Source organism: Aedes albopictus, chromosome 2 (assembly GCF_035046485.1).
Source record: "Aedes albopictus strain Foshan chromosome 2, AalbF5, whole genome shotgun sequence".
Lineage (NCBI taxonomy): Eukaryota > Metazoa > Arthropoda > Insecta > Diptera > Culicidae > Aedes > Aedes albopictus.
Genome location: NC_085137.1, coordinates 446,197,709 through 446,755,088, shown reverse-complemented (window position 1 = coordinate 446,755,088; position 557,380 = coordinate 446,197,709). Strand labels below are relative to the sequence as shown.

Genomic DNA, 557,380 nt, shown 5'->3' with positions numbered 1-557,380 from the left:
GCAAACTTTTGATCGGAACGCACTTTCGTGTGTTGGATTGGGAATCGCGCCGAAATTCGATGCGTTATAAGCCTTAATCAGGATTCCAATATTAGCTCTAATTGAAAACGCCGAGGAAACAGTTTGACATTTGCAGCCAATTTACAACTTCCATAAATACTTAAACTCGTCTCTAGATTATCAGCAGTTCCCAATATAATACCATCCCGAATCGATTATAAATCGTTATCCACATTTCAGCCCACAGAACAAGCATGCCCAATGAGGATCATTTTCTCGGTCACGCAAATAATCTGCGCAGAAATTCCCACCCTGCTGATTGGACCCACACACCTAGCAACTGTGTTCGTTGTTCATGAACTTGTACCGGGTAGGTAGTTGCACGTCTCGGCGCGGGAGCATAAATAACATCTGACCTCTGGCCTCGAATCTGCTCGGCATCATTATCCGGGAGGTTGTTGGTTGCTGGCTCGCTTATGGTAGCACACAACATGAAGCCACCAAGTCAGAGGTCTCTCGCACTCCCAGCACCAGGAGGCTAGCTGGCTGGCCCCGGCATGCAAATTCCAATCGTTCGGAATCTCGTTTGTTGACCGCATCGACCACGCGTGCACGGTGGTTTGGGTTTGCGAAAGATGTTGTCAAATTTTCGGAACTTGTTTTTGTTTGTCGAAACATTTTCAGTGCAGTTTCTCAACGAGTTTTGGACATATTCATGGATGACACCTGCAAGGAAGGGGGCCTAATACATAGGTGATGCAGTAAGCGCACGAGTATTCGTTTTTTATCGGTTCATAGAAACAATTCCCAGATAGAACTATTGAAGAAATTCCTACTAGGTAACTCTATCAAAATACTATTGAATTCCGTTATAAACTCCTTTATGGGTTGAGAATACCTCAGAAAAATTCCAGAATGATCTTCAGGAAGAACTTATGGAAGGAGTTTAACATTTCTAGGAGGAACTCCGGAAGGTTGACCCGGATAAATCGCTGAATAAAGCCCTAGAAAAATTCCAGAAGGACCTCTTGGAGGAATCTTGGATAGATTTATTGGAGGAATTCAGAGGGAACTCCGGAAAAAAATCCTGCATGAATCCTGCGATTCATCCGGGTCAACCTTCCGGAATTACTCCTAGAAATGATAAACCCTGTGCAGAAATTCCACAAATCCAGTTGAAATTTTATTTAATTACTTTCAAGATTCATGCAGCAACTTTTTCCGGGGAATCCCGGAAGAAATTCTGGAAGGAACTTCTCAAAGAAATACGGGAGAAAATCCGGTTAAAATTCCTGGAAGAATTGCAGTAAAACACCTGGTGTAAGCGCAATAGAAAATCCTTGAGGAACCCTAGAAGTTTTTGTGAGAAGAACCGATGAAAACCTTCCTAGAGGAACGCTATAATGTCGTCCTGGAGACATCCCGCAAGAAGTTACAGTAGTGATCCCGAAATGATTTCCTGCTGAAACCCTAGGATGAAATTTTAGAAGAATTCCACAAAGAGCTGGAATAATCCACGAAGGAATCTCAAAAAGAATTTCTGGAGGAATCCTAGATGGAGCTCCTGGATTGCACATAGACGAAAGTACTGGACGAATCTTGGAAAAAAAAATCCTGGAGAAATCGCTGAAGGAGCTCCGGGAGGAACCGAGGAAGTAACTTCTGGAGGGATCCTAGAAAAAAAACTTATACTTTATCTCAGAATAGAGTTCCTCCTGAAAAACCTAGAAAAAAGATCCACGAAAAACTGGTGAAAAAACGCCTGAAGGAATCCCAAAAAAGAGCTCCTAGGTAAATCTCAGAAGTACCCGACTAGGCGATCATAACAAAATTATATCATAATATGTTATTATGTTACACAGATTTTTTCTAACATAGGCAGTTATAATTAAGATGCAGGATGTTGTTAAAATAACAAAAATTCTAACTAAAAATCATAAGGGTTCTAACAAAAGTGTATCAGAGTTTGTTTCAGATACATCAAAAATATATCAAGTCCTGTTCTAAGTTTTTGATAAAATATATCAAAATTATAGGGTAAGCGTACCAATTATGGCTATAGTACCAATTATTCGCCATAGTTGATTTTCACCATTTAACGATGTAAATCAACAAGAAAAATTTTGTGAACAACAGATCACGTTCACAAAAGATGGTCGCACTCATTTAAACTCCACATTTTGCTCAAATCATGGTAGAAATAAATCATTTTCCTTAAAATTTCGGCTTCCTTGCACCCTTTTTCGCCATAGTGTACCAATTATGGCTAATCCCATAAGGAACGCATGCAAATAGTGCGAAAAGGAACCGAAGTTAACAAATATGGCCATAACTGGTACAGGGTTCCTATCATTGGCACACGCTTTAATAAATACTAAAAGTAGTTTTGGCTCCGTTTGTATATTTTTCCTGTAAAGTATGCTAGCTCAGCTATCTTTTAACATATTGGTGACATTCGTTGATCCTCTCGTTGTTTTTGTATAAATAGCTTCCCTTAGGTAGTGCCATAATTGGTACACGCACCCTAATACAGTTTGATATTTTCAATTAGGGTAAAAACCAAATAGGGTAAAAACTAAATTTTTATACTCATTTTTGGGTAATTATTTTAAGTGTGTAATTCTATTTTTAGAAAATGATAGGTCACATTAAAAAAACTTCCGATTTCATTATAAAAACTTACAAACCCGGACGGGATTTGAACCCATAATCCTGCCATCGTTAATTTCACAGCGCAACATTTTTTTGTCTCAAGAGCAAACTTACACTCCCGTTCAAAAGTTTGGGGTCACCCCCTCAAAAACATGTAATTTGTTTAGGCCCATATCTCCGCCAATTTGCGTCCGATTTCAAAACCCTAGGTTTCATTCAAAAGATAATAAGTCAAAGAAACTTTGAACATGATTTAAAAGAAACTTTTTCAAAAAATTTTGTATGTAAACTTAACCCAAAGTTGCCAAATTTTCTAAAAAATGAATATAAACTTACGGCAGTGTCGCTGGAAGTTGGGTCGACCAAATTTTAAGATGAGAGCGGTAATATAACCCATTTTCTATTAGCTTTCAACTGCTTTTTACAGAACTTAGCTAAAAAATCTAGAAAAAAAGTTATTAAGTAAATTAATCCTTGATGTCATCGACCAAAAGTTTGGGGTCACCCCTCAATATGATGTATCGGCCAAAAGTTTAGGGTCACTTTCGTAAAACATGGAAATGTGATTTGGTGATATCTTCGTCATCTATAGCACAATTTTAAATATTTTTGGCTCATTTCAAAGATAATTAACTAAATTTACGTTTGATGTCTTCAACTTAACGTATTTAACGATTTTTGTATATAAAAATGTTATGTAAAGTTAGCACATTTTACCACGCTTCAAAAAATGAGGCAACTTTACGTTAAGTTTTATTATGTAAATTTCAACAAATATGTGTGGTTCAATGTCTATGCAGTAAGTATCATTCATTTTGTTTCAAATAAGCCAAGAAGAATTAAAATTGAATGAAAGATGACAAAGATATCAACAAATCACTTTTCCATGTTTTACGATAGTGACCCCAAACTTTTGGCCGATACAGCATTTTGAGGGGTGACCCCAAACTTTTGGTCGATGACATCAAGGATTAATTTACTTAATAACTTTTTTTCTAGATTTTTTAGCTAAGTTCTGTAAAAAGCAGTTGAAAGCTAATAGAAAATGGGTCATATTACCGCTCTCATCTTAAAATTTGGTCGACCCAATTTCTAGCGACACTGCCGTAAGTTTATATTCATTTTTTAGAAAATTTGGCAACTTTGGGTTAAGTTTACATACAATTTTTTTTGAAAAAGTTTCTTTCAAATCATGTTCAAAGTTTCTTTGACTTATTATCTTTTGAATGAAACCTAGGGTTTTGAATTCGGACACAAATTGGCGGAGATATGGGCCTAAAAAAATGACATGTTTTTGAGGGGGTGACCCCAAACTTTTGAACGGGAGTGTATGTGTCTCCGAAGGATTTTGGGCCGCTGAATCCAAATCCGGGCTCAGATTTGCTCCAACACGTCACAATTTTGAGCTATACCTCAATTTATATGGCAAAATATGCGATTATGGGCTTTTTTGACTGCAAGCCATTAAGCATGGAAATATTTTTTTTTTGGCAATCAAAAGGTTAATTGGTCAATTAACATCTAAATTAATGACTCATGCAAAATATTTCGTTTTACCTAATCAAATTTGATAGATTTAAGCATTTTATGTTAGTATGAAAACTTGCATGCAACTTTTGGAGGGTGACTTGTATGGGAAATATCGTACCTAACATAAATCGCTTAAAACTATCAAATTCGATTTGGTAAAACGAAATATTTTGCATGAGTCGTTAATTTAGATGTTAATTGACCACTTTATCCTTTGATTGGTTAAAAAATATATTTCCATGCCTAATGGATTGCAGTCAAAAAAGCCCAAAACCGCATATTTTGCCCTATAAATTGAGGTATAGCTCAAAATTGTGACGTGTTGGAGCAAATCTGAGCCCGAATTCGGATTCAGCGGCTCAAAATCTGTCAGAGACACATAAGTTTACTCTTGAGACAGACCAAAAGTTAATTTTTGTTACGCTGTGTTTTCAGTCGCCTCTACCAATGAGGCTATCACAGCACCTGAAGTGAGTAGCGCAAGAAGCTTTACTGGTTCTACGTATTGCCAGTTTCCCTATTCTTCCATCTCTTGTTTGTCAGTCGCAGAACAAAAATAGACAGAGATTTGAATGCAAGATCAAACAATGAACATCTCTCTCTTACCAACAGCGCTATCGCGGTGCGCAGACATGCGCACTGCAACACTAATAACAGTGGTGGCGTTCGCATGGCCCGTCGTCGTTTGTAGAACAAAGAGAACGGCGAAAAAAATGCTAGTCGACTATTTATGATTGAGCTTCGTCATGGGGTGCCTTCTGGCGGCGTCAAAGATGCTGTAGTCGTGATTCTTTCCGAACGGAGATGAATTAAATTTTTTTTTCTTTGCGCTGTGAGAACGACGATCATACACGTACCTACGTGAGCGAAGGTAAAATGTGGTTTTGTTTTAAATTGATCACAATTATATCATAGGCTGATATATAGTTTTTTTTATTACAGTCAGGTCTTTTTTAACGCGGTTTTCATTTACGCGGCCGCGTAAATGAAAACTCCATACAAAAAAAAATCATCGTCTTATTTTTGCATGATTCGTCGAGAAATGGTGAGACTTTTATTACGCGGTTTTTTGAATTTTGAACTGAGTTTTATTTTTACGCGGTACGTATCCCCCGCGTAAAAAAAAACCTGACTGTATTCTGCAGGATTTTTTATGTATTTCGCAATGACGACTCCAAAGAATTGTCCAGGAATTCCCCTATAGAAATATGTCTTCATGAATTATTCTAGGAATTCCTTTTTTAAAGTAGTTCTTTAAAAGTTCCTAACAAAATTTGTCAAGGGGTTTCACGATGAATTACTCCAGGGATTCCTCCAGGAATTGGTCTTAGAACTCCTCCAGGGACTGTTTCAGGAATTCCTCGAAATTCCTGCAGAAATTCATCCAAGAGTTTTTGCAGGGATTCCTCCAGGCATTCCCCAAGGGATTCCTCCAGGAATTTCTCTAAGGATTCATCAAGGAAGTCTTCTAAGTATTCTTCAAGGAATTCCTCCAAGGGTTCATCCGGGAATTCTTGCAAGGATTTCTCAAGAATTTCTCCAGAGATTCCTAAATGTTACGTCAGGAATTTCTGTGAGGAATCATCCAGGAATACCACTAGGAATTCGTGAGGGACTCCCTCAGAAATTCCCTAAGGGTTTCCTCAAGGAATTCCCCCAAAAGATTCCTTTAAGTATTTTCCAAGGAATTCCTCCAGGAATACTCAAGGAATTCCTCCAGGAGTTCCCCAAAGGATTCTTCCAGGAATTTCTCAAGGGATTCCTCCACGAGTTCCCCAAGGGATTCCTGCAGGGATTCCTCCAGGAATTCCTTTAGAGATTCTTCCAGGAATTCTTCAATGGATTCCTCCAGCAAGTTCTCCAGGGATTCCTCCAGCAATTTCTCTAGGGATCTCCTCCGGAAATGCCTCTAGAGATTCTCCCAGGAATTCCTCTAAGGATTCCTCATTGAAATCTTCTAGGGATTCATCCAGGATTTCTTCTAGGAATTCCTCGAGACATTCCTCCAGTTATGTCTGCAGGGATTTCATTAGGAATCACTCTAGGGATTCCACCAGGAATTCCTCAAGGGATTCCTCCAGCAATTCATCTGGGGATTCTTCCAGAAATTTCTCAAGATATTCATCCAGAAATTCCTTCGGGGATTCATCTAGAAATTTCATCGGAGATTCCTCCAGGAATTCTTCTAGAGATTCTTCCAAGGTTTCCTCTAGGGATTCTTCCAGAAATTTCTCTAGGGATTCCTCCAGGAATTCCTCTAGGGATTCCTCCAGAATTTCCTCCAAGGATTCCTCCAGGAATTACTCTAGGAATTCCTCCAGAATTTCCTACAAAAATGTAGTGATTTCTTAAGGAATTCCTCTAGGGATTCCTCCAGGAATTCCTCTAGGGATTCCTCTAGAGATTCTTCCAAAGATTCCTCTAGGGATTCATCCAGGAATTTTTCTAGGGATTCCTCCATGAGTTCTTCTAGGGATTTCTCCAGGAATTCTTCTAGGGATTCCTCCAGGAATTCCTCAAGGGATTCTTCCTGGAATTCATCTAGGGATTCTTCCAGGAATTCGTCTAAAGATTCCCCCAGGAATTCCTCTAGGGATTCCCCCAAGAATTCCTCCAGGAATTTCTCTAGGGATTCCTCCAGGAATTTCTGTATGGATTCCTCCAGTAATTTCTCCAGCGATTCCTCCAGGAATTCCTCTAAGAATTCCTTCAGGAATTCATCTGGGAAATTCTCCAGGAGTTCCTCTAGATATTCATCCAGGAATTCCTTCGGGGATTCCTCCAGGTATTCCTCTAGAGATTCATTCAGGAATTTCTCAAGGGATTCCTCCATGAGTTCTTCCAGGGATTCCTCCAGGAATTCTTCAAGGGATTCATCCAGGAATTCCTCTAAAGATTCTTCCAGGGATTCCTCTAGGAATTTCACTAGGGATACCTCCATGAGTTCTACTAAGGATTCCTCCAGGAATTCTTCTAAGGATTCCTCCCGGAATTCCTCAAGGGATTCTTCCTGGAATTCCTCTAGGGATTCTTCCAGGAATTCCTCTAGGGATTCCCCCAAGAATTCCTCCAGGAATTTCTATAGGGATTCCTCCAAGAATTTCTGTAGGGATTCCTCCTAGAATTTCTGTAGGGATTCCTCCAGTAATTTCTCCAGCGATACCTCCAGGAATTCCTCTAGGGTTTTCTCCAGGAATTCGTCAAGGGAATCCTCCAGGAATTTCTTCGGGGATTCCTCCAGGAATTCCTCTAGGGATTCCTCCATGGAATCTTCCAAAATTTCTTCCAAGGTTTCCTCCAAAAATTCCTTAATGGATTCCTCCAGTTATTTCTCCAGGGATTCCTCCAGGAATTTCTCTAGGGATTCCTCCGGGAATTCCTCATGAGATTCTTCCAGGAATTCCTCTAGGGCTTTCTCATTGAATTCTTCTAGGGATTCCTCCAGGAATTCCCCAAAGAATTCCTCCAGTTTTTCTGCAGGGACTTCACCAGCAATTCCTCTAGGAATTCCCCAGGAATTCCTCAAAGGACTCCTCCGGGAATTCATCTAGGGATTCCTCCGGAAATTCCTCTAGATATTCATCCAAGAATTCCTTCGGGGATTCCTCCAGGAATTCTTCTTGGGATTCCGGCAGGAATTCCTCTAGGGTTTCCTCCAAAAATTCCTCTAGGGATTCTTTCAGGAATTCCTCAAGAGATTCCTCCAGGAATTCCTCCAGGGATTCCTTCAGGAATTCCTTTAGTGATTCCTCCAGGAAATCCTCTAGGGATTTCTCTAAGAATTCCTTCGAGGATTTCTCTAGGAATTCCTTCGGGGATTCCTCCAGGAATTCCTCTAGGGTTTCCTACAGGAATTCCTCTAGAGATTCTTCCAGCGATTCCTCTAGGGATTCTTACAGAAATTTCTTTAGGGGTTTCCTCAGGAATTCCTCTAGGGATGCCTCCAGGAATTTCTCTAGGGATTTCTCTTGGAATTCCTTCAGGGATTCCACTAGAAAATCCTTCTGGGTTTCCTATTGGAATTTCTTCGGAGATTTCTCCAGGATTTCCTGTAGGGATTCCTCCAAGAATTCCTGTAGGGATTCCTGCAAGAATTCCTGTAGGAATTCTTCTAGGAATTCATCCAGAAATTTCTCTAGGGATTCCATCCAGGAATTCTTCTAGGGATTCCTCCAGGAATACCTCAGAGGATTCTTCCTGGAATTTCTCTAGGGATTCTTCCAGGGATTCCTCTAGAGTTTCCTCCAGATTTTTTCTGGAAAATTATCTAGGAATTCCTCTATGAGTTCTTCTGGGGATTCCTCGAGGAATTCATCTAGAGATTCTTCGAGAATTTTCCCAAAGGATTCTTCTAGGAATTCCTCAAGGGATCCCTCCAGTAATTTCTCCAAGGATTTCTCCAGTGATTTCTCCAGGAATTCCTTTAGGGATTCCTCCTGGAATTTCTCTAGGGATTTCTCTTGGGATTCCTTAGAAATTCCTTCTGGGATTTCTCTTGGAATTCTTTCGGAGATTCCTCCAAGAATTCCTGTAGGGATTCCTCCAGCAATTCCTCAAGGGACTCCTCCCTTCCGCTTGGAATTTATCCAAAAATTTCTCTAGGGATTCCATCCAGGGATTCTTCTAGGGATTCCTCCAGGAAATCCTCAAGGGATTCTTCCAGGAATTCCTCTAGAGATTCCTCCAGAAATTTCTCTGGAAAACTCTCCAGGAGTTCCTCTAGGAATTCCTCTGGGGATTCCCCCAGGAATTAATCTAGAGATTCTTTGAGAAATTTCTCTAGGAATTCCCCAAGGGATTTTTCCAGGAATTCCTCAAGTAATTTCTCCAGGGATTTCTTCAGGTATTTCTCTTGGGATTACTCCAAGAATTCTTCTAGGGATACCTACACGAATTATTCTAGGGATTCCTCCAGGAATTCCTTAAGGGATTCTTCCGGGAATTCCTCTTGGGATTCTTCCAGGAATTCCTCTAGAGATTCCTCCAGAAATTTCTCTGGAAAATTCTCCAGGAATTTCTCTAGGGATTCCTCTAGGTATTTTTCTGGTGATTCCTCCAGGAATTCATCTAGAGATTCTTCCAGGAGTTCCTCTTGGAATTCTCCAAGGGATTCTTCCAGGAATTCCTCCAGGGATTCCTCCAGTAATTCCTCTAAGGATTTCTCCAGGAAGTTCTCTAGGAATTTTTCTATATATTTCTCCTGGAATTCCTTTAAGGATTCATCCAGGATTCCTCCAGAAATTTCCTCTAGGAATTCTCCAAGGGACTCTTCCAGGAATTCCTCAAGGGATTCCTCCAGTAATTTCTCTAAGGATTTCTCCAGGAAGTTCTCTAGGAATTTCTCTAGATATTTCTCCATGAATTCCTCTAGGGATTCCTCCAGGAATTCCTCAAGGGATTCCTTCAGGAATTCCTCAAGGGATTCCTTCAGGAATTCCTCAAGGGATTCCTCCAGAAATTTCCTATAGAGATTCTTCCAGGGATTCCTTTAGGGATTCATCCAGAAATTCCTCTAGGGATTCCTCCATTAATTCTTCTAGGGATTCATCCAGGAATTGATCTAGTGTTTCTTCCAGGAGTTCCTCTAGAAAGAGAGACGAGTTACTGGACGAATCTCTAAAGCAATCCCTGAAAAAAATCTTGGACATCTATAGAGGAATTCCTGGAAGTATTTCTAGATGAATTCCTGGATAGATTGCTGGACGAATCTGTGGAAGAATCCCTTGAAAATTTTGTGGGAAATCTCTACAGGAATTCTGGGAGAATTCCAGGAAGGATTTTTGGAGGTATTCCTGGAAGAATTCCTTGGAAATTTCCTAGAGGAATCCATGTTGGAATTCTAAAAGTATTCTTTGGAGGATTTTCTGAACGAATTTCTGGGAAATATCGGGAGAATTTCCCGGAGAAATCACTGGAAGAATTTAAGCACGAATCTCTGAAGGAATGTCTAAAAATTCTGGGGAACCTCTAGAAGAATTCGTGGAGATATCTTTGAAGGAATTCCTGGAGAAACAGTTGGAAGAATCCCTGGAGGTTTTCTGGAGGACTGGAGAAATTATTGGAGGGATTCCGGTCGGAAATCCTGGAGGAATTCGTGGAGGATTTTCTTTAGAAAACCTCAAGGGAATTTCCATAGGAATCCCTGGAGGAGTTACTGGATGAATCTATAAACCAATCCCTAAAACAAATTCTGGGACTAAACGAATCTATGAGGGAATCCCTGGAAAAAAATCTAGGAAATCTCTAGAGGAATTGCTTGAGGAATCTCTGGAAGAATTCCTGCAGGTTTTCTGATGGAATCCCTGAAGGAATTCCTGAAGAAATTCCTGAAGGAATGCCTGGATAAATCTCTAAAGGAATTCTTGAGGAATCCCTGGAGAAATCCTTGGAAGAGGAATCCCTGGAGGAATTCTTTCAAAAACCCCTGAAGATTGCATGAGGAATACCTGGAGGAATCTCAGGAGGAATGCATGGAGGAATCCCTGGAGGTTTTCTGAGTGAATCTCTGGAGAAATTCCTTGAGAAATTTGTGGAGCAATTCCTAGAAGAATCCATGAGGAATAACTGGACGAATCTTTGAAGGAATCGCTGAAGATCAAGCTGAATATATTTCTAGAAAAATCTCTTGAGGAATCTCTGGAGGAATTTTATTGGAGTTGTTTCTTTTTTTTTTGGGCTCCTTTTAGCAACTTTCCAAGGATTCCTCTAGAAATTTCCCGAGAATTTCTCAAGAAATTTCTCCGTTGATTTCTTTAGAAATTGCTTCGTGGATTGTACTAGAAATCTATTCAAGGATTTCTAATAAAAATCCTCAAAGATTTCTCCAAAAATATGCCCAACGATTCTTCCAAGAATTATCCCGTAGTTTACTTCAGAATTGTTTTTTTTTCTTAGGATTTCTCGAGAATCCTTCCATGACTTTTTGCCAGAAATTTCCTGAAACAGTTCCTCAATATGGTTGTTACTCAAATAAAGCTCAAAAAAAATATTTGAATTTCATTCAAGAGTTTCTTTGAAAATACCGCCACGAATGTCTCCGAAGAGGAATAGGTACAAATAAATTAAATTATCCGAATAATTTCTCCAGGATATTTTTCGAAGATTCCCTCTGCTATTCCGCCAGAAGGCCCCAGGAATTTCTTGGAGAATTTCATGAGGAATTCATTGCTTCAAATGATGCGAAACAATCCTTTAAACATTCTTCCAAAGATTCCCATAGGAATTTCTTCGAAAATTCCTTCTGCAGCTCCCTTATATAATTTCATCGGTTTATATTCTGAAACATGCCCTGGATTCACGGAGAATTCCTCTTGGGTTTCCCAGAAGAATATTTGCAGTCCCAAGTTCCTCCTGATGGAATGACCCCGGTAATGATCAGGCTCATCCTTTTTACAACAAATCACTTCTATGCGTAAACATTCCTCACATGAACCTGTCAATGCCGCTTCGCATTGTAGCCAGCAAAGCGGCGCGCGGCAACGGCATTCGTTTAGCACATTTTACTACTCTTGCCGCAACTGGCGCGCTGCCGCGCCGCTGCGCGTCGCTCCCCATTGTAGCTGGCCCTTTAATAGGAGTTCCCGTTAATAAAACAGCTGCTACTATATAGTACAATTCGTAATACTAATGCCGGTTTTCTTTTTTAACCTGGGTTGGAACTGGATTGGCGGAAAATGAGTAAACAAACAAACGTCAAACAAACTCAAACAAACTTTAGTACAAGCGAAACCGAAGTCGGGTTGGGGTTGAAACTGTGATCTCATCCAGTTCCAACCCGGGTTGGAACTGGATCAAAAAGAAAAACGGCATAACAAATCCACAAACCAGCAGCACTTTGATGGCCGTTATGCGATATCATTACAGCTAGAAGCTGTACTAAAGAAACTGTTTGTATACCAACACGGCTTGTCGGATGTAAACATTATTGTCAAAACAAACTTGAAGCGGGAGATACTACACAAATACTGTGAAATTATTTGAGTTGCTTTTATTGCACTTTAATCTAACTCTGGAAGATTTGCCGGAATATGTGCAAATCGAATAAGATTCCCAGCCAATAAAACCTTTGCTACTATATAGTACGTGTTCATTGACTTCAAAGTAATCATTACGGAACATGTTTCCCGAGAGACCATGTCTTTTCAATACGCTAACTCCAACAATGTCGATATTAGAGTAGAGGGGGTTAGAAACAAAGGGATGTAAGTGACAAAAACCCACTGTTCAGTCCGCAAGGCGAACTGAAAGAAGAAATTGTATCGCTGACTGCCCATTGTACCCCCACTTCCCCATCTTATGTCCGCTGTGCCCCACTTTCCCCCGAACGACTGTGAGTGCACGCCTTTGGAACGTTCGAGATGGCTACCTCCAACCCGGCTGGCAAGCGAGCGAGAGCGTACGACGACGACGGAGCACATGCGACGAGCGAGTGAGAACCCACGAAGAGTGTGAGTGACCTACACAGCGAGGCAACGCACCCGAGAGAGAGAGAGAGTTACCATCCACGCCGTGTGCAGCCCACGCTGTCATCATCATTCATCATCGTCATCAATAGTCGGTGCGCCTAGAAGGTTCTACCGCTTTCTAGAGCGCGTTGGGGTGAGCTATAAATATGCGCGCGTGGCGCAGTGCGAAAAACAGTTTAATTCGAACCGGCTAACGTTCGACAAGTATAGAATAAAATATTTAGTTATTCAGAAATTCTCCGTGGCTTTATTCCTCCCTTTCCCTTCCCTTGGGATTGAGGTATTAGGACTCTGACCAGAGTTCTATCCGCCGTTGGAGTAGAGGTGCTGGCAGTCGAGGCTGTTCCAGTCCACCAGTTTCTTCGAGGTGAAGTCACAGGGACTTCACAGCCTGAGGGCATCCCGGGAAGGAGTTCCCAACACTCCTGCTCCCATCTGGCTCCGTCTCTGCGGGGACGCGAGCACATCCGGTGAGGCCAAATCGGCCAATAGCCAGCCCCATCCCAAAACCCCAATACAGTCCACTGCGGTAAGTATCCAACACCCACTTTTGAGTAAATGAGGTTTGAAGTTTTTCATCAATGTTTCATCCCATACAAAATGTATGGAGTTTCAAAAATAAACCGAATTTTCTCTGATATATTGTATTTTTTTCTAATCATAAAAATAATCTTAAAAAAGTTCCTGAGAGCTTGAAATCTGAAGATTTTTTTATATGCTCAGCTCAAAATGGTCACTTACACCCCATTGCATCTGGGCCCCTCAATAGTATAAGGACATGTTCCAGAAAATTTGTACTTTTGGTAATACCGCATGACCCAACCGTTCTATTCGCATAATCAATAATAAAAATAGTTTTTTATTTTAACGAGTCGAAGTTCATTTAAATCGGTTGGAAAAAAATAAGATTACCTTTTAGTTTTGAGGGTACTCGAATACGTTTCCGGCATTCTGCGCAGTAAAAAAAACAAACAAAAAACGAATACATAATAGGGTGACAATGGGTATTATCGGCAGGTTTGTTCTCTTTTAAAAATTTAAATATTTAAAAATTAAAATTGTTTCATATTCTGATATTATTGTGTTATTTTTCCTACGAATCATTTTTTTTTCAGGTGTGAAAATAACAAAGTCATAACAGAGTTTGTTTTGAATTATTTATAACAAAATTAGTTACAAAAAATTATAATATATTTTGTTATAATTTAGTTCGAAAAAGTAATAAACAGCCCATGTCATAACAAAATTATAACATAATTTGTTAGTCATATCACAATGAGATATAATTATGATATATTCTTGTTATGATCCTCTAGTCGGGTAGGAATCATCAGAAGGAATCACAAAGGAAACTGTTTGAGGTAATCGAAAAAGGTCTTGTGGAGGTAGTCCAGAAACAATTGCTTGCTTATTTAAAAACAATTTACTGGAACAACAAATCACCGAAGGAAATTTGGAAGGAACTCGTGAAACAAACTACTTGAGGAACCTTCAGAATCTCTGAAGAGTCCTTAAAAGCGGTAGTCTCAGAAGGAATTCCTTGCGGAATCCCTGATGGAATTGCTTGAAAAATCTCAGAAAGAATTCCTAGAATGACCACAGAAGAAATACCTAGAGGAATCCAGGAAGGATATTCGGAATGAATCTTACGAAACATTCCCAGAAGTATGAGGAATTTTGGATGAATGCTGGAAGAGATTGTGCTTACAGCCGAAAATACTAAAGGAAACCTTGAATTCTTCAAGAAGTTCATTCTTAGATTTATCCAGGATTTGGCAAGTTCTGCAGATTTTTCTAATATTAATTTTCTGGGTGTATATCACAACTTATATTATATTTCTTCAGATATTTTTCACGGAATTCCTTATACATTCCGTCAAGACATCTTCCATGAGTTTATGGTTTATTCAGTTTTCAGATTTTTTGAAAAATTCCTCCTACAACTTCGTAAAGAATTAACCCAACCATTTATTTGTAAGGAACAATAATTCTTTGCATGGGTCTGTTTTTTCCCGGGCAGAAGAAAATAACGAACGAAGATCAAATTTTGCTATTGAAAATGAATAGCTGAATGGGAAAATTTGTTATTGGTTTGTTGGGAATAAGAGCTAAAAGAACAAAAATAATAACTGACTTTGTTCCGGAAAATAACTCAATAATAACTAAAGTTATTCTTATAAGAACAAACCAAGGACAAAATATTTCAAAATGGAATAACGGAGGAATCCATAAAAAAATTCGTGGAGATATTCCTAGAGAAATCCATCAATGTTGGAATTCCTCGAGGAACTCATTCAAGAGTTCCGGGAGAAATTCCTCTAGGATTTTTGGAGGAATACGTGGAGATATTCCTGAAGGAATCCCTAGAGGATATTTTGGAGGCATACAGGCAGAAATTCCTCCATATTTTTTTCCAAATGTTACTACAGCATTTCCTCCAGAAATACCTCCAGGAATTTCTCCAGGGATTGCACCAAGAAATTCCTTCAAGGATTCCACCGGAAAATCCTCAAGAAATTTCTGCCTGAATGCCTCCAAAATATCCTTTAGGGGTTCCTCCAGGAATTCCTCCAAAAATCCTAGAGAAATTTCTCCCGGAATTCTTCCAGGAGTTCCTCAAGGAATGCCAACAGGGATTCCTTCATGGATTCCTCTAGGAATATCTCCAGGAATTTCTTCATGAATTCCTCCGTAGATTCATCCATGAAATTTTCCAGAAATTTCTCATAAAATCCTACAGAAATTCTTCCAGGAATTCCTTCAGAAATTCTTCCAGAAATTCCTTCAGAAATTCCTCAAGGAGTTCCTCAAGGAAACCTCAAATATTTTTCCAGAAAGTCTAGGCCATTTGGGCCAATGTTTTAACTTATATTGATGGACCCATAAAATTTCGTATACCTCAAAAAATACAAAATAATCAAGACTGCTCTAAAGATGCTTGATGAGTTTGAGTATCTATCGTTGTTAAGGACATCTCCGAAGTTGGTCTTATAGATCATATGACCTGATCTTTTGGACAATTTGGAGAGTTCAGGGTTTCTCAGTGTTGCCATGCTAAAACCAGAGCTAGTTAAGCTACTCAAGGTTACCAAATTTTAACACCCCCATGGAAATGACTTCAATATTGTGCCTAAACAGGAATTATTCCGAAAAAGCGCCTCCATTAATTATTTTCCACTAAATTCTTCTTCAAGAATTTCTCAAGAAATTTCTCGAAACATTCATCTTTATTCTAGTTTCTTCAGAAATCTTACCAGGATTCCTACAGGGGTTCTTGAGGAAATTTCTTCCAAGAATTGCTATAGATCTTCATTAGACTGGCCCAAATACAAAAATGTCGAAAAACTCCACGGGGCACCCTCTAGAATCGTGCCTTTGGATGAGAAGAGCAATCTGTGAAAATTTCAGCTCAATCGGTTTTAAACTGAGCTGTCGCAAATTAGTTGAAGGTTTGTATGGGATCTTCTGTCCAAATATATGGGAAATTGGATGACCTCCAGTCTCTCATTCAGCACGCTGGTTGGAAGAGTTTGGCTCTTAAATGAAAAAATAATAGCTCATACCCTAAGGAACAACTTTGTAGAAGACCATATAATGATAAAACTTAATTTAGTTGCGCTTTCAGCTAACGAAAGCAGGATGAGGACATCTTCCCCCGTTTATTCTCGGTTGTTACATGCAGCACGTGTTTGCTGTTCAAAACTTGCGCTCTACATCATAGGCGGCTACGTTGTCCTTCATTTCAATTGCTCACGCACGTGGGCGGGTATCGAAACAATGAAGAATTACATAGCTGCCTATGATGTAGCGCCCAGAGGAGCGGACCTGGTGTGATGGTTAGAACATTTGACTAGGGTAAATGATGATGGTTGGACCAATTTGAGTGATTCCTACACTTAGTCAAATTTCACATCGTGTTTGCACTATGAAAACGATAATTTTATATAATAAATTTATGCTTGGTGGAAAGATCTACTAATATAGTTTTCAAAAAGGACTATCAAATACTATATTAGTTAAAAATTCATTACGTAAAACGTTTTGTTTGAACAGAAAATTTTGATGTTGGTTTGACCAATGCTGATTTTGGTTGGACCAACCAAATGATAATGGTTGGACCCTGAGACGAGACTCGCGAAGAGGAAAAAAAGCAACGTCAAGTGTAGCTCAACTGAGCTGTCAGTTGTAGCCCGTTTGATTACGTTACCTAAAACGAGGAAAGTATTGCAGTCCGAGATAAATTCTGAAGCCAAAATTCACTCCGAGCAGCATTTTCTTCTCATGTACTGTCAAAAATAAATTGAAAACAAAATATTCCAATCATTACTTTGCTTGGCGATTGTTGGCGATGCAAAATTTCACCTCAACATGATTTTGTGCGTGAATGGGATGCAGTCACACTGCATGTGAGGTGATGCGGTCACGTACGTGTTTGAACCACCAGCCCAAAACATAATGTCAACACAGATAGGAGGAAGAGAAAAACATCAAACTGGAGAAAAAGAAGACCGTCTTCGCGAGTCTCGTCTCAGGTTGGACCAATCTATTGCAGCGCAAATTTCAAAAAAATGTGAATCAAATAATTTTTTTCACATATTTTTGATTGATACGATGCTTGACGTTTGAGATTATTACTATAACTCCAACAATTAAATCACTAGGCTGTGGGTTTATATTTAGTTTTGTATTTATCCACAGAAGCATTTTGAATCAGGTTGAAAATGAGTTAATATTTTTGAAGAAAAAAATAGTTCGATGAATATTGATACGTACGCATAATTTTTTATGACCCAAGGAATGTACCCTTGGAAATAATTTCTAGGGATCAGACTATGAATCAGACGCTAACACTATCTATTAGTTCTAACTAGTGGCAGCTTAATTGCCATTATTATTGGAAACATTTCCTCAAAGCAGTAGAACACAATAAAGACCATGTGAAATAGAAAGGAAAATAGAAAACTCATGTAAAAGTATGAAAAATGCTTAAGCGTTTATTTTACTTTGAATATTATGGTTACATGATTCAGGTCGTTGGAGAGCTTCACATTGATTCACGTTCTGTCGGGTTTTCGCTCTGATAAGACGGTTCAAACCGGATGTTCTTCAGTTGGCAAATCACTGGGTAGATGTTCTTCGATACATGGACTGAATGATAATCGGCCTGTCCATGGGTGATTCTTAGTGACGATTACCAAGCATCCGCGAAGGTTCCGCTTTGTCTAGAGGTTGCTCAACTTCAGAAGATCGCGGGTGTTCACAAAAAGTAACTGAAACGGGTCATTTTGGGTGAATTTTCTGTTGAATACTGTGTATATGCTGCGGAGTTTACCACGAGGTACTTGGGTGGGCACTAACGACTACGAAAATGCCACATGAATCGGAAAACCCTTCGGGATGATGACTAACAAACTCGTTAAAACAGATTTATAGAAACTCAATGCACATTTTTCACTGTTATGAGCAGCCTACACTTGTCAACACGCGTAAACAAACTGAACCCAACGTAGCAACTGACATGGTAACGGTTAGGTCCAACCAAAATCATGCGTAGGACCAACCATGATCAGAATCAAATTGTCGAATTTCGCTAATAAATTGGATTTTTAATGGAGAACAATAATCTTTCGGTGCACCAATGTGAAGATTACATATATTCGCAAAAGTATAGCACAAATATTTTATTAATTTAATGGAGAATATGTGTTTTGTGAATGTTTCAAATTGGGGCATTTCAAAGTCACAATTGTGCTAAGAGCGAGTCTTTTCAAAATCATCAATTCTTTAACACATTTGTCAACAAATTAAGGAAAGTCAGTACAATTTCATAGGGAAATGGGTTACTCTTTGATTGTACCATGATACCAGGTCATTTTTCTTTGAAAATGTTAACAAAATCGATTTTTTCTCAAAATGGTCCAACCATGATCAGTTTTTGGACTGGTCCAACCGTCATCATTTACCCTATCACGCCGAGGACCTGGGATCGAATCCCACTCCCTACACACTCGCAAAATGTGAGTTCTTCCTTCGGAAGGGAAGTAAAGCGTGGGTCCCGAGATGAACTAGCCTAGGGCTAAAAATCTCGTTAATACAGATAAAAAAAAAAAAAAATGTAGCGCCCAAGCTTCGACCGACAAACACGTGCTGCATGTAACAACCGAGAGTAAACGGGGGAAGATGTCCTCATCCTGCTTTCGTTAGCTGAAACCGCAAGTAAATTAAGTTTTATCATTATATGGTCTTCTACAAAGTTGTTCCTTAGGGTATCAACTACCATTTTTTCAATTCTGAGCTAAATCGAACTCGCTGAACCGGCGTACTGAGTAAGAGACTGTAGGTCATCCAATTTCCCATATTTTTAAATTAAAGATCCCATACAAACCTTCAACTCATTTGCGCCAGCTCAGTTTTAAACCGACTGAGCTGAATTTTTCACAGATTATTCTTCTCACCCAAAGGCACGATTCTAGAGGGTGCACCGTGAATTTTGCCAACTTTTCTTTTTCGCCATACAAATGTGGGCCGGTCTTATCTTCATGAATGCATTCCTTCATATCTTTCTTCAAACATTCATGAAGGAATTACTCCAGGGATGTTAACAGAATTTCCTCCAGGAGGTTGTCTGTGGACTTTCATTGGGTTTCTCCTGGAACTCCTTCAAAGGTTTCTTCATAGGATGTAACTCCGGAATTTCAGATTTATTTTCAAAGAGATTTTTCAGAAATAATTGTTGGATTTTCTCATTGATCAGGTATTACTCCATATATTAAGGGAACAGAGAACACGATGGGCGGACCAGGTGGTGTGTCGTCATCTGGCGAACATTGCATTGGGCTTGACTGAGGGTGGAAAGTGGCAGCCACGAATCGAATGTTGTTACTTGTTATGGTAATTGTGATGTTCAGCAAATAAATGTATTCAGAGATTCTCCCAGACTTTTTTTCATTTCATCCAAAGATTCGTCATAAAGTTCCTTCAGAGATTTCTGCAGAAGTTCCATGTATTCCTCTAGAGATTGCTTAGGATTTATTCAGACCTTTCTTCAGGAATTCTTTCAGCAATTTTACTGGCGATGCTTTAGAAATTTTCACAAGGATCCTTTCACCAATTCCTGCAGCATTGCCTCAGAATCTATTCCTTTGCATTTTGCAATAAAAACCTGTAGACGATTTTCCATTTCTTCCTGATTTCCTTTCAAAAAATCTTTCAAAAATCATTTTTCAGAAATGTCTTGACTGCTTCTCTGAAGCACTTTTCTTATTTTTTTTTTTGTTCTTTCAGACTTTTTTTTCTTGGTAAAGGTTGTGTTGTGTCTGCAATTTCTGCGGGAATGTTGAGGAAATTTTTGCAGAAATTTAGCAAGCATTTTCACAAGTTCTTAACGATTTTTTTTTAGGAATTTAGTAGTTATTAAGAGAAGTTTCTTGAGATTTGCTTGAGGTATTCTCCCAGGCATTCATCTAGAAATTCCTGCTGAGATAACTTCGGATTTGTATTCCGAAATTTCTTCAGAAAAATTTCAAGAATTTCTTCTATGAGTCCCCAAAAGTATCACCACGTGTTTTGAGGGACTCCTACAGAAAATTCACAAGGAATTATTTTGAAATTTCTTCAGATATACTTTCAAAAATTATTTAACAATGTTTTGAGCAATTTTTGGAAGCATTAAAAATAACATAAAACCGCTGGAGGAATATCGAAAATGATGACTGCGGTAATCTCTAAAGAAATCTCAGAAGGCATTTGTAACGAAACCACAGGGGCAATTTATTTAAAAAACCTGTAGAAATCTCTAAGTTTTTTTAAGGAAGTAAAAAAACTCCATAGAAGAAATTTTAGAGAAATCTTCAACAGAAACTCCTGAAGAAAAACTTGCAAAAACTGAAACATTCCCCGGCGATATTTCTGAAGAAATTCTCGAAGTAATTACCGAAGAAATCTCCAGCAGGATCCCTGGAACAATCTCAGGAATTACTCTTCTCTCTCTTCTTTCAGTCCTGGGCACCACGGTGGTGCAGAAGGCCGAATTGAAAGATCTCCATCCTTGGCGATTGCCAGCCATCGCCTTGACCTGTGGCCAGGTCAAATTTCTGCCGATTTGCTTGATTTTTTTGATGAGGCTGCGCCACCATGAGCGTCTGGGTCTGCCTCTGCTGCGAAGTCCTGCTTGGTTCCAATCTAACGCTTGCTTGCAGATTTTGTTTCCGCCCCTGCGTAGAGTGTGGCCGACCCGTCTCCTCTTTCGTTCCCGAATTTCTGTCGCTATCGGCTTTTGATGACATCGACGATGGAGCTCCAATTGTGAGTTGGAGATCCAATTGTGAGGCCACTATGCACGAATTATATACCGCAGGCATCTATTGATGAAGGCCTGCAGTCGTTGAGTGTTCTCCACTGATACACACCAGGTTTCACTGGCGTGTAGCAGCACAGATTTCAAGTTCGAGTTAAAAATTCGGATTTTGGTGCGTCGACTAATCTGGTTGTTTTTCCATACATTTCTTAAAATCGCAAAAGCAGCCCTTGCCTTCTTGATCCGTGCACCTGTGTCGATCTTGGTGCCGCCATCGGCTCCCATTTGGCTACCAAGATATTCGAAGCTTTCAACATTCTCCACTGATTGCTACCGTAAAGCTGGAAGAGTTGACTGTGTTTACATCCAACGATTCGATCTTGTTGACGTTGATGGTAAGATCTGCCGCCGAGGAGCGATTGGCAAGATCATTGAGCTTGCTCTGCATATCACAACAACGTTGAGCTAGGAGAGCAACGTCATCAGCCAGCTTGAATTCCTTTAGGTGCTCCATGGTAATTAATTGCCACAGCAATCCACGATTTAGTTCACGGTCAATCGCACCTACCAGGATTTCGTCCATTACGATGAGGAACAGCAGCGGTGATAGTATACAATATACATCCTTGCCTCACTCCAGCAACGACCCGGATGGGATCGGACAAAACACCGTTGTGCAGTACTCTGCACGAAAATGCCCTGCACTGTGTTTCAATGAGGACGATGATTTCCTCATGAAGACCCTTGCGCCTAAGGGCTTTTCACATGTTTCCGTGATTGAGGCGGTCGACAGCTTTTTCGTAATCAATGAACACCAGGTAGAGAGACTCTTGAAATTCATTGATTTGCTCCGGGATGATACGGAGCGTGACAATAAGGTCCACACAGGATCGTCCGGCACGAAATACTGCTTACTGCCGTCAGAGAGTTGCGTCAATCTTCTCCTGTATCCGCTTAAGGATCACTTTGCATTTTTGGATACCTTCACTAAGATGCCTTGCATCCGGTCGGCCGGAAATGTCGCGGTTTCCCATATGTTGCAGAATAATTGATGCAGTAGTTGTGCGGATACTACGGGGTCAGCTATGAGCATCTCAGCTGATATGCGATCGACCCCTGGGGCCCAGTTCGACTTCATGCTACGGATGGCTGTTTCTATCTCCTGTACTGATGGAGCTTCGGTGTTGACATGGGCAATGCGTCGAACCCTTGGCGGATCATGATGAGGTGTTGATGGCTTGACCGATACTTGAAAAAGGTTTCCAAAGTGCTCGAACCAGCGTTTCAATTGGTCAGCCGGGTCGGTCAGTAACTGCCCAGACGTGTCTTTCACGGGCATCGTAGCATTCAAAGTCTACGGTCCACACAAGTTTCGAAAATTTTGTACTGGCAAAAGTCTACAAATTGGGAGAGGGGGCGTCTGAAATTGCCAAATTTGAGTCTACGTAGTTTATGGACAGCGCCTAATGGAATCAGACAACTTATTACGTATTTATCGAATTGGAGCTAAGAAAGATATCGTTAGAGTAGTTTGAGTGGCCGTCACATCGGGGACAATGTGCATAGTCAAGATGGCCGACATATAGTAGGCTTAGGAGTACTATTGAGTAATGTGTTATGCTAAAGAAGTAGTTGTTCTGAGTCCCACGTATATTTCTTCAGATGGGCGATGTAAACGGACGTAAATTTACAAAATGTCTTGATTTTTTTTTGATGAAATTCTGTGATATTTCCTCTCTTTGACCAAGAGGAGTCAGGAGCGCTTCAAGGGGTCCAATGGGATTTCAGGGGTCTTTTAGGAGGTCCCCGGGACATTCAAGGTCGTTCCACGCTATTTCACTGGTTCCAGCGGTGTTTCAAAGGTGTTACAAGAGGTCTCAAGGGCATTACAGGAGGGGTGCAATATCCATGAACGCCCTTAAACTCCTGAGAACCATTCAATAATCTTCGAAATCCCTTGAAACCCTCCTAAATCCTTCAAAATCCCATTGAAACTTTCTTGAAATCCCCGTAATCAATTTGAAATTCCCCTTAACCTCTTGGAATTCCCTCAAAAGCTTCATGAAACGATCTGAAAACCCCATTTAAACGACCCCGAACCCTCCAAAACCCCATTGATTCGCCCTCAAATATCCGTCAGCCTTTTAAAATGTCCCTAAAACTCCTTGAAACGCCCCTGAAATACTTAGGAAGTTGAAATAAAACCTCTCGGAATGCCCTTAAAACGTACCTGAAATCCCCTGAAACGCTCGTGAGACCATTTGAACCCCCCGTTTTTAGCTCTCTGGGAACCCCCTTGGCCACATCCCAAATGTCCTGAAGCAGGACCAAACTAAGTTCTTCATTAACCCTCCTGTATCTGCGCTGTTGTATTTCGAGAGAACCAACCATCGTCCGCATCGCGAAAATCGGGAGGCTACGGTGGACGGGTCACGTCTTCAGGCTGTCGGATAGCAACCCGACTAAAATGGTACTCGAGAGTCATTCGACCGGTACAAGAAGACGTGGTGCGCAGCGATTTAGGTGGGTCGATCAAGTGGAGGACCTTTAACAGAGTGCGGAACTGGAAACATACAGCTATGGAGCGAGTGTAGTGGAGACGACTCCTATGTACAACAGAGGACACTCAGGCCTTGGTCTGACTGCCAACCAACCAGTTTGACTGTTTATATTACTGAAAGTACTACTACCCTGTGATCCGAATTTCCACCTGGATCACCCTCAATCCGGACCACTGCGCCTGATCCCGCCCGGCAAAAGAGAGCGAATTTTTTCGCACATGATGTGGCGGCCACCTCCATCTCCAATCTCCATATTACAACCATACACATGTGGTGCCCTGGCAATAAGAAGTAACCACCATAGTTACAGTTGCGCTGGCTGCGCTGGTGTCTTTTGCGCGACCAGAGCCAGACAGTTCCACGGAGGTAGGAGAAAGTAGTCATAAATCAGTGCGCGCGGCCTCGGGGTCTTCTTGGGACTACCCAAACCCAGCAAGAGCGCGAGCGTGAAATTGTGCTCCCTCCCCCGCTCGTTACCGGAGGGGTCGTCGGACAAGTTCAAACTTCATCACAGCTGGAGTTCGATCGGTGCGGTGCGGTGGTGTGGTGTACCTGGCAACCAACCATGCGGAATCCAGATGTTGTCGTCGTTGCCCCGTATGATTATGAGGTTGGGCAGCATGAGCGCTAATTGAACGCCACTTAGCATGACCGCTACTTACAATTCGGTCGCTGGGTCTCCGCCCTCCAATTGCCGCTGAAGGTACGGTCGTTCCCGACTGGGAAGGAAAGACAGAACGTTTAAGTTGGAACGCGAATGCTGTTGTTTAACAGATAATCAACCGAAAAGGTACTAACGTTATCCTGAGTAGATCCCTGCTAAGCTCATTGATTGGCTGGTTCTTCTTGGCGTTACGTTCCCACTAGGACACGATTTGCTTCTTAGTTTCTGTTCTATGAGTACTTTTACAGTTATTGATTGATATCTTCTTCTGCCAATTCATTTTGCATCTGTATATCGTGTGGCAGACACGAAGATACTCTAAGCCTAAGGAAGCCAAGGGAATTTCCTTTACGAAAAGTTTGTGGACTGACCGAGAATCGAACTTGTCTTAGTCATGTGCTGAATACCCACGTCTTTACAGCTGTGGATATATGTGACCAAATATGATGGACTCTTTTAAATGAAGATTTGTGTCAATTGTTTGGCAAAATAACTTAAATTTCATTCAAGGTGACTTGTCACTACAGATATTTTTTTCTTATGTGTATTTCCGTTCACTTGAATTTATGTGATCTTATATGATACAACCATGATATCTCCTCCTTCTCGGGACTCCCGGACAGTTGTGATTTATTCAAATTTTCACCTCATTGCCTCGTTCGGTTCGGATTCGTTCCGTGTAGTTTCTCGGCAAACTTCACGGAAAGGACTGGTTCCGAAAAAGGGCAAACCAATAAAAAATTTGTACTCACCTTCAACATGTAGAGAGCCGTCGTGTTAGTCCCCAACTCCCACCCTCCAAACTTTACAAGATCGCACAAGTAAAGGAAAAGGAGAGTCCAGGTACCATCCATCAAAAAACGCGGTGATCGTACGTTCGCAAGATGATAATTTGCATATCATGTGAGTTATAACGGCGCAAGAGAGGACAAATGGACCGCTGTCGAGGGCGGCTGAATAGGGTACTAGGGGCCGCTCATAACTGTAAACGCTGTTGGCAAATAAAATCTGTCACCATCGGATGAGAAGAGGCGCGATGGGAATTGTTGGATATCTAAATGTATTCAGCGATGGGGGTTGGATATCGGAATGAAATCGGTCATAATATAATAGTTGTCCAAGATGGGAAAGGCTTCTGTAAAATGGTGCATGAACAATATTTCATGCATCCAGTTTCAAGATTTTCAAGGTTTTCTAGGTTTTCAAGGTTTTTTAGATTTTCAAGTTGTAATAGAACGAATTCACAATTTTCTTCAATTTCTTTTTCGTTATGCACATAATTCAAGTTGCGTAATAATTTTAAATAATTCTCACCGTTTCATATCCGACTTTATGTTTATCTAAATTATACCTAACCTAAAAACTGATATCAGTTTCAAAAACCATTCCCATTACACCCCCACGAATCTGACCAGATTTCCAACAACCCATCATTTGTTTGCAATTGCCTCCTTAGCCTCCCAAGAGATCGAGGACGACGATCCGAGAACAACAACGGAGCACAGGAATGGAATCACTTTATCAAATCGCTATGCTAGCCAGGCCAACTCGCGAGACGACGCTTTTAAACGCAGTAAAACCGATTCTATAACATTTACCCGAAAACCATTTACCCGAAAGACATTTACCCGAAAACCATTTACCCGAATGTAACATATACCCGAATGCCAAATACCCAAATGCGACATTTACCCGAATGCGACACTTACCCGAATGCGACACTTACCCGAATGCGACATTTACCCGAATAGTTTATTACTATGCACAAATTATGATTTTGTGAATAAAGTTCACTTATTTTGTTCTATTTAAAAAGTGCATGTATTATTTTGTATTGTGGATCAGAAAAGCATTTTGATATTCCTCAAGAACCCATTTTATCAAATTTTCCCTGAAATGATCCGCGATAGAAATTTACAGGGCATATGCTTGAATAAAACTCATAACTGCAGCTTACATTTGTTATGTTAACGCTGTTAGCGTTCACTCTAGATATTTACCCTTCTTTGATTCATATGCTGTTCTTTTGATAAGCAAAGAACAGTTTATGATTTAAAGAAGGGGAAATCTCTGTTTGTAGGCCAAGGTGTCATTAGTTCGAAAAGATTAGAAACAGCCCTCGGAAAATCAACATATCATTAGAAAATAATATTTGACAGAAAAGTTTGCAGATTGTTCACCAAACAGAACATCCCATTATTAAAAGAAGGAAAAAATCTTAGATGTAGACTTGGAATCCATCACTCAATCATGTAAGAGTGTAATTTAAAAGAACATCATATAATCGAAATAAGGACAAAACTTATATGCATCCCAACTAACAATAATGGTAGCTGCATAACAGCTTATTCAATCAAAATTTCAAAAATTAAGCTTATGATTGACTTATTCTTCTATTGTACAGCAACAATGTTTGTTGTGCAGTTAGTAATTCGAACGCCTACAAAACATGCAGCAGTGCAACTCGAAAGAACAGCCTTTGAAGAGAAGAAGGGAAATCTCCAAAGGATAGGTAATAGTTTGGCCACCAAACAACACAGTGATACTATGTCTGTCAAAGAAACTCTACCCCCTTACCCCAAGTGTCATCATAACCTCGAATAGGACATTATTCCAAAAGCCATTTCCCCGAATGGGTCATCACCCCGATTGATATGTATAATAGTTCCCTAAAGGATATAGATAGAAAGATGGATTCACGGGTCTCCTATGGAGTTAGTAGTTCGTCCGCAACAAACTACATAACATTTCAACTCCAACTCGCAAAAGTAGCCTCTTATGGAAAGAATGAATACATTATATGGAGAAATTACTAGTTTAGCCAGTACCAGCCGACCAACTCATCAACAGTTTACGGGTGGACCATGAAATTCGAAAGAACAGCCCATTTTGAAAAGAAGGCAAATCTTAGAAGAAGTGGATAATACTTGCGGTATGGCTGCCAGTTTGTGATCGTGTATATAAATCTAATTTTGCATTTTTTGGGCGACCTCCTGATTGATTCGGATTGGCGTTGGGGCTAATTGGATGGAGCCGTAAAAGAACAGAATATCAACAAAAATCCTTTGATTAAAATAGCATTGTGACAGCCAGTTAGTCCTGTACCAGAGTGCTTGATGATCACTCAGTCTGATGATTATTAGGTCTAACCAAAGCCTGCTATATGATACCGGGCCATAACATATTTATTATTGACAAATCATATGGGGATCAAGTACACATTTTTTTTTTATTTTTCGGGTAAGTGTCGCATTCGGGTAAATGTCGTATTCGGGTAAATGTCGCATTCGGGTAAATGTCGCATTCGGGTATTTGTCGCATTCGGGTATTTGTCGCATTCGGGTAAACGACGTTCGGGTAATTGTCATTCGGGTAAATGTCTTTCGGGTAAATGGTTTTCGGGTAAATGTTATAGAACCGTAAAACCAGACGACGACGACGTCTGCTATTGGAATCGGCCGGTGACGACCACAGTACAATCGATGCGCGATGTTTTACTTTTACTGCAATTGAATCGCCGCGGTCCCGGTGGTGGAAAGGAATATCTACCATTGCGCTACTAGAGGACTTATCTGGGTACAACAATCTCCGGTAAATTTATCATCTATTTACTATCAGCGCAGAGCTGTAAGCACTGTGGGATAGGTAATAACATTTTGCAACGAAAAATAAACCAAAATAATGTCCATTGAATGAATTCTAATGAAAATGTTTCTAAAAGAATTTTCTCTAAGGACCCATCCCACTCCTTCAAAAGTTATTGGAAGGTATGCCGGGAAGAATCAATAAGGACATCTCAAAAGGATCTGAAAAAGATTACCGAGAACTTCCTAAATCAATCCTATTTGAAAAATCTGAAAAAAAAATCTGAAGCAAAAATCTCGGAGGGATATCCGAAGGATTTGGTAGAGAAGAACTAATGATGAACTTGTTGAACCAATACCAGGAAGGTTAAACGAAGAAACCCCTGATAAAAGCATGGATGGATTTCCTGAGAAGTTGTCCAAGGAATATCGGGAGGAGTTCCCAAAAAATTTTTGAAGAAGCCATAAAAGTAAAAATCGAGAAAGCATCTAGAACGAATCTCTGAAGAAATCTCACGTGATATCTACGAAGAAGTTTCAGAAGGATACAGTACAGGAATTTCTGGAGCAATCTCGGATGGAATCTCTGAACGAATCTGAAGACAAGTGTCGAAAGGAATCCCGGGAGATACAGTAAGGACCCGATTTTGTCAGCCCCATTTCGCGACAAACTTTTTGCTCTCGTTATCTTACGGGCAAACTTTAACCAATTCATCCATGTTTATCACCAAACTACAGCTAAAAGGCAGAACATAGAGGGATAAAAAGTTTGAAAAATTGGTTAGGTTTTCGAGGAGAGCAAAAAATGTGTTCCGAAAAGGGGCTGACAAAATCGGGTCACTTATGTATCTGTGAAGACATTCACTGATAGAACTGGTAATTGATTGACTGTAGGGATTAATTTCTAGTTTTTCGGCTACGCAGTCTTTATTGAACTAACGACGTTTTATGCCATCCCAACGTTTCGACACTTGGTGGGTGTCTTCCTCAGGGGTAAATACTTGTGTCGTTATTTGTCTATTTTTTATAACTATAACTGTTGGGTTTGATGATTTTTGGTACATGACTTGACAATCTTTCACTTTTTATCTTGAACTGGTAATGGCGAAATTTATCTGGTTAAGGACAGACTTCTTAGAATCCCAATATGGCCGCCACAATGGCCGACTTTGGCACCTACTCACGATTTTGAGGGTACAAATCTCTTCGTAAACAAAACCAGCGCACCTGAGCTTCTTATTTTAAGCTTATTACAGGTGAGCAAGAACAGAATAATAAAATTCATTGTTGTTTGAAGTTTGCTTCTTGAGATTTGTGCGTCTGAAGTTTTGATGCACTGTTGAAACGGGATTTCAAGACGTTTGTCCTTAATAATGTGTGCGTAGCCGAAAAACTAGAATATTACTGATATTCATGAAGAATTCAGGAGTAACCTCTGGCGGATCTGCGAGAGGAATCCCTGAAAGAAATTTTCAAACATCATTGGGAGTAATTCCTTGCACAAGGGAGAGGTTTTGAGGGTTAAACCCATTGGAAATCTAATGGAAAATTAGGAAAAAAAAATCCTCCCTTGTTGCCGTTTCTGTGCACGGGCCTGCCTAGGAGGAGACCTTGAAAGATTTTCAATGAATTCTGAGAAATTCTGTTTAAGAAATACCTGTGGAAAACGCCATCAAACAATCAGTGAAGAATCCCTAAAGCAATACGGGAGATATCCCAGATGAAATCCCTGAAAGAATCCTAGATGAATCCCAAAAACAAATACCTGAGATATTCCTGGAGGAATTTTGAATGATTTCTTGTAAGAATCCTGGAGGAATCCCTGTATAAATCTCTAAAACAATCCGTGAAGGAATCTCGCAAGGAATCCCAGAAGGAATGCCAGTAGGAGTTCTTGAAAAAAAATGTAGAAATCTTTGAACGAATCTCGACAGTAATTCTGGAAAGAACCCTGGAAGAAATCCTTCTGAGAATACTAGGAGAAAATCCTGAAAGAGTCACGGTTCCTGGAAAAAAATCTGAATCATTGATAAAATATAAGCACACTATCTTATCAGTTTTGATGAGGATGTAATCTTTAAATTTCTTCACTAAGAATTTGTTCTTCGCGGGGACTTACGCGGAGACGAACGAACACCATTTATAGAAATTGTTCAATATCCTACTTGTTCCAAAAGACAGAAAGTTACAGACAACGTTCAGCAAAGTTATGTATTTTTGTATGCTCAATAACTTTATAGAACATGAAAAAATAAAGAGCCCGTGGCACAGTGGTCACACGTTTGCTTCATAAGCGGATGGTCACGGGTTCAATTCCAGCCCCGATACTTGTAAAGTTTTATCAGTTGCTCTTCCCCCCGAGAGCGGCTGACACTGGCTTTCTTCTGAGCTTGTTGCTCTCATTCTACTATGATCAGGGCAAATAAAAAAAAAGCAGCACGAAGGCAAACAGTTGGATAAAGTAGAATAGAATACATACATTTAGGTGCTGCAGAAAGTGTAAGTGCAGCTGTCAGTTGTTATTACTCACGTAGTGCCCTATTGAACAAAAAAAAAACAATGTGAATTAGGTTAAGAATGAACCAGCCCAGTGCAGGCATAGTCATCTTTTTTGTTATAATGGCTCCAAAATATGTTGATCAAACGAGAATGGACCCCAAATGTCTCTACTGTTACTCAATACTGTTGATATAGGCGTGTCATTGGAGGAATATTAGGAAATCCTTTATCAATTTTGCATACAAACTTTAGCCATATTTATATTCTCTGATGTTTCACCTTAAGTAGTCAATAAAAAACATGGAAAAAATCTTTAAAATGTTGGTATATAAAAACCTTTAGAACGCGCGCCGTTGTAAAAAGTACAACACTACCTGTTGGAGCCACCCTAGAGTTAAGTACATTTTTTCTCTATTCAAGTACTCTTAATATCCCCTGTACTAAAACTAGCGATCCAACATCTACCTCATTTGTTCCAGGCATTTCAGAGAGTTTCAAAAAGTCTCAGGATCGCCTTTTTTGTATTTTTTATCTGTATTATTGAGATTTTTAGCCCTAGGCTAATTCATCTCGGGACCCAGGCTTTACTTCCCTTCCGAAGGAAGAACTCACATTTTTTGCGAGTTTGTCGGGAGTGGGATTCGATCCCAGGTCCTCGGCGTGATAGTCAAGTGTTTTAACCATCACACCAGATCCGCTGAACAGGATCGCCTTTACCAAGGGTCTAAAACCCCTTCAGCAATTCAAATTGATTACGAGAATTTTACTGGACTATGGAGGTTTCAGGAGCGTTTCAAAGGGTTTGCTGGGTCGTTTTGATTCAGCGGGTTTTAGGATCCAGAAATAATTCCAGGAGGAACCTTGAAAGGACAAAAAAGAAAATTCTGGACTAATCTCTGCAGACACTGCTGTCTGAAACCGTGAAGGAATTTCTGTAGAAACATCTGGTGGTTCAAGAATCTGTCTGAGAGAGATCCCTGCAGAAACTTCTGAAGAATTCCATTATTGGAATTTTCGAGAAATTTCAGAAAGAAATCCAGGAGGATTCCTCAAATGAATTCGAAGAAATCCAGTGGGAATTTCTAAAAGAATGCGACAAGGAATCCTCTAAGGAGGAATCAACGAAAAATACCTTAGAGGAATTTCTGGAGGAATTCCAGGAGAAATCCCTCAAAAAATTCTAAAAGGAATTGCCGGATAAATTCCACGAGGAATCCTTGAAGGAATTTCAGCAGCAATCCCCGAAGGAATTCTAGGAAGAATCCCTGAAAGAATTCTACAAGGAGTCCACGGAGGAATTGTTGAACGAATTCTAGGAGGAATTTCCTAAAAAAAAAAAAAAACAGGAGAAATTCCTGCAGAAATCCCAAGAGTAACCACCCAAAGAATTCCGGGAGGAATCTCCGAAGGAATTCCTAGCGGAATTCTCAAAAGTTTTTCAAGAGGAATTCCACGAGGAATCCCCATAGGAAGTTCAGAAGAAATCTTCTTAGGAATATCAGGAGGAATCAACGAAGAAATTGTAGAAGAAATCTCCGTAGGAATTGTAAAAGAAATCATTGAAAAAAAAATCGAGGAGGAAACCCCGAAGAAATTTCAGGAGAAATCCACGACAAAATTCCAGGCGAATTTTCCGATAGAATTTCAGGAGGAATCTCCAAAGATATTCCAGGAGGAATTCTTGAAGGATGTCCACGGGAACCTTTGAATAAGTTTGAAGTCCAGGAGGAATCCGCGAAGAAATAACAAGAGAAATCCCTGCAGAAATTTCAGAGGGAACTGCAGAAGGAATTCTGTTAGGAATCTCCGAAGGAATACCAAATGGAATCCTCGAAGGATTTTTAGCGGAATCTCTCAAACAGAATCTTTCTGGGTAGGGGAAAATAATTTGTAAGAGTAATTTCCTAAAGAATTCCTGGAGTAATTACAGAAGAAAATCCTAGAGGAATCCTTGTAGAAACTCTTTGAAGGATCCCCCAAGAATATACAGGAGATATGTCTGATTATAATGCTTAGGAAATTATTGAAGGAACTCCTACAAGTTTCCCTGAAGGAACTCCTGTAGGAATTACTGAATGAGCTTTTGCACAGACATCTGATGTAACTCCTGGAGGCATCCATGAGTATTCCTGGAAGAATCTCAATCTCAATCTACAATCTGAAAGAACCCCAAGAGCGATCCATGGAAAAACTCCTGGAAGAATCCCTAATGGAACTTCAGGAGGAATCCCCTAAGGATATCCTGAAGACCCCTTAGAAAGAACTCTTATATAGCAATCCTTGAATAAATTTCTGGGGTAACCCCTGACTACTTTCGGAGGTATCCTTGGATCCTCATACAAGATTCCCTGAAGGAACCCCTACAGGAATTTCTGAAGAAGCCTCTTACGGAATTCTTGCTGGCATTTATGAATCTCCCTGAAAAAATCTCTGAGGGGACTTGAACCCTTGGTGAAACTCTCGGAGTGTGATCCCTGAAGGATCTTCTTGAGCGATCCCTACAGAATGTCAGGAGAAATCTTTTCTTGGAATTCTAGAGGCAACTCCTAGACTAGATCCTAAAGAAACTCATGTGGGAATTCCTGAAGGAACTTCAGAAGGAATCCCCTAATCTGAAGGACTTCCTATGGGAATACCTGAAAGATATGCTGGATGATTCTCTGATGTATCTCTAGGATGCATCCCTAAATTCTTCCGAAATAATTTCTGAAGGTAATCCATTTTTCATTAAATTCCATTCATTATTCATTATTCATATCTCTCCAGAAGTTTCTTCAGAGAAAGTTCATCAGCGATGCCTCCAGGATTTACAGATGAAAAAGTCGATGATGAGAAACTCTTAAATATGGTAGTGATCGTGAGAATTTTTAATTAAATTTTATGTAAACTTAAATGTTGCTTGTGCACTGATCGGCGTCGGCGTGGGACAAAAACTGTCAGTGGTAACGGCGTGGCTCGGCGGTGGCGCAGAGGTCTACTCTTAAAGGGGTTATCATGGTTTTGATGTATAAGTTTTTTGATATTGGTGAATTGGTTTTGTCTGGTTTTATAATGAAGGTCTCTTATAGAGCGGAACAAAACTTAAAATCTTACTTGTAACCTGAAACTCCTCAAAACGACACTCAGAACGCCCCAGATACCCCTGAAATCCTCTGCGATCACATGTAACTCCTTGAGACCCCCTGAAACGGTCATAAGATTTCAAAATACCACCTGAAATCACCCGGGTCTCCCTAAATTGCTCCTGAGACCCCCTGGAACACCCCTGATACCACCTTAAGCGCTTCTGAAGCCACCTGCCCAAGATACCCCCTTAAACGCCTCTGAGATCTCCTGGTTCCACATGAAATCCCCTGAAACGCCCCTGAAATCCCCTGAAACGCTCCTGAAACCCCTTAAAACTCCTCTGAGACCACTTGGACCAAGTAAAACCCTCTGCTAACCCCTGAATCGTCTCTGAGACACTAGCCACCTGAAAGCCACTGAATTCCTACGAGTGGACACTGAGACCCCTGGTACTCTCAGAAACCCCTTTGGAACCCCTGAAATTCCCTGTGGCCGTCGTTGCAATAGTTACCGTCATTATTACATTTTATTATGCACAATATCGAGGCAGGGTATAAAAAAGTGCATCCGCAGTTCAACGATCATTATTTTTTTCATTCCAAACGTTTCAAACATCATGAATCTACATTATGAAATGAGAATGCACTGGAATCTCCATTTCACCTAAGGGGCCGTCCATATACCACGTGGACAGAAAATTCATGGTTTTTGACCCCCTCCCCCCTCCCCGTGGACAAGCGTGGACTTTTCATTGAACCCCTACCCCCCTCCTCCAATGTCCACGTGGACATCCGAAAAAAAGTTTTTTTTTTTCATATTTCTAAAATAAATGAAAAAAGTGATTTTGAAAAGTATTTTTTTATATTGTTTTTTTTTTCTTCGTAAACAATGTTGAAATTGGAATTGATAACTGTTAAATACAAATATTCTATAGCTTTACATAGAATACAAACAAGAAGCGCAAAATAGGTACCACAGACAAACAGACGTAGCATTCTGACATTTCCCATCGTACACCAAATTACGGGCTATTTAAAGATTTGATAGTTGGCCAACTGCCCACCCGTGGCGCTCGCATCGTTTTTGTTCGAGTTTGACGTTTGCCCACTACTGCCACCTGGTCGGCCAACCTCAGTCCTTTTAGTATTGGGCGAACAGGTTTTCGGGAATATGATTTGAATCGAAAAATGTTCGTAGTGTTACGTCTGTTTGTCTGTGTAAGTACCTACAAGTTTTCAATATTGTTTTTAATTTAGCTTATTGTTTGTGAGAGTGTGGGTTCGATTCTTGCTCCAGCTGGTGAAAAATGTTCGTTAAACGGAAAATTCTTCATTGGGTGTTTTTCGTGTAATGTCCATCGCCTAATGTTAGTGATTGTTCAATGCTTAGTCTGTACAAAAAAAAGTGTTTTGAGCTAAGCCTGCAAATCCCTACAAGTGTTTTGAAACTTTGAAGTAGTTTAAAAATTTGATATGATACTTCGAAAAATCCATACAGACCTTCAATGAAAATTTGCATGGTCTACATTCCATTTTAAATCTCCAGAATCCTCGATGAAGAAAACTAAGTAATTAGAAAATCTGATAATTTAAAACAAATGAGTCTGTATATCAATACCATGATCCTTGAAGAAGTAACTTACAACTATAAGATAATGTATAACAAAATAAAATGTATGAAAGAACTGTTGAAGAGAATCTCATCAATAATGCGACATAATTTGTTTCGTTTTAAGATTCTTGTTTCCTAATTTATATGTCAATGTTGTCCACGTGGACATTTGATGAACCCCCACCCCCCTCTCCATGGACAAGCATGGACATTTCGATAACCCCCTCCCCCCTCCAAGCTGTCCACGTGGTATATGGACGGCCCCTAAACACTTGTTTTACCTACATGGTTTAGTCAGTTTTTTTATATTAACGTGTATTCCAACTCAAATGCTAGTTCTACACTTTTATAGAGTCAGTTGCCCACGTTACATTTTTAAGTAAATTAGACTAGAAGAGGTCCATAGAACCATCATAAAACCAAAATGACGGTTCTCAAAATCTCTACAAGATTAATTGACGATCAAAAAGTTACTTGGAATATTACCTAATTGAATATCAACAGTTAACATCCTTTGCTCTAATCAATCGGACGTGTACATTCTTCGCTCGCATTCGTTCTTTCGAATAAAATGAGTATTGTAAGAAAAAATACTCTCGTGGTCGACCTCAGCGTTCTTCCAGCGAGACCTGACGTTGGGCAGGTTCATCAATTCCTGGAGAACGAGATTAAGTTACAACTTTCGGATGTAAGAAGTATACAACTTCACAATTCCCGCAAATGTGTCTACATTGAAATGGTAGACAATGATACCGCGGTGCGTTATCAAAAAACGCACAATATTCGGCGAATTTTTGTTTTCAGCAACAAAAGATCCCCATGTACGTCGACAGTGAGGCAGTGACTGTGCGGGTACACGATCTCCCATCATCCGTGCTTCACGCCACCGTTGCTGATTTTATGACTCGTTTTGGAGAAGTGATCTCTAAAAAAAACTTGTATAGCAACTCGTAGTGAAATTGCCTGGGGAACTTCTTCCCGGTGAAACTCCTAAAGGTGTTTCCGAAGATATTCGAAGTCCCGGAAGCACTTCTGGACGAATTCCCGGAAGCACTTCTGGACGAATTCCCGGAAGAACTTTTAGAGAAAGTCATGGTGTAACTCTTAGTATAATTCTCGGAAAAAAAAATGGTGAGGAATCCCGGAAGGAACTCGGAAGGGAAAGAATACCCGGAAGAATTCCTAGAGGAAACCCTAAAAAAATTCTCATAGGAACGTCTAGAGGAATGTTCGAAGAAAATTCTGGAAGAATTTCCGGGCGAACTCTTAAAGAAACTCCCAGAAGAATTCCAGGAGAAATTGCTACAGAACTTGCCGGAAGAACTCCCAGAAGAATTTCCGGATGACCTACTAGAGGAATTACAAGAGAAACTCCTAGAGGAATTTTCGGAGTAAACTTCTGGTATTTCCAGTGCAATTTCTATGAACTCTTGAAGGAATTCCCGTAGAAATTTGTTAAGGAATTCCCGGATGAACTCGTTCAAGAACTCGTGGAGGAATTCCCGGAGGTGCTCCTAGAGGAATCGTGTGTGTATTTGTTTTTGAAGAGGGACATTAACCTAGTGGTCATTCTGTCCTAGAGGAATTGCCGGATGATCTCCTAAAGGAATTCATAGGAAAAACTCCTAAAAGAATACCCGGAGTAACTCTTGAAGAAGTTTCTAGAGGAAGTACTACAAAAAGTCTCAGTACAACTTGTGTAGTAATGCCAGAAGAAACTCCTAGAGGATGTCTCGGAGAAATCCTCGGAATTCCCGAAGGACCTTGTAGAGTTCTCGGAGGAACTCTTAGCGGAATCATCAGCATTTTCTTCAATCTTCGGAATCCCTAGATTATTTTTTCAGCCATTAACAAGATAACAGGAACCCCCGGTATCTTTGTAAACTCGTTTTAATTCGAAGGGCAAACTCTTTCGCTTTTTTTAGAATTGTTATAAATTTGGGCAAAAAATAGGCTATTGCTGAAAACGTCCTTACAAATGCTATGTATGCAGATGCTTGAAATATTGTAATGAAAAAAAAAAATCAAGAAATGATTTATTTTTCAATGCGTTTTTTGAGATCGGCGTACAAAATTGGAGTTCGGCGGCGTTAGCGGCAGCGCGCCGAAAAATAATCGGCGGCGGCGGCGTGAACCGAAAATCAACGGCGGTGCCGGCGTGGCGCGGCGGTACACACCTCTAGCTGATGGAGCCCCGAAAGGTTAAAGCAGAGAGAAACTTGTGGAGTTTAAAAATCAGGATGGTGTGTTTAAGAGGCGTTTAAGGAGGTTTCAGAGAATTGTTGGGGGGCTTCAAGGCTCTCAGGTAAGTTTCACGAGAGTTTCAATGGAGTTTCAATGCGTTTTAGGGCGTTTCAGGAGGTTTCAGAAGCATTACAGGGGACTTCAGAGGCGTTTAAAAAGACGCGGACACCGTCTTCAGCCAGAGGCTGCACAGACTGAATGAAACTTAAACACTAGACAAGGGACACACAGAGCATGCACCAGTGGATACAGAGAAGAAACTATTCTCACGAAAAGTTTCATCGCCCGGAGCGGGAATCGAACCCTCGCCCCATAGCATGGTGCAATTAGAAGCTTGGTGACCCTAACCGCACGGCTACGAGGCTCCACGGGGAGTTTCGAAGGACTCAATGTGCGTTACTGGAAGAGTTTCAGTGGATCTGAGGGAGGTTCAACGTGTTTCGAATGAGTTTTTTTAGAAGAGGTGTAACAGGGACTTCTAGGGCTTTTTGAGATTATTGCGGGAGTCGTAGGCATTAACGGAAGATTCCAGGGATGTTCAGTGGGTTTTTGGGGGTCTCTACCGTCGTTATCCCTGCAGATTTAGATTCGCGGCACGATGCCGTTGTGGGATACGTTACGCTTCCAGTAGAACTACTGTGTTTCTTGAGAACGGCACTGCAGTTCCATTTCCACGCACACTGCTTTTTCAGGCGGCGTAAATTTTTCTCCCGAAAGAGGCAGGTCTGCTGGTACCACTTTTGATTGTACTGCTCCACGTTCTGCCGGGTTGCTTGCTGCAGCATTACCGCCTACCCTGCGTTATTCTCCTTCAGAATCGATCTGCATTCCTTCGTTCCGTCGACTTCTTTCCACATACATAGAGCTCTCGGCTGTGTCATTGGTGGCTGCTCAACTGCACTCAGTAGATGTATGAGAAATTAGATCGCTAATAGCGCTCTAGCTAATAAATTAATTTATTTATTTCATACCTCAGATACATTTATCCATTGTTTTTAAGTACACATGATGTTGGGGATGTTTTGTTTTGGCAATGAACATTGGTTTGACGCTTGTAGGGCCGGTACTGACTATGTAAGGGCGTGGCAAACTTGGTCACACAAACACTCGCGACATTGATATTCTGTGGCTGGTTATTCTACTCTGCGCTCTGGCTGTCCTCCGGAGGGACCAGATCAACCTTGGTGTCTCAAGATTCGGCGCGTATGCTCAGGTGGAATCCGCCTGCTTCAGTCGCTCAAAGTTGCTTCGTGGATGCCGCTGGTATCGTACATTGTTAATTATGGAGAGTTTTGAGATTAAAGGTATTGAAGTGCCCTGTTTTGTTAAATATTTTTTTTATAGTTTTTGTTAGTAATGAACACGTATGATGACAAAAGGCGCAGAAAAAATTGGTGCCGTAATTACTTTATCTTTCAATAGAATGAATTTGGCAACGTAACCCTACTATGCGTGGTTGTTACAAATTTGTTCGCAAGTTTACAATCTTCAATCCATAGCGACGCGCAGTGATAGGCCATACCAAACAAGCCATCTCGCATCTCACTCATTTCTTCGAAGGTCTCATTTCCCAATTGAATCCCGCCGCAACATGCGATCCGTCTCTGCTGGGTCGGCATCCAAAGAAAAATATGAACCGTCATGTATATTTATCTGTATAATTTATTATAATTTCTTCCGTTTTTGTCCACGCTCTGACTGAGCCGAAGGAAAGAATCAGCTGTTTCCATTTCTTTTCCAAGAAATCCGAAGAGAGCACTTGTAACTTGGCGAGGGCGATATGCACCACAAAAGGCTCCAGTGGTAACTAAAGACAGCAAAACCATTCGATGAATACCGACCTCCCCGTCAGCGTCTTCGATGAATCATCTGGTCAGGGCTTTTGTTCGATTTTCTGGTTCGAAAAATAAAAACTCAACCACTAGTTCAACAGGGCTCGCGGCTCCTCAACAAGGCAGGCATGCGAAGGGAGGAAAAAAGTCGAGCAAATCTCATCGAGTCTTCAAAGCTCATGTAGGGTATAGGGAATTTCCGCCAAAGGAAACGAAGAACAGCGCTCCTCCTGCTCCAGCTCCAAGCGAAGCTCAACTTGACCTGATCATTGCGAGCTGATTTGCATAATTATGCACGCTAAGTTGGCTCCGTAGATTAGATAGATGATCGCGGGCGCGCGCTGTGGCGGCGGCGTTCAGTTCAGTTTTGCCCAGCTAGGTTTTGTCTGATTTTCGCGTTTTTCATCCCGTTCGATGGCTGTAAAAGGCGGCGTGTGATTGTTGCTATTGGGCACACAGGGTAGTTAGTTGGCTCGGTATATGCACGTGTATTGGCATGGCACGTCATGCCGCTGTTGTCTCACTCTGGTTAACATACGATGATCGTCGTTCTGTTGTTGTTGTCGATCGGTGTACCGAGAGAAAGCTATTAAACGATGCTCTAAGTCGTTGTCATTTGGGAAGATTTGCCGTTTATTGGCAGGTCAATCCAGTTGATTTACGGTTGAATTTGCGCGGTTCAAAGAGCACAGCTTGTTGCGTTAGTTAGTATGACGTAAATCACGCGCAAATGACTGTTTTACATCTTAGGTTGCATGTGAAAACATTCCAAATATTCGTTATTTGCCACAGTCTTTTTTCACAGGTTGAAACTGCCCTTAGACTGGCAAAATGTAAGTCCCGTTTTGCAGCAGACATCATTGGGAAATCTCTAGACAAGTTAGAAAGAATACTATACCCAAGACTATTATTCCTTGCCACGTGATTCAGAAGAACTTAAATTTAATTCAGAAAATTTACATCAAAGGCAACATGCCTTTGTACTCCATCTGGAGATTAGTGAATTGATCTATTAAGAACAGCTAGTTTTATCATATTATGGAAAGGAATTATTGCTTGCAAAATATTGAACGAGATTGCCGTGAAAGAAACCCGGTCCAAGATTGAATAACTGACAAAAAAGTCAAGAAGTGACGAGACAGTTTGAACACGAATTGAATAGAGTCTGGGATCATTTGTGCAGGAGGACCTATTTTGGGAACTTGCTGCTATAACTCAGCCAATTTTGAACCGATTGACTTGATTTTTGGGCAACGATCAGATTCGTACAGTATCTAGCCATGTTCAGAAATTCAATCGGTTTGAAATTGGCTGAGTTATAGCACCAAGTGCCCAAAATAGGTTCTCCTGCCAAAATAGTCCCAGACCCATTGTGGTGTTCTACTGCTTCTTCTTTGTGACTCTGGGACTTGTCCTGCATTGCTTCAACTTAGTGTTCTTTGAGCACTTCCTTATCAAACTAAAGGGCTTTCATTTCCTGACATTGCATAAATATGTACATTGTGAGGCAAGTACAATGATACACTATGCCCAGGGAGTCGAGAAAATTTTCCCGACCGGAACGGGAGTCGAACCCGCCGTTTCCGGATTGGTGATCCATAGCCTTAACCATTGGCGTAGCTAGCTTTTTCTTTTTTCTTACTCACTCTCCCAAACAAACACGTGAAAGAACGGGATGCAAGAGGGGTCCTGTGCCCCTTCTTTCATCCTTCTCTTTCTCGTGTTTTTTAGGAGGGTGAGTGAGAAAAAAGTAAAACCTAGCTACGCCACTGACCTTAACCACTAGGCTAACTGGAGACCCAGTAGTGGTGTTCTAGTCGATTGTGATTTTGTTATTCCATCTTTTGAACAAAAGCGTCTGCCTATAACAATGGAAAAATATAAAAAAGCGATGTGATCAAGATTGTGCTGTTGTTAGTTTTTAGTTATGCTCCTGTATAAAGGGCCAAACGCGGAGACACTTGCATGAAACTCGCGTCAGGTGAAAATAAACTTCTTTCGGAAGAAAGTTCTTGCATTATTACTGAAAAATGAAGCATTGTATTGACAGAATTGTCTCTATACATATATGGGTACGAAGAGTCCACGTTAAATCCATGAAGTGCCAACAACAAAGAGGAGGTAGTCTCAGGTACTTGTCCAAATCCCTTCAATAGGCCCCTTTTCCAAATATACAGGAGAATATCAAATTCAAAACAACAGAATCACATAGCCTGTTTTTATATCACAATTTGTGATTATTAAGTTATCAACGTATTACTTATATATAACATGTTTTGTTGAACAATCTTATTTTGTTATGATCAAGTTATCGAGATTCATCCTTTACATAATATTTCAATAATATACTTTGTTGTAGACCAAGTTTTGTTATTATTGTACTATTGAAAATGTACATACAGGGGGTGGCCAACATGTTTGATATGGGCAACTTTTTTTCTCTCACAAAAAAGTTCAACATGGTGTAACTTTACATAGAGTGTATCAAATTTTATCAAATTTCGACTGTTTATTAACTTATTATATATGCATCAGTGGTACACATTTGAGCTTGATTGGTTAAATTTTCGCGAAGTTATAATCGATCTGGTAAAACACTATTTTCAAGACTATCGATTTTTGAACTGTCATATCTCGGAGACCAGTGAACCGAATTGAATGAAATTTTGAGCGATTATCAACAATATAATAATGCTTAAAAATTCATCAGAACATAGATACTTTTTAAACGTTGATGGTTTGACATTTTCACCCATTTAGAGGAAAATGAGCCAAATTTACAATACTGCGCAAAAAATACTAAATGTGTTTTTCCTTTAATCCAAATAGGCTCTAATATATCTTTTTACAGATATCTCATGAACAGAAGTAGAAAATCTTTGTATATCAAAAATAAAATTTAATGACATTGATGTAAGAAAACTACATTTTTTCGAAAAAGATCCAAAAAATGCAAATCCATCATAACTTTTTTCAACGTTTAAAAAGTAATCATATTTTAAATGATTTTAAAGCATTAATATATCTATATAAATAAAAATGGAATGGTGTTTGTATGTCACGAATAGGCTCGGGAACGGGTCAACAGATCAACATGATTCTTTCACTGTTGCATTCCGCCAGGCCTCCGACATGTTCGTACGACAAAATAATTAGAAAAAGTGACCGGTAAGGCAAGAAAAGCGGGAAAATTTGAAATTTCATTTTGAGGAGCATTTATTCATGGAACCGGATGTCAAAAAACAGAGTAGGCAGGCAGGACGACGTTTGCCAGGACTGCTAGTTGTGGATAAAAGCTTAAAATTTCATACAATTCGGTTCACTGGTCTCCGAGATATGACAGCTCATAAATTAGTAGTCTAAAAAATAGTGTTTTACCCGAAAGGTTATAACTTCGGGAAAGATTAATCAATCGAGCTCAAATTTGTGCCAATGATGCACATATAATAGGTTGACAAACAGTCAAAATTTGAGAATATTTGATGCACTCTATGAAAAGTTACAGCATGTTGAACTTTTTTGTGCGAGACAAAGAAGTTGCCTATCCCAAACATTTTGGCCATCCCCTGTATATCCCTTTCGTGACGAACCAGCCCAATTGTGCTGTTGAGCGGTAGCAGTTTTGCATATTTTTTTCATTTGTTTAGACTTTGTTTTATGTGATGTAAACTGTTTCAATAATTCAGCCATTACTTTTACTCGTTTGTGTGTAAACAAACTTTTGTTTACGTTGCCTGTGAGATTTATCACAACAAGGTAAACAAAAAGTGGACAAAAACTGTAAAACATAAAAAAGTTTTGTCTGTCGCATAATTTTTATTTCCGATTTGTCTAGGGGGCTGTCCATAAACCACGTGGTCATTTTTTTGGGACTTTTCAAGCCAAAAATGACTTTTTAATAGGAGGCCCGGAGGGCCGAGTCACATGTACCAATCAACTCAGCTCGACGAATTGAGGTGATGTCTGTATGTGTGTATGTGTGTGTGTATGTAGGTGTATGTGTGTGTATGTGTGTATGTGTACAAACAAACTCACATCCTTTTTTGGCAGTTAACCTCAACCGATTTTAATGGCCGATGGTTCATTCGACGCGAAATCTGCTCCAATTGTTTCCTATTGAAAATGGTTCGGATCGGTCCAGCCGTTCCGGAGTTATGGCCATTTAGGTGTTCCGGACCGGTACCCCAGGAAGGGGTCAGATATGAAAACGCTCCAAACCCATCCATGCGACACATCAAACTACGGCATTTTCGATAACTTGATGAATGGTAAGCAAGAAAACAGTCTCAGACCATATCTGAACCGGTAGTGTCCCGGAACCGGTTCCGGGTGTCCCGCCGGAAGGTGCCAAACATAAAAGTGAACTAAACCCATGCATGTGGCACATCAAACCGTGGCTTTATTGATAACGTAATGAACGGTAAGCAAGGAAATAATCTTAGACCATATCTGAACCGGTTGTTCCGGAACCGTTCCAGTGTCCCGCCGGAGGTGGTCAAGTATAAAACTTAACCAAACTCATGCATGCGACATATCAAATAGTGGCCTTCTTGATATCCTGATGAACAGTAAGCAGGAAAATATTATCAGAACATATCTGAACCGGTAATGATCCGGAACCAGTTTTTGGCTTCCGAAGTTCACTGCGGTTGATCACCAAACGGATCAGGTGTCGGATAGCACTAAATTTAAACTAGCAGCAGCACGAGGAGCCGCTGCGAGTGTGAGAAACATCACAATATCGGATCATTCGTGAATGGGACACGCTTGTATGAAAAAAAATAAACCCTCGCTCCAGTCGACTTTTTGGATTCCATTTAGGTCCCAAATGAACTGCACAAAGTTTCAGCGTAATCAGTGAAACTATAAATTAGCGCAAACAGCTTAAAGTTTACATAGGGAAGTGGAACCATCTCGGCAGGGGTTCTATTTTGGGCACTTTTCTGCTATAACTCAGCCAATTCTGAATCAATTGACACAATTTTTGAACGCGATGAGATACGTATAGTATCTAGCCGTATGCAAAATTCCAAGTCAAATGGTTTGGAATTGACTGGGTTATAGTGAAGATCAACGATCAACGCTTCTTGTAGAAACATCATTTGTGAATCATTCCATTGAAGACCGCTTTATCACTGTGACATTTATCATTTTTTAATTCGACAAATGTCGAATGAACGGAGTACGAATTGAAAAGAGTCGTAAGAGTGTAGACGCGCCAACTTGGTCAAATTATTGGGGGGGCAAAGCCCGGTTTTTCTGATTTTTTGTATGGGAAAATCGAAAAATCTTCAAATATTGGGGGGGGGGGGGGGGCAAAACCATGCTTGACCCCCCTAAGTTGGCGCCTATGTAAGAGTGATAAATAATTTTTCAGCTATGCTTATACGTTGAACATAACGTCGGACTATGTGCCATCAATAAGTTTTAAGTCAATTCAATCATGCTAATAAAATGCTTGCTCTTCTTATAAACTCTCAGGATTCAAAACACTTAGGCTTACGTCGACGGAAAGATCGTGAGAGCATATTCGACGAGAAAGGAGGTGGATTAATTTGGTTTTGCCTTTCTCGTACACCAAGGTGTACCGAAAGGCTATATGTTCACTCCAAAAACGAAAATTTGATAGAGCCTCCGGAGGGGTCAAGTGTTATATACCAATCGACTCAGCTCGACGAGTTGAGATGATGTCTGTGTGTGTGTATGTGTGTGTGTGTATGTATGTGTGTGCGTATGTGTGTGTGTACAAAAAAGGTCACCTAACTTTTAGATAGTAAACATCAACCGATTTTAACGACCGACGGTTCATTCGACGCGGAATCTGGTCCCATTGTTTCCTAATGAAAATGGTTCGGATCGGTCCAGCCGTTCCGGAGTTATGGCCATTTAGGTGTTCCGGATCGGTACCCCAGGAAGGGGCCAGATATGATTATGCAACAAACCTATGCATGTGACCCATCAAACCACGGCATTTTCGATTATCTGATAAACGGGAAGTAGGAAAATAGTCTCAGACTATATCTGAACCGGTAGTGTTCCGGAACCGGTTCCGGGTGTCCTGCCGGAAGTGGCCAAATGTAAAAGCGAACATAACCCATGCATGCGACATATCAAACCGCGGCTTTTTCGATAACCAGTTGAATGGTAAGCAGGAAAGGGGCCGTCCATATACCACGTGGACAGCTTGGAGGGGGGAGGGGGTTATCGAAATGTCCATGCTTGTCCATGGAGAGGGGGGTGGGGGTTCATCAAATGTCCACGTGGACAACATTGACATATAAATTAGGAAACAAGAATCTTAAAACGAAACAAATTATGTCGCATTATTGATGAGATTCTCTTCAACAGTTCTTTCATACATTTTATTTTGTTATACATTATCTTATAGTTGTAAGTTACTTCTTCAAGGATCATGGTATTGATATACAGACTCATTTGTTTTAAATTATCAGATTTTCTAATTACTTAGTTTTCTTCATCGAGGATTCTGGAGATTTAAAATGGAATGTAGACCATGCAAATTTTCATTGAAGGTCTGTATGGATTTTTCGAAGTATCATATCAAATTTTTAAACTACTTCAAAGTTTCAAAACACTTGTAGGGATTTGCAGGCTTAGCTCAAAACACTTTTTTTTGAACAGACTAAGCATTGAACAATCACTAACATTAGGCGATGGACATTACACGAAAAACACCCAATGAAGAATTTTCCGTTTAACGAACATTTTTCACCAGCTGGAGCAAGAATCGAACCCACACTCTCACAAACAATAAGCTAAATTAAAAACAATATTGAAAACTTGTAGGTACTTACACAGACAAACAGACGTAACACTACGAACATTTTTCGATTCAAATCATATTCCCGAAAACCTGTTCGCCCAATACTAAAAGGACTGAGGTTGGCCGACCAGGTGGCAGTAGTGGGCAAACGTCAAACTCGAACAAAAACGATGCGAGCGCCACGGGTGGGCAGTTGGCCAACTATCAAATCTTTAAATAGCCCGTAATTTGGTGTACGATGGGAAATGTCAGAATGCTACGTCTGTTTGTCTGTGGTACCTATTTTGCGCTTCTTGTTTGTATTCTATGTAAAGCTATAGAATATTTGTATTTAACAGTTATCAATTCCAATTTCAACATTGTTTACGAAGAAAAAAAAAAACAATATAAAAAAATACTTTTCAAAATCACTTTTTTCATTTATTTTAGAAATATGAAAAAAAAAACTTTTTTTCGGATGTCCACGTGGACATTGGGGGAGGGGGGTAGGGGTTCAATGAAAAGTCCACGCTTGTCCACGGGGAGGGGGGAGGGGGTCAAAAACCATGAATTTTCTGTCCACGTGGTATATGGACGGCCCCAAAGTAGTTTCATACCATATTTGATTCGATAGTGTTCCGTAACCAGTTCCGGGTGTCCTGCCGGAAGTGACCAATAAAAAAATGAACCAAACCCATGCATGCGACGCATCAAAGAGCGGCTTTTTCGATAACCAGATGAAAGGTAAGCAGGAAAATAGTTTCATACCGTATCTGAACCAGTGGTGTTCCGAAACCGGTTCCAGGTGTCCCGCCGGAAGTGGCCAATTAAAAAAGTTAACCATGAATGCGACGCATCAAAGAGCGGCTTTTTCGATAACCAGATGAACGGTTAGCAGGAAATTTGTTTCATCCCTTATCTGAACCGGTTGTGTTCCGAAACCGGTTCCAGGTATTCCGCCGGAAGTGGCCAATTAAAAAAGTGAACCAAACCCATGCATGCGACACATCAAAGAGCGGCTTTTTCGATAACCAGATGAATGGGTGGCAGGAAAATAGTTTCATACCGTATTTGAACAGGTTGTGTTCCGGAACCGGTTCCAGGTATCCCGTCGGAAGTGATCAATTAAAAAACTGAACCAAACCTATGCATGTGACACACCAAATTGCGGCTTCATCGATGACCAGATGAACGGTAAGCAGGAAAATAATTTCAGACCATATTTGAACCGCTTATATGTATATTAAACTGATGAAGTTGAAAGAGGGAATCCAACTGAATGCGTCTGACGATGACCGAAGAATAGTAGGTCGAAACGCGTATCGCTTAACAAGCTGTTTACGATATTTGTCACCGATAATTACCAATCAATCCACAAATAACATATCTGAACCGGTTGTGTTCCAGAACCGGTTCCAGGTGTCCCGCCGGAAGTGGCCAGTTATAAAAGTAAACCAAACCCATACATAGTAAACATCAAATCATCAAAAATGTTGGATAACCAGATAAACGGGCAGCAAGAAAATAGTCTTTGACCACACCTAAGATTACCAGCAGTGTTGCAGAATCAGGATTGGATGCATCGCTGAAATTACGAAGGTGAACAAAATCAATGCAAGCGATAAATATGCGTAAAAGAACAAAATCTTAATAAAAATTAAAGCGATCTTGTCAAATCACACCATTTTAGATTCCTGAGACGTAATTATACAGTAGGATGGATCAACGTTGTATGGAGAAATTTTAATTTTATAGCATCAATCCCCTTTTGCGGAAAATACTACGCACAATTTTGATGCAACTGGTTGGACCCTCGTGCTCTGTAACACGGCTGAAATTTGAATGGGTTTTATTATGAGAAATTTCTCTAGCTTGCACTTTTTTGTCAAATATTACATAAATCTTATAACCAATGATAATAAAATAAAGGCTAAAGTGTGCAGAAAAAAATGCCGAAATATATTGATAATGATCGGCATCCAGTGCTAGTGAAGGTGATCAAGCAGTCAACTGAGAGGTTTGATATTTTTCAGTTCTGCTTATACGTTTAACATAATACATAACTTCGGAATATGAGCCATCAATAAGTTTTCAAATTCGATTATGGCTTTGATATAATTGTTGCTTTTCTGAATAAGGCTGACACAAATGTCGATTTTTTCTTGTCAAGAGGGGTCCCCCTTGGAAATTTTATTTGGAATTCATCATTTTGAGGTAGGGCACAAATAAATAGGGGAGATTGGGGCATAATGGACATCCGGAGCGAAATGGACACCCCTATTTTTGCCGAACCGTTGAATTTTATGCTAAACTTTTAATGCATAAGTATAAAGGAACAAGTCATCGTTCTATTTTTCAAAAGTACCATTCATATGTCTCCAAAATAACCTAAATATCATTGAAATTGAAATATGTTTTTCATATGGTGAAATTCTCATAATTTCAACGCAGCAGCAAATAAGGTATTACGAGTGTTTGAGTGTGTCCAACATAAAAACAAGTGAAATGCTACCTTGTAGTCGATTTGGGGCAAAATAAACACTGGCAATTACAAATGGATGTACGCGCATTGCATACTGTTAGGCATTTAAGAGTGTTTGGAAAAAAATCAATTGGATTATTTGAGCCTAAAGTTTATTTAATTAACTTTGATGTTATGTAAACTCGTCTAAGATGGAGTGTCTATTGCGCCCCGTACCTTCTCTGCCAGCCCTAAAAAAACACACGATTTACACTTCATTATTTCTTCACAATAAAGACATTATACACTGCGACCACTTTCTATAGCCGCACCCTCAGTTTCACATGTCTAGCAATATCAAAGATACAATCGATATGGAAAACAATATGCATCTGATAGTTATTGCAAAATATGATGTTTGCAAGCATAACTTTCTTCATGTGTATATTTTCCATATCAAAAATACAGTTTTTCGACAATTTGGGCGACCATTTTCTATAGCCACACTTCGGGTTTTCCTTAGATCAGCTGCTTTATCATAAAGTATGCTCATTATTACTGCTTTAAACGACCAAATAAAGCTTATCAAGACCAAACCAAAGAAGTTTAACGAAATACTTAAGTAACAAGGTCTTTTAATACGAGAAATAGGGCACAGACTTGGTAAACTGGTGTTTTATGGATAAATTATTAAAAATATCCCAAAAAAACTAAAAAAAATCGAATTACATCTCAAGTATAAATGCTGCTGACTCAAAACAATCATTGCATTATACTTCCGGCTTCAATTTTTTGCGTATAACCCTTATTAATCTAATTAAATTGTAAAAAAAATCGATTTTTTAAGCTTCTAAATGGAAAATTCATAAGTTTTTGTGTATCAATCCGGATGAAACTTGGAAAAGACATCGTATACAACATCAATATACAATGAAGATACTTCGGGAATTCATCAAACTCAACTTGGAAGGTCAGCGTTGTCTTCGCTACCATTTAAACATAAGATGAATATTTTAAATTATGAAGACGATTTGTAATAACAGCTTTTATCCAACTTTCCATCCATTTGACGATATTTGGTTAAGTAAAAATGATGTGTTTCTATCAAAAGATTTCAAATATAGATGTTCCTGTTCATTTTGGGGCAAAAGAAAAGAAAGGGGTTATGATTGTAGTCTTCCTGTAGTTCTGGTTGACTTTATATCATAAATTGTAAAATTGGGCTAAATTTAGTGAAGTGCTGGCGCAAAATTAAGCTCTTGCATCCATTAGGATTATTTAAATCTGTATTCATGAGGATCATTAGCAACTGTTTAGTTGAATTTTCAGTGATATAATGTCATAAATATTGCGTATTCATCCAAATAAAGCGAATATTAGGCTTAATTTAATTCTAAAGTTCCAGAAAAGTGGTTGTTAAATTGGTATTACAGCCTTAAATCTTATAGAAATCATCCAAGAAATCATGTTTCAAATAAACATTGCCGATAGGAAGCAATACAATATATTTGTCAACTTAAAATATTGTTTTTGTGATTTAAAGAGAACTTTTAAGTAAAAATAGTGAAAGTAAACTAGTTTTTTGTACTAAGAAAACTAATTGGTTGATTTTTTCATTGCTTTCCGTTAGTTTTATTTCCAATTTGCTTAATTTTGTCATTTGAGACAGTTTGATCAAATGATTTCTTATAAAAATCAGATTACCGAAGAAGAACTTGTAGTGCGGCTATAGAAAATAGTCGCCCAAATTATGGAAATAACGTGTTTTTCGCTTAACAAACAAATAGTTTACAATACTTTTTCATGTAAATCATATATTCTACAAACACTAGTTGATACACATCGTTCCACATATCGATTGAATCGCAAAAATTGCTAGAAGTGCGAAATCGTGGGTGCGGCTATAGAAAGTGGCCGCAGTGTACCTGCTGTAAATGATTGAAATACGTGGGAAACAAACTAAAGTTGTAAGCCAACTGATAATTATGTTAGGCTTTTCTCTGTTATACAGGCCAAAAGTACTCATTTGCTTAGTGTCCATTATGCCCCTTATCCCCCTTAACTAATAAATAACCAATACATTTTTAAATTTTAAAGTGAAATTAGAGTCCTCCAGAAAATGTATTACCAAATCCGATGAGTTAATCGGATTTGCTCATTGTTTGGGTATTTTTTCATCAAATACATTAATTATTTATCAACTCTACTCTCCCATTGATAAGTCAACGAGCACTGTGACAAAAGAAGAAAATGAGATTTGTTCCGTTCTAGAGTATTCTCAGAATTCAGTGGCTTATGGATCTTGAGTACATATTCGACGAGAAAGGCACTATCACCACTAGGTGGATTAATCTGGGTTTTTTTTTATTATGTTTTGTTTTGCTTGGGTATCAAAAGCAACACATATGGTTACAATACAGTTACCGCAGCGCATGTGAGGGTTGCACAAAGATCACTGTGACTTACTGCGCAACCCTTACATGCGCTGCCGCAACTGTTTTGTAATCATATGTGTTGCTAGGGTATCTTTCCGCTTATGACAGACAAGTTTATAACATAATAAGATATGTTATTAACACAAAAATACTGATTCGATTATACAGTTATTATGCCAAAATAACATATTTTATTATGCTGTTGATATTCTCTTCTCGTCGGGAATGCTTCCAGAAGTTCATAAAATAATTTCCCTCAGGAGTTCCTACTTTAGTTTCCCAAGAAGTTCTTAGGAAAATTTCTCCAGGATTTCTTATGAATACCCACCAGGAGGTTCGTCAAGAATTAACTAAAACTCATTTCAGGGATTCTTACGGGTATTCATCCGGGAACTCGTCTATGGGAAATCCTCCAGGAGTTCCTATGAGAATTCCTTCAGCAATTCCTACGTAATTTCTCCATTAGTTGCAACGGGAATTGACTCATCAGTTTCTAAAATATTTCTTCAAGGATTCCCGTGGGAAATCCTCTAGGAGTTCCTACGAGAATTCCTCGAGAAGTTCCCAATGAAGGAATTTCTTCCAGAATTGTTACAGAACTTCCTCTAGAAGTTCCTATGGAATTCTTCCAGAAATTCATACAGGAATTATTCAGGAGTTCCTATGGGAATTTCAGGATTTTCTATGGGAAATACTCCTGCCGTTGCTATAAAAACTCTTTTAAAAGTTAATACGTGAATTGCTGCATGAGTTACTACGGGCTTTCCTCTAGGAGTTTTCACGTAAATTCCTGCAGAAGTTTCTACAAGAAATTCTCCAGGAGTTTCCATGAAAATTTCTCCGAGTGCAAATACAGGAATTCCTATTGAAATTGTTACAGTTATTTCTATGGGAATTTCTAAAATAATTTATACGAAAATTTCTAGAAGAGTTCTTACGGGAATTTCTCGAGAAGTTTGTAATTAAGACGGGCTTGGTGGCTACCGTTTTTAATTCATATGCAGAAGGCCTTGGGTTCAATCCCTGGCCCGTCGTTTTCCTGCTACTTTGTATCTTTCTGTCCACTTTCTCTATACTCTCCTCCTCTCCTCTCCTCTCCTCTTCTTGGCGTAACGTCCTCACTGGGACAAAGCCTGCTTCTCAGCTTAGTGTTCTATGAGCACTTCCACAGTTATTAACTGAGAGCTTCCTCTGCCAATGACCATTTTGCATGCGTATATCGTGTGGCAGGCACGAAGATACTCTATGCCCAAGGAAGTCAAGGAAATTTCCTTTACGAAAAGATCCTGGACCGACCGGGAATCGAACCCGTCACCCTCAGCATGGTCATGCTGAATACCCGTGCGTTTACCGCCTCGGCTATATGGGCCCGTATACTCTCCTCTCTACATATAAAACTCATGTATATTCCTATGTTCATAACCATTGCTAGAACCAGAAACGGTTGAGAAGCCGTTTGTATTCCTTCCAACTTTCACAATTGTGGAGCGGACCTGGTGTGATGGTTAGAACACTTGACTATCACGCCGAGGAACTGAGATCGAATCCCACTCCCGACAAACTCGCAAAATGCGAGTTCTTCCTTCGGAAGGGAAGTAAAGCGTGGGTCCCGAGATGAACTAGCCTAGGGCTAAAAATCTCGTTAAAACAGATAAAAAAAACTTTCACAACATAGTGTCAATCTATCAGATAACGTCTACGAGTTATGCAATCATGCGTACTGTGCCGCTCATCTTTAGAATAATAAAACATACAATTCTATCACCTTGAACCTGGCAACCACGCACCAATGTGTGAGCCCTCTGCCAATCATATCCTTCCAACACTCCGACATCCGCATGATTTTGTGCAGACGCAGAGGTATATTCGCTCTGATGTGGATACAAATGATTGCAATCATTACACTCAGTAGCAAAAAAAAGGCCGAGCTGATTTTTTCTCTTAAAATGCGTCATGTTCAATCTGCTGCAACTTTAACAATTATCAATATTTTTGGCTGAAAATTTTACCACTTCATCATCAATAAATTGATAATGTATGGACAGAATTTCAAATTGATAGAAGTTGTATATTTTGAGTTATTACAACTTATACGAAAAAATCCATTTTTGGACATACCTTTTTCGAAAATCCGTATTTCAGTGAAAAATTTAAGTAGCTTCATAAAAATTTCACTGCAGCGTCAGTAAATATAGGAAATGTTGTGGTCAAAATTTGAAATGTTTTCATGCAGCGGTTTGGGCCACAGAAATCGTCAAAGTTGAAGTACCACTGTGGGTGCCTACAGTTTTCACTCCATATTGACCACGCTGAAACACCGGTGCAGAAAAAAAGCCGAGGTCAATTCGTTCCATTAATGTTTTTATCTAAGTTTTAATAAACAATCTCTATTATATGGCATATTTTTATAAATTTTCATGTGGTCTGTTAGTTGTTTATGACATTCTACACGTAACATATAGTGCGTTACGCGTTACACGAAATGCGTTACAAACATACGTATATTAGTGAATATACAAGTAGTTTTAATAATTTACAAATTTTGGCTACTGTTTAAACCTTATCATAAGCAAACAAGTGATGTTACATGCCTTTCTATATGGGGCTGCTCATAAACCACGTAGACTTTTTGGGGGGAGGGGGGGGGGTCTAGTCAAAGTCTACGCTCCATACAAATTTTCAAATTTTTGTATGGACAAAATTCTACGAGGGGGGGGGGGGGTCTGAGATGGCTAAATTTTGGTCCACGTGGTTTATGAACAGTCCCTATCATACTTTGTGGTTCTCAATTATACCCCACAACTTGTTTACTAATAATATTTTTTTACAGTTGCCAAAATTTGTAAATTATACAAACTACATGTATATTCACTTACATATGTATGTTTGTAACGCATTAGTAACGTATTACGTGTAACGCGTAACGCACAAAAAATCTCTGAAGGATTTATATTTATGTGGCTGTGTGATTTATAAGGAAATCCCAAGAAGAAGTCCCATCCCAAGTAACCACGCTGTTGAAGCTGTACGTATTGCATAAATAACGCACATCTTTTAAGTTGGTGTTCGCTACCGATTCAGTTACCATAAGAAGGTGTGGAGTGCAAGGAACCAGTCCTGCAAAATATCTGTCTCAGTGCCTGTTTTTCAGCCGAAAATGAATGGCTGCGGCGGTCGTTTTCAGTTCCTCGAAGTGAGAACTGACAGAGTCCGAGAGCTCCATTCGTGAGCGACCCAACACGATCAATTCCCAATCATCCACACACTACTCATGCTGAAAGGCCATTCGTCTCAAGCGGTGGCTTGTGAGAGTGAGTGCCCTATACGTTAGCACGGGTGAAAACACTCAACTACAGAAAATTGAATGGAAATTTAGCCCTGTCAGCTCTCGCTTTCAGCACGCTGCGTGCGAGTGTGAGTATCTATTTCATTTCGCTCCCGTGTTGCTGATCGGAAAGCAACTTTGACAGGAAAACCAAAACGGAGAAAATGAAAAAAGCAAAATATCGCTATCATAAAGGCCTGTCGAAAAATTGCACCACTGCAAGGAACACAATGCGTGTCAAGAAAACATAGATTTATTGAAGCTGATTACCCAAAGGTAACAACAATCGATTTCGTTTTTGAACCATGAAGATTTTATATCCGTTATCAACTGAGTATCCATGTGGAGTGAGTCAGCAATGTTCATCTCTGGTAGCGCGGCTAACCTTGACTGGTACTTTGTGCACTATCTCGGATTTGAGACTGCACAAAACCCAATCATTCATCCTCAAAGTCTGCTACCCGTGATTAAGATGTAGACCTGCTCCAGTTTCTGTCCGTGCTTTCTACGTCCTCGAAGACAGTTAAGCTCATTGACATGACGGAATTTTGTGCGTTTCACAGAAGACGACCAGGTACAGGTCAACCGTCTAGGATACTTAGTTGAAAAACGTGTTTTCTGACTTACTGAGCCGATTGCGTCTGTTGCAGTGCTCCGTTTCTCATAAATAGTGAATCACGAATTTCCAAACCCATATGTCATGATGCCTCGCATGGACTTTCAATTTCTTCACATTACACTTCAGGCCAAACATTTCAATAGGTCCTATTTGCATTTGAGAGGCTCTCTTTGTTCATTTTCTCTTTCAATTATTGCAATTTAATGGTACACTTTTCAACTACTTTTGCTGTACGAATCAAAAGACGATTGGTTTGGCCATCGGTCAATGCAAGAAGACAATCATACACCCAAACCTTGTTTTACGTCCACTATTGGCTTAGCGAAATAAAATTCTACTGTCAAAACTATAATCAAAATAGACATTTTTATATTTTTGTACACTTCTCCTAATCACGGAGATGTTTTAAAAAATATAAAAATATTGAGTTTGCTCTTTGTCTTGGCGGTAAAATTTTTTGTCGCTTAGCCAAGCATGGACGTAAAAAAAGGACGAGGTGTAATACAAATAAACAGCTGGGATATTAACGAAAGAGAGGGAAACCGAAGAGAGCCTCCCTTCTGCAGATAGCACCTTTAGACAAGTTTGGCCTGGACTTCATCAACTTCTTGACGTGTGATGTGTCAACTTTGGGAAAAGGCTGTTCAATGAGCACTTCCACAGTTTTAGCTGAGAGTGCTCTAGAAAATCAATGTGCATTACGAAAAGATTCTCCGCCGACCGTGAATCGAACCTAGACACCATGTTCATGGTCCTGTTGAAAACTAGTGTGTACGAGTAATGATGCAGTACTGGTTCCCCTAATTGATTGACGCACCTACTGAACCAGTGACCGCACTCATCCGTGTATTGTACTCACCGTTTTTGTCGCATTAGGCATGACTGTAAAGTTTCATAACCATCATCATCCCTTGCCGTTTGGGGCCCAGTTGATCGATGCTGATGATGATTGCCGTGTTTTCATTCCTCCCAAATGATAAATTTGCCAATTGAAGGTTGTTTGCAAGATGAGTTGGTTTGGTTTGGGCTCTAGTCCTCCGGTGGTGGTAGATTGTTGTAATTTTTTGGTGTAATTGCGGTCCACTGCAATTACACTGCTTGGTTGGATTCGTTCATCCACTTGTCTTCGTCATTCGAAATAACACAAGATACAAAGTTAACTCGCCAAGCGATGCCAGTTGGGTGCTGTCCAATGGGTTATTTTTGCGCGATTGTAAGGAAACTTGTTTGGCTTTATTGCTGTAAACTTTTCACTTTTTTCATATAATTAGTTTGTGTATGATTTCCGTCAGGAAATTATTTGAACAAATGCTAATTTTATATTGATTTGTTCAAGTGATGTTGAGTTTTGAACTCGAATTTTGTTTAAATTGGTTGATAACATACATTCCAGTGAGCTCTACTTTTAAGATGACAAATGCTGTATGAACTATTCAGCCGTCCGGTACAGTATGTTGAATCGTACTGCATATCTCCACTTTAAATCAACAACACATTAGAAATCGTTGTTCCCCATACTCAAAGTCCTCCCGCTGGATAATTTGCATGATCAAATGTGTGTCTCCACGGTACGCAGCGGAAATTTCCCAGTAAAGTAAATACCATGCTTTTCTAAATTCTGTGATTATGGGTCTCTCGGTTATTATGTTTATGCTCGTTGACGTTGACTTTCCTCTACGCAGCTTATCCACCACAACAACAGCGGGAAACAGTTGAAGCGCTTATATTATTGGGACCCAACCGGTTGTTTCCCGCAGCAACGAAGACGACGACGACGACATCTGAAATGCGGTGGCGGAGGGCTATTATCTTCCGGAGCACCACCATCGGATATCGGTCGGTCGGTCGTTTCTTTCACTTTCAAGATCGGTCATACCCCGTTAATGGGAGCCCATAAGCCATGCGCGGAATTAACCCAATTCTTCGTTATCTTCCATCCCTTCACGAGTACCGAGAGCAGACCTCCAGGTGGATTGCTTGATCGGTTGTTTTCAACTAATCCGATTCGACGGTGACGACGGGACTGACAGCTTCTCCCTGGTCGGTGGGCGGACGATATGATTTGACGATGACCTACCTTACCGTCTTCTGTCTGTGGAAGGTTCGCTGTAGTTTCGTTTTGATTGGGGAAACCATTCCGCGCGGCCGTTAGCGCAGATAATGAATGATCTCCGCGGGACTGTTAATATCTATTTTGATGGGATTTGTCCCCCAGGCTTCAGGTTTTCTTCCCACATGACAGCTGTTCGGTTTCGGGTGGGCTGAACCATAATCATATCGTTTTGGAAGTACTCCGGACTGGTCTCATCAATTTTATGGCCGGTTCCTCTATTATCATTTATCCGACAAGATTGTGTCGTCCAACTCGGTAACAACTGGGACCAAACGGACGGGCGGAGAGTGATTGTTCGGCAACCAGCTCCTCGTTATCCCGTGGACACGCTGCAGCAGCAATAGCAGAGATCTACTGCGGTGGTGGGCAGCAACTTTGCGTGGTCACATTTTTCACGGCGCGGGATTAGCCCGACCCCGCGGTCGTCGTCGTGGGCAGAAAACGAAAGAGAAAGTAGATGTGGGTCAATGTTAATCGATAGAGGTGGATCGGAATGTTGATCAACGTCGGGCGTTCGTATATCGACCGGGACAACGGCTATAAGACGTTGAACGATGGTTCTCCTTCCAGGAATTGTAAGGGATCTGTTTTGCACATTGATGTTGAATAAAAGGAACATTTGGGGTAGTGAAGGTATATGAATAGTGTGTTATGCTTTTCAAACTTCATAGGGTCTGAGCTCTATTTCTTATACGGCTCAGAGTTTCAAAGTAATGAACATATCTCTGACAATACGCAGAGAAGAAAAAGACGATACATTCCACCGTATTGTAGTAGACATTGAATCCATTTTAAAGGTGTTGTGTATTTATTTATGAATACATATTTGGTTTCTATGTATCTCCATAGAAAACTAGAGGAGGTATGCCATTCGATCACATGACCCTGTTCACTGAGCAATCAGTCATGGTAAAATTGGAGCTGCTTTTTGAGTTTCTGGGCTGCAAAACGGTGAGTCGATAAGGAGAGCGTCCAACATAGCTTTGGTCCTCACAAGTTCCTACCTCATGCTTCCACGGGTCAAACGATGACAAAGACCGCCAGCTAAGAGTTGTGTGCTTAGCTAGTAGTGCAGCCTGGGCACTGTTGTCCTTCTGACTTCAGCTAGATTGAGGAGGTACGACCCGAGCGTCTGTTGACCAAGGAGGTGCGGCTCAAACAGCGTCTGTTCTGGCATCCAGCGGCTGGTAAGGTAGCCTGTGGAAGCCTTTCAACACTACGAAAAATGAAGTAAGAAATAAAATATGCGAACGATACTCTCGGGAACCGATCCGGCAACGAAATAAGGACTATGATTGTAAACTCGGTACCTGGAACGTCAGGACCTTAAATGAACCTGGACGAGTGAGCCTTTTGGCTCGTGAATTGCAGAAAGTTGGTGTGCGTGGCTGCTATACAGGAAATGCGGTGGCCCAAAACTGGTGAACGTGTATTCAGGGCGGTGGATCCCGTCGCCAACACATCGTTCAAGTATAACATCTACCACAGCGGCAGCGATAAGGCAGAACATGGGGTCGGATTCATAGTGGTCGGGAAACAGATGAAGCGAGTTATGCGGTGGAAGCCGATCAACGAGCGGATCTACGTATTGAGGATCTGGAGCAAATTCTTTAACTACAGCCTGATCAATCTATGCGCCGACCAACGTGAAAACCGATGATGTGAAGGATGCGTTTTATGCATGTCTTGGCAAGACCTATGGAGAATGCCCAAAGCACGACGTTAGGATTGTCATCGGTGACGCCAACGCGCAGGTCGGAAGAGAGGACTTTATCCGTCCAATCATCGGTACGGAGAGCCTTCACTCCGTCACTAATGACAACGGCCTGAGATTAGTCAACTTTGCTGCCGCCAGGGGGATGGCCATTAGTAGCACCTACTTTGCACGCAAGGATATCCGCAAGCACACCTGGAGACACCCAAACGGCGATACTTGCAACCAAATCGACCATATGCTGGTAGATGGCCGACATTTCTTGAACGTAATTGATGTTAGAACTTTTCGAGGTCCCAACATCGACTCAGATCACTGTCTCGTAGTTAGTAAGATTCGAGCTCGGTTATCAACCGTGTCGGACTCTAGGAACCGGCAATCGATGCGTTTCAACATCCAGCGGTTTTCAGCAGACGGTACGGTAGCTGACTATCACCAGAAGCTGGACGAGCGGATAAGTGAGATCAACGAGAGCGATAATCTCAACACTCTGTGGGAGTCTATCCACGGAGCGATGAGTACAGCAGCGCGAGAGGTGATAGGTACTGCTCCAAGACGACTTAGAAACGGATGGTTCGACGAGGAGTGCCAGAGGGTAACGGATGAGAAGAATGTTGGCAGAAGCCTGGTGTCAGGGACCCGGCAGAGTAGGGAGCGATACAGGGAAGCAAGAGTAGCCGAAAAACGAATCCACCGTAAAAAGAAAAAAAAGAGCATGAGGAAAATGTTATTGCTCAGGCGCAGGAGAGTATGGAACAGAATGATATGCGGAGATTTTACGAAACTGTCAATGGCGTGCGGAGAAAAACAGCGCCATCTCCCGTCAAGTGTAACGACCGTAATGGAAACTTGCTGACATTGTTGAACGGTGGGAGTGGAAGAGCGACAGACAAAATTCGAATCGACGACGACGGACAAGCTGTGAAACCTCCAACGCTAGACGAGATCAAGACAGCCATTAGGGGACTGAAGATCAACAAGGCTGCTGGGAAGGACGAACTCCCGGCCGAGCTTCTCAAGCACGGTAGTGAGCAGCTGTAGCAACTCTTACACCGTATTATATTGAAGATATGGGAGGAGGAAGAACTGCCCGCTAGTTGGTTGGATGGTCTCATTTGCCCTTTTTTCAAGAAAGGGCATCGACTGGAGTGCGCGAATTACAGGGAAATAACACTCCTCAATTCAGCGTACAAAATTTTGTCCGGAGTTCTGTTCAACAGGCTGAGGCCGATTGAGGAGTCCTTCGTCGGCGAATATCAGGCAGGATTTTGTGAGGGCCGATCAACGACGGACCAGATGTTCACCCTGCGGCAGATTCTCGATAAATTTCGGGAGTACAATTTGTAGACCCATCATCTGTTTATTGATTTCAAGGCGGCGTACGATTCAGTGAAGAGAAACGAATGGATTTCCGGCGAAGCTGATTAGACTGATTCGTGCGACGCTGGACGGATCGAAAGCGAGTGTACGGGTTACGGATGAAATTTCGTCGTCGTTCGTAACCTTTGACGGACTGAAGCAGGGCGATGCTCTTCCGAATTTACTGTTCAACATAGCACTGGAAGGAGCGATAAGGAGAGCTGGTGTGCACAGGAGCGGAACCATTGTCACGAAGTCGCATATGCTCCTGGGCTTCGCGGACGATATCGACATCATCGTCGGGCCGTGGAAGAGGTGTTCGTACCTTTTAAAAGGGAGACTGCGAGGATTGGACTTACGATTAACACCACAAAGAATAAGTACATGATTGCTGGTGTTCAACGTTGGGCCGGCCGAGGTAGTGGAGACGAAGTGGTGCTAGGTGGGGTAAAGTTTGAAGTTGTGGATGAATTTGTTTATCTAGGTACTCTAGTGACGTGCGATAATGATGTTACCCGCAAGGTGAAAAGACGGATTGCGGCTGCAAATCGGGCCTTTTTCAGTCTGCGAAACCAGCTGAGGTCCCACAGGCTGCAAACGAAGACAAAACTCGCGTTGTACAAGTCTCTGATTCTCCCGGTCACTTTATACGGTCATGAAACATGGACGTTAAAAGAAGTTGATCGGAGAGCCTTTGAAGTCTTCGAACGTAAAGTGCTGCGAACAATACTCGGCGGTAAACTGGAGGACGGCATCTGGCGGCGTCGCATGAACTACGAATTGTACCAGGTATATAAAGAGATGGATATAGTTAAGCGAATACAACACGGCAGGCTGCGGTGGGCTGGACACGTAGCTCGTATGCCGGAGGAACGACAAGCTAAAATTATATTCAGCAGAGAACCAGGAAGGGGTCGCCGGCTTCGTGGAAGGCCGCGCACACGTTGGCTTCTTGCAGTTGAGGAGGACCTAAGGACTCTAAACGTTCAGGGCGACTGGAAGCGATTGGCACAGGACCGAGGCCAGTGGAGGCGAATACTTCATTCGGCGTAGACTCACCGCTACGAGTTGTAGCCCATCAAGTATCAAGTAAGTATACTAGTACGCTCCAAAGGAAATTACTCAACTATCGCGAAAAATTAGGCATTAATCCGAGAAAACCCCGCCACCATGAATTATTTTTTCACATATTTTTTCAGTGATTATCGCGGAAAGGACATTCTTGCTGGAATTTCTTTTATGAATTTAGCAAAAATTCGTATTGAAATTTCTAGAAATTCTCTGGGATTACCTCCAGGGACACCGCTATAAATATCTTTGGAGATTATTTTAGGACTTCATAACATTTCTGGAATGTTTACAGAAAGAAGATTCTCGTAGGATTGCTTCGAATGGTTTTCCTTTGATTTCATTGGAAATTTTGCCAGGAATTTCTCAAAAGATTTTTGCAAAAAATCCTCCAGGAATTTTCTCCAAATTTTTTTTTCTTAAGGAATTTCTCAAAAGATATATTTTGAAACTTGTCTTCTTGTGCATGTTTTCTCTGGAATTCCTTCTACATAAACTTATGCTTGTATTTTTCATGTATTTTTTTCAAACATTTCGAATGGAATACTTCCAGAAATATTGAGAAATTTTTTTGCAGGAGTTTTCCTGTGGTAGAATTGCGGAAGTTCTTCTAAGAATTTCTTCAGGAATTCATACAAAGATGCAATTTCAGAAGATATTTTTTCATAAAGATTCGGATTTATCTAACTCTTAATTTGAACTAGTAGATCTTCAGGCCTCTGCTTGCGGAAGTTTTTGGATGACCTAGAATACGTTTGCTGAACCGTGTACCTAGTTCTTTAGAAAACCATGCTCCATGGACCTATAGGATGCTACAGGATGTTACACTGCATCAGCAATATATTGCTTCGCTTGTAGATCTTAAGGCCTTCACTCGCGGAAGTTCTTGGATGCCCTAGAACATCTTCGGAAATCGAAACTATACAGAACTATGCTCCATAGACCGGAAGGATGTTACACTGTATCAAAAAGATAACAAAAACCCATTTATTACGCTTGCAGATCATGAGACCTTGACTCACGGAGGTTTTTACAGGACCTAGAACATCTTTGGAATATCGTTATCTACTAAATTATGCTTTCTGGACCTGCAGCATGTTACACTACATCAGTCATGTGACAACAAACCATTGATTACGCTTGCAGATCATTACGCCTTTATTCCGGGGAGTTCTTGGAGTACCTATAACATCTTTGGACATAAATTCCTTACAGAAAAAATGGTTTATGAACCTGTAGGATATTACAGCGTACCAGTAATGTAGTGCAGCTCCGTGATTGTACTACTAGTGTCACCAAGCTCTTAGTCGTATCGTGCTGAGGAGCACTGGTTCGATTTCCGCCGCAGCTGTCAGGAAAAGTTTTCGACTGTGCCACTGGGCGTTGCATGCTAGTCCGTTGTCTAGTGTCGTGCTTCTTTCAAAGAGCGAAAAGCATCAGGTCAATGTTCCATGGACCTGTCTGATCTTGCACAGTATCAGTAACGTAAAAACAATCCATTGATTACGCCCGTAGATCTTGGGGCCTTTACTCGCGGAACTTCTTGGAGGACCTAGAACATCTTTGGACATTAGTGGGTGGAGCAGACCTGGTTGGATAGCTAGAACACGTGACTATCACGCTGAGGACCTGGGATCGAATCCCACAAACTCACAAAATGTGAGTGCTTCCTTCGGAAGGGAAGTACAGCGTGAGTCCCGAGATGAACTAGCCTAGGGCTAAAAATCTTGCTAATAAAGATAAAAAAAAATTGACATTATGGACATTAGTTCCTTAAAGCAATATGGTTTATGGACCTGTAGGATGTTACAGCGTACCAAAAAATGTAAGAACAAACCATTGATCACAATTGTAGAATTTAAAGCCTTAACTCGTCGGAGTTCTAGGAGGACCTAGATCATTTTTTTTGGAAAGTAGTTCTCAACAGCACCATGCACCGTATCAGTCATGCAATAACAATCCATTGATTACGCGAGATTTTGAGGCATTAACTCGCGAACGTTTATGGAAGATCTAGCATATCTTTGGAAATAAATTCTCTTCAACATAATGCTCAATGAGCCTGTAGGATGTTGCACCGTATCAGTAATGTAATATCATTCAATTAAGTACGCTTGTAGATCTTTATTCTCGAAAGCATTTAGCGGACCAGGAACACCTTTGGAAATTAGTTTGTCACAGAACAAAGCTCCATAGATCCGTAGGAAGTTGCAACGTATCAGTAATGTAGCAAGAAACCATTGATTGTGTTTGTAGATCTTCAGGTCTTTACTCGCGGAAGTTCTTGGAGGTCCTATATGCTTGAAAATCATCTGTTTACAAAACTATGTTTCATGGACATGTAGGACTTTAGACTGCATCAGTTGTTACATTACAATTCATTGATTTTGCTAGTAAATCTTCAGACCTAGACTCACAGAAGTTTTTGGATGACCTAAAACATCTCAAAAAAGACCTTACTGTATTCAAACTTTGATTTAAGTATTTTATAGAGATTATTTTTTTTTTTTTTCAAGAGGTTTCTCAAAAAAGAAATCACTCCAGAATCTATTCATTAGTGTTTTAAAAGTGGGTTTCAAGAAATATTCCAAGAATACTTTAAGGTTCTCCAGATCTTTCAGGTGCTATTGCAAAGATTTCTTCAAAACATTTTTTTTTTATTTAATCAGTTGTTCTCTAAAAAAATCCTAAAGAAAATCCAATCAGAAGCTGTATATTTTTTTTCTGACATGTCCTCCAGACATATCTCTACTAGTTCTTGCAACGATTTCTTCAGAATATCCCTGAGTCCGGGATCCCTGGAAGTTTATTGAGGGATTTCTTGAAAATTCTACCAGTCTGCTGCTTCTGCAATCATTTTTAGAGTCATTGTTTTGGAAATTCCTCTACGGATTTTTCAAAAATCCCTTCAGAAATTTGTCAAGCGTTTTTCGCTTGGAATACCTTACAGAGTTTCTCTAGACGTTCTCAAGATCTTTTCTTACTGAGAAGTGAGAAGATATCCTAAGGTGTGTTTTTTTTTTTGGTATTCCCCTAGGAATTATTCTTGGTATTCATGCAGCAGTTGATCAAGAAATATCCTCAGAAATTGAAATTCCAAGAATTCCACAGAAAAAAAATCTAATATTTTTTCTCTGGGTTTCCTAAGCTATCTCCATAAGTTTTACAAGGGATTTCTTGCCAAGATACATAATTTACTGATGGAACTGCAAGAACAACTTCTAAGAATAATCATTGCATAAATTTTGACACCAATAATTGAAATGATTTCTCAAAAGTCTTTGGAGAAACTTCAAGGAAGAACTTTTGTAGAATTTGCTTTGTGGAATTTCTGAAGAAATCCTTAAAACTTTGAAGAAATCTCAAAGAAATGTCAGAAGGAATATAAGCAGTAATTTCTGAAAGAAACTCAGAAAGGATTTCTGATGAAAACTTTAGTAGAATCCCAGTAGAAATCATTGGAAGTACTTTTTACTGAATCTCTCGGATCTAAGGAGGATTTTTTTGAGATTTTCCTATAAAGCTTCTCGGGAAACTCGAGAATCTCGGGTGGAATCTCGGTTAAAATATTTTGAAAGTATCCCAGGAGAAATATGTTAACGATTTTTTGAAAAAAAAAACCGTAGAAATGTTTTTTTTCTGTAAAATTGGTAATGAAACCATGGATCAATTATTAAAGTTATCCTTAGAACAAAAGTCGGGTAAATTTCTGGGGTTTTACATGAAGGAGTATCTGGAGGAAATCCTGAATGAATAACTTTATGAACTCCTGCAGCGAGTTCATATTCCTGGAGGAATTCCTGCCTGAATCACTGAAAGTAAAGTAGTTATCCAACGAACTCTCTGAAACAAATCTGTAGGATTTTCTAAATAAATCCCTGAAAAAAATTCTGGATAAATTCTCATTCAAGTTGGAATTTTCAATACAATTCCTGAAAACATTTGTAAGTAAGGCTCTAGTGAACTGAAGGAATACATCAACGAATTCCTTAAAAAAAATCTGTTTTTTTCTGAAGCAACCGTTATTTTAAATCTTTGAAAGAATTTCTAAAGAAACTCTGTAGAAAATTCTGAAGGAATCCCTGAAGATATTTCGGATGAATTTTAAACATGAATTTCTGGACAAAATTCTTAAGAAATTCTTGGAGGAGTTTCAGAAAAAAACCCATAGAAATTTACCTTGAAGAATTCCTGGAGAAATTTCTGGAGCAATATATCAGGGAATATCTGCAGGAAGCTCTGGAGTCCCTGGAAGAAATTCTGGACAAAGATTTTAACCCATCAGCGCGCGCGCTGTTGTAAAAAGTACAACACTACCAAAAAACCTCGCTTTTCGTATACAGCACGAGCGTGGTGCAGTTTCGGTTGTTTGATGGCGCGCGTCCTGGAAGGTTAAGACCGAATTTCTGTAGGAATTCATAATAGACTGACTTAATTCTTGGACAAATTAATTTAAGAAATCTCACAAGGAGATTTGGAAGGAATCTCCAGGTTTTTTTTTGAGAATCCCTAGAAGAATTACTAACATAATCTTTGTAAAGAAAATTCTGTAGGAGTCTGTGGAAGATTTTTCGAAAAAAGTGCCATGTGAAATTTATGGAAGAACCTTTGATTTTCATTTCTGAAGGAATCTGTGGATGATTTTCGGAAAGCACTCACGTACGGATTCTTAAAAAAAACTTATCGAGATTTTTTTGAGAAAAATTATGGAGGCTTTTCTGGAGGAGTTTTTAAAGAAAATTTGGGGGGATCATCTAATGAGATTCGGAAAGGAAATTCTAGAGCAAAATCTGGAAGAGTTTCAAAAAACGAAACAAAACTAAAAATTTTCTACAGGTATCAATGAGAGTATTCCTGAAAACTTTTCGGACATGTATCCAAAAGCAACCTTTGCTACAATTTCTTTAATTCTCTGGAATATTTTCTGCAGAAATCACTGGTGAAATTTCAGAATAAATCTAGACTAACATGTTTCCTTAGACTGACCAAAACCGGTGATGGTACCCTATTTCTCATTACACTCATATTGGGAGTTGATGATTTTTTTTAATCATGAGCAGGTTACTTGGTGAGTAACTTGGAGTAACCCTAGAAGTAACCTTGATGACACCACTGCTGAGCAACCGCTCATATCAAACCCTGTGGTGTCTACATTCTTCATTTCTGACGCTTTGACGTTTTTAACAATAACACTATAGCAACGAACGGCAATTTGCAAAAGTATGACCACACCCGCCACAGGCTCCTGAGGAGTCGAATATGATCGTGTGGACCTTCATCGCATGCAAACCCTGATACGTACCTAGCCCAAACAGCAAGGTTAATAGATTAGAAAGTCACGTATAAGTGCTGTTCTCTATTCGCCATAAATCCGGAAAGAAGGTTAACTAGCTAGTAGTTACGATCGCTATGGATGTATGGACACTTTGTTCAGCGTACGGTGGGTGATGAGAATGCTCAAATAGGTGCATTTTATTGCGCTGCATGCTGCACTTCAGGAGGACGCCCAGAATATAGCTGTCCGTGTGCAAATTGGCGGCCATAAACACCGAATCTCAACACCCAGGGAATCCCATCTAATCAGCCACCCGGTGTTTACCGCCTGTAAATAGAGGTTAATTTTGTTTACCCGTTTAGTTTAGCTATGAATGGGGAACCTTCGGCAAACGAATGTAATTTCGATCGTTCCATCGTGTTGTCCTCTAACTCATATTTGATTATGAGAATCTCAAGAAACTTTTGGCGTTTTTCGGTCCTCGGATAACTTTGAAGGTGACGTTTCTACCATACGGGATATTTTTCCCCTTATTAGGCATGAGGCTTCCATTTTCAATCTACTCAAAACAAAGGATTGAGGCTCTGCTTGTTTTGTTTCTTATTTTTGTATTTTTTGTTAGAAGTGACCATGAGCACGCATGAAACCAAAAAGAACGCATCAGTCGGTGCCGTAATCGCTTGTTTTCGAATGGGATGAATTTGGCAGCGTGAGATTACTTATAGGCTAAAGGAACTGGTGAATGAGGATGGAAAATCTGTCACCTTTGGCATTTTTATCTGAAGATCTACTGTTTCTCTTCATCAAATTCATTCACATTCAACCAATTCCACTAGCCTATGGCAGTCGACATACCCTATGTGAAAAAAAAAATGTTCTCGCATTCATCCCCAAATATCGATATTCGATATCTACACTTCCTATCGAAACTTTGGGGTCACCCCCTCAAAAATATGTCATATTTTTAGGCGCATATCTCCGTGAATTTGCATCCGATTTCGAAACCCTAGGTCTCATTCAGAAAATAAAAAGACAAATTAATTTTGAGCATGGATATCAACTTACGGCAGTGTTGCTGGGAATTGCCTCGACTAAATTTCAAGATGAGAGCGGAAATATATCCAATTTTCTATTAGCTTTCAACTGCTTCTGCCGAAATTGACTAAAAAGTCTTGGAAAAAACGATAGTGACCCCAAACTTTATCGATGACATCTAGAGTTAATTTACTTAATAACTTTTTTTCTAGATTTTTTTTACAAGGTTCAACAAGTTTTGAAATCGGACGCAAATTGGCGGAGATATAGGCCTAAAAAAATACATGGGTGACCCCAAACTTTTGATCGAGAGTGTAAGTGTGTACAACCAAAATCGATTATAGGTGACAATCTTCCAACACTGACTGTACGTCGTGTAATGACGAAAAAGATATGTCCGTGTACGTCACCATTCGCTATCTAGTCATGCTTGGATTTTAACCTCTCCGTACCTACAGTGAAATGACGAATCCCCACCTTTACCTTCATCAGACCCCACCAAGCGCTCCAAAGCAAACCCACACCCATCTGTGCGCCTCGCTCTCAGTCAACTTAACGTGACTCGACCATTCTCTCACTCATCATCGCTTGATGATTTCTTTCGGTTGTGAACAGTGACATTCCCACGAGTGCTGTGTTTATGAACCATGCAATTAAAATCATGCAGTACATAAAATTCACACGTTAAAATAATGCAAAGAATAATCGTAAAAAATATTTGTACAGTTACTTCAAGAGACCCCTGGACTATTCAACATTCCAATCAGCATGATCAAAAATAATTTTCCTCTTATATCATAATAGTATTCAAGTTTTAGTCTTTTTTGTCAGATTTTCCACTTAAAACTCAAATACGACTGTAAACCTCAAATATTTTTCCTTATTCAGTTTTCATTTGAAAAGCTTCCCGTATAGAAAATAACAACTTGTTAAAACTTCCCAACATCAAATTTCCTCCAACTGGAGAGGTTACATCATGTCCAAAAGGCAAATTTATGTTGAACCATATAAATGCAAAAGCAAAAAACTTCAAATAACACTTCAAATAAACCTTGTCAAAATTGTGATATTATACTAACATCCATCCGGTATCTACTACTTATCCAAATTTTTACTAAAACACGGTGTTGAAGAACTGGTGAGACCACTACAATGGGTCATTACCAAGATTTGGGAGGAGGAAGTATTACCGAAGGAGTAGTGGATGGAAGGTATCATGTGTCCCATCTACAAAAAGGGCGACAAGTTTAATTGCGGGACCTATCGCGCGATCACACTACTGAGCGCTGCCTACAAGGTACTCTCTCAAATTTTATGCCGCCGTCGATCACCTATTGCAAGAGAGTTCGTGGGGCAATATCACGCTGGATTCATGGGTGAACGCGCTGCAACGGACCAGATAATCGCCATCCGCCAGTTGTTGCAGAAATGCCGCGAATACAACGTGCCCACACATCACTTATTCTGTAACCGTTCGGTTCTCAGTTTACACTTGCTGGCTCCACCGCAAATCCTTTTTTACTTTCCTTTCCCGACTACAACCCTGAAAATAAACAAAATACACATGCAGAGGCAGTTGGCACTCACTGGTTAATGACTTGCCAGTGAGTGAGCCTGTTTCACTTTCCCGTGTTCCTGACATTGATGCCAGATAAAAGTCGTGCGGTTTGAGCGTGGGTAAAATATACCCACTAATACTTATTGAATTCTCACTGACAGATGACGCTAGTGACCAGCGGACATTAGGGTGTGGAAACATGAGCATAAAATTAACATAGCTGTCAAAAATAAAAATAAAATAATAATAGTAAGAATTGATTTCTATGAAGGGGAAGTTTTATAAAAGCTTCCTTGTTGGCAGAAGACGCTCTGTAATAATTGGAGGTTAGAATAGTTGTTAAAAAAGAAACCTCTTAGTGGTGAAAATTTCTATAATTTTGTGTTGTCTTTTCTTTAAATTTAGGATCAAAGTACAGAGTTGTGTGTCAGCATAAGTGTTAGTAATTGGAATTGCCATGCAGAAACAAAGCAAACAATTGGTAAGTAGTGTTAATAAGTGTTAGTACAAACGTAAAAATTAATGTGTGTTAAAATTCATAGGACAAATAACAATAACGATCCACAACAACTGTTAAAACAGTCACTATGACTGGCTAAAATCAAGAAAAAGGTAATTAAAATAAAGCTTAACAGTGAGGGTGTTTGAGGTTAGGTATGGTGCGTCACGGGTGCTAATTTCTGGTGATAAGGTCCACACTCAGTCTTCCGGATGAAGAAGCGCCAGCAGGAAGAACGAGATCGCGAAGCGATGGAAGAGCTGTACCGCGCTAAGGACACACGAAATTTCTACGAGAAGTTGAACCGCTCGCGCAGAGGCTTTGTGCCACAAGCCGACATGTGCCGAGATAATCACGGGAAAATTCTCACGAGCGAGCGTGAGGTGGTCGAGAGGTGGCGGCAGCATTACGATGAGCACCTCAATGGCGACGTTGCAAGTACCGAAGGTGGCGTGGTAACAGATCTAGGAGTATGTGCACAGGACGAAAGACTTCCGACCCCTGACCTTCAAGAGATTGAGGAGGAGGTTGGCCGGTTGAAAAACAACAAAGCCGCTGGAGCAGATCAACTACCAAGCGAGCTTCTAAAATACGGTGGAGAAGCACTGGTGAGAGCACTACACTGGGTCATTACCAAGATTTGGGAGGAGGAAGTATTACCGGAGGAATGGATGGAAGGTATCGTGTGTCCCATCTACAAAAAGGGCGACAAGTTGGATTGCGGGAACTACCGCGCGATCACACTACTGAGCGCTGCCTATAAGATACTCTCTCAAATTTTATGCCGCCGTCTATCACCGATTGCAAGAGAGTTCGTGGGGCAATATCAGGCTGGATTTATGAGTGAACGCGCTACAACGGACCAGATGTTCGCCATCCGCCAGGTGTTGCAGAAATGCCGCGAATACAACGTGCCCACACATCACTTGTTCATTGATTTCAAATCGGCGAATGGTACAATCGATCGAGAACAGCTTTGGCAGATTATGCACGAATACGGATTTCCGGATAAACTAATACGGTTGATCAAGGCGACGATGGATCGAGTGATGTGCATAGTTCGAATATCAGGGACACTCTCGAGTCCCTTCGAATCTCGCAGAGGGTTACGGCAAGGTGATGGTCTTTCATGCTTGCTGTTCAACATTGCTGTAGAGGGTGTAATTAGGAGAGCGGGGATAAACGCGAGTGGAACGATTTTCACGAAGTCCGTTCAGCTGCTTGGTTTTGCTGATGATATTGATATTATTGCTCGTAAATTTGAGACGATGGCGGAAACGTACATCCGACTAAAGAGTGAAGCCAGGCGAATCTGATTAGTCATTAATGTGTCGAAGACAAAGTACATGATGGCAAAGGGCTCTAGGGAGGAATCTCCACGCCCGCCACCCCGAATTTATATCGACGTTTATGGAATCAAGGCAGTTGGTTGAAGAATTTGTATACTTGGGCTCACTGGTGACCGCCGACAACGACACCAGCAGAAAAATCCAGAGGCGCATTGAGGCAGGAAATCGTGCTTACTTTGGACTCCGCAAAACTCTACGATCGAATAAAGTTCGCCGTAACACGAAGTGAACTATCTACAAAACGCTGATTAAACCGGTCGTCCTCTATGGGCACGAAACATGGACCCTACGTGCAGAGGACCAACGCGCCCTTGGAGTTTTCGAACGGGAGGTGTTGCGTACCATCTACGGCGGAGTGCAGATGGAAGACGGGACTTTGAGAAAGCGAATGAACCACGAGCTGCATCAGCTGCTGAGAGAACCTACCATCGTCCACACCGCGAAAATCTGGAGGCTACGGAGGGCGGGTCACGTCATCAGGATGTCGGATAGCAACCCGACTAAAATGGTTCTCGAGAGTCATCCGACCGGTACAAGAAGACGTGGAGCGCAGCGAGCTAGGTGGGTCGACCAAGTGGAGGACGATCTGCGGACCCTACGCAGAGTACGGAACTAAAGACAAACAGCCATGGACCGAGTGAAATGGAGACGGCTACTATGTACAGCAGAGGCCACCCCGGCCTTATCCTGATCGGTAAGGTAAGTAAGATTAGAATTTGATGCAACGTGGTAGGTCTTACATCGTAAGCGCACCGTTCTAAGGTGCTCTACCCACGTTACGGGAAAAGAAAAGGAATTCCATTTCAATAGATAATTTTCTCGATTTTCTTTTAAGCTCTGTTCGAAATAATGTCTCAAATTAAAGCAATCAACGCTTGCTCATTTTTTGAGCGATTCTTTGCTGAATTTGAAATGAAAGGTGTCGCTACCATAATACTGTGTCATAAAATACAAGCATGACCACTTCAGTTTTTTTTTTCGCAAATGGCATTCGATTAGAACCCAAAAAGCTGCTGTCAAACACAAAATATTTGGTGTAGGGATTGTTGCATCTGTAGGGCATGGAACACAAATTACGTAATGCTAAAATCGGCGATTTCATATTCCCCCCTTCGCCTTGTAATGCTTTTTGTATTAAAACCAAAAATATTGTGTATGGCTGGTAACGCTAAGCTAGAGTCACCCAACCCTCCTCCCCTTTAGCGTTACGTTATGTGTGTACTATGCCTAACAAGTCAAACAATCTTCTAAAATTTGCTGGTTTTGCAAATGAATACAGTGTGAACAGTAAGCCAAGACAGTGCTATCTTAATAACGACACAGAAGAAAAAAAGAAAAATTTAAATGAAAAAGATAACAAGAATAAAGATTATAAAAAGAAAAGTAGGAAGAATAAAAGAACATGACACATCAAAAGAAAAATATAAAGCAGTAAGAGAAAAAAGTAGAAGAATAGAAGTAAAAACTTTTTAATAATTAAGAGCATGGAAGGAATTAAATGAATAAGTACCTAGGAAGTAAGACAAATAATCAGATAATAATGGATACAGTTGGTAATAATACTTGGTAGAAAAGGTAAAAAAGGCATGTCAAATTGAATATTTAAAATAAAATTGAAAAATAACTCAACAAACTATTCGTAAACTATTAACCAAATTCCCGCACCTACATCCCACACTATTCGGGGGAAAGCTGTTGCACGATCACATAACCGAGTTGGCTGCATTACCTCACCAAACCGCCGCACCAAAACACATCGCGCGCGAAGCCGTCCACCGCGGCGTCGTCGCTCGATCAAAATCCATCTACGTCAGCAGCAGAAACAACAGCAGCAGTTGAGGGAAAAGTGGACGATTAGTGATTATCGAACGTTTTTCGAATGCAATTCAAGTAACTTGATGCACTGCGCAATGTTTCAATGTGAGCTCGTCACTTTTTATTCGTTTTTTTTTTTTCTCTTTCTTCAAATATAAGTTTTTCTTATTTTTGTAACTCCGTTCGCGCGTTCTCTCTCTCGCTAACTATCTGTCGGTCGCACTCGCGCTGCTTTTTTCTCTCCCCATATGGTTCCTATACATTATTACAAAATCACAATTGCACCAACGAGTCGTTGTTTTCGTTTTTTATAACTACGGGTCTTGACGAATCGAGCAACTTAACCTTAAGCCAACTATAAGCAGTAAAAAGTAAGGGGGTTCGAGCACTGAGATTGCTCGTCACAATCACCTTGAGATATGAGTAGAAAAATGACAAAAACAGATAACATACAACACATATGTAACATGAAGTCTTAGTCTAAGATAGGCCGGATCGGATCTTCTTCCTTCATTCATCCACCGGGAAAACAAAAAACAATCAGTTCACTTTCGAGGATCGCTTCCGCTGCTGAGGCGATCCCCCGACTGGCCCAGACGCCGGCCCGAAGTCCTGTTCTGCTTTGTCCTGATCTTGCTGTTCCTGTTCGTTATCCAGTTCGCCAAGGGCAGGCAGCATACAGACGTGCATCTGGCTCCAGAAGGCCGTCAAGCTCTTGTAGATGTGCACGATGGTGAAGAAGACCTGCTTGACCAGAGTCCAAGCCGTCCGGACCAGTGATTTGTGATCGTCAGCTTGGCGACGAACCTTCCCTCCCTTCCGCGACGATGAAGATCTTGCGTCATTCTCCTCGCCCCCACTGCCACCGTCACTTCCCTTGTTGCTACGGGTACGCATTTTATCTATACGGGCGGAGACCTGATGCTGGGGCGCGACTCGACACACGCACTGCCAGAGGCCGTTCCTCGGGAGGTTACGAAGATAGAAGGTCAAGTAACAGCGCGGAGGGGGAAATCAATTTCACTGCAGGCTGCGACGCGGCGTCGATCCAGAGGGCAAGACGAGACGAAACGAGGGGAGCGTAGGATAGGTGTGAACGCGACTGGAGCCGTGAACTGCCAGCGCTAGCGGATGATCGAATGGAACTGAGTCGATGGAGCTGTGCGAGTGCGCATGGCCACGAAACGCGAGTTGACGATGGATAGTGGGCAAGCGGGACAGGGTGCGAGGGTGGCGGCGGGTGGAGGTGGCATGACTCGGAGGAGGTGGAATGTGTTGTGTATGAACACAGTCAGCAGCAAGCAGTGGTCGGTCGGTCGACCGCCGCTGGCCACGCGGATTCGTGAGCGAGAAATTGATGACTGTATGCTCACGGCCGAATAGTCGAAAATTCTCTCTGCTGTGCTGAAAGGCACTGTGGGACAATTGCGCTGGTTGTGTGGATATGATAACAATGCGTGAACGATCGGTTGTTGATACCAAGATAATGAAGCCTAGACTTACAACAATCTGACACACAAACACTTCACTAACTTTGCAAAATAATACGTTAAAATTTGGTCTGATGGCGTCTTGATCTACAAAATGTCATGAAATCAATAGGTTTAAAACTGACTGAGTTATGGCAGAAATATGAACTGTGCAAAAAAAAAAAAGAATCGGGTGTATATAATAAATTATGGGAATGGAATCAAATGAGATGCGGTCATATGCTGGTCACTTTATACTATTACGCAGTCAATTTTATACCAGTGGACCTGAAAGTCCGTACTTGACCAGATTTTGTTGGCATCACTGCATGTACGAAATTTTGATGGTATGCAGTATGCTGAATGATTTCACCAATTACACCTCGAAAAAAAAAAAAAAAAAAAATATGCCGAATTTAACTAGTTGGAATTTTTTATTTAACTCTGTATAAGACAGTGGCTACTTTATTTTCACCTAAATTTTTTCTCGACCCTTTTTAACTAGAAATAATATACACTTTTTGTATGAGATCTCTGATGTATGTTACTTCCACTTTGTTGCGCCACCCCCGTTTCCCCTCTAAGCCTGACGTAATTTATAGACGTTCACCTACTTTTATCCAACATTTTCTTCAGTTTACGCAGAATTGAGATTACTAACAACGTTGGGTACTTTTTTGATTCTGAACTGAACTTAAATAACAATTTTAGAGCTGTTTGTAGACTTAAAATGGCAAAATTTGACTGCTTGAAGAAAATCAGCTCAAGCTTTTTGAAAAATTGATCAATTAGTTAGCTTATCTTCGGATTACCAACTCCGAAAAAAGCGAAAACATCAGATATTTTGGCCGTTAGCTTTAAGCTAAAATAGATATTTATATTTGGAATGAATTCTTCGCACTAGATATGCAATATTTCATAATCTAACGATGCTCAACATAAGGGAGTTATTTTTAATGAATCCTCGATGACAGTTCACACCCCAATTGGTCACACATCGTCACGGTCAGTAAACGTTGCTGTCACATGAAGCGTCGCGTTCGACAGCGTTGCTACGTCGAGAAATCCCGTCGGCACATACCCGTAATCCTTGGTGTAGATCCATATCATTGAGACCAAGTTTACTTTTTTTTCGACGTTAAAAACAGCCAGCTTCACGGCTGATTTTCGTAGAATCCTCATAGATGTCCGCACTACCGCCTGGCGTACTCGTCCGTCTTTTCCAGGAAGTACCTCTTTGATGCGCCCACGAGTCTGCTGGTTCCTTGCCGCACTACCGACGACCAAGACTAAATTCCCGAATTGAAGATACTTAATAACTTCCTGAAACCACTTGCATCTCTGGGTGATGACTGGCAAGTATTCTTTTAGCCACCAGTGCCATACACAGGTAAGAAGAGTCCTTGAGTTAAAATCGTGAGCTCAGCTTCCAATAGAACTGAAAGACGGCTTGCGATTCAAATAACACTCAGCGAAGTAAACTAACGAAATTCATCAACATACCTTATGAAATTCTCGTGTTAGTAATGTTTAGTCTGTGCAGCTTCTGGCTGAAAACGGTGTAGTCTTTTTTTTTTTCAAAGGATGTCAAGCAGATTTGTAACGACGCTTATCAGAAATTGAGAAGGGCATTTTTGTAATGTGTAGAAGCGAGTCAGCAATTAAAGCCGATTTTTTATCAGCCTCACGGCATGGTGGAGTAGCGTTGTCATCATTCTTGCACGCGAAAATATCTGAGTTTGTAAGCGAAACGCCATGTTTGTTGTGTAAATGAGCCCCTAGTTAACGGTATGGATCAAGAGTGTATATTGACTGCCACTCCCCCACCTGCTTTACATATAGCTCTTGAAACGCATTGTACAAAGCCGCCAAAAAAGCGAGTCCTGAAAAGGTACAGTTGTGACCCATGATGGCTGTTGTGAGGCATCAGCAACGAACGTATGGCTTCACAGAAAAAGCTACTATTTAATGGACGCTTTGATTGTTCTTGAATGAGATACTAAATGTAAATGTAAATGTTAAATGTAAATGTTAATTGTAAACGTTTTATTAACTATGCTGGTATAATAATAATTATTTCAGGCATTAAAACTCTACGAAGACATCTACAGAACGTGTTTCATAGATAAGTTGGATCCAGACCAACGTTGAAGGCTAGGTTTGGAACGATTTAAAAGACCCTTAATTTGCCAATTTTTCCAAAGTTTCATATTTTTTAAATCCACGCAAAGCAGGTCTGAGATGATACTGCAAAATGTCTTGGTGTGTACGGAGAGCAAGTCTCAGTAGCTCAGTAGCATTCCCAGCAATTGTTCGTCAACATGAAAGAGATATCGTACGCCCCAGACATCGAAATCCTATTTCAACCGGCTGTTGAATGCTGTGATTGACTACAACAGCGGGAATTTGAATTGGTTTTGGCTATTTGTAGTAAATATTAACCGTTTATCTATATATATAAAAATGCAGTGGCATACGTGGGACCGCGCATAACTTGCGAACGGAAGGTCCAATTTTGTTCGTCTAAGTTTTGTTCTGTTAGTTTTCACCCAAGGAAGGTTTATGAGTCAAAAAACATGGAAAAATTGAGAGTTTTTGAAAATCGATCTTCCATACATTTTGTGACCGGGGACTTGGTCTTGGATGGAAACTTGAATCGTCAAAAAACGCAGTAGGCAAGACAAAGTTTGCCGGGTACAGCTAGTTTGTTATAAATACTGTAAAAACCTATGGATTTCGAGTATAAATTCAATTCACTATATTTTTAAATTTCTTAAATGAAATGTTTTCAAATTTTCAGCAAGAATGCATGAATGCCATACTATTCTAATGTTGAATGCCGAATTTTTGAGGGACAGGTCGATGGCCATGATCGTGATACAATCACGATTGTATATTAATACATAGTTCAAAGAGTATTTAATTGAAAATCACCCTCAATTTTCAAATCACTCAAACTATCGATTCCCTCGCTGTAACTTTCCCAAAATTTCAGAGATGATACCTGGATACTATATCTTTCGAATGGTGAGTACTGCTTAGATGGTGTAGTATACCTAGATGAAAACCTTGTAAACATCGAAATAATATCGAATGCATATAGGAAGGCTTGACAAAGGTCAAAGCTGACGATCCCCTAACCATGCTATTGTAAATGGTATAAAAGACCAATCAACCATTGTATAACTCTCTTTTATTGCTCACTCCTCGAGCCAACAACATCAGCACGAATAAATAGTAAGTACCATCCTAACCCGAGTGTTTGAACCCAACCCGAAAGACACATTAAATTCTGGCGACGAAGTTGTGGAAGTGATTTTTGCATTCGTAAGTGCGATAGAAGAACACGTGGTGAGAACCGTGCGGAAAACAGTAGCGGCGTTAGCAGAACGATCGTTAGTTCGACGCGAGTGAACACGTGATTCGGTTGAGGTTAGGATGGCTACAGGCGGAGTGAAAGAGTATCCGGAGTCGGGTGCCGGAACGCAAGCGCGAACGTCGAAAACGTGCAATTTCGGTACATTCGAGAATTACTTCGCGGGTGATGATTTCGAAGTGTACGAAGAACGAATGATCCAGCATTTTCTCCTTCACGATGTGCCAGAAGAGAGAAAAGTGGCATTTTTGCTGACCCATTTGGGGATGGATACATATGCGATCCTGAAAAAATTGCTACAACCAGTGAACCCGAGTGCAAAACGGTACGATGAGCTTGTAATGACCTTGAAAAGGCATTTCAGGCCAGAAGTGAACAAAGTGTCCGAACGGTATCGTTTTCACCAAGCCGACCAGAAAGCTGGGCAATCGGTGACCGAATATGTAGTGGAATTGAAAGCGTTGGTAGAAAAGTGTGAGTATGGTGACTTTTTGCAAGAAGCGTTGCGGGACAGATTTGTGTTCGGGATCTTCGACGGTAGGCTGCGTACACACCTACTGAAACAGAAAAACGTGTCCTTTGACAAGGCGGTTGAAGAGGCATTGACGTGGGAGTTAGCCGAAAAGGACAACAAAGTGCGCGAAGGTAACTTTAGTGCTCACGTGGTGAGGTCGAACAAACCGTGGCGCGCGAGAAGCAAAAGTCGATCGCGGTTCCATGATGACAAGAAGAATCAATCCGGAAGAAGAAAGCTGTGTGATAAGTGCGGTCGTGAACACGAGCCTGGGAAGTGTCCTGCGAAGAACTGGAAGTGCTATTCCTGTGGAAAACAGGGCCATGCAGCGAGCATGTGTTTTTCTAAAGCGTCGAAGCCGAATCGTAGTTCGAGTCAGGAGCCCCGGAAGAACCAGACCGTGGGGACGGTAGGTTCCGGAGATGAGTTGGCCTTGGATCTGGCTAACTTGCGGATGCAGCTGAATTCTCTCCAAGATAAGTCGTTTTTACTAGAGCGTAGTGGTGTGATGAGTGAAACCTTGTTTGTTGAGGGCCAGGCTATAGAATTTGAAGTTGATAGTGGTGCTTGTGCGACAGTAATTAGTAGTGGCTTGTATCGGAAGCAATTGTCTCATTTACCGTTGTTTGGTGTGAGGAATGATTTTTCAACCGTGACCGGTGAAGGGTTAAATATTATCGGTGGAATCAGTGCACAGGTGGCTAAGGATAGAAGTGGTCCGAGCAAAAAATTAGTGCTTGTGGTGATCGAGAGCGAAAAATCCTTCAGACCTCTTCTTGGACGGACCTGGATGGACGTACTATGGCCGGGCTGGAGAACATCGATTAAACAAGGTAATGTGAGTATAAACTCTTTTGATCGTTCAATTTTTGATTCAATACGCGTTAAATACCCCAATACAGTATCGAATATCAATTCTCCCATTCGCGAATTTGAAGCCGAGATCGTTATTGAGAGCAATGTGACTCCTATTTTCCATGCGGCATACTCTCCTCCGTTTCAACAGCGTCCAGCGATCGAAGCTGAGCTGAATCGTCTCTGTGAAGAGAATATTTTGAAGAGAGTGCAACACAGTCGATGGGCCTCTCCGATTGTTGTAGTACCAAAGGCAAATGGCAAATTAAGGTTATGTATTGATTGTAAGGTCACAATCAATCCGTTTTTACGCTCAGAGCACTATCCGTTGCCGAGGATAGATGATATTTTAGCAAAATTAGCGAATTGTAAAGTGTTTTGTGTGATTGACCTTCGGGGTGCATATCAACAGCTCAGAGTCTCAGAGAACTCTCAGCAGTACTTAACAATCAACACTCACATTGGATTGTTCCAGTATTTGAGATTGCCTTTTGGAGTGGCGAGTGCGCCATCGATTTTTCAGAGTATAATGGATCAGATCTTGGGGGATATTGAGGGCTGTGGATGTTATTTAGACGATGCGCTCATTGGAGCCGACAGCTACGAGAAATGTAGGGCAATTTTGGATGTCGTTTTAGCGCGTTTGAACCACTACAATGTGAAGATTAACGTTGATAAAAGTAGATTTTTCGAGGCCTCCGTGGATTATTTAGGTCATACGATTTCCGAAGACGGGTTAAGACCGAACAAAGACAAAGTCGACGCGATTGTGAACGCGCCAGCGCCGAAAAACGTGACTGAGTTGCAGTCGTATCTCGGATTGTTGAACTATTACGCAAAGTTCATACCGAATATATCATCGGAATTGCGAGTTTTGTATCGGTTGTTACGGAAAGACGAACGTTTTATGTGGACTCAGGAATGTGAGGACAGTTTCGCGAATAGCAAGCAATTAATTTTGAATAATAACGTGTTACAGTTGTACGATCCGTGGAAACCTATTGTCGTCGCGGCAGATGCTAGCCCATACGGTGTGGGAGCAGTCTTGTCGCATATCGTTGATGGCGAAGAAAAGCCAGTCTTATTTGCGTCGTGTACGTTGTCTTCGGCGGAAAAGAACTATTCGCAACTTCATCGGGAAGGTTTGGCGATCATTTTCGCAGTGAAACGGTTTCACAAATACATTTACGGTCATAAGTTCAAGCTTATTTCCGATTGCGAGGCGTTGAGAGAAATTTACCACCCACGTAAGGGTACGGCGATTGTAGCGACATCGCGTCTACAGAGATGGGCGGTTATTTTGTCCATGTACGAATACGAATTTGAGTATAGGCCAAATCGGTGTTTGGCAAACGCGGACGCGTTATCGAGGTTACCGGTTCCGGGAAATACGGAAATTGAAGAATTGTCGATAAACAGACTGGAAAACTATCCAGATCTGCCGTTGAAAACGCGTGACGTTGCAGATTTTACCGCGAAAGATAAAATCCTTTCTCAAGTCTACGGATTCGTGATGTGCGGATGGCCGCGTACTATACCGGAACATCTTAAATATTATTATAATCTTCGGAATTCACTGAATTCCCAAGACGGATGTTTGTTTTACGGTGATCGTGTAGTAATACCGGAGTTGCTACAGTCAATCGTCTTGAAAATGTTACACTCGAATCATGATGGAATCGTGCGCGGTAAAATGCTAGGTAGAAGTTTGTTCTGGTGGAAAAACATGCAAAGCGACATTGAAAATTACTTCAAGAATTGTGAGATTTGTGATCAGAGGCGGAATGTTCCAACTGAAACGGTTACTTCAAAGTGGCCAAAAACGAGTTGTCCGATGGACAGGATCCACATTGATTTCTTTGCGTTCGAGGGTAAAACCTTTTTGATTATAGTAGATTCTTTTTCTAAGCTCATCGAAGCAAAGTTGATGACGAGTACTAATGCTGATCATGTTAACGAAAAGTTAGAAGAATTTTTCAAGTTTTTTGGACTGCCTAAGGAGATAGTGTCCGACAACGGACCTCCGTTCAATTCGTTTGAATTTGTGAACCACTGGGAGACGCGAAACGTAAAAGTGACTAAATCGCCAGTGTATCATCCTCAGTCCAATGGTACAGCTGAGCGAGGGGTACAAACTGTAAAAAGTTTCTTGAAAAAACGTCTGTTGGATCAACAATTGAATTCTAGAACTTTGTCGCGGAAGTTAAATGAAATACTCGCTTGGTATAATAGTACTCCAACAACCGTCACATCCTTGTCACCCAGTGAATTGATTTTGCGTTACAGACCTCGTACAGTGTTAACTGTGATCAACCCGAAAGCCAATTCCCCGGTTGAACAATCAAACCGTAATACCAGACAGGTAAGATTTGATGATTCTAAAAACGAGACAATTGTGTACGATGTAAGCTGCAGTAAGGACGCAACTGATGAAGTTTTTCCCGAGAAACAATTTAAAAAAGGGGAAAGAGTAATGTACAGGAACCATTTGAAGGAAATAGTTAGGTGGATTCCAGTTGCAGTTGTAGAGAAGATAGGGAAATTTTTGTGTAAGATTAGGTTTATCGAGAATGGAAATATCAGAATAGTCCATGTAAATCAGTTGCGGCGTCCAAGTTCTTTTGTAAAACCAAATTTGACTAAAATTCCAGAAAGAATTGTAAACCAGCCTAGAATTAAGCGTAGGCGTAGTGAGTCAGAAGGCGAAGCTCAGGTGCCTACACCTAAATATTTGAAAAGAAGAAGTGAGTCTATGAGTGACGATATTATGCTCAGAAGATCAACCAGAGAGAGCAAACCTCCTGTTAGATTTAGATTCGAAGATTTTTGATTTTTGTTAAATTGTAGCTTAGATTCAAAAAAGGGGAAATTGTAGTATACCTAGATGAAAACCTTGTAAACATCGAAATAATATCGAATGCATATAGGAAGGCTTGACAAAGGTCAAAGCTGACGATCCCCTAACCATGCTATTGTAAATGGTATAAAAGACCAATCAACCATTGTATAACTCTCTTTTATTGCTCACTCCTCGAGCCAACAACATCAGCACGAATAAATAGTAAGTACCATCCTAACCCGAGTGTTTGAACCCAACCCGAAAGACACATTAGATGGGTATTTTATTTTGTTAATAACGGTTTGAGACACACCGTGAAACGTTTCTTCAATATCATTGTAACAATAAAATGGGAAAATGATATAACTGTCTACATTTATGCATTTGTGTCTGGAATATCTCTCTCTGATTATGTACCCCCAACATCTTTATTTTATTACATTTTATGGAACAAATCACATCAATGGAAAGACTCGAGCTCTAGACCTTTGGGTTCACACTTTATTTATTTTCACTGCCCCTTTTTTGTGTCGGGAGGAGAATGTGTAAAACTTGTGTATATTTCCACTCCAGCTTAAAATATGAACATAAAGAAGCTGAGCCTGGTTTGACCGGTGGCACCAAAGTGGGTAGAGTAGATTGTCAATACACAACAGAGGAGCCGCCCAGGATGCACTTCAGCAGCATTTTCTGGTGTTTTTGTTGCCGAATTTGCTGTCGTTGGAACGTGTAGTGCAAAAGGTGAGTCAGAATGTTTTTAAAAGTGTGATATTTTGAGCAACTGCACGAAGTTTGGTCTTCAAGCTTGTAGCTGCGGATGCTTTTCTTAGGCTCCTAATCAGCAATCGAATTACAAATAGGAGCAGGGCGAACAACGATAATTAAGTGATACAGTACCACTGCTAATCAACGTTGCTTAAATAAAAGCGTAACATTTGTATTAAAGAAACATGATAACATCTTGTTGTTAAGCTATATCAGTGTTGTTGAATAAAATGATCAAGCAATAGTTTTTGAACTTTAAATAAGCTACTTGTTCCATTGAATATCATATGTGGAATAACGGCATCTAATACGTCGGAAGCTGCTTGTATTCTATCATTATTAGAGCACTATTAGACAAATGATGTGAATACATAAGCAACTGTCTTTAAACTTTTATACCATTGGTTATTCAATGAGCAGAAATATGTTTAACAAACGTGCAGTTTCCACTGCATGAAATATTTATTCGCCGTTATGTTCAACATATACTCTTGTACAACTGTCGACGCCTTCGTAGCACATTTAATCAACTGGCATACTTATTAATGATTTTGATTTGTTACTTGGGTGCAAAATAAGAGTAAACGCCAAGCTCTGAGTCGATTCTGCGTCATAAGGCGACCTCATGAAATGCATTTTATTCGTTATGACATACGCTGCTTCACTGGCGTTAACAAAAACAAATAGTTGAAGATTTTCGAGGTTCTTCGGGAATGGAGATCGGAAGTAACACCTTGGTATACGAAATTGATTTAGCTGCTCGAAGAAACTTGTCCATTGCCGCCATCATTCGTTTATATCATCTGGTACATTCTCGTTCCTTTCGGTTCCTCTCAGTACATATTGAAAATCTTCTCTTGAACCAAAGGCATATAAAAACAAATCCTCTAACGACACCCATTTCTTGCAAAGTACGGACTCCGATTGCTTTGCGCGCTCTAGATCTAGGTTTTTGGGCTCTGGTCCCCATTTTCTCCGATTTCGTGCAGAACTTCGAATGAATTAGATAGAAAACACCGGAGAGTAAATCCACCCTTCGAATGTACTAGCGTTAGTTGTTTTCAATCGCTTTGTTCACTCAAAGTTCATCTACGTAGTGGTGGTACTTAATAGAAACAGCAGTATGAGGAAAATCGTTTGCAAACTCGTAGGCGTTTAGATTTTTGATGAAGTATGCCGATGCTGGGCTGCAAAACGGTGGGTCGATAAGGAGAGCGTCCAATATAGCTCTGGTCCTCACAAGTTCCTACCTCATGCTTCCACGGGTCAAGCGATGACAAAGACCGCCAGCTAAGAGTTGTGTGCTTAGCTGGTAGTGCAGCCTGGGCACTGTTGTCCTTCTGACTTCAGCTAGATTGAGGAGGTACAATCAGAGTGTCTGTTCACCAAGGAGGTGCGGCTCAAACAGCGTCTGTTCTGGTATCCAGTGGCTGAGTAAGAAACGTTGCACCACGCCCTGCTAGATCCAAGGTGGTAGCCCCATCAGCGTGGTCGCCCCAGTGTTGGTTGGGACGTTAAACAGAACTTCCACGATGGCCCTCCGGCGAGACAGGAGTGTTGGCGTAGGCCCAATAAGCCACCCGTAAAAATCCCCATTGCGAATAGGAGAAAATACGACTCGATACAATCGGCAAAGACCCACGTGACGAAATAAGGACTACGATTGGAAACATGGAACATGGAATTGCAAGTCACTAGGTTTCGCAGGATGTGACAGGATGATCTACGACGAACACCATCCCCGCAACTTTGACATCGTGGCGTTGCAGGAACTTTGTTGGACTGGACAGAAAGTGTGGGAAAGCGGGCATCGAGCGGCTATCTTCTACCAAAGCTGTGGCACCACCAATGAACTGGGAACAGGATTCATAGTGTTGGCCAAGATGCGACAACGTGTGATCGGGTGGCAGCCGATCAACGCAAGGATGTGCATGTTGAGAGTTAAGGGCCGTTTCTTCAACTACAGCATCATCAACGTCCACAGCCCACACGAAGGAAGACCCGATGACGAGAAAGAAGCGTTCTACGCGCAGTTAGAGCAAACATACGATGGTTGCTCGCCGCGTGACGTGAAAATCGTGGTCGGCGACATGAACGCGCAGGTAGGAAGGGAGGAAATGTACAGACCGGTAATTGGGCGAAACAGCCTGCACGCCGTATCGAATGATAACGGCCAGCGATGCGTAAACTTTGCAGCCTCCCGTGGTATGGTAGTCCGAAGCACCTTCTTCCCCCGCAAAGATATCCTCAAAGCCACCTGGAGATCACCCGACCATCAAACAGAAAACCAAATCGACCACGTTCTAATCGACGGTAAATTCTTCTCAGATATAACCAACGTCCGCACATACCGCAGTGCGAATATAGGTTCGGATCACTACTAAGTCGCTGTATGCATGCGCTCAAAACTTTCGACAGTTATCACCACGCGTCCAAGTCGAACGCCGCGGCTCAACATCGAGCAACTTCGTAACGTAGAAGTGGCTCAAGACTACGCGCAGCAGTTAGCAGTGGCCCTACCAGCGGAAGAGCAGCTTGGCGCAGCTACACTTGAAGATGGCTGGAGGGACATCCGATCCGCCATAGGTAGTACCTCGGTTTCAGCACTAGGTTTCGCGACTCCGAATCACAGAAAAAACTGGTACGACGGCGAATGTGAACAGTTGAAAAACGAGAAGAATGCAGCATGGGCGAGAATGCTACAACACCGTACGAGAGCGAATGAGGCACGTTACAAATAGACGCGGAACAGGCAGAACTCAGTCTTCCGGATGAAGAAGCGCCAGCAGGAAGAACGAGATCGCGAAGCGATGGAAGAGCTGTACCGCGCTAAGGACACACGAAAGTTCTACGAGAAGCTGAACCGCTCGCGCAGAGGCTTTGTGCCACAAGCCGACATGTTCCGAGATAATTAGGGGAATATTCTCACGAGCGAACGTGAGGTAATCGAGACGTGGCGACAGCATTACGATGGCGACGTTGCAAGTACCGAAGGTGGCGTGGTAACAGATCTAGGAGTATGTGCACAGGACGAAAAACTTTCGGCCCCTGACCTCCAAGAGATTAAGGAAGAGGTTGGTCGGTTGAAAAACAACAAAGCCGCTGGAGCAGATCAACTACCAAGCGAGCTTCTTAAATACGGTGGAGAAGCACTGGTGAGAGCACTACACTGGGTCATTACCAAGATTTGGGAGGAGGAAGTATTACCGGAGGAATGGATGGAAGGTATCGTGTGTCCGATCTACAAAAAGGGCGACAAGTTGGATTGCGGGAACTACCGCGCGATCACACTACTGAGCGCTGCCTACAAGACACTCTCTCAAATTTTATGCCGCCGTCTATCACCGATTGCAAGAGAGTTCGTGGGGCAATATCAGGCTAGATTTATGGGTGAACGCGCTCCAACGGACCAGATGTTCGCCATCCGCCAGGTGTTGCAGAAATGCCGCGAATACAACGTGCTCACACATGACTTGTTCATCGATTTCAAATCGGCGTATGATACAATCGATCGAGAACAGCTATGGCAGATTTTGCACGAATACGGATTCCCGGATAAACTGATACGATTGATCAAGGCGACGATGGATCGAGTGATGTGCGTAGTTCGACTATCAGGGACACTCTCGAGTCCCTTCGAATCTCGCAGAGGGTTACAGTCTTTCGTGTTTGCTGTTCAACATTGCGTTAGAGGGTTTAATAAGGAGAGCGGGGATTAACACGAGTGGTACGATTTTCACGAAGTCCGTTCAGCTGCTTGGTTTCGCTGATGATATTGATATTATTGCTCGTAAATTTGAGACGATGGCGGAAACGTACATCCGACTAAAGAATGAAGGCAGGCGAATCGGATTAGTCATTAATGTGTCGAAGACAAAGTACATAATGGCAAAGGGCTCCAGGGAGGAATCACCGCGCCCGCCACCCCGAATTTCTATCGACGGTGATGAAATCGAGGCGGTTGAAGAATTCGTGTAATTGGGCTCACTGGTGACCGCCGACAATGACACCAGCAGAGAAATTCAGAGGCGCATTGTGGCAGGAAGTCGTGCTTACTTTGGACTCCGCAAAACTCTACGATCGAATAAAGTTCGCCATAACACGAAGTTAACTATCTACAAAACGCTGATTAGACCGGTCGTCCTCTATGGGCACGAAACATGGACCCTACGTGCAGAGGACCAACGCGCCCTTGGAGTTTTCGAACAGAAGGTGTTGCGTACCATCTACGGCGGAGTGCAGATGGAAAACGGGACATGGAGAAGGCGAATGAACCACGAGCTGCATCAGCTGCTGAGAGAACCAACCATCGTTCACACCACGAAAATCTCGAGGCTACAGTGGGCGGGTCACGTCATCAGGATGTCAGATAACAACCCGCTAAAAATGGTTCTCGAAAGCCATCCGACCGGTACAAGAAGACGTGATCAGCAGCGAGCTAGATGAGTCGATCAAGTGGAGGACCATTTGCGGACACTTGGCAGTATGTAGACGACTCCTATGTACATCAGAGGACACTCAGTCTGCCGGAGGCCTGAGACACTGATTTTTACAGCACTCGTCGTAATTATCCAACTCGGCAAGCCTCGTTGGATAAATGTACGACTCGTGCTGTAAAAATCATCATTCTGCACCTTGTTGCGTAAACTACTATTTCGAAGTTTTTGTACATTTTTTTTAGTAAAAATATGTAAACTCAAATGTCAAGAAGCATTTTTATTCTTATTTTAGGGATTGCAATTGAAAAAAGTACTGAAATTAACGTGGTTTGCCTAAAACAAGGGTGGCGCAACTTGCCCCCTATGGGCGTTATGGCCGCAGTTCCCCTATATGCTAGAAGGCGAAACCTAAAACACCAGGAGGATTCGTCTAGGAAGTAGTGTGGCAGGTATATCGTCAAGGTAGTGAAGGATTTTTTTTACCTTGGATCCTTACAGATCCGATTTTTTTTATTTATTTTCGACAAAAAATCCCATAGTGCAAAACAATTCCTCCGAAACAACCAAAAGTTGAGCGTGAGCATTTTCTTAGTGCTATGATATAACGTGTACTCGCGCGCACTCAGCATGTCTGCATTATGCATACGAATCAACACTGCCGACTTATTCAATGAAACAGGTTACTTTCAATGAGCAATGCAATTATACCAATGGAACAACCAAAATATATCGTTGTAAATTCGATACGGATCAGGGTATGTGTAAGATACATGGCTTCATTAGATTCGTTGATGCCGAAGTTTGATCTCTACGTTCTAGTCTTAGCTTCGACGATCAGTAATCTTGAAGTCATTACTATAAGCGATTGCGTCAGCAAATTACCATATTAGAAACCAGAGGATGACTCGGCCGATGTTGGGGAACACAATGAAGAACATCCCATCTACACTTAATAAACCCAAAAGCAAGTTCAAAAATCTGACATGAAACCGTTTTCATTGTATAACTCGATGTCCGAAAATATGAAAGTTACACACCCCCTCGAAGAAGGCATACCATGTTATTAACATGTTATATTAAATCATTTTTGCCGTGACTTGACTATCCCGCTCATTGACCGCAAGTATACATTACTGCAAGGCAGGGCGAATGCAACGCAACAATTATCCATAATGTGTGCAAAATAGTCAGCTTCCAGTTGTATGTATTGTGACTTCAAACTAAAAGCAAAACTCCGCGAACCCAGCCCACCACCGGCGATTGTGTGACCACCGAACAGCACATAGATCTTCGTGGTGAAAGACAGTCCCCGTACGCTGCGCCTTTGGGCCATATGCAGCACAGGCAAACCGGTTGACCGTTTGAAAGTTTTTGGACGGCCGTCGTCCGAAAAGCCAAGCCACGAGGCAATGCAATGATAGGCAGGCACCTATGGACGGACATTGGATAGGTGACCGTCCGAAAAAAAAAACCGCTCGATCGCTGAAAGGTTGGCAGCAAAACAATCAATATCATCGAGCGCAAACCGGTTCGCGACACAACACGCCGATCATTGTGCGGCCGATCATTATGGCCGATGATGATGCCGCCGTCCGTCGCGTCGATGCATTGATGACGGTGACCGTCGAAAATCTGCGCAATGTAGTGTTGATACCTACTCGAATCGAAGATCAGCCGTCAGCGGATGAACACCGTCAAGTGGAGTACAGGGGCGGATGCAGGTTTGTTTTATTCTTGGTAAATAAAAAAAAAAAGAAATTTAAGAGATCGACAGATACATTGCATACACTTATTTGCGCTATAGGGGGATTAGGGGCATAATGGACACCCGGGGCGAAATGGACGCCGAAACCGTTGACTTTTATGTAAATCTTTCAATGCTAAAGTGTAAAGGAACAAGTCATTGTTCTACTTTTCAAAAGTACCATTTATACTCCTTCAAAATAACCAAAATATCATTGAAATTGAAGTATGTTTTTCATATGGTGGATTTCTTATAATTTCGAAGCAGCAGCAAATAAGGTATTACGAGTGATTAAGTGTGTCCACCATACAACCAAGTGTATTGTTAGCTCATGTAGATGTATACGTAGATTTAGCAATGGATGAAGTATTATATTTATATCAGAACACACTGAAAATAGCAATTTCAATGTTGTAGTCTATTCGGGGCGAAATGAACACTGGCAATTATGAATGGATGTACGCACGTTGCATACTGTTAGGGGTTTTAGAGAGTTTGAAAAAATCAATCCGATTATTTTAGCCTAAAATTTATTCAATTAACTTTGAAGTTACGTAAACTCATCTAAGATGGAGTATTATATCTGTGGTATTGATCTCCGTTGGCAAATTACTTAACTGGTCGATATTCTCAAAGATACAGCATAAAATATGCAGGGATGTCCATTATGCCCCGATGGGTGTCCATTTCGCCCCGTACCTTTCCTGCCAGCCCCAAAAAACTCACGGTTTTCAATTCATTGTTTCTTCACAATAATGACATTCTACCAGCTGTAAATGATTGAAATACGTAGGAAACAAGTTAAAGTTGTAAGCCAACTGATATTATGTTAAGTTTTTGTCTGTTATACAGGCCTAACATACTCATTTGCTTAGGGTGTCCATTATGCTCTTAATACCCCTATCACAATTACGATAACACATAGTCAACAATAGTACGCCAGAATACTTTGTGTATGGTTACCCTTCTCCATATTAGGTCAAGCCCAATACTAGCAAGATCACACTTAACCTGGCCCACCTATGGTGTCCTCTGAGCTCCTAGGCTTCTTGTGCCAACTGAATTGGTAGCAAATACTAATTTTGCAGGGTTGCTGGCCGGCATTCTTGCAACATGCCCCGGCCATCGTATCCTCCGGCTTTGATCACCTTCTGGATGCTGAGTTCACCGTAGAGCAATGCGAGCTAGTTATTCGTCACTCGCCTCCACACACCGTTCTCCAGCACACTTCCAAAGATCGATCGAGGAAAGTGAGGTAAGATGGCATTTTTTAAAACTTTCATTGTTTTCAATGACAAATAGTCTCCAGGCTTTCAAAATGTTAACAGCAACTAGATAATATTTGCTTGATAGTTCAGCTGAAACATTCACGAAACTAATGCATTTCCATTGATTTTTAGCGATTTTAAAAACTGGTTCGTAAAACGGAAGTGGTGAAAAACGGCCATATATCATGGGGTAAGATGACACTTCATGAAAACATTAAAAAATTACGTCCATTCATTATTGTTTGGGCTTTCCGACTCCTTTTCTCCTCTCTGTTCTGCTTTTTTCGTATACTCAATACATGGAGTGTCACACCCTCCCCGCTAAACGATGGTCGTTTTTTCTTCAATGACCCCTAACATTGATAGCGTAAACATCAACAACCATGCGCCTTCATTATGTCTCAATCTCTTTGGAAACAACTGCTGGTAATAATACCACCAGAAAACCTTAATTGCAAGCACGAAAAGCCGGAAGTTGCTTCTTTTCATTGCAAAATCAAAAGACTTTCGGTGAGCTAAGCCGCTAAGCCGCCAAAGCTTCTAGAAGAATGTTTGATGCAAACATATCTTGACACCATTCACCTATAGTAATAATCAAATCTGCGAAACGGTGAGTCGATAAGGAGAGCGTCCAACATAGCTCTGGTCCTCACAAGTTCCTACCTCATGCTTCCACGGGTCAAGCGATGACAAAGATCGCCAGCTAAGAGTTGTGTGCTTATCTGGTAGTGCAGCCTGGGCACTGTTGTCCTTCTGACTTCAGCTAGATTGAGGAGGTACGCCCCGAGCGTCTGCTTACCAAGGCGGTGCGGCTCAAACAGCGTCTGTTCTGGCATCCAGCGGCTGAATAAGAAACGCTGCACCACGCCCAGCTAAATCCAAGGTGGTAGCCCCATCAGCGTGGTCGTCCCAGTGTTGGTTGGGACGTTGAACAGAACTGACACGATGGTCCTCCGGCGAGACAGGAGTGTTGGCGTAGGCCCAATAAGCCACCCGTAAAAATCCCCATTGCGAATAACATAGGAGAAAATACGACTCGATACAATCGGCAAAGACCACGCGACGAAATAAGGACTACGATTGGAAACTTGGAACATGGAATTGCAAGTCACTGGGTTTCGCAGGATGTGACAGGATAATCTACGACGAACTACATCCCCGCAACTTCGACATCGTGGCGTTGCAGAAACTTTGTTGGACTGGACAGAAAGTGTGGAAATGCGGGCATCGAGCGGCTTCTTTCTACCAAAACTGTGGCACCACCAATGAACTGGGAACAGGATTTATAGTGTTGGGCAAGATGCGACAACATGTGATCAGGTGGCAGCCGATCAACACAAGGATGTGCATGTTAAAAGTTAAGGGCCGTTTCTTCAACTACAGCATCATCAACGTCCACAGCCCACACGAAGGGAGACCTGATGACGAAAAAGAAGCGTTCTACACGCAGTTAGAGCAAACATACGATGGTTGCTCGCCGCGTGACGTGAAAATCAATGTCGGTGACATGAACGCGCAGGTAGGAAGGGAGGAAATGTACAGACCGGTAATCGGGCGAAATAGCCTGCACGCCGTATCGAATGATAACGGCCAGCGATGCGTAAACTTTGCAGCCTCCCGTGGTATGGTAGTCCGAAGCACCTTCTTCTCCGCAAAGATATCCACAAAGCCACTTGGAGATCACCCGACCAACAAACAGAAAATCAAATCGACAACGTTCTAATTGACGGTAAATTCTTCTCGGATATAACCAATGTCCGCACATACTGCAGTGCGAATATAGATTCGGATCACTACTTAGTCGCTGTATGCATGCGCTCAAAACTTTCAACAGTTATCACCACGCGTCGAAGTCGAACGCCGCGGCTCAACATCGAGCAATTTCGTAACGTAGAAGTGGCTCAAGACTACGCGCAGCAGTTAGCAGTGGCCCTACCAACGGAAGAGCAGCTTGGCGCAGCTACACTTGAAGATGGCTGGAGGGGCATCCGATCTGCCATAGGTAGTACCTCGGCTACAGCACTAGGCTTCGCGACTCCGAATCACAGAAACGACTGGTACGACGGCAAATGTGAACAGTTGAAAAACGAGAAGAATGCAGCATGGGCGAGAATGCTGCAACACCGTACGAGAGCGAATGAGGCACGTTACAAACAGACGCGGAACAGGCAGAATTCAGTCTTCCGGATGAAGAAGCGCCAGCAGGAAGAACGAGAAGCGATGGAAGAGCTGTACCGCGCTAAGGACACACGAAAGTTCTACGAGAAGCTGAACCGCTCGCGCAGAGGCTTTGTGCCACAAGCCGACATGTGCCGAGATAATCACGGGAATATTCTCACGAGCGAGCGAGAGATGGTCGAGAGGTGGCGGCAGCATTACGATGAGCACCTCAATGGCGACGTTGCAAGTACCGAAGGTGGCGTGGTAACAGATCTAGGAGTATGTGCACAGGACGAAAAACTTTTGGGAGGAGGAAGTATTACCGGAGGAATGGATGGAAGGTATCGTGTGTCCCATCTACAAAAAGGGCGACAAGTTGGATTGCGGGAACTACCGCGCGATCACACTACTGAGCGCTGCCTACAAGATACTCTCTCAAATTTTATGCCGCCGTCTATCACCGATTGCAAGAGAGTTCGTGGGGCAATATTAGGCTGGAACGCGCTACAACGGACCAGATGTTCGCCATCCGCCAGGTGTTGCAGAAATGCCGCGAATACAACGTGCCCACACATCACTTGTTCATCGATTTCAAAGCGGCGTATGATACAATCGATCGAGAACAGCTATGGCAGATTATTCACGAATACGGATTCCCGGATAAACTGATACGGTTGATCAAGGCGACGATGGATCGAGTGATGTGCGTAGTTCGAGTATCAGGGACACTCTCGAGTCCCTTCGAATCTCGCAGAGGGTTACGGCAAGGTGATGGTCTTTCGTGCTTGCTGTTCAACATTGCTTTGGAGGGTGTAATAAGAAGAGCGGGGATAAACACGAGTGGGACGATTTTCACGAAGTCCGTTCAGCTGCTTGGTTTCGCCGATGATATTGATATTATTGCTCGTAAATTTGAGACAATGGCGGAAACGTACATCCGACTTAAGAGTGAAGCCAGGCGAATCGGATTAGTCATTAATGTGTCGAAGACAAAGTACATGATGGCAAAGGGCTCCAGGGAGGAATCACCGCGCCCGCCACCCCGAATTCATATCGACGGTGATGAAATCGAGGCGGTTGAAGAATTCGTGTACTTGGGCTCACTGGTGACCGCCGACAACGACACAAGCAGAGAAATTCAGAGGCGCATTGTGGCAGGAAATCGTGCCTACTTTGGACTCCGCAGAACTCTACGATCGAATAAAGTTCGCCGTAACACGAAGTTAACCATCTACAGAACGTTGATTAGACGAATGGGTGACAAAACGTCGAAAGACAAAACGTCGAATGCCAAAACGTCGAATGCCAAAACGTCGAAAGGACAAAACGTTGAAGAGACAAAACGTCGAAAGGACAAAACGTCGAAAAGTGTGTAAGTGCGCAGTTCAGTGTGGATTTTTTTTTAGATTTTGTGTGAATTTAAATCGATCCTGTTGGTATTCTGAGAGGGGTGGCGATACAGTAGATCCACCAAGATGCCAGGATGATAAACTGATTAACTGGGATCCACGAACATTGTCTCGTTATCTCGGGACACTGCCCGAGCGCTGAAGGTCAGTGACTCATTTTGCACTCTATGATGTTTCAGACCAGAGTTGAACCCACCAGCTGAGTGAAGATTATTATGAGGATACTTAGCATTGTTGTATTAGTACCATATCCTGTTAATATCGGACGAATTGCAGCGAAGGACAGCTATTTTAGGTACAAATTTGATTCTGAATGAGAAAGGCATTCCCTTCCACCGCTTACGTTGGAATGAAAAGTATCGGCAAGTCGTGCCATAAACCAATCGCCCGATAATCCCCATCACCACCCTAAAAGTGCCAGAGATCCGGCCGATGATAGCTATAGGCCACCATCGCTGAATGAAGTTGTGACGTGATGCTGAAAAATTGGAGTAGGTGCCACTGACTGACAGTGTTCCACTCGCTGTGTTGCATATGAACGCGTTCAATTTGCGTTGAAGTTCTAATACGGCACACTGCGATCAAACATATTTGAACATTTTTCAGTTCAAAATTTGGAACGCACAGAATGCCAACATGGTACCCTGGTACCTGGTAAACTGAAATGGTCATGTTTCTGCCATTTTTCACCAATTCTAGCAATCTTGGGCTGATTCGATTCACTGAACCCACTCTCTACCGAGAGGGGGAACCGGTTCGATCACCGTGGATTGCGGAAAATCCGGATTTTGGTGCAGAATCTTAATGCCCGATGCCACAATGTCCCACTTCATTGTGGTGCATATTTTCGCGCAACAACGCATGTATGCAAATGCGTCACAAAGTCCTAAATAGAGCAGGACCATGGTCAGGTCATGACGGACATAGGATTTGATGGCACATCCAAGCTCAGTTCATTTTTGGCTCGCGTTCAGTTCAAATACAACACTGGGTGCCAGTAGAAGAGACACCGAAAAAGTTAGCAATGGTTCTGAATGGATAAAGACAGTGCTAATATTCCCTACCCGCGAGGAACTAGTCAAGACACATGCCGACCCTAAGGTGTTGTTTCAGGGAGTCACAGGAAGGCACCCCTGTAAACTAGTTGGCTGGTACAAGTGAAAGAATGAGTATCCTTTGAAAGAATAAAGAACTCACTATTTGCTTGGATTACTCGTTTTCGACGTTTTCAACGTTTTGTCCTTTCGACGTTTTGTCCCTTTCGACGTTTTGGCATTCGACCTTTTGGCATTCGACCTTTTGGCATTCGACGTTTTGGCATTCGACGTTTTGTCTTTCGACGTTTTGTCCCTAAGCCTGATTAGACCGGTCGTCCTCTATGGGCACGAAACATGGACCCTACGTGCAGAGGACCAATGCGCCCTTGGAGTTTTCGAAGGTATTGCGTACCATCTACGGCGGAGTGCAGATGGAAAACGGGACTTGGAGAAGGCGAATGAACCACGAGCTGCATCAGCTGCTGGGAGAACCAACCATCGTCCATACCGCGAAAATCGGGAGGCTACGGTGGGCGGGTCACGTCATCAGGATGTCGGATAGCAACCCAACTAAAATGGTTCTCGAGAGTCATCCGACCGGTACAAGAAGACGTGGAGCGCAGCGAGCCAGGTGGGTCGACCAAGTGGAGGACGATCTGCGGACCCTACGCAGAGTGCAGAACTGGAGACAAACAGCCATGGACCGAGTGGAATGGAGGCGGCTACTATGTACAGCAGAGGCCACCCCGGCCTTAGTCTGACCGGTAAGGTAAGGTAAGGGGATAGCAAAGTCCCTTAGCGTAGGTAAGGTCCCAGATCTAGACGGATTTCCGAAGCTGGCCTGAAAAACAGGCTCCCGAGATGCTCAGACAAGGGAGTTGTGAGATATAAGATGTACTGCATAAAGCTGTGGAAAGGAGATTGATCACAGCAGGCGATATAGAGCATTTGAATGTGATGCGAACTGTCAAGCAGACAATGTTAGCATCCCTGCTTGCGTAGCAACAACTCCAGGCGTCACCCAACCGCGTTCACTCTTGCCACTTGTGAACCGACGTCAGCCTGGGTAAGTTGTGTGTGCTGCACGTGAGGGGTGATTCCTTCCCAGTGAAATACGAAACTCCACATTGGCGAATTCCTGCCAGTTTTTTCGTTTGATTGAGGAAATGGAACCTATATTTTTGCTGGGAGGAATCACCCTTCAATGTGCATGCATTAGTGAACAAGTGAGGGAAACACAAAACCCATAGGAGAAAAGTGGAAGTTCGGTGTGATATTTTTCGGGGACGTAACTCCCGCTGGAGCATGCGTGCGGAAAACTGTTTGTGCATGGGCAATTATTGACGGGAAAGAGTGTGAAAGTGCAACAAAAGAACAAATTCCAGCAGCGCTAGAGTGATCGAATTGTTTTGTTTTGTGCTTACAGCGTGTTGTTTGTCGTGGAGAAAGACTCCCAGCAATGTCCGCTTACGAAAAGCTAGGTTAGAAAGATCCCGTTGTTTTGCTTCGAGCAAATGTCGGATCGGAAGCTTACAGCGTGTTGTTTGTCGTGGAGGAAGACTCCCGGCAATGTCCGCTTACGAAAAGCTAGGTTAGAAAGATCCCGTTGTTTTGCTTCGAGCAAATGTCGGATCGGAAGCTTACAGCGTGTTGTTTGTCGTGGAGGAAGACTCCCGGCAATGTCCGCTTACGAAAAGCTAGGTTAGAAAGATCCCGTTGTTTTGCTTCGCGCAAATGTCGGATCGGAAGCTTACAGCGTGTTGTTTGTCGTGGAGGAAGACTCCCGGCAATGTCCGCTTACGAAAAGATAGGTTAGAAAGATCCCGTTGTTTTGCTTCGAGCAAATGTCGGATCGGAAGCTTACAGCGTGTTGTTTGTCGTGGAGGAAGACTCCCGGCAATGTTCGCTTACGAAAAGCTAGGTTAGAAAGATCCCGTTGTTTTGCTTCGCGCAAATGTCGGATCGGAAGCTTACAGCGTGTTGTTTGTCGTGAAGAGAGAGTCCCGACAATGTCCGCTGACGAAAAGCTAGATTGGAAAGATCCCGTTGTTTTGCTTCGCGCAAATATCTGATTGGAAGTTTGCATCGTGTTGTTTGTCATGGCAGATAAACACTGGCAATGTACGAAAAAAATATTAGAAAAATCACGTAGTTTTGATTCGTGCAAATGTGGTATCGAATGGTTACAATATATTATTTATCAAAGAATGTCGTCAATGTTGGCTGGCCAGAAGAAGGATTATGGTCATGCAGTTTGTTTTCTGTGACTAGTGTTCCAATGAATGGCAAGGCAATAAACTTTATCCATAATGTATTTTATCAGATATCTCGAATTTGAACAACGGAGCAATGGGATAAATTTGAGTATAAGATTAAATAAAGACTCGAAGAATAAGATTTTTTTTTTTCTGGATCACCCAGTACCAAAACGGTAATTTCTTTTAAATACTACAAGTATAGAGGCTTGCATTACCAACATAACTAACGAAATGAGTTACAATTTGTAAGCATTGCCCTCAAAATTATTTCGCGAGCAAGGACGGCTGTATCGAGCGACCCCGAACGAGAAAAAGAGAGAGAGATGATGACGTCACTGTGCAAGCTCCTATTGCTCGTCGGAAAATATCACTCCCACAATTAAGCACTAAAATGTTCGAGCTATTTTGAAAAAGTAGCGGCAGCATAGTCATAATGGTACCTCACAATGAAACTGTATTCGGTAGCTTCATGGCAGCGATTGCAACGTATACGATGATGTAATATAACAGTAACTTATTGCCCGTTGTGATGATTTATAGATTCCGACGCAAATGATTAGGCTCATTTCCAGCGTAGGTGCGTTATAAATGTTTGCTTACAATGCAAAACTATCACCAAATGTGTACCTAGCAACACAGCGTAAACTATTCACCAGGACGCGGTCTGGTTTTAAATCTGTGGGCCCACGCAACTAATTTTCGCGCAGAAGTCTAAACAGGTGGAATATCCGCAATATGGTCAATCGTTGTAAGCTGAGTGTCGCGGACTGACTCAATATGCTCTCTCAGCGGGAGCCAAACATTGGGAGCCAAACATTGAAGATAGAGGTTATGTTAAACCTTGTTGTACCTATGTGCTTGATTGAAGAGTATTGTTATCTAGGTGCTGCGGATATAATCAAAACTGTTGTCACGATATCTCCTTTTGCCGCTATCAATCCGTCGGAAAGCGAGGAGAAGAATAAACATTGTTTTGAGCCCATTTTAGCTAATTTTGTAACAACTATCCTTCCAAATTTCCATCGCGAATGGAAAATAATAAGCTTTGAACACGACAACAAAATTGGAATAATGGTGGATTGATCATGTTTACCTAGGTGCTGCGGATAGAAACGGTTTTATTTCTCAAGCTAGCCAACACACACCAACACACTCCCGTCACACAGCTTGTAAACACGCACGAGCGATCAATTTTCTTGCAAACACCTCTCTGAGCGCAGTTGTCAAACATGCCGTCGCGACGCTGTTCGGAAATGGTAAACATGATCAATCCACCATTATTCCAATTTTGTTGTCGTGTTCAAAGCTTATTATTTTCCATTCGCGATGGAAATTTGGAAGGATAGTTGTTACAAAATTAACTAAAATGGGCTCAAAACAATGTTTATTCTTCTCCTCGCTTTCCGACGGATTGATAGCGGCAAAAGGAGATATCGTGACAACAGTTTTGATTATATCCGCAGCACCTAGATAACAATACTCTTCAATCAAGCACATAGGTACAACAAGGTTTAACATAACCTCTATCTTCAATGTTTGGCTCCCAATGTTTGGCTCCCGCTGAGAGAGCATATTGAGTCAGTCCGCGACACTCAGATGTTTACCATTTCCGAACAGCGTCGCGACGGCATGTTTGACAACTGCGCTCAGAGAGGTGTTTGCAAGAAAATTGAACGCTCGTGCGTGTTTACAAGCTGTGTGACGGGAGTGTGTTGGTGTGTGTTGGCTAGCTTGAGAAATAAAACCGTTTCTATCCGCAGCACCTAGGTTGTAAGTAAACACTCCAAATTGAGATACGGAAATTCATTTTTTTTGTTAAAAATGTTTAAAACTTCTTTAGAGTAGAAAGAGGATGTGAGATATAAGATGTACTGCATAAAGCTGTGGAAAGGAGATTGATCACAGCAGGCGATATAGAGCATTTGAATGTGATGCGAACTGTCAAGCAGACAATGTTAGCATCCCTGCTTGCGTAGCAACAACTCCAGGCGTCACCCAACCGCGTTCACTCTTGCCACTTGTGAACCGACGTCAGCCTGGGTAAGTTGTGTGTGCTGCACGTGAGGGGTGATTCCTTCCCAGTGAAATACGAAACTCCACAGGAGTTTTCCCAGAAGTTTGAAAGCGTGCTCGAAAAGATCATCCTCAATAGAATGTTGTGGCACACCGAGGGTATAAATGGTCTCTCGAGTAGCCACTACGGCTTCCGGAAGGGGAATTCGATCGTAGAAGCTATCCTGTCGGTTACAAAAATCGCCGAGTTAGCGCTTCACCGTAAGAGAAGGGGGTTTCGTTACTGTGCGGTAGTGATTCTGGATGTAAGGAACGCGTTCAATAGCGCAAGTTGGCCGGCTATTGCCGATGCGCTCCTGCGTCTAGGGCGACCCGAGTAGCTGTTCTCGGAAGCTACTTCCAGAATCGAGCACTAGTTTATGACACAGAGGTGGCTTTCACATACTTCCAAGAGTTCCGCAAGGTATCATGCTGCGTCCGGTGTTATGGAATGTCATGTGCAACGAAGTGTTGAGGTTAAAGTTCCCGGTGGGCATGGCAATCAACGGCTTCGCTGACGACATTACGCTGGAGTTTTTTTTTAGAGTTTTCCGGCTACGCAGTCTTTAATAAGCTAACGATGTTTGTTGTTATCCCAACGTTTCGACGCTTGGTGGGCGTCTTCCTCAGGGGGTAAATACTTGTGTCGTTATTTGTCTAATGTTTTGTCTAACTCTAACTGTCTGGAGGTTTACGGTCGATCGAAGAAGCAGCCATTGACAGCAGCCCACTCGATCGCAGTTTGAGGAGTAGATGAGATCCACTCCTGTGGATCTTTTGTGGCTTACACCAATACTGATGAGCAGGTGGTTGTCAACAACCGGAAGTCCGAACGTATAGCGCTGATCAGAATTCGAAACGTTCCGCCAAACACTTAGGGATCGATAAGCTTCACTAGCTACGTTGGTTATCGTGAAATCATGGCCGACATTGGCAGTAGTGGGATCCACATTTTCGTCCTTGTTGTTTATAAGATACGAAAACTGAAATTTGAAATCATATGAACCAATCAATTAATGGACAACTATTGTAAAACCGTATCCACCATTCACCCTACTAATCCTGTAGATCTTTTTAAACAACTTTATTGCAAATGCTCCGATTAAATTCCACAATAAACTGTCGATCCTACTGCGAATCGATTGGAAAGCACCACCTTTTCCAGTTATCTGGTATTCCATTTCCTCAGTCGATTCATCCATTGTTCAGTGGACCATAACCAAAAAGGTTACCTCTGCGCTGCCGCCCCATTCGATGCGTGATCATTTTTTTTTCGCCAATCGCCTCGCTGAATCGTTCCATTCAAATGGAAATGGACGTGGAGAATGGCAAATGGCTTTTGTCGACGATCGCTGCGGGTGGCCTTTTCGGCACTTGGGTTTCCATTCGCACGGGGGGTAGTAAGTAGTGTCGTGTCGAAGGGAAATGACACTTTTACTTGCCCAGAGCGGAAGCCCACCGATATCGAAAGTTCATCATCTGATCGACCGTTCAACATTTACCGAACCCGGTTCATGGAACTTATCGCCCGGTGCTCCAGTTCAGGTGGGACCCGGAACCTGCTGTGCGCGCGCGCGGTATCTTTATGATCGTTTAAATAAGAGTTGGCACGTGTTATCGGTTAGCGTAAACCTGACGTGGAAAACTATGCCTCATAAATGTTAATGGTTGGAAAATGAGTACTTAGATGCGCATCAATCTTCCTGCTATCAAGCGAGTGTGTAAGCGCGCGCAATCTACGATCATGTCGTGATAGCACACGCTAATAATCACCGATTAAAATCACATTGTCAGTAATCGATCACAGAGGCGCGCACGCGCCGAGTGAGATGGCCCCAGGGGGAATGTTCCGAATGGCACCTCTGGAACGAGATCAAACGCTATAAAGTAGCCGCGCCGTCATCAGCTGAAAGTGAAGCACTCCAGTTTGTTAAATGGGGCTCCTGTTATAGATACCTACACTCTGCTGAATATGGATGTGGGGTGCAAAAATTGAATCCATTAGGTGTGGTCAGGGCTATTAGGATTAATAAAGCTCAGTCGGTTTACACGCTGCTTTTCAGCAGATCCATACCCAGTGTGTGGATTCGATTCCCAGAAATGTCTCCCCAGCACGATGAATGGACAGTCAGTTGGAAAAAATGTGTTCACAGTTAATAACTGACGATCTTAACGTAGAATACTGACTTAAGCAGCAGTGATCCAGTAAAGATGTTACGTAAGAATAAAAAAGAAGCAAGAATTGTAGTCATGTCCGTCGATGACCGGTGGTGAACGAAAAGTGTGCAGAATGTTGTGTGCCAATGCCAGGTTGAATTGGGTACCCACTGGGCAAATTCATCAAAACTGGTCTCGCCCGAAAGGTGTGGAATTGACAAAAAAAAAACGCTGATCGTTGCATGCAATGATGAAGGTCGTTTGAGTTGCGAAACATTGTTTAGTTTGACCTACTTTCATGTTTAAATGAATTTACGTTGGAGGAATTGCGATGTTTATTCCCTCATCGTTTCAAATCCGAAATGATAAAGTAAGACGGAACAAGCAAGATGGAAATTTTAAAGTGTTCTAGCTCAAATCGATTGTTCCAATCATTTTTGCTTTTATCGTACACCAAGTGTACTGGAAAGACTAATATGTTCACTCCAAAAATGACTTTTTGATAGAAAGTCCGGAGGGTCAAGTCACATATACCAATCAACTCAGCTCGATGAATTGAGGTGATGTCTGTATGTGTGTATGTGTGTGTGTACAAAAATAAACTCACATCACTTTTTGGCAGTAAATCTCAACCGATTTTAAGGACAGACTTGTTAGAATCCCAAGAATGCCGTCACCATGGCCGACTTTAGCACCTACTCACGATTTTGAGCGCACAAATCTCTTCGTAGATAAAACCAGCGCAACTGATCTTCTTATTTTAAGCTTATTACAAGTGAGCAAGAGCAGAATAATAAAATGCACTGTAGATAGAAGCTTGCTTCTTGAGATTTGTGCGTCTGAAGTCATGACCTTCTGCCAACGACCAAAATTTTTGAAGTATAATTTAGTGCTGATTTTGAAACCATGCTTCAAAAAATTTATAGTAGAACAGTATTTGAGTTTCAGCTCAGTATCGAGTTTTACAACTTTTTAAAATATGGAATTTAATAAAATTCAAATATCTTGCGTTTTGTTCAACAAATTTCAAATCTTTTCCCATAAATTAAAAGCTGAATATAATACCATTCGATCATCTGAATGCAGGTTTTGCGTCTGATTAATGAAATTTAAGATATTGAAGAGTTTTAGGGACGATCTCCTTAAACTTTAGCAAAATTTCCAAAAATATATGAAGAAATGTGTTTTTTTTCAATGAGAAAATAACAATTTAAAAATTCTTTCTCAACGTTTATTTGACATATTATATATAGGCGAGTTACAGTAAAAAATTCAGCTCAATCGGAGCATTGATTACGGAGAATGAGATGTGTGAAGTGAGCGACGTTGCTTAAAAATAGAACAAAAATCGATTTCAAATCATCAATTTTGTATGGAAAGTCGAAAAAATTTCCGCTCTACTGAAATTTTTTTTCTTCGCGTTTTCGAACTCAGGGCATGATTCTACACCAAAAACGATCATCAGCTTACTGAGTTCAAAAATGCTGTAAACTAGTGTTATATGGAATCAAGTCATTAAATCATCACGCGCCTCCCACTCCTTCATTTGCCGCTGGGAAGAGTTCGATGGAACCCCTTGGTGTTTCACAACAAGTCAAAGCGGAAAATGCCAGCGGGCGTTTTGACTCACTCAAAAAGGCGTTTTGCCTCCTGCATTTTCCCGGCACCTAAAAAGTAACACTTTTTTTAATTGTTTATTTGAATTGGAAATTTGGTGGGTACGCGGGTCAAATATTGATGTCTCTTAGGTAAAGGAGTAAACTGCTCTCCAAGGCAGAATACGACCTTAAAATAAGCTTTTTTTAGGTTTATGACCACTTATGCTTAGCCGGGGCGTTATGCCCCTCGTTCCATACTCGGATTCACAGCTATCACATGCAAATGATACAGCTTCCTGAATATTCGCCATGTGATGGCTGAGTCGGCAGTGACCAGTCAATGCCTTGACCAGTATGCTGCAATTCTGCTTTGACAGATTTGTAAGATACTACCCTTGGAGATGGCTCAGTACAATAAAAGCCTGACTATCTGAATAGAAGTATATTACTTTGCCCATTACGTGCTGCTGAAGTGTCGATTGCACTCCGCACATAAGAGCAAAGATTTCGGCCTGAAAAACGGTGCAGTGTCTACCAAGTGAATAAGGCTGATACACACCAAACGCTTTCAGCAATATTTTGCTGAATTTTGCTGAGCTGAAGGGTCCAGCAAAATTTTTTGCTGAACTTTCAGCAAAGTTTGCTGAATTTCAGCAAAACGTTACTGGTGATCAGCAGAGTTTACTGAACAAATCAGCAAATTTTGCTGAATTTCAGCAAAATTTTTGATGAAACTTTGAGCTCGGCAAAATTCAGCAAAATTTTGCTGAAACTCTCAATCGAATTTTTGGTGTGCAGCCTTAGCTCACGAGAATAAACACCAGCACCTGCTCGAGAAGGGAGCCATCAGTGTAACATATGATGCCGTCCGAAATACTCTTTACCAGATATCCAGATGTCCACTCTTCCCGGGAAGGGAATTTCGTGGAAAATTTCCTATATGGGAAATTACAAGCTATTGTAAGATCACTTGGAGCAAGGACAATTTTGTCCCAATTCACCAAAAGTGGAAACAACGAAGTGTGTGTTGAACTGCGGTTCACAGGAGTTTCCTTTAGTAAACCGAGTACCCATAGACGGTAAGTGCAAGAAAGTGCTTCTTGTTTGAGATGAATGTGTAGTGGAGCAACGTCAAAGAGAACTTCGAGGGCTGCCGTGGGAGTTGAAGAGAACGCTCCAGACATCGCCATTAGGCACATCCTTTGGAGATGGCCTAATTTTGATTAGACCGTTCTCACTTCGCCCTTTTGCCACCACACCAGACATCCATAAGCCAATATTGGACGAACAATAGTTGTGTAAATCCATTTGATGTACTTGGGTTTAAGACCCCAAGTTGTACCAAAGGTTCGCCGGCATTGCCCGAAGGCCATACAAGCTTTCTTGATTCTGAACTCAATGTGAGGTGTCCAGCAAAGCTTGAAATCAAGAATGATTCTAACGTACTTTACCTGTTCAGTCACATCGATTTCAGAATCAAAGAGACGCAAAGGTCGAACACCATTACGGTTCCGCTTTTCCGTGAAAGAAACAATAGATATTTTACTCGGATTAACCGAAAGGCCATATTGGCGACACCAGCCCTCAACTACCTGAAGGGCGCTTTGCATCAGGTCAAAAAGGGTGCTGATGCACATACCAACTAACAATGTTAGGTAGTCGTCGGTAAAACCGTAAGTAGGAAAACCGTCATTATTGAGTTGCCTCAATAGCGTATCTGCTGCGAGATTCCACAAAAGCGGTGTCAAGACTCCCCCTTGGGGGCATCCACAAACACTCAATTTCCTAATCCCAGACGCAATGTCGAGAAGAGATATCGGTTTTTGAGCATTTGATGAATCCAATTGGAAATCATTGGAGATATACCATGACTCCGTGCGGCTTCCAATATGGCATCGAAAGGCACATTGTCAAAGGCACCCTCGATATCTAAGAAAACACCCAAACAAGATTGCTTTTGAGCGAATGCTTTCTCGATATCGTAAACAACCTTGTGTAAAAGAGTCACAGTGGACTTACCAGATTGGTAGTTAAGTTGCTTCACATGAAGAGGCACGTTGGCCAGATGAACATCACGGATGTTATGATCCACAACGCGTTCTAAGCATTCCAGAAGACAAGAGGTAAAACTTGATAGGTCTGAAATTCTTTGCTTCTTCATACGACGCACGACCCACTTTCGGAATAACTTCACAGTAATATCCCGCCAGGATTTGGGAATATACTCTGTAGCAAAACTGCAAACAAGTAGTTGTTTCAAAACATGATTGAAATAATTAAATCCCTTCTGAAGCAAAATAGGATAAATTCCATCTGCCCCAGGAGATTTAAAAGGAGCAATGCTATTAAGCGACCACTCAATCGATTCTACAAGGGATAGACAAAATGATCGGGACAGGTAAAATTTTCACTTTTCAAAAAATGTTCAAACAGCTGTAACTTTTTGAAAAGTGCATCAAAAAATTTGAATTTTTTACTGTAAGTTGGTAAAGCTTAGTCAAACTTTTTTCAAAGCAAATCATATAAGTCATGATCGCTCAAAATTTCATTGCATTTGGTTCAATGAATCCGGGAATATAACAGTTCAAAGTTGGCTATCGGATAATTTTGACTTTTTCTAGAATCTTTCTAACTTCATGTGGAATATCCCGATCTTTCCCAAATTTTGACCATTGATACACAACTAGTTGACCAACTTACAGTAAAAATTTCAGATTTTTTGAACATTTTTTGGAAAGTGAAAATTTTACCTGTCCCGATCATTTTGTCTATCCCCTGTATAGTTACAATACTCCGAGCCGAAGCCAGGGAATTATATCTACAAGCAAAGATATGAGGTTAATCCGAAGATGTAATATCCACAAATCCAGGGAAGTGTGTGCTGAATAAGCATTCCAGAACTTCCTCATCAGGGGAAGTCAGATCACCATTTGGCAAACGAAGTTCGTTCGGAAATTCTTAGATTTCACAAGGATTTTATTTAACCGACTGACTTCACTGAAACTGAAAACAAACTGTACAAAGATTTTTTCTAGCCAGATAGTTCAGCAGACCGGAGAGCTTTTCTGTAGGCCTTGCGAGCCGACCTGAAAGCATCCGAACCAGCCGAACGTCGTCTGTTCCAACTCTTTCTACATTGTTTCCTGAGTTTCGCCAGATCAGAGTTCCACCAAGGGGTTCCTTTTGTGATCTTCACAGACCGTAGAGGGCATGCTTCTTTAAAAGCTTCCATGACGAAGGTCGATGTAGTATCATCGGCATCATCTAAATCACTTGGAGTGTCAATGGATGGTGAGTGTCTAGACTATCCATGAAATTTGACCGCAACCAAATCAGTAAAAAGATCCCAGTTTGTTGACCGGGGATTCCTGAAACGCAATGTTTGCGAAGTAACATTTAAATATTCAAAAAAGTTATAGCGATGGTCAGATAAAGATTCTTCATCTGACACATGTCAATTGATAAGCTCGTGACTAATTCTACTAGAGCAAAGCGTTATGTCTAACACTTCCTCTCTTGCAGATACCATGAGAGTTGAGCGGTTGCCTATGTTAAGTAATCTAAGATCTGTACTACTTAAGTACTCCATCAAACTGGAGCCTCACAAGTAAATGTCTGAGCTACCTCAGATAATATGGTGAGCATTAGCATCACTGCCAATAATTAGCGGAAGGCCTTTTGAAGTACAGTATGCGATGACTTGTTTGAAAGCATCCGTAGGGGATGGTTCATCATGCGGTAAATAAACCGAACAATAGTCGTATTTCCTGTTGAGGTTTCCAACAGATACATCAATTGTGATAGCATATACATCTCTGGTGGTTAGTTCAGAGATGAGTGTAGCAACTATTGCGTTATTGACAAGCACACAGGCTCGAGGCATGACACGCGACTTTGCCATTTCATGTTTACTGAAAGTAGCAAACACCGGGTTCACAAGGTTTCCTAGATAGAAATTCCCCTTAAGGAAGTAAGGTTCTTGGACCAAAGCCACTTGGGCTGAACCATTTTGCATAAGTCTGCAAAGATTGATTGTTGCTGTTCTTTTATGCTGAAGGTTGATCTGAGCTATCCTAACCGTAGCCACTACCCAAACTAGGCAAGATTAAACTCTTCGCAACAACAGCACAACAAAGAACAGCAGCAACAAAACCAGATCGGTATCGATTGGAAAACTCCAAAGGCGAGGATACACAGAATACACTGTGTAAATCGCATAATGCGAAACCATATAGGTGAAAATTTAAACTAATGAACAACATCCTCATACGCCCTTATTTAGCCTCAAGTGAGACTAAAGAAGAAAAACAGATTGTCTCGGAGAAACACAAGGTCCACTGCACCATACACCTGCGCAGTAAGGGCATCATACTGTGGAGGGCGCCCTGGTACTCCATAGACTACGTTTGCTGTTAGGTATTTATTAGACCCCCCCTAGCCATTCATTCCTAGGCACGGTAAGCATGAAGCCGCATCACACCATGAATCAGGGGTCACCCGTTGGTGGACTCTTACCACCGGAACAGGCGGTCCGTAGTGTTATTCTTAGCCAATTGAGACAATCGCTACCGACACTACACAGCTATCTAGGCTGATCGAGAAAAGAAGTCAATGTTGATGATCAACTTCATACGGGCTCGAGCAGCCAGCAAAGTGTTCTAGCTCGAGTAAATTTTCTTTCTTTTGAATGCCAAGGTTGTTCCAAACGTTTTGCCTTTCTCGTACACTAAGTGTAGAGTAAAGTGGGGCAAAAGTTCGAGTGGGGCAAGAGTTTCTTTTGAAGTTTTTGAGCTCAATTCAAGTTATTTCTTTCGGGTGTCAAGGTTGTTCGAAGCCTTTTTGAAAAAGAGTCTTTCACTCCAAAAATTATGAAAATTGATCAATATTTAGAAAAGTTATGATAAAATGTTGATTTTTGATCAAAAAATTGTAATATGCGATGGTCTTTCCAATGCATGGAATGGAATTGTAATGAAATCGAATTCGATATTTTATTTTGGGGCGTAACTAGGTATATTTTGAAGATGCTTTAGCATGTATAACTTTTTGAAATAAAGATTTGAAAATCATATTTTACACATAGTGGGGCAAAAGTTCGAATTGTGGGGCAAGAGTTCGAGTCATGTGGCAACTTTAGGTAAAAAACTCAAATTCTGCAAAATGTCTATATTATCTCTAAAAATGATGGATTTAGTGAGAAAATTCGATCAGAGTTGAAAAAAAAATGTTGTTTTATCTGAATTTAGCGGAAAACTACTAATTTTTGGTGTAGTAAATTTAACCCTGATTTGGGTAAAATCCAGATCGAACTTTGATGTGTATTCCAGTGCCAACATAAAATATTAATTGATTTCAGGTATTCCTATTATCAAAGTGTCAAAATAGTGTGCTACGGTTAACGAAATTCCACAAACACTAGATTCGAACTTTTGCCCCAGTGGTGGGGCAAGAGTTCGAATAAGAGACACAAATACAAAAAGTATTGTAACTTAAAATTGAAAAGACATTTGGCACAACTTTGTTCACCAAAGTTTTAGCTCATGGATGGTAGAATCACCAGACGGTATTCATTTATTTATGTCTGCTTTGGGTTTTTGAAAAATATTGAATTTTCAACTAGGGTCGAACTTTTGCCCCACCTTACTCTACTGGAAAGGCTATATGTTCACTCTAAAAATGACTTTTCGATAGAAGGCCCGGAGGGTCGAGTTACATATACCAATCGACTCAGCTTGACCAATTGAAGTGGTGTATGTGTGTGAGTATGTGTGTGTGTATGTGTGTGTACAAATAAACTCACATTACCTTTTGGCAGTAAACCTCAACAGATTTTAATAATAATTGATGATTCATTCGAAGCGGAATCTGGTCCTATTGTTTCCTATTGAAAATGGTTCAGATCGGTCCAGCCTTTCCAGAGTTATGGTCATTTAGGTGTTCCGGACCGGTACATCTGGAAGGGGCCAGACATGAAAATGCAACAAACTCATGCATGCGACCCATCGAACCACGGCATTTTCGATTATCTGATGAACGGTAAGCAGGAAAATTGTGTCAGACCATATCTGAACCGGTAGTGTTCCGGGTTTTTAAGGAAGTAGGCTCAGACCACATTGGTGACTGCCGGTTGTATTTCGGAACCAGTTTCGGGTGTCTCGACGGAAATGGCCAAATATAAAAGTGAGCCAAACCCATGCATACGACACATTAAATCGCGGTTTTTTATAACCTAATGAAAGGTTAGCAAGAAACTAATCTCCGACCATATTGGAACCGGTAGTGTTCCGGAACCGGTTCCGGATGTCCCGTCGGAAGTGTCCGAATATATCAGTGAACCAAGCCCATGCAAGCGGCACATCAAAAAGCGGCTTTTCTGATAACCTGATGAATGGTTAACAAGAAAATAGTCTCAGACCATATCTGATCCGGTCTTGTTCCGGAACTGTTACCGGGTGTCCCACCGGAAATGGCCTAATATAAAAGAGAAAAAATCCTATGCATGCATACATACAACGAATAACGACCAGTCATCAAGGTTATCAAGGAAGTAGGAAGATCATATTAGGGACTGCCGCTAGTGCCGGAACTAGTTCCGGGTGTCCCTCCGAAAGCGGCCAAATATAAAATTGAACTAAACCTATGCATGCGACACAGCAAAGCGCGGCTTTTTTGATAAGCTTATGAACGTTAGCAAGCAAATAGGTTCAGACTATACAGGATGGTAGGCTCGTGAATGCAAACTTTTTAAGGAGTGATAGAGGATCATGAATGGTGAAAAAAAAATTCTACGCATATGGTCAAATCTCAACCGTTACGTAGTAATTGAACTTTACATGTTTTTGACATGCATGCCTCAAACTGGCTATAACTTGAAAGCCTATTCATTGGTTTCTTGTGCAATTTCAATTGCTTTGGTCAATCACGGAGTAGCAACTACGAATTGTGCGGTCATCTATGCTCATGCTTAAACTGGCTATAACTTGAAAATGGTCAATCTTATCACAGCTTTTTAACTCTCATTGGAAAGATTATTATATTTTCTACCCAAAAAAGATCAACTTACACACCTAGAAAATATCATGTAATTTTAAGTGTCCTGAACCTGACATATACGAGCATCTTCAAAAACACAAATTTAGAGGTTATAACATGTAAATTTACGTCTTTCAAGACACCTCAAATAAAACTCTTTTTTCTTAGCGTCTAGCAATCGCTAGAACCGATTTGACAGATAAAATATAGAAAAGTAAAATATCGTCATGCATGGGATTCGAACACCGGATCTGCTGATTGTGAGCCACATCTCTTACCTCTCGGCTAGTTCACCGAGTTAGAAGGTGGCTGATGAACATGATACTAATTCTACGTTTCTGATGAAACGGATTTGTTGACATCTAACGCAACCAACCAGCACTTACATGTTGCGCGTAAAATTGAGTCCAATTTGTGATTTAGTCTTGAATACGTTTACGTTTTTTCGTGATTCCGTTTCGTGGAAATTTCAGAATTTCTAAGTGTGTACTTTTCTAAAGCAAATAAGCTCGAAAGTATTGTTTTTTATTGGTTTTTGTAAATTATCTTTGAAAAATGCGTAATAAATTTGAATTTTCTCCTAGGCAAATTTGTGGCCCCTATTCCGTTCTACAATTCGTTCTTTGACATCAAAGGTCTAGCTCCTCTCGTGTTCTTAAAATTCAGAATTCAGCATCGTATTTCAGATCATGAATTTGCAACTGGTCAAAATCTTCATATATATAAGAGAACAAAATCATGACCAAAGCAATCTAATCAAATCACACCATTTCAAATTCCTGCGATATTAATATAAAGTAGGATGGATCAACGTGTTATGGGAAAATTTTAATTTGATCGCAATAACACTAAATTATGTTTTTCAAATCTCCTTTTGCGTCTAAAATTACTGTGCACAATTTGGGTATGTAAAAAAAACATAATTTGCGATGGTACTTTTAACACACATACTCCAGCATTTATGTAAGAATCCCTCCATGATCCCTCCTGTAATTGAGTCCGAAAATAATTTTGGGAACTTTTCTGAGAGTCCTGGGAAAATTTCTTTAGAAACACCAAAAACACACTGGGCGTTGGAGGGTTAAAGCAATTTCCAAGAGAAGAGTCCGTGCACATTCCTAAGTCGAGTACCTATTTATCGGATGTACAATGAAAATTGCATTCGCAATTATCTCGTGCATAACCATAGTATCCAAACAACACATCGTAATTTCCATTACAATATCTCGCTAATGTTACCTCCTTCCCAGGAGAGTGATCCACCTGATTCATGGGAACTTTCGTTTTCTTCCAGACCGGCGGATGCTCTTTTGTCCGTCTGTCTAAAGTCAACAACGGAGACCACGGTGCGCTTTTACTGTATATTTAATATTGCTTGCTATTCTTTCCTTTCGCGATGAAAGCGAGAAGACGCATCCCCCCCGAGTCGCCCATAAATACTCATCCTCCAGCGCACAGTGAGTGCAGTTAGATTTGACGATCGTTGTTCCACAATGACGTTCGCCGGGTGAAAGAGTCGCTCAAATTGATTGCAATGCACACCGCCGTCAACTTCCAGTGACGGTACGACCGACACGGCACCAGTCTCTTCCCTTGATCACAGGTACGACTAGTAGCTTCACTGGTCTGGTCGTGACGGGATGACGACGTGGAGCAGTTTAGGAAGGAAGAGGCAATCAACTTCATCGGAGGTGGAAGGTTTCACGACCTGCCCGCAATGACCCATTCGATCAGTATTGGGAGAAAATTATGCCTTTTCTTGGCATTTATTAACGCGCTTAATGTTGAATTTGTCGCCGTCACCGTCGTCGCTACCGTCAATTTAGATTCGAGGAGCATTAGGCGCAGGAAAATAGAGAGGAGACGGTAGGCGACTAGCCTATTTGTTTCAAAAGAAATAGTGAATAATCATCCGTAGCGGTTGGCATTGTATAAATTGTCTAACCAGTTCCACTTAACATCTTCTGATTGACTTTTATGCTATCTTGAAGTTAGATAGTAAATTTCCAAGTGGTATTTTCCAAAAAAATCAGAGAATTCTTCTTTATGTTTGACGGTATATGTTAGTATTCTCAAATGATCACTCAAAGAGAAGTAGGAAGCGTGGAATTTCACTGGAGCCATATTTTCTTCGCTTTCTGTCCGTTGCGTAACGATAGCATGAAAATCAAGTTTAAAACAATCATGCATGTAATCATTTCCCGCAAGCAAATTCGAGCTTGCATCCCATCTCCACTTATCCCTCAAAGTTATTATCCAACATCCTAGGCCCGGGTGGCCGACTGCCAATCACGACTCGTCAATTTCACTTTCGTTCGTCAGAGCTCACACTTTCTTTCGATTGGGCAACATGTCAAAATCAATTTTCGACTTCCAATTAAAACACCTTTTCATCTTAAAACCACTCACGTTAGACCGTGACACGACGGCGGTGGCGAAGCGAAAAGATCTTTGATCGAGGGTAAGGTTGCCCCGAGATTGTCCAGAGGTCGCAACATTCCCAACCGAGCCAAACTGTCTGAATAAAAAAGCGGGCGTATAATTAGACCCACGGGCCTGGAGATCCCCTATGGCTGGATCTCGTCTGCTCTTACGGGACTCTTAGTTAATCACAATGATTGGTCAAACCAGCGATGTTTCATCACACCTTTTCAGTTTCAAACGGAGCATAGCAGCATCGTGAAGGGCAGGGTCACAACTCTTAACGGCAACGACGACGACGACGGTGGAAGTCGTTGTCGTCGTGCGGTAGAAATCGAAAGTAATCAATTTCTACGTTTTCTCCAACAACACCCAACAGAAATAAGAAAGGTCTCTGCTCGATCATCTTCCCTCCCAGCCCAGCTGACCGGCTGCGCACAGGTTGTACTTTTCCCTCGCTAGCGCTGGAAGCAGCATCTTAATCATTTAATCGGTGCGACTAACCGGCGGATCGTTTGACGTCGTAGGGTCGCACTTAAACCCTCATCAATGGTTCCGGCGGCTGCGGGATCTCGGCGTGTCGGCGGAATCTACCCATCACCATTTAAATGACTCTTTTTGCTGTTGCTTGCAGCCAAAGACCGTTCAAACAACACCCATGAACCGTGACTGGATGCAGCGTGACTACTATGAACCTCTATGAACCTCTTGACTTCTCCGTTACTTGTAAACGTGCAGATGTACACGCCCCCATCATGAATGAACTCAGGAAAGCTGAAGTATGATTGTTCAGTGTCTCTACAATTTATCGTTTATTTGGCTTTTGATGTTTGAGCCTCAAACCCTTAAGAAAAAAAGCCGCTATATTGAAATTTGAGCCGTCACTTTGGATTTAAGTCCGCAATCTTGAATATTCTGGTCGCCATTTTTGGACTCCAGACTTCTTTCCCATACCAGCTATACCCATTTTGCATGGTTTTCTAAAACTTCATTAAACAGACGTCATCTTGAATTTGAAGCCGTCATCTGGGGTTTTAGGCGGCCATCTTGGATATTATAATCGCCTTTTTTGGACTCCAGACATCTTCCTCATATCAAATATACCCTCAGAGACGAATGCCCTAGAGGTAAAGTCTTTCTAAACAAAAAAAAAAAATATACCCATATTGCATGGTATAAGGGCCCAACTCTCCGTTAAATAGCCGCCATATTAAATTTTGAGCCACCGTCTTGGATTTCATGCCGTCTTCTTGGATATACTGGTACCGTCTACCCCCGTTGGTTTGACCTCATCTAATCTGAACACTTTTTAATTTGACCCCCTCTAATCTGCACATCGTTCAAACTAAAAATTGTTCAAACGTCATTCTGCTCATGGAACGGGGTGAAACGGAACGCAGAATCAAAACAAAACAGCAAAAAGGGTTACCATCAGTGTGTTTTTCGATGCCCACAGAGTTACTAGAAGTTCAAATTAAAAAATTAACCCCGCTGGTTTGCATGAGGTGTCGTTCAAACCAACGGGGGTAGACGGTAGCCATTTTTTGTACTCCGGGCATCTTCTGCATACCAAATATACCCATATACATGGTTTTAGGGGCCATATTGAATTTTGACACTGCCATCTTGGATTTTAGGAGGCCATATTTGATATTCTGGTCACCATTTCTGGACTCTGGAGCTCTTCCCCATATCAAATATACCCATACCATGCAATTTTAGAATCTAAAACTCCATTAAACAGCCGCCATCTTGAATTTGAAGCCACCATCTTGGGTTTTAGGCGGCTATCTTGGATATTCTAATCGCCATTTTTGGACTCCGGACATCTTCCCCATACAAAGTATACCCATATTACATGGTTTAGGGCCTAAAACTTCATAAAATAGCTGCCATTTTGAGTTTGGAACCGCCATCTTGGATATTCTGATTGCCATTATTGGACTCCAGACTTCTTTCTCATTTAAAATATACCCATATTGCATGGTTTTTGGGCCTAAACTCCATTAAACAGTCGCCATCTTGAATTTGGAGCCGCCATCTTGGATTTTAGACCACCATCTTGTATTTTGAGCCGATATCGAGGAATTTACGTCTCCAATGTTGATTTGCACACAGAAATCGTCAACCATGCTAAAGGTTACACAAACCGCCGCAGTTTGATGTATCGCGTGATGAGACTTGGTTCCGATTGATATACGGCCAGTTCTACCGGTGCACCGCGGTGCTGGTCCGAATCACTGAATTGGCTATAACTCCGGAACGCCCTGACCGATCCGGACCATTTTCAATAGCAAACAATGCGGTAAATTTCCGGTTCGGTTCGAGCTAAAATCCGAAAAATCGGCCGATGGGAAGTGTCTTAAAAGTGAGTGAACTTTCTTGTACACAGACATACATATGTACACACACACACACACACACACACACACATACATACACACAGTCATCATCTCAATTCGTCGAACTGAGTTGATTGGTATATGTGACTTGACCCTCTCAGCCTTCTATCGAAAATTCGTTTTTTGAGTGAACTTACAGCCTTTCAGTTTACTTAGGTGAACGAGAAAGGCAAGAACACAATACTTTCGAGCTCTTTGGCTTCAAAAAACTAAGTCATTTAACTAAACCTAAAACTAAACTAAAAGATTGAAAGATCTTTTTTGGTGGAAAATTTAATAATCTTTCGAATGAGTTTAAAAAGGCAAAGTCAAAAACATGTAAAGGTCAATTACTACGTAACGATTGAGATTTGACGATATGCGTACACATATTTTTTTCACCATTTATGATCCTCTATCACTATTTAAAAAGATTGCATTCACGAATCTAACACCCTCTATAGTCTGAACCTATTTGCTTGCTAACGTCCATAAGGTCTCGTTCAATTTTATATTTGGCCGCTTTCGGAGGGACACCTGAAACTAGTTCCGGCATTACCGGCATTCTCTAATGTGGTCTTAGCCTACTTCCTTGATAATCAACCATCAGGTTATCGGAAAAACCGTTATTAGTTGTATGGCATGCATGGGATTGGTTCTTTTGTATATAAGGCCATTTCCGGTGGGACACCCGGAAACGGTTCCGGTACAAGACCGGTTCAGATATGATCTGAGACTATTTTCTTGCTAACCGTTCATCAGGTTATCGAAAAAGCCGCTGTTTGATGTGTCGCATGCATGAGTTTACTTTACTTACCGGTCAGGCTAAGGCCGGGGTGGCCTCTGCTGTACATAGTAGTCACCTCCATTCCACTCGGTCCATGGCTGTTTGCCTCCAGTTCCGCACTCTGCGTAGGGTCCGCAGATCGTCCTCCACTTGGTCGACCCACCTAGCTCGCTGCGCTCCACGTCTTCTTGTTCCGGTCGGATGACTCTCGAGAACCATTTTAGTCGGGTTGCTATCCGACATCCTGATGACGTGACCCGCCCACCGTAGCCTCCCGATTTTCGCGGTATGGACGATGGTTGGTTCTCCCAGCAGCTGATGCAGCTCGTGGTTCATTCGCCTTCTCCAAGTCCCGTCTTCCATCTGCACTCCGCCGTAGATGGTACGCAACACCTTCCATTCGAAAACTCCAAGGGCGCGTTGGTCCTCTGCACGTAGGGTCCATGTTTCGTGCCCATAGAGGACGACCGGTCTAATCAACGTTTTGTAGATGATTAACTTCGTGTTACGGCGAACTTTATTCGATCGTAGAGTTCTGCGGAGTCCAAAGTAGGCACGATTTCCTGCCACAATGCGCCTCTGAATTTCTCTGCTGGTGTCGTTGTCGTCGGTCACCAGTGAGCCCAAGTACACGAATTCTTCAACCGCCTCGATTTCATCACCGTCGATGTGAATTCGGGGTGGCGGGCGCGCTGATTCCTCCCTGGAGCCCTTTGCCATCATATAATTTGTCTTCGACACATTAATGACTAATCCGATTCGCCTGGCTTCACTCTTTAGTCGGATGTATGTTTCCACCATCGTCTCAAATTTACGAGCATCATCAATATCATCAGCGAAACCAAGCAGCTGAACGGACTTCGTGAAAATCGTCCCACTCGTGTTTATCACCGCTCTCCTTATTACACCTTCTAACGCAATGTTGAACAGCAAGCACGAAAGACCATCACCTTGCCGTAACCCTCTGCGAGATTCGAAGGGACTCGAGAGTGTCCCTGATACTCGAACTACGCACATCACTCGATCCATCGTCGCCTTGATCAACCGTATCAGTTTATCCGGGAATCCGTATTCGTGCATAATCTGCCATAGCTGTTCTCGATCGATTGTATCTTACGCCTATTTGAAATCGATGAACAAGTGATGTGTGGGCACGTTGTATTCGCGGCATTTCTGCAACACCTGACGGATGGCGAACATCTGGTCCGTTGTAGCGCGTTCACCCATAAATCCAGCCTGATATTGCCCCACGAATTCTCTTGCAATCGGTGATAGACGGCGGCATAAAATTTGGGAGAGTATCTTGTAGGCAGCGCTCAGTAGTGTGATCGCGCGGTAGTTTCCGCAATCCAACTTGTCGCCCTTTTTGTAGATGGGACACACGATACCTTCCATCCATTCCTCCGGTAATACTTCCTCCTCCCAAATCTTGGTAATGACCCAGTGTAGTGCTCTCACCAGTGCTTCTCCACCGTATTTTAGAAGCTCGCTTGGTAGTTGATCTGCTCCAGCGGCTTTGTTGTTTTTCAACCAGCCAACCTCTTCCTCAATCTCTTGAAGGTCAGGGGCCGGAAGTCTTTCGTCCTGTGCACATACTCCTAGATCTGTTACCACGCCACCTCCGGTACTTGCAACGTCGCCATTGAGGTGCTCATCGTAATGCTGCCGCCACCTCTCGACCACCTCACGCTCGCTCGTGAGAATATTCCCGTGATTATCTCGGCACATGTCGGCTTGTGGCACAAAGCCTCTGCGCGAGCGGTTCAGCTTCTCGTAGAACTTTCGTGTGTCCTTAGCGCGGTACAGCTCTTCCATCGCTTCGCGATCTCGTTCTTCCTGCTGGCGCTTTTTCATCCGGAAGACTGAGTTCTGCCTGTTCCGCGCCTGTTTGTAACGTGCCTCATTCGCTCTCGTACGGTGTTGCAGCATTCTCGCCCATGCTGCATTCTTCTCGTTTTTCAACTGTTCACATTCGCCGTCGTACCAGTCGTTTCTGTGATTCGGAGTCGCGAAGCCTAGTGCTGTAGCAGAGGTACTACCTATGGCGGATCGGATGTCCCTCCAGCCATCTTCAAGTGTAGCTGCGCCAAGCTGCTCTTCCGTTGGTAGGGCCACTGCTAACTGCTGCGCGTAGTCTTGAGCCACTTCTACGTTACGAAGTTGCTCGATGTTGAGCCGCGGCGTTCGACTTCGACGCGTGGTGATAACTGTCGAAAGTTTTGAGCGCATGCATACAGCGACTAAGTAGTGATCCGAATCTATATTCGCACTGCGGTATGTGCGGACGTTGGTTATATCCGAGAAGAATTTACCGTCAATTAGAACGTGGTCGATTTGGTTTTCTGTTTGATGGTCGGGTGATCTCCAGGTGGCTTTGTGGATATCTTTGCGGGGGAAGAAGGTGCTTCGGACTACCATACCATGGGATGCTGCAAAGTTTACGCATCGCTGGCCGTTATCATTCGATATGGCGTGCAGGCTGTTTCGCCCGATTACCGGTCTGTACATTTCCTCCCTTCCTACCTGCTCGTTCATGTCGCCGATAACGATTTTCACGTCACGCGACGAGCAACCATCGTATGTTTGCTCTAACTGCGTGTAGAACGCTTCTTTCTCGTCATCGGGTCTCCCTTCGTGTGGGCAGTGGACGTTGATGATGCTGTAGTTGAAGAAACGGCCCTTAACTCTCAACATGCACATCCTTGCGTTGATTGGCTGCCACCCGATCACACGTTGTCGCATCTTGCCCAACACTATAAATCCTGTTCCCAGTTCATTGGTGGTGCCACAGCTTTGGTAGAAGGTAGCCGCTCGATGCCCGCTTTTCCACACTTTCTGTCCAGTCCAACAAAGTTCCTGCAACGCCACGATGTCGAAGTTGCGGGGATGTAGTTCGTCGTAGATTATCCTGTCACATCCTGCGAAACCTAGTGACTTGCAATTCCATGTTCCAAGTTTCCAATCGTAGTCCTTATTTCATCGCGTGGGTCTTTGCCGATTGTATCGAGTCGTATTTTCTCCTATGTTATTCGCAATGGGGATTTTTACGGGTGGCTTATTGGGCCTACGCCAACACTCCTGTCTCGCCGGAGGGCCATCGTGCCAGTTCTGTTTAACGTCCCAACCAACACTGGGACGACCACGCTGATGGGGCTACCACCTTGGATCTAGCTGGGCGTGGTGCAGCGTTTCTTACTCAGCCGCTGGATGCCAGAACAGACGCTGTTTGAGCCGCACCTCCTTGGTGAACAGACACTCGGATCGTACCTCCTCAATCTAGCTGAAGTCAGAAGGACAACAGTGCCCAGGCTGCACATACCTGCTAAGCACACAACTCTTAGCTGGCGGTTTTTGTCATCGCTTGACCCGTGGAAGCATGAGGTAGGAACTTGTGAGGACCAGAGCTATATTGGACGCTCTCCTTATCGACTCACCGTTTTGCAGCCCATGCATGAGTTTGGTTCACTATTATATTTGGTGGGACATCCGGAACCGATTCTAGAACACTACCGGTTCAGATATGGTCAGAGACAAGTTTCTTGCTAACCTGTCATTAGGTTATCAAATAAGCCGCGCACTGATGTGTCGTATGCATGGGTTTAGTTCTTTTTTATAAAAGGTCAATTCCGGTGAGACACCCGGAACTGGTTCCAGAATACAACCGGCAGTCTCCAATGTGGCCTGAGCCTACTTCCTTAATAACCGGCCATCAGGTTATTGGAAAAGCCGTGATTTGATGTGTCACATGTATTGGTTTGGTTCACTTTTATATTTGATCACTTCCGGAACCGGTTCCGGAACACTACTGGTTCAGATATGGGCTAATTCTGTTTGTCTGCTAACCGTTCATCAGGTAATCGGAAATGCCGCTGTTTGATTAATCCTCCATTTATTCTTGTTTAAAATAGATCCATTTCATCTGAACTTGAGAAGACGTCCCAAAGAATTCCATTGAAAATAAATTCATGATATTGTCAATAAATATTCCATACAAAAAAAAAACACTGTAAAAATTTCGGAAAAATATCCCGGACAAGATCTTCTAGTTATGTTGAAGTGTTACTAGATTCGATAGAATTTTTCTACTCTTAAAAGTTTAATCTATGTCAAGGGGCATCTTTCCAGTTTTTTGACGGGTTTTATAGTAAGGTTGAGAAGGGCCCATATAGCCGAGGCGGTAAACGCACGGGTATTCAGCATGACCATGCTGAGGGTGACGGGTTTGATTCCCGGTCGGTCCAGGATCTTTTCGTAAAGGAAATTTCCTTGACTTCCTTGGACATAGAGTATCTTCGTGCCTGCCACACGATATACACATGCAAAATGGTCATTGGCAGAGGAAGCTCTCAGTTAAAAACTGTGGAAGTGCTCATAGAACACTAAGCTGAGAAGCAGGCTTTGTCCCAATGAGGACGTTACGCCAAGAAGAAGAAGTAAGGTTGAGCTAGCCTGGAAGAACTGCAGGGTTTATGATTGGTTTAAAAATGCTAGTGTTGAAATAATCTTCCAAAAGCTCACTCACTTAGATGAGTTAATATATTCAACATGAAGATCAAAATGCAAGAGATTTGAACATGTACCAGGGGGTAGACCCCGAGTACATCCCGAGCAGGAGAAAATATCTGAAGAATACAGAACTCATGAACGAAAATCGAATACCTACAACCTGAATGAGGTATTAAGAAGCCCTACATAAGAGGTAAAATACCTAAAATAATAACTGGTGTGTAGTCTGTACATAACACGTGAATAATGACATCAGGTATGGCAATACCTAAATAATAAACGGCTATTTTTTCTTTCATATAAATAGTGATTTTTCCACAATTTAATAATACCTCAATCAGTCCTCAACACCAAACCAATAACTCTTTCAGGTATCTTATGGGCATTTTTTTATTATCGTACAAATTGGGCCGAAGCGTCTCAGATTTTTATGAAAATTCCACAGGCTGGGCTTATGAATATATGAACAAAAAAAAATCGAGCAATATTCAGAGTCGCCTATTTTCTCGGAAAACTCAGGTGGGAATTCTTATTTTTTTCCCTGACACTACTTACTTTGAAAAATCATAACTCAAGAACAAAGCACCATAGAAACAAAGTTTTTTTTAGGAAATGAAAGCAAATTTTCTCAGAAATCAAAAAAAAAAAATATGAACTGGAAAAAGTTTTCCACTAAATTTTTCACAGTTAAGCAAATTTGTAACGAAAAGCCGGGAAAACAATGCCCGAACTCGTGGAAAATTTTCAAAACAATATTTTTGAGAAGGTTATTTCATAATCTTTAATCGCTAAAATTTTTGGAATGCACTCTTTTTTTTCGTTTTTGAGTTATAGCCAATTTTGTTGAAAAATGTCCAAATGTATCATATAAGCCTTTTCTTTGAAAAATTATAACTCAAGAACGAAGCATCGTAGAAACAAAAAATTTTTAATGAAAATGAAATCAAAAAAAAATATCAAATGGAAAAGTTTTCTACATTTTTTGTGAAAATAACCATGTACGCATATATTATATAGTCATTTTTCACATAATTGGCCATAGCTCAAGAACGAAAAACAAGTGCATTCCAAAAACTTCAGCCATCATAGCTTATGAAACTACCTTCTCCAAAATATTTGTTTGAAAATTTTCAGCGAGTTCGGGCATAGTTTTTCCGACTTTTCTTTACAAATTTCCTCAACGGTGGAAAAATTGATGGATAACTTTTTCCTTTTCATATTTTTTTTATTCCTGAGAAAATTTGCTTTAATTTTCTAATAAAAACTTTGTTTCTACGATGCCTCGTTCTTGAGTTATGATTTTTCAAAGAAAATGCTTATATGACACATTTGGACATTTTTCAACAAAATTGGCTATATATAACTCAAAAACGTAAAAAAAAGTGCATTCTAAAAATTTCAGCGATTAAAGTTTATGGAATAACCTTCTCAAAAATATTTTTTGATATTTTTTTACGAATTCGGGCATTGTTTTTCCAGCTTTTCTTTACGAGTTTTCTCAACTGTGGAAAATGTTGTGGAAAACTATTTCCAGTTCATATTTTTTTTGGATTTCTGAGAAAATTTTCTTGGTTTCTATGATGCTTCGTTCTTGAGTTATGATTTTTCAAAGTAAGTAGGAAAACAAAGAATTTCCACCTGAGTTTTCCGGGAAAATAATCGACCCTGAATTTTTCTCAATTTTTTTTGTTCATATATCCATGAGCCCTGCCTGTGGAAAAGTTTCATGAAAATCTGGATTCTTCGGCCCAATCCCGTACGGTAATAAAAAAAATGCCCTTACCCAACACCTGAGTAACTGATCAATGCTTTGTCTTGGTAGGATTCCGTACTTTGGTATGCTGCAGCTATGTGCCAATTATTCGTTCCTGCTCGGGATGTGACGCACTCCGAAAGTTTTAAATTTTTCGAGAGTGCAACTCATGTGCATTTCTGAATGTATATATTCAGAATACGAAGTGGTTCATTATTGTGAAGTTTTTTCTGATTATATCTCTTAAGAAACAGAACAAAATAAAAAAAACCAGATTAAACCATCTAGTGGTGATAGTGCCTTTCTCGTCGAATATGTACTCATGAACTTTTCGTCAATGTTAGCCAAAATGTTCCTGAATTCAGTTCCTTCATATAGAAAAGCAACAATTTTAACAAAGCCATCATCGATTTTCGAAACTTATTGATGATGAAGATAAAATCGGAATATGTATGATTTTATGTTCAACAACAAAACAGAGCTGAAAAATATTAGGCCTCTCAGTTGACTGCTTGACCACCTTAACCCTAGCCGTGTATTGGGGTCATTATGACCCCATTCCATCCACTATTGCAGCGGGGTGAGCGTCAGCTAATGCAAGTAGAAGGTTAACTTTATTCACAATCACAGATCACTTTGTGATCTTCGCCAATGTTTATTTCTACACACTTGAGGCTATATTTTATTATCATTGGTAACATGATTCATGTAAAATTTGACCTTCCTATGAGAAAATGTAAATTTTAGATTCAAATTTCAATCGCAATGAGAAGAGTGAGGGCTCAACCAGCCGCACCCAACTTGTGAGCAGTAATTTTAGAAGCACAAGGAGATTGAAGATTGAAAAACTGTATAAGGTGTTGATGCGAATAAATTATATTTTTTCCATAATACGTTGATCCATCCTACTATACATTTACACCGCAGGAATCTGAAATGGTGTGAATTGAAGAGATCGCTTTGGTCACGATTTTGTTCCCTTGCATATATGAAGACTTTGACCATTCCTTCACTTATAATCTTACCCAACGTTTACATGCTATCAAAAAACTGCAATTTGATTTATCGCTTTGACGTTTATTTTGTTCACTTTTATGATTCCGCTATTTGATGTGCAGCTTGCATGGGTTTTGTTAAATTTTACGTTTGACCATTTCCGGCGGGACACCTGGAACCGATTCCGGTTGTCTCAAATATGGTCTGAGACTATGTTTTTGTCAACTGTTCATTGGGTTACCTGAAAAGCCGAAAATTAATGTGATCTGAGGCAATTTTTTGAAAAAATCCGCGATTTTATGTATTGCATGCATGATTTTGGTTCACTTCTTTTAAATCACTTCCGATGGAACACCCGCAACCGATTCCGAAATATTATTACAAGTTCTAGATGTGGCCTGAGACTATTTTCTTGTTGACCGTTCATCAGATTATCAAAAACGCCGCTATGGTTTAGTTTCCTTCTATATTTTACCACTTCCGCCGCGTTACTCGTCTTGTCACCAGTTCTGAAACACTACCGGTTCTCCCAAATATGGCCTGATATTATTTGTTAATTAACCGTTTATCTTGTTACTGAATAAGTCTTTGATATGTCGTATGTATTGGTTCTCTTTAACATTTGACCATTTCTGGCGGGATACCCGTAATCGGTTCCGTAACACACTGATATGGCTTGCGTCTATTTTCTTGCAATCGTTCATCATGTTACCTAAAAAGCCATGATTTGAGCTATCGCATGCATGGGTTTAGTGTTACTTCCTGCCCGGAACCGGTTGCGGAACACTACCGATAGTCTCTTAAATAGTCTGAGCTTATTTGCTAGATAAAGCTTATTAGGCTACCAAAAAGCCATGGGTTTGGTTCAATTTTATATTTAGCCGCTTTCGGAGGGAAACCCAGAACTAGTTTCTGCACTACTGACAGTCCATAAAGTGGTCTTAGCCTACTTCCTCAATAACCGGTCATCAAGTTGTCGAAAAAGCCGTGATTTGATGTGCCGCATGCAAAAGTTTTGTCAACTTTTACATATGGTCACTTTCGGCGGAACACCCGGAACCGGTTCCGAAACACTACCGGTTCAGATATAGTCTGGGACTGTTTTTTTTTTGCTAACTACTCATCAGGTTATCGAACATGCCGCAGTTTGATGTGTCGCATGCATGGGTTAGGATCACTTTCATATTTGACCACTTCCATCCGGAACCTGTTCCGATACACCGATTCAGATATGGTCTAAGTCTTTTTTTATGCCAACCTTTCATTGGGTTATCAGAAAAGTCGCGCTTTGATTTATCGCATGCATGGATTTGGTTTACTTTTATATTTGGTCACTTCCGGCGGGACATCCGGAACCGGTTGCGGAACACTACCGGTTCAGATATTGTCTGAGACTGTTTTCTTGCTAACTGTTCATCAGGTTATCCAAAATGCCGCAGTTTGATGTGTCGCATGTATGTGTTTGTTACATTTTTATGTATGGCCCCTTCCAAGGGTACTGGTCCGGAACACGTAAATCGCCATAACTCCGGAACGGCTGGACCGATCCGAACCATTTTCAACAGGAAATAATGGGACCAGATTCCGCGTCGAATGAACCGTCGGTCATTAAAACCGTTTGAGGTTTACTGCCAAAAAGTGATGTGAGTTTTTTTGTACACATTCACACATACACACACAGACATCACCTCAATTCGCCGAGCTGAGTTGATTGGTATGTGTGACTTGATCCTCCAGGCTTTCTATCAAAAAGTCGTTTTTGGAGTGAACATTAGCCTTTCCAGTACACTTAGTGTACGAGAAAGGTAAAAAGAGTAATGCTTGATACATATATCGATTTTACTTTTCCCATTAATGTATGAACATTTCCATGTCTATCAAGTTGCATCAGCATAGAATGGATGATTATCACACTCACTCCTCCGTATTCTGTCAAACGTGTTCACTTACCTAATTTTACAGCATGACAGTGACAATCATTTATAACGACATTGATACGTGTCCAATTAATCGCAGATATTCATCGAGAACGAAGGGACGACGATATTGAATTCATAATTATATTCATTGCTTATCATTGGCGCCCAAACAGGGACATTAAACCGCGCATCGAATGCAGGAATTCAACAAAGGGGTGACGAAGATAAATGAATGCATACGGTGGCCTGCATTGCTGAATTATGAGAAATTCAACCCAGAACTTGATTGTGGCGGCCGGATCAGGTAGCTCCAGCAGCCGCCGGTCAGTCAAGTTCAGGCACGTCATTTATTATAATCACTTCACTCCGGGCCGATTGATGCTAATTGAATAAATGATAAATGACATTTCGAAGTCAAATTGTCACTGATGCGGATTGATCGCTCGCTATTTCCATCTCCGATATGCATAGGCTCGCGTCTGAAATCCAATCCACAAAGAGGGATTTTCCATTTCTTTGGACGGCGGCTTACGGGAAGATAGCTTCAACGCTGCAACCAGGTGCACTGGAGAATGAAAGTTTGCGTGTGGTCCATCTGGTCGTAGATCTCTCTCCCCCGGTATATTTTATGCTAGTTAATTAAAATTTTTGCAATACCATAAAACATCATCAGAGACGCTTCGGGTGCAAAATTAATCGTACTTCCATCATCGGCAGGAGAATGGTTTTTGCGACAGTTACTGCGAGTGTGGTCTTCTCGATTCATTTTGTGCTCTATTAGCAATAAAGGTCACTGTTCGAAATCGGACCACCCTTAGAAACCTTATTTTTACAGTGTGACAGCTAACTCTACCTCTCGCCGGTCGGAGTTTTCATGCCGGGAATCGGTTATTTGTAAACTATGCCTGAACTCGTGGAAAATTTTCAAAAAAATATTTTTGGGAAGGTAATTTCATAAGCTAAATTCGCTGAAATGTTTGAAATGCATTTTTTTTTGTTTTTGAGTTATGACCAAATTTGTTGAATAACGTCCAAATGTGCCATATAAACCTTTTCTTTGAAAAATCATAACTCAAAAATGAAGCATCGTAGAAACAAAGTTTTTTAATGAAAATGAAAGCAAAATTTCCCACAAATCCAAAAAAAATATGAACTGGAAAAAAAATTCCACCGTTGAGAAAATTCATAAAGGAAAATCGGAAAAACTATGCCCGAACTCGTGGAAAATAAAAAAAAATAAGAAGGTAACTTAATAAGCTTTGATCGCTGAAATTTTTGGAATGCACTTTTTTTTCAATCCTGAGTTATGGCCAATTTTGTGAAAATGACTATATAATATATGCGTACATGGTTATTTTTTACAAAATTGGCCATTTTCAGGAAAGAAAAAAGTGCATTCCAAAAATTTCAGCGATCAAAGCTTATAAAATTACCTTCTCAAAAATATTTTTTGAAAATTTTCCGCGAGTTCGGGCATAGATTTTACGGCTTTCCTTTATGAGTTTTCTCAACGGTGAAAAATTTTGTGGAAAACTTTTTCCAGTTCATCTGTTTTCTGGATTACTGAGAAAATTTGCTTTCTTCTTCTTCTTCTGTTTGGCTCGACGTTCGCATTGGAACTTGACCTGCCTCTTCAACTTAGTGTTCATTGAGCACTTCCACAGTTATTAATTGAGGGGCTTTCTTTGCCTGCCATTGCATGAATTTGAATATTGTGAGGCAAGTACAATGATACACTATGCCCAGGGAGTCGACATTTTTTTCCGACCGGAACAGGAATCGAACCCGCCGTCTCCGGATTGACGATTCATAGCCATAACCACTAGACTAACTGGGGATGTGACGGTTATTGGGACCGCGACGGTACGTCGCCACCGCACTCTGCATTGACACCTCTCTATTGCGATGACGTTTTGGTAGCAGTCAAGATGAGAGGAGGAAATTGATTGTCATTCGGTGAAAGTAACCATATGTTGAACTCGTGCCCAAAATTATATTGCTTCATGATAATTGTAGTCATAATAATTGCTTTTAGTGATTAGATGTACTAGATTCTGTTAGCTAAGGTTCTGAAGATAATAATGCTAGGCAGGAGTTGTAAGTTTGCTACCTTTGTGACTGATTACATACCACCGCATATGTTTCTCCAATGCTCTGTTCCCTAAATTCTAGTTAATTTGGATTAATATTGGAAATTACTATTAAGCGGTGGAAGCGAATACGTTTGCCCATTTGATTAAGTAATACGTAGGTATTTGATGAGTTTTGAACCAGGAATTGAAATACATTTTACTAAGTTGTTCGTTCTACAGATAGTTCCATAACCTCACACGGTTCTGCGGGATTCGTAGGCGAAATCTCAACTGAGTTGTTAAACTAATTTGTAGGTAATTATCAGATGTTAAACAGAATTCGTATTAATAAAACTATATTTCAGTTGAGTCTCTCTCACACCACACGAAAGGACTACGAAAAGTTTATTTACAGGGGAAATTTGCTTTCATTTTCATTAAAAACTTTGTTTCTACGATATTTTGTTCTTGAGTTATGATTTTTCAAAGTAAGTAGTGTCAGGGGAAAACAAAACATTTGAAAACTCCGACCTCTCGCCGGTCGGAGTTTTCATGCCGGGAATCGGTTATTTGGTGCTAAAAGTAAACATTGACTTGTTGTTCTATTTAGTAGCGTCTGTCGTCGTTTGCTGAGAGAAAGAAATGTATTTTGCGGAATTCATGCAGGCGGGATGCTTGCTGGCTCTTCTAGAGTGCGAATAAGAAACTTGGGCAAGTGAGATCGCTTCTCCCTTGTGTGCGCCGGTGTGATGGCTCGATTTCCGCGAACTTCAGTTCGGGGCGATGGGCTAACGTCAACCATCCGTCAGTGCGAAGATGATACTCGGATTAATTTCCTCTTGTGTACGCTGGTGTAATAAGCTTTCCGATTGCCGCATTTGTCGCCCATGATACATTCATAAATTGGTGAGCTCGTTTCATGCTATTGTTTTATTGTGATAGTTTTAAATAACGCTAAAAAAGTTGGCATAAGAGCCGCATATGTTCGCGTTCGATTAGGAGCACATCATCACTGCAGTGCATGCAGACAAGGATGGATTTTTATTGATAAGTTCGGTCCATATTCAAATTACTATTTGATAAGTTAAAAGAAAATCGGGTACTGTTTTTTTTTAATTCCACCAAGAATAATGCTTACACATTATAGTGCTGAGTGGTTTTAGTGTGTAGTAGGAGGATTTCTCGGCTGATATCAATGCCCTGCTTCGAACGTTTCGCCAAATCCTGAACCACTGCACATTAAGGTTTTCCGCAACAACTTTTGGAGTTTGCATTGTGTTGCGAAATGTATCCAGTACCGCTGGAGACGATGGCTTCCTGATTATGCTTTCTGGCAGGTACGGTAGTTCTCTTGCAATCAGCTTCAAGCAAGGATATAAAGCTGGGATTCCACTGACATTTGGAGGATTTTGAAATTGATCCAAGAAGGATGAAGCGATCGGGGTGTACTCCAGACATCGTAGAAAACGGTTGAGCAACAGTGCCTTGCATTTCTGTGACGGCAGGTGAAGATTTGGGCCCCCTTTAGAAACGAGTAGAGTCAGTTGTTCAATGGGTATCCAGCAAGGATAACGTGCCGAGATGAAGTTTCCAATTTGTGAGGTTATTTCTGCAACTGAAGAGTTCGGGATGCTGAGCACAGAAGCTATGAACCACAGTCGAGAAGTAATATACGTGTTCACTAGTATCACTTTTTGATGGATATTTAGACTCCGTTGTTGGAAAAGCCACATTAGCTGGGACGTTTTCCTAATAACATCGGCCCAGTTGAAATCAATTGTGCGCTTCAAGGAGTTGAAGTAGACGACTCCGAAAATGTTTACGCTTTCTTCATTTGTGAACCATTCCACCGCTTGTGTTCTCCGTTGCACTCCGATGATTATTGATGATGTTTTAGTCAAATTCAGCACAGTTCCAGAGCATAGTCCAAATTCCACAAACGCCTTCTTAATGGGATCCAACTTCGCATCATTCACCACAATTATGGAAATGGCGTCAGCATAAGCCACAACGAGTTCTTGTACATTATTACAGATGGAAATGAGCTTTTCAAGGAAGGGATGGAGGTAAAGGACAAACAGGTGCATACTTAAGGGATCACCTTGTCGGACAGATATTTGGATAGAAATTTCAGGACTGAGATTACCGTTTATCAGTATTCGAGAATTGGACATGGACATAATTTTCTCAACGATAGACACAAAACCTGGGTGAAAACACATTCACACGGTCAAAAGTATGGTCAAGATCAAAAGAAATTAGTCTTCCTGTCTTTTTCTTACATTTTATCTCTGCAATTCGATCTTTTATAACACAATCGGCCTCAAAAATGTTCCTTTTAGAATTTGAACTCTTTTTGCTCGAATTAAGAATGGTGTTAGATATCATAATCTTTTCTATTTTTTGCTTGAGTATACGTGTAAGTATTGTAATCAAAATTATGCAAGGAAATTGGTTTGAAACCTTTGATAGTTTAATCGTTGCCTTTCTTCCTACACAAGACAATGACCCCATCAACAAATTTCTTTTGTATATTGCCTTGAAGTGCTCCATTTATAATGAGGTTGAGTGACGGTGAATAATTTCAAATGTTTTTATTTGAAACTCCTTCGGAAGGCCATCACTTCCAGGGGATTTGCGAGACGCACTAGATTTGATGGTAAAGTAAATTTCTTGAGTTGTTATTTCATCCATTGCTTCAACCCAAACAACCAATTTGCACGTATAATGAAGTTTATGTTCATGTTATACGTACTTTTATGCGGTAATGTGACATCGCATAATATGCAGTAAAAGTGCCTTATGCGTACAAAAGTTGAGGTGCTATACGTGCATTGGCGGAAAAATAATGACGCTATATGACTTGAAGCGATACCTTATGCGAGGCACGGTATGCACTATTGCGACGTCATATAGCATCTTATGCGGCTTAAAAATATTTGAAATAAAAAGATCTTGTCACCTAAGCATCGAACTAATAACGACTATGGAGCCGCGCTCCACACTTAACACCAAACACTAGTTATGAAACACACTGATTAATTGCCATGACATCCTAACTCACCTCAGTGCTTGTTGGGATGCACTTGGTTTCCGTGCGCTGTACGTGTTCGGCATGCTATCTGGAGTTCAAAATGAAGTAGCATGATTTCCCGCACAGTTACCACTACTCCTCTCTTGCCTGCACCACGCATTGTTAATTATCAGGTCAATAAAACAAAAATGATGACTTATTAACTTGTTTTGTAACCATAATGATGACTCTTCACTTTCTTGTAGCTTTTTGGCACTCCAACAGCACCTCTTTCATTGTTATCACATATCATATCGCAATATGCTTACTAGACTGGGTCAACAAAGTCGATTTTTTGGAACAAAGCTTTTTCGATTCATTTTAGCGTACAAAGTAACTGTGCAAAATTTGGGAGCGATTGGTTGCTTCCCCGTATTCCGCATTGCGATTGAAATTTGTATGGAATTTTGTATGGGAAAACGTGATTTTTTGCATTTTTCTCATAAATTGAAATTTTTCTTCTAAAACAAATTAAACAAAGACGGTAAAGTATAGCCTAGGATATGCCGAAAAACTTTGCCGAAGACCGCAAAGTGATCCGACACTTGTGAAAAAAGTTATAACGTACAGATTGCCCGGTGGTGCTTAACATTTAACATGTAAAGGAATAACATCAATAATAAAATCACAATTTTTGGCCTAAGTTACCAGGCGAATAACTTTTTTCACAAGCGTCGGATCACTTTGCGGTCTTGGGCAAAGTTTCTCGGCATATCCTAGGCTATACTTTAACGTCATTAGTTACATGGTATTGAACAAAAGAATTCAACTTATGAGTAAAATGTAAAAAAGTACGTTTTCCCATACTTTTTTTTTATCTAGTTCGTTTATTTGGGGCTCAATCGCGTATAACGCTTTACGGAGCCGAGGATCTTTCTTTGTACTTAATAGTATACATTATACAGAGTAATAACTTTTTAATGATATCTGTTAGTAATGGGTGGAAGCCAGGGTACTCGTGGCAGCTCGAGGTTAGAAGGTCACATTTTGAGGGATGGATAGGGTAAGGATTGGGCCAAAGGTTTCACTGCTGCTCATCCGGGGGTGAATCGCATCTTGCTAGCGTATTCGGTGCCTTGTGGTGTTGGTACCAACTTGTTGTGGGACTTGGTTTTCCGGATGGCCAGGAGCAGCTTGGTAACACAAAGAGGACAAAACAGAGAAAAAAAAACTGGAGAAGAAAACACAAGCAAATTAAACTTTTATACCAGCAGAGCGAAGAAAGTCGAAAATACATCCCATGTATGTGACATCGCGGGTCCCCAACACATCTCTCACAAGAACAAAGGGTTGTCTACCTCGGGCCTCAAGGGTATCCAAAAGTAGCGCTCTGGAGGCGTCATTATCCGGGCATTGCCAAACTACGTGGTCGATGTCATCATAACCGGAACCGCACTTAGTACAAACTTTGCTCAACGCGAGGTTAATCCTGTGTAAATGCGCGTCTAGCGAGTAATGGTTGGACATAAGTCTTGACATCACGCGAATGAAATTGCGACTTACATCCAGACCATACCACCACACTCGCAAAGAAACATTAGGAATAATGGAATGTAACCACCGTCCCAGCTGGCCATCTCGCCAATCATTTTGCCAACTTTGAAGAGAATTCTGGCGAACAAAATGGAAAAATTCATCATGTGAAATTCTTCTATCATAGATCTCACCTTCCTGTGCGCCCACCTTTGCGAGAGAGTCCGCCTTCTCATTGCCATAAATTGAGCAATGTGAGGGGACCCATACAAAGGTAATCTTGTATGATCTTTCGACCAGTGCACCCATCTGCTCCCTTATTTTTGTAAGAAAGTAAGATGAATGTTTTACAGGTTTCATCGACCGGAGTGCCTCAATCGAACTAAGGCTATCCGAGAAGATGAAGAAATGGTCTACGGGCATGTTGGAAATCATCCCCAAAGCGAAGTTGATTGCTGCCAGCTCAGCAACATAAACCGAACAAGGTTCCTGAAGTTTGCGGAAGGCGGTGAAATTTTCATTGAAAACACCGAAACCAGTGGATCCATTTATGCGAGACCCATCAGTGAAGAATCTCTTACAGGAATTGACATTTTGGTACTTTTCGTTAAAAATGCGAGGAATAGATATACATCGAAGTTGATCTGGTATTCCATGAATAGCTTGTTTCATGGACAGATCGTATTTAACAGAGGAACTGTCATTAGTGAAGTGTACACGGGGAGGATTATAACTTGGTAGGCTTATATCAGATGACATGTAGAACAGATAGATTCTCATGAATTTTGATTGAGTGTTCAGACTGAGCATTTCTTCGAAATTTTCAATGACAAGTGTGTTGCTCACTCCACACTTGATAAGTAACCTTAGCGAGAGCTCCCAGAATCGGTTCTGGAGAGGTTTCACCCCTGCCAGGACCTCAAGGCTCGCATTATGCGTTGAGTGCATACAGCCGAGAGCAATACGCAAACAACGGTATTGAATTCGTTCCAACTTTATTAGGTGGCAGTTTGCTGCTGAGTGGAAGCAGAAAGAGCCATACTCAATAACAGAGAGAATAGTCGTTTTGTAAAGTTTTATGAGGTCTTCCGGGTGAGCACCCCACCATGTTCCGGTAATTGTGCGTAGAAAATTGATCCTTTGTTGACATTTTTGCACCAAATATTTGATTTGGGTACCCCAAGTGCCTTTTGAATCAAACCAGACCCCAAGGTATTTCGAAGTCAAAGACTGGTCGATTTCTATTCCCAAAAGATTGAGTTTCAGTTGGGCTGGGTTCCGCTTTCTAGAAAACACAACCAATTGAGTTTTTTGCGGAGCAAACTCGATCCCTAAATCTCTTGCCCAGATTGACAGATTATTTAGAGAATTTTGCAATGCTCTTTGCAACATTTCTGCATGTGGGCCTTTTAGAGAAACCACAGCATCATCTGCAAGTTGTCTTAGCGTGCATTGTCCTTCCAAGCAACTATCAATGTCTTTCACGTAAAAATTATAAAGCAAGGGACTTAAACATGAGCCTTGGGGTAGGCCCATGTAACTTATTCTGGAAGTTGTCAGTTGTCCGAGATTGAAGCTCATATGTTTTTCTGACAACAAATTATACAAGAAATTATTTAAAATTCCTGGAAGTCCACTATTGTGCAGTTTTTCTGACAATATTCCTATGGAAACTGAATCAAAGGCGCCCTTAATATCCAAGAAAACTGAAGCCAGTTGCTCCTTTTCCGCAAAGGCCAGTTGAATATCTGTTGAAAGCAACGCTAGACAATCGTTTGTTCCTTTGCCCTTGCGAAACCCGAACTGTGTATTTGAAAGCAAGTTATTCGATTCGACCCAATGATCGAGTCGTGATAGGATCATTTTTTCCAACAATTTCCTTAAACATGATAACATAGCAATTGGGCGGTATGAATTATGATCAGACGCTGGTTTACCAGGCTTTTGAATAGCTATTACTTTGACCTGTCTCCAATCATGCGGAACGATGTTGTTCTCCATGAATGAGTTGAACAGGTCCAGTAATCGTCTTTTCGCGACATCTGGGAGATTCTTTAGAAGATTGAACTTGATCATATCGCGTCCCGGAGCGGAATTGTTTGATGAAAGAAGAGCCATAGAAAGTTCCAGCATAGTGAAGGGTCTGTCCAGAGAACCGTCTCTTGGGGATGTTTCCCAAGAAATCGGTTGTGCTGGGACTGAGTCTGGGCAGACCTTTTTCGCAAAGCTGAATATCCAACGGTTGGAGTATTCGTCACTCTCATTGAAAGAAGAGCGGTTTCGCATGTTGCGAGCCACTCTCCAAAGCGTTGTCATTGAAGTTTCTCTTGAGAGACCCTCAATGAAGTGTCGCCAATAACTACGCTTCTTCGCTTTCAGCAGGTTTCTCAGCTGTCTTTCGAGCTTTGCGTACTCTTGATAAAGATCTGAGGTACCGTGCCTACGAAAAGTTTTGAAAGCATCAGATTTCTTAAGATACAACTGGGTGCAATCATCATCCCAACCTAGTGTGGCTGGTCTTCTTTTGAAGGTTGCACTTGGAACACGTCGTTTTTGTGATTCTAATGCACTCTTATATATCAGTTCAGACAGGAATCGATACTCATCCAAAGGTGGGAGGGGATTGAATGATTCGATGCCAAAAGATACCGCTTCTGCATACTTTTGCCAATCGATATTCCTTGTGAGGTCAAAAGGAACCTGAATTGGATGGTCTGACCTTTCACTATTATGCTTTATGGTGGTTATAATGGGTAAGTGATCACTACCATGAGGATCCTCGATTACCTTCCACAAGCAATCGAATGATAGTGAACTTGACCCCAGTGATAGGTCGAGACGACTTTCTTTGCCGTCAGATGCAATACGTGTCACTTCACCTGTATTTAAAATGTTCAAATTGAAATCGTCGCACAAATCATAGAAAATGGCCGCTCTATTATCGTCATATGGTTCGCCCCACCCTGTACCATGCGCGTTCATATCACCCAGAATTAAAACTGGATGTGATAGTGCAGAAACCGCATTCCAAAGATGACGGCGGTTAATTGAAATTCTTGGAGGAATGTAAACGGAAGCTACGCAAAGTTCTTTACCCTTTACGTTTATTTGGCAAGCGACGATTTCTACGCCAGGATGAGTCGCGATTGGAATTCTATAAAATGAGTAAGTCTTTTTGATCCCCAAAAGAACTCCCCCATAATGGTCATCTCTATCCTGGCGTATAATGTTAAAATCGTGGAAGTTGAGTTCATCTTCAGAAGAAAGCCATGTTTCACAAAGGGCAAAAATATCACAATCAGAGTTGTGAATCAAAAACTTAAACAGGTCTAATTTAGGTTTTAGACTATGACAGTTCCACTGTAGCACAGTGATCATATCTTGTACCTCACTTGATGAATTATCCATCGAAAGATATGATCGCAGCAAGGAGGGGCCATGATTGTGTCAGATTCCGAAAATATTCTTCTACTGTAGGTATAAACATATCAATAATGCCTCTTAATGTTTCTGGAAGGCTGAGGGCATTATATAAGCGATCCACGAGAACCCTAAAAGTAAACAGTCCTCGCTTGGGTCTAGGAGGCTTGCTTGAACTGCGAGGAACTTTGGTAGCTTTTTTCTTGCTACCTTGTCGATTATTTCTCTTTGAAGTGTATTTAACAGGCGGAGACGGGGGTGACAGGTTCTTGCTACAACATGGAGCTGAAGCTAGAGGAACCTGATTCTTCGGAGTTTTTAAGTTTACCCCGTCTCCTTTATCATTAGGCAAACTTTTGAGGGAAGACTTTAAAAAGACCTTTCGGCGCAATCCCGGGGAAGATGATGACTTCCTTTTTCCAGGTGCGTGTACCTCCGAAAGAGATCCACCCTCATCAGTTTCGCCATCGTCCTGATCATCGGAAGACAACTCCTGATAGGGATTTTCAACTGGGACAGCTGATTCAGACACGGAATCTGGTGTTTTAAAAGATTTCACCATCTCCGCATATGTCTGTTTGGAGCGCTTTATGATAGAGCGACTCTCATTTCGAATGCGTCTTTTGTAAGCCGGGCAAACTTGCAAGTCGTGTGGATCTCCGCCACAGTAGCTACATTTTTCCGCTTCCTGTGTGCAAGAGTCCTCCAAGTGAGCTTGGTTGCATTTGCCACAACGGGGCTTGTTGTCGCAAAAGCTATCACTGTGACCAAACTGCTTGCATTTGGTACAATTAAAAACCTTCGGCCTAAAAAGATGCACTGGGTAAAAACCACCATCAATTACAACAAATTCCGGGAGGACGGAACCTGGAAAAGTCACTCGAAAAAACGCTGAAGGCGAGTACACCTTTTTATTTCCTTCCATGGAAACCTTAGATAAGCGTTTACAGTCTAGGATAGCCACATCAGGAATTGACCTATTTTTGAATCGACCAAAGCCGGTCTTGATGTCCTCACATGTCAGCATTTCGTCGAGGATCTTCCCCTCCACCTCCACTTCTCGTGCTGGCACATAGACCGCGTATTCAACAGTAAACGCTTCGTGTTGAGCAATTTCATTTGCTGCTTTGTAGCTAGGTGCGGTAACACGCAGCTTGGATGCTTTCACTTGGTGAATAACGGTCCCAGGATACTTACGCGTCAGCTCTCGAGAAATCGAAAGCATATTCAATGGTTTGCATTTGCGCCGGAAATAGACAACCCAAGGTCCAGGCGAAGATGGCTGATAAAACCGCGTACGAGCAATGATATCATTGGGAGGCGTTTCGCCTCCAATCGAATCGTCCATGTGGAAACAAATTTATGGAAAATAACTCAAAAGTGCAAAAGGGGAAGAGAAAAACCTTAAAGTATTTACAGTGCACTTTCTTCCTTAGGACGACAACTGTTTGGTTTGTAAACCAAACAATATTAATAATATATAGAAAATAAAAAATAAAGCAAAAAAAAAAAACTTGTACTAATAATATACGAATTCAATTCTTATGTTTTTTTTAGCGCACCCTGTAGGATGCAAAAAAAACGGTATTGAAAAAAAAAAAATAGCTAATAAAAAAAAACAAAAAAAAATGTTCTGTTATTTACAGTTTGTACACCCTTACCCGTATACAGTAGTTTGGGAACCACTGTTATGGATGTCAAAAAAAAGCACGTGGTCGAATGTGGACTGGGGATACAATAGACAAAAGCGATCAAAACAAATTGGGCGGACAAAAGAGTGTATCGAAAGAGTGATACTTATCTGACCGGAGCAGGTAGATATTTATCACAGGCAGGCAGATGGTAAAGCTGTCCATCGCGTCTGCCTTCGCACCCGTCGCCGCCGTCCTCTTTGTTGACGGAGGGGCTGATGATGGCGATAATGATGACTTTTGGATGCGATTATTCGTTGACCTTGATGTACGATGATGCAAGCACCTCGCTTCCGCGTTGCGCTGGATACCACCTTGCGACACTACACTTCGCACAAGCAGGAGAACGCACGATATAAAAAACCTTCCGCAATTGCGGGGGAAAAAACTCTACTTCTACGAGGTCTATCGCGTGGTGAGATACGGAGCACACGTCCGACTCGTCCAAATGCACAACAGGGAATGAGTTTTCCCATACTAACTTCCATACAAATTTCAATCGCAATGCGGAATACGGGGGCGCAACCAATCGCTCCCAAATTTTGCACAGTTGTTTTAGGCGCTAATATAGGTTGAAAAAGCTTTGTTCCGGGATGATACAATCAAATTTAAAGTTTCTCCATACAACGTTGACCCACTCTAATGCTTACCTTACCGGTCAGGCTAAGGCCGGGGTGACCTCTGCTGTACATAGTAGCCGCCTCCATTCCACTCGGTCCATGGCTGTTTGTCTCCAGTTCCGTACTCTGTGTAGGGTCCGCAGATCGTCCTCCACTTGGTCGACCCACCTAGCTCGCTGCGCTCCACGTCTTCTTGTACCGGTCGGATGACTCTCGAGAACCATTTTAGTCGGGTTGCTATCCGACATCCTGATGACGTGACCCGCCCACCGTAGCCTCCCGATTTTCGCGGTATGGACGATGGTTGGTTCTCCCAGCAGCTGATGCAACTCGTGGTTCATTCGCCTTCTCCAAGTCCCGTCTTCCATCTGCACTCCGCCGTAGATGGTACGCAACACCTTCCGTTCGAAAACTCCAAGGGCGCGTTGGTCCTCTGCACGAAGGGTCCATGTTTCGTGCCCATAGAGGACGACCGGTCTAATCAGCGTTTTGTAGATGGTTAACTTCGTGTTACGGCGAACTTTCTTCGATCGTACAGTTCTGCGGAGTCCAAAGTAAGCACGATTTCCTGCCACAATGCGCCTCTGAATTTCTCTGCTGGTGTCGTTGTCGGCGGTCACCAGTGAGCCCAAGTACACGAATTCTTCAACCGCCTCGATTTCATCACCGTCGATATAAATTCGGGGTGGCGGGCGCGGTGATTCCTCCCTGGAGCCCTTTGCCATCACGTACTTTGTCGTCGACACATTAATGACTAATCCGATTCGCCTGGCTTCACTCTTTAGTCGGATGTACGTTTCCGCCATCGTCTCAAATTTACGAGCAATAATATCAATATCATCGGCGAAACCAAGCAGCTGAACGGACTTCATGAAAATCGTCCCACTCGTGTTTATCCCCGCTCTTCTTATTACACCCTCCAAAGCAATGTTGAACAGCAAGCACGAAAGACCATCACCTTGCCGTAACCCTCTGCGAGATTCGAAGGGACTCGAGAGTGTCCCTGATACTCGAACTACGCACATCACTCGATCCATCGTCGCCTTGATCAACCGTATCAGTTTATCCGGGAATCCGTATTCGTGCATAATCTGCCATAGCTGTTCTCGATCGATTGTATCATACGCCGATTTGAAATCGATGAACAAGTGATGTGTGGGCACGTTGTATTCGCGGCATTTCTGCAACACCTGGCGGATGGCGAACATCTGGTCCGTTGTAGCGCGTTCACCCATAAATCCAGCCTGATATTGCCCCACGAACTCTCTTGCAATCGGTGATAGATGGCGGCATAAAATTTGAGAGAGTATCTTGTAGGCAGCGCTCAGTAGTGTGATCGCGCGGTAGTTTCCGCAATCCAACTTGTCGCCCTTTTTGTAGATGGGGCACACGATACCTTCCATCCATTCCTCCGGTAATACTTCCTCCTCCCAAATCTTGGTAATGACCCAGTGCTCTCACCAGTGCTTCTCCACCGTAAGTACGCAATTATACGAATTCAATTGACACTTTGCGAATTCACTCGAACGCTTTTGCGAATAAGCCAAGTTCGTCGCAACAAAACATCGGAATATCGTTTACTACGATGTAGTCATAAATTATTAAAGTTAATTTGCACACACTTAATTTTAAATGCTGAAATTTGATGGACATTTGGGAGGAATCGACTTACTGCATGGAAATTTAGTGTTTGCAGGTAAGTGTAGAACAAACTCGGGATATTGAAATGGTACCATATTTATAGGCCGTCAATTCCATACCCGATTTTTATGAGATGCATGAGAGATAATCAGCTTAATAGTCAACCCAAATCATATGTTGCTAAATTCTGCCTGTTAGTGGATAATTCTTTTCGTGAAATATTGAAAGTTCAATTTAAATCAGTTTTCACAGTTTATTGTTATTATTTTTTTTTGCATTTCAATATCCCGAGTTCTTTCTACAGTAAGTTGTCATTTCCATAGAGCGTTTGAAAATACTGACAGACATGTCTCTCGATTTCAGCAGAGTTATCGAGTCCTTTATTCTCATGTTTGATTGATCTTATCGCGCTGTTGTTTTTATTTCGTACTGGATCACCCAGTTGAAACGAGGATACTTTTTCTCCTGCAAATAGTGTTTCATTTATACCTTCAAAAGCTTTTGAATGCCCACTTTGTAGGTTCAACATCTTACCCTTTATTTTATTCACTTCAACTATTACCTGTGGATTGCCATAAAGGTACAAGAGTTCATTGGCTGTATGAAACTCTAGGAAAGCTATGTTTGTTTTCCATTTAAAGAAACTAATAATCTTCGGTTTTACAAAATCCACCCACCACGTCATCCAACTATCAAAGTGCCGACGTTCTCTCATTCCACTTTAGTTCAAACTCTTCCAAATTCTCGTCAATCAGCACATAAGTACGAAGGGACCAAAACCCACGGCCATATGATCTCTTTAGATTCGGCAGGCAGCAAAATATGCAGATGTACGTAGAGCTGGGACAAGAGACGGGGAAACATATATTCTGTCGAAGTACAATTTGGACGTACATTGTTGGATGAGATTTTGAAAAGGCTCACTGATTTCGTTGAGAATGATTCATTCGTTGTTACTGCCACCTGATCGGTGGATCGGTCTGACGTTGGTTGTTTTGCACCAATGCCGCCCACAGTAGGTGCTTCGGTGCTTCGCTCTTCTTGTAGTTCTTTCGCTTGGTAGTATTTTATATTATTTATTAATGCTCATATTACACAGTTATACTTCAGAGGCATTAGGATACGTCTTTATTCTTACAAAGAACTATTATTTAAGCATTTATCAATCCCATTTTGATGATTAATCAACCGAAAACCTATATACTTAATTTTCTCAAGATTATCTATGCAAACATTTTCAACAATAATTCTACGCCATATTTCCAAAACAACTAATCTAGCTTACATTTGAGTGTTAACAGAAAGCATTTTTCCTACATAAACTAATTTATCATCGTTTCTTTTTATCGGGACTATTTTTTGAAACATTTCTCTGAATTTCACAAATAGGTTAACTTTTAAGGTCAATTATCTTGCTAACACGTCACAAACTAAATGCCTTGGGTATATGTTCGAAATATGCGCACGAAATTGCAAAAAATGTATTGAAAACCATTTTTTCATTTACCTCGGCTAAACGAATGTCTAGGCAAAAAATGACATTTCAAAGTTTTTTCCCTCGTTTTTGATTCAGTGTTTTCATAAAACAGTACTATATATACTATCGTTGCGATAAATTTAAAAAATTTAATTTTTTTTGTATGAGTTCCCTGACACTTTTTTGAAAATTTTTGAGTCTCGGCTAAACGAATATCTACCACTGTATACGCCATAAGTCATAAGTCACAGTAATTTACACATACGTTCCTTTCGATTTGTGTTCCTAAGGACCCATATTCAAAAATTAGTTTTATTCTTGACTTGAAATAAAGTAAAAAATGTCAGGTATTGATAAATACTCTAATCATTGATGGTTTTGTTAGCTATGGTGAATATTGTGCGTTTTACGGGCGCATCAAAAAGCCTACCCTCACCAGCACTCAATGTGACCGTCCAGAAAAGGCAGCTCGCCTCCGATAGAAATCATCTCCCAAGTGAAAGGGAATCGAGGAACCGCTGGCTGCTGGCCTAGTAGGAATTGCATCTTGGTCTTACGTTGGCTGACTAGGTTCCCTTGTTGGTGGCGGTCCCCCAATGGCTCATAAATTATGCGAATATCTAATGTGTAATAATTTGTGAGTGAGTGCGCGCGCGTTCCGCCAAGCAGCGGCATTTCCCTGTTTGAAGAACGCGAAAGTGGTTGGACCGTCATCGTCGTCGTCGGTCGGCTTTCAATGAAACACGGCCCGGCGGCTCTTGAAGTGCATTGGATTTGGTCTTGGGCTAGTCGGGAATGGGCATGTGTAGGCGCGTTGAGAAATCATAGTTCCGATCAAAGGTAGAGAGAAATTGATTAATACTTTCCTTATTGGAGTGTGGACATTGTCAGCGGATGGCTCTTAGCAACGGATGCTGTCCGCAGTTAGAAAAGATTGAGGCACATTACTTTAGGAGCATATAAGTGTATGTTCGGCGAAGTCCAGTTGATAGTTTTTTTTTTTCTTATGTGTAAAAATTACAACTTTTGGAGATGAATAAACCCTTACTCAGAATTTTAATTTTCCTAATTCCATTGTTATTTTGAAGCAAGTTTCTCTGTTGAAAAAAAAAATAACAACGAACATTTAAATCTTCAACTAGAAAAATTGAACATTGTTTTCTTAATTTATAGTATAAGGTCAAATTAGCATTTAACTGCTTTCGTTGGACTGATTTTTGAATCCTTTGTGGGTATCAAAGCTCCATAATTTATGCTGTTCATAAACATATCTTAAGGCGAAACTGGAAGCATTTTCTAATTTTTTCGGTTTTTCATTTTTTTATTAAATAACGAAGCAATATTTTCAAAATCGGTTTTCGTGCACATGTAGAGTATGGATCAAGGTATCTTCTGATTTTTTTGAGTTGTAAAATGTTTTCCATTTTTGCAGAAACCATTTTTTTGTGAGATTTTGTTCAAAAATGGTTTCTGCAAAAACGAAAAACATTTTCCACTACAAAAAAAATTCAGAAGATACCTTGATCCATACTCTACATGTGCACGAAAACCGATTTTGAAAATATTGCTTCGTTATTTAATAAAAAAAATCAAAAACCAAAAAGTGAGGAAATGCTTCCAGTTTCGCCTTAAGTTTAACTGACTTCAATAAATAGATCGAAATCCGTATTCCAATTCAAGGTTATTAACCGCCCATCAAGCATAAAACCATAACTTCTCGTTTTTATACTTTCGTTTTCATCCGTCTAATGATGGCTCTATGACGCATCAGCATTTTTCCTCTTGAAGTGGCAATCCAATTACCGCCAAATGACCGGAGCCAACATCCTTCCCCTTTTCAAAAAAGCTGATTATGGATCTTGATTTCTTCATCAATACGTCCAACAATTTTGCACTAATTTATGTCTCCAGCCGACCAACGGAAGTGAAACCGATTCGACCTCCAACGGGTCCCAGTCCCCAACCGCCACCGCCAGCCACAATCAGGTACCTAATCAAAGCCCGAAAAATCAAAAATCGAAACCAACAGAATGGCTCAGCGGTGGGCGACCGACACTGCCCATTATTATGAAAACTGCGACCACAGAAGAATCGGCATCAAGGTCCGCGGCGACTGGTCGGACCCCCTCGAGGGCAATTTTGTGGTCTTTCTTTGTGATATCACACGATGATGGGCCATGCGGGGACGATCGATCGGCCCTCACATGCTAAAATGAGCTTATCAATTCAATTTCACTTTCACTCACTCCGACGAATGAAGAATGACCGTGTGCTGGAGGAGGAGGAGGAGACCAGACCGACCAAGTTCCTCGGCAAGGTGAGTGTGCTTCCTGTTGTTTGGGTCCTATTGTAGCTTTCGGTGAAGTTGGCCGATTTTCACGAATCTTTTATCTTGACATATCAAATATTTCAAGAAAAATATGGGAGGCCCTTATACTCGGAATCAGTGGTGTCATCGAGGTTACTTCAAGTTACATACTCTCCGAGTAACCAGCTCTTGAGATAAATAAAAATTATCTTCCAATCAGTATAAACACCCAAACTCCCCGGAAACAACTGTACGGGTTAAAAAAATATCAAACATTACGGCAATTTTCTGAAGGGATTTTCACTTGCTATTTATCCGAAATTTCTCGATAAGTTAATTTAGAAAATCTTACAAAAATTTCTTCAGAAATTCATCTATGGATACCTTCAGAAATACTTTAGTAATTCCTTCAGAAATTCTTTGAGAAGAAATTTATCAAGAGACGCATATGAAAACAATTCATGGATATCTTCGGACATTACTCCTTACTTTGGAATTTCCTCCAAAATTTTTTTTATAAAAATTACCTCAGAAATTAATTCAACTACTTATCTTTATAACCATCCTTGGATTCCTTCAGTAATTGCTCCATGGATTCAGAAAATCTTTAAATAAAAGCTTTCGAAAGGAATTCGTAGAAGACTTTCTCTACGAATTCCTTTCGAAAGCTTGCTCAGAACATCTGCCATGGATTTCATCAGAAATTGCTCTAGAATTTCCTTAAGAATTATCTCTGGAGGATCATCCAAAAACTTCTCCAAGAACTCCTCTAGAAAAGCTATCATTGGTCTCATCAGAAACTCTTCCATAAATTCTTTCATAATTACGTATTTCTGGACAGGAAATCATTCTCGGATTTATTCAGATTTTTTTATTAATAGAGGTTTAAACCTTCTGGTTCATTCGCCTTTAATGCTTTCAGAAATTCCTTCAGAAAATCAAAGTTTAGAATTCCTTCAGAAATTTATCCACGGATATCTTTAGAAAATCTTTCCCAGATCTATCTAGGAAATCTTCCAAAGTTTTCTTCAGAAATTATTCCAGAAATTAGGAAAATGTAAAAAAAAACCTGGAGATTACTTCACAAATTCTTTATGAAATACCTTGATACATTTGCCAAGGATTAGATCATGAAATCTTCTATGGATTGCTTCCAAAACTACTCAAAGGATTTTTCTAGAGAAGTTATTACAAAGTATATTTCCTGAACTCTTCCAGTGGTTTCTTCGAAAAATCTTCCAGAGATTCATTCAGAATTTCGTACAGGTATTTCTTCTGGAAATCCACCAGATATTTGTTGAAGAATTGCTCTAAAATTTCATTGAAAATTCTCGTCAGAATGTGTCAAGGTATTTCTACAGGGATAGATCCACAAAACCCTGCAGGAATTCCTCCAGGAGTTCATATAGAGGTTTCTTTAGGATTTCCTCCAGATATTTTTCCATATATTTCCCCAGAAATTTCTCCATAATTTCCTTTAAGAATTTATCTGCGGAGATGCTATCAACGATTCTTACAGAAAATCAATAGTTCAGAATTTCTTCAAAAGCTTCCACACGGAATGCTTTGGGAATCTTCCACATACTCCAATAGGAATTTTATTTAAGAATGTATTCAGAAATTTTCTTTAAGATTGCTTAATGAACTTTTTTAATTATTCCGCCCAAGGCTGTTCTGAGATTTTTTTCCAAGAATTTCTCAGGCTCAATTTATTTTTGATTATGCCTATAAAGATTCATTCAAACATACTTCCTGAGAATTATAGAGAAATTTAATTGAAGAGTTCTTCGAAAATAAATCCCTCAGAGATTCTTATAAAAAATCCTGTTCGGATTTTTTCTGATATTCCTTCAGGGATGCTTTCAAAAATATCTCCAGAGACTTCTTCAAAGTTTAAGCGATCTTTTCAAAAAGTTTAGTGCGGGATTTCTCAAAAAGTTCTTTTATGGAGCTCTAAAAAAATCATCCTAAAATTTCTTTAAAAAATCTTACAGAGTTTCTTTCAGAAATTCATCCAAGGATTCCTCCAAGAATTCCATGAGAAATTCCATCAGGGATTCATGCAGAAATTCCCACAGGACTTTTTTTAGAAATTGCTTCTGCGGCTCCGTCAGATATATCTTCTGGGGTTCCAGATATTGATTCAAGGAGTTTTTGCTCAATGAACTTTTTTAATAATTCCGCCCAAGGCTGTTCCGAGAATTTTCTCCAAGAATTTGTCGGTTTTTTTTTTATTTGAGATATGCCTCTTCTAGAGTTTCATTCAAAAATACTTCCCGAGATTTTTAGAGAAATTTAACTGAAGAGTTCTTCAAAAAATCTTTCAGAGATTCTTATAAAAAATCCTGTTCAGATTTTTTCTGGTATTCCGTCAGGGATACTTTAAAAAAATGTCTCCAGAGACTTCTTGAAAGATTCTCTAAAGAAAATTCAAAAGAAATCCCTGGATGATTGTTTGAAAAACTCATTGTTTAAGCTTTGGAGACTCCAAGAAGAAATTCTTGAAATTTTTCTGGAGGCATTCCTGGACAAAAGTACCCGAAGAAACTCTTTCAGATATCTCTTTGATTCCTAGAAAAACATAATGAGGAACTTCTTTAGGAACTCTAGAAGTAGTAATGAAGAAAAATTTCTTAAGATATTTCTGGAAGAATTTATGCAGATATTTGTAGAGAAATTTCTGAAGGAATCTGTCTGCCAAAATTTTAGCAGAAACTGTAAACAAATGTACTGGTGGGATTCTTATACCAATACATCAACAAGTTTCTGAGGGATCCCTGGAGAAGTTTCCAAAGGAATCCCTAAAAGTGCTCCTGTAGATATCTACAGAGAGAAATAGAGATTTTTTGAATAAATTTCTGATTTTTTTTAAGTTTCTTTGAATGATTTCTTTGAAGAATTTTCTGAAACATCACCTAGTACTTCTGGAGAAACCTTTGGAAGAACTTCCAGAATCTCTTGAGAATTTTCAAGTGAAAATTTTAAATATGTGCCTGAGGGCATAGGACCTGAAGGAAACTCAGGAGAAATGCCAGCAACAATTCCTCAGAGAGTTCCTGAAAAAAAATCTGCATTTCTAAAAAAACTAAGGAATTTTTCAATCAATCTCCGAAATATCGCTGCCGTTTTTTGCCTTTCTCGTACACCAAGGTGTACCGAAAGGCTATATGTTCACTCCAAAAACGAAAATTTGATCGAGCCCCCGGAGGGGTCAAGTGTTATATACCAATCGACTCAGCTCGACGAGTTGAGATGATGTCTGTGTGTATGTATGTGTGTGTGTGTATGCATGTATGTGTGTGTGTGTATGTGTACAAAAAGGTCACCTCATTTTTAGATAGTAAATATGAACGGATTTCAACGACCGATGGTTCATTCGACGCGGTATATTGCCTCATTGTTTCCTATTGAAAATGGTTCAGATCGGTCCAGCCGTTCCGTAGTTATGGCCATTTAGGTGTTCCGGACCGGTACCCCAGAAAGGGGCCAGATATGAAAATGCAACAAACCCATGCATGCGACCCATCAAACGACTGCATTTTCGATTATCTGATGAACGGGGAGTAGGAAAATAGTCTCAGACTAAATCTGAACCGGTAGTGTTTCGGAACCGGTTCCGGGTGTCCCGCCGGAAGTGGCCAAATATAAAAGTGAACATAACCCATGCATGCGACACGTCAAATTGCGGCATTTTCGATAACCAGTTGAATGGTGAGCAGGAAAGTAGTTTCAAACTATATTACAACCGGTAGTGTTCCAGAACCGGTTCCAGGTGTCCCGCCGAAAGCCAATTAAAAAGTGAACAAACCCAGGCATGCGACACATCAAACAGCGGCTTTTTCGATAACCAGATGAACGGTAAGCAGGAGAATAGTTTCAGACCATATCTTAACCGGTTGTGTTCCGGAACCGGCTCCAGGTGTCCCGCCGGAAGTGGCAAATTAAAAAAGTGAACAAACCCAGGCAGGCGACACACCAAATAGCGGCTTTTTCGATAACCAGATGAACGGTAAGCAGTAAAATAGTTTGAGACCATATCTGAACCGGTTGTGTTCCGGAACCGGTTCCAAATGTCCCGCTGGAAGTAGCCAATTAAAAAAGTGAACCAAACCCAGGCATGCGACACCTCGAATTGCGGCTTTTGCGATAACCTGATGAACGGTAAGCAGTAAAATAGTTTCAGCCCATATCTGAACCGGTTGTATTCCGGAACCGGTTCTAGGTTTCCCGCCGGAATGGCCCAATTAAAAGAGTAAACCAAACCCAGGCATGCGATACATCAAAGAGCGGCTTTTTCGATAACCAAATGAACGGTAAGCAGTAAAATAGTTTCAGCCCATTTCTGAGCCGGTTGTGATCCGTAACCGGTTCCAGGTGTCCCGCCGGAAGTGGCCAATTAAAAAAGTGAACCAAACCCAGGCATGCGACACCTCGGATTGCGGCTTTTGCGATAACCTAATGAACGGTAAGCAGGAAAAAAGTTTCAGACTATATCTGAACCGGTTGTGTTCCGGAACCGGTTCCAGGTGTCCCGCTGGAAGTGGCCAATTAAAAAAAGTGAACCGAACCCAGACATGCGACACACCAAATAGCGGCTTTATCGATAATCAGAAAAACACGACAAAGTTGTTTGACATATAGTCACCTACAAAAATACCAAAGGGTTTGATTATTGAACGCTTACAGCGCCATCTAGCGGCAAAATTCGAAAACTTAAAATTTCTGCATACATTTGGCCAAGTTTTCCCATACAAACTTCAAGCGTTTTGAGCGCCACCTTAGGCTCAACCGATTTTGCTCAAATTTTGAACGCAGCTTCTGGGAGTCCAAAACAACTGATTTAGGAGGTAAGACTTGGCATTTTTCGCAATTTTTGTTTTTCATATAAGTGTGGGCCACCTTAATGGGAATCCTATATAACATGGAATAATCATGCGTAGAACGGCAGTATTACCAATGATAATAAAGTAAAGGCTAAACCGTGCAGAAAAAAAAAATGCTGAAACGTCTTGATAGTGTTCAGCATCCAGTGCTAGTAAAGGTGGTCAAGCAGTCAACTAAGAGGTTTAATATTTTTCAGCTCTGCTTATACGTATAACATAATACATAACATAAGAATATGAGCCATCAATAAGTTTCCAAATTTGATTATGGCTTTGATAAGGTTCTTGCTTTTCTGAACAAGGTTGACACAAATTTCTATTTTCTCTTAAGTCAAGAGGGGTCCCACTTGGAAATTTTGGGTCGGAATTCAACATTTTGAGGAAGGGCACAAATAAATAAACCAATAAATTTTTAAATTTTAAGGTGAAGAGTCCTCCAGAAAATTTCGTACCAAACCCGATAAATTAAGCGATTTTGCTTAATTGTTTGAGTATTTTTTTTTTCTTTTCATCAAATACATTTATTATTTATCAACTCCACCCCCTCAATGACGAACGAGCACTGTAACAAAAGAAGAAAATGATATTTGTTCCGTTCTAGAGTATTTTCAGGATTCCGGAACACTTCGGCTTATGGCGACGGAAATATCTTAGAGTACATATTCGACGAGAAAGGCGCTATCACTACTAGGTGGATTAATCTGGGTTTTTTTTCTTGGAATTGCGTCTTTTGAAGATTTTTTGGAGGAACGCCTTTGCAAACCCTTGCGAAAATTTCTAGAAGAATTCTGATAATATTCCTAGGGAAAATTTTCACAGAAATGTGTGAAGAAACACATGAAAGAATACATGGACTAAATTCCGTAGCAATTCTTCAAGGTATTTCCTGAATAATCGCTAATGGAATCCAAGGAAAATTTTCCGAACGAATTTCTGAAGAAACTCGAGGACTACTATCAAGATGATTCTGTTGCGAAAAATTCTTGCGAAAATTTTTGCTTGAATCAACCGAGGAAATCCTGCGAGAATCTTCTTTCGATAAAAATACCGGAGAATTTGAATGATTCCGAAAGGAATTGCTGGCAGTGTCTCTGGAGCTCATCATGGAGAAAATTTTTGAGGGGAAGGAATAAATTCTCTAAGAAATTTTAGAAAAATCCTTGCAGAACTCATTGAAAAAATTGTGATTTTTTTTTCTTGAGTGGTTTCCTCTGATTTCTCAACTATGCGTAATATTGAAGTCGTTCATATGGGGGCTTACCAGTATAGGAAGAAGGCGCTAAGATTTGGAAATCTTGAATAACCAGCTCTGATTTTACCACGACATCACTGTTCGGAATGGACAACACGTGGGTATTCTGCAAGACCATGCTGATGGTGACGGATTCGATTTCCGGTCAATTCAGCAAATTTATACTGAAAATGTCCTTCACTTCCTTTCCTTATCAATGCATATGTGGGCTTTATATTCATGTTTCAGCTCATACTCAAATTTGGGTTTAGGTTTGGAATGACATTGAACGTTCGCATGAACACGATATTGATTGAAAGGCATAACCACATTTTACAGTTAATTATCATAAACATAAATAAACAATAAATATCAATTTCACCCTAACATACAGTACGCTGTGAACAGCAACGGTGTAGTCATCATCCGTGCCAGTGCTACCTTTGGGTTGGATTAGCACCAAGTGATCTAACCTAAGTAGCAACAGCTGATGCTGATCGAATAGAGGCAAAGACATGGAACAAACCAGTTGATTGAGTTCCACCAGGATGGCTAAGTGTTGGTTTGTGCCATTGGAACCGCCAAAAATGGACCCCTGAAATAACAGCCTTGCGGGCCACCGATTGGGAGGCGTGCTTGACTAGAGGGCTCATTCAATTGTTGCTGAAGAGAAGCTGATTAGCCGTGTGATATTAGAGGGATGGCAAAATAATGGAGGGTTGACTTCGTTTTTGCAGTGTGGTAACACCCGCGGCATGCGAAAGGTCGTCGACCTGGGACGGATTTTTTTAGAGAACTGATGACAGTTGGAAACTTTGTCTTATTTGATAATAATATAATAATCAAACAACAAGATTTTACGAAAAATCGTACATTACGGTGTTAAGGTTGAAGGATTCGTCATTGATATCACCGTCATCATTGAAATTTCGAAAGCAGTTTTCTCTTTCAAGGCATCAATATTCACTAAGAAAGTGTATTCACTATTTTTCAATCTCCATCAGAATTCAGTGAATGCATTTTCATAACGAACTTTTGTGTTTTGAACGAGAAAGCTGCTTTCGAAGTTTCAATGATGACGGTATTATTAATGACGAATTCTTCAACCTTAACTTCGTGTGACGGCGAACTTTGTTCGATCGTAGAGTTCTGCGGAGTACAAAGTAAGCTCGATTCCCTGCCAAAATGCGTCTCTGAATTTCTCTGCTAGTGTCGTAGTCAGCGGTCACCAGTGAGCCCAAGTACAAGAAGTCTTCAACCGCCTAGACCACATCACCGTCGATAAAAAATCAGGGTAGCGGGCGCGAAGATTCCTCCCTGGAGAAATGGGACAGCTATACATAGTAAAGCAATCCGTTACTCAGCACTGAAACCTGCCTTTCGTAAGATTCACGGTAACATATAAATAGAAATTGAAAGCGAGAGTGCAGATTTATCACGTTCGATCCCGTTTAGGACTGCGTGCACCATACCAAGTGACCCTAGAGTGCTGCCATTCATTTGACTACATGGGTTTCACCCGCATTGCCAATCCCAAGCTTCGCAATCGGCAACAACTTGTTGCATTAGCCAGCCAGCCAGCGTGATCAACTGCGCACCAGTATGCTCGTGGGAGGATGGATGGCGCTGGCTGGCTGCCCGTTGGACATGGTGGGTGCTGAGCTGCACCTAATGAAAAGACACACGAGTCACGACTTTTTAGCGGACTTTGTCTGCGGAGTTCGGTTCGCCTATCGACAACTTAAATGGCCATGCGAAAGGCAAATGCAGTTGAAACAACAACAAACGTGATGCTGTTTACCTCATTAGAAGAGCTGAAATCTGCTAGGTAGAGGAAAGTGATTTCAAATGTTTTCCAAAACAAAAGGATTAATATGGCTTGAGCTTCTGGTTGAAATCAGATGAAATAAAAAGTATTTTTGAATTAATACATACACTAATATAGGGGTAATGACGACTTTGGAATGAAAAAGTGCGAATTGACAATCCGAAGTGTCCTACACAGCTCCGGTCCTCATGCTTACACGGGTTAATCGATGGTAAAGACCAGGGTCGTGCAATTTCGAAAGGAAAACATGACGTACGACGACTGTAGCAAATCGTTTCCCATGCGAACGGACTGCTGTGATGCTTCATCTCTCACCCAGCAACACACTCGTTCGTTGCTGCTACAGAAACAAGTGTGTATGAAACATGGGATGATACACTTGGATTTTCGTTTCATTTGTGAGTCATTGAAATACTTCAACATGCTAAAAACACTATTTAGACCACATTTTTAAATAGTGGTGCACGCCAATAGAATGATAATTATGTTTTATGAAAGAGGATAACAAATTCGACCACTTAAATTCAATTAACCGGCGCCCGTAACCATTGAGAGACTAGCGCGCACCAGTGAGACACTAATGCTCTGACGGGTGAAGCACAAGCAATGCGACCGGGTGGGAGACTACCGAGTGCTACGATGAGTGGAAAAGTTTTTTTTAACGACCGAGTCATTAGAAAAATGTATGAAACACTTGAAGTGACTCATTCAAATGTTGCATGAAAGTGTATCATTGAAACGAATTTGTACGCCCCTGGTAAAGACCGCCAGCCCTTATTTTTGCAAAAAATTGAGTTAAACATATCGTTACTGGAAAATGATCATTTTAGCTAAAAAAAATATGATTGTGTCAAAATTCGAAGGCACTATCTCAAGGCTATGAGAGCGTTCATAAATGACGTAGAATTTTCGGGGAGAGTGAGGAGTCTGAGACTGCAACGAACCATGTATTAGATATGGGAAAATACTAGGTGGGGAAGTAAAACATCGGCCAAAAGTTGCAACGTCATTTATGGACACTCCCTAAGTGGTCCTTCAAAGGGCCTAAATTACTAAAAAATTGTATGGGGCTAGAAGAACATATTTTTTCGACGAAGCTCAGCTAATCTACTAAAACCACATGACATGAACGCGCAGGTAGGAAGGGGAGAAATGTACAGACACAGACCGGTCATCAGGTGAAACAGTCTAAGCCGACTACACGCCGCATTGAGTGGTAACGGATAACGATGCGTAAACTTTGCAGCCTCCCGCAAAGTTATCAATAAAGTCACCTAGAGATCACCCGACCATCAAACAGAAAACCTAATCGATAAATTTTTATCGGATATAATAATTAACCAATGTCCCAATATATCCAGATGCCACAATAGATCAAATTAATGATCGCAGTGGCGTTATGTCCCCAACAAGGAAAAAAAATAACCAATGTCCGCACACACCGCAGTGTATATTCGGGATTGTCACATGAGGCTGAATTTCAAAAGGCTGAATGCACAACAGGCTGAATACGAAAGGCTGAAATCAAGAAAGTGTAACATAAGGCTGAAATTACAAAAGGCTTAAAATTTGAAAATGCATATATAAGTTATAGCACGTCTTCCTTTTCTTGGAGTAACGCCCAAACTGAGATCGAGCCTGCTTCTCAGCTTTGGCATACCGTGTAACAGGGACGAAGATATTCAATGCCAAAGGGAGTAAAGAAAATTTTCCTAATGAAAAGTTCTTGGTCTGAACGCGAGCCGTACGCGTCGCGTAGCCCTTAGCATGGGCCCTAGTTTCGAAACTGCGCTTATAGTGAGAAGGCCAACGAACACAAAAAGGAACTGATAATATTCACATCGTTAATTTAACCTTTTTTAAACATGAACTAAACATGGTTGTCATTACGGCTACTAAAGCAATATCATCAGAGTTTTTTTCATTCTTTGAAATATATGCTCTTCTTTTGAAAAATACAGTCTTAGTATTAGTCATAAAACTTTTCGATTCAAAACATATGTAACCGAAACATGTTCGCACTAAATGGCTAAGTTTGGCCAACCATGAACAAGGAACGGTAGGATGGTAAATCGTCAAGCTCAAGCAAAACCAATACGATTGCTACGGCTGGGAAATCGATCAAACTTTCAAAGTAGATCCGATAGAAGCAAATTTTCAAGTAGATCCTAAAATCAATGAATGTATGTAATTATTCCCAATTGACGTGATCTGTTTGTCTGAGTTGTTATTGTTGAAGTTAGGCTTTAGGCTGGTGCTTTTGAAAACTAGTCGAATCACTGCTTCAGCCTTATGTTATTTCAGCCTTTTGATGCATTCAGCCTTCTGTAATTCAGCCTTTAGTGTTTCAGCCTTTTGTACGTAACCCGTATATTCGGATCTTTATACACTCAGTCAAATAAACTCAAATTTATCATACGGTATAACTTATGAAATGGCCTTTAAATAATTCATATGGGCTGTTCATAAACCACGTAAACCAAAATTTGGCCATCTCAGACCCCCCTCCCCCCTCGTAGACTTTTGTCCATAGAAAAATTTTGAAATTTGTATGGAGCGTAGACTTTGGTCAGACCTCCCCTCCTCCCAAAAAGTCTACGTGGTTTATGAACGGCCCCATGCCGATTAGAATGAATTTCATAAGTTCGCTTTATGACGCAGAATCGACTCACAGCTTGGCTTTTATGCGCATTTAGCAACACGATATATTCAAGCGTTAACAGCCGTGTGGGTTGGGCACGAGCTCCCAAATGGAGGAGAACGTGCCTCTGGAGCCAACCTACTGATGGGCACGAGCTCAGTGATCTCTACGGTTTATGGATCGATTCCAATCTGCATCATTTTACGATTTTTCATAAGTTTATCTTATGTAACTAGGTCATAAAAAAGTATGTTTAATTTTCATAAGGTTTTCTTATGGCATCCATAGTTTACAGCTATGGCTAAATTTCATAAGGTATTTTGATGAATTTCTTAGCTTAGCTTAGAGCTTAGCTTAGACTGACTGCACATATCTATGGTTGCTACTTCGTGATTGACGCGAACCAATGATAGTTGCACAATTAATCAACTGAATAACTGACTGGGAGTGTTCAACGTTCTCACTGTGACCGCTTCAGAGGCTCTTTTTAACGGTACAATAACGGCGCCGGCCACGTCCTTGCAGTCAAGTTGGAAGAGGGAAGGAATGTTAATATCAACCTTTGTTATGTGAAAGTTGGCGTTTATCGCACGTCTCCACCAAAGACTGCAAGAAGGAGTGATTGTTAGTAGGGAAGGTATCGTTGGGTCAGAATTCACTTTGATAAGTAATATGACCTTTTGAAGTTAGGCATGCCGTGCGGACTGCAGTGATGTTATTCACGTCACGCGGAAAGCAAACAATCGACCACCCACGTCAGGTGATCGTTTAATATTTACTATTAAAGACGCGACAACATATACAAACATTTTAGCGATATGATGGAGTCTTCGGCAAAGTTGTTCGGCTATTTATGCTGAAAAAGTTTGCTGAAGACGTCAAATTTCCAAAGCCTACTATTCTTGAGATATTAACCGATTTATAAAATACCTACCTAAAATCGAAATTTTTCATTAAAATACGTTTTTAAACAATTTTGATGTCCGTTTTCGAGTTATAATAATGAAAAATATTAAAATAAAACTGTATGTGGAGGAAATTAGTTGAAAAAAAAATAAAATATACATTGATTTTATGTAGGAAGTTCCGGAAAGTCACGCAAAATGTATATAGGACGTTCTTGCAGTCGGGCAAGTTCGGGCAAGTTTTTTCATCGGCAATCACCTAAAAAATTCATTAGCTTTCATGTAAAAAAAAATCACGGACTTGATTTTTGATGATTTTTTTAAATAGGGTTCATAGTTTACTGTTTAAGGTGAATGCTCATAAATTACTACGCTGTAAGACGCCAAGTGAACCATGAAAAGTATAGATGTAATGTAGTCACACATTTAGTTGTTTCTAAGCTCCAAACAAATTTTAAAACACAAAAATGTCCCAAACGCATGCCTTGGTTTTGTCATTCGTCAATGCGTTATACAGTCACACATCATGAATATTTTATGATTGTATGATTATTATCTAATTTAAAAGAGATATTTATTATTATCTAATTTAAAAGAGATATTTATTATTCACATATGTGAAGAATTATAAACATAAATAAATGTATTCAATAATCTAAAACTCAAAAGCATGTGAGAAAAGAAATTGTAGAAAAGCTTCCAATTATTTTAACCTAGTCGTACGTACGTATTTAAATATTCTGCGAACTAAGCATAATTAATAACAATTCATCAGAAATATACCAGTAAATAACTTTTCTTTGTCATTTGATTCCTCTATTATTAAGCTGCCTTTCAAATAAGTGGCCATTACTGGAAGCAAACATATGTCTGAATCTCAACAAAATCTGGATGTGTTGTAAACAGTCATTGAATCATCACGTAAATAGACCATTACGTGTGAATGAATGCATCATTAGCCTCTTCACTGAGCACAGTCTATGACTAGGGCCCATATATATAGCCGATGTGGTAAGCGAACGAGTAGTCATGCTGAGAGTGACAGGTTCGATTCTCGCTCTGACCAGGCACTTTTTGTAATGGAAAATTCCTTTACTACCGCGGGCATAAAGTATCTTCTTGCCTGTCACACGATATACAAATGCAAAGTGGTCATTGGCAGAGAAGGCTCTCAATTAATAACTGTAGAAATGCTTATAGAATCTGAGAAACAGGATTTGCCTCAGATGGGACGTTACGCCATTAAAAAGAAGAAGAAGAAGTTCTATAACTTCTTTCCTGCATTTTCGCAAATTCAGCCTTTTGTGCATTCAGCCTTTTGAAATTCAGCCTTATGTTACTTTCAGCCTTTTGTGTTCAGCCTTTTGTACATTCAGCCTTCTAAAATTCAGCCTTATGTTAGCATCCCCCAATTAAGTATCTCGACATCTCGACGAGCTAGAGGTTTTTTCCATGTATTTTCAGTCCTACCCCAGTGAGCCAGGGAGTGCAACGCCAGGATAGAAAGGGTACGACGCGTGAATCAATCCCACATTGCACACGTTTGGAAAAATAATGCATTGTCTTCGACACGGTACATGGACGCTGACATGTTGAATATATTTTGCTTGATCAGAGTAGGAGTGCATTTTGTTTATCGAAAATCTATTAATAAGACTTCGAGCATATAATTGTTTGCTAGGAGCGGTTTAAGATTACGATTGCATACTTATCGCTCTGAAATATTAGGCTAGTGCTGGCAGAGTCAGGTGTTGGGGTTTGAGTTAGAAAACCAAATCTGTAAGTTTCATTTAGTATTATGTCAACATAAATTTCAATTGTTAAAAGCATCACAGTAGCATACACAAGAAAAAAACGTGTGAATATTTGGTACGATTTTGAAGTTTTAGAATTATTTGCTAGGATTTTTTGCCTTTCTCGTACACTAAGTGTACTGGAAAGGCTATATGTTCACTCCAAAAATGATTTTTTGATGAAGGCCCGAAGGACCGAGTCACATATACCAATCAACTCAGCCGAGTTGAGGTGATGTCTGTGTGTGTGTATGTGTGTATGTGTGTGGTCAAAATAAACTCACATCACTTTTTTGAACTAAAACTCAACCGATTTTAATTCGACGCGGATTCTGGTCCCATTGTTTCCTATTGAAAATGGTTTGGATCGGTCCAGCCGTTCCAGAGTTATGGCCATTTAGGTGTTCCGGATCGGTACCCCAGGAAGGGGCCAGATATGAAAACGCTACAAATCCATCCATGCGGCACATCAAACTACGGCATTTTCGATAACTTGATGAATGGTAAGCAGAAAAATAGTCTGAGACCATATCTGAACCGGTAGTGTCCCGGAACCGGTTCCGGGTGTCCCGCCGGAAGTGGCCAAACATAAAAGTTAACTAAACCCATGCATGCGACATATCAAACCGCGGCTTTTTCGATAACGTGATGAACAGTAAGCAGCAAAACATTCTCAGACCATATCCGAACCGGTAGTGTTCCGGAACCGGTACCAAATGTCCCGCCGGAGGTGGCCAAGTATAAAAGTTAACCAAACCCATGCATACGACATATCAAATAGTGGCTTTTTTGATATCGTGATGAACAGTAAGCAGGAAAATATTCTGAGAACATATCTGAATCGGTAGTGATCCGGAACCGGTTCCGGGTGTCCCGCCGGAAAAAAGTGAACCAAACCCATGCATGCGACACATCAAATCGCGGATTTTAGGTATCTTGATTTGGCAAAAAAAAAATTCCGGTTATATTGGGGACAACCGGTAGTGTTCCACAACCGGTTACGGTTGCCCCATCGGAAGTGGTCAAATTTAAAGGAGAACCAAACTCATAAATTCGACACATTAAATGACTTTTAAGGTAACCTGATTAACGGTTAACAAGAAAAAAAATCATAGACCATACTTTGGAAAACCAATAGTGTGCCGAAACTGGTTCCAGGTGCCCTGACGGAAGTGGTCAAATGTAGAACGGAACCAAACGCTTACACGCAGCACATTAAATAACGGCTTCTTCGACAACGTAAAGAACAATCAGCAAGAAAATAGTCTCAGGCCACATCTACCGGTAGCGTTACGGAACCAGTTTCGGGTGCCTCGTCGGAACTGGCAAAATGCACGAATGAACCAAACCCATGCATGAATTTCATCATTTTGCGACTTTTTAGGAAAATCGATTATTAGCCTTCACGCTCCCTACCCTCAATAACTCATTTTCGAAATGCTGTCATTTCGTCAATTTTCATCCGATTTTTTTGAAATCGCCCCCAATTGATCATCAATTGGTGCTAGTTTATTATACTCAAGTGGCCATGTAATATCCGGAACCATTCCGGAGATATTTCGGATTGTACTGGTCTGGGGTCTGGGGGTGTGGAAGGCGTCTGTTTTGCCAAATGTCTAAAAGTGATTATTTTGTGTGCTATTGTGTTTGAGAGGCCCCCGCGGAACCAGTTCCAGGTGTTCCGGAACGACCACATCAGTTGATGCATACTTCAGTCAATTTTTTCTGCCCCATTCTCTCGAAATCATGATGATTTATACTTTATAAGGCATGTTTTGGTTGCAAATCCGAAATGTCCCCGATGATACCCCAGTGGAACCTATACTAGATGTTCCAGGGTGGCCATATTAGTTGATACAGACTTCAGTCTATCGTTTCTGACGCAGTCATTCGAAATCATGAAGATTGATATGTCGCACGGCATGGTTAGGTTGAAAACCAGAAGTGTCCCCAATGAGGCCCCGCGGAACCTGTCACGGGAATCCGGATGGGTCAACTTATTCAAATCTGGTTATCGCAGTTGTGTTTCACTGTTCGCAAAAAAAAAAACGCTGAAAATCGATGGTTCAAACACAATACCACACGAAATAATCACTTTTAGCCATTTTGGCAACCCCCTGACCCCAGCATAATCCGGAATATCTCCGGAATGGTTCCGAATATTGCATGACCACTTGAGTATAATGAAATAGCATCAATTTATGATCGATTCAGGGCGACTTCAAAAAAATCGAATGAAAATTGACGAAATGCCAGTATTTTGAAAATGAGTTGTCGGGGGTCGGGTACGTGAAGGTTAATTTGCATGAAACTAGTCTAAGGCCACATCAGGGATAATCGGTAAGTGGTAAAATGTGAACTGAAAGTGGTAAAATATGAAATTGAACAAAACCCATGCGTGTGGTACCATAAAACCACGCTAATTCGACAATGATTGCTGTCAAATTACCTTGGTAAATTTTTAATTCGATAAACTAACTCTATTTTAGTTTTGTTTAGATTGTAGGTTTTGTTTTTGAACACAAATCTTACAGATATTTTGGTGGTAAGAATTGATAGCTTGATCATTCTACGATTGTTGGCTTCCGGTTGATCACCAAATGGATCAGGTGTCAGAAAACACCAAATTTGAACTTCCGGAAGTAGCAGCTGCACGAGGAGCCGCTGCGGGTGTGAGTTACATCACAATATCGGATCATTCGTATTTACAGTGCATTACACTGTGAGATTTGATCATTTTTTAATTCGACAAATGTCGAATGAGCGAAGTATGAATTAAAAAGTTTCGTATTAAAGAGTAATGAATACGCGGGGTTTGACAGTACATCAAATAGCAGCTTTTTTGATAACTTTTTCTTCTTCACTTCGTTTTTGTTTTCAACGGTCAATAAAATATAACCTAAAATATGCAGAAAAAAAACTTTGTCGAAGACCGCAAAGTGATTGTGATTGTGTAAAAAGTTATATCTTAGCTTGTTAGTGTCGTCTTGATATTGATCAGCCTCCATTGCCAGTGTTAGTGAAGGTGCTAAAGCAGTCAACTGAGAAATCTGATATCATTCAGCTCTGCTTATACGTTGATCATAACTATGTCGGACTATATCGTCGGACTATGTGCCATCAATAAGTTTTAAGTCAATTCAATGATTGCTTTGATAAAATGCTTGCATTTCTGAAAAAATATCAGGATTCAGGAACACTTTGACTTACGCCGACGGAAAAAACATGGGAACATATGCGACGAGAAAGGCACTACCACCACTAGGTGGATTAATTTGGGTTTTTCTGTTATACTTCATGTTTATGCAACTCCAGTATTCCTCAAAAACCAAACATTTCTCTCCACAGTTAACTAAAACAATGTTAACTGGATGTGCGTTTATTGCAAGGTATATTTTGTTATTTTGGTGGTTGGTGTCAGGCCCTGCGAGCCAGCCGTAAAAAAGACTAGCACCGGAAAATCAACAAGAGAAGAATGCGAACCGATACCAATGGCGACGACCACAGCGACGAAAAAGGACTTGCGATTGGAAGCTCGGTACGTGGAACTGCAGATCTCTCAACTTCATCGGGAGCACCCGCATACTCGCCGATATACTGAAGGACCGCGGGTTCGGAATCGTAGCGCTGCAGGAGGTGTGTTGGACAGGATCTATGGTGCGAACGTTTAGAGGTAATCATACCATCTACCAGAGTTGCGGCAACACACGTGAGCTGGGAACAGCTTTTATAGTGATGGGCGACATGCAGAGGCGCGTGATCGGTTGGTGGCCGATCGACGAAAGAATGTGCAGGTTGAGGATCAAGGGCCGATTCTTCAACATTAGCATTATAAACGTGCACAGCCCTCACTCCGGAAGCACTGATGATGACAAAGACGCATTTTACGCGCAGCTCGAACGCGAGTACGACCGCTGCCCAAACCACGACGTCAAGATCATCATAGGGGATCTAAACGCTCAGGTAGGCCAGGAGGAGGAATTCAGACCGACGATTGGAAAGTTCAGCGCCCACCAGCTGACGAACGAAAATGGCCTACGCCTCATCGATTTCGCCGCCTCCAAGAACATGGCCATTCGTAGCACCTTCTTCCAGCACAGCCTCCCGTATCGTTACACCTGGAGATCACCACAACAAACGGAATCGCAAATCGACCACGTTCTGATTGATGGACGGCACTTCTCCGACATTATCGACGTCAGGACCTATCGTGGCGCTAATATCGACTCCGATCACTACCTGGTGATGGTTAAACTGCGCCCAAAACTCTCCGTTATTAACAACGTACATTACCGGCGGCCGCCCCGGTACAATCTAGAGCGACTGAAGCAACCCGATGTCGCCACCGCATACGCGCAGAATCTCGAGGCAGCGTTGCCGGACGAGGGTGTGCTCGATGTGACCCCTCTAGAGGACTGCTGGAGTACAGTGAAAGCAGCCATCAACAACGCAGCCGAGAGCACAATCGGGTACGTAGAACGGAGTCGACGAAACGATTGGTTCGACGAGGAGTGCAGAGCGGTTCTGGAGGAGAAGGATGCAGCGCGGGCGGTAATGCTGCAGAATGGAACCCGACAGAATGTGGAGCGATACAGACAGAAGCGGAAGCAGCAGACCCGTCTCTTCCGGGAGAAAAAGCGCCGCCTGGAAGAAGCGGAGTGCGAGGAAATGGAACTGCTGTGCCGTTCACAGGAAACACGCAAGTTCTACCAGAAGCTCAACGCATCCCGCAAAGGCTACGTGCCGCAAGCCGAAATCTGCAGGGATAAGGACGGGAGCCTCCTGACGGACAAACGTGAGGTGATCGAAAGGTGGAAGCAGCACTTCGACGAGCACCTGAATGGCGAAGAGAATGTAGGCACGGAGGACCAAGGCAGCGGCGGAAATGACTATGTTGGTGCAGCAGAGGACGGGAACGAACCAACTCCCACGCTGAGGGAAGTTAAGGATGCCATCCACCAGCTCAAAAACAACAAAGCGGCTGGTAAGGACGGTATAGCAGCAGAACTCATCAAGATGGGCCCGGAAAAGTTGGCCACCTGTCTGCACCAGTTAGTAGTCAAGATCTGGGAAACCGAACAGCTACCGGAGGAGTGGAAGGAAGGGATAATCTGTCCCATCCACAAGAAAGGCGACAAGTTAATGTGTGAGAACTTTCGAGCGATCACCGTTTTGAATGCCGCCTACAAAGTGCTATCCCAGATCATCTTTCGTCGTCTTTCACCTAAAGTAAATGAGTTCGTGGGAAGTTACCAAGCCGGTTTCATCGACGGCCGGTCGACAACGGACCAGATCTTCACCGTACGGCAAATCCTCCAGAAATGCCGTGAATACCAGGTCCCAACGCATCACCTGTTCATCGACTTCAAAGCGGCATACGACAGTATCGACCGCACAGAGCTATGGAAAATTATGGACGAGAACAGCTTTCCCGGGAAGCTGACTAGACTGATAAGAGCAACGATGGACGGTGTGCAGAACAGCGTAAGGATTTCGGGTGAACTATCCAGTTCATTTGAATCTCGACGGGGACTACGACAAGGTGATGGACTTTCCTGCCTACTCTTCAACATCGCGCTGGAAGGTGTGATGCGACGAGCCGGGCTCAACAGCCGGGGAACGATTTTCACAAAATCCGGTCAACTTGTGTGCTTTGCGGACGACATGGACATTATCGCTAGGACATTTGGAACGGTGGCAGAACTGTACACCCGCCTGAAACGTGAAGCAGCAAAGGTCGGACTGGTGGTGAATGCGGCTAAGACAAAGTACATGCTGGTAGGTGGGACTGAGCGAGACAGGACAAGCCTTGGCAGCAATGTTACGATAGACGGGGATACTTTCGAGGTGGTAGAAGAATTCGTCTACCTCGGTTCCTTGCTAACGGCTGACAATAACGTGAGCCGTGAAATACGAAGGCGCATCATCAGTGGAAGTCGTGCCTACTATGGGCTCCAGAAGAAACTGCGGTCAAAAAAGATTCACCCCCGCACCAAATGTACCATGTACAAGACGTTAATAAGCCCGGTGGTTCTCTACGGACACGAGACATGGACGATGCTCGAGGAGGACCTGCAAGCACTCGGAGTTTTCGAGCGACGGGTGCTAAGGACGATCTTCGGCGGTGTGCAGGAGAACGGTGTGTGGCGGAGAAGAATGAACCACGAGCTCGCTGCACTTTACGGCGAACCCAGCATCCAGAAGGTGGCCAAAGCCGGAAGGATACGGTGGGCAGGACATGTTGCAAGAATGCCGGACAACAACCCTGCAAAGCTGGTGTTTGCAACTGATCCGGTTGGCACAAGAAGGCGTGGAGCGCAGAGAGCACGATGGGCGGACCAGGTGGAGCGTGATCTGGCGAGTGTTGGGCGTGACCGAGGATGGAGAGCTGCAGCTGCAAATCGAGTATTATGGCGGCAAATTGTTGATTCAGTATTATCATGAATTTGATGTGAACTAAATAAATGAAAAAAAATTTTGTTATTTTTGCATGTTTCTTTTGCCGGTCACTGTACCATGGACGCAATTCAAACCAATTACCCCTATCGCCACCTTCAACCCGCTAACTCTGTCTTATTTGCGGTTTCATCTCATCCCGTCGTTGTTATTGGTTGCGTTGCGGCACGGTGATACGGGTTCCTTTCTTCAGCCAACAGCCTTCCCCAAAGGCAATCGTCGTCGTCGTCTGCGGCCGGCCGTCGTCGTCAAACGACAGCGAAAGTTTTCAGCGCGGACTTTTTGCCTTTTTCTACCCTTTCGGACCCTGCCTGCTGATTGGCTTCACTCCTACGGCTGGGTGGCGGGAACCTTAGGACCCATCGGCGTCGAAGAAATGGAAATTTCACATGAATCGTTCTGATTGTTTGACAGCGAAATGAGTGAATGCCGGCGCAGCAGAGCAGCGGAAGAGGTCAACGAACTCCCCCGAGCCAAGGGCTCAACCGTTCGCGGGCGGTGTGGTGGGGGGAATGGAGGCTGTACGGTCCGGTTGTTTCTTGGAAGGTGCTGCTACTGCAGTTGAATAAACTTTATCTGATCTGACGAAAATTGGCACTTAAAAACGAGATGCAGATATGCAGCATACGAGCGGGCACAGGCAGTCGGGCTGCACAAATGCGAGTAACGGAAAACGATTGCATTCTGACTTCTGGAGTTGGCTCAGTGGGATGGCAGATGATGTAATTAGTGAAATTAAGCGAGACATATCGCTCAATTAGTGCGAAGCGGGGGCGTCATTCGGGGGATCAGATAATGTACGGATTAAATTTATAATGCGGGGTCAATGACATGAGTGCACACTTCATTGGACTGTACTTCCAAGATTCTTGCTTCTTTGGCCCATTATTTCATCAAGATTCTATTCTTGAAAGAGTTTCTTTTGGGAATTCCTCAAGCAGCTATTTATCAAAATTTCCAAAGGAACTCCTAAGTTATTCCCATAGAAACTAGCTCAAAAATTTACAAAAGAATAAATCATCCACTCAAAGAATTACTATAGAAATACCTGAAGAAAATTCTGGAGAAATAAAAAAAAAACTTAGAGAAATTCCGCTAGTAGTAGTAGTTGAAGTACCACTGGTGGTAGTTCCTTGAAGAATTCTTCCCAGAGATCCTCAGAAATTTCTTCATAAGTTCCTTCTAGAACTTCCACAGCATTTATTAATAAAAATTTTTCGGGGATTTGACCAGGAATTTCTTCCAGATTTTCTGCAGGAGTTTATAAGATAATTTAATCATATAATGATTTTATCAGTAGCTTTCTACTCAGAGTGTGCATAAGGGATTAGTGATCAAAATGGATAATGAAAATGCTAGATTTGATACTATTTGAAAGGTCTTCTAAAAATCCATCTGAAGATATTTCAGATATTGTCTTGGAGCTCCTTCAAAGCTCCTTGTTCAACAATTCCTCCAGGATTTCATTAGAGAACCCCTCCAGGAGTTCCTGTGGGAATCCCGACATGAGTTAATTTGGGAGGATCTTTACAAATTCCTCCAGGGATTTATCAAGTATTCCGTCGAGAATTCTTTCAGGAGATCTTCTAGTAATCACTCCAAATGTACATTAAGGTGTCCCGAAGTGCACATGGTTAAAAAACATGGGGGTTCACCAAGGGGTTCATCCTTCAGATGATAGCTAAGGGTGTTAGAAACAAACTTTTGTATGACGACAACACTCAGAAATGACGTTTAGAGGTCGCCCTGCGAGATTTTTGAGAAATGGCCATTTTTCGTAATAAATATCATACAAATATTTTTTACCTTACAAAAATTGGCAAAACACACCATTTTAATATATTTTACAGCTTCATATAGACCCAAACTACTTGGGAAAAATAATTAACGACATGCATATAACTTTTTGATACTAAATTTTTGAATTTACTGCAACTTCTCAAATATGTGAAAAATATATAAATGGTGGGAACTTCCAGTTTTGTATGGTAAAAAATATTTGAATAAAATTTATTACGACATATAGCCATTTTTCAAAAGTTTCGCCAGGGCGACCTCTAAACGACATTTCTGAAAAATGCCGTCTTACAAAAGTTTGTTTCTAGCAACTTTAGCTATCATTTGCAGGGTGAACCCCCGAGCTTTTTGACTATGTGCAATTTTGGGACACCCTAATGTACATTCGAGTACTCCTCCAGTAGCTTATTTATTTATTTCTTTAAGCATTTTTTAGGAATTCATTCAAAAGTTCCTTCGGGAATCTCTGCAGGAACGTCTTTAGAAATTTCCCCGGGAATTCTTCCGGGATTTTTTCAGAAATTCTTTAATAAATTTTTTCATGAATTCCTCAAACGGTTCCTCCAGGAATTCATCAAAGATTTTCTTCTTGAATTTCTTCAGGATATCCTCCGAGAGCCCACCCGAAATTTCTTCAGGAATTCCGCCAGATATTTTCAGAAATTTCTCCAGAGATTTCTTCAAAAAGTATTACAGTAAATTCTTTAGAAATTTCCTCTGGAATTTCTCAAGAGTTTTCTTAAGAAATTCCTTCAGAATTAGATTCCTGAAGTAATTCATGAAGAGATTTCTGAAGAAATTCTTAAAGTGCCATTAGAATGTTTGTCATCATTACAAATATTTGCCATTGAAGTCCGACATTTATCCACGGTTGCTATGATTTAGGCTGTGTTGGTCATTTGTTGAGCTTGTTTGGCCAAATATTTGTCACGTCTAATGGGAACTTTAGAAGAATTCCTATAAAATATTCTGAAGAAATCCCTGACGAATTTGCAAAAGGAATTCCTAATGATATTTCTGTTTAAGTTTCTGGAGAAATTCCAGGAATTGTTTCAGGAATTCTTCACGAAATAACTTAAGGAATTCATTCCTCCAGGAAATTCATCAAAGATTTTCTGCTTGAGTTTCTCCAGGAATTGCTTCAGATATTTTCAGAAGTTCCCTCAGAGATTTCTTGAAGAATTCTTCCAGTAATTTCTTCAAAACATTACGTCAAAAATTTCCTGAAGAATTTCTCCATGGATTAATTTAGAAATTCCTCCAGATTTGAAACTTAGGCATTTATTCAGGGATTTATTCATGAATTTCTAAACGAATGCCTCCATAAATTCCACCGGGAATGATTTTCTTCTTGATATTCTATATGAATTTCTACAGGAATTTCTCCAGAAGTTTTTTCGTCAGAAATTTCTCCAGGTGTTTCAGGAATATTGTTGAAAACTGCTTCAAGAATTTCTTCAGAGATTTTTTAAGGAATTCCTCCATACACTTCTTACGCAATTTCTCAGGGTTTTCTCCAACATTGTTTCCAGAAATTCCTTCAGAAATTATGTCATTAATTTCTCCAAGCTTGAAAGATTTCTTCAGGCAATTCTCCAGGTGTTTTTTTTTTTTACAGGAATTCCACCAGATTTTTTTTATTCAAGAATTCCTTCAGGAATTCCGGAAAAAATCTTTCTAAGGTACCTGAATATATACTGTAGGGTTTTCAGAATGAAATACCAAAACTATTCCCGACGGAAAATTCTGAAAGTTTTCATGAAAAACTCGTTGTGGAATTCGAGATGAAAATGCCAGAAGACATTCTAGGAGAGCTTCAAAGCGAAATTCCTGAAGAAACATTCAGGGAGGTATTCCTGAAGAAATTCTTAGAATAATCTCTAAAAAATATTCTGAAGAAATCTCAAAAGATCTTCCTGATGATATTTCTGTTTATGTGTCTGAAGGAATTCTATTAGACATTCTCGGAATTGTTTCAAGAAATATCTACAGGAACTCCTCCAAGAGTTCTTCGAGGAATTCTTCAAAGATTTTCTGCTTGAATTTCTGCAGGAATTCCTTGAAGGTAACCTCCAAGAATCCCACCAGGAATTTCTTCAACAATTCTTCCAGTAATTTCTTCAAACATTTCTTTAGAATTTTCCTGAGAAATTTCTTCAGAAATTATGTCGTTAATTCTTCCAGGATTTCTCAAGAGATTACTTTCAGGAATCCTCAAGGTTTTTTTTTGCAGGAATTCCACCTGATTTTTTTTTCCAAGAATTTCTTCAGTATTTTTTTTTCAAAAATCCCTGAAAAAATCCTTAAAAAGTTCCTAAAAATATGTTAGAGGAATTCTTAAAGGGATTTTAGAATAGCCTACCCAAGGCCAGGCTTGTCCGCACTGAACGCATGAAAATTCTGCTCTTTTGATTTACACCACCAAAACCATCGTATTTATCCAATCATCCTATTTTTCCTGATAGAAGGATGTTTGAATATTTTAAATGTCATTTCGAACTGTCAAAAAATCGCACCGCAGTGCCGCACTGAGCGTGCAAAGAGAAATTCACTGGGGTGAATTCACCCGGGTGAAATTCTCTTTGCGCGCACAGTGTGGCACTGCGGTGCGATTTTTTGACAGTTCGAAATGACATTTAGGATATTTCAACATCCTTCTATCAGGCAAGATAGAAAGATTGAATAAATACGATGGTTTAGGGGATGTAAATCAAAAGAGCAGAATTTTCATGCGCCGAGTGCGGACAAGCCTGCCCAAGGCATTCCCAAAGAAATGCTTGTGGAAAATTTCGATAGAATTCAGGAAAAAAAAACTCGTGGGAGAAAATGAAAAAACTCCTGTAGGAATTCCAGAAGAAATTCCGGAAGAGATTCAATAAGCAACTGCTGGAAGGATTCCTGAATACAGGTCGGACTCGATTATCTGGAGTCGAGTTCGGTTGCTTCTCAAACATATATCTGGAAAACGGAATGCTCTATAAAGCTGAAATTTTGACATGTTGTCAAGCCTACTTGGATTTGTAATCAGTCAAATTTTCAGCTTCTTACAGCATTCCGTTTGCGAGATATTATTTCGGGAAGCGCCAGAACCCGACTCTGGATAATCGAGTCCGACCTGTATTTTTTAGAGGAAGAGCTATTCATGGAGAGATTCCTGAAGATATTTCTGGAGGAATCCGTGAAGAAATTCTCAGCAGCATTGCTAAATAATATTTTTAAAAAATATCTGAAGAACTTCCTGATGTTATTTCAGGTTAAGTTTCTGGAGGAATTTTAGGAGAAATTCCCCGAATTGTTCCAGAAATTCTTCAAGAAATAACTACTGGAATTCCTCTAAGACTTCCTCCGGGAATTCGTCAAAGATTTTCTGCTTGAATTACTCCAGGAATTTCTTGAGGATATCCTCCATGATTTTCACCAGAAATTTTCTCCAAGAATTCCTCAAAACATTTTCAGAATTTCCTCCAGACATTTCTTCAAGAATTCTAGTAATTTCTGCACAAATTACTCCGGAAATTTCATGAGGAACTTCTTCAGGGTTTTTTTTGGAAATTCCTCCAAAATTGTATTTTAGTTATTCTACCAGGGAATTATTCATGATTTTTTCTGGAATTTCTCTAGAAATTCTTCCAGGAATCTCTCCGAGATTTTTCCATAAAACTGTGAACAAATTTCTTCAGGAATTTCTCCAGGAGCTTTCTAAAGAAAAGTCCTCCAAACGTTTCTTCGGGAATCTTTAAATAAACATGTCTCAAGAATTTTTGCAGAAATTTCTTACGGAATTTCCCTTAGGATTTTCTACAACATTTTCATCTAGGAATTCCTCCAGAAATTATGAAATGAATTCCCCAAGAGTTCTCAAGAGATTGCTTTGGGGAATTCCCCAAGATTTTTTTAAAGGAAATTCCACCTTTTTTTTCGAGAATTCTTTCAGTAATTTGTTCGGGGATCCCTACAAAACTCTTTCAAAATTTCCTGAAAATATTCTGGAGGAATTAAGATTTCGGAATGAGCTACTCTAGGAATTCTTGAAAAAAAAAAATGCCTGTGGAACTTTTTTGCAGAATTCATGAAGAAATTCCTGGCAAAATTGCTGAAGGGTTTTCTGTAGGAAATCCGGGATGGTTTCAATAAAAAATATCTGGAAGAATTACTGAATTAATTTTTAGAGGGATTCCATAAGCAATTCATTGGGAGATTCCTGAAGAAAATTCTTAAAAAATATTCTGAAGGAATCCCTGAAAAACTTCCTGAAGAAATTATGGAGAAATGGAATTGTTTCAGGACCTCTTCAGGGGTTTGCATTCGTTAGAGATATTCTTCTTGAATTTTACCAGGATATTCTTCAATAATCCCACCAAGAATTCATCAAAATATTTTCAGAAAATCCTCCAGTTATTTCTTCCAATATTTCTTCTGGATTTTTACCAAAAATTCTTCCAGGAATCCCTCCGAGATTTTTTAAATGAAATTCAGTAGTAATTTCTTTAGGAATGGCTTCTTGATTTTTTTTGCTACAGATGTTTCTTCAAAAATATTTTAAGGAATTGCTTTAAGAATTCCTTCAGAAGTTTCTTCAGGACATCCTCCAGAAACTACAAGTAAAATTTTCTCTATGAATCCTTCAAAAATTGTGTGATGGGTTCCTCCAGGAATTCTCAAGAGATTGCTTCGGGGAATCCCCAAGAAGTTTTTTTATTCAATATTATGGAAGAATTCCTAACGAGATGTCGGAATGAACTTCTGAAGGAATTCTCGAAAAAATACATGTGGACATTTTTGAAAAAAAATATTGAAGAAACTCCGAAGTAATTCCTGAAAGTATTCCGGAAAAAAATCTGAGAAAAATTTAAGAAGATTTCTAAAGAGATTTTATAGAGTGATTTCTGAAAAAATAATGCAGAAATTCCTAAAAGAATTCTTCAAAAAAAATCTGCAAAAAAATCTTTGAAGAATTCCTGATGACATTTCTCTATAAATTTCTGTAGAAATTCTAGGAGAAATTCCCGGAAGAATGCCGGAAAAAATGCTGAAAGCATAATTGAAAAAACTTCGGAATATATTCCACTGGATCTTCTGACAAAATTCTGGAAAAAATCTTTGGGGAACTTCCAGAAAAAATTCGAAGACACTTTGAGAGTAACTTTTGCAGGATATTTCGATAAAATTTCTGGAAAAGTTCTGGAATGAGCTCCTGGAGAAGTTCCTAAATGGACTTCTAGGAAATTCCCGAACTAACTCTCGTGAACGTCGCCGATGAAACTCCTGGAGGAATTCTTGGTGGAAGTGAGGAGTTCTTCGTTTGAACTCCTGAAAAATATAAATGGCAGTGGGTCTTTTGGAGGAATTGTTGAAAGAATTCCCGAAGATTCTGCTGGAGTTCCTTGGACAAATTTCAATGAAATTCCTTTTAGAAATTTATCCAGGAAGATGATTTTTTTATGAACTTGTTTCTGAAGGAAATTTAGGGTTTGAATAATTTTTCAATAACATTCTTTAAGAATTCTCTAACTTCTGGTGGAATTCTCATTTAAGCGTCTTAAAAGTGTCCAGTGGAACTGCCGGATGTGTTTCCGATTGAACTACGGGCTTGCAGTAGGATCACCGGAGGGATTTTCAAGGAGATTTTGGAGTAATTTTTGAAGTTACTAAAAATACTCAGTGAAACTCCTGAAAGAAATCTTTCAGAAATTTCTACAGGAATCCTCGATGGAACACCTAGAACTCTTGAAGAAATTCTTGAATAAACTCGTGAAAGAATTTCCAAAGAATAACCTGGAGATATTTCCAATGAGACTTCTTGAGAAATTCCCGGGGCTACACCTTGAAATTTTCCCAATGAAATTCCTGTAGAATTTCCCAAATGAAACTCCTTGAAAAACTCCCAAAGGAACTCCAGCAGAAAGGAACTTTTGAGGATTTTTTCAAAGGACTACTCGAATAAATAATAAAGAATTAAAGAAATTCCCGAATAAATTTTTGAAAAAAAAAACTCCTGGAGGAAATTGATTGATTTCCTAGAGGAATCAGGACAGAGCTTCCTAATGAATTCTTGAGAGATTTGCTGGAAGAATTTCCAATGGAACTCCAAAGGGAGTAACCAGAGGTCTCTCGATTGATTTTTTGAGAAAAAGAAATCTAGAGTGTTCATGGTAGGAACATTTAATTAAATTTCAGGAAGAACACTGATATATATTGCCCTTTACCGGCATTTACTAGATTTGTTGATATGTCATAAACATACAGAAAAACGAGTAGTTAGAAGGTTGCTAATTGATAAATTGAGAGATGAATTTGTGAAAAAATCGCATTATGGTGGGACTCGAACCCACGACTCCGTATTCGCTAGACCGGCGCTTTAACCAACTAAGTCACAGAACATTCAATGATTCTGCGGAATAGAAAGCCGAACTGAACTCGAGCGCACACCGTGAACATTCCTTTTTTCACGAACCATCTCTCTTTCGGCTTAGATTCAATTTGGTTTTCTATTTCGCAGCATCGTTACCTGTTCTGTGGCTTTGTTGGTTAAAGCGGTGGTCTAGCGAATATAGAGTCGTGGGTTCAAATCCCATCAGAATGTGATATTTTTTCACAAATTTCATTTCTCAAATTGTCAATTAGCAACATTTCGTGCCTTCTAATTACATTTTATACAGTATATTTTTGCCGGGATTCATTCTGAGATCTTTGTGGGGTTTTAACGGGAGTTAATGTTAATATTTTTACTCGATTCCTTTCAGTGTTATTTAGGATGTTCCTCGTGGTTGTTTCTGAGATTTATTGACACAATAGAAATTCTGGTAAAATCTCACGAGGAACTGCGAGAAGAACTACATATTGAAGAAATAGTAAGAGGTTGTTCGGAAGACATTTTGAGAAAAACTTAAGAAATAATTTTTAGGAAACTTCGGGAGGAACCCTCAAAATATAAAAAAACGGAGAAACTATGGGAAAATCTTGGCAAAAAAACTTCAAGAAAACCTGGAAATGAAATTCGGTAAAATCTCTCGCAGAACTTCTGCAGCAGTGTCGCGAAAATCTCGAGAGAAACTGTTAGGAAGTTTTCCTAGCAAATCACTAAGAAAAATCTCTTAAATTTCAAAATATCACTGTAAACTGTCTTTTCCATCACGTCACAAACGGAACACATTTCATAGCGCTGACAGCAATCCTTAACATGAAGAGATGACCACCAACCATGTGTATGACAACTAGGTAGTCCATCGCCAGGGCTCCACATTCCAAGTTGTTTACCATCAGTATAAGGCCATGGTCAAGTCCGCACGCAACCCGGCTGGAATGTTTCTAATTTTTTAATTAACTATTATCGCAACCAAAGGCGTCTCTCTCTCTCTCTCTCTCTCAGTAGGAGTGGCTTGGGGACGGATGTGGCCCCCGCATCACTCCTATTTTGATTTATTGGCGGATGATTTATGCTCGTGCCGTGAAATGACTGCAAAACAAAAAAAGTTGTCCATCACTGGTTACCATTGAAATAGGGGGAAAAGTGCCTAGATGTGCGCGGGAAAGTGGCTCCCTCCATGTCGGAAGCGCTAAAGAAAAAAAAACTAAAACATCGATACCGTCCAAGCAAGATCCCATGCTGAAGTGGGGTGGCCGGCCAGAGGAAGACGACAGTGATCATAAACACGGTGTTAGGTGCCTAAACGGTGTGCAAATTGAGTGCGGCTTAACATCTGGCTGATCACGCTGCTGCGCTGCCGTCTGTCTGGTTGTCTGGTTGTTTGACCATCGAGTTATAGGATTTGGATTGGAAACCGGAGTGCGGGAAGAAAGTGAAATATAAGTGCAAATGAGATTTCGCGGTTTAGTGCTCGATTACCGCGCGCGAGCACCGACCAAGTTGTTACCGTTTTTGTGCGTTGTTTACTTAGTCATCTGGATGGGGATCTCTTCGGCGTGTTTTTCTTCTCTAGTTTTGTTTTAGCTATTTTTTAGCGTCTAGTGGCTCTTGAATTTGCAAGGTTGTAAAATGTAAATTATCCTACAATTCCGGTTTCGGACGAAGGGGAGAGTGACTGTTTTAAGGGACGAAATCGAAAGTGGTTTACTTGATCTGCAAAGTGCGGCTGCTTCAGTTGGCAACCGGTCGGTGCAGTCAAGGATGTGATTGCTTCTTTAATTTATATGGAACTGTATAGGGCATCGAGCTCGTGGTACATCCTTCACTGCCACATACCATTCTGCTGCTCGTGGGTTACTCCAAAAGTCGCTTCGAAAATTCCTGCAAGAGTTCCATCGGCAAAGCTTTCAATTTCTTATGTTTCTCATAGAGTTTATTCGAAAATTGCTTCGGGAATTCCTCATAGAATTTCGCAATGAATTACTTTTTAATTACTACATAACCATAACTCCCGTAGTGCCATTGGAAATATGTATCACGAATGGAACGATTTTCACGAAGATCGTTCAACTGCTTGGTTTCGCTGATGATATTGATATTGATATTGAAGATCGCAAATTTGAGACGATTTGAAAGGTTCTGCGTACCATCTACGGCGGAGTGTAGATGAAAGACGAGACTTGGAGTAGCCGAATAAACTACGAGCTGCGTCAGCTGCTGAGAGAACCAACCACGAAATTTGGGAGGCTACGGTGGGTGGGTCACGCCATCAGGATATCGGATACCAAATCGATTAAAATGGCTCTTGAGAGTCACCCGACCGGTACAAGAGACGTGGTGCGCAGCGAGCTTGGTGGGTCGATAAAGTGGAGGACGATTTGCGGAACTTTCGCATAGTGTGGAACTGGAGACACACAGCCATGGACCGAGTCGAATGGAGATGACACCCACATACAGGAGGGGACACTCAGGCCTTAATCTATGTTTTCCTTTTATACCTTGGGGGAAAATCTGCTCAACAGATACCCGAACAGGGAGGTCCGCATAGTGTGGGGTTAAGGCCGTATTCTACAACAAAAGTAAAAGCCAGGACTACTCTCTCCTCCACACCACTTCTACTCTCCTCTCCTCCCACTAAACACATTCCTATGGTCGCCAAACCCTCGGTCTCCCCGGAACTACCAAAAAGGCATTGCTTCAGAGAGGGACTAGTGTACATCACACCCTCATGGTAGGCTGCGTAACCTGCAGCAACGAACATCGATGACGCGTTTTGAAGAGTCCATCACGAAAGCATGCTGGCGCTAAGCCAGTTTCCCGAGTGGTCCTCACCACTCTCTTCGTCCTTGGAAGGTGGGCAGGCAACTGTTTTGCAGACATCAAGAACTGATGCCTACGTGCAACCAGATCTGACCTGCTGAAGGCAAGGGTATCACTACACTATACTCTTCAGGCTCTAGCTGCTGCACCAGAAGGTGGCTCACAGTAGGGTCACCACCTCAGCCCTTACCGTGAACCCTGTCCACTCTGCAGTACGACCAACTAGTTAGGCCAGGACTACAAAAAGTACCCAGGGAACAATTTGATGCTTTACAAACGTTTCGGCAACTATTTCAATTCAGCTTTCATTTGAACACAAGAGGTACAATCCATTGTTCAGCTCTTAAACATCTAATTTTGGTGATTTTATTCAACCTCTAGCCGATTTGAGGTTCTTTTTTTTTCTTTCTCTCTTTTAAACAGCCGGCTGTTTTAAAGCTTAATATGCGCTAAATCAGTAATCAATTAAATTTACCAATTGTGTAAATATAAAAATAAAATATAAAAAACACTTTAGCTTACTTTTTGTGCCTTAATTTTATTTTTTGGGTCACCCTAGTGCTCTCAGTTCTTTACTAACACAATCCTATGTACATCAGAGCATATCGAATGAAATTAGTCTTAAATTATCAGCCAGACGGCTCAGTTCGTTGATCCAGAGTCACAAGTCCGAAGTTCTACACAGTTCCCTTCGCAGTGCCTTCCGGGACCATCCACCATCACTATTGCAGTAACATTTTGGTCCTTCGAACCAGCGAAGAGAATTACATTTTTGGAACCAATAACTACCAGTGAAAATATCAGTGCGAGCGTTGCTTGAAAGAACAATATAATTGCTCTGGGGAGAACAATTACTTTACCTGAAACCAGTGAAAGGTCGAAGTCGAAATCAGTACCGTGTCAGTGCTAAGCCAAAAAGAAAAATCAAAATGGATCGTCTGCCGAATACCAGTGCAACGGAGTCATCCTTACCGACCGATTTTCGGCGCAAATTTCAACTCGTTCGACCGCTACATAAGTGTCGTAACGAAGGATGATTTCAAAAACACATCTGATCGGTACAACTTTGGTTACTAGAATGTCTTTCATCTATATTTCTTCCAACACGCGAACCTTTTTGACTCGGCTCAAACCGATACTACTACATTCACAGTCCGTGCATCGATCTTGACCCGTTCCATTGTCTCGTTTCAGGCCGAAGCAAACTTTCGTTAAGTTTTGCGTGTTCGCCACGTTTCCACGCTGATTCGCTAGGGATGTCCAAATCAGCACGCTATTTTCAATACACACATAATTAAATCACAAAATTTAATTCACAATTCTAACTGCATCCACCACAATAAGTAAGTTCAGTTTCGCGAAAAGTGCTCGCAGCAGGAGCTACTCATCTTGACCCAGCGTTGTAAGGAATTTCGTCGGCGTTTTTTGGAACTGTGTGCTACATTCCAACCATGCACAAAATTATGGCTCGCGAAAATGGAATTCCTGCGTTTGTGGTCAACAGTAGCTGCAGAAATATACAGTGCTTTACTCGAGCTGTAATCCGTCGAGAATTCAACCGCGGCAATTGAATTGATTCCAATCGCGGCAGTTTCCAACTTGCCAATTGAAGGGAGTGCTGCAAACGAATTATCCAAAGAAGTTCCGAAAGTGCGTACCGAGAAGAAGGAAATGATGGAAATACAGTGTCTACAGTGCAGTGCACCTCACGGCCTTTTGTCTTGCAATCAGGGTACGAAAAACGGATCACGCCAAAAACCAAACGCTTTGTCCTAAGCGGTGCATGTCGGTAACAAAGGCGCTCCGCAACAAACGCATGTCTGGCGATGAGAGCAATAAAACAAACATCGCTTGCCGTGTGTGTGTTGATATTCCGGCTTTTCTGCTGAAATTTTCGACCCACATTATCGAATTCATAAGCATTTGGACGAAATAAGACTCTTGCAAACCTCAGAGTTGAGTTTCAGTTGTGAAACAATGCGAAAATCACGATGTGAATAGAACGAGACAAATATTCCTACCGTTTTTGTTGTGAACAAACTCGGGAGCGATTTTGTCATTATCTGCTAACGAAAAAACAAAGGGTTGTTGCCGTGCCTTCTTTGTTGCCTATTTTTCGCTTTCGGTGCCATATTCTGCGTACACTGCTTGCAATAAAATGTATGCACGAGATCACGAGCTAATGAGCAATGGCGACTCCTGAAGCACAATGGGTTGTGCTTTCTTTGTCTGCAGCCTGGCCATTCGAAAATGGACTGCAGAAGTTGCAAAAAGTGCGACTATTGTGGGTATCGCCATGCTACAAAGGTACACAGTGCAGTGAAGGTCATGAGTCAAGCTACTAAATCTAATCGTCATCACTCATGTGATTGTTGCGGACAAGGTCATTTAGTTCATCAGTGCGATCAGTTCGGAGGCAAAACAGCACAGGAACGAAAGGAATTTATTTTCCAGCACTAGCTTTGTTCAAACTGTTTCCATGCGGGTCATTCAGCAGAGGATTGGCAGCATCCATCCAATTGTCGCCATTGTGGAAAGCGACATCATTCGTTACTGCATCTGGCATTTGGTCAACCAGTGTATCGCAACTAATATCAACCGCAACTACACTCAGGGTCAACCGTTCAAGTACAACTTATCATCAGTCCTGCTACAGTCAAGCCACCCACAGTCAGAGACCGCTTCAAGTATCCAGTGTACATCTACAAGTGCGAATTATTTTCGAATCGCTTCGTCTCCCAGCATGTAAGTTTTTCTGTTCACTCTCACGACTGAAAATGGCCTGTTGTTAATGGTCAACAGGTGACGTCATTCAGTGCTACGATAGCAATCGTAATTCTTCTTGAACGCTCACAGGAAGAGTTACTCAGCGATCTGCTAAGCAATGGGAGACTATTTTAAGTGCCCAAGAAGTACCTCACCTCTCGTTTGAGTGAGGATTCGGTTCAGTTTTACCCGCTATTTGGAAACCCAGGAGCGCATTGTGGAGAGATATGAAGCGAGAAGAATACTGCATACGAATACTATAAACAGTCAGTAAATCAAACAGCTCAGCATCATCGTTTGGAAGACAGTAAGTGAAGTAATCGAAATTACAAATCCGTCAGCAACAGTGAATCAATCAGCGTTATTTAAAGGACATATCGGAGATGTTTCGCCATCAGCTATCGAGCAAAGAAGGATTCTGTGGTAACAACAGCACTACGGAAACGGAACAGCAGCAGTTTTATACAGTTTCAAGTGAACTATGAATTAAATAAACAACATCTTATTTTATAAATATTTGAACTAACCTGAATTTTTTTTTTAAATATTATATATTCCATAAGGGGCGGTATGTTTGCGCCAATTTTTTTACTTTTTGGGTCACCTTAGTGCTCTCAGTTCTTGACTAACATGTATGTACAGCAGAAAATGTCGAATAAAATTAGTCTAAGATTATCAGCCAGACGGTTCAGTTCGTTGATCCGATGTCACAAGTCCGAAGTTCCACACAGTTCCCTTCGCAGTGCCTTCCGGGACCATCCACCATCACTATTGCAGTAACACCTGCTTCTATTTCCAGAAGAGATGTTTCGGAAAGTATAAATCAGTCTGTGGGAAAACGGGGAATTCAACTCGGACCACCTGATTTATAGTCACTCACCTACACCACACACAATTGTATACGTATCCTCGAAAACAAGAGCATTACTTGTTGTATCCTGTTGTTTGAAGAACTTAAGTTGAACTGTATTGACGCTGAAGAAGCGATGTGGACTTCATGAAGACATGCTTGGGTCCAGCTGCCAAAAATTATTTGATTAAAGGTTGAACAACAGATGATTAATTCTGCATGTTGGTGTATGTTTTAAAGCTGGTTACCCAGATGAATAATATTCTATTCAACTTGATATTCAGCCATCTATGTATTGCTGATTAAAGAGGTTGAACAAGCTATACTTCAGTCCTATATTCAGCTGACATAGTGTTCAGCCATTGACACCATTAACCAGTTATTGTTCAGCTGATACTCTCACTGTTCAGCATTCATTGTTGCTTGGGTTGTGTCCTGGTTCCAGACACCTGGAACAAACCTCCGGTGGCTCGTGAAATGTCAGATGAAATAAGCACCAGCCTACATTGATTCTCCCTGCTTTATCCTTCCTTTTGCCATACCGTTGGAAACAGCTCGTTGGCGTAGTGTACGGTTTGGGTCAAAAATGATTTCAATGCTAAAGGAAGGTTAACGGACTTTTTACGACTGCCACAGGTAGCTGAACCAAGACTACCTGTGTCCATGCCGGCCGGCCCCTTCCGTAGCCTAACGGCAGCGGTGGCCACCTGCACGTCCCATTGTAATGCCGCTGTGCCATGACGAACTCTTCCACTACCGTGACCTCGTCTAGATTTTTCACCTCCACCCCTTCGCCAAGGACCTCTTACGCCAAACTTTTCTATTTAGACGGCAACCTCGCGTTCCTTATCACGCCTTAGTTCCAGGATCATCTCACCCGTACGAGTACGTCTGATAATTCCGGTCGGGAAAATTTTCTCGACTCCCTGGGCATAGTGTATAACTGTCTTTGCCACACAATATACAAATTCATGCAAATAAAGCACTTAAATTATCAACTGTGGAAGTGCACAAAGATCACTAAGTTGAAGAGAGGCAGGTCAACTTCCAGTTGGAATGTCGACCCAGAAAGAAGAAGAAGACTGTTCGTTCTTGATGTCGAGCGCGTCGCCTTCCTCGCCCTTGGCACCTACTCTCTTCGCGGGTAGAGGAAAAGAGCTCAATAATAGCATATTTAGATATGGATATCAAAAAGTGTTATTGGTTTGTATGATATAAGAGATAACAGATCTAAAATTAATATCTAAAATTTACTCCTGAAACATCATCATCATATCATATTAGGGACGGACCAGCCTTTTCAGGCTCACCCTTCCTAGCTTTCCTAGACACCTGGCTGGGGTCCGATTTGCCGGCATTACTGCCGACCTTCGGGGTTAGTATCCGCCTAGCCTTGAGAGCACCACCAGACAGCTCCTCACTTGATGGCTACCTCACCCGTTTCTGCGAGTGTTTATCATGAGCAGTCGCATCCGTCACACCTTTTAGACTTCCTGCGAAGGCGAAGGCCTCCGTGTGGGTGATCTTGCTTGGCATCGTCGCCACAGGGCCGTTTTCAGGTCCTCACTTATGTTGGACGTCGTCGACGAGAAGTCGATTATCTTGTGAAGCTGCTGCTCAGCCACCTCGATCGTGGACAACCCTTCTCTCTTTTGGTTGATGGCCTTCATCATCCACGCTCCGTCCAGTACCTCCACCGGCAGGCTAGCCGGGGAATATATGGGAGCTCCTACCTCCTCGCTTCTCCTTGACGAAGACCTCGCCAACCCACTTCTTGCGAAGGGGTAAGCCTCGCTACTACCACTACCTCCTGCTTGCTTTTATTTATTAAGGTTTGACTTCAAAGTTAATCCCATGAATATCACGGGAAAAGAACCCTGCATTATCGCGGTAAGGGACGAATTACGATGGTACCCCACACGCTCTGTTAACGGTCAAGCATCTTTTTCACCCCCTCGATCACCCATTCCTCGGTACCGGTCGCTTGACACCTGGAATTGGGGTTAGTATGTAATCCTATTCTTAGCCGACGACTACGCAGCTGACTAGCAAGCGGGGATAGGGGGTTTCGTCAGGTCCCTGCTGCCTCATTAGAGCTTAGTCTGGCCGGTAAGGTAAATAGAGTAGTGGTCAGAGTTTATGTTAGCAGCACGATAGGTCCTGACGTCGATAATGTCGGAGAACATGGCCGATTGTCAATATTGTCAGAACGTGGTCGATTTGTGATTCCGTCTGCAGTGGTGATCTCTAGATGTAATAATAAGGTAGGCTGTGCTGGAAATAGGAGCTACGTAAGCTATGTTCTTAAAGGCGGCGAAATCAAACAGTCGTTGGCCTAAAGAAAACAGCTGGTGGCCGCTGAATTTTCCAATTGTCATTCTAAAGTTCGCCTTCTGGCCAACCTTAACGTTCAAGTCTCTTGACGTCGTTTTTAAGGAAACTATAGTACTCGCACTCGAGCTGCGCGTAGAATCCGTTCTTGTTATCATCAGTGCTTCCGAAGTGTGGGCTGTGCACGTTCATTATGCTAAAGTTGAAGAACCGGCCTTTGACCCTCAGCTTACCCATTCTTTTGTTGATCGGGCACAATTTGAACACGCGCCCCTGCATATCGCCCATCACCATCGGGAATTTCTCCAGGAGTTTCAATGGAAACGTCCCCAGGAGTCATTTCGGGAATTTATTGTGGATTCCCCCAGGGACTTCCCCAGGAACTCTTTCAAGAATTTCTTCAAAAATGTCATTGTGAAATCCTGCAGGAGGTCCTTAGGGAGTTTCCCAAGCAACACACATGTTATAATAGAGTTACGACAGCGCAAGTTTTGGTTGTATAGAAGTTTATTTTACGTAATTCTAACATTGCGTTGAGATAACGTAAAATAAGCTTCTATACAACCAAAACTTGCGCTGTCGTAACTTTTATATAACATGTGTGTTGCTTGGGTTCCTTGTAGTTGTTTGGATTTTTTTTTCATGGAAGTTCCTTCCGGATTTCTCAAGGAGTTATTTCAGAAATCCGTCCAGGAATTTCTCCTAGAATTTTTAAGAAATTTTTGGAGGAATATCATCACGAATATGGGCCGTCAAAGAAAGTATTTAAACGCAGAATTTTCGCATTTATTCGATTGATTGTATAAAAAAGCAAGTATCTTAGTTTTGTTTTGCGGTAATTTCCACGGACAGAGTCTCATGAAGAATAAAACAAACTTTCCAAATATGAATTTGGCTGAATTTTAAACAATAAATCAAATCAAACTTAAAGTTCCCCCGCTGAAGATGCCTTGCTCCTGACTGGCGCTCGATAAACATCCGCAACGTGCTGCAAGCACCATTAGATCAGCCATTAACTCTGTCACCCATATCTTCGTACAAACTTGTAGGAACGTAAAAGTGGGTAGTGTGGCACCCACCGCCGCCCGTTCCACAGAAGCCAACAGAAGCAGATGCCCGGACGTGAATCGCGAAACCCATTTTGGACCGGAGCGGGATTTTTGCAATTACTCTCACTAGCAGCTGCTGCAAAAACCGCCTGCCAAGGGTTTACAAATTAGGACCACCACCATCGCCATCGCTGAGAAGCCCACACCACATGGCATATATAGCGGGGGTTACAAATCACATCACATAATTGCTTTCTTTTTTTGTTGGTTGGCCACAGTTAGGCACAAGTAACAGGTAGGAGTGAATCTGGATAAAATGCGTCGTTGAAGAAAAGTGGTGTACCACAAAGTTTATTCAAAAAAATTACTGAAATGTTGTATGCAGCTTTGATGTTTTATTTGTTTTACTCGATACCATTTTTTGTTCATCCCCCGGATTTGAATATGATGTTGATACTGGAGGTTATGATATTGGTCTTGGGTCAGGAGAAGAACTCAAAAAATAGCATTCTAACCCACCATCCCCCGGTAGGTCCGCGATCACCAACCGCGCTCTTTCATTTCACTTTTGCTGGAAACTGGAAATTGCTGTTTGGTCTGGCCTAGGGTCTTCGCCGCAACCGTGCCGCCGACGCCGCAGCAATGCCCACACACCGCACCGTATTACAATACACTTGGCCACACCGATCACAGCCGCCGCACCGACTGATCTGGAAACGATCGGAACCGATTTCCTTTTTCCGATCACTTGAGCGAGCGAGCGAGTGGTCCGGTTCCAATGATGCCGTGGTGTGGTGCGCTGGTACGCAGAACAAGACGAGATGCATCGATCGATCGGAAGGGAACAGGCAGTAGAGTATAAATGCCAGAGAAAGGAGTCGGTCGATGATGGAAAACAAGAGCGCGAATGGCTATGATTAGTGTTCGATTCGATTTTTAGTGGTGATTAACGTTCGTAATCGAAATTGGCAATGGCGCTGTTATGGATATTTTTCAATTACACAGCGTAACAAAAAATAACTTTTTGTCTGTCTCAAGAGCAAACTTATGTGTCTCCGAAGGATTTTGGGCCGCTGAATCCGAATCCGGGCTCAGATTTGCTCTAACACGTCACAATTTTGAGCTATACCTCAATTTATAGGGCAAAATATGCGATTTTGGGCTTTTTTGACTGCAAACCATTAAGCAAGGAAATATTTTTTTCAAGCAATCGAAAGGTAAATTGGTCAATTAACATCTAAATTAACGACTCATGCAAAATATTTCGTTTAACCAAATCGAATTTGATAGTTTTAAGCGATTTATGCTAGGTACGATGTTTCCCATACAAGTCATCCTCCAAAAGTTGCATGCAAGTTTTCATACCAGCATAAAATGCTTAAATCTATCAAATTTGATAAAGTAAAATGAAATATTTGGCATGAGTCGTTAATTTAGATGTTAATTGACCAATTAACCTTTTGATTGCTTAAAAAAATATTTCCAAGCTTAATGGCTTGCAGACAAAAATGCCCAAAATCGCATATTTTGTCCTATAAATTGTGGTGTAGCTCAGAATTGTGACGTGTTAGAGCAAATCTGAGCCCGGATTCGGATTCAGCGGCCCAAAATCCTTCGGAGACACATAAGTTTGCTCTTGAGACAAAAAATGTTGCGCTGTGTTATGAATAGTATAGTTCAGTTGTGGAAAGGACAGACGTGATGTTCTATAAAGCCTAAGCGATAAACGAGCGACATTCGCCAACTAAGCGCGGGGTCCTAACAAGTATTGGTCTCCGATGCGTGTGTGCGTTACCAAAGTTACAGAACTAGCCTTTACAGTGGAAAATACGCGACTTTTTTGTATTTTTTGATAAATTCTACATGTGTTTGCTCAAATTTCATCGTTTTGATAATCATCAATAGATTTCAATGATCCTCGACATGCAATGTATTACTACCCATCATAGTCTGTTGAAGTTTCGATCCCAGAGCTATTCTAAGGCCTCCAAAGTACTCCGATGTTTGTGTGACAAATCCAACATCCTATATCAAATTTTATACACGGTGAATCATCACAGAACATAGACTACGATACTGAGAATGCCTCAAAGCACTCCTAGAATTTCTTCCTGGAAGAATTCATGTAAAGTTTTTTTTTAATTTTCATGTTCTGGAATAATTCCTGGAGGATTTCCTGGAATATTCCTTGTAATAATTTCTAAAACAATTCTTGGCGGAAACCCTGGAGAAATGCTGGAGCAATTCCTGAAGGAATTTTTGGAGTATTTCCTGGAGGAAATCCTGGAATATTTTGTGTTGCAATTCCTGAAGTATTTATTACCCGGAACAATTCCTCGAGGAATTCCTGTAGTAATTCCAGGAGGAATTCGTAGAGTACTTCCTGGAGGAATTTCTGAAGGAATTACTGGAGTACTTGCTGGACGAATTTCTGGAATATATCCTGGAGTATATCCTATAGGAATTTCTAGACGAATTCTTGGAGGGATTCATGGCAGAAGTTTTGGAGTAATAACTGGAAAAAATCTTGAAAGATGGAAAATAAATTTTTTGAGACATTCTTGGAACAATTCCTGATGGGATTCTTGGAGGAATTTTTAACAGAATTCTTGGAGTAATTCCTGGAGAAGTTCTGGGAAGCAGTCTCGAGGCAGTTCCAGGAGAATTACCAGAAGGAATTCTTGGAACAATCCCTGGGGTTGTCCCAGGGTTATTTTCTTGGGGAATTTCCTGAGGTTTCCTGAAGAATCTCGGAGGTATTCATGAAGGAATTTCTGGAAGATTTTTTGGATTAATTCACGAAAGAGTTTCTTTTAAAAATCCTTGTAGATATTCCTGACGTAATTCCTGAAGGAATTCTTGACAGAAGTCTTAGTGGGACCCCTGGTGAAATTCCTGGGAAAGGTCCTGTAGGATTCTTCCGAGGAATTCCTGGAGGGATTCTTGGAAGAATTCCAGGCTGCTGTCTTGGAGGAATTCCTGGATGAATTCTTGAAGAAAACCCCTGATAATTTATTAAGGAATCCCTGAAAGAGTTCCTGGAGAAAATTCTAAAGGAGTTCCTCCAGGAATTACGGAAGGAATGTTTAGCGATATTCCTTAACAAATCAGAGGAATTTCTGAATTCCCTGCAGAAATTCTCGAACGAATTCTTAGAGTAATCCCAGAGTATTTTCTTGAGGTTTCCTGAAGGACCCTGGGAAGGTTTCCTGAAGGATCATGTAAGATTTTCCGGTGGAATTCTTGAAAAAAAAAAACTCCCAAAAAATCCCTGAAGAATTCTTCGAAGAATTGCTGAAGAAGTTCCTGTAGGATTTCCTAAAGTAATTTCTGTTGAAATTCTTTGAAAAAATTCTTCACGAATTCCTAGAGGAATTTTTGTAGAAATGCCTGAAAGTAATCTCGGAGTAGTTTTTTTCGAAGAATTTCTGGACGATTTTCAGTACGTTTCTGGATAAATTTTTGGAGGAAATTGGAGCTTCTTGGAAAACACGATAGAGGAATTCTTGAAGGAGTTCCTAGAGAATCTCTTGGAAGAATTCCCGGAGGAATGCTTGGAGAATTTCTTGGCAGAAATCTATATTGCTAAGTTATTAGAATTGCATTCAGTGTTTCACAAAGTAGCGTAGATTATATTCCGCGAAAATTCCCTGGATAATACACATTTACTCATGAATTTCGAACATTACTCTATCTTTACTCGCGCACAAGTTCCACCAAAACAACGGCAAGCATACTCAAATCAGTGCCGAAAGGCGTAGCACCAGCAGCGGAATCAAATTTTCATCCGCCGATTCAAGCCAAATTCCTTCTTGGTTTTATTCTAGAACTAGATATTTCACCACATGTTCTTTAAGAGATTAGTTAAAAAAGTTTCTCAAAGAATTCCCTTAGAATTTGTTTCAGAGATACTTGTAGAAGTTTCTACAAGGATAACTATAGGAATTATTTTAGGGATTCCAACGGAAATTTCTTCAGAGACTCCTCCAAGACTTCCTTCAAAAATTCCTACTTGAGTTTCTTCAGATTTTACTTATGTAGTTCTATCAGTGGTTTCTCCAGAAGTTTCTTCAAGGATTCCGTTAGAAGTACTTTCATGGATTCATATAGTAGAACGAAAATAATTTTCAATACTTCCTCTAGAGACTTGCATCAGTGATTCCTTCAGAATTTGCTTCAGAGATTTCTTCTTGACTCCATGTAGTATATAGTCCAGTATGTAGTATATAGTCCAGTAGTTCAGTGGTCTCCAGTTAGCCTAGTGGTTGAGGCTATGGATCGCCAATCCGGAGACGGTGGGTTCGATTCCCATTCCGGTCGGGAAAATTTTCTCGACTCCCTGGGCATAGTGTATCGTTGTACTTGCCTCACAATATAAAAATTCATGCAATGGCAGGCAAAGAAAGCCCTTCAATTAATAACTGTGGAAGTGCTCAAAGAACACTAAGTTGAAGCGAGGCAGGCCAAGTCCCAGTGAGGACGTCGAGCCATTAAGAAGAAGAAGAAGTCCAGTAGTTCTAACAGAGATTATTCTAGTTCTTCCTTTAGGCATTATTCCAGGACTTTTTGCAGACATTATTCCAGCAGTTTCTTCAGGGTACCTACCTCAAAGGTCGCTACAGGATTATTCCAGAAGTTTCCTCAGAGATTATCTCAGGAATTCGTTCAGGAGTTACTTCAGTCGCTTCAGGGTGAACTTCAGGAGTTTTTTTTTTCCTGGGGCTTCTTCTGGAGTTCGTTCAAGAGCTATTGCAGAGAGTTCGTTAAGAGATTTATTTGGAGTTTCTTCAGGTTTTTTTTTCACGAATTCCTCCAAGAGTTTTCTCATGGGTCTCAGGAGTTTTTTCAGCTATTTCTCCAGAAGTTCCTCCAGAGATTTCTCTAAGGAGGTCTGTCAGGGATTTCTTTAAGATTACTTATAATCAAAGATTTATCCAGGAGTTCGTTGAAAGATTTTTCCTGAAGTTCATTCAGAGGTTTTAAACAAGCTCAACAAGATTTTTCTGGGACTTTACCAGGAAAATTTGCATAGTTTTCTACAGGAGTGTCATCGGAGATTCCTGTTGAAGTTCCTTTAGAGATTATTTTCCATGGGTTTCTTCTTCTGTGATTCTTCTAGGCGTCGCATTAGAGATTACTCCAGGAGATCTTTCGGTGGTTCCTCCAGGAATTTGTTCGAGAATTCCTTCGAAAATTTCTCCAGGGATTCCTTTAGATGTTCCTTCGGAGATTCCTTCACGTTAAATGACTCCAGTGAGCTATTCGTTCTAAGAAGAAAACATGGTACTACATACCGGATAAGCATGCCCAGTGGCACTGTCAAAACATTTTTCTCAACTACTGCAGCGGAAATTGAACCCACGCTTCACAGCACAAAGCGACAAAATGCATTGTTACACTAGCCGTTCTACTACGAAGCCACCACTCCTTCATAAATTCTAGGATATTAATCATTAATTTTTTTCTCCACGAGTTTTTTTTAGGTAATTCGTTAGTTCATTTACGAAATCCTTCAGAAGTTTCTTTGGGCAATCTTCCCAGAGTTCCATTTAGAAAATGCTCCAGAGAATCCTTCAGAAGTTTCTCCGGAAAATCCTTTAAGTGGTTATTTGGGGAATCATACAGAAGTTACTTCAAGAATCTTCCAGGAGTTCCTTTTTAGAATTCTCCTGGAGTTTTTTTTTTTTAGGAAATCCTCTATGGGGTTCTTTGGGAAATCCTTCAGGAGTTCCTTTGGGGAATCTTCCAGGAGTTCCGGGAAATCCTCTAGGAGTTTCCTAGGGAAATCTTTAAGAGTTCCTTCAGGGGATCCTCCAGGAGCTCTATCAAGGAAATTTCCAGGAGTTCCTCAGTAAATCCTTCAGGAGTTATTTCAGGGAATTCTCCACGAGTTTATCGGGATATCTTCCAGGAGTTCCCTAGGGAAAGCGTCAAAGATTTTTTCGGGAATCCTTCAGAAGTTCCTTCAGGGCATTCTCCAGGACGTTTTGCGTTTTGTGGGAAATCCTCTAGGAGTTCCGTAGGAAAATCGTATAAGAGTTTCTTCAGGGGATCCTCCAGCAGCTATTTCAGAGAAATTTCCAGAAGGTCTTTTAGAAATTCTTCATGGGAATCTTACAGGTATTCTTCCAGGGGATCCGAGTTTTTTTTTCACAAAATTCTCCACGAGTTTTCCGGAAAATCTTCCAGGAGTTCCCTAGTGAAATCCTCTAGGATTCCCTAGAGAAATCGTCTAAGAGTTTCCTCGGGGAATCCTTCAGGAGCTCTTTCAGGGAAATTTTCAGGAGTTCTTTGGGAAATTCTTCTGGAGTTCCTTTGGGGAACCTTACAGGTGTTCCTCATAGGATCAAGAGTTCTTTCGAGGAATTCTCCATGAGTTTTCCGGGAAATCTTCCAGGAGTCCTTAGGGAAAACGTCAAAGATTATTTTCGGGAATACTTCAGAAGTTCTTTGAGGGAATCCTTCAGAAGTTCCTTCAGGGAATTCTCCAGGACGTTTCGTGGGAAATCCTCTAGGAGTTCCCTAGGAAAATCGTCTAAGAGTTTCTTCAGGGGATCCTCCAGGAGCTCTTTCAGAGAAATTTCCAGAAGGTCTTTTAGAAATTCTTCATGAGTTCCTGTAGGGAAACTTACAGGTGTTCTTCCAGGGAATCCTCCAGGAGTTTTTTTTTTGCAAGATTCTCCACGAGTTTTCCGGAAAATCTTCCAGGAGTTCCCTAGGGAAATCATCGAAGAGTTTCTTCGGATAATCCTTCAGAAGTTCTTTCAGGCAATTCTTCAGAACTTCCTTCATGGAATTCTTCAGGACGTTTTCCGGTAAATCCTCTAGTTCTAAGGGTCTAAGGGTGTTTCCTCGGGGAATCCCCCTGGAGCTCTTTCAGGGAAAATTCCAGGAGTTCTTTGGGAAATTCTCCTGGAGTTCCTTTGGGGAATACTCCAGGAGTTCCCTCATTGAATTCTCCACAAGGTGTTCCGGGAAATCCTCTAGGAGTTCCCTAGGGAACTTGTCTAAGAATTTCTTCAGGGAATCTTCCAGGAGTTCTTTCAGTAAATTCTCCAAGGGTTTTCAGGGAAATCTTCCAGGAATTGCCTAGGAAAATCGTCGGGGAATCCTACAGAAGTTATTTCAGGGAATCCTTGAGGATTTTCTTCAGGGTATTCTCCAAGACGTTTTCCGGGAAATCCTCTAGGAGCTCCCTAGGGAAATCGTCAAAGAGTTTCCTCGGGGAATCCTCCAGAAGTTCTTTCAGGGAATTTTCTAGGAGTTCTTTGGGAAATCGTTCAGGAGTTCCTTCAGAGAACTCTCCACGAGGTTTTCCGGGAAATTTTCTATGAGTTCCCTAGAGAAATCGTCTAAGACGTTCTTCAAGGAACTCTTTAGAAGTTCTTTTAGGGAATGTTTCAGGAGTTCCTTCAGGGAATTCTCCAGGAGATTTTCCGAGAAATCCTCTAGAAGTTCCCTAAGGAATTGTCTAAGATTTTCTTCAGCGAATCCTCCTGGAGCTCATTCAGGGAATTTTCCAGGAGTACTTTGGGAAATCCTTCAGGAGTTCCTTAGAAGAATCTTACCAGAAATTCATCAGGGAACCTCCAGGAGCTCCCTAGAGAAATTGTCTAAGAGAAGAACTCCTTCAGAAGTTCTTTCAGGGAATCCTTCCGGAGCTCCTTCAGGGGATTATCCTGGAGGTTTTCCAGAAACCCTCTAGGCGCTCCCTAGGGAAATTGTCTAAGAGTTTCTTCAGGGGATCCTCTATGAGCTCTTTCAGGGAATTTTCCAGGAGTTCTTTGGGAAACCCTTCAGGAGTTGCTTTGCGTAATGTTCCAGAAGTTCCTTGAGTGAATTCTCCACGAGGTTTTCCGGGAAAACCTCTAGGAGTTCCGTAGATAAATCGCCTAAGAGTTTCTTAGGGAAATCTTCTAGGAGTTCTTTAACGGAATTCTCCAGGAGTTGCTTCAGGGAATTCTTCAGGAGTTCCTTTGGGGAATCCTCCAGAAGTTCCTGCATGGAATCCTTCAGGAGTCTCTTTAGAGAATCTTCAAGGAGTTCTTTCAGATAATCTAACAATATCCATTTCCTTAACCCGTAAACACCCGCGACGATCTACTTTTGGCAGAAATGCAATATTTTATTTGTTTTAAAACATTTGTCCCCGGATTTTTTTTATAGTCAAGGGGAATAGTTGTGCTAATAAATGCATGGTACCTCCCCTCTTTTGCGGGGAGGCGAAAATACGTGTTTTTTTAAATTTTCCTATAAATTTTTCATGTGTTGCTCAAACTTCATCGTTTTTCTAATTATCAAAAGTTTTCACTGATCCTAGACATGCAATGAATTACTACCCATCATAGTCTGTTGAAGTTTTGATCCCAGAGCTATTCTAAGGCCTCCAAAGTACTCCGAAGTTTGTGAGACAAATCTAACATTCTCAACCAAATTTTATACACGATTAATGATTACAGAATATTGTCTACGGTACTCAAAAAGCCTCAAAGCACGCTTAGAAAATTATTGGAACTTGGGGAATTGGGTGATCTAGGTCATCCAAACTACTCTGGAAATCATTTTCTTAAGATCTTAAACATCTACCATCGTTTGTGTTCACTCTGTTCAAGAAATTTAGTCACGTTGATGTCCATTAGACCTCACAATTCTATGAGCAACTTGATATTGTGGTAGTTAATGTGAAAAGCAAAGGGCCTCCAATACACTTTGAAGTTTGGCTTACGATATCTACATACTGTCCCATGCTTTAGTTGTGAAAATTTTTCGTGGAATGTAGGCTATAGTGCTGATGGAACCTCAGTGCGCATCTATAATGCTTTTGGTTCATTCAGGGGATATTCCAGGCTTTCCAAACTATTCTGGAATTAGGAACTTCAAGGTCTACAGGCACTACTCATGTTTTTTTCTTCACTCTATCGGCATAACTCTTTCACGATTGTGTCTGTTGCACCTCATTATATTACGAATATCTGTATTTGTTGCTATTTGGGTGTCTACTGGCATACAAATGAACCCAATGTATTTTGAAGTATGGGTCGCAATACAGATAATCTTGGGATATTTCTATTGTAGCGAATGCTTGCGGAATATAATCTACGCTACCCTTAGAACCTCGGAGTGCAATTCTGATAACTTAGCATCATTCACTGAGTGATCTAGATCATCCAAACTATTCTGGAATTAAGACCTTCAAGCTCTACGAGCTCTACTCTTGTATATGTTTATTTCATCGATGTACTTCTTCCACGATTACCTCTGTTGTATCTTATTATTTGTTGAGTATTTGTGTTACTGGTGCATCCTTTGACATACGAATGTTCTTTATGGTATTTGGAAGTGTCGGAAATTACCCAAGAATTCCTCTAGGCGTTCCTCGGAAATTCTTCCAGGAGTCCCACAGAAATTCATCGTGATGTTCTCCGAGAATATCTCTACGATTCCTAGGGAATGTCTCAGGACTTCCCGTGAAATTCTTCAGGAGTTTCCCAGCAGTTTCTCGAAAATTTATTCAGAATCTATGCTTGAATTCTACAGGAGTTCATCAGGAATTACTTCAAAAACTTTTCGAAAAATCCTGCAGGAGTTCCTCGGTAATTCCTCCAGAAATTCCCAGGGAATTCCACGGGAATCCCCCAAGAGTTTCTTCATGCATTCCCTAAAAACTCATCAAGGAAGTTTTCCCAAGAGTTTCTCCAGAAATTTCTCCTGGGATTCCCCCAGGAAATTTTCCAGGGATTCCTCCAAGAATTTTCCTAAGAATTTGTCCAGGGATTCTTCCAGCGGTTTCTCTAGAAGTTCTTCCAGGGTTTTCTACACGAATACCCCCAGGGATTCTTGCATGCATTCCTGCATGGATTCATCCAGGAATTCATTCAGGTATTCCTCCAGGAATTCCTCCAGAGCTCCCTCAGAAGTTTTTCCAAGATTTCCTCCAGCAACTAATCCAGGGATTTCTTCAGGATTCAAGGGATTCTTCCAGAAATTTCTCCAGGGGTTCCTCCAGAGTTTCCTCCAGCAATTCCCCCAGAATTTTCTCCGGAAAGTCCTTCAAAAGGAAATTCTCCAAGAATTCATCCAGGATTTCCTCCACGACATCTGTCTAGAATTCTTCCAAGAATCCCTCCAGGAATTCCAAAAACTCCTACTGTACCTTCCCCAAGAATTTTACCAGAGAACCCTTTAAGATATCTGCCAATAATCCCTTCAGGAATTTCACCAGAAATTCCTCCAGGGATTTTTCAAGAAATTCCTTCAAAAATTCATTTAAAAAAACCTCCAGAAATTCCTTCATGAATACCTCCTAGATTTTTCAGGAAATCTTCAGAAATTCCTCAAGAAAATACTCCCGGGACAACTCCAGGGATTCCACCGAGAATTTCTTCAAAGATTTTTTTTCAGAAATTCTCTCAAGAAGTCCAACATGAACTCTAATAAGAATTTCTCCAGGACCTGCTCCAATATTTATGTCAAAATTCCTCCAAGAATCCGTCCTGGAATTTTACCAGGGATTTTTTTTTATAAATTTCTCTAAATCTCCAGGGTTTTTCAATAAATACCTTCTGAAATTCCTCCAGAAATGCCTACTGGAATATCTCCGGGAGTTCCTCCAAAAATTCCTTCAGGAAATCTTCCAAGAATCTCTAATAATACTTCCAAAAATTTCTTCAAGAATTTCTTGAAGAAATTTCTGGAGAATACCCTGTAGGAATTCCTGGAGTACTTTCTGCAAGATTTCATGTGGTAATTTGTGAAGGAATTTTTAAAGAACTTCCCAGGGAAATTCTTAGAGGAATTCCTTAACGATTTCCTTGATCTGCGAGGAAGTTTAGCATTTATTTTTTTTTCAATTGGAATCCTCCAGGACTTCCTTCGAAGACTCCAGACATTTCTCCAGGAGTTTCATGAAAAGCATCCTAAGGCATTCGTTCTATAGTTTCGTCTAGTAATTTGATCAAGGATGTTTTCATAAGTTCTTTTAGGGCTATCTCCAACAGATCGTTCAGTTGTTCTAGCAGAGGTTAGCTCAGAGATTCTTCTAGGACTTTCTTCAGGTATTTCTTCAGGAGTTCCTCTAGAAATGCTTTCACAAGCGGAATCAGGGATTCTCAAAGGAGCTCCTCCTGGAATTTTTAAGAGATTACTCTAGGAGTTCATTTATAAAATCATCTTAATCAAAAATCAATGATTCATCGAAGTTCATCGAAGAATCTTAGGAGTTCATTCAGAGATTCTTCCAGGATTCATGGGTAACTTAAGAAGTTACTTCAAGAGTTTCTTAAGGATTTTAATCAAGGGCTCTTTCAGAGATTTGTCAAGTAGTTACTCCAGCGATTTTTGCAGATATTACTTCAGGGATTGCTCCAGGAGTTATATCAAGGATTTCTTAAGGAGCTCTCTAGGGTATCCTGCTAGTATTTGTATCTTCGGGGTATGTGAAATTTCTTCAGATTGAGAAGGTGGCATCGTAACTCATTATGTTCTTATTCATATATCTAGCCCCTATTCAATCTTCAAGCCCTGTCGACCCCCTGGCTCCCCTCCAGCAAAAATCGATCTTCTACCTGCCAGTGCAACGCAAAGTACAGTATAGTAGATCACGACCAACTCCCTTTATTATGTTCTATTATATGTTAGAAACTTCTAATTCCATTAATATAAGTAGTTACGTAAACTACAGTGAACATATAAGATCATGTCATCACAAGATACATTGTTTGGGCTTTATTACATAATACTCGATCAACAAGCAAAACAAACATCAAAAAAATCGTGCTGACAGTGATTATCGGTCAGTAAATAAAAAGCAATCAATGGTCCATCAATCGGTTCCCATCGTAACATTATCCATACCGAGCGCATCATTTCCCGGTGGTGGGCAATTCATTTCCGAAAATTATTACAATCAAGCATAATTTATTGCACCCCCGAAGCTCGAAGCTCGTCCGCCACGCAAAGAGCACCATGGCATAACCAAGCATGCACCGCACCAACAACATCGTCGGTCGGTAACATACCAAACCAGCAAAACAAACCTCGTCGAATTCAATCGTGATCCGTCCGGTGGCAGCGTAGGCGGAACGCGGGGTACCGCGAGCAAGAAAGCATTTCTCCGCAGACGCACTTTTTTCTGTTCGGGCTGCAGCATCCTTCACAGAGAAAGCACTCACCCAACCGCGGAGAGCACGCTGCCGCGGAGAGTTTGCCGAGAGACCACGCGCACGGCGCGCGTTCGTTGACACAGTTTTCGCGCGCGCTGGAGATGTGATGCTCTCCGCGCGAAAACTTGAAAGCTCGCGAGTGAGAGAGGCGCGCTGGGCCGAAGAGAGAATACGGGGGGTTCGTCTTCCGCGGTATCGAGCAAGTTTTTCCCGGTTGGAGTCGAATGTGGAAGTGGAGCGCGTGTGGAGCGATGCTTCGGGAGAGCTCCAGCCAGCCAGCAGCAGCGGTCCCAAGGTCGGTGAGAGTGCGCTCGGTCTCGCGGTGCGGTAGAGAGCGAACGAGGAGAGTTTATGCTGGCTGCCCGACTGCACGAGGAAGACCCCACTTTTGCCCGTTCAAGCCGGAACGGACTCTGCTGCTTTCTCTATAAATTCCGTAAGCCTTGGCATTGAAAACCCATTCTCGGTGTATTTCTCCTTGGACTTGGACTTGGTTTGTTGAACTTCCCCCCGTTAGTCGGTGCCGGTTTTTGCTCTCGATCCGCGTTTCGATTCTCGATCACTGTGCGCAACAGGAATTAAGTGTGCGATCTTCAGCTTCTTCTTCTTGTGGTGAACAAACCTGGAGAGGTGGTGCGTGGAATGATATTTCAGCAATATCCAGCGTATCCCAGTGCAAAGTGGAGTGTGATTGGGTGATTGCATCGGAACAAGGGGGCAGAACATAACTCAGATATTGTCAAGAACCTGTTCCAGATCGGGGGGTTGTTGTGCCGCGGTGAAGTTCAAGTGCTCAGCCGTTGTGTTCTGTGTCGCTGTGAAAAAAGACGAGAGATAGATAACGATCTGGTGGCGTCTAGCGGAGAGCTAACTCAGCGTGGAAATCTGATAACTCCAAAAGGTCTCTAATTAGCAACAAGTGGTTGAAAGCCGATGCCGGGATAGGAAACGAAAAAATAAATACACACAAGTGAACAAAGAATAGCAGCTAAAGCAAAAGAAACAAATCGGAAGTTTGTGAAGAAGCAACAATATCTTGGAATAGCATCTCCACTCGGAAAGTGTATTGGGAAATAACCGCGCCACAAAGTGTTTAAAGGAAAAACATCAAAACCTGAAAGGAAAAAGGCGGCGTAAAAGTGCAACAACTGAACAAACGAAGCGCCCTCTTGCGAACCAAGTGAAGTGGTGTGTCCGTGTGTCTGTGTTCCGTGTTCGTTTGCGAATCTTGAAAGCCTTGTGACCTCCTCCGGGACAGTGCAGGAAGTGCAGAGAGTGTACCAGCATTACCAGCAGCAAACAGCAAGCAGCCAGCAGCAGAATGTGGAAATCTACGGCAGTACTTTTGGTGGCGGTTGCGGCAGCGGTACTTTTCATTGAGGCCAGCTATGCAAAAGGTGCGTTTCGGGAAGCCCGGTTTGAAGTGTGTGTGCGAAAGATGCGATGCGGGACTGTGCTGGATGGGAGATTTGGGAAAGTAAATCAAGTCAAATTTTTGCATAATTTCGGCGCGAATATGTGCGCGGGAACAGTGGGACCAACCGACAAACAAGAGCACCCGCTTCCGAATTTGCATAATACGTTTCAGAGGATGGGGACCATCAGCGTCAGCATCTTTTCATCAGTGTGTCGGGATATTTATGACTGCTGTTCGGTTCCGTGAGAATGGCCTGTTAAACTGTTCGACATCTTTCGGGAATGGGCGAACAAAACCAGTTGACCAGTTTATTGATTTATTGTTCTGCAAATTTACGGCGATATTTTTGGTAATGGTTTTAACGGTGAACTGATTGTTGGTGAATCTTGGGAAGTGTTACGAATAGGAATCCGGATTGCAAAACTATTATGAGGACAGTATAACCATTGCATCGTAACGGAGTTTAGTCTGAGTGATAACCGCTTAATGAACTATTATTACTTATGATAGTTTGAGTGACTTGTTGTGTATTTCTTTAGACATTCTAACGTATTACTAATGGATAAAGTAGATATGTATCAAATTAATGTGACATTTCTGCAAAAATGTAGCATATACATAAGAACTTCAGGGAAACTTTAAAAATTTATTGACGGATTTCATCAAGAATCACACCAGTACCTTTGTCTGAAATTTCTAAAGTAATTTTTATGAGATTCCATCAGAATTTTCTTTTTACCAGGAATTTTAGCTAGAATACCTGTAAAGATTTCTCGAGCCTTTTTTTCCTTGGAATTACTTTCAAAGTTCCACTATAAGTTTCTCATTTTTTTTCTTTTTTCTTTTTTTTTTTGAGAGGAGTATTTTAGGATGTTTTTACAACTATTCTCTTAGGTATTATTCCTGAGTAATTATCCAAAAATTTTTCACAAGACAACTTTATAAACTTTTGTCCAGAATTTTCTAAAACTTCTTCTAGGAGTTTCCTCCGGAGGTCTTTGAGGGGTTTCTTGAGACAACCCTTAAGTAATGTGATGTTTGTGCGATTTCTGGAAGAACTTCTGGAAGCTCCTGAAGAAATATCTGAATAAATTCTGCAAGAACCTCTTGGGACATCCTGGAAGATATTTCTGATGTCTCAGTGATGATAACTCAGTGAGTAATCTACTCTTCAGATATGAAAAACTCAAACTCCCAGTATATGCACTCTTACATATCTAGGAAACATAACCTACATATAGGTTTTTATTATCGCGCTTTGATGTGTGATAGAAAAGTGATTCTCATTGGAAGTAATCCGACGCTTGTGAAAAAGTTATTCGCCTGCTAACTAAGGCCAAACATTGAGATTTTATTATTGATGTTATTCATTTACGTGTTAAAAGTTACGCACCACTAGGCAATCTGTACGTTAGAACTTTTTTTACAAGTCTCGGATCACTTTGCGGTCTTCGCCAAAGTTTTTCGGCATATCCTAGGCTATACTTCAGCATCATTAGTTAGATCGTTTTAGACGAAACATTTCAATTTATGAGAAAAATGCAAAAAGCACGTTTTCTCATACTAAACTCCATACAAATTTCAATCGCAATGTAGAATGCGGGGAAGCAACCAATCGCTCCCAAATTTTGCATAGTTGCTTTTGGACGCTAAAAGAAATCGAAAAAGCTTTGTTCCGAAAAATCGACTTTGTTGACCCAGTCTAGTAATTACTCATGTTATCTATTTTTCGGAACTGCTTACACACACATAAATCTAAAAAAATACCTGCGCCTCTTTTTAATTTTCATAAAAAGAATGGAAACTTCCTTCGAGTCTTTCTTCAGAAATTCCTTCAAATAAAAGAAATATTTCAGGGATTCGTTCAGAAATTCGTCCCGGGATTTCTTCAAAATTATAATCGAGGATTGACCAACAAATACAATCAATAGATTTTTAGAGCTAAAGTAAGAACAAACACGACACTCACGAGACGCCAATTGTTGAACACTCCATGTTTTCTTGTGAGGAAAACAAACATTGGCAATTGGTTTTATTGTGTCGTCCCACCTGGCCATTCCTCTGAAATTTCTCAAAACAATATTCAGGAAAATTTATCATGGATTACTTCAAAAAAATCTTGCAAAAATTTATTCAGAATTCCTTTTTGATTCCTACAGAAATTACCGAAGGATTTATTAAGAAAACTATTCATTTATATCTTTAGAGATTCCTCCATGAGTTCCAGTAGAAACATCTCCAGGTATTTATTTAAGGAATTTCTCCGGCGAAAAACTTTTGCTTGAAAAAATTTTTGCCAGGAATTCCTTCGGAGATTTCACTTCACTTTCCTTCAGGAACTCTTCCAGGGATTCTTCCAGAAAACTCATAATTTCATTTAGATTTTTTTCAAAATTTTCTAGGGATTTAGGAATTACTCCGTTTTTTTTTGAAAATTTAGTAGTTCTTTAGGATTTTTCTTAAAAACTCTTCAATAGGTTTTCCAAAAATTCCGCCAACGTTCTTACCAGGAAATTCTGCAGAAATCCATCCTGGGATTCTTTTAAGAATTTCCCTAGGATATATTTATATATTTATCCTAGGGATATATTTATCTAGAAATTCTTTCCAGATTTCTTGCTTATGGGATATATACAGGGTTGCAACTGGAGCTTTCTTCAGAAATTCGGATTCCTTCAAATGTCCAGAGATTTCCCCAAAAGTTCCTCCATGGTATATTTTTTCAGAAATATATCTAAACTTTTTTTATTCCTGCGGAGGTTTCTCCGAGATTTTTTTTTTAATTCCAACAGAGATTCCAACACAAACTCCTACAACAATTCAATTTAGAAATATCTCTTGAGATTCCATCAGGGATTTCTGCAGGAATTGTTTTAGATAGCTTTTCCGGAGCTTTTCCGGAGTTTTTTTTTCTAAAATAACAGAAATATTGCTGTAACAAAACTCGAAATAATCCTGGAAAAAATCCTTCAAACATGTTGATGCATTCAGATTCCCAGAACAATTTCAAGTAAGGTTCATGGCCAAAAAACTTTAAAAACTATTTTTGGAGTTATCTCTGATAGAATTTCAAGATGATTGAAGCTTAAAATACCTCCTAATTTCTACAAACAATCATAGGAAACTTCTGAAAGAACTCTGGAAATAATACCAAGGAAAAAATGCTTAACAAATTACTGAAAAGATTGTTCTATAAAGAATTTCTATCTGAAGAGCTTTCTGTAAATATTAATAAAAAAATCTTGAAAAATTTCTTGAAAATTGCCAATTTTTTAAGAAGCGCTTGAGGGACTTCCAAAAGAATCTATTATGGATTTTTTTGAAGAATTGCCAAATAAAATTCCTGATAGAATCTCAATATAAGTGAAATAACAGTCGAAGTAACCTCTAAAGAAATACCAAAAAAAATACTCTGAAATTCTAAATATCTAATGGAAATCCCTAGAGGAATTGTTGAAAACCTCTCCGAATTTCTATAAAAAAAATCCACTGAAACTACATGTTTTGTAGAAATTTTGGATAAATTCCTAGTAGAATACCACAATAAATTAGAAATGCTCTAAAAGGATTCCGGGAAAAGTCCAATTGAACTCGTAAAGGAAATTCTTAAAAAATATTCCTAGAGGAATACCCTCAGAAATGTTGGAAGAAATACACGCACAGACTTCTGTAGCAAACCTTGAAGTAATTTTCTAAAGAATCACTGAAGGAATCCTAGGAGGATTTTTTCAATGCAACCCGCGGACTAGTTTTAAGATTACTTTTTTGAGAAATTTCTTCAGATCGTCCTGAAAAAGACTAAAGAAATATTTATGGAGGAGTTCCTAAAAAAATGTGGAAGGATACTTGGAGAAATTTTTGAAAAAGTACATGTGTTGGAAATTAAAGCTTGTGTAATTTCCTTCAGTGTAAAGTCTAGTGAGTTCCGAGTTCTCCTTAGTTTTTATAGTATTCAATTTGTAAGCAGTCAGATTTTTTCCGCTGCATGATCAGATGTAGCTTGTGATTGTAATTACCGATTTCGACCGTTAGGAGAGTCGCGTCTCGAAAAACCTAGTTATGAGACTATGATTTAAGTTTCATGAATAATCCTAATGAACCAGTGAAATAAATTGAAATGCGTTGCAGTCTCGATCTCGAAGCTGCTGTAATCGTAAGCTGCTATCGAGAGGTTTCTTCGTTTTCGAGAAAGTTGCGCCCCCTAACAAACTTCGAGAATCATATCATACCTGAGTCAAGGGTGAATAGGGCATCCGGTAGAAGTAATACCCGTAAGGACAGGCTACAACAGCGTCTTAAAACATTGGAGGAACAGTATCTTCTTCGAATAGCACAGTATGAAGAGGAGAGTCATCGGATACGGCAGGAGTATGAACGGCATCGAGAGCAAATCGACGTACGTTATAAAACAAAGATGTATGCGAAAGTGCTCAAGTGTGACCGGGAAGCAGTCGACGATTCAATGCCGGACAAGCAAAATTCGATTGAGTTCACCTGCAGTTTGCCTGTGCAGTTCGATGGCATATACCAGGATCACCATTGCCATTCTCATCAAATGGTCCAGTCAACAATTCCATCTCACTATAAATCAGCAGTCGTCGATGGTGAAAAACTGGAAATAGTTACTTGCGAACTAGACGAGAGTTTCCATGGTACGGAACAGCTAGCGTTGCAGGTAGCGCAGTTCTGCGCAGCCAACTTCAGACCGAGTTTTACCAGTGTAGTCCAGAATGATGAAGTTGGTGGAGTTGCTGAAGTTCGCCGTTCGTCTCAGTTCAACAGTTCCCGTAGTATAGGCCCGATCGAAATTTTGGATACAACAAATACAAATGTTGTTCAGTTGGATTTGTATTCAAAGATCAAAGTATTAGCTGATGAGAATGTAGTAGATTCTCACGACTCACTCGCGAAAGTCGAAAAAGTGATTTGCAAAACCAATACCCGAACAGTCACTCATACGGAAACTAAATCGAAATACGATTACTCTCAGATAGAGCTCCCTCAGCACCACTATGCGCAAGGGTGCTCCACTTCGTATACTTATACCTACAAGGAAGAACCAAAACAAATACTCTCTATCCCACTTTCGGCCCCACCGACATGTAGTTCGTCCAGAAATGCTGCAGTTGGAATAGCACATGCAATCGACCAATCATCCGCGGACTTTGCTTCGTTCAACAATTATTCACATCCACAAAACAGGAAGAATGATACGGAGTTTGATCCAGGTGGAGCTGAGTATTGGTTCTCTGCGTGGATTGTTATTACCAGCAAAGGAATTAGTGTTAACGATTTGCGAAACAGTCACATCGCTTTAACGTCGCCGGATCGAAACACGGTTCAGAGTGTATACGCCGATCATCATAACAGTAGTTTTTGTAGGAATATCGCAATTGTTTGTCTTGAATGACAAAGTATCAATGGATGCATTGACAACAAGTGATTGTAATGCACGTCGAAATTGAATGATCGATTTTATTTGCATGTATCTGTCCTAAAAATCTGCGTTCAGAGATGAAAATTTTTCGGGAGTTTGAATTAGATAGGGAGTGAATAACACTAGGATACTAGAAATTGAATCGAATTTCCAAAGAAAATTGAGCGAGGATTCACATATTATGAGTTTGGCAATTGATTTACTTCGACAAGTTAGTCTACAAATGATTGATAAGGATTCCTAATATGAATATAAAAATACTCTGCAGAAATCGGAACTACACGGGTAGGGGTATGTTGGAAATTAAAGCTTGTGTAATTTCCTTCAGTGTAAAGTCTAGTGAGTTCCGAGTTCTCCTTAGTTTTTAATAGTATTCAATTTGTAAGCAGTCAGATTTTTTCCGCTGCATGATTAGATGTAGCTAGTGATTGTAATTACCGATTTCGACCGTTAGGAGAGTCGCGTCTCGAAAAACCTAGTTATGAGACTATGATTTAAGTTTCATGAATAATCCTAATGAACCAGTGAAATAAATTGAAATGCGTTGCAGTCTCGATCTCGAAGCTGCTGTAATCGTAAGCTGCTATCGAGAGGTTTCTTCGTTTTCGAGAAAGTTGCGCCCCCTAACAACATGGGTAAGATTGCATTTTAAAGGGATACCTGGAGGAATTTAAATCATTCTAGGAAATCCTCCAAGAATCTTCTTTCTATAAAAATTCCGGAAAAAATGATAAATCATGGAAGAATTTTTAAAGAAATCTGTGGAGGTAATCGTGGAAAATATTTTAAAGAAAAGCATGGGAAGGATTGTATGCTAAAATTATCTTCAGATGTAACCTTACTGAATTCATAAGAGCAATTCCTGCATGAATGACCGTTCCACGATAAATTAGAAAAAAATGTGAAAAAGTAATTTAAAGTATTCATGGAGGGGGTACCCAGTAATATTTCTCTATTAGTAGCAATATTGAAGCCATTTCCTGGGGGCGTGCCAGTGTATGAGCGCTGAAATTTTGAGTATCCTGCTCTGATTTTACCATGACATTACACATTAAGGTGCAAAGATTTTTGGTAGTAAAGCAACCGTCAGTGTACGAATCCAAAAAAATTCCAAGGGAGGTCTTGAAGTTATTCCAGGAGTTATTTCTTTAAAACTTAAGAGAGAAGTTTCTCATGAATTTTTTGATGGAAGTCCCAGAAAAGAAAATTTAATCATTTAAAAGAAATTCCTGAAGAAATCCTTGAAAAAATCTGTGAACGAATTTTTGAGAAAAAAAATTAGAGGGGCGTGTACAAGACACATCCGCATGACGTAAACTACGTAAAGCAGTTTGTTATTGGTTGAATCAATAGTTTGAATCAATAAAAATAATCAAAGGGTATCGCGCTACTTGGGCGGTGGCTTCTATATTCGTCTGTTTTCCACTATAACTCAGTCAATTTTGAACTAATTGACTTGAAATGTTGTACACGGGTAGATACTATACCTATCTCACTGCATTCCAAAAATTGTGTCAATTGGTTTAAATTTGACTGAGTTATAGCGGGAAACAGACGAAAATAGAAGCCACCGCCCAAGTGGCGCGATTCCCTATCATAAGAAACAAGGTAAATTCTGAGGGTTTGAGAATTCCGGTATTGGAAATAATTACAAAATAGTTTGAACATATACCGACTTTTCGAACTCTCTAAGCAGAATACCCTCTTCAAATAAGTGTAATAAGTTTTGTACCTTTTAATTTCGCCCTATTTTGCTTATCCTTTGACCGATACGCGAATCGACTACCACTTGTAATCTTCCTCAGTGTCAGTTATCCACAGTTTGAAGCCTAAGCGAAGCCGGCGGAAATCCCTTATACACTGCGTTGATGGTAGCGCAAGAAGAAATCGCACTCGCTAGATTCAGAGACACGACCAGATGAAAAGACACGGTTTAATTTCCGCACAATGCTGTTGCATTTTGTTTGGTATACTTTAGTAGGTTTCAAAATTCGGCAGTTTTGACGCTTATGTGACCAGCGTCACTTTATCGGAAAATCTGCCATTAACTCTTTCAGAAAATTGATAAAGCCCTTGAAAAGGCTGTTCGAACCATAATTTAGTCAAATTATTGCACGCGAGTTCAACAAATTTCATTGTTTTGGCAGCAAGTCAGAACAGCGACGAGGCTTTGTCTTAGGACGTCCACAAGAAGAAGAAGAAGAAAAATTAGTTTGATAGATAGAAGAAGAATAAGTTTGACGAGAATCAGTAATGCCATACAGATTACTTTGCAATCAAACAGATCAATCAAAAATGCAAATCATTAAGCTTTTGCTAATTTGATGACTGGAATTGCCTATATATTAATATTTATCAAAGAATTTCTATAAATCGTAGTAGCTTTCTTCCAGATTTTGCGGCAAAAATGGGCACAGAGAATTTTGATTTTTGCAGACATAATACTAATTGAAATTTGGTTGAGAAATAATCTTCATTTCTTCATTAAACTTGCAATTTCTCTAAGTTTAAGAAAATTATTGGAAATTTCCGATCAACTCGCTTTTGTAAATTTATGTGGAGTGTATCATGGATGCTACAAGAAGCAATTATATTTCCACTACTCCGCTACTCCGGCTTTGAGACTGTGCCGATTTTGACATTATTTGTGACCCGGCGCTTCGTCTTCCTTAGAAAATTATTCGGTTCATTCTTGTGGAGGAACATTGGAAAACGCAAACGGAGAAACTGGCTAGCCCTCCTTCAATGCAATCCCCTAGAAAGGTCATGAACGAATGATGGAAGATGAGAAGAATTTAACTGGACGGCAAAACGCAAAAATGTGCTCACACGCAATCGGATGGTTAAAACATCGGCTTACTTTTCCCAAATTTTCAATAGTTTGCTGTTGAAAATCAATAATTTTGATTATTTGTCATAAATGGTACGTACATACATTTCCAATCGGTTAATATGAACTATTTGGAAATAATACTATTAATGGCTGAGTTATTATCGTGCAAAATCTGACAGAATTTCGTGACCGTCGTAAAATTTTAGATTTCCAGTGCCGTGGTGGCGTAAGTACCCCATTTCATGCAATTTTACCGCACTCGCGTAGTAGATGGTTTTAAAATGTCGGCATTTGCATGTCTTCACTTAATTCGGAATAAACTCTTGCAGAAAATATAGAATTGTAGCCCTCATAAGGGCTGTTTAAATTTAATTGCTTATTAAAGGTGAAATTCGGTAGTTATGATTGCGAAATCCCGAACGGCGACGGTGGCGTTGACTCCGATGGTGGGTTTTCGAGGCGATGCTGTGCAAAACGTGACGATGCGAAAGCGGACGCACTCGAGCGCAACCGCCGTCGACCATCGCGATCGGATCGGCTTGCCAAAGCATACTGAAGGAAGTGAAGTGAGCGCTCCGCTGAAGCGTTCCCGTCAGAGTTGGCAAAGAATAAGAGAAAATGGGAAGAAGCAGTTTGCTTTTATACGGCAAGGCGGTTCGTTTTCCCCTCTCGAACGTGGTTGGTTCGATGAGAGAGGGGTAAGAATCAGTGATGCCATAGGATTTATTTGCAATATTGGTTTGATTAATGTTCATCAAATTTATTTTAATATGCAAATCATACTTTTGCAAATTGGTAGACTAGATTTATTAAAAGTTTAATATTAATAAATAATAATTCAATATCATGGTTAAGTATTGCACATTTTAAACGGTTAAAGAACTTATACAATCAAATTTGGCAACACCGTTTAACAATGCTCATTTTGTTCATCAAAGTAACCATTTTTCTAAGTTGAAGAAATTGAACAAATTTTCAATCAAGTCGTACAAATTTTGCTGATTTTGCTCCTTCCTTTTATAACAGCCATCTCATAGTAATTTCACTTGAAACCGTAACCTGGAAAATTATCCGTTCTCTCTTGTGGGACAGTTTTATAGCCCTCAGAAGGGCTGTTTTAATTTACATCATTTCCATCCGACGATGAAAAGTCCTCATCCGGCTGGCTACTCCAATTTTACCACCGCACGCCGCGCACGACGACGCACAACCGTTGACATCCACCGCGCTCCGCATGTCACAGAATACTGAACGAACATGCAAACGAAGAAACAGCTCTGTGTGGTCGTCAGATCCACTCGTGCTGCCGCGCACTCCGACGCGAAGACGCACGCACAACCGCCGACAGCTACCACCGCGCTCGGAATGACTATGGCTGTTCTCCTACGATGTGTTCCCCTCTGGTCTGGTCAGCAGCTCCACTTGTATCGCATCAGGCCAGGCACGACGACGCGCGACCGTCGGCAACCACCGTGTTCGGCATGTGGAAGTATACTGAGCAGCGAAAATGCAAACGGAGGTACTGGGCTGATCTCCTCCGATGCGTTCCCCTCGAGGAGTCGATGCAGAATGGAGGAAGATGGGAAGAAGCAGTAATCTTTTATACTGGGTGGTGCTCGACGAAAAATCGCAAACTTGTGCTCGCACGTGATTGGCTGGATAAAACATGGGTTCACTTTTCCCGAATTTTCAATAGTTTGCTGTTGAAAATCAATAGTTAGCTATAATTATTTCAACGCGTAGATAAATTTGTGATCTATCGGTTCAAAAATTTTGAAAATCGGTCGTGAAACGGCTGAGTTATTAGCGTTCAAAACCTATCAATTTTTCGTGACGGTCGCAAAATTTTAGATTTTCATTTTACACCCAGTACTTCCCGTAAGACGTAGTTTACGTCAAAAAACTGAATACCTGTAGTCTGCGTCTACATAGATCCAGATATTTTCAAAGAAATTTCCGTAGAATTTCGAAGAATATATTTTTGAATAAATTTCGTAAAGAATTCGTGGACAATTTGTCAGAATTATCCTAGTATGCCGGACAACTTCTGGAGCAATACATCAAGGAATACTTGAAGGAAAAACTGAAGGAATCTCTATATGAATGCCTGCAGGAATCTGGAGGAATCCTCGAAGAAATACCTGAAGGAATTTCTGGAACATTAAACCACTGGCTGAATTGTTTTAAGGAGTTTTTGAAAGAAATGTATATAGGAAATTCTGAAGGAATCATTTTTTAAAAAATCCGATGAATTATTCAAACGAATTTAGAAGAACTTCTAAACTAATTTCCTGTAAATTTTCAAAAGGAACTCGTACAATCCAAGTAACATGTTCAAGCCAAGTTGTTCCGAGGGGCTTCATCGTAAATCCAAAATTGAATCATCGCGGTTTTATGACGGTGCTCAAAACCTCTTGAAAGCAAATTGGCCATCAAATTGTTGGGAAATCAACCTGGATCTATCCTGGAGAGGAAATAGCTGAATCTGACATCCTTTTATGAATTTCTGAAAAAAAAACATAGCCAAAGGAGTTTGTAGATTATAGGACTGAATTTTCTAAAGAAATCCATGGATTAATTTTGGAAGAAATCTCTATAAGATTCTTTCGGATTCGGAGTCCTTAGACAAATTTATGGAGAAAACTTCCTGGGAATTTTTGATGGAATCTCCAGGGAAATTGAAAGAATTTCTAAAGAATCTTCGTAAGAATTTCTATGGGAGGTTTTCTAAAAAAACCTTGTAAAAATTTCTGGAGAAACCTTAAATTTTCAAAAAAATAATCACTGAATGCATTTTTTAAGGAATTCGTGCAAGATTTGCTGAGAAGATTCTCACTTTCGCTCCCGAATTTCTGTGAATTTAGAAGGGTTAACCGAGTTTACATCCAACGATTTGTCTTGTTGGCGTTGATGGTGACACCTGCCGCCGAGAAGCGATTGGCAAGGTCATCGAGCTTGCTTTGCATATAAGAGCACCGTTGAGCTAGGAGAACAACGTCATCAGCCAATTCGAAGTTATTTAGGGACTGTTCATAAACCACGTAGACCAAAATTTGGCCATCTCCCCCCTCGTAGACTTTTGTCCATACAAAAATTTTGAAATTTGTATGGAGCGTAGACTTTGGCCAGACCCCCCCTCCCCCCAAAAAGTCTACGTGGTTTATGAACGGCCCCTTAGGTGCTCCATGATAAAGGGGTCTTCGACATTTCATGGCCTTGTTGTTTCCTATTCAGACTTGGGAGAATTTTGTCAGCTTTCTATGGGTGGTTTGATTGAATCTATACAATGAGGTTCACGTACATGGGATGGTTTATGACATACTTGAGGCACCCTTGTTTTGAGCTGTTTTGAGATTCCTGAGAAACTCCAGATTCTTCCAGGAAATCCGTCAAAATTTCCTTCAGGAACCCTTTCAGGACTTCCCCATGCGTGTTCTTCAGTAATTATTTCTGAGATTTATCTTGAAAATCCTTCGAGATTTTTTTAGAAACTGCTGCCAAGATTGCTTCAAGAACTCTTTCCACGATTCCTATGGAAATTTCTTTCGGGATTGGTACTCCCAAGTAGTTCTTCCGGTATTCGTCCTGGATTTCCTTCCAAGATTCTTTTTCCCGGGATTTTTATTGGGAATTGTTTCCGGAAGTCCTTCAGGAATTGTTTCCTAGAAACTCCTATCGGAATTCCTGTGGGAACTTCCACCAGGAATCCTTCAGAAACTTCTCTGGAAATATTTCAGAAATTGCTTTCGATATTTCTTCAGGAACTCCTTCCAGGATTCCTCTAGGAATTCTTTCGTATTCCTTCAGAAGTTCCCTATGGAATTCCTGCAAATCCTGCTAGAATTCTTTCGGTAGTTAATTATAGAGTTCTCACAGAGTGTCAGATATTCCTAACGAAAATCCTCCATGAGATTATTGAATAATTTCAACAGGAGTATTCTAATATTGAGATTTATCCAGAAATTCCTTCCAAGAGTCCTCTAGGAATTCCATCTAGGATTCTTCCAAGAGCTCCGTATTTCCTCTAGGAATTTCATCGGAGATTCCTTCCGGAACTCTTGTTGGCATAACTCCAGGTATCCCTACAGCAATTTCTCTGGGTTTGTTCAGGGACCCAGCCAGCAATTTGGTTTCTATATCGAATTTGCAACTGAAATAGTCACACATATATAGCACCAAAGAAATCGTATTCATTGCACGAAACAGGCATGTACATACTAAAGTGGAGGCCATATCGAAACATATATACGATTACTGCGATTTCATCCAACATAATTTACGATTTCTCGAAAAAAAAATTTACGATTTCGCCGATTTTCTCCGTCTAAATATACGATTTGCATGATCTTATTACGATTGAGTGTACCGATATACGACTCAAGATTTTCAAGTAAAAAAAACAATTAGTGTTCGATGGGAATTGAACTTAGATCCTTTAATTGAGAACTGCGCGTTATCTGTATTGGCTATATTGCCAAGTTGGAAACAGAGAGTTCAAAGTGAATGGCATGAAACGGAAAAAAATAGCATGATACGGTGCGAGACTTGTGGTGGGAGCGTTGTTGTTGTGCATTGAGTGGCACCAAAAGTGGTGCCGTGCAAGAGGCCCGGAATTGACATCGTTGTTGGAATCTATACATCACTTATTGTAAGTCATCTGCTGTATATAAATAGTATGAAAACCTATATATTTGGTTGAAATCATTGCTACCATGGTTGGAATGTGTCAACAACAACAAAAATACAAATTTGTGATGAATACCATTTTTTTTCTTTTTCTCCATCATACAAATATGTAAACAAAACCATTTACGATTTCCGAGACTAAGATTCGACTATTAAAAGTGCAGTAACAACCATATGCGACTGTAAAAATGAATTTACGATTTCTACGATTTCGTTCACTTCGTATACGACGCAAGTGATCAATATACAACATAGTTATGGTTGTATACGATTTCACCGATTTTGATCATACCTTTAGGTAACAAGCTCGATTTAGCAGATGTGAAGCGACGATTTCCTCGATTCAAAGAAATCATATATACGATGCTAGCGAACTTGCAGCTCGACACTAAGAATGTATGTTTTTTTCACGATTCTATCCGACTCTGTGCGATCCTACTGATAGTATCTCGCACCTTTTATGATCGGAGACGACTATATGAAACAAAATCGCAATTGAAATTTAATTTAGCATGAAATGCGATTTGACGCAATCATTGTCAACAAATATACATATTATTATACGATTCTGATTCAATATATGAAAATATACGATTTTTTCCACACAATGATTTACGATATGTGGTTGGCTGGGGAGCTCCTTCAGGGGTTTATTCAGGATTCCATCAGAAGTTTGTTTGGGATCATTCCACATGTTTTTTTTTTCATTTGCCTAGAGAGGGTCCAATAGTATTTTCCGGGATTTCTCCAATAACTTTTGACCCTGAAGATACTATTGAAGAAAACCCAGAAGAAACTTCTGGAACAATTCCTTAAGAAATTGTTGGAGGAATGTTTTAAGAAACTGGAGTTTTATAAGAAACTAATGGAAGGATTCTCTACGGATCTCCTAAAGTAATTCCGTAATGAAATCCATCATATTCGTACCCAGGCATCTGCAGTATAGTATTGATGATTACGTGCATGTTCACAGATTTTTTTTTTTTGTCAATTAAGTTTGATGAACCACGACCGTTCGTATTATTGGGCATGTTTATACTAAGCTATATTTTAAAAATACCATTTCAATCCTGATACCTTCTGGCAAATCATGATTCATAATATGACTGCATCAAGCTATTGTCAATCTATGCTTTAAGAAGTCTTAAGTAAAGAAATAAGATCACTCATCCGATTCAAGTATGTGAAACCAATTCTCACATTCCATCAGTTTAATTTGAAATCCAATCCAAGTCATCTTTCAAGACCACAAAAGACATCACTCTCCGGCGAGAATGCTAATCCACCTCAATTCACAACCCAGCCCACGGTTGAACACCTCAGAACCAGAACACTGTGAACCGACCGAGTGCTTCAACCTTTAACCACAAGCCAACCATTAGCTGGCAAACGAACCGAAAAATTCACTTTCATGCACACCTTCAGCGTTCTCGACGGCGCGGCGGAGAGGCAGACGCTACAAACAGCATCCTCCCATCGTTCGTAAGAAACGCCAAATTGAATTTGTACCCCATTATTCGCTGTTGCGCGGTCCACCCGCGCGCGCCCCCTGACTTCATACCACCCCCAAGGGGGCCCGAAATTTAAAAGAATACGCTCGTCCAACAAAACACGCTGCGCTGGATGATGAGAGGCGGCACGGATGATGATAGTGTGTATCATTTGCGCCCGGGCCGGGCGGCGGCGGCGAAAATGGATTGCCATTCAGGATGAAAATGGAAGTTCTCCCAGCAGCAAGTAGCCTGCCTTACTTGGCCTCGTCATTGTCGATTTGTAAAAACAAGTGCACCAACAACAGGGGGAAGCGTAAGTCGGGGGCGAGGTGAGGTTGGTACCATCACCTCAGTATCATATCAGAGCAGGTTATTAATAGCTTCCTAAAGCGAGCAGCATGAATACAGAACGCGGGCCAATGCCACCGAAGCACTATGTGTCAGAAATGTTCGTATTTTGCCCAAACAACTTCTATTCTGAGGTCATCTACCAAGTAAAAACTCATTGCCATATCAGTACCCAAGTAATCAACAGTTCAGATAAAAAATCCGTTTCCAAGTTCCACGAAGTTTCGATAAAGCTCCGAACGGAACTTTCTGGCTGTTTAAGAGGCTAACACGCTCCATAAGTGGATGATCATGGGTTCGAAACCCAGCCCCAGCACTTGCAATTTTTCGTCAGTTGCTCTAAGATGCTACACGGAACTTTGTAGAAACTTTCAAGTTCCCAAAAGTTCATTCCGGTAGCTTAATGTTCTTCGGAAGACTTTTCGGCCATTTTGGCAAAAAAAAATGCAAATTCCTCTAGAAAATCCTTCAGTAATTATGTTATTGTCGCTTTTTGGCACACTGTGTCCAGTAGTATGGGACAAACATCATATTCTCGCTCCAGTTGACTTTTTTGATTCCATTTAGGTCCCATATGATCTGTACAAAATTTCAGCGCAATCGGTGAAACTATAATTTAGCGCAAGCGGTTCAAAGTTTGCATAGGATTTACTATGGGAAAAGTTACACCTTCAGATAAAAAATCCCAGAGGTCGCACCTTGTTTCCTTAATTCAAATCGATCAACGTTTCTTGTAGAAAAATCATTTATGAAACTTTCCTTCGAAGACCGCAAATCGATCAGAAGCTTGTGGAAAAAGTTATTGATTTATTACCGATTAGTGATCAAACGAACGGCTTTTTGTTTTGTTTTATTAGCAGCACTGTAGCTGCTGCCTTGGCTGCTGCTGTTTCTGGGGGTGGTGATGCCTCCCGCCACCCCATGCAACAACGGCAGCAGCAGTGCTGCTGATAAAACAAAACAAAAAGCCGTTCGTTTGATCACTAATCGGTAATAAATCAATAACTTTTTCCACAAGCTTCCAATCGTTTTGCGGTCTTCGGAGGAAAGTTTCATAAATGATTTTTCTACAAGATACGTTGACCGATTTGAATTAAGGAGAGAAAGGGTGACCTCTAGGATTTTTTATTTGAAAGTATAACTTTTCCCATAGTAAATCCTATGCAAACTTTGAACCGCTTGCGCTAAATTATAGTTTCACCGATTGCGCTGAAATTTTGTACAGATCATATGGGACCTAAATGGCATCTAAAAAGTCGACTGGAGCGAGAATTTATTTTTTCCATACAAGCGTGTCCCATACTAGTGTCCAGTTATTGCTACCACTTTCGGCAGTCAATGTGCTTACACGCGAATCAACGACTCCTCATCATTATGAGGTGAAACCGGTCGACGGTCGTCCAGTCGGGAGAACTTGAAACTGATCCCATTCCGCCCACTTTTTTCCTGAATTAGCCTCGTGATTTCTTACCAGGCGGCCTCTACCACGCGAAGTACTTTTGGATAGGATGGGGTTCTGAAAACCGAAAAAAATAGCTCATCATTCGTCTGGTCTGGTCGGATTTGTTTCAATGGGGGTGAGCGGCGGGTGGACCGCAAATGAGCGAGATATTTTTTCTTTCGCTTTTCGGACTATATTCGGCCCAGCAGTCAAAGTCCGTGAGAAGAGAAATGAGGAGGCAGGAAAAAGCAAACGTTTCATTAATGTCGAAATTGTGCAACTTTGGGCAAATATTTCTATGCAGTGTCTTTGGAACGTGCGGATGTGAGGGAGTCTGAAGAGTGATTTACTACTGCTGGTATGGTTTCATGGCGGTTGGTTGGTCGGTCAAAGTGCATGAATGTTTGTTTTCATTATACAACAGCCAGCGGAAGGGAAATGTTTGTGGGAAGTACATAGCCGCTGCTTGTGGAATTCAAGTGAATGGAGCTGCAATATGTATGCACTTATGCTATAATAGAGCGTTAGGAGAAAAATCATAATAAAAAATTGGATAGTTGAAACTGCGGCTTCGTTAACATTGTTCATAATCTAAAATTATAATTAATTATAAATTAATAATTAATAATAAATAATAAATGACTCTGAAATTAGCAAACCCATCTTTTAAAAATGATTGGGATGTTCCCTCTGAGAAGTTATGTTTCTAAGCCCACACCTCTACCAATTTACAAAATAAACGAAAAGCCACTTCTATCAACGACTAAAGTAGGGTCTGTGATCATTTGGGCAGGAGCACCTATTTTGGGCACTTGCTGCTGTAGCTCAGTCAACTTTCAGGCAATGGGGCACGTTCGGTGTAGTACTAGATTTGTAGTAATGAGCTGAATTTTAGTATGGTGAGAAGGTAAATTCTCCGTTTCTGCAATGAAATGGTGCAAAAAGCGTGGGTATTATGATTCCTTGCCTAATTTGATGCTGTTTGAGCAAAACATTGGATAACTATGTTGTTTATGTTGCAAGAAATGGAGAAAATAACAACACTGTTGCCCAAAGTTTTGCTCAAACAGCATTAAATTAGGCAAGGAATCATAATACCCACGCTTTTTGCACCACTTCATTGCAGAAACGGAGAATTGACCTTCTCACCATACTAAAATTCAGCTCATTACTACAAATCTAGTACTTCACCGATCTGTCCTATTGATTTAATTTTTGGAGTACGGTAAGATACGCACAGTAACTAGCCATGTACAAAATTTCATATCAATTAGTTTGAAATTGACTGAGTTATAGCAGCAAGTGCCCAAAATAGGTGCTCCTGCCCAAATGGTCCTAAACCCTAGATATGCACTCAATCGTGTTTCAAAAAGCTTAAAGTAGTTCTAACAGTTTATTTTTGGGCCAAGCTGAAAATTTCAATATCTTAGATGAACTTGTTGGTCTAGTGGCTACCGCTTCTGATTCATACGCAGAAGGTTCTGAGTTATATCCCTGACTCGTTCCTTTCGTGCCAACTTGTATTATCTACTTTCTCTATACTATTTTCCCTACATCTCATGTATAAAAGCATGTTCATAGCCATCGATAGAACCAGAAACAGATAAAAAAAAAGCCGTTCCCTTCCTTCCAAAACCACAGCTATCATATAATGTCTACAAATTATGCATCACCAAGCGAACTGTGTTGCTGTCGATTTCTTTACGCCTGGCATCCACGCACCAATGCGTGGACCCCCATTCCTAAAATAAACATTTCCCAACTACACTCCGACATCCGCATGGACTTGTGTAGATGCAGTGAAATCCACGGTCTGTTGACAACAACCGATTGCAAGTATCACTTCCCTTCCCATCCCCACATTGACCAGCAACCTGACGTAGCAGGTGCTATTCTCGCCTAACAATAGAAGATCGTCAACACTTATATACTGAAGATGCCTGTTCGTCCCAAGCAGGTATCTCATTGATTCCCTGTGTGAGTGTAGCTAGTCTAGCGGTATTGGAGTAGTACAAACTTCAATATCTTGCGCGCTGTAGTGAATCATCTTCAAGGCTTCTAACATGAATAAAAAGCTGAATATAACGTCTTAAGATCTACTGAACACAGATTTTGCAACAGAATGATGATCTTCCCCTGAAAAAAAAAAATCTGTAAAACATAGGAGGTATATCAAAAGAGACCAAGGGGGAAACCCCTGAAGTAATCCCGGAAAGAACCTTGGGAGTAATCCCGGGAAGAATTCCTTTATGAATGCAGACATAATCATAGAGTATCAAGTAAAAAAAATCAAGAAGGTCTTAGAGAATTCTGGAGAAATCCCAGAAGGAATCCCCGGAGAAATCTAGAAAGGGATCCCAGGAGGATTCCGTGAAGGGATCTCTAGAGAAATCCCGAAAGGATTCTCAGAGAAATCATTTGAAGAATATCAATAGAATAAAAAAAAACCTCGGAAGGAATCCTGGGCAAAATCCTTGGAAAAATCCCGGCAAAAATAAATGAAGGAATCTTAGGAAAAATCTATAAAGGAAGGAGGCATTTTTGAAGGGTTTCTTTGACTAATTTAGGGAGGGATCGATAAAGGAATAATCAATGAAACAATCCCGCGAGAATCGCTGGAAGATTCCGAAGGAGAAATTCACAAATAAATCTCTGGAGGACAATAATCCTACACAATCAAACCTCCATTTGGGTAATGAGTTGGGACTGCTCTAATAGTATTTTAATCTAAATGGATTTATAACCATAATGGATTGAGTTTGTCATCTAAATGGATTTTACGATTGCAAAGAACTTTAAGAAGCACGAGTGGCTAGGGGATTCGAAGGGAGGTCATGCGGGGTTTCATAGCGCTTTTAATGTAGTTTTGGGACGGGGATTCAGAGGCGTTCAGGGGCGTTCCGGAGGTTTTACAGGGCCTTAGGGTATAATGTGCGATACAGAGGGTCTGAGAGGATTTCAGGAAGTTTAAGGGCGTTTCTGAGGCGTTACTGAAGCGTTTTCGGGGCTTTCGTAGGGTCTCAGGTGCATTACGTGGAGTTCAAGAGGTTTTCTTGGGGTTTTCAGAAGCATTACAGGAAGTTGCAGATAATTTTGTGGATGTTCTGGAGGCGTTACAGGGGTGTTTTTAAGAGGTTGAGGGGTCTCACGTTCGTTACAGGGAGTTCTAGGGGGTTTCAGGGTTCAAGTTCCGAAACGTATTAACGTGTCGTGCAGTGGAGAACCTATTCGGTTTCGGACACGAAGCATGTTTTAAACTCATTAAAGTCACCCAATGGGAGGCGCTAGGCCCAAACCTTCCCCCGTGTGCAGCCCATGCCGAGGGCGCCTACGAAGACTGGTGTCCCCATGCATACTAATTAGGTTTCTAGGGTATTGTTTTACCTTCCCTGCCCAGTCTTCCTTTCATGGCCCCCATGAATGACCCCTTATATCATGTAGGTGGTAATGGATAAAAGAGATTGGATTATTTGGATAGGTAGGGGATAGTAGTTTCTCCAATGCGCAGGAGGTGCCTGGCGGTTTTTGGATGTATATCAGGAAGTTTGAGAGGGTTTTTAGAGCGTTTTCAGGAGGATAGGATGATCTCAGGTGCGTTACAGGGGTTCCAAAGTAATTTCAGGAAGTTTCAGAGGGTCTTAGATGCGTTTCGGGGTTGTGGTTCAGTGGTATTTCAGGAAATTTTGGATAATTTCCAGCGAGTTTCAGGAACGTTACAAAAGCGTTTCCGAAGGTTTCAGAGGTTCATGTGCGATGTAGTGGTTCCAAAACGGTTTCAGGGGAAAACCTCTAGCTATTTCAGAAAGATTCAGGGGATTTAAGGCTAGTTTCAGAGGCATATGAAAGGATTCCGGAATTAAAGTTTCAGGGGCATTACAGAAGCATTTGGGGGGTGGAAGCTTAAGTTAAATATTATCTCATGGGCGCCCATTAAAAACACCACCCCGGCGAAGACTGGCGCTTGAGCTTAGCTATTTAGCACTGTGGTTGGAGGAAATGCCAATGCAGAACCCGTAGCTTCCGGGAAGGTAAGCCCAGCTCCTAGGGATAGTGAATTGGTGTCAGGCACGTGAGCTGGGAACAGCTTTTATAATGATGGGCGACATGCAGAGGCGCGTGATCGGTTGGTGGCCGATCGACGAAGGAATGAGCAGGTTGAGGATCAAGGACCGATTCTTCAATATCAGCATAATAAACGTGCACAACCCTCACTCCGGAAGCACTGATGATGACAAGGACGCATTTTACGCGTTGCTCGAACGCGATTACGACCGCCGCCCAAACCACGACGAGACCTAAAAGCTCAGGTAGGCCAAGAGGAGGAGTTCAGACCGACGATTGGAAAGTTCAGCGCCCACCAGCTGACGAACGAAAATGGCCTACGCCTCATCGATTTCGCCGCCTCCAAGAACATCGCCATTCGTAGCACCTTCTTCCAGCACAGCCTCCCGTATCGTTACACCTGGAGATCACCACAACAAACGGAATCGCAAATCGACCTAGTTCTGATTGATGGTCGGCACTTCTCCGACAATATCGACGTCAGAACCTATCGTGGCGCTAATATCGACTCTGATGGTTAAACTACGCCCAAAAGTTTCCGTTGTTAACAATGTACAGTACCGGTGGCCGCCCCGGTACGATCTAGAGCGACTGAAGCAACCGGATGTCGTCACCGCATACGCGCAGAATCTCGAGGCAGCGTTTCCGGACGAGGGTGTGCTCGATGTGGTCCCTCTAGAGGACTGCTGGAGTACAGTCAAAGCAGCCATCAACAACGCAGCCAAGAGCACTATCGGGTGCGTAGAACGGAGTCGACGAAATGATTGGTTCGACGAGGAGTGTAGAGCGGTTCTGGAGGAGAAGGACGCAGCGCGGACGGTAATGCTGCAGCATGGAACCCGACAGAATGTGGAGCGATACAGACAGAAGCGGAAGCAGCAGACCCGTGAGAAAAAGCGCCGCCTGGAAGAAGCGGAGTGCGAGCAAATGGAACTGCTCTGCCGTTCACAAGAAACACGTAAGTTCTACCAGAAGCTCAACGCATCCTGCAAAGGCTACGTGTCGCAAGCCGAAATGTGCAGGGATAAGGACGGAAGCCTCCTGACGGACAAACGTGAAGTGATCTAAAGGTGATCGCAGCCTTTCGAATGGCGAAGAAAATATAGGCACAGGGGATCAAGGCAGCACAGTGCACAGTGGGAAAAATCGACCCAAATAACGGATCTTTTAACGCCGCTGGTTTCGGTACGTGAAGTTGACCATTTCTGACATAAAAAAGTACGAGAAATCGATTGTCGCTAAATTCATTCACCGCACGGCACGGGAAGTGGTCCATTTTGCCCCATTTTGCCCTTTTTTCATACAAAAAGTGAATCAAAATGTACTTTCAAACAACCAACACGACTGTAGATTGCTGAAAATAGCTGTAGGTGTAATTAGAGGTTAATAGCAATCATAAGAATGCATGAAAGATCCTTTTAAATGCTTATTTTGCCCACTATGCCCCAACAACTGCTGGAAATTCACACTTTTACCTAATTATGAATGGCTTTTCAATATTTCTGATTTGAAGTTGATTTGTTTGGCATCAACAAAAAGTGCTAGATCTATTACCACCACAATCATCTTCAGGAGTTGTCTAATTTGCCCCATTTTGCCCTATTTTCATAGACAAATTATATATAAAATGTATTTATAAGAAACAGATACTGCTATGGAACATTGAAATTATTTTTAGGTTATATTTGAAGCTAACAGTTATCAACGCAGATATGAAAGATCTTTTCCCTTTTTTACCCTATATGCCCCTAAAACTGCTGAATATTAACATATTTTGTATGGTTTTGATATGTCGCTGGTTGCAAAACATGAAGTTATTGATCATTTTTGATGTATACAAATGCGGTTCATCGATTATTACCAGATTTTTTCTCGGATTGGTATGAATAGCTGTCCATTTTACCCCAATTTGCCCTCAGTTGTCATGTAATGAATCAATTAATTTCCTTTATTTGCATTGGTACTGAAAACAATGTTATCAAAAAGACACATAAATAAGGACTATATTACATATGACTTTTTCTATAATTTCAGCTTTTGGTGGCGAATTAAGGGCATAATAGGCATTTTATAAAATATATCAAATATGCACTACACTGATTAAATAGGATGTCTTAAACCACCAGATTATATATATTTAAGATGCCTCATTTAATCACTTGTGTGCATATTTGCCACATATTAAGATTAAGATTAATGATTATTTTACCCAGAATTCCCCACCAAAAGCAGGAATTAGAAAGTCATATATTTGAACTGTTCTTTCAATTACATTGGTTTCAGTACCAGAGGTCCATCAATTCGGACTTAAGCAAATACGGAAAATCAATTTATTCATGAGGCGACAAAAAATCAGGGCAAACTGGGGTACAATGGACAGCTGTTTGCACACTCCCGCGAATGATTCTAAAGCTAATCTATAAACCGTAGTTGTATATATGACTTCAAGTATTGCAACCAGTGACATTACGAACAATACAAAAAATGTTATTATCCAGCAGTTTTTGGGGCATGTAGGATAAAATAGGGAAATGATCTTTCACATACGCGCATGATTACTGTTAGCTTCCAATTGCAACTGAAATTAATTTCAGCGTTCCATAGCAGTATCTGTTTCTTATAAATACTTTTTTAAACCTCATTTTTCTATGTTAATAGGGCAACATGAGGTAAATTGGACAACTCCTGAAGATGAATCTGGTGATAATAGATCTAGTACTTTTTGTAAAAATCCACTTTAAATCTGCAACATTAAGAATCCATTGATAGTTATGTAAAATTCACAATTTCCAGCAGTTGTTGGGGCATATGGGGCAAAATAAACATTTGAAAGGATCTTTCATTTATTTTTATGATTGCTATTCACCTCTAATTACACCTGCAGTTATTTTCAACGATCTACAGTCGTGTTGGTTGTTTGAAAGTACATTTTAATTCTCTTTTTGTATGAAAAAAGGGCAAAATGGGGCAAAATGGACCACTTCACGTGCCGTGCGGTGAATGAATTTGGCGCCAATCGATTTCTCGTACTTTTTTATGTCAGAAATGGTCAACTTCACGTACCGAAACCAGCGGCGTTAAAAGATCCGTTTTTTGGGTCGATTTTTCCCACTGTGCAGTGGAGGAAATGACTATATTGGTGCAGCAGATGACGGGAACGAACCAACTCCCACGCTAAGGGACGTTAAGGATGCCATTCACCAGCTCAAAAACAACAAAGCGGCTGGCAAGGACGGTATCGCAGCAGAACTCATCAAGATGGGCCCGGAAAAGCTGGCCACCTGTCTGCACCAGTTAGTTGTCAAGATCTGGGAAACCGAACAGCTACCGGAGGAGTGGAAGGAAGGGATAATCTGTCCTATATACAAGAATGGTGACAAGTTAATATGTAAGAACTTTTGAGCTATCACCATTTTGAATGCCGCCTACAAAATGCTATCCCAGAACATCTTCCGTCGTCTGTCACCTAAAACGAATGAGTTCGTGGGATGTTACCAAGCCGGTTTCATCGACGGCCGGTCGACAACGGACCAGATCTTCACCGTACGGCAAATCCTCCAAAAATGCCGTGAATACCAGGTCCTAACGCACCACCTGATAATAACTATGATTTTTTTTCCATGGTAGAATGATGAGCACGAGGATGTTGATGTGTGGCTCTTGTTCCTTTTCCAGTCCGATTGGGGGTCCATTATGAGTTGTCGTTAGCCGACATCCAGGTTTACGGGTCCGTTGGAACATATGCTCTGTAGAGGGTCAGGAGCCAGCCGCTCTCGGCGGGAAGAGCAACTAACGAAAAATTGCAAGTGCCGGATCGAACCCATGATCAGCCACTTATGAATTAAACGTGTAGCCACTACGCAACGGGGGGAGCGGACCTGGTGTGATGGTTAAAACACTTGACCATCACGCCGAGGACCTGGGATCGAATCCCACTCCCAACAAACTCGCAAAATGTGAGTTCTTCCTTCGGAAGGGAAGTAAAGCGTGGGTCCCGAGATGAACTAGCCTAGGGCTAAAAATCTCGTTAATAGAGATAAAAAAAAAACTACGCAACGGGCCCGGCAATAACTGTGATGTAACACAAAATAAGTGAAATAATGTTATTCGTGGCACAGTGTCCCTATAAATCCTTTATTTCAAAGAGTTAACAATTTAAAGATTAGTTGTATTTCATAATATTAACTTTTTATTATTTCATTTCAGGTAAATGGACAAAAACAGCACCTATAAGGGACACCGCAAAAACTCTGTAGGTAGGGTATGTGTGCCATCAGTAATCTCACGCTCCCATATTCATCCTATTCGAAAACAAGCGATTACGGCACCGATTGACTCCGTTCTTTTTATTTTCATGGGTGCTCACTTCTAACAAAAAATACAAAAATAAGAAACAAAACAAACAGCGCTTCAATCCTTTGTTTTTCGTGGGATGAAAATGGGAGCCACATGCTTAATAAGGGAACCAATACCCTATTTACAAAGCTACTGACTCTTTCCTCAAGCTCGAATCCAATCGTTCCTGTATGTGTCGCTACCTGTGAATTCATCAAACTAGACGAAAGCATCTCAATTTCTAAATCCACCTTACCTGCATTCCGGCACCATACCGGCATGATTGATCCGGAAACTGGCCTTACTGCCCACTTTCCGGTCCAAACTGACGACGACGACGATGATGAACCCATGCGCTTATTCCATTTCCAGGCATCAAGTGAAAATGGACCGAAAAATGTCCGAAATAGCGACCTCGCACGCAAAAAAAGTGAATCGACCCAGCTTCGCATTTCGCAGTAAATTTATGCATCCGTTTCCAAACCGCGACGAATTCCACGACTGTTTGTCTGACTGTCGGGTTTGCCGGTGGAATGCATTCACCGAAATCATTGAGCCATGTGAGCGCACGTAGCTAAAATTGTTCGGCATGGAAAAAGTAAACCCGCGATGTGGTCATCCACTAGTCATCCGAGTTTGAGGAAGCAAAAAACAAAAACAGTTCAAGTGTTCTGCCCTTTTCATAGTCGTTTATGCTACTGCGTGATTCGGCTTTGACTGAGAAGGTCTGGAAGGCGAAAGTTTGAATTATGGGCGAGAGCAACCTGACGGCTGGTAGGTACCGGCAATAGCAAGCCTTCGTGATACATTGAATGCAAACGGATACCGATCCTCCAGCTTTATTATTGCAAATTACGATATCAAACTAAATCAAACACGATGAAAAGACTTACTTTTCAATTGATGTTTTCAAGAAACTCAACGTGGAGGGGTGTGAATATATAGATATTAGGAATCCATCATAATTCAGTATGTATAAGCTAAATTCGTAATAAGTTTTTAGCCCACAAACAAATTCGAATTCACGTCATAAATAATCATCGATCCCACCTTCTCATGATCACAACATCTAAAAATAAATGTATCTCGGGTTTAATGTATATCCGTCAAATTTCACATACATCTGATATTTTGCGTCACCCTTCCAAATCTTTTACATAACGACACCACGTGATTTGCATCTCTTCCTTTGATACCACCCAGCCGATTTCAGCCAATATCAACACCAAAGCCAACCACTTAAACCAACAAACTGAAACTAGAAATCTCCTGCCGCGCGCCGATCGCATTCATCCGATCCGATCCACTTTGTACGTAACCAACCAACAACCACACACGGGAAGGTCTTTGAACTTTTCAGACTCCAGGCTCCAGCTCTGTATCATCTCGATACCAGCCAGAGTCAGCCGGTCGGAGGCATCGAGCGCCGAGTTTTGTCCCCCTTGTGCCCTCATTTTGCTCTTTGGTCTGATCGTCGTATCCGCGAACCGGTAAACCCGGCAATGATGCCCGACTTTGCGTCGTTACCACAAGGAAGACAGACATCTTCGATCGTCTCCGATATATGGGAAGCAATTGATGACTCTTGGCTTCCCGGTTCAAAAGAAGTTGGCGGGATAGTGCTGCACCGTCGTCGTGTTGATTGCGCAATCATTTCTGGAATGGTGCGGCGCGGGCTATACCCTTGAGGGCATGTGAACCGCAACTACTGTTGATCATAAAAATGATTACTCAATCAATATATTGATATGGAAGGTTGGATTCCTTTACGGCAATATTTTCAAACCTATCTAAAAAATACGAAGCATTATTGCGGAGATTCCACCTGTTTAAACTCCTGCGCGAAAATTAGTTGCGTGGATTTTTCTTGCGTGGGCCCACAGATATAAAACCAGACCGCGTCCTGGTAAATATTTTACGCTGTGTTGTTAGGTACACATTTGGTGATAGTATTGCATTGTAAACGAACATTTATAACGCACCCATGCTGAAAATGAGCCTAATCATTTATTTTCGTCGGAATCTATAAATTTTCACAACGGGCAATACTCTGTACTCGTTTTTATGCCTGTCGTGTAGAATATACAAAATTACTTGGGAGCACATGTTAAGATGCTTTGTTTTCCATGTACATACCAGAAACACGTAATTGATTAATGAATTAAGATTTGAATTGCGAAAAAAAATCCACGTGCTCCGGTGGGAATCGATATCCCGACTCCCAAACTTTATGTGAAACGGATAATGAAGACGGTCAGTTTGAAAATTGCGCCAGTGCGACACACAGTGGAATGAATTCCAATTTTAAATTTTTAAACTAGTTTTCTAAAAGTAAAAACAGTTCGAGAAAACTAAACACAAATGACGGTTAACAATTCAAGCAAACACGATAATGAAAAACCCGGATTGATCCACCTAGTGGTGATAGTGCCTTTCTCGTCAAATATGTATTCATGACGTTTCCGTTGACGTGAGCTGAAATGTTCCTGAATCATGAGAATACTTTACTTAGAATTTTATCAGAGCCATCATTGAATTGACTTTAAACTTATTGATGGCACATATTCCGACGTTATGTTCAACGTATATGCAGAGCTGAAAAATATCAGACCTCTCAGTTGACAGCTTGACCTCCTTCACTATCACTGGAGGCCGATCAACGACCAAGACGATGCAACTTTTTCACAAACACAGATACCTTAACGATTTTCGACAAAGTATTTTCTACACACTTCTACACACGCTATATTTTATTATCGTTGGCTACAAGATACATGTAAAATTTGACAAAAACATGCAAGTAACCGAAATTTTTCATACTGAATGCCATTCAACTTTCAACCACATTACAGTGCGTGAGGGAGCAACCAGTCGCACAAAAATTTTACGCAGTCATTTTAGACGCGAAAGAGAATGAAGTTGTACCTAGCTTAAGTGGGGAGAATGGGATGTTGCTTTTAAGGCTATATATATATGTTGTTCTTTTTTCAATAAAGTGTGGTGGAGTTTTACAGTAGCGTTTTCGAGTCGTTACTAAGATAACACTACCTTGTGAGAAGTAAGTTAGAAGATTCCGCTCGTTTGGAAGTCGTCGTCGCGCATCCATGACTAAAAGTCCCGGTGACCACTCGGACAAGGCGTGCACAACATTGACCCATCCTTCTGCATTATTACACCTCAGGAATCTGAAATGGTGTGATTGGATGAGATCACGGGGGTGAATCTTCTTTACGAAAAGCATTGCTCGTTTGATAGCTCAACACTAGCGAACCTGGTGGGGGAAGTCAAGCTTTTTCCTACAGCGAGCATAGGGAGGCGACGTAGCACGCATTGATGATTTTTCATTTGCCCATGGAAATTCATTCCAATCTAGTTCTCCAAGTGACAATTTCACGACTTCCAACTCAAAACTTCAAATTTGTTCGAAGATCACATCTGTTCTGTGATGAGATCGTCTTAATTTTGTCAAGATATCTATCGCTTGCTTTAATTTTTCTCACTTTTGAATTCTGACGAAGCACCAAACGCTAGTTTTGGAATACTACCGGTAGTTTCTTATGTGGTCTGAGACTATTTTCTTGCTTACCGTTCAACAGGTTATCGGAAAATCCGCGATTTGACGTGTCGCATGCATGGGTTTGGTTCGCTTTTATATTTGGCCACTTCAGCGGAACACTCGGAACCGGTTTCGGAACACCATCGGTTGTCCCAAATATGGTCTGAAACTATTTTCTTGCTAACCGTTCATCAGGTTACCTAAGGAGCCGCGATTTGATGTGTCGCATGCATGTGTTTGGTTCACTTAAATATTTGGCGGTGGAGCGGGCCTGGTTTGATGGTTAGAACACAAGACTATCATGCCAAGGGCCTGGTATCGAATCCCACTCCCGACATATTCACAAAACGTAGGTTCTTCCTTCGGAAGGGAAGGGAAGGATCCCGAGATGAACTAGCTTCGAGTTAAAAATCTCGTTAATAAAGAAAAAAAATATTTGGCCACTTCCGGAGGGAACTCGGAACCGGTTCCGGAACCCCACCGGTTGTCTCAAATATGGTCTAAAACTATTTTTTACTAATCATTCATCAGGTCGCCTAAGGAGCCGCGATTTAAAGTGTCGCATGCATGGGTTCGGTTCACTTTTATATTTGGCCACATCTGGCGGGACATACGGAACCGGTTCCGGAACACTACCGGTAGAATCTTAGGTTGTCTGAGACTATTTTCTTGCTTATCATTCATCAAGTTATTGAAAAAGCCGCGACTTGATGTGTCGCATGCCTGGGTTTGCTTCACTGTTATATTTGGCCACTTCCGGCGGGACCTCCGGAACCGGTTTTGGAACACCGGTAGTTTCTTATGTGATCTGAGACCATTTTCTTGCTAACCGTTCATCAGGTTATCGCAAGGGGAGCGATTTGACGTGTCGCTTGCATGGGTTTGTTTCATTTTTATATTTGGCCACTTCCGGCGGGACGCCCGGAACCGGTTCAGGAACACTACCGGTTCAGATATGATCTGAGACTATTTTCCTGTTAACCGTTCATCAGGTTATTGAAAAAGCTGCGATTTGATGGGTCGCATGTATGGGTTTGGTTCAATTTTATATTTGGCCACTTCTGGTGGGACCTTCGGAACCGGTTCCGGAACATTACCGGTTCAGATATGGTCTGAGACTATTTCTTGCTTACCGTTCTTCATATTATCGAAAATGCCGTGGTTTGATGTGTCGCATGCGTGGGTTTGTTGCATTTTCATATCTAGCCCCTTCCTGGGGTACCGATCCGGAACACCTAAATGGCCATAATTCCGGAACGGCTGGACCGATCCGAACCATTTTCAATAGCAAACAATGGGACCAGATTCCGCGTCGAATGATCCGTCGGTCATTAAAATCGGTTGAGATTTACTGCCGAAAAGTGACGTGAGTTCGTTTGTACACATACACACACACACATACACACACACATACACACACACATACACACACACAGACATCACCTCAATTCGTCGAGCTGAGTTGATTGGTATATGTGACTCGAATCTCCGGGCCTCTTACCAAAAAGTCATTTTTGGAGTGAACATATAGCCTTTCCAGTACAGTTAGTGTACGAGAAAGGCAAAAACAACTACTCTTTCGAATCCTTGAAAAAGGTCTAATAAGGACTGAAACCAATATCCCAAAGGTTCATATTTATATCTAGTAGTCTTTAGATTGGCCCAGTAACTGCGGTTGGTTATGTAACGTTACTCAGTATAACACATGGTTTCCCAAACTGTGGGTCGCGACCCCCTAAGGGGGTCGCGGCCTTCATCCGGGGGTCGCAAGGGACAGTCGAATACCCAGTCAACCAGTGATCGTATAAGATGTTGCATAAGATGTTAAAGTGGAGGCGATATGCGTACATTTTACATGCGCCTAAATGGAGGCATGCACGCATATGGTCTCCATTTTATCATCTTTTGCAACATCTTATACGATTACTGGTTATCTGGGTATTTTACTGTAACAGACAACAAATGAGGGAATTTCTATGGTGGGTCACGAAAAGTACGTCTGCTGGAAAAAGGGGGTCGCGCACCTAAAAGTTTGGGAACCTATGGTATAACAGATATGGCTACTGTTACGAGTGCAGACCTGAAGTTCTGAATTTCGAGGTAGTTTGACTGTCCTGAATCTCCCTATAGTGTCTATAAATGACATTCAGTGTGTGGATTTTTATCGCGAACCACTGAATGGTCCATGCTCAGCAAGTGATACATTCGTGAATGTAACATTTCGTGAACCAACATGCTCGGGATCGCTCCTCGAAATTCTGTTCATTCTCTTGTCCGGTTTGATACGAGAGCGCAATCAAGAGAGAGGATGCTCGATGATGCTAATGAAAGCGATGCATTCGGTAAGAATATTTTATTGCCATAATTCTTTTTTTATTGTGACTACACAACCTCCTACGTCATGAATACAGTTGAATTAAATAGTAGTTCACGTTTTTAAAGCGAAAACGCATTAAATACTGATGAAAATAACGATTATTCACAGTTGCCCCAAGCCAACGATGAGAGATCATCGGTAAGTGTTACACTTAGCGATGCCCGCTCATCGCCGCAGCTTGTATATATCGGAGTATCTTTTTTGTGTTCCTTCGTGAACCATGCGACTCGACGAGAGAACATACACCGCTTGGTAATTGAAACAGAACCAACAGAAGGGAAGAAAAACTACCGAGTGGTTCACTGATCACTTTTTCGTCCAAACACTGATGACATTATAGACTTCAAGAGCATTACGGATCCCAGTAGATTACGCTATCATTTATTGCGAAAATACATAAAATTATTCTTGTAGATTTGAAGGAATTCACTATAGGACATTTGGAACACTTAGTACTTCCCAGACTATAAAATACCTTTTGATGCACTTGACGAAGGTTAAATTAATACATACAAGTGTAACCCATGTCCAAATTCAGCCTTTAGAACAACTGGTATGTCAATTATTTCATTTCTCAAAACTTCATGGTGTTCAGGATGTTCTAGGTTATCAATAAAATATTAAATACATATATTCTCATTTTTCCTTAATAGAGGACTAAATTTGTAAAAACTTTGTCAAAGACAGTGTTCTGTTTTAATAAATGTGTGAATTTATACAACCGATTTTATGTTGGGGTCATATATAACCCTCCGGCTCCAAAGGGTTAAACAAAAGTTCACAAAAAATGGTTCCTGCAAAAATGGAAAACATTTTCCACCACGAAAAAAAATATTCAAAAGATACCTTGATCCATACTCTACATGTGTACGAAAACCGATTTTGCAAATATTGCCTCGTTATTGAATAAAAAATCAAAAACCAACAATATGAGGAAATGCTTCCAGTTTTGCCCTAAGGGATTCTTAAGAAAAATCCTTCAAGGATTTCTACATAAGATCAAGCTTCTATTCTATCATGTACGACCTCAAACATATCTGAAAATAATTCCTCCTGAACCATTGTTTTTCTTTGGGATTTCTCCTAAAGTTTAACTTGAAATTTCTCAAAAAAAAATCTTCAGGTTATTCCAAAGGTTCTTATTTATTTATTTATTTATTTACATAAAGTCAACAGGTAATACAAATCACCCCAATGACACTTAACTAACATTTACAGACTGCCGTGGTACCTTACATAATTCACGTTTAAAACTACACTTATTTGCCTTGCGTGAAACATTAAAATCAAAAACAAAATAACATTTATTAAACACACGGGACATGCTACGAATCGGTTCGTGTTGACCGTAATTAGTCCTAGCTGAAGAAAGACGTAAAAATGAGTGTGTTCGAAGATTCCGGCGTCGTGCGTTGATGTTCAGCATGCTCAAGAGTGATGGGCAGTCAATATTGCCCTGCAGGAGGTCTCCGACAAAACATGCTTGAGCAACATTTCGCCTTGCAGCGAGAGATTCCAAATGTATAAGTAGGCAACGGCTCTCATAACTTGGTAGGTCGTGCTGATTCCTCCACCTGAGGTGGCGTAAGGCAAAACGAATAAACTTTCGCTGGATACGCTCAATTCGTTGTACGCTGTTATCATAGTAGGGGGCCCAAACAACTGCCGAATATTCCAGGATAGGACGTACGATTGAGCAGTATAGCAATTTCATGCAGTAAACGTCCTTGAACTTCTTGGAAAAGCGGAAGAGGAAGCCGAGCAGTGACGATGCTTTCCCAACGACATAAGCAACGTGGTCCTTGAATGTCATTTTGGAGTCAAGGAGAATCCCCAGGTCCTTCACTGTCGATACACGATGTAATTGCACTCCTGCCAAAGCGTAATCGTAGCGAAAGGTTGTTTTCTTGCGGCTAAACGAAATGACAGAGCACTTCGACACATTCAGGGACATTCGGTTAACAGAACACCAAGTAGCAAAGGCTTCTAATTGTTGCTGAAGAAAAACGGCATCACGAGGTTCCCTAATCGTGGAATACAGCTTCAAATCGTCGGCATATGACAGCTTCATGCAGTTGAGGATCGAATTGACATCATTCATATACAGCAAAAACAAAAATGGACCGAGGTGACTGCCTTGCGGTACGCCAGATGATACTGGAAACGGGGAAGAAACATGATCGCCAAGTTTCACCTGCATACTACGACCGATTAAATAGGAACGGAGCCAGATAAGGAAGCTGCTGTTCATTCCCAATTTCTCGTATTTGGCGAGTGCGATTTGGTGGTTCATTTTGTCGAAAGCGGCGGATAGATCTGTGTAGATTGCGTCCACTTGATGCCCATTTTCTATTTGACGTATCAAATACGAAGTGAAACACGTCAAGTTTGTGGTCGTTGATCGTTTGGGCATGAATCCGTGCTGGTCCAGCGAGATATGATGGGAGAAACACTGAACCAACCTTTGAAGAACTATCTTCTCCATGAGCTTAGAGATGACACTCAACGAAGCAATTCCCCGGTAGTTTGAGACAGTCCTCTTGCAGCCTTTCTTAAAAACTGGAAAAACAAATGACTGCTTCCAGCAATCCGGAAAAACGCCAGTAGAGATGGAAAGATTGAACACGCAGGTCAATGGAGTAGCAAGCGAGTCCACACAACGTTTGATGACTATCGGAGGAATACCATCCGGACCGCATCCCGTAGATGGTTTCAGCTCTTTACCAGCAGTAATGACCGCATCGTTAGTGATATCAAAACGCAGTGCGGCTGAAGGAAGGCTTGGAACGTTTCGGGTAGCGTCGTCTATGTCCTGCAGGTTAAGCTGTTCATCAACGAATACCCTACTGAATTGGGAGCGGAACAAATCGGCAATTGAGGCGGTAGTATCGGCTTCATGTAATCCATCAGTCATCGTAGAGGGCAATCCAGTTTCCTTCCGCTGATCGTTTACGTGTCGCCAAAAACTCTTAGGGTTCGATTTGAAGTTGTTTTGTAGGCGAACTAGGTGAGCATTGTAGAGGCGATCATTAAGTTGCTTATAAGCCGTGTTCGCTTCTAGATAACATGTTCTAGTAGAATCCGTGCGATATTTGCTGTGACGTCTCAGGGCTGCCTGTTTCACTCTTTTCAGGTTTTTGAGGTCGGCATTTGACCAAGCGGGTTTTGACGGTTCACGTTTAGACTTTTTGGGAACAAACTGGTCAATAGCATATAGCAACACACTAGACAATGTGCTAGCAGCGAGGTTTACGTCCGAATTACTCAAAATTCCATTCCAATCGACACGAGCAAGGAAACCATCCATTTCGTCGAATTTTGCTCGGCTGAAATCATACGTGATGCTTTCCGAAGTGTCGTGGAAGCAACGATGTGGTTTCTTTTCCAAATTGATCAACAGTGGGAGGTGATGCCTCCCGATTTTAACGAGCGGCGCAGGGGCTTGCGTAACCATACAGTCGACGGTCAGCTCGTTGCTCACAAAGCATAAATCAAGTGACCGATTATTCTCGTTTTCCACACCAACCATCTGTTTGAGCCCTGCAGTACAATATGCATTAAAGAATTCCTCAAAGATTATGTTGTTTCTGCAGTAGCAACAGTCTGTCCAGGTTTCAGTGAATTTTATATGCAAATCCCTTTCAAAATGGTATAAGAAATATTTCTAAGAATTACTTCAAAAATATCCACAGAAAATCCTACAGCGACCACTTCGAAATTTAAGAAGAGATTTCTTCAATAATTGTACTATTTAGTACCTTTGTCTGTGATTTCTTCAGACATTTTTTTTAAGATTCCTCCAGAAATTCCTCCATGTATTTCCTCAGGAATCCCTTTGGAAATTTCTCAAGCAATTTTTCATTGGGTTTACTAGCAGGGTTTCTGTATGTTTCTCGCATGTTTTTTTTTTCTAGGAATTAATGTAATATCTTGTGGAGCTTCTTTAGATTTTACTGAGTATTCATCCAGGTATGGCTCCATAGATAACTTCAGAAACAGCTTCAGGAGTGTTTGTCCAGCAATTCTTTCAGAAAATTGCAGGTATTTGTTTTAGGAATTTCCAAGCCCAAGTAACAATCAGCATGCCTTGAAGATTTATTCATGTTTTATCCTGGTTTTATACGAGCATGTGAAAAAGCTAGTTGTTCTATATTAGTTTTATGTGGTAGTTTTTTACTTTGCACCTTTGGCATTCCATAAAACTATCATATAAATTCTGGTATAAACATCGTCATTTAAAGACTTGCAAGTGGTCATTATTTTGTTTTATCACTAATTGTATGCCATTTCAATAAAACTTGCATTAGCGGTTGTTGTTGGAGAGATTTCTTTTTGTAAACAATTATACAAAACTGTAAAGCAACGCTTAGAACCAACAAAAGATTTCGTGGCCGTATCATAGACCAAGAAATGTTGTGATAAAACCGTTAGTTCTATCATAAGCTCAGTTATGACCACCTTAGGAGCGTTAGCCCTATTGGAGAAATCATCAGGAACACAGAGTTTTATCAGAAAAATATGTCGCCTAGCCGGGATAATTTATGTAAATACAGAAAAATCATTACTCAATTTTATAATTTCACGAACAGCTTAAGATCAAACTTAACGATTCAACACGTTTCCGTCATATTATTTTCAGAAAAATTACATAATGTTTTTGAAACTCCGCTATGTTGAAAAAACATTTTTCACGCCCAATTCCACCGAGTAAATTAAATGCATTTAACTTCCTATTAATGCACAGTTTGTGTGGCGCACTTATTTTTTGTCATTTTCACAGTCATATTCACCACAAATTTCCCGTGGCATGTCTCCTAACACATATTAAATAGGAAATCAAAACTCAATTCCAGATTGGCATCTTTCCAATTCATGGCTGGATAAACAACCAAGCATAATATATTCTGACGATCGAACATTGATGGTGAAAAATAATCAACACAAATATTTCACAAGTCAGAATATGGTTTTATTTAGAAGGTTGATAAAACTATGATACAACCCAAAATCCTAAGCCGGCTTGCATACGAAGTCCTGTAGATCATAATAAGGCTGGGCCAATTAGCCAGATCGTGGACTTTTGGAGGCATAAAGGAGCTCGAGAGTATTTTCAAGTCGGCATCAATGGTTTTATGGTTAGGGTTTTTGAATCGCTATAAAACTTCGATAAATCAAAATTGTTACTTGGGAGGGTATCTTAAGGGATTTCTTGAGATAATTATCCAGAGATTTGTATAGAAATTCCTTCAGGGTTTCGTCAAAAAGTTCTTCAGAAGTGTGTAGTTCGTGGGAGAACTTTTGAAAATGTCTGGGTCTCTAAAGAAATCTCAGGAAGGATGGTTCCAATGGAATCGCATGAGCAATTTTTACCCAAACCGTGCACTTCGTCAGTGGGCTGTTCCCAACTTGATGCATTAGGAAGGTGAAAGAAATGTATAGAAGAATTTCTAGCCCCATGGATGTATTTTGTAAAACCCCCTTGCTGAAATTCCCGAAGAAATTCCGTAATTTTTTAAGAAGTCCCTGAAGACATCTATCTCCATTATGGAATTCCAGAAGAAATCTCAGCATGAGTTTCTGAAAGAATCCCTGAAGGAAATTTAGAAGAAATCCTAAAGATATCTTGTAAAAGTTAAGGAACTTTAAATGAATTTATAGAGGAATATCTGAAGAACTGCCTGGAGAAATATCTGGATAAACTTCTCGGGAAACCCATTGCCGTTTTCTGGAAAATTTTGTTAAGAATTTTAAGAAAAAAAAATCTGGAAAAGTATTCGTGGAGCGCTTTGTGGGCGAATTTCTAAAAATAATTCTGAAAGCGTAGAAATACCTGATGAAACGCTTAAAAATCGTCTATAAAATCTTTTTTCAAACGTCTCTAGAAAAAACTTGGGATATTTTTAAAGGAATTTCTATAGAAAATCCTAGGCAGAAATTCCTAGGAAACATTTCTGAATAAAATTTCTCTATGGAAGAAATGCTGGAGAAATTACTATAAAAAATATAGAGGAATACGTGGAGGAAACCCTTTATCCTCATAGGATGTTAGGAATTACGCATCACGATGGCGAAGCGCACGTTCAGCGTGCCTGTATGGGTCAAATTGACCTATTATGTTACTAGGGTTGCTGTATGAGCTCCTGCAGGAATCTTTGCAGAAATTCCGGCTACTGAAAGTTATAAAGTAAAAAAAACTCGTGCAGGAATTTCAAATAGAATCAGTAAAGCAATTCTTGAACAAATCTGAAGGACTTTCTGAAGTCCACCAAGAACTAGATGAATTTCTGAAGGAATCTCTGGCTATTTTGCAAATAAAGAATTTATGACAAAATCTTTGAAAAAATGTCTAAAGGAAACCCTGTACGAATTTCCAAAAGAATCCCGGGAGAAATTTCCGTAAATTTGTTAAAAAGAAAACCTAGAATAATTTCTAAAGTAATTATTAGTGGACTTTTTTAAGGAATCCATAGAAATCTACCTGAAAGAATACCTGGAGAAATTCATAACGAAATATCTGAAGAATGCTTTGCAAATATTTCTTGGATTCTGAAAGGGTTTCTGTAAAAAAGCCACCGGACAAGATTCTGAAAGAAACCTTAAATAATATTATTATCAAATTTCTGGAGTAGTTTCTGCAAAAACTTACGAAGAATTGCCAAAGCAGTATGTGGAAGATTTTCCGATGAAATTTTTGGAGGTACTTTTGATTTTTCTGAAGAATAACTGAAAGCATTCCTGAAGGAATCTGTACATAATTCCCTAAAAGAATTTTCGTAGGGATTTCCAAAGTTTAGAAGTTTTTCTAAAGGACTTCTGGAAGAAAATTTTGGAGAATTCTCTACTGATATTCTAGTGCAAATTCTGAAGCAATGTATCGAAGATGTTCTTGAAAAACTTTGAAAACAAACCCGTGGAAGACCTTTCCCAAAGGAACTTCTGCAGGATTTTTATGAAGGAATCCCTGAAGCAATATCAAAAGCAATCCAGGGAAGGTTTTAGAAAAAAAGTTCTTTAATTGATTTCTGTGTTAAACTCTAAAAAACTTCAAGGACTATTTTAAAGGAAGCTATGAGTTTTCTGAAGGAATCATTGAAAGAACTGCTGAAAGAATTCTCAGAGAAATCTCTAAAAGCATTTCTGGCCGAATTTCCAAAAAAAAAATCCATGGAAGATTTTCTGAAGAATTCGCAGAAGTTATTTCTGAAGACATACCTGAAAGATTTTCGGATACATTTCTGAAGATATCAAGAGCAAGTTACTCAGTGAGTCAGATTATGAAACCTCGATGACACCACTTATCAGAGGGTTGCTTGGGAAGAGTGTATTACTGCTGTTTTGTCAATTCAATAAAAAACTGACAATCTAATAATTATTTTATTATCCTGTAATTGGAAAAAATACCTGTTTATGATTATGTTCCCATCCTTGGCAATAAAGGCTGTACCTTAAGAAATTCCTTTTTTGATTGTTGCCGCATTCCAAGCTCTAATTTCAGTTATTCGTTGTGATTTTATGAGCCTATAATTATTGTTTAAAGCTAGTCATCAGCAGTGCGAGCGAATCGCTTCCAAGAAAACCATACAGTTGAAAGTTATTACATACCTTTTATTGAAACTGGTTATTAATATTGTGTATTAGATATGTCTTCTTCTTCTTCTTTCTGGCTCGACGTTCAAATAGGAACTTAGCCTGCCTCTGTTTAACTTAGTGTTCTTTGGGCACTTCCACAGTTATTTATTGAAGGGCATTTATCGCCTGTCAATTTCATGGATGTGTATATTATGAGGCAAGCAAATTTAAGCCAAGTTGATTAATTAAGGATTTAAACTCATATTATTTCGTTCACTAAATCTTTGATCCATAAGTCATTACGAAATTTATCTTCAAACAATACCAAAGCAAAGCATGTATCAGACGAACCGATCATTTTGCTTAAAATGAAAATGAAAAGCAAAAAATCAGACTTGCCTGTCACTTGCCCAAATATTTACACACATTTACCCGAAACCATCAAGCGGACCGACATCAACTTGACCACCAGCCAGCGTGCTTGAAGATGGGCACTTCCGCTGCCGGTGTCGAACAATTGAGGCTCATTTTCAACGCATCTTCCGCTCGCCGCCAAGTGTTTAGCTTCTCTCAACATACTTACTGACCATTGAGCTGGACAATGCGCACCCCGTTCCGATGGTAGGTACCTACCTATGTAAGGAAAAGCCGGACAAACAAAACTAAAAATCACGCGAACAAAGTGAGAGTGCGTGTTTGCTTCGGCATCGGGCTTCCTCGGAAGCCAACTAGTGCGGATCACTTTGTCTTACCACCGCGGCGACCGCTGCGCAGGTTGTGATGGAAATTGAAGAGGAAATATCACCATCAAGTGCCCAGTCGAGACCATCGGATCCCACTGACTGTTGGTGGGCACCTTGATGTTTGCGCCGTGTGGGAAATTGCTTAGTCTTGGCCCCAATAGGCGCGACATGGGCCAAACAAATCGCGCGTGTTCAGCCGGCTAACAATAATCACTGCGTTTCTGATCGTTGTCATGGTTGGTGGACACGCGATAAAAAAGTGACTGGGTGAAAAATAGCCGTTAAAGAGGACACCGTTCATAAACCACGAAGTCCGTATTTTATTCATCTTAGAACCTCACGCCTTCCGTTGTGTCCGAACATTCTTCTTCTTCTTCCTGGGTCTACGTTCCCACAGGAACAGGGCCAGCATCACTGCAATTTAGTGTTCTTTGAGCACTTCCTTCTTCATCTTCTTCTTCTGTATGGCTATACGTTCGCACTGGAACTTGGCCTGCCTCTCTCCAACTTAGTGTTCTTTGAGCACTTCCACAGTTATTAAATGAAAGGTTTTCTTTGCCTGCCATTGCATGAATTTGTATATTGTGAGCCAAGTACAATGGTACACTATGCTAAGGCTAACTGGACACCCTTCCGTTGCGGATAAGGCCAAGCTAGCGGTGCCCCTCCCAGGTGGCAGATAGACCAGTTCTCGTCTATGCTGGATACGCTATCAAGTGCTCTAGTGGGATTGAGTCCCGTAGTCATCGGTGGATCCTTCAACGCCTGGGCGGATGGGTAGGGTACCTGCTCGACTAACGCGAGAGGCTGGACTCTACTCGAAGCTATGGCTAAACTGAACGTGGATGTCGCGAACGTAGGCGACAGAAAAACTTACAGTAGGAACGGTGCAGAGTCCATCATTGATATGACCTTCTGGAGCCCGGGTCTAAACCCTAGCTCGGACTGGAGGGCCGACGATGGATACACGCACAGTGACCATCTGGCGATTCGATTCCGGGTGGAACACGGAGAAAAACGACCACAGCCGAAGGTCATCGACCGTCATCGGGGCTGGCTGACCTCGCGCTTTTGTTGCAGCGATTGCCACGAACTAACCAGCGATGATCTAGTCGGAACCGTAAACCATATATACGACGTCGCGTACCAAGGCGATTCCTACCCAGAAATGAACGCAAACCGGTATACTGGTGATGTCCAGAAATCGCAGAACCCCGCTCATCATGCCTAAGAGCTAAAAGGATGATGCCAAAAGCTCGCACCGATGAGGGAAGATTTGAACGAAGTGATGTAGGCTAAACTAGCATTGAACAAAGAGATTAAGGCACATAAGCGGGCGTGCTTCGAAAATACATATCTGCCAGGCAGTCAACACGACCTCATGGGGTTATGCCTACAGAATAGTCCTGGCCAAAACGAAGGGTGTGTCAGCACCCCTAGAACGCTTCCCAGAGATGCGGAAGAAGATCGTCCCCTATGGCCAAGCTGGCCATAGCGAAGTCGTCCCAGTGACGAACGACGAACTCATTGTAATAATATCGAAGTCGCTCAAGTTGAACAAGGCTTCGGGTCCGGACGGTATCCCGACATTAGCCATCAAGTCGGCTAGCCCTGACATGATCAGAATGGCTATGCAGATGTGCCTAGACAGAGGCGAATTTCCGGAGAGGTGGAAATGGCAAATATTGGTTCTGTTGCCCAAACACGGGAAGCGACCCGGCGACACGTCAGCATACAGACCTATCTGCCTTCTGGACACCGCCGGGAAATTTTTGGAATGGATCATGGGCTGATGGGCTTTACCGAGAAACACGATGACTCTGTTGAAAAATACGAAGGCGCATCATCAGTGGATGTCGGGCCTACTGTGGGCTCCACAAGATGCTGCGGTCAAAAAATATTCTCCCTCGTACCAAATAGGTATACCATGTACGAAACGCTAATAAAACCGGTAGTCCTCTACGGGCACCACGAGACCTGGACTATGCTCGAGGAGGACCTACAAACACTCGGAGTTTTCGAGCGACGCGTGCTAAGGACGATCTTTGGCGGTGTACAGGAGAACGGTGTGTGGTGGCGAAGAATGATCCACGAGCTCGCTGCACTCTACGGCGAACCTAGCATCCGGAAGGTAGCAAAAGCTGGAAGGATACGATGGACTGGACATGTTGTGAGAATGCTGGAAAACAACCCTGCAAAAATACTGTTCACAAAAGATCCGGATGGTACAAGAAGACCTAGAGGGCAGCAAGCAAGGTGGGCGGACCAGGTGCAGAACAATCTGGCAAGTGTGCACACTTAGAAAAAAGCATGTAAATTCGCATCACTTGGATGCACATATGCAAGCGGCACATATGACGTAAATCTAAACGCAAAGTGACGTAATTTTCTGTCACATTCAGTTATTTTTCAACATATGAAACGTAATGATGCACGATTCACAAATTTTTTACGTCACATTGAACTCAATTTTACAAGAATGCCGTATTATTAAGTCAAAAGACCTATGAATTTACGTCATTCAATTGCCTAAGTTCTGTGCAATAAATTTACGTCACGAGTAATTCTGATTTTTTCGTAGTGTGTGGGACGCGGTTTCATGGGAAGCGGTATGCGTGCTTCTATCTTTTATTGTTGTTGTCGAGGGACTTTAAGCCGAAGGTCATTCGTCCCTAAAAGGTATGCGTGCTAGCGGCCATGATGCCCATAGCACTAGTGGTGGCAGAGGACGAAGAATGCTTCGAGTGACACGGTACAAAATGCACAAGACAGATTTCCATAACATCGTCGCTGTTGAAACGGCAGAGTGATTGGGATTCCCCCAGAATAAGGGTACATGGACACATAGGCTCATACCGAGCGTGTCCAAGTGGATGAGCAGGCCCCAGGGCGAGGTGAATTTTCACTTGACACAATTTCTGTCAGGCCATGGGCGTAGGCTCCCCCGCATGTCCGGAGTGTGCAGACTGCGACGAGATCCCGGAGCATGTGCTCTTTGAACTCCCACGTTTCGTGGAGCAAAGGTCGAGCATGCAAGAGGTATGCGGTAGAGATATCCGGACACTCCGGACAACATTGTTTAAAGGATGTGTACGGGGTGGACAAGTGGGATTTCGTTACTTCCCATCCGGGAGGTTGAGTCCAACGGATATTCTACAGTACTAGCTAGGTCCCTAGCTTCCAGGGGAGAGAGGACAACTTAAGGCGGTAACTGGTGGAACGCTTACTAGTAGAGAGTACTCATGTACGGTCCCCCTTTTCGAAGTCATCCCAAACGATCGTACCGCGAAAATCCATCCCCAAATAGCCCGAGGAACAACCTCTTGGGTATCAGATCAGCTGATTTTCTCATTCTACACCCAAACCTTATTTTACGTCCACTATTGGCTTTGCGAAAAAAATTTCTACCGACAAAATAATGATCAAAATACACATTTTTATATTTTTGTACACTTCTCCCAATCACGAAGATGTTTTAAAAAAATATAAAACTGTTGAGTTTGCTCATTGTCTTAGCGGTAGAATTTTTTGTCGCTTAGCCAAGCATGGACGTAAAAAAAGGACGAGGTGTATAAAAAAACGAAGTGCATGGTTGCGGGTAGAGACATAAGCTGGCTTACTTGTGGTAGTGCTAGTCATTGATGGATATGTTTCGAATTCGATAATCAATTGGTGGCATATGACAGTCTTACTTACCTTACCGATCAGGCTAAGGCCTAGGTGGCCTCTGCTGTACATAGTAGCCGTCTCCATTCCACTCGGTCCATGGCTGTTTGTCTCCAGTTCCACACTCTGCGTAGGGTACGCATGTCGTCCTCCACTTGGTCAACTCACCTAGCTCGCTGCGCACCACGTCTTCTTGTACCGGTCGGATGACTCTCGAGAACCATTTTAGTTGGGTTGCTATCCGACATCCTGATGACGTGACCCGTCCACCGTAGCCTCCCGATTTTCGCGGTGTGGACGATGGTTGGTTCTCTCAGCAGCTGATGCAGCTCGTGGTTCATTCGCCTTCTCCAAGTCCCGTCTTCCATGTGCACTCCACCGTAGATGGCACGCAACACCTTCCATTTCACAAAAATCCAAAGGCGCGTTGATCCTCTGCACGTAGGGTCCATGCTTCGTGCCCATAGAGGACTACCGGTCTAGTCAGCGTTTTGTAGATAAACTCGTGTTACGGCGAACTTTATTCGATCGTAGAGTTCTGCGGAGTCTAAAGTAAGCACGATTTCCTGCCACAATGCGCCTCTGAATTTCTCTGCTGGTGTCGTTGTCGGCGGTCTCCAGTGAGCCCAAGTACACGAGTTCTTCAACCGCCTCGATTTCATCACCATCGATAGAAATTCGGGGTTGCGGGCGCGGTGATTCCTTCCTGGAGCCCTTTGCCATCATGTACTTCATCTTCGACACATAAATAACTAATCTGATTCGCCTGGCTTCACTCTTTAGTCAGATGTACGTTTCCGTTATCGTCTCAGATTTACAAGCTATAATATCAATATCATCAGCAAAACCATGCAGCTGAACGGACTTCGTGAAAATCGTCCCAGTCGTGTCCTTATTACACCTTCTAACGCAATGTTGCACGAAAGACCATCACCTTGCCGTAACCCTCTGCGAGATTCGAAGGAACTCGAGAGTGTCCCTGATACTCGAACTACGCACATCACTCGTTCCATCGTTGCCTTGATTAATCGTATCAGTTTATCCGGGAATCCGTATTTATTCTCGATCGTTTGTATCATACGCCGATTTGAAATCGATGAACAAGTGATGTGTGAGCACGTTGTATTCGCGGCATTTCTGCAACACCTGGCGGATGGCGAACATCTGGTCCGTTGTAGCGCGTTTACCCATAAATCCAGCCTGATATTGCCCCACGAACTCCCTTGCAGTCGGTGATATGACACTATGACAGTCCCATTTCCCGTGTGATAAAAAACGTATTGAACGTATTAAAAGAGGCAGGCCTTAAAACTTTAAGATTTTTGGTTTAGTTCGTTTCCTCAAAAAGATCCAACTTAACACAGCTGTACACATCTTTTTCAATCAATCATTCAACTTCACATCAGCATAAAACTACCTGTACGCAATGGATAGCTACATTCATCGAAAGAAAAGATGTTGATCAAGGCGTGAACAGCGACGGGGAATGCAAAGATCAGATGAAGATCAGCACCAAAACGATTGTGTTCGACCACCTGAAAACACATTCCTCTCAATCTCTAGTCATCATGCTTCCTTTCATATCCAAATTCGTAGCGTGCTGCTCTCGATCCGTATCCATGACAAAACATTCGCGGTTTCTCAATGTCTAGCCATTTGTGCTATGTCATTCATGTAGTCTCTGATCATCGAACCAAGTTGAGCATAACGAGATGATCTCAGGCTCTCATGTCAAACATTGGCTTAGTATGTCCAGCGAGAAGTCGACCGGCTGAAAAATGACCAAAGAAAAAGAAAAAACGAATCAGATACCAATTCAACTACATGTGCTCGACCCAGACTGGCGCAGCGGCGGCGGCGCGCGTCAACAGAAAAAGGGAAACTTTTCCCCTAAAGTGAAGTAAAAGTGCAAACATTCAATAAGCATTTGGGAAAATCGAGCTCGGGAATGGGCAGGACCGCGGAACGCGGAACGCACGCAAACCCTGCAGGTCCGAACTTATGACAGTTTGTTTAAAATGCAATTTATGTGGGCAACTTTCACTGAGCACCGACGACCGTGTCTGACCGTTGCGATGCGACGACGTGCAAAGTGCGTCCGGCCTTCTTGAAGTTCGGTATCGAGTCGGTCGCGGTATAGATGATAAGCGATTTGTTTGCATTGGACTTTTTCATGCCGCATCAGCGGCTGTTTGCAGTCTTCCGCTTTCTTGTCGTGTGTTCTTCTTGAGTTTGGTTTGATACATGGCCTTGCTGGTTGAAAGTTGTGTTCCCGTGATGGGTTCATTTTTTTATTTGGTTTATCAGCAATTATGCATCTCATTCTGTGAGAAAAGTAATCGTTTGAACAAAAGCAGAGAATGTTTTAAAATGCAATATTAATTAATTGTGAGTACCAGTGTTGCCACATTTAAATCTGTATTTTGCCTTTCAAAAATCTTTATAATCTGCATCACCATTTTTTGTCAAAAATCTGTATGAAATCTGTAGTATTTCGCGAAAAATCTGTTTGAAATTCTGTAAGTTTCTCAAAAATCTGTATAATCTGTATAATTTCCAAAAATCTGTGTATATTGGTATACAGAATTCTGTATAAAAAGCTGCAAAAAAATCTGCATGATTACAGAAAAATCTGTATATGTGGCATCCCTGGTGAGTACTTGAATCTATCATTTTGGAAATGCTTTGACATGGATACACAACAAGAGAAACATGTGTTTGATGAACAAATTGTGATTTGATTTGCTAAAAGAAATACACGTGCTCTGGTGGGAATCGATCCCACGACTCCTAATTCGCTAGACGGGCGCTTCTGTCGTTCAAGCTATGGAGCCACTTAACCATCTCCGTCCCCTGAAGGCTTAGAACTGAACTCGATTCCACAGATTTAGTTGAATCTGAATGCAATCATAGTAAATTATAGGCATTGCTGAATTACTGCTGAATGCGACTGTAAGGTGTAATCTGTTGTATAAAACCTAAGCTACCAGAAAGTGAACAACCATCATTTTCATCATCAACCACTTCAGATTCCCTGAAGCTTTTTTTTTGTGGAAATTGTTCCTGGAATGCTGCTGGGATTTCTTCAGAAGCTAGTGGTGGAATCCTCCGAAAAGTAGTGCTGGAACTCCTCCTGCTGTAAATCCACGCGATACGAAACGATATGTGAAACTTTTGTTACGATGCGGTACGAAATGAAACAGAATTGAAAAGTATTCCGTGAGATCGATACGAAATCCGAATTCACTCGGTATTTTCGAAAAAGTTACGCAGAATCTTGGTACCTTGAGTATCACAGCGTAACAAAAATTAACTTTTGGTCTGTCTCAAGAGCAAGCTTATGTGTCTCTGACAGATTTTGGGCCGCTGAATCCGAATCCGGGCTCACAATTGCTCCAGCACGTCACAATTTTGAGCTATACCTCAATTTATAGGGCAAATTATGCGATTTTGAGCTTTTTCAACTGCCAGCCATTAAGGATGGAAATATTTATTTCGAGCAATCATAAGGTAAATTGATCAATTAACATCTATAATAACGACTTATGCAAAATATTTCGTTTACCAAATCGAATTTGATAGTTTTGGGCGATTTATGTTAGGTACTATATTTCCCATACAAGTCACCCTCCAGAAGTTGCATGCAAGATTACATACTAACATAAAATGCTTAAATCTATGAAATTTGATTTGGTAAAACGAAATATTTTGCACGAGTCGATAATATAGATGTTAATTGACCAATTTACCTTTTGATTGCTCGAAAAAAATATTTCCATGCTTAACGGCTGGCAGTCAAAAAAAAGCCCAAAATCGCATATTTCGCCCTATAAATTGAGGTAAGGGAGTCTGTCTTGGTTCGTCGTTGCATCGCGTCGTCGTCCTGCGTGCGTGCTTTTGGAGGAAAAAATTAGTTTTCGTGCGAGTCGGTCGTGTGATGCCAGCAGCGGATGACATTTCAGTCTGTCTTGGTTCGTCGTTGCATCGCGTCGTTGTTCTGTGTGTGTGCTTTTAGAGGAAAAAACTAGTTTTCGTGCGAGTCGGTCGTGTGATGCCAGCAGCGGATGACATTTCAGTCTGTCTTGGTTCGTCGTTGCATCGCGTCGTTGTTCTGTGTGCGTGCTTTTGGAGGAAAAAAACTAGTTTTCGCGCGAGTCGGTCGTGTGATGCCAGCAGCGGATGACATTTCAGTCTGTCTTGGTTCGTCGTTGCATCGCGTCGTCGTCCTGCGTGCGTGCTCGTCTTCGTACGGGGCGGTTAAGTGTGTTTTTGGAGGCAAAGTGGAAGTGCCTCTTTTTTCATTCGGATCGGCCGCGTCGTCGTCGACAATTTGAATGTGCACATCGTCGTACCCGTGTGTTGTTGTAGCGGTTCAGTGTGATTTCGAGGCCAGTTTGTGGAAGATGCTGCAGCACATACGCACTGGACACTTCGAAGGATGTTTATTGGTGAGCTCGTTCCATTTTATCACAATAATTAATGCTATAGGATGTATAAATTCTGCACTGGGTTTTGTGTATTTATCTAACAAATATTGAAAAGTTCGTCACGTCATGTGTCGGCGCTAGTTCCAAATGCACATTTAGTTGGTAATAAATATTTTTCTTTCATTTTTTGCATGTACACAAAAATTGGAATGGTTCGTCATCTTCGGTGTCGACATTTGTAATATTTTAGCCCAAATGAATAAATGTCTAATAAAGACTAAATAATGTCTAAATAAAGACTCAAATAAACGTTGCATGAATTTCTGGAAAAAAGAGAGGGTCGGTAAAAGATAGACGGCGAACCATGCGGTAAGATCTTTCTGATTTATTTATCCCGTGTTATTTTGTTAATACTTGTGAATCGATCGCGTTCAGCATTTTCTCGCGCGGAAACGCAAACTACAGATGCGTCGGTGTTTAGCATTGTGTACTCCTTAGTTGCGAATGAATAACTTATGTAGGGTGAGTTGTGCCTCAACAATAGATCGCGTTCGTCGTCCAAGGTTTAGAAGGGTATTTCTTCGCGAGCGCATTATTAATCGCGAATCAACACGTTACATTCGTTTATCACGTCGAAATCCTCAACACATCTCCATTTCCCCTGTCCAAACTCCTAGTGATTTCTCGTAGTAACGCAGAGAATTCCTCGGTTATTGGCCTAAGCGAGAATCACGTCATCATTTCCTTCCCTATCCTCAATTGACCTGCATTCGGACGCGGCCGGCGCTGGTATTGCTTATTGAAAAGTATTGGGATTGCAGCATTTACACAATGAAGAGAAAGCTAATCCCAAGCATCATCTGTTGGTTCTTTGTGTAAATGCAGTTGTCCTTGCACTAACAGAGGAGCAACCGCGGGCGGTCAATCATGCTCATGCTCATGCTCATATTTCGCCCTATAAATTGAGGTAAAGCTCAAAATTGTGACGTGCTGGAGCAATCCTGAGCCCGGATTTGAATTCAGCGGCCCAAAATCTGTCAGAGACACATAAGTTTGCTCTTGAGACAAAAAAATGTTGCGCTGTGTATTTTAACCAATAGTGGACCCTTTAGTAGCTAAAATTTACTATGATCTTAAATACATTATGATATCCTAATTGAATTGCCTTAAGCAATGGTTGCTCAACAAGTTATATATCTTTCCTACACATTGCACACAAAAACCGAACGAAAACACCTTATATTTCTCATACAATAATCATTTGAAATTTCGACCAAATTATGCTTTAGTGGACCCCGCGGTGCCCACTATTGGGTTGTTGGGGTCTACTACTACTGGGTAGATCGTACTCTCTTACCATGTTAAATCGGTGACAATAGTGGAACCCCACAGAGCGTTCATGATTAACAAAAAATTTAATCATGATTAATCATTGATGATTGAAGTTCCAATTTTGGTGATTAAAGATTATGATTAATGATTAAAATTGGTTTAATCTGTGATTATTGATTATGATTAATGAATTAAAATGGCTCATTGATTAAAAATCATGATTAATCATGATTAATCAATCACAAAAAAACTGGAAATGATAAAAATATATTTATTGTTAAACATGTTTTTGAAGTTTCAAAAGTAAAAGGTAACTCTGTCCGGGAGATTTTTGAAAAAAAAAGAATCATAAATTATATTATTTAGAACAACATTTGAACCAATTTAAATTGGATCATATATTTTATATGATGAATCATTTTTGGCGATGAATGATTAATGATTGAATAATATTTTTTCTTATGATTATGATTACTGATTAATGATTAGATAGCAAAAACAGTGTGATTAAGATTAATGATAAATGATTAAATGAGATTTTTGTGTGATTATGATTAATGATTTTGATTAATCTTAATCATTAATCATTAATCATGATTAAATTTATGATTAATCATTAACGCTCTGGATTTAACCAATAGTGGACCCCCACCTCCCCCTCCACTTGTTTACAATTACAAATTTGTTAAAATGATCAAATTATTGTTTTTCAGCCTAGTTTCACCACATGAAACTGCTGTCTAGGAACATAAACCATGGTCTCCCGGTGGAAGTTTACCGGTAGAAACAGATCTGAGCGGGAAATTTGAGAATAATTGCTAGAGGTTAAGGGTCCACTATTGGCATAAATATCCCCTACCTTTTTACATTTTGCATATTGGCAATCATTGATTTCAAGAATCTTTATTAATCCATTCTGAAACTTGACTGCTTATTCACGAGAAGCAATATGGGATTCATGGAGTGGCCAAGTCAGCTAGCGGCAAGGATGGGAACACTCACTTGCAATGAGTTACACTCACTTGCAGTTTTCTCAGCTCAGAAGTGTACAATCAAAAAACGATGTATGGACGACTTTTGCCTTGTGATTTTGTCCAAAAGTTTGCCGAATAGAGTAGGGGTCGCACACGCATGCCGAAATCGTGAGGGAGCTGCGAAGACAACTCTCCACGAGGTGAATGTGAATTACACTCACCTCGTGGAGAGTCGCTTTCACAGCTCCTTCACGACTTTGGGATTCGTGTGCGACCTCTACTCTATTCGACAAAGTTTTAGACAAAACCACAATGCAAAAGTCGTCCATAAATCGTTTCTTGATTGCACGCTTCTGAGCCGAGAAAACAGCAAGTGAATGTAACTCTTTGCAAGTGAATGTTCCCATCCCTGGCTAGCGGTATCAGTCGTTAAGTCGTTCATACGCCTCGGAGTGTGAGTTCGAAATCCACGCAAATTTGGGGACGCCTATCGTTACACGAAAAACTTTTCACTGGACCAGCGGGTGTTCTGTGTGTCGTCCGTTGTCTAGCGTGTAGTTTCTTGCTGAAGACGGCCTAAGATGTGTTTCCATTAGGCCCCATTCTCCTTGACATAAAAATACAAAATTAAACGAAAAACTGTGTAATGCTAATTAATCGGAGTGTAAAGAATGTTGAAGACATGTACGCGGAAATCATCAGAAAATGAATCACGATTTCTAAGGAAACTAGGTATAATTTTGATTCTAATGTTTAATAAATATGTTGTTGAAAATTTATTAAAACTAAGAAATGCAATTAATGTTGATTGAGAAGAAAAAATTTCTGGAAATCGCTCAAAGTTTTTGTAACATATTCTCAAAAGAATATCATTTATTTTGGCCAACATTTTTTCAGGACTATTTTCAATTAATAAAATCATGAATATCTGAAATCATTCAAAAATATCCACAATCTTTAAATTTGAAAAATAGTATTTTTAAAATATGGAATAATTTGGCCAAAAAATATACCGGATTGATTTGGAGTCCATGTGGACTGGACCTGATGTGATGTTTAAAGTACCCATGCATGCGCATGCCTTTTAGGCCGAGGGCTTGTTGGACAATATGCCGATTAAATGCAGTTAACTAACGTTATTTTTACCGAAATTTGATATAAAAGTTTGCTGAGAATACGGCAGAGTAGCGTTTGTCATTTCATCTTACTTTGTATGACATTTTCTCATGGATTTCATGAATACACGTAAAATATTCTTGGAAATCTACTGGATATTATTTCTTGTAATTGAATGAGATCCCTGCCAAAAATATACTTTAAAGTTAAATTCGTCATACAATTTCTGTAGGAGGAATGCACTTTCATGCTTTCCGACTACAATTCTCCCAAGAATTTCGCTAAAAGCTCAAACCCTTCGTTGTCTCCAATATCCAAAAATATTTATGATTTTGACAAAAAAATATAACAATTTATTCTTATTTTGGAAGTCCTCCCATAATGCGGGATTTCCTTGAATTCACCTTTTTTTTTCAAAATGATACTTCAAGAGTCGTAAAACTTAACAATTTATTCTGGGATTTGTAAAAATAGTTTCCCAAGTATATTTCTTGGAGTGCACTATTGTTTTCCAGCGCATCGTTTCCCAAACTTGAGTCTTGCAATCCCCAGTTGATTAACATCTCGCTTTTTATAGAATGATCAAAGCGTGTCTGTACGTGGTTGGAGAGTCACGAACCGAAGTATGCTTAGGACATTTACTCTTTCATTTCCTGGTATGAAGATAGGATCAGTAGTTGAAGTTTTCTCAAGAATTACAAAAAAAAAAACTGAAACCAAATATTTTCTTCAATATCTTACTGTTACTTTCGAGTTTCTTATGAGCTGCAACACCACAATTGAGGATGTCAAATCAAGCTGTAAGCTGATTTTTTTAATTGTTTTTTTTTTTACTGGGAATGATATTACAAAAATGTCTTACATCGGGCACCCTAGCTTGAAGTCGTCCCCAACATGTGATGAAATATAATGATGATGGGTGTTTTACGCTACAAATTCAATCGTTTATTATAACATAGTTCAGCACAAATAATTACCTTCTACGTTGGCTAACGTCAAATGCAATAGAAGCCACCCATAGTACTCAATTTAGAGTAATAACTAGTATTACAATTTGGAATCAATTTCAACATAATTCATCTTAATTACTTACGGTTACCCGGGCAGAAAAGAATTACAAAACAATTGCAAGTTTTACCATTCAAAAAGGTTTACTGAATGGTAAAAATTGCCATTGGTTTGTTTGAAATAAGTGACAAAAGGGCAATAAATAATAACTGACATTGTTCTATGAAATAACTAAAGAATGTCAAATTTTGACATTACAATGGCAAACCAAGAACAAAAAAAATTAAGGTTGAGAATTGCAAAATATACCATTATTGAGTTATTTAAAACAGAACAATATCAAAATTAGTTATTCGCCTGTCAACAAAAAAAAAAATATTAAAAGTTACAATTAGAATCATCAAAATTTGTCATTATGTTGTTCTTGATAAGTGCCAAAACTGCGAGTACATCAATCTCGCAAAAGGTCAACAATATCTCACCAATTGCAAAATTTGTTATGATAGCAAAATAAGACATTCGGTAGTTATTCTTCCAAATTTTATAAATGACAAGCGAATGGCATATTTTGATATGATATCATATTATGCTATTGACATGTTGTTTAGAGCTTTTCATGGAGAACTCATGAATGGCAAAATTAGTTATGACAATAAATTTTGTTATTCTTTTGTCTTTGGTTTGCCATTCACCTCTACCCGGGTAATTAACGGTTTAAGACAATTAATTTCACCGAAAAACAGTTAGCGCACATGTAAACACAATTTCGCATTAGGGAACGGCCACAAATTACGTCACGTTTTTAGGGGTAGGGGGTTTCAATAAAGTGTGACAACCCATACAAAAATTTCAGAGGTCTCATACAAAAAGTGTGACATAGGGGGAGGGGAGTTGAAAATAGGCATTTTTGGCGTGACGTTATTTAGGGACGCTCCCTTATCATGAACTTTGACGTTCTCCTTATCAACGTTCATACTGTCGTGTCATGACCTCTGCCACTCCTAACCATCATTCAGCTGTAGAGATTAGGGCAATAGATTGGCGCACTCCGCAATACTAACTTTACCTTACCGATCTGACTAAGGCCTGAGTGTCCTCTGCTGTACGTAGGAGTCGTCTCCAGCCTACTCGGTCCATGGATGCTATGTGCCTCCAGTTCCGCACTCTGCGTAGGGTACGCATGTCATCCTCCACTTGGTCGATCCACCTAGCTCGCTGCTACTACGTCTTCTTGTACCGGTCGGATGGCTCTCGAGAACCATTTTAATCGGGTTGCTATCCGACATCATGATGACGTGACCCGCCCACCGTGACCTTCCGATTTTCGCGGTGTGGACGATGGTTGATTCTCTCAGCAGCTGATACCCCTCGTAGTGTATTCGCCTTCTCTAAGTCCCGTATTCCATCTGCACTCCGCAGTGGATGGTACGCAACTGGGAGGGAGAAACCGACACGAAAAATGTGTGCGTCAAGGCAAGCCGAGTGTTGACGGGGAAATCGAGGGATTGCTCACCGGGTTGTGAGCAGCACATCAAACGCACTTAGATTTGCGGTTTCGTGCAGCTTTAAACTGCAAATATATTTAATATTATTTCCTTAATATTATTATACAAGTTCATGATGCTTACACTTTCGGTGCATTTGCCTTATTCCTTCCCGTTCAACAAATACTTGGTATCCTAATCATCTAGGCACTGTAAACAATTCAGAGCTGGTTAGTTTTACGTATTTTTAGTAATTAAAGTTCACTCACTCCAATTAGATTTAAATATGATATCAAATTAAAAGGTTTAGGTAGAATAACAAATTATATGAGATTATTAGGAGAGCCAAAGTGCGCCATCTTCTATAGCTACCTTCTTTTGCACTGTCTCCTTTGACAACTGCTAATCATGTATCAGTGTCATACGCACTGTACGCTGGACTTCCTATTGCGTAAGACACAGCCAGTGTTCCCAGCGGCAACACCGCGATTTCACTGTCATGAGCTGTCAATGCGAGCCCAAATTCAAAACAACGCGTTGCAACGGATTGAAGTGAAAAAAGAGCGTAGCTGGAATTAATATTTTTTTCGCAATGAAAAATGCAAGTGCAATTCATTTTTCTTCACATAGAAACATACGTGAAACACAATAATTTGCATGTTTAGCAATAAAATGCAGCCAAGTGCGTTTCTTTCGAAGTGTTGAACTAAAATTTAAAATAAATCTTAGTGAAACGTTCACATCAACTTTAGCCTTTATTCAAGGTTTGTCCGGAAAAGCAAAAGTTACACACCAAATGAAAACTAACGATAATTATGAAAGCTGTCTTGATTGTTGTTGACAGACTGCAATTTTCCTGAAGTTGATGATGTTTTGTTTTGTATTTCGTGTGTATTATCTAGAACCCCCAGGTACGCAACACCTTCCGTTAGAAAACTCCATGGGCGCGTTGGTCCTCTGCATGTTTCGTGCTCATAGAGGAATACCGGTCTAATCAGCGTTTTGTAGATAGTTAACTTCGTGTGACGGTGAACTTTGTCCGATCGTAGAGTTCTGCGGAGTCCAAAGCTAGCTCGATTTCCTGCCACAATGCGTCTCTGAATTTCTCAGCTGGTGTCGTTTTCGGCGGTCACCAGTGAGCCCAAGTACACGAATACCTCAATCGCCTCGATTTCATCACCGACGATAGAAACACGCGGTGTTGGGCGCGGTGATTCCTCCCTGGAGCCCTTTGCCATTATGTACTTTGTTTTTGACGCATCTATGACTAATCCGTTTCGCCTGGCTTCACTCTTTAGTTGGATGTACGTTTCCGCCATCGTCTCAAATTTACGAGCAATAATATCAATATCATCAGCGAAACACCATAATCATAATCATAATATTGAAAATGTTCCCAAATCGAGATTTTCTGCAGTTATTTGCATCTGAAGTGTTTCAAAATATTCTTATAAAAGTATCATAATGAGGGCAGATTAAAAATCTACAGAAAACAATGTTTTTATCAGAAAAAAAATGCCGCAAATCTTCGAAAAACCACGCATTCAAGTATTTTTTTGATGAAAAATGATGGTATCACTTGCTTAACCCTTTGAAGATGGAATGTTCACCTTTCTGGATGCAGCCTCGCTGGTCTAGAACACGTTTTTTTTTTCTTTCCTCCCCTGTTGGGGAAATTAAGCCACTGCGTCCAATAAGCTGAACTATTGTGGCATAGAACACGTTTGTGATGGTCGATTTTCTCGGCTGGGCACATGTGACCCATCCGTCCCAAAGGGGTCAATCAAAGCGTTTACAACTATGGCGTCTTCTAATAGCTCCCAATATCTTGTAGACTTTATTCTGACTGAAATAATGTACATTGGACGCCCCACATTTGCCCCACTACTTGCTTCATCATTTAGACGTTCTTCTCAAATAAATCATGTCAGAAATGAATGTGGTTTAAAACCAAGGCACATTGATAATATGTAATAATTTTTATTAGTATCTCAATCAATTTTTACATTCTTCAACTTAATCTAGGTGTTCTGTGTATTATAACACACTATCATCCTAATTTGGTGAAATAAATTTAAGCTATTATCAATACTAATTAATAACATATTACATTTCATTTGCTGTAGCAGTTAAGATTTTTTGCAGGCTTTATTTTTCACCTGCATGTCAGAAATACATTTTTTTCAACTTATCCTAACCCTAACCCACCTTAAATTAATTATACAAAGAGCTAATCGTAGCAATAGAAGACTGCAACGATTTTTGACGAAAGTTGGCAATGATTTTAGTTGACATCTGTTCCAATGTTTCAATATTAGAAATTTGATGCAACTCATTAGTGCTATACCAGGGAGGCAACTTCAGAATCATTTTCAAAATTTTATTTTGAATCCTCTGAAGTTGCTTCTTTCTGGTATTGCAACAGCTCGACCATATTGGGACAGCGTACAACATGGCCGGTCTGAAAATTTGTTTATAAATCAAAAATTTGTTTTTGCGACAAAGTTTTGATTTTCTATTAATAAGTGGGTATAAACACTTAATGTATTTATTGCACTTAGTTTGAATGCTTTCTATGTGGTTTTTAAAAGTTAAGTTTTTATCTAGTAAGAGCCCTAGATACTTAACTTCTTCCGACCAATTTATTGGAGTTCCCCTCATAGTGACAACATGTCTACTTGAGGGTTTCAAATAAAGAGCTCTTGGCTTATGTGGGAATATGATAAATTGAGTTTTGGAAGCATTTGGAGAAATCTTCCATTTTTGCAAATAAGAAGAAAAAATATCTAAACTTTTTTGCAATCTACTACAAATGACACGCAAACTTCGCCCCTTGGCTGAGATTCCTGTGTCATCTGCAAATAACGATTTTTGACATCCCTGTGGCAAATCAGGTAAGTCGGAGGTAAAAATATTGTATAAGATTGGTCCCAGTATGCTGCCTTGTGGAACACCAGCTCTTACAGGTAATATATCTGACTTGGAATTTTGATAATTTACCTGAAGTGTTCGATCCGATAAATAATTTTGAATAATTTTAATAATATATAGTGGAAAATTAAAATGTTTCAATTTTACGATCAAGCCTTCGTGCCAAACACTATCGAATGCTTTTTCTATGTCAAGAAGTGCTACACCAGTGGAGTAACCTTCAGATTTATTGGAACGAATGAAATTCGTTACCCGTAAAAGTTGATGAGTAGTCGAATGACCATGGCGGAATCCGAACTGCTCATTGGCAAAAATAGAATTTTCATCAATATGAATCATCATTCTATTTAAAATAAGTTTTTCAAAAAGTTTACTGATAGATGACAGTAAGCTAATTGGACGATAACTAGAAGCTTCGGCAGGATTTTTGTCAGGCTTCAAAATTGGAACAACTTTAGCATTTTTCCATTTTTCAGGAAAATATGCTAACTGAAAACATTTGTTAAATATATTAACCAAAAATGATAAGCAACTTTCTGGAAGTTTTTTGATGAGAATATAGAAAATTCCGTCATCACCCGGAGCTTTCATATTCTTAAACTTCTTTATAATAGATCTCACTTCGTCCAAATCAGTGCCCAATGAATTGTCGAAAATGTTCTCATGATTGAGAATGTTTTCGAATTCGCGGGCAACCTGATGTTCTATTGGACTAGTGAGACCTATACTGAAATTATGCGCACTTTCAAACTGTTTGGCAAGTTTTTGTGCTTTTTCAGAATTAGTTAATAATATTTTGTTATCCTCTTTCAGCGCAGGAATAGGCTTCTGAGGTTTTTTCAAAATTTTTGTCAATTTCCAAAACGGCTTAGAGCCGGGGTTTAATTGAGAAACTTTATTTGCAAAATTTTTGTTTCTCAATTCGGTGAAACGTTTTTTAATTTCCTTCTGAAGATCCTGCCAGATTACTTTCAAAGCAGGATCTCGAGTTCGTTGGAATTGTCTTCTTCTCACGTTTTTAAGACGGATCAGAAGTTTCAGATCGTCGTCAATAATAACTGAGTCGAATTTGACTTCACACTTTGGTATTGATGCGCTTCTAGCTTCGACTATAGTACTAGTCAAAGTTTCGAGGGCATTGTCAATGTCAAAATGTGTTTCCAATGAAACATTAACATCTAAATGGCTATCGATGTATGTTTTATATGTATCCCAGTCAGCTCTGTGATAATTGAAAGTAGAGCTGATGGGATTAAAAATCGCTTCATGGGAAATTTGAAATGTTACAGGAAGATGATCAGAATCAAAGTCAGCATGAGTAATCAATTGGCTACAATGCTGACTTGAGTCAGTTAAGACCAAATCAATTGTTGAGGGATTTCTAGCAGAAGAAAAACAAGTGGGGCTATCGGGATATAGAATAGAAAAATATCCTGAAGAGCACTGATCAAATAAAATCCTGCCGTTTGAATTGGACTGAAGATTATTCCACGAGCGGTGTTTCGCATTAAAATCACCAATTATGAAAAATTTGGACCTGTTGCGAGTTAATTTTCGCAAATCAGATTTAAGAAAATCTATTTGCTGGCCAGTGCATTGAAAAGGCAAGTAGGCCGCAATGAAAGTATGTTTACCAAAGTTTGTTTCAACAGAAACACCCAAAGTTTCAAAAACTTTGGTTTCGAATGATGAAAAAATTTGGTGCTTGATGCGCCTGTCGACGATGATAGCAACTCCACCACATGCTCCATCTAGGCGATCATTTCTATAAATAAAATAGTTTGGGTTTCGTTTGATTGAAGACCCAGGTTTTAGATAAGTTTCAGTAATAACTGCAATATGCACATTATTAACTGTTAAAAAATGGAATAGCTCATCCTCTTTACCATTTAGAGAACGAGCATTCCAGTTTAAAATGTTCAAATATTTATTTGGATCCATTACCAAAACGTAATCCAATTACTATTTTATTTGTAAATTTAACTCCAACTTGGACTGCTTCAGCCATAGTTTGAGTTTTGAACATTGCATCAATCATTTGTTGCAATTGTTCAGATAAAAAGTCAAAATCGGAAGCAGACATGCCTGAATCACGTGCATTTTCCGAATTTGATGTTTGGTGATAGGAATTATTAGAATTTTGCTTACCCGCAGCCACATGGGCATAGGTAGCTCGATTCGATTGAACAAAATTAGAAATATTACTCACTCCACTGCTGGAGGGTAGATTATTTGCTCGAAGATTTGTTTGGTGGTTAACTACCTCCGGCGAATAGGTACGAGCGGTATGAAAATTATTCAACCGATCGTTGATGGAAGAATTTGTGTTGTTAGAAATTCTACCTGCAGAGTTTCGGGTACGACTAGCGTTTCCATTCATCTGCCGGGCACGTGATTCGACAACTTTTTTGCGAATAGGGCAATCCCAAAAGTTTGACTTATGGTTGCCACCGCAATTCGTACATTTAAACTTCCTGGTATCTTCCCTTACCGGACAGTTGTCCTTGGCGTGAGAAGAACCTCCACAAATCATGCATTTAGCATCCATGTGGCAATGTTTCGTTCCGTGCCCCCAACCTTGGCACTGACGGCACTGAGTTGGGTTCTGGAAATTTCCCCCAGGCTTACGAAAATGTTCCCATGTCACTTGGACAAGAAACATTTTCTTCGCCTTTTCCAAATATTTCAAGTTATTTAGATCACTTTTGTTGAAGTGAACTAAATAAAATTCTTGAGAGATACCCTGCCGAGGATTCTCAGACCGGGTTCTCTTTTTCATTTTTATTACTTGAACTGGAGTGAATCCAAGTAATAAGTTGAGTTCAGTTTTGATCTCATCAGGTGATTTGTCATCACTAGAGAGACCTTTTAATACGACTTTGAACAAGCGTGCAGACCTGTCGTCGTATGTGAAAAATTTATGCTTCTTCTCAGTAAGGTACTTGAGAAGAAGATCCCGATCTTTCAGGGTTTCCGGCAATACGCGGCAGTCTCCTTTCCTGGCAATTTGGAAGGAAACCTTGATTCCCCTTATGGAGTTCAAGATCTCCTGCCTAAAACCAGCAAATTCACAGACGCTGACCACGATTGGCGGCACCCGTTGTTTTTTAGCAGAAATTGAAGTACCTGGGCTAGAGGCATCCTCAATTTGCTGTTCCGAAAAATTGTTCAGCGTTTCATAAGGATTACTCATTTCAACGAAATTTTCATCCGAAACAATTGTTTTAGTAGAAGGAAGCGGAGAAGCTGAAAGTTCTCCTTTCTTTCTAACTTTGCCGCGTTTAGCGACAGTTTTGAAACCGACTTTTTTGGAAGGAAGCGGTGAATTCAACGATTCACCCTTCCTTTTGTTCGATGATGCAACCATGATTTAATTTGAAGCGACCTTCCAGGAGGTTTTTTCCCTAATCGGTGTCCAAGTAGGATTACCACCGTTTCACGGAATTTGACTTCCGTAAACGGGTCCAACGAATAATCGAAGGCACGGGTCCAGGCAAGGATCGAAAAGGAATCAGTAGGTATAAATTTAGCGCTGAAAAGTGCTATTGTGGGTAGTACTGAGAAGTACTGTTGAATTGCTTTAGGTAGTAAAACTTCCTGCAGCAGAGAGAGCTTACGTCCGCACAGCACAAGAGTACGATGCGAACTTCAAGCGTTTTAAGCGCCCCCTTAGGCTCAACCGATTTTGCTCAAAATTTGAATGTAGCTTCTGGAAGTCCAAAATAACTGATTTAGGAGGTAAGACTTGACATTTTTCAAAATTTTTGTTTCCATATAAGTGTGGGCCACCCTAAGCATGATCCTATTTGTTTTCTGAGATAAAAAGTGGTTTTCAAGATATTAATCTGAAAATCAAATGAATTATATTGCAACGATAGAGTTGTCTTCTCATAATTGCCAGAAAATAGCCGAAATCCATGAGAAGCTACTGCTGCAGTGATAAGCTCTGAAAGTGTCGAAATCCACCGATTTTGATATAAAAACCGCTCGTATAGCTCGGAAAAGGTATGTTTACATCTATTCAGCGAAATTTTACTTGATTCTGGGATTAAAATACTAAAATAATGTGACTTTCAACAGTGATTCATAATGTGATCCAGAAACTGATCGTTTGACGCTATTATGGGTCACTTCAAACAAACATTGATTTTCGCCCCGCTCATCGCACCCGACGCATTTTTTTAGCTTAATGTAACAAAAGCATTATTCAAAAACATAGAACCTTGAAAACCAGGTGTCTTGAAACGCATAATAGTAAAAATAATACTTAAGATGGAGAACATCACTGTACCCTAGTGGCGAACCTCTTGCAAAGTACATGCACTTGGGAATTTTTAATGTTTTCTTTTTATTTATTCTGTAATATCGGGTACTCCACCAATAAAATAATCAAGACACTGCATATGAAGCGAACGTGTGACCAACTACGCCACGGGCCCCGGCAAACGTAGTTTTTGCCTGGGTTATTTCCTGAATATTGAGGATGCTTTCGATGACGTGCCTTTCAATATCATACTGAAAGTCGCATGACGTCACAAGCTACCTCCAATGAGCTATAGACTCTCTTCACGCTTATGCGTTTTACAGTGTTCTTTTCAGGGCACTGAATAAACCCGTTGGTTGTGGTATGGGCTATGAGCTCTCGTTGCGCTTATGCGTTCATTCCCTCTACTAGGGCACCCGTTCCTATTTCATCACCTTTCCCTTTCCAAATTTCCATCCCTTATCCCATTCTCTCTCAGGTTAATGATGGAATAGGTTTATATGTATGGCAATGGCACAAATGCCCCAAATGGAGGATAACGTACCTCTGGAGCCGGCCTTCTGATACCTGATACCCTGAATTGCAAGTAAAAACTACATGTTTGTGCTCTACCACAATGTACTCTTGTCTCATCAAAGAAAAAAATAACATTTAAATTTTAGTTCCATTCATGTCAACAGTTCTTTCTGAATTGTACACGTCCCGAACTGTATAAATCTATCATGTCATCGCCTTCAAGATAAAAACCCAACAAAGAAATTACCAGCATCAGCTCTCCGCACTTCCAACAATCAGATACGGTATTTATCACGATGTTCCCACCCATCATCGCCGCTAGTCGGGCTTCTTTCATCCGCTTGGGCTCCACGGTACCGACCGACCTAGTCGACTAATGCGGGTTGCTAATTCGCAAATCAAAAGCGCATTAACTTCAAACATTTTCCCCACACCTCGGTACCTACTCCAGTGGTAGTAGCTGGAGCTGGGTGGCCCTGTCTCTCGTCAGGTGTCATTCCGACAGCAATTACCAGCAGATAAACATGAACCATTTCCACGCTCCCGATCTGAACGGGGAACTTCCACTCCCAGCTGATAAATCTTAACATCTTCTAGTTGCAAGATTTTCCCATTCAGAAAAAGCACACTTCTTCTTTGGAGTAGGCCAACAAAACAGTACACGTCCATACCTACCGTTTTGAACTAATCTGTATTCTTTCTCTTTTCTCCGTTTTATTTCCAGGTGAGAACGATTAACGAACTGATCTGCGGCGGTGCGGGCTTGGGCTGCTAGAACCGTTTGTATCTACTATTCTAGAATCAGGTGAGCTGGAAGAATTGCTGCTTCGGCAGCAAGAGTGCGGTGCGGAGCCAATTCGGAACCAATTGGACAACAAACGGGAACGGCAAAAAACAAACGGCAGCAAACGGGTAGCACACAGCAAGCAACGTGTCCTAATCTGCGAGCGCAACACTATACACTTGGGTATTGTTGAATAAGATTAGAATCGCACCATTTAGTGTGATGCCGAGCGGGACTGTTGCGTGTTCTATGATTGTTTGGTTTAATTTGAAGTTCTGCTTTCGGTTCATTTTGCAATGATGAATGAAGTGGGATTCCGTTTCAAGAAATTTATTGTTTGGTGGGAAAAAATGAATGTTTTTGTTTCATCTTTTTTAACACAGATCTGTTCGAATTAATTTTCTATCCTTGAAGATAAATTCTCTTTGGGCCTCTCAAACGGTTAAAGAATACAATGTTGCCAATGTTTATCGACAAGGAATACTTTTTATTCTCTCTACGAATCGATGGACAACTAATTAAAAAAAGTAAGTATGTATCCCAAAAAAGTGAGATTTTTCTGTAGAAATCTTTGTTGACTTGGATACTTGAGATATTTAGAATAACCTTTTAAAGAAATTGTATAGACGATTTTGAAGCACTGCCTATAGACTTCAGGAACAAAACATTGAAGCAAATTATGGAGATTTTTTTTTCAAAGAACTCCTGCTCGAAACGTCTTAAGCACCAGGAAGATATTTCTGGAATAACAATAACAGTGTAAGAATCTTTGCAGTAAAATATGGAGAGATTTTTTCAAGATATTCACAAAGACAGTTCAAGACAGTTTCAGTGGTTAATTTCTTAAAATATTCCCGAAACTTCACTTAGAGAAATAGATAAACCAATCCTTAGGAAATTTCTGAGACAATTTTTAAAGTAGTTCTTCGGAAATTCCTGAAGATATCTCATGGTTATATATTTCACCCTGCCGTGATATCTGGGGGGAGTTTGTAAAAGGATATTTTACATAATTTTTGGAGATTCAACTGTAGAAACACTGCTGAAAAACAAGAATATGGAGAATCGCTCACAATTCCAAATAAATCTCAGGAATATATTTTCCATTCTACCCGATGCCCACCCATGAATATTCCTGAAAGAGACAAGACAAGCACTGAAAATTTTATCGTCATTTTTTCTTAATCTTGGAAGGAGTTTCCCATTGAATGCAGCGTCGCGTCGCCGTCGTTGACGTTTTTTCCACGCTGCCGCTCTTTGAGTTTACTAGGCGTACTTCTGTTCATATTTTGCCACGCCGCTGACCAAAATTTCCCACGCCGATGAGAAAACTGCGAAGTTTTTTTTTTCGTCGGCATTTCAAGAACCATTTGTTTAGACCTGATAGTAATAAAAGTTGAAATTTTGAAACAGTTTGTACACTTTTTTCTTATAAATTTTTGACGTATTTTTCTTGAAATAGTTTATGTTACTGTTAAAAAATTACATTACTGTGTTAAATAAAAACAATTTCTTTCTCCAATACTCTGAAGTCAAAAGTCAAGTTCAAGATTTTCTAAAAGTTCAAAGCGGTTATTTTTTGTAATCCTAACGGTTTATCAACATAATTCTTTGCGGTATTCTGATGAGATCTGCAAACATATTCTCCTACATATTATTGGCATATGTTTTGGAAGATTTTCTTTTCCATTTTTGTATGTCAAAATTTGTGGAAGTATTTCCGTTAATATTCTCGGTAACTCTTTACAATTCCCTCGGTAGATATCTAATAAATACTAACTTTTTCTATTGAGATACTTATGTGAAATCTATATATATAAAAATGGATTTCCGTCTGTCTGTCTGTCTGTCTGTCTGACCGTTATGCATTTGGAAACTACTGAACCGATCGATGTGAAATTTTGTGTGTGGGTATTTTGGGGACCGGGGAAGGTTCTTAGCTTGGTGTGAGACCTCTCCGGTCTCTGGAACGGGGGGCTTTCATACAGATTACTTCACCGGGGACGTCCCTATGGAGCTGTATGTCAAAAAACACAGTAGGCAGGCAGAACGACGTTTGCCGGGACAGCTAGTTCCTTATAAAAGTACTTCATTGTTACATAAAAAAGTCCATAAATTACGTCACGCAAAATTTGACCTACCTGCACCCCATGGCACACTTTTTTATGGGAGCTCTCAAATTTGTCACACTGGGGTCACACTTTGCTGAACTTCCATCCCTACTTATGGCTTGACGTAATTTGTGGACATTCCCCTTTTAGGAACAAATACAGTAATTCCTTTTCCTTCACAAAGTATTCAAAAAACTTTCCAGAAATTTCTCCATCGGTTCCTTCAAAAATTTGTTCATGGGTTTCAACAACTTTTTTTTTTTCAAGTATTTCTTTAGATATTTTAGATATTCAGGACTTCAGGAGTGAGCTTGAGCTTGAGCTTGATTGTCCGCCCATGGATGCTACTCCAGTATCGCCAGACCAGCTACACTTACACAAGGAACCAATGAGATTATTTCCCGGGGACTAGCAGGCATCTTCAGTGTGTGAGCGTTGATGGTCTTCTATATTTAGGCGACAATGGCGCCTGCAGCGTCAGGTTGCAAGTCAATGTGGGAAAGGGGAAGGAAGTGATGATTGCAATCGTTTGTATCCACATCAGACCGAATATACCTCTGCGTCTGCACAAACTCATGCAGATGTCGGAGTGTTGGTAGGATATAATTGGCAGATGGTTCAAACATTGGTGTGTGGATGCCAGGCGTAAGGAAATAGATTAGTGCGATTATTACTATGAAGCAAAAGCGGCACAGTTCGCTTGATTGAAAAACTCGTAGCCGTTATCTGATAGATTGACACGGTGCTGTGAAAGTTGGAAGGAAGAGAAACGGCTTTTCAACCGTTTCTGGTTCTAGCGATGGCTATGAACATATGAATATACATGAGTTGTATATATAGAGAGGAGAGCATAGAGAAAGTGGATAGAAAGATACAAAGTAGAAGGAAACTAAACTTAAACCCAGGACCTTCTGCATATGAATCAGAAGCGGTAGCCACTAGACCACCCAAGCCCAAAATTCATTCAGGAATTTGTAGTATGTATATTAGCGTGGTTCAAAAAATCGTTTTTGCTCCACACCGCTTATTCGATTCGTAACCAGATTCTAAGCCTTCTCCCAAAAATTGAGAAGATTTGGTTGAAAATTGAGAGTGCACAAGCCCTTCAAAGTTTGTATGGGAATTACTATGGGAAAACGACGTTTTTCATTCAATTGATCGTAGCATTTCTCCAAGTGCCCTAGACTGTTAGTTGATCCTTGGTACTCCTAGGCTACTCTATCAGCTACAACTTTGCCGAAGACCACATTTAAATTGGACGCCTCATTAATTAGCTTTCGAATTTTATCCAGAATGAAAATCTTAGATCATGATGGTTACACTATTCGATGGGCATCACTGCAATTTGCCTTGAAACATAGTAGCCATGACTTTTGTGTGCTATCTTTGGCGCCATGTGCAGCAATGTTGCCTGCTGGGAAGCTGAACGATCACTGTTAAAGTTTCTTCAGTTGGATAAAAATCGATAACTAATTAATGAGACGTCCGATTTAAATGTGGTCTTCGGCAAAGTTGTAGCTGATAGAGTAGCCTAGGAGTACCAAGGATCAACTAACACTCTAGGGCACTTGGAGAAATGCTACGATAAATTGAATGAAAAACGTCGTTTTCCCATAGTAATTCCCATACAAACTTTGAAGGGCTTGTGCACTCTCAATTTTCAACCAAATCTTCTCAATTTTTGGGAGAAGGCTTAGAATCTGGTTACGAATCGAATAAGAGGTGTGGAGCAAAAACGATTTTTTGAACCACGCTAATGTATATCGAAGTAATCAAATATTTATCGACATTGAATTTTAAAATTATTTTAAATTATGATCAGATTTAAATGTTTGCTACCTACTAAAATGCAATGCTCGAATGTTTCAATGCATTTGGCATCATTTATAGGCGACATAGAGATGACGCACGGTGCTTCATTTACCGTTATTATCAAAAAAAATATACCATCAAAACCTGAAACGCCATTCTCTTTCTTCATCATTCCTACACCTCTGGACAAATTTAAAAAAAAAATCGTTAGACGAAATTTTGAGTTACGCCCTTTTAAAGGGCCTAACCCCTACAAAATGAGGGTTTCTATAGAAAAACATCATATTTTATAACAGAAGCATGTTTCTGCCATCAAAATTTGAAACGCCATTCTCTTTCTTTATCATTTCTACACCTCTGGACAAACTTTGAAAATAATCGTTAGACGAATTTTTGAGTTACGCCCTTTTAAAGGGCCTTACCCCTAAAAAATGAGGGTTTCTATAGAAAAACATCATATTTCATAACAGAAGCATGCTTCTGCCAACAAAATTTGAAACGCCATTCTCTTTCTTTATCATTCCTATACCTCTGGATAAATTTTTAAAATAATCGTTAGACGAAATTTTTAGTTACGCCCTTTTAAAGGGCTTTACCCCTAAAAAATAGTTTTTTTTATAGAATACCATCATATTTCATAACAGAAGCATGCTTCTGCCATCAAAACCTGAAACGCCATGCTCCTTCTTTATCTTTCCTACACTTCTGAACAAATTTTTAAAATAATCGTTAGACGAAATTCTGAGTTACGCCCTTTTAAAGGGCCTAACATCTAAAAAATCAGGGATTCTATAGAAAAACATCATATTTCATAACAAAAGCATGCCTTGAAGTCCCAAATAATAAAACGTATTATTAATAATGCTACAATTTGATACTATGTGCTAATATTTGTATTGATTGTTTGCATACAAATTGGCCATTACGCTAATATAAGGGAAGTATTTTCAAACATGTAGGAAGCAATCATGTTTGTATCAATTGCCATTCATAGCGTGGGACGTAAGTTTTTTGTATTGCTTTTTTAAAGACAAAACAAGCGATGGCATGTGCCTATCTCATTCGTTAGATTTTTTGGTGAATGCTGTTTTCAATTAATAAACATACACAACTAAGGATAGAGATGATCAATTGTAATGATAGTTCTATATTTAACTGCTAAACTACGTTACCGAAGAATAAACGTGATTAAATAAAACTAAGTTTTATAATAATTCTACTATAAGTACTTATGACCTTCAAATGGGCGTAACTGGAGAATTTGACCAACATTATTTTTGAAATTCAGTTTATGAGTGTGCATTAACTATATAAATGAAAAAGTAAATGAACTGTCGTTTATGTTTTTCATTGTATATTGTTCTGGCTATAATAGTAAATGAAGCCAACAACGTCCGTATCCTACAGGTTAAAGAATACTTCCCTTATACTGGCGTTATGGCTAATTTTTATACACAATGCATTCAATATTAGTGCATAGTATCAAATTGTACCATTATTAATGATACTGTTCCTTATTTAGGACTTTGAAGCATACTTCTGTTATGAAATATGATGGTATTCTATAGAAACCCCTATTTTTTTAGGGGTAAGGCCCTTTAAAAGGGCGTTACTCAAAATTTCGTCCAACGATTATTTTCAAAATTTATCCAGAGGTGTAGAAATGATAAAGAAAGAGAATGGCGTTTCAAATTTTGTTGGCAGAAGCATGCTTCTGTTATAAAATATGATGTTTTTCTATAGAAACCCTCATTTTTTAGGGGTAAGGCCCTTTAAAAGGGCGTAACTCAAAAATTCGCCTAACGATTATTTTCAAAATTTGTCCAGAGGTGTAGAAATGATAAAGAAAGAGAATGGCGTTTCAAATTTTGATGGCAGAAACATGCTTCTGTTATGAAATATGAAGTTTTTCTATAGAAACCCTGATTTTTTAGGGGTTAGGCCCTTTAAAAGGGCGTAACTCAAAATTTCGTCGAACGATTTTTTTTTAAATTTGTCCAGAGGTGTAGGAATGATGAAGAAAGAGAATGGCGTTTCAGGTTTTGATGGTATATTTTTTTTGATAATAACGGTAAATGAAGCACCATGATGACAGGTCCATCGTACGTAAAAAAATCGACAAAGCAAGCGAACCAAGCGCAGTTCCGTTGTGGATTCGGCTTTTTCGTTCTTCTTTGGACGGATTTTGGAGTGAACGGACGTACTCGACCAGGTGCTGCGAGTATCCCTGCAGCAATACTTCTAGAATTTCTCCAGAGATTCTATTGAAAATTCTCGCAGAAATGTCTTCAGGAATAACTTATGAAGTTCCAGGTATTCCAGAGACTCCTGCAGAAATTCGTATAGAGATTCCTACAAGAGTTCTTCCAGACATTTGTTCATGTATATTCTCAGAAGTTATTCCAGGATTTCTTCTAAAAATACTGTTGGAAATAGTGTAACGATTTCCTCCAGTGGTTAGTGAGTCCCGAGTTCCGCATTGTGTACCGAATAACATCTGCTGCATTCTCTCACTTTCATAGAAACTGGTTTGATAAAGAATGTTAAAGAAATCATAGGCGATTAGTTGGGATTATTAGATTAGACGGTTAGTGTCCAGATAGGTGCACGACAGTGAATCGCATATAAAGGGTGTATCGGTCAAAATTTGGTCAAACAATTTGTTTCATAACTTGAAACTGCGTACACCAAAACAGCTGAATTTTGGACCAGTAATGGTACTTTATATGTAGCTTATAACATAAAATTTTCATCAAAATCGGTTCAGTATTTGCGGAGATATTGTGAATCCTGAAAACTGCAATTTTAAAATTTTGTACAAAGAGGTTTAAAAAATAAGAACACATTTTTACTCTTTCATTTATAGAGCCAGAAATACTGAACCAATTTCAATGAAAATTTTTCTGTATGTAAAGTATACATATCAAAATGTTGTGTAAAAATTTCATTCAATTTGATCCAGCCGTTACAAAGTTATATTTGTTTAGGTGGTCAAATTTTGTCAAATTTTGTCTTTAGATTGCGTACACCAAAACACCTGATTTTTGGATCAGTAATGGTACATAATATGTAGCTTGTATCATAAAATTTTCATCAAAATCGGTCTAGTATTTGCGGAGATATTGTTGAACCCTGAGATCTGTAATTTTAAAATTTTGTTAAAAGAGGATTCACACATTTGTACTGTTTCATTTATAGAGCCAGAGATACTAAACCGATTTCAATGAAAATTTTTCTGTATGTGAAGTATGCATATCAAAATGTAATGTAAAAATTTCATTCAATTTGATCCAGCCGTTATAAAGTTATATTTGCTTAAGTGGCACCCGGTCAGTTTTTTTCATATTCAAACTGCTACAACTTTGAAAGTATTCATACAAAATGGCTCAAAATTTTACTAAGAACATATTTACATAATAGTATTATACTGTAACATTTTGATAAAAATCGGAGCAGTATTGGTAGTTCTATAATCGAAATTGTGCTTTACTGACCTTAAATTTCCGAAAATTTACTATGGAGCGCCTTTGTACAAAATTTTAAAAAGGTAGGTCGATGGTTTTATCTATATATCAACCATTACTTAATCGATTTTGATGAAAATTTTATGGTATAAGCTACATATAATGTAGCATTACTGGTCCAAAAATTAGCTGTTTTGGTGTACGCAGTCTAAAGTAATGAAAAAAATTGTCTGACCAAATTTTGACCGTATCACCCTTTATATCTGTAGTAACATGTACGCATAAGGTTAGGGAAGTTGCATCTGGGGAGATTTCCAATGTCACTAAAATGTAAGATTGTATTAATTGCATTATAATGTATGTGAATAAATATTCAATTCCTTGCAGTTTTGAAGCTGCAGCAACAGTGAGCTGCTATCAAAAAGTTTCATTCTCCCCAAGAAGTTGCATCCGTAACAAATACGTTTTGATTTTTTACCCGGATTTTTAAATAAATTCAGTAATTTCTCCAGAAAAAATCCCTAGAAACTTCTATGCGAATTACTTTGGAATTTGTTCATATGATTTTTTTAGGGATCTTTATTGGAATTTAAATGTTTCCTCAGATATTCTATTAAAGTTAAAGATTACTTACATTTGAAAATTGTTGCTGTATTCCACCAATAAAAACGTTGTTGACAGGGATGTGGCGTGACGAACTTGGAGAGAATCGTCAGCTGGCCGTCAGAAACGTCGCCGTTTTTGGGAGCGTTCCGTACCAAAGAAGAGATGAAGGGAGCTATGGTCGACGACGTACTTTTTTTAATTTTTATTTTTGTGTATTTTATCTAAAGCTTATTCTACATTTCGTCGACGACGCACAGTGGTTCCATTTGTTCAGGGAAGCGGTCATAAATCATTTTCTTCGTTTTTTGAAGGGCAGAATCATTATAAGTGACCAGAAATAGCATATTATGACTGAAAAAGGATATTCCAGTGCATTTTCATGATCATCACTTGAAAAACATGAACTTTGAACATTTTTATTTAAGATAAATGAAAATATCATAAAAAACCTTTATTTTGCACAGAAATCAGTAATCAAATATTTTTAATTATTATGAAGAGTGGGTCGAATTCTGAGGAATTTCTGCTAAGTATTGCACGTTAAAACATGTATAGCACTACTGTATCATAATAGATTCTTGTGAATAGAATCAGTGTTAGCATTATAATTGTGATTTTATTAGTAGGTTCTATTTCTACTGCAATAAAATAAATATATGAAACTGAATATTTTTTTCAGAAATAAGATAGTTTGCATTGTCGAAAAAATCATCACATACCGAATTAGTATGTATAACTACAGTACCTAATGCCCAAAAGCGATAATTGTGTAACAATAGTAACAATAGTGCAATTACAGAATCAATTATTTCTGGAATTATTTCAAACAAATATTCAGGATTAATTCACAAAACGTACGTAAAAGGAATTTTTTCAACCATACAAATATTGCTTTACACTGTTATATGTCATGGGCCTGCGTTTTGCACAACAAAAAAGATTCAAGTATCTGTCCAGTCGTATTTGTTTCTTACAATTGCATTGCAACTGCTATCCAGTAATATAGTACATAGATTTTTAATCACGTATAGCTCTAACCCAATAAAATAAATATATACAAATACCCCTCGTCATTGCAATTTAATCAGTGCCTGTTATTTTAAAAGAAATCAATTTGTACACTAAGATTTAACGTTAATGGATTTATCAAATATTCCGATTTGGGAAGGGAATTTGAGGAGTAAATACGCTCTTTTAGCAAATATTACTAAAAGAGCGTATTTACTCCTTCTTCTTCCAGCACTACAGTATTAGGTACTGAATGGATTTTGAGGAAATTTTTTAAATGTTGGCAGCAAATGCAAAACTTCTTATCAAATTCGACAATTACAGAGGTAAGTTTTGACGAGGCCACATAAGAATGGTTGTTATGCAACTATTGAGGTATGAATACCTGAACCCCTCCAGAAGTGTATTTTTTGTTCATAATTAAAAAAAAAAAAACAGAGATTGTTTTCAAATAAAATATCCCTCAGTTATTGTAAAAGCTTTGAAACATCTCCTGTAAAAATTTCAGTCATTTTGGTACGCATTCCAGACAATTACAGAAAAACTAGTATATATATAATTTTGTAGTTATTTTAATACATATTTTTTTATAAAAATAACGGGTAACTTCCAATACATCCTGCAAGCTTATATGCAGATATTTGCAGCTACAACCTTCACAGATTGATTCTCCTACTCAAATCTGATCATTTGCTGGCGGACGATTGATTAAATGTGGTTAAGAACATGTTTTTATGAATGTTATGAATGTTTTATGAATGTTATGAATTTTTATTATGTATATATTCTATTGGTAAAATTATGTGCCTATTACTCACATCCCCATTGGTCCAAAAACATCCAGATCCGGTTTTCAGCGCTTCGAATTGGAAGATTAACATCTATTCTGATTCTCTGCGTTGAAAACCAATTGGAAATCGACTTGCTTTTGTTATACGAAGACGCGGAGTACAACTCAAAAGTCATGTGATTTTTCGACAAATTTAAAGAATGTGAAATTGCATAACAATAGTCACGCTCTCACGCAAAATATTCAACAGAAACTTACATAAAAATGGATTTTCTGCATTCTTGGGAACATTATTCATTTATAAAAATTATACAAACCCATAAATTAGACAATCAATTTTTCGATTTTTGGCCTATGGCGGTACCACTGTGCGACGTATAACCCGTTACTCGTGGTGATGCACCGGGTGTGGCCTGTTGATTCCACTGGCTCGTGTCGTGGGTCTCTGGTGTTGTTGGCTGGGAAGGGAATGCCTGATCGGAGTAGGCTATCCATGAAGCTGGTTGGGAAGCTCTAAAAGAAAGGTTCCTTTAGGAATCTCTTGGGAAATTTTATCAGCGGTTTTGCAAAACATTGAGATTTTGCTACTGTTGTTACTCAAGATATATCTCCTGGGATTCCTTCGCAGACTCTTTGAGGAACCCAGCCAATATGGATGATGTAGAATAGGATGCTAAAGAGGAGGCCAGATGCATACATGCTTCCATTTTACCGGCTGTAAAGTGTACGCTTCCACTTTAGCATCTTATTCAACAACATATGCAAATTGCAATTGCATAATGCAATCGATATAAGATATAATGAGATCGATAAAAATGTCTTGTGTTGGCTGGGAATTCTTTGGGTTTTAAGAAGTACTTCAAGTAATTACACAAAAAACTACCGGAGAAATCTGTCAAGAATATCCTGGACCAACTGCCAAAAGAACTTCTGGAGATATCTCTTGAGATTCCAAGAAGAAATATTTGAAATTTTTGTGAAGACATATGGGATTTTTTTAAGCAATTTTTAATATTATCTTTGGAGTAGTTCTTGGAGGAATGGCTTGTGATGGAATTCCTAGAAGAATTTCATGAAGGTATTCAAGGAAAATTCCTGGCGAAGTTTGTGAAAAAATGCCTGATGGACACCTCTGAAGAAATTATGAAGTTAACCTCAGAACTTATTTTTTTTTTTTGAAAGGACCTCTGCTCTGCATAAATTGTGCAGGAATCCGTACATAAATTGTAAACAAAGGGACGTGGGGAGCTGTTGAATAAATTCCTGAAAAACCTGAAGGAATTCCTGGAGAATGTTCTGAAGCACACATTGGAAGAACTTCTGCAGATACTTCTGGAGCAAATTTTACAATCATTTGTTCCAAAATTTCAAAAGGTTTATTTATTTAGTTCAACATTAAATTTATGATAATACTGAATCAACAAGTTGACGCCATAGTACTCGATTTGCAGCTGCAGCTCTCCAACGTCGGTCACGCTGAATGCTCGCCAGATCACAACAACAACTAAATAAACATGACTTCAAAATGAAGTCTGAAGTTATCCCTAGATGAATTTTCAGAGGAACCCCAACTAATCGGAACCAACATTTCAATATGGTGTAACTGCATTTTGAAACAAAGCCCGCTTTCACAGCTGTGGACAATATTTTACTACTCCCACGCAATCCACCGCCAGTATCGGAAAGAGGAGCAATTTCCCTGTCAAGTAATTACGTGGAATATATAAAATAAGATCCACAAATTTGAAAGCAGCTGATGTATCCAAAAATAGTTAGGCCATTGTGAAAATGTTGGTGCCGAAATCTAGAAGATATTTTTTTAAGGAATTAATATAACAAATTTTTAAAGCAATTTAATGTTTTGAAAGAATTTCTGACGGAATTCTTAAAAAATGAAGACTGCTCTGCAGTAATTCCATGAAGAATTTCCTGAGATAAACGCCCTAAAAAAACGTCAAAAAAAAGATACCTGAAAGGATTTCCTGAAGGAATCTCAGAAGGGATTTCTGAAGGTCCCCTTAGAAAATTCTAAAAAATTCAAGGAATCAATGAATCCCAAAACTTGTTTATGATACAATCCGTGTAGGAATATCTGGGGAGCATCTGTGGAGGTGGAGGGTTCTTCTAGAACAGGGGCTACCAACCTTTTTGAGGTGGCGGCCCCCTTTAAGAATTGTCAAAACATCTGGGGCCCAATGAAAATTTTTAGAAAAAAATATTAATTAAATGAACGAAACCGAGTTTTTTTGGGTACAGTGACCTAGCCAGAAATTTACTGTGGGAGGGATTTTCGACGATCAATAATACGTTTTTTTTATTCGACACATTTCGCTAACAATAATGTACTTTCAATTTGAGTCGTAGCTGAAAAATAGCGGCGCAGCCGAAAATTTTTTCTTCTGAAGGCGTTTTATACTTAAAATTTGTTCCTCAAATTGTAGCTTTTGGGGGTGGCGGTATACAAAATTAAAAATTGGTATAATTTGCACAACATGGAATAAAAATTTAACAATTGTTTTGATTACATCGCGGCCCCCCTGGACTGGCTTCACGGCCCCCTAGGGGGCCGCATACCACCGATTGGGAACCCGTGTTCTAGAAGAACCTCTTGAGAGTTTTCTATTGAAATTTCTTAAGATATGGGCATTTTTTTTATTATCGTACAAATTGGGCCGAAGGGTCTCAGATTTTCATGAAACTTTTTCCACAGGCAGGGCTCATGGATAAATGAACAAAAAAACATTGAGGAAAATTCAGGGTCGCCTATTTTCCCGGAAAACTCAGGTGGAATTTTTTTGTTTTCCCCTGACACTACTTACTTTGAAAATCATAACTCAAGAACGATGCATCGTAAAAACAAAGTTTTTTAATGAAAATGAAAGCAAATTCTCTCAGGAATCCAAAATTTATATAAAGTGGAAAAAGTTTTCTACAAAATTTTCCACCGTTAAGAAAATTCATAGAGAAAGCCGGAAAAACTATGTCCGAACTCGTGGAAAATTTTCAAAAAAAAAATATTTTTTGGAATGTAATTTTATAAGCTTGGATCGCTGAAATTTTTGGAATGTACTTCTTTCTTGTTACTGAGTTATGGTCAATTATGTGAAAATGACCATGTAAGCCTATATTATATGATAATTTTTCACTCTTAGGTGATGTTCTAGAAACTGTACTGAAACATTTGGATTATTGATTTAATTGCTGATCCTTGGAATGATATTTTCCTTGATCTAAAATGAAAATTAAAAAAAAATTGTTTTCAGAAGCGGTAGCATCGTATGGAGTGCTAGAGTTGGGAAACCTTGAATAACCAGTTCTGAATTTACAATGATAGCACTGATTTTCTAAAGAATTTTGGAAATATCCTTAGAACACCCGTGAGACTTTGTGGATTTGTTCCTAGAAGAATCCTTTATAAATTGCATGGAGATGGAGATCGTCTTGAACATTACATGGATGCCCAACGAAATAAAGTTCTAGATATTCCTGGAAATGCCAAATACTTGAAACGGACCAGAAACGATCCGAATACCTTGAAAAACCATGCAGATTTATTTAAAAATAGCTGTCTATATGCATGTTTGTACATCCCTGGGGGAATTTCTGGAAAGGATTCCAGGAGAGTAAGCTAAAGAAATCATAATAGATATATTGTTTCCTATCACTGGAAAGATTTCTAGAAGACTTCCGGGAAGAAATTCAGGAGGGCTCACAGTATTTACTGCAGTTTTTTTAAGAAGTTCCCATGCGGATAAAAGCGATCACCTTAGAAATTCATAATTTTGCTTAGTATTGATTGCACCTATACAATGCCCGAAAGAATTCTTAAAAATAGTTTTCAAGTAAATTTCTGAAAAAAATGTCACTGAGAATTAAAGTGAAACCTGAATAAACATCCTGGAAGTATTCATGGGAGTAATCTGATTGCAGCAGAAATCCATGAAGCACACTTACAGAACAACTTGATAAATACAAATCCAAATTACTAGAGGATAAGAATATATGTCTAAAGTAGCTTGTGGTATCCGCTTCATGGAAACATTCAACTATTTAATTGCATCTGTTGTTGCTGTAGAAAACTCTAAATGGAGAATTGTACGCTTACAGTCTCACAATTAATAGTGGGCGTATAGTTCCTAATTGGCAGTGGTATTTGAAAATTTACAATGATTTGAAAACTCACATGAGCACTTTTTGTGTCGGATGTTTCGCTTTTTTAAAGCCATAGTTACAATTAAGGTACAATTTAAAGTCAACTTAGGATACAAATTTGTAGAGAAAAATGTTAACTTTTGTATGCTCAATTGCCATTATTGCAACATTAGGTACTACCACAACAAGGGAACGATTACCGAACTGCGGAAAGGTCAATAAGAAATTTAAAAAAATAAATGTTTTACAGTGAAATTACTGAAGAAACATATGCAGTAATCTCTTCGTAAATTTATTGAAGATTTCCTTAAAGAGATCTCTGGAGGCATTTTCGAAGAAATATTTTTTTTTTTCAAAGATTGCTCCTGAATTCAACATTTAAAAAATCCATTCTATCGGAAATATAACCAAGTATTTTTCAATAATTCCCTAAAAGCTCTATCCCAGAATACTATAGAATATTCTATCAGTTAGCTCGTTCAGAAATTCCCATATTTTTCATGAAATATTTTCAAGAACTCTTCCAAATTTACATTCAACAATCTCTCAAAACTAATATATGTAGAAATATGTGTATAAAAATCCTTAAAAATTGGGCATATTCGTAAAGAAATCTCAGATTATCAAAATATTTGTATAAATATCCAATAGAATTTGGAGAATACTTCTAAGAAACATAGAAGAAATTTATTAGAAAATTCTTGGGCGATCCTCTATAAAAATTCCTGAAGAGTTTTCTGTAGAAATTTTTGCAGATATGTCAGAAAGTACTCCTGAATGCATCTTTGTAGATGTGCTCGAAATAATCTTTAAATATATTTTTGCAAAAATCTCTACAACAGGTAAGATGCTCTATGTTTGATAGAATTCATTCCCGGAGGCGCTCCTGGCAGGTCCTCAGAGTCAGCCTTGCGTCGGACGGGCGCTTCGGGGTTTTAAAAAGATAAAACTTATTCAACTTTTAATGTAAAGGCTAGTAATGATCTATTAACTGATTCTTCTGTAATTTTGATTTGGTAATGTAATTATCTTGTATATTGATCATACACTAACGGTACCGAACCGGCACGACATTTGATGAAATGAAACTGAACGGCGGACACCGTTCGTGAATTGGTTTTGTTGCTCTGCTGACCATGTGTCCGGCGGTTGTGGCTCAAAGTTGATGACGTTGCGTGCCATATAGTATTAGCTTGGAATGATCTTGTTGACATGGCGCCCGATTTTTCTCTCCTGGTGGATGGTTCATGTCGTAGTTATAGGTTAGGTCGTATATATATTCTTACTGGTAATAACGCGTAACGTAAAAAAAACATAAATATGGACTTTTCATAAGTTATAAAACGTTCCCTATAGGTGACGTTTATAAATTACGTCATGATTTGTAAAATTGTCGTAAAGTTGTTTTTGGAAAACTTAATGAATTATGATTTTTCTAAGAAAAGTCAGACTAAAATATGTATTAAAGACAACTTCTCGGTAACTTTTTTCTGTCAAAATCTGTAAAAATATGTTGTCAAAAACAGGAAGGAAATATTGCCAGAAATGGGCGTTGCCAAAATCGGTAAGAAACTGAACCCATTTTGTTTGCATTGTGACTGGAAACATTTTGCGCTCCGCATACAGAAATTTTAGTATATTTGTAGTTCCGAGTCACAATTATAGCTTATTTCATTAAAGCAAACCATAGCTGAAGCATCTCAAAGTTGCAAATGTTGTATGAAAATCGGCGCTTGTCCGATCAATTATGTACCTCGACCAAGAAAATGATATTAACTGAGAGACAGATTAGTCAAAACAGATGAAGAAAACAATTTCAAATCAAATATACACACTGATTTGTATATTGATAACCAAACGTTGTTAGAAATGTGAATTAAGAAACAATCCGTTACCGTTCGCCATCTTAATTCTGAAACCAGCAATTCGAAGATCATAATTGAATAACTCCGAGATGATCTTACATCAGAAAACCCGACCATTATCATCTAACGCCCCAATCGATGTAACAGCATTATCGAATGACCTTGACCTAGTTTGGAACTCGTTCCCCATACTCACAGCGCAGACCACCCACCTTGCTCAGCGTGCTACTTAGTCTAATGGATTGGCCTTCTTCCACCTCCCAATCCACGCGATCCACACGCTCCTCCGTCTATTCAAGTTCGATCAACCGTTGAAAACCCATCTTAAAATATCCGATTAATCGCTTCCATCGAGACGGGCGGCGACTCTGGCAGCACCACAACCCAGAGGGGGCCCAGCTGGGGGCCTAAATACTTGCTAATTACCAGATTTTAATCCATCTGTAAACTAGTTTCTTTTCTTCTGGCTTTCTGGTTCGTTTCATCACACCCAGTAGTAGTAATACGTTGGAACGTACCATCCATCAAACAGTTACCGCCCCCCTGACCAATCTCCGACTCCCGGTTCACCTTCGGAAGCTTTGGTTTGGAGGAACGCCGCCGTTTGACCATGGGCCGTGCTGGGCAGGGCAGGTACCGAAATCGGTACCAAAGGCATTCCGTTACAACTTTTACGAAGAGACCCCCGTTGGTAATCGCTTAGTAGGTACAGGTTTTCTTGGCCGACCCAATCAAACGCAGCGTGCTATTCAATTTAAAAGCGATGCGGCATGCGGCTGATGTTTTCTTTGGGCTTATGATTGTATTATGGCTTAAACCGGGATAAAATCGATATAATTACCGCAAACAGAGGCGTTTTGACTCGTCACGGTCACGGCTGGTTATGTGGGGATACATAGACAGGGTGGAGAACCGTTTTATTTTACCGAACATTGAATGGGTAAAGCTTGGCAAAACAAAACAACTTACTAAATCGAAACATTGTTCAATTTATGGGACCATTCACGGTAAAGCTATTATTTGTTTGTTTCAAACGCAAACTTATGTGTCTATGACAGGTTTTGAGCCGCTGGATCTTAATCTGGGCTCAGAATTGCTCCAGCACTTTTCAATTTTGACATAGCAGTCATCTGCTGATTTTTCCAACAATTTATTTGATTTTGGAAACACCTGTTTATAGCCAAAAATACCGACAAATCGTCTTGAATACATATTTTTACAAGGCTATGTTTTCAAATAAAAAAATACCGGAATTCACTAAGTTTTTCAAAACAACTGTTAAACAAATCATGGCGTAATTTATCATCGGGGCTCCCTTTAGGTAACGTTTTATAACTTGTGAAAAGTCCAAATTTATAATATAAACCAAATTAACACATAAATGTTTGATGATAAATCACAAATCACTCACGAATTTAAGAAAAATATCCTACATATATTGAAAATATACCTTCTTCCGTGGATTTCTTCAGAAATCCCTTCAAACAAAATATTTTTTGCAGAATTTTGTTCGAGGCTTTCACCACGAATTCCCCAGAAAATCCTCTACGAGCTTTTCAATGAACCTATGGAAGATTCATTCAGATATTTTCTCCAGGGATTTCTTTTGTTTTTTTTTGGAGGTGGATTCAAATATTTTACTAGCTATTACTACATTTTCCTACGAAATTTCTGTACGGATTATTTTAGAAAGTTTTGCACAAATTACTTCAGAAATTCGTGAGACATTTAGAAATTGTTTGAGAGATTCCTTCAGCAATTTCTCCAGCGATCCCCTCAGAAAATCTTCCAGACCGCCACGAATGCCATTGGAGATTTCTTTGAGAAATCTTTCTGGAATTGTTCCAGGGCTTAGAAAACTCATAGCTTTCTATAACATTTTCTGCAAAGTTTTCTTTAATTGCTCCCATGATTTTTACAGAAATTACTCTAGGAAGCCGATCTACCAAAATTACATTCAGAAACTCCTATGGCAGTTTATTCAGTAACTTCAGGGATTTAAGAAATTTATGATATCCACTCACGAATTTTCTTTAATCTTCCCAAAAAAAAATCATGGTGGTTGAAAACATTTCTAGGAATACCACCTAGGATTTGATTTTTTTTTTCTCGAGGAGTTTTTAGGTACCGTAAACCGGGGTTAAATTGATCACTTTAAAGCAACCTTTGCTGATAAATATATCGATTTCATGGCAAGTAGCATATTAGTAGCAGTCCTCCCAATTGCGAGGTGATGCAAAATATTGTTCAATCCATAGGTTTTCATGGTCTCACCATTCTTCAAAATTGTGAGATGACACATTTATGTGTGTAGTGTACGGTTGCATGGATCACATCGCTTAACAAAGAGAATCCTTGATCTATGCACCTATAAATCTCAAAACTCCTCCCGTGACAACTGTGGAAAGTCCAGTAGTACATACAACCTCGAGTAGCAACGGTTGTCGAACTAAAATTCCTTCCCTTTCCCGGTAGACCGTAAGGACGTGGCCAGCGCCGTTATTGACCCAATAGAGTTGAGCTCGTGAAACGTGTGCATTGAGGATGGTGGAAAATCTCAAACCCTAAGCCATTGGTTCTCTGTGCAATTTCGCTAGCTCAGGTCAATCACGGAGTAGCAAGTACGAAGTGTACGGTCATCAATGCTCTTGCTGATGCTCATGCTCCTTCAGAAATTCCTGCTGGGATTCGTTTTGAAGTTTCTTCAAGGATTCTTTCAAAAATATTTCCAGATACTTCTTCAGAATTGAAGGGATTTTTTTAGGAATTTCAGCAAATGATTTCTTCAAAAGTTTTTCGATTGAGTTCTTCAGAAATTCCTCCAAAAATGTCTTCAAAAATCCTTCAGAGATTGCTTTGCAAGGAATAATTTGAAAAACTTCTGAAGATATCCCAAAAGTCCTTGAAAAACTAACTTTAGAAACATCTGAAGGTAATCATGAAGAAACAAAAAAAAAATCTTGGAAACATTTTCAAAAGAATCACTGATGATGTTTACGATGAAAATATTTTTCTTAGAAATTATTTGGAAAAACGGGAGAACTTTGTACAGGTATTTATGGAATAATTAATTGAAAAGTTTTTAAAAATTTCCAAGTAACAGACGCAGGAGTAATTCTTGAAAAACTTTTAGAAAAATGTTCAACATTTCTCTTAAAATAATACATCTTTTGAAGAAGTCTTTCTAGGAATTTCTGGATAACTCTTGCAAAAATTCCCTAAATAATTTTCAAAGAAATTTCTAGGAGAATTTCTGGAGAAATTTGGAAAGAACTTCTGGAGCAATCCAAAAAAAAACCTCCTGGAGGAAAATCTTGCAGCAATTTGTTTAGAAATATTGGAGTAAATATATGAAAGAATACATGCACGAACTTCTTTAGCATTCTTTGAGGAAGTCTCCTTAAGAATCTCTGAAGGACTCGCTGGAGAAATTTTCGCATATACCCATGGACATGGAAATGCATTCAAAACCTACACTGCAAATAATTTTATTTAAAAAAAATGTAATATCCAGGCGCCTAATTTCTGGCGAACGTAATTTCATTTGATAACATCGTTCCCAACATTTATCACACTCACCATGTACACTAGAGTGGGTCAACGTTGTATGGAGAAACTTTAAATTTGATCGTACCAACCCGGAACAAAGCTTCTTCAATCTATATTAGCTCCCAAAACAACTGTGCAAAATTTGGGAGCGATTGGTTGCGTCCCCGTATTCCGCATTGCGATTGAAATTTGTATGAAAGTTAGTATGGGAAAACGTCCTTTTTTGCATTTTACTCATAACTTGAATTCTTTTGTCTAATACCATGTAACTAATGACGTTAAAGTATAGCCAAGGATATGCCGAAAAAGTTTGCAGAAGACCGCAAAGTGATACGACGTATGTGAAAAAAGTTATTCGCCTGGTAAGTTAGGCCAAAAATTGAGATTTTATTATTGATGTTATTCCTTTACATGTTAAATGTTAAGCACCACTGGGCAATCTGTACGTTATACTTTTTTTCACAAGTGTCGGATCACTTTGTGGTCTTCGACAAAGTTTTTCGGCATATCCTAGGCTATACTTTACCGTCATTGGTTAAACTGTTTTAGACGAAAAATTTCAATTTATGAGAAAAATGCAAAAAAACACGTTTTCCCATACTAAATTCCATACAAATTTCAATCGCAATGCGGAATACGGGGAAGCGACCAATCGCTCCCAAATTTTGCACAGTTGCTTTGGACGCTAAAACGAATCGAAAAAGCTTTTTTCCAAAAAATCGACTTTGTTGACCCGGTCTAATGTACACCCTGGTTGGCACCGGAAAGCGTCAACAAACCCATTCCAGCAGATGCAGCACTCGGTGAAGTGGCCGAGAGATACCTAACGGATATGCCTCACAATCAAAGGGTCAGTGTATGAATTCATGCCAATATTTTACTTATGATCATTTCGGGATGGTAACATAAGGCTGAATTTCAAAAGGCTGAATGCACATAAGGCTGAATACAAAAGGCTGAAACTATGGATATGTAACAAAAGGCTGAAATTACAAAAGGCTGAAATAACAAAAGGCTGAAAACATGGCAAATTGCAAAACTTGAAATATGCATAATAATGAACTCTATAGAATCTGAGCTGAGGGTTTAATGGTTTAAAAGATGGTATTATACAAGGTATTATATTTTTCGGAATAGCTAAAATTTTTACTGTAACTCGCCTACATGTGATGTGTCAAATAAACGTCGAGAAAGAATTTTTAAATTGTTTTTTTCTTATTGAAAAGAATACATTTCTTCAAAAATATTTGGGAATTTTGCTAAAATTTAAGGAGATCGTCCCTAAAACTCGCCAATATCTTGAATTTCATCAATCTGACGCAAAACATGTATTCAGATGATCGAATGGTATTGTATTCAGCTTTTAATTTACGGAAAAAGATTTAAAATTGGTTGAACAAAACGCAGTATATTTGAATTTAAGTAAATTGCATATTTTGAAAAGTTGTAAAGCTCAATATTGAGCCAAAACTCAAAAACTGTTCTACTTAAAATTTTTTGAAGGTTGGTTTCGAAATCAGCGCTAAATTGTGCTTCAAAAATTTTGGTCGTTGACAGAAGTTCACGACTCTCGTTTTATTTTGTAAACTTGTGTAATTATTGAACAGAAGGATAAACACACATGTTATTGAAATATTGTGTACATGACTCCATAGTTCGCATTCAGAGTAATTTTTTTTTGTCGTTCATTTTGGTTTATTGGACATTTCTCATATTGGCATCAGTTTGATTACAATTAATAAAAAAAAAATATGAAGCAAATCTAAATATGTAACATGATACTTATGTCAGACATGATTCAAAGGGATCATAGATGCACAAAAGGTCAGTAAAGGTCGGTTTTACCGGCTGAGCTAATGTGGCCCATTCGTTTCCATAGGGTTAAATAACGAATAAATCACCATCTCGCAAGCTTGCTACGGTCGAAATATCTTGTCTCCAAAAATATGTGTAGTTGTTTCAAAAGTCAATATTTTGAGCAATGCAAATGGTCCGTGAAACAGATTCACGAGGAAAGATGCATTCAATGACTTCAAATGAGTTTTTAGGCAAATATGGTGTTCTACAAAGTTGACCCTAAAAATAAGGCCCTCTTTTCAATAAACATGAAAATTAGGGTTGTCCATATTTTCAAAGAATTCGGGAACCAAACTTTTTTATTTGCAAGAATAACTATATATATAGATCTATCAATTTTGATCAAGTTTGTTGAAGACATTTTTCATGAAGCTTTAAAATTAACCGATCTAGAGGTATTTTCTGAATAAGCTTAGGGTGGTGCAAGAAAAACCGGTTTTATGGCGTTAACTTTTTCAGTTTCGATTTTTCATCAAAGTCGCCCAAGAAACACTTGTAGAGCACTTGAAGACGCGTCGTGCGCTGAGATGGTCGTTATCTCTTATGGTTCAATAGTTACAGGTGTTTTTTTCCTTAAAGTCATAATTTTGGCGCACGCGTCTTCAAAAGCTCTACAAGTGTTTCTTGGGCGACTTTAATGAAAAATCGAAACTGAAAAAGTTAACGCCAGAAAACCGGTTTTTCTTGAATCACCCTAAGCTTCTTCAGAAAAATACCTGTAGATCGGTCAATTTTAAAGCTACATAAAAAGTGTCTTCAGCAAACTTGCTCAAAATTGATAGATCTTCAACGTATATAGTTATTCTTGCAAATAAAAAAGTTTGGCTCCATATTTCTTTGAAAATATGGACCACCCTAATTTTCATGTATATTGAAAAATGGGACTTATTTTTGGGAACAACTTTGTAGAAGACCATATTAATCTATAAAATCATTTGAAGGCGCTAAATGCATCTTTCCTCGTGAATCTGTTTCGTGCACCTTTGTGCAATGGACATACACAATAACGTTACTTGCGAAAATGTCCCAAAAAATTATAGAAGTTCAAATATTTCCGAGAATTTACCCTGGAATTTTTTTGCGAATTGCTTCAAACATTTTCCTTTACGAATTGCTTCAGAAATTCCTCCAGAGATCCATTCGTAAATTCCTCAAGGGATTATGATCCTTAGAAAATTTAGAGATTCGTGACAAACACCTGATCGAGGGTGGTTACAGGTTGTGCTTTTGATGCAATTCCGTAATATTTCCAAAAATTCTTCTAAAAAATTTTTCTAAACAAAACTTTTGAAAATTTGTTCAAATATTCAGTCTAAAATTCCCTAACGGATTCTTTCTAAAAATCTTCCGTGGATTCATCCTGACATTTTCTTCAGGAATATGTTTAGAAATTCCTCGTTTTCTACAAATTCTATAAAGAATTCTTACAAAGAATCTTGCATGATTTTCTTCTGAAATTCCTTAATCTTTTTCCAAAAAAATATTCATGAATTTGAGCGAAACTTCCTCCAGGAATTCTTTAAAAAATCGTTCAGAGATTCCTTCTGAAACTTCTCTAGACATTTATTCAGAAATTTCTCCTGAGATTCCTTTAATAAAACTTTCAGTGATTCCTTCAGAAACTATTCCCACTAGGGATTTATCCAGAAGTTTAAGTAGTGTGAGAAAATTTTGAATTAGTTTCTGGAAGAAATTCCTCCAGAGATTCTTAAAATAACTCCTATTTTGCGGGACTTTTCTAATTTTTTATACCGGAAATTTCATTGAATCGGAATTTCAATGAGAAAATTCTCCTGAGATTTATTACGAAATTCCTCCAGAAACTCTTAAAAAAATGGGTGATAAATTCGGGAATTTTCTGCAGGGATGCCTATGGAAACTATGCCCTAGGGGTTCCTTCACATTTTTTTCCGTGGGATTCTATCAAAAAATCTCCCATGACTTTTATTATAAATTCGACTTATAATTTCTTCAGAAATATCTCCAGATTTTCCTTTAGAGATTTCTTTACAAATTTCTCCCAAGGATTACTTTGAAAAAACTTCCACAGCTTTTTCGATAATTCTTTCATGGACCCTTGCTGAAATCCATCATATCATTCATTTAAAGATTTTTTCACGAGTTCTTGAAAAAATATACCAGGGATTCTTGAAGAAATTATTTCAGGATTCCTCTTGACTTTGGAATATACTCATGATTTTTCCAGGAATTCCTTAAAAAATCTTGTACACATTGCTTTAAAAAATGTTGCATGGATTTCTTTAGAAAATACTTAAAAAAATCCTTTCAAAAAATCCTGCAAAGATTGTTTATCCACGAATTTCATCAGTTTTTTTTTCATAAACATCCCTCTAGAAATCCTAGAAAACCTTCCATGAAATTTCTCAAAATTACTCCATGTACTTTTTTTAGAAAATGATTCACGAATACATTAAGGTCAGGTCAAGCATGATTTGGCGAGTGAAGGATGTTCTCAAGTTTGGAAACAGGCAGCAGCGAACCAAATGTGGAATTGTGAACTCAGTCTCATCTAAATTGAATATATTAAACTACCGTCAAACGGGGTTACTTGCAACAGCGGTGTAACTTGCAACACTATGACATACATTAAATGTGAACTATTTTTTCATAATATTAAAAGCTAGTATGCTTCACCGTTTCGGTTATCAAAATTATGTGTACCAAAGATCATTTTAGTGAAAAAATCAGTTTGGTTTTTTTGTTTATTGTTCAGCTACACTGTTAAAACGGTTTGCCCATTTTATGCCATAAAAACAAGTATGAAAATCGTGCTTTACCTCTCTCCTATGGTAAGTGCGATAAGTATGATGACCTTGCTTGCAGTTAGGGTACCTAATAGTAAGCTTAGCTGAACGATTAAAGTTTGATAAACTTATCGACTAAGTAGTGTAAAAAATCATAATCATATTCGACAACCACTATGGGGTAACTTGCAACAGTTGAAACATTCTATAATTTGTTTTCTTTTTAGGATATTTTGGATAAAAATAATCGAAATGAATCATTTATTGATTACGTAACGTGTTCATCTTCAAATATCCACTCAATTTTACCATTTTTTTTACACGTGTCTTTCAAACATTGTTAAAGACTTCCATATTTTGAAACTTCATTCATGTTTCACCTTAATGAAAGTTTAATTCAGTTTATGAACCTTCTAAAACAATCCCCAAAATCTAATCTGAACCTAGATTGACAGAACTATTCCAATAGAATGCCCAAATTGACGGCTTTTATAGTTTGTAAATTGTTGAATGGGTGTTTAAAACATGTAATTTGAGCTGAAGTAGCCAAACACCACTTCATACTGAAAATGATGACTCACTTTACCTTTCCAACAAATTACATTGAGCATTGTTGACATTTTGTAACTACATAGTACTGAGTCATGAGATTCATAATTATTTTATATTTGAGGGACGTAAGACCTGCTATGAAACGATATACTCTTGCTTAAAATAACTACCAATTCTTAAGGGAAAAAAATAATTTAATTGGTTAGTTTACATCTTTTCAAAGCATTTTTCATGCATTACTTCAAAAACTTATAGTATGATCAAGAACTAAAATATTAGTTCAGTTTAATGGTAGCTAACTTAGCTTCATGTCGTATGTTGCAAGTTACCCCACAGATGGGGTAACTTGCAACAAGCATGTATTTCACACCTCCTGTTTAGGTGGCAACGTATTTTAATAAATGAAGTTCTGCATAGCATTCTACTCGTGGTAATTAGTGTACACGATGCTTTACCGTATGTTTGAAATGTTTAGATTTTCAATGATGTTGCTTCAAAGTCGAAAAGTGTTGCAAGTTACCCCATTTGACGGTAGCTGTTAAAGATGTTAGATAAAACAAAACGAATGATTTGATAACACTAGTTTACAGCATTTTTGAACTCGGTAAGCTGATGATCGTTTTTGGTGTAGAATCATGCCCTGAGTTCAAAAACGCGAAGGAAAAAAATTACAGTAGAGCGGATTTTTTTTTCGACTTTCCATACAAGGTTGATGATATGAAATCGCTTTTTGTTCTATTTTTAAGCAAAGTCGCTCACTTCAAACATCTCATTCTCCGTAATCAATGCTCCGATTGAGCTGAAATTTTTACTGTAACTCGCCTACATATGGTATGTCAAATAAATGTTGAGAAATAATTTTTAAATTGTTTTTTTCTTATTGATGAAAATACAATTCTTCATATATTTTTGGAAATTTTGCTAAAATTTAAGGAGATCGTCCCCAAAACTCGCCAATATCTTGAATTTCATCAATCTGACGCCAAACCTGTATTCAGATGATCGAATGGTATTATATTATACTTTTCTATATTTATGGAAAAAGATTTAAAATTGGTTGAACAAAACGCAAGATATTTGAATTTTATTAAATTCCATATTTTAAAAAGTTGTAAAACTCGATATTGAGCTAAAACTCAAAAATTGCTCTACTTTATTTTTTTTGAAGCACGGTTTCGAAATCAGCGCTAAATTATGCTTCAAAAACTTTGGTCGTTAACAGAAGTTCTTGACTTTCGTTTTATTTTGTAAACTAGTGTAACTAATGCTGAATTTATTGTTATTGCTCTACTACATAAATTGTTGATGCAATTTCACTTCACAGTTCCTTGCATCCATATCTTTATTTCAATACCTTATGCACAAGAATGCACAGCGATTCACGGGAGACCCCTCAAACTTCTCCAACAACGCCCCACGAACCAACAGACAATACTGCACGTTCGGGTCGAGCGGCGAAGCAAGCAAAGAAAGAAAGAGCAATTCAACTTCATTTAGTTAATCGTTTCGATTCCAGTGAACTACATAATTTTTAAGAAGTTTAATTAATTCTGCCTCTGCTGCCGCTGCTGCCTGGCAATGCAATGCCGCTCGTTTTGCTTTCGCTTGGAGGAAGTTTCACAGCGTTGAATCCAGACCGACCTAGAGGGTTGCCCAAACCGAGATGTGTTCGTGGATGGGCACGATCGCATGGAGCTGGTTTGCTCGCCTCGCGGAAGGGCTACCCTCGTTCCGATTTAGTTTCTCATCTGTTCGTCCGTCCAGCCGTGGAATACGCATCAAGGTGGAGGAGTAGGCGTAAAATGCCAAGGGACGCCAAGGGAGTTTCCAGAATAAAAAGTTATAGGGATTGCCCAGTAAACCACCTATCGTATTTGAATGTAATAACAAAATCGCATTTTATTTCATTCAAAATCAGAATCGCATAAATTGGTTAATTTTGTAGTAAGAATGACACGGCTAATTGTATAAACATCATCATTGCGATTCGATAACGACACTTCACTTTGGAAATAAAACGCACCGTACAGACCATGATACAAAATCGTTACAAATCGTAAGAACTGATAGCCTACATATCGGGTCATAAGGGTAACAATCGAAATCGCAGTCACTTTGAGAAAAATATAACCCACGTACGGCGCCGATCAGCACAAATGAAAATTTTGTTCCTTTCTGAAGAAGAGAATTTGGACATGCACTAGACAAAATTCGGCCTCGTTTCGAAAATATTTACCTTTGGCTAAGATGTGGGATGCAGGATACACGGCAGTCGGGCTCAAGGGCATGATCCAGGTAAAAGTAAGCTGCACTTTTATCCAATTGAATTACCTAGCCTGCGGGCGCACTAATATACGGGGATCCGATGCCTGTTCTCTTAGTCAACAGTGCGACGTCGGCTCTCGGAAGACGTTGCTTCAGGATACACCTTGTAGGTTTCTTATCAACTAATGACCACTGCACTGATCGATTAACGATTCTGGGAGCAGGTTCCCATCGGACAACGACGAATAATCAACTTTTTTCGCGGCGGCGGCGATGACGACGATTGATGACGACTTTTTGTACGCGATGTAAAAGTTGTGTTTACAATATGACTTGCCGTAAATACCGCAATTCAAAATCGTTGTAAGTTGTATAATTGACAGATCAAAATTGTTTGTATAATTCGAGTAGGCTATCGCGCCACTTGGGCGGTGGCTTCTATATTCGTCTGTTTTCCACTATAACTCAGTCAATTTTGAACCAATTGACTTGAAATGTTGTACACGGGTAGATGCCTATCTCACCACATTCCAAAAGTTGTGTCAATTGGTTCAAATTTGACTGAGTTTTTGTGGAAAACAGACGAATATAGAAGCCACCGCCCAAGTGGCGCGATTCCCTATGAAAAGCATCAAATGGGATCGCAATAACTTAGAAAAATTTGCTATCCAGTAATCGTTAGCAAATAACAAGGCAAGTGCTATCGGATAGGATGCTTAAGTTTATGTTTGTCTAAATTTGAACTCCCTTCACGAATGACTAGTTAGGTCAGTGGTATGGTATTCAACTATGAATCACGGGGTTCCGTGTGCGAATCTAGATGCCGATATTTGTTTTTTTTATTTTCTTACATAAAACGGACATCGTATGTTAATCATATGATGTCGTTTTGTATCGTCAATTTGGCAAATCATAATACTAATCAGAGGAAGTCGAAAAAAGTCTTCTGAAGTATGCATATGGCCTCCACTTTGGTACGTATATAGAAGATTTGTGCACTATATACGATAGAGTTGGTTCTTATATGGTGATGTATAGCATAAATAATACAGACCAAAATGTTTACTGGGTGGAACCCCTTATCCTCTGAACGGTTTCATTACTGAATACTCTCGCGTTCACCACTGCGGCTATTTGAGCCCAAAAAAAAGTTTTGTATTACAAAACTGCCCTTAAATATAAGTTGTTTTTGTAAGGTCGAGTTACCCTTGGGAACTGCATTTTCCCCCATTCTCCCACGCACGTCCACGGCAAGAAGATTGGCATTGGTATGTCGGAAGTGCAAGTATGCAGCAGCCCAAGCAGCAGCCTCACTCGGTCCGTCTGACTCTGTTTGGGAAGTTTGAAAGTGGGTTGAAATTGATAGGCACACATGTAAAAGTAGGCATGCATGTTATTTGTTTGAACATGCTCACGAAAACATGCGGTTTCCACCAGCACCGCACCATCTCTGGTGGAAGAGATGCAAGGGCAGCGGGCGGCGGTAGAGAAAAAAAGTGATACGGTTTAAGTTTACCGATCGTCGAATGTGCACAGTCATGCAAGGTCTCTCCCACTGACGGACTGCTGGTGGTGCGGATGTGAGGGCTTTAACGGGAGGCCCTCTGAGCTCTGTTTGGCGGCAATTATCCGGGTTTGGATTTTCGTTGGCGAGATGATTTTTTCGCGATCCAAAGGCGGGAATCAATTAAAAGTTTTACAGGCGCCTGCACTAATTGAAAAGCGTTTCCAATCCAGCTGGTTCGGATGTAGAATGTTTGCGAGGTGAAAAAAACAACGGAAATTTGGACGGGTTCCAGGTTTGGTTAAGGGACAGAACTAGAATGTTACTGCAGTTAAAACAACAATTGTGAAATTTGAATATATTTTAAATGAAACCATTGGAAACCATCTCTAGACATCTAAATATCAGTTACAACGATAACAATTGCCCTTTCGGAAACGGTTTGTCGTATCAAGGCGAGCACTGCAACCCTGCACATAATTAATAAGATCCACAATGTAATCACAACTTTACAAGGCGTGGGTATTCCGCATGACCATGCTGAGAATGACGTGTTCGATTCCCGGTCGGTGCAAGAACTTTTCGTAAAGGAAATTTCCTTGACTTTCTTGGGCATAACATGGAGTACCTTCGTGCCTACCACACGGTATACATATGCAAAAAAGCCATTGGCAGAGAAAGCTCTCAGATAATAACGGTGGAAGTACTCATAGAACACTTAGCTGAGAAATAGGGTTTGTCCCAGTGGGGACAATATCAAAAGAATAAGAAAAAGGAGGTAACGAATAAAGTGAAGTTTCTGATTCGTTCTTTTTCGGAAACCCCGGATAACCGTGATGGAGAGATAGATGGATACATATAAATTGGTGAGCTTGATCCATGCTATTATTTTATTGTGCAGTGGCTCAACGAATCTCCTCTACCAACAAACTAGCACTTTGTAAGCGAAATCCAAAATGGTAATCACGCTGACGTTCTCACCTTTCAAATGGTCGTATTTTTTTGTGGAAAAAGTATTTATCCAGATCCAACGCAGGCTGGTGGCCAACTATTCTGGACCCATATTGCTGAGTTCACATGCGATACCATCCTTAGCAGCTGATTTGTTGGTTTTGAGCTGGTGACTGGCATTCTTAACTTTTATCAGCCTGGGATTTGAATCATAGGGTAATTCGCTAATTGTTGAACACTACCCAAATATTGAACAGTTTCTGAAAATGTTATTATAAATCTTACTTAAGTAATTTTCGCTCAACGTTAACGTATGATGTAGATGCATATACATGTGTGTCACGATATTGCTCCAATTAAATTAAAAAATATACATATTTCACGTCACAAATATTGGTTGAAAATTTTGTATCGCTGATGACACGAAAACTGCATAATTCTCAAGATTAATGTTAAGAAATTGCTGTTACGAAATAAGCTTTGCGGGCAAATTTACCACAAATATCAAAGGCACACCATAGTTACAAGAACTCGAAGGATGTCCTTAACAGTTTGAAATTGTTCAAAATCACATTTTCATTGGAATTTTATTTGAAAAAAATATTTTTCTAATCACACTATCATTCTGCATCCATGATCCAATTGTTGAACACTTGCATAACCTACGATGTTAGCATGACTGCCAGATTTTGTTTTCACTTTTCCTAACCGTGCAATTCATGGTGTTTCAAGGGCGTTCCAGGAATATTCCAGCGGGCTTCAGGAAGGTTCCAGTGGTTTTCAATTAGTTTCAAGGGCGTTCCAGAGGTATTCAAGAGGGATTCTGAGTTTTAAGGGGTCCCAGGAGTATTTCAAGGCGTTTCAGGAGGTCCGGGAGCAACTCACGGGCTTTCAAGGAATTTCAGAGTCGTTTCATGAGTGTTCTTGGGGGTTGAGTGGATTCTATGGGTTTCCAGGAGTATTTCAGTCGTACTTTTCTTCTGTAACTTTCGCTTCAAATCGAATCTTTTCAGCCATTTTTGCATCTAGTCCTGTTTGAAACGATTTCAATCCACTAGAGCTCTCTTCAAATAAGCGATCCCTTGTTATTTAAATGAATTGTCACTAACTGGGACTAGCTGAGCACAAAACACGAAAAACCCTGAAAAAATTCCGCCAGAGTGAAAAAATATCGGATGTCGGGTCAAAGTCGGGTCAAATTTTATCAAATGTTGGACCACTGTTGGACTCACATCGGATAACTGTTTGGTCTATGTTGGGTTTGATGCCCAAAATAAAAACAGGTGAATGATAGGTTTATGTCGGGTTACACGTCATCAATTACGAACAAGGCTTCCAGCGTTCAACAATTAGCGAGAACCGTCCAACATTAGGATGAACTAGCTTGAGGAAGCGTTCAACATTTGGGTTACAGACCTCCCATACAAATGTTCTATTTTCTCTTAGAAAATGGAATTCAAGGGAATACTAATTCAATGGGCAGTATAAGAAATAAGTAGATCTAGACGTTCACTGGATATTTTTCAACTAAAGTGAAATTATGCACGGTAAAACAAACGAAAACCAAAATGCAAGTACTAACCGTTCAACAATTGGCGAATTACCCTATTCGTTTTCTACTGCACTGACGTAGTCGTTTCCTCCTTGGCGTGCTCTCCCGTGCCTTTATTTTCCACGCCTTTCAGGTGCTCATCAAAGTGCTACTTCTATCTTTGAATCACCTTACATCCGTCCGTTAGAAGGCTCCCATCTTTATCTTTGAACATTTCGGCTCGCGGCACGAAGCCGTTATGGAATGCGTTGAGCTTCTCTGTTTCGTGGGAACGGCACTGAGGTTCCATTCTCCAGCACTCCACTTATTTCAGACAGTGTTCAGTCTCTCATAATAGGGCGGGCCTGTTGTTTCCACTACGGTTTGTAACGTTCCACGTTCTGTCGACTCCTTTCCACGTACCCAATGGTGCTCTCTGCTGCGTCATGGATGGCTGCATTTACTATTCTCCAGCAGTCCTCTAGAGGAACCATATCGGGCTTGCCCTCGTCTGGCAATGGTGCCTCGAGATTCTGCGTGTATGCTGAGGCGACATACGGCTGCAAGACGGGTTTGGTGGTCTAGTGGCTACCACTTCTAATGCATATGCAGAAGGTCCTGGGTTCAATCCCAGGCCTGTTCTTTTCCTTCTACTTTGTATCTTTCTATCCACTTTCTCTATACTCTCCTCTCTATTTATACAACTCATGTATATTCATATGCTCATAGCCATCGCTAGAACCAGAAATAGTTGAAAAACCGTTTCTCTTCCTTCAAACTTTTACAGCACAGTGTCAATCTATCAAATAACGCCTACAAGTTATGCAATCAAGCGAACTGTACTGCTTTAACTTCATAGTAATAATCGCACTAATCTTTCACTTTACGCCTGGCATCCACGCACCAATGTGTGAGCCCTCTACCAATCATATCGCACCAACACTCCGACATCCGCATGAGTTTGTGCAGACGCAGAGGTAAATATATTCAGTCTGATGTGGATACAAACGATTGCAATCATCACATCATTCCCCTTCTCCACATTGACCTGTAACCTGACGTGGCAGGCGCCATTGTCGCCCAAAAATAGAAGATCACCAACGCTCACACACTGAAGATGCTCCGGCAGATAATCTCATTGGTTCCTTGTGTGAGTGTAACTGGTCTGGCGATACTGGAGTAGCATCTACGGGCGCCTTTAATGTCGGAGAAGTGTTGTCCACCAATCAGAACGTGGTGATCTCCAGATGTATCGATAAGTGAGGCTGTGTTGGAAAAAGTTGCTACTTATAGCCATGTTTTCGGATGGCCGCGAAATCGATGAATCGTAGGCCGTTTTCGTTCATCCTCTAGGAGGATGGCTTTCCAGTCTTAACGAGAATTAAAATCTCGCGCTCAGTATCATACAGGCGTATCTGCAATCATCGATTTCTCTTCATCGATTTTCTCTTTGCTTAATATCTTGATCCGGAAAAAAATACGGCTACTTTTGATGTTCTACATACTAGCCCTAGTCGTCCTTCATCGAAAACCACAGAGAGATCATCCGAAGATTGAACGTATATCCCGGAATAATCCAAAGAGAAAATCGATCAAGAGAAATCGATCATTGTAGATACGCCCGTATGATACTGAGCGCGAGAAATACTGCTACTAAAATGAACTGAACTTTACACGCCTGGAGAACAGACGCTCAGATTTCCAGAAACAAATCCGCCTTCCCTGTCAGGGACCTTCCAAGAGGTTTCAAGAAGTTACAGATCGTTACAGTGGCGTTGTTGGGGTTTTCAAGGTGGATCAATGTTGTTCCCGGGGAGAAGAGGAGGATGATTTGAGCGTTTCAGTAATGTTGTAGGTATCTTAGTAGGGTGGGGCTAATTCTAAAAAATCTTTCCGATATATGATTTCCCAAGTGGAAAGTGATCTACTAGTCCAAATAGGTGACCTGTACAAAAACTAGCGATTTTGGTTGATATTTAGGGGTAGTCAAGTGAAATTTCTGCTAGAACAAACTTTCAAAAAACATTTCAAATTTTATTTTCAAACTTAATTTTTCTAGACTAAATCGGTGATTCTAGGACACAATTGGACCAAATTTTTGCTCAAAATTGCGATACCTCTACTGGTTTCTGAGATATTTGAAAATGTCGTTTACCAGTATTTTTTTGAGATGGTTACCAAAATATGTATGACATTTTTTTTTTCAAATATCTCGGAAACCAGTGGACATAGGGGGTGTCCATAAACCACGTGCTAAATTTTTGAAAGATTTCGAACCCTCCCCCCCTCGCGTGGTCTTTCGTTCATACAATAAAAAAATATATTTGTATGGACCGTGGTCTTTGCTCGAACCCCAACCCCCTCAACATGACCATGGGATTTATGGATGACCCCACATCGCAGTTTTGAGCACAAATTTGGGTTCTAGAATTACCAATTTAGTCAAGAAAAATTAAGTTCAAAAATTAAATTTGAAATGTTTTTTGAAAGTTTGTTCTAGCAAAAATTTCACTTGAACCCTTTGCGCCACCCTTAAATATCAACCGAAATCGCTCATTTTTGTACAGCTCACTTATTTCGACTAGTAGAGCACTTTCCATTTGGGAAATCATATATCGGAGAGTAAAAATAGCTCCACTCTAGTGTCTCAGTGAGTTGCAGGTTCGTTCCAGCGGCGTCTCCTTAATCCAGCTGAAGTGCCTTCTGAATCCTCCTGAAATTTCCTGAAAAGCCTTGATACGCCTCTGAAACATACAGGGGATACTTAAAATAACTGGGACAAGTAAAATTTTCACTGTTCAAAAAATGTGCAACTAGCTGTAACTTTTCGAGAAGAGCATCAAATCTTCTCAAATTTTTACTGTAAGTTCATCAATTAGGTGTGTATCAGTGGTCCAATTCACGAAGTTAGGAAGATTCTAGAAAAAGGTTTGTCCGATAGCCAACTTTAAGCTGTTATATCTCCGGATTAAATGAACCGAATGCAATGAAATTTTGATCATTTATGACTCATATAATAAACTTTGAAAAACTCGAAATTATCAATAAGAATAAAAGTTATAGCAATTTCATTTATTCTATGTTTTTTTTAGTAAATTTATCAATTTTTCATATGCATCCCATTACTTTTTCAATTTGATGCCGGCCATTTGGTTGCTTTTCTTCGAAACATAAATATATTCAAGTCAACTAGAGGAAGTTTAAATGAACTATAATTACTATCTCGAATTTTGAAACGATGCTGAAGTTTTGGATAAATTGGTGTTATATTAGAAACATAATCTTATCGTTTTAATTTTCTTTCATATAAAGAATTTTAAGTTTAGTCAAAAGTTTTTAGTAGCTCATTATATGAGTCATAAATCATCAAAATTTCATTGCATTCGGTTCATTGAATCCGGAGATATAACAGCTCAAAGTTGGCTATCGGACAATTGTACCTTTTTCTAGCATTTTCCTAACTTCGTCAAGAATAGCCCGATCTTTTCCAAAATTGGACCACTGATACACACCTAATTGATGAACTTACAGTAAAAATTTGAGAAAATTTGATGCCCTTTTCGAAAGTTACAGCTAGTTGAATATTTTTCGAAAAGTGAAAATTTTACCTGTCCCAGTTATTTTGAGTATCCCCTTTACTTCTATGGAATTCCCGGGACTCACAGACTGCGACTGATAAATGCTGTGGTGAGTTCGTTCCATGCTTTATAGTAAATTTGAATTCATATTCATATCCAAACTCTCCATATTCATCGAGAGGGTTTTGGTACGGTATGTCCACACATCTTTCCTCCCATGTAGTTTTGAGAGATGCTTTAAGGCTTGTTTTGAGGTTATCTACTTAATCTCAAGTCAGCATCTCTTTCGTTTGTCGGGTGAAGATCACTGTGTTCAGATTTCAGGACTATTGCGATATACATACACTTTTGCACTACCATCACTATTGATGTGATGCAAGCACCATAGTATTGACCCGAGATGAACTAGCCCTGGGTTAAAAATCTCGTTATTAAAGATAAAAAAAACAGTATTGACAAGAAAGTAATTGGGCGTAGTTTAACCCAATTAATTTCCAGAATGCTTTTTCGTACTGATTGCGTTAGAACAGATTCAATTGGATCAGATTCTAAAATAAAATTTTATAAAATTCAAATGCAATGCGATGTATAAGAAATCACTAGATCTAGACGATCACTGGATATTCCTCAACTACAAGTTCTCAACTACACTTTTATTATCCAAATAGAACTCAAAGTTGCAAAAAAAAGTTATATAAGGGCAAGTGGCTAGGAGGGGGGTATACGAGGAATTTCAGGGAAGTTTCACGAGACGGAAGAGTTCATAGGATTTACATGGAGTTTCGGAGGGTCTCAGGGTATCATGTGCGTTACAGAGGGTCTTATAGGGTTTCAGGGGGTTTCCTGATGCTTTTTAGGAAAATTCAGAGGCTGTACAGGGGGTTCCAGAGGCATCACAAGGGTATTTCTGGGAGTTTCTGACGGTTTCATGTGCATATCGTGGGGTCCTAAGGGGTTTCAGGGTATTTTAGAGGGTTTTCAGGAGGAGACGTTACGGGTGTGTTTACGAGGGTTTATGGAGAGTCTCAGGTTCGTTACGTTGGGGGTACGTGGGGGTTTCAGGGGATTCTGGAGGCATGTCACGAAGATTCAGATGATTTTCAGCGGACTTCGAGCTCAGAGCTGAAAATCTCTAAGTTAAAGTTCAAAAAAGAATGTTTCGAAGGTTCTCATGGAGATTAATGGCGGTTTCATGGATTTCCAGTGAAATTTCAGTAAGTTACTGAGGAAGTTCAGCGGAGTTCAGAGGCATATCTCGTGATTTCGTAGAGTTTCAGCGGCGTTACAGGAGGTTTTCAGTGGGTTCAACGGGATCTACAGTATTTACAGTTTGGACCATCACTATGTTTTTGGTGGAACTAGCGCATAATAAGTTCTGATGTAAAGCCTGTATCCGCAATATTTGGGACACAGAAACACAGCTGTAACTCTGCAATAGATACATTAAAATTACTCAAATTTTGTCTAATAACATCTTAAGATGTGTTCATTTCACCTACAAAATTTCATGTAAATCGGTGCAGTACTTTTTGTTGTAGCAACGAAAGAGTAAAATGTGCGCCATTGAATTTTGTACAGCCCCAAGTTTTGCTTGTCAGCGCTGTAACTTTTGAATTTGGCAAAGGAAATGGCTGAAATTTTGAACACAAATCTCTCAATCTACATTTGTTGCATGGGCAAAATTTCAAAAAAAATCGATGCGCTATCAACAATTTTATAGTCGAAACATGTTTTGGGAGTGAACGTGATTTTAGCCTCTCAGACAGCAATTAGTCAGCACCCTTTATTGTTTCGATTGTACTATTGAAAGTACTATATCAATAATCATCAAACTTTGCAGGCATAATATACACATAATAAACTAGCTTCCGTGAAAATTTCATGAAAATTGGCAGAGCAATTCAAAAGTTATGAATAGGCAAAAATCGCACATGAAAAACACGAAAAATTTTCACTAACACTCATCCCTATCAACAACAGTAGCTTTCAAACCAATTGGTCAAAGTTGATGAAATTTTGCAAGAAAGTGTCTCTATAAGTATCATAACTGCTAACGAAGTTTCATAGTTATCATCACAGAACTTTGAACTGTAGCGTTAAAGAACCATTTACTATGCGAATGAAAATTGGCCATGATTGTACAAAATGCTTAAAACCACGTCTATTTGTTTTCCATCCACAGTTAAAAGTAATGTATCGATTTTTATGAAATTTAGCACAAATAATAAACATACAACAAAGAAATCTCAGTCAATTATTTGGTCAATTTTACCGATTCATTACAGAGCACATGACGTACTTCTGTGTCCCGATTATTGCGGATACAGGCTTTACTACCCAGTCAACCAGTGATCGTATAAGATGTTGCATAAGCTGTTAAAGTGGAGGCGATATGCGTACATTTTACATGCGCCTAAATGAAGACATGCACGCATATCGCCTCCACTTTATCACCTTATGCAACATCTTATACGATCACTGGTTGACTGGGTAGGGTACTTCTGGTGACTTCGTAAAATAATTTTCAACGAAAACTTAGGTTGAAACCACTTGAAGCTTTGGAAATACTGTAGCGTTTCATAGAATTTCTAAAAGCAATTCTCAAAGCAATTTGTTTTTTTTTACAGAACATAATTGTATAACTATTTAAATTTTTAAAGCATACATGAGATTTTTTTCCGAATGAAAGGCCCAGATGTAAAGGGGTGTAAGTGACCATTTTGTCGGTTTGGAACTGCGCATATCGAAAAAATATTCAGATTTCAAGCTTTAAGGAACTTTTTAAAGATCATTTTTACGATAATAAGAAAAATTCCAATAAATCGATGAAAATTGGGTTGATTTTGTATGGGATGAAAAATTATTTAAAAAAAACATTAAACCTCATTTACTCGAAAGTGTTTTTATGTCACTTACACCTCTTTGCTTCTAACCCCCTAAAATTTCTTCTGATATTCCCTCAACGAATGTATGTACTTTATTAAATGTTCGCCTCATTCGAAACAACCCTTATTTTGAAAAGAACATCTAAAGGGCTCACCTTCATACATAAAAATTTTTTCGAAAAAAAAAATCGGAACGAAACTCTTTGAAACAATTCAACCAGAATTCTAGCTTGAGTTATTCTATAACATGTTTAAAACGGTTCTTTGATATTTTTGAAATAGGTCGTAGTTTTGCTATGTCAAGTCGAAATATAGAATTAAAAAAAAAATCTTATAGATATTCCTGAATTGTTTTTGCTACCCTAGTGGAAAAATTGTTAAAATATCTACAAAAAGTCCCGACAGAAAGAATGTTTTCTTCAATTCATTTAAGAATTCTATGTAGAATTCTTCAAAATATTTTCAAGACTTTTCGATAGAAATAAACACGAATATTCAGCAGAACCGTTTTGACTCTCCCTTTTACAGAGTTTTAATGAACTTCAAGATTTCAACCGAAGATTTCCTCCAAGACTTGCGTTAAATATATGGAATATATGCATGATTGACTAATTAAAACAAAATAAATAATATTAATAAGTTTTAAAGGAAGTTTGAAACAGTTAATTTTTATTGGGAAAGTATGTTAAAAATGCGGGGATGGTTGTTGTTGAATTTCGCTGTCACGGTTTTTCTACACTTTTTGAACGTAAAAGACAAATTTGTGTGGTGGTGCTACGCCTTCCGGTGGACGTTTTTTATCAGAGTCATTGAATCCCCTGAAACTTGTGATTTTTGTTTGGTGAAGATGGTCATTCGGGTTAGTGACAGTGGCAACCTTTCTTAGTGCGACGGAGTGACCATGTCATGATGCTGCTTTGAATAATTGTTTCCTAAATGGGGGCCGCCCACCCACCGTGTGGTGTGCACAGGTGCTGCGTACGAAGTTCCAGGTTGTTGGTTCCAGGTCATGCAGTCAACGCAATGTTCCGAACAGTGATATGTGAACTGTTTTTTTTTGTGTGTTTGGTTTTGACTATTTAGCACTATTTAAATGAAAGTGGGTTGAAATTGATTAAATTTTTCATCTATTTGGTGAAGAGTATGCATTGAGAAAGTGTAACTTCAAAAAAAGATGAAACGAAGGAGCATCAAGCTCTACCGACAGTGCTGATTACATCCTTAAAAGTCGTGAAAAACTGATTAAATTATCTGATAAAACATTGTGAAACCGTGCTAGCCGATACCACCGCTGCGTTGCAGGAAATATGACAGCTATCCATTGCAACTTTTAGGATTTATGAAGCGGCCGGAGCAAGACATTGACCTGGTGAGATCTTTCTGATTTACCTATTATGTAATTTGCATATCATATCCGGGGTTTGTAGGTCCTGCTCCTACCCATTTGTTGACAAATGAATAAGGGCATCATGCGGAAATCTCGAGCAACTATAGCCAACTTAATCAAGACAACACTATTATGAATACATTTCTTCCCACGTTCCCACGTTCGATACTTTTCACTGTCCAACTTAGAGTTTTGGTTATTTAATAACGCTGGGAAAGGGATTGCTAGATTTTTTTTCTTCTCATTTCAGAGAGCGAGTAATGGCGCTTAAGCCTAGGCTTTCGAGCCAGGACATGAGGCTGAAATTCCTATGTCCCATCCCAGGACGAAGAGCTTCAATGGAGTGATATTAACTTTCTTAGCTACATCACTCCCAACGATTTTGTTTTACATCCATATTATACGGAGCGGCTGACGAGATGTCGCCGTTCTCTGCTTTAATTGTATTTAATGACGCTGCACAGTAGGCCTGGCCGCTTCAATACTTGTAATGCATCTTTGATACCTTGCAAGTTTTGATAATGACAAGAAAAATGATGAAAGTAGTCGATTTTATCATTTTCCAGGATTCTTCTAAAAGATGGCTGTGTAAGTGTAGACAAAAGGAAAGTATGTTAAAAATGCGGATGAGTAACGTGACGTTACAGCGTTGTAACGTCACACTACTAATTCCCATTTTAAACATATTTTTCCAATGAAAACTAACTGTTTAACATATCATACTTATTGGAGATTTTGCAAGGAATCCGAGTATGTAAAAATATTTGAGGGTATATGGTCGAATTTACTAGTTATAGTGGAAAATCTAACAGAAAAGGCGTCAAAACGTTGTAACGTCACGGTAGAATGTGTCTTATGCGTTTTCGTAGACTTATTCCCAAGAGCTCCAGTGCGACGTCACCGTATCTCACAGTAAGCCACCTTCGAAGAACATCTCGTACGACTTGTTCACCAGACCGGTTGAGAGGCATGATCTCATTTCTCCGAAAAAATATAACACACCATGTTCCAGGTATCTCATTAAGAACCAACAGCGAAACGCCGAAGGTCACTTTCCCTTCCTAAGGTGTATTATATGTAGTACCTCACATGGAGTCAGCTCCCTGGCAGCTACGTGGTGTCGTGTTCGCGCGATACCAAAGTGCAAGATGCAGTGTTCACGCGATATCAGCCATTGCATTCATTGTGGGTTGGGAACACACGACAACAACGGCGAGATGAGGTTGTTTGTTTGCCACCTCACGCCTTACATCTGCCCGGCGGTGGCGGCGGCAGCAGCAACAGAGGTCTGGTTTATCGTTCGTGTGTGTGAAACATGGGAGGAATTTTTAATTAACTGCATAATTGACCTGGAGTGATTGCGTTGTGGGGCTTGCAAGTGAGACAGTGAGGTCTTGCAGAGCAAATTGAAAAACAAGATACAATTGACTGATACAGCCTGATAAGCAGACTAGGGCATCTGAAAAGAGAGTGAATTTATTACTTACTTATTGTCACGGTACTGTGGCTGTGAGCATTTCACATGGATGTATGACGCATGTGCTGCATTTATAACAAAAACAATCACAGATTAGTTCGTTTGTAGGTAACCAAGTTTGGATAATTAAAGCTGGTTTAGATCACATAAAGTATTTTGTAAGCTCTTTAGCAGCGTGAAATCTGCTTAAGACGCTCATTGGAACGTTATGTAACCTGAAATTACTCACAAGCATACTTTAGCCTACTTTAGCAGGCATGATATTTGTAAACCTTGTAAGTGTACTTTTCGAAAGAAGCAGAGCATCTGGCTACTTCTGAAACGAAACTGATCAACGTTCAAGCTAAAAATAGCTTATAGACAAGACTAACAAACATCAATGAAAATAATAAATCAACTAAGAATAGGAAAAATTCAACAGCACAAGAGATCTTCTGTACACTATATGTTCAATGTACGATAAGAACACCGCAATGCGGTTTGATAAGAATAATAAAAGTATAAAATTCTTATTGCTTTGTGATATCACAGCTTTTGAATTACGGAATGCTTGTACGGTTTCGCCCGACTCCAATGTCGTTGAATGATCATAATACAACACTAGTAATACCGCAAACCACATTTCAGCCACCAATAACAATAAATTGGTATCAATCCAACCTAGAGCTAAAAGATCTCTCTTCTTCATCGCTCCTCATCCCACAGTTTGCTCATTTGTCCACTTCTGCCTACCTTCAATAAAACTAGAATCGTTTTACAATCGATCTGCAACAATTTATAGTTTCATCCTCTGCATCGACGCAACCGGATTATCGTCGTCGTCGTGTAGGAAAGTGTTTTTCACACAGCACATTCACTCTCTCGGAAGGTAGGTACCTGCCTCCTGCTGTTGAACCGGATCAACCGGCCCGGAGTGGGGTCCACACGCCGCTGCTAGCCAAATAGGGAACCTGAGCGCGATCAAATGCAGGGTCGTTCCACGAGGAGTTCCTATGTGATCGATATTTAAGGATTTTGCTAGTTACTATGTTTTGGGATATCGTTTTGAGTATTGTAAACATCCGGTACAGGATCTCACATGTTCGAACATTTATTTACAATACTCCACAGTACCACATAAATTAATAATAGTACGCTAATACCTGGCTTGTGGCTGCCGCTCTTCATCCTTGATTATATCTAATGGTCGCCAGATCACGCTCCACCTGGTCCACCCTCTCCACACCTTCTTGTGCCAAACATAGTGGTAGCAAACACCAAATTTGCAGGGTTTTTGTCCAGCAATCTTGCAACATTCTCTGTCCATCGTGTGCCTACGTTCTCCACTCCATTCCATTTCGTCCCCCTTTCGATCACCTCAAGTCCGTCCGTCCAGAAGTCCACGTCATTATCCCAGCATATTTCGGCTCGCGGCCCGAAGCCGTTGTGGAATGCATTGGGCTTTTGATAGAACTTCCATGTTCCTTGCGAACGGCACTGAACTTCTATTTTACGCACTCTGCTTTTTGATGGCGCCTTTTCTCCCGCAAGAAGCAGGTGCGCTGCTTCCGCTTCTGTTTGTAACGTTTCACGTTCAGCCGGGTTCAGCCGGGTACCATTACCGCCCACGTTGGGTTATTCTCAAAAATCACTAAGTGCTCCTTGTTGATACATTCGTTTTGTCGAGCTCGTTCCACGTACTCGATGGTGCTTTCGGCTACGTTATTGGTGGCTGATTTGACTACTCCAGCAGTCCTCCAGAGGGGCCAAATAGAGCACACGCTCGTCTGGCAACTCTGTCTCAAAATTCTGCGCGTTTGCTGAGGCAACATCTATCTGGTTGCTTAATTCGCCCTAGGTTGTATCGTGGCGGTCGCCGGAACCGTACATTGTTGATGACGGAAAGAGAGAGGAGATTATCTCCAAAGCTAATGACTCAATAAACCACCCATTATTGTTCTGATTAATACCGAAGAACAGGAAGTTGAAGCTCCCAATACAGATCAAAACCATTTTAGCCTAGGAGCTCTTACGGAGATATTAGTTTGCTCACTAATAAATCTGTTAAGAATATCAATTTGGTTTCATTTGAATAATATTCACCATGACATTTGAAGGACCCTGCAGGAGTTTCTTCTTAAAATCTTTCAGGAGTTCATTTTGGAATTCCTCAAGGAGTTTCTTTTGGGATTCCCATTCTTCTCTTTTTAATTCCTCCAGCACTTCCTTCTGGGATTTCTCTAAGAATATTTTTTGGGATTCCATTGAGATTTCCTCCTTTTGTATTACTTCAGGGGTTCCTTCAGAGATCCCTCCAAGAACTCCTCTCAGAGTTCCTTCATAAATTCCACCAAAAGTTCCATCTGAGATTTCTCCGGGAGTTTTGTTTAAAGGTTTTTCTAAAAGTTTATCCACGGTTTCCTTCGGGAGTTCTTTCAAGGTTTTATTTTCCTCTGTTCCACCACCAGTTTCTTCGGACATCACTTCAGGGATTTTAATACTCCTTTGGCAATAGTGTCATTTTTGACCCAAACAATACACTACGTCAGCGAGGTGCTGCCAACTTGATGCAAAAGGAAGGTTAACCGGAATTCATTTTAAGACTCCATCAGAACTTCTTTCTGGGTTTCCTAAAGAAGTCCCTTTCGGGATTCTTCCATGAGTTCCTTCTTGGTTACCTTCAAGAATTCACTCAAATATTCAATTCGAAATCTTTGCAGGAAACCCCTCCGGCATTCTTTCAAAACCCCTCCAGAAGTTGCTTCTGTGAGTTCTTCTTCGGATTCCTTCAAGAATTCCTTCCAGGATTCTTCTGGGATTCCTCGAGAACTTCCTCCTAGGATTTATACAGCTTTTTCTTTCTTAGATTTCATTAGGAGTTCTATCTGGATATCTTCCGCGATTCCCCAAGTGCTATTTTCGGGATTCCTTCAGAAATTCTTTCCGGGATTCCTTCAATATATTTTTCCGTGTTTCCCTCAGAAATTGAACCAGGAGTTTCTTCTGAGACTGAACAAATAACTCCTTCTGAGATTCTTTCAGGAGTTTATTCAAGACTTCTCCAAAAGTTCCATCTAGAATTTCTCCAAGAACTCCTCACAGGATTTCTTTTGTAATTCCTCTATGATTTCCTTTCAAGATTCTTCCAGGAGTTTCTTCTGAAAATCTTCTGGAAGTTCCTTGAGGGATTGCTTTTGATATTCCTCCAAATCTTTTTGGGATGTTTTCAGATGCTTTTCTAGAATTCCCAGTAGGAATTCCCGTGAAAAGGTTATCCTCCTTCTGTTGGGCAAACCTTTAAAGAACACCATGAGAAAATTCTTTACAAAGCTGCTAGAGGAAATCCTTAAGAAATTCTTGTATGAATTCATCGAGCAAGTCCTGTACAAACTATCTAAGGAACTCTTAGAATAATGCCATCATGCCAAAAACTAAGAAAATTTTTCCTTTGTAACCTTAGCGGCGTGCAGTGCCTTTTAGCAAGCAGTAAACTATTGGTCGTGAGAAGCATTTGAGCGAAATTGATTTTCATACACATTATTCATTAGCGTGGCTCAAAATACCACATGTCAAAAAGTTCGATGGGTCCCCTTCTCATTTCGTTCTATATGATGCCACGATGCTCTGGTCAAATTTTTAGCTAAATCCGTTAACATTTGGGCGGTGCTAAACTCATTTGAAGTTTGTATAGGAGTACTGTCTAGGCTATAGCTTCTTTCGCAAGGGTCTGATCACGTTGCGGCCTTCGACAAAATTTTTCGGCATATGCCAGGCTATATTTTTGTAGGACCGATTACGTGTTTTAAAGGAAATAAGAACCCCTCAGAGGAAAACTGCAAAAAACGATGTTTTCCCATATAAACGCCTATACAAACTTCAAACGAGTTAAGCACCGCCCTAATGTTAACGGATTTAGCTGAAAATTTAACCAGAGCATCGTGACGTCATATAGAACGAAATAAGAAGCGGGCCCATGGAACTTTTAGACATGTGGTTTTGCCATAAAAGCTTGAGCCACCCTATTATTCATTTATTATTCTTTACGCAGGATTTCAAAACCATTTTCTCAGATACATTTGCTGAGTCCGATAGGTGCATGTCTTATGAAAGGAATCCGGCATTTATGTCCATTATTTGTTATTTACATTAATGTAATGGGAAAAACAGATCATTCAATATATTCTTTTTATTTACATGATTCATGAATTATGCAAGTAAAAATTTTAATAATTACGAAATACGTTGTTTTTTTTTCAATGAGCTTAGTAGAAAGCTACGCAGCATATCAATAAAATAAAATCCACATTAAAGCCGTATACTCATCGCAAAATGTAGTTTTGCGAATTTATTTGATATTTTCTGAGTTTGCTCACACGCATATGCGAATAAGTTATGTTCATCGAAATAAAACATTACAATTTGTTTACTGCGATGTAGTCTTACTTTATATAAGTTGATTTGTGTTTTTATAGGAAATTGTACCCCCGCGGCAGTAATGATACTTAAAATGCTACAAATACAGGGGATGGCCAAAATGTTTGGGATAGTCAACTTTTTTTTCTCTCACAAAAAAGTTCAACATGCTATAACTTTTCATAGAGTGCATCAAAAATTATCAAATTTTGACTGTTTGTCAACCTATTATATGTGCATCATTGGTACAAATTTGGGCTCGATTGATTAATCTTTCGCAAAGTTAGAACCATTCGGGTAAAACACTATTTTTTAGACAACTCATTTTTGAGCTGTCATATCTCGGAAACCAGTGAACCGAATTGAATGAAATTTTGAACGTACACTAACAATATACAAATGCTTCACAAACTATTAAAACATAGATACTTTTTGAACGTTGAAAAAAGTTATCATGGATAGACACTTTTTGGATTTTTCTCGAAAAAAGGATTTTTTTTACGTGAATGTCAATAAATTTTAGTGTTGATGTCCAAAGATTTTCCATTTCGTTTCTCAAGTTATCTTTAATCAGATATATTAGAGCAAATTTAGCTTGAAGGAAGAACACATTTAGTCATTTTTGTGTGGTATTGTAAATTTGACTAATTTTCCTCTATATGGGTAAAAACTTCAACCCGGTATAACTTAATCCGCCGTGAAAAAATGTTACATTTTATAACGTTGTATAAGGTATCAATATATTGTTGATAAACGTTCAAAAGTTTATTCAATTTGGTTCACTGGTTTCCGAGATATGACAGCTCAAAAATGAGTTGTCTAAAAAATAGTGTTTTACCCAAACGGTTCTAACTTCATGAAAAACTATTCAATCGAGCCCAAATTTGTACCAATGATGCACATATAACAGGTTGATAAACAGTCAAAATTTGAGATTTTTTTGATGCACTCTATGGAAAGTTACAGCATGTTGATTTTTTTTGTGGGAGAAAAAAATGTGCCTATCCCAAACATTTTGGCCATCCCCTGTAGTACCGGTTGTAAGTTCACTAGAATGAAAAAAATAATATTCGAAGCAGTCAATTTCACTCCGTCTATCTATTGTTTCGGTTTCATCGATTGATCGGTTGATGCTTGTATTTTCGTCATTCAGCTCACAAGCAGTCCCATTGACAGGTGCAGGGCGTGGCGAAAATAAAAATTCTGCTTTGTCTACATTGGGTACACGGGGTAGAACTGACTCTGACGTAGCGCTTCCAATAATGCATCAGCTCTATTTCCAGAGGATTTTTTTTATAGAAATTTTCAAACGCAAAAATGTAACTGAAGGATTTTACGAAGGAGCTTCCAAAAAAAATCACCGTGTTCATTTTTAAGGAAGCTGCCAAAGCATATTTTATCAATATTTCTGAAGACATTTTCAAAAGTATAGCCGCAGAAACTTTCTGAACAAAAATTACTGAATTTCCTAAGGAAATTTCGAAAAATGTTCCAAAATCATTTTTAAAGAAATTCGTCTGGTATGTATAATGCGATCGCCCGCAGATGCCATCCCATATTTAAAAAGAAATTTACAAGGAAATGACCGAGGCAACTTTATAAAGGAATTTCCGTAAAAAAAAAAAACAAAATACTTTCCAAAGCACTTTCGAAAAAGCATCTTGAATAATTACTGAAGTAAATCAAATTGAAAAAATTACGTAGTGATTTCCAAAAAAAAAAATCCGAAGAATTTGTCAAAATGAATTTCCGACAATGCTCCAAGGCATTGGCGGTGAAACAAACATCCAACTTACCGAAAAATAGTTTGAGAATTACCGAGAATTTTTTGAACGAAAGTGCTTAGGAAACTTCCAAAGGAATTTTTGAAAGAGTTTCCAAAAGAAATTTCCAAAAGTATTCCAAAATAATTAAAGGAGGAATGCTAATAGTAATTGCCGGTTAGGAAAGAAGTAAGCAAATTCAAAAAATAATTTCAGTCAGTATACGCAAAGAAATTGACGGAAGAATAATCATGTTCAGCATTACTGCCAGAGTAATTATCATATAAATTGTCAAAAATACATTCTTATGGGAATTTCAAAGAAATTGCCTTCAAAAATGTTTGTTGTTCAAAAATGAGTGATGTTCCAAGGCAATGGCGAAGAAACTTGCAATTTGCCGAAACATTTCTGAAAAATTCGCAACATAAATTTTCCTTGAAATTCCCACTAGAATTTTCAAAGGAATTGCCAAAAAAGTCTTCCAATAAATTTTTAAATAAATTGAAAATTGCCATTGAAATTCCCAAATTAGTCACCGATGGCATTCTTGATCGAATTGCTAAATGAACTTCCAATACTATTACCGTAAGAATTCCCAAAGAAGTTGCCGATGAAATTTTCAACTGTATTGTCAAAGATGTTTTCAAATATCAAATTGATAAATAAAGTTCCACAGGAATTGCCAAAAAAAATCCAAAATAAATACTTGAAAGAATTCTCAAAATAATGGCCGAAGGAAATTTCAAAATAAAGTTCGGCAAAAGAAGTTTCCACAATAAATTAGTGAATTTACATTTAATTGCCGACAAAATATATTCTTATGGATATTTAAAATTCCTGAAAAATTTCTATTCCAAGGCATTGTCGAGGAAGCTCACAACTTGCCAAACACTATTCAAAAAACTTTCTGAAAGATTTTTCAAAAAATTTTCCACGTAATTCTCAAACAAGTTTTTAAATTAATTGTTGAAAGAGCTTCCAAAAGAGTATTCTATCGCCATTGAAATTAAAAAAAATGTGACCGAAGGATTTCTTGAAAAGAAGGAACTTTCAAAAGAATTGTCGTAAAAAATCCAAAGAAGTTGCTTATAGGATTTCCAAAGGTTTTGCCAAAAGAATTAAAAAAATCAAAATTATATTCAATACTCAAGTAAATTCTGAAGAAAACTTCAAAGAATCTACCCCAAAATTTTCAAGAGAATTTGCGAAGGAATTTTAAAAGAAATCGCTGGAAATATTCTTGAACTAATATTCGGAAGAACTCTCAAAATAATTGTTGAAAGAATTTTCAAAAGAATTTTCATCAAAAGAAGTTTCCAAAATAAGATGATGGACTTCCAAGCAATTGCCGACCAATAACATTCTGATAGAAATTTTTAAGCAATTGCCGAAAATATTTTCTGAATGATGTTCCCAGGCATTGGAGAAAAAGGTTACATTTTGCCGAAAAAAAATGAAGAACTTACTGACAGAATTTTAAAACAAAAATCCCCGTAATTCCCAAACACATGTTTGAAAGGAATTGCCGATAGAACATCTAAGAGACATTAACAATAACCTTCCAAAGACAGTTTAGTAGAAACAGGGTGCAAAATGTTCAGAGTCATTGACTGAAAATAGCACGATTTTGATTATTTCTGCAATCAATATTCATAACAAACATTTCCATTTTCGCTCTTCCTCTTCACACAGTCTGTCATTTCATGGTCATTGAATATGAAGCCTATCGAGAAACATCTTCGATATTACCTACGTTTATAGCTACGATTCCCAGCAAAAACACTCCACGACAATCAAATGGGACCATCACAAGTAATCGAAACGTCAATATTTGATCAGCAATTTAACACTTTGTAACTTGTTTATAAATATTCATTGGCTTTCATTCAGGTAACAAACGAGTATCGAGCAGCTGGCTATGAATATGCAGGCAAGTGAATGAAAATTGCCGCCCGGTAAACTTCAGCGCCTCTGCTTGAAAATTTTGCGCACTGAGTAGAAATGGTGATGGCAATTCCCAAAATAGTTACTGGTGGAGCTCTTGAAAGGATTACTGAAGGAACTTTCAATAGAATTATCGTAAGAATTCCCAAAAAAGTTGCCGAAAGAATCTCCAACAGTGGTGCCAATTAAATTTTCAGAATTAAAATTAATTTATAAATTTCCAAAGGAATTCCCGAAAAATACTTAAAGTAATTGTTTAAAGCTCGCATAATTCAAAAACATTTAAATATACCAAAGAAAGTCTCATCTTCCCATCACCACTTCAAAACTGTTCTTACTTTTAGAAAACCCTGGGCTGAAAAACTCGTTAATACAAAAGTTACAGCTAATTCAGCTAATGCATGAAGAAGGTTAACTTTATTCACAATCACAGATCACTTTGTAATCTTCGCCAATGTTTATTTCAGCACACTTTAGGCTATATTTTATTATCATTGGTAACATGATTCATGTAAAATTTTCGAGAAAAATGCATTCAAGTTCTTGAATTTCATTTCCATTCAATTTTCAATCGCAATAAGAAATGTGAGGGCTCAACCAGCCGCACCTTAATTGTGAGCAGTAATTTTAAAAGCATAAGGAGATTGAAGATTGAAAACTGTATAAGGTGTTGATGTGATTAAATTATAGTTTTTCCATAAAACGTTGATCTATCCTACTATACATTTACACCGCACAGTGGTCCAGATTTGAAAATACCTGGCAAAAATTGCCAAATCATAGTAGTCTGCTAGTTTTAGCCTATATGAATGTATTGGAACATGATTTAGCGCTCAATTTCATTTTAAAGGCATTTTCATTTTTTGTCGATTTCTTCGAACAAAATCCGAACAAAATTGATGTTTTTCATACAATTTTACTTAACACATATCATCATGGCGCTATTGTTTTGGCAGCTCTTGGCAGTTGCATTTTTCTTTAACCGATCCTGCAAACATAAACGAGCATTTGAACGTAATCTCCCCGCGGGGAGTTGCGGGGAGCGATTTGTAAGACGCTTTGAAGTCGAACTGTAAGAATTTCTCGTACTAATGACATGAAATGTCAATTTTGAAGCCAAAGGTATTATTTTGGTCTCTTGCTCCATTGCAGATGTCTAATATACATAAGAACTTACAAATAAACTTTTGAAAGCAATTGTTTTACTTATATCAATAGACTTTTGTAGTGGTTGAACTTGTTTGTGTTCTTTATAAAAAAAATCAGCACTTTTTCCATCAGCAGCTTTGCAGTGCTGTAACAAAATACAAAATCAATATTTCCAATTTTTTTAAATGCCAGTTAGTACTCCTGGTATTATGGATGAATGCTCAATATACTGTATCCCATATAAGACATGTTCAAAAATTGAGTTCTGCCAGCTTTTCTCAAAATTGGACCTCTGTGACCGTAGGAATCTGAAATGATGTGATTTGAAGCACGATTTTGTTCTCTTGCATATATAATCTTATAATCTTACCTCGTAGCCGTGCGGTTAGGGTCACCAAGCATCTAATTGCACCATGCTGGTGGGTGAGGGTTCGATTCCTGCTCCGGGCGATGAAACTTTTCGTGATGATAGTTTCTTCTCCGTATCCACTGGTGCATGCTCCGTGTGTCCCTTGTCTAGTGTTAAGTTTGATTCAGTCTGTACAGCCTTTGGCTGAAGACGGTGTCCGCGTCTTTTTTTTACCCAACATTTACATGCTATTAAAAAAGCCACAATTTGATTTATCGCTTTGACATTTATTTTGTTCACCTTTATAATTCCGCTATTTGATGTGCAGCTTGCATGGGTTTTGTTAAATTTTGCGTTTGACCACTTCTGGCGGGACACCTGCAACCGATTCCGGTTGTCTCAAATATGGTCTGAGACTATGTTTTTGTCAACTGTTCATCGGGTTACCTGAAAAGCCAAAATTTAATGTGATCTGAGGCTATTTTTGTTAACCGTTCGGCAAATTTTTGAAAAAGCCGCGATTTTATGTATCGCATGCGTAATTTTAGTTCACTTCTATTAAATCACTTCCGATGGAACACCCGCAACCGATTCCGAAATATTATTACAAGCTCTAGATGTGGCCTGAGACTATTTTCTTGTTGACCGTTCATCAGATTATCAAAAACGCCGCTATGGTTTAGTTCCCTTTTATATTTTACCACTTCCGACGCGTTACTCGTCTTGTCACCAGATCTGGAACACTACCGGTTCTCCCAAATATGGTCTGAGATTATTTGTTGATTAACCGTTTATCTTGTTACTGAATAAGTCATTGATATGTCGCATGTATTGGTTCTCTTTTATATTTGACCATTTCTGGTGGGACACCCATAATCGGTCCGTAATACACTGATATGGCTTGCGTCTAATTTCTTGCAACTGTTCAACATGTTACCTAAAAAGCCGTGATTTGAGCTATCGCATGCATGGGTTTGGTGTCACTTCCGGCCCGGAACCGGTTGCGCAACACTACCGATAGTCTCTTAAATAGTCTGAACCTATTTGCTTGCTATAGTTTATTAGGTTATCAAAAAAGTCATGGGTTTGGTTCAATTTTATATTAAGCCGCTTTTGGAGGGAAACCCGGAACTAGTTTCAGCACTACTGACAGTCCATAATGTGGTCTTAGCCTACTTCCTCAATAACCGGTCATCAAGTTGTCGAAAAAGCCGTGATTTGATGTGCCGTATGCGAAAGTTTTGTCAACTTTTATACACGGCCACTTCCGGCGGAACACCCGGAACCGGTTCCGAAGCACTACCGGTGCAGATATGGTCTGAGACTGTTTTCTTGCTAACTGCTCATCAGGTTATCGAAAATGCCGCAGTTTGATGTGTCGCATGCATGGATTTGGTTCACTTTTATATTTGGATACTTCCGGCGGGACATCCGGAACAGGTTCCGGAACACAACCGGTTCAGATACGGTCTGAGACTGTTTTCTTGCTTACTGTCCATCTGGTTATCGAAATTTTCGCAATTTGATGTGTCGTATGCATGGATTTGGTTCACTTTTATATTTGGCCACTTCCGGCGGGACATCCGGAACCGGTTCCGGAACACAACCGGTTCAGATATGGTCTGAGACTGTTTTCTTGCTAACTGTTCATCAGGTTATCCTAAATGCCGCAGTTTGGTGTGTCGCATGTATGTGTTTGTTACATTTTTATGTATGGCCCCTTCCAAGGGTACTGGTCCGGAACACCTAAATGGCCATAACTCCGGAACGGCTGGACCGATCCGAACCATTTTCAATAGGAAACAATGGGACCAGATTCCACGTCGAATGAACCGTCGGTCATTAAATTCGGTTGAGGTTTACTGCCAAAAAGTGATGTGAGTTTTTTGAACACATACACACATACACACACACACACACATACACACACACTTACACATACACACACAGACATCACCTCAATTCGTCGAGCTGAGTTGATTGGTATATGTGACTTGACCCCCCGGGCCTTCTATCAAAAAGTCGTTTTTGGAGTGAACATATAGCCTTTCCAGTACACTTAGTGTACGAGAAAGGCAAAAAAAAGAAAAAGTTGAAGGGTTTAGATTTTGGAATATTGAATATATATATGACAGCTAACATAAATCAGCGAGGAATATTACTATCGGTGTATTTTTTTCTAAAAGTCCTAAAAGTTTGAAAGTATGGAGGCATAAAAAATATTGGCATTCCAAAACTATTGATGACTAGCTCATTTTGTAAGCTACATCCTGTTGGTCAACCTATTTTCTCAGCATTTGTATAGCGGTTTTTGCGATACTAACAGTTTGTTTCAAAATACATGAACTTTTAGCGGAACATAATCGAAAAAATGTGAACAAACGATGAACAGAGCTTGAAAGATCACTAAGAAAATGAGCAAAATTTGGTGGGAGTAAGTGAGAAAACCGTGCAAGCAGCTATTAGCAAACACGGTGAGGATAACACGTTAAAGCATAGGCAAAAAATTGGGAGAAAATAAGGATCCTGCTAACCCTCGTTTGGAAAAACAAATAATTAAGGTATTTGAGCACAAGAAAAAAAAAACTTCTAACTTACACAGAGCGGAGGATGACCAAAAAAGTTACCATTTCGAATTCCAATGTTCATCGTGGCAGATAACTTTGAATTTTCGATCCACGAGTAAGCAGAAATAGCTAAAACGAAGCCAGAAACAAGAACCATCGATCAGGCTCAGTCAACTGAAGACTAGGTGCATCCATACTTTCTGGGGCAGTCTCTAGAGGGCACATTTTAAGTTTTCACAGGACAAAATAAATTTGTTAACAGACAAACGTGATTTGCAAAACTTCACATCTTTTATACATGTTTTTACGAAAATGTTATTAACATTGGGGCAGTTTTTTTATTATCGTACAAATTGGGCCGAAGGGTCTCAGATTTTCATGAATTTTATCCACAGGCTGGGCTCATGGATATATGAACAAAAAAAAAATTGAGAAAAAATCATGGTTGCCTATTTTCCCAGAAAACTCAGGTAGAAATTCTTTGTTTTCCCCTGACACTACTTACTTTGAAAAATCATAACTCAAGAACGAAGAATCATAGAAACAAAGTTTTTTTAGGAAATGAAAGCAAATTTTCTCAGAAATCCAAAAAACTGGAAGGTTATTTCATAAGCTTTAATCGCTGAAATTTTTGCAATGCACTTTTTTTTTCGTTTTTGAATTATGGCCGATTTTGTTGAAAAATGTCCAAATGTATCATATAAGCATCGTAGAAACAAAGTTTTTTAATGAAAATGAAAGCAAGTTTTCTCAAGAACCAAAAAAAATATGAAGTGGAAAAAAAATTCCACAAAATTTTCCACCGTTGAGAAAATAAAAAAAAAACCGAAAAAACAATTTCCAAACACGCAAAAAAAAATCAAGAAAAATATTTCTGAGAAGGTAATTTCAGAAGCTTTGACCGCTGAAATTTTCGGAATGGATTTTTTTTTCTGAGTTATGGTCAATTTTGTGAAAAATAACCATGTACGCATATATTATATGGTCATTTTTCGAATAATTGGCCATAACTCAAGAACGAAAAACAAGTGCATTCCAAATTTTCAACCATCAAAGCTTATAAAACTACCTTCTCAAAAATATTTTTTTTTGAAAATTTCCCGCGAGTTCGGGCGTAGTTTGTCCGGTTTTTCTTCATGAATATCCTCAACGGTGAAAAATTTTGTGGAAAACTTTATCCATTTCATATATTTTTTTTTTGATTCCTGAGAAAATTTGCTTTCATTTTCTGAAAAAAATCTTTGTTTCTACGATGCTTCGTTTTTGAGTTGTGATTTTTCATAGAAAAGTCTTATATGACACATTTGAACATTTTTCAACAAAATTGGTCATAACTCAAAAAAGATAAAAAATGCGCATTCCAAAAATTTCAGCGATTAAAGCTTATGGAATAACCTTCTCAAAAATATGTTTTTGATATTTTTTACGAGTTCGGGCATTGTTTTACCGGCTTTTTTTTACGAATTTTCTCAACTGTGGAAAATTTTGTGGAAAACTTTTTCCAGTTCATATTTTTTTTTTTGGATTTCTGAGAAAATTTGCTTCCATCTTCTAAAAAAAAATTTTGTTTCTATGATGCTTCGTTCTTGAGTTATGATTTTTCAAAAAAAGTAGTGTCAGGGGAAAACAAAGAATTTCCACCTGAGTTTTCCGGGAAATTAGGCGACTCTGAATTTTTATCAATTTTTTTTTGTTCGTATATTCATGAGTCCAGCCTGTGGAAAAAATTCATGAAAATCTGAGACCCTGCGGCCCAATTCCGTACGGTAATAAAAAAATGCCCATTGGTGACATTAAATTTCAAGTTTGAACGTCTTCCCAATGACTTCACGTGGAATGACCCTCTTTCGACCACGTACAGCTTGTCCACAGGCACAAAGAACTACGTGCATGCTTTCCAAGTCGCTGGTGGTGCGGTGACAAATGAATGTGGCGGCAATTTTTCTGAACTGTATCCTGGCCGCTGCCGTGCCGCTGGTTCTGAAACGGTGCAAGAATGCGATCGCGTCATTGCATTGTGCGCTTGCACTGCGCACTTCGCCAGAAGTGGTCGTTGTCGTCGTCATTGACATTCCGGTCACCATGTGGGATTGCACGTATGTGAGCATTGTCGAGTGGTGATCTCGAGCGCAATTCCGGAGAAATTGTCACCGCCGGTACCGGTTTGCTGCGTGAACAAAGCGAGCAGAAAGACTTATGGTACTTTAATTGCCGAAAAAAGCGAAACATAATCGTTGTATGAGCAGGCCCCATACGATCGCAATAAAGACATCAATGTCAAAGTCACGCGATGTTCGCGTTCAGGTTCCTCCTAACGGATTTATGGCTCGTGATGATGTGCAAAATATACGAGGTTCACGAGCGATCCGAAAACGGTTACGTAAATGACGGAATAATGATCGGGATTAGGCGCGGTGATGAAAGGCATCCTATCATTAGCGAAACGGTATGATTCCAACCTAACTCGTCTCGTCGTGTGTTGATACGAAGTCGTGGTGGAACAGTGGATTATTATTGAGGGGCGAGACCCCGGCACGCGTGTTAGTCCTCGACAGCTTTCGACAAGTGAACTAATGACCTAGTGGTGCGTGTGGCTAGCTTGGCTGAAACGGGATTCCTTTGAATGAGACCGCTGCTATTAGGACGCTGCAATTGGGGTCAAATCTCCGGGCACTCTACCGAATTCGGTATTCAACTTATCCGGATGAATGATTGCAAAATAACCACAATTACGTTGTTCGAGAGGTTAAATGGTTGAACTCTGAAGTTTACTTTGCAAGGATTTTGCACTTGACCATTGTGATACCTTGTGTGTATTTATAGCTAAAATCTTCAAATTATACACCACGTGTTAATAGTGCCAGTTCGTGATTTTCGTTTGGTCAGCTTTTGTTCACTTTAATGTTTAACTCTTTCTCTGGAGTAAATAATAAATCGAATCGGATCATAAATGGATATTGGATTGTCTTAGACTAAAATTTTGCCCTACATCTACTCATTATAAAATGGAAACATAAGTAATTTAACAAACTTGAATATAGGGCTTTCTCTATTTTGGCAATACTCACAAAGCATCAACTAGCCAAATATGACCTGAAATCATCAGAAACTAGTAAACTCTACATCTAATTCAAAACATATATTATTTGATACTGATATACAAGATGTAAATGATATACAGTAAGGACCCGATTTTGTCAGCCCCATTCTGCGACAAACTTTTAGCTCTCGTTATCTTTCGGCCAAACTTTAACCAATTCTTTAATGTTTATCATCAAACTACAGCTGAAATGCAGAACATAGAGGGATAAAAAGTTTGAAAAACTATTTAGGTTTTTAAGGAGAGCAACAAATGTGTTCCGAAAAGGGGCTGACAAAATCGTGTCACTTATGTTATTTAAAAAGGTGAATTATTGTAAATTTACGATTGCAATAAAACTAAAGTGCTATGCTAAAATTAACTCAAAAGATGTCAAACTGCAACAACAATGGCAATACCTACGAAGTTTGCTGGGACAGATAGCTTGATAGATATTTAGTCACATCTAAAGCGGCCGAGGTGGTCTAATGACAAATGCTTCTGCATTGTATACCACGATAAAAAAGCCAGTACCCAAAACTAGCAAAACGAGTCATGGTTTAGCGATAGATGTGTTTTATGTTATGATTGACATGATATCAAAACTCGGCGTTTCGTTTTCAATACTTTATTATAAGGCATATTTATGAAATTTTGTCATTTGTCATTTATGATTTCGTTTTCATAGGTGAAAAGTTGAAAGTCGAGTCGTGATATCATGCCGCATGTGCTCTAGAAATTTCTCTAGAACCATGACCTAAATATATGATACCATTGGCCAAATTCATGTGACTAGTGATATTAGTGATAATCTGTGAAAGTCTTCAAATCATACCGTAAGCTTGTGAAATCACAAGTCTTTTCATGAAAATAGTACTTTTTATTCATGATTTAGACTTCATAAGCGAAATGTGGAAAATTTAACTATGATATCATGCCATACATACTTTAGAATCATGACGAAAATTATGAAATCATAAGCCATTGTAATGAATCTTGTCCATGTCATTTATAACTTTTATTTTACTGAAACCACTCCGGAGTCTAATGGCTTTTCAGGGACTCTTAACTTCTACAATTAAATTCATGTAAAATGATTCGAAAGGAGTTTGATCCACGAAATATTAAATAGAATTAGATGCCATCACGGTAGAATAAGAAAAATAGCTTTCATGAGATGCATCAATTTTGTATATAAAACACGGTCCCGAAAACTTAACACTACAGGAATATTGTTAAAAAAATAGTTAGGAGTTAAGAGTTGGGCATGAAAAATAAAACAATGGCTCCTCTACAGGTTTATATGAGTAGATAGAAAGACAATTTTGTATGTGATTTTATGACGCTACTTTATGGTTCCATGACTAAGCGGCAGGCCCGTGTCCAAGTCAGGAGTATTAACACCATACCTATCAGATTACCTTGGCTTGGGCTATACATCTCGATCGTTATGATAAGTAGTAATAACAATAAGAACCATTAATATTTCATTCACCTTACTCATTCTGAATATTTTCTCTTTCTTTCAGGTTAGATTCTGCCCATAAATCTGTACACGTAAGTTTAATGAAATGAAATCCTGAAATTCTTAAGTATGAGCAATATTGGTTTGGAAATTCGAGTTTTCTCCGTACCATACCTAATTTCACCAAAAACATTTAATTGATTCCACGGCCTTGGGCGCAACCAGGGGAGCAGAGACCATGATCTACCTGTTCATTCACTCAACTTTTTTCTGGTAATATTTCTAGAGATAGCTGAAGGATTCCCGAGCAAAGCTTGACAGCAAATTGAAAACTAATTTTGATGTTGTGATATTGCAAATTATGATAACTCAGGTTGTTGTCATTTTGATCGTTTTAACGGTTAAAACATCAAAAATGAGAGCAGAAAAATGTTCCCGCAACAGCATGTGGAAAACAATTCCTGCCATCAGTGATATCAAATTGATAACTGTTTTTGCTATCAGTGCGAAAAAATGGAAAAATCGTTAAATGTATAGTTTTTCGAATGATATGAAAACTTAAACGCAATATGTTAATTGCACTGATGGTATAGCATTAGTTGTATTATACAAGGTCGCCTAGAAGTTTTGAAATTACTTAAAAACTTTAATATTAATAATAATAAGTTGAAGTGACAGCAAAACGAGATCAAAATTTGAAATCAAATTGCATCAAGACAATCTGATATTAAAATTTGATATAAATTTGCCGCTGATTACAAATCGTGTTTTCGATTTGCTATCATTTTGTTGTTAGACTTTGCTCGGGTTTATATTACATGTTATAAATGGCTCCAACATATTGTTAGGGAACATTATGTTTCTATGATTTTGCCATGGCAGCATACAAAATGTATTCACAAAAACCTCTTATACTACCTTTATTTATTATTTTCTTATGCTAGAAATAAGAGTTCAAAAGTCACATTTTATTCAACAATCAATTAAATTTTCATATAGTTGAAAGATATTTTTTGCCATACTTTTCCATTGCCGTGTAAAAAATGAAATGTATGCTTCATACCACCTAACTCTAACAGCAATTCCATGGTAGTAGAGAGACATTTGGGGGGCTAGAACCACAAAGCCGCTCTCGTATCAAAAATATTCATTATTATTACTTTATTATAGATATTGTCAGCCGTAGTCTGTTTCATTTTTTTTTATTGAGGAATAGTTTTGAATTGATTTCAAAATATATACTTATTTGAGCGGAATGGCTGAAACATGAAGATTTGGAGACATTTCACTGACTTTAACTACATTTGCTTTAAGTTTGACCACCTATATTAGACATCTTTGTGCATCCCACATCAAAATGTTTTTTAATAAGCATTTTTTTTTTGTAATTCAGAAATTATAGCTTCGGTGCTCGCCTTTAAAGAAATTTGCTTTAGGTATACTAAGACCAAGCCCACGCGTGGGCTCCATACTACACACGAAACAGCACGTCGTTAACGATTATTAATTCCGTTACCCACCCATTTTCGCACCGGTCGTTCGTTTCCATGTGAGTAAAATAATTATCGGTCGCCTTTGCGCACCGGTGGTCTCTATTCCATCCGTATCATCGGTTTTTGCACTGTAAACCATCTGTGGTGTCATTGCAAATCTTATTTTGGCAAATAATCTGAGCAGTACTTTTTTTAAAAGTAGAAGAGGGTTTTGAATAAAAGTCAGAACTGTTCTTTGCTACGTTTCAAGATATCATTTTCTCAAGAATGTGTTATTGGATTTAATCCCGGTATTCAAGTTTTTTTTACTTAATAATATGATTGTGACTTACTGTACGGCTTGTAGGTTGATTTTTGTTCTAAAATAACGTTTATCTCTTCGATATCCATGTTGCCTTTCTCGCAAGAAATTTATCAGCCCGCAAATAATATATCTGAATTCCAGCTTTTGAGCATTTTTTTTTATATTAAGGTTTATTGAGTAATAAAATCCCTTGCATTTTCCTTATAATTTTCTGGATATGTGTGTAAAATACATTCATAATGTAGTTGCCTTCTTTACAACTTCGCGTAGGTAAACATTCTTGGTCATAGTAAATAATGCCTTCTAACAGTCTAGATTTATATCGGTATGATTTTTATATCTGCAGTTTTTCTGTGATTTCTGAATTGAGTTACATATATGTCCTATAGGATTCATTGAATTATGCAAACGTATTGTGGGAGGGGGAGTTGGTCTAGCGCTGTGTTACGCAGCACATAAAATTTCGATTTTTCTCATACAAAAGTTGTTACGTTGGGGAGGGAGGCGATCTAAAATTGCAAAATCTTGCGTTACGTAATATTAAATATTCAAATTTTGAATGAATCCATAACCATAAGTATCTCTAAACAATCGTAACTACTTCTATCTAATCTAATCCAGTACAAGGAAGCACCCTGGAAAGTAATCGTGCACGGAGAACTAAGACTACATATTTTTTGAGTTTATTTTACTCAAAACTAAGTATATCGTTTAAACTTTCCACCAAAAATTAGGTTGTTTTCTCTTTTTCTCCAATCGATGTTGTCAAAAACAAAGTAAGCTGCATCGACCCACTTGGGGTACTTTGGCCCAATAAGCCAATTTTGGGTAAATACCGTTTTTGTCAAAATTGGGTTGAAAAAACTTACGTTATATTTTTTTGGAGTTAAAGGCAAACTACCTAGTGTGAGTTAAATCTATTTACTCAAATTTGAGTTATTGGGCCAAACTATGGGGTTGAGTCGAAAGAACTCAAATTTGGGTAGTTTGGCGGCTCCGTGTGTAAGATCACGCCTAATTACCGTCCTTACCAATATTGATAATTGCAGCGTATCAGAGATATGGCACATGTATCAAAGTAATCTAACTGAATCACTATTCAATATAAGTTCGATCGGCCGAATGAAAAATTGAAGGTGCAATTTAGAATAATCGTAACTACTTTTAAGAGAAAATCAATACATTTTCGATATGACTTTAAGTTATGGCCGTCTGATAGTGAAGAGACGGCTGGAAGATTAGTCCGCAGAAGATGGTCGAAGGCCAGTAAAATCGACCGAAACGTCCGGACAGTCTGGCAAATAAGTTTTTAATTATTTCTCGCCGAAAACCAATCGATGAACTACAAGCACATAGTAGTATTTTTGACCTTCAAAATTCAATTAAAAAAAAACAAAGACTACGACTTTGAAAGCACCGTTGGCTATGTTTTGATTCAAACTTTTCATTACCGATCCATTTGAAGTATAATCGCAAGTCATTTCCGCGTAAAAAAGGAATATTTCACTGTTTACAAAATGCCTTATTATGGATCAGCTCCACAGAATCCCACATATTATGGATCAATTTTTGCCATATTATGGATCAGTACAAAATTACTCCAAATTCCAACTCTCATAATAAATTTGCGTTTGTAAGCCTAAACTACGCAGTTTATTGATTACACTAGTTTACAGCATTTTTGAACTCGGTAAGCTGATGACCGTTTTTGGTGTAGAATCATGCCCTGAGTTCGAAAACGCGAAGGAAAAAAATTACAGTAGAGCGGAATTTTTTTCGACTTTCCATACAAAGTTGATGATTTGAAATCGATTTTTGTTCTATTTTTAAGCAAAGTCGCTCACTTCAAACATCTAATTCTCCGTAATCAATGCTACGATTGAGCTAAAATTTTTACTGTAACTCGCCTACATATGATATGTCAAATAAACGTCGGGAAAGAATTTTTAAATTGGTTTTTTCTTATTGAAAAAAATTCATTTCTTAAAAAAAAATTGGGAATTTTGCTAAAATTTAAGAAGATCGTCCCCAAAACTCGCCAATATCTTGAATTTCATCAATCTGACGCGAAACCTGTATTCAGATGATCGAATGGTATTGTATTCAGCCTTCAATTTATGGAGAAAGATTTAAAATTGGTTGAACAAAACGCAAGATATTTTAATTGTAGTAAATTACATATTTTGAAAAGTTGTAAAACTCGATATTGAGCTAAAACTCAAAAACTGTTCTACTTAAAAATTTTTGAAGGTCGGTTTCAAAATCAGCACTAAATTGTGCTTCAAAAATTTTGGTCGTTGACAGAAGTTCACGACTTTCGTTTTATTTTGTAAACTTGTGTTATTTTACTGATTGAGTTACCGATTTTACAACAGGAATAAAGAGAAAACATTAAAAAGTCCCGAATCTATTTACTTCGATAGAGGTGCGCCACTCCATTTTAAGTGTTATTATTACAACTCCGTGTTTCAAGACTCCTGGTTTTCAAGGTTACATGTTTTTTAATGATACTTTTGATACTTTAAGATAAGATTATTGTATCAAGAACGTTGAGTGGAGCAAAAATCTATATTTGTTTATAATGATCCATAATAGCATCAAACGATCAGTTTTTGGGTCACATTATGGATCACTGTTGAAAATCGCATTATTCTAGTATTTGAATCCCAGAATGAAACAAAACTTCTTTTAATAGATACATACATATGTTATCCAACGTGTACGAACGATTTTTATATCAAAATTGATAGATTTCGACACTTTTAGAGCTTAGTGCTGCAGAAGTAGCTTATTATGGAATTCGGCTGTTTACTGGCAGATGTGAGAGGACAACACTATCGTTGCATTAAAATACATTCTATTTTTAGATTGAACTCTTGTAAATGACTTTTTATCTCAGAAAACAAATAGGATCATGCTACAAAAATGAATTTCATGCCGAAATATATGTTTTGAGCAAGATATTCGATTTTAAACATCAAAGTGATCCGTAACTGTGTAGGGACGGTACAAACTAAAATAAATTACCTACACAAAACTGGAAAATCATTCTCTACAAACTATATGAACCGAACAGGAGCGATTGTTAACAAATCCCTACTCATATTCTTTCGTCTCCTCTTTGCGCTACCCAGAGAGTTGAACGCGAGAGAGCGCACGAGCCTACGGATAGAAACCGTAGTTTGCTTGTCTCTAAATTCTAAGCCCCGTTACGAACCGTACGTAAACTTTTCGTTTTCGAGACCTTCTTAGCAGCGACCGGTGCGGTTCGCATCTTTGTTCGCGGCTCTACTTAACGTTAAAACGCTTGATGGAGCCCATGCGTGGGCTTGGTCTAAGGTACGTTTTACGCGACTATATACGCAAATTCAGTGTTGTGCTACTGATTATATTTTTTAAAATCACATAAGCTTTCTGTTTGGCATATCTCAACCTGTGAGTTTTCTATTATTTACGAAGACGAAACATGCTTTTTTGGATTCCCGGAATAGTCTCTATGGGTAGCACGATCCGGTTTGGTTTATGTCAGCTACCTTCGATGAGGTATCTCATTTATACGACTTCAACTTACCAGTCAGTGTCTACTCTTCAGCGACAATTTTTTGATGATGATTAACCTGGGCTTGTTAGGGGAATATCTGTAAGTAAACAGAAAATCGCGTTAAGTACTGTTCCTTTGAATTCCACTAAGAATTTGCATCCTTTGAGAGCATCGCCACGGGCGTCCCTATCTGGGTCCCTATCCCTATTTCCGGGCCCTGAATAGGGACCCATGTTCACACCGGTGGTATCTAAACGGGAATGAAAAATAAGGACGCGACATGGGGTTAGCGATGGGTTTCCACATTTGGGGACCCACTCAAATCTTGCACTGAGTTGCTATTCCGATGGTTTGTGTGACGTCACTTTCTTTATTTTCATTTTGCGGTGAAGTGAGCTGAGCAGTGGTGTGGAAAATGAACAGAAGTGGATAAATAAGGCAAGAGGTGAATAATGATGTAGGGTAACGAACCACTTGGGCAGCGGCCGGTATTTTGGTCACTCTTCGCTATAACTAGTCAATTCCAAACCAATTGACTTGAAATTTTGTACACGGCTAGATAATATACATATCTCATCGCGTTCCAAAAATTGTGTCAATTGCTTCAGAATTGGCTTCTTTAGCGGTGTTGAGATAATTCCATATTCTGAATCTGCATGCGAAACTGAGCCGAAATCCAAATTTTCATGAATTTTGGTGCCCGGGAACCTATTTAAAAATCAATTTGAAGTTTGTATGGGAGCGATTTGTCAAATCACCCCTCGTCGCATTTTGGACTGGGTGGAGCTGTCTAACAGTTACTCAGCTGTCAAAAGGTGATTTCAAAAAATCTCTTTAAAATTGATTTTAGGTACCAAAATAAAGTTCTAAAAATCTGAAAAAAATCATAGTGGCTCAGAAAAAGGTGCTCTTTCGTGTAAAATCAAAAAATCGATACATTTTTCTTAATTTAAAAACCCAATTGGCTGAGTTATAGCAGAAAAGTGCCCAAAATAGGACCCCTGCCGAGATGGTTCCATTTCCCTACTTTGTCTTACGTGACTAGATGTTTTCCAGAACCCTATCACAAACAAACAGACGCAGTACTAAAAATTCCCACGTATACCGTTTCACGTTTATTTAAAAATTTCATAGTTGGCCAACTGCCCATCTGTGGCGTTCGCAGCGTTTTTGTTCAAGTTTTACATTCGCTCACTATTCTCACCTAGCTTATGATTGGCCACTCTATTGGCCAAACTCAGTCCTTTTAGATTGGGCTATGACTATGACTTTGAATAGCAAACGTATCACTTGAAAAAAACTGCTATTAAAATCATCGTCATGTAAACATAATCCCCAATGCCAAACACGCTATTTCATAAAACGCTCAGTAGGTGCCGGTAGTGAGCGAACAATTTACAATTGGTCGCCGTCTGTGAACAATTTGCAAACTACAGAATATTTCGACACTGATTTTTCATTTGGGCCTAACTGACATTTTCGAGTTCTCTTCATCGATCCTCTCTTTGTGTTATCACAGAATGTGTATTGAGTTTTCCAAATATTTTTTGGTTGAAATGCGAAGAAGAGGACTACATGTTTCTGTAGAAACAAAAAGAATAATGATTTTATTTGTTTTGTTTAAGTTATTAACGAAAGAGAGAGTCGACGAAGAGAAATCGATCAAAGTTAGGCCCTTATGAAGAATCATTGTCGATTTGGTTTAAATTTTCTTTAAAAAATAAAACGATAAGAGATGACTAGAGGGAGACCGGAGACGTCTGCTTGTCTGTGACGAAGTGTTAGGAGTGTTACGTGTGCTTGTCTGTGACCCTTTATGCCATTTTATGCAGGATTCGTCAAAAGTTTGGATATATTTAATGTTTAAGTTTGTACCACGTCTAATAAAAAGTAAGGACCACTTTTAGCAACGCACGGTAGAAAATCAATATGTTTTTGAAGTCGCTAAACCCAAAATAGAAACCACTGGTGGGGAGGTGGGGTGCTATCCTAAAATAGCACCCGAAAAGGAGTGGAATAAGAGGGATAGCGATGAGGACTCCCGTGGCGATGCTCTGACAGATACGTATTTCGACCTCAACTGTAAGGTCGTCTTCAGTGTCTTGTACTTGACTTGAGTCGAGTCATATACAAGACACTGAAGACGACCTTACAGTTGAGGTCGAAATACGTATCTGTCAAAGGATGCAAATTCTTAGTGGAATTCAAAGGAACAGTACTTAACGCGATTTTCTTTTTACTGACAATTTTTTTTGTTTATTTTAGCAATGTAAGATAGAAAAAAAACCTCTTATTTTACCATTACGATATTGCTGTTAGTTAAGGAGTCTGTCTTGGTTCGTCGTTGCATCGCGTCGTCGTCCTGCGTGCGTGCTCGTCTTCGTACGGGGCGGTTAAGTGTGTTTTTGGAGGCAAAGTGGAAGTGCCTCTTTTTTCATTCGGATCGGCCGCGTCGTCGTCGACAATTTGAATGTGCACATCGTCGTACCCGTGTGTTGTTGTAGCGGTTCAGTGTGATTTCGAGGCCAGTTTGTGGAAGATGCTGCAGCACATACGCACTGGACACTTCGAAGGATGTTTATTGGTGAGCTCGTTCCATTTTATCACAATAATTAATGCTATAGGATGTATAAATTCTGCACTGGGTTTTGTGTATTTATCTAACAAATATTGAAAAGTTCGTCACGTCATGTGTCGGCGCTAGTTCCAAATGCACATTTAGTTGGTAATAAATATTTTTCTTTCATTTTTTGCATGTACACAAAAATTGGAATGGTTCGTCATCTTCGGTGTCGACATTTGTAATATTTTAGCCCAAATGAATAAATGTCTAATAAAGACTAAATAATGTCTAAATAAAGACTCAAATAAACGTTGCATGAATTTCTGGAAAAAAGAGAGGGTCGGTAAAAGATAGACGGCGAACCATGCGGTAAGATCTTTCTGATTTATTTATCCCGTGTTATTTTGTTAATACTTGTGAATCGATCGCGTTCAGCATTTTCTCGCGCGGAAACGCAAACTACAGATGCGTCGGTGTTTAGCATTGTGTACTCCTTAGTTGCGAATGAATAACTTATGTAGGGTGAGTTGTGCCTCAACAATAGATCGCGTTCGTCGTCCAAGGTTTAGAAGGGTATTTCTTCGCGAGCGCATTATTAATCGCGAATCAACACGTTACATTCGTTTATCACGTCGAAATCCTCAACACATCTCCATTTCCCCTGTCCAAACTCCTAGTGATTTCTCGTAGTAACGCAGAGAATTCCTCGGTTATTGGCCTAAGCGAGAATCACGTCATCATTTCCTTCCCTATCCTCAATTGACCTGCATTCGGACGCGGCCGGCGCTGGTATTGCTTATTGAAAAGTATTGGGATTGCAGCATTTACACAATGAAGAGAAAGCTAATCCCAAGCATCATCTGTTGGTTCTTTGTGTAAATGCAGTTGTCCTTGCACTAACAGAGGAGCAACCGCGGGCGGTCAATCATGCTCATGCTCATGCTCATGCTCATGCTCATTACGATATTGCTGTTAGTTAAGTTTAGTTAGTATAGCTTTTGTATTGTGACTAGGTCATATATGTTCCCATTCTGTATTGTTTTTATTGTCTTTAAAAGATACAGGGTTGTTATGCCCCTTTTAATGTGGCTTTTCCCTGTCCAACTTCATTGAGACATCAAGTCAGATGAAGGAAAGATTCATATAAACAAATAAATAAATGAATATACTCTTTTTTATAAATTTATCAATATTCATAAAACGCCGTAGCGTTAAATTATTCAAATTATTTGGAACTAAAAATAAACTCTCAAACACGAGTAACTTTTAATTCCCCTAATATCTCATTTCTAGCATTTCTTGAATCTTTAGTCGAAATTTCGTTTGAAAATGGTTTAAGTGAAACCTTGACACATTTTCTACTAGAAAAAATAACAGAAAATACGTTGATCCTTTCTCTAGACGTGTATGGAAATCAATTTTGAAAATATTGCTATAAACCCTAATTAATCCACCTAACGGTGATAGCGCCTTTCTCGTGCCTTCGAAAACCCATTTTAACAAAGCTCAAGTGACATGTTGATGAATATCGCACTTTAATACGTTCAACAGATATCCATTTCTAGCCCCAGAAATTATGTCGTTTTTCTGGCTCTTGATATTTGAGCCTTGAACTCTTGAAAAAAAATCCCGCAATCTCGAATTTTGAGCTGCCATTTTGGAAATTCTGGTCGCCATTTTTGGACTCTAGACTTCTTCACCATAAAAGGTATGCCCATATTGAATTGTTTTAGAGCCCAAAACTCAATTAAGGCGAAACTGGAAGCATTTTCTCATTTTTTTTGGTTTTTGATTTAAAAAAAACGAAGCAATATTTTTAAAATCGGTTTTCGTACACATGTAGAGTATGGATCAAGGTATCTCCTGATTTTTTTCCAGGTGGAAAATATTTTTCGTTTCGTTTCGATGGAAAAACATTTTCCATCTGGAAAAAAATCAGGAGATACCTTGATCCATACCCTACATGTTTACGAAAACCGATTTTGAAAAATACTGCTTCGTTATTTTATAAAAAATCAAAAACCAAAAAGTGAGGAAAAGGATCCAGTTTCGCCTTAAACAGCCGCATTCATGAATTTTGAGACGCAATCTTGAGTATTCTGGTCGCCATTTTAAAACTCCGGTTGTCTTCCCCATATCAAACATACCCATGTTGTATGGTTTTAGAACCTAAAACTCCATTAAACAGCCGCCATCTTGAATGTTGAGCCACCATCTTGCATTTTCGATCGCCATCTTGAATATTATGGTCGCCATTTTAGGAGTCGAGACATCCTCCCCATACCAAAAATATCCATAGTGCATTTTAAAGTCTAAAAAACCATTGAATAGTCGCCATATTGAATCTGGAGTAGCCATCTTGGGTTTAAGACTGTCATCTTGGATATTCTGGGCGCCATGTTTGGACTCCGGACATCTTACCCATACCATTATATATTTATATTGCATGATTTTAGAGCCAAAAACTTTATTAAACAGTCACCAATTGAACCGTGGGTGCCCAGGATTGAAAGTAAGTAATTGAATTTTGAGCCATCAGATTGGATTTTATACTGTCGTCTTGGATATTCTGGTCACCATTTTTGGAGTCTAGACTTCTTCCCTTGTTTCTTCCCCATACCAAATATACCTATATTGCATGGTTGAAGAGCCTAAAAGTCCATTAAACAACCACCATCTTGAATTTGGAGCTGCCATACTGGAATGTAGACCGCCATCTTGGATATTCTGAACGCCATTTTTGGAGTCCAGACTTCTTTTTCATACCAAATAAACCCATATTACATGGTTTTAGAGCCTAAGACTCTACACTGTTGAAAATGCTTTGACATCCATGTCCACAACAGAACATGTGCTCGATGAACAAATTGAGATTTGGAATTATGAAAAGAAATCCACGTACTCCGGTGAGACTCGAACCCACAACTCCCAATTCGCTAGACGGGCGCTTCTATTCCTTCAAGCTACGGAGTCACTCGACTATCTCCGTCGCCAGTAGGCCTAGAACTGAACTCGATTCCACAACGGCACATGGTTATCTTCTTTTCGATTCGAGCTATAATCCCAAAAATCGGCCAATGGGAAGTGCCTTGAAAGTGAGTGAACTTTTTTGCGCACAGACATACACACATACATACATCATCTCAATTCGCCGAACTGAGTTGATTGGTATATGTGACTTGACCCTCCGAGCCTTCTATCGAAAATTCGTTTTTTGACATATAACCTTTCAGTACACTTCGGTGTACAAGCAAAGCAAAACGTGAAAAATGAAAAAAAAAACAGGAAATGCATCTAGTTTAGCCTTAAGGACAAGCTCGTTGACATCCCAAGATGTCCACCACAATGGCCGACTTGTGAACCTTCACACGATTTTGAGCGCATATGAGCTTCTATTTGATAATGTTTTCGTGTTATATGTGTTGCAATATTCGTCATCTATTTTTCTGAGAAAGGCGGATGAAAACAAACAAATTTTCTTCTTAAAAAATTTATAACTCGAAAACGGTTTGTTAGATTGAAAATGTTTAAGGATATTTAAAGTTGTTTTATAAAAAAAAACACTAAGAGTAATATTCATCGCACATCTATGGTAGATGTCAATTTTCCAACAGCCTTACCCTTTGATTTTTGCCATGTTGCCCAGAATGGTCAATTACAATTAACTATTTTTTCTCGAAAGTTTTAATTTTTCATCGGTTTTTTATTGCTTGTTTAGGAAACGATATTTAGGGTTTTTGATACGCAAGAATAGATTCTTCTTACAAGTTCAAATGAAAAAGCTGTACATGTTTATTTTTTTTTTTCAACATCCAACCATATGAACCGTATACAACAAATGCAAAAAAAAATAATAATAAAAAAATATTGGACTACGTCAAATCTTATTCGAGGCAGTCTGAAATTTCACATATCTATTAAATTACAGATTATTTTAATGAAACCGTAAATAAGTCTAGAATAACATTTCATAAGGTCCCATTCATTTTCCTTGTTTTTTCCTTTTTATATTTTCTGTAACTTAAGTATGGTTGGATGTAGGAGAAATATGAGTTTTTTTTATTGGAACTTGTATGTGAAATCTATTTTTAATTATTGCTTTTATGATTATTTTAAAATATGAAAAATAGAAAATCGTGAAAAATTAGTTTGAATTATTTGACTATCCTAAATTACTTGTCTGAAAGTCAGCGTTTCTAACACTGACCGGGACCGTTGGCGTTCGCTGATACTTCGGAGGTGTTCATAAATCTCGCGCATAATTTCAGAGAACGACGACGATCGGTTTATTAAAAAAACACTTTGTTTATTGAAACAAAACTTCCTAGCTGGACCGATTTATTGTATGTAAATTGTGTCCGACGCGATACAGTGTGCGGTTGAAATTGAACTGACTGCCTCTCGTATTCTTAGTGATACGATGGGATCAGTGGTAAATATGGGGAACGATCGATACCGATCGGAGATGATCGATGGTATCGTTATCTACCTACGGGCATGATAAGAGATAGCGCAATAATTATCAAGGGGGTAAAGAGGATGCCTACTGTTCGCGTGTGGAACCTATTTTGGGGTTGCCAGGCCGGTCTTGTTTTTCAAGTCTGAACATGCCGGCCGCCTTGAAATCCTAGAGATTTCAAACTAATTGGATAACCTAAATTTTGGACGGTAGTGTAGTGTATCGAATCCTATCTGGAACTACCTAATCTATCTCGCTCAATTCAACAATTATTGTAATTCGAATGGATGTAAACACTTCTTCGGGGCTAATCGGTTCTACGTCTGCACTGGGATTCGGCTGCTGTACTCTGCTCTGCTGTGCTCGATGACCTTGACCGGCTTTCGACTGGTTGTTGGATAGCTGTATGCTTCGCTGCTGCAACGGCGGGCGCCGTCCTTGGATGATGACACGTGGATGGGTCCTGCTGGTTTGTACGGGGCTCACTTTGTTGTCTGCATTCCGCTAGAGATGGGATTGTGTGTCGTCCTGGTCTACGTCTACGGTGGCTGACCGTCGGCCTCTGGGCCGGAGCTTGGTGTACGATTCTACAAAACATGGGAGGCTTTTTACAAGGAAATGAACAATTTAAACAGAACTTGCCTGGCTGCGGAGGTCCTTGCATCCGGACCTTCGCGGGTGCCCTTGGCACCGCGATGATGCTACGTGAGGGTAGCGATGGATTGTTGGTGACATGCTAATGATGAACATCCAGGGTGTCAATCCTGAACTGACGGAGTCTTCCTGGCGAGTGATCAAGTCGACCGAAGACTGGCCGGTGGGATCAACGGATCGAGCGACGGGCCCTTCGCTCGAGGGATGGAGTTCGTTGATGACCTGGATGCTGTGATCAACGGGATCTTGAGAATCGCGAATGCGTATTGTACACCGAACCTTGGACAGACATGCATGACGACACAGAACAATCTTAATGCGGACGATTGACGATTTGGACAATGGATGACTTGGCGACCTCTCTTCTTGACCGTCCCGGAAACCGAGAGGGGATGCAGCTATGGGGGATGAACATTCTTTGATTTTTTTTGAAATATATTGTTATACAAATACTTAACTGGAATGCGGAGGACCGCTCCGTGGGTCCTCCGCGGTGCCAAGGCACCTTGGTAGAAGAATTAGTCTTTTGATGGGGACTCCCGATCGTCGTCCCAGATTGGAAGGATGCAAATCTTGGAAATGCCCCTCCGGAAGACGCCGTCCTGCGTGCGGACGGTTATACGACGCGGACGTTTCCGTCGTCGCCCTTAAAAACTTCCGTGACTCTACCCAATCGCCACTTCTGGGGTGGCAGGTTATCCTTTTTCACGAGGACCATGGTTCCAACATGCAGATTGTCGCGTTTCCGAGTCCACTTCGTCCGGTTATGGAGATCTGAAAGGTACTGCGACTTCCAATTTCTCCACAGTTGCTGTACGAAATGCTGAGTGCGTTGCCACTGTGACAGGCGGTTTTCCGGCACCTCTTGCAGGTCCGGCTCTGGACCGGCCGTAAGAGGCCTCCCCACAAGGAAGTGTCCTGGGGTGAGCGCCGCAAAGTCGACGGGGTCATTGCTGAGGGGTGTCAGTGGCCTAGAGTTGAGGATCGCCGCAATCTGGTGGACTACGGTTTGCAGCTCGTCGTACGTCAAAGTTCTGTCGCCGATGGTCTTCCGAAAGTGTCCTTTAAAGGATTTTACAGCCGCCTCCCAGAGTCCGTCGAAATTGGGAGAGCGAGGTGGGATGAACTGGAAGTCAATTCCTTCGTCTAATGCTGTGTTGACCAGAACATCTTGCTGATCGTTTAGCTGTCGACGTAGTAATTCCAGTTCCCTATTCGCTCCTACGAAATCGGTTGCGTTTTCGCACATGATCAACTGGGGCTTTCCACGCTGCGACAAATCGCTTGAACGCCGCAAGGAACGCTTGTGTTGAGAGATCGGCAACAATTTCCATGTGTACGGCCTTGGTCGCCAGACAGACGAAAATGCACACAAAGGCCTTGATCGGTGCGCTGCGACGACCTGGATAGCGGATGTGAAACGGTCCGCATAGGTCGATCCCGACCTTCAAAAAAAACAGCTGCGGGTGTCACCCGAACGGGAGGTAGGTCGGCCATCAGCTGCTCGTGGACCTTTGGTTTGCTCCGGAAGCAGGGAACACAGCGATGGATGGTCCAACGGGCGACGTCTCGGGCTCGCGTTGGCCAGAACTTCTCTCGGACGGAACTAATTACGAGTTGCTGTCCAGCGTGGAACAGTCTTCGGTGATAGTGATCCATTATCAGCTTCGTCAGTGCATGTTGGTGATGTAGAATCAGTGGATGCTTGCGGGTTTCTGCAATAGGAGCACGCTGCAGCCGGCCGCTGACCCGAAGTACGCCTTCGACCAAAAAGGGATTTGCTGCAAGGAGCTTCGACGATGGACTGATTCTTGGATAACGCAGCGATTTCCGCCGGAAAGCTTTCCGACTGGGATAATCGTACTAGCTGTAGCTCTGCTTTGTTGAGTTCGAATGTCGACAGGATTCCGCTGTGCTTGCAAGCTCGGTGTCTAGGAACTGCATTGTGTGCGAACCGACGAATCCATGCAACGAGTCGGACTAGTGCCGGGAACGATGATCGGAGCGAAAAAATGGAGCTGGGTGGCTTGACTTGAACGGGAAGCGTGCTGCTGGCCTTTCCTCCAGCAGAGCATTGTCCAACTCTGATTGAACGGCTGCTGACTTTGGCCAATTGGTTCGATCTTGGCGTAGCCACAACGGACCTTCGAACCAAATGGACTGGTAAGCCATCTGGGCAGGTGTCATCCCGCGGGATACTATATCCGCCGGATTGTCGGCCCCGGCGACATGATTCCAAACTCCTGACTTGGTAATGTGCTGGATTTCTGACACCCTATTATCCACAAACATTAGCCAAGAAAAATATTTTAAATTTTTTTTTTCGTTTTTTTTTCTTCTAAAAGTCCACCAAATATTCTAAAATATTTTCTAAGTCATCATTTCAATCTTTCCAACCGTTTACAAGTGAACAAGAACAATATAAAAATAACACTAATGTTAGAAGATTGCATCTTGAAATGTATGCATGAGGCTCTGATGCAGTACTGAACTTTGATTATTACGTTACCCAACTAATATTAACGTTGTCAAACAGATAAATAAGCCGCTTTTAAGCTAGATTTTGAAAATTTTGCTGTTATATAGCTGCCATTGTTACTTGTGTTACTTGGATAGTTAGTTAGTTTTTATTTTTAATTAAAATTTTGAAAAAGAACAATGCTCTTTTGACTGATATTTTTAGCTGAGCTGAGATTCAATGACGTTTGTTCGTTAACCCTTATGGGACGGCATTTTTGTCTTTCTGGATGCAATCTCGCGAAAAGCCTTGGCAAATAGTGCAAAATCTTTAAATTGCAAAAAAATGGTTCCCTTGATGAAACATTTTAAAATTAACATTCTTAAATCGTCTTAAAGTTACAAATAATTCCTATGCTTGAAAAAAATATTTTAAAAAAATATTACATAATCAACCTTACAGATAAAAACAATAAGATTTACACGTCATAAAAATGTATCATGTAAACTTCATGTAATGATGGGTTACATGATATATCATGTAAATTTGTGTTATATGTCATGTAAATACTCAGAGTCATGCTGAAGTACATGACACATAATGGAAGTTTACATGATAGTTCATGACTTTTATATGATACAGGAGGTGGTCGAAATGTTTGAGATAGGCAACTTTTCTTCCTCTCACAAAAAAGTTCAACATGCTGTAACTTTTCATAGAGTGCATCGAAAATTCTCAAATTTTGACTGTTTGTCAACCTATTATATGTGCATCATTCGTACAAATTTGGGCTCGATTAATTATTCTGTCGCGAAGTTGGAACCGTTCTCGTAAGGCACTATTTTTTAAACAATTATTTTTTAAGCTGTCATATCTCCGAAACCAGTGATCCGAATTGATTGAAATTTTTAACGTTTATCAATAATATATTCATACTTCATACGACGTTATGAAATGTATTTTTTTCTTATGTCGAATTAAGTTATGCCGGGATGAAATTTTTACACTCTATAATAAAAATAAGTCAAATTTATAATAGCACACAAAAATTATTGAAAGTGTTCTTTCATTAATCCAAATAGGCTCTAACATATATAATTAGAGATATCTTGAGCACAGAAGTGGAAAATCTTTGGATATCAAAAATAAAATTTATTAACATTGATGTAAAAAATTTACATTTTTTCGAGAAAAATCCAAAAAGTGTAAATCCTTGATTACTTCTTTCAACGTTGAAAAAGTACCTATGTTTTAATAACTTGTGAAGCATTTATATACTGTTAATAAACGTTCAAAATTTCATTCAGTTCGGTTCACTGGTTTCCGAGATATGATAGCTCAATAATTAGTGTTATACGAAAAATAGTGTTTTACGAGAACGGTTCTTACTTCGCGAAAGATTAATAAATCGAGCTCAAATTTGTACCAATGATTAATATATAATAGGTTGACAAACAGTCAAAGTTTGAGAATTTTTGATGCACTACATCAAAAGTTACAGCATGTTGAACTTTTTTGTGAGAGAAAAAAAAAGTTGCCTAGCCCAAACATTTTGGCCACCCCCTGTATGTCATGTAAACTTCTGTAGTTGAAATGCACAAAATGCCCAATCCCAACTCTGGCAGCGGCAGGGCACAGGAGGGTTTTATTTATTTATTTATTGTCGTCAATCAAACGTAGACCAATTTCAATACAATTCATGCTTAATATCTATTTATACATATTTTATATTTATAATTCTTATTAGCTCAATTTTTTTATCATTCTACATATAAAGGCCACATCTTTCTGCTAATTTATTTAGCTTCTACGATTTCGAATGTTTTGAAAATGTTTCTTCAACTGCGCTCTAGTCATATTTAGGTCAATCATTTCACAATGCCGATTATAAGCGTACATCATTTGATTTAACGGTCCATATTTTGCATAATCAGCATGATGACGTTCCGCTGATATCACACGCTCCAATTATGTGCATCATATGTCACAGAATTTTACAGTCTTTTTTCAATCTGTGTAGGACAAAATTGCATCCAGACACTATTAAATTGTTTCTCATATATATCAGCACATATACCGCTTTGGCCACATCAAGACCAACATGTTGAACGTCGGCTTCATCGAAAAGTCCCTCTTTTGAAAGCTCTCATGATCGAGCACTAAAGAGGGAGAAAGCATAATCGAACATGTCAATCGTCGACCGCCAACTTGATCCGACGATGATGATAGTGTTTAAGGCTCATTTGGAAATTGCACGCGGTTCACGAAAGAAAGTCCAACAGATCAGTACCTAGTGTGAGCGATGGTGATCCCCCAGGTCTGAGAGCTGCTACACATAGTTGGTGCTGGATGGCGGGGTTTGCCCTTATTGGATTGGTAGTGCGAGAAAATTGGAAAATTAGACGACTCGGGTGAAGGTGTCCATCATTTGTGCGGCCCAATAGCTTGGAAGCTGATCTACACCGTATAGCGTTGATTCGCAGCTATGTACCGCGAAAAATCAGGGTAGAGGAAATTGGTTGGATATCTGTTATCGATAGGACTGCCAAGTGCAAAATTGCTTAGTCGGTGACTTTATGCGATCAGAAGTTAGCAAAACGAAGCAACAGGTTGAAAAGTGGTTCATTTTTTTTTTAATGTTCATGAATATAGGTCACACAGCTCATGTAGAAAAAAATTAACTTAGTAATAAATTTTTGAATAATTTGTTTGCATCAGAAGCTTTAAGCTGCATTTCGCACAACTTTATTCAGTGAAGAAATGGAACATAGAACTGTTGGCAACTATTTGGACTAAAGTTTGCACCATTATGGCATGTTCCAAAAAAACGCGTTACTTTTAAAGAATCGTACCCTGTTTTGTTGAGATTTGTTGTTTCTTCTTACACCGCTACTAGTGAGGATGGCACTGCTATCTCTTCAAGGTGTCTTAGTCAGCATTCAATGCAGCAGACATTAGTTCTTCGATGTGACTTACGATGAATGTTTCATTCGCCCGTTCACGTTATCTAATCTTATGATTACTAAGCGAAAACAAACTGCGAAGATAATGTTTAGATATGTTTCCGGTTTAGCTATATCGTGTTAAGTTCATGCAATCAAGTCATCATGATCTGAATTTGACGAGCTCATGCCATCTAACTTACGGCAATAATGGTCATCTCGCACATCGCGACTTGGACACGTTTCTAGATTAGATTACAGTCTTCGGAAACAAGCTTCAAATATTTATTGCGATTTGATTTGAAAATTGTAAGGTGCAATCTGGTTTATCCACCCGGCCATGAGTGGCCTCATTTATGCTTAATCATCTTCTTCATCGACGACTACGATGCGATCCTTCGTCTTCTGCGCAAATTGAGACCTTAACGCTATTTTAACAGTATCTTCCAGCCTGGGCGATGCAATAGCTGCAAGTGAAGGCGAAGCATCTACGCCTTCTTAATAGGATTAACGAGGTATTTCCCCACATTCGCCTTTGGTTGGTGTCGCCCCGCAAACTCGTTTTGCGGAAATCACTCGATTTATGATGGCTATCGTAAAAGAAGTCGAAGCGATCCATCATTATCCAATAGAAGAAGTACGAGCCCGCGCGGTACCCGACTCGGATGAGAGAACAAAACATTGGTATGTTATGGCGACACTAAGTTGGATTTCTGAGCTATATTTGATCTTGGTGTTCATTTGTTTTCTAATTTATGACTCAGTAAGGTATGAAGGTCGGATATTTTGATTTATGATAACGTACTACACAGCACGCGTCGTCAGAAGTTTTCACATTAATTAGTGGGCTCGGTATACATTGCTTGTTGATATTTTTTTTAATTCTCTACATGACCCTTTCCTTTTCGGATGTTTGTCCATGACAATTGACAAACAAAACTATCTGGTTTTGTTCATGCGCTATAACCTCAACAAAATATGTGTGTTATAGACATAGAGATGTCTTACAGTGGTACAAACGCACATACTTCTCAAAACATTCTCTTTATGTTGCTGCATATTAAAATTTATGATAATAACGCTCTAAGTACCACTAGTAGTAGTACTTGTTGAAATGCATTGATATCAAAAATTGTGAAATAATTCGCCAATAATAAATATGGGAAAAATGAAAAATGTGCGTTTAAACGAATTTTCCTCCACAAATTAGATAGTTATTCCCTGATAAAAATAAAACGAATTGAAAAGAATTCTTCGTTACTCGTGCAGATAGTACATAGTGTGAGTGACTATCAAAATATATAAGGACCTGAAAGTAAAGTTAACCGTTCAAAAATCAAGTGCGTTTAAACGAACTGGTACCACTGTATTTTTTTTATTTATGTTTTCTCTCTTCCTTATGATTGGCGTCACCGTTTTGGTGTTATAAATTTCAATTTTCATTTCACAAACTCAGTTCAACAATCAGTTTGACAATGCTATTTCGACTCACTTTAAGCGCAAATTTTCGGTAAAACCAATCCGCATGGTCAATTATGATTTTCAAATAACTTAACGTACATATGTTCAGATGGGGAGGGTTATGCATATTTGCGTAAGGGAAAGATGACATAGATCTATGGGCACTAAAATGTGTCATTAATTGGTTCGGAAGCTGAGTTGATAAAGCACTTGTCTAGCGTATAACGGGTCCAGAGTTTAAATCTCATCTGAGCTCGCCTGAGCCTACTAAATTCCTGCAATTTCTGGCATTAACTGTTACATCTTTTGCGGTAGTCTGACATTGAGTTCAATCCCATATTTTGTTTGAAAGCCTTAAATCATGAATTGCTCTTCCGTAGCCAAAAATATCGCCAGCAACTGAAATTTCTGGTGACAATTCAGTATTCTATAAGTTCCTTGCACGAAACGAATCCAACCCTCGACAGGGACTATGGAAAATCTTTAGCAGAGATTCCGGACTGCGGAGAATCCCCAGGAGGAATTTTGCACAATCCCGTCAGGGATTCTCCGAAAATTACTCAGAATACTTTCTGGCGGGATGCGATGGACCGCAGGGACTGTGTACAATCCCACATAAACTCTCCGGAGAATCACGGGAAAGTAGTCGGATAGTTTCTGTCATTGATTCTGGAATTAAAACCTCCATCAGGGACTTCCAAGAATCAGGACATTTACTTGCGGGGATCTCGAACAATTTCTGACAGCACTCACAGCAGTTTTTTCATGTTCTAGAAAGTTGTTGAGCGTACAAAAATACGCAATTTTGCTGAACATTGCGACATTCTATCTCGTTAAATTAAGAAGTTAATAAATAATTTCAATATTTGATAAATGTTTGTTTATTTACCATAACACATAAAGAATACACTTGCATACAAAGGTTTAAGCCATTTTCATAAAAAAGAAACATAGTTGTTTAATTATTCGAAACGGTTTTCTGCGCCATTTTGCGCCGAAAGCAGTAAGACGTGTTCAAAGTTACCCTATAAAAATTGATAATTTGTAAATAACTTTTTTATTCCAGAAGCTAGCGTTTTTTGGTGTTCAGCAAAACCATGTATTTTTTACATTCTTAATAACTTTGTAGAAGGTTGCCGGGTCATTAATTAGCTCGGTAGCTTAGTTGGTAAAGCACTTGTCTAGCGAATAAGGGTCGTGAGTTCAAATCTTACCTGAGCTGTGGATTTTTTCCCAATTTAACCAATAATTTACCCATCTGTACATATGTACGTTGAGTTATTTGAAATTCATAATTGACCACACGGATTGGTATTACCGAAAATTTGCACTTTGAGTGAGTCGAAAAAAATGTGAAAAATCCCGTTAAAAAGTTATGATGAAATATATGATTTCTAGGGGTCATGCACATACAACGCAATATATCTCGTAAAGTATGAGTTTTAGCATTATGATGTCTTTGACAAAGTTGTTTAAAATTGCATTTTGCACAACTTTACCGAAGACATCGAACGTCTATCTGCATTTTTTGAAAAAATATTTTTTTATCTTACTTATAAGGACTGTTCATTTTATAAAGAGGACACCTTATTTGTGTGATATCTTTTTTATTTTTCAATAAAACCATTATCGGTTTTTTGCATAAATTCCCATAGCTATTCTACAGTGTAGGAAAAATATAACATTACACAAATTGTCCTTAGTTATGGAACTGAAGCGGTTTTTGTTAAAACTCAATAAAATCCCATTTCTCAAAATTCTACACAACTTTCCACATACATAACTTTAAAATTTTCATGAACTTTTCAATGCGTTGGGATTCAATACTATTCTTCTAAAGGTAGAGTGTAATAGTTGGTCAGTAATAATGCACCAAGCATTATACAGCTTGATATAGTGAGTTGCATTGCTATCAATGAAATTGATAAAAAAATACTTATTTAAGTCCAATGATGCAATAACACTACGGAATCAGTTCAAAATTTGTCCAGTATAGAAGAGAATCGCATTCTAAATGATACCGAAGAAAAATATGCTTTAAAGTACATTCTTCATCATAAATTTAATACTTAATGATGGCCATAATGAAAAATTGCATACTTTTTGCTCCATAAATGCAAGTTTTTGATTCTAGAGAAGCTTATTATTATTTATTTTCAGCAAGGGGTGACCCTATGTAATTATATACCTTATTTGAAAATAACTACATGTTAATTTTTATTTTCGACATCATTGTTACGTTGTATTTGCAATAAAGTACATCGTTATTTAGAAGAACCTTCATAGAACAAAGCGGATTTATCTCCGGTAACTGCCATGAAGCACAGTAACCAAGCCAAAAATGCTATCAAGAAGCGGTTTTCTGCATTTGAATTTGCATTATTAGTACTTTCGACTGGATCCATTGAAAACATTCAAAATTTAATATTTTTATACATTTTTGTTTAACAAATAAATTTTATTCTGAAAATCGAGTCCAATTTGTAACTTTAATATCTCAACAACCATTATTCCGATTTGGTTTATATTTTGCCAGAATATGTATCACTCAAACTGCTGCAGCATGGCAAACACCTTTTTGCAATTAAAAACGATACACCGATGTTTTACAGAAATTTTGTGTTTATCTTTAATTTTTGGGAATTGAAAAATTGATCTCTCGAAACACTTTGCCACATTTCTATGAAGTTCAATAATTTTAAACCAATTTAATTATGGTTATTATCTGCTAATATAATGTACTGAACAACTAACCAAGGCTGCTCAAATTTGAACTACGCGTTTTCTTTTTATAGCCTTGCAAAGTTGTCCTCTTTATAAAATGAACAGTCCTTAGTTGGATTGATCATCCAGCTCTTCATGTCAAAAGATGCGCTATGTCTAATGTAGAAACTTATCCCAAGAAACTATATCGCAAAAATCAACGGTTAAAAAGCTATTAAAAAAGCGCACAAAATCGGCAAAATAAAACACTGTGGATTGTTTTCATTTTTCTGTGACAAACTACAAAACATTTCGATTAAGAAAAAACTATTGAAAAAGTTTGATGATTACTATTTTAGTCTGGTTTAGTCTACACATACACAGCTATTAATTGAAAAAATCCTGGAGAAAGATAGAATCGACTAATTCTATCATTTTTCTTGTCATTATTAATGCATGCTGTGCATCGGAAATGCATTATAAACATTGAAGTGACCAGGCGTACTGTGCAGCGTTATTGGTTTTACAAGAGAGCTATAGGGCCCATATAGCCGAGGCGGTAAACGCACGGGTATTCAGCATGACCATGCTGAGGGTGACGGGTTCGATTCCCGGTCGGTCCAGGATCTTTTCGTAAAGGAAATTTCCTTGACTTCCTTGGGCATAGAGTATCTTCGTGCCTGCCACACGATATACGCATGCAAAATGGTCATTGGCAGAGGAAGCTCTCAGTTAATAACTGTGGAAGTGCTCATAGAACACTAAGCTGAGAAGCAGGCTTTGTCCCAATGAGGACGTTACGCCAAGAAGAGAGAGAGAGAGAGAGAGAGAGAGAGAGAGAGAGCTATAGAGCGGGTACAACATCTCGTACCAACCTATCAGCCTTTTAGAAAACAAAAAAAACTTGAAAATCGGTGGGGGTGACGATGCTAAGAAGGTTAATGTCATCCCTTGGTCCTTAGTTTCACTCTGTATCCTGGCCCTTATGCCTAGGCTTAGGGGTCGTCCATAAATGACGTAGCATTTTAGGGGGAGGCGGGAGTCCCTGAAATTGCTTCGAGACATGTATCATGTATGGGAAAATATGCTACGAAGGGGGAGGGAGGTGTTGAAAATTGGTCAAAAAAATGTTACGTCATTTATGGACGGCGCCATTACTCGCTCTTTGAAACAAGAAAAAAGTGTATTGATCCCTTCCCAAAATGCCAAAAAATATGATACATATATGGTATCAAAAATATGCAAATAATTATTACGAGTTGCAGGCAACTTCGCAGTTCACATTAGAACGAACTCACCAAATTCATCATCTTGAGTTTGCAAATCGCCAATTACGAAAACGGGTTACATGCTCCACAGGTCATCCAAATTGTTCTTGTCCGAGTTATGCTGAGAAAATGTTGCAGCCCATCTATATTCCTACACTGAGGCAGCAAACAGAATACTTGCACAACATAGATTCCTCAAACTACCCACCGCAAACCACTCTTTCTTCAGCACTCGTGTATGGTTCTAAATTGTTACCCCAGACAACCAGGAATCGCATAAGGATGCACGCTGTACACCGTAAAACGTTTTATTTTAAGTCACTATCGCATATATGTACGGCTGAGGTACAATTTTCATCGCATATGATATTATTTTTTGAACTTATTGCGATGTATCTGATAAAGTCATATAAGAGTGCAAATTAACTTTAATCATGTACGACTACATCGTAGTAGACGATATTCTGATGTTTTTATGCGACGAACTTTGCCCATTCGCAAAGGCGTTCGAGCGAACTCGCAAAGTGTCAATTGAATTCGCATAATTGCGTACTGCGATGGTTATACGACTTTGCTTGGTACTTTTCTTATTATGTCAGTTTATCTCGCATTGGTGTACAAACTGAATCGCATAAAAGTTAAAATAAACTCGTTAAAATGTGCATACAAACTCGCATAAGCTAGAATCGTTAACGTTGGCATATTGCGATGTGATACATGATAACAATGAAAGAGGTGTTCTGGGAGTGCCAAAAAGCTTCAAGAAAGTGAGCAGTAATCATTATGGTGACAAAACATGTTACAAAGTCGTCACTTTTGTTATGTTGACCTGATAATTAACAATGAGTTGTGCCAGCAAGAGAGGGGTAGTGATAACTGTGTGGGAAATCACGCTTCGTCATTTAGAGCTCCAGATAGCCTGCCAAACACGTACAACGCAGGGAAACTAAGTGCATTCCAATGAACACTGAGGTGAGTTGGAATGTTATGACAATTAGCCAGTGTGTTTCATAAGTAGTGTTTGGTGTTAAGTGTGAGATGTGGCTCGATAATCCAAAGGTTATTAGTTCGATACTGAAGTGACAAGGATTGTTTTTTCTTTCGAACATTATTAAGTCGCATAAGATGCTATATTACGTCGCAATAGTGCAGACCGTGGATCGCATAAGGTATCGCTTCAAGTCATATAGCGTTATTATTTTTCCGTCAATGCACGTATAGCGCCTCCACTTTTGTACGCATAAGGCACTTTTACTGCATCTTATGCGATGTGACTTTACCGCATAAAAGTACGTATAACATGAACATAAACTTCATTATACGTGCAAATTGGTTGTCTGGGACAGTCCTTTTTTCTTCCGCACAAATCTTATCGTAAATTTTCCTTAACTCACGCACTCCATAAGAAGGAACGACCATTTTTTCTGATTTTTCGACGCTTTTTCCCACCGCCATAATCGGTTAAGGATTAGATGAAAACACTCATCATGTTTGTGAACAACGTTTCATTCTTTTTCACATGACAATATGCATAACCGAGGGTTCAAAAACACGTACACAAAATCTAAAACTTCTAGCTTCCTTTGCTGCCTCCAGATTGTGTACCGGAGAATTGAAGTTTAGCGGTATAGATAAAAACGTGACAGCCAATTTGAAAAACCTGTTATCTTTAAACGATTCTAGAATGCTATCAACGAGGAAACGGAATCGCCATAGAGATAAGAGACATTTCAACACACGAACACTAGCGTAATTTTTTCTATACAAAAAAATGCACGCCAATTAGAAGACTATTCAGATTGAATATTCAAATACTACCCAATTGATTTGGGTAAAATGGCAAAATAATGATAAAACTAACAACCGGAGTGAGAGTGCCTGCACATATTTGCCCCCAGGTTTCACAACAACATCTACAAACTAGCAACTAGGGATAGGGTAAAAGGGTATAATGCGCCCCACCGGGGCAAAACGTCCCCTCTCATTTTCTAGCGATTCAAGCGCTTTTAGCATGCGTGATCGATTAGAAATCCTAAATATTGAAGAATAATTGCCATAAAGCTGGTCCGTTAGTTGATTAGAGCAGAAAAGCAATAAAAATATCAAAAAGTCTGAAATCGAGGCTTTTTGCGTAATATTTTACCTCTTGTAAGCTGACTTCATTGCAAACGAAGCTATTTCTGTTCGCTTGTGCTATTTTGCAACTTTTATACAGTTAAACACTTGTTGAAAGACCCTTCTAGGATAAGCATGTGGTGGAATTATCCCCTGGGACAGTTTTATGACGGGGCTGGACGTTTTTCTTTAGATGGGGCGTATTGCCCCGTTTGTTTTGAAAAGGCAAATTTTGGAACGTTTTCGAAAAACGTTTCAAAGCTTCCATAGCCGCCCCTACAAAAGCAAAGTTCTCATGCAACACTTCACTGACTTTAGGAACAACGATTTGCAGTGGACAATATATGGAATAAGGCGCCAGTTTTAGATATATTGCCTTTTCTGCTTAAGGGGGGGCATATTATACCTGTTTACCCTATAGCCAACCAACGTTTCAGCAGCACACAACATTCCATCACTAACGACAACGAGGCTGATGGAAGCTTCGTCGTGGCTTCGTGGACGAGCGGCTATTGTCTCCAAGCATTTAGTCGCATCGTGCAAAGGAACGCGGGTTCGATTCCCGCCTCAGCTGTCAGGAAAAGTTTTTGGCTGTGCCACTGGGCGTTGCATGTTAGTCCGTTGTCTAGGGCCGTGCTTCCTCCAAAGAGCGAATAGTAGTAGGGTGCGAGCACCGGTTTTGGCCAGTCTAAGGGAAATCATTTTTATAAAAATAATCAAAAATCCAATGAAAACTACCAATGTGTTAAATGAAAGGTTTCGATCTATACTTGATTAGAAAAATGCAGAAATCAAGCTAATACTTGATTTTTGTATTAAAAGTGGCACTGGCCAAAATAGAAGCCTTGCCGCAGTTTTGGCCATATTCTCAGCTTTGGTTTCTATTTTGGCCAATCACGTGTATTTCTTATGGGAGTGGCCAAATTAGAAGCACCCTGGCCAAAATAGATATATGAGAGCTGATATTTTAAGAAAAAATATTTTTTTCTTCCAGTTTTTAATCAAAATACCATAACAGCTGCAATCATATTATTATATTAAAATCTACTAGTCAAAAATAAATTTATGCCAATTTAGATCGTTACAGGCTGAATACCACACTATGGCCAAAACTCCGGGCTGGCCAAAACTGAAGCTTCTACCCTACTGTCCGGTTTTTTTTTCTGATTTTGTCTCTTGCATTTACATACAGATTTGCAGCGATTTGCAGTCGCGATGCATGAAATATTTTGAACACAAAAATTACTGATAGGTTGAATTTTGACACTAAAAATTTGGTAACACAAAAAATAAGGTAAAATCACCATTATATGACCAAAGCTGCAAGAAATTATTTCAGTCTGTAAGAGACTACCTCACGTCAAATTACCAATGAAAATATGTTCGTTTTAACGAAAAAAGATCGATGATATTCAAGCGGCATCCAGAAATGTTTATTAGAAAGAAAAGTCCGCTGTGCGATGGTTTTAAAAAACGAGGAAAAATGAAAATTTTATAATAAAAACAGTTAGACGTATATGACCATTAGTATGGGACACGCTTGTATGAGAAAAATAAATCCTCACTCCAGTCGACTTTTTCGATCCCATTTAGGTCCCATATGAACTGTACAAAATTTCAGCGCATTCGGTGAAACTATAATTTAGCGCAAGCGGTTCAAAGTTTGCATACGATTTACTATGGGAAAAGTTACACTTTCAACCGAAAAATCCCAGAGGTCGCCCTTTGTCTCCTTAACTCAAATCGATCAAAGTTTCGTGTAGGAAAATCATTTATGAAACTTTCCTTCGAAGACCGCAAAATGATTGGATGCTTGTGGAAAAAGTTATTGATTTATTACCGATTGGTGATCCAACGGACGGCTTTTTGTTTTGTTTTTTCAGCAGCACTGCTGCTGCCGTTGTTGCATGGGGTGGCGGGAGGCATCACCACCCCCAGAAACCGCAGCTGCCAAGGCAGCAGTTACAGTGCTGCTAATGAAACAAAACAAAAAAGCCGTTCGTTGGATTACTAATCAGTAATAAATTAATAACTTTTACCACAAGCATCCAATCGTTTTGCGGTCTTCAAAGGAAAGTTTCATAAATGATTTTTCTACACGAAACTTTGATCGATTTGAGTTAAGGAGACAAAGGGCGACCTCTGGGATTTTTCGGTTGAAAGTGTAACTTTTCCCATAGTAAATCGTATGCAAACTTTGAACCGCTTGCGCTAAATTATAGTTTCACCGATTGCGCTGAAATTTTGCACAGTTCATATGGGACCTGAATGGAATATAAAAAGTCGACTGGAGCGAGAATTCGATGTTTGTCCCATGCTAATGACCATCCTAGCACACCCTAGGTTACTTGGAATATATTCAAGGCTGAATGTATCTCTCAGAAAAAAAATAATTGAAATCGAAGGGTGGGCGATAATTGTGTAGTAATTTTTGTTTCCGTTTTTTTTCGATAAGTAATTTTTTTATCTGTATTAACGAGATTTTTAGCCCTAGGCTGGTTCATCTCGGGGCCCACGCTTTACTTCCCTTCCGAAGGAAGAACTCACATTTTGCGGGTTTGTCGGGAGTGGGATTCGATCCCAGGTTCTCGGCGTTCTAACAGGTCAAGTATCCTAACACCATCACACCAGGTCCGCTCCCTCGATAATTCATTGTTATATCATGAAAAATCTTTGAAGCCGTGGAGTGGATCTGGTGTGGAAGTTAAAGCACGTCACTATCGCGCGAAGGACTTGGGATCGAATCCCACTCCAGACTAACTCACAAAATGTGAGTTATTCCTTCGGATTGAAAGTACAGCGTGGGTCTCAAGATGAAATAGCCTAGGACTACACACTTAAATTCAGAAATTGATCTCGGTAAACGGTTTGCCGAGAATCCAACAGCTGATTTCTCGGTAAAATATTTACTGATTCTAGGTAAAAATTTTACCGAGATTTTGGTAAACCATTACCGAGTCTCGGTGAACTTTGCCGAGATCTCGGTAAAAAGTTGGATTACCGAGATATCGGCAAAGTTTTCACGACATCTCGGTAAAACCTCGTTAACCGTTATGTGTCCGACAAACTTTTTGCTTTTTTCTTCGCCGTGCTTTTCAAATGGGCGCTGGGTACCCGGGTACCCTGTCGGCCACATAAGGGTTAATACAGAAAAAAATCTTTGAAGCCAATATTTTATTTCAACAACCAAGTTTTAGCTTTTAGAAAAATAAAATTACTGTTTTTTCATACGATAAATGCTTATATGTTGATGATAATCGAGAAAAGTTGCAACTGATCTTGATCAGTTACATATATAGTTCAAGAAGTAGCATTCTAGAAGAAAGTTTTTTCCTGCAAAGTTTTTCATTTTGCTAGTTTATTCCAAATACTTGTAGGAGTCCAAGAAACTCCAAGAGAAACTCCTGTAGAAAAACCTGAAGAAATTCTAAAGGCGATTCTGAAGGGGATGAAATATAACTCTTGGAGGAATCTAAGAATGCAGCCCTAGATACAGGAATCCCAAAAAGAACTTATACTGCAATCCAAAAAAAGACCCCTATATGAATCCCAGAAGGAGCTCGTGAAGAAATTCTTGGACAAATCACAGAGAAATTTCCTGGGAATTTCTTATGCTACTCTATAAAGGAAAAAAAAATCCTGAAGAAATCTCAAAAGAAATCTGTAAATGTTTTTCAGAAAAAACGGTATAATTCACGAATGAAACTTTGAAAAACACTGGAAGAACATAAGAGGAACTCTAGGAGAAATTACAGAAGAAACATCTGAGATGCATCTCGGAATGGACTTATGAAAGAGTTTCAAGAGCTCTGTTGTATGAAACGCAGAATAAATTCAATATAAGGAACTCATGAATCATTCCCCGTAGAAACTCCAAGATTGATTGAAAAAGATTCATTATCCTAGAAGGGTAAGACATCCCAGGGATCAGACACCCTATCCACACAAAAACTTTCTATCGAATTCCAAGAGACAATCAAACGGAATCGTACTAAATTACCTTGAAAAAATCCAAAAGGGAAACTAAGGCTTTCATGCAAGTATCCCAGAATAATCTCGTTTACGTAATCCGTGACAGCATTCCTGGAGGAACGTCAAAAGAAAGGCTAAAATATTAACGACTCAAAAGCAATAATAAACTATAAAATTTCCATAAACAAATAAAAAAAGCATAAATAAATCAAAATTTCCCATAAATTATTGATTTTCGAGCAATAAAAAATGTAGGAGTTTCCACGAATAATTCAATAATTGCAATAAATTACTACATTTTTTCCGCTAAAAAAAGTTTAAATTATCCATAAATAAATCTGATTATTCCATTGATAATTTCAAAATTACCAATTGAAAAACATCAAAGAGTGTGATTATGGCAAAGTGGAAGTGCCGCTTTTTTATTCGGGTTGGTCGCGTCGTCCTCGTCAATTTGAATGTGCAAATCGTCGTACCTATGTGTTGTTGGGGCGGATCAGTGTGATTTCAGAGAAGATGCCAGTTAGTGGAAGATGCTGCAACAGATACACACTCGACACTTGCATGGATGTTTATAGGTGAGCTCGTTCCATTTTATCATAATTATTGCTATAGGATGTATTGAATCCTGGTTTTTGTGTATTTTTGTATTTTCTAACAAATATTGAAAAGTTCGTCACGTCATGTGTCGGCGCTAGTTCCCATTGCATTTTTAGTTGATAATAAATATTTTTCTTTCATTTTTTGCATTTACACAAAAATTTTAGTGGTTCGTCATCTTCGGTGTCGATGTATGCACTATTTTATTCAAAACTAGCTGTCCCGGCAAACGTCGTACTGCCTGCCTACTTTGTTTTTTGACATGCAGTTCTGGTGAGAAATGACCCGCAAAATGGAATTTCAAATTTTCCCGTTTTTGTTGCTTTCCCGACCGGTTTTTTAAATTATTTTTCCGTACGAACACGTCGGAGCCCTGCAAGAATACAACAGTAAAAGAATTATGTCGATCTGTTGACCCGTTCCCGAGCCTATTCGTGACATACAAACACCATTCCGTTTTTATTTATATACTACCTGTCCCGGCAACGTCGTTCTGCCTGCCTACTGTGTTTTTTGACATGCAGCTCTGTAGGAAAATGCCCCGGAGAATGGGATTTCAAACTTTCTCGTTTTCGATGCGTTCCCGGTCGAATTTTCCAATTACTTTTTTGTACGAACACGTCGGAGACCTGCACGAATGGAACACTGAAAGAATGGTGTAGATCCGTTGGCCCGTTCCCTAGCCTATTCGTGACATACAAACACTATTCCATTTTTATTTATATAATTAGATGAATACGCGTTCTGATTCAAATAGGTTGCATGAATCATATCACTTACCAAAGCGAATCCAGATCATGTGACTTTCCCCCCTCCCCACTGACAAAAACTCCTTCCCGTGACAGTCATCATTCTTATTACTACAAGCAAATTTGTTTAAAAAATTCAAGTATTTATACTTGGTGCACAGGTAAAAAGTGAGGTTACGCGACGCCACTGGTTGATCTTGGTCTCTAGTAGCAACATACCTCACACTAACATTCCTTCCCTTCCTCGATGACCGTAAGGACGAGACCGGCGTCGTTATTGACTTACTAAAGTTTGGAATTCTCGAACTGTGCACACTGAGAGCGGTAGCTACTCCCAAGCTCCGTATGTTGGTTCCTTTGTGCAATTTTGATTGTTCTGGCCAATCACGGAGTAGCAACTACGAATTGTACGGTCATCTATGCTCATGCAATTCCCAATTGAAAAACATCAAAAAAGCACTTGAAAATTTAGCAATAAATACCTACGAAACAATGAGTAAAGTAAAAGCTCTGACCGAGCCATGCGGCGAAACCGCATAGAGGTTTGAGGAACTGAGGCGGCAGAAGGCCGCCAAAGTTTTCTGAAATCTGACGCGCCGTAACTGCGTCGATTCGGTTCTAGGCAATCCACAGTTCCAAGAATTTGCCCGATATAATGCGAACAGAGATGTTATACCTTTTTAAATTCCGACGAGCATTAGCGAGTTCGGACAGCAAGCGATTGTCTGTTAAATTGCACACAGATTCAGTCTTTCTATCATAATAGTTCTAGGGTGTAGTAGGTTAGAAATTTTTTGTTGGAAAAAAATAGTTTTTTTTTTGAAATTGTTGATTTTATTGTGGAATTTCTGGAATTTTTTATTACTCGAAAATATTTATTTATGGGATGTTTTGATTTACTTATGCGTTTTTTGATTTGTTTATGGAACTTTTACAGTTTATTATTGCTTCCACCCCCATTTATTTATTGGAAATTTTCGATTTATTTATGGAAACTTTTTATTTTATTATGGGGCGTTTAATTGGCTGCCCAAAAGAAACTCATACAGAAATTCCTGATAAAACTTTCCAATAGAAATTGTTAAGATACCACTGGTGAATTTTACGAGTACACTCCTACAGAATTGTCAAGAAAAACTTCTTGAGGAATAGTGTAGAATTAGCAACTAGTTAAAATACACAAAAATAAAAACCAAAAAAAAAAAATTCTTGAGGAATACAAAAAATGTATCCAACGGGAAATTTTGCTCATCTGGTCTATTATTGACAAAAACGTCCAGTAAGAAGAACAACGCGAACCAGGTAAAAAAAAACAAGGAAAACGACGACGCGCACATCGAAACCGACAACAACAGCGTGACCAGTTTGAATCCGAAATGAAAAAAAAATAATAACCACCACGAATCACACCGTTCAAAAGAAACTCCTTGAGGTATATTAAAAATATTGTTTTTATGTTTATCTCGGAAACATGCTAGTAGGAATCATAGGAAGAATTTCTGAAGGAATCTCTCAAGGAAGCCCATAAATACAACCGTCTAGATGAATCAACAAAATATAAACATTACATAGAAGAAATATTACAAGAAATAATCAAGTGGAATCGTACAAGATAACCTACACAAATCGCAGAAAAAATCATGGATTGATATCAGACGCAGGCCTTCTTGAGGAAATCCTAGATATTTAATAGAAAATTCCCATGTGCACTCCAAAAGAAACTGTTTGAGGAATGTTCTTCTTGATAACTAAGAGGAATCCTACGAGGTGTAATCCCATTATCATTCTCATAGAACAATCCTTCGATAAGTCCTAAAAGCACTTCTCAATATCTGCCATGTACAGGGGATAGACAAAATGATCGGGACAGGCAAAATTTTCACTTTTCAAAAAATGTTCAATTAGCTGTAACTTTTCGAAAAGTGCATCAAATATTCTTTAATTTTTACTGTAAGTTCTTCAACTAGTTGTGTATCAGTGGACAAAATTTGGAAAAGATCGGACAATTCTTCACGAAGTTATAAAGATTTTTGAAAATGGTAAACTATCCGATAGCCAACTTTGAGCTGTTATATCTCCGGATTCAATTAACCGAAAGTAATGAAATTTTGACCATTAATGACTTATGTAATGAGCTATGAAAAACCATTGACTAAACTTAATATTCTTAACACGGAAGAAAATTATTACGATTAGATTATTTTTCTAATAAAACAGCTAATTATCCAAAACATCAACATCGTTTAAAAATTCAAGATGCAAATTATAGTTCATTTAGTTTCCCTCTAATTGACTTATATATAAATGCGTTTTGAAGGAAAGTAATAACATAGCCACCAATAAATTGAATAAGTAATGGGATGCATATTAAAAATAGACCAATTTACTAAAAAATCGTGAAAAAAATAAAATCGCTATAACTTTTTCGCTTGTTAAAAATTTCAAGTTAAGTCAAATGTTTTCCAGAGTTCATTATATAAGTCATGAATGGTCAAAATTTCATTGCAATCGATTCATTGAATCCGGAGGTATAACAGCTCAAAGTTGGCTATCGGATATTTTTATCTTTTTCAAAAATCTTTATAATTTCGTGAAGAATTGTTCGATCTTTTCCAAATTTTGTCCACTGATACGCAACTAGTTGAAAAACTTACAGTTAAAATTTGAGAATATTCGATGCACTTTTCGAAAAGTTACAGCTGGTTGAACATTTTTTGGAAAGTGAAAATTTTGCCTGTCCCGATCATTTTGTCTATCCCCTGTAAATATAAAGCTTAAATAAAAACAGTTGTATCTCTTTTGCACTTTAGCATAACAAAAAATAAGCTTTCTGTTGAAATTAGGCCAAACGTTTCTTTATATACTATTCATCTAGATTAGAATTACATGATCCAGATATGATTCAATCATATCTATATCATGAATTCACGATCAAATCCTGACATGCTTTCTTAGTCGGGCAGACGACCCATATATCTTTGGGTGGTAAAATACCTTCATATTCATCTGAGAATGGCAATATGTACATACATTTGCACAGCCCGCGCCAGTCAGCCAAGCTAGGAGGGCTTATTATTCCAATCAAAATAGTTTCGCATTCACACTTTGGCCTCTGCCGGCTAGATGAGCTAGTTGATCGCTAGTGCCGCCACTGGCGTGGGGTCTAAACATAAATACATATCTTGGAGGGAGGTGCGAGCGATTGCTTTGCGAGAAATGGGGCGCCCAACATTACGAGCTTGAGTAAGTAGCGGCCACATACTGCGGTGGTATTCAGCGTTGTTTACGTTCCTGAAGCGTATGGGAGGCACTTTTCTTACCCCGGTCGGCCTGGTTATCTCTGATAGGGAGTTATAAATGATCAATCGAGTGACGCGCGACCAACCGCGGTATCTGGGTGGTATGGATGATCTAACGGGGATTTAGCGTGTCTTGAGTGGCATGGATGCGAAATTGCCAGGTGTCATTGGACGACGCGGCGGGTGCCAATTATGGAGGCTTTCACTCATTGAAGGGTCGTTTAATCATCGTGATTTGAACGCCAAGCAAGCTTGAATTTTTTCTAGGCTCATAGATCATGTACATAGCACAATCATAGGTCATTAGTAGAACAAATCACATGCATGTGAAACAAATATTAAAATCTGATTTTTGTCTGATTGTGTTGTTCAATACCCGAGCAGAGGAGAATATCAAATTCATAACAACAAAATCACATAGCCTATTTTTATATCATAGTTTGTTATTATTAACTTATCAAAGTAATAACTTTTGTTATGATCATGTTATTGAAATTCATCCACTAAATAACATTTCAATAATATACTTTGTTGTAGACCCAGTTTTGTTATTATTCTACTATTGAAAATGTACAAATTTGTGATGAACTATAGCACACTAATAACAAGTTTTTAAATTCACTTTTCCATGTTTTACGAAAGTGACCCCAAACTTTTGGCCGATACATCATTTTGAGGGGTGACCCCAAACTTTTGGTCGATGACATGATGAGTTAATTTACCTAATAACTTTTTATTCTAAATTTTTTAGCTAAGTTCTGTAAAAAGTAGTTGAAAGCTAATAGAAAATGGATTATATTACCGCTCTCATCTTTAAATTTGGTCGACCCAATTTCCAGCGACACTGTCGTAAGTTTTTATTCGTTTTTTAGAAAATTTGGCAACTTTGGGTTAAGTTTACATACAAAGTTTTTTGAAAAAGTTTCTGTTAAACCATGTTCAAAGTTTCTTTGACTTATTATCTATTGAATGATACCTAGGGTTTTGAAATTGGACGCAAATCGGCGAAGATATAGGCCTAAAAAAATGACATGTTTTTGAGGGGGTGACCCCAAACTTTTGATCGGGAGAGATGACAAAAAATTAGTGCGCCACACAAACTGTGCATTAATTGGAAGTTAAATGCATTTAATTTACTTGGTGGGATTGAGTGTAAAAAAAGGTTTTTTCAACATAGCGGAGTTTCAAAGACATTATGTAACTTTTCTGAAAAAAAAAATGACGAAAACGTGTTGAATTGTTAAGTTTCATCATAAGCTGTACGTGAAATCATAAAATTGAGTAATGATTTTTCTGTATTGACATAAATTATCCCGGCTAGGCGACATGTTTTATCATAAAACTCTGTGTTCCTGATGATTTCTCCAACAGGGCTAGCATTGCCTCACAATTTTATGCATTGAAGGCTGTTCGAGCCCATATGAAGTTGATAATCAATATTCACTTCTTTTCTCGATCAGCTAAGATACAGGAGATACTCAAAATAACAGGAACACTTTTCAAAAAATGTACAACTCACTGTAACTTTTCGAAAAGGGCATCAATTGTTCTCAAATTTTTACTGTGAGTTCATCAACTAGTTGTGATCAAAATTTCATTGCATTCGGTTCATTGAATCCGGAGGTATAACAGCTCAAAGATGGCTATCGGACTATTATACCCTTTTCTAGAATATTTATAGCTTCGTGTAGAATGGCCCGATGTTTTCCAAATTTAAACCACTGATACACAACTAGTTGATGAACTTACAGTAAAAATTTGAGAACATTTGATGCCTTTTTCGAAAAGTTACAGTGAGTTGAACAGTTTTTGAAAAGTGAAAATTTTACCTATCCCAGTTATTTTGAGTATCCACTGTAGCTGTGTTGTGTCGCACAGTGTTCGAAATCGATGATTTTGCGATCAAAATTGAATAACTTTTTTTAGGTTGGTTCTAGAGGTTTGGCGTGTTCTACAAAGTTTTTCTGCATGTTAAAAGGCATCTTTTGATAAAATGTTTTCAATGATTAATCCCCCTAGAAGTGAGATAAAAAATTTATTTTTTCAAAAAAATTTTTTAGAGGTTTGACGTCTTTGGCAAAGTTGTAGCCCATAATAAGAGAAATACTTTCGTAGAACATGTCAAAGCTCTGCCTCTTACGGTTTTCGAGATATGGATCGTTTTGTGCGAAGTACCCCTAAAACTAGTTTTTTCAGTGTGGCTTCAACAGATGCAATCCTACAGTTTTGTGACCTTCTACAAACTTGTTCAGGACGTCAAAATACACATTTCTTCCGAAGATGTAAAGTCATTAGGTCTTAAAACAAAAAAGTTATAGGCAAATTTGTCATATTTCAAGGTGTACTTTCACCTTAAGAAACTATTTCCGGCGCAAAATGGCGCAGATGGCTCAGTCGGGGGGGGGGGGGGGGGGGGGGGGGGTTCGGCCAAAGGCCATTTTGTATGGACAAATTAAAAATTTGTATGGACTAATGACCACGCGGGGGGTTGAAAAGTCCCAAAAAAATGACCACGTGGTTTATGGACAGCCCCCTAGTTCATGGTGTGATGCGGCTTTATGCTTACCATGCCTATAGCCACTACCCACACAGTTAAAATTTTCGTGTAATTTTGCGTTTATTTCGATGCACATATTTGGAGCATCGAAATAAACGCAAAATTAAGTGATGTTTTAAAAATACACGACCTGTAAATTGAGTCGTGTAAAATTAAATTCGATTAAATTTGAACGATGGGTTCATAAACCACGTACCGTCGTGCGGGGCTTCTTTATACACTTTTTCATGGTTTTTCAACTTTATGACATTATTACTCCCAGAGTAGTGCATGGATTTCCACAATTTTTACACACAATAATCGTGAGTATGTATGTAGGATGTATGCAAAATTTGAACTAAATCCATCAATAATCAAAAAAGTTGTTCATACACCAATCGGACACATCTCATATAGAACCGGATGGGGGCTACTTTGGACATTTTTATCTATAACAAAAACTACACTTCAAATTCCAGGATTATTTAGAAAACTACTTCGTACCATTGCTGTAGTATTCTATATCAGACATGATTTCAATAAATATATGCGTTTTAAGATGGTTCTGCGCTACTTTTGATATTAAGAGCAGCGTGATATTGCTATAAAGATAGCCTGAAAAAAGGGGCCATCAGTCCTTTATTTAGGTGAAACGGTCATTTATAATGTATAACAATACAATACGATTGTATATGCTACTTTGATAAATTTTGAATAAATTGATCAACCCTTGGAAATTTATGAACTGTAGAAACAATGCTTACAGACCAAATGTTCTTATACGTTATGTATATTTTATTGGTTTATTCGATGTTTTCTCGCGTCCTGACAAGCAATAAACGGTATGTTTGAAAAATAAATTCAACCAAATGAAGGGAAAACTATTGCTTCATAATAGTCCCATAGACATCAGACAGATTTGAACCATATTTTGATCTAAAAAAATCCATTTTCAAAAGTGTCCAAAATAGCCCCGCATGTCAAAAGTAACCCCGCACGACGGTAGGTGTATTTTTACAGCTTTGGATTGCATCCCACCAGTACCCATGATTTCCTAATGATGCCTTTTTGTCTAGAATTCGATCCCTTCACAAAAGGATCAAACATCAGCTGCTTTGTTTTGCTCTGTTTTACCATAAACTGCGCCATGAATGTTGTTCTCGATGCGAAGCGCATCGCAAACCGGAGCACCGGAAGATACGCGGGGCTGCTGTTGGAGGCGCCATTGCCGATTATTTTCGCTGTTTTTGTCAATACTATGATCCACACTCGACGTCACGCACTCGTTTAACTTATGGTTTTCTTGTATTCACTCAAAAACACGATACAAAACTTATAAACAGCGCATCTTCCGGTGCTTTCCGTAAGAACAACTCTTGCGATCGCCAGCAAAACAAAACTTAACCCAGGGACGCCATTTGTATTTTGAGTTTTAAACGAGTGATCGTGTAAATTTACACGATAGTTGAAATTTCTAGCTTCTTCAACGGGAAATCGTATGCTTTTCAATTTATTTATAAACGCAAACATGAAAATGCGATGCGATGCAATATTAAGATAATAAAAATGTAAAACTGAGTTTTTTTAATGCTCAAAATACAGGGGATGGCCAAAATGTTTGGGATAGGCAACTTTTTTTTCTCTCACAAAAAAGTTCAGCATGCTATAACTTTTCATAGAGCGCATCAAAAAATCTCAAATTTTGACTGTTTGTCAACCTCTTATATATGCATCATTGGTACAAATTTGGGCTTGATTGATTAATTTTTCGCAAAGTTAGAACCGTTCGGGTAAAACACCTTTTTTTAGACAACGCATTTTTGAGCTGTCATATCTCGGAAACCAGTAAACCGAATTGAATGAAATTTTGAACGTGCACTAACAATATGTAAATGCTTCACAAACTATTCAAACATAGATACTTTTTAAACGTTGAAAAAAGTTATCATGGATTGACACTTTTTGGACTTTTCTCGAAAAAATGTAATTTTTTTACATTAATGTGAATAAATTTTTGTGTTGATATCCAAAGATTTTCCACTTCTGTTCTCAAATTATCTCTAATCAGATATATTAGAGCTTATTTAGATTGAAGAAAGAACACATTTAATATTTTTTGTGTGGTATTGTAAATTTTACTTATTTTCCTCTATATGGGTAAAAATTTCAACCCGATATAACTTAATTCGCCGTGAGAAAATATTACATTTCATAACGTCGTATTGAGTATCAATATATTGTTGATAAACGTTAAAAAATTCATTCAATTTGGTTCACTGGTTTCCGAGTTATGACAGCTCAAAAATGAGTTGTCTAAAAAATAGTGTTTTACGCAAGCGGTTCTAACTTCGCGAAAAATTAATCAATCGAGCCCAAATTTGTACCAATGATGCACACATAATAGATTGACAAACAGTCAAAATTGGAGATTTTTTGATGCACTCTATGAAAAGTTACAGCATGTTGAATTTTTTTGTGGGAGGAAAAAAGTTGCCTATCCCAAACATTTTGGCCATCCCCTGTATGTGCATCTATTTCAACTCAATTTTCAATCGTTTATTCGTTGAAACTCGTGTAAATTCACAGTTACTACGATTTACATGTCGTTTAAATTTAATTATTTTTTCCTGGTTAATCCGAGTAAAACATCTATTGTTCTTTTTACGGAAAGGCGAAATGGATGTTTGTGTGGTGGCGAAAGGGTGAAATGAGAACGATCCAATCAAAGTTAGGCCAACTCCAAAGGATGTCCCTAATGGCGATGTCTGCGGCATTCTCTTCAACTCCCACGGCAGCGTTCGAAGTTCTCTTTGACGTTGTCCCACTACACATTCATCTCAAACAAGAAGCACTTTCTTGCACTTACCGTGTACGCGTACTCGGTTTACTAGAGGAAACCGCACATCAACACACACCTCGTTGTTTCCACTTTTGATGAATTGGGACAACATTGTATTTGATCTTACAATTGTAATTTCCCATTTAGGACATTTTCCACGAAATTCCCTCACCGGGAAGGTGGACATCTGGATATCTGGAAACCAGTATTTCGCACGGCATCGTATGTTACACTGATGGCTCCCTTATCGAAGGTGCTGATGTTTATTATCTTGGCTGTATCAGTCTTACTCACTTGGTAGACACTGCACCGTTTTTCAGTCCGAAATCTTTGCTCTTATATGCGGAGTGCAATCAGCACTTCAGCAACACGTAATGGGCAAACCCGAGTAGGTGGAAAAATCTGATTAATAGCATATTCTATTATGATTGATTGAATTACTGAAGAGCAAAAACTGATATTGGTTTGATTGATATAAGAGGTAAGCAAAGATGGTAAGAAGGAAAAAGATGAACGACTGCCGCTCCTAACAGGCGACACGAATAGCGCCGCTCTGGTGAGCCAAAGTTCAACTAATACACTTTTAATGAATTTTCGGAAAAATCTCAAAACAAGCACACAGACAAATTCACGCTAAACTTTTTTCACACATTTCACACAGTCACGCGCAAGGTTATTATTGTAATCGTCAATGGATTTTCAATTAAATCAATCGATTCAGTGATCGGTGAACCCATTTTTAGCTTGACTTGAATGTTCCAATGTTCGACAACACGAATATGTTTGCACAAACAACTCAATTTCAATTCATATGTAATGTGATTACTTTTGTGTAAATCAAGATGTTACATTACGTAAGAATTGCAGACACACGCGCCAACTTGTGACGTAGTTGAGGGATTGGTGAAGGCCTCTAAAAGCAAATGAAATTCGGAAATTATCGACGCAGTTCATTTAATTTAGGCATATTCACGTGAAAATTAGTGTATTTGGCTGAAAAAAAATAATTTGATTCAATTTTGGAGAGCTTTGCCCCCCCACTACATCACAAGTTGGCGCCTATGATTGCAGATGTCGAGGCTTTCAGATGCCTGGCACTGTAGTTTATCTTCGTGGCTGGATTCTCTTCAAAATATCTTGGAAAAAAAATGAGATGTAACCATACATGTGATGATTCTAATGTAGATTCGAAAATTATGAAAAAATACATATTATTCAAAATCATGCCATATATGTAATTTCGGTATATTAAAATATTTTTTTATAACCAAAATATTTACAAAAAAAAGTTTAATCATATTTACTCGACGCAATTTTGTGTTACGCGGTTTTAGCGTGTTTTAATGGGACACGTTCGTTGTAGTACTAGATTTGTAGTAATGAGCTGAATTATAGTATGGTGAGAAGGTCAGTTCTCCGTTTCTGCAATGAAATGATGCAAAAGGCGTGGGTATTATGATTCCTTGCCTAATTTGATGCTGTTTGAGCAAAACTTTGGATAATTATGTTGTTTATGTTGCAAGATATGGAGAAAACAACAACACTGTTGCCCAAAGTTTTGCTCAAACAGCATCAAATTAGGCAAGGAATCATAATACCCACGCTTTTTGCACCATTTCATTGCAGAAACGGAGAATTGACCTTCTCACCATACTAAAATTCAGCTCATTACTACAAATCTAATACTTCACCGATCTGTCCTATTGCGTCAAAATGGTACACGCTAACTTGAATCTAGCCATAAAGGATGTTTTTTTGCGCTTCTCGCTCAACAGATGGCGTTAGTGTAGCATACATAGTGTGTCTCCGGAGGAATGTATGGAAACATTTAGAGTCGGTCATCTTTTTCCTTCTAACCATCTTTGAGGTAAAAGAACAGAAATAATAGCAAAATCTAATATGGTGAAGTACTCAATAATAGCTCGTTAAGATATTACAAGATCAAAACAATAGTAGACAAGATTTGTCACTTTTTTTTCTAGAAAAAAAAAATAAAAAAATGTCAGCCTCCAGCATTGAACCTACGACTTTAGGATTCACAGGCGGTAATCCTTACCACTCAACTGCGGCTCGTTGTTGTAAAAATGGGAATAAGAGCATGCGGTTCTTCGTTTCCACAGCTCAGAAAGGGGCACATGGCATTTCACTAACATTAAGCCATCTCTATGGGTGTGTATGTGTTCCATTTCGTGCAGAAGAGCTAAACTTGTTCTTATGAAGAAATTTTCAGCTATTTCGACAAGAACAAAAACTGATATCATATCACTTTGAGCTATTCGTGTGATATTCATTAGATTTTTGAATAACTCATCAAGACCACATCGAGCTATGACAGCAACAAGTGTTGGATTTGAGATATGATTCAGATATTCTCGTCTACCCGGGAAGTAATATACTTCTGTTCAGATAGCCAGGCTACTATTAAAGCACTTGCTTCGGCCAACTCCAGGTCGAAGATAGTTATCGCTTGTCGAACTCAAATCGACGAGCTGAATTCAGCAAACGCTGTTCACCTTGTATGGGTACCTGGCCATTCTTCCATCGCTGGAAATGAATTGGCTGATGAGTTAGCTCGCACTGGAGCATCACATGACTTCATTGGCCCTGAGCCAGCTATTCCGATATCGAAGTGTTGAGTAAAGCTTCAGATTCACATCTGGGCTGCCACACAACACAGACAATACTGGAATAGTTTGGAGTCATGCCGTCAAACCAAAATGTATTGTACTAAGCCATCTCTAGGGGTGGCGAAGTATCTAACAAATCTGGTAAAAGCATTGACTGGCCACTGCCGACTCAGCTATTACATGGCGAATATTCAGCAAGCTGATTCATTTGCATGTGATAGCTGTGAATCCGATTATGGAACTTCGTTTCATTTGATATTTAATTGTCCAGTTTTTGCGCAACTGCGTTTCCGAGTGTTCGGTAAACACTTATCAAGTGAAACTGACTTCAGAAACCTGAATCTTCAGGATATTCTGTTGTTCTTAACACGCTGTGGTAAAGAGCTATAGGCTCTCTTTCGCTTTATGCGTTATTACAGTGCCCTTTTTCAAGGCGCTGTTTGAACCCATTGAAGTACGCTTATGCGTTAGTACCCTCTTCCAGGATATTATTTCCTATTTCCCTACCTGTCGTTATCCCCATCCAAATCCTTATTTCCTTCCTTTTCTCTCAGGTAGATGATGAAATAGGCTATTATTATGGCGATGGTACAAATGCTCTAAATGGAGGATAACGTGCCTCTGGAGCCGGCCTTTTGATACCTGATACCTGGTGAATTTTTGAAGGAGCCTTGAATCTTAGAAGTTTTGCCCTGGTGTTATTATTAAAATAATCCACGCAAGACTTTCTAAAGTCAAGTCTGAAGGATTCTATAAAAGAATCTCAAAAGGAAACTCAAGAAGAATCCCTTCAAGATGTTCTACAGGTAGCTTTGGAGTTGATTAAGGGTCCTTCCGTAGCATCTACGAGGGCTCTGGTAAAATACTACGGTCCACACAAATTTTCAGCGTTTTGTGTGGAGAAAAATGGACATACATCTACGAGGGGGAATTTCTGATTTTCTAAAGCGATCGTTAAAGGGCTTTCTGAAAAAAAAAATCTGAATCTGGAAAAAAAAAAATCTGAGGAAAACATTCATGTTTTCTATACTGTTTTTATAAATAAACTTTTAGATAATGGCCTGTAATTAAACAAGACTCTTGTGTTGAACTTGAAAGCCAATGATCAGAAGAAGGAAATATTTCTTATAATCATGTTGGCAGCTAGAATATCAAAAAGTTCCATAATCATAAATCAAGAAAGAACAGCCTATGTTGAAAGAAGGGAAAATCTACATTAAATATTTGAGCAACCCCTTTAAGCGAAGAACCTTTTAGATGCTCATTTGGCCAAACGGTATTCGGTAAAATTAACAAAAACCTTGTATTTTTGATCGTTGCGTGAAGGTTACTCGTGCGTTGTGTACATTAAGTTTTGCGAGTATTTTTTTTTTACAAGAAAGTGTAACTGCTTCTGGACATAACATGAAAAATTTATTTGAATTTGTACGAATGTTGTGGAACTGAAAGTATTAATGAAGTTTATTTTCTTTTCAGGTAATATTCACACGACCAAACTGGAGGATCAAATGACATAATAATTGGTAAGAAGCTTCTCACTCAACCTCATTACACTATGATTTTGTAGAGAAAAATTATCAATTTTACCAAAAACTGCTTCCCACTCAACGAAAATTGCTTCACCGCTAGCGCCATCAATCCCAATTGACTGCCTTAGTCATGGATCCACCAAACTCGTTCTGTGCTGGCGCCTTATACGTAGTTATCGAAATGATTCTCAAGTCGCCCGCCACCGCGGCTCATATCTTAACGGACAACACCTTTCTTCACCTTCCTGAACGAGCAGCTTCCTCTTGGCACCTTCCAGTTATAATCCTCTCCCAGCCGAGTCATTCCAGCCGACAGCCGCCGACCGATTCGGCCTTGTGGGCGGATTTCATGATGTGACCGCACCGGTGCTTCCAGTCCTAACCATCATTCCGGGGAGAGTTCGTTGAACGAAAGCCAGCTTAACTTTTACGCCGCGGCGACGCGACGAGTCGGTCCAATAACAAGGCCCCAGGGCCTTGACAGCTTGTTTTTAATTAAGCCGGCTAATCGGGCTCATTAGAGGCTTTCGTTGTTGGTCTGGGGAAACAAGTGGTGGAAGAAAGTACCCGCCTCGCTCGAGAACAAGCTGAAGAACTTTTCACGCTTCGTTATTACACAACTTGATGTTTTTTTTTTCTTCTATTGCGCCACCTCGAGCAAGTGTTGGGCTGACAGGTGAAGAGAAGAGAGAAAGCATCGCAAGAAATGATCACCACTTATTCCGAAGGCATCAGGTAACGAGCACGATGATGAAGCAAATCTTCAAAAGTATTCTCTGCCGCAAGGGCCCTATGGCTTGAATGGACTGAGCAGAGGTTTGGAATTGTGTTGTGATCACGATCCACGTGGATAGATTGGAATAGTTTTTTTTTCGAACGTGTTAAGGAAAAGGTGAGAACGTTCACAAGGAAATCTATGAAGAATTCTTTTTGGTTGAAATGCACAAAGTCGTATGTCTGTTTTAAAGATATTTTCAAACATAATTGTAGATCAGTGCTGCCATGGTATATCAGATATCTTCTAGCGTGTCATATACTGGTACAGAAATATGCCAGAAGGCTTGTCACATGGGCAAAATCTCACTGGCATGAGACAAAACTTTTTAAGGAATTTAGATAGAACACATGCAGAAGTGCTGCCATGCATACAGACAGCCTGAACAGGTCCGCGACTTAGCATCAAAACTCACAAAAACGACTCTAGTCCGCGATATCACCAGAGATAAAAAAGAAATGCTGAAATTTAACCATGCGTAACCCTTTTATTTCTCACCCCCCCCCAATGTTCGGCTTAAATCTAATGGTTTTATACTTATCTAAATGTTGTAAGTGTGCAAACGTGTAAAAGTGTGTCCATCGGCGACGTCATCAGCCATCCGGATGGCAGGACCCAGCCAGAACCGCCAGAACCAGGGTGCAACTGCCTCGCGACCATGGCCGCGATGGTCACCACATCTTCCACGACACGTTCGTTGGCGTCAATCAATAGGCCTGCGGTGGGATCGAAAAACACTTAGACCCGCGCACATAGAACACCAGTACTGAACCTGCTCACCGATCTCATTAGCACTTGAATTTTCTACTCCATTATCACATTAAGCCCCGTAGATTCGAAAAAAAAACGATAATGTATTTCCGGACAGCATGCATGCACTCGTTTTGGCAAATATAATTATCACTTGTCCGACCTTATCGCGCACTACTACTTGTTACTCGAAGGCTAGATCATACGGAACTGTTCAGATGGCTCAGAGATGTACGGGTCTTACCACAACTCTCATTGGGTTTATTCACCACTGCCTGATTCGGCAAATTATTCGGCAAGTGAGTGGTACAATTCTATATTTCCCGATCATCCTATTTGGTGCAATTTGTACTGGTGAGTTGTACGCTAGGTAGCTATTTGGAGATCGGCCTGTCTACGGAGAGGATCCCACCTCATAGGTATTCAGAGAACTCGAATATCCATTTGCGTTTTAAAGATGGGTTCTGTGGTTCTGTTGTGGGGTGTAATGGTTTACAGATTTAAGAACCTCAACATTTATTTTCATTCTGGTGGGTTGATCTCCATTCCATGGTAATCGGGTAAAAGACTCTGTCGCATGCTACCATGTAGCAGGTGACAGGCTTTCTAAAATTACTGCTGGAGCTCCTCGACAGATTGCTTCAGGAATTTCTCTATTGATTCCACTTTGGTTCTTTTTAGGTATTCCTCCAGAATTTTCTTAGGCATTTTTTCAGAATAAAAATGTTCCTCCCGGGAAGTTTCCTAGGAGATCCTCGGATATTACTCCTGGGTTTGCATCATAAATTTCTCTTAGGATTAAATGATTCAAGGATTCTTTCAGAAATCATTCTGACCCTCCAGGAATCCCGTCAATACTCTAGGATTCATTTCTTAGCGTATTTCCAGGAGTAACCCAAGAAATTCTTTTTGGAATTACTGCTGAGCATGAGTTTTTCAGCCATTCCTTCACACAATTGAATTCATTTTAGTAACTCCTGCAAGAAATCTTCCAAATTTCTTTTAAATTTCTGCTGCTAAATTATCCTCCAAAAATTCCTCTAGGCTCTAGAGATAACTTCAGAAATTGCTTAAGATTTTTTGTACTACTACTGCTAGGTACTATGTAATACCTTTCAGTCATTTTGCGAGAAACTCTTACAAAACTCCTCCAGAAGTATTTCAAGAAGTCCAATTCAATTCAGTTCAATGTATTACACTAGTATACAAAATAAAACAAAAGTCGTGGACTTCTGTCAAGGATCAACATTTTTGATATAAAATTAAATACTGATTTCGAGACCGTGCTTCAAAATTTTTTTAAGTAGAACAGTTTTTGAGTTCTACCTAAAAATCGAGCTTCACAGTTTTTTTTTTTTCATAGGGTAGGTAATCAAAATTTGAACCAAATTGTGACTTTCCGAAGTAGCGCAAATTTTGAGTGATTTTTTCTCCCACATGGAAATAATTTACTACGGCAAAATCTTATGTACATGAAAGCCACGGGTATAAGCTTTCTGTTAAGTGGTAAAAAGTTTGTATTTGCACCGAATTTCATTGAAAAATTCGATTATTCGTCAACTATGATTTTAATCTTAATTTGAACTATCGTAATCATAATTTGAACCAATTTTAATCTTAATTTGAACTACTGGCGGCAGCAGCTCGAGCATCTCCCACAACAGTCAATTTCGTGCTGAACAATAGAAAAACACATGGATCTGCTCATTCCCATAACTATTTTTCATTAGGCAGTGGAATTTCAACTAAGAATGTTCTAAACTCTTCAGGAACTTGGAAACAAAATTTGTAATTTGTCATCCCCCAAGAGTAAACAAAACAACCACTTGCGCAGTCTGCCGGCCAACACGGGAAGCTCGCCCCTGTTTACTAGTTCAAATTAAGATTACAAATGGTTCAACTTAAGATAACATTCTCCAAGTAAGAATTACTTAAATTTAATAATTTTATGACAAATAATGCGGAATATTATTCGGTTGGTCAATTCTACGATAAATAAGCTTTTATTTGACGTGTTCACATATTGCGTGTGATACAATGCATGAGCTGTACGAGTGCATCGAAAATGTGATTTCTCTGGGGAAAAATGGGTGAAATTACAGATTTTGCAATTGCCTGTTTTCTATGACAAAAACGCTTTTCTCAATGTTTTTAAAGTCCATGTTATCAGGTTATATTACGGAAAGCTGTTTAACATCTTTTTCGGGACAATATTTGCCGAAAAAGTACGTCGTTTTAATGAATTTCGAAATGGTTCAAATTAAGATTACAATTTAACTAGTTCAAAGTTTGATTTCTTACCCTATTTACTAAACTAAAATTCAAATATCTTGCAATGCTGTCAACCAATTTTCCTACTTTTTTTTAATAGATAGCCAATAATAACATGTTTCGATCGTCTGAACACAGTTTTTGCGTCAGATTGTTGGACGTTGAGATATTGGTGAGTATATGGCACAATCTCCTCAAATTTTAGAAAAAAAAATTCAATATTTTTTGAAGTTTTGAATTCAGCTCAATCGGTGCATTGAATATGGAGCATAAAGTGTATGAAGAGAGCAACGCTGTTATAAAAAAGAACAAAAATCGATTTCAAATCATCAGCCTTGTATGGAAAATCTAAAAAAATGCTCTACTGTAATGTTTACCTTCACGTTTTCATGTTTCTACACTTAAAATGATTATTAGCTTACCGAGTTCAAAAATACTGTAAACTAGTGTACCAACAAAGGTGTAATTTACAATTACAAACCCAGGTTCATTAGGGAAGGGTTGCGTTGGATTACTAAGCTAAGTAATAGTAAACTAACAACGGAATTCAGATTTGGTACCTTAGTTATCGAAAATTTTGAAACCTACATCACATACGTATGATATAGCAGTCAATAGTATATTACTTTCAATATGGTGAATTTAACTAAGCTTGAAACTATTAATAGATTGTTCAAGTTCTTCCAGGGCTAACTTCAGAACATGATTAATAAATCCCTTTAGGTAGATGTTTATTGAGAAATTTATTCAAATATTCTTCTGGTACCTTTGTAATTTTTGCACGAGTTTCAGTTGAAACTTTTTCAAGGATTCCAATATAACATTCTAAAAATTCTTCTTGAAATTTCCAGATGTATTTTTCGGGATTCTTTTGGAAATTCCTTCAGGGAACCCTTGAAGAGCTTCATCAGTATTTTTTATGTATTTTCAAAATACTTCTGTGAAAATCCGTGTTAGAATATCTGAAAGAATTTCTGGAATAATCTCCAAAGGGATCTCTGGGATATTTTCTTAAGGGAATCGCTAGAAAAATTCCAAAAAGAAACCTTCTAGAGATTTCTTCAATTACCTTTGACGAAATTTTCAAGGAAACTCTTGGATTTTTTTATTACTGTGTATTTTAACTTATAACTAATTCTACGCTTGGAATAATTTCATGAAGAAGCGCTGAATTTTAAAAGAGATCTGGATGAATTTCTGAAAAAAAAAATCCATAGAAATATTTCTGAAGAAATGCCTTGCTGACAATTATGATGCAATCCTTAAACTACTGAAGCAGTCTCAGGAGGCATTTCCGAAGAAAATCCTGATGAAGTTTAAAAAGAAACCCGTGGCGGAATTTCCGAAGGAATCCTTGGAGATTTTTTATAAATGTTCTGTTTTAAGCTTGTTTGAAATCCCTGGAGATATTCTTTAAAAACATCCCTGATGGAATTTCTGGGAAATTCTTGAAGAGGTTTTTTTGTAGGGTTTCCTGGAGAAGCTCTTGGTGGATTTTTTATAATAATTTATAATAAATATTTAGAAAAATGCAACATAAAAATTCTTGAAGATGATTTTGATATTTTTCCCGGAGGAGTTCTAGAGTCTGGATGTTTGAAAAAAAAAACACTTAAGTCCCTGTAGAGATTCCAAAAAAATCCAAGAGAAATTTCCAAAGGAATTTCCGTAGATTTTCTAGTAATTATTTCTGAAAAAAGGAATCATCAACGAATCCACGCAATAATTTCTAAAGGAATTCTAAAGGAATCCTTAGATAAAATTCTGGGGGAAATTCATGGATGAATAGATACCTGGAAAAACTCCTGAAGGAATCTTCTTTAGAATATCCACAAGAATCTCTGGAGAAACACTATCTGGAATCACTGAAATAATAATTATGAATGAACTTCTGGAGGAATTCTTGAAACATTCATGTGAAAATTTTCAATAGAGTACCTGAAGAAACTTCTGAAGGAAGCTGCGACCACAGAACACCATCAAAGAGCGTACACATTTGACTCGGTACAATAGCCAAGATACTTCATGTGTACTTCCTAATCAGCAGATCAGTGTTCTAATCCATATCAATACTTTACTTTTCTATGGTTTATTTGTCTATTCGGTTCAAGCGATTGATAGACCGATTGTTGTTGTCCAATAAGATATTTATTTATGTCAAACGAGCTGCTATATTTATGTGCATCCATGTGAACATTAATATACATGATTATTCTCTAAGTGTGTATGAAACTTTCCAACGAAATTCCTAAAGAAAAATCGGAAAAGGATTCCTCTGGATTTGTCAAAGAAATTTCCACAGAACTTTCAAAAGAATCCACAATGAAATCTCACAAGAAAATTATTAATGATTTTTGAAAAACATTCTCAAAAGAACTGCTAAAGGATTTTAAAAGTAATTTCCGAATGTTTTTTCTAAGACAATGCCAAAGAATGCAGAAGAGCTCATTAAAGAAACAACTGAATGAAGTTCCGTAGGAATTTTCAAAGGAATTGGTGAAAGAATTAGCAAAGCTATTTCCGGAGGAATTACAAAATGTGTTCATAAAAGTGCCGAAAAATATTTTCATGGAAATTCTCGAAAAAGCTCAAAAGATTTTGCAAGAGAAATTTTCTAAGGAATCGTCGATGCGATTCTTAAATAAAGTTTTAAAACAAGTTCCAAAGGAATTGGCAAAAACATTCTCAAAGAAACTGCTGCAGAAATTTAACGAAGAAATTGTCTGAATATTTCATAGAAATTGTAGAAGAAATTTATAAATAAAAAAATATGAATTCCTTCTGCAATGATTTTTTAATGGATCACCGAAAGCTCCCTCAAAAAAATTTCGATGGAATTTGAAAAGCTCCTAGAATATTTTCAGAAAATATTCCCAAAAAATAACTCTGGGAATTCCAAAGGAATTACCAAAAAAATCAAACAAAATTGCGAGGAAATACTCAAAGCATTCCCGAGTGAACTACTGAAGGCATTACCGAAGGTAAACTCCAGAAAATAAACTATAAATTAACTACAGAACACTGCTTAAGGAATTCCCAAAATTATTGACAATAAAAAAACTTAAACAGCAACTTCCGGAAGGTTTTCTGATAAAATTGCTAAAATAATATCAAGTTTACTCCCAAAAGAATTATCCCCAAAAAAATTCAAATGAACTTCCGGAGAATTTTTTAAAGAATATTCTGAAAGATTTTTTGCAGAAATTTCCAAAGGGTATCTGATAGAAATACCAAAGCATTCCCAAAGCCATTGCCACATATATTCACAATGGCTTTACTGAGTTAAATGTTGTTAACAAACATGTAGTGCTACATATGATTGTCTTCAATCAATGGTAGTTTTATAACAAATGTTAAAATTAATTTGAAAAACCAAGTTTTCTGTTTTTTTTTATTAATATTCTGTATTTTATTACTGTATCCTCCAACAGGCTCTCGATATGGTTGTATACCTATCCTAATCATTTTTTATCCGTCTAACCTCTGTAGAAATAGTGAACTTTCCGTTTTCTCAGAAGTTTGCACTTATGCACCGGCAAAAGGGGTTCTTCAAAAAATATCAAGCAAACATATTTTTAAACTGATCATGTTTGACTGAGTTCTTCAAAAATTCTTCCGGAATATTTTCCAAGAGTTCCTTTTGCAATTTCTCACAGATATTCTCTTAAACTTCGTTCAGAAATTTATTCAGGTATTCTAGCAGCAGTTTTGTCAGCAACCCTACCTAGACAGTATCCAAAAACTCTAAGAAGAGTTTCCCATGGCTTGCTCCAAAAGCTCTTCCAGGATCTTCCCAGAAATTTTCTCATAAAGTACTGCAGGGGTTTTAAAAAAAATCCCTCAGCAGTTCCCCAATGCTGTCATAGTAAAATCAGAGCTGGTTACTCAAGATTTGAAAATCTCAGAGTTTTCAATTGGAGTGATCTCAATATTACGTCTAATATTACCAAACCATGAAAAAAAAGTTCACGATTTTTTCTTTTATTTTTGCGGAAGGGGTATTCTTTCAGGAATTCTTCTAAACATTCCTCCAAAAATTCTTTTAGAATTACTCCTTCCTCTGTAATGCTCAAGAAATTTCCCCATGATAACCTTCTGGCATACCGCCAGAAATTCCTTTAGGGATTCTTCGATTCAAGCAACAATTCTCCCAAAGATTGCTCGACCATCCCTATAAAATACAGTCTTGCCCATGCATTTCTTTGAATATTTCTCCAGGAATTCCTTCAGAGAATATTTCCAGAACTCATCCAAGAATTTTCCTTGGGTCGTGTCCAAAAGTTTCTCAAGAAATTCCTTAAAATATACATCATCATCACGCTGAGGTTCTGGGATCGAATCCCACTCTTGACAAACTCACAAAAACGTGAGTTCTTCCTTCGGAAAGGAAGTAAAGCGTGGGTCCCATGATTACCTAGCCTAAGGCTAAAAATCTCGTTAATACAGATAGAAAAAAAGATTCATCATGAAACTAGTCCACGAGTTTAATCAACAATTCATTCTAAAATTCCGCCTACGATTTCTTTAGTGATTATTTAGGAAATTCTTTCAAGGATTGCTACGGAAGCTTATGCATGTATTTTTTAATGCGTTTCTTCTTCAACATTTTTGTAAGAATTTCCCCCAGGAATATTATGAGAACTCTTCTACCAGTACTGAATGACTATTTCTGAGTCATGGAAGGAAAAAAAAAACAACTATTTCAGAAAATGTTTAAGCATTCTAGAAATTCATTCCAGAGTTTCTCAAGAAGTTCCAAAGATTTCTTCAAAAGATGCAATACCGGGAAACCTCTTTCGACAGAGATTCGAAAATTATTTCAGAGACTCATTCGAAAAGCAGAATGTTTTCTAGAAATGCCGATTTTTTTTCCATGAACTCTTTCAGGAATTAGTGCAGAAAATTCTCCATAATTTTCCTTCAAGCCTGATTTCATATATTCAGAGATGCCGTCAGGCATTTATTAAGAATTTTCTCTCAAAAAATCTCAAAAGTTTCTCTCAGAAATTCGAAATAACTCTAGAATGTATTCCTTGGCATTTTTCGGGTATCCTTTCGAAGATTCTTCAAAAAAAAATTTTGTTTCCAGAAATTTACACAGAAGTTTTGATTTTTAATTATTCAATGATATTCTTGTTTCCCTGCAGGATTTGCTTCAATAATTTCTCTTTCAGATAATTTTCTCTTTTTCTAAAAGGATTTTTAAGTTATTATTCCTGAAAAAAATGTGCAACAAATTCTTCTATGAATTCCTCCAGAGATATCTCCAAGATACCCTCCAAAGATTGCTTGAGAAATTCCTTCAGGGATTCCTCAGACATTTATTGACGGATTGATGCAAGAATTCCATCAATACAGGAATTGTGGCAGATAGTTTTAAGAAATCACTTTAAAAACTGCACTACGAATTTCTCCAGATATCCTTCCCACAATATCTTAAGCATTTTTTTCTTGAAATTACTTTCAGAGTTCTTTAAGAAGTTCCTCATGATTTTTTTCTTAGGGATTAAGGAGGTATCTTAAGGAGTTTCTTCATGTGCCTTCCTAGAATTTTTTATCCAGCAGTCGCTCCAGAAAATTTTCAAGAATTCGTTCTAGATATCGTCAAAGTTATAACGAGGATTTTTTCAAAAGTTCTTCCGGGCATTTTTTTTGTGTAATTTCTGGAAGAACTTCTGAAAAAAAAACTCTGGGGGAATGTCTGAAACAATTCCTACACGGATCTTTGCGGTAATTCCTGAAGATATCATTGACGGAGCAATTGCTTTGGAAAAATAGTGAATAGTGAAACAGTTCCTCATGGAATCTTTGAAGAAACGCTTAGAAGAATTTCTGGAAGAATTTATATTGGTTTTCTAGAAAGAAAATTTCCGATGAATATCTGTAGCACTGCATGAACAAACTGTTGAAGAAATTCCACACTAAAATTGCTGAAGAAGTCCCTCAAACTCCAAAGAAGTCTAAGCGGGAATTTATGGAAGAATCTGGGAGAATTTTTGAAGAAACTCCCAGAAAAATTTCTGCCAAAAGCGTAGGAAGTACTTGGAATTATTCTACTGAGATTTTTGATTACCTTGGGAGTTTTTCGGCTTTGAGTTACGTTTAGATCCTTGTGTTGGGATCTTCCTCAGGTCTTGTTATTTGTTAAAGCATATCTGTTAGTTATTGTTGCGAGTTGTTTGTTCTGTCCTCTACTCACTTGATCTTAACCAACTTGTGATTTTCGTATTCGTATTTTGCATACTATCGTTGTTCGATGGAACACTGAACTTTGTTCGCTATAATTTTGAAATTAAATTTGAATGTTTGTAATAGGGTTGATATTATACCGAACTTACTTCATAACCCGCACCCTACTAGAATGTTGGGTGGGTGGTATAAAAGGGAGACACTCGAAACAAGAAATTAGTGGAACACAAGACTGCGGCTGTTATCAAGTAGGAAATACTTTCGAGCGAATCTCTAAAGCAGTGGTGCTCAGGCTGGAGGATACCGCGGGCCAAATTTGCAATTCGGAATCGACCTGCGGGCCGCATAAAACATCGATGCACAAAACAACAGAAAGAACAATTCTAAAGCATATTTATTAAAAATCTGAACTGTTCAATAGCTTTGTGTGGCTTCGTGACCGTGCGGCTAGTGTCACCAAGCATTTAGTCACATCGTGCTGGGGAGCGTGGGTTCGATTCCCGCCGCAGCTGTCAGGAAAAGTTTTCGGCTGTGCCACTGGGCGTTGCATGCTAGTCCGTTGTCTAGTGTCGTGCTTCCTTCAAAGAGCGAATAGCTCACTGGAAGCATTAACCGTGTCCGTGTTTTTTTTTTTATTTAGATTCATAAGTTTGGTTGAGAAAAACGTTTGAGCTTCAAATTGAAATTCAAACAAACAATTTAGAAGTTGACCCCTAGAATTGCCTTGAAGCCGCTTTAAGAACTTGTCAAGCAGCTTTTACAAGAATTTCTTTTGAATCGCCCCAAAAAGGTTTGCTGGATTCTCTCGTGAAATTTCTTGTGGAGTTGCTTCAGAAGGTTTTCGAAAAATTCCTTGAAGTTATTTTTAGTTTTTCTACAATTCTCTTGGAACACCTCCAAGAACTCCTCTTAGATTTGCCTTTGAAACTGCCCTGAAGTTACTTCAGGAATTCCTCATTAATCGTTTCCAAGAATTTCTCCTCGAATAGCTTCCGGACTTTTCCAAAAAAATTCCAGGAGTTTCTTGAAGATTTTAGTAAATTCTTTCCATAAGTCTCTTCTTAAGTTCATAAATACTTCATCATTAAATTTCTTCAAAAAATAGATTTTTAACAATTGTTTCCTGGATGTTTCTTCAACATTATCTTCTAAAGTTGCTGCATAAGTTGCATCAAATTTATTGTTCAAATTTTCCTCAGGCGTTCTAGGCATCTTTTGTGTCTTGATGCAGTTGGTCCTGGAATCTTGTTTGTAGTTACTCCTGAAAATTCTCTTTTTGTTGTTCGACGAGTTTATTCTGAAGTTGTTTAAGAAATTACGTGGGTTTCGGCTTCTCAGTCATGAATTTTGCGTCGACTACTTGGTTATCTTCGCCTACGTTTCGACCCGGGATGGGACATTCTTCAGGGCTCGATATTAAGATGACAAGTTAAAATAATTTTTACAAAATATAAAAAGTTGTTTTAACTTGTCGTCTTAATATCGAGCCCTGAAGAGGCCCCATCCCGGGTCGAAACGTAGGCGAAGATAACCAAGTAGTCGACGCAAAATTCATGACAGAGAAGCCGAAACCCACGTAATACCAAATTCCAGTCGAACTCCCCTTCTTTTTTTAAGAAATTTCTGTTAGAGTGGCTCCTATAATTTCCATGCAGTATCGCCACAACTTTCTCATTGAGTTTCTTCAGGCTTATTTTCTCCAGGTGATTTAAGTATCTCCAAATATTTCGCTTAGAGTTGCCTAAAATTTTTCTCCAATAATTTTTCCTGGAGTTTATCCAAAAATGTATCCACAATTTTCTCCGAAACGGCACAGAAGACGTTTTATGAATCGCGCCTGAGACTTTTTTTCTTTAAGTTCATTCAGGTGTTTCGCTTGGACAATTCAAATTGGATTCGTAAGTTTTGTTTCGAAGAATGTGTGAGTCTTATAATAGAAATTAAACCCGGGAGCGGTCGCGTCGTGTACTGAGTACCATGAAAAATACACGCTTGTGGTACATAGCGTGAGCGTGGTGCCGTTACAGGTAGTCAAAGACGCGACTGCTCGAGGGTTAAACAAACAGTGAAAATTAAACAATATTGACACCAAGTTGAGATTTGTTGAAAATTTTGTCAAAAACTTCATGCTTTGTGTTTTTATGTTCTTCGGAAAGGCAAAATGTGAAATATTTGCTCAGCGTTGCATTAACTGCGCTTAAAAACTGCAACTAATTTTTAAATGATTCAAGATTACATTTTAACAAACTTTCATTTGATTTGTACCACTTATAAATAACTATAAGCTGGCTTTGCGACTTAGCTGAAATGCCAAAATATGTCGGAGTTGCGATTTAGAATCTTACCAGTTCTTTTTCTTACTTGTTCTTTTTGTTTATTTATCATTTAATTTGTATTCAACACTGTGAAAATTGATCAGCATTTTTTTTGTTTGATTTCTTAATAAATTTAACGAGTTATTTCAAATAATCGTTCAAAAATTTCGATTCGTTTTAAAGTACTCCGCGGGCCGCATCTTAAGGCTTGGAGGGCCGCAGGATGAGCACCACTGCTCTAAAGGAATATCTAAAAAAAACCATACGATTCTGGAAGAAATCCCAGTAGAAATACCGGAAATTCTTGGAAAAGCCTTGATATTCCGCCTGATGGATTTCCTGAAAAAATACCTGAACGACTTTCAGAAAGAATCTGTGGAAGATTTGAAGAAGAAACCACATGGTAGAAGTTCTCAAAAACTTTTGAAAGGAGTCCAAATAAGACATTCCTTAAGGATTTTTTGAAAGATTTTTTAAGGGAATTCATGGAGCAATTCCGTAAAGCATCCAGTGAAGGTTGTATAAAAGAGTTCTTTAACTAATTTCTGGGTTAATCTCTTAGAAACTCTGGAGAAAATTCTAAAGAAAACTATGAGTGTTATTAAGAAATCAGAAGGATTTCTGAGGACATTCCTGGTACTTTTTTTTTTAATTCTCTGAAAACTTTTCAGAAGAAATCGCTTTGGAAATTTCTGAAAGTTTTTTTTACAGTAATCCAATGTCTGAAAATATCCAAAAAATGTTTTTTTTTTCTTTTTTTTTTCGAATGAGTGTAATCAGTTTCGTACCTTTTAATTCCGCCCTAATTGCTTATCCTTTGACAGATACGCGTATCTCGACTACCACTTGTAATCTTCCTCAGTGTCAGTTTTCCACTATCCAGTTATTCACTATCCAGTGGATAACTTACACTGACGAAGATTACAAGTGGTAGTCGAAATACGTGTATCTGTCAAAGGATAAGCAATTAGGGCGGAATTGAAAAGTACGAAACTGATTACACTCATTCGAAGAGGATATTCTGCTTAGAGGGTTCGAAAAGTCGGTACAAGAACAAAAATAGCTTTTCAAATGCAATGAAGAAATTTATGCATGAATTGCTGAAGCAGTCCTTGCAAGACTTGAAATAACCTGTTAAAAAAAATCGGAGAAATAGCTATTGAAATATCTAAATTAATACCTGTAAGGAACTTTAGCAATCCCTAGAGAAAGTTTTTGTTTGAATCTGGTAATTCCGGAGAGTTTTGTGGGGAATCCTCAGGCGCTCATACTTTTAGGGAGTTTTTTTTTTATCTCTAGAGCTTATGACTGAGTGAGTAACTTAAATGTACCTCGATGACAGCACCTTTGCCATTAGTTTTTTTTTTTTGCTGTGATCGTCGTGTCTTAGGAGGTTTTCAAGGATTTTTTTCATTTATTTTTCTAGAGACTACCCTAGAAGTTAATGGATTTGGAGGGTTCGCCTGAATGGGATAGTTATGCTACGGAAACGGCTAAGCAGGCTCGAGGAAATCAAATGATACTTTTTGATTTAACCCAATGTTTCGACCACTTTTTGGTCTTCTTCAGGGGTTAATCGCAATTATCGTTTTTCGTCAAATTTCCTGCAGTGATTAGGCACAAGTGGAAGAATTAGTGACGAGAAATTAGAAACTAGTTACTAATCACCACCTTGATGTGCAAAATAGTTAACAAGACCCCGTCAGTTCTATGAAGAAAACGATAATAGCGAAAAAGAAGACCAAAAAAGTGGTTGAAACGTTGGAAAAAAATCAAATAGTATCGTTTGATTTCCTCGAGACTGCTTAGCCGTTTCCGTAGCATAACTAGAAGATTATGAATCGTACTATGAGTTTCTTTTCAAATTTCAGGAACTCCAATGATAAGCTCAGATGTTTAAGTAGCTATTGGCCCAGAAGTTCAGCTGGGTTACCCTTGGAATTCTTCTTGGATCTCAGGAGTTTTCCTCAGAAAACGTCAAGGTATTCATTCAGGAATACCCTCAGGAATTGACAATTTTACGGATATATCGTAAAAATTCCTCTTCAGAGTAGATATTGTCTTAGGAGTTACATACCTTCAGGTTGTATTGCATATTCTTTTAGTATACTAACTAGTATAGTAATAATCCAAATTGCATAAAGATTGGCGTACTATAATCAAAGTTACATGCTATAGTAGAGCGCATCCTACTCAAGGAGAAAAGGGTTGACGCGAAACTTCAAACACGATTATCTCGTAATTGTCTTTTTGAAAGGTGCAGTAACGCTGATCAAGATTCACGATGTCTTGCAAACTAGAAACTGGAAGTGCCCATAGAACACTAATGAGAGATCTAGGCTTTGTCCCAGTTGGGTCGTTATACTAAGAAGAAATAATATTCTTAAAATAATGTGGATTTGTGGAGCGAACCTGGTGTGGTGGTTAGAACACTTGACTATCACGCCGAGGATCTGGGATCGAATCCCACTCCCGACATACTCACAAAATGTGGGTTCTTCCTTTGGAAGGGAAGTAAAACGTGAATCCCGAGATGAACTAGCCTAGGGTTAAAAATCTCGTTAATACAGACAAAACAAAAATTATTTCCAGAGTAGAGAAAGTTAACAACAGTTGAGTTTAATTATGTTAAAACTAAACTACGAAATAGTGATATAAAATCTCTGATAACTAAAGCATTACCTGTCCAATTCTGAAGATGCAGAAACACTGATCCAGAGTGATTGCTATAATTAGATACTCATTTTAAACAACTTCGCTCACGCCCGCTCAGCACACCGACATCCCCTCGTAGGTAGAAAACTGAAAAACGCACAGAAGACCTTGAGAGAACTACCCACCACCGAAACCGATCAATTTAGTGCCAGCTGACGACGTACCTCGCTGTCGTAGTACCGACATACATATGTACATCGCGGGGAAGTACTGCCCGAGGCCTAAACAAGTAATCCAACCAGACGTTCTCGTTCGAACAGTGGAGACAGCTCTAATCGGTGCCGCTGGATCTTCACCCATGGGCTCAGTCAGGAATTATGATGTCGCGAGCGACCGAAGAAACTCTCGAACCAGAGGATGAAGAAAACGATGTTCTTCATGTCCACGCGGAGCAAGGGGCACACTCCACTTCGACCAAACAGAAGGCGGGATCGATCGATAAAGCCCCGGAGGCAAAGAGCCGCGCGACTCAAAACAAGACATCAAATCACACACCATGGCGCAGGATCGGGTCGGGTCGTCCATACGACTGACTGGACTGGCGGAGACCCCCGGCGGGCTGTTTGCGAAAACGAGTATAAATGTTTACTTAGCATCGATTTAACATCATTTTTAATTACACCACTCGCACATGCGTGAGGGCAGTCCAGGTTCAGCAAGTAACTGACAGAGTGCCGCGCGGATCATACGTCAAGGGATGAGCAATTTAGCTCGAGTTGTCAGTTTGTTGTTGAGGTCCTGAGCCAGAACAACATTTGCCTCGAAGGATTGTTGGCCGCAAGCCGCAAGATCGTCCGGATCGTAGGATGATGTGCAACTAATAGCAGGTTTTAAAACGCCCTTTCTCATTTTATTGGCGGCTGTTTACATTCCTGCGTGCAACGAGCCTCAAGAAGACTTAAGAACTCCCCGGAGTTGGAGTTGTTCTAGGGATGATGACGGAAGGATGAACAGAGGAGGGCGATCGAAAGAGGATGTTTAACTAAACATGATTGCCTTCTTGGAAGTGTCCCTTTCTGGTCGCGGTGGGTTGGGACAAGTTGAAAGAATCTGGGGAATTTGCTGCAAGCTGACAGAAGGGTATTTTTATTCTAGGTTTTATGTGTGGATATCTGGTTTTGAGAAGCTGCTGTTGGAAACGATCTTTGAATAGGACTGCGGGCATGTGTTCGATTAAATTTATGTGACTGATGCTGGCAAATACATTGCAATTACAAGAACACTGAACTATTTTTACGCTAAATATTTTGAGGAAGTTTGATAATGAACTATAACTTTTACGTGATTTGTTTTCAAGCTAGGTGATTAAGATGAAGGCAGATCATGGGACAACTATGCTGCACACGGTCATTAGTACGGCCCCATGAAAATTTCTTAGCTATTGCGCCCAATTAAGAATAATTCCGGGAAAACCTTTTTATGTATTTTTATCTTACGATTTTTTCCGTAATTATCGCGTAGAGGACATCCTTTCGGTAGTTTATTTTTTGAGTTTAGCAAAAATCCTTCTTGAAAAGTTCTAGAAAATTCTCCAGGATCTGGAGGTAATCCTGAAGAAAAGAAAAATTCTTGCTAACCTCCATAAAGAAACTACAGCAAGGATTGTTTGAGTATTTATCAAAAAAAATCTATAATGTTTACAGAAAGGAAATTCTCGCAAGATTGCTAAGAATGATTTTGACAAGAATTCATCTAAAGATTCCTCTTAGTATCCCTCCATAATGCATCCCTGACCCTGGATTTCTTTGAAAATTTCTCCAGGTATCCCTCTAGAGATTCTTTCAGGAATTCTCTCAGGAAATTTTCCTTGGGACTTCTTCAGGTGTTTCTCAAGAATGTGATAATGATGATGATTGTGTACCCACCATCAGCGCAAGGATTGCCTATGGCTGCAGAGTCATATTGAAACGGGATGGTTTGTTGTAGCCAGGTAAGCAAAATGCACAGGAGACCTTTGAAATACAACATGACGATTGTTTTCTCGTGACAGAACATTTACCCGGAAACCAGTTCATTTACCTTCCTTAGGACAATTCCTGAAGACTTTTCAAAAATTATTGCACGAATTTCTCCAGAGGTTCTCTACTACTACACAGTTCGAAAAAAACCTGTATATTTATGACGCATCGAATGTAACAAAAGGACTCCGTCATATATGATGGAAATTTTTTGTGCGATCTTAAATTACATTGCAGATATCTGTTAGAAAATATAAGAGGAATTGAGCTCCGAGCGAGAATCGAACTCAGATCCTTGGGGTTGTGTGAGTAGCACGCCTGAATTCTCTCGGCTATCTCAGCTTGTTGAAAAGCAGACAGTCAAAGTGAAACTGCTTCTACCATAATGCACGCATTCCCGACATGCTCCGGCTGCTGCAAAGAGTACTGAGAGAGACAACAAGGAAACCGCCACAGCTGCGAGCAGCCGTTCTTTTAGCTGATGACGGAGAGTGGCTGGCATGATTTATAGCAGATGCATGTAAATTTAAAGCGAATATGCTTTAAAATCTGTAAACAAGCCGTCTGACCAGCAGCGGGCTGCTCGGCTGACGTTAAATGTTGGTGATTTACATTTTTCTGCCGCATTTTTCAGTTGATCTTCAATTTACGTGCTGTTTAACTTTCATATTGTTTTGCTGTGTATACAGGTGTATACTACTATTCTACTGTAGTAACGTGTTCATCAAGTACGTTGGTTATTTCCGTTGAAGTAGGCGTAGGGATTAGGACAAGCTGAGGAATCATTCTTCAAATAAAGTCATTCTGTTCCCAATCATCAATCATTGTAGACTGTTCACTACACTACTTCAATTATTCGGGGATTTTCCAGGGTCTTTTTTTTTTTTGAAAATTCCTCAAGGTGTACTGATGAAATACTTTGAACGACTTTCTGGAGGAATATCTGGAAAATTATATGAAGAAACTGCTGGAAGATTGTTATAAGGAATCTTAGAAAAAATTTCTAGTGAAAACCCTAATTCTAAAGGAATCCCTACAGAAATTCCCATCGGATCTGTCAATGGAATCCATTTTTTTTTTTAATTTTGAAAGAAATTTCTTGAGTTTCAGAAGTAACCCATAAAAATCTACTGTTAAAAATCTTGGAGAAATTTTCGGATAAACTCATGGAGGGATATTTGAATAAACATACAAGATTTCCTTGGACGAACTAATAGAGAAATCTCATAAGAAATTTTTTTTTAAGGGATCTGCAGGTAAACATCTAGAAGAATCCTGGGAGTACATATTTCTGAATGAAACTTTGTAAGAATTTCTTAAAGAGTCTGTAGAAGATTTTTTGAAGAAAACCTTGGAGAAATTTCCGAAAAAACCTTTGATTTTATAAAGAGTTACTGAAAATATTTCTAAAGGAATCCGTTGATGATTTGCTGAAAGAATTCCTGGAAACATGGAGGATTTTTTAAGAATACCCATGAAAGCTTTTGTTACGTTTGTAAAATAGTTTTAAGAATTTTCCATGAATTGGAAAATGAAATTCATGGAAAAATCTTCGATTGTTGCATGGCATGGAGTGCGATACGTTTGTTAATTGTTGTGAACATTTTGTCAGTTTATTTTGTTCATTATGCTGTGATTTGTAGATCTGTCGCCGAACTTTAATGTGCATTTGTAGCGCTTTAGTAATTTCGGGTAGCGATCCAGTACAAAAGTGCAAGTCATCCCCTAACGCGGACATCAAACGGCAGTTTGGTATATCTGGCAAGCAATGTGGCTTGCGTAATCTAGTTAAGCTAGTATGTAAGGTTATAATTGAGTTATATTAGGAAGGCCTCTAGTGTTACTCAGCCGTCCCCTAACACGGACATCAAACGGCAGACGGTCTTAAGTTGCTACACGAATCGAAAGGCCCTTCTTAGGATTAAAAAAAGAAAGACACTACACCGTCTTCAGCCAGAGGCTGCACAGACTAAACATTACATACACGAGACAACGGACAACACACATAACACCCAGTGGCCCAATGAAGAATTTTCCGTTTGACGAAAAGTTTTCCCCGACTGGAGCGGGAATCGAACCCGCAGTCCGAGGCTTACGAAACGCCTAGACGACTGACGCCGCTAACCGCACGGCCACGAAGCCCAGAAATTCCTAGACCAAACATAAGCTATGTAAGCAATCAACGCTGCTGGCAAACCTCCAGAAGAAATACGATTACAGGATTGACTGATGGACCAAGAACAATAAAATGAAACCTCGTCTTTCTGGGATTGGAATTCGTTATCGATTTAGATAACTGGGCACAATTTATGTTATGTGTTGCATGTTTGTGTTTTGTGCATTTGTAATGTTCCATTTTAGTTTTCGTATTTAAGTGCCCAAAGGTGGAGCTCGATACGGAAACTAAAATGCGCATGTGTAGGGTTCTGTTAACAGTTGTCCGTATTATGGTACCCACCGTGAGCACAATGCATTTATAGTGTTCCGCAAAATTGTATCTGTTACACTTTTTATATAAGTTTTTGGAAAAAAATCTGGAGGAACCTCTCTCTAACGAAAATGCCGAATTGAGTTCTAGATCCATAGCAAAAGCTCTCTAAAGTTCAAAAGAAATCCATGGAAAACTTTCCGGAAGGTATTCCTGTATGATTTTCTAATGGAATTCATGTAGCAATATCTAAAGGAATCTAGGGAAGGTTTTATTAAAAAAATGCTCCTACATTAATCTTTGGGGTAATCTCTAGAAAGCTTAGGAGAAAATTCTAAAGGAAACTAAGATTTTTCGAAGTAATCGTGAAGATTTCTCAGATAAATTTCTGTCAGAATTTCTTAAAAATTCCATAGAAGTTTTTTTTTTGAAGAAATTGCTGGTGGAATTACCCAAGTAACAATTTCTAAGCCTTCTGGTCTCTTTTAGGTTAATGAAGCAGTTCTCATTGTAAAACAGCTTTAGCGACACAAACAACTTTAAAATAGTTTATAGATAGCGTAAAGTTCATCGAATAAAACTTATCTGCTTGTCTTTTTATCAAGAAAAAATGTAATTGTAAACGAACTGTTAGGTGAGCATACAACATTTTCAAAAGCCGCATGCATGTCATTATTGCATCGGTCTTAAAAGCAGATAGATTGCTTAAAGTCATGATATAATAATCTCAAACCTTTTAGGAATAATCACCCGAATCAATAAACCTTGCCTAAGAATATTACTGCAATGCGAATTCATTTGGATCAACAGACGCTTGATGCCAGAGACGAAAAGTAATCAACCAGGTGAAATTATTCTACATTTTCTTGGCAAACCGTCAGCGGGCCTAATTTTTCTGGATGTGGGACCAAACTATGCTTTCTGCGCTAGAATCCGATTATGGTCGAGATTTCCTAAGCAACTGATGGGGAATTGAGAATGCATCGTATGCTCTGGCTCCGGCATCACTGTAGATCACGAACGAATATTGACTTTCATTCATATACAGCTACAGCCGGTGTAGGAGGAATCAACACTTTGTTCCGTAATGATAAAGACTATCTGGTCTTAAACAATCCTAAATAAAACCAGAAGGATTTAACATGACGGCATCCATATTTTTTATCCCGATTGCAATCGGGATAAAAAAGCACGGGGAAGTACGAATTGATAATTATCAATTCGTGCTTCCAAATTGCGTGCGCCATATTGATGCTTAGGTTGCGAATCGTCATTTTTAATATGGCAAAAATCTCGAAATGCCGTGACGCTTCGCCTTATTCAGAAAAAGCACATTGCTTTATACCTGTAAACTTTTTTGGCATGATTTTTTTCACACATAGCAACAGAGTTTTTTGTCGTGGAAATTTGCAACAAATATTATTGAAATGGGTGATCGACATAATTATTGTTTTCAAGGATGTTTTCAATCACCTGGCATTTATTTGACTCATTTGCTCATGACTCAGTTCAGAAGCCTAATATTAAAATGTGGTGTTCGGCAAACTTATAGAATAGTGTTTTTCCTTATTAGTTATCACCAATGATGCCATACTCTTACTCTCATATATACGGCGTGAGAGTGCTAGTATCACCTACTCATACTAAACGATCGAAAAATTGGATCGTTTAGTAACAGTAGGTGGTACTAACACTTTCACGCCGTAAATATTGGAGTAAGAATATAGCGTCCTTGGTAATAATTGTAGGAAAAACACTACAAGTTTGCCGAAACCCACATTTTAATATTAAATGAATGCCAGGTGATCGAAAACATCCTTGATTGTTTTTGCACATTAGTAATTTTCAACTTACTGTCAATTTATGTGATGATTTCAGTCTCAGATTCCTAAGGTTTTAATCGTTCTTTTAAGGTGCTTTTCAAACTTTAAAACAGCCTGTTGATCTCCTTGTGACCTACACAATAGATCTTATCTATGCTTGAGAGTATACTAAAAGAATATGTCACAAAGCCAAACAGTATATGTAAAATTTTAAGAAATGGTTTTAACAACCTCCTGTAGGGTGGGCCCTTTCGGACTTTATAGGCTTTTATGGCGGGTTTATTGGAGCTGTAAGGATTACTAAGCGAATGAGTTTTATTGGTTTGATTGTAACGACAGCTTGTAGGCTTTGAGAAAACTAATAATGTTACTTGGGTTATAATATACTAAAGAAATTCTTGGAAAAAATTTCCGAATGAATCTCATAAAATGTGGGAAATTTATGCATAAATTAAATTTGGGCTATAATGAGAGAATCTAATTCGCCAGAACAGGTGTTGCACCTGGTCATATGAAGTGGGGCTAAAGGGGTTTCAAAAAAGCTCCCAAAAACCCCAATAAATATATAATAAAATCAAGTAGATTTCAGATTGGTCCAGTAACCGCGGTTGTATATGCACTGATACTCAACATAACAGATATGGCTACTGTTACGTGTGCAGTCCTGATGTTCTGATCTCCAAGGTAGTTTGGCTGACCTAGAATATCCCTATACTGTTTATAAATGACATTATAGATTTCAAGAGCTTTACGGATTCCGGTAGATTATGTAATGCTATTATTTATGGCGAAAACACATAAATTTATTTTTGTAGATCTTTATCTTTGTAGGATTTTACTACAGGACAGTTTGGAGCACCTACAACATCCCAGAATATAAAACACATTCTAATATTCTTAATAAAGGGTAATTGAATACATATGAACGTAACCCATATCCTAATTCAGCTTTTAGAACAACTGGTATGTCAATAAGTTCGTTTATCCAAACTTTGTGTTCAGGATGTTCTAGGTTGTCAGTGAAGTCTTAAGCTTATTTAATATTCTTATGGACAATATTGATTCTGAACAGCTTTCCCTTTTTTATGCAGGGCATAAAAAGGTGCCTAAATTAAAAGTGTATAAAAATAACATGCATGAAGAGAGGTTTTAGTATATAGGTGATTTAGTTATATTCGGGATAAATGTTCGCTAGTGTGAAAAGTGTGATTATGCTTGCAAATTAGGGAAGAACAACATTTAAAAAATTTGCACAGGTAACTTTTCTTGTATTCATGAGGCCACTAATAATTTTATAAAGATACCGTCGTGTGGGGTGTCATTGGGACACCATTCCACACGGTTAGAATACGACGGGAATGCACATTGTGTGCTAGACTATTAGAATACACAATTCTAAGATACTTTGCATCCACCGTCGGATTCTCTGACTTATATTGAATCCGTGGGATCGATGGACCCCGAACGACTGTACTAAAGATAATGGGTAATTCTCGCTGAGACCGGCCCACTATTTACACCTTGTCTTCAAAAATGTTTAAAGTGCCGATTTTCTGAAAGCCCTCGCCTAAAAAGTAAGAAAAATGCATTTGGTTACTCAAATTGATGGACCCCCCGTTAGTTAGAGCCACAACAATTTTGGCAGACCCCTCGATTTTGGTCAAATGGTGGCTCACTTAAACCGTTATAACTCGAAAGTTTCTCCAACAACCACCTCAAAACGAATTGTTGTTGAAAAGAGGAAAGAACATTTTTTTCACCATGAGGGCAACCACCGATTTTCAAAATTTTTGCATCAATTAATAGCTGGGACATTTATACATAACATATCAAAAAATTAGAGATGTCTTTTTCTTCTTTCAAAAGTTATCTGCAGTTTTGCAAATCAAGCCACGTTTTCTCCATACATTTCCATGCGCACCGGCAACGACATGCAACAGCATCCGGGTTTACGCCTACATGTATACACAAAGGCGCGTGCCGTAAAATTTGGCCAAATCGGAGGTTCGTTTCCGTTTTGACTCAGTGATGCGGGCATTGTTTTTATAACTTTTTTAGTGTTTTGAAAAGCTTAAACTTTCAGCTTTCCATTAGTGGGTTCAGAATTTAAGTTCGTGTTTGTAAACACTGCGAAATAACGCGACATTTATGTCAACGGCTGGCACCGGGCCCGGTGCGAAAAAGTGGCATGATTTACAAAACGGCAGATAACTTTTGAAAGAAGAAAAAGACATCTCTAATTTTTTGATATGTTATGTATAAATGTCCCAGCTATTAATTGATGCAAAAATTTTGAAAATCGGTGGTTGCCCTCATGGTGAAAAAAATGTTTTGGTATAAAAATCCAAGATGGCGGCCAAAATCAATATGACCGACCCAATTTTTTATTATTGTAAATAGTAGCTCTACACACTTAATTTTGATTACCGAGTTCGGTAATTTTTTGACGAGATTAAAACTGCTGAGCACCGAACTCGTTCAGCAAAAATGCATTGTTTACCTTTTCCATACGATTTTGACAGTTGTTTTACTGAGCCTCAGTAAAATCGATTACCGAAACTACCGAGATCGTACTGCTGTTATAATCTCGTCAAAAAAGTACCGAACAGGCAATTCAGAAATAAGTGTGTATCTTTCCTCTTTTCAACAACAATTCGTTTTGAGGTGGTTGTTGGGGAAACTTTCGAGTTATAACGGATTAAGTGAGCCATCATTTGACCAAAATCGAGGGGTCTGCCAAAATTGTTGTGGCTCTAACTAACGGGGGGTCCATCAATTTGAGTAACCAAATGCATTTTTCTTACTTTTTAGGCGAGGGCTTTCAGAAAATCGGCACTTTAAACATTTTTGAAGACAAGGTGTAAATAGTGAGCCCTAGAGTGAGCCGGTCTCAGCGAGAATTACCCAATATAAAAAGTTCTCCGTTTTTCGGTTTGGAGGGCTACGTATATCATACGGAATATCCTGGTACACACTTAGATCAGATCACCGACTTCGGTAAAATATTTACCGAAATCTCAACAGCTGACTGGTCGGTAACCTGTTCGGTAATGAAATAAATTACCGAACAATCAGTAAATTGTGCCGTTGGCCACAACTGTCAAATTTACCGATTGATCGGTAACGTTTACCGAATCAACTGCAAACGGCCTTACTCGCCCTGGAACTTTTCTTCCTCTTTTTGATTGCTTAATTTGTTTTGTTTTCATGAAAAAAAACGTATTCAATATCTTTATTTTATCTTTATTATCGCCACTAATTTAATTCACATGAAGTTGCTGCATGCTGGAATGATACTGAGTAGTGAAACCCCACAGGGCTTTCGGGCCGCGCGCTGCTGCTGACTGCACTTAAAGCTGAAATGACATACAAACTGAAAGTTTGACACGGTAATACTTTTTGGCAAGCTTGCTATTTGATGAAAACATTCGCGAAATGATGCGATTTGCTTTCGACAACGAATACGTTTTCACCCATCCTCGCTTTATTCAATCAACCTCCCATACGAGTAGCACACGAACGGACTCTACACTGATCAGCATAGTTGACTCTTCCTTTTCACCGTTGAGCCGTTGCGTTCTAGCCAAGCATCTCTTTTCATCGCTTTCGATGCTTTTCGACAGCTTATCGCGAAGCATCGTTGGCTGGAAGCTTTATTAGTATGGTATCCGTACATGCGAATGTTGCTTCTGTGTGCGTGTCGAGCGTTCGTGCCGTAGCTTCGCAAACCAACCTATTCGGTATGGTTCGGCTGTTCGGGCGAGCGTGTGGCGGCACAGTCAGATGTGTGCAAAATCGTTTGTGATTTACATCATGTTCGTTTTGCCACCTCTTTGCTGCTGGTCATCGCTGATCAGTGCACAGTTCAATCGCACGCGATAAATATACAGTTGATGAGTTGTGATGAGCACTAGTGAGGTGATAATTTGCATCATTGCTTTTTGGTTCACCTACCTGTTTCCTTTTAGAATTCGAATACGCCATCCAAATCGCCACGCTTGAACATAATGATATGCACTTCCGCACAGAAAATAATTCCACTGGGGGAATAATAAAATCCTCTGATGTATTGAAGGGAAATACTGATGACTAACTCGACACTCGCCCAGTTTGACGTTTACAACAAGTTACCGAAACATCAGTAATTCAAAGCACAAACTACTGAACGTTCGGTATTTTTTTTACCGAATTCAGTGTTGGAGCACTTTCACAGATGATTTCGGTAAAAAATATCACCGATTTCGGTAAATCAGGTCTCAATCACCGAAATTCTGTAATTTTGTTTACATTTTTCGATGAATTTACAGGAATTCTCCGAACGCTCAGCTATTTTCATAATTACCGATCTTATCCGGTAAATTTCATCACCGATCTCCGAGCGTCTGTTTAACTGTGTAGTGTTGCTGTCGTGGCGTTGATCTACTGGGTTGGATCCGACCGCCAAAAAAGGGTAGATGATTATCGAATCTCGCAGAGGGTTGCGGCAAGGTGATGGTCTTTCGTGCTTGCTGTTCAACATTGCTTTGGAGGGTGTAATAAGAAGAGCGGGGATAAACACGAGTGGGACGATTTTCACGAAGTCCGTTCAGCTGCTTGGTTTCGCCGATGATATTGATATTATTGCTCGTAAATTTGAGACGATGGCGGAAACGTACATCCGACTAAAGAGTGAAGCCAGGCGAATCGGATTAGTCATTAATGTGTCGAAGACAAAGTACATGATGGCAAAGGGCTCCAGGGAGGAATTACCGCGCCCGCCACCCCGAATTCATATCGACGGTGATGAAATCGAGGCGGTTGAAGAATTCGTGTACTTGGGCTCACTGGTGACCGACGACAACGACACCAGCAGAGAAATCCAGAGGCGCATTGTGGCAGGAAATCGTGCCTACTTTGGACTCCGCAGAACTCTACGATCGAATAAAGTTCGCCGTAACACGAAGTTAACCATCTACAAAACGCTGATTAGACCGGCACGAAACATGGACCCTACGTGCAGAGGACCAACGCGCCCTTGGAGTTTTCGAACGGAAGGTGTTGCGCACCATCTACGGCGGAGTGCAGATGGAAGACGGGACTTGGAGAAGGCGAATGAACCACGAGCTGCATCAGCTGCTGAGAGAACCAACCATCGTCCATACCGCGAAAATCGGGAGGCTACGGTGGGCGGGTCACGTCATCAGGATGTCGGATAGCAACCCGACTAAAATGGTTCTCGAGAGTCATCCGACCGGTACAAGAAGACGTGGAGCGCAGCGAGCTAGGTGGGTCGACCAAGTGGAGGACGATCTGCGGACCCTACGCAGAGTGCGGAACTGGAGACATACAGCCATGGACCGAGTGGAATGGAGGCGGCTACTATGTACAGCAGAGGCCACCCCGGCCTTAGCCTGACCGAGTGAGAGTGTGTGATTATCTGGGAAAAACACAAGAGGTCAACTGCACCTTTGCTTCGGTTAGCACGGTAAGGGCAAAATACTGTGAAAGAGCGTCCTGGTTTTCCACCAAAACGCCATTATTTTGATCCGCAAAACATGAAAACACCTGCTCCCAATTATCCGCTCACCTAACGAGGCATAATTTGAAACAATCAAACTTCTGCCAGCAGCTCACGATCGCTCTACTTTTTGCATTATCTCGTTAATGCTCAACAAGCTTCCAAACCAACCCGAAAACAAATGATCCGACAGAAGGAAGCATCGATACGATGAAATCAAACCCTGCTGATTGCTGGTTCTCCTCAAATCGACTGCTGGCTTGGCGCAAGGCTGCCCATTAGAGCGATCTCGAGCAAACCGAAGTCTGGGGGATCCCGCCAATTTTCCAATTTCGCAAGATTTTCGCCTCTAATTAAAACCAGATCGCCGGTATGGGCTGGGTACGGGGTGTGCATCCACGATCATTGCATGTTGAATGTGGGGGCGAATCGCCAGGCCAGAAGCAAAGCCAAAGAGATAAAAACCGGAGCAGTGCGCGATTTTTTTTGCGTCTGGTCGTTTTCGTTGCTCTGATTTGTTTTGGTTCGATCGTTCGGATACGACCGGAATTGCACAGGTTGCGATTGGTGGAAAATGGGTGTCTTGATGTGTTGCCGCTTAATTATGCAATCGATTTGGATGGATCGATTACCTAGCTCCTTGGGGTTGTACAGTGGTTTGAAGAAAGAAAATCATCGTATTATGTTGAGTGAAGTGACTTGTGACGTGACAACTATCAACGAAGTTGAATGCTTGTATTCACAGAACCGCCAGGTAGCAAGAGCAGAAGAGTAACCAACCACGAATAGAGTGCGATTACTAAAGCTATCAGAACGATATGTGCAGCAAAAATCGGATCGGCACGCGGAGGTTTTATGTAATTGTCAATAGTATGCGGTATAAGTTTGCGCCGATGTGCAATGACCAAAAAGGTAATTTACTGGCAGACAATATAGAGAGCACTTCGTGGTATACAGAATCTCACATTCGCTTTGTAAACAGATGATCATACCAGCATACATTAAAGTTTTCGGAATTAATTATGTTTGTGAGGACGTTGGTAGAACAAACATTCAAACAAAACTTTCCTGATTGTAAAAAGCTGTCAATTATTAAAAATGTTTCCTAACAATCACGTACATATTCCGAAATTTGAACCGCGGTGCATAAGTTTGAATCCACGCCCCACAATCGGCTCTGGCCGGCTACCCAGGTGATCCGACAACTGTGCCAGTTGGCTGTCGGTCGGTGTTTCCTTTTCCTCTGACGCGGGTGCTCGGCACCTCCAAAATCGGAAGTGTTATAATTGAACTTAATTGGAAAGGATTGTAATCGTGCGCAGTGGGTGTGCGCGCCAACAAAGTGCTTAAATTGATATGCATGCGTTCGGGGTGGAGGCCAATTTGGTGGCTGAATTGTGCAATCTGGTCGGAGATCTATTACACACGAACCAGCTAGTGCTGGCTGATTTTCGCATGATAGATTGGCTGAGTTGCCGGATCCGGTCACTGCTGCCGGTTGGTTATTGGGTAAGCAGAGTGAAATGTGCGTTGAATGGTGGTTACATGGATAATCATATATCTATTGCATCTAATGGAGTTGAGATCGAGGGAAATAGTTCATTCAATCAGCTAATTTGCAATAGCATTTAATAGCAGCGTTGAATGGTCAAATTTATAATTTCAAATATTGCGAAGTCGTGTGCAAAATTCGACTGTGATAATAATGAATTCGGGCCGAGGTTAAATGGGTGCAAATGTTGCAAAAATTTCAAACAGAACTTTTTGATTCAAAGATTGATGATAATGATTAGTAAAGGCTGGGTACGTATTACGATGAATTGAAAGGATTGTTTTAGTTAAGGAGCAAGGGATCAGTTTCTGGAAAAATAACATGGGACATGCTTAGAAGTGCAGTACACATAGAGCCAAAACATAAACAACATATGGAAAAGCGACTTACTTGATATGTTGCGCTCGATATATTTGACTACACTGATCTCGGTCGCACGGTCGGCACGTTAAAGGCTGGGTATGCTGCGGGCACGGGCACGGTAATGGTTGGGTAGAGAAAAGTGGGGTGAGATGCCATTTTTCATTTTCATTTTTCGTTTTCAATGATACATATCCTCATTTGTTAGGCTTTCAAAATGGTAACAGCAACTAGACAATATTTGCTAGATGCTTCAGCAAAAAAAAATTCCTAAATCATTGCATTTTCATCGATTTTTAGCGATTTTAAAAACTGGTTCGTAAAACGGAAGTGGTGCAAACAGACCATCTGCCATGGGGTAAGATGCCACTTCATGAAAACAGTCGAAAATTATGTCCATCAGTTTTCTGGCATTTTCGACTCACTTTCAACCCTCTGCCACGTTTTTTTTTTTCGTACACTCAATACATGGAGTGTCGCCCCCTTCCCCGCTAAACGATGGTCGTCATATTTGACCCCTAATATGGATAGCGTAGACATCAACAACCATGCGTCTCCATGGGTGCCTCAATCTCCTTGGAAACACATGGCTGGTAATAAAATCACCCGAAAACCTTAATTTCAAGAACGAAAAACCGGAAGTTGCCAATTTTCATTGGAAAATCAAAAGATTTTCCATGGGTTTGGCGGCCTAGCTTCTAGAAGAATGTTTAATGCAAACATATCTTGACACCATTCATTTATAGTAATAATCAAGTCTCATTCAGGACTGATTTTATGAGTTGGGCCATTTTACCCCATCTTGGTATTTTGGGCTCTGTTCCCCTATGCTGCGCAATTCAAATCCCATTGTGATCCACTAGCCTCTGCCCAGCAACTCCTCTCCCTACCTCCTCGTGGTACCGACCGGAAACTGTGAGAATTGAAACCTTAGGGAAGATCGGGTAACCAACCCCGGTAGGAACTTTGGTCATAGGCTGACAGGGAAGGGGGTTTGCTTCTGAAAACCTGAGCGTCTGTTCTCCAGGAGCAGCGGCTCACAACAGCGTCTGATCACCATGTTAGGGGCGGCAACCGAGTGCCAGGGAAGGACTCTATGCTCAACTGTGCACTATGGTCCTCCGGAAAGTAGGAGGTTGGTGTCAGGCCCTTGGGTTGGTGTAAAAAACCATTCTAAAGGAAAATCAGCAACAGAATAATACGAACCGAGACCAACGGCAACGACTCCAGCGAACAATTAGGACTTGCGATTAGAAACTCGGAACGTGCAACTGCCGATCTCTCAACTTCATTGGGAGCACCCGCATACTCGCCGATCTATTGAAGAACCGCGGGTTCAGCACCGTAGCGCTGCAGGAGGTGTGTTGGACAGGAGCTGGGAACAGCTTTCATCGTGATGGGTGATATGCAGAGGCGCGTGATCGGTTGGTGGCCGATCGACGCAAGAATGTGCAGGTTGAGGATCAAGGGCCGATTCTTCAACATCAGCATAATAAACGTGCACAGCCCATACTCTGGAAGCACTGATGATGACAAAGACGCATTTTACGCGCAGCTCAAACGCGAGCACGATCGCTGCCAAAGCCACGACGTCAAGATCATCATAGGAGATTTGAACGCTCAGGAAGGCCGGGAAGAGGAATTCAGACCGACGATTGGTAAGTTCAGCGAACACCAGCAGACGAACGAAAACGGCCTACGACTCATTGATTTCGCCGCCTTTGAAAATATGACCATACGTAGCACTTTTTTCCAACACAGTCCCCTTATCGTTACAGCTGGAGATCACCACAGCAGACGGATTCTCAAATCGACCTCGTTCTGATTGACGGACATTATCGTCGTTAAGAGCTATCGACTCCGACCACTATCTGGTGATGGTCAAACTGTGCCCAAAACTCTCCGTCATCAACAATGTACGGTACCGGCGATCGCCACGGTACAACTTAGAGCGACTGCACGAATTATATACCGTAGGCATCTATTGATGAACACCTGCAGTCGTTGAGTGTTCTCCACTGATACACACCAAGTTTTACTGGCTTAACCCTTTGGAGCCGGAGGGGTCATATATCATATATGTCATATATATGTCGAACACGTTTGTTATGCTCGGTTTCATCGCCGGGGTCATATATGATATATGACCCCGGCGATGAAACCGAGCATAACAAACGTGTTCGACACCAGCGAGGTTGCGTCGATAGCGGCGAAAAAATCGGCTCCAAAAGGTTAAAGCAACACAGATTTCGCTCATTGCTCCTAGACCATTGTGTCCCAAGACGTGCTCATAGTCCGAGTTGTCGGAATCAACCTTCGCGTTGAAGTCGCTCCATGAGGATCTTGATATAACCTTCCGGAATCTTGTCCACGGCAGCATTCAGTCGGCTGTAAAAGTTCTCTTTGCCTTGCATTTCTTAAAGACATGTTCTGCTCACAATTATCCTCTCATTAATAGGTTCCCACTTCATGACCGCCGCGTGAGCGTGGGCGCTGAGCAGAAACCCAACTCCACCGTGACGAGAAACGTATGCACCTCGTAGACCAGGGTATAGAAATATTTAACCCAACGCCAAGCTGTGTTCTCCGAAGTTCAGCCAACGGAGTTTGCTCAGTCCTAGGAGCTCAAGTTTCATACGGCATGTCACATTATCTAGTTGTGCCAGTTTGCCATGCTGGGCTAGGGTTAATATATTCTAAGTTACAAATTCTCATCCGTTATTTCGCGCTTAAAGTCGTTGCCGTTGAATCAGTTCGTTATCTTTCATTTTCGGTTTCTGTAACGGTTTGTGGGTTCCGTGAACATTAGACTGTAGTATCCACCGTGGTGCGGCTGCCACCTTAGGTATAGCTCTCAGTGATGTAGCATTTAATACTCAGCCACTGGATGCCAGAGCAGATACTGCTTAGTGAACTAGGGATAGGATAGAGGGTACCCAGGTAACCACTAAGCATTTGAACAAGCCGTAGAGCAAACCATATTATGCATTTGAACTGCTTGATGCCCCACATAAGCAGTTCGAATGCATAGCTGACTTGAATTAGCATAGTCAAAAGCTTTCGGCTGTTTATTAGCATTTCAACTGCTTGAGGTGTTTTCGCTTGGAAGCATTCAGAATGCTTTTTAACTGCTATTGAAATGCTAAGAGCAAAGAGTATGAGAGATATGTTATGTGTTTGACAACGGATGCTGTCTCTCCCTTACATAGTCTACACGGAACTACAAATCAACCCAAATATAAGTTCTTTTGACGCAATCCCGCTTTTCCGTGGAATATCTCAAATTTGCGTCAAACAGCCACAGTGATCACTAAGTAGTTATCGTTTGATCGCGGCAAAAATTTTCACCCAGTGGTAAGTTATTTTTACCCAACGGCGGCCTTATTTGACGCAAATTTGGGTAATTCATGGACATGGACTTTTTTCTCTTGAGTTACGGTCAATTTTGTAAAAAAATAACCATGTACGCATATCCCTTTCGTGACGAACCAGCACAATTGTGCTGTTGAGCAACAACAAGTTTGTATATTTTTTCATCTATTTAGTCTTTGTTTTATGTGATGTAAACTTTTTTTAGTAATTGAACTATTACTTATACTTGCATGTGTGCAAACAAACCTTTGCTTATGTTGCATGTGGCATTAACCACAACAAGTTGAACAAAAAGTTGACAATAACTGTAAAACATGAAATAGTTTTATCTGTCGTTTTTTTTTTGTTATTTTCGATTTATCTGTGTATTCAAAGTTAGAAATGGAAAGATTGGGAGTGCTTCTTTCGAATGACGGATAACAATTCTTGTTTTGTTGGGAAATCTAAGAGTTTTGGAGCGATGAAGTTGTACAATTTGTAAGGAAATTTCACTTTTTTGTGCTCCGTTACGAAAGGGATATATTATATGGTCATTTTTCACATAATTGACCATAACTCAAGAACGAAAAATAAGTGCATTCCAAAAAATTCAGCCATCAAAGATTAGGGGCTGTCCATAAACCACGTGGTCATGAGGGGGGGGGGTGGTTCGGCCAATGACCATTTTGTATGGACAAATAAAAAATTTTGTATGAACTAATGACCACGCGGGGGGGGGGGGCGTTTGAAAAGTCCCAAAAAATGACCACGTGGTTTATGGACAGCCCCTTATGAAACTACCTTCTCAAAAATATTTTTTTGAAAATTTCCTGCGAGTTCGGGCATAGTTTCACCGGCTTTTCTTTATAAATTTCCTCAACGGTGGAAAATTTTGAGTAAAACTTTTTTCTTTTCATATTTTTTTTGGATTCCTGAGAAAATTTGCTTTCATTTTCTAAAAAAAACTTTGTTTCTACGATTTTTCGTTCTTGAGTTATGATTTTTCAAAGTAAATAGTGTCCAGGGAAAACAAAGAATTTCCACCTGAGTTTTCCGGGAAAATAGGGGACCCTGATTTTTTTCTCTTTTTTTTGTTCATATATCCATGAGCCCTGCCTGTGGAAAAAGTTTCATGAAAATCTGGAACCCTTCGGCCCAATCCCGTACAATAATAAAAAATTGCCCAATAGATACCCATAAATGATCGAAAGTAATGTTATTCATTTAGAGATTTATGTGGAAAAAAATATTCTCTGAAAGAACAACCTATAGGTAGAAGAAGAACGAATCATAGATTGAAATATTTAAACACTAATCATTACGCGATTTAACAAAGATAAACAGTTTATGAATTAGAGAAGGACAAATCTCTGGGTATTATATGAGCAAACAAAACGAATTTATTTACCCATATAGTATAATTCGTAGGAACTAAATATCTCTCCACGAGAGGATGATTACTAAGCACAAGTAGTCAATGAATTTCTGCAGTATAGTTAGGAAGAACAGCTATTGAATTAAAGAAGGAAAAAATTCTGATTGAAAAATAAGTACCTAAAGAGTCAATAAATATGTCAGTATTAAGGAAGGATAATTCTTGAACGAAAAATCAAAGAAAATTGCCATTAAATACTACATTACCGCAGCTTGAAAGAACAGCCTACAAACATATCCTATAGAAATGTTAGTGACTGAAATGCATATGATCTCTATAACATCACTATAATGTTTCAACAACAAGGACTCATCAAATCTTTTTCTTAAGTATTTTTAGAACTGGTAACTTGGTGTACTAAAATTGGTTCATTCGACCTTTTGTCACATTCGACCTTTGTCCCTTTTGACCTTTTGTCCTTCGACTTTTTGTCCTTCGACTATTTTTCCTTCGACCTTCTGTCCTAAAGCCAAGGTAGACGGTAGGATGATTGATTGTGTAGAGGGCGAAGTGTTGGGGTACGGAGTATGGTTGAAGGTTGGGTAGAGGACCCTATCGGCACACAAGTCACAATAGGAGTGTCGACAGCACAGGTTTTTGGTTGGACACGAGTCAATTTCAAGTTATTCTGCCTTCGCGTTAGAATTACGTGAATGTAGCTCCTGTACAACCAAAAACCTACGCTGTCGACACTAATTTGTGATTAGTGTGTTGCTTGGGGATAGGGTTGAGGTTAGGTTAAAGGGTTAGGGTAGTGAGTAGAGTGGACGGTAGGGTTCAGGGGTAGGATGTACCGTAGGGTGGAAGGCAAGGAAATCGGTTGCATAGAAAGAAGAGTGGATGGCAGGGTAAAGGGTTGGAAAGGTTCACAAACTACCCAAATGGAGAAGATTGTGCCTTTGAAGCCAATGCACAGTGGGAAAAAAAATATAAAACGCGAATAAATTCAACATCTTTGCTCGGAGTGGATGGAATCGAATGAATTTTCGACACACACTGCAAAAATCTCTATAGTTTTAGATAAGGAGGGTGTCATCCGCCGCACGATACTGGAAATCAGTGTATTGAGCTCGTTTTACCCCGCGCTCTCTCTCTCACACCTTTTTGAGAAAATCCTCATCATTTCCGACTGGGGTGCAAAATTAATGGCTTATTTAACTCGTGTTTGTGTAGAAACTTCCATAGTATCGGAAATTTGATATAAGATTGGTCCTTCTCTTGTCGATTGCGTTCCACTCCGGGCGAAGATGCTTGTGAAAATTTAAAGAAATAGGGGATTTCGGGGTTATTTAATAATATTCCAATTTTAATTTCCGTGCGGTGAGCCAAATCAGCTCCATGTGATACTACGGAAGTTTTAACACAAACTCGAATTAAATAAATCATTTATTTTGCACTCCAGGATTTTTCCAAAAAGGTGAAAATCTGAGAGAGTGGGTGTTGGCACAGCCCCATACCACCTTTCGACAGCGCAACCATTGCGCAACATGCGGTCCACACCAGACGAGACCACCCCGGTGATGGATTAACCGTGAGTAGAGCATAGATGTCAGAAGGTATGTTGCGTGAGAGCGAGATGGTAAAAATAGAAATGGTAAATAAAATCATAAACAAAAACAGAACGAAGAATGATCAAAATGGTCAACCTAGGCTTTGAGTAAAGAAGTGTAGTTTAGGGAGTTTGAACTATTTATTAGATAATTGTGATTGCTAAAATTAGCTTACGTGCAAATACAGAGAGTTTGTGATTGAAAGCTCGTCCGAAGGTAAGGACAGTATAAATAATCGTAGAAACGTGAATCTAACAGTGTTCTGTACAGGATAGGTGAAAGCGCCGTTGATTCGACCGTGAGCCAGCATACCTGTGAGGAAAAGGACTAATACAGAAAACTATAAAATGTAAGTAATAATAGAAAATACTAAAAAGAATGACCGTTTAAGTGCCAATTTGTCTATTCCTATTGTTTATTTGTATCAATAAAATTAGTTTCAAGCTGCTTGCAAAAGTTTAAATTGCCTGCTGTGAAAATTCTGTTTTCATTAGGGTGGTCCGAAAAGGAAGAGTGGGTTAAAACGGGCCCGGTACACTGATTTCCAGCATCGTGCGGCGAATGACGCCCTCCTTATCTGAAACTGTAGAGATTTTCGCAGTTTGTGTAAAAATTTCAATTGAATCCATCCACTCCGAGCAGAGATATTGAATTTATTCGCGTTTTATACCTATTTTCCCATTGTGCAATGGTAGAGGGTATCATATATCAGAAGGCCGGCTACAGAGGCATGTTATCCTCCATTTGAGACATTTGTGCCATAGCACTCATAAAAGCATACTTGAGGGAAGAGAAGGACATTAGGATTTGGATAGGGTCAGGCACAGGTAAGAAAATAAGAACAGATACACTGAAGGAGGGTACTGACGCTAAAGCGTATCACGCGCTGTAATAACGCATAAACCGTAAAAAGAGCCTATAACTCTTAATCACATTGGATTAAAGACAAGAGAACCTCCTGAACATTTAGGTTTTTGAAGTCAGTTTCTCTTAATAAATGTTTTCCGAATACCTGGAAACGCAGTTGCGCAAAAACTGGACAGTTCCATAATCGGATTCACAGCTATCACAGGCAAATGAATCAGCTTGCTGAATATTCGCCATGTGATAACTGAGTCGGCAGTGGCCAGTCAATGCTTTGACCAGCATTCTGCAATTCTGCTTTGACAGATTTGTAAGATACTTCGTCACCCCAAGAGATGGCTCAGTACAATATAATTTTGTTTGACGAAATGACTCCCCCCTTGGGGGCATTCAGAAACTCTCAATTTCCTAATCGCTGCTTGACGCAATGAGCATTTGGTGAGTCCAATTGAAAATCATGACCTCGTGTGGCTTTCAATATGGCATCGAAAGGAATGTTGTCAAAGGCACCCTCGATATCTAAGAAAACACCCAAACAAGATTTCTATTGAGTGAATGCTTTCTCAACATCGTGAAAAATCTTGTGTAAAAGAGCCACAGTGGACTTACCAGATTGGTAGGCATGTTGGTTCACATGAAGAGGCACGTTTACCAGATAAACATCACGGATAAGATAAGATCTTCTTGAGATAACTCCAGGAATTCTTTTCGGTAATTCTACCGAGATTCCTCCAAATGATCCTTCTGGAATTTCTTTAGAGATTCCTTCTAGGGTCTCTTTGATTTGGAAAATTCTGAAGAGATTATTTTAGGTATTATTATCGGCATACCTTCATGAACTCATGCTTAAATTCCTCCAAAAAATCCTTCCGTGACTTCGTAAAGGATTCCTTAAGGAATTCCTCCCGAGAAAGAATATGAAAGAATGCAGATGTCTGCAGAGATTTCTTCTCACAATTCTGGAAAAATTCGTGTCGGATTTCATGATGAAATTCCTTCATAAATTCTTTCAGGGATTACTTTGATAAATCCTTCCGGGATTTTTTTTTCTATTGTTCTTTCAAGGATTGCTGCTCAGCTCTCAGCCCAAATTCCTCTAAAAGTTCCATCAGGACTTCTCTACGGGATTCCTTCTGGAGTTCACGAAGGCATTCCTTCAGGAATTCCTGTTGGGATTACTTCATGGATTCCTGGTATTCCTTCAAAGATGTCTGCCAACACATATTCAGAGAATCCTATTGGAATTTTTTTAGGTATACGTGCCGGGATTCCTGCTGGTATTCCTTGAAAGATTTATTCTAGGATTATTTCAGGGGTTCCTAGAATTTCTCCCGGGATTTTATTTGCAATACTTGCAGGAATTCCTGCCAAGCTTCCAGCAGGTAAACAAAAAAAAAACGCAAGTTGTAAGAGAAAAATTGAGAGGCAGAGTGTTGGCGCACATATCAACGTTCATGGCATGATCACTGTCAGATTCGAAGGAATGGAGGAATAATCGAGAGCTAGCACTGTGACCAAGACAACTGATTTACACATACGATGTTGTAGTTCAAATAAACTGTATATTGAGGTAGTTAAATTCACAACACGAAACGATTACTTAACTGAATTAGCGATAGTTTATTCTAACTACGAAACGGTACAAACTCGGTTTGTTCTAACTGCGCTCGCGTATACCGTGAGGTGCCCATATTTCGTGCACTTAAGAATTCTCAAAGTTTGATAAACTACTGAAATTTTACCATAAAGTATATCACATTATTTTCTTCAATAATATTTAGTGCTGGCACTGTAGCTCACAAGAAAAATATAAATTAGGCAACTCCACATTATACAAGATAGTTACAGCATTAGTTTCGATTTGTTTGAAAGTGCCAAATTTCGTGCACGGGTTCCAAATTTCGTTCACTCTAAAAGACGTAGAATTCGCCTAAATGTGTTAATTTTCAAAACGTAGCATACTCATATAATACCCATGAAACCATAACGTGTAGATAAAATCGATGTCTGTGACGAAATATGAGTGAATATTTGCTGTTTCCCACGTTCGTCCTGGATGTTTACATTAAGATTTCCAAAAATCCTTCTGTAGTTTAAAGGGTTTTGGGTTTTTTTGGTTATGCTCTCTAATTCACATCTTAATCAAACAATATATTGTTTGCCATTTGAATCAAATTTTTACTAACTTTGCTGATGATCAGTAATGTGAATCAATTAATTTTTGTACCTAATTGTAGCTTTTATGTGCCATTAATAGGCACATTCCTCGGGAGGTTAGTTCTAAAAAGTGTCGTCTTCCAAATTTGTGTTCTGGCGACAAGGCTTACAATTATTTTCTTGAATGAAACTATCGGCTGTAAGCTACTAATCCCAATATTTGGATAAAAAAACATCCCGAGCATACTTAGTACATATTCTCACATTTGTTTTTTTTTTTTCATTTTCTACGTAGTTAATGGACAGTCCCTAGCTAATTTTAAACCAATTTAAATAGTTATTAGAACTATTATTAATAACCGAATCATGCGATGACCACAAGTACACATGAACCTCTAAAACAAAATTATAAAAAAGAGTGCACGAAATTAGGGACCCATACAAATTGTGGGTTCCTAATTTCGCCAACAACATAAATGTTGAAACAAAATGAGAAATCAACATTTTTAGGTAATTCTATTGCGTTTTATAATAAATCATATTGAATTGAAATAATCAAACATAAATTGGAATATTTACTTTTGCTAGAGATCGAAATACTTGTTCACTTCCGTGAGTGTTGGTTTTCTCGTATCTCTGAATATGACATCTACTATTTGCATACATTTGCAATTTATTTTTTAATCTTTGACATGTTTCAAATTTTTAATTTATTTTTTTGTGAATTGTATTGAGATCGAATGCAGTTTTATCGTTATAGCTAATTTTGGATGATTCCGCTGTTAATAAGATGATCATGCTCTCAGATGTCAGAAGTGAACGAAGTTTGGGCCCGCACGAAATTAGGGCACCCCACGGTATTTCTTCCTGAGTATCGCTTATACTAGGAATATTAACTACTATTCACACTTAACTACGAATTACCAACTACTATAGACTACTAACTGGATCATGGTTCTATGGCGGTTTTATAGGGATCATAGTCACATACATTGTTGGAAGAACAAATATTGTAGTATTTTGGAACAATACTGGGCTGAATACATCGGTTGCCAGTTGAATACATCGGTTGCCAGTTGAAACTGGCAACTCTGTTAGCCTCGCAAGTGTTCTGGAAATCAGCTCCCAAATTTTTCGGATTTTTCGCGGTGAAAGTGCATCCTAATTTTGCGACTGATTAAAGTGCATAAGTCCGAAGTGGTAAGAATTACTTCTTTTATGTGAGTAATCAACAGAATTGCAAATTGTGTGCTAAAATAGCAGTTTTAGTTTCTTGCGGTTTCGACTAATGAGACGGAACAATATAAGTGTGCAGTGTGTGGGGAAGACAAAGCCCAACTTGCATACAAGTTATGCTACCATCTGTATGGAAAGTGAGGTGGTGTGAATAACAATCCAGATAAAAAAAAAATCAAGTGGCGAAAAAGTGCAACACATATCCCACAAGTACCGAAATTTGCTGGGCTGCCGTTTTGATACGATTAAAACCTGAAAGCAATTTAACGGCAAAATAAATCCTTTCGGGTGTCTTTGCCTTCTCAGTGCTTCTCGGTTCACTTGCATGAACTGCGGGGGGAACTGTTGAAATTCAATACGTGAGAGTAACACACTCACAATGCCGGTGGTGTGTATACACCGCAAACAAAGCAAAATTGCAGTCCTCGGGGGAGATTGGGGATAAATGCTTCTTACATAAATACTCAACTGTTTGTTTATTTATTTTTTTTGTGTGATCTAATCCAAATTTAAGTGTTATTCTACTTACAGAAATTATTATTGTGTTATTTAATCTTCCTTTTTCTTCTCTTTATTATACCTAAATTACTAATTGACGTTTGTTGCTTATATTTCGTGCTCGTTATTTTTATTTATTTATTTTTTTTTATTGTTATTTATTGAAGCTTTTATCGTGCAATCGTCCTATTTTTTTATGTTCTAGCGATATCATGAGTGGATCAAAGATGGAGATTGATAGAGAAAATGAGGAAGATGATTTGCAACTCCAAAGCGAAGCAACACCCTCCGTCTCCTCATCCATCCTCAACTCCGATAACGATGGCGCCGATAATGATGATAGCTACGATGATGATGACGACTACGAAGATGGAATCAACGTCACCCTGCTATCCTCTCCGCCATCAATTCCGGTCCCCCTAAATCCTGAGGTGCAATTAAATACCTCTACACAGGAAATTAAGAGGACAACTAAAATTAAACTAAGCGGAGCGGGTCAAAACCGCTTCAAGAGGCTCGTCGAGAGTGGGTATAGCCGAAAAGATGCTCATCTTTTGGCTTTAATACCACCTAACGATTCATCCAAGCGCCAAAGAAATACGGACTTGAATGGATCAAATACCAGCGGCAATCCAACGCCAGCTAAAATTGCGCGCAACAACGGAGGTGCCCATAAACCTCAGGTGACCAGCAGCAATGTGCAAAACCGGCTTGACGCGGCTCGATCGGGACTTCCTATACCCCAAAAGGGATTTGAAGGCAAGATCAAGCCATCATACCGGGATGTCACGAATTATGTAAAGCTGGGGGTACTCCCAAAAGGATACCCCGATATAGAGCTTTCAACTGAACAACTGACTGCTATTCAGAAAGATATATTGAAAAAAGTGGCAGGCCAACGTAAAGAGTTACTTAAGCCTAAATTTGGCAATTGTGTGCTCAAGTCAGGCTATTTAATCATCGTTTGCAAAAATCAAGAAACTGCAGACTGGTTAAAAAGCATTATTCCTTCAGTTAATCCCTGGGCAGGGGCGGAGCTTTTAGCGGTGGAAGAAAAGGATATCCCCCGTCCAGAGATACTTATTGGTTTCTTTCCATTGAGTGCAGAAGACTCCAACGAAGAGATTCTGGCTCTATTAGAGAGCCAAAATGATGGATTGGCTGTCGATACGTGGAGGGTACTCCGACGTAACGTTAAAAACCAACATGTTGAACTAGTTTTCACAGTTGACTGAGGATCTCTGAACTCTATCAAAAAAAGTGATTTTAGTTTGGACTTCAAATTCGGATATGCTAACCTCAGGAAAAAATATCAAAAGAGGAAGGCAGTAGTGAAAGACCAGAGCTACGGGATGGTTGTGATTCTCACAAGACCCATACAAGTACTGGAGATGGCATAATGGTCGTAGATCAAAGTGCTCAAATCCCAGGACCCAGTGGTGTTAAGAGAGCACAAAAATCCCTAAAAACTCTGGCCACGCTACAAGTATCGGTATCGAAAAAAATACAAACACAACGAAAAACGAAGAATCAGCACTAGGATACAGAGACGTGAAAATCCAAGGAGCGAAGTGTTCAAATAAAGGTAGCCGCAGAACCAATGTTGGGGCAGCATTAAATCCCCGACCAAGCGGTGAACCAGATCAAATTCAACCCTAAAAATTTAAAATTCGTCCAAGTGAACCTTCACTATGCAAAGGGAGCAACCGCTATACTTTGTAAAAGGTTCACTGAGAGCAAACTGGATGTTGCCTTCATCCAGGAGCCGTGGGCAAATAAGAGTAGGATACTAGGAATTCCTACAACTTCTGGTAAGTTGATTTGATTTACGATAATGGGCAGCTCGTTCCAAGAGCTGCAATTTTAGTAAAGGGAAATTTAAAAATAGTGCCAATTACTGAATTCATAAATAAGGACATCGTTGCAGTTATGTTGGAGGTACCAACAACTCACGGGAAAACAGAAATTTGCATTGCATCTGCATATTTTCCTGGAGACCTGGGAGAGGTGCCTCCACCAGAAGTAGCGGCGTTTGTCAAATACTGCAGAAGGCAAAATAAGGCATTTATAATAGGATGTGATGCAAATGCCCATCACACTGTATGGGGAAGCACGGACATCAACTACAGAGGTGAGTACCTTTTAGAATATATTTCCAACAATAACATAGATGTATGCAACAGAGGAAATGTCCCAACTTTTATGAATATTAATAGAGGGGAAGTTCTTGATTTATCTTTGTGTAGTCCAACTATCACAGATAAGATCAAAAATTGGCATGTGTCAGACGAAATATCGTTATCTGATCACAAGCAAATATTGTTTGAATATGATGCTGGTCAACAACTCATACAAACCATTAGAGATCCCAGAAAGACAAACTGGGATATGTATAATATAGAGCTAGCAGCACTGGATAACACGTTAGCAATTAACACAAACACTATTGAATCGTTTGAGGAAACCTCAAAACAATTTTCAAATTTGATTATGCGTGCATTTAATAAGTGTTGCGCCGTCAAGGAACAGTCTACAAATAGAGATGTACCATGGTGGAACAACAAATTACAAAAACTTCGTAAAAAGACCAGGAAACTCTTTAACTGGGCGAAACGAACACAACAGTGGGCTCAATATAAAGAAACCCTCACTTCCTATAATAAAGAAATACGAAGATCGCAAAGGATACACTGGAGGCATACATGTGAAAACATTGAAAATACTCCTGCAACCGCAAGGTTGCAAAAAATCCTTGCTAAAGATCACTCTAATGGGCTGGGTACTTTAAAGAAAGAAGATGGTTCTTTCACTACAACTGCTAATGAAACTTTAGAACTAATGATGACTCACTTCCCCTGTTCTATTATTAATTCAAATGAAGACCAAAGTACATCTGCATTAGGAACTGGCATCTGTAATACCAGGACGATCAGTCATACAACAATGAATGAAACGACTGGGCAAGAAAGATCCAGGACAAATGCCTCTACCTTGGCCGAAAAAATTTTCAATGTGAATAAAGTTGAATGGGCGATTGACACCTTTGAACCCTTCAAATCACCAGGTAGAGATGGAATTTTTCCTGTACTACTGCAGAAGGGTAAGGCGATTTTAACACCCATATTAACAAAACTTTTTCAAGCAAGTTTAGCATTAGGCTACATTCCAGAAGATTGGCGAAAAGTGCGGGTAACTTTTATCCCAAAGGCAAATAAAAAGGATAAAACCTCACCAATATCCTTCAGGCCGATAAGCTTATCGTCAGTTCTGCTTAAAACTATGGAAAAAATTATTGATGAATACGTAAAATCATCATATATGGCCAAAATTCCTCTCAGCAAATATCAGTTTGCATATCAGGAAGGCAAATCATCAGTAACAGCGTTACATGCAGTTGTTACAAAACTAGAAAGATCTTTGGGAGCAAAGAAAATTTCACTTGCGGCTTTCCTTGACATTGAGGGAGCATTTGACAACTCATCTCATAACTCAATGATATCTGCAATGACAAAACGTAATTTTGACAAATGCATCATAGATTGGGTTAGCGAGATGTTATCTAAGAGAGAGATATCAGCAAACCTTGGAAACTCTTTTATTAGTATTAAAGCGGTGAAAGGGTTCCCACAAGGAGGCGTACTATCACCTCTATTGTGGTCTTTAATAGTTGATGATCTTCTCAAAAATTTAGAATCTCGGGGATTCGAAGTTATTGGCTTCGCAGACGATATAGTCATATTAGTTCGAGGCAAATATGATTGTATCGTCACTAGCAGAATGCAAAGTGCTTTAAATTTTGTCTCTTCGTGGTGTAATAGGGAAGGACTAAACATAAACCCTTCTAAAACCACTATTGTACCATTCACGCGAAAGAGAAAATATGTAATAAAAGATATTATATTGAAAGGTACACTTCTGGAACTTTCACATACAGTTAAATACCTTGGGGTATACCTTGACAGCAACCTAAGCTGGAACTTTCCTCTAGAGCAAGCAATCACCAAAGCGACAAATGCTCTATGGATAAGTAAAAGAACTTTTGGTAGGCAATGGGGATTAAAGTCAAAAATGATCCATTGGATCTATACGGCAATTGTGAGACCCAGGGTAACCTACGCTTCATTGGTATGGTGGAGAAAAACTGAAGAAAAAGGGGCTCAAAAAAAGCTAGAAAAGCTTCAGAGATTAGCAACTTTTTCAATAACTGGTGCAATGAGGAGTACACCAACCAAAGCATTGGATGCCTTGCTTTGCTTGCTACCATTGCATCAATTTCTGCAACTAGAAGCTGAAAAGAGTGCGCTAAGGATCAAGAGATCTGTGAACCTCTTGGAAGGTGACCTTATTGGGCATCTCAGTATTCTTAAACAATTTAACGTTAATCCCTTGATTTTGAATAATGGAGATTGGATGGAGAAAAAAATACAATTTCAATTGTTCATATCGAGTGATTGACACATCCCGTGAAATGTGGGAGTTAGGTGGTCCAGATCTTCGTCTAGGATCAATTGTATTTTATACAGATGGTTCAAGACTGAATGATCAAGTAGGAGCAGGAGTGATTGGTCCTGGGATAAACCTATCGATTTCTATGGGCAAGTGGCCCACTGTATTTCAAGCTGAAATTCAAGCAATTTTAGAATGTACTGTAATATGCTTACGCAGAAATTACAGGCATTCAAATATCTGCATCATGTCTGACAGTCAAGCAGCGCTGAATGCTTTGAGGTCGGCGACATGCACATCTAAACATGTGTGGGATTGTATTCAATCACTTCAAAAACTGTCTTGTCGTAATCAAGTCAATTTATATTGGGTTCCTGGCCATTGTGGAATTGTGGGCTTTCTGCTGCATCTCTTAAAATGGAGCTGAAAGCTTGGAAAACTTTGAAAGTGGATGCCAATTGGAAAAACACTTCTATAGCGAGGCAGGCAAAACGTTTTATTACTCCGAACGTTAAAATGACTCGCAAAATACTAGAACTTTCCAAGAAAGATCTCAGTATATATGTTGGTCTAGTTACAGGCCGTTGTCCGAGCCGATATCACTTGAAGCTGATTGGAAAACTTCAAGATGATTTTTGTCGCTTCTGTGAAGCAGAGAAAGAAGACTCGGAACACTTATTATGCCACTGTCCGGCAACTTTCAATACTAGAATTAGGTTCTTCGACAAAGGGCTGTTAGAACCCTTTGAAATATGGAGAACAAATCCCAGTACGGTAGTGCACTACATTCAGTACGCAATACCGTGCTGGAGTAATGCTATAAGTCCAACATTGACAATCACTTCCAATAGTGCTATGTCATATGGACAAAGCTAAAAACAAAATGGGGAATATATCACAATAGATCAAAACAATGGTCGCAGTGATGGAAATACCCGACACGGAATAAAAAAAAATCGGTTGTCTACATCTACAAACATAAATTACATAGTATCAGCTACACTGCATCGGAACTGCATCGATTATGCCGACAATCGTTACAGAGATCGCTACCAACTATTACAGTATTGCTTTTCTATTACGAACTTCAGTTTACGCATAAACACAGAGAAAAACAGGCCTTTTGATACACCTAGATAGATCTAGTACACCATATAATGCCCACTGAGAGTCGTTTTCTTGTTCTTCTCTCATTTAAGATGCATTGTATCGACAGGTAACCTTCGATAAAACGTAACCTTAATATAGCATACCCTCGATATAGCAAATTCGATGTAACGTACTTTTTGCATCGACCTAACGTACTACATTGAAAATTGTCAATTTTTCCAGTAAAAACCTCCAGTAATTACGCCAAAATTAGTTGAAATTATTTCATACAGTTCGATAATGAGTTCACCTAATTTTCCAACTTTTATTTCAAGTATAGATTTATTCGCTTTTCCTCTCTTCTCAGCAGCATGCCATTTCTCTGTTCATGATGTGCCTTTTAACCTGTTACTACATTCTATTTTCCATTTGCTTCCACGTGAGGCATTAACCCATATTTAATTGATCCATTCACTGAACAAAACAGTTCCAACCTAAAACTAGATCAACGCGAAAGGCAGGGAAAGAGTTCATTGCAAACTTCGTTCTACATTTAACCAGCGGCGATTGAATACGTTCGACCCTGAATTAAAAGCTGCATAAGAATAGATCAGCGATCCAAAATAACCACTCTCCCCGGCATTGTTGTTGTTGTTGTTGTTGAAAGGAAGCTGTTGGTTAACCGTGGCGGATTAAACTAACCACTTGCTAGACTATAGGAAAGAAAAACGTGAGCTACGAGAGCACGCGTGCGAAAAAACAGCACAACCACCAGCCGACTGACCTTGTTTCCCACCGTGGGCACCCGACCTGCTGTACGATGATGCTACAAGAGCATTCGATCATAATAATTAACCGCACCCGTCCGGGATCTACCAGTACTGGACTGAACTTACGTGCGATCAACTTTCAACAGCAGCAGCAGCAGCTTCCTTAATGGCTAGCCATCATCGTTTGCAATTCAAAGTCGAAGATGGTATGGCAAATTGATTTCAAATGATTTACGCACTTTTCGCTCGTTTCAGCTTCTGATGGTTGCGGAATCTCATTGCGTTGCTCAGTGAAGTTTACTACGTTCTTATGTTCATTTGTTGAACAACTACTTACTCGCAACTGTTTATGTGATTATAGTTCTCAAATAGTTCAAATGTGGCCAGAGTTTGATATTTGCTTATTTTTTTGTTACGCGTTGTTCCGTTCTCTGAATCACTCAGGTGGTCGTCGAAGTGCTGCTTTCATCTTTCGATCACTTCACGTTGACCGTCAAGTTGCTTCTCAACTTTTGTCGGGTTCCAGGCTCCGTAACAATCAAGGTCGTTATGTTCTATTTTTACCTGCTTTTTATTAGAAGTGCATAAAAATGGTTTGGCAATTTTCGCTCATCTTCATACCAGAAGAAAATTCAATCACCTTTCGAATGCATCAGTCATCATTAATTGCATTTCTTCGGTCATTAAGGGGCTGTCCATAAACCACGTGGTCATGAGGGGGGGGGTTCGGCCTATGAGCATTTTGTATGGACAAATAAAAAAATTTGTATGGACAAATGACCTCGCGGGGGAGGGGGGGGGGGTGTTGAGAAGTCCCAAAAAAATGACCACGTGGTTTATGGACAGCCCCTAAGTCTTACAGCCAACCAGTTCTTCCAGCAAACCTCCTCCACCCAATCTTGCACAATTCACAATGGAATTTTCCTTTCTTCTCTTTCTAGGTAAATAGCTTCGTTCACACGTCAACTTCTACTGACTGGCCCTTCGGGGGAAGGTGGACCTCTCGCGAGCGAAGAAAATAATTAACCAGGTATTTAAGCGCTTCCCACCACCCGAAAGGGAAGCTCCAATCTATGTGTGAACCTGCTGGCGCGCAAGAGAGGGGAGTGCCAATCCAACAACGCGATAATTATCATAATTTTTCAATCTATTAATTATGCATCGAGACAAGTTGATCGAAGCCGAATAGGTGGATGGGATGGACGACGGTGGCATCCAGTGCGCCCTCCCCCTGCACAAGGATGATGAATGGAGAAAAGGTGAAATGTGATGGTTTCCGGGGGCTTGCCTCCGAGGGCAATGTTGAGAGGTTATAATGAAGACGTACAATTTGTTGGAGGCGCAACGGTCTCGTATTGCCTAGAGCAGATTGAGCCCGAAGGTGTTGTCCGAGAAGTGCATTAGTAGCAATTCGTCAAAACTGAAGCATTCTTCCTATTTGTATGAGGTAGATGAAAAATGAGTTCAGTTGAGTGTGAAACTTGTAAAGATTGGCGCGTGCCACTCAGGATTGATGGATTAACGTTAAATGAAAGTTGATGAAGTTTTTGGACATTTTAGGCCTGAGCGAGTGAAGATTTTGAGTGGAATGAGATACCGTTACCTATCTTATGTGATTCATCAGAATAAGCGAAATTGAACAAAGAATGCGGGTATGGAAGTAAACCTCTGCATATCCATAACTTCTACGGAATTTAGTCTGGCTTACAGTCTTAACCCATTTATGCCCAGCGAACAATTTTCAGATTTGATCGATCTATTTTTAATTTGATCTATTTTGGAGAATTGAGACATGTTGGAAGACTGGTGTCTTCAACACAGTTGAAAAGGAAATGACTTCATTCGAGGAAGACATTCCTGCTGGAATACGAGTTTAGCAAGAATTCTTTAAATTTCTAGAAAATTCCCCGGAATTAACTTCAGGGACATCGCCAGAGATTCCTTTGGTTTTTCTCAGGATTTATTGGAATGTTTAAAAAAGGAAATTTTCCCAAGATTTCTTGGAGTAATTTTAGCAAGAATTCATCTGAAGATTTATCTTAGTTTCTCTTAAGAATGCATTTATGTCCATCGATTTTTTGAAAGTTTCTTTCAAGTATTCCCCCAGGAGTATTCTCTTCAGGATTTTCTCTATGAATTACAAAAAAAAATCATCTTGAAACTGTTCCACGAGGTTCCTCCGGAATTGCTTTCGAAATTTCTCCTGGAATTCCTAAGAAATTCTTGAGATGCCTGCAAGGGTTGCTACATAAAGTGCTTGAACACCTTCAAGTATTTCTTCAAACATTTCAGAAATATTGTCAGCATTTTTTCAGCAGTTTTCCTATGGAACTTTTCCGAAAAAAACTTGTACGAATTTCTCTAGGGGATTCTGCAGAAGTTTTCTTAAACGTTTCTTCAAAAGATGCAATTCCAGGAGATTTTTAATCACAAAAATTCGGATTGATTAATTGATTTGTCTTTATTAAAGAGACTTTCAGCCCTTGGAGAGATCCGAATTTTTTGCCAGAAATTCAGCATTTTTTTCAAAAACATTCCAGAAATTACCCAACGAACATTTTTATTGAACAAGAGTGCAATAAAAAAAACTCTTAAGCCAACTTTAGCTTGAGAAACTGAAGCTGAATAGCGCTAGCTCTGTGTCTTGGGTACAGCTTGACTTGCTCCAAACCTTCCTTCAGGTATTACTCCATTTATTCAGGTATTTTTTTTTTAATTTCTTCTGAAAGTTCTTCCTAATATTCTTGCAGGCACTGCTTTGGATTTTCCAGGATTTTTTTCAGATTTTTTCCAGAGGGTTTCACAACAATTGTTGCAGAAATTATTCCTGAATTCATTAGCATTTTTCAAGGATTTTTTCATGAATTTTGTCTATGAATACCTACGAAGAACTCTCCAATTCTTCCAGATTCCTTAAAAAATGTTTTCAATTAACTGATGGCCACTGATGGCTCTCTGAAGAATTCGTCCAGGAAATCGGTTCAGAAACTGTAAAATATTTGTTTCTGAGAATTCCTGCAGAGGTATCTGCAGCAGTTCTTCCAAGAATTTCTACAGAAAATTCTCCAAGGATCCCTGGCAATTTTTTGAGGTATTTCTTCGAAAATTCCACCAGTATCCTTTGTCTGTGATTTCTGCAGACATTTTTAAGAGATAGCTAAAGGAGCTCCACCACGGATTGATCAGGAAATTCTGCAGAAATTACTCAAGCATATTTTCCTTGGAATTACTTGCAGAGTTCCTTCAGAAGTTTTTCAAGATTTTTAACGGAAGTAACAAGGTATCTTGAAGTGTTTCTTCATTCTCCTATGCATTCATGCAGAAGTTGATCAAGAGATCACTTCAGAAATATATATTTCTTCAGGAATTTTGGTCCAGGAATTCCTCCAAAAAATTAATTTTGGATCCTTTCAGGAATTTCTTAGACCAAATTTTGGTCATCTTAGATACCCCTCTCCGCCCTCGTAGACTTAAGTTTATGAGCGGCCCCTTAAAGAGTTCTTCAGTAATTTTTGTACGATTTCTGGAAAAACTTAAGAACAATCCTAGGAGAAGTATCCGAACAAATTCTGCAGGAATCTCTTAAGGCATTCAAAGAGATATTTCTGATGGAACTGCAAAAGCAATTTCTAAACAAAATACTTGTAGGAATTTCTGCACGAATCACTAAAAGAAATTTCTCAAAGACTTCTTCAAGAAGGTAGGAAGAATCTTCAAAGCAATCCTCAATTAACAATCTGTAGGATTTGTAAAGAAATTTTTGGAAGAATTTCTGAAAATGCCAATGGAACAACTTCATAAAGAAATCCCAAAAAATTCAAAGAAATCTCTGGAGATAAAAATGCTTTTAGTAGAATTTTCAGGAGAATCCCAGTAGAAGTCATAGGAAGAACTTTAGACTGAACCTCTGGAAGCAAATGATTTCATTTCAATTCTATATATGTTGCAGGACAAAAATCCAAACCCATTGCTTTCATCAGTAGCAATGTGTAGGAACTAGAGGAGTTTTTTGATGAATTTTAAGTAAGGGTTTTCAAGGAAATCAAGGGAACTTTCTTTTAAGAATTCCAGCAAGATCACCTTGGGATTCATAAGCGGCGCCTAAAAAATAATAAAAAAAACCTAGAGGAAACTCAAAATTTAGTCAAAGAAATTCCAGATGAAACTCTTTAGAGTTTTGAGAATGAATTGTAGGAGAATTCCAGGAACAATTTTAAAAGCATTTGAGTGTGAATTTCGTGGGACTTTGAGAAGAAAACCAGAAGAATTTTAATAAAATTTCGCTTAGAACACTAAGGTATTCTGAAAGCAAAACTGGAAGAATTCCGGCGAAATTTCTGAAGAAATTCAATAAATTATAATAAAATTTCTGGAATAATGTCTTAGTTATTCCAGTGAACATTGTGCCATTCCGCCATGAATTCTGAACAAGTTTTAGTTGTAATTCAAAAATGTGCAGTAAAACATAAAAATTAAAGTTACATAAAATAATATTTTCATCGAAATTTTCAAGAACTTCAAGAAATGCCTGAAAGAAGTGAATCAAGAATATTTTCAGGGTGTAATTTCAAAACAAAATCTTGAGAAATTCTGGAGGTGCCGGAATAATGACAGGTAGAGATTATATATGGGGATCGACTGTGATTGTGGTTATATTACGGGTATTTTCGGCTTTCAGTCTTCGCGTAATCATAAACGGATTTATGCTCTACACCTGGCAGCAATGTTACGATAGACGGGGATACTTTCGAGGTGGTAGAATAATTCGTCTACCTCGGTTCCTTGCTGACGGCTGAAAATAACGTGAGCCGTGAATTACGAAGGCGTATCATCACTGGAAGTCATGCCTACTATGGGCTCCAGAAGAAACTGCGGTCAAAAAAGATTCACCTTCGCATCAAATGTACCATGTACAAGACGTTAATAAGACCGGTGGTTCTCTACGGACACGAGACATGGACGATGTTCGAGGAGGACCTGCAAGCACTCGGAGTTTTCGAGTGACGCGTGCTAAGGACGATCTTCGGCGTCGTGCAGCAGAACGGTGTGTGGCGGAGAAGGATGAACCACGAGCTCGCTGCACTTTACGGCGAACCCAGGATCCAGAAAGTGGCCAAAGCCGGAAGGATACAGTAGGCAGGGCATGTTGCAAGAATGTCGGACAACAACCCTGCAAAGTTGGTGTTCGCTAACCATCTGATTGGTACAAGAAGGCGTGGAGCGCAGAGAGCACGATGGGCGGACCAGGTGGAGCGTGATCTGGCGAGTGTTGGGCGTGAGCGACGTTGGAGAGCTGCAGCTGCAAATCGAGTATTATGGCAGCAAATTGTTGATTCAGTATTGTCATGAATTTGATGTTAACTAAATAAATGGAAAATGGCGGAATGTTGGAAGACTGGTGTCTTCAAAAAAAATGTGGAGGTCAGGAACTCCTTATTAAGAATTGTTCCTTTCAAAACATTCATTATAATTTAAGTTTTTTTTTAATTATTAGCGCGGGTAGGACCTTCTTGCTGGAATTTCTTTCAGGAGTTTAGCAAGAATTCTACCTACTCAAAATTAAAAATAAAAATGAAAGTTTTCCTGGATTACCTTCAGGGAAACTGCCAGAGATTTCTTTGAAGATTTTTAAAGAGTTTACTAAAAAGTTTATGGAATGTTTGAAAAATTAAAGAAGATTCTCTTAGGCTATATTAGAAAGGTTTAAGTGAGAATTCATCTGAAGATTCCTCTTAACATCTCTTCAGAACGCTTCCCTGTCCATGGATTTCTTTCAAATTTTCTTCAGGGGTTCATCCTGAGATTCTTTCACGATTTTTTTCTGGGGCTTCTTCAGAAGTTCCTCACGGAATTTCTCAAAAAAGTCACCATTAAACTTTAGACTGAATCTCTGGAAGGAAATGATCTCATTTCAATTCTATACATTTTGCAGAACACAAATCCGAACAAATTTGAGAAGGAAATTTGACAAAAAAAAGTAAGAAAACAAATAAAACTCTTGCAGGAATATGATCGAATTTCAGTGAAACGAACGAATTATAACGAATTATTAACAAATTCATGCGAAATGTTGAAAAAAATTTAAGAATAATTCTAAAGGAAATTCAGAGATTCTTGAGAAATTCCGGAGAGAATCTGAAATAACTTTCAAGGTAATTCTGAAGAAGTTTTGAAAAATCCAGAACAATAATGCAGTACTATCAAGGGGAAGAATTGAAAAAAAAAATCTAACAATATTTAAGAGAGAATTAAAAAAAATCGTTTTGGAGGGGTTGGTGCAATTCAAACGAATTTCTGAGAAATTCTGAGGAAACTTCAAAGTTGTTTTTGACGAAATCAGGAGAAAATTTTAAAGAGAATTCTTAAGAATTCATAATAATATCCTTAACAAAATTAAGAGATTGAAAAAAAGTTTCAGTGGCAATGTGTAGGAACAAGAGGAGTTTTATGATGAATTTTCAGAAAGGGTTGTCAAGGAATTCAAAGGAACTTTTTTTTTATAAATTCCATTAAGAATCCTAAGGGATTCATGAGCGGCGACTAAAAAAATAAAAAAAATCCTAGAGGAAACTCAAAATTAAGTCAAAGAAATTCCAGATTAAAATCTTCAGATTTTTGAGAATGAATTGTAAGAGAATTCCAGGAACAATTCTTAAAGTATTTTAGTGTGAATTTCGTGGGATTTTGTAGAGAAAACCAGAAAATTTTTAATGAAATTCCGCTTAGAACACTAAGGCATTCTGGAAGGAAAACTGGAAGGATTCCGGCGAAATTTCTGAAGAAATTCCATAAATTATAATGGAGTTTCTATAATAATGTTTTAGTTATAATTCAAATATATGCAGAAAAAATAAAAATAAAAGTTACAAAAAATAACAATTTCATCGAAATTTTCAATAATTTTAAAAAAATCTTGAAAGAAGTGAATCAAGAATATTTTCAAGGTGTAATTAAAAAAAAAATCTTTTGAGAAATTCTGGAGGTGCCGGAATAATGACAGGTAGATATTATATTCAGCAGGAACTAACAGGAAGCTAGTTTGAGTCACTTTAAAATTGGGAATCTGGAGGAATTTCAGAGCAAAACGTGAGGTAAATCAGAAGAAATTCTAGATTATTTGTTTGAGAAATTCCAGAAAATGTATTAAGTAATTCATGGCGCTTTTCTCAAAGAATTTCAGGTAAAGGTATTGAAAGGAAAATTGTTAATGAATTTTACGGAGCGAATACTGATGGTATTCCAAAGTATATTTTCATTAAATTTTTAGGATAATTTTGAGAAAAAAACAGGAGAACTTCAGAAGGGATTTCTTCTTCAGATAGTACCCCAAGAGGATATCTCCCGATGTGTGCCAGGAAACATCGTAAATAAATCTTAGAGAAAAATCTATATGAACTCCAGAAATTTATAGACGAAATTCTTCAGGAATTTAAGAAAGAACTATGATAGAATTCCAGGACGAAATACTGAGGCATTTTGGGGGAAGCTTTCAAAAACTTTCAGAAGAAATCATGAAAGATTTCCGAAGGTATTTCTGAAGAGTTGTACACGGAATCCTGAAAAAATGTTGAAGTTACCGAAGAGAAAAGTCTGAAGGAATTGTGGTATTATTTTTATTAATTTCCAGGAGAATTATGTTGACATGACGAAGGATTTATGGAGAAATTTCTGAAAGAATTCTGTAGGAATTTCATGGGCATTCTGAAGAGTTTTAGGAAGGAACTTTAACAGAATTCCACGGGGAATCCCTAAAACTTCTTCAAACAAGAGGCAGAGTTTCCATTTCTGAAAAATAAAAAATAAACAGAAATTGCAATGGAATTTAAGGAGGATTCTCTCAATAATTCTGGAGAAAAATCTGTAACAATTCCAGGGAGAATTCTGACGGAATTTCAGTTGTAATTAAGAAAAATAATCCAAACGATAAACTATTTCTAAATTATTAAAAAAAATCATAATTTTTTTGGGATTTCGAACTACGAACTACAAACAATCAGAGAGATGTAAATTTAGAGATTTCTGAAGGCATACCCACGGGACAATCTGGAGGAATTCCGGGGGGAGTATTTGGAGTAATCCTAAGAGAGATTCTGGAGTAGGCTGTCCTAAAAAAAACGATGTTCAAATAGTAGAGGTGCTCAACCCTAAAAAGAAAAGTATGCATGTTCGAAGCACTTTTGTAAAACATTTCGTTTTTCTAAAAAAATCATTTGAAGGTTCCGCCTGGGCAATTTTTGAAAAATGAACCTTTTTCATAGAAATCCTCAAAAAAAATCATTTTTCGTAATGTTTTTACAACTTCTGATTTTTTTTCAACATTTTTTTTCTGTAGTCCTCTAGGTAATTCTTGTAGGGTATTGGTTTTTGGGGTATACAGGTACTCTTCGATATAACGTACAAAAAAGTTTTCTCTTTGTACGTTATATCGAAGTGTACGTTATATCGAAGCAGAGAAAAAAATATTATTTTTTATGCTAGTATTGATGTATTCGACGTGAAATTAATCCCAAATAATGATTTCAGTGAAATTCACAAAACCAATAATGAAAAACTTGAGTTTTGACGAAAAAGTCATTTCGTTTTTTGTGCTTCGATATAACGTACATTTTGCTTCGATATAACGTACACTAAATTTTTCCCCAAATTGCGCTAATTCTGGGTAACAAGACTAATGCTGCAACAAAACATTGATTTGAGTGATTTCGTAGTTTATCTAAGGGTAATTCCTGAGAAAAATAAAAAAATTCAATGTTGTACGTTATATCGAAGCAAAATGTACGTTATATCGAATTCGCTATATCAAGGGTACGCTATATCGAGGGTACGTTATATCGAAGAATACCTGTACATATATGGAATATATCATTTTAAATATTTTTGAAATATTGAAAGCGTAATATCTCAGCTTCTAGACTAGATATTCTAAATCTTTTTTTTAGATAAATGACTCATACGGATACTAGTATCAGACAAACCTTTATGGTTGACAATTAATAATAGTACATGTGTTTTCAAGTAAACTTTGATGAAAATTGCTAAAAAATAGACTTCTTATTAGTACACAAAAGGTTCAGTCATCAATATAAACACAATTTTTATAAAAAACCAATACCCAACCAGAATTTTTAGAGGTTCATAGAAAAATATAAAAATATTGGAAAAAAAACGGAAATTGAAAAAAAATACAAAAAAAAATGAAAATTTTTATGAAATAAGGGGTCATTTTTCAAAAATTGCCCTGGCGGAGCCTCTAAATGTTTTTTTTTCTACAAAAACGAAAAGTTCTACAAAAATGCTTCAAATATGCATAGCTTTCATTTTATACTAAAACACCTTGACTTTTCGTGCATCGATTTTTTGGTACAGGGAAATTTCGAAGATTTTTTGGTACGGGGAAAATTATAGAGGAAGCCCAGGAAAAATTCTAGACGGTTTTAATTAGGAACTTAAAATAAAAATCTAAGGAACTTCTTAAACTATTCGAGGAATAACTTTGAAAAGGATTTCAGAAATTTCAAATGGAATTCCTGTTTTTTTTTTCTTCAAAGAATTTGAGAGAAAATTTTAAACCAGCAAATGCCGAAAACATTCTGAAAAAAAAACTATACGAGATCCAGATTCAATTCTAAAGGAACCTCAGTAGCAATTCTGAAAAAAAAAACCTTTTAAAGAAACTCCTTTTAGAATTCATAAGTGGCATTCAGAAGCAATTTCTGGTGGAAGTCTGTGGGTATTACAAACGTGTGATTGTGACAAAAAATCAGGAAATTTTTTGAAATTCGAGACAGAATTTCGAAAGATTTCTTAAAACAATTTCGGAAAGATCGAAGAATTTGCAAGAGTACATGCAGAAAATCCGAAAAGATTCCAAACTAAAACCGAATTCCATAGGTCAATCTATATATGTTCCAAAGGGAATCCTGAAGGAATTTCAAGTAAATTCTGAATAAATACCAGATGAAATCCTACATATTTCTAAACGAATTATGATAGATTTCTTGGAATTTTAAATGAATTTCAGGAGGAGTTTTGAGTTGGAACTCCACGGAGAATCATAAAAAAATCAAGGAGAATGGAATGAAAAAAAAAAAACCAGAGTAAAATCAGAAGGAATTGCGGAAACATTTCGGAGCAGTTTGAAGGGAAGTTTTGCAGAATTTCAGTTTGTATTTCAAGACCAACATGAGAAAAAGGAAGAACATTCATTGCGAGTTTCATCTCATCCTGTTTGTCATATTTCCATTTATTTATTTTTTCAAACATTCTCCAGGGATAGATAGAAGGAAGCCATATCTTTCTGTAAGTAGAAAAAAACACTAATGTAATATAATGATGGGCAAAACATCTTGGAGGAACGATGACCAGAAAAGCTGAAATACGCAATGGTTGATCCGCTCTTTTTATATGTTGGTCTAGAATTCTGTACGGAATTAAGGAAAAATTCTGAAGAAAATCTGGAAGATTTCAGTGAAGAATTTTGAAAAATTTCTTGAGAAAATATTTTTGTTCTGAGTTAATTCAGTGTAATTCCTAAGGAAATTTAGGGACTTTTTAAAGGAGTTTTGAAAAAAAATTCGAAGGAATTTTATGAAGAATATTTTAGGATTCTTCTGCGAACTTCAGAAGGAATTCCAGGGTGACTTTCGAAAGAATAACTTACTTCAAATTCTTACGCGTGCCATTGCAGAAATACAACACCTGCATGGAAATCTCATTCGTTCTAGACAGCACGAGCGTGGTGAATTTTCAGACCCAAAATGATACGAGCACTGGAAGATTGTGCGAAATTCATCCGAAATTTCAAGCGGATTGCTCATGAAAAACCTGGAGGCATTCTTGTGCAAGTCTAGGGTTAATAATATTAAAGGTTTGAGGGGTGATTTCGAAAAAAATAATCAGAAGTTAATTGTATGAAAATTTGAGGTACAATTCTGAGAAAATTATGCAAGTACTTTAGAATTTTCGATAGATCTTCAGGTGGTATTTTTAAAGATTTTCAGGCACAACTTTCAAATGATGGAGGAATTTCAGTCATAACTCTGCAGATATTCCAGGTAGAGTTTCTGAGGAATTTCTGCAGCACTTCTGGAAGGAATTCTGGATAATTTCTTGGAGGATATTTTGCAGCATTTCAGGCCGGAGGTAGCTCAAAACTTAAAAAAAACACACATATTTAATCTGAAAAAAATAGTCAGAAACCTGAAGAAATTTAAAACGTTCTAGAATTACGTATTATTGGCGGAGTTCTGAAGAAAATCTGAAGGAGTTCTCGTCGGCATTTCGAAGTTTTTCCAAAATGGCTCTTAAATATTTTCAAAGCTTCAAAGGAATTCTAACGGAAGTTCTGAACTAATTTTGAAGATACTCTTCAAGAACTTTGAGAAAAACTCTACGCGGTAGTGTGAAGGACAAATTTTGAAGAAATTTAATCTCGAGCTGGGAAGAGATTCCATGAAATATTCTGAAGTAAGTTCTAAATAATTATTTGTTGAATGTATTTAGAAGGTAACGGCCCGAAGCATAAAAATTCCCATAACTATGGAACACATGTGTTTGGAAATTTCCGAGCCATCTAGCATTAAGATGTTTTTAGAGGTAGCGTATGGCCTTTCTTAAATACATCGCAAACGAGAAAGGGAAAATATTGTGTCATCTGAGTATCAGCCGAATAGGAATCCCCCAACAATAAGTCTGTCTACGTAAAAAATACAAAAATTTCGAAGATACAGTGTGTGTTAAACTGACAATTTCAGGAACAAATTTGTGAAAAAATTGTCACTTGTTTTGGTGAGAGATAAAGTTGGGAAAGCCAGACCCGGTTGGACCTGGATGGAGCTTCGAATCCACGTTGACTTTCTATTCTACAGAATCGTAACTTGTTCTGCCGTTTATTTGGTTAGGGTTTATCAAAGTCGAGGGTTCGAATCCCATCAAAACAAGTGGTACTTTTACACAAATTCATCTCTCAATGTTTCAATTAAATACACATTGTGTCTTCGGAATTTGAATTTTTTCGTCTATTTCAGACGTACCAGCCGACTGGTATAGTCAGCAAGGGCATTAAAATTATCTACTAAATCTGCTACGGCTACCGAGCTCCTTCCACGATGATGCTGCCTATTGACGTCTGAGTCAATCAACCACCAGCATGTTCAGCCCTGTCTACACTGAAATTCTTTCATTCTTACACAATCGTAATACATATAAAGTTCCTTTTAGTATTAAAAGATCTTTTCGCTTGATGGCCTTTTGATATTAGACAGTTGAGTTTAAACAACTGTTAATGACAGATCATTCCTAATTTTTCTCCTTTTTTGATTTCTGTTTTCACTGTGATTTATATGCATCTCTACTTATGGTTTTTTAAAAAAAAAAAAATTGTCATTCTTAACACTTCCTAAGTGCCGAAATGATTGACTTTCACTGCCTGTTAAGGCACAACGTATAACCGAAGTGCCATACATTGCTTCGGCTGTATTGCAACGACAATGTTGCAATCTTTCCAGTGCGGTAAAATTTTAGCAATATTGAATGATTAAATAGCTATGCTGCATATTAATGAGCCCACGTTAATAATAAATCTGCCGACATTAATAATTCCATGGAAATGTACTGTGGTTCAGCAATACTATATCAGAGTCTGATTCGGTCTTTCGACCCATATTGCCAACCACCATGCAGCAGTACAGATCCTCGCGGGAGTCGTACGACGCCTTCATCCGGCTGTTCCGCATCTTCAGTCGCCTGTGCGGGGCAGATATCTTGGACGACGATTATAAAGTCGATATTCGCACCATTACGCTGTGCTCGACTGTGGCAAGCTACCTGGTGAGTGTTTTCTACAGTGTGTTCTACTACTACCCGGACTGGCTGGACGTGGTGGAAGTGTGCTCGCTCATGGGATTGGGCTTTCAAGGTGCCGTCAAGTTGAACAACTTCATATTCTACAGTGAGCAGTATCGACAGGAAAACCGGTGGATGCTGAAGTTCCTCAGCATCCATTCAGACCATCCGAAGAACAATGCCGCGTTGTTGAGCGTATTGAACAAGATACATATCTTCAAGGTTGTCCTGTTGATGGCGTACTTTTCGGGAATGGTGCTGATCGGCTTTTTTCCCTTGGGGTACTATCTTATGTTCGGCGAACCAAAGCTGGCAATGAACTTTCTGGTACCTTGGGTTGACCCGGGAACTCCGCTGGGCTTCGGAATTACGCAGGTCTACCACTTGATAATAAATGTCCTTTCGGCAGTCGGGATCGCTGCTATGGATTTGATTATTATGATGGTAATCGCAAGTGTGGCCGGACTGGTAGATGTTTACCTGAACAAATTGGAGGAGTTGGATAAACTTTTAGAGTCGGAACTACCAGCGGAAACTGACATTCGTGACATGGTATTGGAAATCATCGATCTTCATCAGAAAATAATCAGGTTGGTGGAAGTCGAAAAACCTGGGGAGATAGCTGAACTTATCTTATATCTTTGTCTCGTTCTGTTCAAGGTACGAAACCGATCTCAGGGAACGTTACAAAGTCCTGAACTTTGTGCAGCTGGCTTCATCTGTGTCTTTTATTGCGCTGAATCTGTTTCTGTTCTACATGTATGATTACTATCATGTGATTGGGTTTCTACTGGCGGGAGTTTTCCAGCTCATGGAGTTTTGCTTCCTGGGAACCATTTTCAGTGTAAAGGTATAAATACACTATTAGCATATATTTCTAGATATGTAAGTATTCTTAACTAGCATACTTCAACAGAATGACGATATGACACGAGCGATTTACAATACAAATTGGTACCTACTGGGACGACCAGAACAAAGATCCTTACAGTTGATTTTAATTCGAAGTCAAAAATCGGTGGAGTTGACTGCCTTGACGCTTCTGCCTTTGAATGTGGAAACATTTGTGGATGTTGGTATACATTAATGTAGAATATTATTGTCGGTTTTACTGCATTTTCTTCCATTTTTTCCTAGATTATGAAAAACATCTACAGGTGTTTTGCTATGTTGATCACATACATGGAGCCTTTGTAAAAGGAAATACGCAACCTTTCAAATGCAAAAGAACCTTCGGTTAAAAATCACGGAAATCTAAATAATGTAATACTCAAATTGTTATCAATAAAGCATATTTTTGAATTATGGTATTCGAAAACAGTAAATGTTTCATGACAATCTAGGGGCAGCTCATTTATTACGTAAGGGAATTTTCACGATTTTTCGACCCCAATTTTGAAACTTAAACTAATTATCCATACATAAACAATGAATTTCTTCCTGTCTGTCTAACCCTTATAGACTCGAAAACTACTGAAATTATCTAAAACTCAAAAGCACTTCAGGACACGCGCCATCAAGCAACCGAAACTGCACCGCGCTCACACTGTATACGACGAGTGAGGCTTTCTGGTAGTGTTGTACTTTTTATACAACAGCGTGCGTCCTGAAGGGTTAAATTACACATTTCTGCATCTTACTTTTCAATATGGCCTCGCATCCCAACAAGCCGATATTGATTTGATTTTGGATCGATTTTTCCCACTGTGATTTAGTGTTTCAGGCCACTCTGTAGCTCTGCCACTGTTCCAAGCATCTGGTGATAATATTTACCGCAAAGCATCAATATTGACCAGATATCGTGAAAACTGTACCCCGGTTGTTGAGCCCGGCTCGTCGCAATCGCCCAAGGCGATGATGTAGAGAGTTCCGGTCATTTGGTCCAACGCTATTTGGCCGAATGTCGTTTGAGCGAACGTCATTTAGCCGAATGCCGGTTAGCCCAAAAAGAATGTTGAACTTAGGTGATCATACCACTGCTTGCTAGATCAGAATAACTCAAAAGAACAGCCTATGATTTAAAGTATAAAAAATCTCTGAAATGGCCTATGATTGAAAAGTAGTAAATATTGGCCGCTAGAATTATACTTAGAGCTTGCTCACGCGTCCAAGTTCTTTTGATCATAATCCGGCCAAACAACCCTTTCGGTCAAACGGCATTCGGCCAATTGGCCGGACATCATTGAAGAGTAGACATGAGAGTCCGTCATCTTACTGCATTCTCCGGCGAGATCAGAATGAACTGGATAGTTTACATTTTGTAAAAACTTGCAAGGGATTAATATTTCTGAAAACGTACTCTACAAGCTGGAACTTTTACAGTTTGAACCTATATTATTCGAATCCAAGACTAATACCAAAGATGGTTAGAAGGAAAAAGATGAACGACTCCCACTCCTAACAGGCGACACGAATAGCGCCGCTCTGGTGAGCCAAAGTTCAACTAACACACTCTTAATGAATTTTCGTAAAAATCTCAAAACAAACGTTCAGGAAAATTCACGCTAAACTTTTTTCACACAGTCACGCGCAAGGTTATTATTGTAATCGCTAATAGATTTTCAATTTAATAAATCGATTCAGTGGTGGGTGAACCAATGTTTAGCTTGATTTGAATGTTCCAATGTTTACGAATATGTTTGCACAAATAATTCAACTTCAATTCATATGTAATGTGATTACTTTTTGTGTAAACCAAGATGTTACATTACATAAGAGTTGCGCCAACTGGTGACGTAGTTGGGGGGGGGGGGGGGGGGGAGTGGGGGTGGTCGTCAAGGCCTCTGAACATAAAATTTATATAATAAAATTCGGAAATTATCTTCGCAGTTCATTTAAATTAGGCATATTCACCTGAAAATTAGTGCATTTAGCTGAAAAAAAAAATCAATACAATTTTGAAGAGCTTCGCCCCCCAACTACGTCACAAGTTGGCGCTTACGATTGCATATGTCGAGGCTTTCAGATGCCTGACACTGTAGTTTATCTTCGTGACTGGTTTCTCTTCAAAATATCTGGAAAAAAAATAGATACAACCATACATGTGATTATTCCAGTGTAGATTCGAAAATCATGGACAATTACATATTATTCAAATTACTGAATGGTGCCATATAATTCCGGTACATTTTAGTAATATTTCATAAGCTAAATATTTACAAAAAAAGTTGAATCTGATTTACTCGACGCAATTTTGTGTTACGCGGTTTTAGCGTGTTTTAATTGCGTCAAAATGGTACACGCTTGAATCTAACCATAAAGGATTTTTTTTGCGCTTCCCCTTCAACAGATGGCGGTAGTGTAGCATGCATAGTGTGTCCCCGGAAGAATGTATGAAAAAAAAAGAGTCGGTCATCTTCTTCCTTCTAACCATCTTTGCTAATATACTAGTCATTAATGTTCAAAATTTCACATAGACTTGCAAAATTTCCATACCGAATATCTTAGCACCATGATAACTTAAATATTCGGTGTATTTGGCAAAGTTGTTAGGGGTCAGTCAAGGTCCCCTGGAGGGATCGGTTCTGCTTGTGCCTCACACTGAGCCGAAACATACTTATTTATACAATAAATAGATAAAAATATCTCTTAATTTATTTTCGTTCAACTCGTTTTACGTGATTTCTTTTTTTTTTTAATTAATGAGATGTTTTTCTTTTTTTTTTTCGTTGTTTACGCGTTTTTTTTTTAATGCAAATGGAAGTTTTTTTTTTCTCGGATCGCCAATTTTTTTTTCACGCGTTTCAAACATTTATTGTAATGTTCCGATGACCCTGGAGGGATCGGTTCTGCTTGGGCTTCTCACTGAGCAGAAACATAATTATCAAAAAAATCTCTTTTGATTGCCGGCTTTCAAAAGATTAAATTTTAACCAAGTAAACAACCAATGCCGTGGGTCCATCGCCAGCTTTTCAGGCGAATCCTTGACCTGCATAATACATCTCCCAACCACCCACTCCGTAGTACTTATGGGAGTGTCACTGAGTCGGAGGCCTCTTAAAAAGTGCTTCATCAACATTTCCTTCCCCTATCCCAAGTTACGGTAAAGATGGGCGTGGCCGGGAATAATGTCATTTGCGCTTTTGGTATTCTTGCATAAGATTAGAGCAAAGTTAACTCCCCGGCCTTGTTCCGAAAAGCAATCCGAACGAGATTAGCAAAAGGTACATGAATGTTGTTAGTATCCAATCTACGAAGTATACCGTAACTACGCTAACGCCAACGCTAACTGTAAATTATTTTCCCTTGATAATGGTTTCTTATTTCTCTTTCTCTTTTACAGGTACGATACATCTAAGCGACACAACAGACAGCAGTGTTATTTGAAATACCAACACGCTCGAATCGATCCAACTTGTAATTGAGTTAATAAGCAATTGTAACAGCACATGAATTTGGTAATATAAGAACGTTGAGAAAAAAATTAAATTGTTTTTTTTTCTTATTGAAAAAAATATATTCCTTCATATATTTTTGGAAATTTTGCTAAAATTTACGGATATCGCCCCTTAAACTAGCCAATATCTTGAATTTCATCAATCTGACGTAAAACCTTCATTCAGGAGATCGAAAGGTATTATATTCAACTTTTAATTTATGGAAAAGATTTAAAATTAATTGAACAAAACGAAAGATATTTGAATTTTAGTAAATTCCATATTTAAACAAATTGTAAAACTCGATATTGAACTAAAACTCAAAAACTGTTCTACTTATTATTTTTTATGCAATTCAGTATCATAATTTATGTTTTATTTAGCTCATTTTGGTATCATAATGGCCATTTTTTCCGAACAAGTTCATTATGCAACTGAAAGAATAGTTGTATAATGTTCATAATGCAACTCATTTAGGTTGTATTATGAACATTATGCAAGTCAAATGAGTTGCATTATGAAAAAAAATATTGCATAAAATTGGGTTTTTAAATTAAGAAAAATGTATCGATTTTTTGATTTTATACGAAAGAGCACCTTTTTCTGAGCCACTATGATTTTTTTTTTCAGATTTTTAGAACTTTATTTTGGTACAGTGGTTTTTCGATTTTGTCACGGTTCTATTTAATCACGCTCCATTATATCACTCTCGATTCTAGCACGGTATTTTTTTCGATTTAATCACGCTATGATAATTGATAGAAATATTTTCAAGTACATATTCCACATTAAATAGGACATATGAATTGTCATAAGTATGCTATTTTTGCACATTAGTAGGGTTCGGGCACCTGTTTTGGTCAATCTAAGGGAAACCATTAAAAAAATACAAATTAACCAATTAAAACTACCAATATGCCAATATGAAAGGCTTCAATCTGGATTATGGCCAAAACTGATTCTTCTACCCTTAATGGTTTCAGTGACAAAGGTGATAAGGAATTACAGACCGGGTACTGAACTCGATTATCTAGAATCGCATTCTACCACATCTCATTCTACCTAACAAACGAAGAGCTGTGTTAAACTGCAATTTTAACTAATTTCAATCAAAGTTAATTTGACATAATGTCAAAATTCAAGCTTAAAATAGAATTGCGTTCGCAATTATTCATCACAATAGACCATGAAAATCACTAAAATGACTGCTAAGAAATGATCAATGATCAATAAGGTGGCCCACACTTATATGAAAAACAAAAATTTCGAAAAATGCCTTCCTCCTAAATCAGTTGTTTTGGACTCCCAAAAGCTACGTTCAAAATTTGAGCAAAATCAATTAAGCCTAAGGCGGCGCTCAATACACTTGAATTTTGAATGGGAAAAACTTGGCCCACTGTATGAAGAAATTTTAAGTTTTTGAATTTCGCCGCTAGGTGGCGCTGTAAGCGTTTAATTATCAAACCCTTTAGTATTACTGTAGGTGACTATATGCCAAACAACTTTGTCGAAGGCCGCAAAGTGATCCAACGTCTGTGAAAAAAGTTATACCCTAGGTAAAGTGAGGAAAAACTTTATTGTTTATGATGATTAACCTGGGCTTGTTAGGGGAATATCTGTAAGTAAAAAGAAAATCGCGTTAAGTACTGTTCCTTTGAATTACAGTTGAGGTCGAAATAGATATCTGTCAAAGGATGCAAATACTTAGTGGAATTCAAAGGAACAGTACTTAACGCGATTTTCTTTCTACTTAACTTTATTGTTGTTTTTCCTACATGTAGGGTAATTTGCCAATTGTTGCACGGCTAAAAATTCGCCAATTGTTGCACACCTCATAAGAATAACATGGAGTGTGCAACAATAGGCGAGTTTTAAGCCGTGCAACAATTGGAAAATTACCCTATAGGAAATATCAATAGTCTATTTTATGAGGCTAGTCAAACGACAGAACTCCGCGCTCTGATGTTTCCGTTTTCAATCATCATCCGGTTGATGATGGTTAATGACTGCGCGCAAGTCAAGCGTAGTTTTTGAAACTGGCTAAAACAATAATTTGAAATTTTTATTTAATTTCTTTTCGCAAGTTAACGAGTGAATCGCAACGAAAAAAATACCTGATTAATTATTGAGTTTTGTATTGCTTTTACGACAGCTTTTGAGCCTATTTTGGCTCAAATTTCTCATATCTCCAATTTATCGAACAAGTACCTTTTCAAAAATTACACGATATTCCAGCAAAACAAACGTGCGTGGAATTCTGTCAGTTGACGCCGCTGCTGCGATCAGCTGTTCTGAAGCGTCTCGTAAAATGGCTTATAATGAAATCCCAATACTTTGCCTCACTTTGCCTAGGGTATAACTTTTTTCACAGCCTTCGTATCACTTTGCGGTCTTCGACAAAGTTGTTTGGAATATAGTCACCAACAATTATATCAAAGGGTTTGATCAATGAACGCTTACAGCACCACCTAGCGATAAAATTCGAAGACTTAAAATTTCTTTTTACATTTCAGGCCAAACATGTCTAATGGTCCTATCTGCAGAAGAGAGGCTCTCTTTGGTTTTCCTCTCTTTCGTTAATATCTCAGCTGTTTATTTGAATTATGATTGTCTCCTTGCATTGAACGATGGTCAAAACAATCGTCTTTTGATTTGTACTGCAAAAATAGTTGAAAAGTGTACCATTACATTGCAATAATTGAAAGAGAAAGTGAACAAAGAGAGCCTCTCAAATGCAGATAGGACCTATTGAATTGTTTGGCCTGATTTGGCCAAGTTTTTGCTCAAATTTTAAACGTAGCTTCTGGGAGTCCAAAATAACTGATTTAGGAGGTAAGACTTGGCATTTTTCGAAATTTTTGTTTTTCATATAAGTGTGGGCCAATTGCTACCATGCAAGTACCGATACCATGGACGTTATAACTTAAATAATACTCAACAGTGAAAACGCTACTCATTGCATGCTCACTCGAGCAAACAATTGTGTGCCATTTCAGACTTCATTGCATTCCATTTCATGTGGCTCCAATTCGTCTTCACTAGTGACTTGAGGCGTTGAGAGGATATCTTCACATTGCTCTACAATGCAGCATAAATACAGTCTAGGATGACTTCTTGATCTTTATTGACAATTGAATAAATTTATTTTTCAAAATGCTGCCTGAAATTTTCAATTTCCATTGCGTGGTTTGATGTTTCGTTCGATTTTTATTTGCTTTTCTGTATTTAGGTGTATTTTGAGTAATAAAAACACTCACAAAAAATTGTTTCAATTTTATCACGCTCCAGTATATCACGCGATTATTTTTTTCATTCGTGATATAATCGAAAAAGTACTGTACCTAAAATCAATTTCAAAGGGATTTTTTGAAATCACCTTTTGACAGCTGGGTAACTGTCTGACAGCTCCACCCAGTACAAAATGCGACGAGGGGTGATTCGACAAATCGCTCCCATACAAACTCTAAGTTGATTTTTAAATGGGTTCCCGGTCACCAAAATTCATGAAAATTTGGATTTCGGTTCAGTTTCGCATGCAGATTCAGAATATGGAATTATCTCAACACCGCTAAGGAAGCCAATATTGTATGGAACTCGTTACAAAACTCGATTTTTTCAGCACTCTTCGTATTCATCCAACTCGGCAAGCCTCGTTGGATAAATGTACGACTCGTGCTAAAAAATCAACTTTTTGCAACTCGTTACATAAATAACTATTTTGAAACACGGTTTCGGAATCAGCACTAAATTGTGCTTTATAAACTTTGATCGTTGACTGAAGCTCATGATTTTTGTTTTATTTTGTAAACTAGTATTATTAAACACCCACACTGGCATATCCTAAGCTATTGGCCTGCCTGATTTATTTTTTCAATTCACCTAATCGTGCATTTTAAGGGGTCTCAGGGGCGTTGCAAGGATATACCAGTTGTGTTCAGAGGACCTCAGGAAGGTTGCAGGGGTTTAAAGGGGTTTCAAGCGCGCTCAAGAAGTGTTCCAGAGAGATTCAGAGTGCTAAGGGGGTCCCAGAAATATAGCAGCCCGTTTCATGAGCGATCCTGGGATTTTCAACGGATTTCAGGAGCGTTCCGGAAGATTGAGGGGAAGCCATGGGATTCCAAGAATTTTCCAGGGGCTTTCAAATGCGCTCTTTTCTTCAGTCATATTTGCTTCTAGTCAAATTTTTTCAATCATGTTTTGCTTCTAGGTCTGTTTAAAACGATTTCAGTCAACAAGAGCTCTCTTCGAATAAGAAACGAAACACGAAAAACCCGGAAAAAATTCACCAGAATTAAAAAAATATCGGATGTCAAAGTAGGGTCAAATTTGATCGAATGTTGAACCACTGTTGGACCCACATCGGATAAATGTTGGGTGTGTGTTGGGAATGGTGGCCAAAATAAAAACAAATCAATGAAAGGTTTGTGTCGGATTATACGTCATCAATCACGAACAAAGCTTGAACCGTTCAACAATTAACGGGAATCGTTCAAAATTAGGATGAGCTAAGGATAAGGAAGCGTTCAACATTAGGGTTACAGGCTTCCCATGCGAATGTTCTTTTTTCTCTGTTAAAATGGAATTTAAGGTATTGCCAATTAAATAGGAAGTATTAGTTAATGAGTGGGTAGACGTTCACTGGATATTTTTCAACTTAAGTGGAAAAACAAACGGAAACAAAAATTTCAGTACTAATCGTTCAACAATTGGTGAATTAGCCTATTCTAACTGGTTTTATTCATGCTTTGTGATACTTGTCATAGTATAATTTATTCTTATTAATTATACCTTAGTCCAATCTAGACACAAATATTTTTCATAGATTTGAGGTTATCGAGTATTAAGAGGAACTGCTCATACATATGTATTCTTTTCTCGCAAAAACATTTAAACTTGCAGTTCCCAGTGACTCTCGTAGCTATCACCAGAAATATCTTCTTGTATAAGAGTGAGAACATATTGAAAACGGAACGTCCATAAATTACGTCACGCTTTTAGGGGGGAGGGGGGTTCAGTAAAGTGTGACAACCCATACAAAAATTTCAGAGGTCTCATACAAAAAGTGTGACATAGGGGGGAGGGGGCCCATATAGCCGAGGCGGTAAACGCACGGGTATTCAGCATGACCATGCTGAGGGTGACGGGTTCGATTCCCGGTCGGTCCAGGATCTTTTCGTAAAGGAAATTTCCTTGACTTCCTTGGGCATAGAGTATCTTCGTGCCTGCCACACGATATACACATGCAAAATGGTCATTGGCAGAGGAAGCTCTCAGTTAATAACTGTGGAAGTTCTCATAGAACACTAAGCTGAGAAGCAGGCTTTGTCCCATTGAGGACGTTACGCCAAGAAGAGGAGAGGAGAGGAGGGGGGAGGGGGGGTTGAAAATGGGCAATTTTCGCGTGACGTAATTTATGGACGCTCCCAAATGTCAATAAACAAATGTCAAAACTCGGCATATGTGGAGAAAACATCAAATAGTTTTGGTGTCCTGTGTTGAGACAAACTAATCTTCTTCTAGAGCATCACAAACAAAAATCGACACCCTGAGCATAGTGTATCATTGTGCTTGCCAAACAATATACAAATTCATGCAATGGCTGGCAAAGACAGCCCTCCAATTAGTAACTGTGGAAGTAGTCAAAGAACATTAAGTTGGAGAGAGGCAGGCCATGTTCCAGTAAAACTTGCTTGGCACTTTTTGCCCTTGATCTATAGCTTTCAAGTAGAAGATGTTCTAATGATATTGTTTTAATAAAACCAGTTGGCGTTGAAGGATGGATGCATGATGGAAAAATGCATGGTAATTGGAAGCTCTGTTACCTTCGAAATCTTTTATCAAATCTGTAGCTTATGTTTTATCTTTCCAAACTTTCTAAAGTGAAAAAAATAGACAGGAAAAAATACTGCTCTTTCCCATAACCGTGGTGGTTATGTTACTTCTCGGTCGGGCGGGCCTTTGGCTACGACCTGGACAGGACACCGAAAAGTGTCGTGTTCGAAGCTCGGTGGGGTTCTCAAGGGCGGATTTCACGTTGGGAATTGCATTTATCCACGTGGGAGAATACAGCTCTGCCCTCGATCCAAGACGTACTCGAGGACAGAATACCTTGACTGGACTGCTTGGCCACGGTTGACTATCGTTCGCCCGGACTGAGCTTCCAGATTTTTTCGCAGGCCTGATCCGCCAAGGCCAAATTTGGCTTGAAGGTACAACATACAAGGGATAGACAAAATGATCGGGAAAAGCAAAATTTTCCCTTTCTCAAAAAAATTTCAAATAGCTGTAACTTTTCGAAAAGTGCATCAAATATTCTCAAATTTTCACTGTAAGTTGATCAACTATTTGTGTATCAGTGGACAAACTTTGGAAAAGATCGATCTATTCTACACGAAGTTATAAAGATTCTAAAAAAGGTAGAATTATCCGATAGCCAACTTTGAGCTGTTATATCTCCGGATTCAATGAACCGAATGCAATAAAATTTGGACCATTTATGAGTTATATGATAAGCTTTAAAAAACTTTTGACATAACTTAAAATTCTAAACACGGAAGAAAACCATAACGATTAGATTATTTTTCTAATAAAACACAAAATTTTCTTAAATTCTACATCGTTCAAAATTCTAGATACTAATTATAGTTCATTTAAATTCCCTTTGATTGTCTTGAATACAGATATGTTTTGAAAAAAAAGTAACAATATAGGCGGCATTTCATTGAAAAATTAATGGGATGCATTTTAACCCTTCAGCGCGCGCGCTGTTGTAAAAAGTACAACACTACTAAAAAACCTCGCACCTCATATACAGCGCGAGCGCAATGCAGTTTCGGTAGCTTGATGGCGCGCGTCCTGGAAGGTTAAAAATAGACAAATTTACTAAAAAATCATTAAAATATGAAACCGCTATAACTTTTTCTCTTGTTAATCATTTCAAGTTGAGTCAAACGTTTTTCAGAGCTCATTATATAAGTCATAAATGGACAAAATTCGATTCATTGAATCCGGAGATATAACAGCTCAAAGTTGGCTATCAAATAATTCTACCTTTTTCTAAAATGCTTATTACTTTGTGCAGAATAGTCCGATCTTTTCCAAATGTTGTCCACTGATACACAACTAGTTGATCAACTTACAGTGAAAATTTGAGAATATTTGATGCACTTTTCGAGAAGTTACAGATAATTGGACATTTTTTTTTTTAAGTGAAAATTTTGCCTGTCCCGATCATTTTGTCTATCCCCTGTACGATCGAAGCGTTACTGAATCCTAGGTGTCCTAGGTGCACAAAAGGGCTTTGAGGGTAATGCTTAATGCATGGTTTAGCTACTGGGTCATGGTTAGTTTTAGTCCGAACCATTATGTTGCATTATGTTATTTGAAGTGAATAAGCTTATCATAATTTCAAAATAAAAATACAAGAGAGTAAAAATTTTTATTCTAAAGTTAACCAGGAATTGCTTCTTAAATTCCTCCTGGGGTTCTTTAATGCATTCCTTTAGCAGTTTTTTTTTTGAAACGGTTTTATTCAGAATTTCCACGGTTTTATTCAGAAGTAACACCATAAGTTCCTTCTGATTTTTTTTTCAGGAATGCAACTGGAATTTCTAACAGATGAAAAATGCATTCCTCTACAAGTGCCTTCCGAAAGAATTCCTTCTTATCTTCGCTCATATATTATTCATTCTGAGAAACATTCTGAAATTCCTACCGGAAGTCTTGTAGGAATTCCATCCAAAACTTCTTCAAAAAGCCTATTTGGATTTTTTTTTTCTGGAATTCATTCTAAGAATTGCCCATAAGTTTTGAGATTCATCCAGTCCCTTCTGGGTTTTATTTAATATCTTGTTCCGACTTTTCGAACTCCCTTAGCAGAATACCCTCTTCGAATTATTTACTGTGGATAACTAACACTGATGAAGATTACAATTGGTAGTCGAAATACGCGTATCTGTTAAAGGATAAGCAACATAGGGCGGAATTTATAGGTTCAAAACTGATAACAATCATTATTTAGGAGATCTTTTTAAAATACCTCAAGGAATTCCTTGCTGGGTTCTTCTGTGATTCCTCTTGGAATCCCTTCTGGGATACCTCCAGTAGTTCCTTTTAGTAATCCTCCAGGAGATCCATCACGGATTTCAATACTTCCTCCTAGCGTTTCCTCAGGATTTTCTTTTGATATTACACCAGGAATTTCTCTAGGGATCGTTTTAGGAATTCCACTGGGATTTCTCTGGGATTCCTCCAGAAGTTCCTTCTGAAATCCCTCCAGAAGAGTCCTCTTCGAATTTCTTTCAGAAGGTACTTCCAGAAATCATCCAGAGAAGTTCTTTCAGAAATGTTTTTTTATGAATTCTTCCCAAGCTTCCCCCAGGAACTCCGTCCGCGACTCCTCTAAGAATTCCTTCAGGGATTCCTGAATGTCGTTTTAAGTCCAAATCGTAAAGAACATAGCCACGAAACGGCAAATACTTTGATTTTTTTTCCACCACAGCGTACAGTGCCCTATAAGAGCATGATATAAAAGCTTTCCTAGCATCTAAAACCTCGAGCAATCTCATAATAGGTACTTAATCAAACCAACACTTCATCACATTCTTCTTTTCTTTCAACGCCAAATGCGTGGGTGTAGAAATCGTCGTTAATGTATACACCTCTCCCAGATGAAATTTATATGTTTGCAATATATAATTGCAATTTGCCGTATAAATTCCGAACCACCACTGCGGTTGGGTTTTCAAATTACTTTACCCTCTTGAAGTTTGCTAGCAGAACCTGATGGTGTCGTCGTTTGGTGTTCACTGCTCACGCAAATGGAACCAGTGACATCTAATACCTACCGCTCCATCAGCTTATAGCTGGAAAATGGCACCAGTAGTGGGCTGGTAATTTGTTTCGGTGTTATCTCGAGCACTGCGAAGAGAGTGGACGAGAGTTCTATGTCCGGAGCTGGGTGAAATGATGTGATTTGTGATAAGTGATTTCAGCACCTTTAGGAGTCGCAGATTTCCAGTGCTCCCCACCGAATGGACATTGTTCGGTGTATAGAAACCGAGATTGAAAAGGCACTGATAGCATAGTGGCAAATGGCCAAGCTTCCTGCTAGACTCGAGCGACCACATGTGCTCACAGTGACTAATGTTCCAGAAACCTGATGATAATTAATTGTATCGCTAGAATGAGTGCGTTGTCTTCTCGCTGGAAATGCCCACCTATTGTAAGAGCATGCAAGTACGGCTGTTCAACACCAGGTCATCGATCCCATTCCAACCGGGACTAAGGAAACGACCGACGAACAGAGTGACTTTCTAGCAACTCCCCGTATCCATCTTCCAAAGCAACACACTTGACTGATGATTATGCAAAGCATGTGTATTCAATTTGGATTAAGCACAGCTGCACCGAAGCTACACGCGGTCCCATGATTTCAATAAATCGTTATCGCCCCATCTTCCCGGCAGCAGCTACAAACGGCTCCCCACTAAACGTATACACCGCACCGAAACTATCGGATATCGTTGACGCCGCCACCACCATCGCCGGAACGCCAAAGCATGCTGTTTATCAAAATCCAGTCATCTTGGAAGATTTACAATGGCAAATTGGGAGAAATTTCCACCATCCCGCGAATGAGGCTCGATTTCCCCATTTATGGTTTGTTAATGCGCGCCGTATTTCTTCAAGCCTGGGAATTGTCGTAAATTAGTCGCCGATACGATCCGTTCTCTCGTTCTCTCCACAAATCACCAAATCAAAATTCCGTCGCTCGAAATGCAGGGTTGCCGCTTTGGTTTCTTTATTGTCAATGAAATTGACAACTAGTCTATTAAGAGAAACATAACTAAAGTAATACTTGGATATACATAATAGGCCTGTCCAGCTTTTCAAAAATGTTCTCTGATTCTCAAGTCCACCCCCATATTTTGATTGGCATCCTAAAAGAAGTAACTGGTCAAAATTTCAGCCAAATCCATTGAAATTAAGAGGTGCATCAAATCAATTTTGTGTTTTTCGACTATTTTTGAACTTCAAAAAATCATAACTACACTAAAACTTGTCAAAACTTAATTCTTTCGACAGAAATTGAAAGCTATACTTGTTTGCTACAACTTCTCCGAACAACGTGTGCCAATAAAATTGAAGGAAACATGTGTAATTATCACATTTGTGATCAGAAAAACCTTAAAAAGTTGATTTTTTGATAGATTTCGTTCTGGAACACCCTAATATATGTCATATGTTTGATATTTTAAAACGACATCATATTCTCTCATGTTTTTGGGTTATTTGCTTCTTTGACACCAATGCTGTAGGAGTTGAGCAAAAAATATTAAAATTCGGGAAAGCCAAATCTGGCCTAAAAACTAGCTTTTTGGAGGCAATCACGCTGTTGCGCGAAATTGTACAGAGCGTAGTAGCTTTGCTTCCTTGTAGTTTGCCTTGGCTACCCCCTACCACGGGTGATAACAAACAAGCGTGATGACAGGTGTTGGCTATCATATCAGTGCTGACGCGATGCCACTTTTTGCGCGCCAAAACGTGATTGCACCCGAAAAGCTAGTTTTTAGGCCACATTTGGCTTTCGTGAATTTTAGTAATTTTTGCTCAACTCCTACAACATTGGTGTCAAAGAAGCAAATAACCCAAAAACATGAGAGAATATGATGCCGTTTTAAAATATCAAACTTATTACGTATATTAGGGTGTTCCAGAACAAAATCTATCAAAAAATCAACTTTTTAAGGTTTTTCTGATCACAAATGTGATAATTACACATGTTTCCTTCAATTTTATTGGCACACGTTGTTCGGAGAAGTTGTAGCAAACAAGTATAGCTTTCAATTTCTGCCAAAAGAATTAAGTTTTGACAAGTTTTAGTGTAGTTATGATTTTTTGAAGTTCAAAAATAGTCGAAAAACACAAAATTGATTTGATGCACCTCTTAATTTCAATGGATTTGGCTGAAATTTTGACCAGTTACTTCTTTTAGGATGCCAATCAAAATATGGGGGTGGACTTGAGAATCAGAGAACATTTTTGAAATCTGGACAGGCCTAATACATAATCATTGATTTATTTATGAGTTCAGATTTCTTGAACGAAATTCCCTATGACAATACCTAAGGGCGTGCGATATCCCGAATGATTCGCAAATTACACCTAGAAACAAAAATTTGCGAAATTCAACTAAACGAAGTTTGTGATTTATTATTCCGTTAAGGTACACCGGGGCAAGTTGAAACGGGTGGGGCAAGATGAAACGCGAAGTTTTGAAATAGATTTCAATGCAATTTGGATTTTTTTTCTTTCGCTAAAAGATTGTTTGGATCCAAAACTGTGAGTTATGGCAATCAAATTGTTTGTCACCATTACAAAACATTATGTTAACCCGCTGTTTCATCTTGCCCCACCCGTTTCAACTTGCCCCGGTGTACCTTACTTTTTATCAAATTTAAAATATTTCGCCCTAATAAATGGATTTTGACTAAATGAAACGGATTTTTATGGAGTTTAGAAAACAAATATATAGTAGAAATGTTCAAACCATCATTTCAACTCATCTCAATTTGCTGGAAAGTGTAAATCAAAACATTCCGAATGCATTCCTTGTCTTGGACTGACCATTACAGAGCAAGATCTTGCTAATGATATAGCTAAAATAGCTATATTTTTTATCATAACGGGTCCGGAGAGAATGATCTGGTTCCAAATGAAAACAATAATTGTCATTTTCGTAAAAATGTAGCTCCTGTCTTCAAATGAAATTTCTGACCAAATTTTTTAGAAAAAAGTAAAGGAGACAGACGTATAATAGATTATGGAATTCGGTTCCCAACGTGTGAATTTCATACATTCTGTGGGGTGTGTACAATGATTAGTGACATTCCCCTTGCTAGTCCATCCCCTAGCACTCTTCAGAGACATGACGAGATTGACAGTCTGGAGGACCCTTATATACACTAAAACCTTAATTTACGATCACTTTGCTGGCGCTAAACTCAATTTTAAACCCCCCTCCCTTCCCCCCGGGTTACGCACTATCTCCCAAATAGCGCTCCCCCACTTTACGCTTCATAGGCGTAGCTAAGGGTGCTAGAAGTTCGTGAACAACCGATGCAATATGTTTTCCATATTTGGTGGTGGGCCACGCGAACTACTCAAGATCCGATTTCCAGGAGACGGTGAGGTTTCTTTCGGATTCTGCGTCTCAAGAGCATATACATTACATTTATAACAATAAACTGGTGTTACAACATCAGTGGTTCCCAAACAAAGCGTGGAAATTGCGATTAGAAAGTGGAAAAGGTTTTCAGATTCTGCGTCTCAAGCAGAGCGTTAATGATTAATCATACATTTAATAATGATTAATGATTAAGATTCATACGCGCCAACTTGTGACGTAGTTGGGGGGGGGCGAGGCCTCTCGAAATCAATGAAATTCGAAAAATATTGACGCAGTTTATCTGATTTAGTCATATTCACGTAAAAACTAGCACATTGAGCTGAAAAAAGTTGACTATTGTCCAATTTTGGAAAGCTTCGCCCCCCCCAACTACGTCACAAGTTGGCGCCTATGTTAAGATTAATCAAAATCATTGATCATAATCACAAAAAAATCTCATTTAATCATTAATCATCAATCTTAATCACACTGTTTTTGCAATCTAAACATTAATCAGTAATCATAATCATAAGAAAAAATATTAATTAATCATTAATCATTCATCACCAATAATAATTCATCATATAAAATATATGATCCAATTTAAATTAGTTTAAATGCTGTTCTAAATAATATAATTTATGTTTCTTTTTTTCAAAAATCTCCCGGACAGAGTTACCTTTTACTTTTGAAACTTCCAAAACATGTAAAACAATAAATATATTTTAATCATTTCCAGTTTTTTGCGATTGATTAATCATGATTAATCATGATTTTAAATCAATGTCCATTTTTAATCATTAACCATAATCAATAATCACAGATAAAACTAATTTTAATCATTAATCATAATCTATAATCATTCTAAAAATCAAATTAATCATTAATCATAATCAATAATCACCAAAATTGGAATTTTAATCTTCTTCTTCTTCTTCTCCTTCTTCTTCTTCTTCTTCTTCTTCTTCTTCTTCTTCTTGACGTAACGTCCTCATTGGGACAAAGCCTGCTTCTTAGCTTAGTGTTCTATGAGCACTTCCACAGTTATTAACTGAGAGCTTCCTCTGCCAATGACCATTTTGCATGCGTATATCGTGTGGCAGGCACGAAGATACTCTATGCCCAAGGAAGTCAAGGAAATTTCCTTTACGAAAAGATCCTGGACCGACCGGGAATCGAACCCGTCACCCTCAGCATGGTCATGCTGAATACCCGTGCGTTTACCGCCTCGGCTATTCATTTCATTTATTTAGTTCACATCAAATTCATGATAATACTGAATCAACAATTTGCCGCCATAATACTCGATTTGCAGCTGCAGCTCTCCATCCTCGGTCACGCCCAACACTCGCCAGATCACGCTCCACCTGGTCCGCCCATCGTGCTCTCTGCGCTCCACGCCTTCTTGTGCCAACCGGATCAGTTGCAAACACCAGCTTTGCAGGGTTGTTGTCCGGCATTCTTGCAACATGCCCTGCCCACCGTATCCTTCCGGCTTTGGCCACCTTCTGGATGCTGGGTTCGCCGTAAAGTGCAGCGAGCTCGTGGTTCATTCTTCTCCGCCACACACCGTTCTCCTGCACACCGCCGAAAATCGTCCTTAGCACCCGTCGCTCGAAAACTCCGAGTGCTTGCAGGTCCTCCTCGAGCATCGTCCATGTCTCGTGTCCGTAGAGAACCACCGGTCTTATTAACGTCTTGTACATGGTACATTTGGTGCGGGGGTGAATCTTTTTTGACCGCAGTTTCTTCTGGAGCCCATAGTAGGCACGACTTCCACTGATGATGCGCCTTCGTATTTCACGGCTCACGTTATTGTCAGCCGTTAGCAAGGAACCGAGGTAGACGAATTCTTCTACCACCTCGAAAGTATCCCCGTCTATCGTAACATTGCTGCCAAGGCTTGTCCTGTCTCGCTCAGTCCCACCTACCAGCATGTACTTTGTCTTAGCCGCATTCACCACCAGTCCGACCTTTGCTGCTTCACGTTTCAGGCGGGTGTACAGTTCTGCCACCGTTCCAAATGTTCTGGCAATAATATCCATGTCATCCGCAAAACAGACAAATTGGCTGGATTTCGTGAAGATCGTAACAAATTGGCTGGATTTCGTGAAGATCGTACCCCGGCTGTTGAGCCCGGCTCGTCGCATAACACCTTCCAGGGCGATGTTGAATAGTAGGCAGGAAAGTCCATCACCTTGTCGTAGTCCCCGTCGAGATTCAAATGAACTGGATAGCTCACCCGAAATCCTTACGCTGTTCTGCACACCGTCCATCGTTGCTCTTATCAGTCTAGTCAGCTTCCCGGGAAAGCTGTTCTCGTCCATAATTTTCCATAGCTCTGTGCGGTCGATACTGTCGTATGCCGCTTTGAAGTCGATGAACAGGTGGTGCGTTGGGACCTGGTATTCACGGCATTTCTGGAGGATTTGCCGTACGGTGAAGATCTGGTCCGTTGTCGACCGGCCGTCGATGAAACCGCCTCGGCTATATGGGCCTTTAATAGGACTCTTAAATTTTTTTGTAAAAAGAAGAAAAAAATGAATTAAATCTTCAAAACCTCATATTTTGCGTGATTTTGGAAAAAAAATATGTTCTACGAGTTCATTTGAAATTTAATTTGTGAGAAATTCATAAAACAAAGATTGAAAATCGGTTGAAAATTGTGAAAGTTATGGCACTTGAAGTGAAAACGCCTTTTTATTACTCAAAAATTCGACTTTGAAGCGATTGCGCGACCTCTGAATCTCAATATTTTTGGCTTAAACTCAGAGCTTTCTCTGTTTGTGTCATTTGAATCCAAAAGAGCTTACGAATTCCAGGTTTCAACAACTTTTGAAAAATAAGCCGCAGCCTACTGCAGACTTTTTCTACAGAGATTTTTCCTTCTTTCAAACATAGGCTGTTCTTTGGCGCAGTATTGCAATTGAACTCAACGCGAGCCAGAAATGATTCGACTAAACGTCATTCGACCAAATGTCTTTCGACCAAATGTCATAGATCCGTTAAATGTACGTATATCGCCTCCAGTTTAACATCTTGTGCAACATCTTATACGATCACTGGTTGACTGGGGAATTGCTGAAGTAAGTAACGCAAGACAGTCGTTCGTCCCTTTGCCTCTGCGGAAACCAAACTGTGTATCTGACAACATGCCATTCGATTCAACCCATTTGTCCAGTCGAAAGAGAATCATCTTCTCCAACAACTTCCGTAGACAAGACAACATCGTGATTGGACGGTACGAAATATGATCAGACGCGGGTTTCCCGGGTTTTTGAAGAGTTATCACTCTCACTTGTCTCCAATCATCCGGAACGATGTTGTTATCCAGGAACTGACTGAACAAGTTCAACAAGCGCCTCTTAGCGACGTCAGGGAGGTTTTTAAGCAAGTTGAACTTGATTCGATCCATCCCTGGAGCAGAATTGTTACATGAAAGGAGAGCAAGTGAGAATTCCACCATCGAAAACGACCTATCCGTGTCATCCCTATCTTCGGAAACGTTACGAATTATTCGCTGCACGGGTACGGAATCTGGACAAACTTTTTTTGCGAACTTGAGAATCCACCGAGGAGAGCTTTCTCGATCCTCGTTTACCGACGACGCGTTACGCATTCTTCTCCCGACGTTCCAAAGAGTTCTCATCGATGTCTCGCGCGACAAACCCTCGACGAACCAACGCCAATAACCGCTTTTCTTCGCCTTGACCAAATTCTTAAACTTGCTTTCAAGGGAAGTGTACCGCTTAAAGTTTTCGACCGAACCGCGTTTCCGAAACGCTTTGAACGCCGCGGATTTCTCGCGATAGATTTCCGTACACTCGCTATCCCACCACGGATTGGGAGGTTTCCTGCGAACCGACGGATCTGACACTGGTCGACATTGTGCCTGAAGCGCGCTACTGATGATCAGTTCTGATAGAAACCGATACACTTCCCGCGGTGGTAGGACTTCTACCGATTGCTCACCGTCGATGGTTGCTTCCGCGTACTTCCCCCAGTCAATGTGTTTCGTGAGGTCGTAGGAAATGTCGATAGATGGAGGTTGACGTGAACCATTGGAAATAGAAACAACGATCGGAAGGTGATCACTACCATGGGGATGCTGATAACCCTCCATGTGCACTCCAGCGATAGTGAGCTCGAACAGATTGATAGGTCTTATCGGCTGTCTCTAGGACTGCCATATTTTGCTGAAGGCGCCGCTCGCGTAACTTCTCCGGTGTTCGAAATTGTCAATTGAAGTCGTCGCAGAGGTCATATATCAAAGTTGAACGGCTGTCATCGTACAGCTCCCCCCAGCCTGTACCATGGGAGTTGAAATCCCTCATGAGCAGCCGAAGCTCGGGCATAACCGAGTAGATGTGGACGAGATCCCTACGAGATACCACGGTTCTCGGTGGTAGATATATGGAGGCAATACTGAGGGTTTTACCTCGGATAGTCACTGTAGTGAATACGAGCCGAATAGAATTGAGTAAAATCGAATCACCTTTACGTAGTTTACGTTGAGTGTGTATTGATGACAGATACTGAAATGAACTCAATGGAAGAAAAAAGAAGCGAACGGATCGAAAGAAATTTCCCTTCAGTTTTATGACGAGTGTTACGAAGAACGGTCGAGGTAGAATAATAATTTTATTTTTGTAAACAATAATAGAATATTTCGAATACGACATGGCGCAATCGGTAGTGAAATGTGATTTAGTGAGGTTACCACCGGATCTGCTGGGGGAGAGAGTTTCTCCAGCAGAAGTACCAATCCTCCGGATGGGAAAGTGAGGTTTCCCACCGGATCTGCTGGAGGAGAGAGTTTCTCCAGCAGAAGTACCAATCCTCCGGATGGGAAAGTGAGGTTTCCCACCGGATCTGCTGGGGGAGAGAGTTTCTCCAGCAGAAGTACCAATCCTCCGGATGGGAAAGTGAGGTTTCCCACCGGATCTGCTGGGGGAGAGAGTTTCTCCAGCAGAAGTACCAATCCTCCGGATGGGAAAGTGAGGTTTCCCACCGGATCTGCTGGGGGAGAGAGTTTCTCCAGCAGAAGTACCAATCCTCCGGATGGGAAAGTGAGGTTTCCCACCGGATCTGCTGGGGGAGAGAGTTTCTCCAGCAGAAGTACCAATCCTCCGGATGGGAAAGTGAGGTTTCCCACCGGATCTGCTGGGGGAGAGAGTTTCTCCAGCAGAAGTACCAATCCTCCGGATGGGAAAGTGAGGTTTTCCACCGGATCTGCTGGGGGAGAGAGTTTCTCCAGCAGAAGTACCAATCCTCCGGATGGGAAAGTGAGGTTTCTCACCGGATCTGCTGGGGGAGAGATGATGATGATGATGATGATGATGATGATGATGATGATGATGATGATGATGATGATGATGATGATGATGATGATGATGATGATGATGATGATGATGATGATGATGATGATGATGATGATGATGATGATGATGATGATGATGATGATGATGATGATGATGATGATGATGATGATGATGATGATGATGATGATGATGATGATGATGATGATGATGATGATGATGATGATGATGATGATGATGATGATGATGATGATGATGATGATGATGATGATGATGATGATGATGATGATGATGATGATGATGATGATGATGATGATGATGATGATGATGATGATGATGATGATGATGATGATGATGATGATGATGATGATGATGATGATGATGATGATGATGATGATGATGATGATGATGATGATGATGATGATGATGATGATGATGATGATGATGATGATGATGATGATGATGATGATGATGATGATGATGATGATGATGATGATGATGATGATGATGATGATGATGATGATGATGATGATGATGATGATGATGATGATGATGATGATGATGATGATGATGATGATGATGATGATGATGATGATGATGATGATGATGATGATGATGATGATGATGATGATGATGATGATGATGATGATGATGATGATGATGATGATGATGATGATGATGATGATGATGATGATGATGATGATGATGATGATGATGATGATGATGATGATGATGATGATGATGATGATGATGATGATGATGATGATGATGATGATGATGATGATGATGATGATGATGATGATGATGATGATGATGATGATGATGATGATGATGATGATGATGATGATGATGATGATGATGATGATGATGATGATGATGATGATGATGATGATGATGATGATGATGATGATGATGATGATGATGATGATGATGATGATGATGATGATGATGATGATGATGATGATGATGATGATGATGATGATGATGATGATGATGATGATGATGATGATGATGATGATGATGATGATGATGATGATGATGATGATGATGATGATGATGATGATGATGATGATGATGATGATGATGATGATGATGATGATGATGATGATGATGATGATGATGATGATGATGATGATGATGATGATGATGATGATGATGATGATGATGATGATGATGATGATGATGATGATGATGATGATGATGATGATGATGATGATGATGATGATGATGATGATGATGATGATGATGATGATGATGATGATGATGATGATGATGATGATGATGATGATGATGATGATGATGATGATGATGATGATGATGATGATGATGATGATGATGATGATGATGATGATGATGATGATGATGATGATGATGATGATGATGATGATGATGATGATGATGATGATGATGATGATGATGATGATGATGATGATGATGATGATGATGATGATGATGATGATGATGATGATGATGATGATGATGATGATGATGATGATGATGATGATGATGATGATGATGATGATGATGATGATGATGATGATGATGATGATGATGATGATGATGATGATGATGATGATGATGATGATGATGATGATGATGATGATGATGATGATGATGATGATGATGATGATGATGATGATGATGATGATGATGATGATGATGATGATGATGATGATGATGATGATGATGATGATGATGATGATGATGATGATGATGATGATGATGATGATGATGATGATGATGATGATGATGATGATGATGATGATGATGATGATGATGATGATGATGATGATGATGATGATGATGATGATGATGATGATGATGATGATGATGATGATGATGATGATGATGATGATGATGATGATGATGATGATGATGATGATGATGATGATGATGATGATGATGATGATGATGATGATGATGATGATGATGATGATGATGATGATGATGATGATGATGATGATGATGATGATGATGATGATGATGATGATGATGATGATGATGATGATGATGATGATGATGATGATGATGATGATGATGATGATGATGATGATGATGATGATGATGATGATGATGATGATGATGATGATGATGATGATGATGATGATGATGATGATGATGATGATGATGATGATGATGATGATGATGATGATGATGATGATGATGATGATGATGATGATGATGATGATGATGATGATGATGATGATGATGATGATGATGATGATGATGATGATGATGATGATGATGATGATGATGATGATGATGATGATGATGATGATGATGATGATGATGATGATGATGATGATGATGATGATGATGATGATGATGATGATGATGATGATGATGATGATGATGATGATGATGATGATGATGATGATGATGATGATGATGATGATGATGATGATGATGATGATGATGATGATGATGATGATGATGATGATGATGATGATGATGATGATGATGATGATGATGATGATGATGATGATGATGATGATGATGATGATGATGATGATGATGATGATGATGATGATGATGATGATGATGATGATGATGATGATGATGATGATGATGATGATGATGATGATGATGATGATGATGATGATGATTTTTTTTTCATTCTATCGTCACAAGAGTAGAGAAGAAGGCGAATGTAGTGAATACGAGCCGAATAGAATTGAGTAAAATCGAATCACCTTTACGTAGTTTACGTTGAGTGTGTATTGATGACAGATACTGAAATGAACTCAATGGAAGAAAAAAGAAGCGAACGGATCGAAAGAAATTTCCCTTCAGTTTTATGACGAGTGTTACGAAGAACGGTCGAGGTAGAATAATAATTTTATTTTTGTAAACAATAATAGAATATTTCGAATACGACAGTCACCTCATATGCGACGGCTTCGATTCCTGTCATCGGATGAAAATCGACTCTGTAAAATGAGTGCTGCTTCTTGATCTCTATAAGCTCCACTCCGTACGAGTCGGACCGATCAAGACGAATAATGTTGAAATCGGAAAAATGGTAAGGTTACATCGGTTATCAGCCATGTTTCGGATAACGCAAAAGCAACGCATTGTTAATTGCTAAGTAAAAATTTAAAAACGTCTAATTTTGGTATAATACTACGGCAGTTCCAGTGTAGAACCTTCGACTTCGGTGGTTAAATTAGCCATCGAAAGATACGATAGTCGGACGGAGGGACATTTTACAAGCCAACTGCTTCAAAATAGGGGCCACACAAGACCTTTGACAACACTCTTCACTGTGTCGAAAGCATTGAAGAAGTTAAGGATGATGTCTACCAGAAAGCGTAAACATCGGAGCACCACCTGGTTCTCCGAATGCTGTCCCTCTGCCTGCGAAGTCGAAAAAATTGGAACATCTGGGATTTTTCATGTTCCCGGGAGCGAAGGAAAGTCTCGTTCATCTTGGATTTTGAATCCAGGAGGTGAACGTTTGTTGCCTTCCTTAACACTCCTAGAATTGATCACGGTGGGATGGGGGTCACTGCTAGGCAGATTCCGAGATTTTTTGGTGGATCTCTGGAGCCTCATCCGTTTCCTCGTTTCACCCTTGAAAACAAAGGGAACCCCGTTCCCGACCTCAGAGTCAGAGCCCTGATCATCGAGAGACAAAGACGAGTAGATGTTGTGCGAATCAACGACCGGAGCAGCTTTTCTCAGCATTTCGGCGTAGCTTCGCCTTGAACGCTGCTGCAACGATCGTTTTTGGTGTTGTTTGCGCTGTATGTACTTCGGGAGATCATGTGGACGATCGCTGCCACAATAAACACACTTGGGAGGCGTTTTACACGCACCGTCCTCAATGAGGACTCCTCATGTCTCTCCCCGCATGTTGCACAGCGAGGTTTATTGCTGCAGTACTGGGCGGTGTAGCCAGCTGCTTGCAATTGATGCAATTTATTACAGTCTCGCAGGTAGCCGAAGTTTGCCAATCGCCAGCAGATCTGGTAATGCTGATCCGGAGAAGGTCACACAAAATTCATCAAATGATGTGTAAACCTTCTTCTCTCCCTCCTGGGAGACCGAATGCAGTTGCCGGCAATCCAGTATCTGGACAGGAGGTAGAGAAGGGTTAGGGAAACGACCACAGCCTTGCATGATCGTTTCGCAGGTCAAAGATCCTTCGGCGACCTTTCCCGAAATCTCGATCTGGCTGCTTGGAAGGTACACGTGATACTCAAGCGTAAATAGCTCACAGGCCACAATCTCATTAGCCTGTTTTTGGTCGCCTACTGTTACCCGAAGTTTAGCTGTACCGACCATGTCAATGGAGACAACGGAAGATCCTTGCTGATTTGAACAGTGTTTAAACGTTTGCCTTTGGGTCGGAAGAAAACAACATATGACCCGCCAAAGTCGGGTGGGTAGGCCTTGAGGCGGGGGGACGTTGGTATTATTGGCGTCCATTGCAGAAACGCCAGATTGAGGGGTGCTAAAGGAGTTCACATTTTGCTGGATCGGTGCACCCGAAGCCAACAGCAAGGCCTCATTGATGGGGTAAGACGTACCCCCGCTATCATAATCATCACCCATTGCGGCAGGTAACCACCGCCACGGGGTACACATGATTTGATCTCTCTGCTCTCACTGGAAAACTGCACTTTTCGACGGGTAATGGCTCTGCCAATGAAACAAATCTTGCAAGCGCGGCTTGGGATAACCACTGCTTGCACACTGCTGCACTTGCACCTCGGAAAAACGAATGGAGTTGAAAAAAAAACGAGGAGAATCCCGGACGCGTGAAATCGTCGACTGTCTCGCTCGGTAGCTCAACAACGAATGAAACAAAAAAAGTTAGACGCTGGCAAGTTTTGCCTTGTATGGATGTGTATCTGCTGAAAATTTCAGCTTGCGATTTTTTGTGCTTTGTGCGGTGTTAAAATATGAACATTACACATTTTTTTTAGATTTTTAAATTTTTTCATATATCTATGCATGTTAATATTTCACCAACTTCAGTCCGAATAATAACGACACATCTGCAACAGAAAATGTTATAAATTCACATGGTTTCTCGAAAGAAAAAAAACTCAATAAACTTATTTTTGTCTTTTGAAGTTTAATTTAGAAATAACTTTAAAACAGTTGCTGTGGAATTTTGACGTCTTATTTTGTCAAAAAGAATAACTTTGCCGTAGACACGAAGTCTCTAGGACGTAAAATTAGGCTGACACAAATTTCGTTTTTCTTTTATGTCACCCCCTCCCCCCTCGGAAAATTTTAGTCGGAATTCAACAGAAATCTGAGGAGTCTCACACTATCAGGTATCAGTAGGTCGGCTCCAGAGGCACGTTCTCCTCCATTTGGGAAATTTGTGCCATCGCCATGAACACGAGCCTATTCATCATTTACCTGACTGAGAAGGGAAGGAAGAAGGATAGGACAGGAGAAAGGACAGGTAAGAGAATATGATCGTCATACACGCAAAAGCGTACCACAATGGGTTCACATAGCGTCCTGAAAAGGACACTGTAATAACGCATAAGCAATGACAATGAGTTCAAACAGCGCCCTGAGAAGGGCATAAAGCGTAAAGAGAGGCTATATTCAGGTTTCTGAAGTCAGTTTCACTTAACCCTCTAATACCCAAATTTTTGATTTTGATCTAAATATAATTTTTCGTCATCTAAAATCGATTTAAACATGAACTTTTAATGGTTTCGGCTTGCAGTCACAGAAATAAGCGTTGGTTCTGTTATTTCATCGCCGACGTTTCGATCCTCGGGTTTGGATCTTCTTCAGGGCCTGTGGTTTATTGATGGTTTCATTCTTGGTAATTATACATTTTAACGTTTGCTTACTCGAAGTTAACCAACTTGTGAAATGCCGTGTTTGCACGGAGGTATGTCGGGATTTTTGTGGAATGGCCTCACTAAGGTTGAAAAATGTTTTTGTAGAGGGTTGTTGTGGAGATAAAACTAATTAAAACCTACTTAACATGTACCCTTGTTAAATTAATGGGAAAATTAATTACTCGGGGTTTTTCTACACTGTCCGGAATTGCACTTTAAACGGATGTTTCACCGTCGAAGAACGGGAGATTACTGTGGGTTGTGACGTATTGGGGGCTGTTGGGTGGTTGGGTTAATTAGTGTTGGTTGTGTGAGAATGTTGGTATCATTAATTTGTGGACTACGTAAACGATTTGACGACGCGATTCGCTCCTCTCTGCTCCGCCTGATGGTTTCGAGGAGGTTTGCATACGCACAGCTGAGATGGTCGGTGTCTGTCCGACGGTTGACGGTGTTGGGCGTAGTGGCGATGTGGCACATCTCCAACACTTGCAAAGCTTGTCGTTTGTAGGTGATGTCTATGATGGATGGGTTGTTCACGTTGAAACGGTGTTGGTGGGTGATGCAGGTATCAGGTATCAGAAGGCCGGCTCCAGAGGCACGTTATCCTCCATTTGGGACATTTGTGCCATCGCCATACATATGAGCCTATTTCATCATTTACCTGAGGGAGAATGGGACAAGGGATGGGAATTGGGAAAGGGAAAGGTGATGAAATAGGAAGGGGTGCCCTAGAAGAGGGAATGAACGCATAAGCGCAACGAGAGCTCATAGCTCATACCACAACGGGGTTAATCAGTGCCCTAAAAAGGACACTGTAAAACGCATAAGCGTAAAAAGAGCCAATAGCTCATTGGAGGTAGCTTGCGACGTCATGCGATTTTCAATATGACATAGAAAGGCACGTCATCAAAAGCATCCTCAATATTCAAGAAATCACCCAAGCAAAAACTACGTTTGAGCGAGTGCTTTCTTGAAAACGTATACAACTTTGTGTAAAAGAGTCACTGTGGACATCCCAAAATTTTTGGGAGACATGTGAGTTCACATGAACAGGCATGTTAGCCAGACGAACATCACAGATGTGATAATCGACAATGCGTTTCGAGCATTTCAGAAAGAACGACGTAGCCAGATAAATCTGGAATTTATTCCTTCTTTTTACAACGCACGCACCCTTTCGGGAAAAAACTACAGAGCAATTTCACGCCATGAAAATACCCAATAGAAAACTACAAGAGTTCAAAACATGTTTGAAAAACTCAAATCCCTCTGGAGAAAAATAGGACAGAGCCCCATTTGTTCCAGGAGATTTGAAGTAAGCAGAGCTTTTAAGTGCCCACTAAATCGATTCTATAGCTACAATCCTCGGGGTAGAAACTAAAGATTCGTAGCTATACAAAAGACTGGTTTATCCGAAGATATTTAGAACTTGACAAGTCCGAATTCCATTCAGGAATACCTCTTTCGGTCCGCACAGACCGCAGAGGACAAGCTTCTTTCAAAGCAGTAGCTATGGTATACCACAATGAAGGGCGTTGTAATAACAAAACCATAATGAAACTCTCTTGGAGTAGCAATGGAAGCGAGTTATCCATAAAATGTGTTCGCAACCTATTATTACAGGTTCCCTAGCTTGTTGAGCAGGGACACCTGAATACGCAAAGTTTGCGAAGGAACACTCCAAAGTCCAAAAAGGTCAAATGGAGAGTCCTCATCTGACACATGCCAATCAGTCAACTCATGACAAATTCTGCTCATGCAGATTTGGGTTAGGTGCAATTCTATGTTAAGTTAACCATGAACTGTACTACCTAAGTATTCCATCATAGTGAAGCATCTCAAACCAATGTTTGAGCTACTTCAGATGCCAATATCAGCGAAAAAATGCTGAAAACAAGAGCTTGCTTGAAGGCATCAATAAGGAAAGGTTGAAACATACTGTTAACGTTATTCTAAAATATAGCATGCTCAAGGCACGACAGTTCATCTATAATGAAAAAAGCAAAGCTGGGTTCACAAGGTAACCTATACAGAAGTTACCCTACGAAATTGAACTTTTTGAAGTAGATCCACTTGGGCTACATACGCTTTTTACGCTGAAAATTGATCTGAGGTTGCCTTGTCGTAGCCACTACCCAAACTAGACAGGATTACACTCTTCACAATCACAGCACAAAAAGGAAACATCAACGACGAACCAAATCGGTATCAATTGAAAAACGCCAATGGCGAAAACGCATTAAGCGAAACCATATAGGCAGTAATGTAAGCTAATTAACAACATTTGAATAACCCCGCCCTTATTTAGCCTCAAATTCGAGACTTAAGAAGGGCAACTGATTATCTCGGAGAAACGCAAGGTCCACTGCACCATTGCTCCGGTTAGCGCAGTAAGGGCGTAATACTGTGGAGGACGCCCTAATTCTCCACAGGCTCCGTTTGTGGTTAGGTTTTTATTAGACCCCCCTAACCATTCATTCTTTGGCACGGTAAGCATAAAGCCGCATAACACCATGAATTAGGGGTCACCTGTTTAGTGGACTCTTACCACTGGATCAGGCGGTCCGTAGTGTTATTCTTAGCCAATTGAGACAACCGCTACCGACACTACACAGCTATCTAGGCTGATCGGGAAAAGAAGTTAACATTGATGGTCAACTTCCAAACGAACCCGAACAGCCGGTAAACGGATTGGGATGGTTGGGTTAATTAGTGTTGGTTGTGTGAGAATGTTGGTATCATTAATTTGTGGACTACGTAAACGATTTGACGACGCGATTCGCTCCTCTCTGCTCCGCCTGATGGTTTCGAGGAGGTTTGCATACGCACAGCTGAGATGGTCGGTGTCTGTCCGACGGTTGACGGTGTTGGGCGTAGTGGCGATGTGGCACATCTCCAACACTTGCAAAGCTTGTCGTTTGTAGGTGATGTCTATGATGGATGGGTTGTTCACGTTGAAACGGTGTTGGTGGGTGATGCAGTGTTCCATTAGCGCTGTCCTCTCCTTTAGTTGTTGTATTGGTGGGTCCGTATAGCTGTTTCCATCTTGTAGCAATCTCTCCAGGGCGTTGATGTGTGATTGGTGTCCATACATGCGGGCTTGCAGCTTGTTTGTTGTCATCCCGATATAGTTTCGGTGGCAATCTCGACAGTCAATTTTGTAGATTACGTTGCTCTTACTCAGGTGTGGTACCGGATCCTTGGCTGTTCTATATAGATGTCCTACTGTGTTTGGGTTGCTGTACGAGATGCCCATAGCTGTGTTATTGCTCAGCAATATTTTCTTGAGAGAGGGTGCTAGATCATGGACGTATGGTATCGACCTGTACGATGTTGGTTTTTCCCTTCGTTTCACGATCGGTGTTTGGTGCAGCATTCTGTTAATCAGTCCTCGGGGGTAATCATTCTTGCGCAGGTGGCTGTGTATCAGCTCGTCTTGCTCTTGTTTGGACCTGACCGTGCTTAGGGACCGGACTCGATCAATGAAATTGTTGACTACTGACAATTTTTGTTCAGAGGAATGGAACGAGAAGTAATTGAGAATCCGTCCTGATGCAATCGGTTTGGCATACCAGTCCGTTTTTACATTTCCGTCCTCCTGTCTGATGACGAGAAGGTCTAGGAACGGAAGCTTTCGGTTTTCTTCGGTTTCGGATGTGAATTTGATGTGCTCGTTTTGAGCATTGAAGCAAGCTAGTACCTGTTCAACCTGATCTTTGTGTACGACCAGAAAGAGGTCATCCACGTATTTTCGGATATATTCCGGTGGAATTCCGGCTAGATGGATAGCTTTGGAGATCAAGTTATCCATCACGATATCCGCCAGAATGGGTGAAAGCGGGCTGCCCATTGCGGTACCCGAGACTTGGTGGTAGTATTTTCCACGGAAGCAAAAGAAGCTGGCATCAATACAGAAACCGACAATTTCGAGAAAAAGATCTAGGTTGATTTCCGTGTTCTTTCGGATTTCATCCCACATCATGATGATGTCATGTGTTACTACATCTTTCGTGACGTTGGTAAACAACGATACCGCATCAAACGACACCAGTATGTGGTTTGACGGTATGCGTAAGTTATTGGCATACACACAGAAAGACTTCGAATCCACAGCGTTGTATTGGCTTTGGAACGAACGCTGCAAGATATCAGCCATGTACTTACACAGATTCATCGTAGGTGCAGTGGTATTTGGCACGACTGGTCTGAGAGGCAGATTCGGCTTGTGCGCTTTCGGCTGACCGTAGAATGAAACCATCAATAAACCACAGGCCCTGAAGAAGATCCAAACCCGAGGATCGAAACGTCGGCGATGAAATAACAGAACCAACGCTTATTTCTGTGACTGCAAGCCGAAACCATTAAAAGTTCCACCAAAATCAGTCATCCAAGTAACAGATTTAAACATGTTTTGGAAGATGATTGTTTTCAATTCTCGATTTCGTGAATTTCAGTTTTTGATTTTTCTAATTTTTATTTTTGAACATCCCCACACTTTTATATTTTTCCTGGAAGCCTATTTGGGGAACGGATTTTTTGAGATGAAAACATTTTTTAGATTTTTTGATTATTGTTGAAATATTATAATTTTAATTTTTTTTTCACAGAAAATTTTATTTTCCGTGTAATTTTAAGGAAAATAATTTTAGAGTGTATTCGATTTACTTAAACTATTAAACAAGGATAGAATGATATGGGAAAAATTTAAAATATGTTAATTGTAGCGATTCAATTCAAAATAAACAATGACTTCTAAAAGGTGACTAAAACATCAATTTTTCAATGATTTTAAAAAAATGTAAATACGCTTTAAAATACACCAAAAACAATTTTGAGATATACAGAACAGCCCTAAATATCAGCCAAAAATATAAAAAAATTGATTTTCCACGAAACAAAAATTACAAAAATGCTCAAACTATACCCCGTCTAAAGGCGGGATTGGGTATTAGAGGGTTAATAAGTGTTTTCCGAGTACTCGGAAACGCAATTGCGCAAAAACTGGACAGTTACATTTAATATACGAAATTCCATAATCGGATTCACAGCTATCACAGGCAAACGAATCAGCTTGGCTATTCGCCATGTGATAACTGAGTCGGCAGTGGCCAGTCAATGCTTTGACCAGCATGCTGCAATTCTGCTTTGACAGATTTGTAAGATACTTCGTCACCCCTAGAGATGGCTCAGTACAATACAATTTTGTTTGACGACATGACTCCAAACTATTCCGGTATTGTTTGTGCTGAGTGGCAGCCCAGGTCTCAATCTGAAGCTTTACCCAATACTTTTATACCGGAATAGCTGGCTCAGGGCCAATGAAGTCATGTGATGCTCCAGTGCGAGCTAACTCATCAGCCAATTCATTTTCAACGATGGAAGAATGGCCAGGCACCAATACAAAGTGAACAGCGTTTGCTGAATTCAGCTCCTCGATTTGAGTTCGACAAGCGATAACTATCTTCGACCTGGAGTTTGCCGAAGCAAGTGCTTTAATAGCAGCCTGGCTATATGAACAGAAGTATATTACTTTGCCCATTACGTGCTGCTGAAGCGCTGATTCCACTGCACACTGGGCCAGAAACAGAGATTAGCAAGACAAAACCTCTAGCACATTGGGGTTACGTGCTATCAAGTTGGTGTCTTCGGCAAAGTTGTTGGGTTTTATCTGCGCCTCAAATTGCGCTTGGAATTTAGTTCGTGAAACCGCCGCATAGGTGGCGCTGCGGTGCTAACTTTTTTATTTCACATCCTAGAGCTTTGGCGTCTTCGGCAAAGTTGTAGAACAGGCAAAAATATGAATAGTTGTCGAAGATACCAAAACGGTAGCTCTTGAAATAACAATTGAATTTTATAAACGAACGACTTAAATTTTCGGTTTTATGTCATTCTTGTTTTTCAGCCTACATGTTTCCATGGCAACAGAAAACAAAAATCGCAGTAGTCGAACAGGTTCGTACATTTGAAATTGTATTTCACTCTTGCAACAATCATGCGTTTTGAGGAATAATATATACATTTGTATTACTAGTAGAAATTCCTGTATTAGTGTATATGAATCGCTAGCTGTCGATGTGCACCTTCCTGATTTTGCCCGAATTTTTCGTAGGTGAATTCACTTCTAGTATCTTTTATACTTTTGTTTCATGCATTTTAAAATCAAATCAGAAACAATATCAACAGAAAACTGAAGAATTTATCAGATAAAAGTTAACAAATTATCCATTCACGGCCTTTGTGGGTTTGAAGATAGCGGACAAAAGGTATATTAATTCACTTATATATTTATTATATTAAGTATGATTGAAGTAAGGCGCCAGCCACAAATTACGTAACGCTCTAGGGGGAGGGGGGGAGTATGGCCAAGCGTTACGGCCCATACAAAAAATTTCGGGTTTTCATACAAAAAAGCGTTACGGAGGGGTGAGGGGGGGGGGGGGTCAAAAAATTTGGATTTTAGCGTTACGTAATAAATGGATGCTGCCTAAGTAGCATTAGCATGCGAAATATTGCGGGATTTTTCTAGAAAATAAAACTGTCGATGAAGTAGGTGGAATCTTAAACTGCCTATGATCGCATATCAGTCCCATATATGCTGGGTTTCCTATTCATATGCGATCATGGGCAGTATATGAAAATTAAAATCAATCGCCCCGGGTGAAATGTTTTAAAAGATGCTCGTCAACTCATTACGCTTGATATAATAATTAGTGTGTAAGTGTCATAAGGGGGCGTCCATATATGACGTAGCTTTTTAGGGGGAAGGGGTGTGTTTGTGATTTTGTGACGAAGTGTGACGATAGGGGGGTAGGGGTTGATGATATGCTACGTAGCTTTCTACTAAGCCTATTGAAAAAAGTATTTCGTATTTAATAAAATGTTTGCATTAAGTATCATTATCCAGTAAATTGAAAAAAAATATATTGCAAGATTTTTTTTTCATTCACATCAATGTAAATAACCAATAATGAAGATTAAAGGCAGTCTCATTTCATAACACATGCAGCTATCGGACGCAACAACTGTATATGAGAAAATGGTTTTGAAATCCTCTGCAAGCACAATATGTACATTATTCTTTACGCAGGATTTCAAAACCATTTTCTCAGATACAGTTGTTGCGTCCGATAGCTGCATGTGTTATGAAATGAGACTGCCTTTAATCTTCATTATTGATTATTTACATTGATGTGAATGAAAAAAAAAATCACGCGATATATTTTTTTTTCGATTTACTTGCGTGCGCAGCTTTTTCTTTCTTCTCTCTCATTCTCTTTGATACACATAAGAAAGAGCAAGATAAAAGAGGGGGCAAAATGTCGTTTTTTTATCTGTCTCATGTTTGTTTACGAGAGTGAGTGAGAAAAAAAAAGAAAAAGCCGCGCACGCCAGAGTAATGCAAACAAAAATCTATTTCGCTCAAATGCTTCTCACGACCACTAGTTTGTTGCTTGCTATAGAGCACGCCGCTATGGTTGCAAAGGATTTTTTTTCTAAGTTTCTGGCATTATGGCATTATTCCAGGAGTTTTTTTTTCTACAGGACTTCCTCGAAAAATTCCTCCAACAATTTCTTAAAGAGTTCCTCTAGCAGCTTTGTAAGGAATTTCTCATGGTGTTCTTTATAGGTTTCCCCAACAGGACAAGGATAACATTTCCACAGTAATTCCTAATGGGAATCCCAGAAAAAAAAAGACTTCTGAAAACATTCCAAAAGGATCTGGAGGAATCTCAAAAGGAACTCCTGGAGGAATTTGGAAAGGAAATCATAGAGAAATTTTAAAAGAAACTCCGTGAGGAGTTCCTTGAGCTGTTCTAGATGGAACATTCGGAGAAATCTTGAGTATACTTCTGGAAGAGTCTCAGAAGGAGATATTTTTAGATTCGCAGAAGGAACTCCTGGTTCAACTTCTGAACAAAACAAGGAAGAAATTTTTGAAAGAAGGAATCTCTGAAGGAATCCCGATTGTAACTTTTGGGGAATCCCGGAAGATTATCTGGACAAAATTCCTGGTGAAATCTTAGAAAGAAAATCCTGGAGGAATTCCAGAAGGCACAATGCGAGAAATCCGTAAAGGGATTCCTCACGGAATTCTAAGAGAATGGAGGGATGCCGGAAAAAGTTCCTGGAGCAGTCCCGGGAAAAATCCTAGATAAATCCTAGAACGAAGTCCTCGAGGAATTCCAGAAGAAATTCCTGGGAGGGCTTTTAAAGACCGGTGGGGTTTCCTGCCGAGATCTCGGAATGAATATCTGAGTGAATTACTGAAGAATATCAAGAAGGAACTCCTGGAGGAATCCCGAAAGGAACTTCTTTGCGAAACACAGAAAGAAGTTCTGATGGAATCTAATCTCTGAAGGAACCCCTGAAGGAATACAATAAGGAGGAATTTTCAAATAAGGAATCCCAAAGGAAATTCTCGGAGTAACCCCAGAAGGAAATCCTGGAGGAATTAAAAAGAGAGAAATTCTCAAAACGGGATTCAAAAAAAAAAAACTCCTTGAGGAATTCCAAAACGAACTGCTGTAAGAGTAAAAAAAATCTCTTAAAAATAGCTACGTCATTTATGGACGACCCCTAAGTAATCTCACGCTCCCAAATTCATCCTATTTGTAAACAAGCGATTACGGCACCGTTCGATTCCGTTCTTTTTGTTTTTTTTTGTGCTCACTTCTAACAAAAGTACAAGATTAAGAAACAAAACAAACAGCGCTTCAATCCCGTATTCTTCGTAGGATGAAAAGGGTACAAATACTCTATTAGTGAAATAAAAAAATCTACCTCTAGCCATTCTGCTATTTTGTAATCGCACTAAAACTGTGAAATGAATAATTCGAAAACTATTATCTTACAAATCTTTCAGATTTTCTGTTGCGGTTGATATTGTTTCAGATTTGACGTGAAAACGGATAAAACAAAGGTAAAGTTGGGACTCAAAAGACGCTGTCATCCATTTTACGCCAACCACAATATATATCATACAAGATATATCTCAGCTAACTTATATCCGATCCAGTTTATTTTTTGAATTCGTTTGGGCTCAAATTAGGCTCCTCTTTAGACTTGTCTAATACTGAAAATAAACTTATTTGGATGCACGACAATCTGGAATTTGCGGTGGGCGTGAAGTGAGTGGAAGCGTCTTGTTGCGGTCTCAAATGTTTAAAAAGATTCAAGAAGCGAAGAAGAAAAATCAGGAAGGTGCAGATTACGCTATATCACTCATATACACTAAAACAGGAATTTCTACTAGTAATACCTAGACAAATGTATGTATTATTCCTCAAAACGCATGATTGTTGCAAGAGTGAAATACAATTTCAAATGTACGATCTTGTTCGACTACTGCGATTGTTGTTTTCTGTTGTCATGGCAACATGTAGGCTGAGAAACAAGATAATGACATAAAACCGAAAATTTAAGTCATTCGATTATAAAATTTAATGTAACTTTGTTATTTCAAGAGCTACAGTTTTAGTGTCTTCGACAACTATTCATATTTTTGCCTGTTCTACAACTTTGCCGAAGACGCCAAAGCTCTAGGATGTGAAATAAAAAAGTTAGCACCGCAGCGCCACCTATGCGGCGGTTTCACGAACTAAATTCCAAGCGCAATTTGAGGCGCAGATAAAACCCAACAACTTTGCTGAAGACACCAACTTGATAAGACGTAACCCCAAAGTGCTAGAGGTTTTGTCTTGCTAATCTCTGTTCCTGGCCCAGTGTGCACTGCGAACATAAGAGCAAAGATTTCGGCCTGAAAAACGGTGCAATGTCTACCAAGTGAGTAAGACTGATGCAGCCTTAGCTGACGAGAATAAACACCAGCACCTGCTCGACCTTCGAGAAAGGAAACATTAATGTAACATACGATGCCGTCTGAAATACTTCTCTCCAGATATCCACATGTCCACTCTTCCCGGGAAGAGAATTTCGTGGAAAATATCCTATATGGGAAATTACAAGCAATTGTAAGATCACTTGGAGCAAGGACAACTTTGTCCCAATTCATCAAAAGAGGAAACAACGAGGTGTGCGTTGAACTGCGGTTCACAGGAGTTTCCTCTAGTAAACCGAGTACCTATAGGCGGTAAGTGCAAGAAAGTGCTTCTTGTTTGAGATGCATGTGTAGTGGGGCAACGTCAAAGAGAACTTCGAGCGCTGCCGTAGGGGTTTAAGAGAACGTTCCAGACATCGCCATTAAGCACATCATTTGGAGATGGAGATTGGACCGTTCTCACTTCGCTCTTTTCCCACTTCACAAGACATCCATAAGCCAATATTGGACGAACAACAGTTGTTTAAGGTGAATATATAACGAAGCCACACCTCAAATTTTCAAGGGCACAAATCTGAGGAACCAAAAGACGGATTGCGCTGAAAAGTTGATCGATTGGTCACCACCAGCGGGTCACCAATCGATCAACTTTTCAGCGCAATCCGTCTTTTGGTTCCTCAGATTTGTGCTCTTGAAAATTTGAGGTGTGGCTTCGTTATATATTCACCGTAAATCCATTTGATATACTTGGGTTCAAGACCCCAAGTTGTACCAAAGGTTTGCCGGCATTGCCCGAAGGCCATACAAGCTTCCTTGATTCTGAACTCAACGTGAGGTGTCCAGGAAAGCTTGGAATCAAGAATGCCTCCAACGTACTTTATTTGTTCAGTCACATTGATTTCAGAATCAAAGAGACGACAAGGTCGAACACCATTACGGTTTCGCTTTTCCGTGAAAATAACAATAGGGGGCTGTCCATAAACCACGTGGTCATTTTTTTTGGGACTTTCCAACCGCCACCCCACCCCCCACCCCCCCCCGCGAGGTCATTAGTCCATACAAATTTTTTTATTTGTCCATACAAAATGGTCATTGGCCGAACCCCCCCTCCCCCCCTTAATGACCACGTGGTTTATGGACAGCCCCTAGATGGTTTACTCGGATTTACGAAAGGCCATATTGACGGCACCAACCCTCAACTACCTGAAGAGCGTTTTGCATCAGGTCGAAAAGGGTGCTGATCCACATACCGACTAACAATGTTAGGTAGTCGTCGGCAAAACCATAAGTAGGAAAACCGCTATTATTGAGTTGCCTCAAAGGCGTATCTGCTACGAGATACCACAAAAGTGGTGATAAGACTCCCCCTTGGGGGCATCCACAAACACTCAATTTCCTAATCGCCGCTTGACGCAATGTCGAGAAGAGATGTCGGTTTCTGAGCATTTGGTGAAATCATTGGAGATATATTGTGGATTTACCGGCTACTTGTATTCTACCGGTTACTTGAGTAGCCGTTACAAAGTAGCCGTTTTCATATAACAATCAACTTGATTGTCAAAAAATGAATGTCGCTGAATTGCTACAGGGGATACTCAAAATAACTGGGACAGGTAAAATTTTCACTTTTCAAAAAAAGTTCAACTAGCTGTAACTTTTTGAAAAGGGCATCAAATATTCTCAAATTTCTACTGAAAGTTCATGAACTAGTTGTGTATCAGTGGTCCAATTTTGGAAAAGATCGGGCTATTCTACACGAAGTTAGAAAGATTCTAGAAAAGGGTGTAATTATCCGATAACCAACTTTGAGTTGTTATATCTCCGGATTCATCAAACCGAATGCAATAAAATTTTGACCGTTTATGACTTATATAATAAGCTATCAAAAACTTTTGACAAAACTTAAAATTCTTCACACGAAAGAAAATTATAACGATTGGATTATTTTTCTAATATAACACCAATTTATCCAAAACTTCATCATCGTTTCAAAATTCGAGATAGTAATTATAGTTCATTTAAATTCCCTCTAATTGACTTGAATATATTTATGTTTCAATGGAAAGCAACCAAATGGTCGGCATAAAATTGAAAAACTAATGGGATGCATATGAAAAATAGATAAATTTACTAAAAAAACATAGAATAATTGAAATCGCTATATCTTTTTTCCTTATTAATAATTTCAAACTAAATCAAATGTTTTTCAAAGTTCATTATATTAGGCATAAATGATCAAAATTTCATTGCATTTGGTTCATTGAATACGGAGATATAACAGGTCAAAGTTGGCTATCGGATAATTACACCCTTTTCTAGAATCTTTCTTACTTCGTGTGGAATAGCCCGATCTTTTTCAAAATTGGACCACTGATACACAACTAGTTGATGAACTTACATTAAAAATTTGAGAATATTTGATGCCCTTTTCGAAAAGTTACAGCTAGTTGAACATTTTTTGAAAAGTGAAAATTTTACCTATCCCAGTTATTTTGAGTATCCCCTGTAGTGGCAACGAGAAATAGCGCATACAATAAAAATGTTTAAAAACATTTTTAAGCTACTCTTTTTATGAAACGGCTACTTTGGAGGCCATACTGAAGCGACCGGTAGAATACAAGTAGCCGGTAAATCCACAATACCATGACCCCGTGCGGCTTCCAATATGGCATCGAAAGGCACATTGTCATAGGCACCCTCGATATCTAAGAAAACACCCAAGAAGGATTGGTTTTGAGCGAATGCCTTCTCGATATCGTAAACAACTTTGTGTAAAAGAGTCACAGTGGACTTTCCAGATTGTTAAGATTGTTGGTTCACATGAAGAGGCACATTAGCCAGATGAACATCACGGATGTGATGACCGACAATGCGTTCTAAGCATTTCAGAAGAAAAGAGGTCCAACTGATAGGCCTGAAGCTCTTAGCTTCTTCATACGACGCACGACCCACTTTCGGAATAAACTTTACAGTAATATTCCGCCAGGATTTGGGAGTATACCCTGTAGCAAAACTGCAAACAAGTAGTTGTTTCAAAATAGAAATCTGAGGATTCTCACACTATGCTAGGAACCTTCCCCGGCCCTAAAAGTCCCCACATACAAAGTTTCAAGTCGATCGGTTCATTAGTTTCCGAATCCATAAGGGTCAGACAGACAGATATTCATTTTTATATAGATACAACAGTATACCTCCTCATGTCCATTGTCCACACACTACGTATGTATACTCTTGTTCCATGTTCATTGATCCTAATTTTACTTTTTCTTTTGTTTTCATTCCAGGTAGCCCAGAATTCATGTCATTTAAAAAAAATCGGCAACTCAGTAAGTAACTTAGACTTGCATTTCTTATCAAGTTATTTTATTTCGAACTCAGTTAATATTAGTCTTAAAAAATAGTTCAGGCATTTTTTTTTGTCTACTCTTATCTCTCTGGATATTCAATCACGGATTAGCAATCATAGATATGTGCAGTCAAACTTAGCCAAGCTTAGCTTTTTACGTATAAGGTATGAGTACTCTTATGCAGACAATGCCACAAAAACATACGATTTAAGCACAATTGGTTTCCGTTCTTTTTGCTATCATAAAAGCTCGCATCTAACAAACGAGGGCCCATATAGCCGAGGCGGTAAACGCACGGGTATTCAGCATGACCATGCTGAGGGTGACGGGTTCGATTCCCGGTCGGTCCAGGATCTTTTCGTAAAGGAAATTTCCTTGACTTCCTTGGGCATAGAGTATCTTCGTGCCTGCCACACGATATACACATGCAAAATGGTCATTGGCAGAGGAAGCTCTCAGTTAATAACTGTGGAAGTGCTCATAGAACACTAAGCTGAGAAGCAGGCTTTGTCCCAGTGAGGACGTTACGCTAAGACGAGAGAGAGAGATCTAATAAAAAATACAAAAATAAAACAAAACACGTTTATTAGCCTTGTTTTCGGTAGGATGAAAATGGATGCACTATGCTGAAGATGGGTTCTAATCCCCTAGGTGTAACTTAAAGAGTGTACGGAATCAAATTGTACCACGGACAAAAGTGCATAACTTTTGATTGCAGGCATCAAAATGAACCACACCTTTAAACGAAAGTACACAGCGAATGAGTAACTTGCGAAAAGACAAAGGATTTTTCACTCATATTTGCGTACGGCTGGATCAGCAAAAAAAAATGTGCTGATCCGGTGTTACACAAATTTGCGTGAAATTTCACACAAGTTTGCATGAAATCTTTTGTCTTTTCGATCGCTGCGTGAAAGTTACTCCTTGCTCTGTGTACATCGATCTTTCCGTGCACTAACAATAATAAAAATTTCAGCGGAAACGGTAAAGTATTGGCGGAGATATTGCCAACGCGAGAAAATTAGATTTTAGGAGTACGAAAAAAGAATACAGAAAAAAATATATTGTTAAGAGATCTATCTATAAGGACAGAAATACTAAACCGATTGCAACGGATTTTTTTTTCTGTAAGTGGATCATGTAGGGTCTGGGACCATTTGGGCAGGAGCACCTATTTTGGGCACTTGCTGCTATAGCTCAGTCAATTTCAAACCGATTGACTTGAATTTTGAAATATGACTAGTTACTGTGCCTAGCTGATCGTGTCTCAAAAATCAAACCAATCGGTTCAAAATTGACTGAGTTACAGCAGCAAGTGCCCAAAATAGGTGCTCCTGCCCAAATGGTCCCAGACCCTATGTAGGAATATTGTTTGAAAGTTCTGTTTGATTTTGGCTTTTAAAAAGTTGTCGTAAATGTGACCATAAATCGCAATACACAAACATATTTAACTGTATTGTGACATTCAAAGCTTTCTAACTTCCAAAGTGTTCAGCCAAAATGGCTCAGCATTTGTCTGCAAACATTTTATTATAATAGTTTAGCACTGTAAAATTTTATTGAGAATCGGAGCAGTATTGACAGTGCAAAGTGCAAAATAGTGCACACGGACTTTAACTTTCACGTATCCGACCCCCGACAACTCATTTTCAAAATGCTGGCATTTCGTCAATTTTCATCCGATTTTTTTAAAAGTCGCCCTCAATCGATCATAAATTGGTGCAAGTTTATTATACTCAAGTGGCCATGTGATATCAGGAATTATTACTGGGGTCAGGGAGTGGTATTTCGTATGTTAGTGTGTTTGAGAGGCCTCCGCGGAACCTGTTCTAGGTGTTCTGGAGCGGCCACTTTAGTTGATACATACATTGCGACAGCAGTGGAGTTATGTCAAACACACAAGGCTACGGTGGCGCTGTCTGTTTATTTCATAGCGGTCGTTTTAATAATTTTGTGATCCATTGCCAATGAAAACTATGTTTCGTATGAATTCTTTTTTTATTATGGTTCATAGTCACAGTTTCAGAAATTGGAAAATATGGCCACCTCGTTCCAAACGTTTTACTGCCACGATGCAACCCAGCCATTAGACACAACCAAATCACAAATTCAATCTCTGTTGTATCACCTTTCATCGCGATCTGGAAGCAACTGTGGACGATCGCGCTCGGCGTGGCGTGAAAAGCACTGCTTCTTGCTAAACTTTGCGCCTTGTGTACTCCCTTGTTCGATTCCGCTCGCATGTTTTCGGTCTGCGATCCGCGGGCGGACACGCGATCCACCGTCTTCGACGTCACTTTCGCTGTTTTACGACTCGACGACGACGACAACGACCCTCAGAAATCGGAACGTGTTGTTTGCCTTTTGTGTGCGGCGCTGCTCGCGGATAACAATGCCGCATTCAAGTTCAACATCAGTGGGCGCACGCGAGTCGCACGGACGGACGGACGGTGTCGTCGGAGAAAGATCGTCGAGTGCGAGCGTGTGCTTCCAGATGATGCCTCCGGGGCAAATCGATCCATGATGCGATCTTCGTCGTTTCCAATTGTTGCCTGACCCGACGACGAATGAATGGACTGGACACACGCCGCCGACCGTCCCGATCGATTGGAAGCGACAAGAGATCGATGATCGTTGATAGGTTGTGAATTGGCTTATTGTAGAGAAGTGTTGAAAGAGGAATTTGATTGCTTGTCGCGTTTTTTTTTTTCAGTAGCATGATGACATCGTAACCTGTGACTGATTGATTTTGGCTGATCATTAATTCTTTTATGTTTGCATATTCACTAGGTGTCTAATGAAGTAATACAACACAGGGATATTGAAGGAATTCATCTAACAATTTTTACATGTTTTTACCAGACTTTTCTCCCACTACTCCCACCTAAATATTTTCAATGATTGCACAGTGATTTCTTTTGGAGCCTTGCAAGTTATTTTGCTAGGATTTTTCCAATAAATCTCCGAGATTTCCTTAATGCGACCCCCCAAAGACTCCTTCAGAAGTTGTACTAGATAGTGCGCATTTAGTTCACCACTGGACTGCCATGAGCGATCGCATCAAATCGAGTTCGTGTCTCCAGCGCACTATTTCTTCGATCTATGCTAAGTAAGTGCTCGCAAGACACCGAGTTGATTTGATACATATTTATTTACTTTTTCGAACTCGTGAATACGTGTAGGTTTCCAGGGTAAGGCGTTAGGATACATCAAAAATAGTTATCAAGATAGTTGAAGAGAGGGTGGAGTTAAGGTACGATCTAATAAGGGATTAGAGAGGAGGCAGAGGAAGAGATTATATGAGGCAGCTGATAAAGGACTTGGGGGTTTCTTTCGGCCTTGCAGTCTTCGGTGTGCAATCAAAACGACATATTTTCTCTAAGCCCGACGTTTCGATGATCTATGCCATCTTTTTCAAGGGTTCTATTTGAAACTGGACATTGTACATATTAAAATAAGACAGGAAAAACTACAAAGGTGAACACTAGACTTACAGAAAAATCGTTCTTGGTCGTTCACCGAAGACTACAACGCCGAAAGAAACCCCCAATAATAGAATTAGTCACGAGCTGAACAATTTTCATGTGTCAGACGAAGAATCTTTATCTGACTATCGCTACATCTTTTTTGAACATATGAATGTTACTTCGCAAACTTTGCGTTTCAGGAATGCCCGGTCAACCAACTGGGATCTCTTGACCGATTTGGTTGCAGCCAAACTTCATAGATACTCACCATCCATTGACACTCCAAGTGATTTAGATGATGCCGTCGATACTACAACGACCTTCATCATGGAAGCGTTTGAAGAAGCATGCCCTCTACGGTCTGTGAAGATCACAAGAGGAACCCCTTGGTGGAACTCTGATCTGGCGAAACTCAGGAAACAATGCAGAAAGAGTTGGAACAGACGACGTTCGACTGGTATGGAGGCTTTCAGGTCGGCTCGCAAGGCCTTCAGGAAAGCTCTCCGGTCTGTTGAACGATCTGGCTTGGAAAACCTTTTTTACAAATGTATCCAGTTTGAGTGAAGTCAGACAGTTAAACAAAATACTTGCGAAATCTAAGGATTTCCGAGTGAACGAACTTCGTATGCCAAATGGCGATCTGACTTCCTCTGATGAGGAAGTTCTGGAATGCTTATTCAGCACACACTTCCCTGGATGTGTGGATATTACATCTTCGGATGGACCTGATGTTTTTTCTTAGTTATGATTCCCTGGCTTCGGCTCTGAGTATTGTAACTGTAGAATCGATTGAGTGGGCACTTTGATCCTTTCGAATCTCCTGGGGCAGATGGGATTTACCCTATTTTGTTTCAGAAGAAATTTGATTATTTCAAACTTTTTTTGAAAAAAATACATATTCTAGGCGAGATATTACTGTGGAGTTTATTCCTAAAGTGGGTCGTGCGTCGTATTAAGAAGCAAAGAGTTTCAGACCTTTCAGTTTAACCTCTTTTCTTCTGAAATGCTTAGAACGCATTGTGGGTCACTACATCCATGATGTTCATCTGGCCAACGTGCCTCGTCATGTGAACCAACATGCCTACCAATCTGGTTAGTCCACTGTGACTCTTTTACACAAGGTTGTTTACGATATCGAGAAAGCATTCGCTCAAAAGCAATCTTGTTTGGGTGTTTTCTTAGATATCGAGGGTGCCTTTGACAACGTGCCTTTCGATGCTATATTGGAAGCCGCACGGAGTCATGGTATATCTCCAATGATTTCCAATCGGATTCAACAAAAGTTTGAAAACCGATATCGCTTCTCGACATTGACATCTAGCAGGGATAGGTTATTGAGTGTTTGCGGATGCCCCCAAGAGGGAGTCTTGTCACCACTTTTGTGGAATCTCGAAGCAGGCAACTCAATAATAGCGGTTTTCCTACTTATGGTTTTGCCGACGACTACCTAGCATTGTTAGTTGGTATGTGTATCGCCTCCCTTTTCGACCTGATGCAAAGCGCCCTTCAGGTAGTTGAGGGTTGACGTCGCCAATATGGCCTTTCGGTTAATACGAGTAAATTATCTATTGTTCTTTTTACGGAAAGGCGAAACCGTAATGGCGATCGACCTTTGCGTCTCTTTGATTCTGAAATCGATGTGACTGAACAGGTAAAGTATGATGGAGTCATTCTTGATTCCAAGCTCTCTTGGACACCTCACATTGAGTTCAAAATCAAGAAAGCTTGTATGGCCTTCGGGCAATGCCGGCGAACCTTTGGTACAATTTGGGGTTTAAAACCCAAGTATATCGAATGGATTTACACAACTGTTGTTCGGCCAATATTGGCCTATGGATGTCTTGTGTGGTGACAAAAGGGCTAAATGAGAATGATCCAATCAAAGTTAGGACATCTCCAAAGGATGTGCTCGAAGTTCTCTATGACGTTGCCCCACCACACATTTATCTCAAACAAGAAGCACTTTCTTGCACTTACCGTCTACGGGTACTCGGTCTACTAGACAAAACTCCTGTGATCTGCACATCAACACACACCTCGTTGTTACCACTTTTGGTGAATTGGGACAAAACTGTCCTTGCTCCAAGTGATCTTATAATTGCTTGTAATTTCCCATATAGGACATTTTCCACAAAATTCCCTTCCCGGGAAGAGTGGACATCTGGATACCTGTAAAGAAGTATTCCAGACGGCACCGTATGTTACAATGATGGCTCCCTTCTCCAAGGTCGAGCAGTGCTGATGTTACTTCACGTGAGCTAAGGCTGTATCAGTCTTACTCACTTGGTAGATACTACACTGTCAGCACTTCAGCAGCACGTAATGGGCAAAGTAATATACTTCTGTTCAGATAGCCAGGCTGCTATTAAAGCACTTGCTTCGTCCAACTCTAGTTTGAAGATAGTTATCGCTTGTCAAACTCAAATCGAGGAGCTAAATTCAGCAAACGCTGATGACCTTGTATGGGTACCTGGCCATTCTTCAATCGCTGGAAATGAAATGGCTGATGAGTTAGTATCACATGACTTCATTGGCCCTGAGCCAGCTATTCCGATATCGATTGGGTAAAGCTTCAGATTCACACCTGGGCTGCTACTCAACACAGACAATACTGGATTAGTTTGGAGTCATGTCGTCAAACCAAATTGTATTATAATGAGCCATCCCCAAGGGTGGCGAAGTATCTTACAAATCTGTCAAAGCAGAATTGCAGCATTCTGGTCAACGCATTGACTGGCCACTGCGGACTCAGCTTTCACATGACAAATATTCAGCAAGTTGATTCATTTGTATGTGAAAGCTGTGAATCCGATTATGGAACTTTCATTTGATATGTAACTGTCCAGTTTTTGCGCAACTGCGTTTCCGATTATTCGGTTAACACTTATTAAGTGAAACTGACTTCAGAAACCTGAATCTTCAGGATATTCTGTTGTTCTTAACCCGTTGTGATAAAGAGCTATAGGCTCTCTTTCGCTTTATGCGTTATTACAGTGCCCTTTTCTGGGCGCTGTTTGAACCCATTGTGGTACGCTTATGCGTTAGTACCCTCTTCCAGGGTATTTTTTTTCCTATTTCCCAACCTGTTCTTATCCCCATCCTTATCCTTACTTCCTTCCTTTTCCCTCAGGTAGATAACACTAGTTTACAAAATAAAACGAAAGTCGTGAACTTCTGACAACGACCAAAATTTTTGAAGTACAATTTAGCACTGATTTCGAAAACGTGCTTCAAAAAATTTTAAGTAGAGCAGTTTTTGAGTTTAAGCTCAATATCGAGTTTTACAACTTTTAAAAATATAGATTTTACTAAAATTCAGATATATTACGTTTTGTTCAACCAATTTCAAATCTTTTTTCATAAATTGAAAGCTGAATACAATACCATCCGATCATCTGAATGCAGGTTTCGCGTCAGATTGATGAAATTCAAGATATTGGCGAGTTTTAGGGACGATCTCCTTAAATTTTAGCCAAATTTCCAAAAAATTTTGAAGAAATGTATTTTTTTCAATAAGAAAAAAACAATCTAAAAATTCTTTCTCAACGTTTATTTGGCATATTATATGTATGCGAGTTACAGTAAAAAAATCAGCTCAATCGGAGCATTCATTACGAAGAATGAGATGTGTGAAGTGAGCCACGTTGCTTAAAAATAGAACAAAAATCGATTTCAAATCATCGGCCTTGTATGGAAAGTCGAAAAAATTTCCGCTCTACTGTAATTTTTTTCTTTCACGTTTTCGAACTCAGGGCATGATTCTACATCAAAAATGATCATCAGCTTACCGAGTTCAAAAATGCTGTAAATTAGTGTAATTAAATAGGCTTTTGTTTGTGCGATGGCACAAATGTCCAAAATGGAGGATAACGTGCCTCTGGAGCCGGCCTTCTGATACCTGATAAGGTAGGATCTATTAAGGGATTACAGAGGAGGCAGAGGAAGGGATTATATGAGGCAGCAGATAAAGGACTTTTTTTTTTTTATTCTTAATCGCTTAACCTAATTTACAGCTCTATTGTCCACTAGGGCACTACGTGAGCGATTTCAATTGACAGCTGTACCTACAGTATTGTACAGTGCCTACATGTATTCTATTATGCTTTATCGAACTGGTTGCCTTTCTGCTGCTTTCACTTTTCTACTCTACATGGTAGAATGGTGAGCACAAGGATGATAGGTGGCCGTTGTTCCTTTCCAGTCCGATTGGGGGTCCATTATGAGTAGCAGTTTGCCGATGTCCATGTATCCGGGTCCGTTTGAGCCATGGGGCTCAGAAGAGGGTCAGTATCAGCCGCTCTCGGTAAAGAGCAACTGACGAAAAATTGCAAGTGCCGGGGCTGGGAATCAAACCCATGACCATCCGCATATGAAGCGAACGTGTGACCAACTACGCCACGGGCCCCGGCCAGATAAAGGACTTGGAGGTTTCTTTCGGCCTTGCAGTCTTCGGTGTGTAATCAAAACGACATATTTTCTCAATGCCCGACGTTTCGATGATCTATGCCATCTTTTTGAAGGGTTCTATTTGAAGTTGGACATTGTACATATTAAAATTAGACAGGAAAAACTACAAAGGTGTACACAACAGTAACAGAGAAATCGTTCTTCGAAATTCACCGAAGACTGCAACGCCGAAAGAAACCTCCAAGTCCAATAATCAACAGTCGATAGCATCTACAGAAGGATCTCAGCACAACGAAGAGGTGAAGGGGGTCTTAGAAAGATTGAAGAGAGAGGGGGACAAAAGGAAGTCTTAGAGGTCATATGAAGGGGCAACATAGACAATCTAGGGATTTCATGAAAAGGAGCAGAAAAAGTTTAGGAAGGGTTTGAGAGAGTTTTAAGGAGTTAAAGATGAGCCACACGAGCGTGCGAAACAACCAGATTTCATCAAGCTGCGCATCGGATTATCAGTTGGCAAAACATTTTTTTTTTCTAGATTTTCAAGCCATCTTGTCCACCTGACGATCGAAGAGCCATCAGATTGGAGAGATGGATCCAGATGTGTCGTAGATGATTGTGTTCCCACAATCAGCGCAATGATTATCTATGGCTGCAGAGTCACCCCGTAAGAAAATGATTAAATTCGGGATGTATCGGCCCTCTTGGTTTCAGCATAGTTTAAGGGGTCTCAGAGGTGTTTCGGAGAGGAGATATAGAGGTTTTTATGGGACTTATTGGGTTTCAGGAATGTTCCAAAGAAGTTTCAAGGGGACTTTAGAAAAGATTAAGGGGGTTTCAGAAGGTTCCGTAGGAAGGATTCAGATGAATTTCAGTTACGAGGCTTTCAGGGGTGTTTCTGGAATGTGTCAAGAGCATTCGCTGAGATTTCAGTGAAGTTCTAAGGGTGGGTTCAGGTGAGTTCAGTGACGATAAACCTCATTTTCTCCCTTGAACCCCTTGAAAATCGGAAAGCATTGCAGTTAAAGCGTTTGCACTTACTAAAAGTGTTGGATAACTTTGCGGTCTTCGGCAAAGTTTTTCGGCATATCCTAGGCTATACTTCAACGCCATTAGTTAGATCGTTTTGGACAAAAAAAACAATTTATGAGAAAAATGCAAAAAAGCACGTTTTCCCATACTAAATTCCATACAAATTTTAATCGCAATGCGGAATACGGGGAAGCAACCAATCGCTCCCGAATTTTGCTCAGTTGTTTTGGACGCTAAAAGGAATCGAAAAAGCTTTGTTCCGAAAAATCGACTTTGTTGAACCAGTCTAGTATGCAACCATGCATTTCATGGGGTTTCAAAGGCGTTCCAGGGATGTTGCCAGGAGTGTTCCAGAGGGCTTCAGGAAGGTTCCAGGGTTTTCAATGTGTTTTAAGAGCGTTCCAAAGGAGTTCCAGAGGGATTCAGAGTGTTAAGGGCGTCCCAGGAGTATTTAAGGGCGTTCCAGGACGGTTCAGGAGCGACAACGAATTTTCAAGGGATTGCAGGGTCGTTCCAGCGGTGTTCTAGGGGGTTGAGTGTGTCCCATGGGTTTCCAGGAGTGTTTCAGGGGCTTTCAAATGCGCTCTTTTCTTCAGTCATTTTCTCTTCTAATAAAATCTTTTCAGTTATTTTTGCTAGTCTTTTTTCAAGCGATTTCAGTCAACTAGAGCCAGGCTTGATAATCCTCCTCGAAATCAAAAGAGTTTTGCAACATGCTCTAGAGTGGTGTTTTGCTTTTGCCTCGTCGCGAGGGAGCGAACGAACCCCAAACAGAGAGCCAATAAAAACTGAGCGAGGAAGAGGGGAACGAAAAAAGAGCCAATGATTATTTCGGGTTTTTGAGTGCGATTTTCGCCTCGAGAGTCTTTCTTTGTATGGGAGTGGAACTCGCGAGAGCTTTTTGAGTGTGAGTGGACGTGAGAAACACAACAAGCAATTATGAGTGTTGGACGAACTCCTCGCTGCGCGGCAAGCTCGCGCTCGGTGCTGTTGAGTTTTTGCGTTGTGATTTCTGAGTTTTATTTTCACTCCTCAGAAAATCGCCAAAATCGCTTCCTCATTTTCTCGCGAGGGAGTTTCTATCAAGCCTGACTAGAGCACACACACTCTTCAAATGAGAAGCGATTCCTTGTCATTTGAATGAATTGTCACTCTAATAACTAACTAGGCACAAAACACGAAAAACCCGGAAAAATTTCGCCAGAGTGAAAATTTTTCGGATGTCGGGTTAAAGTTGGGTCAATTTTTTTTTTTTTTTTCAAATGTTGGACCACTGATCGACCCACGCTGGATAATTGTTGGGTCTATGTTGGGTTTGGTGGCTCCCTGTCGGAACTTTAGACCATCTTTCTATAAATCTTCAAAATAGTGAGAGTGAAATCCTCTGAAGCCAATCTAAGACGAATTGCTGACGAAATACTCTAGAATAAGTTCCTGGAATAATTCAACCATGATTGAGGAAGATGTTCCTGCCGAAATTGAAACAAGAAACTCCTGGAGGAACTCTTGAAGACATTCCTGGAAGAACTCTATGAAAAATCCATTAGTAGAATGAAATCCCTATTTGAGCTTCGAGGGAAACCCCTATGTAACCCATATAAGAAATCTATAGCAACAATCTCTTAAGTAATTCAAGCAAAAACTCTTACTTCAAGCAGAAATCCTTAAAGGAACATTAAGAGAAAACTTTGAAGGATTCGGAAGCACCAAGAGGAAAGCAAAAATTGTATGTAGTCCAGAAAAAAAAACTACAGGAACTCCGTGAGCAGTCGTATAGAAGTACTTACATCAAGAAACTTTGGCGTAACTTCATGAACAATAAGTTGTGTCTAATTATGATCTAGTGCTAGGTATGAACTAATGACCGTAACATCTCCATTGTAACAGGATACAGAAACTCGAAATGAAACACTGACGCAACTAAATCAAATTCTTGCGAAATTTACGATAAAATGTGCTAAACGTGTCTCAATATTGCACTTGAAGGTGTTATGCCGCAAAGAGTTCCCGAAAGACAGGATGCGATTTCTCCATGAAACTTAACTAGATTGCTTCGCGAAAGATGTGGTCATTTGTTAGCAGACACACCGAATATCCACTTAAGACGACTTTGATATCCAAACATAACATGATTTCACACATAACATCGAAATTATCATGGTACACCGCAGAAGTATTCTCACACAGCCAAAAATTCTTTTGTAGCAGTTACCTCATCTCAACACATTCCATACGCCAGTCCATTTCCAAGTAAAACAGAGCTATTCAATCCCAAAAACTTCTATCACATCACGTCCGAAACAAAAACAACCCAAATGCTTACTACAAACATCACATTCTATTTGGCAGCTATTTACATGCAGGCACATTTATTGCATTCCTTACATCACTACAGTTCTTTCCGTCAACAGTCACCGGTCCCTACACTGCGGCAACTCGTTTCGCCGCATCCTCAAACTTCGCTTCACTTCCCGCATAGCCCGTCTCAATGTCCGCAAGTACTGCCTATCTTCCTCGGGTCTCCGACAGGCCTCCCCATCGCCATCCTCTCGGACGTCCCGTGCCCGATCATAACTCATCACAACCGGAGCCACTCCCACTGTGCGATGCCGGGGAATCCTCAGCCCCACCGTATCCATCTTCAGCGGACCGTGATCTAACTCGGAGTCCGACCTTCGATCGGACGGTCCCAGCCGGTTCAGTCTACGTAGGATACGCCGGATGGCATCCCGATGCTGGGCGCATGTTTCCTCGTCGGTGCAATCCGGCCGGAGGTAGATAGACGGGTGACGGTGCCGGTGCGGGCCCGGTAATGAATGGTCGCTGCTGTCCTCCGAACTGGCAGCTGAATCGTTGTTAAGGTGGTTGGGAAGCAATGGATGGAACGGGAACCGCGGATGATCCGGTTTGGCTGGATTGAAGATAGGATGATAGTGGGGCCGTTTAGGTCGATGGATTAAAGGCTTGTGAGTGGTTGTTGTTGAGGTCGTTGATGTGGGTGCTGATGTGCTTGTTGTTGTTGTAGGTGCAGCAGTAGTGGGAGTCGTGACACAGGTAACGATAGTCGTCGTAGGTGCAGCTGTTGTAGTAGTAGTTGTTGGTAACGCAGTAGTACTAGTAATAGCCGTTGTCGTTGTTGGTACAGTTGTAGTGGTTAATGTGATTGTGGTCGATGTTGGTGTAACAGCAGTAGTTGTACTAGTAGCCGGTGCAGTTGTTGTAGTCGATATGGGTGTGGAAGTTGTTGTTGGTGCAGCAGTAGTAGTAGTTAAGGATGTAGTTGTCGTAGAAATTGGCGTAGAAGTAGTTGTTGTGCATGAAGCAATAGTTGTAGTCGAAACTGGAGATATAGTTGTAGTAATGGGTGCAGAAGATGTTGACGTACTTGGTGTTACAGTTGTAGTCGTAGTAAGACTAGTAGTTGAAGTTGTAGTTGATGGGCTTAAAGTGGTTGTACATGGCTTTCTGGTGGTTGAAGTTGAAGTTGGACTACTGGTTGTGGTTGTTTTTTTTGTAGTTGTTGAACGTCTAGTAGTTGGGGTACTAGTTCTAGGCTTTCTCGTAGTCGTTCTGCACTGGCAACTAGTTGTGATTGGTATAGTCGTCTTACACTGACAACTGGTAGTGATGGGCTCTTCTGTAGTTGTTGAATGACATTCAGTTTTCCGTTTCTTCTTCTTTGGTTTCGCCGTAGTAGTAACATCTTCTATTTTCTTCTCTTTACAGCCACATTTTTTCTTGTCATCCGCATAGTAACGTTTCATTATTTCTGGATCTAATCCATTAACAACAGCCCCCTCTTCCACTAGACGCTTTGCTCTACCATCATCTTCTTCACTTTTATTTTGTACCACTTTTTCTTCACTACTTGCACCGTAAAAATGCTTTCGCAGCGTTTCATCCAACGCCGGATGTCCGACGATAAGCGAGATCAACTCAAACAGCACTAACCACGTGACAATGTTGAAGCCCATTCTGGTGCACTACCATCTGGATGTTGATATGAGGCAACTAAACTCGAGTCCAGCACAAACCATGTTCTTTTATGCATCCTCGCACCGCCGTAACTCGTAAGAGAAATGTTTTTGTTTTTAGCACACGCATTAACGAGCGCAAACTGTGCAATGAACTGGGCTGGGAAACAAAACGTAATAAAGAGCTGATACATTTTTACCTACAAGCTACAGAATGGCTTTAATAATGGTTACCATTTTCGCTTTACAAGGTCAAAACACACGTTAATATATGCCGTTTTCAAAGGCAAGTTTGCAATTAGCAAGAGGAGGCTTCCAATCACGATACATTATATCAGCTTACTGCAATTCGTCGATTCAAACGATCCGGTGAAACACACTTTCCAATCGGGTGGGAACGCACACCCTTAGTACAGACAAACTGACGTACCGTAAAACAGAGTAACATTGATCGGCTTGACTGACCTCATGAAATGTTCAAATAAGCATTTTACATTAAATCAGTTTCTGCTATCGAATGGTATATCGTAATCTGCTATCATTCAGCTATTAAATGACATGCAATTAATGAAAATTGAATTTCATAAACATTAAAATCAATCGTTTTTTCCATAACTGTGTTTTGTAACGCAATGAGATACATTGACAAACTTTCATGCTTGGCGTGAATACTATATATGTAGAATATGAGGTTCGAAATCACTGTATTACTTCAATATGATATCCTAGAGTTTGATTTAATAAACGAAACTTTTATGAAAATGCTTTTTATCAATGAAATATACGATTTATTAGAAGTCGGCTATATATTCGTTAAGGTGAATATAGAACGAAGGCACACCTTGAATTTTTGAAAGCACAAATCTAAAGAACCAAATGACGGATTGCACTGAAAAGTTGATCGATTGGTCACCACCAGCGGCTGATCAATCGATCAACTTTTCAACGCTTTGCGATATTTGGTTCTTCAGATTTGTGCTTTTGAAAATTCAAGGTGTGGCTTCGTTCTATATTCACCTTAAGTCATTACCTACCTTAAGGCGTTATTCGCGGTTTGGAGGATTTTAATCCTAAAATAACTCAAAAAGTACATACGTTGTAAGAATTTGGACAACATATTCGTAATCAGCGACCTCGAATTTAGTAAGTAAGGGTATTTTAAACAAAAAAGAACATTGATCACTGATATGATCAATGTTACCCCAAATCAACAAAATCAAAACTTAGATTAAAAAACCTATTTAAACATGTTTTGAAGTTTTACAATATTTTTTTCGAGTAGCTTAACACATGCTCAGAGGGCCAGTACTTGTTTAAAAAATATAAAACATGTAACGTTTGCCTTAACAAGAGAATTATTCAAGAAAGATCGAAAATTCTGATCAATGTTACCCCGGATTACGGTAAAGCTAAGGATAAGTTGCAGTGAAAATATCGTTAAAAAAGTGTAACGGGGTTGCTGAATGTCTTGGTGGCAATGGGCTTCGAAGTCATAGGCTACGCAAATGAAGTTGCAAACATAATACGAAGAAGCATCATGACATTATTAAACATATACAAATATATACTCTCCACATAATGGCACCGTAAGTATGAAAAAAACGAGTTAAATACGGCCCCGTTTAATTCCAACTATGTGTTTGCATTCTATGACAGATACATATTTCTGGAGCAACATTTGAAAAGGGCCCAAGAGGTCTTGGGTCTTTTTTGAAAACGCCGTAGGGCCTAAAGGCAGCCCGCCCACGCAAATGAAGACAATTATCCGAAAGATCGATGTTTGCTCTATCTGATAACGGTTTTAGTTTGTGAGAATAAGTTGATGGGGGCTCAGGAACGACGCCTGAAGTCATTGTTTACCAATGCTTGTATGACCTTTTCAAATATTGCTCCAGATTTAAACTTCAGCGGCAAGGTCGTCTTCGGTGTTTAATATTTGACTCACAGCGCGGTTTGCAGTGGGATTTTAGACTTCTTTACTTGACTTTACTTGACTTTACTTGACTTTACTTGACTTTACTTGACTTTACTTGACTTTACTTGACTTTACTTGACTTTACTTGACTTTACTTGACTTTACTTGACTTTACTTGACTTTACTTGACTTTACTTGACTTTACTTGACTTTACTTGACTTTACTTGACTTTACTTGACTTTACTTGACTTTACTTGACTTTACTTGACTTCACTTGACTTCAATTTTCGCAATTTTCAGCATCATTTCATTCCTCTTCTGCTCCCCTATCATTGCTTCCATCCTAACCTCTCACCTACGCCTGCCCAGTATTCATATATCTGACCTTCACTTGCAAGACCTTTCCTTTCAGAGCACCCATGGTGCTGCAGAAGGCCGAATTGGAAGATCTCCATCCTTGGCGATTGTCAGCCATCGCCTTGACCTGTGACCAGGTCAAATTTCTGTCGACTTGCTTTATTTCGTTGTTGAAGCTGCGCCGCCACGAGCCTCGGGGTCTAACTCTGCTGCGATGTCCTGCTGGGTTCCAATCTAACGCTTGCTTGCAGATTTTTTTTCCACCCCTGCGTAGAGTGTGACCAACCTACCTCCATCTTCGCTCCCGAATTACTGTCGCTATCGGCTTTTGATGACATCGGCAATGGAGCTTCACGTTGGAGATCCAATTGTGAGGCCACCATGCACGAATTATATACCGCAGGCATCTATTGATGAAGAGCTGCGGCCGTTGCGTGTTCTCCAGTGATACACACCAGGTTTCACTGGCGTATAGCAGCACAGATTTCACGTTCGAGTTGAAAATTCGGATTTTGGTGCGTCGACTAATCTGGTTGTTTTTCCATACATTTCTTAAACTCGCAAAAGCAGCCCTCGCCTTCTTGATCCGTGCACCTATGTCGATCTTGGTGCCGCCAGCGGCCGCCATTTGGCTACAAAGATATTGGAAGCTTTCAACATTCTCCACTGATGGCCCAGCTACCGTGAAGCTGGAAGGGTTGACCGTGTTTACATTCAACGATTTGGTCTTGTTGACGTATATGGTAAGACCTGCCACTGAGGAGCGTTTGGCAAGATCATCGAGCTTGCTCTGCATATCGGCGCTGTCCATAAACTACGTATGCTCATTTTTAGTCATCTCATAAAGCCCCCCTCCCCCTCGTAAACTTTTGTGCCATACAACATTTTCGAAATTTGTATGGAGCGTAGGCCCATATAGCCGAGGCGGTAAACGCACGGGTATTCAGCATGACCATGCTGAGGGTGACGGGTTCGATTCCCGGTCGGTCCAGGATCTTTTCGTAAAGGAAATTTCCTTGACTTCCTTGGGCATAGAGTATCTTCGTGCCTGCCACACGATATACACATGCAAAATGGTCATTGGCAGAGGAAGCTCTCAGTTAATAACTGTGGAAGTGCTCATAGAACACTAAGCTGAGAAGCAGGCTTTGTCCCAATGAGGACGTTACGCCAAAGAAGAGAAGAGAAGAGGCTTTCCACGAAGCAGCGCGAAAAAAATCCATTTTTTTTAATTTTGCATTTTTGATTTGCATAAAATTTTGCACAGCTGTTCTAATCAATATAAATAACTATTTTTTTATATTAAAACTTTTTATTGTGTCTCGACTAACTTTCAAATAGGGCCTATGAAAAAATGGAACACATGCAAATGAAAAATCATATCTCTGAAACTGCTTGTTTGATCGGAAAACTGTCTTCGGCAAAGTTGTAGAATAATAAATGGTGGCTCTCAGAAAAATACACATTGAAAAATTTATTTAGTTTTTCTTCTAAAATAACTGAATTTTGTTACTAAAAATTAAATATCTCAAAAAGTTATTTTTTTACCTTCGTGATATTTTGTGAGAATAAAGTTCATTCTGTTAGCTACCATCTGTAGAAATTTCATAATGGTAAAAAAAATGTACAAAAAAGTTATGGCACTTTGAACATTTTCGGTTGTGTGTTTTTTAGAGTGTATGACGAATTCACGCAAACTCGCCGTAGGGGTTTGGCAAAACTGTCTCAGAATCCGATGGAATTTCTTAGCTTTAAAGACGTATTTTAAAGCAAGATTGCATACGTTGTTTTTTTATTTACCTAGACTAATATTTGAAAAGGTCTAAAGTATTTGACCGTTTTTTTCTCAATATAACTTAAAAATGACATTACCTACAAAAAAGTTATGTATGGGGGACTTTTAGATAATCATGTGAACTTTCATAACATTGAAAAATGTCAATACGCTTTAAAAGTAGAAAAAAGGCAAATAAGAAAAAATATTTCAATTTGCAAAACATGACATTTTTGTAATTATTGAAAATTTTGCCATATATCGCAAGAAGCGCACTTTTGAAGAAAAGCATTTCTGAGGTACCGTGATTTCGGTGAAACTGATCAGTGGGGTGAAATTGATCGACGTGAGGGTCATGTTCATTTGTTAAAAATATTGCTTTAAACTTAAAACAATTTGTAGAAAATGACCATCATCCGGCTAAAGGATTATTGAATGACGAGTTACATGTTTTACAGTCAATTAGTAACATATTTGTGTATTAAATTCAATATACTCCGTAATTGCGTGTTTGGCGAACCTCAAATACCCTTTCAAACTTTTGTTACCGTGGCTGTATCGCACATGTAATGAATATTCGAATGGATGCTTTTAGCTGCCAAGTATTTGCTAAACACGATTTCATAATCAAAAATTTTATAAATATTCAAATTTATACATAAAATTGCACTTTTCGGAAGTAATCACTTTTTCAGTATGAAAAGTGCATACTTTAAGGCGTTTTCATGAAATTTATTAAATTTAAAACTTGAATAATTAAAAATTGAGAAAACTCGTTAAACTTTTGCGCAGCATTTCGCATTCTGGGGTTGTTAATTCAGGTGGAAAACATAGTTTTGGCACATGCAAAGGTATTTCATTTACTGATCAATTTCATCCCGAAAGCAAAATTATTGATTTTTTATTTTAAATGATATTTACCTATTGCAATAAAATGATTTGTAGTAAAAGTTTCAATCTCGTTGACTGATGAGAATCGTGGTCGTACTTGTTTATTGCTTTGAGTTTGACTTTCTTTGGGTGATCGACTGTACGTTGGATGATATCTTTAATTGGCAATTCAGTCTAATTTGGTCAATCAAAAAGAACTATATGTTTTCTTAACCCGACGTTTCGATCCTTATTGGACCTTTTTCAAGGATTCTGTAATGTTTGAGTTTGACCATATCACTGCATTCGAAATCACGGTAGCATTAGTAGAACATTTTTGACAGCTCCTCCCCTCTTAAAGTATATTCTCCTATACCTAATAGAAGGCTCCTAGCAATATCATAAACTTCCTCTAAAATGCTACGTATTTAATGGACGGTTCCTAACAACAAATACTTCATGTCATCATTTTGCGTGTTTCTCTTCGGTAGAAAACAAAAGATTTTATCCAGGGCGTTTTTACAGATATTAAATTAAACATAGCTCCATATGTTTAAATCACAAGTCTATCTAATGCAAAGTATTTATTTTATTCTCTTATGAATAAGAAAACTTTTAAGTTGAAATTCGACTTCTGGTTGATGTTCTGAATTTCTGTGTAACAAATCTGGTGTTCTGGTTCAAAAGAGAATCCTAAATTATATTCTTTGTATTGGATAGATTTATAATTGAAACATGTAAAGCTATGTTCAATATCAATATGTGAAAATCCACGTATAAAAATACCCAAAAATTGGTTTGACTAAAAAAAAACATTTTGTGTTGGGTTAGATTTAGATAATATCAATTTAATTACTTTGATCCATTTTGAATTCTATTCTTATTGGTTGGTGTGGGGTTTGGTTCTCCGAAATAGGATTAATTTAATTTCGCAAATGGGCATGTATTCCAAATTGACTTCAATTTATTTTTTAACTTTTTTTAGTGTGATCGTTTTTTCAATATTTCAATTTTTTACTTGAAAGTTTACACAAATTCCTTAAAGTCACACATACCACACTTTTTTGCAGGTCATGTTATTTTTAAGTTATATTGGTATAAATAAAATAGTCAACAACTTAGGCCCTTTTCAAATATAAGTGTAGATAAATTTAAAAAAACAACAATGTATGCAACGTTGCTTTAAAGTACATAGTCTTCATACCTACACAATTCCATTGAAATCTGAGAGGGTGCTGCCAACCCCAAAATCTAGTTTGCGGGAAACTCGTCATGCACTCTAAAAAAACACGCAACCAAAAATGTTCAAAGTGCCGTAACTTTTTTGTACATTTTTTTACCACTATAAAAATTTTACAGATGATAGCTAACAGAATGAACTTTATTCTCACAAAAAAACACGAAGGTAAAAAAATAACTTTTTGAGATATTTAATTTTTAGTAACAAAATTTAGTTTTTTCAGAAGAAAAACTAAATAAATTTTTCAATGTGTATTTTTCTGAGAGCCGCCATATATTATTCTACAACTTTGCTGAAGACACCTTTCCGATCGAACAAGCCGTTTCCGTGTTATAATTTTTTATTTGCTTGTGTTCCATTTTTTCATAGGCCCTATTTGAAAGTTAGTCGAGACAAAATATGAACTTTTGATATGAAAAAATGGTTTCTCACATGAAATGGAATAGTATACAAAAATATCAAGTAAATTAAAAACATCGATTAAAATGGATTCGTGCTGGTCCGTGGAAAGCCTCATATGCAAACAATTTCAAACAATAAACAAATCGCATTCACTCTTCGTACATATGTACAACAGAGATGGTTATATTTGCGGTTTAGGGGAAGATGATATAGATCGATGAGATTAGAATTGAAATTTATGGCAACTAAGTTGCCGGGTGATCAATTGGCTCGGTAGCTTAGTTGGTAAAGCACTTGTCTAGCGAATAAGGGTCGTGAGTTCAAATCCCACCTGAGCTGTGGATTTCTTCCCAATTTAACCAATAATTTACCCATCTGTACATATGTACTTTGAGTTATTTGAAATTCATTATTTAAAATTCATGAATGTCTTCATAGTTGATTGATAGACAGCTGGACAGATTTGACAATGCTTTGCTATTTAGCTGAGCTTACAGTACACGCTCGTTGAAAACTACTCTAAAATGAGGTACAAAGTGGAACAGCTCAAAAGAGCGTAATTTCCAGTATCTGTTAACTCCAGTAAGCTTTAACTCTCTTTCTTTGTTTCGAAAAAAAAAAACAAAATGAGTAGATGCTACTCACTTTTGCTATTTTTCTTTAGCATAAATGTGTTAAAATATTATTAACAAAATCAATTAACAGACGCAAATAATTTATTTCTCTATTTAAACTAACATTTAAATACAATTATATACGTATATTAATTTAAAATCAGAAACAGCTGCATGTATGTGTTCTCTTGGATATTCCCTTTATTGAGCTGAATCGGTTGCAGCAGCTAACAGCCATGGGGATAACGAAGATGTTCCATGATGCGACGATGCGATCCAGTAGCCCTTCAAGAAGATTACCGCAACGTCTGTTATTCTTCTTGAACCATCTCAAGCAAAATCTCCCGGATCCATATTGGCATACTTTGGGGAACTCCTCGTGCAGTTCATGGCGGAATTCCTGTCAAAATAACTTTCTCGTATTTGAATATTTCTGAAGTATTTCAAGTGAAAGCTTACCTTGATGTTTTAAAAAGCAATTTCCATTAAAGCAAGCGTAAAATTAGGCGTACAACGAATTATTTTGCCAAAGGTTTCAACTGGGTCACCAATTTACATGAGCAGACTTGATTTTTTATAAGTTTTTGATTTTGGCAAAAGTATTGAACTGAGTAGAAAACGACTCATTTTAGAGTAGTTTTCAACGAGCGTGTAGTTTCAACGCATCCGCCTGGTCAATGTCTGAGGTCCTTCTTTCAGTATAGTCTCTTTTATCGTTGAAAATCACCACAACAAACGAAATAGTAAATCGAATGCGTTCTGATCACTCACTTGTCACTTCGATGTTGGGCACTACCATCAACTCTGCCCACTTGTCAAACTAAATCCGATACTCTCTGTCATTAACAATGTACGGTACCGGCGGCCACCCCGGTACAATCTAGACTGAAGCATTCAGATGTTGCGGATATGGCAGCTGAATTCATCAAGAAGGGCCCGGAAAAATTGGCCACCTGCCTTCACTGCCGTTCTACGCCCGATTGTCCCATGTTATATGGGAATCCCATATAACATGGGACAATTATGCGTAGAACGGCAGTGCACCGGTTAGTTGTCAAAGCCTGGGAAACCGAAAAGCTACTGAAGGAGTGGTAGGTTACCCCATCAACAAGAAATGCTACAAGTTACTGACGAACGATCACAATTTTGAATGTCACCTACAAAATGACATCCCAAATCATCTTCCGTCGTGTATCACCTGGAGTGAATGAGTTTTTATCATGCCGGTTCCATCGACGGCCGGCCGACAACCGACTGGTGTTCACCGTACGGCAGTTCCTCCAGAAATGCCGTGAATACCAGGTCCAAACGCATCATCTGCTCATACGCGTGGCAGTATCAACCGCGCACAGCTATGGGGTACGATCTTCACAAAATCCGGTCAATTTGTCTGTATTGCGGAGAATATGGATATTATTTATTGCTAGATTTGGAACGGTGGAAGAAATGTACTCACACCTGAAATCAGAAAAAAACGAAGAAAATCCTGGTAGATGAAGCTGAGTAAGACAGGACAAGCCTATGACAGAAATGCAAAGTTACGATAGACGGGGATATTTTCGAGGTGGTATAAGAACTCATCTACCACGGTTCCTTGCTCACGGATGTCAACAACGTAGGCGCATCATCAGTCGAAGTCGTGCTCTAGAAGAAACTATGGTCAAAATAGCTTTACTCCCGCAACATACGGAAGATTATGAGGCCTCGGATCCTCTACGGACACGAGACATGGACCATGCTCGAGGAGGACCTGTAAGCACTTGGAGTGTTCGAGCGATAAGTGCACACGACGATCTTTGGCGGAGTGTTAAAGAACTATGTGTGACGGTGAAGGATAAATCGCGAGCTACGGTGATCCCAACATCCTGAAAGTGACTACACGCTAAAACCGCTCAGCACTAAAGTGCATAATTTCCGAAAATGTGTAACCCTACACATTCGCAAAATCAGCTCCGGCGTCCACAAAACATATGTACGGCAATCTAGTTAGGTTTACTAGTGACCTTGGTAAGCAAAAAAAAAGAACATCGATATTTCGCATCTAGAAGAGTCCTCCTCTCCTCTTCTTGGCGTACCGTCCTCACTGGGGCAAAGCTTGCTTCTCAGCTTAGTGTTCTATGAGCACTTCCACAGTTATTAACTGAGAGCTTCCTCTGCCAATGACCATTTTGCATGCGTATATCGTGTGACAGGCACGAAGATACTCTATGCCCAAGGAAGTCAAGGAAATTTCCTTTACGAAAAGATCCTGAACCGACCGGGAATCGAACCCGTCACCTCAGCATGGTCATGCTGAAAACCCGTGCGTTTACCGCCTCGGCTATATGGGCCCCTCTAGAAGAGTGTACGAGCTGTTTTTGTGAATGTGTAACTGTTACACATTTTTGGTGTGGTCTGGAAATTATGCACTTATGAGTAGGTCTTACACATTCTAGGTGCTCAGTGGTCCTAGCGTGTAAAGCTGGACGAATATGTTGGGCAGTTGGATTTCTTGACGTTTTGTCTTAACCCTGATAAGATGTTAGGATTTTTGCACCACGATGGTGTAGTGCACATTCAGCGTGCCTTTCTGGGTCATGTTGACCCCAACATCCTACTAGGGTTAATATTTTTTAATTCTTAATCACTTAACCTATTTTGCAGCTCTTTTGTCCACAAGGGCACTACGTGAGCGATTCCAATTAGCAGCTGCCCTTACACTTCGTACAGCGCCTAAATGTATTCTATGATATTCATATTCTATTACATCGAACTAGTTTGCCTTTGTGCTGCTTTCACTTTTCTACCCTGTCCTTGGTAGAATGATGAGCACGATGATGAAATGATGTATGGCTGTTGTTTCTTTTCCAGTACGATTGGGGGTCATCCATTATGGGTTGCCGTTCGCCGATATCCAATTATCAGGGTCCGTTTGAGCTATGAGAGCTTAGAAAAGGGTCAGGAGCCAGCCGCTCTCGGAGGGAAGAGCAACTGACGAAGTGCCAGGACTGGGATCCTGGCCTTCCGCTAATGAAGCGAACGTGTAGCCACTGCACCACGGGCCCCGGCCTAGGGTTAATATTAGTGTTTATGTTTCTTCCTTTACAAAAATAATATTGTTCCTAATTAATTCTTGCGGATACCTGCCATTCTTGGCACAATCTTCACATACGCTAATGGCAATTGGTAAATAAATTTGTAAAATTTTCCTGTATTCAATGCAATTACATATAGTAATTCAATCCCAACAACCCATAACTTGACCACTGCGTCTCCACAATCATTCTTTCAAGCACAACTTCCCAATTCTTCCTTTTCCAAATTAATATTTATGTCCATCACTCGCTCACCTCGCACAAAAGCCACGCATCGTCGAATGCCATCACGTTTCGCACGGCGGCAGTTTAAAATGTTTGCGAAAAATTAAAATTGCAACAACTAGCCATTAAACCATAAAACCATCAGCCAACAACGGGCAGCCGGATTGACGTGCTCTAGCTAGATCCATCATCGGAACGGGCAAGATCTTGTCGGGTTCTAGAGAAAAGTGGCGGACGATAGCCCATAGGTATCGGTAAATCAGTCAGAAAGTAAACAACTCTGTGCGAAAGATTTGCACCAGTTGATTAGCTGTGTTGCGTGCGTCTCTACTTTGCGCCTGCACGTTGTTTCATTGTCTTTCAAGTGTCTGTTTGCCACTTTAATTGCCGCACATTAAGTGCCGAGTGTATTAAGTCAAATGTTTAAAGCTTGTTTTCTTTCTCTTTTATTGTTTCAGGTTTGTTCCATGATCATTTCATTACTTCGCTTACTTCGCGTTTTCGGGGTATGATGGATGTATGCAGTAATCGACAGACAGCACGGATCGCAGTGCGATGATGATTTTGGTTCCCGCAGTGTCACACATTTGGATGAAACGTCATAAAACAAGGTACATATTACATGTTGTGAGATAATGTGCATACTAATTGCAAGAAAAAACGGTACAAGAACAAATCGGAGATGTTGATAGTTTACAACACGGTGATTAACCACACTGAATTTATAAAATAATATACACTCCGACCACTTTCTATAGCCGCACCTTCAGTTTCACATGTCTAGCAATATCTACGATATAATCGATATGGAAAACAACATGTATCTGCTAGTTATTGTAAAATATGGTGTTTACATGCATAACTTTCATCATGTGTATATTTTCCACGAAAAAAATACAGTTTTTCGAAAATTAGGGCGACCATTTTCTATAGCCGCACTACGGGTTTTTCTTCAGTATTCTAATTGTTCATAAAAAATCATTTGAACAAACTGTCTCAAATGATAAAATTAAGCAAAGGCAAAGCAAAACAAAGGAAATACAGTGAAGAAATTTAATAGCTAGTGTTCTTACCTCGAAAAACTACGTAGTTTTCATTATTTGCACTCAAGACTTCTCTTTAACTAATAAAAACAATATTTTAAGTTAAAACAATTATTTTATTGTTTCCAATCATCAATATTTCTTCAAAACTTGACTCCCGGAACTTTTTCTATAAGATTTTAAAGTTGTACTACCAGTTTAACAACAACTTTTTCGCAATTATTAGATCAAAATTATAATATTTCTTGCATTATTTTGTTAAAATACGCATTTTTATGACAATATATGACTTCAAATTTGACCAAACAGTTGCTTATGGTCCCTACGTGACAGATTTGGTTAATTTTGCAGCTAAATTTTGCACCATTGCTTCAGTAAATGTAACCCAAACTTGTAATTTACGGTACATAACCAACCAGAACTGCTGGAAGATTACAATTATGACACCTATCTTCTTTAACACTTTAAAATCGAGGGGAGCATCTGTATTTAGGAACTTCCGATTGAAAAAGATGATTTTTACATAAAAAGCTATCGTTAAATTTATGAGAAATTGAATGAAAGCTGTTATTACAAAGCGCACAAAAATCATAAAAATATTCATCTAATGTTTAAATGACAACGAATGCAATGTTGACCTTCCAAGTTAAAATTGATGAATTCCAGTAGTATTATTCTTGTGTACTGTTGCTGTATATAATGTCCTTCTACAGTAATGCCAAGTTATACCGAATTTGGTACACGAAATTACGCGAATTTTCCTTTTAAAAACCTTATATATTCGAATAAATTCAAGTTGTATTAGGTTCATCAAGATATTATGATAAAATTTGAAACCGGTCTTACAATGTAACACTTGTTTCATGCCAGCAGCATATATTCTTGAGCTTTCCAACAATTTATTTTTAGTTTTCTTTGAAAACTGGTAACTTTCCTAAATATCACTCGTTTACCGAATCTACGCCCAATTTCTCGTATTAACAGACCTTGTCAATTGAATGTTTCGTTAAACTAAATCAATTAAGTCTCAAAAAGCTTGATTTGGTCTTTTGAACCAGTTTGAATAAGCATATTTTATGGAAAAGCAGTTGATCGATGGAAAACTCGAAGTGCGGCTATAGAAACTGGTCGCTCTAATTATCGAAAAACTGTATTTTTTACATAGAAAATATACACATGATGAAAGGTATGCATAAAAACACCATATTTTACAATAACTAGCAGATACACATTGTTTTCCATATCGATTATATCGTAGATATTGCTAGATATGTGAAACTGAGGGTGCGGCTATAGAAAGTGGTCGCAGTGTAGGTATTTTGTAAAACGCATGGAACGATCATGGGTGAAATTACAAATGACATCTATGAGATAGTTTTTGAAGATGTTGTCTTTTTTCTGACCCTACGTTTTTACTGGAATTTCACCAACCGCCTTCTTTCAACTAAATGTTCTTTAAGCATTTTCACGGTTATCAATTTCATGCACTTTTTGCCTACCATTGTATACAATCGCAAATCCGGAGACGGTGGGTTCGATTCCCGTTACGGATGGGAAAATTTTCTTGACTCCCTGGGCATAGAATATCATAGTGCTTGCCTCACAATATACAAATGCATCCTTCAATTTAATAACTTTGGAAGTACTCCAATAACACTAAGTTGAAGAGAGACAGGCTTATGGGAACGCAGAGCCAGGATTTCAGGGCAATTTTTAAGCAAAATTAAAATTGAATTCACAGGCACCATTTATCTATGGAATCCAGACGAAATTCAAAGATTATTTCCAGTTACGGATTAACAGATTTGACGAAATCTTCAAAGAATTTTTTCTGAAACCTGCAGGAAATCCTACATATGTTTTTCCCAAAATTACTCCAGGGATTCATCAACGATTACTTTCAGGCATTTCTCCACAAATTCCTCCTGAAATTCGTGAAGAAATAGTTCAACAATTTTATACAGAAATTACTTTAGGAACTTCTTCAGGAACTCCTCAAAGAATTCTTCCAGGAATTCCCCCAAGGATTTTTTTAGATTTTTTGTCATGGATTACTCCAGAAATTCCTCCATGAGTACCCCCCGGTTCCTTAGAGAAACCTTTAGAAATTTCTAAAGAAAATACTCTGAGTTTACTCTAAGAATTCTTCCGAGAATTCCTCTAAAATGTCGCCAAAAAATATTAGGGAGTTCGCCAAAAAATCCTCCCGAAATAACTCCAATTCCTCAATGAATTCTTCTTAACCGTAGTGTGGCCAGCAAAAAAAACACCCGTAGAAGGCCGGCAGGGTACCCGGGTACCCATGAAATGGAAATGATCATATCTCAGCGATTTTCAACCGATTTTAAAAGATTTTGCCTCATTCAACTCAGAAACTCATTATCTATCGAGATCGTATTTGGTTGGACCGGTCCGATCACCATAGGTACCGGAAAATCCGGATTTCCGGATCCGTGTTTTTATACAATACAATATACGGGATTTTCGGTAGGTTAGTAGCAATTTCGGTACCAAGCATCGTAAAATTGCTTTGGCATATTGTATCTGATCGGCCTGGAATCATAAAACGTGTTGACTTTGAAACTGTGATTTCGGAACACGCTTCCCGTGAGGCCATGGTTGACCATAAACACTTTAAGGTATCCTAGCCTTAACAATGTGGGTTTCAATATGGTATAAGGACATGCTCCCAAAAATATGAATTTTCCGAAAACCACGGTGATTAGATCGGTCTAACCAAATATTTTCCCGATAGATGATGAGTTTCAGAATTGAATGAGCTAAAAAATTTCCAAAATCGATGAAAAATTGACGGAGATATGATCATTTCAATTTCGTGGGTACCCGGGTACCCTGCCGGCCTTCCACGTAATAAAAAAAATGCAGGACCCCCTCCTCCTGCCCCTCCTCACTTTAAAATTTGGTCAACCCCAGTAATAGATGTATATTCACGAGTTCTAAGATCTAATAGAGTTCCAACATCCTAGTCTCAATAACCATTAAAATATCGAGATTTGAAATTGAAAAAGATACCCGGGTACCCTGCCGGCCACATAAGTGTTAAATTCCTCCAGGGTATCCTCCAGACATTTCCCCAAAAATTATCCCTTCAAGAAGTCCTCTAGAAATCTTCGGGAATTCCCTCAAGAATTCCTCCAGGAATTCCAACAAATAATCCTTAAGGAATTTCTCCAAAAAGACATCCAGGAATTCTTCCAAGACATCTGCCTAAAATTCTTCCAAGAACTCTTCCAAGAATCCTCCCAGGAATTTCTCTAAAAAATTCTACAGGGTCTTCCCCAAGAGTTTTACCAGTGGTCCCTTTAAGACTTCTGCCAAGAATTCCAGGAATTTTGCCAAAAATACTACCAGGGATTCTTTCAAGAAATTCCTTCAAAAATTCATCCAAAAAATCCTCCAGAAATTCCTTTATGATTTAATCCAAGAATTTCTTAAGGAATTACTCCAAGAATTCCTTCAAATATTTCTTCAAAAATTTCTTCAAAATTCCTTCAGAAATTTGTCTAAGAATTTCTCCAGATATTCCTGCAAAAGTCTGCTAAGAAGTCCTCCAAGGAACTCTAAAAAGAATTTATTCAAGACCTGCTCCAATAATTCTGTCAAAAAATCCTCCAAAAATCCCTTCATGAATTTGGCCAGGGGTTTCCTGGGGGAATTCTTAGAGGAGTTCCTGAAGGATTTCCATAAAGAATTCCTGGAGGATTTCCATAAGGAATTCCTGGAGGAATTCCTGCAGTTATTCTTGGAGAAATCCCTGAAATAATTCCTGAAGGAATTCCTGAAATATTTCTTGTAGAAATTTCTGAAGGAATTCGTAGTGTAATTTCTGGAGAAATTCCTGGAGTAATTCCTGTAGAAATTTCTAGAGTATTTGCTTGAGGAATTTCTGGAATATATCCTGGAGGAATTCTTTGAGGAATGACTAATGGAATTTCTGGAATAAATTCAGGAGGAATTCCTGTGATCCATGGAAGAACTCCTGTTGGAATTGCTGGAAGAATTCCGGGAATTTATGGAGGAATTCCTGGAGGAACCCTTGGAACAATTTCTGGAGGACACCGTGGGGAATTTCTGAAGAATTCTGCTGAATTCCTAGATGAATTAATAGTAATTCCTGAAAAAGCTCTGAACGTATTCTGCAGAAATACCCGGAGAAATTCCATGGAGGTATTCCTTAAGTAATCCCTGGAAGAATTCCTGGAGGAATCCTTGCAGGAATTTGTGGAAGAATCCCTAGATGATTTTCTGGAGAAATCCCTTGATTACTCGTTGGGGGAAATCCTGGATGAATTCCTGAAGAAGCTCTGGAGGAATTCCAGGATGAGTCTATGGAGGAATCGCTGGAAGAATTTCTAGAGGAATCGCTGGAGGAATCCCTGAAGGAATGTGACACAAACTTCGGAGTACTTTGGAGGCAATAGAAAAGCTCTGGCATAGGAACTTTAACAGACTATGAGAGGTAGTAATATCAGGGTGTCTACTACCTGTAAAAACCTGGATAACCTGGAATCCTCAGGGAATTTTTTTAACAGGGAAAAACCTGGAATACTCAGGGAATATCATATTCTAATTTATCGACCGTATTCTATTAATTAAAGGGCCCATATAGCCGAGGCGGTAAACGCACGGGTATTCAGCATGACCATGCTGAGGGTGACGGGTTCGATTCCCGGTCGGTCCAGGATCTTTTCGTAAAGGAAATTTCCTTGACTTCCTTGGGCATAGAGTATCTTCGTGCCTGCCACACGATATACACATGCAAAATGGTCATTGGCAGAGGAAGCTCTCAGTTAAAAACTGTGGAAGTGCTCATTGAACACTAAGCTGAGAAGCAGGCTTTGTCCCAGTGAGGACGTTACGCCAAGAAGAAGAAGAAGAAGAAGATTCTATTAATAACTTGATGATTTTGTGGCAATGTCGGTCTCTTTCTACTCATTGTATAAGGGAGTAAAAAAGCTACCGATCGATAGAATTTGTGATGAAAATAGAACAATACATAGGCAGTCGCGTGCCTGAAACTTTTGCCAGTCTTGGTAAGGTAGTATGAACTACCAACCAAGCCGATCTGTTTAAAAGCACAGGTCGCACGGCAGAAGTTTCACGCATTCGATGTATTCGTTCAATACATGGCCTACTTGCCTAATTTCACCTTCTATTAAAATTTTCACACTTGTTCGCTACCTAGCGAATTCTATCATATCTGTCATTTCATTATCCACTTTGATCTCTACTCCCTTATACTATGAGTTGAAAGAGACCGATATAGCCACAAAATCATCAAGTCAGGGAATATCTTGAGTTTTCAGGGAAATTTTACTCCGATAAAAAAACATGGGGTCGTATGAATAAAAACATGGTAGTAAAAATTTATATAGAAATTTCGCTATAAGGATTTTTTTCTAGAAATTCTGTTAGGGCTTCTTTCTGAAACTTCTTTAGAAATACCTCCTGGAATGTGTACCAGGATTTCTTATAAAATTCCTTCCGCATGTTTGACCGTATTTTTTCTTGGTATTCCTTTTTCATTTTTTTCCGGAAAGGTATACTTCCAGATTGCTTCCAGGATTCCTGAAGTCCAACCGATTTCTCCTGGAGTTTTTCAAGGGGATACTATGTCTTCCCGGAGTTCCTCCAGTGTTTTGTTTAAAGAAATCTCCCTAGGATTTCTACCAGAATTTATCCCGAATAGTCTATTAGAATTTCTGTCGGGATAAATCCTAGATTTTTTTCGGCATTCCTCATGAAAATTTCACACGATTCCTTCCGGTGTTCCTCTTGGGACTTCCCCAGAATTTCTTTCGGAGTTGCTAAAGGAGTTATTCCTGGGGTTTCTACTAAAGTTCCTCCAAGGCAGGGTTTCTGAAGGAGTTTTCACGAATTTACTGCAAAAGTTCTTCAAAAGATTTCTTTCATTTTTTTCCTGTAATATTTTCAAACAATTGCTTTGAACTTTCTTCAAGATGTTTTTCTTGGTCTCCTACAGGAATTTCTTAAAAGTTTTAGCGAAGTTTATTTTGAATTATTACCTGAGATTTCACTCGGAGTATCTCCTGGAACTTCTTTCAGAAGAGTCCTTCCGATGTTGGTCATGAGATGTCTCTCAGAGTTTTTTCTTAATTTACCCTGGACTTTTTCGTAAGATTTTTTTTCCCGAGTGCCTTCTGGGATTTCCACAGGAATTATTGCTGATTTTTTTCATTGAATTCTTCTCTTGCATTCTTTCAGAGCCAGGCTGTTCCTTGTAGTTGTACCGGATTTCTTGCAGTGATTCACCCGAGATTTTTTTACAGATATTCTCTGCATTATTCCCAAAATTCTTCTTGGAATCTTTACCAGAAATTGTCCCAAGATGCTGGACACTCTTTTAGAGATTTCTCCCAAAGTTATTGCAGGGATTCTTCTAGGGGTTTTCCTCGGAATGTCTCCTGCGATAACATACGAAATATCTTATAAGAAATTCTTGGAGAAATACTCGAGGGAACACAAATAAAATTTTGCGAGAAACTCCGCAAAGTGTTATTGAAGAAATCTCGACAGGAACTTCAGGATAAACCTGAGAAAAAATGAGTCATCTCGAAAAAAGTTCTAAGTAATAGTAATCCCGAGAAGAAATATTAAGGACATCCAAGGAGGAATTCTGAAAACCTCATGGAATCCTGAAAGCAGCTACGGACGAAGTTCCGCGAGGAAAACATGAGCAATATCGGAAAACTATCGGTAAAAATCCTGACAAACAATTGGATAGCTATCCCGGGAAACCACTAAAAAGACATGGACACTGGCTTCAGCCAGCGGCTGTACCGATTGAACGAAACTTAACACGGATAAAAAGCTATTCTCGTGAAAAATTTCATCGCTTGGAGCGTGAATCGAATCCTCATCCATCCAGATTCTAACCGCATGGCTACGAGGCTCAACCAATGAAATTCTTGAAGAAACTTTGAATAGTTTTGGATGGATCTTCAGGAGGAATCCAACGAGAATCTCTGGAAGTAGGTATATCGGTAAACCTTTGCAAGAAATATCGGGACGTACTAAAACAGATATCTCGTGAAAGAATCACGCGAAAAGCCAGGAAGAAACTTTGGAAGAAATTCCAGGAATTATGCTCAGAAATCTTGAAAGAATTTTTGAAGAGCAGGGGAACTTACGTATTTTCGGCAGTTTTGTTCTCTTCGTCATGGGGGGGTTTTTGAAACCTACTGAACTCAGAGTTGGCATCAAATCCTTCCCAACCAAGCTGAATATGATCAAGTTTCAGGCATTTTTTCCGACATAAATCCCTCATGACAAAGAGAACAAACCTGCCGATGATACCCTATGTCATCCTTTATAATTTTTAGGAAATTAGGGTTATTTTTTTTTTAATTATAAACTTTCAAAAGTTAATCTGGAAAAACCTGGAAAACTCAGGGAATTTTATTTTGAATTATGAGTACCTGAATATATAACATGTCAAGGATCAGTGAAAACTATTAATGATTAGCAAAACGATGAAATTTGGGCAAACACATGCAGAATTTATAAAAATTACAAAAAAGCCACGTATTTTCGGCTACCAGCAAAAGAGGCATTGGCGAAACTACGAATTTTTTACAGGGGGTGCCCTACTAACAAATATTCATTAGTTCATCCATTCATCTTTCATCATCCCATGGACTTATCCACCGATGAACCAAATTCATCGCGGTCCGGGAATTTTGACACCAGAGCGGGGCCGTTTCCAATCAGAATTGGACGATTCTGATTGGAACAGACCCCGCTCTAGTGTCAAAATTCTCGAACCGCGATGAATTCGGTTCATCGGTGGATAAGTCCATATTTCGTAGCATTGAATTTTGCAAGGTGACGTCACGAATGAACGTTCGGTTCATTCTCGTTCGTTCTTTCCTTTTCTCTCTCACGCGAATTTTGACATTTTCCGGTGCTTTGTTTTGATTCCCATTCGTTGCCATTCTTTTCTCTCTCGCAGAGAAAATTGAGGTCAAATTTCTATGCAAAACTCTATTGCATTCAAATTCTCGGGGGTGCCTGGCACTCCCGGCACCCGCAGTAGTTTCGCCTACGAAAAGGGGGGACTATAAAAAAAACTCCAGGGTGAAATGTTTTAAAACAAAGTAGATATTGCATTTCTACCAAAAGCTGAGTTATCAGCAATACTACACGCTATCATGGAAATTACTACTTCTCATCATGACAAATTTGTAATAATTACTAATTCACTGGGCTCACTTCTTGCACTGTCAAGCCCTTTTTCCAATCATCCAATATTAGAAAATATCTTTGACAATATATTTTGAACTTATTTTTAACTCTCAAAACAATAAGATTCTTTTTTGTACCGAGCCATATCGGTATTCTTTGGAAATGAAACAGTGGATAAAACAGAAGAAGAAGAAGACAAGTCATGGTAGAGCGTTGCTGATGATTGGCTGTGTTAACAGCAAAATCCTTAAGCATCAATATGTTTGTTTTTATGAAATTTAATGATATTTGCAATCTCCTCATTACCTTTCTCCGTGGAATGCAGGTTTAATTTCTCTGGGTGCGATCAATACGATGTGCATGCAAATGAAGCTCCCTGCAAGATTTATAGCTGAGCGTAAATTTAAAATTTGACATCTCTGAAGTACCCTTGAAGTTAATTGAGAAATATCTGACATGGATACTGAGCTGTGTGCTGCTGCGGTATGCATGTCGTACACCGTGCCGCGGTAGATTCCATAACAGTGCTACTGCGCTAATTCCCATCACCCCTTCTTATCCAAACATTGAAAACCTAATGTGCACTCAGAGTGCAGGTGCTGTCGCTCCCAATGCCTCGAAACTTGCCAGAACCGTTCATCCTACTGACTTTTGCCATTTTCCCCCGAAAAAAAAAACACGAAAAACGAAACCGCGAGCTTTACGTCAGTCCCTCCCTCCGCCTGGTATAGTACCTACATTACACCGCGCAAACGGAACGGTACTTTGACTGACTTCCAGCAGAAGCAGAAGAGAGACTGTCTTATTATAGCATTTTTTGGTTATTCTCCTCTTTTTTCCTACCTGATTATTTTGGGTGTACATCGCGTGTGATATGTGCGAAGGTACGTGTTTTCCTACATATCCGACCTGGACGGTGGCAGCGGTGGCATGGCGGACGTGTTTGAAGATGTAAGTGACCGAAAAGCGCGCGGCGCGGCGAGAACATTAGCAAGCAGTAGCGCACCCAAATAAAAAATCATTAAATCCATCCACTTGACTGGGCTGGAAGTATTTTTTCTTCTCTTTTTTCTTCGAATGGCTTCCTACTGTATAACTGCAGTGCCGGGTTCTCTGTGAACTATTTGGAATACAAGAGAAGTAGACTAACTGTGGTCGTAATTTTCGGCGTCATCGTTTGGCAAAGTAATAAATGACAAATTGGTGCGACACTTCTGACACTTTGATGTATGCGCACAAAAGATAGAATAATTGAAAGTCGAGTCAAGTACAAGATACTGAAGATGACCTTACAGTTGAGGTCGAAATACGTATCTGTCAAAGGATGCAAATTCTTAGTGGGATTCAAAGGAACAGTACTTAACGCGATTTTCTTTTTATTTAATTGAAAGTAGTTACTTTGGAAATTGAATAAGTTTAACTCTAGAGCAGTCGCGTCATATACTTAGCACATAACCCATGAAAAAATGCTTTATCATTTTTATTGGTTGGATCTTTCAAAATCTTATCGAAGCAATGAACTATCTTTGAGTTTAAATAGACTAAGATCTCAAGAGTAGACATCACCACCATTTCTAGAAGGTCGAAGGAAGACTATCTGTAATAATTATCCCAGATGCTTAATGCTCACTTCTCCCGAGAAGGGAATTTCATGGAAAATGTCATATGTATACAGGTACGAGCAATTATGAGATCAGTTGAAGTTATGAGGATCAAAATAGTTTACTTTTTCAACATTTTGCCTATGAAATTTCTTGAATTCTATGGAAATTAAAAATACAGGTAATTTTAGTTCTGTGTAAAATGTTTCGCTCAATCGATTCATAGGTTCCAGAGATATAGATCCCAGAAAATGGCTATTTTGTATGGAAATCATCAAATGTTTGACGGATTTCGCGCCAAATCGTATTCGGAGTTGGCAGCACCCTCTCAGATTACAATGAAACTTTCTGGGTATGTACACCAAGACTAGATAAGCCACTTTGCATACTTAGTTTCTTCAAAATTTATCTGGACTGACTTTTGAAAAGGGCTAAACTTTTTTTTATGGATTTTTTTAAAAATGTTTTTAGTCAAAAAATGACTACTCCTACAAAAAACTGTTGTATGGGTGATTATCACAAAATAATTCAAATTTTAAGAAAAAAATACACTGAAAAAAATCATTTCTAAATATTCAAAGTTGATTTAAAAAAAACACCATTTTTGATTTTGATGAAATTTTGTCTCAAGACAGGTAATTATGTTCCCTACCAACCGTCCATACATCACAAGATGGGCACTTTTAAGGAAAAAAAGTTTTTACAACAAAAACTTTTTCATGTCCAAATTATTATTTTTTCAGTGTCTTTTTTTTTTTAAACAAACTAAACCAGTGAAGGTTATCTAGTAATCTCAAAATGCAATGAAACTTATTGTGTCATATGCAACAATGCAATGCACCCATATTCACGCAGCAGCACTCTAGAAGTACGAAACAATATACAATTAGAACACGCATTTCATACGTGCTGCTGTAATTTCTACCCAAACGTTTCTACCCCATGTTCTTACCTAATTTAGGTAAGGCTATTTATTAGATTCGAACTACCTAATCGATAAAAAAAATCAAGAGTTGTACCTAAAGCAAATATGAACAAAACAAGAAAATGAATCGGTATCATTCAACGCGTTACTTCTCTTTGGTTATTAAAGGCAGTTCTGAAAAGTAATGGATCAATCGTATAAATCAAAATTCAACAAATTCAAGTGCAATGCAAAAATAAACAATCCAAAGTGCAACCGTCATAATCTACGGGGCATGTCATTAAGATTGATAGATAAGATTCATTCCATGGGATATACACATGAAATCGACGAATCGATGAGTATTTGTGAGTCATGTCGTGGATTGATAAGTCACAACAGAAGCCCGAATACGAAAAAACGCCGATCGGATGGAAACGACGAAACTATGCAACCATCATTTAGTGGGCAGCAACATCATGATGTTCCAGAACCAGAACCGTCAACGAGTGGTCAACAAATCGAACATGAGCTGGGTAAGTAAGCCTTCAACGTGTTAGCTTCTTTTATATAACTCATTTTGCAGCTCGTTGCAAAACTACATTTTTCAGTATTCTTCGTATTTATCCAACCCGGCAAGCCTCGTTGGATAAATGTACTACTTGTGCGAAAAAAAAATCATTTTTGCAACTCGTTTCATAAATAACTATCATTAACTTTCCACTGCATTCATTATTATATTGTTACCCTTAACTTTTATCTTACAGATATGGTACCATCTATTCCATCATTGGAGTCAATTCCGTCAACAGATCAACTACAGGGTCCCCATAATATTAAGAAGTTTAATACCATTGCTGAAACATTGAGTTTATCGCCAAGCTCATCTAGAAACATGAGAAGTATGGAATATCGCATAAACAAATCATTGCAGATTACGAAAGCAGTTCGAAAAAATATCTTCGGAATAGATTCAACGGATGTTGGCAAAGTGGAGGCGTATGACGAGATAATTATGCAGTTAAAGGATAAGTTCAATCACCCTACAACTGACAGAAGCGAACAGATTAAAATACTATCTGTACTTCCTAAGTCTTGGTCGGTAAATAAAATCACAAGAGAGTTTAACGCACCAATGTATATGGCGAGGCAGGTGAAGGATCTTGTTTATGAACAGGGTATTCTTTGTACCACCGAAAAAAGAAGGGGGCATGGTATTGATGACGATACAAAACAAATAGTAAGAGAATTTTTTGATGATAATGATATCAGCAGGCCAATGCCAGGAACAAATGATTTTGTTTCTGAGGTTCGAAATGGAAAAAAAACAACAAGTTCAAAAACGACTTTTGATGATGTCGCTCAAAGAGGCTTATATGATTTTTGTAGATATGTACAAAACTGTGAATATTGGTTTCACAGTATTTACACAGTTGCGACCAAAGCATTGTATTTTACTTGATTCTACTGGTATACATAATGTATGCATATGTACTATTCATGAAAATGTAAATTTAATGTTCAACAGTATAAGAATTGTGTCACAAGATGAAACAATACAAAAAATGCTTTGCGATATTTTCACCAGAACAGATAATTGCTTTTTCCGTGCTTGTGAAAAGTGTGCTTGTAATGAACACATTGAAGAGGAACTTACATTGATATTAGAATCAAATGACAAAGAAGAGATTATATTTCAGCAGTGGTTGAATACTGATCGCTGTAATTTAGAAACGACTATTAAACCTGTTGATGAATTTGTTCCGTATCTTGTTGATAAAATTGACAAACTTATAACACACGACTTTATTCATAAACAACAATCATCATTTCTCAGAAATAAAAAAGATACATTAAAGGATGATGAAATTCTTGCGATTTGTGATTTCTCTGAAAACTATTCATTCATAATTCAAAACGCTGCTCAAGGATATCATTGGAACAACTCGCAAGCAACAATACACCCATTTGAAATTTACTATATGAAAGATAATAAACTTGTAAATGTTAGCTTCATTATCATATCGGAAGTAATGACTCACGATACAGTTGCGGTCCAGTTGTTCATCTCAAAAATGATAGATTTTATGAAACAATTAACGAACTTTTCTAAAATTTATTTTATGTCTGATGGGGCAGCATCACAATACAAAAATAAGAAGAACTTTGCTAGTCTATGTAGATTCCAGTCAAAGCATGCATTAAGAGCAGAATGGCATTTTTTTTGCAACGTCCCACGGTAAAGGTCCATGTGATGCTATTGGTGGCACTCTCAAGCGAATGGCAAAGAGAGCAAGTCTTGCTCGAGATTATGGAAATACCATAACAACTCCACGAGAGTTATATAACTGGGCAGTTGTACAGACAGATAAAAATATAACTAAATTAAATTTCTGTTACGTATCCACTGAACAGTACATTAAAATGTCAGAAGATCTCGAAGAAATATATAATAACGCCAAAACAATACCAGGCACTCAGAAATTCCATAGTTTTTTGCCTATTCCTGGCGACAAAGTAAAGGCAAACAGGTATTCTAATTCAGAAGATGAACCAAAAATATTTAGTATGATAGGAAAAAAATTAGAAAAGAACATGTTTGAAATTGGCTCTAAGACACATATATATATATATATATATATATATATATATATATATATATATATATATATATATATATATATATATATATATATATATATATATATATATATATATATATATATATATATATATATATATATATTTGTAAAATTCATAATTATAAATAATTGTATATTTAAAAGTGCACTTCAATACATATTGCGATCAAACATTACATTTCCTAAGAAAATACATTTGTAATATTTTGAAGTTTTTTATGTATAGGAAAACCCTTCCAAATGATTGAATAAATAACACAAAATCTCCTAGAAAATTGAGTTTCATTGGATTCTGGGATTGTTATGGCCTTCACTGGTTTTATTGTTGATAACAAAATACACTGAAAAAAAAATCATTCGAACAAGAAAAAGTTTTTGTAAGAAAAACTTTTTTCCTTAAAAGTGCCCATCTTGTGATGTATGGACGGTTTTATCTTGAAACAAAATTTCATCAAAATCAAAAATGGTGTTTTTTTTAAATCAACTTTGAATTTTTAGAAATGATTTTTTTCAGTGTAGGGCTCATTTTGGATTTTTTTCAGTATTTTTTTCTTAAAATTTGACTTATTTTGTGATAATCACCCATACAACACTTTTTTGTAGGAGTAGTCATTTTTTGATTAAAAACATTTTTTAAAAATCCATAAAAAAAAGTTTAGCCCTTTTCAAAAGCCTGTCGAGAAAAAAAATTAGAAAAATGAGTATGCAAAGTGGCTTATCTGGGCAAGGTCTACACACCAAGAAAGTTTCGTTGTAAGCTGAGAGGGTGCTGCCAACATTTGTTCGAGTTGGCGCGAAATCCGTCGTTTACTTCTTTCTTTTCAATAAGGTACCCCGGGGCAAGTGGGACCTAAAAAAATGCTAGTTTGGTTTTGTCAAGCCAAAAAATTCTAAACATAAATAATTTTATAATTCCAATGGCTCTAACAGACATTGTTGGTATATTTCTTCTTATTAACGGGCATTAAAACTGTTTCAAAATTTTTAAATTCTTTATATTATGCATATAATGAAAAGTGGAGCAGATCTTCATTTACCGCGTAGCACGGGGCAAGTGAGACCTATTCGGATTTTTTGTACAAATGGCTTAATACAGTTGCTGCATATATGTAAGGTAGCATAAATTATACAAATCTTATGCGAATAACTATGTTTAGCGATTTATGTTGGGAAAAATTTGTGGTATCGTGCATAAATTACGTAACACACACAATAACGAATCACTGAGAAAAAAATGATTCAACTCTAGCAGCTAATGCAAAACAAATTGATTTTATTTATACAAAAAGCGCCCTAAGGTTAAATTCCGAAAGATTTCCAAACTTACTCTTCATATTACGTAGTTGATGAGTCTCGCCAAAAAAATTTTCAAGATTTACAGATGTTATGTTTTCCCTTACATAATTTTACGATTAATAAATAAAGATTTTTAAATCGTGAACTTCGAATAAGTCGTTTTCTAAATTTTTCATACTTTATGGCCGGCTCCCTAACATTCAGAACCTTATTATGCAACGAAAAACGAAAAAAAAATAGAAATTACTTGAACGAAAATATGAAGAAAGATGATTTCAAAAAAATATGTTCTAGCAAAACCTTTATCATTTTAAACAATAGTTTCATCACCAGAATAGAAGTAATTAATTATAATTCAACGATTGATTACTTAAGGCGCCGATTTTCGCTTCACTTTTGTGTAAATTTCGACCTAGGCTGAAGAAAGCGAGATCAAACTATGAAATTGTGTTTGTTTACTCTCATAGGTCTCACTTGCCCCAGATGCTGAAATGCACTGGGGCAAGTGAGAGCAGTTAACAAAAGGTAATAAATGAAAATAAATTACAGCTTTTTCGTTCCAAATAACTTGTAGGCACTCCAAATATTATCCTGAAACCGAAAAAGTTTTACTTTATTTGTTATTCTATTTTTGAACGACGAATGTAGTACAGAACGTTAATCTCACTTAGTGAATTGAAAATTACATATGAACAACAATAACATATATGGTCTCTTTATGGTGAGAACAATAACAATTTTTGAATTCAAAGTATCCGTTGGTGTGACACCTATGTTTTCTATGAAGAATGTTTGCCTTAAAACTAACAAATAAAAAAAAATTATGGCTGCAGGTCTCACTTGCCCCGGATTCTCACTTGCCCCGGGGTACCTTACTGTATGTAAACTACCATATAGGAAGTATTTCATTCATATAAGATGCACACAACCAGTCTTGTGCATTATCACCATCATAACACAAAAAAGCCGCAACATCAACATTGCCCTTCTTCCTCCATCAACGCTACAGCCGACCGTCTCTATGTTGCTATCGAACACATTCGAGACGAACGCATTGATACGGTGGCTGCCGCCGCCACGCTCTTTCTCTGCAAATCTCATGAGTAGCCGAACGCTTCTTAACCGTCGTTCCGACGCAGAGCTATGTCACTCACTGCGGGGTGACTCTCGTCTTAAAATGCCTGAATGAGGGTCAATTTGTTAAGTAGTATTGCATGGCGCAGCAAACACAAACATAGCACCATAGCACGCCCTATGAATAGAATGCAAAGCGTAGAACAAAAACTCGCTTCGGTGTTTCATCGTGTGGTTCGGAAACAAAAGACGTTCGCTGCTGTTGGATGTGGTTGACTCTACATTGAACGAGGGTTGGCTTGAGTGGCTTTTGCGTGAATCGATTATGTTTTGATGGACTGCGTTTGTCGTATGAAGTGATGGTTGGAGCGAGTGTCAATCGACATTGACCATCCTGAAACTGCACAACCCTGCACACAACTGCTATATTCGTACCAAAGTGGAGGCCGTATTCGTACTTCCGACAAGTTTTCTCAACTTTTCACAACAACTATTACGACTGCTCCAACCACAGGAGTTATTCAACTGGTCTCGAATACATGTTTCCTTCAGAAGTTGTTTTTTCCGGGATTGCTTAAGAAATTCCGAGTGCTTGAGAAATTCCTTCCAGGTATTCTTTCAGAAATTCCAGGAATTCTGTCTTGGTTTTATCCAGGAAAACTTCTTAAGGCGATACTGAACGCATTTTATCATTTTCTTGGTTTTCGATTTTTTATTAAATAACGAATTAATATTTTCAAAATCGGTTTTCATGGGTTACGTACAAAAGGCTGAATTACGAAAGGCTGAAATAACAAAAAGCTGAAACACAAAAGGCTGAATTTACAGAAGGCTGAAATAGTGATTCGACTGGTTTTCAAAGGAACCAGCCAAAAGGCTAACCTCAACACTAACAACTCAGACAAACAGATCACGCCAATTGGGAAAAATTACATATATTCATTGATTTTACGACTAGCCATAACACTATGGCTAGATTATTGAACGCCTACATTACGAAGACAGTATTTTTCAAAAGAATAGCATATATTTCAAAGAAGGGAAAATCACTGATGATATTGTTTTAGTAGCCGTAATAACAACCATCTCCAAAACAACAAGGCTCAAAAGAATAGCTCGTGTTTAAAGAAGGATAAAATAACGATATGTATATTATCAGCTCCTTTTTGTGTTCGTTGTTATGCACCATTGGCATTTTCACTATAAGCTCAGTTTCGAAATCAGGGCCCATGCTGAGGGCTTCGCTTACGATTCGCGTTCGGATCACGAACTTTTCATTATGAACATTTTCTAGATTCCCTTTGGTATTGAGTATCTTCGTGCCTGTTACACGATATGCCAAAGCTGAGAAGCAGGCTCGATCTCAATTCGGGCATTACTCCAAGAAAAGGAAGAAGTGCTATAATATATTTATACATATTCGAATTTTCAGCATTTTCTAATTTCAGCCTTATGCTACACTTTCTTGATTTCAGCCTTTCGTATTCAGCCTTTTGTGCATTCAGCCTTATGAAATTCAGCCTTATGTTACAATCCCGTTTTCATACACAGTTAGAGGAAGGATCGAACTATCTCCTGGATTTTTTTTCAGGTGTAAAACTTCTACCAATTTTTTAAAACCATATTTTTTTTTAAATTTCATTTAAAAATGTAACTGTGTACGAGAACCGATTTTAAAAATATTGCTTCGTTATTTAATAAAAAAGTCAAAATCCAAAAAGTGAGGAAATGCTTCCCGTTTCATTTTAAGAGATTCCTCCTAGAACATATTCCGGAATACTTTTAGGAACTGCTTCCGAGATTCCTTAGGGAACGCCGCTACCAGCGTTCCTCCTTCATTTCTCAATATTTATATGGAATTCTTCCAGCAGTTTTGTGAAAATTCCTCCAGATAATCGTTCTGGTTTTCCTTCAAAAGTTTCTTCTGTGTTTTTATATTTTTCTAGAAATTCCTTCTGGGAATCCCGGAAGAAGTACTTCTGAGGAAATTCCAATGGAAACCTCATTGCTTTATGGCACCTTTATAGAAATCTTAGAAAAAATTCCTAGAGAAATCACAAAAATAATTCCTGGAGGATTCCTGGTAGTCCTGGAGGCATGCCTGATGGAACCTCTTTAGGAATCTCTGAAAAAGAAACTTCAGCACAGAGGGAACTTCAAAAGGCATTTTAGATAGGGCCCTGGAAAAATATCAATTGAATCACCCATATCGGAGCTTTCCAGGGTCACTTCGAAATTTCTCCGGAATCTCAGAAGAAACTCCTGGCAGTAGAAAAGATTTCTGTAGGAACTACTGGGGGTCCCTCGAAGGAACCTCAGGAGAAATCTTGGAGTGAGCTCTTAGATCAAAATCTGAAGGCACTTCTGGAAGAATTCCAGAAGATCCGTGGGTCAGATCAATTTTTTGTCTGAATTGAGACGGTAAATGGATAAGTTAAATTTAAATTTCAACACATGTATCCATTAGCCTTAACATCAGGCTTTTGATGCTAAAAGATCTCACGGACCAAAAATGTATGAATATGCTACAAGTAAAAAACTTTGGCCAGCCCTGCTCTAGCAGTTCCATCATGGATCTTTCCAGGAGTTCCATCAAAGGATCCATTCCATTCATTCACTTCGAAATTTCTTCCCTGCCTTTTGGAATCCCTCGATGGAGAATGGATTACAGTGAATCCATTTTCATTGTGAACATTGATGTCGTGAAAGAGATACAATAACTCATTATACTCAATCGAAGGCATTCTGCATAAAAAGTTTGAAAGAACAGAACAAGTTCAAACGACTTTCAAAAAATTCCAAAGACGATTCTTTTAAAAAAACATCAGTGCGCGTCTTTTAGGAAACTATCCAGTGACTGTTTCCAAACTTCGAATTGTTTTTTTGTTCGGAGTCAGTTTAGCTTTCTATACATCAGAATCGTTACGCGATTTTGTTCTACATTGTTTGTTCTCTATTTTTCAATTAACAACATTCTGTGTCTTCTTATTATAAGTTGGCAAGTTAGCAGTATTATTTTTGGTCTATATTTACGAGATTTTTAACCCTAGGCTAGTTCATCTCGAGACCCACGTTTTACTTCCCTGCCGAAGGAAGAACCCACATTTTTGTGAGTATCTCGGTAGTGGAATTCGATACCAGGTCCTCGGCGTGATTGTCTTGTGTTCTAACCACCGCACCAGATCCGCTCCACAGTTTATAGTATGTTTCAGACATACTAGAAAAATTGATAAATGCCCAATGATGAAAATAAGTCAAAGACGAACTTTAGTGATTTTTAGTGAAAAACCCCGATTTAATCCACCTATGGTGAACAGAACCCTTCTTACACTTATTAATACTATTGTTGTATTAGTTGTATTTAACATATTTATTTTGTGTGATGGACCAAAAGTTCTAGAAAATATTGTGGATTTGGCATCTAGTGGATTAGTTTCCAAAATAGCATCATGGACCATGGACTAAACTACCAGAAATACCAGACACCTTCTAGAATCTTGTGTGAAATTTTAAAAAATAGCTAACATATTTTGGAATATTGTATCTTTTGTTAACTGCCAAAAGATCTTGAATCGATTAACAAATGGAAAAGAAAATCAGCGAGATACACTTTATCTAATATCTCTTAATCAGTCGAATAAATTAGCTCCGAAGTACTTGGTATTCATGATTATGGTGTAAAAAGGACAAAAATAATATATCTACTATGCTAATCAGTTTTAGAATTAGCGTATTATTTTGGCTGTCCAGTTCTTGCATTTTTCCCACAATACATAAATTTAAAGCTTTTATTTAACATATTGTTAGTTTTCATAGAATTCCTGTTGATTTGTAATTTGTTATTTATAATGTTATTGAAAACAATAACCTGGTAGTATACACTTTATATGAGATAAGCATTATTGATTGAACAATAATTTCCCATAGACTGGTCAAATGCTCATGCAAGATAACAAACGAATATAATAATAAATAAGGAATTTATTGAAATACTTTTCGAAAGATATCTCAGTAACCAAATGTCCAATCAAAATAAAATTTCAGGGCCTTTTACAAGGATACTGTAGCTTTAATTTGGTGCTAAGAGAACCCAAATCGGTTGAGAGACGGCTGAGATATTTATTATGATACACTTGGTCAAAAATCTCTCAAAAGGTTAACCTGTATTACTCCCAAGTACTCTTTGAAAGATATCTCGATAACCATATGTCCAATCCTAATAAAATTGTATAGGGTTCTACTAGGATGTTATAGCTTTCATTTGATGCCAGGAGAACCGAAATCGGTTGACAGACGGCTGAGATATTTATTATGATACACTTGGTCAAAAATCTCAAAAAGTTTATTTGTATAAATCCTAAGTACTCTTCGAAAGGTATCTCTTTAACCAAATGTCCAATCCTAATAAAATTTCCGAGCAATCAACTAGGATGTTGTAGCTCTCATTTGGTGCCAAGAGAACCCAAATTAATTGACACACGGCTGAGATATTTATTATGATACACTATGTTAAAAATCTCAAAAAGTTTAGTTGTAAAACTCCTACGTACACTTCGAAAGATATTTCAGTAACCAAATGTCCGATCATAATTAAATTCAATAGGGTTTTACTAGGATGTTGTAGCTTTCATTTACAACTAAGAGAATCCAAATCGGATATCGGACGGCTGAGAAACGTGCGTGACTTTTTTTTGTAACACACGCACACACACATACACACACACATACATACACACACACACAGACATTTGCTCAGTTGGTCGAGCTGAGATGAATATGAGACTCGGCCCTGCGGGCCTCGGATTGAAAGTCGGTTTTTCGAGTGGTATTTATACCCTTCTTATGGGTGTAAGAAGGGTGATAAAAACACAGAATGCACCTTACGAGAATTTATCAAGATCTCCTGTAAGATTTTCATAGCGTATCTCAAGTCGTTTATTGTATTATTATTTCAGGAATATTTAGTTTAAATGAATTAAAAAAAAAAAAAACTTTAATAACATGATGATGATTAACCTGGGCTTGTTAGGGGAATATCTGTAAGTAAAAAGAAAATCGCGTTAAGTACTGTTCCTTTGAATTCCACTAAGAATGAGCATCCTTCGACAGATACGTATTTCGACCTCAACTGTAAGGTCGTCTTCAGTGTCTTGGACTTGAGTCGAGTCAATTGGTCCGAATACGTATCTGTCAAAGGATGCAAATTATTAGTGGAATTCAAAGGAACAGTACTGCACGCGATTTTCTTTTTATTTTTTTAATAACATTCTCTTTCGAAGTTGTCGTACAAAGGAATTTTCAGCACATTTGGAGAAGGAATCCCTAGAAAAACTGTTGAAGACGTACTACAATTTATTTTCAAAGTGTATCCCTAGCATTAATTCTGAATGCATTTCCGGTTTTTGTTTCCAAAAAATAGAAATTATAATGATAAAAAAAACCTTGAAAATATTTGTGAAAGAAATACACAAGGAGTTTGAAAAAGCACCCCTAGAAGTATTAATGGCGAAACCAGTCAAGTTGCTCTCTACTTGCCGGTATTCATTAATCCCAAAATGGTTCCAGAAGATAAGCTTTGCATTGAGTTATGGCTTCCGAGCGACAGAGCAATCAAGATCATGTTCTTCAGAAAATTGTCAACACATAGCTTACACAGCGTAACAAAAAAAAAGCTTTTGGTCTGTCTCAAGAGCAAACTTATGTGTCTCTGACAGATTTTGGCCCGCTGAATCCGAATCCGGACTCAGATTTGCTCTAGCACGTCACAGATTTGAGCTATACCTCAATTTATAGGGCAAAATATGCGATTTTGTGCTTTTTTGACTGCAAGTAATTAAGCATGGAAATATTTTTGTTAAGCAATCTAAAGGTAAATTGGTCAATTAACATCTAAATTAACGACTCTTACAAAATATTTCGTTCTAGCAAATCGAATTTGATAGTTTTAAACGATGGGGGTGGAAGCTCAGGTAAAATATTATCTCCTGGGCACCCATTAAAAACACCACCCCAGCGAAGACTGGCGCTCGAGCCTAGCTATTTAGCACTGTAGTTGGAGGAAATGCCAATGCAGAACCCGTAGCTTCCGGGAAGATAAGCCCAGCTCCCTGGGTTAGTGGGTTGATGTCAGGCCCTGCGAGCCAGCCGTAAAAAAGACTAGCACCGGAAAATCAACAAGAGAAGAATGCGAACCGATACCAATGGCGACGACCACAGCGACGAAAAGGGACTTGCGATTGGAAGCTCGGTACGTGAACTGCAGATCTCTCAACTTCATCGGGAGCACCCGCATACTCGCCGATCTACTGAAGGACCGCGGGTTCGAAATCGTAGCGCTGCAGGAGGTGTGTTGGACAGGATCTATGGTGCGAACGTTTAGAGGTAATCATACCATCTACACGCTTAAAAATCCGTTCTGGTTTATGTGAACAAAAAATCATGGCAACTGGAACAGCCAGTCAGTTGGGTTTCGTGATATAGTTCTTGTTTTCGTGATTTGTTGCAACTCATTTCTGTGAACTTGCTCTCGAAATTAGGGACAAAGATCACATCTATTCTCTGTCACCAACAAACTCGTTACGATTCTGAATGCAAGAACTGAGTTCCTGTTTTTGTGACAATGAAAGTCCATACGCGTGATTTGGTGCTCGATAGCGGGAACAAAATTCACGACTATGTGTAGCTGTCACTTTTTGTAACGCATCGATAAAGAAAAATAAAAAAAAATGAATCATTAGCAAATAGAAGAGGTAAGCGTATTTTGAAGGGTTTTGTCCATATAACTCATTTCATTCTAGATCTCAGAACTATCATCTAGTAGAAAATTCCAACTCCCACGCACGTCGTTTGCAAAATATTCTGACAGACTCATCGATTCGCAGAAAGGAGCTCTGAGCTAAAATTTCTTTTGAACAACAACCACATAAGATGAACATTGTTTGCCGTTATACATTTTTGTAAAGTTTTATTGTGAAAGCTATTGAACCATTGGTCTGAATAATGCAGTGATATTGTTGAAAATTGCACTTCCTGTGCGTGGAAGTATACGGCGAACAGCCACCTCTTTCTTCTCGAGAAAATCCATTAAAGACTCAGGAGGAGTAGCCTTTGCACCTGCTTTATGACTTCAAGAAACGGTGAAGCCAGTCTGCCCCATGTCCAGCAGTTTCGCCATTTTCAATTAGATGATGCTGGAATGGAACAGTTCAGGTGATCGAGGGATTGAAATCGTTTGTGAACTCATTTTGCCTCCTCGATTCAAGACTATTGTTAAGATATTATGGTCACCTTTGAATAAAATATCTCGCAAAACGATCAACTATTTGTTATGATGGATGACTTCGGGAACAAATTTCCATTTGCATGGTTTTTGTTCAGGCAGTGCACAGCGTTCTTTTACAGATCATGAACTATGTTCTCGGTGCCGTGATTGAAATCACGGCTATGAGAACACAATTCCTGAATCCGTGATTTTTGTTCTGTTGGGCCTGTCAACCTGTTGCAGACCATGAACTATGTTCCAGAAGCTGTGAGTTAGAATCACGGCTTCTGGAACACAGATCGCGTTCTTGTGACTTTTGTTCTGCAGTTGTTGTTCGCCAGGCGTTACTCAGACGTTACGTGCAAGGCGGGGAACAGATTTCTCGATATCGTGATTTTAAATCACGGTGTATATTTGTAAATTAAGTTCTCGCTCGATCCGGGATTCGTGACTAGATGTGGACAGTTTTAGGAACGGATTTATTTGCGTGTACCAGAGTTGCGGCAACACACGTGAGCTGGGAACAGCTTTTATAGTGATGGGCGACATGCAGAGGCGCGTGATCGGTTGGTGGCCGATCGACGAAAGAATGTGCAGGTTGAGGATCAAGGGCCGATTCTTCAACATTAGCATAATAAACGTGCACAGCCCTCACTCCGGAAGCACTGATGATGACAAAGACGCATTTTACGCGCAGCTCGAATGCGAGTACGACCGCTGCCCAAACCACGACGTCAAGATCATCATAGGGGATCTAAACGCTCAGGTAGGCCAGGAGGAGGAATTCAGACCGACGATTGGAAAGTTCAGCGCCCACCAGCTGACGAACGAAAATGGCCTACGCCTCATCGATTTCGCCGCCTCCAAGAACATGGCCATTCGTAGCACCTTCTTCCAGCACAGCCTCCCGTATCGTTACACCTGGAGATCACCACAACAAACGGAATCGCAAATCGACCACGTTCTGATTGATGGACGGCACTTCTCCGATATTATCGATGTCAGGACCTATCGTGGCGCTAATATAGACTCCGATCACTACCTGGTGATGGTAAAACTGCGCCCAAAACTCTCCGTTATTAACTATGTACATTACCGGCGGCTGCCCCGGTGCGATCTAGAGCGACTGAAGCAACCGGATGTCGCAACCGCATACGCGCAGAATCTCGAGGCAGCGTTGCCGGACGAGGATGTGCTCGATGTGGCCCCTCTAGAGGACTGCTGGAGTACAGTCAAAGCAGCCATCAACAACGCAGCCGAGAACACTATCGGGTACGTAGAACGGAGTCGACGAAACGATTGGTTCGACAAGGAGTGCAGAGCGGTTCTGGAGGAGAAGGATGCTGCGCGGGCGGTAATGCTGCAGCATGGAACCCGACAGAATGTGGAGCGATACAGACAGAAGCGGAAGCAGCAGACCCGTCTCTTCCGGGAGAAAAAGCGCCGCCTGGAAGAAGCGGAGTGCGAGGAAATGGAACTGCTGTGCCGTTCACAGGAAACACGCAAGTTCTACCAGAAGCTCAACACATCCCGCAAAGGCTACGTGCCGCAAGCCGAAATATGCAGGGATAAGGAAGGGAGCCTCCTGACGGACAAACGTGAGGTTATCGAAAGGTGGAAACAGCACTTCGACGATAACGGACCAGATCTTCACCGTACGGCAAATCCTCCAGAAATGCCGTGAATACCAGGTCCCAACGCATCACCTGTTCATCGACTTCAAAGCGGCATACGACAGTATCGACCGCACAGAGCTATGGAAAATTATGGACGAGAACAGCTTTCCCGGGAAGCTGACAAGACTGATAAGAGCAACGATGGACGGTGTGCAGAACAGCGTAAGGATTTCGGGTGAGCTATCCAGTTCATTTGAATCTCGACGGAGACTACGACAAGGTGATGGACTTTCCTGCCTACTATTCAACATCGCCCTGGAAGGTGTTATGCGACGAGCCGGGCTCAACAGCCGGGGTACGATCTTCACGAAATCCAGCCAATTTGTCTGTTTTGCGGATGACATGGATATTATTGCCAGAACATTTGGAACGGTGGCAGAACAGTACACCCGCCTGAAACGTGAAGCAGCAAAGGTCGGACTGGTGGTGAATGCGGCTAAGACAAAGTACATGCTGGTAGGGGGAACTGAACGAGACAGGACAAGCCTTGGCAGCAATGTTACGATAGACGGGGATACTTTCGAGGTGGTAGAAGAATTCGTCTACCTCGGTTCCTTGCTAACGGCTGACAATAACGTGAGCCGTGAAATACGAAGGCGCATCATCAGTGGAAGTCGTGCTTACTATGGGCTCCAGAAGAAACTGCGGTCAAAAAAGATTCACCCCCGCACCAAATGTACCATGTACAAAACGTTAATAAGACCGGTGGTTCTCTACGGACACGAGACATGGACGATGCTCGAGGAGGACCTGCAAGCACTCGGAGTTTTCGAGCGACGGGTGCTAAGGACGATCTTCGGCGGTGTGCAGGAAAACGGTGTGTGGCGAAGAAGGATGAACCACGAGCTCGCTGCACTTTACGGCGAACACAGTATCCAGAAAGTAGCCAAAGCTGGAAGGATACGGTGGGCAGGGCATGTTGCAAGAATGCCGGACAACAATCCTGCAAAGTTGGTGTTTGCTAACCATCCGGTTGGTACAAGAAGGCGTGGAGCGCAGAGAGCACGATGGGCGGACCAGGTGGAGCGTGATCTGGCGAGTGTTGGGCGTGACCGAGGATGGAGAGCTGCAGCTGCAAATCGAGTATTATGGCGGCAAATTGTTGATTCAGTATTATCATGAATTTGATGTGAACTAAATAAATGAAATGAAATGAGTTTTAAACGATTTATGTATAGTAAGACTTGTATGGGTAGTCGCACTCCAAAAATTTCATGCAAGTTTACATACTAAATAATCATACAGGCACCGCTTCCTCAACCACTTGTAGAGGAAGAATAATTGCTACCTGGAAGGCGATCAAACGCGTCGTTCGCATTCTGTTTGATACGACGGAAACCTACGTAGAGGTAGATGCTCGAAAACGACTCACTCAAAGTGCAAATTTTCGGTAATACCAATCCGTGTGGTCAATTATGAATTTCAAATAATTAATAAATGTATGATAGGCATACAGTTTCAAACAATAAACAAATCGCTTTCGCTCTTCGTACATATGTACAACAGAGATGGTTATATTTGCGGTTTAGGGGAAGATGATATAGATCGATGAGATTAGAATTGAACCTTATGACAACTAAGTTGCCGGGTCATTAATTGGCCCGGTAGCTTAGTTGGTAAAGCACTTGTCTAGCGAATAAGGGTCGTGAGTTCAAATCTCACCTGAGCTGTGGATTTTTCCCCAATTTAACCAATAATTTACCCATTTTACCACACGGATTGGTATTACCGAAAATTTGCACTTTGAGTGAGTAGTTCAATTGAAAAGTTTTGCCCCATTTTGCATCTGTCAATGTCAAATGCTAATTCTAAATAAAATTCTAAAATATTAGATGAAATGTCATAGCTACAATGTTGCCGTTTTCAGACGAAACACGTATGCATAGCTTTGTACAGCAATTGAAAACTCATACAAATGTCATAAAAAAAGTTACAAAAAATAAACAAATATAAAGGGGTTGACCACAAAATATGACCCATATTGCTAAAAACTGAGTACGTAGAACACAATTTTGTACGGCAAGTTTGATATTTTCGACAACTTTTCTGAAAACATAAACACGCTATCTATCGCCGTAATTTCCATCAGAATGTAAAAATCTGAATGAGTAACGCACCCAGAGACAAACTTACATATGAACCACTTCTCGCCTAATACATTGAACACGTTGTATTTTGGTTTGTATGGTTATTGAGCGTCATGAATACATAGCTCAACATGCGTCGAGTAGTGCTTTACCATTCATATCGAATATCAGTATCATTTGGTTTGCAATATTTTAACATACGGCTCGAGATTTCTTACATTGCTGCAACCAACATCAGCAATAATAATTGTCAACAAAAGCCATTCACACGGCGTTGACGGCGATGAAGACGACGACGACGACGATGACCTTCCAATCAACCGTAACCCGTTGAAATTGAAAGCTCGTCAATCATTATTGACCGGGAGTGTCGCATCGCACGAATACCGGCACCATCGGACAGAATGCGAGAAGATTTTCACTTTCACACAATAACTTTGTTTCGCTTGTCGGATTACTCACAGGCACCGCCAGCCACCGACGAACAAGGTACTAGGTACATAGGTATTAGGGTGCCAATGGAACGTATGGGAAAAATTTGACCATCGAATTTCAAAAACGGGTAGTGCTCAAAAGTTTCGTCTCCTCAAAAAAAGTCCCTATGCAAAATTTCAGCTCAATCGGACTTCGCTAAGGGGTGGCCCAAAGCGGTCAAAGTTTGGCTGTTTTGAAACACGAAAAATATCCCAAGGTAGGGATACATGAAAATTACGAAATCGAAAATTTTTTTTTGATGCCAAATGCCTTAAAAGTGCATGAAACGTCGAGATCTGGTGTTATCTCAAAAATTTTTTTTCGGAAAAAAATTGACTTTTTGGACTTAGAAAATTTTTGAGTTGGGGGAGTGAAATTAATTTGAAATGGAGGAATTGAATTTAGTTGCTGAAATATTCATAGCAATAGTACTGGAACATGTCTTATATCATCGATGGCAACTGCTAGCATATTATATATCATATATCGTTAGGGTGGTTCACTTATTTTGCATTAGGGTGACCCTTTTTTGTAGAAAAATTTAAAAAATAAGATAATAGTATTAAAAAATCTCTTATAAAACTGTAAGTCATTTTCAATGTTGAATATATATAATATTTCATTAGGGTGGCTCATTTATTTTTAATTAGGGTGGTTCTTTGAGATGGAAATTAAGAACAAAAAAATATTTCCCGAAAACTTACCACTCATATTTTTGTATAGTTTAATATCATGATCCTTTATTGGCATGTAACACTTTGTTAAGATATTCCTAGAGCAACATGTTGAAAGGACGCAACAACCATTGCAAATTTCTGCTTCTCCTGTCCCTCACGGGCGTATCCCCAATTGTTCATGAAATATTTTATTTTCTTTTTTAAATTTTGAATCTGTTTATTTTTTTGGTGCTTCACTTATTTTGCATAAGGGTGCTCCTTTTTGTAGAAAAATAAATAATAAAAAAAAACGATAATAGTATTTGTATTTGAATTGCATTTTCCGTTAGGGTTGTTTATTTTTCTTGGAAATTAAGATCAAAAAATACTTCCAGAAATTTCAACCAGGTAATATTTTTCGTATAGCTTCAAGCCATGATTTCCTACAAATCTTTCGGTGACTTATCTATAATGAGATATTCTCTAATTATTATCTCTCCTCTCGTTCTATTTCATTAATCACAAAGTGATTAAAACCTATTCCTATCTACAGAATTAAATATTGTGGTACGGACTACTAAAGAGATTAATTTACTAGAGAGGTTCATCTCATTGTAAGATTTTGAAAAGTTTTGTGAGACTAAATTCAAAAATTCGACTAAACATTTATTCAGCTGTTTCTATGAGGAAAAAGAGTTTGGTTTGAAAAGTAAACTGTATTTTGTTTTTTCATTAATGCGGTATTTGCAGATATAATTTACTTTTGCAATGGTCATGACCAAGCATGTTCGTACTGAGCGGATGAAATTTATGCTCGCAGTTCCGCAAGGAGCGTTAAAATTCACCCGAGTGAAATTCTCTCCGTGTGCTCAGTGTGGTACTGCGGTGCGGTTTTTTGACAGTTCGAAAAGACATTTAAATTATTTCAACATCCATCTATCAGTTAAGATAGGAATATTTAATAAATACGATGATTTCGGTAGTGCAAATCAATAGAGCATAATTTTCATACGCTCAGTGCGAACAAGCCTGGTCGTAGTAAAAGGGACGTTACGAACGAGTGGGAACGGTTTTGTGATATTTACTAAATTCATGCTGATAGGTTTTTGGTACATTACATCGAATATATGTTCTTAAATTACATCTGATTTTTTTGAACTTTTATTTCCATTTTCTTTTTTGCTATTCCTCTGCGTAATATCAGTTTCCAACAAGCATTCCGAGAGAGCACATAACACAGCGAAACAAAAATTAAATTTTGGTCTGTCTCAAACGCAAACTTAGGTTAAACGAAATATGTGGCATAAATCGTTAGTTTAGATGTTATTCGACGAATTTACACCTGCTTTAAAACATAATTTCCATACTTAATGGATTGCAGTAAAAAAAAGCCCAAAATCACATATTTTGCCGTATAAATTGAGGTATAGCTCAAAATCCTGACGTGCTAGAGCAAATCTGAGCCCGGATTCGGATTCAGCGACCCAAAAACTGTCAGAGACACATAAGTTTGCTTTTGAGACAGACCAAAATTTTTTTTTTTTTTAATAAGTTCGCTTCTAAGAAAAAAAAAAATGTTTCGCTGTGCAATAATTCTTTTGTGTGCTGACTGCCTTGTACAAATGAGTGCAGTTCAAGTGTAGAAATGTCGTTTGATTCGATTATGGATTTACCAGACACACTTTTTGATTATATGATATCAAAATATGGCTGAAAAGATGTTGCGATTACTATCCAAAAACTGCAGATGTTTCAAGAACCTTTTATGTACTGCTTTGGCAATTTCTTCGTTAACAGCCTTGTAGATTTTGAGCGATCCTATCAAACATGTTTGTGCCTATGAACTTCAGACATTTTTTTTTTTTTTATTCTTAATCACTTAACCTAATTTACAGCTCTTTTGTCCACTTGGGCACTACGTGAGCGATTCCAATTGGACGCTGCACTTACACTTTTTGTACAGCGCCTACATGTATTCTATTCTAATTCAACTGTATCGAACTGGAGCCTTGTGCTGCTTCAACTTTTCTACCCTGTCCACGGTAGAATGATGAGCACGATGATGCTGGTGGTTGGCTGCTGCTGTTCCTTTTCCAGTCCAATTGGGGGTCGTCCATTATGAGTTGCGGTTCGCCGATATCCAAATTCCGGGTTCGTTAGAGCTATATGCTCCGAAGAGGGTCAGGTGCCAGCTGCTCTCGGGGGGAAGAGCAACTGACGAAAAATTGCAAGTGCCGGGGCTGGGTTCGAACCCATGACCATCCGCTTATGAAGCGAACGTGTGGACCACTGCGCCACGGGCCCCGACGTAACTTCAGACATTACGTATGTCGAACATACCATTTCGGTTGGTTATCCGAAAAACATCAAAATTCGAGGAGATGAACCAGCCATAGGCTGAAAATCTCGATAATAAAGATATATAAAAAAAATCAACATTCGAGTTGATTTTATCAAATTGAGGTCATTGTTTACAGAAATTGCAGCACACGAAGACAGAAACCAGTTTTTCAATATATTTTTACAATGAATACGATAAATCGTGCTAACTTTTGTTAAGCTGGCTCAGGTAACGCAAAAGTGTGTCGGTAAAGGAACATATTTAGTGAATAAATATTTTTTCCCATCTATCTCGTATTATGGAAAGCAGTGATCTTCCTTTCTTTTGTCATCGTGTGTTTAATTCCTACGAATGTTTTTGTATGTTTTTGTATCACGTTAGAGTTTAGGTTCACTCACCACTTCGGTATGCTATATGGTAATCTTGTAGCTAAGGTATATTTTGTTTAGATAGATAGAAAGCAACCTACTGTTGTTCTTTCTCCAGCAACGTAACTGTATTTTCGGAAATGAAGCTGCCCAAGACCAAGAATCTTTTTAGAAAAGATAAACAGGAAACTTTTGTTGCACATCATCATCGCCTATCAAGCTGTCATAATTTGGATACGTTTAAAATCAGTTTATTATTCCTTATTTTAAACCATAATAACAATCTGGACCAACATTTGTGTTGCGGAACAACCATTGCAAACGCTTACTTTTCTCGTCCATCCTGGGCGTATCTCAATATTTTATGCAAACTTTTCCCATTAACATATAGAGGAGAGTCAGCTCTATCTGTTACTGGTAAAAGAATCCAGGGACATGAGAAGCAGAAATTGGCAATGGTAGTTACGCCCTTTTCACATGTTGGTCTAGGAATATCTTAACAAAGTGTTACATGCCAATAAAGGATCATGATTTTAAACTATACAAAAATATGAGTGGTATATTTTCTGGAAATATTTTTTTGTTCTTAATTTTCATCTCAACAGAACCACCCTAATTAAAAATAAATGAGCCACTCTAATGAAATATTACATATATTCAACATTGAAAATGACTTTCAGTTTTCTAAGAGATTTTTTAATACTATTATCTTATTTTTTAAATTTTTCTACAAAAAGGGTCACCCTAATGCAAAATAAGTGAACCACCCTAACGATATATGATATATAATATGCTAGCAGTTGCCAACGATGATATAAGACATGTTCCAGTACTATTGCTATGAATATTTCAGCCACTAAATTCAATTCCTCCATTTCAAATTAATTTTACTCCCCCAACTCAAAAATTTTCTAAGTCCAAAAAGTCAATTATTTTCCAAAAAAAATTTTTTGAGATAACACCAGATCTCGACGTTTCATGCACTTTTAAAGCATTTGGCATCAAAAAAAAAATTTCGATTTCGTAATTTTCATGTATCCCTACCTTGGGATATTTTTCGTGTTTCAAAACAGCCAAACTTTGACCGCTTTGGGCCACCCCTTAGCGAAGTCCGATTGAGCTGAAATTTTGCATGGGGACTTTTTTTGAGGAGACGAAACTTTTGAGCACTACCCGTTTTTGAAATTCGAAAATTCGATTTTCATTGGCACCCTAATAGGTATCTATAGGCCGCGGTGGGGTCGTAGGTCAGCACGTTTCAATCAACCAGCTGACGCCGATGATGGACTCGGTGGCGGCCGGTGCGATGATTATGTTAGCGCAGCCGCTTTTTGCTTTGATTGCGGTTTCCTCGAAATGATGTGAAGCCGGTTGCGATGTAGGTATTACCATCATCAGCGTTTGGACGGACAAATATAGGAATGGTCGGATGCTCGTGGGTGGTGACGATGGGGCGTTAGGAGAGAGATGAATTTGCAAGCTACGTTATCGATTGGCGCGGAAATTAGGCGGAGAATTGAATGGGCTTACGTGGTTCCGTTAAGACAATGTAATGGTGGACTAAGGATATATGTAATGTACCTTAGCACGTGTCGCTCGAAAACTCCGAGGTCTTGAAAGTTCTTTTCGAGAATCAACCATGTCTCGTGTCCGTAGAGAACCACCGGTCTTATTAACGTCTTGTACATGGTACACTTGGTGCGGGGGTGAATCTTTTTCGACCGCAGTTTCTTCTGGAGCCCATAGTAGGCACGACTTCCACTGATGATGCGCCTTCGTATTTCACGGCTCACGTTATTGTCCGCCGTTAGCAAGGAACCGAGGTAGACGAATTCTTCTACCACCTTGAAAGTATCCCCGTCTATCGTAACATTGCTACCAAGGCTTGTCCTGCCTCGCTCAGTTCCATCTACCAGTATGTACTTTGTCCTTGCCGCATTCATCATCAATCCGACCTTTGCCGCTTCACGTTTCTGGCAGGTGAATAATATCCATGTCATCCGCAAAACAGACAAATTGGCTGGATTTCGTGAAGATCGTACCTCGGCTGTTGAGCCTGGCATAACACCTTCCAGGGCGATGATGAATAGTAGGCAGGAAAGTCCAGCACCTTGTCGTAGTCCCCGTCGAGATTCGAATGAACTGGATAGTTCACCCAAAATCCTTACGCTGTTGCACACCGTCCATCGCTGGTCTTATCAGTCTGGTAAGCTTCCCGCGAAAGCTGTTCTCGTCCATGATTTTCCATAGTGTCGACCGCACAACTGTCGTATGCCGCTTTGAAACCGATGAACAGGTGATGCATTGGGACCTGGTATTAACGGCATTTCTGGAGGATTTGCCGTACGGTGAAGATCTGGTCCGTTGTCGACCGGCCATCTATGAAACCGGCTTGGTAACATCCCACGAACTCATTTACTTTAGGTGAAAGACAACGGAAGATGATCTGCGATAGCACTTTGTAGGCGGCATTTAAGGACAGACTTGTTAGAATCCCAAAATGGCCGCCACAATGGCCGACTTTGACACCTACTCACGATTTTGAAGGCACAAATCTCTTCGTAAACAAAACCAGCGGTGCTGAGCTTCTTATTTTAAGCTAATTACAAGTGAGCAAGAACAGAATAATAAAATGCATTGTTGTTTAAAGCTTGCTTCTTGATATTTGTGCGTCTGAAGTTTTGATGCACTGTTGAAGCGGGATTTCAAGACGTTTGTCCTTAAAATGGTGATCGCTCAAAAGATTTCACACATAAACTTGTCGCCTTTCTTGTGGATGGGACAGATCATCCCTTCCTTCCACTCCTCCGGTAGCTTTTCGGTCTCCCAGATCCTGACTATCAGCCGATGCAGACAGGTGGCCAACTTTTCTGGGCCTATCTTGATGAGTTCAGCTGCGATACCATCCTTATCAGCTGCTTTGTTGGTTTTGAGCTGGTGGATGGCATCCTTAACTTCCCTAAGCGTGGGAGTTGGTTCGTTCCTGTCCTCTGCTGCACCAACATAGTAATTTCCTTCACTGCCTTGGTCCCCCGTGCCTACATTCTCTTCGCCATTCAGGTGCTCGTCGAAGTGCTTCTTCCACTTTTGGATCACCTTTGGATCACCTTACGTTTTTCCGTCAGGAGGCTCCCGTCCTTATCCTTACAGATTTCAGCTTGCAACGCGTAATCTTTGCGGGATGCGTTGAGCTTCTGGTAGAACTTAGGTGTTTTTTGTGAACGGCATTGTAGTTCCATTTCCTCGCACTCCGCTTCTCCAGGCGGCGCTTTTTCTCCCGGAAGAGACGGGTCTGCTGCTTCCGCTTCTGTCTGTATCGCCGCACATTCGGTCGGGTTCCATGCTGCAGCATTACCGCCCGCGCGCCCTTCTCCTTCAGAACCGCTCTACTCCTCATCGAATCAATCGTTTTGTCGACTCCGTTCTACGTACCCGATAGTGCTCTCGGCTGCGTTGTTAATGGCTGCTTTGACTGTACTCAAGCAGTCCTCTAGAGGGGCCACATCGAGAACACCCTCGTCCGGCAACGCTGCCTCGAAATTCTGCGCGTACGCGGTTGCGACATCCAGTTGCTTCAGTCGCTCTAGATCGTACCGTGGTGGCCGCCGGTACTGTACATTGTTAATAACGGAGAGTTTTGGGCGCAGTTTAATCATCACTAGGTAGTGATCAGAGTCGATATTAGCGATACGATAGGTCCTGACGTCGATAATGTCGGAGAAGTGTCGTCCATCAATCAGAACGTGGTCGATTTGCGATTCCGTTTGTTGTGGTGATCTCCAGGTGTAACGATACGGGAGGCTGTGCGGATTTTCGCCTGCATTTTCATCGATTTCGCCGTTATACTGTAGTTTGCGTGTTTACGGACCAGGTTTGGTATTTTTTTTCCACCGAATACTGTAATTCATTCTAATTCATTCATTGAGGTATAGCTCAAAATTGTGACGTGCTAGAGCAAATCTGAGCCCGCATTCGGTTTCAGCGGCCCAAAATTTGCCAGAGACACATAAGTTTACTCTTGAGACAGACCAAAAGTTAATTTTTGATACGCTGTGTTATCAACGTGACCATCGCTACAGCGGGAACCTCAACGAAAAACAAAAAAAAAATGAAAATCGGCTGCCATACTATGATGAGAAACTCACTAAAAAATCGAACCAGCCTAGCACAAGAATTTCAATAATGAAGACAAGAAAAAAGTAAGTGTATTTCAAACACCTGCCACATAATTGAAATAATCGCAATTAGCAGTATTACCATATTTAACTCAGCTTCTGCTATTTTAATAGCTAAACGCCTAATGCACATATTCCGCCATCAAACCGAAGTCATTGCCCTTGCCTTATTTTGCTTCGACTGCTGCATACACATTTCCATTACCTAAGACATTCCGGGAACGTTGTCATCGTCAACAACGTCGCCAAATCACCACACCTTACGCGATAAACGGCGCAATAAAACCAATTCGCACTTTCTCTAATGACTATTGCCCCCATCGCAGCGCATCGCATCGACAACAACAAGTTGGAACATTGTCATCACGCGATGGGATACCGCGATAGAGAGAAAGACCTCAAACCGTAATTAAGACCCTCCTGTTCCACCGTCGTCACCGACGACCGACCTCCAACGATTACCCACTACAGTTGACGGGCGAAAGGATTGAAATGCAAATTAAATGACCCATCACCCCATCAATGGACCATGGCGTGGAGACGATCGACGACCGTTGAACAACTCTCTTTCTCGATCGCCTGCGCCTCTTTCCATCCACCGTGTCGTCCGTTCCGATTCGTCGCTCGCATTGATCCGGGTGACATTTGGCTTTCTTCGCGTCCATCCACCACCGATGCGATAGTGGTGCAGTAGCTCCCGGAAAGAAATGCTTCGTTATGGTAATGATATGCTGCCGGGCGGCGGCCGTTGTCGTCCTCTTCTTCGCGGAAGCTTTCCTCGGAAGAGGTCGAATTTAACGATAGTCATGGTCGTATCAAGCGATTTACCGCACGAGCTACTGAATGGGTGTAAGATGAAACTCCACGACCGTTGGCGTTACTAGTATATTGTGGGGGTACCTAAAAAATGTAGAAAAGCCATGAGAAAATCAATGGTTGAATTTCGTTACGCATTACTAAGGGAGCATCCATTTATTACGTAACGCTTCAATCGACATCGAATTGTGATGTCCTCTCTCTCTCCTGGGATATGGGATCCTGGTCAGTATTGTATACTATCCGTTGGACTAAAGACTTGCAGATCTGAACGCCTTAACCCAACTTAGGTGGCCTAAAAAATCTTGAGAGATCATAGCGATTGGTAAAGCTTTTTCCAACGTGTTGTGCAAAATACTTCAGCATGGTTACAGCATCGTTAATACCAACGCCAAGCGTATAGCATAGCATCTTACTTACCTTACTTACCGATCAGGCTAAGGGTGAGTCCTCTGCTGTACATAGTAGCCGTCTTCATTCCACTCGGTCCATGGCTGTTTGTCTCCAGTTCCGCACTCTGTGTAGGGTCCGCAGATCGTCCTCCAGCATAGCATCATCTCTTTTTTATTACAGGCTCTAGGGCCGCGGGCCGCACCAGATGCCCAGTTCTCCATGTTGCCATAGAATTCCTTGCAATGTTTCTTATGGAAGCGGTTATACTCCAGAAACAATCAAGAATAACACGTGTTGAATGTTTCACAAATCAACCCAGGTATTGAAATACGAGCAGTTGAAAATGGGCCAGAGGATCAATGCTCTAGGGTGATATTCCCCAGGTAACCGCTAAGCATTTAAATAAGCCGTACAGCAGTCCGTTTTAAGCATTTGAATTGCTTGCTGCCCTACATAAGCAGTTTGAATGCATAACTGCCTTGAATTAGCATAACCTATGCTGCCCAAAAGCTTTTGGCTGTTAGTTAGCATTTCAACTGCTTCAGGTGTTTACGCTTGGGAGCATTCAGAATGCTTTTTAACTGCTTTTCAAATGCTACGAGCAAAGAGTATGGGGAACATGTTATGTGTTTGAGAGCGCATGCTGTCTCTTTCTTACAGTGTTTATGCCTCTGTTGTCAATTTTTTTTTTGCTTTTTTTATTTTTCCCTTGCTCATCCAAGAGGTCAACACGAAACGATGCTGCTGCTGGTTTGGATTGGGAAATGGGAACATGGCCATCAAAAAACTTCTATTTTTCATTTCGTCAGAAAATATTTACAGAACCAGTGAATGCTTTGGTGGATCATAATGTTATTCGGAAGAGGGAATTATATGCTGCGGATCGAAGAGGGGACGATAATGATTTACACACAAAGAACACAATTGAAAGCAAGTTTAGGTATTGGAACTGCAGCTGCCTTCCTACCATTCTTTATATTGGGAACAAAATCAGCGCACGAGATCGGAGCAGCTGTAGCACATCCTGGAGCGTGGAGAACTTGAGCAGCAAACATAATTGAGTAATCTTCAGATTGTAAGTTTAAATCCCAAAAACTAATAAAACTTGCAATAAATACCACCTTATATCAGCTGTAGTGTACAAAGCCGAGGATGCGGGAGCATTGAGAGAGCGAGAAGCAGACGTAAATCTATTTTTGTTTTGTTTTGCTCGACGAGGCGTTACGCTTCTTTGACATTTTGGTACGACGTTCCTGAAGGTGCAGCACTGAGACAGCCCGTTATTTTGCCAAAGCCTGCTGTGGGGTAGCACTATAGGCGCATATACGCTCAAATAGCATTAAACGCCTTGTCGTAAAGACTACTATAATGCTGAATGAATGCTATTTTAAATGCTTACTAGTTACTTGGGTCCTCTAGTCTAATTTCACCGAGCGTTCAGGATTCCCAGATCTTCATCAATCGCGTGCAGCTTGTGCGATCGTGACAACCGATGAAGTCGCTGCTCTTCTACCTGGTTCCTTACTGAATATTGTTTTCACAGCGCATTCTTCCAGTTAGCCTGTGTACCATTTTGGCAGTACCGTCATGGTAAATCAGAGCTGATACCTCTAGGCTTCCAAGCTTAAGCACCCCCAACGGAAAATTTTTCCATTATTTTTTCACATTTTTTTCTGTAGTTATTGCGGAAGGATCATCTACAAATTATTTTTAATTCTTTTCTTCTCTTGCCCTTCTTTAAAATTTTTCCCACGATTTCCTCAAGGAACTCTGCCAAAAGTTCTCTTAATGATTATTCCGGGATTTATCCACAAAAATCGGAATGTTTTTGGAAAGAAATTTATGATTTCCAGCAAGAATTCTTCCAAAGACTCCTCTCTTTAGAGGAATTATCTTAGAATGCACTCTTGTACATGTATTTCTTTAGATATTCCCTAGCCTAGAGATTGCTGCACAGATTTCTTCAGGAATTCCGCCAGAAATTTTTATTGGGTCTTTGTCAGGAGTTTCTCCAGAAATTTTCCAAAAGATTCGCCTCAGATTTTTTAGAAAATTCTTGCAAGGATTGTTATAAAAAATCGTGCATACTCAATTATTTCTTCTAACATATCTGAAAGAATTGCTCCAGGAGTTTGTCTTTAGAATTTCTCCAGGAATTCTTCTAGAAATTTCTCCATGGGTTTCTCCAGGATTTTTTTTAAGAGATGCAATTCCAGAAGAAATTTGTTTACCAAGATATGGAGATTTTTTTTTTTCAGATATTCCTCTTTCTTTAGAATTTTTTTTTTAATTATTTGAATTCCCCCAGAGGTTCTTGAAGTTACATCTCCATTAGGGATGTAGTACCGGTAGTACCGGTACCGAAAATACCGGTATTACCGACCAGATTTTGGTACCGAAATACCGGTACTGACTGAGCATTGGTACCGGTACTTTCGGTACCGCGAAATCTCTCCCGAAGTACTGAAATCCAATCATTAGTATAGCCAATATACAATGGAAACATTTAAAACCAATTTTGTTAGATCAGGGTGTCTTGTTATTTCTTCAGTTTTTATAATCCGTTGATAACATCATCAAGGAAAAAATATTTATATCATCTTCTGTCTTCACCTCGCAGCTATTTGATTTTTGTACATGTAAGGTTGTTCCTTTTTCATTCTAAACTGACCGAAATACTGCTTGTGAAACTGCACAGAAGCTAAACAATAGCTCCAAAATAAGTTTCATACAACAAATTACTTTCTATCTTTTTGATTTATCTATATTTTTTTTTAATTTATTGTTTGCTGGATAGCTAAAAACCGTAATTCTCAAATGCCTGGTAAATTGTTGATTTTCTGTGCATTACTCTTCATTTTAGTGAAAAATTTCCCAGTACCGGTAATTTACCGGTACTACCGGTACTGTCAGTCCCAGTACCGAAATACCGGTACTAACCAAAAGTGGTCGGTACTGCGACCCCTAATCTCCATATAGTCATGGATGGATAATCTCAAATATTCATTTAGTAATTCGTCTAGAAAATTCTCAGGAGATTCTTCTGTAAGTCCCTCCAAGAGTTCTTGCAAAAGTTCCTCCTTGTACTCCTTCTATTGTAATTTCTCCTAAGATTCTCTCAGTTTTTCATGCACAAATTACTCCAGAATGTTTTATTCGCATTTATCAAGAATTTTTTTAGAAGAATCCTTCTATGAATACCTGCAAATGTTTCTCCCGTTGTTTTAGGTATTCTTTCAAAGATTTGAAATAATCTTTTCATATTTTTTCAGATATTTCTTTAACGATCCTCTGAACAATTACTCCAGATTTTTTTTTTCTATGTTCCTAATGGATGCCCTTCGAAAATTTTTCCATGTAGTGTATCAATCTCTTCGGAAATTGTACCAAATTCATCCAAGATTTCCTCCAGGCAATTCTTCAAGAATTTCATCAGTACCCAAGTAACCAGTAAACACTTAAACACGGCATTCTTGAAGCATAATATGCGCATTCAATGCAATCATTTTGTGCATATTCACTTTAAATAAAGATTGAATGCAAATGTGATGCCAGAAAAGACGAAATAGCATGCTGTTACTAAGCAGAAATAGAAATGAAAGCCCTGATACTGCACTACAAGTGCTATAATACTGTAACAGAACATAACGAGCAGAAGAGCATAATAAAATATGTTATTTTGGCATAATAACTGTAAACTGGAACCAGCAATTTTTATGTTATTAACACATCTTATTTTGTTATAAACTTGTCTGTCATAAGCGGCAAAATACAAAATTCATAACAAAAAAATGTTCCTGGAAGACCAATTGAATAACATGTTTTGCTAGATTTCAACAACAACCTAATAACAATGAATTTAACAGTGAATTTCGAAACTTGTTATTGTTTTGTTATAGTTAATAACATATTTGTACATTTTCAATAGTAGCATGACAACAAAACATGGTCTACAACAAAGTTTATTATTGAAATATTATTTAGTGGCTGAATCTTAATAACTTGATCATAACAAAATAAGATTGCCCATTAAAACATGTTATAAAAAAGTAATACTTTGATAAGTTAATAATAACAAATCTATATATATATATATAAAAATGCAGTGGCATACGTGGGACCGCGCATGACTTGCGAACGGATGGTCCGATTTGGATCGTCTAAGTTTTGTTTTGTTAGTTTTCACCCAAGGAAGGTTTATGAGGTCAATAACATAGGAAAATTGAGAGTTTTGAAAATCGGGTTTTCATACATTTTGAACGGGGACTTGGGTGCTTGGCTAGGGATTTTAAACGTCAAAAAACGCAGTTGGCAAGACAAAGTTATGATATAAAAACAGGCTATGTAATTCTATTGCGCCCAAACAGTTCCCAGACAACCAAGAGTCGCATAAGAAACCACGTTGTACATCGTATAAAGTACTATTTTGAGTCACTATTGCATATATGTTCGGCTGACTGACAATTTTCATCGCATATGATGTTATTTTTTTGAACTTATTACGATGTATCAGGAAAAGTCATATAAGAATACAAATCAACTTTTATAAGGTATGAGTACATCGTAGTAGATGATATTTTGATGTTTTATTGCGATGAACTTTGCTTATGCGCAAAAGCGTGCGAGCGTACTCGCAAAGTGTCAAATTAATTCGCATTATTGCATACTGCGATGATTATAGGAGTTCGTTTGGTACTTTTCTTGTTGTGTTAGTTTACCTCGCAATGGTGTATGGATGAAATCGCATAAAATTACAAATAAACTCGTTGAAATGTGCATACAGACTCACATAAGCTAAAAGCTATTATGTTGACATTATGCGATTTGATATGTGATAACAATTAAAGAGCTTCTTTTGCACTGTGTATGCAGTGCCAAAAAGCTACAATAAAATGAACAGCTAAATTATAATTGCAAAGTCATCATTATTTGTTTTGTTGGCTTGATAACCAACATTGGGAGGTGCTAGCCAGAGAGGGACAGTGAAAATTGTACGGCAAATGGTGCTTCGTCGTTTTCAGCCTGTCAAACACGCACAGCGCAAGTGCACCAAGTGCATTCCAACATACACTGAGGTGAGTTAGAATATCATGATAATTGATCAACTTGCTTCATAAGTATCGTTTAGTGTTGTGTGTGAAGTGTGGCTCGACAATCCAGAGATCATTAGTTCGATATCGAGTTGACAAGAATTGTTTTTTTTTTTCAATATTAGGCCGATGCAAATATTTAATTTGTTTTATGTCACCCCCCCCTTCAAAAATCCCAAAATATTGAAGGGGCGAAAAAAAAACATGGCATCCCATGACTCCATTTTCAATAGAAAAAATGTTTACAAGCAACTATTTTTCAATAGTTGAAAAATATTTTTTCAATAGTTGGTAAAATTAAAAATTTTTGAATAGTTTTTTTTTTGTTTGTTCCTTATTTATTTTTGTCCCCCCCCTCGTACCCGATGGAAGGTCTCGGACATAAAAGAAAAATAATATTTGCATCGGCCTTATTAAGTCGCATAAGATGCTGAATTACATCGCAATCGTGCACACGGTGCATCGCATAAGATATCGCTTCAAGTCATATAGTGTTATTATTGTTCCGTCAATGCTCGTATAGCGCCTCCACTTTTGTATGCACAAGGCACTTCTTCTGCATCTTATGCGATGTAACTTTAACGCATAAAAGTACGTATAACATGAACATAAACTTCATTATACGTGCAAATTGGTTGTCTGGGCTGCTATCGTACGTAGGAGAATTTCTGGAATCACTGTATCAATTTCTCAAGGAATTTTTGGAGGAACTCCTGGAAGAATTCCCGAAGGAATCACTATACGGGTTATTAAGAAATTTTTAGAAGAATTTATGAAAAATTCCACAGAATAGTTTTTGAAGGAATCCCTTGCTGAAATTCCTGAAGAATTCTCTAAAGTTTCACAACTCTGGAGATTTTTTCCAAGGAATCCTTGAAAAAAAAATCAGAAGAATGCCACGCAGGAATTCCCGGAAGAAATAACAACGGAAATCTATTTGAAATCTCCAGTAGAACCCCTGCGAAATCTCCAGGAAAACTTTTCAATAAATCTCTAGTGAAATCCCAGCGAAGTTCTTAAAGGAATACAAGGAAGAGTTCCTGAAGAACTTCCTGAAGAAATCCATGGAATATCTTCTCGAGAAAACATTGGTGGACTTCCTAGAATAGTTTATTGAGGAATTTTAGTGAAAATCCAGTAGAAATCCTTCAATAAATGTTTGGGATATTTCCTAAAGTACTCCTGTAGCAATATGTGCACGCATTTATAAGAAATTCCAGTAGATAATCTTTTATCAAGATCGCTAGAAAAATCTCTTGCGATATTTCTAAAGGAATTTCTAAAGGAATTTCTTAGAATTATATCTGAATAAATTAATGAAAAAAACATGGAAAAGTTTTTAGAATTCCTAGAAACAATGAGGAAGCGTCAGAAAAATGTGTGGGTACATTTGTCTGAACTCCTCTCGAACTGCCTCTCGTACGGAATGAAAGTTTTTCTGAGGAAACCCATGAAAGCTTTTTAAGTTGAATTCTTGGAAAAAATTCTTGAGGATCTTCTAGAGGAAATTCTGAAGAAATTCTAGAGGAGTTCTTGGAACAATCCAAAACTGAAAACAAAAATCGGGGAAGAGAATTTCAAGAAAAGTTTCCTATCGATTTTAAACTATACTCTACTTATACTATATTTTACTCAATTTTATACCAATTGAGGTACCGTAAACCGGGGTCAAATTGATCTTCGGGTCGAAATTGATCAGACGTTTTTCAGTTAAATCAATCATACTTGAAATAGTTTCTTTCCAAACATCGTGATGTAGGAATCATATACTAAACGATACATATAAGGAAACTATTAAAAACATGCTTCATCTAACGGGAAAACGTCTGATCAATTTTGACCCGGACATCAATTTGACCCTGGTTTACGATAATTTATTGTAAACTGTTAGATACTGTAACTATTTACCAGTGGTTAAGCCAATAACCCTGCTACATACGTATGTTAGTTGCGGGTAATCAATTCATTACTTTGTAAATATTTTCACTTTCCCTAATGAGCATAATCTGGACTGACACCTCTGGTGACTGCATAGCTACGCTATTGCTCTGGATGGTCATTTTCCCAGCTGCCACGAGCCGTCACACCGTCCCCAGTTTGGCGTTTCGATGGAAGCTAAACAGTGTGAAATTGCACCCATTTTTATCGTTTCTTTCACCTACTAAGCACTAAACCGTGCATGGTATGGCGATAGTTGTCGTCGTTACTGTCTAATCAGGGTCATAAATGCTTCCACCTGTTCACCATCGGTTGCCACCCCAACAAAGTATGCATCGGTAGCAAAAGCAACTCGTGTACAAGGGATTTAACATCAGATTACCCGCTCGGCTGCGAGTGCGACGTGGGTCGTTTCGTGGAAATTCCGACGATTATCGGACATCATCTCCAGCACCATTAAACCAACTTGGTGTGGTAGCACTACCGGACGGACCGCTCCGCGCGTCCAGATGTGATCTTGCTCGAGATGTCTGCTGGTTGCTGTTAGGTATGCTTAATGGTTGCACCATCACGAGTGAGTGTCGTTGTCGTAGATCTGTCACCAAACAGAAGCCCGAGGAATTCGGGGTCTCTACACTTTCGCAGCGGATCACTGTCCGTCCGGTGGAAACGAATCGGCTTCTTTTACGATTTACATGGAACCTGAAAGAGAGTTGCTATGACGTCTGTAAAGTGTGGATTTTAAACCCTTTTCTAGATGTCACGGGGTGCCTTAATTGCTTTTCGGATCGGATCAGCGAAATGGGCTTTCACTTTCATCTCGGGAGGATAGCATTTGAATAGTGTTAACAGTGGAAGATTTGTGAGGTGTTGCGGTTTAGAAAGCTTTAGATAATCCGTGAGGATTAGTGCTGTTGTTGTTGCATAACTGCTGTTGTTGTTACTAATAGGGTGGAAAACGATGTTGTCGAGTATAAAAGTTGAGGAAGTGTTGATTCTCAAAATATGGCACAACCTACGTACAATTGGAAGTATTAACTTATTGGGCAATGGACATATCTCCGGTAGACGAGAACATCTAAATCATATCTCAAATCAAACATTTTTTGCTGTCTTAACTCAATAGTATTATGATGTGTTATTCAAAAATTTAATGAATATCGCACAAATATCTCTGAGATTTTTTTCAGATATTTTTCCATGGATTTTTTTTAGAAAATCTTTCATGGATATACTTAGAAATTCTACCAAAGTTTCCCTCAAAAAGTCATCTATAGATTCCGTAAGAAAGACGAAGTCTATCATATTGCTTATAAAATTTTCCATTGATACCTCCCGAAATTATTCCATGCTCTCTTGGAATTTCTCCAAATACATATTCCGTTAGAAAATCTGCCATTGATTTCATCCAAAATTTCTTCAAAGGTTTCTTTTGAAAGCCTTTCATTAATTCCTTCAAAAATTACTCCAGGGAACTTTTTCAGGATTTCTTTCAAAAACTCATCCAAATATTATTTCATTTTTTTTTTCAAATTCTTGCAAGCATTCTCCACGAACTGTTCCAGGAATTCCAGTAAGAATTTCTACATGAATTCCATTGGAAATTCTTGCTAAAATTTCTCCAGGATTTAGCATCAGATATTCCTCAGGATGTTTCTGCAGGAAATCCTCCAGAGATTCTTACATAATTTCATCCATTGATTCCAAAAGGGAATACTTCCAGAGATTCTAACAAAAACTTATGCAGGGATTCCTTCAGGAATTCCTACTGGTATTCCTTCTTGCCCATGGTTTACTTAATGATAACTGAAAATTATCTTACAGATTTTCCGAGAAATATTTTGATTGAGCTTCTGAAGAAACCTTTGGTTAAGATATAGGACAATTTTGGTAAAACCAATTGAACTAATCGCTCGCAAATACGTGCATCACGAAAAATCTAGTAATATTTTTGATAAGTGCCTTTATGTATCCACTTTTTTATTTATCCGCACAAATCAAAACATAGCAGTTACTGGTAGATGGCTCTGTGATTTTTCTTTTGGAATCAATGAGTTTTCTGGTAAATTTCATTAGGATAATTTTTTAAAGAACCACCGGACAAACAACACTTTTTGTCAGTATTTCTAGTGAAATTGTTATGCAAGTTCATGTAAAAGCTTCTTGAAATCGTTGTAAAAATGTCTACTAGTGATAATACACTGGGAAGCAGAAGTAACCAAGGTAAGTAAAAGGGAGGTAATTCAATATGTCAGATTGTACCAGCCGTTCTATTGAAAAACCGAAAAACAGCTGGCAAGTTTGTGTTTGATTTTTGTTATCACTAGTTTGATGGCAGCCCAAGCAGAGAAGAGAAGATCATCTCCGGAGTCATTGATATATATTTCATGCTGTTGGTCGCGACACCTAGCGTCTAAAATCACACTTTTTACACGGAAAATTTCAACCGTGTTGACAAGAAAGAGCAAAATATTTCGGAGGCAGGTACTCCAACTCAAAAAACTGATTCACAAAACCATTGTGTTTAACTAGAATGTATTTTGGGAACACAGTCAATGTTGCTTATCTCTTTAACCCGTAAATAGGGTACACGATACAATAGTGGTGGGAATATGTATAATTATAAGGCAAAAAAGCTTTGGTACGTATACTCTATGTATTATTGCAATAGGGGTCGATACAGCAATCGATATGCTCTCAATGAAACAAAATTTTGAAAAATAAGAGAATTGATCATCGATATGATTTTGATTATACCTGAAAGTAATAAATACACTTCGAGCCCTGCAGTTGATTTGACGTTTAGACACGATAGAAACTAAATGGGCAGAAATTAAATATATCGAGTCGATTTTTCACGCCTAAAATTTATCACTTTTCGTGTAGTCGGTTTGTTCTAAGATGACCTTCTCTTCTCTGGCCCTAGTAACGTAGCAACCTACACGGAGCCACCAAAGTACCCAAATTTGAGTTCTTTTGACGCAACCCCATAGTTCAAATAGATCCAATAATTCAAATTTGAGTAAATCAATTAAACTCACGCTTGGTAGTTTGCCTTCAACTCCAGCAAAAAAATATACTCAACGGTAGGTAATTTCAACCCAAAAGTGAGTTTAGGCAACCTAATTTTGACAAAAACGGCATTTACCATTAGGCATATTGGCTAATTGGGCCAAACTACTCCCGGTGGGTCGATGCAGACCGCTTTGTTTTTGACAACATTGGTGAGGGAGAAAGTGAAAAAAAAACCTAATTTTTAGTTGTAAATATAATCGATATATGTACTTACTTTTGGATAAAATCTCAAAAAATAGGTAATTTTAGTTATCCGTGTACAGTAACCATTCAAGCCAAGATTCACGCTTAACTTTCTCATCACTAAAATTGGCCAAACTCCATGGCATTCAACAAGTGTGTAATACTTACACAGATTGCAAATTAGCTTATATTTTGCAATAATTTCGGTATGGCAATCTCTTTTAAATAAAAAACCCCCTTCGAATACAAAATGCTGAGTGGTTTTACTGTGTTGGCTCTCCAGACTCTCAGACATGTTAACATATCAACACTTTTTCTTTGACATATGGAAGAATAGGGTGGGGCTAATTTCAAAAAATCTTTCCGTTATATGATTTCCCAAGTGGAAAGTGATCTACTAGTCGAAATAAGTCAGCTGTACAAAAATGAGCAATATCGGTTGATATTTAGGGGTGGCGCAAAGGGTTCAAGCGAAATTTTTGCTAGAACAAACTTTCTACATAAAAACATTTCAAATTTAATTTTCAAACTTAGTTTTTCTAGACTAAATCGGTGATTCTAGAACCCACTTGGGCCAAATTTGTACTCAAAATTGCGATATCTCTACTGGCTTCTGAGATATTTGAAAAAAATATCGTTTTTCAGTATTTTTTAAGTTGGGTACCAAATTCTGACATTTTTCTCAAATATCTCGAAAACCAGTGGAGATATCGCAATTTTGAGTACAAATTTGGCCCAATTGGGTTCTAGAATCACCGATTTACTCTAGAAAAAATAAGTTTGAAAATTAAATTTGAAATGTTTTTTGAAAGTTTGTTCTAGCAAAAATTTCGCTGGAACCCTTTGCGCCACCCCTAAATATCAACCGAAATTGCTCATTTTTGTACAGCTGACTTATTTCGACTAGTAGATCACTTTCCACTTGGGAAATCATATATCAGAGAGATTTTTTGAAATTAGCCCCACCCTAATGGAAGAACTACTCTTTGTCTTTCGATTTCTAGCTTTGTCCACCTAGATAAACCGTGAATAAAAAAATTTCGACAGATAAAACTTCCTCATGTTTTATTTTTTTTTTTATCGCTTTTTGTTTAACTTGATGCGGTAAAACTCACACGCAACGTAAACAAAAGTTTGTTTTGCACACATGCAAGTATTAGTATTAATCAATTAATAAAATAATTTACATAGCATAGAATAAAGACTAAACAAATGAAAACGTTACGAAGAAATGTTGTTGCTCAACGGATGGAATGCCGTCTGGACCGAAGCCGGATGATCGCTTCAGACGCTTCGCAGCTGCGTAAATCATTTCGTCGGTTATCACATGATGTAGACCGATGGACGGTTGAAGGAACACGTTGGATGCTGCAGCGATCACATCTTGGTTGATAGTCTGTTGATTGGAGAAAACCAAGCTAAACTGTTCCTGAAGAAGAATGGCAATTTCTTCTGTTGACGAGGCCTCTGAGATTCTGTTGGTCATAGAACATGGCAGTTCGGTTTCCTTACATTGGTCACCCACATATTAAATAATGAGCCGTCCGATTCATACAAAATGGCCAAGTTTGGGATGCTCTAACTTTGGTTTGTATTGATGGATTGAGCTCAATTTTTGACTCGGAACTATCAATATGCTGAATTTTCGAACTTTTTTGAACCACGCTACTGTCCAGCTGTAACCTCCATGTCCCCCGCAGTATACCACTTCCCGCATCCACTGACTGCTTATATGCTGCCCCCTACTACCTGCTATAGTAGAGGCAATAATCTGCACCGGCCAGCTGATATCCGTGCACCACCCATGAAATTTCCAAACCAACCCAAACGTGGAAACTTCTTCAAAGCACGACTACGCAAATAAAAGTTACATAAAGTTATTAATTCGCAACAGTGCCTTTCTTTTACACCAAAGTATACTGAAAGGCTATATGTTCACTCAAAAAAAAACGAATTTTCGATAGAAGGCTCGGAGATTCGAGTAACATATACCAATCAACTCAGTTTGACAAATAGAGATGATGTCTGTATGTGTGTATGTATGTATGTCTGTGAGCAAAAAAGTTCACTAATTTTTAAGGCACTTCTTACTGACTGATTTTACGGATTATAGCTCGAATCGAACCGGAGTTATGCGGTGAAACTGTTTGTTATAAAAAATGGTGCGGATCGGTCAAAGCGCTCCAGAGTTATGGTCATTTTAGTGATCCAGAACAGCACCGATGAACTGGTCATATATAAAACTGAACCAAGTTCCATCATGTGACACATCAAATTGCGCAGAATATTTAAGATGGCGGCTCAAAATTAAAGATGGAGATTGTTAAAGATGTGAAGATTATTCTCCCTACCTGCGACAAGACCTGCGATGCCAGATGATTTTCTGTATCACTCGTTCAAAAATCTGTATCCCATACAAAATTTGTGGGAAAAAGCTGTATTCTGATGACAAACATGTATTTTATATAAAAGCAATCTGTACGGATGCTCAAAATCTGTATGATACAGATTAATCTGTATATATGGCATCCCTGCTCCCTACTCTTTTTTAAGATGAACATTTTTGAAAAGTTCAAAAGTTACACACTTAATTTGGAATACCGTGTTTGGTAAATTTTTGACGAAATAGAACAGCTGTATACAGCTATACTGCATTGTTTACCTTTTGTACCAGGTTTTGACAGTTGGTGTACTGAGCCTCAGTAAAGTCGATTACCGAAGCTACCGAAATAGTTCTGCTGTTCTATTTTCGTCAAAAAAGTGCTGAACAGGCAATTCAGGATTGAGTGTGTATGTATAAAAAAAATAATGTTACGAATAAAATGCTGCATGGATTTAAAAAGCTGCAGGTCGAATAGACAGAAAAACACATATGATTTAATAACTGATCAAAGACACCATGAGAGATTTTAGTTTCTGGTTGAATCTCCTAAGAAGAAACGGTTCTCTTTAATATGTTTCGATTGGTTGACTTTTTGCGCAATACATTGTTCTGAACAATTTTTATGCTTTTAATATCACACATTTGGCTGACACAAATTTCGGTTTTCTCTAATGTCACCCCCCTAGAAAATTTTTTGTCAGAATTCGACATTTTGAGGGGGGATACAAATAAATTATTCAAGAAATTTAAAAAATTTAAAGTGAAACTACAGTCGTTGGGAAAATTTCTTAACAAATCCGATGAGTTTGACGATTTTGCCTAATTGTTTGGGTAATTTTTCATCAAATACATTTATTATTTATCATCCCCCCCCCCTTGACGAGTCAATGACCAAAGTGACAAAAGAAGAACATGAGATTTGTTCCGGCCTTTTTGCCGAAGACGACAAACTCGTATCTCTTATGTTTTCGTATTTAGGGATTCTTTTTCATGACGAATTCCACATATTCAAAATTAATTTAAATGCTTCCAAAGTTAAATAAACAAAACGAAAAACACCTTTTTTGTCTTTTCACCATTGAAAGATGAGAATAATGTTCTTTTAAGCAAGACTAAAAGATTTGAAATCAGCCTGCGCCATTCTGGGATATTGAGTATAAAAATTAAGCCATTTTTAGACGAAAATCATGAATAACCTTTGGCATTGAGGATATAGAATTTTGCTGTCTTTGGAAAAAATATTGCATGTATGCACTAAAACTTTTCGGAACAAAGTTTTTGTGAAAAATCAATGTATAAAAAATTTACGAAAGGAAACAGTGAACACACGATCGCTTATTACGCTGAACAGGATCAAAGATATCCAATATACTAAAGTGGAGGCGATATACGTACACTTTATAAGCGGTAAAATGGAATCATGCACGCATATGGCCTCCACTTTAGCATCCTATTCAACATCATATAAGACTTCGTGTTATCTGGGTGAGGAAAAATATATCTTAGAAATTCGAAAAACGCCATCCTCACACAGTAAGGCATTTTTGGAGAGAATATTCTGGAAGTTTCCCATAATTTCCAACATACATATATCGGAGAGGTGTTTTGTACGTAAAATGCCTTGGGGAAGGTATTTCACTGGAATTCCGTTGAAAGTTTTTGACGATGTTCTGAGAATAAATTTTCTTGTCCTTCTTATTGCGTAGTTTCGTGCATTGAAATTGGTGGCATTAGAAATCTTGTAAATTTAACGTTTTTTTTTTTCAAAAATAAACAAGTAATACAGTCAGGTCTTTTTTTACGCGGTTTTCATTTACGCGGCCGTGTAAATGAAAACTCCATATAAAAAAAATTTCATCGTCTTATTTTTGCATGATTCGTCGAGAAATGGTGAGACTTTTTTACGCGGTTTTTCGAATTTTGAACTGAGTTTTTTTTTACGCGGTACGTATCCCCCGCGTAAAAAAAAACCTGACTGTACTTCTATTTCGTTTTTTCCAGATTTTTTTTTATTTTTAAATTTGTTTTTCATTAATTTTACTCGATATTTTTTAACCTATTTTAATTTGTGAAATTTAGCTTACTTGCTAATTTTAAGTACTTTACTTGAACAGATTTTAATAGTTCTTCTAAAAGTTTTTATGAGAATTCGGTTATGTTATGCATGAAAGGACATATCAGGAAATCGTATAGTAATCACTAGCAATGTTTGTTACAGATTATGCTCCAACCACTTAAGAATTAAAACAATCGTTACTGTTGAGAGTTGAAAGTGAATTTCACATTATAGTAAATAAAATATTGAACTGCTTTCACAACTAGGTATTGTTGCAATGAGTTCTGAATATATTCTCGAATGTCCCTAGTAATTGCATAGGTTCAAATTTGAATACATTTATCAACAAAGCCTGGAAGAAGTAAACTAAAGTTTAAGTTGATAGAGATTTGAACCGCATAAATAGAACGCAACATATTCGGAATTTAAGTATTAGTAAAGCTTCAGTACGTTATTAATCCATTACACTTAATTACATCTCATTATTGTACTGAAAATGTAATCCAGTTTGGATTTTTTTTCTAGTTTATCTCCTAGACTTCTCATATAAGTTTAAATCGTAGCGATTTGTATGAGTTTTGAAGCAGAGTGGAATTTAGATTCAAGTTCGTTCGGATAATTACGTTCCATGGGTTCCAGAGTTGGACAACATGTTATAATGATATTGTATAAAGAAGTCCAAATCACATCTAAAATACATTTCGTTCATGTTATCTCCCATTTTCCCTGAATGATCCCTTGAGCAATCACACTTTCCCTCTATCAATTCAAACTCGCTGTCCTCCAATCAGCCGTGTAAAATCCAATCTAGGCTACTAGAACACCGCATTTCCGCCATGGCAAACCACAGATCCCATTCCTCTGCACGTGACAACAATCGTTTTGCCAAAGGGGTCCTGTCAACCGGCGTTCCAACAGTTCCAGGTCAGTGGAGTGACATTGTACCTATTCTGTTGACGACAGAATGGAATGGAATGGAAAAATTTCGCTTGCATTCGCTTGTGATCCGCCAGGAGGGCTTGGCGAGGTCTTAAACCCGAGCACGAAGATATCCCCTCTGTGGTGACAGCTTTTGTGTGGGCTGGATACAAGCAACAGGGAACGGCACTGCACTTCTTGGGGCACGACGGTCGATGGGTACACAATAAAGAACAATCAGAATCCGATCCCGATCAGGAGAAATGAGGTTGGTGATCGCGTGGGTGGGTCGCGCCGGTTGGAACGATCACTTCATCACCGTGATCAATGTGAATAGTTTGTTGACTTAAGTGATGGACTCATTTGGGTCGGTTGCGATTTACCGGTCCAACTCTAATGTGACGGAGCGGTACGAGATCAAAGGTGCTACAGATTGTTGCATCGAGTGGTTCAATAAACTCAATAAAACCGCGCGGAATTAATCAGAGCACGTCGGTCTCGTTATTGACGATGGGATTGGAAAGCCAAATGAAGTTGACGCACGATCGTATAGGATTGAGCGGTGTTTGTTCTGAGCGAAAGCTGTTTGCATACCAATTAATCAAGCAAGATGGTTTACTGATTTTCTCCTATTCTTTTTGATCTCATTGCAGAAGCCATCCCGGCCCTAGTGGACACAGAAGCCTCCGCCCGCCAGAGTAAAGCCGTATCGACGCATTGTCCGCGATCATGTCCACCGACGACGACTCCAGCGGAGCCGGTCTGCGGATCGGACGGCCTAATCTACGCCAACATCTGCGAGATGAAGAAGAAAACCTGTACGAAGAATGCGCCGAACAGCGTGACGGAGGACAAGGAGGGCTGCGAGCGGGCGAAGGGCTCTCCGTGTAGTCATCGCTGTCCAACGGAGAAGGATCTAGTGTGCGGAACCGATGGCCGAACGTATCTGAACCGATGCATGCTGCGAGTGCAGGCCTGTCGAGTCGGAACTGCTGCGGTGTCTCTGGCCCACGTGGGACCCTGCGCCAACGGGAGCATCATTCGGGAGTCTTGCCCAGTCGACTGCAACAGGCATATCCTGGTCTAGAGTTTGTGGGTCGGGCAGTGGTACTAATCGAGTTTTTGTCATTTTAGCGCTCCTCAAGATGGACCAGTTTGCGCCTCGGACGGTAACGTATACAACTCCACATGCCAGATGAAGCTGATCACCTGCGGCCAGGGAGTGGTAAGTTCTCGAGGTGTCCAGACCTGGTTGAACCACTTGATATAATTGAACTTTTCTAGGTACGAACAAGCCGAAAGCACTGCCAAAGCACCCGTAACTGCCGAGAATCGTGCTGGCGAGTAGCCCGACCAACCTGCGGATCCGACGGTCGTCTATACGCCAGCGCCTGTAAGATGCGATCGTCCAACTGCGGTAAGCACGTCTTCGAAGTGCCAATCTCGTTCTGTATGTCCCAGGAACGTGCCGGAGGAAGCTCGGCCGCCGCCACGAACAAGATCGAGGATTGCCCAACGGATTGCGTCCGGGAGGCTCAGCAAATGATCTGCGGTAGCGATGGGAACGTGTACACCTCGATGTGTGAACTGAAGATGCTGAACTGCGGGTGAGTTGGACTGCTTCAATGCTCTAGCAGATGTAACTTGACCAATCCGCTCTCGTTTTAGACAACGCAAGAAGATCCAGGTCGTGGGTATTGACCGGTGCAAGCAGAAGATGAGCCGCTGCAAATCCATCCCAGCCTGTAAGCACCACAGCAAGAACAGTGCGTCGATCTTCGGAGACCAGAAGGATCTGCTGTGTGGTACCGACTCGCGGACGTACAACAACGAGTGCGAACTGGCGAGAGCTACCTGCTTGTAAGTTGTTGTAGTTGTAACAGGTTTCCAAGAAACCGTTTATGTAAATTTTCTAAAAATTGTATCAGTAGATTACAAGCGCCGGTTCTGGCCAATCTCAGAAAAAAATTATTCTCAACATATACACTGGAACCGCTTTTTATCCACATGGCTGAAGTGCATAAATTAAAATATTCATAAAAAGAGGTAAATTTGTGCATAACTTAAGTTTGGTCTTTAATGAGGCAATCTAGTTCGCGAGAACAGGCCTTGCTTCTGGGCAAGTGAGTGGCGGGTGGGACTAAGGGAGTTTTCAGAAACCTCCCAGAGAGTCCAAAAAAGTGGTTCCAAGGGACTCCAGAGGCGCTCCAGGGGCTTGTTTCAGGGGATTTCAGGAGCGTTTTAAGGGCGTTTTGTCAGGTTTTGATAACATTTTTAATGGGATTACGGGAAATTCAGGGGCATTTCAATAGTATTAAGGAGGTTCAGATACGTTTCAAGGGGCTTATGCCACAAAAGTTCAACTTATTGGACGCAGTGGCTTAATTCCCCAATAGGGGAGGAAAAAAAGGAACTTTAAGGGCAATTCAAGGGGTATCAGGAGCCTTTAAAGGGCACCACAAAGGGATTGACGGGCATTTCATTTTTTTTTTTTTAATCCAGAGTAATTTCAGCGAGTTTCAGGTTTCAGGAACATTTTAACCCTTTGGAGCCGGAGGGGTCATATATGACCCCAACATAGAAACGGCTGTATAAATTCACCCATTCGATAAAACAGAATTTTCGGCAAAGTTGTTGCAAATTGAGTCCTCTATTAGGGAAAATTGGGATATTTGCATTTGAGACTTCATTGACAACCTAGAACATCCTGAACACCATGAAATTTGGAAAAACGAAATAATTGACAAACCAGTTGTTCTAAAAGCTTAACTTGGATGTGGGTTTCGTTCATATGTATCAAATAAGCCTTCGTCAAGAATATCAAAAGGTGTTTTATATTCTGGGATGTTCTAGGTGTTCCAAACTGTCTTGTAGTGAAGTCCTTCAAATCTACAAGAATAATTTTATGTATTTCCGCCACAATTAATAGCATTGCATAAGCTACTGGGATCCGTGAAGATCTTGACATTTACAATGTCATTTATAGACGCTATAGGGATGTTCCAGGTCAGGTTGGAGTTCAGGACTTCAGGTCTACACTCGTAACAGTAGCCATATCTGTTCTACTGAGAAACGCTGCATAATCAACTGTTGTTACTGGAGCAATCTGATGTCTACTAGCTTATTATAAACCTTTGGGACATCTAGGGTCGTCCAAACTGTTCTATAATAAAGTCCTTCAAATCAACAATAATAATTTAATGTGTTTTCTAGATATATAATAGTATTGTATAATCTGCTGGGGTCCGCGAAGCTCTTGAAATCTCAAATGTCATTTAGAGATACAACAGGGATATTCCAGGTCAGCCAAACTACATTGGAGTTCAAGACTTCAGGTCCACACTCGTAACTGTATCCATATCTGTTATACTGAGAAACGCAACATAATCAACCGCAGTTACTGGACCAAGTAAAAAGTCTACTTTACTCTACTCTACTTTTTTATTATAAACCTTTGGGACATTTAGGTTCGTCCAAAATGTTCTATAATGAAGTCCTGCAAATCTGCAAGAATAACTTTATGTGTTTTCGCCATGAATAATAGTTTTGCATATTGCATAACCTGCTGGGATTCGCGAAGCTCTTGAAATCTGAAATGTCATTTAGAGATACAACAGGGATATTCCAGGTCAGCCAAACTACCTTGGAGTTCAGGACTTCAGGTCTACACTCGTAACAGTTAAACTGAGTAACGCTGCATAATCAACCGCAGTTACTAGAGCAATATGAAGTCTACTTTTTTGTTATAATCCTTTGGGAAATTCAAAGTCGTCCAAACTGTTTTATAATGAAGTGCTTCAAATCTACGAGAAAAATGTTATGTGTTTTCACCATAAATAATAGCATAGCATAATCTGCTGAGTTCTTGATAGTAACAGTAGTTGGTCTCACAATGAACTTTAGACTGTAATCTGTAATGATAGTTTTGAGATATTCCAGATCAACATCACTACTCCGGAGTGTAGCTGAAGCTATACACTTGGGATAATAGCTTTTGCCACTATGTTAAGGTGTTACTTAATCCACTGTACTTACCAAAGCAGTTAGAGGAACAATACGCATTGTTATATATTTTTGGGATATTATGAGCTCCTTACTGTTATGAAGCTTAGTTGATAAAAACAACCACTGTAACTTTCAGAAGACTTGCTGAACATTATCGATTACAAATCGTAGCTTTTAATAAAAAAAAAGTTACCGTTACACTCGTAGACTTTAGGATCTAGACTCAAGAACAGTTTGGATGACCTAGGATATCCCGAATGATCTGATACTGTCTATTGAATTTTTAGAAGACTTACTGTACGTGATAGATTACAAATCGTAGCTTTGCATAATGAAATAAGTTACCGTTACACCCGTAGACTTGAAGATCTAAACTCGAGAACAGTTTGGATGACCTAGGATATCCCGACTGATCTGATACTGTCTATTTACCTTCCAGAAGAGTTACTGGATATGATAGATTACAAATCGCAGCTTTGAATAATGAAAGCAGTTACCGTTGCACCCGTAGACTTTAGGATCCAAACTCAAGAACAGTTCGGATGACCTGGGATACCCCCACTGATCTGATATTGTCTATTTACCTTTCAGAAGACTTGCTGGACATAAAAGATTACAGATCGCAGCTTTGTAAAATGAAATCAGTTACCGTTACACCCATATACTTTAGGATCTAAACTCAAGAACATTTTGGATGACCTAGGATATCCCGACTGATCTGATACTGTCTATTGAACTTTCAGAAGACTTGCTGGACATAATAGATTACAAATCGCAGCTTTGTATAATGAAATCAGTTACCGTTACACCCGTAGACTTTAAGATCTAAACTCAAGAACAATTTGGATGACCTAGGATATCCCAACTTATCTGATATTGTCTATTTACATTTCAGAAGACTTGCTGGGCATGATAGATTACAAATCGCAGCTTTGTATAATGAAAGAAGTTACCGTTATAGCCATAGACTTAAGGATCTAAACTCAAGAATAGTTTGGATGACCTAGGATGTCCAGAAAAAAATATTCCGCATAATATTCTACTGATGTTATACTATTGAATACCAAAACGATAGAAAAACTTAGAAAAAACTCCAGAAGAACGCTTGGAAAAAATCCGGCTTCAAAGAATTAAAGGGCGTTATAAGGGTATTGAGGGGCATTTCAGAGTCATTTAAGCGAGTTTCAGGGGGTTTCAGGAACATTTTAAGGGCATTCCTAGAGGTTTTTGAGGGCGTTTGATAGCATTCTAGGGGCATTTCAATGGCTTTTCAGGTGCATTTCAGGAGGTTTCTGGAGCCTATTAAAGGCGTCCAAAGGGGTTTCACAGGCATTTCAAATGGATTATGATGATTTCAGGTCCGGGTCGAATCAAAAGGTTTCAAAAACATCATTACATCAAAGGGCATTCCAGGGACGTTTCCAAAGATATTGGGATGCGGTCTCTGAAAATACTCTGAAAGTTCCTGAAATACCTCTGAAATCCCATTAAGACCCTTTCGGACTGTACTTAACGTACCTGATACCCTCCGAAATCTACGAAAACGCTTCCATAATGCCTCTGCATCCCACCCAAAATATGTACTCTGAAATTTCATGAAATGCCTCCAAAGCCCTCCTGAAACTCCCTCGGACTCATGTTATGTACCTGAGAGCCTCCTAATCCCCCAAAAATGCCTTCGCAGCGCCTCTCAATCCCGCTGAAAATGCTCCGAAACTTCATGAAATAGCTCCAAAATCCCCCTGAAAACCCCTCGGACCCCATGTAACGCACCTCAGACGCTCCGAAAACCTCAAAAACTCCTCCGTAACGCTCATGAATTCCGCCTAAAATGCTCCGAAACTTCCTGAAATGCCTTAGAAATCCCCCTAAACACCCTCGTACCCCATGTAACGCATCTGAGAGGCTTCGAAACCCCAGAAAACTCCTCCGTAACGCTTCCGTATCGCCTCTGAATCCCGCATGAAATGCTCTGAGACTTGCAAAAATGCCTCCAAAATGCCTCTAAAACCCTCTTAGACCACATGTAACGCACCTGAAACGCTCCGAAACCCTCAAAAACTCCTTCTTAACGCTTAAGAATTCCGCCTTAAATACTCTGAAACTTCCTGAAATGCCTCAAAAGTCCCCCTAAAACTCCCTCGGACCCCATGTAACGCACCTGAAACGCTCTAAAACCCTCATCGTAACGCTTCCGCATCACCACCGAATGCCGCATAAAATGCTCTGAAACTTGCTGAAATGCCTTCAAAATTCCCTCAAACCCCTCTTTGACTCCGTGTAACGCACCTACGCTGCGAAACCCTCAAAAACTCCTCGGTAACGCCTATGAATTCCAATTAAAATGCTCTGAATCTTCCTAGAATGCCTCAAAAATCCCCTAAAACTCTCTCGGACCCCATGTAACGCACCTAAGACGTACCGAAACCTTTGAAAACTCTTCCGTAACGCTTCCGTATCGCCTATGTATTAAATCTTAAGCTAGGTTTCTTGTTCCCAAGTAGAGCGCTCAAGAAAAATTCCTCCTTCTTCCACAAGTAATTTTGACAACTGATCTATATGGGCAGAAATGTCACTTTTCCTTACGCAATAATAGCTCGGACTATTTTTCCGCGCGGAAAAGTGACAGCTTTATTTGATTTGCACGGGAAGCGTTATTGACGTTACATCTGCGAACCGCTAATTTTGAAGCAGAATCATTACTTGTTCATCACTGGTCCTATCTTTTTGCACGAAGTGGAAACTAGCCATAAAATGCTCTGAAACTTGCTGAAATGCCTCTAAAATACCCCTACAACCCTCTTGAACCCCATGTAACGCAGCTGAGACCCTCCGAAACCCCCATAACGCCTCCGCAATGCCTTTGAAACCAACCTAAAATGCTCTAAGTCTTCCTGAAATTCCTCCAAAACCCCCTTAATACCCACTCGGACCCCATGTAACGTACCTGTAATGCCTCCTATGAACCCGATGAAATTCCTCTGAAACTCTCCGTAATGCTTTCGAAAACCCCACGGAAACCCTTTGGAAACCCCTGAAATGCCTCTGCAACCTCCCTTTGCTCTCTTCTATAAACACCCCCTGGCCACCGTTGCAATAGTTAGCGTCATTATTAAATTTTCGTATGCACAATATTGTTTCTGAGTAGCTTCCCCTCTTTTTATATGCGGGGCATAAAAAAGGTGCATTAATTAATAGTGCATAAAAATAACATCCATAAAAAGAGATTTTAGTGTACACCCGAACCTCCATTTACGTTACGAATCAGGACTGCCTAAATAGAATTTTTACCTAAATGGATTTCAAAGTTGCAAATGAGTTTGAGAAGAGCAAGTGGCTTGCAGATGCAAAGGGGAGGGGGTCAAAGCTTCAGATGTAAAGGGTGTTTTTAGAAGGGGTGATAGGAGGCATTTCAGGGCGTTTCACATGGATTTCATTTGTTTGCGTGCGTTTCAAGGCGTTTCATGAGGTTTCAGAGAGGTTATATGGTGCTTCAGAAACTCTTAGGTGATATTCACGGAAGTTTCATGGGGTTCCAAAGGCGTTTCAAGGTATTCCAATGCGATTAAGAGCGTTTCATGGCATGGCCTTTCAGGAGGTTTCAGGAGCTCTAAGGGTGCCTTCAGACGGTCGCAGGTGTTTTCGACGGAGGTTTAATAGGGGTTTTAGCGGCGTTTCAAGGCGTTTCAGGACGTTTTAATGCGTTTCAGGACGATTCATGAAGCTTAAGGGGGCTTAAGCGGCTCGCAGGTGAATTTTGCGGACGTTTCATGGGGGTTTCAGAGGCGTTTAAACATGTTTCAATGCGTTTCAATGCGTTTGAGGGCGTTTCAGGGTATCTCAGGGGGTTTCACAGGGGTTTTAGGGGGTTCCAAAGGCTCTCAGGTCTTAAAAGGTGTTTCAAAGCGTTTCAAAGCGTTTCAAGGCGTTATATGGCTTTGAATGCGTTTCAGAGCTTTTCAGGAGGTTTATGAGGGGCTTGAAGGCGCTTCATAGGATCTCAGGTAAATTTCACAGTGGATTTATAGTGATTTCAGAGACGTTTCAAAGCATTTCAGGTCGTTTCAGGGCCTTTCAGGAGGTTTCACAGGGGTTTTTGGGGCTTCCGAGGCTCTCAGGTGAATTCCACGGAGGTTTCATAGGGCTTTTAGAGGCGTTTCAAAGAGTTTCAAGACGTTACATGTCGTTCAATGCGTTTCAGGGCGTTTCAGGAGGTTTAAGAGCGGCTTGCGGGGCTTCAAAGGATCTCAGGTAAATTTCACGGAGGATTTATAGAGATTTCAGAGACGTTTCAAAGCATTTCAGGTCGTTTCAGGGCGTTTCAGGGCCTTTCAGTACATTTCACATGGGTTTTGGAGGCTTCCAAGGCTCACAGGTAACTTTCACGGAGAATTCAAAGCGGTTTTAGAAGCGTTCCAAAGCGTTTCAAGGCGTTTCAAGACGTTTTAGGACGTTTTCATGCGTTTCAGGGCGATTTAGGAGGTTAAGGAGGCCTTAAGAGGGCTTCAGAGGCTCGCAGATGAATTTCACGGAGGTTTCATGAGGGTTTCAAAGGCGTTTCAAAGCGTTTCAAGGCGTATCAATGCGTTTCAGGGCATTTCAGGAGGCTTCCCATGAATTTCAGGAGGCTTCAGAGGATCACAGGGAAAAATTACGGGCGTTTCACAGGGGCTTTAGAGGGCTTCAGAGGCTAGCAGGTGAATTTTGCGGAACTTTTAAAGGGCTTTAAGAGGCGCTTCAAAGCGTTTCAATGCGTTACATGGCGTTTAATGCATTTCAGGGCGTTTCAGGAGGTTTATAAGCGGCTTGAGGGGGCTTCAGAGGATCTCAGGTAAATTTCACGGAGGATTTATAGGGATTTCAGAGACGTTTCAAAGCATTTCAGGTCATTTCAGGGCGTTTTAAGTCCTTCAGGAGATTTCACAAAGGTTTTGGGGGCTTTCGCGGCTCTCAAGTAACTTTGACGGAGATTTCAAAGCGGTTTTAGAAGCGTTCCAAAGCTTTTCAATGCGTTTCAAAGCGTTTCAAGAAGTTTTAGAGCGTTTTAATGCGTTTCAGGGCGATTCAGGAGGTTTAGGGGCCTTCAGAGGGCTTTAGAGGCTCGCAGACGAATTTCACGGAGCTTTCATGAGGGTTTAAAATGCGTTTCAAAGCGTTTCAAGGCATTTCAATACGTTCCAGGGCATTTCAGGATGTTTGCGGTGAATTTGAGGGGGCTTCAGAGGATCTCAGGTAAAAATTACGGGCGTTTCACAGGGGCTTCAGGGGGCTTCAGAGGCTAATTTCGTGGAGGTTTTGTAGGATTTAGAGGCGTTTCAAAACGCTTCAAAACGTTTCAGGACGTTTCAAAAGGTTTCAAGTGCGTTTTAGGGCATCCCAGGAACTCAAGAGAGTTCTTGGAGACCCTTAAAGATTCTTCGAACTCAAAACTTGATAGATCATAGTTACCTAAGGCTGTGTGAGTATGAACCTTAGTCGTAAATCTTTTAGAGACAATCAAATACGTTAGTAGATCCGATGACCTACAGTGTATCAAACAATTGTCCGTACAGCATTTTTTTGGTCAAAATAATTTTTCATTCAAATGTTCATAACTTTTTTATACGTCAATCAAAAACGCTGAAATTTTGACCAACGATGAATCATATATTAAAGCTGCATTGGTAAAATTTTGAGCAAGATCGAATAAGTTTTCTGAAAGTTATAGAACTTTTAGAAAAACTTATAAGATTTTTGAACACATTTTTAAAACATTATATCTCAGTATGTACTCGATGAAACTTATTCATTTTTTTTGTGTTACAGCTGATACCTAAGGCTTTCATATGCAGCTACTTTAGAGGTTTTATATTCACTACAAAAAATATGAAAAATGTGCTAATGCAATTGACGATATTTAAAAATTGACCATATTTTGCACATATAATCTGCCAAACGTTTTACACCAATAAAAGTGCATTAACTGAATGAAAAATACATAGGACTTACTTTTCATATGTAGTTGAGTAGGTCCTGTATAAAAATATTACATTAAGAGAGTTTAAAAACGTTGAAAACACTTGGCATTTTTATTGATCAAAATATGATAAATTTCCAAATGACACTATGAACATATACAGATTTTTCATATTTTTTATAGTGAATATAAAACTCAAACAAAGCTGCATATGATAGCTTTAGGTATAAGCTGTATTACAAAAAAAAAATGAAAAAGTTTCATCGAGTACATACTGAGATTTAATGTTTTAAAAATGTGTTCAAAAATCTTATAAGTTTTACTAAAAGTTCTATAACTTTTAGAAAACTTATTCGATCTCTCAAATTTTACCAATGGAGCTTTGATATATGATTTATGATCGATCAAAATTTCAGCGTATTTGATTCATGTATAAAAAAATTATGATCATTTGTATGAAAAAATATTTTGACCCAAAAATTGCTGTACGGACAATTGTTTGATACACTGTATACTCAAGGAGGTTCTTGGAGATCCTCAAACTGACAACGAGCTCACCACTTGACAGCACATAGTAGCATGAGGCTTCTTCTTCTTCTTTATGGCTCTACGTCCGCACTGGGACTCGGCCTGCCTCGCTTCAACTTAGTGTTCTTTGAGCACTTCCACAGTTATTAATTGAAGGGCTTTCTTTGCCTGCCATTGTATGAATTTGTATATTGTGAGGCAAGTACAATGATTACACTATGCCCAGGGAGCCGAGAAAATTTTCCCGACCGGAACGGGAATCGAACCCGCCTTCTCCAGATAGGCGAACCATAGCCTTAACCACTAGGCTAACTGGAAACCCTTGAGGCTATGGTGAGTTGCATGTGACTATGCAAGGCTGAATTTCATTCTCTCTCTCTCTCTGTCTTCTTGGCGTAACGTCCTCATTGGGACAAAGCCTGCTTCTCAGCTTAGTGTTCTATGAGCACTTGAACAGTTATTAACTGAGAGCTTCCTCTGCCAATGACCATTTTGCATGCGTATATCGTGTGGCAGGCACGAAGATAATCTATGCCCAAGGAAGTCAAGGAAATTTCCTTTACGAAAAGATCCTGGACCGACCGGGAATCGAACCCGTCACCCTCAGCATGGTCATGCTGAATACCCGTGCGTTTACCGCCTCGGCTATATGGGCTTTCGAACAAAAAGCGATTAGTTGGAATTTTACCTTTGAAGAAGACTCGAAACAGAGTCGAAACGTCGGGACAAATCTAAAACAGTCGTTTTGATTTCCCAAGACTGCAGCGCCGATAAAGTAGCTAGATGTAAGAAATTGAGTTTGACCGAAACATTGGTAACGGAGTATGAGGAGTATGCAAGCATGCAAAGGGTCACTCAAAATGGAGAATAAACAAATTAACAAACAATTCACCCTATTCATAAATTCTGTAAGCTAAGTGTTATCGTAATCATTCATTTCAGACGTGGAGTTCAACTGGCTCACATCGGCGCCTGCACACAGCTGAAGACCAAGACAGACACTGTTGATTGCTCGAGCTGCACCTACGACGAAGATCAAGTTGGCCCCATCTGCGGCTCCGATGGAAACACCTACCGGTCACGTTGCGAACTGAAGCAGAAAACCTGTGGTCTCAGAGTCGTTCCAGTTTCCCTCAAAAACTGTGCCACCACTGCCCACTGTGAAGCAAACTGTGAAACCGAACCTACCAGCTACATCTGCGGCTCGGACAACAAACTCTATCCGAACGAGTGCTTCATGCGAAAGGAGAACTGCGGCAAGCACATGTTCATCGTACCGATGAAGCGCTGTTTGGCGGCCTTCACCTTCAAGGGCTGCTCGCGAATCTGTCCGCAGGAATTCGAACCCGTGTGCGGCACCGACGGCAAAACCTACTCCAACGATTGCTTCCTCAGCATCGAAAACTGCCGATCGCGATCGGTCCACAAGAAGCACGACGGACCCTGCGGACGGCCCGAGGAACCATCGCACAACTATCTGTACTAAAACACAAAACAAAATGCCAACAAATCAGTTTCTAAGGCCACTTTTTTTCCAGTCTAGCCTTTCCCCCCCTCTTCCCTTGTTCATTGCCACAAGCTGTCCTTATCTTGTATTTGTAGCATTAAGGCTGTTTAGAAAGTAGTTATTCTTCGAAACTTGCCGTACTGTTGTACTAAAGTTTTAGAACAGTCGGTCAAACGCTTTGACCTACAAGGTTCGCCAAAATTCGACTGCCAGAACAAAACGTACTGAGGAAAACAAGACTTGAACCACCCATTTTCGACGCATATTTACTGGTAAAATTTACACTTTTTCCTACTGAAAGTCTAATTTTTTACGCACCCTATCCCCCTAGTAGACTGTTTTTAACGAAAGAACAAATTTTAGACAAAAAAAAACAATCACACCGGAAGCGCGGAAGTCACATGCCGCCCTTTTAGTTCGTATTTAGTTCAAATGAGTAAGATTTAGATTTATAGGTTAATCGTGTATAGAAACAAAACAAAAGAAAACCCGAAACGAGAAAGAAATCGAAACTCTTTTTTTGTTTTTAACTTATTCAGTTAGTAGTCAAGCAAAAATACGCCCGTCGACGGGCGACTAAATTATTACAAAACTGTAATTTATTACCGGATGGAGAAAGAAAAAAAATGGAACGGAATCACGCACAGTTTTTGAGGTTAGGAGTTCCACCCTTAGTGTGAACTCACTTAAAATGACGGCATAATTTATTGAAAAAAAAAAAAGAATATTGAAATCTTTTTACATAGAATACTAGAATAGAGCTCGCGTACCCTTTCTTTAATGTTTGAAAGAATACTACGTTAGTAGGTACGTGCTATTACGAAGGAAGGTGCGAAGAGAAGCAACAAACGCTGACAAAAGAAAAACCATTGCAAGAGTAAACCCGTGCGCGCAGAGGACGAGTTCGCTTTTTCTGATGTAGGATTATATGAATTATGCAAACATTGCGCTAATAAACGAAAAAGTAAAATACAATGATCGAATTGTGTTGTTTAATGCCGAAATGCCTTAGTGACGGAATGTTATATAATATTCAGCATTTTTATACCTTTACCAGTTCAAAGGAAATTTTGCTCGTGTATGAACTTCTATCCGAAAATGTTTTTCACTATATTGTTAACATAACGTTTGAGAAGAGCATATGAAAAAAAAACCTAATTTTCTTCTCCAAAAATTTTAACTCTTAAGGCGAAACTGGATCGATTGCCTCACTTTTTGGTTTTTGATTTTTTATAAAATAACGAAGCAATATTTTTAAAATCGGTTTTCGTACACATGTAGAGTATGGATCAAGGTATCTCCTGATTTTTTTTCGTGGTGGAAAATGTTTTTCGTTTTCGCAGAAACCATTTTTGAATAAAAATTCACAAAAAAATGGTTTCTGCAAAAATGGAAAACTTTTTCCATCACAAAAAAATCAGAAGATACCTTGATCCATACTCTGCATGTGCAAGAAAACTGATTTTGAAAATATTTCTTCGTTATTTCATGAAAAATTAGTAAATGCTTCCAGTTTCGCCTTAAGCGGTATGTTGGACTAAAATAATGGCTCGAAAATGTTTCAGGATATTTGAAAGAATTTTATAGAAAAAAATACTCTGAGAATAACATTCATTCCCGATTTATGTTAGATGTCATATTATTACAATTTACCAATCATCTTCCATTCAATTTTTTTTCAGCCTTAACCCTCTACTTCCCATGGTTGCTCTAGAGCACCATCGATTTTCGACGAACTCGGGACAAACGGAATTAGATGAATATGATGCAATAATTTTTAGAATATGGTTGTAACATTATAAGGTTACCCCAACTACTAGCTACTTGTTTCAATAGTTGAAATATTAATAAACAATCGAAAACCTATTAATTTACAACCAAATATTTTTACATTGATTTCGAAAAATTTTGCCGATTTGCAATAACTTTCGATAAAGCACTTTTTTCGGAAATGTTTTTTTTTTTTTTGCATAGATATAGTCGTTTAAAACCGTGGGAAGGAAAGGGTTAAATTTTGCCTAGTAGATTAGAAAAGTTAAATGCATGTACAGGGGATAGACAAAATGTTCACTTTTCAAATAATGGCTAACTAGCTGTAACTCTTCGAAAAGTGCATCAAAAATTCTAGAATTTCCACTGTAAGTTGATGAAGTCTATCAATGGTCCATATTTTTGGGAAGATCGGGCAATTATACATGGAATTAGAAAGATTGTCGTGAAAGGCGCAACTATCCGTATTGCCAATTTTGAACTGTTATATGAAAAATATATATAAAAATGGATTTCCGTCTGTCTGTCTGTCTGTCTGTCTGTCTGTCTGTCTGTCTGTCTGACCACTATGGAATCGGAAACTACTGGACCGATCGGTGTGAAATTTTGTATGTGGGTGCTGTCGGGGCAGGGGAAGGTTCTTAGCTTGGTGTGAGACCTCTCCGGCTTCTGGAACGGGGGGCTCCCATACAGATGCCTTGGCGGGGGACGCCTCTACGGAGCTGCATGTCAAAAAACACAGTAGGCAGGCAGTACGACGTTTGCCGGGACAGCTAGTGAAAAATAAAAAAAAAGAAAAATAGTTAGCATTTGGACATCCTAGGCTACTTGGAAAATTTTTGAGGCTGAACGTTGGCTTTTTTACAGAAAAATAATTTAAAAAAAATGATCGGTAAGGGTTTTGGAGAAATGGCATGACTAAGAATATATTGTTCTTAGTATATTTTTCAAGTCCGGTTGAGAGATTGAAAAATCCAAATGACGAGAAAGCAATCGATAACTCGGTTGTGTGTTAAATGTTTGTAAAGTGTCTTGTGAAAATAAATGTAATTTATAAAATTTTTTATGTGTAATGAATCAACAGAAACTTTGAGACGGATCCGATACGGATCGAGTCGTCGGAGTAAGAGAACATAAGGTTGTTTTTGATCTCACAATTGGGCTTAAAAGCCAAAAAATCCTAAAAAAAATCAAAAATCAATTCTTTAAATATTGTAAAATAGTTTCGAAGGCAAAATCGAGCCAAAATTGGCAAAATGTTTCGTTTTGTTTGGGCTAAAAATGCTCTATAGTAGATCATATGGATAATTGCCTGCGCATTCATATTAATCAATTTACATACGTTTGTTTAAAGAAGAAGTACAAAGCTAAATTTCTCCTTTGGCTGCAGTTTAAGAACAATATTTCTACGATCAGGAAACATGTCCTGCAGGGATGGAAAATGATGAAGATTGCAGCTGAGCAGACACAAACCAAAACAAACATACTCGTAAACAACAGGGGCCCAAGAATACTCGTTCTTCTTTATTCGTGAGTAAACGAAGCTGGCAAGCACTCGCAAGTGATTCGCGAAGCTTCGTGAGTTTATTGCATTTTGACGAAAAACGCGTTTTAACGACTGACAGTGCTGCTTTTCAGGAACACTGAAGCATAAAGCATTAGTTTATGTTGGATAATCACTGGATTTGCTATTATACCCACAACAAAATGCACTTCCTGCACCTCCACTAGTTCTTCACGAATAAAAGCTCATGAGTGTTTCTGTTTTTGTTTTGCTTCTTACTCACGAAGTAGGCGGGTTCAAATAAACTCACACACTGTTTACTCTCGCAATCGTGAGTAAGCCTTGTGTTGGCTTTACACTCGCGAATTGCTTCATGAGGAGAGTAATTCCATCACTGATGTCCTGTACATGGCGCACAAGAAAATAAAACATTCAAACCTTGCTTGATGAGTAGACGCGACATCACTTTATTCCAGCATTGTGTACAGCATAGTTTCCCAAACTGTGGGTCGCGACCCCCCAGGGGGTCGCCGCCTTTCAATCGGGGGGTCGCGAGGGACAGTCTCATATCAAGATTACTAAATTTTTCTCATTAGTGTTTCGAAATTGGAGAGATTCAATGTAAATGAAAAGTTAATCCGCTTTTTATCAAGAAGAATCTAATTTGACAACGATCATTATGTGAACATATTCTACAGGACAGTTTTCAATTTTCCTTAGTGGGTCGCGAAAAGTTACCCCAGTAGCCAGGGGGGTCGCCACCCGAAAAGTTTGGGAACCTATGGTGTACAGCGTAACACAATTCAAGGTAAAATAAGTTTAGCGTGTAGATTGTAAAGCTTTGAAGAGCTTTCAATTGGCTTTTTCTATGCCGCTATCTGTCGGTTGGTATATGCTAACGCTGTAATCATACACGAGTTCGTGATGAATGTAAAAGGTATTTTACAAATAAGCTTATATTTATCCGAAAGTTTACAATCACATACGAGAAGCTTCATCGATGTGTAAATATGATAACATTATTATATTAAAGTACACCGGGGCAAGTTGAAACGGGTGAGGCAAATGAAACAGCGGGTTAACATCAAGGAGAATACATTTTACTAAGGTGGCGCAGATAAACATTGCAAACCACTGGTTGTCTCTTCCACTCTTTGTCTTATATATATTATATATTTGTCTTATATACATTATATATTTATTTATTTAATTTCAACTGACCTACCTGGTCTCATTGAAATACTTATAACTAATTGGACTGGACTTATACATCATTACTTCAATCAATAATACTAAACTCGGAAACAAACATCGTTACAACGCGCGGACAAACTTAATTTAACAATCAACATTCGTAAATTTACAACACAAAAACAAAGAAGTGAGGTCAGCAGCATATTCGATTAGGTACATTTTTTACATTATTATTCTGGTGCCCAAACAGTGAAACGGTTCTCAAATTCACGATAGTGACGTCACTATTTCAGTTCCATAAGAACACCAGAAGAATGGAAGAGACAACCAGTGCTTTGCAATGTTTATCTGCGCCACCTTAGTAAAATGTATTCTCCTTGGGTTAACATGATGTTTTTTAATGATGATAAACAGTTCGATCGCCATAACACATAGTTTTTGATTCAAACAATCTTTTAGCGAAGGATAAATTTCCAAATTGTAATTAAATCTATTGCAAAACTTCGTGTTTCATCTTGCCCCACCCGTTTCAACTTGCCCCGGTGTACCTTATAATGTATTATAATGCATTTGCAAACTCGGATAATCCTAACAATTCGTTAAACTTCTGATCATTAAAACGTTGCAGCTCAAGAAACCACCTTTCACCATGGAACGATCATCAACTATTGATTTCAAACAGTTCATTTGCTCAAAAGTAGACGACGGCAATTGAAAATAATTTTACTGAAAGTAAAGTGCATTTATAATTTGGTCTCCAAATTGCGTAATACTTGGTGGGTTTGTTCACCGAATATAAGTCGACCTGCATTTTTTTATTTCCCCATTAGAGTGATCCAAAAAATGGAAGTTTTTGTAAACTGTATTTTTTAGTCAAAAAATGATCTATTGAACCAGTTAGACGATTTTAAAAAAAATAATATTGGACTGTATTATTCAGTAAAATATTACTTTAAAATTTTGTAACATAATTATTTATTCTCATAGAAATATGCATTATATTGCATATTTGAGTGATCTGGTGTTTTATAATTATGCTTTTATTAGTATTCAAAATATTATGACATTTACAAAAGCTTTTTGTATGAGGAAATATTACTTGTTATTAAAAAAACATATATCAAAACCGAATGCCAGATATCGAAAATTTTCCGATAATTACATAAAAACAGGGTGCATTGTGTGAGACAATTAAGATTTTTTCAAAGATTTCACAATGAATTTCTAAATTCAGGAATTCAAAAAATATTTAATTCATCCTATTCCTATTAGTAGCAGCTTTGTTCTCTTCGTCACGAGGAGTTTTTGTCGGCTGAATTGCCTGAAATTTCGGCATATAACTCAGCTTGTTTGGGAAGGATTTGAGGCCAACCAACTTTGAAACAAACAGGTTTCAAAAAAAAAATAAACCCATGACGAAGAGAACAAAACTGCCAAAAATACGTAAGTTACCCTAACCAAAAGATATCGCCTGATACTCTTATCTCGACAAACCTGCTCTCCTGCATCAATCATTTTGAAGAAGGAAAACAAGTAGACGTAATTTATAACGATTTCAAGGCAGGCTTTGACAAAAGCAATAATGGCATTTTCTTGCAACATGCAAAATTGGGTGCCTCGACCAATACTAGTGAAGTTGACTAAAATACAAGCAGGGGCATCGATCAACGAGGTAAGTTTGTTATGTTCCTGAAATTGTGATGCACGCAGAATTCCGAGATCTCACAGAAATCAACATCACGGAGATCCTCGACACCTACGGTTGAGTGTTCTCGCGAAACGATTATGGCGTTATAGAGAATGTTCGAAGCGGAAAGAACAAAACTGGATGTTAGACATTACCGAAAGGGAGTTCTACAACAACATCCAAAACGGCAAGCTTGTTCTGTGCCAATCAATGAGAGAATCCTGTCCAGCACAGCGACGATGGGATGTGGTTGGCAAAACTCACGACGATTCACAGGTGGATGGCGGAATGCTTCAACATGATAAATATTTACTAGAAGACCCCACGCAGCAACAAGAGTTCATTACCAGGGGTAACGCAGCTGATCCAGAAAAGTACAGACCAAAAACGTGCCTTTCGAGTCTGTACAATGTGCTGTCGTCGGTAATAACGAGGAGAATACAAGCTCACTGGGATGCTATAAACATAGTGACCAAGGAACAAAAAGGTTGTCGCAAGGCCGCAAAGATTAGGTCTTCATAACTGCAGTCATTGCGGGTCAAGTCACCGAAAAGCAGAGGAACCTGAGCATGGCTCGAGGGACTACAAGAAGGCGTACGACTCAGTACCGTCTCTCGTTTGTCGGGTGAAGATCACTGCGTCCAGATTTTAGAACTATTGTGATATACCCTTTTGCTGTGAGGTACGCAAGTTATCTCTGTAACGTGTTTGTCACTGAGATACCTTAATATCGACTGAACTCAAGACCATCTATTATTGATGATTAGAGATCCTGAGTTACAGTATGTGACTCCCCCATTCTGGCGAGACTAGCTTTATAAAGCCAACCACGTCCTTGGGAGATAAGATCCATATGTCAGCAGGCTCTAGAAAGGGCTTGCTGAGAACTTTGAACCTACGTTGGATGAGTGCACTGCAACAGCAGAGGGTGTGTTCTGATGTTTCTCTCTCCTCGTCACAGAAGCGGCAATTTGAGGTTTGGATTGCTCCGATCTTTTGTAGTGTCCAGTTATTAGACCGGTGTACATGTTGAGATTCCTTTTGTTGAGACCTAATAGTTGTTGGGTTTTCTTGGGGTTAATCGTTACGAGCATTTTGAATTGGCTCGTATGGGGAAGTGCATTCCAGTTTGATGTGATTTGACTAAACAAATATTATTTCAGTTCCATTTTTACAGAGCAGAATGCATTCCCACACTAGCTTTGAGTTACAAGTGTAGGTAGTGTAGTTACCATACTGCAGTTGTACAAGGTAGACGGGATCGTCATCGGACTGATACAATGCGCTATGGAACGGTTGTGTTGCCCTCCAGAACTCTCAGCGTATGGAAGAGGAAATTTCAAGGCGATATCTTTAGTCCGCGATGGTTCTGCTTTGCGATGAATCCCCTCGACAAGGCACTCAACCAATGCAACTATGGAAACCAACTAAAAAGTGGGGGAAGGGGTAACCCACAGCTTCATTATGGACGACCTGACGCTGTTTAAGGAATCAGTACAGATGCTGCATCAACTGTTGCAGCTTGTGACAGTGTTCAGCAACGACATCCAGATGGAGTTTGGATTTGACGAATGTCGGTCAGTCCATCTTCGCCGGGGTCAAGTAGTGGACGCCAGCTGTTTCCGCGTCAACGAACAGGAGGAGATTCGGAATATGGTTGAAGATGAAGCGTACAAAAACCTCGGCTTCCTGCAACTTGGAGGTATTCGTCACACAGCGATCAAGAAAGAACTGCAGAACAAGCTGTTGCATCGTGTCAACTGTGTTCTGATGAGCTTTCTGTCAGCCGGCAACAAGATCAAGGCGATCAACATGTTTGCTGTGCCCCTGTTGACCTACTGCTTTGGGTTGGTAAAAAGGACCAAGGCTGACCTCGAGGCGTTAGAACGAGTAGTACGAGTTGCGTTCACCAAGCACCATATGCGCCATCGAAAGTCGTCCTTCGAGAGAGTCATCCTGCCACGCGCAATAGGAGGAAGAATCCAATATCCAGGCACTATGTGTCTTCCAGATCCAGCAATTCCAGGCATTTTTCGTTTAAAGCCAGAACCGTCATGAAATGTACCGCACTGTATGTGAAGCTGACCACGGCTACAGCGCCCTGCATCTTGCGCAGGAGCATTACCAGCTGAACTGTGACATCAAGACCGTTGACGAGATCTACGATCATCTCGTGAAAGCAGAAGAAGTTGCATGGGACGCACCCCCATCAACAGGAGCTCGAGCACATCGATAAGGCGGCGTCAAACGCGTGGACGGTGCGGGGTGACCTCTTCTCGGAAACAGAAGGTTTCATGGTAGCCATCCAGGCCCAGGTAGTAGCGACGAAGAACTATCGGCGGTATATATTGCACGAAGACATTGAGAATCGTTGTAGGAAGAGCAGGGGAAACGATCTAGCATGTCGTTGCAGGCTGCTCAGTATTAGTTGGATCAGCTGACCTCGATCGTCACAACGCAATAGGACGCAATCGGTGAAGTACTAGAATTGAAGTAATGAGCTGAATTTGTATTTGGTGAATAGGTAAATTCTCCGTTTCCGCAATGAAATTGTTCAAAATGCGTGGGTATTATTGCATCTTGCTTTGCTCTTAAGATTACCGTGCAAATGTTCAATAATTCAAAATATGTGTTCACACGTCAAACACCAAAGGAAGTAGCCTAGGAAGTAGCATGAAAACAAACCGATTATTCCATGCACCACCCAAAAAGTGTAACCGACGCTGAAAAAATTTAGCAGCGAAACGAATCAATGTTTGCTAAAGCTGGTGAGAACATGTTGTGGTGGGACAAAAAAAAATTTGCATGGGGTCGAATACGGTGCAAAAGATGCAATATATGATCTATATTATACAGACTATACAGGTATGTTCCGTTTTTGTCAACACGGTTCACGATTTTCAGTTGACAAAAACGGAATAGTGATAAAAATGGAATAATTTTCATTGACAAAATATTTTGCAACATTTCAATATGAACTGTATGTTTTACTATAGAAACACATTTCTTGTAAAACTATTCAGTTTACTATGAAACTGAATTGTTCTTTGACATGGCACCCATGGCACTTTTAAAACATTTTGGTTACACAATTCACTTTATATTTACATGACGTCGACAAGAGTTATTACCACATTCTTGTGACTCCACATGTTTGACCACATTTTTGGGAATCTAAGAAACTTAAATTAATATATCTGTATATTATCATTGAATTAAAAGAGTGACGCATATTATTGCTTCACATGATCCACTTCCTTGAATGATCAATCTCCCGGAACGTCGCTTTGACTTCGTCTTAACAATGAAGGTTATGTTTTTTTCCTTCATATGAGATTCATCCAGGTATTCCTTCACAGATTCTTATAAAAGTTTTTCTGTTAAATACTTTTATGGAATCTCATGTATTTTTTTATATGCACTCACTGGGAACTTCTCTAGAACTAAGGATTCCCCGAAAAGTTCCTTCTGAAGTTTCTCTAGGGTATCTCCTGCTATTCCGCTTGGTTATCTTTTTGAATTCAATGAGAATATTTCGTGTGGTATCCTGGACCAAGAGTGAGATAGGTGACGTGAGAGAAAGGTGAATTGATAGAGGATAATAAAGAGAGGATTGAAAAGGTTGAGTGTTTGAGTCAGTCTGTGATGAGCGATCCGAAGTAAAAGGGTGCGGGAGATTACCACATTGGCGATCCTGCCATGTTAGTTGAGCCATAGAGGAAATTGAGCTAAGCCTTGATTAATTTGAATGTGTTACATTTTGAAGTTTATTTTTGCATGTGAGTCTTGATTTTATTTTATTTTTACTATTGCCGCATCTCAGTGAAAAAAAAAAAAGAAAAGGAAATATCACGAAAAAAAAACTAACGTTTGTGTTACGGAAACTGGGTTGCCAGAAGATGGTAAATACTTGCGTTGAGTTAAGCTCATAACCAAGTATCAACATGTTTGCGCAGAGTTTAGCTCATTGCCAGACAGAACTGCGCCGGGTTAAGCCCATGGCCAAAAGTAGGAATGTTGCGCCGAGTTAAGCTCATGGCCAACACTAGGATTATTGCGTCGAGTTAAGCTCATGGCCAAATCCTATCGATTTTACAAAATTGATTTTTCAAGAGTCCGAACGACATCCAAAACAAAAAAAGCGGCAGCCTTGCTAAGAAAAAAATGATTTCTCTCACATGCAGGTGTATGTGTGTTATGAGTAATGAACGGTGGTTTTGACATATGGACGTATGTCTGATCCCTGTTCATGTGCGCTACGCACGCTGTTTTCACGGTGATGGTATTTGTCAAGACAAGAAAGGCAACAAGGAGAAAGTGTAGGTATTGGTATGAGAAAGTTATTTTTCGTTTTTGTTTTCTGTCGTGGTGGAAGGCATGTGCAAGTCATTATTCTTCGATAAAGACGAGACAGCAACTTTGCAAGCGCCATTTTGTTCGGCTGTTCGAGTCCGTATGAAGTTGATCATCAATATTAACTTCTTTTCTCGATCAGCCTAGATAGCTGTGTAGTGTCGGTAGCGATTGTCTCAATTGGCTAAGAATAACACTACGGACCGCCTGTTCCGGTGGTAAGAATCCACCAACAGGTGACCCCTAATTCATGGTGTGATGCGGCTTTATGCTTACCGTGCCTAGGAATGAATGGCTAGGGGGGTCTAATAAAAACCTAACCGCTAACGGAGCCTGTGGAGTACCAGGGCGCCCTCCACAGTATGTAGCCCTTACTGCGCTAACCGGAGCAATGGTGCAGTGGACCTTGTGTTTCTCCGAGACAATCAGCTGCCCTTCTTTAGTCTCACTTGAGGCTAAATAAGGGCGGGATTATGAAGATGTTGTTAATTAGTTTAAATTTTCACCTATATGGTTTCGCATTATGCGATTTACACAGTGTATTCTGTGTATCCTCGCCTTTGGCGTTTTCTAATCGATACCGATTTGGTTTTATTGTTGCTGTTCTTTGTTGTGCTGCTGTTGCGAAGAGTTTAATCTTACCTAGTTTGGGTAGTGGCTACGGTTAGGATAGCTCAGATCAATCTTCAGCATAAAAGAACAGCAACAATCAATCTTTGCAGACTTATGCAAAATGGTACAGCCCAAGTGGCCTTGGTACAAGAACCTTACTTTCGTAAGGGAAATTTCTATCTAGGAAACCTTGTGAACCCGGTGTTTGCCACTTTCAGTAAACATGAAATGGCAAACTCGCGTGTCATGCCTCGAGCCTGTGTGCTTGTCAACAACGCAATAGTTGCTACACTCATCTCTGAACTAACCACCAGAGATGTATGTGCTATCACAATTGATGTATCTGTTGGAAACCTCAACAGGAAATACGTCTATTGTTCTGTGTATTTACCACATGATGAACCATCCCCTACGGATGCTTTCAAACAAGTCATCGCATACTGCATTTCAAAAGGCCTTCCGCTAATTGTTGGCAGTGATGCTAATGCTCACCATATCATCTGGGGCAGCTCAGACATTAACTTGAGAGGCTCCAGTTTGATGGAGTACTTAAGTAGTACAGATCTTGCATTACTTAACATAGGCAACCGCCCAACCTTCATGGTATCTGCTAGAGAGGAAGTGTTAGATATAACCGAAGACGGCTAATAACAAGACAGCCAGCTCCCACCCTGTTGCAGGCGACATGGTTGAAACGCCCTCAACGATTCACAGGAACATTAAAACATGATTGTGTGCGTGTACATGCAAATACGTACACGAAAATGGTAGCATCGCATGCACACTCATTCATTATGTTGTTCCCTGAAGTCGTTTGTGGCGCTAGTGTGCTTGTAGCTCCCAAGGTATATGGAGCAAGAGGGTCGATGTCTGTCTTGTTATTAGCCGTCTTCGATATAACGCTTTGCTCTAGCAGAATTAGTCACGAGCTGACCAATTGGCATGTGTCAGATGAAGAATCTTTATCTGACCATCGCTATATCTTTTTTGAACATTTAAATGTTACTTCGCAAACATTGCGTTTCAGGAATCCTCGGTCAACAAACTGGGATCTTTATACTGATTTGGTTGCAGCCAAATTTCATGGATATTCACCATCCATTGACACTCCAAGTGATTTAGATGATGCCGTTGATACTACAACGACCTTCATCATGGAAGCTTTTGAAGAAGCATGCCCTCTACGGTCTGTGAAGATCACAAGAGGAACCCCTTGGTGGAACTCTGTTCTGGCGAAACTCAGGAAACAATGTAGAAAGAGTTGGAACAGACGACGTTCGGCTGGTTCGGAGGCTTTCAGGTCGGCTCGCAAGGCCTACAGGAAAGCTCTCCGGTCTGCTGAACGATCCGGCTGGAAAAACCTTTGTACAAATGTTTCCAGCTTGAGTGAAGTCAGTCGGTTAAACAAAATCCTTGCGAAATCTAAGGATTTCCGGGTGAACGAACTTCGTTTGCCAAATGGCGATCTGACTTCCTCTGATGAGGAAGTTCTGGAATGCTTATTCAGCACACACTTCCCTGGATGTGTGGATATTACATCTTCGGATGATCCTGATGTCTTTTCTTGTAGTTATGATTCTTTAGCTTCGGCTCGGAGTATTGTAACTATAGAATCGATTGAGTGGGCTCTTAATAGCTTTGCTCCTTTCAAATCTCCTGGGGCAGATGGGATTTATCCTATTTTGCTTCAGAAGGGATTTGATTATTTCAAACATGTTTTGAAAAAACTACTTGTTTGCAGTTTTGCTACAGGGTATATTCCCAAATCCTGGAGGGATATTACTGTAAAGTTTATTCCGAAAGTGGGTCGTGCGTCGTATGAAGAAGCAAAGAGTTTCAGACCTATCAGTTTGACCTCTTTTCTTCTGAAATGCTTAGAACGCATTGTGGATCATCATATCCGTGATGTTCATCTGGCCAACGTGCCTCTTCATGTGAACCAACATGCCTACCAATCTGGTAAGTCCACTGTGACTCTTTTACACAAGGTTGTTTACGATATCGAGAAAGCATTCGCTCAAAAGCAATCTTGTTGGGGTGTTTTCTTAGATATCGAGGGTGCCTTTGACAACGTGCCTTTCGATGCCATATTGGAAGCCGCACGGAGTCATGGTATATCTCCAATGATTTCCAATTGGATTCACCAAATGCTCAAAACCGATATCTCTTCTCGACATTGCGTCTAGCAGGGATTAGGAAATTGAGTGTTTGTGGATGCCCCCAAGGGGGAGTCTTATCACCGCTTTTGTGGAATCTCGTAGCAGATACGCTATTGAGGCAACTCAATAATAGCGGTTTTCCTACTTATGGTTTTGCCGACGACTACCTAACATTGTTAGTTGGTATGTGCATCAGCACCCTTTTCGACCTGATGCAAAACGCCCTTCAGGTAGTTGAGGGTTGGTGTCGCCAATATGGCCTTTCGGTTAATCCGAGTAAAATATCTATTGTTCTTTTCACGGAAAGGCGAAACCGTAATGGCGTTCGACCTTTGCGTCTCTTTGATTCTGAAATCGATGTGACTGAACAGGTAAAGTACGTTGGGGTCATTCTTGATTCCAAGCTTTCCTGGACACCTCACATTGAGTTCAGAATCAAGAAAGCTTGTATGGCCTTCGGGCAATGCCGGCGTACTTTTGGTACAACTTGGGGTCTAAAACCCAAGTATATCAAATGGATTTACACAACTGTGGTTCGGCCAATATTGGCTTATGGATGTCTTGTGTGGTGGCAAAAGGGTGAAGTGAGAACGGTCCAATCAAAATTAGACCATCTCCAAAGGATGTGCTTAATGGCGATGTCTGGAGCGTCCTCTTCAACTCCTACGGCAGCGCTAGAAGTTCTCTTTGACGTTGCCCCACTACACATTCATCTCAAACAAGAAGCCCTTTCTTGCACTTACCGGTTACGGGTACTCGGTCTACTAGAGGAAACTCCTGTGAACCGCAGTTCAACACACACCTCGTTGTTTTCACTTTTGGTGAATTGGGACAAAATTGTCCTTGCTCCAAGTGATCTTACAATTGCTTGTAATTTTCCTTATAGGACATTT

The 557,380-nt window shown here is 39.5% G+C and overlaps 4 protein-coding genes across 4 annotated transcripts; 3 read left to right on the top strand and 1 right to left on the bottom strand.

Annotated features, from left to right (window-relative positions):
* Positions 1–192,020: 192,020 nt before the first annotated feature.
* LOC109420204 (agrin) lies at positions 192,021–543,765 on the top strand. The gene is made up of 6 exons (XM_029862166.2): positions 192,021–193,177; positions 531,866–532,283; positions 532,347–532,437; positions 532,497–532,819; positions 532,881–533,072; positions 542,644–543,765. The coding sequence occupies exons 1-6, from the start codon at positions 193,102–193,104 to the stop codon at positions 543,185–543,187; spliced, it is 1,644 nt and encodes a 547-aa protein (XP_029718026.1). The 5' UTR covers positions 192,021–193,101; the 3' UTR covers positions 543,188–543,765.
* Positions 407,163–417,019, top strand: LOC134288579 (odorant receptor 67d-like). The gene is made up of 4 exons (XM_062853831.1): positions 407,163–414,970; positions 415,041–415,230; positions 415,297–415,452; positions 415,518–417,019. The coding sequence occupies exons 1-4, from the start codon at positions 414,213–414,215 to the stop codon at positions 415,575–415,577; spliced, it is 1,164 nt and encodes a 387-aa protein (XP_062709815.1). The 5' UTR covers positions 407,163–414,212; the 3' UTR covers positions 415,578–417,019.
* LOC109409990 (mucin-2) lies at positions 456,551–469,165 on the bottom strand. Its single transcript, XM_029869975.2, has one exon. It carries the CDS (start codon positions 468,062–468,064, stop codon positions 466,502–466,504), a length of 1,563 nt encoding a protein of 520 aa, XP_029725835.2. The 5' UTR covers positions 468,065–469,165; the 3' UTR covers positions 456,551–466,501.
* Positions 487,379–492,920, top strand: LOC134288578 (uncharacterized). The gene is made up of 2 exons (XM_062853830.1): positions 487,379–490,846; positions 491,078–492,920. The coding sequence occupies exons 1-2, from the start codon at positions 490,516–490,518 to the stop codon at positions 491,770–491,772; spliced, it is 1,026 nt and encodes a 341-aa protein (XP_062709814.1). The 5' UTR covers positions 487,379–490,515; the 3' UTR covers positions 491,773–492,920.
* Positions 543,766–557,380: the final 13,615 nt, after the last annotated feature.

Bases quoted from the DNA above. Each gene is read 5' to 3' on its own strand.
- LOC109420204 (XM_029862166.2), top strand. From the start codon at position 193,102: ATGTGGAAATCTACGGCAGTACTTTTGGTGGCGGTTGCGGCAGCGGTA. The intron at 532,284-532,346 runs GCATATCCTGGT...TTGTCATTTTAG, and splicing joins TGCCCAGTCGACTGCAACAG to CGCTCCTCAAGATGGACCAG. The intron at 532,820-532,880 runs GTGAGTTGGACT...CTCTCGTTTTAG, and splicing joins CTGAAGATGCTGAACTGCGG to ACAACGCAAGAAGATCCAGG.
- LOC134288579 (XM_062853831.1), top strand. From the start codon at position 414,213: ATGCAGCAGTACAGATCCTCGCGGGAGTCGTACGACGCCTTCATCCGG. The intron at 414,971-415,040 runs GTTGGTGGAAGT...GTTCTGTTCAAG, and splicing joins CTTCATCAGAAAATAATCAG to GTACGAAACCGATCTCAGGG. The intron at 415,453-415,517 runs GTTGGTATACAT...ATTTTTTCCTAG, and splicing joins ATGTGGAAACATTTGTGGAT to ATTATGAAAAACATCTACAG.
- LOC109409990 (XM_029869975.2), bottom strand. From the start codon at position 468,064: ATGGGCTTCAACATTGTCACGTGGTTAGTGCTGTTTGAGTTGATCTCG.
- LOC134288578 (XM_062853830.1), top strand. From the start codon at position 490,516: ATGGATCAATCGTATAAATCAAAATTCAACAAATTCAAGTGCAATGCA. The intron at 490,847-491,077 runs GTAAGTAAGCCT...TTTATCTTACAG, and splicing joins ACAAATCGAACATGAGCTGG to ATATGGTACCATCTATTCCA.